The sequence below is a fragment of the Panthera tigris genome, chromosome D3 (genome assembly GCF_018350195.1).
Source record: "Panthera tigris isolate Pti1 chromosome D3, P.tigris_Pti1_mat1.1, whole genome shotgun sequence".
In the NCBI taxonomy this organism is placed as follows: domain Eukaryota; kingdom Metazoa; phylum Chordata; class Mammalia; order Carnivora; family Felidae; genus Panthera; species Panthera tigris.
The window spans coordinates 85,399,742-85,920,836 of record NC_056671.1 but is presented as its reverse complement, the minus strand read 5'-3'; the positions used below and the strand labels follow the sequence as shown (position 1 = coordinate 85,920,836).

The 521,095-nt window shown below is 39.4% G+C and overlaps 2 protein-coding genes, 1 long non-coding RNA gene and 1 pseudogene across 10 annotated transcripts; 1 reads left to right on the top strand and 3 right to left on the bottom strand.

Annotated features, from left to right (window-relative positions):
* Positions 1–14,411: 14,411 nt before the first annotated feature.
* On the top strand, positions 14,412–101,145 carry CD226 (CD226 molecule). 8 transcript variants are annotated; one of them, XM_042962235.1, is made up of 10 exons: positions 14,412–14,623; positions 22,015–22,228; positions 27,230–27,434; positions 27,921–27,992; positions 28,247–28,585; positions 62,883–62,978; positions 72,549–72,896; positions 93,032–93,134; positions 97,680–97,740; positions 100,023–101,145. In XM_042962235.1, the coding sequence occupies exons 4-10, from the start codon at positions 27,947–27,949 to the stop codon at positions 100,134–100,136; spliced, it is 1,107 nt and encodes a 368-aa protein (XP_042818169.1). In that variant the 5' UTR covers positions 14,412–14,623; positions 22,015–22,228; positions 27,230–27,434; positions 27,921–27,946; the 3' UTR covers positions 100,137–101,145. The 8 variants fall into 8 exon arrangements, with proteins under 8 accessions (XP_042818169.1, XP_042818171.1, XP_042818167.1 ...); XM_042962237.1 differs by lacking the exon at positions 22,015–22,228; XM_042962233.1 differs by lacking the exon at positions 27,230–27,434.
* Positions 101,146–117,253: 16,108 nt separating this feature from the next.
* DOK6 (docking protein 6) lies at positions 117,254–473,245 on the bottom strand. Its single transcript, XM_042962800.1, has 8 exons — positions 473,180–473,245; positions 362,780–362,887; positions 337,937–338,051; positions 271,795–271,914; positions 249,953–250,142; positions 192,550–192,688; positions 178,756–178,873; positions 117,254–117,510 (listed from the first exon to the last, which is right to left on the bottom strand). Exons 1-8 carry the CDS (start codon positions 473,243–473,245, stop codon positions 117,371–117,373), a joined length of 996 nt encoding a protein of 331 aa, XP_042818734.1. The 3' UTR covers positions 117,254–117,370.
* On the bottom strand, positions 133,674–135,039 carry LOC122232713. Its single transcript, XR_006210101.1, has 2 exons — positions 134,335–135,039; positions 133,674–134,094 (listed from the first exon to the last, which is right to left on the bottom strand). It is a non-coding gene; the product is annotated as an uncharacterized LOC122232713 (long non-coding RNA).
* LOC122232868 lies at positions 201,581–201,677 on the bottom strand (annotated as a pseudogene).
* Positions 473,246–521,095: the final 47,850 nt, after the last annotated feature.

The following is a 521,095-nucleotide window of genomic DNA, read 5'->3' as shown; positions in this document are numbered from 1 at the left end:
GCTAAATGTTTATTCTTTAGTCTCAGATCTTTTTTTTTTTTTTTTTTTAGCATATCTTGTTGGTACTTTATAGAGAAGAATGAAGAATAAATATTTCTCACCTGGATACCATTCTAGAATGACAGAAAACCTTCGTGGCAAGGGTTTCACTTTTACTTCCACTCACTGAGGAGCTACTTCTCATCTCTGAGAATTTGAACCCACCTTAAGATCTGTCTTCTGAACTTTCAAGGACCCTTTAGAATTTGGGGTTTGCATTTTGATTTGGTGTTATATCTGGTTTAGTTTTGGCATAAACATTCTTCAGTCCTTTTTCCTCTGTGTACTTTCCCCAAGATGTCATATCACCTCCTCTGACTTCACTTATTACCTCTAGTGGGAAGACCCAGGTCAACTTGTAAACTGGGGCTCTCATTCCTACTGTTGCTTCCTGCCATCCATTTGCCTCCATCAAGGCCTGATTTCTCACATCCTTTTTATTTTTTTAAGTTTATTTATTTATTGATGGGGAAGGGGAGAGAGCAGGGAGAGAGGGAGAGAGAATCCCAAGCAGGATCTGAGCTGTCAGTGTGGGTCCCAACATGGGGCTCGATCCCACACACCATGAGACCATGATCTTAGCGGAAATCAAGAGCCGGACATCGAGAGCTGGACACTTAACAGACTGAGCCACCCAGGCATCCCTCACATCCTTTTAAAGCTAAGTAGCCGCCTCTCCCAGATGCGTTATTCCTCCAGATTCCATGCCATCCTGTAACTGGTTTGCTAAAGTTGACAGCCTCAGTCACTGACAAATAGTCACAGCAGGATGTGCAGAAACCGCAGAGAATCGCTAAATGGGATTTACAGAGTTGTTAGGTCATCTTGCCTGCCCACAGATTATTTTACAGAAGTTATGCAAATTGAAAAATATTGAACAGAAAAAAAGATGGAGTTGGAAAAGGAATAAAATGTGCTTCTAGAAGTTCATGTTTGTCTCCTCTTCTAAAATGTTTCCACACCTTCAGGAGACAACAATTTTGTGCTCTCATATCCACTGACCTTGTCAAAATTGCCACATCATTGAGTGTGTTTCGTAACAGCTAGCTCCCAGAACACTCTCCAGAATGGGCCCTTCTTCACTGTCTACGTCCACTTCTTCAAGGACCTCAGATCATTAGATTCACAAAGCTAACTTGACCTCATCCTGTGGGTCACTAAAGTAAAAGGTGCCTTAGTACCTGGTTATATAATCAAATATATAATGATGCTAAGTATTTCAAGCTCTCCAAAATGAGGACCAAACTGTATCCACCTAGCTCTCATAAAAATGGCATAATCCCTTTTCTTTCGTTCAGTGATAATGCACGGAGGAAGGAATTCATGTCATCTCTAATGCCAGATTTGCATAAACAGTGAGGCTGGATCATTTAAATTCAGCTTCTCTTCGACTGATCCACTGAACACAGATGAGTGTGTGAGATGAACATTTCAACCAGACTGAAACTTAGGCTGCCTTCGGTCAGTCTGCAGAGAATCTGTGGTAGGCTGTGTGGGTACCATCATGACCCCTGCTCATCAGCAGAGGCTCCTCGCATCGCAGTGGTGGGACATGACTGCAGAACCACGTTGGAATGTTTTCAGGAGGACTCAAGAGCATGATGCCTCACAGGGAGGATGCGGTGGTCCAGAATAGAGGCTTTTCCACATTTGAGAAAGGATAGGGTGGCACTTGGTGAAAGACATTGTTCAAGAAAGGAATGATCAGCATTTTCCTTGTCATAATGATGTCAATACCGATGACCAATTTTTAAAAACTCATTATTATCGTATGTTGGGAAGACGGGAGGAGGAAGTGAATATGGATGGACGTGTGTGAAGGAAAACAGCATCAGCTGTGGATTGCTGATCGAGTATTTTGTGAACAATGTGAAGTTACATTCCCCAGGAGTGTCAGAGGAGGGTCATACAGATTGATGAGAAAATGCTTTAGCATTTCGAAACAACTCAAGCAGTTGTCATTTTGTTTGCCTCTGAGTTTGAATAATTTTTTTTTCCTTCACGTGTACAAGACAGACAGCATGCTGTAGAAAGGGAAGAGATAATGTTTGAAATAGGTGAATCCAGAAGTAACAGAATAGGCATATTATTTAGGAATATGGCTTAAGAAAAACAGCCAGAAGATTTGAGAATGATTGTTTCTGGGGACCAACAAAGCCAGGGGAGGAGGCACAGGGTAGAGGAAGTTTCTGAAATGCGTTTCTGGACGTAGTGTATAATTACGGGAAAAGGTTTAGAGATGCGTTCCATCATCGACAAAGGTGCTTGCCCACGTATGTCCCGTGGGTGGCTTTATGTCCCGTGGGTGGGCGGGAGGTGCTGAGAGCCCTTCCAGGGGCGAGAAGCACAGCCTCCAGTGCAGCAGGGAGGCCACAGACACCGTGGTGACCGGCAGGGCCCTGCAGGCACAGGTGTTAACAGGGCCTGGCTGTGGGAGTTTAACTTGTGTTAGGAGACAGGGCTGTGTCTGTGAAGTGGGCCTTTGCCCTGGATGGGGTGCTGGGGACTTCGTGACAGGAGGAGGGACGGTGGAGAGAAGCTGAATTGGTGCAGAAGCCGCAGACGCTTGTGTTAACCGGAAGAAGTGTTTGGTGATTGTTGTGGTTTGTGCAGGCACTCGGTTTTGTCTGCACCTGGAGAGGACTCCAGCGTGGCCTTGTATTTCTGTGTCCCAGGCTGCTCTCAGCAGTTTCTTGAGGAGCCCTGGTTTCTTTATAGGGAATGAGATCTAGAAACAAGTCGTGGGGGTGGATAGGTTTATGCACAGCTGTTGGCCTGTCACTGCTTCCAGACCCTTTCAGTGGACAGAGCTAGGGAACATTGTTATTTTATTTTATTTTATTTTATTTTATTTTATTTTATTTTATTTTATTTTTCATTTTATTTTTTCATTTCATTTCATTTATTTTACTGTACCCTTTTACTTTTTATTTAAATTTTAGTTAACATACAGCGCAATATTGGTTTCAAGATAGAATTCAGTGATTCATCCCTTACATACAACACCCAGTGCTCATCACAACACCTGTCCTCCTTTTTGAAAAAAAAAAAAAAAAAAAAAAAGTTTATTTATTTATTTGGAGAGAGAAAGAGAGAGAGAGAGTGTGAGAGTCGGGGAAAGGCAGAGAAAGGGAGAGAATCCCAAGCAGGCTCTGAGCTGTCAGCACAGAGCCCGATCCCGGGCTCAAACTCACAAGTCGTGAGATTACGACCTGAGCCATAACCCAGTCTGAAGCTTAACTGACTGAGCCACCCAGGTGCTCCATAAGTGCCCTCCTTAATCCCCATCGCCCATCTTGCCCACCCCCCCACCCACCTCCCTCCATCAACCCTCAGATTGTTCTCTATTGTTAAAGGTCTCTTGTGGTTTGTTTCTCTCTCTCATCCCCCCCCCCATATGTTGATCTGTTTTGTTCCTTAAATTTTACATATGAATGAAATCGTATGGTGTTTGTCTTTCTCTGATTGACTTATTTTGCTTAGCATAATACATTCTAGCTACATCCACGTCATAGCAATGGTAAGATTTCATTCTTTTTGATGGCTGAGTAATGTTCCTGTGTGTGTGTGTGTGTGTGTGTGTGTGTGTGTGTGTGTGTGTGTATACACCTTCTTTATCCATTCATCAGTCAATGGACATTTGGGCTCTCTCCATAGTTTGGCTATTGTTGATAATGTTGATTATGCTGCTGTAAACATCGGGTTGCATGTACCCTTTTGAATCTATATTTTTGTATCCTTTGGGTAAATACCTAGTAGTGCAATTGCTGGATTTTAGGGTAGTTCTATTTTTAGTTTTTGGAGGAAACTCCATACTATTCTCCAGAGTGGCTGCACCAGTTTGCATTTAGGGAACATATATTTTAAGTTCATGAGTTTACGCTGATAACTTTATTATTAGCTTAGGAACACAGAGTTCTTCTCCTTTCCCCATTCCTGATTTGTATTTCTCTTCCTCATCGTGAGAACCCTGGTTCCCTACAACATCAGAGTAAATATATCTACTTACTTCCTCTGTCTTACAACGAACAAAGTTTCAGAATAATGTGAGTGCCATGACCAACAATAAATTGATCCTACTTTACTATGAAGTTCGATTTTTTTTTTGCAATTATTTTGGGGTTTATAATAATAGCCCTAGTACCAAAGTTTACACTCAGGTTATATATTTAATGTACACTTAGGTTAATTTTTTTGTTTGTAGTAGTTTTTGATATTTTTCATCCTTTTAATTTTTTCCTTTGAATATGTAAAAATACACACAACTCAAAAGTCAAAGTCAAAGAAGTACGTAGACTCAAAGAAATCTCCTTCCTCTCCATACACCCCCACCCACTTTCTTACCAACTCCACATATACATATTGTCATTGGTTTACAATTTATCTCTCCTATTTCTGCAAAAAAGGAAATATATATACATATATATTTTATATACATACATATGTATATTTAAATTATCCCTTCTCTCTTAACAGAAAGGGCAGTATGTTGTACATACTCTTTTATACTTTTTTCATTTAAAATATATCCTGGGAGTGACTGGGTGGCTTAATCAGTTAAGTGTCTGCCTCTTGATTTCTGTTCAGGTCATGATCTCATGGTTTGTGAGTTCACACCCCACATTAAGCTCTGCACTGACAGTGCAGACCCTGCTTGTGGTTCTCTCTCTCTCTGCCCCTCATGCTTGCTCTCTCTCTCTCTCTCTCTCTCTCTCTCTCAATAAATAAACTTTAAAATAAAATAATAAAATAAAATATGTCCTGGAAGTCACCATATGAGTTCAGAGGGATATTCCTCATTCTTTTTAGTACTCCATTATATGGATGTATGGATGTACCATAGTGTATTCACTCAGTGTCTCATGGATAAGTACTAAGTTAATTGCAATGTTTTGCTGTTGCAAATAATGCCACCATTATTACAAATCTGTTCCTATGTTGATTTGTACTTGTAGAGGTATACGTTCGGAGTAGATTTCTAGAAGTATAACTACTGGGTCAAAGGGTAAATGCATATGTAGTTAGCTCCTTCCAAATTCCTTTGTTGGGGCATTGCCTTCCCCTTCCCCCTATGGCATCCACCCTGGGAGTGTAGGGGAGGCCTATCTCCCCATCAGTGCTATAGGAGGGGCTGCTAGGCTGTGGTCTATCTTGTCCCAGCCTCCCTGAGTTCTTCTGCAGCTGCAAGACTGTTCCTACACCTCCAGCCTCGGTGTCTGTCCTCATCAGGAAGGAAATAAGTAGGAGTTCACAAGACTAGAGGGGTTGCCCATTTTAATGTAAAAGCACAGAGGTTAAAAGAGAATCATTTGGAGAACAGCTTGAAATGCTCTGCCTTGAATGTGACTGGAATGTGTACTCTGGGAACCCATAAAGATCTATTATAGACAAATTGTGAAGGGCCTCTATGCCGTTTGCAAAACACAAACTCAGATAAGAGTGTCTGCTCTGTGTGGGACCTATATTCAGAGTCACATGGTCTAAATGAACTGCTTTGAATTATACACATCGTTATCTCCCTGAAATTGACTTTAGCAATGACTTTATCTTGCTAAGAGTCAAGTACATTCACATATATTTAAATGCTCACCTACCTTCATTCAGAACCTGATCAGGTCACTCAGTACTTATTGAAGAGTTTGTATTTTCATGGATCATGCTACAGAGTAGGCTGTACAAGATTTGGCGTGGGCACTTATCAATCCATACGATAAATAATTATCCACTTCCTTTTTCATTGAAAACTTTCTTGTCTGATTGTAAAAATAACACATTTTTCTATGAAATGTGTAAAATAAAGAGATTCATGAATATAAATATAAAGATTGCCTTTTAGGGCCAACCCAGATGTAATCACCATCTTGGTATCATTTTGATTTGCTTAATCCCCCAACAAAGTAATTCTCTAGAGGCAGGAAAAATGTCAGATTCATTTTTTTTTAATGTTTACTTATTTTTGAGAGAGACGGAGTGTGAGTGGGGGAGGGGCAGAGAGAGAGGGAGACACGGAATCTGAAGCAGACTCCAGGCTCTGAGCTGTCAGCACGAAGCCTGACGCGGGGCTCAAACCCACGAACCCACAAACTGTGAGAGTATGACCTGAGCTGAAGTTGGCTGCTTAATTGACTGAGCCACCCAGGTGCCCCCATATTCATTTTTTAAAAATGTATCCTTTATCAAAGGAAAGCATACTTGTTATAGAGAAAAAAGAAAATACCACTCGTGTTCTTCCACCTAAAGACAATTCGGTGTGCTTCTTCCCAGTCTTTCTATGAAATATTTAAACTTTTATGTTGTAATCCACCGTTGATACTGTTTTAGTGACTGCATAATATTTCAAGTGTGTATGTAATAAATAAGTACTTGTGCAATGAATTGATAAATGACACTCTCAAAATCTAAAACTTAAATTTCTTTAATGTTTGTTTATTTTTGAGAGATAAAGAGTGTGAGTGGGGGAGGGAAAGAGAGAGAGGGAGACAGAGGATCCGAAGAAGGCTCCACGCTGACAGCACAGAGTCTAAGGCGGGGTTCAAATTCATACACCATGAGATCATGACCTGAGCTGAAGTCTGATGTTTAACTGGCTAAGCCACCCATGTGCCCCCCAAATCTAAAACTTTAAATTCCGAACAGATAAAGTATTACAAGCTAACACCTCATCTCGTTGGTTGTGCATGGTACATTTTGTTAGCAAATATCCCTGACATAAAGAACAGTGTTGTAAGAGGTGTCAAAGGGGAGTAGGAAAACTCCTGAAGTACAAAAGTAGAACCAATAGTAATGCTAACACAGTAGGAGAAGAAAGAATTCTTAGAGTACAAGGAGCAAACCCATAGAGGAGATTATTTCTAGAATCCTTTCTTTAATGGGGTCAACAATGAATCAGAGTAGTTTTATATTTGCATTTCCCCAAAATTGCTCACGTGAAGGAAGGAGCAAACATAAATGCTTAAGCGTGTTGTCATATACCCTAAAAACCAGAATTTTGGAATAATATTCCATTACATGCTTTAAAAAAAATTTTTTTTAACGTTTATTTATTTTTGAGACAGAGAGAGACAGAGCATGAACAGGGGAGGGTCAGAGAGAGAGGGAGACACAGAATCCGAAACAGGCTCCAGGCTCTGAGCTGTCATCACAGAGCCCGACGTGGGGCTCGAACTCACGGACCGTGAGATCATGACCTGAGCCGAAGTCGGGTGTTTAACCGACTGAGCCACCCAGGCGCCCCGTTACATGCTTTTTAAATTTGGTTCGAGAAGCAGGACTCCCCCAGCATGTAACAAGTGTAACTTTGCCAAGCATAGCATATCTGTAGAATGAGATTGGGTAAGACTGAAGTCAGACCTCAGACCCTGGCCAGTGAGGGGAGAAGACCAGACCCTCACCGCTGTTCTACAGCTGGGATGGCATTTGCTTCACGTGATCTAATCAGGCATCACCTAACCTCCTGGATGCAGCCTAGGCAATTTTCTAGCTTTTCTTAAGGTTATGGAGAAGAGGGTATGGCAATGTTTAGTAAATGCTTTGCTACTGTATATCATAGTCTCTTTTCTGTGGCAGAATAATAGGCATTGCAGGAATTAGAGCTCTCAAAAGCCCTAGTTAAATGCCCTTCTCGATGGCGACTGAAAGGTGAGTGAGGCCCCCGTTCTGACTCTTGGCAGACAGGAGATGCCTGGCAGCAGAGAACCAAAGAACTGTGAAAGTTACGGTATGTTACCGCCTTCTCTTTTTTGTTTTAATTGAAATTTTTGTTGAGAAATTGTAGATTCAAATGCAGTTGTAAGAAATTATACACAGGGGCACCTGGGTGGCTCAGTGGATTAAGCGTCTGACTCTTGGTTTCAGCTCAGGTCATGATCTCAGGGGTTGGTGAGTTCAGCCCCACGTTGGGCTGTGCGCTGACAGCAGAGAGCCTGCTTGGGATATTCTCTCTCTCTCAAAATAAATAAATAATTTAAAAAAAAAAAAGATAGTACAGAGAAATTTCATATATTCTTTACCCAGTTTCCCCCCATGGTAACATCTTACACCATATAGTACAGTAACACAACCAGGATATTGACATTGGTATAATTTACTACATCATTCAGCTTTTCCCAGTTTTACTGGTGCTCATTTGTGTGGGGAGTGTACATGTGTATCGTTCTATTGTACTAAGCTGTATAAGATGCGTAAGTATATACTGATGCAAGAATATTGCATTAGGTTCTATACAACTTTATCATCTATGTGGGTTTTCATATCTACCATGACGGTCAACATACTACACAGTTCGACATGATGAGAAACCTTCCCATTGCCTGTTACAACCTACAGAGGCACTTTCTCCCACATTGCTTCCTATTTTTAACCCCTGGCAACCTCTAACCTATTTTAAAGTTTCTGAATTTCTTATATTTTGTCATTTCAAGAATGTTATATAAATGGAATATGTTCATTATGTAACTTTGGGGATTGGATATTTTTTTTTTACTCAGAATGATTCCCTGAAAATACACCCAAGTTTTTTTTTTTTTTTTTTAATGTTTATTGCTGAGACAGGGCATGAGTGAGGGAGAGGCAGAGAGAGAGAGAGGGAGACACAGAATCCAAAGCAGGCTCCAGGCTCTGAACTGTCAGCACAGACCCCAATGTGGGGCTCAAACTCATCAACTGCGAGATCATGACCTGAGCCAAAGTCGGATGCTCAACCGACTGAGCCACCCAGGTGCCCTTTCACCCAAGTTTTTAAGTGTCATTTATGTAGTTTGATCCTTTTTATTGCTGAGTAATGTTCCATGACAGGGATGTATCAGCTACCTAGGTCTCTTATTTTATTTGGACTGATTATAAATCATATGATGTTCTAAATTTTGGGTTCCCTATTTTGTTGTTAGCATATGGAAGTGCTGTTAGTTTTAAAGTGTTGGTCTTATTTATTGCAAGCTTGCTGAACTCACTTATTCTAGAAAAATTGGTAGGTTTTGGGGGGTTTGCTACATAGACAATCATGTCATCTGCAGTTAGCAATAGTTTTATTTCTTCCTTTCTAATCTCTACGCCTCTGGTTTTTTTCTCTTGCCATATTGCAGTGGTTAGAACATCTAGTATTATGCTGTCTAGCAGCATGGGGAGCAGACTTCCTCACATTTTCCCCAAGTTTAGGGGAAAACATTCAGTCCTTCTAGCTACAGGTTTTTGCAGATGATCTTTATTACTGAGGTAATTTCCCTTTATTCCTTCTTTTTTAATTTTTTAATGTTTATTTACTTTTGAGAGAGAGAGAGAGAGAGAGCAGGGGAGAGTTAGAGAGAGAGGGAGACACAGAATCTGAAGCAGGCTCCAGGCTCTGAGTTGTCAGCACAGAGCCCGATGCGGGGCTTGAACCCACAGACTGTGAGATCATGACATGAGCCGAAGTTGGATGCTCAACCAACTTATCCACTGAGGCGCCCTATTTCCTTTTATTCCTAGCTTGCTAAGGACTTTTATTGTGAGTGGGTGTTAAATTTTGTCAAATGCTTTTTCTGTGTCAATCAATATGATCACATGATTTTCCTCCTTTAACTCGTTGATACATTGAGCTATATGGATTTGATTTTCAAATAAGAAGCAACTTTGGACAAGTAAGGGAGTAGACTATGGAAGACTTAGCCAAGTCTCATAAATGAAAGCCAGTCTCATAAATGAGTCCAGTGCATAGCATTTTCCAAAGTATGTTCTGTGACATATGGTAATAGAGGAGACATAGAAACGTAATTTCATGGTCCATACTGGTTTGAGAAACTAGGTTAAACTAAATTTAATAGGCTCTTTATTTTTGGACTTGTCAAAGCCTTTACTATGCTGCATTGAGTGATTTCTGTATTTCAAAAAGGGGAACAAAGTGTGTAAAGTTTCCCAATCCAGTTTATCCACAAAATCCACATTTTCTGTAATGTCTGTGATAATTGGAGGATGCACTTTGGGAAACATTGCCATAGGAAACAATTTTTCCAATGAAAGTTTCTGACCTGGGGAAGAAAGTCAGTATGCTGTGGTGGCTCTTACACATGGAATTTTAGGCAGGTTTCCTAGCAGCTGAAGGATCAGTTCATTATCTGTTGAGGGGAGAAATAATCGGAGTTCCACCTGGTTGGGGGAGGGTTGGGGTGGACACTGAGATGTGGAGGTGAAGACCGTGGGCTCTATAGTCAAGGATCTTGGTTCAAATCCCGGTTTTGCTCACCTAGAAGGAACAGGAACCATTGGATCAGTTACTTGCCCACTTTGTGCCTCAGTTTTCTCAAATACAATATGAGAATAGTAACAATTCCTATTGAGGATTTTAGAAAGGTTTAATGATGAAACATGTAAAGTGTTAGAGAAGTAGCAGGGACATCGTCACCATCCAATAGTTGTTACCTGTGATGTTTGTAGTTGGAGGATTGAGATGATCAGAAAAGCACCATTACTCACAAAGTTGTTGTTAGGAAGGTAGGCTCAAGGGCAGCTGTCAGGTGAGTTAGGGGCGGGTGAGTCCGTGGTCCCACATTGGATGCTTTGAGGACCAGCATGGTGAGAATGCCAGTGGAGAGGTTGCCTTTAAAAATATTTTCTTGGACTGTTCATTATTTGGTGACTGAATATGAGGGGTTAAAAAAGAAGACTCAAAGGTGACATCAAGGCTGAGCCTTGGTGATCGGGAAGTGCATTCTGTAGCTGCCGGGAATTAAGTATGTTTTAAATATTAATGGGTATGAGCACTGGGTGTTGTATGGAAACCAATTTGACAATAAATTTCATATTAAAAAAATAAATATTAATGGGTAAGCCAGATGATTTTGGCATTCTAGTTAAAAAATAATAGGTATTTTAATATTTGTTTTAACACGTACAGGAAAATACAGAGTTGCAGTCTGTTTATGCAAAAATCTGATATCTGATCAATGTTGTTAGGAGCGATCTGATTACACAGTTACACTACAAGGAGGATTATGTCCATGATGCAACTTTGGATTTTGAGAACATCTCAGCTTTTTATTTAGGGCACGGAAGTGGTAGAATGGCTCCTCAGAGGAAATTAAGAGAGAGAAAGGCATGCGGGTGCACAAAATGAAGGAGAAAAACAATGCAAGAAGGAAGAATTGAAAAGGTCCTTAGAGAAATCAATAAGCATAACTTAAAGAATGGAAGAATAGGAAAATGCGGTTGCAATAGCAGAGAGTTAAGCAAATGGGCAGCTTGGTAAAATGACTTAAAATAAGCCAAATGTATAAGATTTAACACACTGTACACATAATTATGGACTTGACTCTGAGTTAGAATATAGCCCAAATTTGTTTTCATTTTATTTCTCATTTTTTGGTATAGTGCCTTTGGATCCTAACCTTTGGGAACCAAAGAGCCTAGAATACCATTACCAGAAGGTAGAAAGTCTAAAAACATTTGAACAGGAAATATTTTAATGAATTAATATTTTAGTTAGTAAATTAAATGTATGTGTATGCATTTGTGTATTGCTTAGCTTTAATTTAAAATTTCCCTTATTTCTATATCTGTTTTTTCATTCTTTCCCCCAAAATCATCTTTTCCATTAGCCCTCAGGATATCACAGCACTCAACACCATGAGTGAATTTTCTGAGATAATACTGTTTATTTTCTGTGCCAAATACTAAGGCTTGGAATAAACCAGAGTCACTGCTTTTGGGAAGAAAAAAGAAAATCAGTTAATTTGTATTTGGCTGTTGTGGTCAACAGAATAATGAGTCCTCAAAGATGTCCCTGTCCTAATCCCTGGAACCTGTGAGTATGTTTTGTTTTGTTTTGTTTTTTCATGGCGAAAGGGACTTGGCAGATATGATTAAAGTCAAGGACTCTGAGTTAGGGAGATTGTTCTGAATTGTACAGGTAGTCTCAGTACAATCCCAGGCTCCTTAAAGTGGAAGAGGAAGGCAGAGAGGTGAGTGGGAGGAGGTGAGACTAGGGAAGAGGTTCAGAGGTGTGGTGTTGCTGCCTGTGAAGACGGAGCTGGGGCCCTGCTGGCCCATCCACGGCTGCCTCCGGGCTGGGGCCCTGCTGGCCCATCCATGGCTGCCTCCGGCACAGACATGTCAGACTTCCAGACAGACTCTGGCAGGGAGGCTGCTTCACACCTCCTGCCTACAAAGCCCTCACACCTGCCCGCCACTGCCGGAGGATAACAATAAACATAAATTTAGAGACAGTGCGACATCAGTGGGTAGATATCAAATCCTACTTCTCTCTTGATTTCCAGGTCTCATGCAAGTGCCTTTCATTGGCAAAATTGAACTTGGAATCCTGTTGGCATGGGTCTGGTAGATGCAGGCCTGGTGTTCCAGGCCCCTGAAAGAGAAGGGGTAATATGGAAGAAGACTGTGGTGCTGCTTGACCAGGACATGAGCTGGCACATGTGGTCAACCACAGCATCCTGTCTCCTCCCAGGTCAGAATGAGAGCCCTGTGGGGAGGACACTCATAATATCAAGGTCCTGATGGCCATCTTGGCACTTTTCTTCTCTCTTTAAATTCTGAAAACAAACTTGCAGAGTAAGAGTTGATCTGATTACAGTTATGATTGTTGTTTATTGAACACATGCTACATGCTAGGTGTTGCCCTCAGACCGGGGATACAGCTAGGCTGAATGAATACCCAGCTTTGCCTGAGACTGTTCTGGTCTTAGCACTGGAAGTCTGGTGTCCTGGGAAACTGCTTGGTCCTGGACAAACCAGGAGGGCTGGGCACCTTGGACACAACAGTGAACCAGGTAGTCTTTGCGCTCAAGGAACTGACGTTCAAGCTGGGAGGTCCAGAGACAGATACAAAGCTGAAAAAAAAATAAACAAGAGGCACAATTTGACATACAGAGTGGCATCAATTTAGAAGGAATGTGAAGTATTTATTCATATACTGGTTCATCTGCTCATTTTGAAAAAGGAGATGGCTTCTTCTTTATCTAGAGGATGAAAGAGAGGGCCACCCCAGGACATCATTTTGCTTCCAGAATGATCACTGCTTACCTCCTTAGAGTGGGTATGCATAAAGCGGGGAGGTTCCCATTGCTCTGAGGTAAAAGAATGGAAGGACTGTCAGTCTGGCTTACCTAGCCTGCCCTTCACAGAACCTGGTGGCCTCAGGGACAGGGTTTTCAACCTTTCAAAGAGGCCACATGGACCAGGAAGAAGTGGATGGCGACTCTAGCCCTGCCCCTTTGAGAGTCAGCAGGGTCAGAAGCTTTCTGATGGGTAGGGGTAATCCTCATTGAGGGCTGAGTAAAAAAGACAACACAGCTTCCCAAGTGAGCTGACCAGGAGCGATGGTGGGCTAGACCCAGCCCCAGCACCTGGGAGCTCTCGCACTTGGTGATCTTGGTCACTGCTGGGTCAATGGTAACCAGCTTGTCCAAGACTGAAGCGATCCGGGACATGAGACTTTAAGCCCACAGCCAACTAGGGTGGCTTTCCGGATGAACATAGAGTTTATCATCCAAACTAAGACACTGGAAAGTGAAATGGAAGGCTATTGATAAGCTGTATGTTGGAGACATCCAGGGAGCCTGAGAGGTGCAGTCCCATCCACATTAAACTATATCTGCTCCTGGTTCCAATTCCAGAAACTGTGGTGTATTGTGTGGCCAAGGCAGGAGACCTTCCCTTATCCAGGACCCTGTGATGGTGACGAACTAAGGGGACAATGATTGTGCTGAAAATGCTAACTAAACAGCTCAAATATAAGCTACATTACCCAACTACAGACAAAACTGTCCTCGGGGCACCAGCAATGCAGGGGACAGCTATCATGACAATAAGAAAAGTTAGAAATTTGCAACAGAAATATCCAGCAAGTATCTATTTTAATTTAGGCACATATATGTTTTGCGCTGTTTGGGAAAGTTGAAATTCCTTTAAATGAGTTTGGATGTAGCTGATACCAACAGTGCAAGAAGCCAAACAAGCTTTTCAACACTTCGTGTCTTGGAGGGGCCCCAGTTGGGCCCCGCTAAGGGTGGGGTGCACTTGGCCCTGTAACACGAGGTTGGTGTTTGTTTGCCTGTCTGGGTGTCCCACTGAGGCTCGGCAGTCTGTGCTGCCACCAACGTGCTTGTGACTGTGGGCCCCGCAGCTAGTCCAGGATGGATTGGGGTTTGAACGCAAGTCCTCTGCAAAGCCCATACTCTTTTGTTAATGGGGGTAATTCTCACGCTCTCTCACTAACCGTAATGCAGAGAGAATGTTATCAAATAGGAAATAGAGGAGAAAGGAATGGAGTCTGTCCGGATGGCTGGAGGGCAGAGATAGTAGATCGTACAAGTCCTTGTCCATCCACGGAGCATGGCTGTCTGCCACTTCCTGGGGTCACTTAGATTCCCAAAGAGGAACTTGGTTGTTAGCAGGCTCTAATGCTTGAGGTCAGGAGTCCTGAAAATGTTCGTGTAAGTATTTATTTCCTTGAAATCTTGAGACCGTCAGCAGAAGGAAGGATATAAATGAAGCAGGAAGATAGAGGACAGTAGACAAAGGAGCCCCGAGTTCAGCCCGCTGAGCCCCTGCTGGTGCTAAAACCAGCTGAGAAGCACGGTGCACGCTCTTACTCCAGGTACCGTTTTTCAGAATGACTCATTTATTGGCTTCTTTTTATGGGCGTATGTGTGTTGAAAAAAGTTCTCTACTTAGGATACCATAGGTATTTTACATGTCGGAATATAGATCTGGATAGCCATGGGAGAGCAGCAGTGTCCCTCCTATGGAGTCACCACAGTTCATTAACTGAGCCAGTCTGCTGGAGATGGTAATATTGATGTTTCTCAACTTATATTAAGAAAAATAATGCTACAATAAACACTTGTACATTTAAAAGCCAGATCTTTGCTAGATTGGCTGAATTTTTTCATCCTTAGGATAAATATCTTGAGGAAGCTTGGCTGGGTCAGAGGATTTAACAAGTCAAATTTTTTATATATGCTGCTTAACTCTTGCCTATAGAAAATGCTTACCCGTTTACACTGACCCAACAGCATCTGGCTATCAGTGTTTCCTCTCACCCTTGTTAACAACGGTCACTATCGTTCTCTTCATTTATGTTTGCACATGTGATGTGCAAAAATTAGTATGCCATTGTTTTACTGTTTGTTGATCATAACTGGTGAGATTAAATACTTTTTTACATTTTTCTGTTTGTATCTGCTCTTGTATGCATTGATGTTTAATGTCTATTGCCTGTTTTTCTATGGGTATTTGTGGGATTTTCTTGGTCGCTAATATTTAAGCACTTTACACTTAGAAAATATTACTGTTGTGTCTCATTAGTGTATAATGTTTACCATGTCGGAGTTGTGAATTTTTATGTAGAAAAAATTGCCCTGACTTTGGTATAAGATATATACACCTTAATATGTATGTATCTTAATGTATTTTATATGTGTGTGTGTGTGATGTCCAACTCAAGAATCCATCTCTGTCCTCAGGCTTATAAAATATATCCTCTAATTTTTAGAATATTTTTCTTTCTTTTTCTTATTTATTTATTTATTTATTTATTTTTGAGAGAGAGAGAGAGAGAGAGAGAGAACGAGTGCACAAGCCAGAGAGGTGCAGAGAGTGGGAAAGAGAATCCCAAGCAGGCTCCATTCTCTCAGTGCAGAACCGACATGGGGCTCAACTCAGGAACCATGAGATCATGACTGAAATCAAGAGTCAGTCACCTGACTGACCCACCCAGGCACCCCTAGAATAATTTTCTTATTCAAATTATTAATAGATTTGAAATGTATTTTGCTGTAACGGGTGAGCAAATTGATCAGGGTTCTTAGTTGTAACTTCCCCAAGGACTTCCTTCTAAGTTGAGAAGGAAGCAACTTACTGAAAGGGTAGAGGACTCAGAGCAGGCTGCAGAATGAATGGGGCGGGGGAGAAGCTTGCTGAGCGCCCCTGGGCTTACCGCACTTCCTCCAGGGCCACCCACCAGACCTGGTGAGCACCTCCATCCCTGCAGCCGATGCTTGGGCTGGGGCCCTGTTCCCTGCTAGTGTGCACACCAGCACACCCGCTCCACTGTGTGCAGCTGGCTCTGGATTGCTGGGGCCCTGAGCCTGCAGACCTCGGGCCAGAATGGACCTCGTAGCCCTGGTGCTTTCTTGTTGCAACTCCCCAGGCTTCAGATTGGAATTCTTTTTATTTTTATATTTTGAGAGAGAGAAATTGTATGTGCACACGCACACATGTGCACACAGATGCATGCACACAAGCAGGGGAAGAACAAAGGGAGAGAGAGAGAGAGAGAAAGGGAGAGTCCCAAGCAGGCTTCATGCACAGCCCCGAACGAGTAGGAAGAAACCATAGGGCTCAAACCCATGAACTGTGAGATCATGACCTGAGCAGAAATCAAGAGTCCCATGGTTAGCTGACTGAGCCACCCAGGTGCCCCAAATTTGAGTTCTTAGGGTATAAATGTAGTTGGCAGAGCGTAGGTCCTATACCCAGATGCAAGCTGTAGGCCTCTCAAGTGGGTGTATACAGGTTGTGCAGCCCAGGGAAGGACCAAAGTCTATAAGGAGCTGACTTCAGCTTTTCCCACTGGTAAGTCAGTTTCTCTAATACCATCTGGTAGACAATCCATTCTTTCTCGGATGAACTGAAATGTCGTCGTTATCGTATGCTGAAAACCTGTACTTCTTTTTTTAACCTGCAATTAACTCCGGGTTTATAAGAAAGAGGCTTGACAGCATGACTTACAGAGCAACTATTCACTCTCTGTTCATTGCTGAAAAATCTTTTGCCATGTGACCTAATTACACTTTACTTAATGCAACTTTAATTAATTATGAGAAAACATTTTTACACATACATGAAATATCTACACAATCCTCATCAACTGGAACACTGGGTGACATAGGAAATTAGATGTTAATGTTGAAAAGAAGGCAAAACATTCACAGGAGACAAAGCCAGTTTAAGGAAGAGAGTATTTTATATTCTGTAATTATTTGAAGCATCCAAGAGAGTGAGGCTTCTTCTTTTCCAGAAGTATGTACGGGCCTCTTCCTTTGCTTGGTAGTACTCTCGATATTCTTCCTGAATGAGGCTTCCTCTGGCTTCTTGGGCAAGCTGACTTTCTGCCACAGATATAATTACTTCTTTCACTAACTCACTCTTTAGCAGGAGAGAATTCAGATGAAAAAGTTCTGTATTTGTGGTATGTATGATTTACTGCTTCTTATTTCAAGCCTGATTGTATTAGACTGGCGACGTGGTTTCTACAGATAGTCTTCCTGTAATGTGGCCAAATACAGGAACGTAACAGATTCCCTCCTGTCCTGTAGAGGTAAACTTGTTTTGAAATCGTTGAAGGGACCCTGGTTTCCATTCAGATTGGCCATCTGGGCCACATAAGGTCACTAAGCCGTATTTATTTTTTAGGTCAGCAACACCTTTAATTCCTAACATTTGTATAAATGCAAGCATGCCATTTGTTCTAGTTGAATAAGTACCAACATTCTCCAGTGACAGAGTCTTTGGCTAGAGGTGCTCATTGGGATGCCTTGCAGAGTGTTGTGTTTCTGGGTTTGTTAGTGGCATCTGCCTTATTCCCAGGATCTATGTTGGTGAACACATTTTCCTTATTTTCCATTTTCTTATGGTTTGACGTGACTGCCATTTATGATCATGGCAATAATGTCTTCTCATTGGAGAGGTAAAGGGGGGAGATTTTCCAATGTGTAGACCATGATGAACTCATGGCCCACAGGCGATTAATCCACTGGAGAAATATAGGGCGTTAGAGGAGGTGTGGAGGAGGGTGTTGGCCCAACAAGGCCCCAAGGGGAAAATTCTCTCAGATTTTCTTAGCTTCCCAGCATTTGGCCAGGACCGTGCATTCAGCCACCGTTTCACGGCATCAGTGTTCTTCGTTCGTCTAGTCACATTCGAATCTCTACCCCTGAAAATCTGTCATTCTTTGGGTCTGCTTTCGAACTATCAATTCTTATAGGATAAAACACTTTGTTTTAACATTGTAAGCTTTATCATACATTTTAATACCTGGTATGCAAAGTGCCTTGCTTCATTTTTCTTATTGCTAAAAATGCAATTTGCTCTTATGCATTTAAAGCTTTTGCTCATCAAGATCACCTTTATTCTGTGAACGCTCATACACACAGACCATGCTAGATGCTGAGGAAAAGCACCTCACTGCCTCCACGGCCTCCACAATCTCTTGTAGAGTGGGGTCAGCAAGAACCTCATGAAGTCTTTCACAGACTGACCTACTCAGAGATGGAAGAGATTAGAAAACTTCAGGTTAATTAACATTTTTTTTTTCAATGTGTTTTCCCCAAATTGGATCTCGTTATACAGGAACATAATATATTATCTTTTATTCAAGACTTATGTTACTTCATTAGATATGATATATACATTTTGTATAATTGCTACGTATTCTTGAGGCACACTCACATATATATATATATATATATATATATATATACACACACATATACATACATATGTACATATATGTGTACTTTTTGCTAGACAAAATAAAGGTGTTGAGTCTTATAAAACGATTTTGCTAGACCCTTTATTTATTGTTTTATCAGTTTTTATTTGATTCTTTTGTATTCTCTAGGTTGACCATCTACAAGTAATAATAAAGTCAAAATAATTCCTCAGTATTTACAATTCTTATTCTTTTTTTTCAACCTATAATATCAGTTGGAACTTCCAGGACAATGTTAGATATTGGCAGTGACAGTGGTCATTCTTGTCGTACTTAGGAATTGAACTGAGCTGCTTCTAGGGTTTTACCATCAAGTCTGGCATTAGTTTCTAACCAGTTTTCCTTATTATGTTAATTAAATTCTAAAACTGCTCTGAGTTTTGCTTTGTTTTGTTTTGTTTTTAATCAGGAAAGGATATTTAAAGCTATCAAGCACCTTTTGGCATTTGCTGGATTAAGTTATATTTTCTTATGTTAATCATAATTGCCATTTGTTTATTGAGAACCCAAGACATTGTTCTGTAGTATCTCTTGCTTCCTCATGGTGCTTTTAACTCATTCTTCTCTTCCCTGTATTTCCTAGACACTACTAGCTCCTTCTAGATGCTGGGCTGGATTCAGGTTCAGTTGCTTTGGTGAGACATCTTTTCAGGTGGTGCTGTTTTCTTCTTGCTTTATCCCCAAATCCCCTGCTATCTATCTGGTTATACCACTTTAGTGAGGTTAGGGTTGATCAGGTATTATTAATCATCAGTATATTTTATTATAAAAGGTTCCCATTAACTTTTCACCTAATGGCTTTAGTATCCAGTAACAATTGTCACAATCTATTATTTTAATAGGAGTGACAAAATAGCAATTAAAAATAATATCTGTTATTGTTTTTTCCACTTAGTAGCTGACATTTTTCTATAAAAAGAAACTTAGGTCACCCTGAAATGCAATTTGTGCAGGAAAAGAAGGATAAACGCTTGCTTTTCCCTTTACTTACCATGTGTTAGAATAATGAGTTGGCGCCCTGGTGACCTCAGACAGGCAGGAGGTAGTTAATGTAATACTCCATCCAGTGATGTGATGACTTTAGCTGTGTTTCCTATTTCTGTCAACAAATGGTAATGTTAAAGAGTATTTTTACTCTTAAACTGTTGAAAGCTCCTTAATAAGGGTCACTAGAAAACACTGCAGGGAGGAATTTTGTTCATCTCTGTGAGCGGTAGATAATCTTCATTCTGTCCCACAAATTTGCCCTGTCTTCACCTCCATTTGTTCTCCTGGTTGGAACACTTAGGACAGGTGTTCTCTGGAGGTGTAAGCAGTTTCGTTTGTCCCAGGAAGTTTTTATTGCTTATTTTGGGATTCATTGTTGGTCATGTGGTCTTTTAACATCTCCCCTAATTGCTTAGTAAGATTATGTAGCTTCACGTCAAGGAGGGCAATATTGCATTCCTGGCGCCAAGATACTGGGATGCCTATATACCCCAGGAGCAGATACAAGGCTAATTCTTAGGTTCTTTATATTACAAAATTCCAAGAGCCCCAAGAAGGATAAAGAAACCAGAAGTGATGGACCCTACAGAGAAACAAGAAAAGCTGCCTCCATTTTTACTTTCTTAATAATAGCAATAACTTTATGATGGGATATGGGTGAAAGTGAGGATGATGATGGTGATAATGATGCTGGTGATGATGATGGTGTGTGCGTGTTTGCATGTGGGTGATGAATTAGGAAGTAATTATAAAAGATAGAGAAATTTAGGAAAAGTACCTAGCCTGTATAAATCTGGATTTATATGTCTGGGTGTAGGCAAAACCAGTTTTCAAGCCCATACGTGTAAGTGGCGTCCAATGTTGCAGTGAGCTCTGACATTCGGTGTGATGTGAATCATTTGGGTAGACAGTGACTGTTTTAGCTGATAGGTTTGAGGTTCCGTTCAGGGCCCATTGAATCATTTTGAGAAAGAGTTGGCCCCAGTCGGGAACATTTATCTTTGAGTTTGTCCTGCGAACGTCTTTGTGCCCTTTGGATCAAGGCTTCTTTTTGTCTTATTAATTGGAGAAATAGATGAGGCAAAAGAAAAGACCACACACTGGAAACAGGATGGCTTCTGGATTGTGATCAGTGTAGAGACCACCTACTATGAAATTTCATAGGTAGAGTCCATTGCTTCACCTGCTTTCAACAAATATTGATCTAACAGATATGTGCCAGGCACCATGCAAGGCTCAATGGATAGGCTCAACAACACCTCATCCTCAACTTGAAGGGCCTTATTAGGCTCTCAGAAGAAATGCAGCAAATAAATGGACAGTTACAAAGGATGTGATGAGTGCTTCAGTAAGGATTATCTGTGAACTTACAGAAGGAAGACTTACCCCGGCATGGGCAACCCCGTAAGGGATGTCTGAGCTGAGGCCTCCCTGTGGGAGGGGGTAAGAGAAGTCAAAGCAAAGGTACCCCATGTGCAAAGCCCCTGCCCTGTCAGAAGGTGTTCCCCAAAATGTACGATACTAGGTGGGTCTGGAGTGGAGGATGGGGGTGAGTGAAGTATAAGACATGAGGTTGGAAAGATGATAGAGATCAATCTTATCCAGCCTGGTAAGTCAGTAAGAAGTTTGGATATTCTTTTGAGGATGGTGAGGTATCCAAGAGAGTGACACGAGTCGGGTGTTTTAGAGGGATTCATCTGTCCCACAGTACACGCTCAAACATCATTTGTGCAATGACAGGCAGCTGTATTTTCTTCTTCCATGCTTTCAGACATGCGTGTGGTCCACAGAAGAGGCCAGACCTGCATGTGTGATGCACAGGGAGACGTGCGGGGCTGGCTGGCCCCCAGGAGTGCCTTTTCCTCTGCAGACGCCAGCCTCCCTGCCCAGTATTTCTGGGAATTACACGAACTCCAGTCCAACCACAGTCCCTCGTGGTGGTTTAACCAACAGGAAATCTCCATCACTTAGCAAATCAGAAGAGCAAATAAAACTCACCCCGTTTCCCTCTGGAACAACTTAGAACCAATTGCATTTTGAAGACAGAGAAGCTGCTAAACTTGCAGGAAGAGTTGTTAGCAAATGCCAACTTGTGCGGTTCCTGTGTCAGAGTGGGAGATTCAAACACAAAACCAAAAAGAGTATCTAGAAGGTAGGATGGAAACACACCTAGATAGGGGCAGCGATAAGAAGCCTCCTGCACTTCAGAGGCTTCTGAATATGAAGTGCTTTGATTGGCAGGAAAACAAATGGGGAAGAAAAGGCAAAGTAATTAACTGAAAGTTTTCGTGTGTAGTTTCAGGTTAGAACAGAGGATGAGAAACACATCGTTCCCCACGGTAGAATTTTAGGGGGGTGGGGAGGAGAAGGACAGAACTCCACCCGAGTGTGGAGTCAACCTGAAGAGCTACAATGGTAAAGATGCTTCCGGAAGCAGGTGCACTTCTTGGCTAGTTTTAATCCTTCAAAAAGCACTGCTTGGTGAGATAATTAATGCTTTGCTTCAGCCGCACCTGAAGGAGTTTGGTGGAGAGAAGAGGCCAAGAGCTCTGGGCCCAGGGACAGAGCCCCAGCTGTTACTCCAGTGCCCACCACGGAGGAGAGCAGCAGACTGCCAGTGGAGAGCAGGGGTGAGGCAAGGAGGGCATGACAAACAGGAAGCCCTTAACCAGAGACACGTCGGGAAAGGAGAGTTAGAGCGAGCAGAACTCACATCTCAAGGTAAGTAACCTCCTAGAAACAAGAGTCTCTGTGGCTGAGTTCACACTTTCAAAGTTAATCTTGTGCAGCAGAACGGAGGCCGTGGGTGACATGATGTAAGTAGCTTCGTCAGGAAAGGAGCTACGGAAAAAGCTGTAATTGGCTGGATGGCTGATGCTCCATGAACCTGTAAATTCAATGATGGGCACAGTGCAGGACGAGGGAGTCATTGAGGTCCTTTCTCTCAGTGTGTTTCTAGAAGAATTGCATTTGTAGTAGGTTCTGATAGCATGGTTCTTGAGAATCAGAAAAGTGAGCTACTTTTACCAGTGTCTGCACCATTGGGCTTAACCTTCCTTCCTTCAAGCAAGACTAAGCAAGGATGAACTTAAGCAATCAATGCTGCTCTCTAAGTATTTATTACCCTCGGTAGGGGTTGGTGAACTTGTTCCGTCAAGGGTCACATAGTTACTATTTTCAGCTTCGTAGGCCACGCGGTCTCTTTGCAGCTACTCATCAGAGCACAAAAAAGGCCATGGGCGATGTTTAAGCAAGTGAGCAAGGCTAAGTCCAACCAGACTATTGATAAAGGTCAGACAGTAGGCTGGACTCAGCCCCTGAGCCATAGTCGGCAGAACCCTGCCCTGGAAGTTCTCTACTGAAGGCAACCTGAGGTCTCTGCTTTGAATGGACGTGAGTCCTTAACAGACGGTCCCTCGACAGTGACTAACTCCTGGGGCGGCTCTGTGACTTGCCGAAGTCCTAAGGGCATGGTGGGCTGAGGGAAGCCACGCGTCCCTTGTTGGAAAGATTCTCTTACGGAGACGCTTTGAGGCAGGGAGCGGAGCCCTAGACTACAACACTCCTGTCGAAGTCTTGTCGGCACTCTGGGCCTCCCGACAACAAGAACATCCCAACGTCTCAGCCAGAGATGCACAAACCTCACATCCGGGAACAAAAGGGTGGGAACAAAGGACCCCACACGCTCAAAACTCTTCTGAGCCTCAGTCCCTTCTTCTCAAAGTCTAGCACAGGCTTTGTGTTGGGCAGACCCCTTGCTCTCCAGCATTGTCAGTAGGTGTCCAAGCAAGTGTGGAACGACAGCAGAGGGGAGCGGCTTCCCCGCCACCCACGTCAGGTGTTCCTGCAGGAGATGGGGTGGGTTACCTGCGTGGGGAGTTGAGGAGAGACTGGAATCCTCCCAATGATCAGAAAAGGCACAGACGTCGGCGAAAGCAGAACATACTGCAGATGGCGGAAGCAACGAGGCTGCGGAGACAGAGAAGCGTCTGCCCGTGTCGACAGCCCGAGAGAAGGAAACCACATTATCTGAAGGTGGTCACCCCGCCTGGGTCACCCAGGAGCATGCAGTGGAAGGCGGACTTGTGAGATGAACTCATACTTATGTGGTTAGCTGGGACATGTGCGACAGGGGAGGAATCTGGTAATATTTTGATTAATGACTTCCTTGAGGATGAAGCTCTTTTGTACAGAACAGCTCTATTAGAAAGAAAACCTCAAGCCAAAATTCCTTCATAAATCATGCAAAAAATGGCTCGCTACACCACAAAAATAGCTCAAGCACAGTCTCTATTTGTCTTTGGTTAGATGCTGATGAATAGGGCTCGTCCTTAGCCAGCTTGTAGCGGCCGAACTCGGCCACAGGTCTTTCTGCGCCTTTCATTCGGATCTGTAGCCTCCGGGTCCCCCGACTTTAGTCACCTCAGAGTGCGAGCGCCCGTCCGCTCTCTCCACCTCTTGACCAAGTTGGCTTTGGACGCCTTGGGAATGAAGGGGTTACTGCAGGCTATTGTCAGTTCATCTCCCTTTTCTCCTAATGCTCCCAAAGCCCTGATTCTTTGCTGCCGGGGTGCAGGGGGTGGGTGGGGATGGAATTCACTGAGGGTTGTAGGAGCCCGTGAGAGTGGATGATGCTATGTTACATCTAATGTCTTGTAGGATCCCCGGTCAGTAGGTTGTTGGACACATCTGCTGTGTCCCTTTGTCCCTCTTACCTCTCTACCTGCTCCTGTACTAACCTTACCCAATCCTGACCACACACACACCATGTATGTATGTGTATGTGTATATATATAGCATTAATACAAATAATGTTTTGACATTTGGTTAATAAGCACTTAGTGATTCCTTACATCATAAATCACATATCTGACAACTGGACTGCATTCTGTATCATCTATTTCCATCTGTTGGAAAGTTGTGGCACAGGTGTGCGACAGGGCTCTATTCTCAGCATGTCCCGTGAGGCTCAGTGCGCGTTTGTGGCCCAGGGTGGTTGAGGGGCCATGTGATATCAATGAATGCAAGGCCAACAGCAAAATGTGGTGGTTTCTGTAACTGGAAAGACCTGAGGTGAATCTGGATTCTTGCTGTTCTTATTGAAGTGAAATCCGTACATCCTAAAATTTAAGGGCACAATTGAGTGGCATTTAGTACATTCACCATGTGCTGCAAATACTGTCTTTATCAAGTTCTAACACATTTTTATCATCCCTGAAGAAAACCCCATACCTTATGCCGTCACTCCCCATTTCCTCTCCTTTAAGCCCCAGACAACCATCAATCTGGTTTCTTTCTTTACAAATTTACCTATTCTGGGTATTTTATATAAATGTAATCTTGTAATTTGAGCCTCTTTGTATCTGCCTTCTTTCACTTAGCATGATGTTCTCAAGGTTCATTCATGTCACAACAGGAATCAGTATTTCATTCCTTTTCATGACTGGGTAATATTCCATTGTGTGGATATACCACAATTAGCTTATCCATTCTTCTGTTGCAGGACATTTGGGTCGTTTCCACTTTCCGGCTTTTGTGAATAGAGTTGCTATGAAGTTTGGTATACAAGTATTTGGGTACTTGTTTTCTGTTTTTTGGGGGGCATAAACCCAGGCGTGAAATTGCTGGGTCATACGGTTATTGTGTTTTAACTTTTTGAGGAACAGGCAAACTGTTTTCCACGGCAGCTGCCGCCATTTTACATGCCTACCAGCTGTGCACAGGGAGCTCACCGCTCTACATCCTTGCCGACACTATTATTTTCCTTAGTTTTGATTATAACCATCCTAGTGGGTGGAATGTGGTACCTCTGCGGTTTTCATCTGCATTTTTCGAATGACTTGTGACGCTGAGCATCTTTTCATGTGTTTGTCGTCCGCTTCTGTATCCTCTTTGGAGAAATGTGTATTCAAGTTTTTGCCCGTTCTTAAATTGGGTTCTTTGTCTTTTTGTTGTTGAGTTGTAAGAGTCTTTTATATATTCTGGATCCTAGACCCTCATCAGAAGTATGATTTGCAGAAATTTTTTCCCATTCTTTAGGTTGTCTTTTCACGTTATTAATAGTAAGAGATACTAAGTATTTTGAACGGGATAGACCATGCAGTGTCTGTCGCGAGATCATTCTAGGTACTGTGTGTGTGTGTGAAGGGACACAGGTCTGTGGCAGCACTTGGTGGGTGCAACAGGGGAGCAGTTAGGAGGACACTTTCTCGAGGGCTTCGGGAATTCTCGGGACTGGGTCTAACTTAGGTTTTATAGCTTTATTTTCTGTCAGTACCTATCAAGAGGAAGTTCTGTAATTAATATTTGATAGATGGAATTAATTTTCTTGACTCAGATATAAATCCTCAATGCTCTTGCCATCTCAATCCATTCTCCACAGGCATCCAGGCTATCTTTCAAAAATGCAAAACTGTCCACATCACTTCCCTCTACAAGATATTTAGTGACTCTGTGTTGCTGTCAGAGTTGTGATTATTTATGCCCTAGACATGCATCCCAGGGATTGTGCTTGGTGCTGGAGTTACAGATGTAAGCTGGATGCCGTGGCTTCTGATGGCCAGGTTTGAACTCCTCCCTGGGTGTCCAAGATACGTTCAATCTAGACCTGACATAGTTTTTGTCCCTTTCCCACCCCCTAGACCACAGTCACACCATTTCCTGAAAATGTCCTATGTTGTCACACTTTATCTCCTTCTCCTCCTTCTCTACTTATAAAGTGTGAGGTTGGAAAGCCCAGAACTGGTGCTTTTTTTTTTTTTTTTTTTTTTTCCTATGAAACCTTTCTGAATCTATTAGAATGAATTGTTCCCTCTCTGGGCTGTCATAAAACTTGTTCAAATTTGACTTCTATAGAATTATCAGGTTTTATTATAATAGACTACCTCTGCAATCTGTCTGAGCCAATATATTACTGTGTGACTTGAGGGCAGAGACCAAGTCTTTCTCATACTTGCATTTCCAGGGTCTAAGCAGGGTACCTGGCACAGCTCCCTAATATTTTGGACAGATTGGTTTTTCTTTTTTTTAATTACTTGCAAAACAGAGATACCTCATCTGACTTCATCGCACAGCTGTTATGGGTGCAAATAATACTGTAGATGTGAAAGGTTTTGGCAAATAGAATGCTATGCAAATATAAGGTGGCAGTACACAGTACTATATGTATTCAGCAGAGTTTTGTGCTGCTGATTTCTTGCTTCTTGAAAAAGTTCCCACGTGAGATACTCATGCTGAGCAGTGGACACCTACTGATAGACTTTGGGACTGAACCAGAGGTTCAGAGTTGACCTTAGGCAACATGGTCTTTACTCATTCATGCTTCCCCTTCTTGCCAATTCTTACCCACCTTATATTTTGACCCTCATCAGGGCTAAATGCATTCATATAACTCCTCTCATTATAGAGGCAATAATGCATTTTTTTTTGATACTGACATGGATGATAGGTTCCTAACAAGTCCTTAAGAAACCAAACTGATATTTTACATGAAAGGGAAGGGAACAATGATGAACTTAAAAACTCAGTCACATTTTGATATTGTACAGAATTCTATAAGATGTAACCCTTGGGGAAAACTGGGTCAAGCCTACCTGGATCCTCTCTGTACTATCTTTGCAAATTACTGTGACTCTATAACGATTTGAAAATAAAAAGTTAAAAAAAACACCCACAGTGGTAGATTTGTGTCTCTCCTGAGCCACGATACTTTTGTATCTTTAGGGCCTTCCGTGGTCCCTTCGTCACCTCCAAAGCAAATGCCCGAGGTCAAAGAAGAGGTAGAAGTGAAGGGAAGGCCAAACCCAGCAGCAGTCCACACGGGTGGAGCCTTCTAGCTTCTGGAGCCCGAGGCCCCTCCCCCTGCCCTCAGTCTCTGCTCCAATGTCAAGTTCTCAGTAAAGACTTCCTGGGCCTTCCTGTCTAAAGGGTAACACTCCCACCCGCCTTGGCTTATCCCCACTTTCCTGCTTTGTTTTCCCTCATGCACTCACCACCTATAACTTACATATTCTACTTTTTTATTTCAGTTTCTGTCTCCTCCCACTAGAATGTAAGTTCCATGATGGCAAGGACTTTTTTTTTTTTTTTTTTTTTTTAATTTACTGTTGTATCCTTATTGCCTAGAGCAGAGTTTGGGAAAGAGAAAGCCCTCAGCCACTCTCTGATTTGTTCAATGAATGAATCTTTGTAGAAATTAAAAGCTTGAAAATAAGCTATTTCCCCGAGAGAGAAGTGATTCAAATCTGCTCATCCCTTGTGCGAGAGCAAACCTGACTTTGAAGCTAAGACCTTTTTCCTGTGTTACACTTCAGAAAAAGAAGACACTAGTGATAATATCTGAGAGGAAGGAAGCAGTGTATCGTGCTGGGCCTCTGCCTGTAACATTATAAAAATTGTCTTTTTTTTTTAATAGACCAGTCTCCCAAACGGTTTCCAGAGATGGATTATCTTGCTTTCTTCTTGGCTCTTGTTCACATATACAGAGGTAAAGATAATGTCTTCATTTAAAAAATTTACTTCTTTTTTAGTCTTATAGCATGGCATGTTTAGAATTTATAATGCTCTTTATTCGGCTCAGATAATTTCTCACTTGGTTCAGGAAACCTACAAGTTAAGTTAGAAACTGTTAGCCATTTGCTATCTTGCTAGGTCTTAGAAAGCTTAGAATAAGCTTTAGGGATCTATTTGGTGTTTTAATCATCAAGCCTAACTGAATAAATGTGATGTTGTGCGTTTCAGCTCTATGTGAAGAGATGTTCTGGGACACGACTGTTAAACTGGCTGAGAATATGAGTCTAGAATGTGTGTACTCATCACTGGACACCTTAACCCAGATGGAGTGGTTCAAGATCAATACCACGGACAGAGAGTCCATAGCCATATTCAGCCCTGCCTATGGTGTGATTATAAGAACACCCTATGCTGATAGGGTTTACTTCTTAAATTCTACCATGGCTGCTAATGATATGACCCTGACCTTCCATAATGTCTCTGAGGTTGATGTTGGCTACTACTCCTGTTTACTTCATACTTTCCCATATGGGCATTGGGAAAAGGTGATCCGGGTGGTTGCATCAGGTAAGTGGACATTTTATTTACCCGTTTACCCATCTACAGCATTTGATTCCTAAAGCCCAAGTAGAAGCTATGAAATGCTTAATCATGTTTTCATGGTATTTTCCAATTTCACTTCTAGATCTTATGATATCGTTGCTCTAAAGAAATTCTGTGAATTAATTTCATCTTTGTTCATGTGCTATCATTTCTGAGTAGAATAAAACCTCACAGATTTGGGTGTATTCGGGGAAAAGCTCAGGTTTGTACTGTCTCAGCCATGACTCAAGCCTAGATTTAACTGATGTTGGCAACGTTTGGGTTCGGCAGCCGGGCACCTCCCCTTCTGCACGTCTTTCCAGCAATGGGATGCGGCTTCCTTCCACCAGGCACTCCGAGCTGGCTTCAAACCCTTTCTGTAACACCAAATCTAGACTTATTAGTGAATCTGAGCAGAGTTCATACGCTGGCGTCATTTTTAGCTTCATGCAAATTCCACAAGAGAGGACCCGTCAGAAATGGTGAAGTGTCATTTCAGAAAGAATCGAACGATCTCTTGGATATTTTCTGCTGTGTCTGTCAGGGTCTGTGGTTTGGTGCGTGGTGAGTTGATCCTTCGAGTAATAGCCACATGGATTGGGTGTGCTATATGAGAAAAACGTGGGTTTCCTAGCCTTTGCTTTCTATATGACCTTATGTTAGCTGTTCGATCCCTCTGAATCTCAGGCTTCTGAATAGCAAACTGAGTTAATAATACCATTCTCTTTGTTGAATGCCTTAGGGTTCATATGGTTAAAGAACTTGGCCTATGGTAGTCAGGGAATGGTAGGTATTATTATTGTAACTATGATTATTTCCTGTGTTTTTGATACAAAATAACTATGAAATTTTCAGATGCCAGCAATAGTCTAGGGAAGGAAATAGTTTGGAACTCTGTGTTTCTTGTCTGGGGCCTCTAAAATTGTATCCCAAGTGGACATTCAGCAGAACACATTATGTGACATCTGCTAGAGTGCTTTCTTTTTAAGGGATGCATATTACAAAAGACCAATTTATGATATTGTGTAAGGGATAGCAAATGGTCGGAAGGTAAGAAAATTTCCCATGTGATAGTTTTTTTTCTCTGTAGCTGTAGCTAAGCTTAAAAATGGTTTTGTGTGCACAAGTGAAGCTTACAGAGTGTCTATTAGCAAAATCTCTTTAGTGAAAGACTTACCACTGAACTCCTCATTCGCTTAGCAGTCAGGTGTGAAGTCCTGCCAGCCAGTTTTTAGTGCATCCACCACATTTGATGAGCAATGAGAGAGTTGGAGTAGCTCTACTCTTAAAGGAAAGGGAGCTACTGGGTACCCGGCTGGAGCCACCGAGGCCAGAACGAGATGGGATCCCCCCACCCTGCGTGTGGCAAGCTTTTGCAGTTAGGGTCCCAGATCAGGTATTCCAATTTCTGTCAAGGAATAATCAATGCAAAACAGGTAGACTAGAGGCGCCCGGGTGGCTCAATCGGTTAAGTGTCTGACTTCGGCTCAGGTCGTGATCTCAGGGTTTGTGAGTTCGAGCCCCGCATCGGGCTCACTGCTGTCAGCACAGAGCCTGCTTCGGATCCTCTGTCTCTCCCTCTCTCTCTCTGCCCCTTCCCTGCTCTCTCTCTCTCTCTCTCTTGCTCTCAAAAGTAAATAAACATTAAAAAAGAAAAAGGTAGAACAATGGTCACCAAGCACGGGGAGGTGGGGAAATAGGGAGCAGTTGTCAGAGGATACCAAGTTGCAGGTACGTAGGACAACTCCACCTAGAGATCTAAGGTGCCCATGAAGATGGCAGTTAATAATATTGGACTGAATACTGGACATTTCCTAAGAGAGTAGATTTCAGAGAATAAGGGATAGAGAGAGAGAGAGAGAGAGAGAGAGAGAGAGAGAGAGAGAGAGAGAGAAGCACAAGCAGGGGAAGGAAAGAGAGAGAGAGAAGCACAAGCAGGGGAAGGGCAGAGAGAGAGAGAATCCCGAGCAGGCCATCAGCATGGAGCTCAACACGGGGCTTGAACTCATGAATCATGAGATTCATGACCTGAGCTGAAATCAAGAGTCGGATGCTTAACCGACTGAGCCACCCAGGTGCCCCTTCATTTTTTTAAAACTAAAAATGATAGTGAATTTAAAAAATATAGTAGCCGTATTTCAAAGTTAACCTTATATGTACTTAAAGTCTTCCGTGTGTGTTTTATTAACATCGTATCAGGACCTACAAGTATTGCACGCATGTGTAATATAAAGAGAGAGTTGATGATCTACCTAACAATACAAGGTTGGACTTGGAATACAGAAATCCCAATTTGTATAATAGGTTGTAAGAACTTCAAAAGGATAAAGGAATTGAACCACATGCTTTCTTTAAAAAAATTTTTTTTTAAATGTTTGTCTATTTTTGAGAGAGACAGACAGAGTGCAGCAGGGGAGGGGCAGAGAGAGAGGGAGACACAGAACCGGAAGCAGGCTCCAGGCTCTGAGCTGTCAGCACAGAGCCCGACGCGGGGCTTGAACTCACAAGCTTCGATATCATGACCTGAGTGGAAGTTGGATGCTTAACCAACCAACTGAGCCACCCAGGCGCCCCGAACCACATGCTTTGTATATATACTAATTTCTTCTCTTTGCTGATCGCTTGCTGTCTATGAGGAATTTGGCCGATATCTTCTCATTTAACCCCACTGCACACTTGGATGTGGACATAACCTTGATTTTACAGGCGAGGACTTGAAAGGTGGTGAGGTCTAATATCTGCCCAAGTTCTCAGACTTTGTAGTGTCCCACTGGATAAAGTTGTAGTGAGAGGACAGAAGATGATGGTGTGGGGGGTCATGGAGCCCTCTGGGCCCTCCAATGAGGAGACATCAACCATGGTACATCCTTGCTGCCCCAGCCCCCACCGGGGGCTTTCAGCCCAGAGCTGAAGAGCAAATTGGACATCTTATCTGGATAAATGGTACTGTTAATGCCAATTTGTGTTAAAATGTGTGTTAACTTCACAACCAGCATTTCTCAACTGGTAACCGACTTAGAGAATTTAATGGTAAGAATGGCTGTATTTATTTTACTGCTTCAAGGGAAAAGATGCTGAGGTGGCTGGGGAGGTAACCTTTCGAAGGCATGCCTTTCACAGCAGAGTTGGTGGTGGAGGTGGGATCAAGCAGAAAATCGCTGCACGCCGTGTGTCTCTGGCCTCGCTGGTCCGTTCAAGAGAATGTAGTTACATTTATGGAAATGCCCCCCCCAGAGGGTGGCCCTCCCCCAGTATTCCACCACCTAACTTTCATTGGGTGCCTCCTGGGTAGGAAACAAATGCCCTCTCCTTTAATGCTCATGAGACACCATGGCAGAGGTCGTGTGTTCCCGTCATGCAGCCGGAGAAAGTGCGGCTCCGGGTCACTCACCACCTCGAGGTTGCTGAGCATCAAGTGGAAGCAGCTGATGTCTGTGAGGTGCCAGGAATGAGACGAGAAGGAGCTTGAGTCCAGCAGGGTGATGAGGAGGCTCAAGAATCAAGTGCCGGGCCCTGACGACTTGGAAGGATTTTTTGTAAGAGAGAGAGACGGGTGAGAGAAGGAGGAAAAATGGAGAGGGGGGTATCTTAGGAGTGCTGACAGCACGGAGATGGCACCGGGGGAGTTGAACACCCAGGTAGGAAGAGGGCAGGCACCTGTTTGACCAAGCACAGAGCCCCAGTGGGAGGTTGCTCCCGCCCTGGGCTGGCCACCCCTCACTGCCGCGAGACGTAGGCTAGAAGAAGAAACAGGGATGCCCACACCAGCAAAGGGGCTCAGCGTGTGATGTGCTGGGGTCCCAAGGAAGGTTTTGTCCCATAGGTTCTAAGTTGAAAAAGAGACTTGAAGCCCCCGGAGCAGCAGAATGTCAGGCAGAGCCCAGGAAGTTTGGTCAGCCCAGGTCTTGCTGTGCCTAAGGGAGTCTGAACTTCATTCTGTAATGTAGACCATGGGAAGCTACTGAACATTTGTCACAGGGAGACACATAATAAACCAGTTCTTTTTTTTTTTTTTTCACCACCTGCAAGATTAAGTTAGTTGTAGCTTCTAGGAGGGGAGAAGTGTAAGGTCAGGTGAACAAGTAGTATTCTACTGATTGGAACACTTATCCATTGCCAGTAGGAGTGTAAATTAGTATATCTATTGTATTATGAGTGCTGGTAATATTCAGGTTCTCCTGAGAAACAGAACCGACAGGATGCGTATGTAGATAGAGATTTTTTGACATGGAATTGGCTCCTGTGATTATGGAGACTGGCAAGATGGAGTCCGCAGGGTGGGCCAGCAGGCTGGGGCACCAGGAGAGAGAATAGTATGGATGAAGTCAGAAGGCAGTCTGCTGGAGATTTCCCTCTTACCTGGGGAAGTGAGTCTTTATGTCCTATTCAGGCCTTCAACTGATTGGATGATGCCCACCCACATTATAAAAGGGCATCTGTTTACTCAGAGTTCACCAATTTAAACGTTGATCTCATCCCAAAACACCCTACAAATTAACGCATGAAATTTACTATCACATCTACTTCAGAAAATGATACAGCATTAGCTAAAGAATCCCATGTCCTATGATCTGATAATTTCACTCTGTTGGATGTCCTAGGGATTGTCCACATACAAGAGAGATGCCTGCAATGTTTGTAGTGGCAGTGATTGTAATAGCAAAAAAAAGTGCATGATCACTATACTAAATTCACCAACGGAGATGAATCTTGGGAATATCTTGTTGAAAAAACAAGCAAGTAACAGCAAGTTACATAAGATACGATTTCTTTCCTATAAAGTTTAGAAACATGCAAAAATGAACAAAATGTTACTTACAGATATAAACATGCATGGTAGTGCTGTAAGGAAAAGCAGAACTCAAAAACATGGACAGCAAGGGGCAGAACTGGTAAGGGCCACACAGGTCTTCAAAATTCAGAGTTAAGAGGTTTTTCTTACACAGGTGTTTTATTTCGCACTTCTCTCAAAAATTTTTTTGGAAATTTCTTTATATCTATTGAATTTCTAATATAAACAGTAGAAAAGGATGTGATTGCAATTTTTAAACAGTTCAAAGATAATTAAGTTACAGAGGAGATCCTCATTCTGATTTGGCATGGAGGTCAGGAAGAGGGAAAACAATGTTTCCAAATTTTTATGATTGAGGGACTGAAAAATAATCATTTCTTTAAAAAGATGGGGAATTAGGAGACCGACTTTGCTTGGAAGAGGGGGAAAAGGTCTAGTTTCAGATGCACAGAGTTGTAAAGTAGGCTGTGACCAGCTAACAGTTGAAATCATGGAATGGCAAACCAGAAGGAAGCTTCGGATTGAAAATACCAATTTTGGAGTCATTTGGATGCTCAGCCGGCACTTGTGAAGAAGACGGCGACTGAAGCAAGTCCTAATGGTTGCCATGGCTTTCAGGGCTGACCACGTTGAAGTGAGGGGAAGCATTCATGCTAAGAATAGAGCGGCCATGGGGAGAGGAAGGAAAGGAGGGGCAGGGAGAAGGGAGATGCCAGGTAGGTGAATTATTGTGCAAGCACAGCACAGGTTTAACTGCCTTCGTTCACATTTATAGGCGGGGTTCATTTTCTAGTGCTTAGTGTTGGCTGTATCCCCTAGTTTTCACTCTGACTTCCCACGCTCCAGCCCCTATCTCAACTTGGGCACAGAGATGTGCCTTACTCTCTCCTTTTAAGGCTTACACTTTTTCCTGGGCTATGGAGACTCCCTGTGTGTCACCCACGCTGTCTTCAAAGGCTCTGTCTCTACTCTCTTCAAGGCCAGGTGTCCACTCAGGACCTCGAAGCTGACAGAACAGCCACACTTGTCTTGCATTCTCACATAATGTTTCGGCTAGCGGTGCTAGAGGGGAGAAGGGGCTCTTTAATACTGGGGACTCCAGAACCCATGGCAGTACCAAGAAATTCCTAATGTGAGGGATTCTAAAGACCATGCCAGCCTCTATTCTGATTGGCCTTAGGCCGACCCAGAATCATCATCAATATATCTTTCCTCTGGCTACTTGTCTGTTTTCTAACGTTGGGGTGATGTCAGGATTTAATTTTATTTACAGCTGGAAAGGGGAAGTGCCCCAGACTTGGCTTGTGTGAATGTGTGTGCTGACTTGTGGGACTGAGTTTATTTATTCTTCAGCTCACACATCAAGTCTTTATTGAGAACCTACTATACTTGTGTTAATGTCTGTGGTTTAGAAGCCAGAAAGACATGGAACTTAGCTCTAAGTAGTATGCAGAGTACTAGGGGAGATAAAAGCTATGTTTGGCAAATTAAAGAGTGAGTGCCAATGTAGTTCAGAAGATAGAATTTACTTTTTGCCAGGAAATTCAGGATAGAGTCCCTGAAAAGGGAGCATCTGAAGTTAACCTTGAAGGCGTTAAGTTAGAATATTTGAACATGGAGGTAGGAGGAATAACATTTCAGGAAAACTGTTTTAAATATTATCTACAAAATAGATATCTTTGGCTCTACTTTGACTACTTTGCAAGGTAGTTTTCATTTTCTGAAAAAGACTCTAACAGCAATACCAGCAACAATAACAGTAACAGCCAAACCTTTCAAATTGAGCCAACATGATCGACTCTGATCAATAATTAGCACAGTTTATTCTGATTTACAATTTGTGGCTTGGTTTATTTCCACATGTTGACTTAATGCTTCGAAAGGCTTAGGAACCTACATATATGATGCAATTATATTTTATAGCCTATCCTAAGATATTTGCACACTTGGATTTCAGCTTTGGTTTTATCGATCCCAAATTCAGGAGGCAGGAAGAAAATGTATGAAAGCAGCACTGTCTTGTTTATTAGTGACAGGTGCAGAGTGGTAGAGGGAAGGCTTGGTCTGAAGGTTACTTCTGCTTGTCAAAGAAGGTTCCAGACAGGGCTGAGCAGGCCACGGGAGGAGAGGCTTTCTTGCTCTCCTGTGACAAGGGTCACCAGTGCTTGCCAGCATGTTTTGTCCTAGAGTGGACTGTGAATTCTCCCAGAGAGCTTTGCCCATCAAATGCATGTCTATCACTTTGAAGCTGGTGGTTTTGTTTTGTTTTTTTAATGGGATGGAGAAATTAAAAAAAAAAAGTTTCAAATCTACTCCTTAAAGAATTAAGACATGAAGTCTCTCAAGGTACATTCTTACAAGCTCAGAAATAAATTATGGAAGTTTTCTTGGATACATGTACACACACACACACACATATAGGGAATAAAAAATGTTTCTATAAACTGTTACATTTCAGCAGTTTTTCATTTAGGAAAGAAAAAAAATATATTCAATGGTACCTGTAAGAAATAGTCAACTGATGAAACAGAAACATTTTAAAGGCTTAGAAATCTCCCTCCTTAATAAAATAAAATAAAATAAAATAAAATAAAATAAAATAAAACAGAACATAGAGAAGCAGATGATAAAGAACATTTTTAAGACTCGCAAAAGCAAGTTATGGTCGCTGAACTTCTCAAGGGTGAAATTAATGGGAACCTGAGAGTGGAATACTTACCGGAACCCATGCCGACGTTGTTTTTGTTGATTTTCTTTCCATTTGTTAAGCCAGGGAAGACCATGCTTGGGAGCACATATCACCATCCGATGCAACTTGGGCTTCTGGGGAAAAGCTCTGTATCAAAAATCAAAAAGAGAGGGGTAGGGGGAAAGGTAGGGTGGAAGAAAAACCAAACCCTGAAAACAAGACAATGCTGGATTGATAAACAATTAGATTTGACAACTGAATGGCTGAAAAAGTGTAAGACACAGGCCCAGGCGCACATTTGGGGTTTGTGAGAACACTGTCTTCTGTTTGTCCATCTCAATGCAGAGGCCTCTCTCCTCCTCTGCCCAGTCTTTTAATTTTATTTTTATCTTAGAGAGAGAGTGAGAGCATGTGAGAGAGCACACGAGTGAGGGAGAAGGGCAGAGAGAAGGGGGAAGGGGAGAGAGAATCGCAAGCAAGGCTTCATGCTCAGTACAGAGCCTGACACGGCGCTCGATCCCATGACCCTGGGATCATGACCTGAGCCAAAATCAAGAGTCGGGCACTCAACCGGCTGAGCCACCCGGGTGCCCCTGTATGCCTGGTCTTTGACACGTGTCCTCTGTAGCAACGTCCAGAAGAAAACTTTTACTTTAGGCGTACTGGAAAATGTACTCAGGCAATCCAGAGCAGGGGAGTGAAACTGGCTGTGATCTTCGCAGCTGTTTATGACATCAACTCCACCCTTCTTTGGGTAGATATTTTTATTTCCAAGATGACCGTAGGGCAGGGGTGGGTATTTGGCTGAACTGCCTGAAGGGAATGAGCTACAGCTGAAGTTTAGGAACAACTTTGCCCCGCGGCTCTCGAAGACTTTATTAGTGGAGGTGGAGGTTGTTTAGGGCTCTGGTTCCCCTTCTTTAACTTCCAGCGATCTGGACAGCTCTCCCCTGTCTACCACCACTGCTGGCTCCCCAGCGCCCAAGGCGGTGCCACTGCAGTATCTGGACCGCGTTTCCTCTTCAGAGTGGGTGCCGGTGGGTGTGGGTGCCGGTGTCGGGCGGGGACTGTGGTTCATGTGTGAGTAAGAGCTGTCCAAGTAACTGGAACACCCTCAGCCCACACATGTCAGTCGAGACTCGTCCCCTGCCCTGAACCATCTCAGCTTCTGTATTCTTTCTTAAAATTCCTCTCATCGAAGGTTGAAGGCCATAGAAATCAAGCCTTGTTCTCCAGCACTTTCTCCCCGAAACTTCTCTAGGATTAGCGGGTTTGTGTCAGTGAACCTTCCAAGAGACCTTACGGGAATTTGCCCGTTGACAAATCACAGTACGTACCGACTGAGAGGAAAATGATATTTTTGCATCTCGTAAGATAAAAATGTTGGATTTTTAGATATTTAAAAACAAAACAAAAAGAAAAGAGGTCCAGGAAAAGGAAGAAGAGTAAAACTCTGAGCTGAGCAGAGGCTTGGGGGCTCCTCTGTCTTTCCCTGTGAGCGAATGCTAACCTGTGCCAGGTTTTTTGTTTTGTTTTGTTTTTTTGTTTCTTTTTTTTTGAGCATTGAGAAAAGAACACTGGGTTTCCAAGCTATGCTCTCTGTTGCAGGTTTTTGTTTTTGTTTGGTTTTATAGGATTGGGGGTTGCAGGCAGGATGGCTTTTCCTTTCCTAGGAGAAAATTTGTGAAGACGTTTAAGGTTTTGAAACCATTAAGAATTTTAAGACTATCAAGTCAATCCTTCAGGGATCAGTGCAAAATTACTCCCCCAGGCAATATCTCTTCCACTTACTCCACCATAGTTTTAATTAAATAACTCAGCTGATGGGGCTTTTGGCACTTCCCATGAGAGATCATTCACATTCCAATAAATCTCACTGTGAGAAAATTTCCCCTGACTTCAGCTATTTAACCAACTCACATTTTCAAAAGCAGTCTTCTTCACAATGTGCCCAGAGAGAAAGGCCCCTGTCCCATTGAAGATTCTTACAAAAAGCTTTCTAAGGATGGAGCTCTGATATGTAATATTCACATTTAATAGTGCTGTAAATAGCTCACATGCGTCATACCTGCTGATTTTAGTTGGATGATGATTGTGGCCAATACGAATGAAGTCTGGGCATGAGTTCTGTGAGCATTTATGTGCACCACTTAGCTGGGAGAATACTTAAGAAACGTAATGTTCTCATTTCAGCAGACCAGCTCTTAAGATCATGTTTGTCCCCTTTCTTGGCAGGCAACACGAAATGCTGCATGCTACCAACACTGACATCTCCAGAATAGTTTAGGGAAGGAGTGTGTGTGTGTGTGTGTGTGTGTGTGTGTGTATTCTTTGTGTATAGGATAGTTTCCTTCCTGGCATATAAAGAACCCAAACCTTCAGAAAGTTTTAGGTCATCCACTTAATTCATTCCACTAATGGATAGAGTACATTTACTTCTTTTTAAACTGGATGCTACAATTGGAAGCATATCATTTTTCATCTGAAGAATAGCCAAGGAATTCAACTAGTATCTCTGAGACAGAGCTTGGGGACATTAGAGTGTGTCCCCAGATGAGACCATTATGTCTGTCCCATTGGCTTATGACATCATAGGTCTCAAAATATCTCTTTATGGTATTACAAGAAACACAGTTGCTCATGTAAATAAGTAAATAAAGAACATTTATTTAACAGTTAAATACTATGTTACTTCTATTTTTCTTAAATCCTAGAAATGGTTCCTAAAAGAATAAACATTAAATGAGATGAAAAAATTTATAGTTGCTGGCATTGTGTTTGAGTTGATACAGTTTTTGAATTTTTATTCTTAACACCAATCTGACTTACGTTTTCAGTGAAAATAGCAGAGTTGAAGCAAAGGGCAAATTATTAAAATTTGTTGCTCATATGACACTTTGAGATATTAAAATCTCTGTTATTGGATGAATATTTGATGATGGTAGTTTTAAAAATTGTGTAAACCCTTTCTAAAAATCTATTTAATAGAGATTTACTGTATGCTATGAGGAGAAGAAATGAGTAAGGTCTTTGTTTTCGAGACACTTATAACCTAACAGGGGAAGTATGTATATACATTATGGTGACTCAGTCACCCTAATGCAATGTGGAACTTGTTAAGTGGCATAGAACAATGTTTAGGGAGTTGAGAGGTGGCAGAGATGACTGCCAGTTTGGGGGTACCATGAAAGCATCCACACCAGACTGGAAATCCAGGTATGATTCTAGAAGGATAATGTGCCATAAAAATCATCACATAATGAAATTGGTCTTTGCATTTGGAACATATGAAAAATGCTTTTGGCCACAGGCTGAGGGCAAGGGAAGTTCAGGTTTGGACTTCACTTGGTGGCTAGTAAAGTTTTCAAGTAGTGGAAGGCATATGTCAGTCATGATTGCAGTCATGATTTGGAACCATTACTCTAGCAACTGCATATGGGATGATTTAGAGGCAGGAAACAAGCAAAAGGAAAGGCTAGAAAATAGGCAAGACAGAGAGAAAGGGGTCCTTCAGTCCTGACATAAAGCAGGGGCACCACCAGCAGTGTATGGCCAACCAATGGAATCTTCACAACCACCCCCTCTGCCCCCATGCCTCAAGTTCCATCTTCCCATGGCCTGTCTCTTTCATTCAATAAATATTTATTGGATGTCCACTATGTGCTGGGGGCTGTGTGGGATTGAGGGGACATAGGGGGAATGTTCTAGTCTCTGAAATCAAGGCTCATGTAGAATGCCACGTGATGCTTCCTACAAGGCAGGTGCATAGGACAGGTGTTGGTGATGTCAGGATGGTGGTGGAGCTGGTATGTGTGTGTTAGAAGATGGCAGTTGACAGGGAAAGGGGGTCCTTCAGGAGGCGTCAGAGGGCAAAAGATGCTTGAGCTTACTCATGAGGGAAGATGAGAAACTTCTAGGTTGATGAATGGTTGTGCTGTTAGCAGGGTGGCATTCTTGCTTGAGGGAAACCATGCTAATGGCTCAAAAAAAAGTGAGACCGGTGTGCTAGGGAACTGTAGGATGCTGAGTAAAATGGGTGTGTAAATTTGTTGAAATGGGCAGTGGAGCCAGGTGGTGAGTTAGGAGGGGCAGATAGCAGAGACAGAGAATTTGAGGTATGATCAGCAAGGGCTCCAGATTGTGGCTGACTTGGAATTATATTTGCCTAACAAGACCTCATTATTATTTAGGATGCATTTTCCTTGAAGTGGGGTTGGGGTGAGAGCTAAAGTCCCCTAGTTGCATTTTGATGTCACTACTGCCACCATTTTAAGGTGTTTTGACTTTATTCTTTAGGTAATGGGGAGCCATTAGGTGAATGGTTTGCAATCTAGCAAGAGAACCCGAGAGGATTCTAAGGGGGGACTGGAAGCAAGGCAAAAGAGAGGAGAGACTAGTAGGGAGGCTGTTATGGGCTGAGCTGTGTCCCCCAGATTCATATGTTGAAGTCCAGACTCTCAGTGCCTCAGACTGTGACTATATTTGGAAATGGGGTCTTCAAAGAGGTAACTGAATTAAAATGAGGTCATTAGAGTGGGTCCCAACCTAATGTGACTGGTATCCTTGGAAGGAGAGAAGATTAGGAGACAGACACACCCAGAGGCGAGAGCATGTGAAGACACAGGGAGAAAAGGGCCATCTGCAGGCCAAGGAGAGCAGCCTCACAGAATCAACCCTGCCAACATCTTGGTCTTGGACTTCCAGATATATGTTGCTGAAGCCCCCCAGTCTGTGAGCAAACAAATACAGAGGCCGTAGTAATAGGTCAGACCAGAGAGGAAGAGGAATTCAACTAAGGCAGTGGTATTGGGGATGACGCAAAGAGGGGATATATTCTTCCAATGAAATTTTCATTATTTTCATTGACCCCCTCCCAAAGATTCAGAATTTATATTTAAAAACTACTACAGTGGCCAGGACTTTGGCTCAGAAATTGCTGGAGCCCTGTTCCCCTTGCCTGCTTGGTTTACTAGGACTTTGTTCATTAGCCACTCCTGGTTCTCGCAGTCTTTCTACACTCATTTGTTCTTCTTGATACACACCCTTATCATCTCCTCCAGAATTGGCACACGTAGTTTTTCTATCATCTATGCCTGATATTCTAATATCGAAGTGGCTCTATTTCTACCATTTTTTTTTCCTGCTGCCTATTATCCATCTCATCCCTTTACATTCTTATGCTCTTGGTTCGCTTTGACTATGTGCTGCTCATAGCTCTTTCTACACCAATTCTGGGAGTTCTCTGAGACTAGAATGAAGGGGTCTTCATTCACAGAGGAGGTGAGTCCTGGTGTTAGAGTAGGCAGTTAGGTTCTAACAGGGTACCTGGAGGTCAGCAATGAGGAAGTCATGGTCAGCTATCAGGAAAGTCAGAGACCTACCCTGGCAGCATACTGCAAGAAGCTGGATCAAACCAGATAGGCCCAAGATGGCGGGTTCTCTGACAGGAAATCCCTGACCAAATCAGAAGAACAAGCTAGGAACTTGCTTCTCACCCCGAGGATTAAATCTTCCGCCCCCTAGTTAACAACTGTCAATAAAAGATAGAAACCCAACCCCCTGGGCGTGCAGTTCGCTCCTTCTCCTGAGCTCACCTGCTCTCATATGCCACGAGTGTACTTTTCACTTTTCTCAACTTCTCCTACTTGTGTGACTCATCCGCTATGCTGTGTATCTGTCCTTGAATTCCTTCTCATGACAAGACCAAACACCTTCAGTGACTCCTTTGACTCTGGCTAGGTTGAGGCCCCAGAGGCCAGGGTCTTCACAGGTCATCCAAGGACACTGGATTGCTTTAAATTTGGGCTCTTTGGAGAACCAATGCTCTAGGAATTAAGATTAAAGATCCACATGGGAACTGACTTTGTTTACAGCTCTACTCAAGGATTTTCCTTCTTTGTTTTTGTCTCCCCGAGGTGCAGGTGGGGTCAGGTTTACTTCTAGTTCATTTGTGCCCTGAGACATCTCAACAGGAAGAGGGGCTTCTCTTCACTTCCCCACCTCAGGTAGACCCTGTGCTGTGTTGTGGGAGGCTCGATATCAGAGTTCAAGTTTGCTTAGCTTGACAAAGTGTGTCCAGGGCAAAAGTGGCTTGCTTCCAGGTTCTTATTTCTCACTGTAGTTTGTCCTATTGATTCCTATGTTGTCAGATATTTGATGCTTGTAGTATTTTTCAAATAGTTCATCCTACATATTTAGTTGTTTTTAATAGGAATTTTAGTGTTAATAATGGAGCCTGATATTTCATTAGAAATGGAAGTATCCACATTTCTAAAACATAAATCTACTCTTTGCCATCTGGAAAGATCACCAAATCTGCCTCTCATTTGAGTCAATAATCCCACTTCTCAAAAATATGAGTCATCCTTTATACTTTCTTTTCTCTCCTTCCTCACATCTCAGTGACTCAACTTTCAAAATAAGTGTATTATTAAGTACTATAAAGTATTATAAAGTACTATTATCTCTCACCTCTCTCTATGTTTTTAAAAAAATTATTCATCATCTGGGTGTTTTTACCTGAAAGTCTGATCTGAGTAACACAGCCCATCATCTTCCTAGAAATACAATATCTGTTGCCCTAGTTTTTTGGACTCTCTTCTGGACCTGGCAGAACTGTGCTTCCAGTTGTCTGGTGCTTTGAGTGCAGTGAAGAGGTGCCTGACCTCCTTCCTTCCTACGTCCAGATGCAGAGGGAGACAGTCTTCTCAGGCTCCAGGTTCTGGGAATCGGCTCAGACAACAGACTGTAGAGCAGGAGAGTTGAGAACTGGATAGGATTTCATTATAGACTGGGAGTTGTGTAAGAAGTAGAAGAAGGATTCAAGAATGGTACCAAGTCTTTACTTGGGGTCCTGGGTGGCTAGTGATGTCACTTACTGAATGGGGGAGAATGAGGTGAGAAAAAGGTCTGGAGTGACATCCGAGGGGGCTCTCTAGTAGACAGGAGGGTTTTTGAGTCAGAGCCCAAGAGAGCAACTGTGTTGGGGATGTAAACATGGTGAAGTCGTAGGTGTACATGAGTGTGCACGCAGAGTGTTGGCTAATGATCTTTCACATACATGACCAGTGATCGTTGAATGCTCATTACTTGGCAGCTCTGGGCAGGGTTCTAAAGGCTTTACATGGATTCTTTCATTTACTCCTCACAGTACAGAGTGATATTAAGACAGAATCATAAAAATAAAACAAAGTGAGGTACAAACCATGGCGAGTGTAAGGAGGCAAAGCACTTAGCACATAAGGGTGACTTGGTAACACGGCCTTATGTGTACGTGAGAAATGAGGGGTGGAAAGGGCATTATTAGACCCCAAGATGCCTCACTGTCCACACCAGAGTTTGCAAATTAGTGGCCCCAGAGACTCATCCCAACTGACCAGGAGGTTTTCTGGAAATTGAAAATACTCATAAACATCTGGATGAACCAGCAATATTGACCTGAATTTTCTGTTCAGCAGCATTTTCTAGGCTGAGTCGCAGCTGCCTTTTGGCGGCTCCTGCATTCTCGAGTTCCTCACAATCCCTACTCTTCCCTACTGTTATACCTTCTGGCTTCAGGAGTTTCTGTTGTCTTCCTGGACCCTGCAAATTTGCAACCCTCATCTACTCCTTACTCCGATTAAAAATGCTATTCAGGGCCGTCTAAACTCTGGTCCTGGCACACATTCCCAACTTGTCCCTTTGTGTATTCTTCTTTCAGCCAAACTGGGTTAAGTTTTAGTTCCGTCGGCAGCTTTCCTATCCCTGAACCTGGTGTCTCTGCTTGTGCCTTTTCTCCCGTTAAGTGCTCTCTCACTCCATACACTGCTTATTCTTCAAGGATCAGCTAAAGAAACCTTGTCTCATGCCTAAAATGAGAAACAGTGTCTCCTCTCTACTCCCCCAGAAGTGTGTGTGGCTACCTTTAAAGTGGAGATAAGTTGTTTTTCTTGTATTCTGCCTGGTGGTTACCATGTCAGTTTCTCCACTGACCACCCTCCCTCCCCAGACCCTCAGTTGAAGACAGGTCATATGCCATTGCCCTCCCCATGATCCCAACGGTATTGGGCATTAAGTGCTCTGCTGTAAGAGACTTGGCACCATAAGAGAGCAAAAGAACAGGGATAAAGGGAGGGAAGTGATACTTTCATAAAAAATCATCAGCATTAACCACTAATTAGTACTTGGAAAGCAACTAATTCCAGATACAATTAGGTGAAACAGAACAACCCCTTATGAGTACCTTGCAGGAAGTGTAAAGTGCTTTCCTGACTAGTAACAGATGTATAGCCCATCACGTGTAAAGCATAGCTTGAAGTATTTGGGGGGTATAGATTTATTTCTCTAGATAGTTTAATTATTTATACGTAACTTCATTCTAAAAAATAAGTATAGCAGGACTTTTTCCCTAAATATACTCTTCCCATGGGGCATTAATTGAAATGTAGCTACCACTTTTCCTCATAGTTCATAGCTTATTGGGACACCTTGGTCATCGATCCCACTCATTTGTTACTTCATCACCCAGGATGGTGTCATGTGGTTTGCAAGGTTTTGTTGTGGATACGTTTGCCCAGTATTTACGAATATTCAGAGTATAGCACATCCATGTTCATGGAAACATTATTCACAAGAGCCCGAAGGTGGAAACAACCCAGGTTTCCACCAAGGGATGAAGGGATCCACCAAATGTTGTACATAACATAGTGGACTATGATCTAGCCTCAAAAAGGAACGAAAAGTCCTACACATGCGACAACATGGATGAACCTTGAGGACATTATTCTAAGTGAAATAAGCCAGTCACAGAAGTACAAACACTGTATGATTCCTTTTATATGAGGCACCGAGAGTCATCAGATTCATAGAAACGGAAAGCAGAAGGGTGGTGGTCAGGAAGTTGGGGCCGGGGAATGGAGAGTTGTGTGATGGACATAGAATTTCTATTTCCCAAGATGAAAAGAGTTCTGGAGATTGGTTGTGCAATGATATGCACAGACTTAACACTACCGAGGTGTGCACTTAAAAATGGCTAAAATGGTAAATTTTATGTTATGTATATTGTGCCAAAAATAAAAATTTGACATCTATATAAATATGTATAAAATAGTGACTTTAGTCACAGGCTTAATTCATGGGAGATTTCACTGTTAACAATTTTCTATTTAGAGAAATTCCTGCTATCAATTTGTCTTCATGGCAGTAAGAAAAAAGATGTTTTTGTTGACAGAGAACTTTGAGTTCTGGTTCTGCCCTTCTAACTAGTCTTGAACCATTTGGAAAGTCCCTTCATTGTCTGAGCTTCAGTTTACTCATATATAGAGTGGGAATAATAATACGCCCCTCGGGGGCAGGCTTGAGAATGAATGGGGTAATGTATGCAAGGGTCGATGTATGTGCCTAGCACATGGCAGGGGCTCAGGATGTGGTGGTCCTCTTGAGTTCCCTTTCCACCTTCCTTAAGGCACTGGACATTCTCACTCAGTGTTAAACTTGAGGAGTATTTCCACAAACACATATTAAGCAGCTAGCACTTGCCAGGCACTCCATTAGGAACTGGAGAGTGAGATGATATTTCTCCTGTCCACGTCTCTCATATAAACTAGTAGGGGAGAGAAGTAGATATTACATCACAGTATGAAAAATGCTCTGATGGGGAGACTTGCCCACAGGCGGCTATTAGAGCCCTTGGGATGAGCATTGTCATCCTCATTGTTCAACTTGGAGAGGGAGGCAGGGCACCTGACGCTAAAGGAGGAACAGGAATTGGCCCCAGAAGCAGGGTAGCCGTGTCCTCTGCCTCAGGAATAGCATGCTGCACGGGTCCAGAGCAAAGAGAGTGCATGGTGTATCTGAAATGGGAGGCTGTTATCCTGAAAGGTAAGGTACGACGGGTGAAAGTGGAGAGGCAAGCAGGGGCCAAACACTGAGTGGTGTTCTGCCAGGGACTGCAAGATATTGGCAGGTTTGATAGGAGAGAGAGATCAGACTGATTGCACATGGAAAGCGGTTGGTATGGAGCAAGACTGGAGGGAGGTTGGGCGGAGGTGCTTTTACTAGAGCAAGCAGGAGCAAACTGTCATTGGACTAGGATAGGGCACTGGGGACGGGTGGCACATGTTTGAGAGATACTGAGAAGGTAGAGTTGACAAGATTCAGCAACTGACTGGATGAGTGGGTAAGGGAAGACAAGTTAAAAATGGCACTGGTTTCTAAAGAGTGGGGAGAATGGGAAGGAGCCACTTTGGAGAAGGGAAGATGGCCCTGGGGTGTGTGTGACTAGGAAGTGAAGAAAAACTATTGAACACCTAAATAAGTTATGTCCATTCGTTCTCCTTTGCCACAAGATGTATCTACTTAGGATATTCTAGGAGGTGAGTTCTTTTTCTTTGCATTGCCCATCCTAGTCTATACCTGGTGACGCACCAGGTGCTTGTATCGGTACCTGCCCCCCGTTTTCTAGACAGGAGCGAGTCTCAGTGACTTTCATTGCTTTACCTACCTAGGGCCCCCTTTTTGGAGGTGCCATTGGACAGATACCTGTCCTGAAGGAGAGCAGCCATTTGTAAATAGCAGATGCACATTTTGTCAAACAAGTGGGCTTGTGGTTACCTGCACAGCAACTTGGGTACAGCTTCCTCTTCCTCATGAGATAATTTTGTCCAGGTCCGGGTTAAGTATTCATCATTTCTTCAAAGTCACATGTTGCTTGTCTATTCTAATAGAAACATTTGGAAATTCCCTTATAGTTTCCTTCCTAAAGACAGAGCCAAATCACTCCTTAGATGTCCTTGTCATTCGCTCTTTTCATTCTCTGAAACACTTTTGTTGTGGATGCTGTTTCCAAATGCTGTAAGTTTCTCTCACTCGCTTTCTCTCTTTGATGTATTTAAAAACTTTTCAGCATTTATTTTGGAGTCCTTTGCAAGATGTTTTTCAAATACTCTTTTGGCCTAGTTACTTATTTGTACCTCTGGGCTTTCTCACTCTCCCCAGCTGAAGGGTCTTTTGTGTTTTTTTTGGTGATACCTTCATCCGACCCTGGCCCTTTGACTGTGCCAGCGTAGCCATGAGGGTTTTATTTTAAGCACCTAGCCTTTTAGATCTGCAGCATATATTTTCCCTGGACTTTCAAAAAGGTGTTTTTCAGAAGTCTTGGGGTTTCTTTTGGGATTTTTACCTTTTCAACTGTATCTTTTATTTTTTTTAACCTGAATATTTGCATTTTATTGTTGTTTCCATTTGTAATTATGCAAGATTTCCAATGATTTTTTTTTGACATTGCTTTCTAGTTACAATTGCCTTTAGTTATTTTGCTCATGAAAGGTGCCTCAAAGTGCATAACATATGTGTCTATGCCATTCTACAGTGCAATAATTTCAACACAGTTTTATTTCTTGGGGATTCAAGAACCAGTTGTACGTGTAATCCAAATGTAGCAGGTCCACAGCTTTTTTAGAGGGGGAATTCACGATTGAGTACAGACAAATTTAAGGAGTGCACTGGTTTAATTTTTCAGTTTGCTCCATTTTACATGTTTTCCTCTTAATTTTACAGTATTTGCTAGAAGGTCTCCAGAGCAACCCAAGATGCTAGTGTCCACCTTATACAAACTTGAAATATCTGTAGCAGTTGTGTCTTTAGACATGATTTCTGTGTATGCCGTCCTTTATAAATGATAGTGTATCTGGGGCGCCTGGGTGGCTCAGTCGGTTGAGCGTCCGACTTCAGCTCAGGTCACTATCTCGCGGTCCGTGAGTTCGAGCCCCGCGTCGGGCTCTGGGCTGATGGCTTGGAGCCTGGAGCCTGCTTCTGATTCTGTGTCTCCCTCTCTCTCTGCCCCTCCCCCGTTCATGCTCTGTCTCTCTCTGTCTCAAAAAAAAAAAAAAAAAAAAAAAGTTAAAAAAAATTTTTTAAAAAAATAAATGATAGTGTATCTACCCTCTAGAAATACATGTTTTTAGTCTGATGGCACAATACTCCATTGGTTTTTATTGATGAGTCTCTTTCCACCCTGAATCAGATGTGTCACTTCTATCAAGCCTGTCCCTTTCTTGCACGTTTTCCATCAATCTACTTAGTTTTTTAGGCCTCTCGGATTTGTGGGGGTGCAGTTACAGATTTCTGTTGGTCAGTTCCCAGATACGGAGTGTGAGAGAGACTTCACTAGGAAAGAGCAAATTTTTGAAGGGCAGAGCTGATGGGACAAGATGGCATAAAAGGTAATCACTTCTTTCTTAAGTTAATTATTTTGAGAAAGGCAGAGATAGCATAAGTGAGGCAGAGAGAGGGAGAGAGAGAATCCCAAGCAGGCTCTGTGCTGCCAGCACATAGCCCAGTGTGGGGTTTATACTCACGAAAGCACGAGATCATGACCTGAGCCGAAACCAAGAGTCAGACGCTTAACCAACTGAGCCACCCGGGCGCCCCGAAGGGAGACACTTTGTAGCAGTTGGCTGAGAGGAGAGTTGGGCAGTCATGTGCTGGGCGGGGTTCTCATCAGTCAAAACCCCGTTCCCCTGATTTCCCTGCCCTGCCTCCTCCAGCCTCGTTTTCCATAGCCCGACCCTTCTCTCCAACACGATGTTTTATTGTGCTCTCTCATGACCATATTTCCTCCTCGGTGACACTCAGTTGGACACGGCTTTTGCCACTTTAAACCTGTGCAGGGTGGACTTGGGTGGGCCGTGGGGGGCTCTGCTCACAGGCATGTTTTAGCACTACATGGCCTCCAAATGGCCTGGGTCTGTTTCCTGGCTTTATTCCTTGGATTAGTAGAGAGAGGACTCTAAGATTCTGTTGAATCAAACAGTGGGCACTTCAACATGAATTGTTCCTTTTACCCTACTCTGGGTTTAGTAAGGCCTTTCTTCTTGACACTGAAATTATCTTTTATCCCATGATATGTCTCTGTCCTGTAGTGAAAAATACAATTCATCGTTCTTACTTAGACTAAACATTTTGCACCAGATTTGCTGTATCTCCAGTGCTCTTGCAAAAACCTCTGAACATTTATTTTTCCAGCTTTATATATACCTTCGTGCTCCAATTAGTAAGTAGTAACTGGCCATTTATTATGGGGAATTTCTGATGTTTGACATAATTGGTCATAATGGGTAATAAAAACCGAGGGTTCTCAGTCTTCCCTTACGTGTTTATACAAAGACAGAGATGGGATCTTGTTTTTCAGTTACACATACGCACACATACACTCCACCCCATCCAAACGAAAACAAAAAACATGCCACCCCATCCAAACGAAAACAAAAAACCTGGAGAAAAGGAGTCTCTAGGGTAATAAGGGAATAATAGGGAATACCGTGGAAGCAGATTATGCCAAAAAGCACTCGATAAAGTTTGGAGCGTGAGGGTCCAATAACGTTTGTGTCTTACACTGTGATTGACAATTACTTAAATTGACTAATGAGCAGACAGGTCACATAAGATCATATTCAAAAGATAAGGTAAAGCGAGGAAGGTTTCATGAGTCTCCCCACCAGGCACACGTTATGTCTGATGGGTCCACAGTGGCTCAGCCTGGAGGGGGCATTGCCGGCTTCTTAATGAAGTTGGGGTGGGAAGGTGAAAGGATCGGTGTCCTCCTATATAATATGCTAAGAAGCCTCCCTGCCCCAGAGATGCTCACAATCTAGGGGCACAGCAAGACGTGTGACTTCTCACAGAGATGTCCGGAGTGGAGAACGAGGTGAAAACTGGACCTTTGCGCCCAAGTTGGAGAAAGCTTCAGAAGATCGCCTTCCCGGAGGTCTTCAGGGTGAATATGAGTTTCAGGGATCCCAGCAGGCAGAACAGTCCGCACAAAGACACGGAGGAGGGGATGTGAGTGGCGAACACACGGGGCCTTGAGTGGCCCGGTGAGGGTGGAGATCACAGGTCGTGGATGGACGTGGTGATGGGGTGATGAGGGCACAGAGAGGTTGCAGCAGCGTGTGTTTGCGAGAAGCCCACGGAGCCGGACGGCTTGTGGCGCAGAGGGTCACGGTCAGACTTACAGTCCCAATTCCCATACTCTCTGCATGAAGACTGAATACATTTTAAGACAGCAGCGACTGGTTGTATGTGTTTGGAGAAAGGAAGGGCAAGCACACACAGCTGGTTTTCCCTGCAAGTGAGACGACGCTTTCGTGTAAAGGGCTCCAGAATTAGCAGTTGGGAGCGGTCAGGGAAGCAGCCGTGAGGTGCTGGAGGGTGTATGGCTACTGCTCGGGAGCGGAGCAGGCTTTGGTTCTTCAATTCAGAAACTGAATCACGTTTCTGGGTTCAAATACTGACTCTGTTTTCTCTACCACGACCTTTGTTACCATCTCTTTAAAATGAGAGGGGCGCCTGGGTGGCTCAGTTGGTTAAACGTCTGACTCTTTAGTTCTGGTTCAGGTCACGGTCTCCTGGTTCATGAGTTTGAGCCCTGTATCAGCACAGAGCCTGCCTGGGACTCTCTCTCTCTTCCTCTCTGTCCCTCCCCCACTCATGCGCGAGCTCGCTCTTTCTCTCTCTCAAAATAAATAAATAAACTTAAAAATAAATAAATAAATAAAATGAGAATAACAGTAGTGCCTAAAATATAGGGTAATTTTGAGATTCAGTGACACCTTTTCTGGAAAGTGTTTGTCACATCTCATATCAAACTATAAATGCCTAGTGTGTATTAAATATTATTATTGTTAATTGGCCAAAATAACCGTGGAAGGAAGAATGCACCAAAGTTGTTTTCTTTTGAAGAATTAGGAGTAATACTATATACTATATATATATAGTAATATATATATATATACATATATAGTAATATATATATTATATAGTAATTATATAGTAATATATATTATATAGTAATTTTATAGTAATATATATATTATATAGTAATTATATAGTAATACCATATATATATATATATATATATAGAGAGAGAGAGAGAGAGAGAGAGAGAGAGGGAGAAATATGGATGACATCATCAAGAAAGTAAAAAGGAGAACAGTGAAGATTTTTCAGTTCTGAAAATGAAGAAAGGAGAAGCATCAGTGGGGACAGGAAGTGATTCTGTGTTATTAAACTGGCTGGGGCCTTCTTTTATCTTTTATCTGAGTGGACAGGTGAAAGTAACAGGAAGTATGTCTTCTCTGGAAAACTCCCGAGTTGCAGAACACTTTCACAGAACCAATGGAGGGAGATCATTTGTGGTGGATCTTCTGAGAGAGGCAAAACAGTTACAGTCCCTTCAGTTCTGCCCATTTCCTGTGCTGGGTTTGAACCAATGCGGAGGGGCTGAGAACAAAAGTTGATGAAGGTAAGGGAGGAGTTCATGTTCCTCAAGGAAACGAATGGAGTCTTTTATGAAAAACTTACTTTTTAACATCCTTCCAGTGCGGTGTCCGGAACCATTCAGCAGACTACCTGTCTTCTTACCAGTACTTACGTATCAGTCATGATAAACAATTCTTTTTGTTAGACTGAATAATCCTGTCCTGAATTGTTCAGTAAAATGAGATGAAAATATACTTTGCTGACTGCCACTTATTTCACACAGAGATAATATGCTTTTGTCTCTTCGGCGTTTATTCTTAAAACTTAGATAATCTTCTTGTCCTGTGTTCTTTCACACAGTGGAGTCATTAGCTTTCTTTTGCTACCAGACATTGTTTGAAGGGTTTTATCTCCCTTCCAGACGATCCTTTAAATATTGTGCTAAAAATGAAATGTTTTGTCTGATGTGATAAAATTCCCTGGCTCACGGCTTCTTTCGCAGTATTTTAGATATTCTTTGTTGCCGTGTAAAAGGTCAATTTTTTTCTCCTATGTTTGAAAAAAACACTCCCCAACAGCTTTTCTGGAATGTTCAAATTGCTCGGGTTTCTCCCACATTCTTCCTCACCTTGAGCATCGTGGAGAAACCGAGAGGCCTCAGCCAGTTCTTGGTTGTCCTTGAGAACCGAAGCGGCTAATTAGCTGAGATGACATCCAACGCTCTTTCGAGGCATTGAGCCCCTCCGCCAAAACATTTACCAGTTCGAGTTTTAACCCTTCTCTGTGTTTGACATTTTCTCTCGCTTTTGCTCTCTTCTCCGGTTTTGGATCCTCTGGCAGCTACACGATTTCTCAAATGCGCCTTCACTTTTCACTTTCAAGGCTTTGGGCAGACTTTCCGTTCCCTCCCGCCTGGCCCGCCCCCCCCCCGCCCCCCCCCCATGTTTGCTTGTGTGTCCGTGCAGAGTGCAGCATACAGTGTCACCGCCCTGCCCCAAACATCCAGTCTACAAAACCTAGCATAAGCGAATGGGCCCACGTTCCAGGCCTTCCAGTCTCCATTTCTGTCTCCAGTGAGTTCCCTGCTCCCATCGGGTGCCCTCAGGGGTACTAGACGGTTGCAAATCTCCGTGGCTCCGCTCCACATCCAAGTAAGACATAGCTTCTCTGCCCGAAGATAGCTTCTCACGCTGTGTCCTCTCCCAGAGCTCACAGCCCCGTGCACATTGTCATGATCTGCCCCACCCACGGCTTCCTTGCTGGTTCCTAAGCTCTGTGAGGAGAGGGACACATCTGTCTTACTTCCTTCTGTATCCCACATCTTTTCCAGTCCCTCTCATAGATTAGACCCTTACTATTTTTATGTGGAATTAGTGATCAAAGCAAGTGACTTTTTTGTAAGTTCCTTCAGGGCAGGGATAGGTCTTTTTATTTATTTTTTATTTCTTAAGAGAGAGAGAGAAAACAGAGAAGGGGGAGAGGGAGAGGGAGAGAGAGAATCTCAGGCAGGCTCCACGCCCAACAGAGCTGATGTGGGGCTCTATCTCATGACCCTTAGATCATGACCTGAGCCGACATCGAGTCAGATGCTTAACCGACTGAGCCACCCAGGCACTCCAGGGCAGTCATAGGGCTTGCTCACCTTTATATCTCGTAAATATTGCTTCACAAATCTTTTTACAGTAGACTCTTAAGTGTTGCTTTGCTTAATAAACTCACCTCGGTGTTTAAAACTGTCTTGGAAAGTTGTTTAAGGATTGTCATTAAGTTGAAAAAAATGTAGTTTGTGAAAGTGACTATACCCCCGTAGTAAGAAAAAAATGCCATTATGGTATGACTGAGTGGATAAAATTTAAAATATATACTGTGATATTTTGGAGGTTGGAATTATGAGTAATTTTCTTTTCTTCCTTTGGCTTATCTGAATTTCCTAAATTTTCCACACTGGAAAAAAAAAAAACCAATCTGCAAATACTCTGTAATGTATGGGACTTTCTTGGGGTGCCCTTCTTTCCCTGCATGTGGTTTGGTCTGGTGCAGTGTAGACCCCATCTGATATTGCCTTGGACAGTCAGGCTTAGCAAGGGGTTGACTCACTCTCCAGGTTTGAATTCAGGGACTCTTGGCAATGATGGCATTCGTTTTCTTCTTTTCTGAGCAAATCCAAGCTACCCATATTTTCCCTTGTCAAACCTTCCCTCTGTTATCTCAAAGCATAGAAATCAATGGATCGATTGAGTAGAACCCAAGACTGATCATTTTCAATAACACTTTTCCCCAACAAGTCGAACGAGGAATTAAAGCTATGTTTGTATACAAAACCCAGAGCGTAGCCATGTTCCGGGTGATGAGAGATGAAAGTGACCATTTGGAAAGTGAACTTAAAACTACCAAGACATATTGGGTGAGAAAACACATAAATCCTTCCATTATACTTTTTAAAAATCAATAGCCATATGATGGTGTGTCTTAGGATTGGCCCTATGAATGAAGAGGAAAATACAGATTATCTAACCTAGTCTGAGAAGAAGTTATCTGGAAAATCTTAGTAGAAGAATCCACACCTGACTCCAAAGGTCAGGGCAGTGGGCAGCAGGGATGGAAGGAGGGATGGTGGTGAGAGAGAAAGAAAGAGACAGAGAGACAGAGGGAGAGAGGGAGAGAGGAAAGAGAGAGAAACCCAGTCTAGAGCTCAGAGGCAAGTCCGAGGGTGTCATAAGAGGAAGCTCAGAATGGAGGCAAGCAGTGCACCAGGTTGAAGCCTGGTGAAACTGGGAAGGAGTTTGAATGTTATCACGAAGGATTTGGGGGTGCATTCAAGAATTTTCAGCTAGGGACTTACAGGGCCGGATATGTGTTTTACAAAGACTGCTCTGGCTTTATGACAGGGAGGAATAGAAGTGAGGTGGGAATGAGTAGGGAGAACTATTTCCAGGCTGTTGCTACAATCCAGGGGAGAGGTGACAATAAGAACCTGCAGAGAGGAGTGCAGAGAAGTGGGCAGATGTAAGGCGTTCGGGGGAAAGGGTGACCGACCCTGGAGGCGAGTGAGATGAGAGGGGTGGGCGGTGGAGGAAGTGAAGCCTGGCATCTGATCACCATGAGGGAGCACGTGGGGATGGGTGTACCGGGCAGAGGTCCTCAGAAGGCTCCCACGTTGCAGAGGCTCGGCATTCGCATGCACAGTCATACTGTCCTATTTCAGCATCTCTCCGAGCAAAATGGATGAGAAGGTAGTGAATGCTTATTGGGTACCCATATTGACTAGAAAAATCTTCTCTGGTATTCTCATGTACAAAAGGCACTAAAAGCATGGTCCATGCCCTTGGGTATGTTTATACTTCAGTGGATGAACTCTTTACTCATTATGGAAGATGAAGCGAGGTCTCATAGAAAATATTATTTTGTGGTTCGATTCTTATCTAGAAGTCAAGAAAATACACTCTAGTGTTAGTCTATGAATCAAACATATCATTGTTTCTAGTTGAGATGATAAATGTTTTCAGTTATAGCTTTCTGGAAAACATTTGATTTCATGCAGATTACTCTGACAGCCTATTTTTTTGCCTTTTATTTTTAATTTTTAAAGAAGATAGATTTCATTTTCAGAGTTGAAATAATATTTGGGGAGAGGGAAAGCTGGGATGGATGAGTGGTCAATGTCATATTAAATTTTTCTCTAGAGCTAAAGTATTCTTACATTCTTTTAAGTTTATTCATTTATTAAAAATTTTTAAATGTTTTACTTATTTTTGAGAGACAGAGAGAGACCGAGAGAGGATGAGTGGGAGAAGGGCAGAGAGAGGGGAGACACAGAATCTGAAGCAGTTTCCAGGCTCCAAGCTTTCAGCACAGAGCCTGATGTGGGGCTCAAACCTACAGACTGTTGAGATCATGACCTGAGCTGAAGTCTGACGCTTAACTGACTGAGCCACCCAGGAGCCCTTATTATTTATTTTTGAGAGAGAGTGCATGCATGTGCACAGGGAAGGGGCAGAGAGAGAGAGGGAGGCAGAGAATCCCAAGCAGCCTCCGCACTGTCAGCACAGAGCCCAACGCGGGGCTCAACTCGTGAACAGTGAGATTGTGACCTGAGCCGAAATCAAGAATCGGATGCCCAACGACCTGACCCACCCAGGTGCCCCTACAGGATTCTTAGATCCTACTTGCAATTGGTTTTGTTTTATCTTACATGATTTTATAATAACTATGTACTAAATTAATGTTTTCCTGAAATATGTAGTGAGGTTTTTGGTTTTATTTGTGATGTGTCATAAGCAACTCACCAATTACCGTTTTGGTGGTTCTCTGTGGTTGCTCAAGGCACCAGTGATTTATTTATATGCATCACTTGGATGCCTCATTTAAGCTTGCGAGTAAATTATTTTTGCTGTTGAATACAATGGAACCCATTGGCAGGCAGAAAAGATGCTTTATTTTCCTGTTAGTCCACACAATATACCTCTGAATTGAAATAGTTGAAGTGTGATAAACCTCCCCTTGATTAAAGCATATTAGGACATATTAGTAATCGCCACCACTGCCTCTGACACATCCTGTGATTAGACCCAGATCCCCAAATTTTATGGCTTTTTGTTTTGTTTTGCTTTTAAGAGGCAAACCCATAAATGTGATAAATGTAATTCCAAGATAATGGAGTTAGGAAGCCATTACGGAAGGCAATTTTAGAGGAAAATGGAGAGTGTAAAATGATGACTTTAAAATATTTAAAATTATGGGGGTGGAAATTAAATTGCAGACTTTGGAGAGAAGTGTGTACTGTGCAGGGGAAATGGAAATCATCCCTAATTTAGAGAAAGGATTTACAGCAAGATAAAAAGCCAGAGAGAATGGCAACTGTGGAGTTTAAATATTTTTAAAGTAACCATTTCAATTAGTCTCTGCATTAAAAAAATGGCAGCAGCAATAGGACATACAAATTCCTAATAAGCGTATTTATCTAAGTTCTTTCTGACCTTACTTCAAACCATGTATTTGGGAACTAAGCATAATCTGAAAAATAATTTTCTTTTTTCTATTTCATCTTTGCTTTCAGTGTTTACATGTTTCATGTTGTCCTCAGATGAATTCTGGCAAGTGGAGATCTCTAGCACAAGAGAAAGCACCCAGGGGTCTCTGGTCGGTGACATTAACATTGGATTCATTTGTTAGACTAAAATACATCATATAGGCTCTTTGGCCGTTTACTGAGATGTCTACACATTTCTGTATATTTGTACTCACTCCACTACTAATATATTAAACAAGTAGCAGTGATTCTGAATCCCATCAGATCCAGTGTTCTCTTTCGTAATAAGTACTTTATAAATCTGACTATTTTGAAATTATATTCATAGATGAGGAAAACTACCTACAGAGACAATTTCAAAACATAAATATAATGCTCTAAGTGTAACTTAAAGGACAAATAGCAAGAAAGCAATTTACAGTAAGGTAGCCTGTATTTTAATTTATAAATGTTGAAGCACCAGTATGTGAGAAGACAAATGTGTTCGCCTCCATTTAGGAGTCACCATGAAGCATGAGTACACGTTTCTTGAAGACTTGGTCACCCTGAGTAGCCTTGTCAAAAATGATACCATATTCAAAATGAACAGCTACTAGTGAAGTTCTAATACCTCAAAGTGAAATCTTCCCTCGACTTAAACTGAACAAGAATAGAATTCCTAAAAAGGTCAGGGTAAGCTAAAATAGTTCAGAAATATTTTGTGCACATTTTCTTATACCGATTTACTTTCAGGTGAGGCAGAACCTCTTGAATTATTAATTGTAATTCCCTTGAGGATAATTAGGTTTTGGCCCAGGACTCAAAACATTGTCTTAAATATAGTAGGTCATCAGCTGATAGTTATTTGTGTATTAGTTTCTTCAGAGCATTTCTGTTTTATTGGGGGTCACAGAGTAACAGCTGAATGCATCTGAAATGGTCTTGGTTGTCATTCTCAATTAGAAGAAGGGCCAAAAGTCGAATCTGTCTTGCCCTTCCTTCTTTTTCCAATTTCTTTCAGTAGAAATGCTTTTCTAAAAGAGCGATATACAGGACCCGGCAGCACTACTGAAATCTGACGCTCCTCAGCGAGGAAACGAAACCGAGAGAGCTCTTGCCAGAAATTGTCAACCACAGGTTCAACTCAAAATCAGAAAAGAAATGTTTTTCCCTGGGTCCATGAACACCAATATATTGATGTAGGGTGTACATTGTGAGCTTCATTTCTTGTAGTAACAATGAACTTGGAATTAAGCTCCTCTGGTTCTTCCCGTCATTGACAATGGCATTAATATGAGGTGGAAGGAGACCTCATCAGACTCCCCGGCTGTCTAGGGGACACAGTTGCTCTCAAGGCTTATTAGCAGGTGCGCACATAGCACACTAAGAGCCTCATGGCATGTATTGGATGGATTATTGTTGTAGAAAGGCAGGATTTCAGAACCAGAGGACTCTTACCTCCTGCCCTGATATTTATAGATCAAACTCTTGGACAGTTTTATAAATAATGGACACTTTTGATCGTTGTTCTGAAATAATGCTAAGAAAATATAGTCACAATGAGGCTGCTTTCCCAAGTTGGGAAGTGTCTCTAACAGCAGTGAGGTGTTTCCCTCAACTCACTTTGTTTCCAAAAACTTCATTAAGAGTGATAGGAATTCATTGGCATTGGTAGGCAATGCCAATTTCTTCTTCCTACACTTTGATGAGAGACCTTCCTTCTTCCCCTTCTCTTCCTGTCTATAATCTGCCAGCTCTCTTAGCTTGTCTGAGATTTCTTCTCTTTCCCTTGGGCCAGTCCCTTGTGTGATGATGTGTAGGCTGAGCATTTGACTAGGACACCTGAGCCCTGGGAGAAGCACTCTGTTCACAGCATCTGCCCCTGCCCATGAGATCTGTGCTGGCAAAGGCACCAAGCCCACGTCTTTCTCAACTGCTGATGGAACTCATCCCATGCTTGAAATTTAATAGTAAATGACAGATCACTGTAAGAGCTAGATACTGGTTTACCAATTCTGCTGTGAGGTGTTCTGGTTTTTTAAAAATATTTGCACTGTAATACATAAACATAAATTAATGAGATTCTTCGTTAATTGCTTTCTAAAGTTTTCTACTTTAGAAGATAAAGTTTGTTTCCTTTTCTAGTTGTGGCCAAGCTAGTCCTTTTCCTATTTTGTCCTATTTTGAGAAATGAGAAACTTCAAATGGCAAAATGATCCGATCTGTGACCTGTGACAATAATAAATCCTTTAAGCATATTTATCTCCTCAATCAAGGACTTGTTTTGTTTTCAAAGCTCTGCCAATCTATTCTCTAAAATGTTCCAAGTTCCTTTTTCTTTCTACAATATCCTTGATATTCTCCAGATCTCTCCTTTTTCCCCACGGAGGGGGGGGCTTGGGTGGAGGGCCAGCTCCCCCATCATAGGGTGTAGGCAGTTGGGCTGGGTCCAGAAGAGAGAACGATGCCCTGGGGCTCCAGGAACAGGTAGGATAGGCTCCTGGGGACACATTGTAGACAATCCGCAGCTGCGGAGGAGCAACCCAGGATGTGTGCTGGAGCTGCATGATCAGGTTGCTGTGGCCTTGGACCTTGGCAGACATTGACTAGGGCTTCAGATTCCTTGCGAGAAGTTCACGTCGCTGCCACAGGGCCCCGATGGGATGTGCCACCATGCTGTGACTCTGAGGGGTGGGGTGTTAGAGGCCAGTGGGGAATTGGGCTTTGTTTAATAGGTGGCTTGTGGCCTGAACCAGACTTCTTGCTGACGAGTCTGGGGTGCGGGGCTTCCAGGACTCAGGGCAGCTGGGCTTTTCTCTCCCAGAGCTCCCTGTCCCCCTCAGAATTCCTGAGATCCGGCTCATGGCAGTGGCCACAGCAGCAGCGTCTGGGGCCTGATTCAGGTGTTCTCTGACCCACCCCTGATGCTCAGTGACTCCGAGTTCATCCTCTCCCTGCCCCTCCATCAGGATACACCTGTACTCCCCACACACTGGAAGCCACCAACTGCACCCTGCTGTCTTCCTGGGAAATTCCCCACTACACATACACACACACACACACACACACACACACACACACACACAAATTGCTTTTGGAAAGGTCATGGGGTGGAGGCAAGGAGGGTGCCCTAACAGACCCAGGTCAGATGTTGCCGGAGGACGCTGGGCCAGCCACAATGGCACATCCCCAGAGGAGCACGCACCAGCACCTGGTTGCTAGTGCTAAAGGTCTCTGCCCCCCAAGGTGAGTGTCATTTAGGTCTGGCAGTATCTTATTCTAGTTGTAAGAAACCAGCGAATTTAACTGTTAAAAAATTATTGTTTTCTAGGATTGATCTGTATGCATTTCCTCTGACTTGGAGCACCCACCAGGGGCACCTGGGTGGCTCAGTTGGTTGAACGCCTGACTTCGGCTCAGGTCATGATCTCACAGTTTGTGGGTTCAAGCCCCACACCGGGCTCTGTGCTGACAGCTCAGAGCCTGGAGCCTGCTTCAGATTCTGTGTCTCCCTCTCTCTGCCTCTTCCCTACTTGTGTGTGCTCTGTCTCTTAAAAATAAATAAACATTAAAAAAATTTTTTTAAAAAGAGCACACACTGAATGCTGAATGAATACATTATTATCTCCTTCTGTCGCCATACCTATTTTTTATTTGTATGTCCCAAATTTTCTTTTCTTTTATTATTTTTAAAAATATTTATTTATTTTGAGGGAGAGGGAGGAGAGAGACAGAGAGAGAGGGAGAGAGAGAGAGTGAGCAGGGGAGGGGCAAGAGAGAGGGAGAGAGAATCCTAAGCAGGCTCCACGCTGTCAGCACAGAGTCTGATGTGGGGCTTGAGCTCACAAACTGTGAGATCATGATCTGAGCCTAAATCAAGAGTTGGACGCTCAACTGACTGAGCCACCCAGGCACCCCCCAAATGCCTCTTAAATCACAATAAATTGGGGCACCTGGGTAGCCCAATCAGTTAAGTGTCCAACTTCAGCTCAGGTCATGATCTCACAGTTCATGAGTTCAAGCCCTGTGTTGGGCTCTGGGCTGATAGCTTGGAGCCTGGATCCTGCTTAGGATTCTGGGTCTCCCTCTCTCTCTGCCCTCCCTCCCCGACTCATGCCTCATCTGTCTTTCTCACTCTCAAAAATAAACAAACATTAAAAAAGTTAAAAAAAACAACAAAAAAATCCCAGCAAACTGACATGGGCACTATGTGTTCCCTCATTCTACCAGCTCTTTGTGTCTCTGTTCTGGACTGTTTGCTTATCTGGCAAATCCCATGATTATAGCAATCCCTGTCAAGAGCCACATACACACTGGTTTTTCGGTATTGTCCCATTTTTCACTTTAACTTCATTATAGTTTGAACTAAAAAATTTCAGCCTCTCCTACCTTAGAGGTTGGGAGAAATATTGTTGATCTTGCTGTGGTGTGAAAAGCACCTGGAGCTCTTTGGAGAGAAGATATTAAAGCCGTAAATATTGCAGTGCTGGCTGGTCCTCAAGGCTTGTGCCCAGAGGAACAGGTCCTGGGGGTGCTTGTGTTTGGCAAACGTGGGAATAAAGACCCAAACTCATGTAGGATCTAGACTGGAAAATATGACTTTTAGGCTCCTGGAATCATCCACTGAATTTATAATATGGTATCATCTTCAGAGACAGGTTCTCAATTTCTTCCACGGTATTTATCGAGCAACTGAAGGTACCTGGCTTTGTGCTGAGATCAGATATATTGAAGACATTCCATCTTCAAGGCATTGAGAGTTTCCCAGGGCAGGGAGAAATGACAGCAAATAAAAGACAACACAATAGAAGATATAGAAGTAAAACAGAAGAGGGAGTGGTTAGCCTACCTTAGGATGAGTCAGAAAATATTTCCTCCAAGGGAGTGGTGTCACAGTTGAGTTTTATGGGATAAGTCGTGATTTTCCTGGACTGGAGTGAAAGGAGTATATTAGGCAATCCAGAAGAGGAGATGGCTGATGTAAGATCATAAATGTGAGTCCTGTTTTGAGGGACACTAGAGTATATAGTAGATTCTAGTAGGAGATGAGACTGGGGGCAAAGGCAGGGGTAAAATCATAAAGGATTTAAGTGAAGAATGTGGACTTCGTCCTATAGCGGCAATGGGAAACCTCTGAACCTTTTAAAACAGAGATGTGGCATGACCAGAGTTGAATTGTAGCTCCATAGTTTTGGATGCAGTGTGCGTTGGTGGGAGAAAGGGCAAGAATCAGAGTTGGGCAGCTATTTTGATGGCCCAGATGAAGAAACATAGGGAAATACATAGTGAGTGAGTCTTGTATTTTCATTCTATTTGGTTTCAAAGTCATTCTGGGGGCACCTGGGTGGCTCTGTGGGTTAAGCATCTGACTTCGGCCCAGGTCATGATCTCAAGGTCCATGAGTTCAAGCCCCGTATCAGGCTGTGTGCGGACAGCTCAGAGCCTGGAGCCTACTTCAGATTCTGTGTCTCCCTCTCTCTCTCTGCCTCTCCCCAAGTCGCTCTCTGTCTCTCTCTCAAAAAATAAATAAACATTCAAAGTCATTCTGTTGTGCAGATTTCTCTGCTACAGTGCTTAACCTCCTACAGATGAGATAAATGTATCAGCAAGTATTTATTGATCATCGAATATGTGCAAGATATAATTTAAGGTGTTTCCAGAGATTAAAATAAGTACAGTTCATGACATGGTACAGTTACCTTGAGAACTTTTGGAGCATGGGGGACTAACGAGCTACAAATGAATATTTTAAAAATTATTTCTGCCTCCAAGGAGCTCGGCATAATTGAGAGAAGAGAGACAGAAAACACGGCAGTTCCTATTTTGTGAGTGTAGTGATTTGTTATGCACAGTCAGACGTGGGAAGAGTAAGGGCTGTGGGACCCCGTGGCCTAGGGCTGCTGTGGGCGGGTGGGGCAGATGCTGTGAGACAGGCTGGCCAGCAGGGCCTTGAAGGAAAGATGGAGTAAGAGAGAGCACTGTTACCACAGAAGTTCTGGACGCCACCTCCGGGTGCTCTGGTCTAAGTTCAAATTCTAGGTTCCAAGTAATATCGGTAAAGTTCCGGAACTGTGTCTGCTTTAGGTTGTGTTCCTCAGGAGTCACGGAGAGGAGGATAAATGTGAAAGGGATGTGTTGGGAAGTGTTCCCAGGAAAGTCCATTAGGGGAGCCGGAACTGGACAGAAAGGACACCAGGCAAAGTCCAGGGATGTTAACTTGAGCTCACCGGGCAGAGGCTCTGAAGACCCCCACTCCTGTCAATCACTGGGCAAGGGCCCCTCTGGGTATGTAGGTCCCAGGCCTGCACTGAGCCTCACCAAGCATAGCAGCAGGTGATGGCTCTTCAGGAGGCAGCGTTGGTGTGCCCCCAAAGCAGAGGAATCCCAGGGGGTGTACATGGAACCCTGAAAGCATTTGTCAGTGTCCATGTCAGGTACCCCCGCTCTCAACCTCCCAGAGTGCCCTACATTGTGGAGCTATTGCTCAGAGAGACTCAAGCAAAGGACCTGGTCTTTCAGTTCTCCCCATTCATCACTGGCCTTTATCCCTTAACAGGCACAACAACACATCGGTTGCCTGAGAGTATAAGCCCCTCTCCCCCAGAAATCCTAGCCTTTCTTAACCACAGTCAGGACAGCATAAGATATTTTGGTAAGTAAAATCGGGCTCATATTCAGATGTTTTCAAAAGAGAACTGTAAGAGTGAATTTTTGAGCTCACTTTCTCTGAATGCTGTCGCTATTGAGATTTCTGAAATGCGGGGACTAGGGTATCACACCTTCCCCTTTCCTTATATAGAATGTCTTCTGTCTCATAGGTCATGTCTTTGTCTGCAGAAGTGACAGAAATTGCTTTCCAGTGTTTTAGAGTAATTTTAATTGGTTAGGAATCACAGTGGTAAAAATTATGAAACCCAATTTTGCGAGCAGCGTGTTTAAAAGCTTGTTTTTACAATTCACTTAATTTTATCATACCTTTCCTTTCTGTGGAGGTTGAAGCAGGTATGTTCTCATATATGTGTTTCTGTAATGTGTCTATGATGCGTGGTGGGGGTTCCCCCCATTTTTAGCATTTTTAGCCTTGTATCAATTGCTTCTTAGTCATTTTTCATATGCCATTCATCAGAAATCCTGCTTACCTGTTCTCCACAAAACCAACCGGACCAACCGGAAATATAAATGAAACGTAATGAGGGCGATACTGTAAGAAACAGTGACATGGGCAGAAAGCGTAGAAAGAAGGAAGTCGGACATGGAGTCGATGCTTTAAATGCACAAAGCTCATTTAGCTACTCGAATATCTTGTGTTTGGTCTTCCCTGCAGATTTTCTTTGGGCAAATAACTGTATTTGGTCGAGACCCTTTGACAAACTTCGCTGAGCCCAGAGTCAGCCAACAGCACGGCTTTTATTTAGTTGGCTGGGAACCAAACTCACACCTTTCCATCCCAGAGTTTCTGGGGACGTGGGGCTCTGTTCGTGCAATGACCTGGTTATGTGTCTCTCCACCAACTCGGACCTTTACCTTCTTTGTCTTTACATCAATAGGATTTTTGTTGAAGGAGTGAATGAGTGAGTGAATGAGTGAACGAGTGAATGGCCAAAGAGGTAACATTTCATGGCCTCCTGTGTGTAATCTGTCTTCCTGCTCAAGTCTCCCACCCACCCCTGCCCTTGAAGACACCGCCCCTGCTCCTGTGCTCCTGGGGAGCATGGTGACCTGTGACAAGGCTGGCTCCTGGCGCCTCTCAGTCATTTCTGCCACAGCCGGTCTGTTCCTGGCCACTCGCCTGTGGGAACCTGCTTCCTTTCCTTTCACTCGGAAAGCAATCTAATGGACGATTTCACACTAATGTGCTGGTGCCTGCCAGGAGCTGAGGTTGTTATGTGCATTTTAACAAGGACAAGTAAAGAAATTGATTTCTAATTATAGGATTGAAGGCATCATAAAATAAGATATTTAGGAACAAGGGTTTCCAGGGCGGCTCTTTCGCCTCTGTGGAATCCTGCCCGGTTGCAGGTAGGAGGGAAAGCTCCATCAGGTGGAGCACCTCATCGGGATAGGGGTAGGATGGCCGCCATGGTTTAGGGGCAGGTGCCTGAGCCTCCTCCCCGGAAAGGGCTCCCTTCTCTGCCCCCTGACGCTGGGCGACCTACCTCGGGGTCCTCGGTGTTGGGGACTAAATGTGTCAGCACATGTCACGCCTTCAATGCTGGCACACAGTAAAGTCTCATTTGAGGTATATATTTTGCCTTTAAAATATGTTGAAGGGGCACCTGGATGGCTCAGTTGGTTAATCATGTGACAGTTGGTTTCGGCTCAGCTTGGTGGGTTCGAGCCCCTCATTGGGCTCTGCACTGACATGGCAGAGCATGCTTGGGATTCTCTGTCTCCCTCTCTCTGCCCCTCTCCTGCTTACTCTGTATCTCTCTCTCAAAAATAAAATAAAATAAAATAAAATAAAATAAAATAAAATAAAATAAAATACTTTAAAAAATATGTTGAAAATGTTCCAAGTATGTGAAACAAAATGCTTAATGTAGTCCTTAGTGACAATTCACTAACACAATCTATTCTCTATCTAGCAGGACATGATTAGGGTTGATGTTAATCTTTTGATTCTTTTCCTGTAAAACTCTGCCATGCAGAAAGTCTTACATTAAATTTCCAAGTCAGTGAGGTCACCTGCTAACCTTTTGGTAGAAAACAAGCCAATGGTCCTGGGTTGTATTGTCATCTTTTGGTTTTACAAGACCTCCGAACTATACTATTTAAAATTCTTATACACCCATGAGTCATTTATTTTTCTGCTTGGGAGGAACTGCAGAGATGCTCAGAAGTAAAACTTTTTTGTGTACTTCAACAAACCTCATGGCAGTGACTTCAAAAAAGCATAGTTCTCATGGTGTCATGACAGAGAGATTGAAATTTACTTTTTCATGAATAAAGCCTGTGAGCAAAATTTACATATGAGGGTCCATGGTGACCCTTTAGACAGACATTCTCAATCTTCAGGTTGGTGTTGGCGGGGGGGTTTCCATGAAGCTACTGGGGGGATAGCCTGAGGTCGGGTGGCGGGTGGGGGGGTGCTTTGGCCTCAGCAGGTGCTTTGAATCCCAAGGGGATTTGAATCCCAAATCCATCCAGGCTGGAGTTGCAAGTGTTTCTTTCTTTGGTGCCCAGACAGGGGCCTCACAGCTTCCCTTTGGACGCCCTGCAAACCCTCCCTCAATATGTATCTTCTGGGCTGAATCTCTGATTTGCCGCCCAGGATTGTTTGCCCAATTCTAGTTCCTTCTTTCGTTGAAACAATTAGCCTTGCTTGGCCTGACTCCAGGACAGGTTTGTCAGGTTGTGTTTTTATCTCTCAGCACAGCTTTCATTCTTTATCGGTGCTTTTCAGCCAAGCAATCTCTTAGCTTATTTTTATCTCCTTCGCTTCCTCTACCTTTTATCTGCACTTTAAATGAAGGACAGGAAATGGCAAGAGTGTGGAGGGGGCTTGTGAAGATCGCTGATTTCCCTCACTGGGTGGCCTTGCTGCTTCTGATAGGTCCTGGTAAGATCCAGATGATTGTATCGGAAATGCCAGCCTGATGAAGTCTTTTCCCCCCTCCCCACCTCGCCCCACCCCCGTGTTAGTTTGCTAGAACTGTCCGGACGAGAGACCGCAGGCTGGGTGGTTTGAGCAGCAGAAGTGGTCTGGAGCTGGAAGCCGGAGACCGTGTTATCCGCAGTGGTGGCTCCTTCTGAGGCTGGCGGGGGGTGGGGAGTCTGCCCCGGGCCTCTCTCCTCACTTCTGGGGGTCTTCTGCCATCGTTGGCATTCCTCGGTTTGTGGACACCGTACCTTGATCTCCGCCTTCATCTCCAAACGATGTTCTCCCTGTGTGCATGCCAGTGTGCAGTTGGCCCTTTTAGAAGGACACCTGTCATGTGGGATGAGGGGCCCGCCCCGCTGTGGTGTGACCTCATCTTAACTAATTACCTCTGCAGTGACCCCGTTCCCAAATAAGATCACATGCTGAGGTGCTGCAGTCAGGATGGCAATCTATGAATTTTTTCTGGGGGTGGGGTGGGGGGAGACACAGTTCAACGCTTCCCCCCGCCCCACCCCAAACATCACCTGGGTGCATTTCCAGCTTTTTAGAGAAATGCCATCCCCACGACTCTCGTTGCCGTCTGCACTTGAAACGATCTCGGGGCAGGGAGTTCAGGGGCGGTCAGGGGTGTCCTGGGCGCAGCCTGGTCCAGGCTGATGGCTCCTGTTTCTGTTCTGCCTGAAGCTGCTCGACAGGGCAGCTCAGCACCCACCACGTCTGCCTTTGCGGGTTTTTGTCTGTCACGGGGCAGAGCTGTGAGGGGGGCAGAGCCCCACTTGGGAACCTCAGCCCCTCTCCTGCCCCGCCTGCCCCGTGAGCTGCCAAAGTGCCATTTCTCTGCTCTCCGGACCTCTCTGCCTGCTTCAGCTGGGACTTTGCGTGTCTATTTCTTTTGCCTACTTCCCCCTGCCCCCAATTTTTCTTTATTTTAAAAAAATGTATTTATGTATTATTGAGGTAAAATATAACACGCTATTCATTTCAGGTGTACGACCCAACAATTTGATAGATATATGAAGAAATGATGACTTCAGTAAGTCTAGTTAGCAGCTGTCACCCTACACAGTAATAAAATTTTATATTTTCTTTGAGAAGAACTTTGAGGTTGTAATCCCTTAACGAGTGCTTGCAGATTTTTTAGACCTTTGTCTCAGATCACTTTAAATACTTCCTTAGTCATCAAGTAGTAGACATTTTACTTTGCATCTAATTTTTTTTTAAAGTTTATATATTTTGAGAGAGAGAGACAGAGACAGAGAACACAAGCAGGGGAAGAACAGAGAGTGCGGGAGAGAGAGAGGATCCCAAGCAGGCTCCATACTGTCGGCACAGTGTCCAATGTGGGTTTCGACCTCACAAACTGAGATCATGATCTGAGCAGAAATCAAGAGTTGGACGCTTAGCCTACTGAGCCACCCAGGCACCCCTTATGTTGCATTTAAATGGATCCTTTATATTTGAGAGTTTGTAGAAAACTTCTCTATTGAGGACATGCGTACTCTAGGCACAGTTGGGAATATGTGAAGTTACCACCGTTATCTCTTCTAATTAGCTCGAGTAATGGTAGTACTCCTGCAGATAGCTTGGGGCAATTCTGGCTGTTTAATTTTTAGCCTATTTTAAACATCATAAGAGCAAGTTATTGTCTTGTGCTTTAGAAACCCTGGAGAGAGGTCTGACCGAGAGCAGAGGCTGTGGATTTGGACCCTGCACATACGACGTGGTTGAAAATTGCAAGGCAGGAGATCACCAGGGAGGGAGAGTGGAGGGGGACAAGTGTTGGAATCTTGGGGGAGAACAACGTTTTAAAAGACCAGCAGAGAAAAAAAGGACCCTGAATAAGTCTATGGAGGAAGGTCGGAAAGGAGAGAGGACAACAGAAACGTGCAGGGTCACAGAAGGCAAAGAGTGTCCAGGAGGACGTAGCATCTAGTACTCAGGGTCAGGAACAGGCGTGGCTTTCACTGTTGGAGGATGTACCTTGGTGTGTGGAACCAGGAGAAAGGAGGCAGAGTCGGGAGCAGTGAATTCCTTCCGGAATTTTGAATGAATAGAGGAGAAGAGAGGAGGATTGGACAGCACCACAGGTTCCAAACTTGGTTTTCAGGGATCGGGGAGATCCTATTGGGAGCTGAGGAGTTTCGTGTTTGTCCTCTTTCCATGGATTGCTTGCCAAGGGGTCATTTGACATGTTTCTCTGCTCTTTGTAGTTCTGTAAATTGGTGGTTAGGTGTAGAGGCTTGAGCAGAGTCAGACTGGATTATTTGGGGGAGGCGACTGCCCCCAACGTGGCATCATGGAGACATGAATGGTCTTTTGTGAATTTGCAGACATTGATGGTCATTGCCTGGAACAGTTAATTCATTCAGGGATTACACATATGATTTCGAGCACATTTCTCACTATGAGAGGTTTTATGGAGGTAACTTCCCCTCCCCCCAATCAGTAGGTACACCCTGCATATCGGCTGCAAGATGGAATTATAAGTCAGTTTCTTTATTCAAAAATTATTTACTGACTTCTCTGCTCTATGCCAAGTACTGTTCTAGGTCCCAAGTATAGAGTGGTGTATAAAGGTCTATACCAAAGGTCTGGGCTTCTTTCTGAAGCTTATAGTGAACAGAGTAAGGGTCTTGTGAACTTGATGAGTGATATTGTAGTGCTGTTCAAACTGCACACAGGGCCACTACCTACTGAGGGTGGTGAAGGAGAAGAGATTAGCGGCCACAGATGCGATGGTGGCCTGGGGCAGTCGTACGAGGCACCAGCATACCCTGAAGTGTCTGGGTACCCAGGCATCGAGTGGTACTTGGAAAAGGCGATGAAGCACTGAGATAAACTGAAAAATAATCTATCCTGTCAGAAAAATCATATACACAGTACAGAGAATCTCTCATCATATTATTTTGTGGTTAAATCACATAAAAACAACACACAGATCAATTTATTAGAACAGACGAAATCCTGTGCCCTGATAACAGCCAGCAACGGTGAGAGCGTGACAGGGAGGGAGGTCTCACTCGTTGCTGGTGGGCGCGTATGATGGGGCAGCCAGTTGGAAGGCAGCTTGTCAGTGTCTTAGCATACAATCCAGCAATCAGGCTTCTTGACATTTGCCCAGAGGAATTTAAAACTTATGTCCACACAAACTCTTGCACATGGTTGTTTACAGCAGCTTTATTCATAGTTGCCCAAACTCAGAAGCAACTAAGATGTCCTTCAGGAGGTGAATGGATAAATAAGCTGTGGTCCATCCAGACGATGGAATAGTCTTCAATCCCAAAAGGAAATGAGCTATCAAGCCATGAAAACACATGGAAGAATCTTAACTTTTTTTTTAATATCCATTTATTTTTGAGAGAGAGAGAGAGAGAGAGAGAGAGAGCAAGAGTAAGGGAGGGGTGGAGAGAGAGGGAGGCACAGAATCCAGAATCTGAAGCAGGTTTCAGGTTGTGACCTGTCAGTACAGAGCCCAATGCCAGTGAGGTCATGACCTGAGCCGAAGTTGGATGCTTAAACGACTGAGCCACCCAGGTGCCCCAGCATGTGGGGAAATCTTAAATGCTTATTACTCTGTGAAAGAAACCAATCTGAAAAGGCTACATTCCATATGGTTCCAACTATATGACATTCTAGAAAAGGCTAAACTATGGAGGCAGTAAAAAGATCAGTGGTTGCCAAGGGTTGAGGGGAGGGAGGGTTAAATAGACAGAGCACAGAGGATTTTTAGAGATGTGAAAATACTCCAGATGACATAATGGTGGACATGTGTCCTTATACATTTGTCCAAACTCACAGGATGTACAACACCAAAAGTGAACTCCAGTATAAACTATGGACTCTAGGTGATTATGATGTGACAACATAGGTTCATATTTGGTAAAAAATGTATCATTCTGGTAGGGGATGTTGATAATGGGGATGCGGCGTGTGGGAGGAGGGAGGAAGTATATTGGAAATCTCTACCTTTCTCTCAGTTTTATTGTAACCCTAACCCTGCTCTAAAAAATAATCTTTTAAAGAGAACAAACTGTGGTCTATTCTCGGTTTATGCTGAGAATTAATACATAACCGAATAGAAATATAAAGTTAACTGGTGTTCGTTATTTTCATTCTATTATTAAGATTTGAATCTTCCCTATTAACGACAGCATTTTGATCCCTATTTCAAGTAGACGTGCTTTCTAGTTCCAAGCACATCAGGACCCCGGGGTCCTCTTGTGTGCGGGGTTTTCGGGTAATTGTTTTCAGGGTCATTTCCTGTTGCCTCACATGTGCCATGCTGGAGGATTAGGTGACAAGCAGCAAAGAGCACAGGAGACAAGGGGAGTTCCGCAGACCTCTCGTGAGTCTCAGTTTTCACCCGCCACCAACCAGCGACTCCGGTGGCCAGGACAGGTTAGCTGGAGGTTACTCTGTGCTTCAGCACCACCTGCCTCTGAGCGGGGCCTCTGAGGCTGAGCCCCGTCCGTGTCTACTGACAGGTGGGTCTTTACGCAGAGCCTGGGCTCTGGAAACTTCCGGGCTCCTTCAACGACAGCTCCACCAGCCCCTGAGACCTGGCTGGTCAGCATCGGAGATGGCCTTCATTGCTCTGTGGATCTGTCCTTTGTACAAGTGTAGACACCCCTCAGGGCGGATCCCCCTTTGTACCCAAGTCAGCATTACAAGGGTCGCTTCCTGAGAGCAGCTGTGGTCACACGGGCCGATGAAGCTCCCGAGATGGGTGGAGGGAGGTGCCACAAAGGAAGACAACCGGATGGCAGGCGTGTCTGCACCGAAGACAGATAATAGAAGAGCACAGGGCGGGCCTGCCTCCGTTTCCCCATGGTCTCGCACGCCTCATGGAAAAATGTGTCCCTTTTTCTTTCTTCTCATTTCTTTTATGTTCTTGATATTTTCCCAGCACCATGTGCTTGTCCTTTTATTTATATTACCTCTCATTTCTTTCCCTTTTCTCGTCACTGCTTGTCCATCTTAATTTCATTTTAGTTTCTCGTTTGTTTGCTTTAAGCTTTTAGTTCCTTATTTTTCCCATTTCTTTTTTTAAAAACTAAAAAAAAACCCTTTTTTAACGTTTACTCAGTTTTGAGAGAGTGCAAACGGGGGAGGGGCAGAGAGCTAGGGGGACACAGAATCCCAAGCAGCTCCAGGCTCTGAGCTGTCAGCACAGAGCCCCATGCGGGGCTCGAACTCACGGACTGTGAGATCATGACCCGAGCCAAACTCGGATGCTTAACCAACTGTGCCACCCAGGCGCCCCTTGTTTTTCCCATTGCTTGTGAATTTTCTCCCATTTCTTCCCCCCCCCCCCCATTCTTGTGGTGGCTTTTTACTTAGAGATAACATGCTACTTACTGTGTGCTTATTATGTGGATAAAGTGTTAACTTTGATAAACAGTTGTATGATTACAAATTGAAAAACTGGAATGCTGTGTGGTTTTCTCTTTTCAACAATATTTTGACACATGGAACCACTTGTTGAAGAAAAGAAGCTACCTTTTGGTGGAAATGAAACTGTTATAGACTAAGTATTCTAGTTTAATATGGACAGCAAATTTTACTGTGTTTTAGACTCAAGATCTTCTTTCAAGTGTGGTTTCTCCTCTCCTTTCCTGTTCCTCTTTTCTTTGGTTTCTTTTTTGAGAGAGAGTGAGGGCAAGTGAGGGAGAGGGGCAGAGGGAGAGAGAGAGAGAACCCTAAGCAGGCTCCACACTCAGTGTGGAGCCCAATATGGGGCTCAATCCCATGACCTGGGATTAGAAATCAAAAATCAAGAGTCAGATGCTCAAGCAACTGAGCCACCCAGGTGCCCCCACTTCCTTTTCTTCCCTCCCCTCCCCTCCCCTCCCCTCCCCTCCCCTCTCCTCTCCTCTCCTCTCCTCTCCTCTCCTCTCCTCTCCTCTCCTCTCCTCTCCTCTCCTCTCCTCTCCTCTCCTCTCCTCTCCTCTCCTCTCCTCTTGTCTCTTACAACTGGTAGTCAAGAAGGTAGCCCAGAACTACTGATTTGGATATCTGGTGAATATTTGCTGAGTGCTCTGCTGGGTATTTCAGCTATGGTGGAAGGAAGAAATATTGAAGGACTTCCTTGGTATCCAGGAATTTAAATCCCATGTGGACCCTTACTCTATGTATGCATAAGACATATCTGGAAAATATATATATTATATTTATATATCTGAAAAAAAAACTTTATGCATGTATTTATTCAATGGTCATCTTTTCAATGACCATTAAAATCTTAGCATGACTACAATCTGGATACAGTGTTGGAGTCACCAGCCCAGCATTTCTGCAGAATAGTCTTGTGAAATTCAGCCTCTTGGTAAGATCGCTGCCGAGGAAAGCACTAGTGGTTTTTATTGTGTTTCTTGTTATATGGTTAACCACGTAAAACTTAAGGGAATATGTGTGAACAAGAATATCCTCCTTTTTATTTATTTACTAGCCTCTTTCAAAAGTCTTTTTCTTACAAAAAATGTGTCCTAAAGATATCATTTATAGTTGATGAAACTGTTAAAGAACATTGCCATTACTTTCGATAGAACTTTAAGGGTAGCTTGCACCTTCACACCCCAAAATCTGAGGTCCTAAGTGTAATCATTTGCTTCTTGTTTTCAGATGATTTCGAGATAGCTGTGCCATCAAATAGCCACATGGTCTCAGAACCTGGAAAAAATATCACACTCTCCTGTGAGCTTCCAACAAAGTGGCCAGTCCAACAAATTACCTGGGAGAAGATCCAGCCCCATCAGATTGACCTCTTGACCAGCTGCAACTTGTCCCAAGGGAAAATTTATACTTCAAAGTACCAAAGATGGATGTCGAGTGACTGTAGTCCGGGAATGACCAGCACCTTCATCACCATGCCCCAGGCCGTGGTCTCTGACTCAGGACTCTACCGCTGTGGTTTCAGTGCCAGAACAGGAGAAAATGAAACCTTTGTGAGGAGGTTGACTGTAACTGATGGTAAGTATGTGATGCATGTCTTCAAGTGTTAAAACTGGAGAAGGCCAACCACTGGATTGGTTTCTGTTGTCTTTGTCATGACTGTTGTTCAAAATATTAAAAAAATTTTTTTTTGCATTTATTCATGTTTGAGAGACAGAGATAGAGCATGAGTGGGAGAGGAGACCTAGAGAGGGAGACACAGAATCCGAAGCAGGCTCCAGGCTCTGAGCTGTCAGCACACAGCCCGACGCAGGGCTCGAACTCACGGACCGTGAGATCATGACCTGAGCTGAAGTCGGACACTCAACTGACGGAGCCACCCAGTCGCCCCCAAAATATTTTTTAATGATTGAGTTTCGGTAAATGTCAGTTTTTGAATCTCAGTATTTGCTTTTTCTTTACCTTGTGAATCCATCAATTATAGATTTAATGATTACAAACCTTTCCAATTTCTCGATCTGCCACATTCCTGAAATTAAAAGAAAAAATTAGTAAGTCTGAAAAGTACTGCAAGTCTCAGTTTGTATAACTTTTATGTTTTTTCCAACTGCATTACAACTTTATAATGGTGGTGACTACGTTTCTAAATCCTCTGTGTCCTCCGCAGTAACAAAATGGTGTTGGATTGGTATTTGCTGAGTCAGTGTTGAGTGGAATTTGATAAATGTTTGACAATGTTACTACTTTGCCAGCTCGGAGCTTTAATTCCTTCCATTGTTTTCAGCCCTCAGAGCAGCAACAGACTAGCCTTAGGACCTCTTCCTCTAAATCGTATTTCTTTTGTATTAGTAATTTGTCTCCTGTGTCGTAATGAGGCCCTCATTTTTTAAGCTGCAGGCCCCACAAAACCTGTGTGAGAGTAAGAAAAAGTGACTTTTCACTTCCTGAAGTACAAATACAGAGAGGCCTTCATAGAAGTCTGGATGGAGGGCAGCGTTTACCTCCTCTCAGGCTCTCTCAGTTATGCCTCTGGGCGAGTTTCATAGCAGAGGAACATGTCAGAAAAAATTATTTTTGCTGATGACAGAAATTGTATTTCACCTTTCCTTTCCTTTCCTTTCCTTTCCTTTCCTTTCCTTTCCTTTCCTTTCCTTTCCTTCCTCCTTCCTTTCCTTCCTTTCCTTTCCTTCCTTCCTTCCTTCTTTCCTTCCTTCCTTCCTTCCTTCCTTCCTTCCTTCTTTCCTTCTTCCCTCCGTCCCTCCTTCCTTTTCTTTCCTTTCCTTTCCTTTCCTTTCCTTTCCTTTCCTTTCCTTTCCTTCCTCCCTCCTTCCTTTCCTTCCTTCCTTCCTTCTTTCCTTCCTTCCTTCCTTCCTTCCTTCCTTCCTTCCTTCCTTCTTTCCTTCCTCCCTCCGTCCCTCCTTCCTTTCCTTTCCTTTCCTTTCCTTTCCTTTCCTTTCCTTTCCTTTCCTTCCTCCTTCCTTTCCTTCCTTTCCTTTCCTTCCTTCCTTCCTTCTTTCCTTCCTTCCTTCCTTCCTTCCTTCCTTCCTTCCTTCCTTCTTTCCTTCCTCCCTCCGTCCCTCCTTCCTTTCCTTTCATTTCCTTTCCTTTCCTTTCCTTTCCTTTCCTTCCTCCTTCCTTTCATTCCTTTCCTTTCCTTTCCTTTCCTTTCCTTTCCTTTCCTTTCCTTTCCTTTCCTTCCCTTCCCTTCCCTTCCCTTCCCTTCCCTTCCCACTCCCTTTCTTTCATGTGCTTCCAGCCAGCTTATGTGCCTTGGCTTATGTGGAGACTTTTAGAGCCAAGGTTCCCTGGGATTTATTTGGCTGTCCCTTTATAGACTCTGCTTATACTGCAGACTGCTGTTTATTCCTGCGTTGGAAAAGAAGAAGAACAGAGTTTGTACACACAGCAGCCTCCAGTGCTGCCACTACAGCAGCTGTGTGTGCCGAGGAGGACATTTGCCAAAGGACAGCACTCTCTCATAATCACCTTGGACCACATGGAAACTTCTTTGCTTCTCTGATGACAGTGAGGGCTGTGGGCGAGGCAGAGCTTGTTCTTAGAACCTGATGCAGGAGCACCTGGGTGGCTCTGTCCGTTGAGCGTCTGACTCCTGATTTCTGCTCGGGTCATGATCTCACCATCCATGAGATCGAGCCCTGTGTCAGGCTCTGTGCTGGTAATGCTGAGTCTGCTTAGGATTCTGTCCCACTGTCTCTCTCTGTGCCTCACCATCGCCCTGTCCCCCACCCCCTCTCTCAAAATAAACATTAACAAAAGAGAACTTGATGCAAAGGAGGGTTGATGGAATATGTGGGAGAGAAATATTAACAGTTTCTTCATTTTAAATGTTGACTCCATTCCTTCAGGCACAAATACAAAATATTTCTTACCTTAAAAAAACTTGTATTACAGAAATGTTTTTTAAACCTGAAGAAGAAACACACACACACACACACACACACACACACACACACAATCATTACTCTTCTCTCAGAGACTAAGGCAAGGAAAAGTTCTATTCAGAAAAATATCATAAAGAACATTTCTCAAACACATAGGAAATAAGATCTTCTCTGCCATATGTTGAAAAAAATAATTATAAACATCTTAAATCAGAAAAAATAGAGGTAATACATTTTAGGAGATACAGTTATTTCACTTTTACTAATTAATAAAAACGTCTTTCACTCATGCAAACATGACTAAGTTTCTTGCACAAAACTATAACATAAGCGATCAACGGTGTTGAAAATGAAGGTGACTGAAAGTCATGGCCAATATTGTTAGTGTCCATGTGTTTTGAACACTTGCAAAATGGCTGTTTGACATTCAATTGGCAGGTTAAAAGAATATCAACAGGGCTCATTAGTAAAAAGTTAAAATTGATGGAAAATGCCAGCTGATGACCCTATATTTTGGTTTAATTTGATTTTAAAATAAATGTAAGTAAAGATTGAAAATTAAAAAAAAATCGGATGGAAAGCAAAATAGCTCACTTACATCTGCTCTGATGTGATTTGATTATTTCAAGTCTTGAGGCTGTTTGGTCAAAAATCAATGTAGGGATTAAAGCAGAGAGACAGGTATAAGATGTGGAGCAGATTTAATTTATTTCAACTGTCAAGGGAAAGGTGATTGTGACACAAATTTTATGAACTGCTATGCATCCTTTTGTTGGCTCCCATCAACTTCTTTTATAGGATGCAAAGGAGAGATTTTCATGACTGTCATATTCTACACACACACACACACACACACACACACACACGCAGGGCTCTCCCCTGATTTTCGCGTGTGTGTGTTCATCTTCAGACAAGCACCGAGTACTCAGAGGTCAGACACAATGCCAGCCAGTGTGCCATATATCCAGTTCTTTTTTTTAAGTTTTTTTTTTAATTTTTTAAGTTTTTATTTATTATTTTTTTTAACTTGTTTTATTTTTTATTTTTAAAAATTTACATCCAAATTAGTTAGCATACAGTGCACCAATGATTTCAGGAGTAGATTCCTTAGTGCCCCTTCCCCATTTAGCCCATCCCCCCCCCACACCCCCTCTAGTAACCCTGTTTGTTCTCCATATTTATGAGTCTCTTCTGTTTTGTCCCCCTCCCTGTTTTTATATTATTTTTGTTTCCCTTCCCTTATGTTCATCTGTTTTGTCTCTTAAAGTCCTCATATGAGTGAAGTCATATGATTTTTGTGTTTCCCTGACTAATTTCACTTAGCATAATACCCTCCAGTTCCAACCATGTAGTTGCAAATGGCAAAATTTCCTTCTTTTTGATTGACAATTAATACTCCATTGTATACATATACCACATCTTCTTTATCCATTCATCCATCAATGGACATTTGGGCTCTTTCCATACTTCTGCTATTGTCGATAGTGCTGCTATAATAAACATGGGGGTGCATGTGCCCCTTTGAAACAGCACACCTGTATCCCTTGGATAAATACCTTGGAGTGCAATTGCTGGGTCGTAGGGTAGTTCTATTTTTAATTTTGGGGGGAACCTCCATACTGTGTTCCAGAGTGGCTGCACCAGCTTGCATTCCCACATTTCTTTTTCTAAATGCCCATTTATTTATTTTTTGAGAGAGAGAGAGAGAGAGAGAGAGAGAGAGAAAGGGAGAGAGTCCCAAGCAGGCTCTGCGGCAGCTGCACAGAGCCTGACACGGGGCTCAACCTCACAAACCATGAGATCATGACCTGGGCTGAAATCAAGAGTCAGATGCTTAATCGACTGAGTCATGCTGATGTCCCATCCAGCTCTTGATACATTTTGAACAGAGGGAGAACATGGCAGAAGCATGGGCTGAACCCGAATTTCCTATTGACTATTCTTTGCTGAGTGGAAATAAATGTTTGTGTCCTGTCCTTTGCACTCAGGACCTGGGAAGTAGTTTGAAATATCTCCAGACTGGCTTTTCTGAATTTGAAACTTGTCTAGAGCATGGGGCAAGGAACAGGGGGAAATGTGTGTTTACCGATGGTGACCAAGATTATTTTGGGCCCTTTATGTCTTCTAGATTGTCATTAGTCACGAGAAAAGCATTTTAGTTTTACCAAAAGAATTTGTGAAGCTGTTTAATATTAACCGAGTGATGTTCAGTCTACTATTGTTTCAGCCAAGCTTATTGGTTATAAAAAGAATGAGGATCAAAGAAATGACATGAGCTCTCTCAGAAGGTTTCCGGAGGAGACGAGTTTTGAACAAACTTCTGTTCGCCACTGCCGAACAGTGTTGTTACTCGTGTGTTTGTCCAATCTTCCTCTGCCAATGAGGCCACTCAGCGGAACCACCAAGTTTCAACTGATGATCAGAGCAGAGAACAGAGACAAAACAGGGTATAAGAAGTAACACAAAATATGCACAGGAATGGGGGAGGAGGGACGAGGAAGTTGTGTGTGCGTGACTGCAATCAAGTGACTAGGTTGGTACAGAGATTTTGAGTTGGGGGTTAATATAATTAGTATCAATTAGGTGATAACTTGGTGTGATTCTGGGTCTCATGTAAGAGCAATGAGAGCCATTATTGATTCTTGACCAAAATAGCAAAAAATGATATTCAAGGAAGTGTAAGTGAAATCACTGAGTACAGAATCAAAAAGAGAAATGTGAGACAGAGGAAACCAGCTGCCACAGTCAGGGCATGAATATTTACGTTCTCGTACTGAGCTACCACAAACTGGGTCTTTGGGCACAAAAAGGAGCCCACTCCAAGCAGACAGATTTCAAACGGTGCCTCTCTGGGCAGGCAGATTAGAAAAAGGTACCCCTTCCTCCGGGCTGGTGAAGACCCCAAAGCTGGTACGCAGGCTTGGTGGGGGGCCACAGGCCCCTTACGCTTCTTGGCTGGGACAAGGCGGCCTGGATGAGGGCAGAGGGCGAGTCTGGTTGGAATGTCAGCTTGTACCTTCCATGGCCTTGCTAGTCATTCACACTTTCTTACTTTCCCTCTTCCCAACCAACCTACTAATTTTCACCCCATTTGCCTCCATTCCTTTAGGATTTCTGTCAGATGTCTTCTATGTTCACAACTTTTCCACATTAGCCCCAAACGGCTTCCCTGCTGTTGAACTATGAAACATTTTGAATTTCTCGAACTTTTATAGCTCGGGAATTTATACCTTTGAGTCACTCAATAATTGTGCCTGTTTGCGACGGGTCCAGACACTTATGTTAGGAAATTACTTGAGGTTTGGGATTATGGCATCTTTGTCAAAATATCTTTCCAGAAGATTTTCAATAAATGTTCTTGACTGACTCTTTGTATGTTAATATTTTTATATATTCTAGTATATGTCTCTATATTTTAACATATTCTAAAACATGTCCATTTTATTTTCAAGTTTTGTAGCTAGATTATTTCTAGCTACACTGAAACATTTGAGGTTTAATTGCTGATCAGAGAAACCTAAACTCTGAGGAGATCCGTTGCAATACTCGAGGAGAAAACTTGCATGAATTTTGTTTACATTTATGTCTTTCAAAAAATCTATTTCCTTTAATAGGAAAGTTTAGTTTTCTTGTTTTGCATGTTTTGTATAAATGGCGCATAATTGCGTCACTGGACCTGGTGGGTGGGGCTTGCAAATGAAAATGACAGAAACGTTCAGCGGGAAATCATGGGGCCACAGCCAAGGGAATCCTCCCATGTTTCTTTTTTTTTTTTTTTTTTTTAATTTTTTTTAACATTTATTTATTTTTGAGACAGAGAGAGACAGAGCATGAACGGGGGAGGGTCAGAGAGAGAGGGAGACACAGAATCTGAAACAGGCTCCAGGCTCTGAGCCGTCAGCACAGAGCCCGATGCGGGGCTGGAACTCACGGACTGCAAGATCATGACCTGAGCTGAAGTCGGACGCTTAACCGACCGAGCCACCCAGGCGCCCCCTTCCCATGTTTCTTTAGTGAGGTGGAGGGTTGACAAAGAGGTAGGAGCATAGAGGAATAGGTACTGTAGGTTACAAATCTTGCCTGCACACAGCTTGGTGGAGTTTCCTGACTGTGGGACTCTGTTCCCAAGTTGGCTGGAAGAACAAGGAGGAAGAGAAATAAACTTGGTTTATTTCTTTGGCCTTTAGTTTCTGCTAAAAGGCAACCAGTTTGCTCCCAGGTGATTTGATTCCTGAACAGTTTTGGCTTGTAGACAAGAGAATTTTTTTTAGGGGCCCATTTATCCAGAACCTTCTGTCCTGTCCCTGTGAATTCATGATAGATGTGAATACTGTAGGCATGGGGGTTGTCTGAGCTGAGATGTCCTGGAATGCCAAATACGTTTATTTCCATGACATAGTGTTATGAACTTCAGCTTTTGAATATCTTCACCTACATAGAAAATAACGTTTCTGACAGTTCCTTTATATAATTAGAACCACAGCAAAAGAATTCAAGAGCACTGGTGTCACTGCTCACAAGTTAAAATAGCCTCTGCTGAAATGGATCAACTCCAATTTTCAGCTCAGTTAAGTTTTTAAAATTCTGGGTGATAGCTGGATACCCAGACAAGACATACTGTTTCCAGCATCACAAGTGAGATGATTGCTCAATCATGGCCTATTATGTCTCTGTGTCTTTATGGATACCTCTGCCCAAGTCAGTTCTTTTAGGAGACATTGCATTAAAAAAAAAAAAAAAAAAAGGTAGATAACCAGTTAGTTTGTTTTGTAAACCCCAGGTATTGATTTATTCATCGTTCCTAATGCACAAAATCCTGGAATGTTTGCCTGCAGTCGTTTTTTGTATACATACCATATTTGTATAGATAAACAAGATAGCGAATTTGAATAATAATAATGACAAGTTAGCATCAGAGAGAAAGAAATGCCGAAAGACCTCATGTTAAGTTGATCTGATGATGCTGTTACACAGAAGCATTGTTGGGTGTATGTTCCTACCTCATGCACATTTACTTGCTTTACACGACTATAAACAATGTAAATTAGAAAGTACCTAATCCTAGGAACTACTTTTCTTTAAGTGATCTTTATCCTCACCTGAATTTCAAACAATTTTCACAAAGTTTTCCTCTCCCTAGCAACTTAGAGTACAGAGAAGAATTCAAGTTCCGACAAACGTACTGATTTTCTTCCTACTTAAAATCCCTGTCCAGAGACCTGCCTAATGACTCTTAACTGCAAAACAGCCATTTATACACTTTTGTCATGCGTGGGATTTTTTTTTTTTTTAAGCATCTGGGAATTGTGAACAGCTTGTGGTTGTCCCTGAGAGCCTTATTAGGGACTGAACATAGATGATTGTGTGAAGTTTTCCCCAAAGGCAAATGGAAAATTACTTAAAATTAAAAAAAAATAAATAAATAAAGGTCTTCATATGAGACTAATGGCATTTCATTTGCAATGGTGATTCCAGCTTTAAGTGTTATGATTCAATTAGTCAGGCAACTACTAGCCACTTCCACTGAAGTATTTCAAAGATGCACTGAGCTGACTCTCGACAAATATTGATATACACTAGGTGACCGAATAGGTTTGCAGAGGACTGTGTTATTTGAAAGGCCAGGAAATGGAGAATAAACATAGATCTGTCATTTGTAGAGACACATCTTCGATCCTCAACTGATATCTTAAAAGTTATTTACACTCCAGTGATTCAGAGACTTTTTTTTTAATTGAAATATAGTGGACATACAACATTCTATTAGTTTCAGGTGTACATCATATTGATCCAACGATTATACACATTATGAAATGCTCATGACAGTAAGTGTAGGTACCCTCGGTCACCATGCAAAATTATTATATTATTGTTGACTATATTCCCTATGCTGCACATTTCATTGCACGACATTTATTTTATAATTGGAAGTTTGTACCTCTTAATCCCCTTCACCTATTTCGCTCATCCCCCACCAACCTTCCCTCCGGTAACCACCAGTTCGTTCTCTGTATTTATCTATTTCTGTTGTTTGTTTTGTGTTTTAGATTCCACATGTAAGTAGAATCATATGGTATTAATCTTTTTCTGATTCAGGGATATAAATATATATATATATAGTTTTATATATATATATATAGTTTTGTTTTAAGTTTATTTATTTATTTTGAGAGAGAGAATGCCAGCATGGTAGGGACAGAGAGAAAAGGGAGAGAGAATCCTAAGCAGGCTCCACGCTGTCAGCAGAGAGTCTGATGCAGGGCTCAAACTCGTGAACCGTGAGATCATGACCTGAGCCTAAATCAAGAGTCGGACACTCAACCGACTGAGCCATCCAGGCACGCCTGATTCAGGAATTTTTAAGAGGAATGTTTCCAACAGAGATATTTTTGGATACCTTTTTAAAAATAAATATATTGCAGTATCATTGACTACTCTAAAATTTATTTCTGGAGTTAATTCAAAATAGCTCACTTTCACTAGAACTCAAAAGTAACTGCAATGTTCAAAATCTTTTAAATGTAGGAGTAGCATTTTATTTGATTAACCCAGAAGAAGAGATTCTGCCTTTCGTGGATACAAGGTTGAAATGTTAATGCTCTCAATTGGATTGATGGGGACTGAGAAATGGCTTTAGAGGAGATGAATAGTGAGTGAACTGAAAAATCCTTATTATCACTATGACAGACATGGCAAGTCCCGAGGAGATACTGAGATGAGGAGACCACATTAACAAAAGGTGGGATGTTTTCTGTGGCTTCCAGCTGAAGAAGCTCAAGGATACAATGCATTTGCACATGACCCCCAAATGGGTACCACGTAGGAGACAAGTTCACAAATACAGAAAAATACAGGCTTGCAAAGTATAATTATTGTTTGTTATGAATAATAATGATGTTAATGTGCCTTTAGTTTTTCATGACTTAGAGCACTGGATAAATCCTTCACTTTTTAAATCTGTGTGTGCGTGTACATTTGTAAGTTAAGGTGTCTGTGAGCATTTGGCAGCTGGAACAGTGTGCAATCTGCCATCTGTAAACATTCAGTAAATACATGTGATGTGTGGGCAGTTTTACACTCATGAAACACACACACACACACGCCAAGTCCCAAGTACTTTAATCAGAACAGGTGGTTTTGGTTTTATGTTGACTCCTGTCTTCTCTTCCTGATTCAGTAAAGGTTATCAGTTGTGCCATCCAGGCATGCAATTCCTACTTTAATCAATGGCTATTTTTTAAAAAGGAGAGATCAGAGGGGTAATGAAACTAGATCATAAAGCTGCAGATTTTTAAATTATTACTATAGCTTTTGTTTCTTATAGCCAAGCATTGGCTTTCATTTGTAGAGTGCCTACTAAACATTTTCATCGTATTTACTTTTATTTTTTAAGTTTATTTATTTATTTTGAGAGAGAGAGCAGGTGTGTGCCCATGAGCAGGGGGAAGGGTAGAGAGAGAGAGGCAGAGAATCCCATAGAGGCACCGTGCTGTCAGCGCAGAGCTCAACACGGACTCATATGCCGTGAGCTCTCACAAGCCGTGAGATCATGACCTGAGCCAAAATCAAGAGTCAGATGCTCAACCCAGGCACCTCAATAAACATTTTTTTTAAATAAAATGAGTTAAAATTGGATATTTGGAGGTAAATATTCAGCCCAAAGCTTGCAGTCTCTTTTGTATTCTGAAAAGATCTGTACGACATTTATAACACATTTATATATAGGTCTTTATAAATACCATATAGTTTGAATTTTAAAGATTTCTGAAGATCCAAGGGAAAAATTGTAGCAGTTATAGGAATTAAATGTCACAGGCTTGTCTTGGCTACTCTATGACAAACTCATGGAGGTGCTTATATGTGTCATTCTAAGAATTTACTGGTAATTATTCATTCAGTTGCCACAACAACTCTGTTGTTATCTGCATTTTACGATTGAGGAAAGTGACGCATGGCAAGATTGAGTAACTTATTCAAGGCTCCAGAGCTAGTGAGCAGAGGGGCTAGGGTCCGGAGCTGGGGAGGAGGACTTCAGAGTTCTTGTAGTTAACAGCAGCGCTATATCATTGCCCCAAGTGAAAGAAAAAAGTCAGCACTGTCATCAAAAGACACATCACAGGAGAAGCTGCCCATGGAGAGTTCCACAGCCTTGTCTCCCCCACCCCCCTGTTACCTATAATAGATTTCAAACTGAACCAACATATAGAGTGAGTGTAGGCAAAGGAATGGGAGTCTTGTCTCCCACAGTGTTGTTCCAGCTCTGTGTGCTTAGTTAGGCTGGCACAGGTGCTGTGTGGGGTTCTCTACTGACTTGTCCCCTCTTCTGAGGCCTGTGGGTGTTAGGGAATGGTGTGAGGGAGGGTTCCCGCACAGTCACGTGAGGGACGAGCAAAGTCAGGTAGCGGGTATTTGGGTCTGGAGGGGAGTACTAGTGTCTGCTGAAGTCAGGTCCACACCAGGAACAGATGAGGGCGACTTGAGGAGTAGCCTCTGGACGAAGGAGAGTCAGGGTTCTTGCTGGAGGGAGGTGGTGGCAGCTCAGCTCTCACGTGGCTTCTTGGCTTTGGCAGAGCGACTGCCCCCGAGGTCTATACCAGAGCTGCCCACTAGACTCTCCCCTTGTGGGGAAGCACGCTCCCTTGAGCAGCTTCCTGGGAATCTGCTCTACGTTTTCAAGGGCAAACTTCTTCCATTTTACCCTCCTCTCTCCTTCTCCTTCCTCTCGAATCCTCCTCTCGCTCTTGTTCTTGTAAAGACCATTGAACCCAGAGCTGGAGTTATAAGGCATCAGAATTCTAGTTCCTCACCCTCAAGGACAGAGAAGGCTTAATCTCAAAAACCCCCCAAGAAAATCAAAAGTTTATTTTATATATTAAAATATTCCAAATAGTTGCATTCGCTCATATTTATGGACCTTAATATCAAACAGCCAAATACATAAAACATTGAAATGGTATGGTATGGTATATCTACTGTGTTTACTGCATGACAGAAATGTTTATCTGGATTTTAGTAGAGCATTTGAAAAATTTCCTGTTCTATCCTTGTGGATACACATAATAGTGACACTGTAATATAGAGTTACACTTGGTTAAACAACAGTAATAACGACAGTGTGCTGGGGAATTATAATTAAAAGCAAAATCTCCTCACTCCCCAGAAAACAAAGGTAGAAGAGAAAGAAAACAATTTTGTTATTAAATAAGCATTAAACCAGAATTGTGATGTGCATCTCAGGCAATCTGCCAAGAGAGTGCAGAGACAGAAATCTCACCTTTCATGGGCCCCACAGATACGACCCATTACAGATGTGTTTTCAAGGTAAACAGTCACTAGTCCTCAGTTAAAAGGACCTGACAGCACCATTTGTCACACACAGTTCAACCTAAATTCACCTGGTAAGTGGGGTGACCATCTTTGTTGGCTAATTGGTTTTATCCAAAGGAAAAATGAACTTCTTACACCATTGCACGAGAAGGTACTTGTGCACCTTGGAGAAAGGTGTCTGTGGAATGTAGGCTCCTACCCTCCCACAGAATTAGGAGGTAAGAGCACTGTCTTCCTTGATGATTGCATTCCGAAGCCATGGCTTTGAGTTACCACAGCAGAAGAACGCAGAGCCAGATCAGGAAAAGTAAAAGGCACATGGGGCAAAGTCAGAATGACTAACTGATTTCCCAGAGAGAAAAAGCAGGTGTTTGACATAAGCCACATTGTTTGTATAAATAATTCAGACACAGTAAACCACCCTAACCACAGTCAGGGAATGATAGAAACCCTCCAAAACTCCGAGTCCCCACGCACTAGCCAATGGCCAACCTTGTACACAAGCCTTTCTAAGGATAGCGGTCTCTGGCCTGCCCCATCAACTCTTTTCTGTACACTTAATTCACTAAGAAAGTGAGCAAGATTGGTGCAGTTCTTGACATCATGACTTATGACACATCAACACAGTCTTCTTTAAATAATATGTGTTCACGAAAATTGAGGTTCATGAAATACAAGAAACGTAACATAAGACTAAGAAATATTTGGGTGAAAGGATGAGACATCTAATATGATAGAGTCAGCCATGAAAGTTTTCCCAGTAAGTGTCCCAAACCAAAGATGTTCGCCATCCCTATGCCTCACATGCTGACTTAGATCCCCTTGCCGTACACCAATCACTGTAGAGTGCTATGGTCCTCAGTACATATGGCGTCATGCACGTAAAGACACCAGATACTGGAGCTAATGCAGTCATCCTATACCGAGTAGGTAAACTTTACGGCCCATCTTAGACTATGTGTATCTCAACTGATGTAAAAAAGTTTAAGTTCTTGAGTCATTTGGGAACTATTTTCCATCAAAAGAGGCAAACTCAGTATAGTATAGCAAAAATTGTACATTGGGTTGGAAACTTGCTTCTCTTGTTGGTTTGCTCCAGGACAATGATTTAGATTCTCTTACATTTGTTTGCGTTCTCTTATGTTTCTGTTTCTTATGTTGATTTTTTAGATTTTCTTTATGTGCTTTAAGTCTCTCAGTTAAAATCTGATAATGCTTTTATTTTGAGAAACAGTCATTACTCTTCACTCAGAAGAAAGATTAGAGGCTGATGTCATGGTTCTTCAGTCCTCTGAAAATAATTTATTTGCTAGGATCTTCCTACTATAAAACAGAGGAGGGCTTCTGAAATGCGAAGAGTATAAAATTGATTTGCACAAAGAAAGTTGACCTTTGAAAACTTGGAATAATATTACCATATCAGTATCCACTCGATGTATATTTCAGCCATACAGGAAAGTTCAACAAACTTTGGGCCGCCATTAAATCCAGTGGTCCTCCAAAGCTATAATTATCTTATACATGTTTATCGATGCTACCTCTGCCTTTTCCGAGGAAGGTGCATCTAGCTGCAGGAGCAAGCATCCTGCTCCACATGACTAGTTCAACATGAAAAGAATACAAGTGAGTTATTTTTTAAACCCTAATTTGAATGGGCATATACAAAATATATTATTAATAATTTATATATTACGTAGTACTTAAATACATAAAGCTCATCTATATGTTTTATTGAAGCCCCATAGCCACCCTTGGGTTGATTTTATCATCACTTTGCAATTGCCAAAAATGTGCCTGCGAGATTGTCTTACGATGAGGTCTTCCAGGCAAAAGAATTAGAAGGTAGGACGAGGCCCCAAGTCTTCCTTCCTCGATGTGTTTTTGCAACAAATCAGTGTAAGTTGGATAGTTACATTATATGGTGATTACGAATTAGGATTGACCTTATAATAGTGTGTCAGCTCACATATATGTACCCTGTGAGAATTCACCCATGATGTATCCTCATGTCTGCATAGAATGAAGTCTAATAGTTTTGCTTTTCTTTCTAATGAGGTTAGAAAGCAGAATAACTTTTTTGTTTGTTTTAATGTTTATTCATTTATTTTGCGAAAGAGGAAGAGAGAACGCCCATGCGTGTGTGAGTGGGGGAGGGGCAGAGAGAGATTCTCAAGCAAGCTCCGTGCTGGCAGCACAGAGGCCAATGCGGGGCTTAAACTCACGAATCATGAGATCATGACCGGAGCTGAAACCAAGAGTCGACGCTTAATCCACTGAGCCACCCAGGTGCTCCAGAAAGCAAGAATAACTTTAACTGGTATCTACCATGACCTACCCCAGGCTGGCTAGAGGCTCAGGGTCTGTGAGTTTTTCCTAGCAGGTTGTTTAGTCCAGATATTTAGGTTCTGAGTCACTTGGCTTCCTCACTTCCTAACCCACCTCAAACTGTAATAAAAGATAAACAATAGACATTAATGCCTGGTCTTGCCGCCTGGCTCTAAGGGAAGGACCTGGCGTCATTTCTACCATGAGCCTTTCTAAAGGTTTATAACTCAGCCATAAATACTTGTCATTGGCAGGAATGTAGCTTGGAGGGTGGCAGTCCCGGAGTAAATTATTCATTTATATATCTCACTGACATGCTTTAAATTGTTTTAACTGTATTTATCTTTTTTGATGGGAGGGAAAATAATGGCTTTATGGTTCACGACACTTTTGTCCTCCTATGAATCAAGACAGCATTGGGATGAAAATGAAAAAAAAAAAATCAGCAAAAAAGTGGCTGCTGAGAATACACATAATTCTTTCTTTAAGAGAGGGGCTTGAGGGCTGACATTACTCAGCCCAACATCTATTAGCAGAATTTAGGCAAAAGTGAATGTTATGAACTATTGATTGATTCCCTGAAGCATCCACACCCATTGCTTTTTCTTTTTGTTTTGGTTTTTAGTCGCTCAGGGCCCAGCAAGTCGTGTGGCTACACCGGCCTGGTTCCAAGTACTGGGTGTTCATGTTAGCGCAGCAGCGGGTCAGGGAAAGAAGTAAAAAGCAGGGTTGGCTACAGGCGGGGAGGGTCTACACTGCAGCGTCTCTGGATCTCTGGAGTGAGATCCAGAGTGAGTGAGTTTGCACCTGGCTCCCATGCTCTTACCCTTGTTTCGTACAGAGAAATCTTCATTCTGGTGTGTTTTTTAATTGTCCAGGGCCTTCCAAAACAATATAAGCTCCATCAATCAAGTATGTGGTATAATAAGAAATGTGGTCTCTGCCCCTGGTTCTTTTCACAGAACTCCCAAACCCTTGTTAATTTCCTAAGTGATACAGGTACCAGGAACATCTTTTGCTATAACACTTGGTCACTGTCCCCAATTCCTGACACAAGAGCTTCTTGAATCTCCAGAGCAATGAGTGTCCCTTTGCAAGTTAATGAGGCTACTGGTGGCTGGAAACACATAACGAGCTTCGGCATGGAGGGTTGGAGCCAGAGGGATCAGCCAGATGATTGGAGGGTTGGAATTTAAAGCCCTTTTCCCCCTGAAAAAGTGAAGCGGTGCTGGGTGTTGGATTAATCACCAATGATCAATGATTTAATTGCTTATGCCTGTCCAGTGGAACCTCCATCAAATCCCTAAATGACAGGGTTCAGAGAGCTTCTGAGTTAGCGAACACATGCAGGGTCCCAGGAGGGTGGTCCATCCCTAGAGGCATGGAAGTTCTATCTGTATTCCATTAACTTGCCTTGTTCGTCTCTTCCATTTGGCCATCTCTAAGTTGCATCTTTTCTAATAAACCAGTAGTAGGAAATAAAGTGCCTCTCTGAGTTCTGTGTCGTTCTAGCAAATTGTCCAACCTAAGGAGAGGATCACGGGAATCTTGGATTTATAGCTGGTTGGTCCATCAGAAGTAGGGAGACCTGGATTTCTGATTGGAGACTGAAGCGGGGAGTGGGGGGCAGTGAGGGTCTGTGGGGTCTGTGCCAACTCAGGGAAAATTAGTGTCAGCAGTGCTGTGAGTAGAGATACAGTTTTGCTCTCGTTGATGTTTTCCCTTCAGGAACCAAATCCCTTTTTACACACCATTTCATCTGTCATGCCAAGTGTATACTATGGCTTGAGATACTGTGTGTGAAAAGGTGGAGTAAACAGATCTGACTCCAACACGTCAAGCGTTACTAGAAGAGGTTAAAAGGAGGTAACATATTTCACATTAAAGGATGCATTTGAGGTTTAGATGTATAATTGAACGGTGTGAAACACATGACTAGTACCTTTCAATGGTTTCCACTTAATTCATTTAATTGGAGTTTAATAAGGAATGCCATCTTAATTCTAAGGATTCTGAATACCCTTCTACAAAAAAAGTTCTCCACATCTTGTACTTTAAATATCACAATATCACCAGTGGAGCGCCTGGGTGGCTCAGTCGGTTAAGCATCAGACTCTTGGTTTCAGCTCAGGTCACGATCTCACTGTGAGTTCAAGCCCTGTGTCGAACTCTATGCTGACAGCAGAGGGCCTGGTTGGGATTCTCTCTCTCTCTCTCTCTCTCTCTCTCTCTCCCTCTCTCCCTCTCCCTCTCTCCCTCTGCCCCTTCCCAGCACTCTCTCTCTCTAAAAATAAATAAATAAACTTAAAAAAGGTTAAAAATAATATCACCACTAAAATTTGTCTGATTATTTTGTTTTCAGCATGCAGACCTTTACATTTTTCTACTATTTTTTTCCATTTAATAAAAGCAATACATCACTTAGAAAGTTTGGAAAATACCAAAAAGCCTAAAGAAATAATTGCTTTTTTTAAAATATAAGTTATCGTCAAATTGGCTAACGTACAGTGTGTATAGTGTGCTCTTGGTTTTGGGGGTAGGTTCCCATGGTTCAAAGCTTATGTACAACACCCACTGCTCATCCCAACAAGTGCCCTCTTCAATGCCCATCACCCATTTTCCCCTTTCCCCCACCCCCTCATCAACCCTCAGTTTGTTCTCTGAATTTAAGAGTCTCTTATGGTTTGCCTCCCTCCCTCTCTGTTTGTAACTATTTTTTTTCCCCTTCCCAAGGTCTTCTGTTAAGTTTCTCCAGATCCACATATGAATGAAAACATATGATATCTGTCTTTAGGAAATAATTGCTTTTAATGCCACTTCCTGGAGATCATCACTTTAAAATTTTGGCATTTGTAACCTTGTAGACCTTTTCCCCCTAAGTCCTACACTTGGCCGAGAGAGTATAACATGCATCATTGTGAATTCTGCTTTTGAAATTTTACTTAACTTTATACCCCTAGTCAGCAGTTTTCCATTTCATTCGAATTTCTCACACACATCATCCGAATGTCTGTAGCCGAGCTTTAGAGGGTGGGCTCCAGATCAGAAACACGGGCATCACAGGAGAGCTGCATTTGCGAGGACCCACCCAGACCCACTGGGGCAGAGTTTTGGAGGGGGGACGCCCAGTCATCTGTGGGTTAGCAAGCCCCCAAATGATGCCCATGCAGAGGGAGTTTGAGGACTGCAGTTGTGTGGTCTGGCTCTCAGTCTACTTGGGGGAAATGAGGATTTTCTTTTGGCAGTTGTAAATGTTTTACAGAACCCTTTGTTCACATTTCAGAGCATTTCTTTAGAGTACAGTAATTAATCAGATGTTTAAGCGCCTAGTGAAAGGGCGTGACACATGCAGACCGAATTCCTTCTGGATGCAGGTTGTGGTAGTTCTCCGTCCTCCAAATAGAGCTTGAGATGCTCTATCTGACCACAGTTTTCCTCTTACACAAACTTGTTCTTTTAGTGCTTTTTCTTAGTTATTTGCATCTTTCATGTTGTCTTCTATAGCTTTTCATTTTTTAAAAATGTTTATTTATTTTTGAGAGAGACGGAGACAGAATGTGAGTGGCTTAGGGGCAGAGAGAGAGGGAGACACAGAATCTGAAGCAGGCTCCAGGCTCCGCGCTGTCAGCACAGAGACCAACGTGGGGCTTGAACCCAAGAACTGGGAGATCATGACCTGAGCCCAAGTCGGGGGCTCAGCCAAGTGAGCCACCCAGGCACCCTTTTTCTTAATGCCAGGATGTGTTAAAGATACTTTCTGTGTGCCTTTACATGTTGTTTGTGGTCATTTTAACATAAAGATATTTTTCACTTGACCTGGTCAATCCTATATATTTATTTATTTTTATAAATCTAAATGCCATTTCTCATTCCTGAGATTAAATAATATTTACTTATATTTTCTTCTAATGTTTATGTGAAAAAATTTGGAACTGTAGTCAACCCCAATTTTTTTTTACTGTAACTTTTGTTTTTTACTATCTAAATAGCGTTTCCTTTTTTTATTAAAGATTTTTTTATTTTTTAATGTTTATTTATTTTTGAAAGAGAGAGAGTGAGAGACAGAGAGTAAGCGAGAGAGGAGAAGAGAGAGAGGGAGACACAGAATCCAAAGCAGGCTCTGAGCTGTCAGCGCAGAGCCCGACGCGGGGCTCGAAGTCACGAAATGCAAGGTCATGACCTGAGCTGAAGTCGGACTGAGCCACCCAGGTGCCCCTAAATAGCATTGTCAAAGTGGCTAAACAGTTTTCCCACAATCCTGTCCGTGAATATTTTAATCATAACTTTCGTTTTCTCACTGTGATTGCCTGTTTGATTTAACCTTAGCACCTGTGATATTCAAATTATGTCAGTACAGCAGGTGTAATCCCTTTATAGTCCTGTGTTACAATGCAAAATAATTTCAGGTATTTTGTTCATTTAGTTTTTATAATGTACCAAGAACTGAAAAAGCTCTTAAAAATTTCTTATTTGACGGGGAGAACATGTCATTGTTCCTTTCGTGAGGGCGGTTCAATGTATTTTTGTTCTGAATAAATTTAGCTTTTCCTCTTTCCATCATAGTTGGACAAAAGCCATTCTTAGACTGGATGTATGTGCCAAGTCTGTAAAGTTCACACAGTTTGCTACTTTTATTCACCTTACGGTTTCAACAAGTTTGAAAAATGAAAATAATATTTATGAGTTGACTTGGTTTCTCTTTGCAGGAAAGCTTACAAAAGAATGTGTGGATGTGGACTTTGAGCCCCTATCGTGAAAAAATTGCAACTACATAGTGGGTCAGGAAGGAAGAAATAATCCGAGGGAAAGATCAGGAAGACTCTAATGAAAAGCATGATTTGCAGGTTGGCATGGGATGGCAGATGGCACGGAGTCTCGGGTCGAGCACCGGGCTTTAATTTCAAGGTTGGAGGGAAGTCGTGCCTTTTGTTTGCCAGAGCTGGCCCCTTCCTGCAAGAAGGGAGACCGGCAGGTGCGCCGTCCCAAAGAGGCATGGCGGTGAGGACAGCTCCCGGGTTCCGATTCACTCCCATTCTGGGCAACAGCAGATATTGATGGGGTTTCTTCTCCCGGGAAGGAGCTCTGTGGGAGGCAGTGGGTGAGATGTATCACGGGCAGGAGGACCTTTTAAAGATAAGAGGCTCTCTGACCTCATCGGAGATCTTGCTCCTGAGTGACGTTTCTCTAGTGGTTTGTTGCTTAGTTGAATACGACCTCATTAGAGTCTCACCACAGTTCTGGGATGTGATTAGGACTGTTGTCATTGTCATGGCTTGACAAACAAGGAAAGGCAAACACAGAAGGTTAAGGAATTGGCTGGAGGTCACACAGCTGAGGAGTAGCAGAGCCAGGAAGAGAGCTGCAGGTTCCTGGACCATGTTGTTTGTCCTTAACACTGAGCTGGGGTAACATAGTTTTTCAGAGTACTTCTTATCATTAATTCCAACTGAATGAAAATGTTTCTTAAATTCTGCTTATAAAATGACACTGTCGTGTGAATGTACTTAATATATCAGTCTTAAGAAGTATCTTCGTTTATGTACTCTTTTGATAGTTTTCTTTTTCTACAGAAGATTTTGTGTATGTGACTGGGAGCGCATTAGAGTGAGTGATATCTGTCTCAAACATACACTCTTTCTGTTCTCGTTCGTTTTTTAGTTTTTATTTTTAATTGAAGTCTGGTTGACATACAATATTACATGAGTTTCAGGTATATGGTAGAGTGATTCAATAATTATGTACCTTAGGAAATGGTCATCATAACAAGTCTGATTACCACCTGTCACCATTGAGAGTTATTAAATATTATTAACTATATTCCATGCACTGTACTTTTCATCCTTGTGACTTACTTATTTTATAACCCGAAGTCTGTAACTCTTAATTCCCATCACCTTATTTATTCTTGTTCTTCTTAAGGTGCTAAACTCAGCTGAAACAAGGAACTAATAAAACTCTGTGAGGAGCCAGAAATATTTAGGAGACTCTAAAATAAAATTGTCTCTTCCTCTTATCTCATCCTGCTTTTTCATTGGACTCTTTGTTCTGAATTGTTACTCTATTTGATTAATGGACCCTTTCCTCATTTTCCCACCTTCCTTTTTTTTCTGACTTGAGCTGAGTTCCTAATTCCTACTGTATATATTTTTTTCCTCCTAGGTAAAATGGATAACCAATATACCCTCTTTGTGGCTGGAGGAACAGTCTTATCGTTGCTGTTTGTAATCCTAATGACCGCCGTCATTGTCATTTCTTATAGAAGGTGAGTATCGCAACCCATCTGGAATCCAGTTTCCCCTGATTCTGATCTGAGGGGCTCTCTGTTAATAACCCAGTAATTGGTCAAGCTGTCTTAGCCCTCACATACACAAGTATTTTTCTTACACAGAGGAGGAGAAGTAGTTGTGGGTAATATCAGGGGAGAAAGCTAGAATCGTTCACTTAAGAATTAGTAGGAGCTGCTCCCATATTAACAAAGCCTTCATATCCTGGGGAGGCAATTGCCTGGTGCCTCTGCTCTGTCTCCTGTGCCATCTATCTTACTCCTCCTGCAAGGAAAAGAGGCTGTTGGGCAAGGGGTGCTGCGTGTGTGCGTGAACGCGCATGTGTTATGGAGAGGGGAGAGGAAGAGAAGGAGGGATTCTGAGAAGGGGAGGAACAAGGTTGCGCAGCAATGATACCTTCGTGTATTCATTCATCAAGCAGCTATTTCGACAGTGGCAAACAAGACATGATGGGGTGCACATTCCAATAAACAAACAACATAGTTTTAGATGGTTGTAAATTCTCTGAAACGAGCAGTGTAGATACTATTCCTGAAAAATTATTGAGGAAGAGAGGTGTTGGAAGGGGCTAACTTAGAGAGAGTATTTGGCCATTGACCTCGACTAAAGTTTCCTACCTTTTACTGTCTTGCAGCACACCTGGGGATTTTCTAGGATATTCTCGGTTGACGCTCTCTTCCCTTTCTTGCTGTCTTACGTTCACCAACTCGCTTGTCTATGTGTTTGTTGCAATCTTAGCTGTAATCATATTGAGTTGGAATTACTCTTAATTCTTACGTTCCAACTAAAGTGTTCTCTTCTTAGGGGAGGGAAGGAATACATCTATCTCCGCTCTTCTCCTCTACCCCAGCAATATTACCAAGCACACGCACACGCACACATGCTTGCACATGCGTGTGTATTAGTAGGATGTCAGGTAGGTTTCTCTGTCTCGGCTCCATATCCCGGCCTTACCTCTTTGGAGGGTTGTATCACTGCTCGCTGGATATTAGTGAATGCTCTCCGGCTGCTCCTGTCTTTCTAACACATCTTTTCCGGTTGCTCGTCTAACAGCTAGACTGATCATGTCCTTCCTGTTTAAAAGTCACTAACCCTGTATCAGACGTACCTGTTGTTCTGACCCCCATCTAATTAGTGGGACTCCAACCTAATGTTCATTCATATTTTCTACTTTACTCCCCCTGATGTTGACAAATTTTGTTAAAACTGCAAGTCTTGAAAAAAATTAAAAAAAATTTTTTTAAATGTTTATTTACTTTTGAGAGAGAGAGAGAGAGAGAGAGAAAGAGACGGAGGCATGAGCAGGGTAGGAACAGAGAGAGAGAGGGAGACACAGAATGTGAAGCAGGCTTCAGGCTCCGAGCTGTCAGCACAGAGCCCGATGCGGGGCTCGAACTCACGGAGTGCGAGATCATGACCTGAGCCGAAGTGGGTCGCCCAACCGACTGAGCCACCCAGGCGTCCCTAAAAAATATTTTTAGAGACAGAGCATGTGTGACTGAGGGGGAGGTGGGCAGAGAGGAAGGGGGAGAGAGAATCTTAAATAGGCTCCGTGCTCGGCGTGGAGCCCAACTCGGGGCTGGGGATCATGACCTGAGCCGAAATCAAGAGTCAGATGCTCAACCGACTGAGTCACCCAGACGCTCCAAACTGCAAGTCTCATTATGTGAACGCACCTGATGCTCTTTCTATTTGATATGCCAACAAAATGCTGTTTCCCCATGTTTGGCCTTACCCCTGTGGATCATTCCAGGCATGGGACACATGTCTCCTTTGGGAGGTCTGTCCTGGCTCTCCCTCCCTGCAAAGAGACATGATGTCACCATGCGGAATCACATTATAGTCTTCTCTGCTGCACCTCACAGCCTGCTTTGTAGCTTAATCAATTTTGTGTCTGTCCTCCCTTCTGTTCATAATGACAGGGACTGCGTTTTGTTCATTTCTTAGCGTTTGATAGCAGTTAGCACTAATCTTTCCAAATAGTGGGTGGTCAATATGTGTTTGTCTAATTAAATTGAATCACGAAACTGCCATTTTCCCTTTGTCTCCATCATGGGCTGCCCTCAAGTCTTTTTCCCTGGTCAGAAATTAGCAAATTGAGGGAAGGAACCCAGGATGTCAGTGACACTGAGGATTTTTCTAGTGCTTCACCCTGGTTGATGAAAAATGCGCTGAGGGCCGCTCTGACAGCAGGAGCATCCGGGAACACGGGCCACATGGTAGGACAGAGTGGGTGACAGCATGGATCTCCGGAGGGTCACAGATGTTGGACATGATGGATTTAGCTTCATGAAAATGCATCACTTTTACATGAATAGCTAAATTGAACTGTAGAATATATTGTCCCACTTGGTCAAATGTGATAAAAAGATTAGTGGGCTTGAATGCATTATCATGGTCGCACATCACAAAGGAAGACGCATGTATTCTTTCTACCTTGTTGCCCGTACCTGTGGTTGTTACTTGGAATGGAAAGGTTTTGAAAAATGCCCCAAGGGCTTAAACAATGGCCTTCAGAACCCTGTCTTGGTGACCGTTTAAAATAATCCTGCCGCTCCAGGTGTGCTGACCTGGGGAGAAGCCAGAGGAAATCGCAGTGTGCCTGAACGAAACTGAGTCCTTCCCCCCGCACCCAGCACCTTGTAGCCTGTGTATATGGGGGTACGGGGGCTTTTCCCACACCTCTCTGCTCCCAGTTTGTGTTGCTTCCAGTTAGAGATCAGAATGGTAACGTTACGAAGTGAATGTGTTTGGTGGCCGTGCACGGCACTGGTTAGGCTGGGCGGGAGCCAAAAGATAGTCTCTACATCGACACCTGTGTTTATAGGAAGAAATTTAATGTTCAGTGAGCAAAACGTTAGACACTTGTTTTTACTTTTGTTGTCCACTTCGATGTTCCCGACAAATAGGCTACTTCGCTTTGCCTGAGACTCTCCTGGTTTCAGCGCTGAAAATCCCTCATCCCGGGGAAATTCTTTAGCATCAAGCCAACTAGAATGGTTGGTCAGCCTAGAACAAACCACAGTGTTTACTGCCTTTATTTCACACACGAGGGGACTGAACTTTATAGATGCAAACAATTAGTGAATTGCTGAGCACGAGTTAAACACAGACCATCTGACTCCAAGCTTCGTGTTCTCTCTCCTTCATGATATTGTATACTCTAGGCTTGTGCCAACAACACATATATTTGGACCTCTTTGGGAAAATTAACTCTGTATTATGATACAGCAAGCCTTGTGAAGCACGATTTAACAAAATATCCAAGGTGATAGCTTTGCTCCCTTATTTGTAAAAAGAGGGTAGTAATAGCATCCGTATCACAGGTTTCTTTTGAGGAGTAAGCGATTTATATGAAAGACCCGGAAACATGACTTTCACATAATAAACTTACACATCAAAAAATTAAATAAATTAATTGTATAAAAGAGACTTCGTAAGTAAGCAAATGCACACAGACTAAGATAAGTTTGTGATTACATTGACACAGTAGGAGGATTTCATAGCGACTAGGAGAGAACAACATCCTTCATCTGAACAACCTTTCCTTGGAGAGAGACTAGCTGGGCTGGTTTTTACACTTTCCATGAAGGCATTACAACTTCATCTTTTTGCATAAAGGCAAAAAGCCCTCCTTTTTTGCATCTGAGGCACCTCCTTTATGGTCTGATAAGAATTTTTTCTTTAGGGAGATGAAAAAAAAGATAGTCTTCATCTCCCCATAATAACTATTTTCATACAGTTGGATAGAGTAATTTCAGGTACTGCATTCAATTATACTAGCCTTCTTTTCTTCTTCTCTTGAATTTTCTCTTCAAAGACTCCTCCTGAAGTTAGGTTTTTATAGTTTTCATTGGAATGGTGGAGAGTTTATGGACTGGCATGGCTCCAGATGGCCCACTGAAGTGCAGTGACACAATTCCAGAAACACCAGAGCCTAATAGTCATGAGGGAAGCCTGTGGATTCGAATTCTAATACTACCACTAACCAACCATGTGATTTGGTTCAAATTGCCTCAATTTCCCACTCTGTTACATATAGGGTTTTTGGTGAAAGCTAAATAAAATAATCCTTAGAGGAGGCTTAGTAAAACACCTGGAAGTTTCTATAAAGCTTAACTCGATTATCCCTGGCATCTGAGAAGTTACACTGTTGGCATTTAAAATAAAGTTTTTAATTGTGGGAAATCTCTAAGCCCAGGATTATTTGGAGAAGTCAGTAAGCTATTTATGTAATAATTCCCTATGAACCATTCTTTAGTAAGCTCAGTGAGATTAATTACTAATGCATACTGGCTGGATATCCATTTAGATGCCTTCACCATCTGTGGAAGATAAAAAATGAAAAATTGGGTCAAGGAAATTTTGAGTAGGTATGTGTAAACCAACCATAGATGCTGCTTCAACATATTCATAAGGGCATGTGGGCTGGGCTACAGGTAAGGTATAATACTCTACTATATGCAATAATACTTGTGTTGGAGTATAATATGTTAGTGCTTCTATTGAATATGCATTTTCAGGAGAAGGAGACAAAACAGAGGACTGTTTAAAGAGCACAGAAATAAGGATGCACAGAACAAGGTAAGTTTTCTCAGAACTGTCATTTCCCCTGCTTTTGCGCATCGTAAATGTCCTGTAGAGTCAGTCCGTTTTGCAGTCAACAACCTTGTTGTGCTTTCAGTACCCTGGCCATGGACTTGCCTGTAATTCCAGTATCATCCCTTTGAAGAGACACTTGTTTTCTGACCTATTTTCCTATTATTAATGCCCTTTGAAACAGTTTGCTTTATATCAGTACAAATAAAGGTACAATCACAGCGATATCATAAGAATCAACACTGTGCATTACCAATATCTGCTATTAGTTTCCTAAGGCTGCCACAGCATAATTATCCCAGAGGAGGCTACTTAACCAACAGAAATCTATTCTTTTGCAGTTTGGGGGGTTTGAAGTCCAAAATCGAGGTCTGTACAGGATCTGTTCCCTCTGGGGATGAGAGTCTGTTCCACGCTTCTCTCCTGGCTTCTGGTGGTTGTTGGCAGCCCTCGGCATTCCTTGGCTTATGGACTCATCACTTCAATCTCTGCTTCTGTCTTCACATGACATTCTTCAGTGCATGTGCGTGCACATGCGTATCTGTCTTCCCTTTTTATAAGGACATCGGTGGTATTGGACTAAGGGCCCAGCTTACTTCAGCATGACTTCGTCTTAACTAATCACACCCTCCACAACCCTGCTTCCAAATAAGGTCGCATTTATGAAGGTCTGGGAAGGGCATAAACTTTGGGGGGATACCATCTGACCTAGCATAGGGCATAATAATATTTTTATATCGTAAGGTTATTGTGAGGATTACATTATACCACGTAAAAGACCTGAGGCGTAGAAAGCACATTAGGAAGATGCAGTGCTATGGTTTTCATTATCATTATTATGGTTTTTATTGATTTATTAACTGAAGGATGCTCAGATTTCTGACAGGCTGCAGAATTTTCACTCCACCTTCCCCTACAGATAAAAGGGATGCTTATTTTCATGTTCATTGTCTCCACTATTTGTCAGATATTCTCTTTAACATATATTATTCTGATTACAAAATTTTACACTAAAGCATTTCTCCAAGTGTTATCTGAAATTATATCCCTTTCTCTTTAATTTAATTATTTGCCATTGAATTCTACATGGCCAAAACATCAAGTAATGAAAAGTTTCTGACAATCTAATATGTGTGCTTCAGACTTCTTTGTTACCTATTTATCTATTGGTTGAACTTTTTTCTTCTTAGTTACTCTCTACACAACAAAAAATGTTTCTGGATAATTCATGGCCGCCTTTTTGACACTAAGTGGAAAGACTGAGGAAGTCCTGTCTTGTGTCATCTGCCACTCTAGCAAGCAATTAAATAGTGCTCTGTCATACACAATTGTGGGAGTCCCTCCTTTGTCCTTAGCTGATGTCCACTCAAGCCAACCTAAAACCAAATTTATTGCTGTGAATTTCAGAGGAGCAAAAAGCTTTGCAACTTCCTTGCATTAAGTGTTCAACTTGTTCAGACTTCTGTAGAGTAATGATATTTTGAACGATGGTTAGGAAGTTAGATAATAAGTTGGATTGTGATCGAGGAAGAAGCTAGACCTGCCTGATTGTTTTGGGCCTGTAGGCACGCTATGTAAGGAACAATCGCACTGCAACATTCCTTCTGCTTTTTCCTTGCACCCGTTGGAACCAGTCGCAATTTCCAAACTTCTCACCAAAAGACCTCTCGCTCTTCTCTTCCTTCTCTTTCTCTCAATTTCTCTCTCTTACCCATGCCTACATATTTTCTGCCAAGTCAAAGTGACTCGATTAGGGTAGAGAATATTAATGATTATGTAACATCATTTTGGAAGTAATGCCACTTTATTTTGTTAATTTCTTTTATTGCGTTTAGTTGCTTATTTTCAAGACATGACACTGTGTACTTTAAAAGTATTGTTTATTAAAATGTTGATTCAACAGAAATTATTGAGTGTCCACTATGGGAGATGGTATATTAGACTTCCATATAAAAATGAGAATAATTGTTCTTATCAAAACAGCCTAGGACACTGAGAGAGAGCTCTAAGTCTGAACGGGTATTTCATAATCTATAAAATATAGCAAATGATGATCTAGATTAGTCTCCTGTTGCCTTTCACTCTGAGCCATGCAGGTCAAGAATGTGATTTCTCATAGAAGTTCAGTACAAGGAAGAGACTGCTTTATGAAGTTAATCATAATAGATATTTGACGTAAATTGTGGTTGATTTAAGAGATTTGTTTTGGGTATCTTTGTCAGCTGCTGAAATGCAGTGAATCATTGACATTCTGTCTGTCTTTCTAGGCAACCAACAACTACAGAAATCCCATCTCTACCAATCAGTCATCGGATTGTGCAAAAGAAGATATTTATGTCAACTACCCAGCCTTCTCTCATAGACCAAAGACTAGAATCTAAGCTTTTTCCTGGATCTGAGCAAAACTTATGGTGACTGTTACGTACATGGATCTTAATATAATTTCTTCCCACTACTCAGTGCCTATCCAGGATACCAGTTAGCTACATTTATTTAATTTGATAGGAAAGATACTTTATTACCTAGAGAACATTCTTAACAGAAATGTTTCAGAAAACCTGACTCTAATTAGCTTAGACATGAAGGGAAACTTACTGAATCATGTAATGGAACCATCCAGGGGAGATGAAGCTTCAGGCAGGGGTTATTCACAAAGGTTTAAATGTCTTGTCTAGAATGAAGTATGGGCATACACCTGCCTCTGGATTCCCTTTTGTGGTATTGGATCCACTTTATTGGTGTTAGCCTCTTATTCAGGCATTTCCCTTGTGTATCTAAAAACCCTTGGCAATTCACAATCCTTGTTTCTGCCTGGTGGAGAGGTTACTTCTCTGATAGAGCAAACAGATTTGGTTATTTGTGCAGCATTAAACAGGCAACATGGCCAAAAAAGATGGAATCAAGGGTTCAAGTCAAGGGTTCACCTCTAGACCCAGGAGTGGGGCCAAAGCACATTACTGGGAAATTCAGAGTATCATTAGACGAGGGAGACGGGGCCTGGAAGCTGAACTGGTTACCAACAAATGTGAACAGCAGTGCCGTTCTGAGACATCTCTTGTTAACCAACTAAAAAGAGAGTATGTGGATGGGTGTGAGTTAGCTCTCCCTCTCCTCACTTTAAAATCTGCTATATCAGCAGAGTTCAGAGGAGTACTTGGTAGCAGAACAAATGAATGGTCAAGAGGAAGATAAATGTGACAGGGAAATCTCTTCCTTTTGTATTATCAAATAAAGTAATCTCTGATCCTGCATAGAATTCTTGCCCCTCTCCCTGGCCTAGCTTTAAGAGCAAGTGTAGCAGAAAGTCCAATAGTAACTTAATGTTTTTGAATTTTTCCACTGTTGAGAATTATTTAAAAAAATTTTTTTTAAATGTCCACTTATTTTTGAGAGGGGAGGGGAGGGGCAGAGAGAGGGAGGCACAGAATCTGAAGCAGCCTCCAGGCTCTGAGCTGTCAGCACAGAGCCCCATGCGGGGCTCAAACTCACAGGATGTGAGACCATGACCAGAGCCACCCAGGTGCCCCAAGAATTATTTTTAATATGTATATGCTCTCAGAAGAGTCAGGCATCTAGGCATTATTGATTTTTTTAAATAACTATGTGAAATCTGAATATGAGAAAAAGAATGTTAGCTGGAGTGTGGTTTGGGTTGTAGGGTAGAAACGTGGGGGGAGGAAATACTAGAGCGCTATAAGGAAGGAGGAACAGGGAACAAAGAATGGAAACATACAGACAGAAACTTGTCTTGCTTCATAGTTTGGCCAAAGACAACCCTAGTGATGTCACTACAGAGCCATTAGTGGCCTTATGCCATTGTCCAAATTCTAGGTGGAGGCCAACAATGAAAAGTATTTATGAAACTAAATGATGATCATGGCCACCTTGAAAGCACAATGGTCGTTACCAAAGACACCGATCATTCATGTCTCAAATGTATTTATTATTCATCTCTAAAAGATTCATCACGAAACTGCATCAAAGGATCAAAGTTGTAGACTTTTTTGTGATAATTTTAAGTGAACCCAAACCAAACTCTCTCTGTTATCTAGGCAGATTCTAAACTGTAATTTACAGTTTTAAGCAAGTCAGTTGGTGTTTTATGATTATAGCTTAACTACTATGCATGCTAGATAGTGCAATAACTCTGTGAATTACAGAAATTGAGTGCTCTACCTGTTTCAGAAGGGAAGAAGTAAAAATGACTGCTTCTCAATTGTACTTACATCCATGTATTTAGCTGTTATTTTTATTTTGTTTGCTTAAAGATCTTTATATCTAGATTCATGAGGTATTTCCAGAAATATATAACACAGTCAGAAGGTAGTTTACAAGGAAACAATTCTACTATTTTGTTAACTATATCAGATTTATAAAGGTTTCCATGGCTGAATCTGTCAGTTTGCATGGTGAAGCAAACTTAGCATCATTTAAAAGATAAACGATTTCTTTTTCCTAAAAGTCAAAGACAATCAAAATGACTTTCTGGAAGATTCTGATGACCAAATTCTCAATGACAGATATGAGTGAGAAGTAAAACATTTCTACCATTGCAATATGAAATGTGAATGGAAATGTGAATCCCACTTTAACAGAGAAAATGATCACGGGGCTGTTAGGTGCACAGTTCAGCCAGAGACAGCTGTCCTGGTGGTTTCACTCATGGAAGACTTTTGTAGTAGGGCTTCTAGAACATTTGCAACCTGTTTTTCCTATGGATGCTTTACTTTCTCCTTAATCTGTCACTCAAAATATTTATGAGGACTATATACTCTGCCCTTCTTCTTCCTGTATTCTTCCTCTGCAGAGCGCGGGATCTTTCAGGGATTTGGAGCCCTTCTAAGTCCTCCTGGAATTTCTCTGAACCCCCTGCTGGTCCTGTTACACTCTTAGCTGTTCATGCCGATGAAATTCTACTCACTGATTTTCTTTCTCTGGACATCTTTGCTTATTAGCAAAGCACTTTCATGGTTGTGTGTTTAATAGTATTCCTAATTTGCTAGAGTTTTGTAACTCTATGTAATAAATATATAACTATACCTACTATATATATACTACATGGTATATATATAGTATATTGTGTGTGTGTGTGTGTGTGTGTGTACACAATGTATATATATTGTGTGTGTATGTGTATGTATGTGTGTGTGTGTGTGTTGTACCTACTGTGTGTGTTGTACCTAATCTGTTGTACCTACTATTCCGGTTGTCACTAAGGAAACAGATCAAAACAGATCCGCAGAATAAAAGGTCAGAATTGAATTAAATTATGTTTTAAATCTTTTTTGAAAGGTGCTACTTAAGAAGGAAGATGCTTCCTGAGATTCTTTTATTTATTTATTTTTTTTAATTTTTTTTTTTCAACGTTTTTTTTTTTAATTTATTTTTGGGACAGAGAGAGACAGAGCATGAACGGGGGAGGGGCAGAGAGAGAGGGAGACACAGAATCGGAAACAGGCTCCAGGCTCTGAGCCATCAGCCCAGAGCCTGACGCGGGGCTCGAACTCACGGACCGCGAGATCGTGACCTGGCTGTAGTCGGACGCTTAACCGACTGCGCCACCCAGGCACCCCATCCTGAGATTCTTTTTTACATATATAATTTATGGTGATATGTAATACGTTACATAAAAATCTGTGTTTCCTTTGAATGCCATTATTTGAATATTTACATTACAGAAACTGATTAAAGGGAAGTGCTGTGTGATGCCCAGGTAGGTAAGTTTGTTAAATGTCATTAGAGTAAACAGTTTGGTCAGGGAAAGAATGCATGCCATTAACTTACAATGACTAGGTATTGATTATATTATCGCCAGAGAGACCTTGAGACATTATTTAAAAGACTTTATGCACGCTGAGAAAATAGAATTGAAATTTCATTAGCTTGTAATTATGCTTATGGATGGAAGACAATGGATGAAGCTGTATTCTTTAGTTATTAAATATCAAATTTATAGGATATTTTAAGTAATTCCATTTATTACTAAAATATACATATAACTTTAAAATACATTGGTTATCAGTTTACAAGACAAAGAAAGATAAAAATAACTTCAATAAGTTTACTTTCACTGTAAACATTCAAGTGATATTGGTTTATATAGAATTATGTTAAATAACACCTACAGTTATAGAAATTTGTAGAGTCCACACTGTAATTAGAAATTACTGTAATCAAAATGCTTCTCCTGGATTTATAATAATGTGCTATATATTCTCTGCTGCTTGTGTGAGATTTCAGCAAGATTGGAGGTATTGCACAAGTCGATGTTTATAAAGTTCAGGTCGAGGCACTAAAACTGGGAGTGCGGTATTCGGCTACTTTACACAATAGTGAAAAAGACATGTTTGAAAACTATAAAATGACACAAACCTATAATACTATTATTTATCATCATTAGTTTGGCCACTATTAGAATGTGGTGCCTAGAAAGTGTTGACCTTCACATTCAGGCTTTTGCAGAAATTAATATATTTTTCCACTAGTCTTTTCACTGGAATGATTCTCCGCCAAGTTTCTAGGCTCTTATGCATTTATCTGAAAAATAAAAACAAGTGTTTTTTAAAAAAACTTTTCTATTGCTAGTGACCCGTATGCAGAACGGTGGCTTCTAGATTTCATCACAAAGCTTTCTAAGGGAATGTTACGAATCTTCAAGGTTGGTTTACATATTACATAGTATTCCAGATTCAAAGCACTAACTGTGTTGTAAGACGTTGTAATAAAAGACCTAATCCGGGGACGTGTGTGCTAAATGTCTGCAATCATTTCCATTTATTGCCTGTTGTCCCTGTTTGAATGAAGTTAGGTCGGTCACCGTCGTTAGAACATTTGGCCCAGTGTTATGTGTAATTTCAGATTCTCTGCTTTTGTAGGGAGTGCAGTGTCCTTGACATACTGTATTCTGTTGTTTGAAGGGATAAAGCGCCGTGTTGCACCATCGTGAGTTTTATTTGCCATCAAAGGATATTAGGGAGAAAATCCCACAGGGTAATAGAAACATGAGGAGTTAAGTGCAGAACAAATTCAGAACACCAAGTATTGAAATAATCCCGTATTAATACAAATATTTTGGAAGGATGGGCTGGTGGGAAATGTATGCACGTGAGGTGAGTTTGTGGAAAGGAAGGCATCTGCATCAATAAACAACGTCTAAAATTGAAAAAAACGATATAGAAGTGACGGAAGCATGCTACTCAGAAAAGCAGAGATAAAGTCATCGGTGGAAGTGAAATGTGTTGTCTCAATGGAGGGAAGATGGGAAGGGCAGGAAACAACTCGTTTTGCAAAAAACCCTCACTTTGAACCACATGCACTTAGAAAATGCACCGAATGTTGCATTGAGATAGAAGTTACGTTCATCCAGCTCACCATTTAAGTGTTCCTACCAGTTTACGGCTCCAGGGCTTTGGCTCTGGGTGAAGCGTTACTGGTGGTCGCAGCTTTCTGGATGTGTCTGTCTCTGCAGATTTCGGGGTGATGGTTTGCCTTGAAACCTCAATTCTCTGATAGATCCAAGAGAAGTCACTGGTTCGTAATCTGTCCAGCTCTTTCTTGTTGTAATCAAGGCCACTACATCTCCCAAGCCCTTTACGTGTTAGCATTAAACCCGGAAGTCCTTCGCCATGTCCTTTTAATTCGTGTGTTTTCTGGTGCCTTGGTTTCTGACCTGTTTCTTTGTGCTGACATTATGAGGCTTCACTAGGCTGGTCTGACACTGGAACTGGATTCAGAATCATCTGACTTTGCTCCATGTTTCTCTTTGGCCCATTTTCATAAGCCACAGATCCACCTGACACAATATTTATGGAATATGAAAATTTGGCACAAATGTAGAATACAATCCGAAGATTGGTAGGAGATTATGCTCAGTTTCCTGACTATGTCCAGATCCACATCAGGCCTCATAAAAATTTTCGTTCAAAAAAAGCAAAAGGTAATAGAGAGAAATTCCATCTCAAACCATAAGAAGACAGTGATGGGTTAAGTCCTCCATCTGCAAAAATTAAGTCAAAGGAACTGTCAGTAAGACCCATACATCACAGAATGTAGTGTGAGGCACCAGAATGAATGAGCTGTTTGGGATTCTAGAATGAATGAATAGAATGAAATGCAAATCACAGGGAAGTGTTTCCCTGGTCATGTGTATCAATATTAATTTAGGTTTTAGTCACATAAAAGATAAATGAGAATTAGAAAAATCTAAGGATAAGAGAACCCAAGGAAGGCATTAACAGCACGATCAAGAAATATGCATACATCTGTATGTTCTATGTGTTGTATTTTATGTATATGATTAATCGATCAATCAATGTTTGGCTTCTACAGAAGAAAACACAACCAAAAGAAAGATAACCAAGATAAACAAAAACGGAAAGGCACCTTGAGAAAGAAGGTGCACACATCCTGTGGGACTCTTACACAATGGTCGTTAGTGGAATGTTCTCACGAATGTGTGGACGAGTAAAATTTACAGAGAGGGAAGGAGGCAAACCATGAGAAACTCTTAAAAGCTGAGAATAAACTGAGGGTTGATGGGGAGTGGGAGGACAGGGAAAGTGGTTGATGGGCCTTGAGGAGGACACCTGCTGGGATGAGCACTGGGTGTTGTATGGAAACCAATTGACAATAAATTTCATATTAAAAAAAAATAAACATTAAAAAATAAAATATTTGCCAACAAAACAAAACAGAAAAAACCCAGAAACCCAAGGCAGAGCCCGTTGTTTCTTCGCTACATAGGGCCATCAATTAAAAGACTGAAAAGCTTTTCAAAGAGATCACTCAAAAGCTTCTTCTCAGATTCAGCCCTGTTTGTTTTTACACGTTAATGGAAGTAGTGTGGAACACTTCTATTAAGTTAGACTAATATCAAGCAAACAACCCCACACCCGGCTACCATCTCCTTCGGGCTAGGGAAAAGCATTAGTAAGAACCACTGGTTATTGTGTGAATCACATGTTGTTTAAGCTTCAGGGAAAAGACACTATCTAGATAGGAACTATCTAGATAGGATGAACATAATCTCTTTACACAAGAGTTATCAGCAGTGACCTGAACTATTTGAGAGATCATAAAGCTCCAAATCCCACTCATAGATACAACATGAACACACACAGTTAAATATAACATATAAATATGGGGGGTGGGGAATGTGAGCTGGGGAGGAGCAGAGAGGGAGAGAGAGAATCCTAAGCAGGCTTTGTGCTTTCAGCGTGGAATCTGAAAAGGAGGCTCGATCCCACACACCATGAGATCATGACCTGATCTGAAATCAAGAGTCAGATGCTTAACTGACTGAGCCACCTAGGCGCCCAGCATTTTTTTCTTTATATTGCTGAGAGTGAGGGTTGCTTCTGGCTAGCAGCTTTAGTATTTCTTGCTTTGGACACCAAGTTCTGTCTGTATTTAGCTCTCTGAAATATAATTGCTAAAAAACTATAAACTTCAAAATCAGCAGGCTAAAACATTTTTGAATGGCTAGTGGAATAAGAAAGGGTTTCCTAAATTAAGGGATTGGCTGACTGATTGTACCTGCTTCATGACTTGAAATGCATACTTCTTCCATAAATAGTGAGCACCTTAAAGGAAGCCTCAACTCTTGCTCACTTTTGAATTCTTAGCTCTTAGAAGATTCAGTGAATGTTTTTTAAAGAGAATTTTGAGCTAGCGTTTTCTCTTTGGGCTACCTTATATCCCAAGCTTGCAAATATTCAGAAGAGTGTCAGGTGTACAGAACACATCTGTGTTGTTCACACACATAAAGTGGGTGACTGAATATTTGTCTTCTGCTCAAGTTTGTGTCAAGGGAGGAATTGGGAATTTTAGAGAATGTGATCTAAAACATTTCTTGGGGGGGCGCCTGGGTGGCTCAGTTGGTTGAGCGGCCGACTTCGGCTCAGGTCATGATCTCGCGGTCCGTGAGTTCGAGCCCCGCGTCAGGCTCTGTGTTGACAGCTCAGAGCCTGGAGCCTGTTTCAGATTCTGTGTCTCCCTCTCTCTGACCCTCCCCCCTTCATGCTCTGTCTCTGTCTCAAAAATAAATAAATGTTAAAAAAAAAAGTTTTAAAACATTCTTCGAATAGCGGAAGCTAATTTGGGAGTTTTGTCAGACTACTCTGTCTGATAATTTCCTGTGATTAAAAAAAGCAGGGTCTAACTACTGAGAGAAGAGAGACAGAGAGAAAGAGAGAAGAGAAAGGAGGAGAAAAAGGTGGGGAAGGAGGAGAGGGGGAAGAGGGAGAGAGAAATCCAGAGACAGCTTTGAGAAAGGTATTTAGGAAGCGAGGGAGGCTGGCTTCTCTCGCCTTTCCCAACTCCCTCATTTCTTGCCATCTCATGTCTTCTGTGGATGCCAAATACCCATGTGCTGTGGCTTCCTCCTGACACTGATGTGCCTCGTGAGTAATTAAAAGTAGGCAAGAACCAAGACCCAGGCGATACTGCATACCCTTTACTCCTGTTGTGTAAATGGTAAACCCTCAGTGAGCATTTAGTGACTGACTAGCTTTCCCGATCGTATAAAGCATACGTTATGAAACACCTAGATATTAGGATAATTCACATTTTCATAAATGTTCAGATATTCCACCTAGGTCTTGCTCAAACATTTATGTTGATAATTTACCATATGGATATAAAAATTCGGTAAGTTTATCTAACGTTTTTCATGAGTAACTTAGAAATAAGGATAGCAGTTTTGCCATTTGGGGGGGATTATTTGATTTTTGTTACGTTTATTTATTTAGTTTCGGCGGGGGGAGCAAAGAGAGAGGGAGAGAGTGAATTCCAAGCAGGCTCCACACTGTCAGCAAAGAGCTGGACACGGGGCTTGAACTCATGAACCAAAAGATCATGACCTGACTTGAAATCAAGAGTCAGATGCTCAACCAACTGAGCCACCCAAGCACCCCTGGTTTTGTTCTTCTTAGTACATTACAAATATGGTGGAGTTACTATTCCTGGGCTGTGCCCTGTCACATGAATTTATTAAATATCTTCTTGGATGTCCACTCCAAGTTATACACACCTTTGCACTTTTCATGAAGACTTTCCCCAGCAAATCTAGTCCTCATGATTTCAATAGTGAGAAAAAAGAGGAAGATAAATCCATCAAATTCACATCACCAACTTGTTATGAAAGTGGCACCAAAAATCCATATCCGGCTATGTTTTGTTCAGCATTCAGAAAGAAGGGGCATTTTTGTCATCACTGCCCCTCCCAAACATGTTCCAAACTTGTACTGGCTGCAGAGAACTGAGAGCTGTCCTACGGTTTTCGTTGTTTCTTCAAAGGCATGACTTTGGCCAGATCCATCCCGTTTTAGCATTATGACTGCTCCATCCAGGCTTCCTCCCTCACTCTGGTGTCTCTGACCATCAAAGACAGATGGAAGGCTTGGCACTCTCTTTAAAGACTGGACTCTACAAAAGGAAGAATACTACTAATGAATCTAGTGAACTAACAACAAATGCCTGGCTAATATTTAAAGATTAAGCTTGAGAAATAGATTCTGTAAATGTATTTCCAGACAGGTTTAAATCCAAGGGACAAAGGATTCAATATCATGGCATGGAAAAGAATAAAGCCATCAATATGGAGTGTGGCCATGACCCTACACATTTCATCTCTGACGTGAAATCTTTGTCTACCAAATGTTCATTTTCAGTAATTTTCTTTGGTTGTTAAAGGGTGAGCCCAGCGCTGGAGGGAAAGTTGTTTTCTAGCTTTGTGACACCGTGAAAGCCACTTAAAAACTCTGGATATCACTTCCCTAGAAGATAAAAGTATTGATCACCAATGCCATTGTCATATTAATATTCTATGATTCCAACAAACCACGGTTGACCTAATAAAAATTATATGTTATTATAAGATTAGGAAAACACTGGGAATGCATAAGTTCTCAGTAATCTTTCATTTAATAAAGGGCCTTCTTTTACTTTATTTTGAAAATAACAAACCAATGAATGAAGGAATAAGTGACATTTTAAAGGTTAGGAAACTATGATTGTCAAAATTCTGTTTAATTACATAGTTACAGTTCATCACATGATAATAAAAATGTAAGGAAATCATATAACATAGTGCTAACAATATTAAGTAACACATGGGTAAAAACCATTAATTTAGATGTTTAAAATCTCAATCATGCAAAGCTGTGATGTAAAGTAGTATTTTTCACCTGTTTTTTGTAGAGATGGAGGACATTTTAATGTTGCACAACTGTAAGTTACCCTCCTTGTAGCCATATCAGTTGTCAATTTCTTAGAATTATGAGTAAGACATTCATAACGATTGATGGGGGTGTCTATTCAGGATTGAGATATAGAAACTATGAATTCAGAAGGAGGTAATTCTTGAACTATGTATTTCATTTTACCAAGGGGAAAAATCACACAGACAGATTTAAAAATAATGTAATTTCCTAATTTTATTATTGCCTCATTATTGTAACATTTTCTGTTCTGCCAGAAATTCACATTTAGGTTTCAGGGACAGCTATTCCTTTGCATTCTGTTCCAAAGGTGGCTCAACTAGTATTTAAGTACAGACGCCCCCAACCTATTATTTACCTGGAATAAATTGCGACCAAAAATAAGGTATGCCAACTCGTATAATTTCCAATAGAAGCAAATTTGTAATGGATATTTTATTCCTTAACAAGGGCCTAAGCGTCCAAAGTTATTTTTTATCAAAATAATCATAAACATTATATAATCAATGACAAATGACATCTCTTTACAGTATAAGACCTCACACAGTATAAGTTAATTTAAAAGAATTTATAGAAAGAAAACATATAACACATAATTTAATATATTGTGAAGATTCATAAGGATAAGGATTTCGAAAGATGGGATAATTCTGGGTGGATCCAGGAAAAAGATAACAAGTGTGGCACATGTAGAGTAGGTCAAAAGTAAAAAAAGTGCCTGTGTGTGTATGTGTGTGTGTGTGTGCGCGTGTGTGTGTGCGTGTTAGGGTTTGTGTGGAGAAGGTCCAAGGGGCCTCTGCAGGTCCTGGGAGTTCTGTTTTCTGTGGTAAGGATGATACTGGCCTTTACGCTCATTTATTGTCAGGGAGTAGGTGGACTCGTTGTTGTGATTTATATACTGCCCGCTGTTACCAAAATAATATAGAGTGCATTTCAACTGGAAAGAATCCATATTCTCTGCTTCAGGTCTTCACAAAAATTTACAGCCTTCTTCCCACTGAACCCGCTGATAACATAAGCATTGCTCTTTGAATTATGCAATAGATATGTAAATCTGAATTTGATTAACCAGATTATTTCATATTGACATATATCATGCTAATTTTTGATTTATATTTAACATCAAGATGCTGTTGTCATTTTATTCTTCATGTTCCTTGCCTTTCAGTCCACTTGGCAGACAGTTAACGATACTGAAACACCCCAGGAGCCCTCTCACATTGTTTTCTTTGAGAGAAAGTCTGTAGTGACTTTTGAAAGAAAATAATTGAGTCATCATCTCAATTCACCTTATTTTAGTGAATTTAGACTTTTAAATTTCAGATTCCCCAAAATAAGCAAGTCTTAAGAGGTTGTGGATCGTGAGGGTATTAGGGAAGCAATCCGATCCCAATGTGCACACAACTGCCTGGTCAGGGTAGATCCTTGCCCTACTGTATGCATGATTCTGTGCACACAAAAAGGGCTGGTTTTATGCTCTCTTTAAGTGGAAAATCATCCTAAAAGCAAAGAACAGATGGAAAAAGTTCATTGTATCAACAACTAAAACTAGCCCCAAATAACTATTAAAACATTTAAGTTTATTCATTGTTTTTAAAATTAGAATAGGGGATATAGTGTCGTAGGCATAGAAGAGAAGGCAAAATACAAACTTATTAAACAGAATTATTAGAAGGAAGCTGTAATATTTCGATTACAGATGTACTTTCCCTCGCCTTTAAATGCTTACAAGATATTAAAATCTCAAACTAGGGAAAAGTGTATGAAAATCATGAGTAAAGTGTGATTTTCATATTACTTAGTAATTTTAACCTAGTTCTCATTTCTCTAGACTTCAGTTAAATAGTTGTCTAATGAAGTGTGTAAAGAAAAACTTGATATGCAAGCTATTTTATTATAAAAAGAGTCATTTTCCAACTTCAATTGTGAATGGAAGATTTTTGAAGTTCACATGAAACAAAACGTAGCCCCGATGTTATCTAACAACATTGTGACAAATGCCATAAATAATTAAGCCAAAGTGCTACAGAGAGATAAAGATCCCCGAAATAATAATCACGATTACAATATGATGAATTAGTAGGAATACAAAACATATACACTTAATTAATTTATTTTTTTACTTTGACTATCACTTTAGAATAAATAGGTTTGAATCTCCAACAAGAACTGGGTGACAATGTAAGAGTCATAGAATTTATACCAATCATTCATGACCTACAAGACTAATGATTTGCCTCATAAAGCCTCTCTATTGACATTGTTGGTGATGAGTCCAAGAAGGGTTAGGAACGTCTGAAACAATTGAGGAGACACTTTAATGTTCCAGGGCCTATTTATTTAGAGGCCATGTGGCATTTCTCAACTCCCACTATGTCTAAACGGGAGACAAGATAGAGACAAGGAAACAGTGCTGGACCAGGAGCCCGGAAGTGGACAAAACTACTCCTAACTGTTTCTTTGCCTTTGAATAAGTGACAACATCCAGGTTTCCTCCTGAGTAGAGTGTAAACTGGGACCTTTATTCTACATGATTGATTCCAGAAACCAGCTAGCATCCTGCCCATCTAGAAAATGTGCCCAACCCTCATGATACTTCCATGAGAGTCTGTAAACTAGCTACTGCCTCAATAAGTTGTAATAATTGTAGAAATGATACACCAAAGGTTCACATTCTCAAGCAAGAAAGTAAGGATCTGTGGTAGTTTCAGGGAGAAAAAGGTGGGTTAATCTTTCAAACACATTCACGGGGAATGCACACATGTTGCTCTCCTCAGACATATTTAGCCCCCAGCCAGTGTCACTGATAACATACTTTCATTTGGAAACTCTAATGACGTTGGCCACACAAAAACGATCCTCAGGTTACTGAAGAGACATCTCAGTGTGGGGATTTTGTTACACATTCTTTCACGTTCAATAATTTTCACTAAACCTAAGGAAGCATAGTTGGTGGTTATACGTTGTCTTTCTGTGGTCACTTCAAACATGGTGCAACTGACGTCCTCTTTGAATTGCATGCTCAGTACTGGGTGAAGCTAGTCAAAGAAGGTCAAGTCTGTGATATGGAACCGGGGTTAGAATGTTCAGAGAGTAGAGTCTTAGTGTTACTTTGGACATTTCATTGGAGTCTTTATAATTTTATCTAAATTGCTGCCCTCCTAAACTGGTCCTGTCCTCCTCTTCCCCCTTCAAGGGAAATTGCACTCTATACATTTCATAGGCTAGGAATTCATCCATGTGGCACATCACCTCGTATTACAATTATTACTGCAAATCTAGTGACCGATTTGTATCTATTTGGAGAAGACCAAGGTTGGGGGATAGTAACGTACAGTTAGTGATTGATAAAGTAATTTGAAATTGCAAGATATTGATCGACAAATGTTAATAGAATTGGAGAAAAATGTATCATTTTCACTTTGAGCAGTTTTAAGTATAATATTTGTTATAAGACCTAACATGTTCAAGGCCTAAAGCTCAGCCCCACTGATTGTATATTGCCCTTTTATTGTGCTGTGTTATAATCATCAAAACTGGACTACAATTTTTTGTAAGAATATAATTTGCTTAGCTTGTTTTCACATAGCATTAATGGTTGATTTTAGTAAGTGGCTCAAATCATCTAGGGAGTAGGGTACTCATGCTTTTTTACAAAGTTTTCTGAGATATTGGCCAAAGAATGAGGGGCAGACATCAATCTTTATGATGTGTTTTTAATATCTACTCTAAAGATACCACATGCAATAAATAAATTGGATCTGTAAAAAGTATTAACAGTGTAACATTATTTATCAGTCCACTGCTTCTATATTGGACAGAAAGTATTAGTGGTTGACCGCTTTATAGGTGATAAATGATTTTCAAACATAATTGCCCAACGAAGACAGAGAAAAATTGTACAAGCTACTAGGATTAGTACTCTAGTTACTACTTGGTGAAAAAAAGTGAGGTTTATTTTTTATAAATATGTTTCACTTTATTTCACATGCTCTATCAAACGGCATCTTCCCTAGTACATAAGTAAATATACATTTCTTATTTCTTTAAGTTCAAATTGTGGCAGTGGCCAGAACTTATTGATTCATAAGTATTTGCAACCTGCATAAATAACTTAGTTCTGAGTGCCTATTACTCATTGGATGAATAAGTGAAAGATGTGTTTCCCACTCCCCTCCCCCCACCAGTATGGTAAACTATTGGGTCAAGGTTATTTTACACTTTTCCACACTTTAAATACAAAGGGGGCAATAATTAAGATTTTCAGGAGAAAACTTGGGGACATAAAAACTGAATCCCCCTGTGTCATCTTTCCATGAGCCGTGTGGACGCTCCGGGCTTTCTCTGCTCTCAGAAGAGCCTCGATCACTCGTGTCAAGTTCCTTCACCACTGGTCTCTTCCAACCTGATACGGAAACTGCGATCGTCTTCATTCATGTGCCTAAGTCTGGTTGGAACCCCAGTGGGGTCGCTCTCAGAAAGAGCCAAAGGATGTCTTTGGTTCACAGCAACCCCAATTACAGGAGAGGTATAATACAATTTCTGAAGGGAGAAGAATGACTCACAAAGTAGAGAGGCCTCTTCAGTCAAAAACCTGTGAGCTCAAGTGAGTCGAATACATGTTTACGACCATGGTAATTGCTCCCGTGAAATTGGCTTCATGAAGTTCCAGGAGAGGAGAATGGTACAGTAACTTCTCTTCCATCTTTGGTTTTTGTAGAGGATTTGTCTGCTTGTCATTTTTCTTACAATGCACACTGCCATATGTCAAGAACAGTAGGCTAACATAAACTCTCCTCTCTGTTCATTTAGCAATTTTAACTTAGCTATGATTATAAGTGTAGATGAGGAGTACAGATGCTAGAATAAATCTCCAAAAATGTACCGTGAGAGACTTTATAGCATTATTCTCATTGTGATACGATTGGGTTAAAGGCTTGGGAAGAAGATTTCTCTCACACATGCTTTTGATGACATTATTTTCAGAAGGAACTGGCCCAAGATGAGCCTGATCTTTGGTATCTCCTCAGTTAAGCTCACTGGTAACCATCCCAAGGAAATGGTGTTCTCGAAGCAATTCCATGCACGTATCGTGTCTTCCACCAAGTAGACACAAGAGCAGACTCATCTGATCAGCAGAATCCCCCCCACCCCCGGACTCCCTGTCTGTGCTCCTTGCACATGAATGAAGCTGAGACATGAACCAGGACCCCAGAGGGCCTTTCCCCACAAGTCTCACGTAGTGACTGTGGTCTCTAAGCAACAGCTCAACTGAGTGAGCGGGCGAGAGGCTTGCTCTGAATGTGGCACCACTAGGAGCTGTGCTCAAATGGTCTCAGCGGGGAGTTGCTCTGGTGTGTTTTACTGAGGGCATTTCAGAAGCAAATGCCATGTGCTAAGTGATTCGGAGGCGCTTAACCCCGAAAGCTGGGATTTTAGGGAAGGCTGTATCACCAGCATGAGGAACCGGTCATCCGCTTTTCTGCTGGGTCAGCAAAATTCATGGTGCAGAGAGTTTGAGTAATTTTCTTTTTATCCCTGAAAGCTTAAGATAATTATTTTTCACAGCCACATTAACTCTTATGATTAGCATCTTGACGGGGTTTTCATACTTATCTGAGAGATTCAGAGAGTCTAGGTAGTTGCTCTAGGTGTAAATTTATCTAGGAGGGACCTAGAACCATTTCTATTCAATAGTCATTCTCTGAAATAGGTTGTCAATAGGCACTCAAGCTACGGAGAGAGATTTAAAAAAAAGAAAGTCTTATTACAGATCAGCAAAACAAGTACCCCTTCAAAAGACCAACTTTAACAGTTTAAAGAATTTTGCCATTAGGAAAAAAAAATGAAGTTTTTATCTTACATGATCTGGGCTCACTATTCTTTAAACTTGCCTTGGAGTATTTACAAGCTGACCATTTAGGCATGTGGCATCAGATACTTCTAGGTAGAATAAGTTTTATTTTTACTTGAGTGAACTTCAAAATTAAGGGCAAAGTATCTTTGTTGACACTAATTAAATTAGCCAAATTCCTCAGTTCCCTTTAAACCTCGTAGGTTTGTCATTAATGTCAGAGATGAAAAAACAATTATACTTGCTCCATTTTCTCTTATAATCCCAGCCAACCCATGTCCATTAAAAAGAAAGTAAAGCCTAGCAAATTCTGCTGGCATAGCACATTACAAGGGACCAATGGCTCTTTGAGAACAGCATCTATAAAATTTTAAATAATTGAGATCTATAATCCTGTGGCCATTGTTCTTCTGACTGCAAACTAGCTGAGTTCTTTTTAGGTGTGTGTATATATATATATATATATTTTTTTCCCCCCCTTTCTTGAAAAACAGTTTCTCATTTAGAGTCTTTCTTTTTCTTGAGATTAAATGGAGGCCAGTAGGTGATCACACCCAATCCTTCTCACGTAGTTCAGAGGGATGGCCAGAGAGAGAAACATCGTCAACAACAAGGGAGTACGAGGCAGAAAGACAGCGTGGTAACATGGCATGTGGGACAGCTAGACTGCTTCCTTTGTTTTCCAGGGTCCCTCCTTCTCACATATCCGTTTATACTTGTCACAGGAGCAGACTTGACTACGTAAATACTTTTGCTAATAAAAAGCCTTTTTTTTTTACAGCACTATTTTAAAAATAGCTATTCAACATAACAATCTTAATTTTAATGCACCAAATTACAGTTTTCAACAATGTAAGTGAGCATATCCTGTCACCCTCAGCACACATTTGATATATACTTGTTAGATATACATGGATATAGCCATATCCATATCTATGTTTGTCTACAGATGCACACACACACACACACACACACACACAGAGTAGAGCTACAAGGCCCTGCTTAACAGTGTGTTCTAAATCTCATTTTCCCTTAATTGTCACCGGGCTTATTTATATGGAGAGTTATGATGCCATTAGTAGACCTTGCTGGATTTGTCCCCATCAAAACCTTCCAAGCCACATATCTTGTGGTGGGTGACATTATGTCTAGGGACAGACCCTGTCATCAGGTGGGAGGGCTGAGCCATGAGGACAGGGGTAATGCCCACCACCCAGGTACAACCCAGTGTGGGCAACTTCTCATGGTGCCCAGGCTTCTGCTACTGCCAGAACCAGGAATTTTATTTAAAGGACGATTTGGATTCTATTTTTGTAAAACATAGATTCCCCCCACCCCCCGGCCCCCCGCCAAGAAATTCAATAAATAAAGGACTTAGCCACAGAGTCAAGGAAGCAGAACTCCAGTGTTTAACCTTCCACTGGGATTGGGCTACACCCGGCCCATGTCAATGTTACTGCGATCGGTCTTCCAGGAGGCAGAGGGTGCAGTGACCCTGCAAGCAAGTCCGGACAGACTGTGTCTCTGGTCAGCAGGCTCTCTGTCATTGAATGAGGCTGGAGCTGTAGCTGAACCCATAGCTGCTCGACCGGGACAAAGACTGCTGTGTCTCTTCGCTCTGCTCCGAGGCGTAGCTGGGAAACGTCTGTGCGCGCGACATCTTGGACGAACCAAAGCCATGACCTGAAAGGAAGGAAGGAAGGAAGGGGGTGCTTAGAAACCCATTCAGAGAAGCCAAGGGATATACCGAAAACAGATACACACACACACGGAGTCGAAGCCCGCAAATCCTCCAAAGAGAGCTCCAGGTAAGCATGCAGGTGTGGAAGACAGAGAAATGTGGTGCTGGACTCCTTTGTGGGTCACGAATGGGGTCGGTATTTTCCTCAAGTGCATCTTGTCAAAACTGCTGGAGGCCAGAGAGCTACGTAAATGTTCTAGGGATCTGAAACTTCTAGTATTCTTTAGCTATTGCAACAAAAGCAGAAAAGCTTTTCTGGAAAAAATAAAAGAAGTTGGTTTTGATGGAGAGCCTGGAAGCTGCATGCTTTTCTTCTCTACTCACTTTCAGGATACAACAGCAAATTACACACTTTCCTAAAACCTTTTTGAGCAGGCAGATTACGCCTTATCCTAACCAGTAACCATCCATTATCAGGAAAAGCCCTCCCCGTTGTAGAGTTTGGGGCCCTGGCTTATCCTGTTGGGTTTGGGAGTACCTGAACCCCCTCCGAGATACGATTAGCCTAAATGATAAGCCTTTAGGGTTACTAAAATAGCCTAAAAGTCGATTCTTCCAGAAAACATATTTAAAGAACATTCTATCCATGCTTTTGCTACTTCAGCCGGGTCCAAAACAGAAATGGTTACTGAAAAGCTCATCAGAATGCTGACCACATAGGGAGAAAGTATCTCTGGATGGCTTCAGATGGACTTTCCAGGGGCTTCTCCAACCTTTTTTCTTAACTGGGAATTAATTATTCTTCATACTTGGGAATGAGAGTTATCTAACGGATGTGCTTAGCAAGCAGAGAAGAAAACTAGATCTTGTGTGAAGGAAAAGACGAATCTAGTTTGATTTGTAATGTTTCTGGTCTCTACCAGGAGGAGTCCAGAGAAGAGAGTCTGCTAACACAGAAATAGGGACCATCTCGTCTTGTTCCTCCTTGTTCAAAGGACAGGAGGCACTGTCCTTTGTGAGGTCATGCACCTAATGCCAGTTTTGTCACCAGGCGTGTTTGGTGACTTGGAAAATATCCTTGCAGGTTCTGAAGCTTGGGATCCAGGGAGAAATGTAAATGAATTGGGTAATAAAAGACTAATTAAACTGGAAGAACCTCTTTGTTAAAAAATCGTGAGGGTAAAATCACTTTATTTTAAAAAATATTTTAAATTAATTTTTTAATGCTTATTTATTCAAGAGAGAGAGGGAGAGAGAGAGAGAGAGAGAGAACACAAGTTGGGGAGGGGCACAGACAAGGAGAGACAGAATCCCAAGCAGGCTCTGCACCATCAGATCAGAGCCTGATGTGGGGCTCGAACTCACAAACTGTGAGATCGTGACATGAGCAGAGATCAAGAGTCAGACACTTAACTGACTGAGCCACCCAGGTGCCCCCATAAATGGCACTTTGGAGTCACCATTGGGTTGGCCTAGTTCTCTTGTAGACTGAGGCTCCCTGTGAACAGGTTGGGGTGGGGAGATGTGAGTGTTTCTTCTTGGTCTCTCCCTCTGGCCATGCTTCTGGTTCTGCCATCCAAGCCTCCTTCTGAGCTTCTGGACCTTTCTGCTCCCTCCCCCGACTCTCTCAGGGCCCCCTAACCACACTTCCTCTCTTTGTGCCCTTACACTGAGAGTGGTAATGCTGCCTGCTGTGGCCTGTCCCTCACAATTCCTTGTTGGTTCTGTGACTTGCCTCCCAGCACCGTAAATAATAGTCCACTAAACTCTCCTAAAATCTCAGCTGGGCATGTCTTCTCTTTCCTGGAGGACCCTGATGCTGCAAAGAGGAGCACTGGATCTGGGGAGAGGCAGAAAAGGGGAGAAATTAAGGGGATCTGGGGTACCCCTGGGGTACCATCAAGGGTGAGAACTCAGAGCTGAGACCAGATATGTACGCTGCTTCTGCTAACTGTAGGTGTGACCAACATAGTGAGTCTCACTGTGTCTCTTGGGCTCTCAGTTTCCTTCTCTGCAAACTCCGGATGACATTCATGGTACCATGTGGCTCAACTGATTATGAAATCAGTGAATAGTAATGGAATTCAAACATGTTAAGTGCTATCACCATAGTGAAAAGATCGGATGTCACCACTGACTCCAGCAGGGTCACCTCTATTGAATGGTCAGAGAAGTTCTCCTGAAGAAGGTGGCATTTTGACATGATATTTATGCGGCAAAGTTATGGCAGAGTCATCGGATATGGAAAAAAAAAAATCACTTAAAAGTTTTAACAATTTTGCCTCCTTATCTAACCATTGACTTATTGGATGATAACTCACAGGTCTTACGAGCAGAGATGCTGGCATTTATCAGCATAAACCAGCTGGATATTCTAATATTAATATAACATCCCTGGCCTTGGTTTTATCTCGTTATTAAAAAAAAATAGAAATATTTGAAAGAGAGCAGTGCTGGAAAACACCTTTAATTCACATTACTTGTGGGCTAAAAGCTAAGGCTTAAGTTGTGAATTTGGAAGAGTCTTGGGCAAACGGCTTTTCACCCTAGAATCTTGAGTTGTAAAAATCTGATCGTGCAACTAATATTTGTGAAACATCTGCTACAACAGTTCAACACTCCAGAGGGGAGACGCGGCAATGGCAAGTGCAGTCCCTGACTTTACAAGGAGTCCACAAGCTGCTTTGGGAACGACGGCGTGGCCAAGGACAGACCACAATCAACACCACTGCCCTCTGCTCCCCGTGTTGTAAGGATTGAGTGGCACACGCCCTGGGAAAGCACCCGGGACTCAAGATAGCCAGCAGATGCTAGTTTGCTCCCTTCTGTCTCCGCTGAACGGGTGCAGATTCGTGTTGGTGTTCTTGGCCAATGTCTGAGCTTTCTCCGCCACATCGGCATGCTGCCCCTCGCGGTGACGGGTTTCAAATATTTCTCTCCTTCAAGGTCAATACTGCCTTCTTCATCTCTTCTATGAACAATTTCTAGTCTAATTGGAAATTAAATTGTGATTGTCTTTACTTCAACCATTTCTTTACACACACTTCACAAATGATGCTATTTAATGCTTATCACAAGAATAACATATCTCAATCAGAACCATACATATGAAGGCTTAGTAAATGCTGTTTGATTATGGCAACAATGAGTATGAGAACAAAAGGGAGAAATGATTAAGCATTTTCTCAGCATTTATTTGAATTATGCCCTTTGGCACTGTTGATGAAAACAAAACAGAAATCAACTTCGTGGCTTAAATTAAACACTTGCTCGAATCGACTGTCCACAGCACTGAACAGAGATCCTATTTAAATGCTTCTGACACTTTCTCTCCAGATCATCCCTTGAAGACAAATAAGGTGAATATGTACCCTGGGGATGTGGGGAATTCTTTAACTTAAAAGCAACAAATATGTTAACGGTTGTTAGTCTATCCTAAAAGTCTTCTTTATTGATTGATTGATTGATGTTTATTTATTTTTGAGAGAGAGAGAGAGAAAGAGAGAGGGGAGGGGCAGACAGAGAGGGAGGCACAGAATCCTAGGTGGGCTCCAGGGTCCGAGCCGTCAGCATAGAGCCCAATGCGGGGCTTGAACCCACAAACCGCAAGACGATGACCAGAGCTGAAGCTGGATGCCTAACTGACTGAGACACCCAGGTGCCCCATAAAAGTCTTTTTAAATTTTTGTTTCTATCCCATTTTATATTCATGTTTGTTTTAATAGAAAGTAATATTTTCTACCCTTATTTTCAGGTAAATTGACTATCTGGGGAAAAAACACGTATTTCCCTGACAACTGGAACTATACTCTGAGATGACACTTCATAACATCCCCCTACTTCCTTCTTCCGATGGTCTGTGCACAATCCCCACACTGAAAACCACTGTTCCCTTCCATAATGACAGAAATATACTGGATGTTGAGACATTGAAAACATTCACTTATGGGGCGCCTGGGTGGCTCAGTCGGTTAAGCTTTCAACTTCAGCTCAGTTCATCATCTCGCGGTTCGTGGGTTTGAGCCCTGTGTTGGGCTCTGTGCTGACAGCTCAGAGCCTGGCACCTGCTTCGGATTCTGTGCCCCCCCCCCCTCTGCCCCTCTCCTGCTCAGGCTCTCTCACTCTCTCTCTCTCTCTCTCTCTCTCTCTCAAAAATAAGTAAACATTAAAAAAAATTTTTTTTTAAAAAGAAAACTTTTGCTTACTCTCACAAGCCTATATGACTTCTCACAATTCCAGAAACTCAAGCAGCACAGGACAAGGGGGCAAGATCACTCTAGCCGTAAAAGGAAAGCTTCCCTCCAGGCCTCCTGAAGGATTCAATCCAGTAGAGGACTAGAAGGAACACAGACATAATGGAAAATGACAACCGACCAGGGTGTGAGACCAGACTCACGTCACATCAGAGGGCAAAACAGAACGACAGCATGTTATCAATCACCTCCCCTTCCTGAGGGGGTGAGAAGTACGTTGTTGCCCGCACAGTTTCCGCTGCCGTTCCCTTTCTGGAAGCTCCTGGTTTTCTGTGCTAACGCTGACTGTATTCTTTACGTAAACCATAAAGGAAATTGTTTCTTTGGGAAATCAGAAGGGTCCCAAACATAACACTCATGCTTATTAATTGGTAAGAAATAACGGATACTTGATTTGAGTTTATGTGTTTTATTGGTTTGCTGGGATCTGGGAAAGATGGAAGGGTTTTGTCCATTAAAATAAGAAAACATGGGGCGCCTGGGTGGCTCAGCCGGTTAAGCGTCCGACTTCAGCTCAGGTCACGATCTCGCCGTCTGCGAGTCCGAGCCCCGCGTCGGGCTCTGGGCTGATGGCTCGGAGCCTGGAGCCTGCTTCCGATTCTGTGTCTCCCTCTCTCTCTGCCCCTCCCCCGTTCATGCTCGGTCTCTCTCTGTCTCAAAAATAAATAAACGTTAAAAAAATAAAATAAAATAAGAAAACATTTTTTTTAAGGCAGAAAAATAAAAAATAAAGCAGTTGCTTCATGAGAAACAGGACAGCCCAGAGTCAAGGCATCAACAACGGGGCCCAAGTAGACACCGAGGAGATGCCATCTTCAACAAGGGGTTTCTAACCACCAGAAGGAAAAGGAGAGGACAGATGGTAAGTCAGACCTGGACGCTGAAGGACAGAATGAAAGAATGGCTGGGGACGGGGGGTGGGGGGGGGTGCAGAACAGAGGTCACTAAGAGCTCTCCCTGCAGAGAATCATGGGCCCGAAGGTTTTTTTTTTATGTTTGTTTATTTTTGAGAGAGAGAGAGAGTGAGCCGAGGAGGGGCAAAGAGGGAGAGAGAGAAAGAGAGACAGAGAATCCGAAGCAGGCTCCAGGCTCCCAGCTGTCAGCACAGAGCCTGACTCAGGGCTCCAACTCACGAACCATGAGATCATGACCTGAGTCGAAGTGGGACGCTCAACTGACTAGCCACCCAGGTGCCCTGGGCCAGAAGGTTTTCATAGGTGTCTAATATCTGTATGTTCACCTGGAACGAGGCAGGAGTGGAAGCCAGACTAGAGGCGGGAGTGGCCTGGAGCTGTCGGCTAGTGTCTCAATAACGACTTAGCTTGTAGTAGTTATGCTTCGAAATGCCAGGGACTCACTGCCAACATCTTTTCTCTTAGCTGTATTTGAATTTGACTCAATTCATTCTAATTACGGTTCAAACCAGCTTATGTTTTAGTTTAATCTTTGTGCTCTCCTGGAGGGCACTTCTGAAATTTCTGTGCAGATTCCAGGATCCTAGTACCTTCATGACCCTTGAATACATTTGCTGGGGGTATTGAGGCTTGGGTTTGGTACATCTGAGCCAATGGGGGAATAAAAATCAGAGTTTCGGCCCATAAAGAATGTGTTTTGTAGGGTGTCTGGGTGGCTCATTGGTTAAAGGTCCAACTCTTGGTTTTGGTTCAGGTCATGATCTCACAGCTCGTGGAATTGAGCCCTGTGTCGGGCTCTGTGCTGACAGTGTGGAGCCTGCTTGGGATTCTCTCTCGCCCTCTCTGCCCCTCCCCGACTTGTGCCGTCTCTGTGTCTCCGTCTCTCTCAAGATAAATAAATTTACTTAGAAAAGTAACTTGTACAAGCCATGATATAATGACCACTGTTCATTAAGTGCGTATTTCATGCAGACGTTAGAAATATTATTTTTAAAAATCCTCACATCGATTCTATAACGTGAAGTTGCATATCCTCATTCTACCTGTGGAAAAAACAAAACTGAAGCCTACCGGTGTTTAACGACTTGCAAAGCTGACCACTGGTAGAGCACAGAGTCAGATCAGGTCTGGTAGGTAGAAACTGAAGCCAAAGCCCTGGCCACACTTTGATAAATTTCTGCCAGAACTCTTTTTTTTTTTCCATTTTGTTGTCTCTCTCTTTTTTTTTATTTAGACAGATGGATTTTTCTCTTTTTATTATTTCGTACCTTTTATTTTTTATTAAAATTTTTAAAAAACATTTCGTTTATTTTTGAGAGACAGAGAGAGAGTGTGAGCAGGGGGAGGGGCAGAGAGAGAGGGAGAGACAGAATCCGAAGCAGGTTCCAGGCTCTGAGCTGTCAGCACGGAGCCCAACGTGGGGCTCGAACTCACGAACCACAAGATCATGACCCGAGCCAAAGTCTGATGCTTAACTGACTGACCCACCCAGGTGCCCCACTTTTTATTTTTAAAAATTGAGGCATAATTGAAAAATGTAGTTGCATGTATTTCAAGGGTCCAACGTGATGATTTGATATATGTGTGTGTTATGGATTAACCATTAAGATAGTTAACACACCCATCACCTTACACGGTTAATTCCTTGTTTGTGTGTGTGGGGAGAATGTTTAAGATCTACGTTCAGATGATGTCTTAAGGAGAAAATGGGAAATTTTTATTTGCTATAATTCTTTTCTAAAACATTTAAACTAATGCAAGAAAACACTTATCCATGAGAATGAGACTTCCCTACATAATACACAGTTAGAGATTTGAGTTACAACAGAAATATTACAGAGAAAACTGCTGAATGTTACATAAGTTTACTTTGGAGGAAGTTTGCAAAATGCTTAGACTAACTATGAGGAATGTGAATGAAACTGTTTAAAATTTACTCTCAGGTTTTCATGTCATGTAGCACAGTTTTATTCTGCAATAGACACAAGGTGAAGCTTGCATTGAATCTGAGGACTTCTGAAATGAGTTTGAGGAGATGTGTCAAAAAATTTGCTCAGCACTTGACGAAGATTTCATTTTTATTTATTTACGTTTTTGTTTAAATTCCAGTTAGTTAACATAGTTTCAGATGTACACGATAGTGACTCAACACTTCCTACAACACCCAGTGCTCATCACAGCAAGCGCCCTCCTTAATCCCCATCACCTATTTAACACAGCGTCGCCCACCTCCATTCTGGTGACTGTAACTTTGTTCTCTATAGTTAACAGTCTGTTTCTTGGTTTGCCCCCCTCTCTCTCTTTCTTCCCCGTTGCTCATTTGTTTTGTTTCTTAAATCCCACATATGAGTTCAATCATATGGTGTCTGTCTTTCACTGACATTTTTGCTTAACATCATACTCTCTAGCTCCATCCATGTCATTGTAAATGTCAAGATCTCTTTCTTTTTCATCACCGAATAATATTCCATTGTGTATGTATGTATGAATGTGTGTGTATGTGTATATATACATATATAGATACTATATATATATATATATATACATGTGTACATGTATATATATATGTACATGTGTACATGTGTATATATGTATATATACACATACCACATCTCCTTCATCTATTTATTAACCAATAGACACTTGGGCTATTTCCATTATTTGGCTATTGTAGATAATTCTGCTATAAACATTGAGGTATATGTATCCCTTTGAATTAGTATTTTTGTATTCTCTGGGTAAATACCTACTAGTGTGATTACTGCATCACAGAGTTGTTCTATTTTTAACTTTTTGAGGAACCTCCATACTGTTTTCCAGAGTGACCGTACCAATTTGCATTTCCACCAGAAGTGCAAGAAGGTTCCTTTTTTTCTCCACATCCTCGCCAACATCTGTTGTTTCATGCATTGTTGATTTTAGCCATTCTGACAGGTGTGAGGTGATAGCTCACTGTGGTTTTGATTTGTATTTCCCTGATGATGAGTGGTGTTGAGTATTTTTTCATGTATCTGTTGGTCATCTGTATGGACAAAGATCTGATTTTTAATCGTGTTCTCTGTAGAAGTTTGCCTACAGCTTTTCTTTCTAATAACTGATCAGGTTGATTTTTCCAGAGATCTGGGAAACATTCCAATAATCACAAACAGAATTTTGTCTTCTTGTATTTGTATATATCTTCTTTCTGAGTATAAGACCACAACACCCAAATGGTCTTGTCTTTCAGACTCTTTATATCTCACCATTATGAATTATGGCCCTCATGATGCTGATATAAAAATCCAAATGGCAAATGATAGTTGATGAGATTGGGAGATGGAGAGGGGGCACGTCACGGACTGTTATACCCTATACTAAACAGATTGGATATTTTTTTCTATAGGTGACAAGAAACTTCTGAATAATTTTAATAAGGTGAGTGATTGGATCAGGTATGTGGTTCAAAATCTCACTCAGTGGGACTGTGGAGTAGCTGTTCTCAACTCTTTTTGCACCCTAACATGTTTGATGGGTAAAATGTAGCCCTTTTCTCATAGAAAATTTCTCATGGAACGCTACTGCAAAGCTAAAACGATGCTTCTGGTTTTATGTACATTTCCTAGGATTTCCTTCTAATCCTTCCCCAGTTTCTCCAACTGATCAGTATCCCTCCAGGTCCAGTAGGAGAGCTGAAAATTGCTGGTGCTGATGTAGATAAAAAAGACTGAGGCCGGAATAGTTGGGTGTGCTCAGATGTTGATAAAGTTCACTCTTATTGACCAAGACCGACACAAGTACTGGTAAGCATAATTAAAGTCAACATTCTAAATTCTGAATGACACAATCAATAAACTATGCAGTAATTTCAGAAGTTGGAAATCTGCAACCTACACCATTGGTTAGTAGCACTGCCTGGAGAGTAGTTATTGCAATATGTCTGTCTTAGTAGCATAAATATCTGGATAAATAGTGAATAAGAGACCTGAGGTTCACGAAAACAGAGTCAAGAAGCATAGGACAAAGGAAGGATTCTGCTGACTTTTCTTGTGTTTTTTTTACGAGAAACTGCTGCAAAGAAATCCGGATTACTTTTCTAGGCAGATTGAGCAATCCTTATTAGGATAACGGTGCGTTATCATTGCACCCAACAGCCAGCAACAAAAGTCATCTTAACTTCTTGTTAGTTTTCAATTTTTTATGAATTATTTTTATTTTACTCTCACTGTATGGGAGATGGAAATCTATTTTTATCAGCTGTTTTTCATATGAAGTTCTAATGTCAAAAGGTTAAAAAAAATGTCTGCTTAGAATAATTGCCATTTTACAGTGTCATGTGGCCCGCAGTAATTTCACTGAAAACAGGCAGAGCGGGGCAGTGATGGACAGCATAGCCTCCAAGGAGGGTCCTGACACCCACACTCAGCAGATGACATTGCGCTGGACATAGTTACACATCAAATAAGAGTGTGCCAGGCTCTGGGTGATTCTGTTCATTGAAATTTATTGAGCACGAACAATGTACCAGGAAGTGTAAGACGTTTGGCTTATGCTGGTGCATTTAATCCACCTGGTGACCCTGCAGGTTCGTGCTCTTCTCGCTTAGGGACACAAACACTGAGGTTGGAACTCAGGCTGCCTTGCTCAAAACTCTACATGGACCCCAGAAGGTTAACTCTGCCCATAGGTAGCACAGCGGTCAAGTTAAAAGGCATGGTTTTGCAAACAAAAATGTATCAGAAAGGCAAGAGTGCAAGCAAGTCTCGTAACTTTTTATTCTTTTAATTCCAGTTATCTTGGCTTTCAGAAGAGCACAGGATAATCTGACATGTGTTTCATATTACTTAACTGTAAAAACTGGATGCACACTAGTTTTTCCAAGGGTCTGTATCTCTTTGCACGTTTGACTTCTATTTCATAATCGTGAAAACGAGAAACACTAGTTTTTCTCATTTGTTTGTTTCTATACCTAACAAACACTAAATTGAATAGGATGCTAACTTTTTGAAAGTTATGATCAATAGACCATCTGGACTGTTCTTGGATTACATTCACAACAGTGAGTTGGCTAGTGTTAACACGTTCACTTTACGTCCACTACTGCCTCAGGATGTAAGAATATTTTAGCGCAAACCCTTTATGTTTACATGGCGAATAACCCTAACTTCATGTAAATTAGTAAATCATATAACAATTAAGTTTTTCTGAATCTTAGCTGAGTCAAAGACAGAAGTTTTAGGTTTGCCTAAGTCTTTATGCCTCTCTACCTGCAAGTGTCTACCATTCTATCAGATTTGGGGGAAAAAATGGGTATTGGAAAATTTGACTAGTTCTTTGGAGGAACATCTTAGTTCATATTCTTATCTACACTATGTATGAAAAGAAAGATCTTGAGAGTAAGTGACAAAATAGAAAGAAATTTAGAAAAATAGTTTGAACTGGAAGATTTTTCTAAGTACAAAAGCAGCTGAAGTTAAAATAAAATAAAAGTTAAAATAAAGGTGTCATTTTTGACACCAAGACTATAAGAATCCAAGTCTGAGTTTAACTCCCTTAAAACTTGACAACATCCAGTCCTTGCGGAATCTCAATTTTAACGAGACTCTGCCAGGAAAAGGTGGTGCCAGTCCCTTCAATTAGTTTCATGTTAGTTAACACATTAGCCTGGATTCACACTGAGGGGTCATGGCAGGGGTGGGGGGTGAGCTTGAAGGGGTCAGAAACTATTTCTGCTAAAAATTTTAAAGGAAATTTTATTGTCCCTTAAGACAAATCTTCCCAATGTGAGTCCATTTGCCGTTTTCTTTGCTTTGGTTGGATATAGATACCGGCAGTTCGGGTTGGTAGCGCTGTCGTCAAAAGATGGCAACTTTTCATCTTCAGGCATATATGTTTTGATCTAGAAACATCCTTTTTTTTCCAGACAGCCTATTCCAAACATAAATCCAATGAAACGATAATGCGAGACTGTCGTAGTGGGGAAGAGTGCGGCAGTGGAGACAGAGAGCAGGTGTCTCGCGAGAGTTGAAGTTTGGAGTTAGAGAAGTAAGGTACTCGAGGACACTGACCGAAGGGAAGGAGAACACTCCTGCTTCACAATTCCTTCCTTCCTTTTCTTCTTCTCCTTTTCTTCCCTCTTTCATAGCACTTTTCAAACAAATGGAAGAGAACCAACTGTTGGCACCCAAGATGAAAAGGCTCTGCCATCATTTTCGTTTCAAGTTTTCAAGGTTCTTGTTTGTTATATTTTCAAGTATATGTGTAATTTCTGAGGAAAAATGATGCTGAGTTGTAAGTCGTTATGAGTAGCCCTCATGAGTGGCTACAGAGTCAGAGAAGCTTGGTTTGAATGCAGACTGCGTCACCTTCCAGCCGAGTGCGCCCTGGCATGTCCCTTAGCCACGCTAGACTTTAGTTTCGTCACCTATTCGATGAGCTCATGACACCTGGCATGTAAGCATTTAATGAGATGGTGTGTTTAAAGTGATTGGCGCAGGGTATCACATGTAGGGACGACGCAATAAAATAGGGTATTCGTGTTACACAAATTTGGCCCTAGGAAGTTGTTACTAGGCCCTTTTATTTCCTTGAATAAGGAGGGAATGAGAAAAGTAATCTCAGAAAGTTGAAAAAAGAAGTTTGGATGCGTAAGAAGCGCATTCCTCCCAGTTGAGAAAGAAACGTCTGGCAGATCAGAGATGTGACACAGTACTGCTGATACCACCAGACTTCACAAGACTTAAGACTTGAGCCCACTGACAAAAATTCCAGCAGGTTTAGGAACAAGACCGGGATGGCAAAATACTCTGCCCTTTAGAAATTTGGTGGAGAGATTGTACGGAGAACATGACCTAGGGCGTGATAGATCCCAGTCTGAATCCTGACTCTGTAACTTAAGCTTTATCTGTAAAATGGGAATAATACTGGTGACTAACTACCCCCATGTTGTGAAGATAAGGTAACTACACTAATGGATAGACTAAATCCCAGTATACTGTATTAACTTTCAATTTGCTTGCCTTTTATTTAAAATGAATTTCTGGATATTGTTTAATTTACTGAACAATTAATGGGGCACCTGGGTGGCTCAGTCGGTTGAGCGTCTGACTTCGGCTCACGTCATGAACTCACGGATCGTGAGTTCCAGCCCCGCTTTGGGCTCTGTGCTGACAGCTCAGAGCCTAGAGCCTGCTTTGGATCCTGTGTCTCCCTCCCTCTCTGTTGCTCCCCCACTTTCTCTCTCTGTCTCTCGAAAATAAATAAAGATTAAAAAATTAAAAAAAAATTTATTAAACAATTAAGTTCTGATAAATACAAGAGATTTTTTTCCCCCAGAAAATGGAGGGGGGTAAATGTGAGTTGCTCTGGGGTTCTTGGTTGGGTGAGCCCAACGGTCAGAAATCTGAGAGCTGCAATGGTCTCTATCACCTGTAGACAGAGTGAGAGGAGTTGAGGAGGTAGAAAACATTTGTGCCTCTCCACCTTGGTATGTCATCGGTTGAAGAGGACAGCATGACCGAGAAGCCAAAACTTGCCTGTGACTGAGAAGCAGTATTTCAAAACTGAACCCATCCTTGTTCCCCACACAATTTCCCTTTCCTTCTGTACTCGGGGAATGGCACCCATCAACCTAACAGCCCAGGTCAAAGCACTGGGAGCCATTCCGGTCTCTTTGTTTTTCATCCTCTCCCTCCCCGTCAGTCAGCAAGTTCTGTTGCCTCTACCTCCTTGAAACCTCTTGAATCCACTCACTTCCTTCATGCTCACTCCCTCTCCCTTGAATTTGTCATCAGGTGTACGTAGCTAGCCATGCAACTGGTCTTCCTTACAATGCTGTCACCTTCCCCGACTGTGTTCTCCACCAAAGTGATTATGAACATGTGATCTCTCTCCCACATACTTTTTTAGGACAAATGCAACCCCCTAGCATAGTACTCAAGGGCATCAATGGGGATGACAAAGGTATGATTTGGGGGTTCTTTAACTGCCATGTATAAAATCCATCAGTTCCTCTGCTCCGGTAGAAATCTGAGTAAAGACATTGTTTTTGCATATACACATGGTCTCAAGACAAACCTTCCAGGGCTTTCTTTTAACCAGATTGTTACCCTTAAACTCTTTCTATAGACAAGTGCGAATGTATTGGAGCTTCCCCAAGACTGTTTGTAATGTGAGCTCTGCTTCCTTCTCCAGCTTCATGTTTTCCTAGTCTCCCTTACACCCTCTGTTCTTTCTAATCCACCGCAGTTCCCTAAAAGAGCAGGTTTTCCAAACCATGACATGGGCTTCTTCCTCTACGGGAATGCCCGCTCTTACTGTCATTATCAACTCTTACTTAACAGGCTAATTCCTGTTCTTAGTTTGGAATTCATCGAAGAAGGCTTACACATTTCTCTTCACCGCCTCACCTGCCTGAGTCAGGAGCCACTCCACGGTGTTTCCTTAGCGCCACCTGCGTACCTCTGTCTCCTCTCTTACGTCTATCTTTATGTCTCCTCCATGAACTTAACACTGAACTTGAGAAAAGGAGGCTTATTTACCTTTGTGTCTGGGGGAGCCTTATAAAATGCCAGCTCAGAGCAGGCACTCAATAAATATTAATGAATAAAACTGTGAAAAATGCACACAGCAGCTCACTCCTTGCGCAGAGTAGAACACAGCCGTGTAGATAGGTCAGATACTGCCTGCACATCTTTGGTGACCAATAATTATCTGTTGAATCACAATAATTTAATTTTATGGCCTGGTCCTAGCTAATGGGGGGGAAATTACAATTCTTTTTAAAATGAAAATTTAAATAGTAGTAATAATAATAATATAAGGTGAAATGTGATTGTCAAATATATGCTATGGGTATAAACATGACAATAAGGAAATGATTGTTTTTGGCTGCATTGTAATGCACTGACCCCAACAAATGGACTACTTGATGAGGAAAGAAGTCCTACGCAGTGGAAGTTTGTTGCTAGACAACTCTCCATGAATCTCTTGTAGCTTTGAATGTTTTGTAGCAGAGACACTGATAGTCTTTATTCTGGACTATCTTTTCAAGGAGATTTGTTGAGCAAACAGCTTTGAAAGCATCTCCCTCTGGAGGAAAGGGGGGGATTTATTTATCTGCAGTGAAAAAAAGATATTTCACTGTGAGACAAAGTTCAGGCTGTATTATTGCCCATTATAAAACACTGGGGTTCCCTAAACTTGTGGTTCTTCTCCTATAATGCAACCTACTTCATGTGTAGGTGTCAGCTGACCTGCTTTGTGTCTCCGTGTCAGAAGTGGGACTCAGCAAACCACCATAAATGCTGATACCCTGGCTAATGCTATTGCTGTGAATAATAAAACACCCTTAGTCTCTGACTCAGGAGTTTCACCTCTTCTGCCAACATCCACGATGCTACGGCAGGCTGACTCGCTAGCCTGCACATAGGGTAAAATATCCGACACTTCACAGTTCTTGACAATGTTAATAAATAGTGATATGTAATGATTCCCATGCTAAGGGTAGTGCCTTTGAATTTTTGTTGGATTTTACATTGACTCATTATTTAGTAAGATTCTGCTAAGTTTCAGTAAAATCCTTCCTTATCTGAAATACATAACATGTCTTAATGAAATAATTTATGTGATAGTGACCAATAGGATAGTTTCATAGAGTGAGTTGAATAACTCCATCATATATGAAAAAGAAAGTGAATATGGACAATGTTGTTTTCTCTAGAGAATAGGAAATTAGATGGCCTTCTTACCACTCAAATTCTTAGGATTGAAATAATTATTAATGGAAATTTATTTCCAGTAAAGACAGTCTAGTCACCTGAGAATTGTCCAAATTATTTCTTTAAAAGGCTTATACATTTTTGCTGCTATTGTTTTGATGGGGAGGGTCTTTTCTTTAGATGACTTTTTTTTTTTTAAACAATTGCACCCTGTCAACTAAAGATGAAGTGGGGAAAAAAAATCAGAGAGCTAATTTGGTTTTCACAAGGAAGAAAGAAACATGTATTTTAGGACAAACACAAAGCAGAGAAAATGAATGATTCCTGTGGTTTTAGAATGAAGCTTTTATCCTGTTAGAGCCTTTGTTAAAAACAGTGAAGCATGTTTTAATTCTGAATATGGAGAATTGTTCTCAAAGATTTTCTGCCCCTTAAAATTGCTCTAAAAGACTATTGCTACACCACAATAGGATACTTTAAAGATAGAAAATAAAGAGATTACAGGGTAAATAGCTTGCAAGCTACGATGGTTAACATTCAGGGGATGATTCACTGGTGACTATATCTCTTATCAGAGTTCTTTTGTTAAGATAGTTTCTTTTTGTCCTCTGTGACAGCCAGTTGAACTGAACCAAGAAGATGCAGTGACAGTGTATTTTAGAATACCCCATTACTGGCTGTTGGAACGTGTGACGGAAAGCATGGAAATGGGGCCTACATAGGAAGTGTGGTGCAGGGGTTTTGAGAAGCAAGGTGAGAATCATACATGCTCTGTCCTATTGATAGCTTTCAATGGCTGACTTGCCTCATGATTCTAGAACATTCTAACTAGGATGTGTAATTTTCACGGGGTGGTTGATATGCTTCTATTGACAAAAATGTGATAATATACTAAATAAAATGCCAATGATTATGTTATTCTGATATTTACAAGCTTTTGCATGATTGGCCTCTTTAGTTTAATAACAATAATTTCCAGTGATGTTTATATATTGTATTGTATCTGTATGTTCAAATTTATGATTTAGCACAACTTTAAATCTCTGCATGGAAAAGAAATATGATATAAAAATAGCAAATTTAAGGTTCAACATCACTCCTATTCTTCATTCTTCGTGCCAATCTATGCACCCTATGGAGCTAATCCATGCACAGAGGCAGTCTGATTCTTGATTGGCGTGCACTGAGGTGTGTATTATTGGGACAATTCATCAATGGCTTGCATAATTATGCATTCTATCTGGCCTTTTGCTTTCTATAGGCAATGTCTACCTTTGAAGAACGTTCATTAGGTCTGCATATATACAAAAACATATAGTATATTTTTAAAAATATTGTAAAATATTACATGTATGTTTCTGAGCAAAAACTATAAAGCATAATAACTTGTGTTCATTCAGATACTTGACATTTGGGGTGTCAGTGTGGGGCTTCACGAAGGGTACTAGCTGGTGGTTAAGATCTTTGCCTGAAATCCCAGTCAGTCTCTGCGGTTGTATATGCTGGAATAAAAACGGATCTTGGGCAGGTTGCAGTGAGTTCCTGAGGAAGAGGCAATTCACGCTTTCTCACAGCCAGGATCACAGAACGTAAGGGGCTGCTTGCTTTTTGATGAGAAGCAGCAACCTTTTAGGTGCTTTGAAAATCCACGTCGATGAAATACTTTTGTCTAGACCTTTCTCTTCATTTCATGCATACTCTTCACCCATTGAGAAACACACGTGCTGAAATAGACGGTCATTATCCTGAGGCTAAGATAACGGCATGGACCAGATTGCCAGACCCTGGTTAAAATGAAGAAATACGTGGAACCCAACAAAAGCAGCAGAGACGGGGGGGGTTTACTCACGGCGAAATGAGGCCGCCTAATGCCCTATTTGTGAGAATATCACTGGCTTCTAGAATAACAGGCAGACATTCTCTGACACCGACACTACTGCTGGTGAAACCAGAAACTCCCTTACCTGGGTGTAAAACTTTTGTCTTTTGGGGATTTTTAAACACACTTCTACTGGGCCCTTCCAACAGTCTCTGGAGGGGAGGCCAGATGGGAGTTAGCACTCCCATTGCCCTGGTGACGCCTGCGGCGGGTGGGACTACCGGTGATTTGTCCCCCTGGCGGGGTCGTGACTCTTCCAGTGTTTCCTTGGGCAGTGACCACGGAGCTTTTCAGGGCGTGGCCTCAAGGCGGCCTGGCAGGCCTCTCCAAGCCCAGGGATGCCTGCAGGCCGGGACTGTCCCTCCGTGCGTCAACCCGGCTACAGCGCCCCCTGTTCACTCAAACGCTAATCCACGCGCTGCCCTGAGGTGTTTCGTGGGTATGATCCGAGTCCGCAGGAAGGAAGAGGATCTGGGTGGGCCTCGGTCAATCAGCCGAAGCGCTGAGGATTCCCTCGGGGGGACGTTTTGCTGGCGGACGCGGTCCCCAGTCCTGTCCTGGAGCCCCAGCTGCTCTTCCCGCCACGGGCTTGGGACTTGCTGAGCCTCCACGGTCACGGCAGCCGGTCCTTCGCCGCGTCTCTTCAGGGCTTTCATCCACGGACAAACCCACCCGCCTTGAGCGCGCGGCCACCCCTCTCTCCTGCTTCAGGTGTCTCGGGACACAGCGCAGCTGCTTTGCGAGCAGTCCTGCCAACCGCAGGGATTCCGGGGAAAGCCGCGGCTGCAAAAACGGCCGGTTCACTGGCGCGGGACGCACGGCCCGTGGCGGCATCTCAGGACTCGGGAGGCTTCGAGGTCCCCCCGGTTCACGGTCCTCAGCACGCAGGGGAGGGTGGCCTCAGGAGGCACTTGGGTGGGACGGGCGTGGGTAGTGTTTGGTTTGGGGCCTCAACGACTCTCCTGAGTTCTCGGTCCTGGAAAAAACGCTCCGACCTTCAGAATTCTGATTTCAGCGGCCTTGCTTAGCTCAAATATGCCTTTGTTTTAGTCTGGATCCGGAGCTCGTCATTGACTTCAGGGCACCCGGGGCGTTTCCCTGAGATGCCGATGTGGGCCGAGGACCTGCGACAGAAGCCCTGTTGCATCCAGCACACGGCGCCTGGGGTCCTGGGCCGAACTCAGCTGTTACGGACCGGGCGGGACCGAAGTGCGGCCCCACATTGTCTTGCTGAAACCCTAGCCCTCAGCGTGGCAGATCTGGAGTAAGGGCTTTCAGGGTGCAGTTAAGGTTGAATAAAACCATACGGGCGAGATCTTAACAAGACAGGATCGGTGCCTTTAGAAGAGGAAGGGAAGTTTCTCTGTCTCCCCACAGGCTCTGAGGACAGTCCAGGCAGCAAGAAGGGGGCCATCTGCAAACCGGGACAACTTTCACCAAAATCCAACCATGCCGACACCTAGACCTTGGACTTCCAGCCTCCAGAACTGCGAGAAATAAATTTCTCTTGTTTAAACCAGTCTGTGGTATTCTGTTATGGCAGCCTGCACTAACCGAGACAAGACTGACTGTGATCAATTTTGGAGCCATCGATTTTAGGGACAAAGAACCTAAAGGATCATTTTATTATTATTATTATTATTATTATTATTTTCTTATTTAAGAAGAGAAATGGGTGCCTGGGTGGCTCAGTCGGTTAAGCATCTGAATTTGGCTCAGGTCATGATCTCATGGCTCATGGGTTCAAGCCCCGCGTGGGGCTCTGTGCCGACAGCTCAGAGCCTGGAGCCTGCTTCGCGTTCTGTGTCTCTCTCACTGCCCCTCCCTCACTTGTGTGAGCACGCACATGCTCTCTCTCTCCCTCAAAAATAAGTAAATAAACATTAAAAAAATTTGAAATAAATAAGAATGAGTTTTTCACTAAATGAGATGGAACACACCCAAAATGATCAGCAGTACTTATCCCCGAGGGACAGTCAGTTCAAGGCATAAAGGTTTGCTGCTGAATGGCTATACCAGCTGTATAACGGGTTTCACGAAATAAGAAATGAGGGTGGCTCAGCTGGTTGCATGTCTGACTCCTGATTTTGGCTCAGGTCCTGACTGTAGGGTCATGGGATCGAGCCCCACGTCAGGCTGTGCACTGAGCGTGGAACCTGCTTAAGATTTTCTCTCTCTGTCCCTCTGCTCCTCTACCCTGCTCACTTGCACTCTGTCTCTTTCTCTCAAAAAAAAAAAAAAAAATCAATGGATTGGACCCTATAATCACTGAAATAAAGCCTACTGTGCAAAAACAGTTAAAATGTAACACCTTTAAATTTAATTTGAACATCCTTTGGTGTTTATCGAAGTTGTGAGTCTACTTACTGCTTCCTGGGCAAAAAGGAAGGTGTGAGAATTCTGCTGTCTGTGAATAAAGCACTGAATGCAGAATGTTTTCCCTTTGGGGTTTTCTTTATGTTCCTACTGGTCGCCATTGCTGTAACTTTTGCTCAGATACCACCCTGCGGTCTCGCTGATGGACTCTGTGTACCTCTGGCCTTCTTGTCTCCTGCTGCGTCTTATTCGTCCAGCATTCAGTGGTCAGGGACCGTTCCCACACCAGCAGCTCCGAAACAGACCTCCTCGAGAGTTGACAATTCTAAGTTAGAGTACAGGGTCTGCATGTAGACTGATCTGGCTTTCAATCCTATTCGTCTTTAAATGGCAGTCATTTGAGGGCCCCAGGGTTTGCATTTTTCAAACAGAGATAATAACAGTTATGTCAGGGCTTAGGCTAAATAGAAAGTATTGTACAAAGGGTAACACAGGGGATGTCTAGGTGGCTCCGTTGGCTCTTGGTTTCAGCTCAGGTCATGATCTCACGGTTCGTGAGTTCAAGCTCCGCGTAAGGCTCCCACTGAAAGTTCGGGGTCTGCGTGGGATTTTCTCTCTCCCTCTCCCTGCCCCTCCCTCGCTCTCTCACTATCAAAATAAATATATAAACTTTAAAAGAAATTTCAACAAAGGGTAACACATGTAGAGTCCTTTGCATGATACTTCCTCCTGTAAATATCCCACACATATTAATTGCTTGTGTTTATTACTACGGAGGAAGATGCCCCGACGTAACAAATCTCCAACCTTTCTGGTCACAAACCATAATCCATCCACTGCAAATCTGCTTTAAGGCTGTGTAGTAAATTCACTCATTTGCTCATGGGGATAATTTATAACGATATGTGTGGTCACAACTCTCATTGTGCACAGTTCCTATTTTTTGGAAGAGGAACATATCGCCCATGAGATATAAAGGGTAAATTCTATTGGCAGAGAGATGTATAAGAGAAGCTGCTGTCATTTTGATGTCCGTATATCAGATTGGAAAGGGGCCTGGCAATGCCATATGCCTTTGGTGTCTGGAATTTGATTCTTCAATGATACAAGTAAGAAACAGTGGGTTTGGGGAACATCTCCTCATGGGTTTAGGAGCTTGTTTTATGGATTTAAAAAATCACTAAATAGAGGATGAACTAAGATGTTTGATCTGTTTCAAAAACTGGTATTACAATCAATATATTCGGCTCTGCTCTTTTTCTCTTCTGAAGTCATAGTGTTTTGTTTTTGGATAGAAACGAGTATAATCATATCCATAGAAACGAGTATTTCTCATATATCCTAGGGGACATAAAATGTAGGCTAGAAAATACAATTGGATAAGCTTTTGGCTGTGAGGATTACATTTAGTCAACGAAATATATAATAAGACCAAAATAAAATTTTAACCAAATATTGAAAAGTCTTAAATTACATATATATCTATACGTGTGTGTGTATATCTGTCTGTCTAGGTAGAAAGACTCAACCCTATGAAATTTCAGGTTTTAGGTCACTAACCATAAAATATCAGAAATTTCAGAGTTCGACCTAACTACATGAAGAAAAGTGTGATTATTATAAGATTTTGTCACCTGTCACTTTATTTGCTTTTATTTTTGTTTTTAAAGTTTATTTATTTATTCTGAGAGACAGGGAGAGCAAGCGGGGGAGGAGGGCAGGTAGGGGAGAGAGAACCCCAGGCAGGCTCCGAGCTGTGAGCACAGAGTCCGACGTGGCGCTCAAACCCACAAACTGCGACATCGTGACCTGAGCTGAAACCGGGAGTGGGATGCTTAACCGACTGAGCCACCCAGCGCCCCCATTTGCTCTTATTTCAATGATGTATTCTTGCCGCTGTATTCTTGTGTCCAAGCATGACCTTAGTAGAAAGACAGTCGCAGCACCAATCACATGAACACTACGCATGTCAGACCTTATTCCTAGCCCCAGTTCACGGCTTCAAGGCTAATTGTAGCACTTGCCTCTATCATATATTACTGTGCGTTTAAAAATCTAAATCGTTTTCTTTGAGGAGTTTCAGCTGGTAGAAGGAATGCATGTTTGTGGCCACAGGGGGACAACACAGCATGGGGGCGAATAAAAGCCAGGCTTGTCCCCTCTCCCTGCCCCCTTCCTTCAAGCCAAGGCCGAGGCATCTCTGTATTTCTGTGTGGTTTCCCGTCAGGGCACCGGATCTCACATGCTGACCGCATGCTGATGGGCGGCCTCCCTCCCTCCTTTCTGCCTTTATTTTCTGGTTGTCCTGCCGTCCCAGGTGCCGGGACGCCCGTGGTCTGCTGCAGAGCGAGGTCTGTCCAGGTGGCCAAGGGAGCAGGGCGGGCCAGCTCACTTCCCCCTTTCATTCTTGTGGCGTCACACTTGACTACAGTGTTTGCAGAAGCGTGACTAGATGAGAGGAATCCCACTCCCCATCCCCATGTTACCTTTTTTCCCCCGAATCGGGCCCCTCTATCTCTGGCCTTCCTGTCCAGCAACTGTGTCTTCTTGCCACTCACAGAACTGGACAAAATCAGGCCGAGCTGCTTGGAATTCAATCGTTCATCGGAATCACCCAAAGGACTTCCTAAACACTGACTCCTGGGCTCCACCCCTAGAATTTCTCAGTCAGTAGGTCGGGGGGCTGGGGGGCTGCACTAGAATTTGTATTTCTAACAGTTTCCCCGGTGATGCTGGTGTTGCTACTTGGGGACCACACTTTAGGTCTACGTAATTTCTAAGTTTCCTTAGGTTTTGACCATTTGTGATCAGGAACAGCAATCGTGGTCACTGTCAGTAAACTGCCAATAAAACTATGTAGTTTGGCACTTAAACTTTTTTTAATGTTTATATTTATTTTTGGGAGAGAGACAGAGCATGAGCAGGGGAGGGGCAGAGAGAGAGAGGGAGACACAGAACCAGAAGCAGGCACCAGGCTTTGAGCTGTCAGCACAGAGCCCGACGCGGGGCTCGAACCCATGAACCGTGAGATCATGACCTGAGCCGAAGTCGGACGCCCAACCGACTGAGCCCCCCAGGAGCCCCCGTTTGGCACTTTTGACCATGACTAAGGTGGAGGATGTTCATAATATATCCACCAGCATTCTCCTGAGCAGTCTGCCGGGAGCTTGATGTGACTCCAATGTTGGTTCTATTTTCCATTTAAGTATATGCTGAACTTAAATGGCTGGTGTTTACATTTTAGAAATTGGTAGAGACATAGAAGCCAGTTCGCATGCAATCCGATTCCTGAGTGAGCTTGTCATTCAACAAAATAATGTTATATAATAACCTGCCTAGTGATGTGAGTCTCCAATTACCTACCCTGCCTTGTAAAATATTGATCCTTAAGGTTGAGGATAATGGGACTACAGTGATTGATAAATAGGATTTACACTGTAATTCTGGATCTCAGAGAATTCAACCAAAAAGGAATTTATTTGGGCTATGATGCCTGTTTCTAGTCAGGGCATCAGGCACAAAATTTATGTTTCTTATCTATCATTCTGCTAGGTTCATGGGTTCTGAGGGAAATAATCCTATTTTCCTGCTTAATAAATACAGGGTAAGCTCATTAATTACACTGAGATTAATGTGGCATTTAGCGCAGATACGAAAAAGTGCACTGCATTGAGTATTTGACCTTTTACATTATTAAAACTTAAAATGGGCTAAAATTTAACATGCAGAACAAATCCAGAAATAGAATTAGCATGCTTCTGAAAGTTTTTATATTTTATTCTGCTGCCTTCCAATAAGAACTTAACGGCAGCAAAATCATCTAAGAAAATACAAATAGAACTGATTTTTAAAAACTGTATGGATACCGTTAAATGCATCCTTTATTACACTAATTATAATAGAACAAGTAATTCTCTTTGTCTGCAGCTCTACTAGGTTAGAGGAGTAAAAACAGACTAGATAAAAAGCACATTTAAATGAGATTATAGATTTCAGTTTAAAATTTTGAAATACACCCAATACATCTTGAAGGAAAAGCAAAGAATAAAGTACAGAACCTAGTATTTCTTTTTAGTGTGTACATACACACACACACACACACACACACACACACACACACACCATAGTTTCAAAAGCCAAATAATTTGGGGCACCTGGGTGGCTCAGCCAGTTAAGCACCTGACTCTTGATTTTGGCTCAAGTCGTGATCTCACGGTCCTGAGATTAAGCCCCTCGTGGGGCTCCACACTGGGCATGGGGCTTGTTAAGGATTCTTTCTCTTTCCCTCTGCTCCTCCCCCACTCGCACACACACCCTCTCCCTCCCTCTCTCTCTCTCTCTCTCAAAAGCTAAATAAATATTTAAAAAACCCAAATAATTAATAATTAAGGAAAATCACTATGCAATCCTTTCTCTTAATAATAAAACGGAAAAGCCTATTTGAAAGGACAGACACAGTTCAGGTTACTTTTCTTACTGGTTTCTTCATATATTTGTATCCTAAGAAGTTTCAATTAAGCCTGCAAACCCTTAGTCAAAGCTTCAGGAAAATGCGTATTGCTTGCTAACTCACCATTCTCAAACATTATCATATATATGCTTTATGTTAAATCAGGATTTATTTGAGAACACCATGGCCTACTTGGCGTCTTTCTTTTGTTTCCCTACGTGTGTATGAGAGGTCTCTTAACGGTGCTATGGTTTTATGTAGTATTGAATTAAGCCTACTGAGCTGTAGAAAAAGGTTCAATCAAAATTATGGAACAAACTATTTTGCATGTGGCCATGTGTATTTTTTTTTAAACTTTTAAAAATGTTTATTTATTGAGAGAGAGAGACAGAGTATGAGTGGGGGGGAAGGGGGGCAGAGAGAGAGGGAGACACAGAATCCAAAGCAGGCTCCAGGCTCTGAGCTGTCAGCACAGAGCCCGACACGGGGCTCAAACTCATGAACCATGAGATCATGACCTGAGCCGAAGTAGGATGCTTAACCGACTGAGCCACCCAGGTGCCCCTGGCCATGTGTGTTTTTAAAGGGGCTACATCTGTTTTATTTCGCATGGATTATGCCGTCAATATCATCTCTTGGATCATCACTTCTCATCCCGTGCTTCTTTCACGGACACCTCTCAATGACTCTGAAGAGCACCTCCATACCGTTGTTGTCCTCTCTGCATCCTCTATAAAGGACAAACTGGTGACATGAAACCACCTGTGTGAGTGCTCATGAACTTTTGTCCTCTGAGAAGAAAATACTTTCTTCGGTGATGAGTTTATAATCTCTCACCGGTATGTATACCTCTGTTCGACACACTCCAAGTACAGGAACTGCGTCTCCTCTTGTGCTGTACAAATTTTGACTTCTTGACAGCACTTCATCATAATAATCGTGAAATGAGTGGGTTGCAAACTGCTCTGCCCAGAGCCTCCATTTTGACAGTAAAAGGAAATTCAGCACGGCTTGCTCCAGAGTGATTCCCTCGTTTCACCTTACTTTTGGAGAAGAAATTCATTGTGCCCTTATCCTGTTGTTAAACTTCTCCATTCTTTATTTTCATCCAACCCTGCAGTTACTCCCTTTGGTAGATACCACGCACCAGAGTCAAGGTTAGAGAAAATTTATGACCCACGTACCACCAATACCAACTGGTGAGCTGTGTTAATGTTTGAGATGGTAGAGTATGTGTTAACGTGAACATGAAAAACCTTGGCTTGAGATTTCCTGGGGAACCTTAAGAAGTTGCTTTGCTTCTCGTTACAAGTTCTGAGGATGTAATATTACAGCATGGTGACCACAGTTACTATTGTACTCTGGAAAGTTGCTCAGAGTAGATCTTACAAAAAGATTGTGGTGTTTAATAGCAAGACAAACAAAACAAAACAAAAAACACAAATAAGAAACAGTCTAAATGTGTGACAGTGGGAGTTGATTAGATCTGTTATGCTACAAACTGCCTAAAACAGTATATATCGATTAAAAATGATTGTACAAGGATATTTATGATGTGGGAAATACTCATGACATATTACTAAGGAAAGGCTGTTTAAAAAGGTAGTATGAAAGGTAGGATTCACTGAGGGGCACCTGGGTCGCTCAGTTGGTTAAGCATCCGACTTTGACTCAGGTCACGATTTTGAGGTTCATGGGTTTAAGCCCCGCATCGGGCTCTGTGCTGGCAGCTCAGAGCCTGGAGCCTGCTTCGGATTCTGTGTCTCCTTCTCTCTGCCCCTTCCCTGCTCATGCTCTGTCTCTGTCTCTCTCTCAAAAATAAATAAAGTTAAAAAAAAAAAAAAGGTAGGATTCACTGAGTAAAAAAAAAAAAGTCAAAATAAACAAAACTAAACAAAAGGATTTGACATACCTTTATACCTAATTACCAACACAGTTATCTCTGGGAAATGAATTTAACATTTTTTTTTATTCTCATTTTTCATTTTATTCTTAGTGATCTTTTCTTTTTCCAAATTTCCTTCAATTCATATATTATTTTAACCAGAAGTAGATGTCAATTTAAAATGTAGGTTGCTTGAATATTCTAATTATAATATTCTAATTATATAGTTCTTGGGTGATTTATAATATTCTAATTATACAGTTCAATCTATGCCAGATGCGGTTTATTGCTGAAGGAACCTTCCCCCTGCCCTTTTGTCCTTGTGGTAAGAATCCATGATGGGAATCTTTTGATCCCCAGGGAGTTAGGATTCTCCCTTACCCAAGGAGATAAATAATGATTAATCAAATCATAGCAATTTCCTTTCTCTTTGCCACCTACTTATTTTTCCAGCCTCCCCTGCAGACAGGGATGCCCACATGTTAAAATTTCTGGCCCATGAAATAGAAGAAGTTTGTGTGGCAATTCTGGAAAGATTTCCTTCACTGTTTAAAAAATTAATAGGCCTCACCCTGAAAACATGTTTTCTCTGTTCTTCCTGCTGCATGTCTTGAAAGGGAACGTGACGCTCAGCGCTACAGCCGCCATGTTGTGAGCACGGGGTGCAAGGATAAAGGTAGAAAGGAAACATGCCAAGGACAGTCGAATAGAGAGGTTTTCTTCCTCTTCTGGAGCCAAATCCTTTTCTATCTCCCTATTACAGGCATGCTGTGATTACATTTAAGGCTGGCCTGGATAGACCAGGGTAGTCTTACCATCTCAAGATGCTTAACTTAGTCACACCTGCAACGTCCCTTTTGCCATGTAAGGTAACTCACTGACACTTTCTGTAGATCTGCATGCAACGGAGACATTTTTGGGGAGCCACTCTTCAGCCTCTCACAATAGCCTTAGACAATTAAGTGAAAATAATACCTCTGCTAATCGAATCCATATTGTGTTCCGTGGACTATCCTAAAACAAGAGTGAGTGTTTAGGAGAAGAAATATTTACTCACTCAATACTTGTATCCTTACCTGATAAATACCATAAACATTCTCACTGGACAAATGCAGGTGACTAAGTACAGAGAAGTCAAAAACGTTACCTGATCTCGTAATGCGTGCATGTGGCAGAACAGTTATTTGATCCTCAGCAAAGCCCCTAATCTTCCTCTATGCCACGGGCCACACCCACATTTTGGGACTGCAATTTCATGGGCTGCTGGGAGGGTATAACTGATCTAGATGCTTTCTGTATTCCAAGTTCTGAAGTGTGGGGTTCTTTGCAACTCCAGTATGGAAATATTTTGCCCAACGAGAAAAATTCCAAAGGCATGGCTGTTGTATCAATAAAACCATTAAAACAAACGTTTCAAAAGTCATCTATCATGTTCTTTGGAAAGAGTGTAGTATAGGAAACAGTCACACATCTGCACTACCAGCTTCAACATATATCACCACTGTCCAGAATGAACGAACTGTTTGGATGTTAAGTCCAAGGGGCCAGGTTAAGTAACAGACTCGTGACAATGGGCCACTGTAGAAAAAGAGGCCCCCTGTTTTCTCAGAGGCCATTTTCATAAACACATTTTAAAAACCCAGCATTCTGACACTGCCATGAACCTAAAATAGAAAATGTCTGAAGAAGACAAATGAACACATGAAGCTTTCCCTCCAAATTATCAATTCCGACAAAATAAAGTAACAAAGCTTTTTGTGTTACAGCAAGCTTATAAGACATGTGTACAGATAAAGGGCATTGGATGAGTCATGTTTAATAATAGCACTTAATATCTTTCCCAGAAACAATGGGCAATTTCTGAAGCATAAGTGATTTCTGAAAAGAGGAACACAGCAGAGGCGAAATAAATGCAGAAATGATTTAGTTTCTTTGTTATAAGCAATTTGCAAACATAACGTGTAAGAGCAGAAACTAAATGTAATATAGAATATATTTTAAAATCTCATTTAATGAGAAGCCGCTTGGTAAGTACCTCAAGAAAAATGTGAAAATGCTTTGAAATTAAAGAAATTCGTAGATTAGGGGCTTTAGATATCATTTACTGCTTCAGTGCCAGAGAAAGGGAAAGCCAAATTGAATGGCTCCAACTTTTGTGTTTTTATAGCACGTACAGAAATAAAAAAAAAACTAAAAATAGTCAAAATAACTCCATGAAGATAAGCTGCAGTGAAAACGTTTCCTTCCTGCTGATTTCAATTTGATGCCTTAAAATTGTATGTACTGGGAACGGACTCCCGCCCCTTGAAAGACAGCTACTATAATTACTTTTATTTGCTTTTATATCAAAGTCAAATGGCTTGGAGAATCATGTTGTGCGGTTTAGAGGGTTTCCCAGCTGATGGCAGCTGAGCCTGGGAGCACTGAAGTGTGTGATAGGAGGCTTGGTCGTTAAGGGCGCCACAGAAATGATGGACATTCAGGATAGAGCCACACCTCAGATTTATGATGCTGTACCTCCCACAAATGACTGAAGCAGCCCGATTATTCAAGACATTGATCCCGCACGATAAAACCATTCCATTTAAATCTCATGGCCAAAGCTTGTTGCTACTTTTACTTGGGCAGCTTATGGACTTGTAGGGGACACTTCTGATCTTGGATGCCAGTGAGGAGAATATCGGACATACTGAAGCAACGCTCAAGAAGTATGTGTTCTCTCTTTTTCTATGGAGGTTGATGGAGAAACACTTTGTGCCTTTTTTTGCTTTTCTTCCAGAATGGACACTTTCAGTGATTTCAGAAAGAGAAGTGCTTTTCAAAGCCCATTCATTGCCTTTTGGGTCATAGGTCAAGTCAGAGTTAATGACTTCATTTATTTACAAAGCAAGGCTAGGTGTTCTCAGATTTAAGATATGCAATTTTCTTTCTCAGCTAGTTTTCAGGATATCGCTACTGGCAAAAACAAAAACAAAAACAATTCAAAAAAGTAAGTATTTCTAATTTCGTGACAACCGAATGGATTGTGGGAAAAAAATAGAAAAGTGTATAAATGTCAAGTGAAGGAGGGTTTCTGTTTAGTTCACAACTCCAATCAATATCAATCTTGCTTACAGGTCAGTATATAATAGTAATAATTATTGTAACTATGTACTTGGGTTCATGATTTTGCTTTTTAAAGTAGGCTCCACACTCAGCATAGAGTCCAACACAAGGCTTGAACTCACAACCCTGAGATCAAGACCTGAGCTGAGATCAAGAGTCAGACGCTTAACTGACTGAGCCACTCCTGCATCCCAGTGGGGTTCATGATTTTTAACATCATATTCAGTGTATAAGCCAATGACTTGCTAAAAAGGTGCTTCATTCTATTTTGCACATTAGAGACAGAGACAATTAGTAGTTAAGTTTTCTGTCCATGACTGCATAGCTACTATTCCAACGAAGGTGGTCTGGCCTCAAAACTCATGCTCTCACCTCTTTAGCTATCAACAGCAGCAACAGGAAGGGGTAGAAGCTAAATAATAAAGAGCCTAAGCATTTAGAAATGACAATAAGCAGAAATTTTCTGTCAAACTGCATATTAATAATATCAATGAAGTAACATATGATAGTATTGTTTTGATTTATCGAAGAGATTCCAAAATTATACAAAACAGAAAACAAAAATTTTCCTGTCCCACAAAATCTGTAAGATCAACTTCCGGCATTTTAGACAACCTGAATTTTCACAGAGATTTGAAAACATAATCTAATGTTTAAAAGCTATCTATACAAATAATACAGCTATTTTTTCACAAAGAGCTAATTTTAACTCTCATTTAGTTGTTTTTCTACAAGTAACTACATTTGCTACTCATGACCAGTCATTATGTTATGGTCTTTCTGATCATTATAATTGTCTAAATCTTGTCTAGTAGGTTCCTTAGTAAAAGCTTACAAAAACAATATTCCCCGATTTTTTAACATGTGTGTGCCATTTACAAGTGAATGTCAACTTTTATGGGTATAAAAATTTAGTTTATAATTTATTACTTTGAGTGTCTTAACGATGTTAATTCATTTTTTTCTAAAATAAGATATTGCTGTCTAAAGTCAAATAATCTAATTCTTTTTCACATAACAATGATTTTACAAGCAAGTCATATGCTTTTTTTTTCCTGTCTAGAAATCCAAAGGGTTTTTTCTTTTTCTTTTAAGTTTAGTAATTTTAATAGAACATGGCATTGTGGGTTGATTTCTCTTTATTATTTCAACTTTAATTTCAAACAAATAAAATAAAAATTATTATCACTATTTCAAAAGATTTGTTTCCATTTTTGGAGTCTGACCAGATAAAAAATAACATACAGTATCTGATTGTATTTGCAGAATTCCGAGAACAAGTTAAACGTTTAGATTTTGTGATGACAGAGATCAGGAAGTTTTTGTCTGCGGGTGGTGAAATTTGACTGGAAGGATACACAAGTGAGTTTTATGAGGTGATGGGAATGTCCTGTATCTTGTTTTAGGTGGTGGTTATTTGAGTGTAATCTCAAACCTCAAAGATCTTAACATACCACCTAGGCATTTTATTGTACATAAATTATAACTCAATAAGAAATAAATTGTATGGGAAAACAAACACAAATTAAAAAATCAATCAATTTGTTTTATTACATGAATCTATCTAACACTTCAGAGTATAAACTGTGCTGAAAATCTAAGTCAAGAATCATCATATTTAAAAAGGAAAATTTCATGGGGGCAACAACGGCCTTACTCTATTTCACTACTGTCTGTTTTAATAAATATTTGATGAAAGAATTAACAGAAAGAAGAAATGAATATGAGATCATCAGGAGACAGTGAGGAAGTAAAAAGATACTCCACCCCCACTACAAGAGAATAAACTGTATGTAATATTATTTGTAACAAAACTAGAAAACAGTGTTACATACAAAAAGAAAGAAATATTACAGTAGTCCAAAAAAGAAATAACCTCCAGCTGGGGAACTGGGGATACAAATAGTCTTAGTAGAAGAAGTAAGGACCTCATTTATAGAGATCTGCACTAACAATTAACTCAAGTTCACTGTGGGGAATGTCAATTGGTGCAGCCGCTATGGTACACGGCATGGAAATTCCCCCCAAAATTAAAAATAAAACTCTCATAGGATTCTGCAATTCTACTTCTGAGTATTTATCTGAAGGAAACAAAACCCCTAACTCCAAAGGTAACTGTATCCCCATGTCTATCACCATATTATTCGGAATAGCCAAGACATGGTGGCAACCTAAGTGTCCAGTGATAGATGAATAAAGGAGAGGTGATATATATATATATACACAATGGAATATTATCCAGCCATAAAAAGAAAGAAATCTTGCCATTTGCAACAGCATGGATGGACCTTGAGGGTGTGACGCTAAGGGACATAAGTGATACAGAGAAAGACAAATACCATATGGTCTCACTGATATGTGGAATCTAATGTTAAAAACTGAATACGAGCACTGGGTGTTGTATGTAAGCCAATTTGACAGTAAATCATATTAAGAAAAATAAAAACTGAATACATACATATAAAGAACAAATTGGTGGTGGAAGGTGGGGCAAAATGTCTGAAGGTGGTCAAAACATACCAAATTCCAGTTCTAAATAAATGAGCTGTGGGACATAATGCACGGCATGGTGACTACAGTTAATAATACTGTACTATATATTTGAAAGTTGCCGGAGAGTAGATCTTAAAGGTTCTCATCACAAGAAAACACAAATTTGTACCTATGTGTGGTTATGGATGTTAACTAGACTTATTTTGGTGATCATTGTACAGTATATATAACTATCACCTGAAACTAATATTATGTTATATGTCAACTATATCTCAATAAACAAACCAAAAAGTTTATTCATTATATTCTTTTAAAGATGAGTATATTTAAAAAGTTGAGTTATTTTTTCCTCTAGAACCGACAAACTGAAGATTCCTACCTCTTTTTGTTTGCCTTAATGTATAATGTATAATTTTAAAGGGCCATATCATTTCAAGATATTAACATCCTGAAAATACATTTTGACAGCTTCACAGTTTCCTGAATGAAAATTAGAAAGCTACATTTAAGAGGCAACTCAGTAAATGAGACATAGCTGATATTAAATGTGGTAGTTTACAGATAAATGGAACAAAAACATAAAACAAGCGATGATACATATTTTCCAAGTTATCTGTTTTATTTTTTTCACATTTGATATGGGGTCAGTGGGTAACATTATCTGACTATAGTGATGGTGGAATTTCGTTCTCATAAAAAGGATACAACTCTTTTCTCAAAGAATCTTAGAAGAATTATACCAGAGCAATGCTGATAGTTAATTTTTAAATCACGTGTCATCTTCCTCTACATTGGTGAGAAGACCTGTTGCTTGGGGTAGGTTTTGTGCAGGTATAAATCATTCATTTCTAACTCTTTTCTGATGAACATGGGCAATTATGCCTATCAGGAGGTCAATTAAGAACTGGAAATAATAGACTAATCTTTATGAAATGACCGAATCAACAGGTGCAATTTCCATAGCCCAGGTGAGTCTGGTCATCGGGTAAGAAGAGTGGTTTCCAAGAATTTTACTAAAAAAATCCACAGGGACTCCATGATGCTTTTAATCTAAACTGTACTCTCTGCTCAGGACATCACCCTCAGGAAGAGTCCTGCAACCTCAAGCAGCTTAATATTCTAGGTTGCTGAAAAACAGGGTAATGAGAATAACAAGCCACTGTGACTCAGTCTCATAGCTGGCTTGACAGCCTGGGGTTCCGGAGGTGTCTCCCTTCTCTGGAATAGTGGTTAGTCCTTAATTTGACATGGACACTTTCTAAATTCATTCATGATAGGGAATTTCCACAAGTTGCCAGGGACTTTAATCCTCCTATAAACTTTATTTCAGGAGCAAGACTCGTGTCTTTTGAAATTGATTTCTGTCATGTGTTGGGCAGAGCATACTCTACGTTGAGGGACGTGTGCGTTGACGTTCGTCAGAGCCTCTCAGGCTGACAACGTTCCATAGAAGATGGTGCAGCCTTATGTTCTTAGAAGGCTCATATACAGGTGAAAGCCAGACAGAAATTGCTGTCATTTTTGCCAAATCCATGCGTTAGACTTACACATCTTAAAAGAAATTAATTAGAATTGAGGGGGAAGGAGCGCACTCGGCAAATGTCATCACAGACAAATTCACAGCAACATTTTTTCCTTACGTGCTGTAGCAGAATTTGGATTAGAGAAACCGTGAATGTGGATCCCAACACTCCTAGAAAGTCAGCCATGTTCCCTCGTGAGTTTCCAGGACCTTTCACTGTAATTCTTCCATGCCTCCTATCATCCTGTTCCCAGGATCCTCTCGAAGTGACAAGAGTTGTTGGGATTCATCTCTGCCTAATCCAGTAATTGGGACTCCGGCCACAGCCAGCTTTCCCTACACTGTCCGTTGCCCAGATAATTGCTGTGACATTTCATTTCTCTTCTCTCTGAAGGAAACAGGCAGAAAGCTCATTCTTCTAGAAAGTGCCCCAGGCCCTCAGTTACAGGATGATTGTGGCTCACAGTTCGCAGGCTAGCTCCTTTCCCTACACGGTCCAAGCCAGCTTTCCACAGTTTGATTACTCAGTGAAAAAATTAGCTTGAGCAGATACATAGAGTTGTTTCTCTCTCCTTTCCCACTTGTTAGGAGGTGGTTAAAAGTAGATAAAGCTTCTCATTAAAGACCTTTACTTTGAGTGAAGCAAGACCTTCTATTTATCCTGCCTGCCAAATGGGTAAAATTCCCAAACGTGCTGTCATTGAGTGAATCCGTCTGTATAATGAACGAACTTCGTTATGCAGAAAACCTGGCACTTTGCCTAGCACACAGTCGGTGCTCTGTAAACATTTGTTAAATGCATACGAGCATTAGAGAATTGGACTCTTGTTCTCACATTAAGCAATCCCGTTCCGAGATTTTTGCCTTTATTTCCTCTTTCTCTGGCAATCGGGCAGGCTATCGTTCCTGTATCACTACTAAATTTTGCAAAATGTTTGTACATACTGTTTCATAGTTCAAAATAAATTCTTAGCTCTATAGAAATATCCTTATATCCTCTCGCACATGTTTTAGGAGACTGAAGAATTTCTACAACCATTGTAAATCATATTCTGAATGATGTACATTGAAGGGCTAAGATTTTTTAGGCTTAGATGACCTTGGCTATCATATGGTACGTATTTTACAAGAAAGATCTACAGTCCAGAGAGGGGAATCAACTTGTCCAAGGTTACAAAAGCAGTTAATGCCAGAACTGGAATGAAAACCCAGATTTCTCGACACCTGGAATAATGCGCTTTAACACCATATCCATCAATATGATGAATGTAGTGAGGAAGAATAAAATGTTCTTCTAGTTATTTGGCATATCTGTTCTGAAATTCAGAGTAGAAGTTTCAGTCCATAATGTATGACGTCACTACTTCTACTGCCAATAATCCTAAACCAGAGGGGCACTTCATTTAAAGAAATGGTAGGATTGGATTTTAGAGCTGAAAAATCACAATGATGATGAAACCATATTTTACTGGATTTGAAAATAGACATCCATTTCCATGTAATGACTTTCTCTTTTGCCTAATGACATTGATGGGCACCTATGCTAGGGAGATAGTGCTTACCCAGAGCACCACAAAAAATATATACTTTTGCAGAAAGCAAGCTAAAATACACTTAGATATATGATAGGACTATTTACAACTGAATAGAACTGGCCACATTTGGCGGCCACTTGTAAATGAGACCCAGCCAATATGAAAAGTGGGTAGGATCCAAGTGGCCTAGAGACTTTGATTATTTTCTTAATATGTCACACTAATTTTCTTGTTTTTCTATAATTTGTATCATTTTTTATTATTTCCTGAAGGATTATTTACCAAAATGATCAAGGACCAGCAAAACCTGGCTGAGCAAGTAACATGTAATTATAAGGCTCGGAGAACTGGGTGTTCTTATTCCTGATGGGGGAGATTCTCTTGCATACCACGATCTGGCCCACAAAAGCAATAGAAGACAGCATTACTGCACGTATTGCTACATGCAGACGACCAAGATCCAAATGTCCCTATAGTTTTTTAAAGGGATTTATTTATTTATTTATTTATTAAGATGTTTATTTATTTACTTTGAAAGGAGGGGGGGGTGGAGCAGAAGAGAGGGAGAGAGAGAATCCCAAGCAGGCTTTGTGCTATTAGCACGGAGCCCTCGCAGGACTCGATCACAAGAACTGGGAGATCATGACTTGGGCAGAAATTTTTTAATTTTTTAATTAATTAATTTACTTTTGAATAGAGTATTTATTTATTTACTTTTAAATAGAGTGCTTTTTTAAAATGTTTATTCATTCTGAGAGAGAGAAAGAGACACAGTGTGAGTTGGGGGGCGGGGCGCAGAGAGACAGGGAAACACAGAATCCAAAGCAGGCTCCAGGCTCTGAGCTGTCAGCACAGAGAACCATGTGGAGCTCAAACCCACAAACCACAAGATAGGGACCTGAGCTGAAATCGGATGCTTAACCAACTGAGCCACTCAGGAGTTCCTAAATAGAGTATGTTTTAATTAGCACAATTATAAACACTTTGTAAAGTGCTTATAATTGTGCTAATTAAAACATACTCACTTGGGGTGTAACCTGTAGTGTGTTCAACTCTGAGGACACCTGCCCATCTAGTAAATCCACCATTGTAACAAAAGAAAGTCAGTGCTGCTCCTTCAATAACTTGCATGTGAAGTCAGAGGAGATGAGGCGTGCCTTTGCATTTTAAAAATGGCGAGCCCCTCGGACTCATATTGTGGCTCTCCTGATGCGCCCACAGCTGTGTAGGGACCTTAGTGGCACAATATCTACTGGATATTCAAGGTAAGAAGAGAAATGTTTCAAAATTTATTCTGCATGTGAAATTCAAACATGTCTTAACTGAAATGTGTGTGGTTAGCCACAGCTAGATTTGGAAAAAAACTAGTTTTAATATATTTACTCCGGTTAAACGTGACTAGTAAATTGCTACAGGTTTTGTTAAAAGAGATATTGCAAAGTACGTTTGTGTAAAGTTTTCTTGAAATGTGATTTTTGGCAACTTTTCCAAAGCGTGTTCCGTTGCTTACAAGCACCACAATACCAAACAGATGCACAGTTACACGTTGTTATAAAAGGGTAACTTTGGGGGATTTAATATACAGCATTGTGGCTGTGGTTAAGAATACTGTACTATATACTCGAAAGTTGTGAAGAGAATAGTCTGAATGTTCTCACCACAAGAAAGAAAGGGTAATTGAGTGAGGTGATGGAGGCGGTAGCTAATGCTACAGTGGCAATCATTTCTCAGTGTACGTGTTATCAGATCACCATGCACACCTTATAAGCACGTGCCCACTGTGCGTTACAAACACAATGTTATATCTCCATAAAAAATTTTAAAAATAAAATAAATAAGATGAAAACACGTGTACAGTTAAACTGATGGTTTCTTATCTAATATTGAGTTATTGTAAAATACAGGTAGAGTAATTTAGTTTTCTTTTTTTATTGAAGAATAATTGACATAAAATATTGTATTAATTTCAGGTGTACAACATAATGATTTGCTATTTATGTACATTATGAAGTGGTCACCACAATAAGTCCAGTCACCATCTGTCACCAACCAAAGTTGTTATAATACTATTGACTACATTCCCTATGCTGCACAGTGTATCCTCATGCCTTATTTATTTTATAACTGGAAGATTGTACCTCTTAATCCCTTTCGTCTGTTTCATCCATCTCCCATCCCCTCCTCTTTGGCAATCATCAGTTTGTTCTCTGTATTTATGACTCTATTTCTGTTCATTTATTTTGTTTTTTAGAGTCGACATATCAGTGAGGTCGTACAGTATTTGTCTTTGTGTGACTTATTTCACTTAGTATAACACCCTTGTGGTCCACCTAGGTTGTCACAAATATCAAGACGTCACTCATTTTTATGGCTGAATAAGACTCATACACGCGCGCACACACACACACACACACACACACACACATATATCAGTGGACATTTAGGTTGCTTCCATATCGTGGCTATTTTAAATAATGCTGGAATGAACATAGGGGCACATGTATTTTTTCCAAATTAGAATTTTGTTTTCTTCAGATAAATACTTAGAAGTAGAATTGCTGGATCATGTGGTATTTCTGTTTTTAAGTATTTGAGGAACCTCCATACTATTCTCCATCATGGCTGCACCAATTTACCACTCCCATCAACAGTTTTTAAAAGTTCTCTTTTCTCCACATCCTTGCCCATACTTGTTATTTCTTGTCTTTTTGGTAGTTGCCATTTTGACAGGTGTGAGCTGATGTCTCATTGTGATCTTGATTTGCATTTCTCTAATGCTTAGTGATATAGAGCATTTTCATGTGATTTTGGCCATCCATATGTATCCTTTGGAAAAATGTCTATTCAGGTCCTTTGCTCATTTTTAAATTGAGTTGTTTGTTTGTTCGTCTATTTATTTATTTATTTATTTATTTATTTGACATTGAGTTGTAGCTGTTCTTTATGTATTTTGGATGTTAACCCTTATTAGATTATCATTTGCAAATGTCTTCTCCCATTCAGTGGGTTGCCTTTTCTTTTTGTTGATGGTTTTCTTCACTGTATAAAAGCTTTTTAGTTTGATGTAGTCCCATTTCTTTATTTTTGCTTTTGTTGTCCTTGCCTGAGAAGACAGATCCAAAAAACTATTGCTAACACTAATGTCCAAGAGTTTACTGCCTGTGTTTTCTTCTAGGAGTTTTAGGTCTTATATTTAACTATTTAATCCATTTTGAGTTTATTTTTGTATATGGTGTAAGGAAGTGGTTCAGTTTCATTTTTTGCATGTAACTATCCAATTTTCCCAACATCATTTATTGCAGAGACTGCCGTTTCCCTATTGTACATTCTTGCTTCCTTTACAGTGGATTAATTGACTATATAAGCATGGGTTTATTTCTGGACACTCTATTTTCTTTTGTTCCATTGTCTAGAATTTGTGTCAGTTTCAGTGCCAGTATTTGTTTTTGTGCCAGTACCATACTGCTCTGATTACTAAAGCTCAGTAATAAAGTTTGAAGTCTGGGAGTGTGAGACCCGCAGCTTTAATCTTCTTTCTCAATATTGCTGTGGCTCTTTGGGATCTTTTGCGGCTCCACACAAATTTTAGGATTATTTGGTCTAGTTCTGTGAAAAATGCCATTGGTATTTTGATACGGATTACACTGACTCTATAGATTGCTTTGGGAAGTATAGACATTTTAACAATATTAATTCTTTCAATCCATGAACATGGTATATCTTTCCATTTATTTGTATCATCACAAAATAAATGGAAATGAAATAAAATAAAATAACAACTGGTGTACAATTAAAACTGGTAACAAGTTAAAACTTATCTTGTGTTTGGTTATTACAAGATATACAGATAATAATTTAGTTTTTCTTTGTTTTTGATTCTAGTTATATGACACACACACACACACACACACACACACACACACTTGACCAAATATAATGGTTGTATAACTACTCGGTTTAGAATGTGATTTGTAAAAATTTATGAAGCTGTACCAATGCAATGTGCTCATTTTTAGGATAGAAATATCAAAATGGAATAAAAGATAATTAAAAGAAGGGTCCTATAAGATACTTAGTTTCCTTATAAAACCAGATTTCATACACACACACACACACACATATACAAACATGCATACATACACACATATATGCTATGTATTATTCCCTTGACAAATATCTAACAATTTACATAAAGCCTATGGATTAGTATGAACTACTCTAGGGAAAGAGGGATTTAGGATATGAAAGGCAAGAATTTTACCAACTTCACTGCTCACAATTGTCATATGTATTTGGACTTTTATGATCATGTTTGTAAACCAAATATCCTGGTCTTGGTTTTTATTTGACAGAATTTACAAAAAACAGAAAAACATTATTTATCTCTAAAGAATTAAAATAAATGTCATTACTCTCACATTCTAAGAAAATGTTTATTGGAAATGCTATCCCTATTGAAATGAACTGAAGTAATGAGCTCTATTGTATTCTAATGAGTTGCATTATTTCTGTACTTCAGTTATCCACAGGAAAACATTTCCATTATTTTATGAGGTAGCCTTGCTAAAACTGAAAACACAGGAAAGTAGAACCATTTTTTTATGCCCCTAATTTACAAATTGGGACATATTACAGAAGAAAATGAGATAGCTACTTCTGATCAAGTAGTCTGCCTTCATTACCTGGTAGCGATTCTGTTACTGACATGGGTATGTTTAAGAGGCATTATGATCACGATTTACACATTCTGATTGCACTACTGCATATTGTTTTATGCCAACCGCTTTTGCCAGGGTTCCAAATGATCAGTTAGGACCCCTTGGATAGCTCTACTCACTGTTTCAGTGCCAAGTTTAAATGGATCATATGCTTAACATTACTTTAGCGTTGGAATCTCCACCTACTCCTTAATTTTTATTTATTACATACTGGCAGAAACTTCCATTTTATTCTTCTGTTCCTCTACACAATGTAAATGGAACTGAGCCCTCTAATTTCTTCTCATTACAAGGAGTCCATTTATGCTTATAAGTTGCGACTACACTTGGTAGGAAATTACTTATGTGTCATTACTGGTGTCCAGGGTATACTATTGTTTGGGTGGGTGAGGAGAGAGGTTAGGAGATTTCTGGACTCCCGCTGATCCTGGCAAACAGACTGGTAGTGTGTGATTCTACTACCTTGCTGCTTAACTCGTTTTGTGAAGAGAATTTCAGGGCACTCAGTGCAACCCAGGAGAGACCCAGATTACCTTAATTTATTCTAAAAGACTGTTAGCACTTTGGAGTAGAAAAAATAGAAGAGCTAGACAAAAATACAGATTTTTTTGAGAGTTGAAGGTTCCAAGTTTAACCCACGTTCCTTCAGTGGTTCCCGGAGGGCTGTGTCATTGGAAGATTTCAAAATATCTTAGAGGTGACTGATGCTTCAGCAACTTCTTCAGAACACTCTTGTGGACACTAAGCAAAGCATCCATTAGCTCAAAAAATGAACTAGAACAAGGGTAATAGATACCCTACAAAGCAAGTTTAGCATTCAGGCTGAATATATTCAGTCTAAAATGTACATGCATGGAGCAAGGAGAATAGGGATTAATTATAACTTTTTAAGAGAAGATTTTAAAGATATTTTGATTTTTGGGGGACTGATTTGGGTTTCTCCATGCCCCCAGACACTTTAGGAACATATATTCCCTCACTTCTGCTCGTATGGCTACCTTATGCCACAAGTTTGAAAAAAACAGGCAGTGTATTATTAGATACACAACCAAGGGTATATATACATATTTTCAGGAAATCTAAGGAAATGTCACAGGAGCAAACATCAAGCATTCAAGATTATCAACTAAAAGCTCTACGTGCTTCACTATTCCTTTGTAAAAAACTTCTTATTTTTATAGCCCTAAAGAAAAAAAAGTCTCTCATATAAGAGTGCAAATTATTGTCAAGGACGACGACCTTCTGACATCTCCTTTGAACATTATCAAGACGACAAGCAGATGACCAGCTGGAATTTGGAAACTGCTTTCAACGTATCTTCTCTTAGTAGTTGAAAATGTTTGTGGGTATTGCAAAGACATAGTATAGGCCATGATCTTTCCAACAAATGGCCACTTGTCACTCAGTGAACAGAGAAATCAGTGGAGAACTCACTAGGCTAAGAAATCCCATAGTTACTGCATATGGGTCTACAGTAGGCAGCCCATAAACATTCACATCTTTGCCCACTGACAAACAAGTAGACCTGAACACAAGAGTTTTTCCCATCCTGCACATTTCTGGAAATCTAAAACATAATCACATGGTTTTCACTTAAAATCTCCGATCTATTTTATAATTTGTCCCTACGATGGATTCAACTACATAATAAACTCTTATACGTAGCAAAAGATGTTGATTGTTTAATGGTCTATGCTGAATGTAGAGCAAGATTGGGTCCACCCAAGCTTATTAATTCCTGTTTATGAAACATAATCTTAATTCCTAATTATAATTTCAGAATTATATGTATTCTGCAATTATTATATTTTGTTTTCTTCAAAAGTAAAGATGTGTCCAGGTTTTCATCCTACTATTTATACACATATACAATCATTTATACAATTCATAATAAGATAAGATATTTTCTTTTTCTAGTAATAGCACCATAAAAAAGGATGCTATCATTGGATTCAGATTATTTTTCACAAAAATGTGAAAATACGAAAAATATGTCGAACATAGATTCACAAGACAGAGGAGGTAAAGTCCAGGATTAAAGAACACTGCAAGACTTAGTATCACTTACCAAGAAGAAAACCAACGAAGAACTCCCTAAATACGAAGTCAAATGAACTGATACAGGGGCACATTAAACACGCATGAGTACACACACACATGCACACACACACACACACACACACACAACCTGTCCTATTGCTACTGCTGAATCAACTTTCACATTTAAGCACAGATAATATTTTTTTGTTGCTCTCATCTTACAAATTAAGAACAACATAACTTGGGATGCATCTTCCTTCCATGGAACAATTTCTATCACCCCAAGGCACCATAATTACAGGAATTTAATAAATGGCAGCATAGCAAAACTGAAATTTCTTCCCAGAAACATAATGCTTTTTGCACAGACGGTATCAGTTCTATAAGCCTGTGTAAGGCACTTTGCCAAATCGATACTGGGAAGGCAAAAATACTGTCTACTTTGACGATCTAGTGAGCAAGTAAGGGTCTATATGGAAAAGGTAGGATTTATTTGCTTTTGTCTGGACCTCAAAGTATTTGTAGTAAAATCCCAAGTAGAGATAGGGAAAAGACAGGGGTAGAAACAATAGCATAAAAAGAGGATAGAAGTAGGGAAATACATTCTCCTTTAGGACAGTTACATATCTGGCATAGGATTTTTTTAGGAAGATGTGGTGAGGACTGATAGGTGAGGCCAGAGAATGATACCGTCATTCAAGAAAAGCCTGGAGATTATTTCAAAAGCAGTAAGCATCTAGTGCTTTCTCTCTTTTGACTTTTGCATTTAAACATTTCATAAACCACCAATGATACATGACTTTTGCAAAGCATTCAAACAGAGCAGAAAGGAGCCAGTAAAATTCTTTGATCCAGGTTGCTCCCCCCAGATCCCTTCACTAGGGGGTGGGATTGGAAGTCCCGTCTAAAACAAAGACAATATAATATTAAAGGCAGTACTATCGGTATCCCCAGAAGGAAGCAGTCGCAGTCTTTAGGCTATTTCTTCTGATATTTGCCTATGTAATCCTAAATACAAGTTTTTTTCTTTTAAGCTGGCATTTACTGACTTTTCGCTTTCGGACATTACAGATACCCTTCCTATTATGGAGGATGGAGACTGAGTTCTCGTGAGTTCTCTTAACACGGATCCCCACCACTCTCCTCTCAGAAGTGTTATTTGCATTTTTGGAGCACTATTTGCTGAATGCACTGCACCCACCACCCATCCAGTTACTACTCGGGTCAGTCACGTGACTGCAGATCTGTTCTTCTCCAACTTCTGACTTAGAGTTTATTGCCTGGTTTGTAAGTTTGCTTGTCTGCAGATTGTAGTATGCTCTCTGCACCACCTGTTTCTTCCGGGATCCTTTTCATGCAATTTATTTGCTATGGCCTCTGTGTTTTGTTTCACGATTTCCTCAGATATCTGGGAATCAACCTGTAGTTAACTCTTGTACACATCAACCCATCCCGGCAGAGAACCTGAGCTAAGTCCCAAGCCTTCCTTTATTTCAGCAAAAATTTTTTACATACATCTGGTCTTATTTGCCATTTTAGGAAGACCTGTCCTTTCAGTTCTGTACTTAACATATATACTCTGCATACTATTGTTTATATGTTGGTATATATGCCAAATAAATATGTCATAAACGTATTCTATTATTTTCCCTTTCTAATTGCATCCGTTTCTTTGTTACTTTATCCATAAGTTGTTAAAGGCTTTTTCAACTATAAAGACTGGACTCCTAAGTGTTTAGCAGATAGTTTCATTTGTGAGAAGGATTTTTTGTTATTTTCAATTTACTTTGTTGAGGGGTCTAACTCACTCTATATCCTTTCTATTGTCTTATCTGTTCTTGGATTTCTTGCAACTCTTTTGAACTGTTCCTCCAAGAATGCACACTTTCATTACTTTCTAAATGTACAGAGAAGTTATTTTTAAGAATAGTTCTTCATTTTCCCTTGGTTAATTTCCTTTCTCCTTTAACCTACCCGCACTGTCTCCCTACAGATACTATGTTGAAGCATTCCTGCTTTGGCTTGTTAGTGAATGAGGCATTTGTCTCTAGAGCTTATCCTGGTTCTGAAGTGTGGGGGGCAGGGGAGGAGGAGAGATGACGGGTGGGAAGTCATTTTGTTTGGATTTACCATCTCACACTCTCTCTGACCAAATTGGGTGGTTCTTGCTGCTTGGTTCAGGTTTTGCCTTGACTGGAAAGCTGGACAAGCCTGGAGGTTGGGTGATTTGTAAAGCGCCCCCCCCCCCCCACCTTCAGTGATGAGTGCCATTCATTCAACTGTCTGTGGTGGACCACCGCAAAGCTTGTCTTTGTTTTTCTTTCTGACTCACCCCAGGGGTTTCAGCTGGCTAGTAATCTGAGACTCCAAGAAAATTAGCATAGTGTGTCAATGCACTGACCCCAGTAGCCCTACCTGCTAGGCTACTGCTGTGTCACCCGTAGGGAGGGGCCCTGACCCTCATTTTTTTTTTTTTTTGGTGGCCCAGAGTGCACCATTTGAGGAGACACTCCGTCTCAGGACGTGTGTGTGCAGGGTCGCCCCTATGACCGAAGGCCACATTAAAAAAAAAATTAATTCCAGTATAGTTTAACATTCAGTGATATTAACATTCAGTGATATCTTAGTCCCAGGTGTACAACATAGTGATTCAACGATTCCAAAAGTTCCTCACGGCTCATGGTGATAAATGTACTCTTAACCCCCTTCCCCTATTTCTCTCTCCCACTTCTTGACTAGAGGAACACAGGACAGCGGTGCTTGGGCCTACCATGTCCTGACAATGACCGCAGGCCTTTAGCCTCCTAAATCTCAGTGCCGCTCCTCAGTCTACTCTTTCCCAAAGCCTGTTTGCTCAGTACCTCCCTCTCCTGTGGGAGCTGTCACGTGTCCTTAAAAGAAAATCCCACTGACGAGAGTCTTCAGGTGCATTTCAGGGAAGTCAGACCCTGTCCACAGGCTGGAAAGTTTGTCTCTGTTTTTACTACCCTTCATTACAGTTTGGTATAAATTTTACCGTGTTTAGCACAAATTTTTAATAGCCCGAGAATTAAGGTTCTGTTTCTCATTATTATCAAAAGGAAATTTTTCTTCCCTTGTTTTAATGTCGATTCTTCATTTTAGTAGATTCTAGGCTGGGGAAATAGTCCAGGTTTTAGCCCACCCTTTTTTTTTATTGTGGTTGGGAGTCTCCAACTGAATTTTTTTATATATACAATTTTTTCAATAGTCTTTTTAAAAATATTTATTTATTTTTGAGAGAGAGGAGAGAGGAACGAGAGAGCAAGGAGGGGAGGGGCAGAGAGAGTGGGGACAGAAAGCGTGAAGTGTTTTTTGTGCTGAGGGCAGAGACCCCAATGTGGGGCTCGAACTTCAGGAACTGCTGAAATTTTTTTAGTGGAAGAAAGATAGAGTCAGAATTGGCCTTTACAAAATTCACTTTGACTCTGAAGTGAAGGATACAGGGAGAATACTAGAATAGAGCAGACAAGAGAGAGACCAAGAGAAGATAGAAAGGGGCTAGGATTGGTTGGGCTGAACCTAGATGACTGAAAATGGCCAACAGAGGATAGAGTCAAAAGAAATGTGGAGGTCGATCAAGTATCGGGCAAAGGCACATGGCAGTGAGCTCTTCCCAGGCAGGAATAGTATCTGGGTTGGCTTTGTATCTCCAGAGCCTAGCTGAGGTCTGGCATTCAGTTGGCATTTAATGCTTATTAAACAGTACCGAATCAACTGATTGCTGGGTAAGAAAGAACTGAACATCATTTTGCAAGGTTGGTTAAAGAGAGGGCGGTGATGTCAGAAATTTCACTAAGGATTTATAGGTGAAACAGTGCTTTGCTAAGTACTTTATGTACACAGAAATCAAAAGGTAACTTCAGCATAAATAATAGGACTTGGTGAGAATATTAGATGTCAAATTAATATAATTAATAAAAATTTTACTTCTATGAAATAAACCTGAGAATTTAAGAATGGATAATTTATTTAAAAAAATCTCTAACTCTAGAGTCTGTTAAAACTTTTTTCTTACTATTTATAAAAATAATTGTTAAGAAAAATTCATTTACAGAATAGTGATTAATATATAAGGTTACTGCTAGAGTATTTCCCCTCTTTTTATTAAAAAAATTTTTTTAATGTTTATTTATTTTTAAATAAATAAGAGAGACAGAGTGTGAGTGGGGAAGGGGCAGAGAGAGAGGGAGACACAGAACCTGAAGCAGGTTCCAGGCTAACAGCAAAGAGACGCGGGGCTTGAACTCATGAACCAGTGAGATCATGACCTGAGCCGAAGTTGGCCACTTAACCTACTGAACCACCCAGGCGCCCTAATTTCCCCCTCTTTTTAAAGAACTATGAGAATTACAGTTGGAGTGAAGGACATTGATATCGTGTCTTAGGTAGATTTTACGTGAGTACATTTCTTCTGCATGGTTTGTTCACACACTTTTCTGGATCCCATACCCTTAATACTGGCATCTGCAAGCCCTGTAACTGTAGTTTTGTCTTTTCTAGAATTTCACATTAATGGAATCACATTTGGCCACTTTCCCTTAGCAAATGCCGTTGAAATTCCCATGTGTTGTGCTTATCCATTTGTGCTTATTTCTTACTTTCATTCTTTTAGTAAAAATAATGTACAGTTTCATTTTGTTGGGGATGCCATAATTTGTGGTTCATCCTGGATTTTTTTGATATTTGAAGATATTATCTTCAAATAATTTATCTCTTACTATCCAATATTCATGTTTTTAAAATCTATATTTCTGTTCTGATCATGATAGAGCGCATTCTTGACTTGTTCTTAAATTTTTGGAAATGTTCTTTGTAGTCAATTTTTGGTAAAGGCTAGTTTTTAGGTGGAAAAGATTACCTGCTATCTGTAAAATACAGTTTTTCTTTTTTTTTTTTTTTAATGTTTATTTTTGAGAGAGAGAGACAGAGAGAGAGAGAGACAGACAGATAGAGTGCCAGCCGGGTAGGAGCAGAGAGGGGGACACAGAATCCAAAGCAGACTCTAGGCTATGAGATGTTAGCACAGAGCCCGATTTGGGGCTCAAACCCATGAACCGCGAGATCATGACCTGAGCTAAGTTGGATGCTTAACTGACTGAGCCACCCAGGTACCCCATCTTTTTTTTTTTTATTAAAAAGTACTGAATTTTATCAAACATTTTTCTACACATATTGAGGGCATCACATAGATTTTAGTTTCAAATTCTTAATATGAAATCATTTACTAATGCTTTATTGTTAAATGATCCTTATACCTTGGGGATAAATACAATTAGGCCAAGCTGATGCATTTTGTACCCATGCTTATAAGTGAGATTGGTGAATTTTTTTCTGTTTGGCACTATCTTCATCAAAGCAATACAGTTGAGTGCTTAGCTTATTAAGTTTCCATCCCTATTCTCTTCTAAATATTTAAGGCTATCAAATTTCCTACCAACTTAGCTATGCCTCCTAAGTTTTGATGTAATGTTTTTATTATCTTACAGTTTCAACATTTTCTATGTTCCCTAATTGTGTCTTTTTTGATTCAAGATCATATAGATGGGTTTTTGAATTCCAAAAGTATAGGGTTTTTTGGCTTTTAATTATTGATTTCTATTTTTATTTCATTAAGACTGGAAAACTTGAACACACGATATAAGTATAGGTTTATGATTATTCTGTACATGTGATGACATGTTTGTGACGTCACATATAGTCAGTTTTTCATTACTGTTCCATGGACATTTAAAAGTGATATGTTTTCTCTGAATTTTTGTTTTTGCTCAAGCTTGTTTTATGTTGCTCATTTTTCTATTTCTTCAGAAGCTTTTTTTCACATAACCTAACAATTTTTATCAAATGTCTTTTCTCAAAAAATATCATTATGACCATCACGTTTTCCATTTATTTTGTTTTTTCAGGTTGAGCCACATGAAGTTACTATTATTTGAATGTAATTTATGAAATGGCTTACAGTAGTGGCGGTTCTAATTGGTTCCACCTGATAAACAATGTGAAACCACTCTGGAGGAATATTTTCATTCCTGGTGCAACTAGATGCTCACAGAAATGCAATTCCTACTGAAGATGAGTTCGTAATCAGATATTAAAACACGCCCAATGGAATGTCTCTTCAAGACTCAGAGTCAGCAGTCACGATAAAAGAATGAACAATGGTAGTAAAACAATTCCAAAGGGACTAAAATAAGTATATTCTACAAGACTAAAGACACTCTTGTGGTATGAAAGGAAAAAAAATGTATAGTTAAGAGAAACTTAAGTCACAAGAAAAGAATAAGTCAGTGTGAAAAAGAGAATAGATATTTACAAAATAATTACAGTATTTAGATATTAAAGACATCAATGAATGATGGAGGTGGTAACATAGACACAACTGCAGAGTGAATCCAGAGTGAATTGTATGGTAGGAGGAAATCACTCCAATGTAGCACAAAGATATTATAGAGATGAAAACGTGTCTACTATTGTTAATCACACACAGCATGAATATCAAGCAGAGATTAGTCATTCCTAAAGGAGATGATAGAGCAAATGAGGGTGAGGCAATATTTAAATAAATAAGTCATAATAGTCTTTCAGAACAAATGAAGAAGGTAGGACTTGTCATGTTGAGGAAATATATTGTGATCCAATGAGAAAAATCAAAGAGAAATCCATAGTTTGAGTCATGAGGGTAAGCTTCTTAATTCCAAATGCAAGAAGAAATTTCTAAAAGCAGAGAGAAAAGACAATTCTCTACGAAAGACGAACAGCTAGACTGACAGACAGCTCAACAGTAATCTGATGGCTCAGGAAGGGCTGGGACAGAAGACTCTCCAGGTGGCTGAGAATTTCACCACTAGCTGGGGTGTCGTTCAAGAGACGAAGCCAGAGGCAATCAGTGAAGTGAGAAAATAGTGAAACTGTCCTCAAATGGCTAAGGACTCCATAACCAACTGAAATATCATGCGAGAACAAAGATGAAATTAATTCATCTTCACAAAACATCGCGTTCTCACTAAAGATAAAAGTTCACTAAAGGAAACAAATAATGTATTGATAAAAACAAGAATTTGAACTCAGGAAGAAGGGTTGAAGTGCAATCAGTGAAACAGATGCATAGATCCAATGTGCACTAGCTGTAAAAATAATAGTATTAATTATTAAATTTGAAATGTTTTCAAAAGAGGAGAGAAATAAAATAATAGATAACAGAAGCATGAAATCTGAAAGGTATTAAAAAGAGAAGTGTAGCTACATTTATACTTATACATCTGTTTTTACTTTTTGGTCAAGTGACCATATGAACAGTTTCAGTTAACTACTGAGAGAATATCCATAATTCAAAGGAAGGGGATGGAGGGACAATAAAAAAAATGTGGTTAAAAGTAGATAAGGGATAAGGGTGATAAGATAAGTAGATAAGGGTGGCTCAGTAGGTTGAGCCTCCGACTTTGGCTCAGGTCATGATCTCAACGTCCCTGAGTTCAAGCCCTGCATTGGGCTCTGTGCTGACAGCTCAGAGCCTGGAGCCTCTTCACATTCTGTGTCTCTTTCTCTCTCTCTCTGCCCCTCCCTCACTTATGCACTTTCTCTCTCTCTCTCTCACAAAAATAAACTTTTAAAAAAGTAGATAAGATAAGGAGGGGCAAAGAAGCAAATAATGTTACAAACCAAAATTATAAAATTAGAGAGTGGAAAAACATAATATGTACAATCAAAATAAATAAAGGTGATTGAATTTTGCTATAAAAGAACAAAAGCATACTTTAATTTGAGTTTTAAAGTCCAACCTATTTCGACCAGGAAACATCTAAAGTATAAAGACACAGAAACACTGAAAATAAATGGAAAACATGGCAAAACGGAATTTAGATAAAGAACTGCACTGCATTTGTTAATTATAAAAAAGCGATACAGCGAGAAGACGCAATATACCTGAACCCTTGATGAAACATTCCTTTGGGTATATTCTGCGATTATACTAGAATTATTAGGCTGAGCCAATAACTGCCATTGTTGTAGATCACTATGGGGTCCTTCTTATCTAGTCCTGCTTGCCCACCACTGCCCACGGGGGCCATTTTCCCTGTGCTCCACCCACTCCAGATGTACCTGCCTTCCTTCTGATACACCAGACTTGCTTCTGCCTGACCATGTTGTCTATGTCTGCAATTTCTTTTTCAAACTTTTACAGGCTGATCTGCTTTTGACATCTGAATCCTGAATTCAAATAACACTTCTTAAAGAGATTTAGTGGTCAATTGACTTTCGTGTCATGATTCTGATATAGCTTCTTCATAATGCTCATCAATGTCTGCAATTACCTCGCTTATTATTTTCTTTACTAGGTTATTATTGGCATATACTTTCATGTGAATAAGTGTCTTGTGTCTCTTCTGCATCTTTGTGTCCCAAACCACATAGAAATAACATAGAAAAGCAACTCAATGCATAATCATTGAATAAGTGAACAAATTAATATCTACGCTATCATGGAATGTATTTTTTATGAGACTGGATGTATATTAGGGATGGAAACCACATCTGATTTGTTCTCTGTAAACGGGATACATCCCCAAGGCCTAGGCACAGTATGACGAACACCGATTGAAAAAAATATATAAATCTCACTTCTGGAAATATTATTGTAATCAAAGATTATATACAAATGGAGACACCTGGGAGGCTCAGTCCGTTAAGTGTCTGACTCTTGATTTCACTTAGGTCATGATCTCACGAGGCCCAATAGGGCTCTGTGCTGATGGTGCAGAGCCTGCTTGGGATTCTCTCTCTCCCTCTGCCTCTGTCCCCGCCTTGCTGATGCTCTCTCTCAAAAATAAATAGATAAACATTAAAAAAATACTACATACAAATGTGTTTACTACAGCATTGTTTAGAATAGCAAAAACACATAATGTACATGCTGAACAAGAGAGCTATTGTTAAATAAATTAGAGTTTTCAATGGAATATTACTCAGTCCTTAAATGTCACATATAGATTTTGTTCTCAGTAAAATATACAACTTAAAGATATAACAAATGAGTTAATATAAAATGCGATCTTAATTTTATAAATATATAGGTATCTTATCTCAATTTCTATTTTTCTCTATCTTGCTACCCTTATATTCTAACAAGCTAGTGGTGGCTTTTAACCTTGCATCCATGTATTTCTTTGTGCCTTGAGTTTTTTCAGTAAGGATGTATTCATTTTGCAATCAAATTTTTGAATATTTATTTCCATTACATTTTAAGTATTTATTCCTTAGAATTTTGGCAAGTTTTCAGAAATAATCCTGTCATAAGTTAAAAAAAATCACTTTTCAAAGGAAGACACAAAAATAGCTTATATAAAGGAAATGAAGCTTGATTAAGAAGACATTTTACACTTTCGTGATGGAAACCACATGAACTAACAGCACAACAAGACAACTGTGCATGTCAGCATTAATGCCTGAAGAAAAGAGCTGGAAATATTCAGGAGGGAGGAAAGGGTATGAAATAAAAGAGATTTACTACTGGGAAAGTGATTTTGAAATCTCCAAAAGAAGACATTTCTAAAGAAATTAAAATTGAGGGAGACACATTTGAACTTGCTGTAAAACTTAAAAAGCTTGAAAAGTAATAATGAAAAGTAATAGCAACTCTCAGGAGTTAAACCAACTAATTTACATACACAGTGTGCTTTAAATTGTTCCATGAAAGAAGCAAAGCTGTTATATGAAATTTTTAAAAGCAGTGCCCAAGCCATATACAACTTGACTTTGAACACTGTGGATTTTCCACAAATTGCTTCGAAGCCTTCCATCTGGGTTGTCTCATTGTAAAGCACATTTGAGAATAGCTGTTGCCCGCTTTTCAGAGGCATAATTCTTGTAAACCTTGATTATGGTTCAAAGAGAATGTAACTGGGCAGAAGGGTAGAGTTTCCGAATGTTTTATTCCACCTTGCCTTAAACTCTGTTACCCTGGGGCAGTTATGTAACTTTCCTATCCTGGTGGCACTCCAGCTAGGAAAATAAGACTGCACGGGTTGATAATCCCACTTTTGTCCTTTAGGGAAGTTATTTTTGTATTTCAGAGTCCTTATCTGCAAAATGGAACAACAATAGTACCTACTTCAGACGGTTGTTGGGAAGGTCGTATATCGTGACATGGTACAAAGTGCTCAATAAGTAAGTTGACAGTGATAACTGCCTTCTCCCTCTATAAAAACTGCATCCATAACAATCTACCTTCTCTAGAGTGTGTGGTATATGTAACTATATGTTAACTAACTTGGGTTTATTTTTTTGTTTTATTATTTTATTTTTTAAATATGATTTATTCTCAAGTTGGTTAACATACGGCGTATACAATGTGCTCTTGGTTTCGGGGATAGATTCCCATGATTCATCGCTTACATACAACAGGTTCATCCCAACAACTGCCTTCCTCACTGCCCATCATCCATTTTCCCCTCCCCTCGCCCCTCCCCCTATCAACCCTCAGTTTGTATTCTGTATTTAAGAGTCTATATGAGGTTATATTTGTCATATTATGTAGCATAATATCTTGTTGGTAGCAGATTATGCAATCAAATATCCCTCTTCTTCCTATAAAGAATTTTCAAACGTGTTACACTTCCTCATTTGTGCTTCGGACCATGCATATCTCTGTTGACACCAGTGAAATAGTCTACCCCTGTCCATTTGTTGAATGGGGGATTACAAGTGGTTACACACAGCTGAGTGCCGATGAGTTAGGATGAGATCTTCAATTTCTTGACTCTTAGTGTCTCATTAACTTCAGAAGGATGGATTCAATGCTGAGACCAGGAAACAGGAATGAATGAATGAATAGCATGTTGTGATTTTCATTGTACATACTTCAGTTTATTTGACGTGCCCCTAAAGAAGCTGTAACATTAACATAGAAGCATGCTGTAAAATAAAATGGATTGTACTCTAGGACGTGTTTCATTTGTTTTTTTGGAAAAAATGTGAGGTGTGTGTGTGTGTGTGTGTGTGCACTTAATGAATAATGTTAAACTTTATTGTCGAAAATTTAGACAACTTTAAAATATTTTACAAATGAATTCATGAATGATAAACTGTATCTCAGAGAAAAGCTTCCCCATTAATCAGGATGGTGATAATTAGAGTTACAGATACAATCACAGGGTGTTCTGAGCCAACATCTTTTTTTGAGCACAGACAGAATTCCACAATGGGAACGACAGGGCCCCAGACAATGGCTAGTCCTCAACTTTATATAGGAGAAGTAACTTCTGAAATTCATTGGGAAGAATGGGATTTTCTGGTGAATAAAAGAATAAGAAGAACAATTTCTGTCATAGAATTGTGTTAAGAACTCTATGAGTAAGAAAATTCTGTTTGAAAGTCATGTATCTTTTATCTTCGAGCATATATGTAAAAGACATTATCACTTAAAGTTTGGCATTGAACTTCTCCTTGTATTGTGAATAGTTTTACAAAAATAAAAGGGAGGTTCTCAACTTCCTGTCAAACCAATTTAATAAACCAATGCCAAAGAAAGATTTCTAAGAGAACTTCCAAACTATGCTACTCTTCCTGTATTAAGTACAGGCAACACTTATGCACAGGGCTTCAATTCTTAACGTAAATTTCTCTTATATAACCATGCTCCTAAGTTTTAGATATTGGATGTTTTAAGTTTGCAGCAGCAGACTTTCTATTAGCATCTATTCTTTGTAGGGCAGTAGGGTGAGTCTTAGAACTTCACTGAAGGTCACATACATGTAGGATTGAATCTACATTAACTTTGCAGTTTATTCTGTATCAAGTATCATTTCAATGATGCTAATTCCTGATGTTCCTCACATTTTTAAATCCTCCGATCATTATCAAATCTCAGAATACTGTAGTCTTTCTTTGGAAGATCAAGAACAATAGAGGGGAAAATGGACAAAATACGATTATTAAGCCTATAACGAGGGATAGGGTGCATTTAGTTGAAGGGCCAGAGATAGAGATGTGGTTAAAAAATACAACAGAAGGGGCGCCTGGGTGGCGCAGTCGGTTAAGCGTCCGACTTCAGCCAGGTCACGATCTCGCGGTCCGTGAGTTCGAGCCCCGCGTCAGGCTCTGGGCTGATGGCTCGGAGCCTGGAGCCTGTTTCCGATTCTGTCTCCCTCTCTCTCTGCCCCTCCCCTGTTCATGCTCTGTCTCTCTCTGTCCCAAAAATAAATAAAAAACGTTGAAAAAAAAATTAAAAAAAAATACAAGAGAAAACAGAGGTCTTGGAGAAAAATATATTTGAACATTTTCCCCCTATATGTTCTCCTATGTATTTCATATTTTGTGATGTGTAGCTTAATAGGTACAGTTTTCAGAAAGGCAACATATGGTGAGACAGTACTGAGCACATATGGTTGTGTGTGTGTGTGTGTGTGTGTGTGTGCACACGCATATGTGTGTGTGTGTGCACACGCATATCTGTGTATGTGTGTACACACATGTGCACACGCACACATATCCATGACAAAGACAGCTGGGCTTCAGTCATGGTTGTATTAACCTTTCCCTGAATTAGTATTATGTACTATGTTTATTTCCTCCTGAATAAAATGGAATATATATTTTTCTTTAATAGTCTGATTAATATTGACCTTAATATGTTGCCTCCTATATTTTAAAAATTAGGTGGGGGGTGAAGCTTGAGGGAGAAAAATCAAGTATAGAGACCAGGTTTCGGGTTTAATTCCAATTTCAATTTCAGGTTTGAATTAAAGAGAGAGAAGCAATTTATTTTAGTAAAGCCACTGGCAGATTACACTAATCCAGTATAACATCTGGTAACTCTTGAGTCTTTTATCTTTATCTATCTTTATCTACTACTTTTACGTTTCTCGTAAACAATGATTAAATGGCTGGGTTGTTATACTTTACCCTGGGCGCCCTCTTTAGATTCTGTGTTGTGCTATGCCAGGAGAACTTAATTAACAGCCTAAATCTTACCTTTCACCTTTATTCCACCCAGTAGAGTACATCCCAGGAGAGAATAAATTGAGGCATAACTGGCTTAGGCAGCCTGGTCTACCTTAGTGGGGGAAGACGTTTCTCAGAAAGGCTTCTCAGCAGTCAGGGTAGGCTAATCAGCAAGAGTAGATCTTGAGGGGGACTGGGGTGAGTGGGGAGGAGCAGGGGCACTTCCTGTGCACTGAGCTGAATTCCTTCCAGGAATTTGCAATGCCTTGGCCTGAAACACAGGTTCTAATTTCCCTTGGGCTACCTGGACTGAGCCATGTGAGGCTTGGGAGAAGGGGGACATCTGTTTGAGGGGAGATGTCTTGTTTAAACTCACTGATGGGAAGAAAAAAAATAAGTAAAGACTTATGCCCGACATTTTATTTGTATCTCGCATTAAAAATTTAGGGTTAGGTTGAGAGATTTGGTTTTTCTAGAACTATAAGAGCTATAAAGCATTTCTTAAAGCTAGACTTTTAGAAGGTCTTTAGAACAAAACAAAATTCCTCATGCATAGCAGAAAAACTGCAATAATATTTTAAAGTAAATACTAGAATAAATTGGAGTAGGATAGCATACTTCCTTTCATCAGAGAAACTTCTTAATGGAAATTTAATTTACTTCAATATACAGACAATGGTTAATAATTATTGAATGTTTATACCTAATGTGGATTATCTCATTTAAGTGCCATGATAGAAACCATTATCCTCATTTTAGACATGAAGAGAAAGAAGCTTAGAAAGATTAACTAAATTGCCCAAAGTCATACAACTCAGCAGTGGTAAAGCTAATATTCAAAGTCAGGTTTATTTAACTCCAAAACTCAGTATTTTAACCTACAGACAGCACTTCTTCACAATGAGCTCTAAATTTGGCTGAGCCATAGGGATAAAAATCATTTGAAGTTTCTACCTCACAAATGAACGGAGGAAGAGTGTTTATAAACAAATACATTGGTATATTAGGGTCATCTATAAGTGTCTGGGGGCACAGAAGAGGGAGTGATTGTGGCTCTAGCATTTGAGGAACATTTCACAGTGAGAACACTTTGAACATTTTTACGGTGTCTATTTTGGGAAGCAATCACTCCATTTATCTCTAAAAACTGGTATCTAGAGGCATCTGGGTGGTTCAGTCACTTAAGTGCCTGACTCTGGATTTTGGCTCAGGTCACAATCTCATGGTTCATGGGATCGAGCCCCACATGGGGCTCTGTGCTGACAGCGTGGAGCCTGCTTGGGATTCTCTCTCTCCTCTCTCTCTGTCCCTCCCCGTCTTGTGTGCTCTCTCTCTCTTTCTCTCAAAATAAATAAACAAACATTTATTAAAAAAATAAAACGAAACAAAAAAACCCAAACTGATGTCTAGGGAGGCATTGGCTGTCTTTGACTTACTCTTCTAAGATAAAGGTATTCACTAAATGTTCAAAAAAGATTTACCAGAAAGGGTTGATTCTGGAAAATGGCTCACGTTTTGGGGTTGCTGCTACATCTCCACCAGTGGACTTGGGCCCCATGCGGGATGTGCGATGCACTTGGCTGCTACCAGTCGCCATGACTGCCACACCTGCCAGTGTACACATGGAGCACAGAACATATGCAGGCTCCTTCATACCATCGGTGCAATTTTCTTTTCTCTTTCCTTTTTTTTTTTTTAACTTGCTATACAAGGCTTTTATTAACTTTGCAATTTGGAAAACCTCATATGATGAAAATTTGAACAGAAGGTCTCCGTGGAAACGATTTATAAACAACGTGAACTTGAAACTGAATGGGCAGGAAAGACAGCGGGTCATAGTTGAGTGAAGAGTGAGTAAATCCTTCGATTTACCTTCCTAATCTATGTCAGAATTCTATTTACTGTTTTCTGAAGGTTATCTCTAATTCTAATTGCCTGTTTGCAGCCTGTCCTTCCGAGAAATTGAAGCTGCCCATGCCCTTTCGGCGAGAGTAACATGCCTTCTGTGTAATCAGGTGCGCCACTGTGCTGTCATGGGCAGTCTGCAGCTTAATTACAGACGTAGAGAGGGCAGAGGGAGGTGGACGAATCAGAGCCGACAGCGAATATTAATCAGTGTTAATGAAAGCACAGCTCCCAAAGTTACCGCTTTTGCAAACGGCACCCCCATCATCCTTGATGCAAACAGTGAGGGTGTTCGAGCTGCTCCAAAACGAGTCACAGTATATCCCCATAGGGTTTTGTGTCCAAATAAGTGATGAAACGGATCAGGGGAGGGTTAAGGTTGGCACACGGTCCCGAAGCCCACTCCCCGGGGACCGTTTTCAGCCCACGTTCTTGACCCTGCTTCCCATCAGCGTGGCTGGTGGAAAAACTTCTCCAGATGGAAAGCAGCAGGTGGAGGGACACAGAAACCCAGCTGCCAGGTTATGGGGACAGAGCCACCAGCCTCTCACAGCCCGTCCTGTGCTCACCAGACGAAGACCAGTGTTAGCAAGTGTCTGTGGACTCAGGCCCGTCCTAAAGCAGGAAGCGGTCAAGCCCACGGAGACCTAAGCGTGCACAAGGGGAAGAGGGGGCCCAGGATGGGCTGGCGTGGCACCAGACATGACGGTTCCTTCTGCGGAACCGTTGAGGAATTTCCTCAGAGAGGGCATGTGGGAGCCGTGCTGTCCCCTCCGTGTATCCTCTCCAATGCATTTCTACATTCATTGTTTTTGCATTCAACAAAGACTCAGTGCGTGCCTGCGGTGAGCCTGGTACCATCAGTGGTTTCTACTAGATTGATCTGTCATTTTCAGTAAATGCTTAGGCATCTCCACAAATCCCAATTTAAAGACCTGGCTACACGGTCCGTCCTATAGATATGCGAATGGTGACTACAAGTCAAGGTGATGGCCTTTCCAAGGAAAAAAGAACCGTGACCTCCTGGTAGGGTTTTGTTTCTTTCTTTTTCCTTTTTCCTCCCTAACCCCCCCTCATCTTTAAAAAAAATTTTTTTTAACGTTTATTCATTTTTTGAGAGACAGAGAGAGACACGACATGAGTGGGAAAGGGGCAGAGAGAGGGAGACACAGAATCCCAAGCAGGCTCCAGGCTCTGAGCTGTCAGCACAGAGCCCGATGCGGGTCTTGAACTCACAAACTGCGAGATCATGACCTGAGCCGAAGTCGGACGCTCAACCGACTGTGCCACCCAGGTGCCCCTCATCCTTTTTTAATTTTTTTTTTAGTGTTCCTCGTGCTCTTAATACATCTGCTAATGGCCTTAGAGCAAAAGTCTTAAGTCTAGCAATATGAAACAAATGGTATTTTTTTAAGCATTGACTTTTTTAAAGTTTATTTTGAGTGGGGGGGGGGTGAGCAGGGGAGGGGCAGAGAGAGAGGGAGACAATCCCGCAAACTGTTAGCTTATGACCTAAGCTGAAGTCATGACTTGCATATTTAAGTGACTGAGTCACCCAGCCACCCCTTAAGCATTTACTTTTGAGTCAAGAGTTCAAAATCATGTTTCCTTCCCTGGAAGTGTATGGTCTGCCTAAGTCTAGAGACAGCATTCCTAGAATGCGTCGTGGCACAAAAATTTTTCATTAACGCGTAAGTCAGAGAAATACAAACAGAAACTTACTTTCTAATACAAACTAATCATCCTGATTATCTGGAAAAAATCAAGAACAGGAAAAGTCTTTACTCACACCCTCTGCAAGAAGACGTGACGTGACCCAACCTCTTACCAGCCATTTAGGCGTAGAGATTTTGCATAGTAGTGCCTCGTCCTTAGCTAACTTGTACTTGTTAAAGTAAGTTACTCTTTTTTCCCAAATATTAAAGTAAATGCAGGATGCCAGTATTGACACGTTGGTCTTTTTCAGTGTCTTTCACTACTATAGTTATAGAACAGGTGACAGAAATGAAGCCAATAAAATAGAGCAAGTGAAGTTTTGAGGGTGACCGGCCATCGAAGTTATAGGTACGTCTTAACAGAATAGATTTGTTTGCACACCATGAATATTTTTTCAGTTCTAGAACATGCAGTGCTTATTAATGAATCCCAATCTACTAAGGTTTAGAGATATAAAGCTTTTCCCCCTTTGCCTTCTGAATGAAAGCCTGCTGAATTTAATTCATATTGATCTCAGCTTCACAGTTAGAATGTAGGAAATATGATGAAAAATTCTAACGGTACATTTTTATTTCTCATTGCTACCTGCAGGTTATTTGACAATGTAACACCCACCATCGTCAGATTTTTCCCTTGACTCTGGAAGATCAGACTGTATTTTCCCCTTTGTAAAGAAGTGATGCCCTTCATGGAGCACCACCAAGGAAGTGAGACACAAAATAACTACACTTTCAAATGTGGTTTATTGAAAAAAAAATGTAGATGTGTATGAAGGGGTGCTAAGGTTCACTTTTCTATTTTTCTTTCTTGTTTCGGTAGTTTTATCCTGCCCTGAATCCATGAGCACGAAGCCTGTGTAGATTCCACACCAATAAAAAGCTATGGTCAAAAGACTCTTGTCCTTTGCTTAACTTGACTGCCTCAACAGAACAAAAGGAGAATAAAATATATCAGCTTTGTCAAAGCATCTCTAACAATTTACCTCTGTATCTATTTAGATATTATCTACTCACCTAGGATCTAGCTATCCATCTAGATGTTTATATCTCTCTGTATATGATATAACTATAAAATAAGGAGTATGTAAAATATAAAATGTATTGCTCTAAGAAGCATACAATACAAAAGTAAGCCCGCAATATAGTGAAATGTAATTTACATCAAATACATTCTGTATTTATTGGACTTGTGGTAATCACCTTAGTCGACACATATTTCTTTGTTACACAAAAATGACAAACAACCAAGGAAGAATGTGGTATTGAGACCATACAAGCAAACTGTTCATCATAATTGATAAAGCATTTAAGTCCTTACCTTGCTGGAAATTAAGATCAGTGAGATAGATCCTAGAGTGTTCTAATCAGTTACTGACTCTGTTATATTGTAAGTCAACACTGTCCGTTGGCAAGTCTTCAGCAGCGTTTTGAGAAATTTAAATGCATTCTGGCGTTGTTTTGTTGGATGCATATGAAATTATTTCTGATATTGTGTATCAGTCTAAATGTCAGCTCTTCCTTTGGAGAAAAATTCCCCACACACTACCATGCAAACAACAAGCTTTCATTTGCTGGATTTATAGACCAAACTCTTGTCAAAACCCAAAGGTATCACGACACTGGCTCCAACCTTTTTCCAACTTATTTGTAGTAACATCTCAGTTTCTTTTTGCTTAGAAATGTGGCCATTTGTATTTTTGCATGAAAAATACAAAAATACATGTATTTTTTATTTTACAAAATAAAGTTATTATTTTACAAAAATATTGTTATTATTTTATTAAACATCAATATTGTTAAAAACAAGACAGTAGAGTCGATATGGAGTCACTTAGGCTAAACCTCATGATGCCTACCCAAGACTTAACACATAATTCGAGTTTCTGCTCTCCCAGAAACAGACTCTTAAACCAGTCAATGGGGAACGATGTGGTCAATGCTAGTGAGGGATTCTATCTTATAGACCTCTGTGGTCCCCTTAAGGAGATGACTTTGCTACACCCAGTTCATTCTCGTCCAGTATAATTTCCTTGTCCCGCTCTGTCTGCCTATAAAAGTCTTTCATTACATATAGCTCCTCAGACCTCCTTCCTATCTGCTATCTGGCATGCTTTTCATTCATGAATAACTGAATAAAGCCAACATGATTTGTAAAATTTACTCGGTTGAATTTTGTTTTTTCACAATAATTACACCTATCTGTTTAGGTTTAAATAAAAATAACCTTACACTAAGAGCATATTTTCTAATTATTTCTAATCATAGGAGCAAGCAAGATTAATCTCCCAAGATCACGACTTAGCATTTGAGCAGAAGCAAAAAAGCAAGATGTGGTCTCCTCTTAGTGATCCACAAGACATTCAAGAATCTCCTCGACCCTCTACTCCTTATCCTGTTAAAGGTTTTCTCATACAAAGAAATAACACAAAAAGATAATAACTCTCCATAAGAGGGTTCATTTAAAATATAAAATGCAGGGGCGCCTGGGTGGCTCAGTCGGTTGAGCGTCTGACTTCAGCTCAGGTCACGATCTCACGGTTCGTGAGTTCGAGCCCCGCGTCAGGCTCTGGGCTGATGGCTCAGAGCCTGGAGCCTGCTTCCGATTCTGTGTCTCCCTCTCTCTGCCCCTCCCCCATTCATGCTCTGTCTCTCTCTGTCTCAAAAATAAATAAACATTAAAAAAAAATTTTAAAAAAAAGATAAAATATAAAATGCAAGTACCATCAACAAATGACTAAAATTGTTCTGACAGCTTTTCCTTGCAGAACGAATCTTTCATCATTAATTCCCACTGACCAAATTCCATTAGTCTAGGTTTGAAATGCTGGCAAGCAGATATTGCTTTAAAAATACACCATTTCAGTTTCCGCATCGCCAAAACATTTTGCTGTTGTTGTTGAAAGACTTCGTGTTATCGATATGAGCAAAAGTTAAAGTATGAATGGAAAAACAGTCTGAATGTCCAACTATGCTGAAGGTCATACCGGTCATTTCTTCACCAGGGATTTACTGGGTGCCTATTACTTTCAAACCCATTGTGCTCAAAAACTCTTTGTTGGATGAGTTGTTTTTTAGCTGTGTTTTGTTAGCCTTACTTTTCTAAGTTCCCACTTCCTTCAGTCTTGGTGAGCCGTAAGTCAATTGCTTATAGCTGAATATTTTATCTGAAGGATAAGACTATTCATTTTAAGACAACAGGGAAAGAATAGGAAAAAAAAAAAGAATGCCAAATCTGAGGTTTGTGCTGCAGTCGATCAAATACCTGCTGTCTATGAATCTGATTCATCTGGTAAACCATTCCCATTTTAGTTAATTAACCATTAATCATTAGGAAAAGTACAGAAGCAAAGTATTCACACTCATCTCCCGCCTTGCGCCCTCCAGAATTATTTCTGGGCCAAGGCTCTGGCTACACTTGAAGACTTTTGAGAATCGGTTTGTGTAGTGTTTTATTACAGAGCCTGAAATCAGCCCCCTGAACTGATATTCAATCCTATTAAAAAAGGATGCTAAGGAAAAAATCCTTTATAAAACAGCATGAAACAGACCCTAGGATCAGTTACTTTAAGCTTCTGATAATGTTTTGTATAATGTTCCAGTCAAGTTCCAGTTTTTATGTATAATGTTCTAGTCAGGTGCCAAATACAGTCCTCAGCCCTCAGCGACTTTTTGGAATAATTTCTACCATGAGACTGTGCAATGATAGCTTTAGAAACACCACTATAAATCTCAGAGCCCCCACTGTGGCCAGTGACAGCTGATAAATGAAAAATGGAGGGAAAGGAAGCAAGGCAATTTGCATGCCTCCTGGCCCACCTGTAGGAAGCTAATGGAGGTGCCGCTTGATTATTTTCAAGTTACTTGCCTTGCAAACTGTAGATTTCTCCAACACTGTTCTGACGGGTGATGTGATGCCAGTAGGCGCTACGAGGAAGAGATATCGATTTGGATAACGTCATTGGCTCAGTCAAGCTTGTCTGAAGCTAAAAGAAAAAGGAAATGTGTCAGGCTTGATGCAAAATATTAGACCGAAATCTGCCCTTTCAGAAGCTGAGGGTTAAATGTGGGCATCATGTGACCAAATCTGTTATAGATACCTGTCTGATTTGCTGTCTAAGGTTAGCTTTTTTAAAAAAAGGTAAATGAATGACTCCAAACATATATGAAGCGAACACTTATAGACAATTGGATCTCATTCATTGATTTAGAAGGAACAAATAGATGGTACAACCGATTCCAGGGAGAATTCAAAGGGCATACAGTTAACCAGGAGCGCAGGGAAACAGCCAGAAATAACCAGGTGTACCCACCACCAGACAAGTTTGTGTGCATTTATTGAACAAGAATTATGTGGATTACTATCAGCTTTCTGCAATTTACTGAACTATAAAATAGCTCAGCTTGGGGGCGGGGGCAAGCGCTTTCACAAACACATACTCCCAAATGGCACCAAACACAGGATACCATTAATCCTTTTCACCCATTTCCGTTTACAATTTTTCCAGACACCTCCTCCCGCCTTTGCCCAAGGGATCTTTTCTCCAATGGACGTTTTTTGCGCTCCTGCGATAGGATCTTTTACATATTAAAAACGTGTTTTCCCTGAGAAGTTCTGTGATAAAAATGTGGCAATTATGTTCTCACTTGAAACATAAATTTTAAGGGTAGCCCCAGAGATCAACACAACGTCACTCAGGTGCTCAAGCATAGGATTCGTTCCAAGAGACTGAAACTTTACATTGCATTTTCAAGAAATAAATTCACTTTGATTGATTCACTCTAGGTTTTTAAAAACCTCCAGAAATGGTTTTATTTGTTCTTAGTGCACATTTCCCTGACGCAATCTGAGCAAACGTTCACTTTCTGATGGGCAACGGGAAATCCTCTAATCAATAAAACCTCGCATTTCCTCCTGATTGAATACCTGACTCTTGGCAGAAGGGGAGCTGCGAAGATCACGTCTAAGCTCAGGTGTGAGCTTAGAGACCTGTTTGCTCCATGCCGGTGCCTTTTCCCACCGCACCGCCCTGCCTCTGGCCCTTCCCATACTTTGTATCCAGGTTCCCACCCTCCACTGAAGACGTGATCAGGAAAGGACCTGATAGGCTGTAACAGGCTCTTTAAAGCCATATAAAGCTGAGAGGTTTCTCCATTTTAATGGAAGATGAAGCCCAAGGGCGTGAACGTTTTGATGTGATTCCACATTTCAGCAGTGAGGCATTTCTACAAACGCTATGACTTGCCACCAAAGCGCCCTACTCAGTGAACTTGAAAGTCTGGCCCTGTTAAAGGTTATTTTTTTTAAAGATGGCTTTCAGTAGCAACATTGTAACCAATTTATAGATTTTTCAAATTGTGGGATAGTTTGAAATTTTCCTTCCTATCGTGAAAACAGATGTGCTAAACCACACCAACAGCCTGTGGTTGGTAGGTGGAGGGAGTGGGGGAGAAGCCAGGTTTCTGGGTTATGATAGGGTGGTGCTTTCTAGAATCTTTGGGGTGTTTGTTAACCACACACACTTCTGGATTTTCCCCAGACCTAACATTTGGAGAATCTCTGTGTGTGGGGCTATGCCCGTTAACAAGTATCAGGATACATACTAAACATCCACTCCTGAAAGGAATAGAGGCAAAGCTCATTTTATGAAATTAGCACTGGGACAAAAGGGCTTTCACCTTTAAAGCCAATTTCTCATGTGAGGTATAAAGTGAATTCCAACACATAACGTCTTTAGTTAGTGTGGGCAATGCCCATTAATAAACATCAATTAATCCATAAAGCCAATCTCATATTAATCACACTTCTGTCTACACTTTATTGTTCTAATATATTGTGATTCGTTTATTAGTATACAATACACCATCCGTGGTCAATTCACCTTCCCCAAATTACTTTTCCTTCTATTTTTTAATTCTGGGAAACATATTTCTTCCTAAATGGTCAGTCTTAAGCACCATGGAAACACAGTAAACATATTTTTCTCCTGGAAACAAATAAGTTGAGAATTTCCTCCATAAAATTCTCGTCTGAATCACCAATTGTTTCTTCACCTCATTTCTCTACTTCTTGGTCTTCACGGTTTTCAAATCACAGGTAACCTTTAACCTTCTATTTCTTCACTTGTTTCTTTAGTTTCTTTTTATTCTACTTCAATATCTAATTCAGAAAAGTGAAAAATCTGTGTTTGAAAACCTGAATGTCTACGTTCTCCCGATCTCTGCCAAAGGTACCTATCTTGTCCATCCTACCTCAGATTTTTAATCTTCTACACATCAGAGAATCCATTCCTCAGTTGTTCTTCAAAACCAGGTATTGAGTACACTCATGAACTATCAAGCCATTCTGTGCAATGTCTTTCAATGGAATCGTATCACAGGTGGTATTCAATATGCATTATTTGTGTGGAGGATTGAAGACGGCTGCATTCAGATACAGGGTGATGGGCTCCCTCCTCTTAAATCTCGGCGGACCAGTGACCGATTTGATGAATAAGGCAACATAGACATGACATTATGTCTGTTTTGGCTATGCCTTAGATGGCCTCTACCTGTCCTCTTCCCTCCACCTGTCCTGAGTTACTCTGGAAGTCTGACTACTCTGAACTGCCATGTTTGGACAAAGCCCAAGCTTACCATGTGGGCGGGTCACGTAAACGTAAACGTTTGAACCCTTCTTAGAGGATCCAGCTGTTCTCGTTTTACAGATGGAAAAATCACAACCCCCAAAACTCAGGGATTTGCTCACGGTAAAATCCCAACTATAGAACCTCTAATAGGAAACAGTTCTCTTGATTTCTTAGTCCACTGCTTTTTGGACTTTGATGTTGATCTCTGGGGGAAAATGAGCTTCCTCTCCAACATGTTACAATATATAAGAATACAGCTCTATACTTTCAAAGCACCCATCCTGCCAAAAAGAAGCAGGTAGGTCCTGGAAACTTTGGGATTCCGGTACTGGCCACAGCACCTTTTCCTGCTTTTGCCAAAATAATTATCCAGGTTACCTGATTGCCTTTTGCAATCTCCCTTTGCTATTTTGAGATTCTGCCTCCCCCTGTGATAAACATTAATGCTAATTTGTGTCCCCCTACATAAATTCATCTGTCTATTAAAAAAAACCTGCTAACCAACTTTACTTTTGGTCTGTATCTGCCCAATAATTGACTAGAAAATTTAAAGCCTTATTAGCACTCGAGGTATAAATCTCAACAATTGTGGGAGGAAAAAGGTAGCATTTATAGGTTAACATTTATGAGTCATTCCCTATGTGCCTGGCAACGTGCAAACTGATTTCAGATGTTGTTTAATATCCACATAAATTGTCAATAATCACGCCATCTGAACTTTACAGTCAAGGAAAATGAGACTCAGAGGGATAATATAATTTTTTCATGGTGACATAGGCAGTGAATGATGTCTCTGAGACTTCAAAGACCATGATGTTGAAGAGAAGAAAAGATGCCTTCCCTACCTTTCGAGGTCTTCTAGCTGGACTAAGAGTTAAATTTACCTGAGACAGATTTGCAGATAAAAAACCCCAAAGTTTTATTACGTGTGCACGGAGGCCCAATAATGAAACTGAGACACAACGAAATGATCAAGGCAGGTAGATTTTATACTTTTTAGACAAAGACACAGTAAATCTGTGAGGAACTGACGGGACAAAGAGACGTTAACTTAGGAAGCTTCAATTAGTAAGGACTTCTGGGGGTGCCTGGGTGGCTCAGCCAGTTAAGCATAAGACTCTTGGTTTCAGCTCAGGTCATGATGTCACAGTTTGTGAGTTCAAGCCCCGCATCGGGCTCTGCACTGATAGTGTGGATCCTGTTTGAGATTTCTCTCTCCTTCTCTCTCTGACCCTCCCGGCTTACTCTCTCTCTGTCTCTCTCAATAAATAAATAAATAAAAATTTAAAAAAATAAGGAATTCTAAATCAAATTTGGGCTAAGGCAGTAAATGAGTAAAAAGTAACAAGGGGGTGTTTATGCGGCCTTCTCAGCTCCCAAATTCCCATCTCTGGTGACAAGAAGGTGCCATTCTTTCCTGGAGCAGGGAGGGCGCCTTTCACACAGGAGATTTACTTCCTGCTTTCAGTGGGACAGAGGAGGGTCTGAGTGTCCTTCTTGCACAGGTTGATTTTAAGTAGCTTTAATTCAAAATCATCAATATGCCAGAGTGGCACATTTTGAGGCAGCCTGCCCTTGGCCCCTAAATCTTGGCAGACACAAATCACTGTGAAATAAATGACGGGATCCTTTCTCTTCAGGGAGCAGATGTGAGGCGAATTGCACCAACCAGGTCAACCGCATGGCCCAGAGGCAGGGACGAGTGTGCCTCTCTCCAACGTTGAGGGGAGGGCATTACAACCAGAGCCGCTCAATCCCGGAGTTGTTAGGCACACATGCTTGGCTGTCAGCACACCTGTTCTCACCCACGGACTCCATCTCTGCCTTGTCATTTGACCTCAGGCGACACGCTTAAAACATTTTTTTTTTTAAGATTCAAGTTTTCCTTCTCTGCGAACTGAAGTTAATATAATCTACCTCAAGTGTCGTTGTTAATATTTCATAATGTGATGCTTTTAGAGGGAAGAACACAACGTTTGCCCCATCTGAAGGGCTTGGTAGAAACTCCTGGCTCACTCTTGCCTCTACTACATGGGAGAGGTGGCTTACAACAGACGCATCTATGCGATACGTGGTCAAGACGTGGAAAGGTGTCCAAAATGAGCTATCAAACGAGTAACAGTGAAGACCGTCGGGTTCTTAGACAAAAGTCTAAGAGCTTAATCGAAGTACAAAATTCAAGAAATAGGAATATGTGGCACAGATGTTCAGTATGGGCAGGTGCGAGAGGCAGGACACAGGCGAGACCCAGGGGAGCAACGCTGGTAGCAGGGTGTGGGCTGCGTGTGTGCGTGTGGGTTTGCACACATGCGTAACATAAGCCGGGAAAAGACATTGTTTTTAAATGATTATGGGTCTCCTGAGTGGCTATGTCGACATGTTCCCTGGTATGGCTGAGACCAGAGGAACTGGGTAGGGAACGACACTGTAGAGAAGAAGCACTCCAAAACTCTGAGAGGTCAGGGGACATGAAAAGGTAACACGCGAGATCCATGTCAGAGGTCACCAAAACACGTCATGCTGCTTAAAAAGGAAATGGTGAACCCAAGTGCAGTCCCAGTCGGGAACATTTAGTTTATTTGTTCTTGGAAAAGAGCTCATGAAACTTGAAAACTGTAGAGAAAAAGAAACCCCAGAGAGCTCTAGCCAGCCAAGCTCAGCACTGTTTGGATTTACTCAAACAGTCCTCTGAAGTTTGAAGGTTTACGGGCAATTGGTTTTTCACAGACTTGACTTAATTTTCAATAGGGGACAACTCACACTTAATCTTCCATTTTATTCAAGATAAATGAAAAGGAATTAGAAGATACCTTGCTGAGTTGGTACAAGACTAACAAACACGATGTCATTTAGTCATTTAATGGAAGTTGCTAGATGTCATTTAGAATTGGACTTTGCAGAATGTTATTCTGGTTATTTTGGTTTAAACTTGAACCAAAATGTATGTCATCATTATATGTTTTAAGCCATGTATTGATCAAAGTACTTTCATAGAATGTAAAAAAGCCGAGCTTTAGAATAACATCAGAAATGATTACAAACATATACATAAACACTTTGAACACCATTCTTATCTGTAACCAGTAATGTCTTTAAGAATATATATATTCTTTACTTATCTATCAATTATCTATGAATCTCTTATTTGTAAGTAGACGCATTTAGGGAGCTACTCTCTGAATATAAGAAACGTGATGTCTACATATTGAAAGATGACATTTCACGTGTAAATAAAATGTTCACTGTCTTGATTTTGTAATATCTAAATTATCTAGAGAATGTATTAAAGTTTATATAAACAATTTCCAATGTCTGCACATAATGAAAGCTGGGATGAACTTTTAACAGGGGTTATAAAATTTTACCCACTTAAAAATAAAGCTCAGCGTTTTTCTTTTGCCACCCATCTCATGACTTAGCTAATACCTGGGCTTTTACTGCAGACCAGCTGGTATCCTAACAATCTGAGTAGATATTATTCTTGCTCCTTCCTTCCCTCTTTCATGAAAAGGTAACTAAGACACAGCAAAGGTAAATACCTTATACGAGGTCACACAGCTCTTTCTTTCTCTAACGTCTACCTGGATAGCCACTGTGATGCTCTGCTTCAGCGAATATATCCATTGAATAAATAATAATTCACTGGATACTCCCAGAAATTGACAATTATGCTCACACTCCTTGCGAGTAAGCTTACGTATCTCCCCACACAATTCTCACATCCGTCTGGTGGATTCTGATTGGCCCAATACTGGCCGGCATTTTTTTCTTGCCATTTTATCCAAAGAAAAGACACTCAGATTCTTTGTGTTGTCTGTGTACATTCCATAATTATGTGTTTATACTCAGAGTCATCTCGATTGGCCTTTGAAATCTATTGCTCTTCTTTAAGGAGCTCATTCTCATAACTGGCATGAGCAGATTGTATGCCCATGAAGAAATAAGGCTATCTGAGTTAAGAGAGAGAGAGAGAGAGAGAGAGAGAGAGAGGAAATCATCCTTAGAGTCTCCTCATTATTCTTTGATTCTAGCAATCCAAAATTGTTTTTTTAACATGAAAATTGTACTCTTTTCTGTCAGCCATTTTCCTCACACATTATCAACTCTAATCAAGTTGATTAAATATAAAAAACTATATATATACAAGATGCATTTTCTGAACTGGCATCTAGAGCATCTACAACAAATTTTAAGGAAAAAACACGGTATAAATAAAATTTATACTATTATAATTGTTATAGCACCACTTGCTAGAAAAATTACACATTGACCCCTTACCACTTCTATCTCATTTGTGCCTTTATGCACAAATGAGTATTTTTCTGTGTCTGTGTGTTTAGAGACTGCATTTTAGTGTTTCCATGTAATGTTCTGAGCACTGGAACAATAGTAAGTAAATGGATTAATTAGGATCACAGGTCCACTTTAGTTATCAACCATAATAATTTGTTCTAATTGGGCTTGTGTTGGTTCATTATAATCAGTGTCTGTGATCAATCAGTAAAAGAAAATTTCACATATATGCAAATGGTATTTCCCAGCAGGGAATCAGCCGCTGTCAGTAATAATGAAGGCTCTTGTCTTATGATTAATAACTGACAATACTGAGCAATGGAATCATGAGTAGAACTTTGAAGAATGAATTTATTAGCCCATCTTCCTATATATTAGATATTACACATCACTTGTGATCCCAAATCGCACTTTCAAACTTTTCCTATAATTTCTTAAACTTCAATGAATATACCTAGAAAAGAAATTGCAAAAAGGGTTAAAATTGTTCTGTGTTCTACTCATCAGAGTATTATGCTTCCAAATTCTTCAAATTTTTCCACGTAGGAAAACAAGTTATTTATTTATTTTTCACAGCAGGTAGAGATTCCTGTAAACTGTGATAAGAAGAATGTCTTCACTAGAAGGGGAACCAAACTGTCTAGGATAGAGCCCAGGCTTTGTCATTCCTTCACAAATTATAAGTAAGCCCATGGTACTTATGGTCTTGAAAATAGATGTACTTGAATTGAAGGATATATTATTTGGCGACAGCTGGGAATAACAATGGGTGTCTTTGCAACACTGCTTGAAACGAGTACTACGGTATTTCGCATGCTCTAACACGCCATCAGCTGAAAGACAAAACACTGTTTTAGGTAGCACTGTGAAAGCATAGGTCTACCAAACTCTGACTCATATTTGACCTGAGAGATGTTGAAATGTGAAAAAAGACATGTGCATCTTGGAATTGATGGAATGCAATAGTATTTCCCTATTCATGCAACTATTTAGGACAAAAAATAACCATTTCAGGGGCTGGAGGTAGTCAACACTTGGCTAAGTTTTGTGACAAACCGTAACTCTAAGAGGGCAGATTCCTTAATTCCTCGTCGCTATTGGAATTAGTTTTCTATGAGGCCAGCTTCGTTATCTCTCCCGGGCTCCGCACTTTGCCTTTCCCTGAGATGCCTTCGCCCTTGGGAAGATGACAGCATCGCAAAATCTCCATCAAAGACCCCCGAGCCACCCTGGGTCTTGTACATAGGTAGTGTACACAATGGGTAGTGTAACCCAATGGGTAGCGTACCCTGGGTAGTGCAACACAATCCTGCTCCAGCAGAAATGTCTTTTCATCTGACAGTAGAAAAGGAAACAGGAGAATTTGTTTTTAAATGATTATTGTTCAAAAGGTTTACTGTCTTGGAACAGTCAGGTTGTTTAGTTTGTTAAGTCTGTGAGTTTAACGTGCTTCTATTCCTTATGTTTCTAGTGACAAGAGCATGTAAAATGACAAATAACAGAGAAGGAAAACCCTTTGTTTTCTAAGCAAGAAGTTTTATGTAAGACTCTATTATTCTTTTTTTTTTTCTATCCACCAGAGCTTAGGATGGCAGGGCTGATAGCTTTGGACAGCAGCGCACTCGGCCAGCCCTGCCGGTGGCGTCTGGGGCCTTGGAATAGGGTTGCTGTCTTGCTGGTATTTTAATAATATTGATGCCATTTGCCTTAACACAGAGCTCTTCTGGTGACCAGGTGGCAAAAACTATTGGAAATAGGAATATTCCAAACACTTTTTTAAAGGATACACTGTGATTCTTATTATGGAAGGCTGTTCATCTACAAATAGGCTTGTAAATCACTCACAATGTTGCAAGGTTAGAAGTTACTAATGACAATGCCCCTTTCCTTTCACTTACTCATTTTTTGTAAGATATCAGGAAAATTCAATAAAGAAAATTATTCATGTTTTCTCAATTGCTCCTTACCTATGGGATTTTATAACACATGTAAAGCTTATGAACACAAAAACCAAATGGAAAAAAGGACTTCTTTTCATATTGTGTGTGTGTGTGTGCGCACATGTGTAACAGATCTATGAAAATTAAATTATTTCAGGGCATTTGAGGCCTTGTCATTTTGGATGATTTCAGCCTCACCAGGCTGAATCACAAGGGCACATTTGTGATATGGTTTCTGATGGATGGCTTCTATCACAAAGACAAGAAAAATTTCCCTGATAACGTTGCACATGTGGGGGAGAGCACCTATAAATGCTTTTAGTAATAGCATTTCAAGAACTCTGGCAGTTCTAAGAACAAGGATGATCTCCAAGAAATGGAAACAAATTGTAGAGGTGCCATTTACTTAAACATCCAGGTTTAATAATTGCCTCGGATATGTGAATCCTGGTGAATCCTTCAGAAATAGCTCTAGTTCAAAATTAGTACCATGGCTCAAATATCCCAAGCACCCCCCAAAACCAAAACTGTCTTCTGAAATAAAACTGTTTGGGGGTTAACAAGGAAAATTAAATCCAGAGGATTGCTACCTCCTTGTATGACCACTTTCTGATGCCCACTTGGACAGAAGAGCGAGAAGCGGAAGGTCCACATCTAAATGCAAAAGGGGAAGCGTGTCTTCTTGTAGTGCAGAAATCATTCTTCATGGCGGCTTACCTCAGGGCCTCCCAATAAGTTGGTGATCTAAGAAATCAGTCAGGGTCCGCTGTCATGACCATACGAATGAGCTCAAGAGGTGTTTAAAGTAACAGTGACCAAAATTTTGTGATGGTGTCATCTCGTCAATCTATCTAGAAAAATTTTGATGGCATGGAAAGGCATGGAAAATGTGTGCTATTTCAAGGAGTAAAAGTAATGAGATAATCTTACTTGGGCAGTGTAAATTACTTGGTCCCACAAACTTCTGGGTCACTTGAGAGAAAACTTTCTTGCTCTTCTCTTGTATTCCAGATACGTCCAAGCAACATTCTGACCAGAGTAACCAGTTTACAAAGCTGTGAGTGGGTATTTGATGGCTAAACTCTACTTAAAAACTTCTTGGATCGGGGGTTAGCCATCATTAACTCTTTCGTTACCTTTCTCAGCGAAGGAAATAAAAATATATTAAAAAATTTTTTTAATGTTTATTTTTGAGAGACAGAGAGACAGAACACGAGCTAGGGAGAGGCAGAGAGAGAGAGGAAGACACAGAAACTGAAGCAGGCTGCAGGCTCTGGGCTGTCAGCACAGAGCCAGACATGGGGCTCTAACCCACAGACCGTGAGCTCATGACCTGGGCCAAAGTCAGACACTTCACCAACTGAGTCACCCAGGCGCCCCTTAATAAAAATATTTTTTAATAGCCTTGCCAATTTAATGATTCTTGTTATCCAGTATTCTAGAGTGCAAATGTACTATTTTGTTCACAATGCTGGGAAATTCTTCTAGATATATGATTAAACAAGAGTAGAAATGCTGCCTAACTTAGATTATGGAGATAGGTCAAAATGTGTTTATTCTTGTGTCCCCACCAAGAAGGTAATAAACAAGGGCAAACCAAGGTTTTATACATGTGATGCCAAATGATTATATTGAATTCCCTCTGTTTCAGTTAAGAAATGGTTGTTGAGACATCATTTCTCATTCAAATGGATTTATCTATAAAACAGTAACACTGTTAAATCATCTCTCTTTGAAAGGATGGAAATGAATGCATCAGTAGCCTGAATAACAATGTTTGGGGCATTTATTGCTTATATAGCTGGTTAGCAACTTGATTTTGTAAAATCTCTTAAATCACATTAAAAATCTGTAAACATTTTCTATGTGCTCAATAATAATCTCACATGGGCCATTTTTAGAACCGGAAGCCAATGAGGAGTGTCATCTTACTTTGTGCTAGATACATACTAAATAAAGTGCATCATTTTTACGGCTGAGGTTTTGGGGTACCTTTCCAACTCCTAGGTTACACTTTTGCCTATTTTATAGCATAGGCCTTCATTTAATTTAAATAAGCAAATGAAGAGTTAGAGGGTATTTAAGTACTATTTCAGAGTTGTTGGAACTTCTTCTTTCAAAGAGATGTGTGCATGCAGGGGCGCCCATGTGGCCATAGGTTAAATGACCGACTCCTGATTTCGGCTCAGGCATGATCTCGCAGTTTGTGAGTTCCAGCCTTGCGTTGGGCTCTGTGCTGACAGCACAGAGCCTGCTTGGGATTCTCTCTCTCCCTCTCTCTCTGTTCCTCCCCTGCTAGCACTGTCTCTATCTCTCTCAGAGTAAACAAACAAACAAACATTAAAAAAAAGAGATTTGTGCATGTAGAGGCAGTCTCTTAAAATAAAAAATAAAAATGATGCCCAGGAGACCTGGCGATCTTTACATATGGTCCCAGAATTTGAGGAATCTGGGCAGTTGAGTTGTGATAGCATGCCCTCTGAAAATCACCAGCTGGGTTCACCTTGAAAAATGGACTAGATATGGAAGAGTCTTATTAGCATGAACCTTCAGAGAAAAGCATAGCTGTGCAATTGTTTTTGAAATCAAACCAAATGCTCCATTTGCACGTGTGTGCCAAAGTGATGGAGTCTCTGATTTTGTGATTTCTAGAAATAGTTTCTTTGGTGGAGCCGTACTGCGCCTGCAGTTTAACTCCTGTCCCACTTGTCCTTCCATCTCCAAGCACCAAGGTCCACGGTGCACCCCTCCAGCTGGAGACAGCCTGAGATCTCAGTAAGTGGACCGCTGGTTTCTAACCCCTTGACAGCAATCGCGTGGCTCCGCTCTGGGGATCTGCCTCTCAGCTGCGCGGGACATTATCATGTTTATCACATACCACAGCATCAAGAGCAAATGTGAATTCAATTTTGTTTTGCAAATTTTTTGGCACAAGATTGTTAGACATACTCAGAAGGGATTTGAAAGATATTATTTAGCTACAGTTGGGAATAACAATTTAGTGTCTTCACAAACATTGCAAGTCTTATAATTATTCAAAATCACTCCTACAGATGGATCGCTGTTATAATAATGAAGCTTTCGTGGCACTTGCCGTGTGCCAGGTCTGTTCTCAGCACTTTGCAGATTTTAATGCAGATACCTCATAACGGCCAAATCAGTAGAACTGTTAGTCCTCATTTTACAGATAAAGGCAAACGAAACATTTGGAAGTTAATAACCCAGGACGCCCAAGATGGCATAGCCAGTAAAGGGTGGAATTGGGATGTGAACCCAGGACACATACTGAGTGCTTTCCCTGATAGTCAACAGTAGGGTGGTGTGAAAGAGCTCTTGGAATTTCCTTCAAGACAAAACCATTCAATGACTACTCAAGAGCATTTTGCCTGTTCAGAACAGCTCTACGTAAAGAACTACGACTGTTAAGTGTAGCTAACTGCTAACTGGTAACTAATAGCAAGTGACATCACAACTGTTAATTTTGGTTGCAAGCATCAGATTCGGAAATAATTTGAAATCTGGTAGTTCTAATTTCTCAGTGATTTAAGCCACTGGAAAAATGTCACATTAATTAGATAACTGTTACAATGGCTTAAATGTAACCCAAAACTTTCTACAAGACTAAGTGAAGCCAATGTCTTATTAATGCTTCTTCAATTAAACACACAATCCTATTAATAATCCTACTAATGTTCAAGACTTAATGTTCATCAAGGGATGAAGTGGTGTAATTCACCCCTGTGAAAGACCAAATGTCCCGTGTAAGCCTGGTTTTCACTTGCTACACTTAGGTATTAGGAAAGTTCTTTAAAGCATATTTTAGATGAAGAGATAAAAATGTGTATGTAGCATTGAGAAAAATTAGAAATGCACTAAGAATAACATAGGATTACACATTAAATCACTTTTTTGTTTTCTTATATTTAAAAGGTAGTTTTCTATGTGTCCAAATACTATGTAATGGAGAATTTAAAAAATCACAATAAATGTAATACTACATATAGAACTCTGTAATCTTTAACCTGGGACAGAAGTACGAGTGTTCTTCTGGTGAGTGACCCACTTGTTTCCCCAAACTCCGCCTGTCCTCTCCCAAATGAAATTTAATGCATCTCTGTAAATCCTGAAGAAAGACAGAATCGCCAACTCTTAAGATTATGGCCAACAGTCATTCCGTTGTTTGCTTTTCAAAGAAGTTGGTAGTAAAGCTTACAATTTTTTCTGTTACTTGTACGAGTTACTATTTCAGATTCTGTACTAAATTGCTCCTTAGCTAGACCAAAAACTCTAGTATGGTTCCAGAACAGGGTAACAGACAAATCATTCTGTTGGTAAACCGTGTAGGTTCCTTCTGCAAGTATTTTATTATTGGCTCTGAAACAGAGAAAGAGCTAGAAGCTTCAGAGAATCTAGGACAAATACAAAGACAAAAAGAAAGTGGAGTCTTTTCTTGTAGTAACTTCATTTTGCTGGTTATTTTGGGCCCACATCTGAATCTCTGATTGTCCAACTGTGTGCGGCAATACGCAGACAGCATTGCTTTGTATTTCATTCTCTAGGCACCGCACCCCTCCTTGAGAGAAGCATGGAGTGTAGGACTCCCTGCTAGTGGCCACAAATAACTCCTTTTTTGGCATATGCTGAATAGGGCATTCGAGGGATGAGATTCGGTAGCTGGGGTGAGCTCGGGCCTGGGTGGGGTGGACACAGGGGTGCTGATGTGAATGGGCCCACATATACACGATGTGCATCAGACCTCAGCGACATTCAACTGTTAGGTTACCGAGGAAGGAGCCTTACCCGGGCTTTCTGCTCCATTTCTAGCATTAATCTTTCATGCTGCTCAGCTATGGCCAGTGTCGCAGAATGGACCTTCTGATAGATCATTTCTCCTTCCCTTGTTTGAAAAGTGAATAGTCCTTCTCCTGTGTCACACATTCTGTGAGAATAGAGATAGGGAAAGAGATGGGTCTGCATGTGTTCAAGTGCGTAACAGTTCTCCATGTAAAAGATGCCCTCGCCCTGCGGTTACCCTCCTCCTCGACTTTCATGGCAGTTAGTGAAGCGGATTCATCCTTGACCAAAACAACCAACCAACAAGCACCCCTTTAAATGGTACATGAGATGGAACTAACGGTAAAAACTCATGTCTAGCTGGATTTTGAAGGATGAAGTGTTCACAACACTGCACAGAAACAGACACCAAAGGTTTCAGTTACTGAAGTTCACCTGTTACCAGTTCTTACTAATGAAAGCAAATAGTCGTTTTCTTTGAGGATTTTCACATTTGTGTTATCATAACGCTGTTTCCAAGCTGTGATGGCTCTTGAAATTTAAAGAACTTAAGAAAAGTCTGCAATTTTATACTCGCTGTAGTAGGAACCAAGAAGACTATACATTTTATAGTTTATGGACTTGCATACATAGGCTGAAGCTGTTATTTACCCTGAGTAACCCTTAGGTAAATCTTGTGCATCTTAAGAAACAACATGGCATAAAGGAGACCCTATTTGGATATGAGAATTTTTGGTTTAAATTTTGACTTTGCCACTTACCAGCACTGTGAACTTGGGCAAGTTAAATAACTTGCCTATACCTCCTTTCCACAGCTCTAACATAGGAAAAATAATAGAGCCCATCTCATAAGATCCGTATGATAGTTGGAAGACTAATCTAATATCCACTGTAGAGAAATGAGTGGAGTAATTTTAGTATTTTTCTCTGATGGACTGTTATACAGCAATTACTGTGTCATTTCCGAGAGGGTATAACAACATTAAAAATTCTTATTATGAACATTCATGAGGAAAAATCAGAATTAAAATTTTCAATTACTTAATTGTAATTACCTTTCTAAAACATAACTTTATTGGAATAAAGCCACTGACACTTTATTAAGGCAGTAGGATTACAGGTAAATTTTATTAACAGAGACCAATTCTAAAATGAAAAATATTTCTAATTAATATTTTAAGCCAGCTTTTAAAAATAATTGGAGGCCTCCAGAAAGACCCACTCCATATCCATATGATGTTACTACCGAGATATGGGATATTAACTGAACTGCTGTGTCGTTGGTTTTCAGATTGTAACATCAAGAGATTTGCACGAGATGCTCTCGAGGCCAAACTCTGTCTTCCAGCACCACAAAGATTTTGGATTCTTCCCTGTGATTCCCCAAGGAGTTTTCAGTAGAAAAGAAATGTCTCAAGAGGCTCCAGACATTACAGAGGCTGCGAATGCCATCCCTTAGGGCCCCATAGAGCCAGCACTTAGCTTCTGTGAGAAAGATCTTAATAAAATTCACACAGCGTGAAATGGAAAGTCTGGGGGGAAAATGAAGCGTTTTCACAAAGTGAAACAAATGAGCTTTCTTTGTTGATTCAGAGGAGTATACGAGTCCAACAGCCCGAGCAGGGCAACGATGGACACGTAGTGAGCGCAGCCTGTTGGAGGGGGAGTTTTGTTCATTGTCATCTGAAAAGCACTGCTTAGTAGCCTTCGGAAACGAGATAATGAAGACACAAACCGTCATTCCCTACTCAGTCACCGAGATGCAAAGGTCTAACACTTACCCACTTCCTGGGACTTAACTGCCCAGTTAGAGGGTTTGAAAGCTTGCAGGTTTTCTTCAACCTCTGAAATACAGACTCCTGTAACCTTCAGCCTTTGATCAGCAAAGAATTAAAACATGCTAGCATTAAAGAGTGAAGACATTTTAGGGAAAGGTGTTCTTTCTTCAGCCTAGGTACCTAAAGCCAAGCTGGTCAAACTTCAGTAAAATTAGCTCATACTTTTGGCTTTCATCTGCAGTATCGGAATAAATAGTTTAGGTTGCCCAGGTTATTGTTTAGAACATGTTCTCTTGGGGGCTGGTAAGAAACAGATACGGGGTTTTGTTTTTTTTTTTTTTTTTCTTATGTGTCTGAATAGTTTTGTGGGAGCAAGCCAGTACTGGAGAAGATGGGGCGACAAAGACATTTTGTTGGCTATTGCCTTGCTAGTGAACATGTAGGTCCACGGACCAGCATCACTGGCTTCCTTGAGAACCTGTCCAGACTACTGGACCAGAACTTGCATTTCACAGTGTCCCGGGTGACTCCTATGCATCTTATAGTTCGAGAACACCGGCCTGCAGAACTCCTTCTACAGGTCACCTGGGACCCAAACGAGAACAATTTACAAGCCATGTTTGTGCAGCTTCAGACCATAACATGTGAGACCGAAGTTCAGAAAGGAAGCCCCATGATGAAAAGGACAGAAAGCCTGAAAGAATCATTTCCTTAACTTGGGAAGAGCTAATACAGAGGTGCTCCATGCATTTGAGTATCGTAACACACTCCTTAATTGCAGTTATTTGGAGAAACAGTGAAAATATGGGCAATATATGTTTGTCTTGACTCCAAACTGATTTTGATTGAAATTATAGACAATTACAACTGTTACCTCTCTTTACACTTAACAAGGTATTTTCACAAAATGAATACTTTTTCTTATCTAAAACTGAATGTTAAAGAATATCATCTCTAAGGTCCCTTTCAGCTTGAAAGAACAATTTTAAAATTCTAAGTATGGCTAACACACTATTTTCCAAGGTGGTGTTTTTTGTTTTTTGTTTTTGACATTTTGACATCGTGACATAAGGGACATTATAATAGTATAGACTCCAAAAGACTAAGGGCACAAATGTCAACAGTGTGTCATTGCCTTCATGTTCATTTATCACACATTTATCAAGTAGGTACCGTAAGTCAGGTGCTGCCCTGAGTCTGAGGATAAAAAGGATGGAAACATATACATGGCCCATCGTCTCTGAGGCTCTACAAATAGTGAGGAAGATAAGCATTGTTTGAGGAAAACACGCTTTGGTAGGTGGTAGCAGGAAGTAATGGGGGGACCTGAACATGTTATTTTACCAAATTAGTCCTTACGTATTAAATGGGCGTTGGGGTGCCTGGGTGGCTCAGTTGGTTAAGCGTCTGACTCTTGATTTCAGCTCAGGTCAAGATCTCACAGTTCATGAGTTCAAGCCCCATGTTGGGCTCTATGCTGACAGTGCAGAACCTGCTTGGGATTCTTTCTCTCCCTCTCTCTTTCTGCCCCTCCCCCACTTGCTCTCTCTCTCTTTTTCTCTCTCAAAATAAATAAACCTAAAAAAAATAAAAATAAAATGGGGGCAACAAGACTTGGTCACAAGCTTGTTTCCATTTGCCTTTTAATTAAGTCAAACACTGCGTGTAACAGTGGTCAGGAAGAGATTAATTCAGCAGGCCTGGGGTCTCTAAACCCTGCACATTCCAAAGAAAGGCCTGTGTCAGGGTGGTCCCTTGGCCAGTTTCTGGACTGTAACCTCTGAGCCTTTGGAATATTCAGCCTGGTAAGAGTGAATTTTTGTGTGCCTGAGGCCTTGGGCCAAGCTGTACCACTCTGGCCAGATGAGTTCATCCTAATAATATGCCTGTTTTGCTCTGGTGGAGGCTGGAGTCTGAGCGGCTCACATTGAACCGGTAGACTCTGCCTGCCTGTATGATGGATCCTCAGTAAAACCCTTGCACGCCAAGGCTTGCCATAGCGTCCCAGGTTAACACCGCTGCCCATGTCTTTTCCCACATCGTCACGGGGCAAACAAGCATCTGCCATGTGATGGCCCTGGGACGGCGTCCTGGGAGCCTGTGCCTGGTCCCTCCTGGACTTCCTTCGTTGGTTTTAATCTGCACTTTCACTGCAGTAACCACAACTGTGAGTAGCATCGCTTTTTCTGAGTCCTGGGTCTATCTAGAGAAACGCTGAGCCCGAGGGTGGTATTGGGGACCCCTCCACTCAAGGCACCACAGGCATCGGGTTGTCAATAGGGTTCGATGCAGTAGGAGTCTAAGAAAATCCTAGAATTTTCCCTCAATGGCTCTTCCTGAAATTCCATTTATCCTTTCCTTATTCATCCCACCTCACTACTCACGTCCAGAATCATTTGAAATAAGGCTACTCCTGGTCTAGTCTCTGCTGTGTTCCAATAAATAAGGACCAAGCAGAGCTCATGAGAATGTCTGTGTTCACAGGAAATGGGACTCTAAATGAGGTGCTCCACTATGGAAAGGTTCTCTCAATACCCCTCAAGGGGAGAAACAGCCCTAAAAGCGGGGGCCCTAGAGGCAACTGCATGTGAGAACAGGCTCACCTTGTAAGCTATTCAATGACTGCCCTTCTTTTCCTGCTTTTAAGTCTCAAAGTTAATTCTTTATGAAGGGGTGGCTTCAAATTTCCAGTCCTTTTCCAAATGACAAACACAAGACATTCATCACAAGTTATTTTTGAGAGGGACAGAGAGAGAGCGAGAGAGAGAGAGAGAGAGAGAGCATGAACAGGGGAAGGCAGAGAGAGAGGGAGACACAGAATCTGCAGCAGGTTCCAGGCTCTGGGCTGTCGGCACAAAGCACGAGGTGGGGCTCGAACTCACGAACCGTGAGACCACGACCCGAACTGAAGTTGGACGCTTAACCAGCCGAGCCACCCAGGCACCCCAACGTGTCAGTTTTTAAAACTGAACTCAGATACTTTAAAATACTTATCTGTGGGTCTCTAGGTAAAATATTACTACAGCTGAATCTGTAAACCTCTGGCAATGTTGTCCATCTTGGCAGCCATATGACTTTGTTCTCGCTGTAAGTTGTGCAGTATTGTAGACACATTTCATGACCAGATATTTACCCTCTGTGCACACAAAAATTTTAAACTCTCAGCAATGGAGGAGAAGAACAAGGGCCCTTTCCTGAAAACCTCATGGTGTATCCATTCAGTATTTAAAATTTAATGTTTAATTATAGAAAGTAATGAAATTCTTCAAAGCACAGCTTTTCTGAAGAGCGGTTAAAACCAATTAACACTTTTATTCCATTAACAGTTTGATCTTTATTGTCATTTAACAATGCCAGCCTTCGGCTTTTCTTTTAGCAGCTACGAAAAGGCTGAAGTTTCTCTCTAGGAGCTCTGGTGAGTCAGATGCGGATCTGTGGTAAGAAACTGCAAGTAAAATGTACACACAAAAGCAAGTCCAGAAATAGACCCAATTCATCTGGGAGGTAAATACGTGATGAACGTGATATCTCGAGTTTGTAAGGGAAGCTGGACTCTCCAAGAAACTGTGTTTGGACACTTATCAGGAGGAAAAATGTTGGGTCCATGTTTCCACCTCCACTGATACAAGTTGCAGAGAAAGCAAGTGAAAAAAGTTAGTAGAAGAAAATAAGGAAGAATTCATATATAAAGTCAAAAGGAGGTAGGAGTTTCAAGCTATGATCCAAGCCAAAAGGTGACAAAAGGAAAAAAAAAAAAAAAAAAAGAATGAATCTGCCTGAAAAAAAAGTTTTCTTTTTTTATGTTTATTCATTTTTGAGAGAGATAGCAAGCCAGAGCGTGAGCAGGAGAGGAGCAGAGAGAGAGGGAGACACAGAATCCGAAGCAGGCTCCAGGGTCCGAGATGTCAGCACAGGGCCCAACGTGGGACTCGAGCTCACGAACCGCAAGATCATGACCTGAGCTGAAGTTGGACCCTTAACTGACTGAGCCACCCAGATGCCCCCAAAAAATTCTTCCCAAAAATAAAAAAGAAATCATAAGATATCAGCAGGCAAAAAAATAGTAGGAAATTATTTGAAACTCACAACACTTGATAACCTCTCATCTATAAAGAAGGTATATAATGTCAGTACATTTTTCAGAGGGTTGTTTGAGCATGAAATGAATTAATATGTGTTAGTCTTAAAAACAGTGTCTGTGAGTTTTTATTACCCCTTAAATAGTAGTATTATTTTCACTACTACCACCAAATACGAAAATCGATACCTAAAACATAACACTAAATGGAAAAAAAAGTGACAGCAATATGCACAGTGCACTAACATTTTTGTAAAAGAAAGCATGCGTGGGAAGAATTTATATACACCTTCGCTTGCATATACATGAAACTCTGGATGAACGCACAAGAGAGTAACTGTGCTATTTGTTGGGGGTGAAGTGGGTGCGATAAGTGAGGCTGTAAGTATAGGAGGACATTTTTTTCACGAATGCTTCTTGACGGAAACGGTCAAATGAAAAAAAAGTAGTGCCATTAGTTTATTGATCGGATTTAATGAATGAAAACTAAGTTGACATTAAATTTTAAAGCAAGGGTCGGAGGACACTCACAGGGTTTTGTGAAGATGTTATGTTTATAACGTGCCTAGCTCAGTCTCTGTCATATAGCAAATACACACACACACACACACACACACAATCTCTTCCCAGTGTAGCACAGACATCTACATCTAATTTTGAAGACACCCAGGTTTGCAGAGTTCTGGTTTGTAATGAATTGAAATAACAGCAACAGTCACAGCCACGGTGGGAACAGTAGTAGTTAGCACTTTCGGAGCACCGACTCAGGCCGGGCTTGGGGTTAAACACAGTATGTGTGTTGCCTCATTGAGCCTCGACATCTCCAAGGCCCTCACTGCTTCCCATTACAGAAAACACCGACCTGAGAAAACTCAGCCCAAGGTCACTGAAATTTAAGTGGCTGAGCTGTGGTCTGAACCTAGACCTGTCATTTTGGAGGGAAGCTTATGATCATTAAGCTAGGTTTTGTTCATTCAAGATGAGAAGCAGAAAAGTGTGCATCATTCTTAATTATGAAAATTTCTGCAGTTGGAGAGAAAGAGAGAGCTCAGAATAGAACCTGGGCTAGAACATTCTGAAGGTGCTCTCTCCCCGTTTGCCTCTGTTCCTCTTCTGTCAAATCAGGTTCCCAAGAATATTTCTCAACGGTGCTCCAGTAGAATGCGTGTTGAGGTAAATCAGTCAAATAATCAATGAAACAGCTGAAGTGCAGTCAAACCCGCTCTGCACTCCCAACTTCATGTCAAGTCCTTTGTAAGGAGGAAGGTATGCTAGAACATTTTGCCATCCTCTCTGCCTCTTGACTGGATTACTGGCCGGCTCCAAACATTTAATGCATGTGGTGGCTGTTGGTTGATTTCACTGCTGGTACCTTAGGGATACAACGCTTTCCCTTAAACAAGCTGAAATACCCAAGACTGCAAGAAGATCTTGATTTTAGTCCAGGATCTGCTGAAAATTAGCTTGGTGAAACGCCATTTTGATCCTTTATAAAACTACGTTTTTTAAAATTTATTTAATTTTTTAAGTTTATTTTTGTCTATTTTGATAGAGATATGGAGAGCAAGAGGGAGAGAGGCAGAGAGAGAGGCAGAATCCCAAGCAGACTCTTCCCTGTCAGCACAGAGCCCGATGCAGGGCTTGAACTCATGAATCGTGAGATTATGACCTGAGTCAAAATCAAGAGTCAGATGCTTAAGTGACTGAGGCACCCAGGTGCCCCAAAACTAAGTTGTTTTTTTTTTTAAATGAAAGAGTTGATCTAAATGATCTCTAAGGCACAAATTTGTTAGAAAATTCTCTAAGTCCTCCACTCGTGACGGCCGCTTCTCAATCACTTTCATTAAAATATCTCCATCTTTTCACATATTTTCAAAGTTTTAATTTTATTCCATTCTGTTTACTTTTTTTACTTTCAGATTTTTCTCCTTTGGTTTCTCAACGCAATACAAAAGTCAGTTGAGTGTCCCTGAAATTTTGGCTTTAGCAAATCCTCGAAAAGAGATACATATAAGATGTTCCTCTACATCCCTTCCCTTCCCTTCTGCCTCCAAAATTTAGAAATGAACAATCCACCATGTGAAGATGATCACAATTGCTACCATTACCATTATTCTACTGTAATATGTTTATAAGATTTAGGGAAAAAATTTTTTTAAAGGTTTACAGCTAATTTTATATCCATCCTGTACACATATCTCCTGATGGCTTTAGTGGAAGTTTAACATTCTTAACCTCCAAGTGTCAATCACAAAAAGCATCCGATGAATTCCATATGCTTTGTTGACTGAAATGACTTGAAAGTGATCAATGTGATGGCGACCTGACAAGTATTGATTTTGTAGTCCCTGATAGTAAAAAATAAAGCAAAATAAAATATGAAAGAGAATAGTTTTTTTTTAAAGGACAATGCCATGGCATTAATGTATTCTTCTGAAGGGAGTAGACCAAACTGTCAACAGGAAAAGCAAGAACTGATACCTTCTTATGTTCTCTGCTGTTGTACACTTGCTCTATTTTAAAACTCTTTTGGGGAGGCTATGTGTGTATCATCTGAAACAGCTACCAATATATACTCAAACCTATTTGTCTGGGAAAGAGCTAATAACAAAGCAAGTCAAGCGAAAACTTAAATTCTGTCATTTAGAAATTATACTTCCTTTTGAAAGTGAATTGGACTGCCAAGTGATGGTTGGGAAATTCTTACAGTTTAACATGCAAGTTACTAATATTTACTCACTGAATTAGAAGAGTTACGCTTCTTTCCACCATTTTGAGAGGTCCCTAAAAATGAGATCATTATATTCCCTCAGAGCCAAACAGCCTGCAATCAGGGGTTACAAATTACATTTTTATTCTTTTTTTTGCCCCAAACATACTTAATGAAGGTAAATTTTTAATCAAATGAAAGTTAATTCAGTGTCTCAAGTGACCAGAGGAAAGTGTTTAAACCAGATAGCCAAAATAGAAAAGAAATTCAAGCCTATACCTGATTTTACATTGAGTATGTCTTGCCTTGTCTTCTTAGGTTATTTTTATTCATTCATTGACATTTTTTTGGACATCAACCAACTACATGTCAGGCACTTTATTAATTTTTGGACAATATTTTTAAAAAGCATGTTTTAAAAAAATGAGTAAATAAACATTAATTCAGGAACTGCGTTTATTCTCATTATATATATATTTACCTTTTCATTTAAAAATGCAGCAAATGAGTAGGTGATGAAATGAAATTTATACTACACTTGATCTTAGCCAAAAGGCCGAGAAGTGATGAAATGAAATTTGTAATATACTAACACGTTTTGGAGATTAAGAGCTAGTGAATTGGTTATCTTTATTGCGTTAAAATTTTCTCTAGAAGTTTTTAGTTGACAGATCACTGGTAGAGTACAATTTTTAGTCTTTTATTGTCATTATCAAAATAAGCCACCCAGTAAAATGACACAGTCATTCTAATTTACGAAGGGAAAATACTGATTGGTATTACAAAAGATGTGTGTACAGGCTTAAGTTACAGCTTTTTCACTCGTTTTGAAATTGAAATGAAAATTTAATATCTTGGTGAAAATGTGAATTTACTTAAATTTCAAAAATTGAAGAATTTCAAATGTATGTAGATTTTTATAATAATGTCAAATGTCATCATTACAGGTTAATAAATCTTAAACCATAACCTTAACTTTAATTTTTTAATGTTTATTGGTTTGTTTTGAGAGAGAGAGAGAGAGAGAGAGAGAGAGAGAAAATCCCAAGCAGGATCCATGCTGTCAGCACACTGCCTGATGTGGAGCTCAAACTCATGAACTTTGAGATCATGACCTGAGCCAAAAGCGAGAGCGAGACGATTAGCTGACTAAGCCACCCAGGCACCCCTTAAATGTTAATTTTTAAACCACATTTAAACTTTAAAGTCAATTTCTTTAAATATCTGAACTGGGAATATAGACAATGCTATTGTAATAGCGTTGTATGGTGACAGATGGTAGCTAAATTTGTGATGAGTATAGCATAATGTAGAGAGATGTTGAATTACTAAGCTGTACGCCTGAAACTAATGTAACATTGTGTGTCAACTATACTCAAGTAAAAAAAAATTAAAATAAAAAATAAATAAAAACATGAATTGAAAATATGGTGAACAGATAATTTGAATCACCTTTAAAGCAGAAGCTAAGAAATGGAACCAGTATTTCCCCATCATAAATAAAAGTACCAATCATTTTATGTTATCCCCTGGTATCTTTGACCTTCTCAGGCATAAGAATTTGGGGCTCATCAGGGTTCATACTGACGTATTCTACTTAAGAACTAACCAACCATCTCTGTTTCCCCTGATAAATCAGGTATAAACTTGTATTAGAGCACTTCTAACATCTCACCACTTTTATTTTTACATGCCTTCTTCCCAACTAGACTCCTAATACAAGACATGAAATGAAAGAAAATCAGATTCACTCAAAAATCTTAAAAATCTAGAGACAAAGAGAATATAATTCCTTTCACTGTTGAAATAAGTTTTCCATCTCTACCCCTGATGATCCACCTTCACCTCCAATCTACCTCAAATGGTTTCTAGATTCCTACATACATCAAGTCACGGAACAAAGCAAACCACAAAAGAGATACTGAGGGGCGCCCGGGTGGCTCAGTCGGTTGAGCGTCCCACTCTTGATTTCATCTCAGGTCATGATACCAGGGCTGTGGGAGCAAGCCTCTCGTCCAGTTCCATGTTGCGTCTGGAGCCTGCTTAGGATTCTCTTTCTCTCCCTGCGCCCCTCTCCCTCACTCATGGTTTCTCTAAGAAAAAAAAAGTGTGTGTGTGTGTGTGTGGGGGGGGGGTACTGATATTGAATAGTCTAAAAAAGAGGTAAAGGAATGGAACTTCCAAAAATGACAAAAATACTACTTATCCTATTCTTACCCAATTTTGGTTCTCATTATTCTTGTTTTTATTTTATTTTACTTAAAAAAAATTTTTTTTTAACATTTATTCATTTTTGAGAGTGAGAGAGACAGAACATGAGCAGGGAAGGGGCAGAGAGAGAGGGAGACACAGAATCCTAAGCAGACTCCAGGCTCTGAGCTATCAGCACAGGGCCCGACGCGGGGTTGCACTCATGGACTGAGAGATCATGACCTGAGTTGAAGTCGGACGCTTAACCGACTGAGCCACCCAGGCGCCCTTCAGTATTCCTGCTTTTGAAGTTAGATGGCTTGGCTATATGATTAATAAAGTTTCTTTCAAAAGTTCCTAAGCTTTGACTTAGTTCCATTTAAGGGGTAGTTTGCTTTAAACTCCATCTAGTAATAGCTGTGTCTCAAGAGATGGTTAACACCATTAAAATGTGATTTCTTATGTCGCGTTTCTTTATTATTGACTTGGGCACTTTTACTTTCCCTGATTAGTAACTTCCATGTAAGGGTTAAGAGAGTGGAGGTGAATGGAGTCATCTTACCGCCCAGGTGTTCACAGAAGTAAAGGATGTGGACTCCAGAAGGAACCTGCAGGCCATACCAAGGTTCATTTTTGTCCACTCAGATCAGTGCAACTTATTTATTGAGCTTCAATAGTCAAAAGGCTCCTAGTGGAAATTCTCAAACTGCCTCACATCCTGATCACCACTATAGAGCCAAGAGCCCACTGGTCATGGCAGGTGTATTGGATAATTTTATGTGTCAACCTGACTAGGCTACAGGGTCCCGAGGCATTTAGTTAAACAGTATTCTGGGTCTGTGTGTGTGTGTGTGTGTGTGTGTGCATGTGAGGGGGTTTATGGATGAGATTGACATTTGAAGAAGTAGACTAAGGAAAACACATCGTTCTCTCCATGGTGGGTGGGCTTCGTCCAATCCATTGGAAGCCTGAGCAGAAGAAAAGGGGATAAGGGAGAATTCACTCTTTTTGCCTCTTTTTGAACTGGGACATTAGTCTTCTTCTGTGCTTGGACTCGAATTTACACCACCAGCTCTCCTGAGTCTTCAGCCGACTGCAGACGGCGAGACTTCCCAGCTCGACTAATACAGCAGGCATATCTCTGTCTTCTAACTGCGCCAGAGCTTCTTGTGCCTGTGGAAATCCGACATCCTGTCTCTGGGTGTTTGCAAGCGGCGAGTGGGATGCACGCAGTTGTCCCTGATGTGTCAAAAATCATGTGGGTGGTGGAGTGAGCAAAGAATAGAGAAAACCAGACTTTTCGAGAGGAATGTATTTCCGTTTTTGTTTTTGCTTCACAACGGACGTAGCGCTTCCAGTTCGTACTGCTGAGATCTGCACAGACTTTTGCTTTCTGAGTCAGTACAGAGTGAAAAGAGAAGAGAACCACTGCCCACCAGACCCAAGGTGCCACTTTCTGCTCCTCAAACACAGCCCTAGACTTAGCTAGACTTGCATAACAAGGGCGCTTTCTCCCTAATCAGCCAAGAGTTTTTATCTGCTTTGAGTACTATTATTACAGCAAAAGAAATGGGAAGTCAGGAGTCTGCTTCTGAACTTAAAGTAAGATTTGACTCTCTCTGGCATGCTTTTATAAATTTTCAGATGTCAGGTCTAGATGAGTAAGTCAGAGCTTTACTATAAATCCTGGCTAGAGAGAAACTGAGACATGACTTAAGAGGTGACCCCGTCCCTTCTGGACCTGGGTGATGGTGGGGAAGAGAGAATAAAAAGAGGCAGAGAAAGCAGTGGGTGATGCTTCCATATCCTGATGTTGCTCATCTGAGTGGAAATTTGGAGAAGGCAGGAATTAATAAATTGGTACCTAGTTTGAGCCAACAGCCCTACACCTCTGACTCCCCACATGCCTCAGTTTGGATGCTGAACATCTAGAAAGTCTTGTGCAGGGGACTGGGGCTGAAGAAGGGGATATAAACATTCTAAGATTAAGGAAATGCTTTGATCAGTGGATCCAGTGAAAAGTGCCAGCACATCCCCCCCAAAGGCCAAACGGATACACTTCAGCAGGTGCCAACGTGGGGCAGACCAGAACAGATGGTGCTTGATCTGAGGTTTCTTTACGACCTAAGGCCACCTATGTCTGTTGTGTGTTCCAACAGCATATACTACATAAAACAGAAGAAAGGAGAGGAAACCAGTATGTTGCCAAGATGACGTACCCAAAAATGACAACTTAAAACGACATCCTTCTCATTGAGAAGGGGCTTACGAACAATCTTAGATAGAATATAAAAAAATATGCATTGTCTTTGCTCAACTAAGTTATATTACATTCCAGAGCCAGCTATAGTTGTGAAATAGCTGCCGTTGCAAATAGTGACAGCCTCACTCCCGTGTCAGAGAAATTCACTGGCAAAGCTTTTCATTTCCTTTGACCTCACATTTACATAGTCTTCCGGTCAGCTCTACAGTCTCTCCATACATTCGAGGGGAAACAGCTTTCCAGATTTCTGCCCACACCTTTTTCCAATCCCTCCGCCATATTGTTCCTGGCTCTTACGACCATTTGAGGGATGGAGTAAAATGAATGTATTTTATTTTGATAGGTGTTAATACTGAAGAGGTTCTTGTCCTTGACAGAAAACCATAAGAGCCCAGACCAAAAAAAATGTATTCTTAGAGGTTGAGCATGTAGGATGATTTGTGCTAGAACAGGCTCCAGTGACCCAAATGTCAGAAGACGCCAGCTGAAGAGGGGGTCACGAGGGAAGGCACATGTGAGCCCTGGAATCCTTTCTAGTGTTACTGTTTGCAACTGGAGTTAGGAGAGTATGAGTGAGTGAGCCAAAAGCAACCTTTCAGGTGACATGAATGCTAGGTAAGAAAGTGGAGAAAGTCTATGGGGTGCGAGAGAGGAGTGGGGAGAGAAGCAGGGAGTCAGATGGTGACAAAAATCAACAAGGATTAGGTTGAGGAAATGCTTATTCAAACGGGAGCATCTTTCAGTGGATGAGCTGGCTGTCTGTATCCTAAGGACAGAAAAGGTCCCAGGAACCAGAAAGGAAAGAGTGACGATCAGAGCAAGCAGAGGAAACAAAGTCAACTTTAAAATGTAAAAATTATCCTCAGAGTCTCATCCTCAGAGAATATTCTAGACGGACCTCTCCTTGCTCATTCTGCCCATAGTCCTGGCTGAGTGGACTGACTGCATTTCCCTGGTAACTTAAGCCTCGGGTGAGTGAGGTTCTCACATTCTCCCATTCGGTGACATAAGCTAGGAGACACAGGGGTGTGCCTCAGTGTTAGCCAGTCAGTTGTGAAGTGGAGACTCAGGAGAAGGTGAGCAGATCTTGTGTGAAAAGGTGTGCAGCCTTTTCCTGAATTTTTATCTTGCTGTTCCATTTTATCTAATGTTAGGTATACTTTATTTCATGTGATGGATTCCATAAAGCTTCAGACAACAGGGACTGATTCTATACTTTATTTTTTAAATGTTAATTTATTATTTTGAGAGAGAGAGAGAGAGAGAGAGAGAGAGGCAGATAGAATCCTGAGCAGGCTCTGCCCTGTCAGTGTGGTGCCTGACGTGGGGCTCGATCTCACGAACCGTGAGATCATGACCTGAGCTGAAATCTAGAGTTGGACGCTTAACCGAATAAGCCACCCAGGCGCCCCTGATTCTGTATTTTAAATAAACACTTTAAGTTGTGACTTCTGCCCATCTAAGTTTGCAACTAGTGCTTTTAGAGCAAGCCCAGGGTGGTTTCTGCTCCTTCCAATGTAGGAGAGGACAGACCCTTCTCACAGGATCAGATTCTCATTAGCTCGTTCATTCATTCCACGTTTACCTAACGTTCACTGTGTGCAGTCGCTTGGCCCAGCCCAGGACAGGCTGCACAGGTGGTGGTCTGGAAAAGCTACACGAGTGAGATTCTGGTGCTTTTTGTAAGTAGTTCACACTCTCTCTACACCACATCTCCACGCCTGGACCCAAATCCATTCCTTTCATATTTCCAGAAATATCTCCAATCGTTAATTAAGCACCTTCAAGAGACAGGAGCGGCTGGTGGTAGGATGGAATTAATTACTTATGTAACTGAGAGGTATTTATAGAAATAGAGTTTTGCTTTTCTGGAGGGGGCACTTTCAAGTCTGTAGAAGTGGAAGCCATGACCACGTTGATCTTGCCAGCCAGATGGCTGCCGGGGGATACTGGCTTCCTGGTGCGTCAGGAAGAGAAAAGGAGATAAGGAAATCCTAACTTGTAGACACGCCAACTGAACATTCCTTACAACTGTGGCAAGAGCCGGTCAAGGCACCTGATGCAGCTAATTTAAGAACTGGCCCCTCTCCAGGCTCCTCAGCTTCTCTCCAAGAGTGGCCAGGCAGAGAGAGGGGGAAGACAGATGAGCTGGCCGCCCAGCATCTTCTCCGGGCCGCCTTCCCAGCTCAGGATGAGAGGCCGTGGGAGCCCCAGGGAGACAGGACTTTACGGGAATCTTTTCTACCAGTCTCAGTCTGGCACCAACCGTTGTAAAGAATGGAATAAAAATGCCATAAGGAAAGCAGTTGAGGGAAATTTACTCTTTTACCCTTGAGACCTAATGGGAATTCAAGCAGTGTGCATTTTATTTTATTTTTCTTAATGGTCAAAGCCCTTGGCTGCATACTGTAAATACCTATCATGGATCAAAGCAATCTTAGTGAAAAATATTCCTTCCAGCTTAGCTAGTTGTTAAAGCTCCATGAAGTGCTCATTTGAAATGCCATCTTCTCCATGAACAAAAAGATCATTTGTTGCCAAGTTAGATGTGTATGATTTCATTTTTTCTTATTGCATATAAGGATGTTTATAGAATCTCAATTATATAACGTTTTGCATTGCTCTGTTATCTACCTTTCTAAATGCTTGAACTGTAAAGTTATGTTTATATAATTCATACTATTTTTTTTTCCATCTAGGGATTGATTACTCCTTTCAGTTCCCAACGGTTATTTCTCTTGCAACTTTCATTAGGTTTTCCTGCAAATTGAAGGGGAGAAGAAATAAGCAAGGTAGAAAACAAGAGAACTGAAAAGCAATTCTCCTGTGCCTTTCCAATTTATGTCAAAGGAAGTGGTAAAGGTTTTGAGACCATGGTTAAGGGATGGAGTGGGACTAGGCTGCACATGACGGTGGGAAGGAGAACACGGAGAGATGAGAGGATGCCTTGGGAGGTACATGGCACATTGGGAAATACACCGATGAGGAGCCCGAGGGCTTGGGCTCAGCTTGGATGCTTTGGAAAAGTCATCGGATCTCCGAGTCTCAGCTGCTCATCTATAAAACTATTGGCCTTATACACTTTATAGGATTTGCTATGAAGAACCAATATAAAGCTGGAACTGTCAAGCACATTGAAATGAAGAGTCTTCGCGTGATTAGGAGCGATGGTTTTACAAGAGAGCTATGATAGTTGGCGCCTGACGCTAAAACATCCTCCTTAGCCAATGTCCTCTTGTTGTGCCTCTGAGTATCCTTGGGATGCTGCTGCATTTTCTGTTTGGAGACGGTGTTTCCTGTTCTCAAACTGTGACCCACAAGGCCCGTGACAGGCCAATCACACCCTACTGCGTGCTCTGTCAATCGGGCAATTGTCTCCATAAGAGAATTTGCCTGTGAAAAACTGCCTCCCCTGATAAAGCGGCAGCTTTCCACGGGGGAAATCTACCTTCTGCTTCCACCAACACAGACAATATTTGAGAAGGGAGCAGAAACCGCTCTGCTATTTCACCAGCTCATGTAAAGGTCATTTTTCACCCTGCTTCTCCTGCAGTGGAAGGTGTTGATTGTATAGCTCTAGTAATGTTGCCTTTTTTGAAATTCATTTTTGTTCTCAGGGGCTGTGCTATCTTCCCCCTATACGAGTTTCATTATATTTAGTGCAGTGGAGCGTGTAGATGATGTAGTTAGAATGGCAGGCAAAATAACCCATTACTATACCTATTGTCAGCTTTCTGCATATTTAGTAGAAAATGCAAAAAAATATTTATGGTTGATCAGGATTGGAATAAATGCACAGGCTTAGGTACCGATTTTTGATTTTGGTGACTTTACCTATTTTTCTCTGGGGTGCTATTTAAAACATGGTAATTAATTTACCTTGGTGCAGGAGTAAGAAAACAGTTTCCTTTTTTTTTTTTCCAGTGAAAATTTCTTATGTCTTTAGAGTTTCTGTGTTTATGCAGGGTTCATTTGAACCACTTTTACTAGTAAATAGAGCAATGATATATATATTTTGTCAGGATACTGTGTTGTCATTGTAGATGTTTTTACTGAATATTTGTTATTAATATTTTAAATTAACATAAATTTGAATTTAACTTTAGAGATATGAATGAAGTATTTTGCTGTTAATGCAAACACACGCCAAAGCAAATAATCTAATAATTCACTACTCAAATCTAGCTGAAAAGAAGAGTTCTGGATTCAGGCAGGGATTTCTTTTCCGGATGTGCTAACAATGACTTGTGTGACCTTGAATGTATTGATTTCTCTCTATTTGTACCGATATCTATTCTCTGCCCTTTGCTGATGTGTATGTCTGGCATTGTGTCCTGGGAAGCTGACTTCTACAGGCCCAGGCTTGCTTGTCTTCTGGTTTCGCCAAAGGAGGGCACTCACAGAAGAGAGTTCGAGTGAGCCTGAGGTACTTTTCCCCACCCTGCCCTTCCTGTCTTAGCACTGTGGTTTGGGCATGCTTCCATCCTCCAAGGGTCCGAGCTCTCTCTGGGGTCCGGTTTCCTTGTTCCCTCAGGTGCGAAGTAGGTAAAAGCTTCTCCCTGTTGCTCATCTTGGGCTCCCCACCACCCCATGTTTGTTCCATAGTCATACCTACGCCTCTTTAAAGAGTTCCTACACTGAATTCCCCCCAAACTCTTTGAGTGGGTAATTTCTGTATTGGGGTGTCCACACTTAATTCATAACAAGTTATTTAATCTCTCAGACTCTCAGTTTTTTCATTTATAAAATAAGGGAAATAATGGCAGTTCATCTAAGAAGGTTGCTATGATGAGCAATACTAAGGATAGTAACAATAATAATAATAATAATAAATATAATGTTGGCATGCATCATGTACCTACTCCAAAGCTCAGTCTCTATCCACGTTATCATGACTTCTGGAATGCAAAAGTGGTCACCAACTACTTCCCATCCTATATTCACACCCTTGCCATGTGCCTTTAAAGGCCCCCCCCCCCAATACTTAAGCATTGGATATTAAGCAAGGGGAAATTTTTTAACATATAAGTTTTCAAAGGTATGCTGGCCATGTGTGTCAACAGACGATCTTGGGTGTTGCATATTAGTTAAAAGTAGAAATTAAAAAATATATTACATAATAAGAACCTAAAGAGAGGGAACTAGATAGCAGAAGAAAAATGTTTTGTGGACTATAATCTTAAGAGAAAGATAGCACAACATTTAAACACAGCAGGCTCTGCCTGAGAAAACTTCTCAAGTCAGGTCATGGAGTGTATCTAGATGAAAGCTAGTGCCATAGAATCTTGTGTTTGGGGCAGGAGGGTTAGCTCGTAGCTAAATCAAACAGAATATAACAACAGATGCTACCCAAATATTTTCTATCCTGAGCCATGAATACCTCAGGAGAATGAGCTTATGCGATAATCATGAGGCAGGGAAATTAAAGAGCTATACTTTTTCTTAAAAAAAATTTTTTTTAATGTTTATTTGTTACTGAGACAGAGAAAGACAGAGCATGAGTATGGGAGAGGCAGAGAGAGGGGGAGACACAGAATCCGAAGCAGGCTCCAGGCTCAGAGCTGTCAGTGAAGAGCTGGACGCGGGACCTGAACCCACAAACCGCAAGATCATGACATAAGCCTGAGTCGGACGCTTAACCGACTGAGCCACCCAGGCGCCCCAAGAGCTATACTTTTTTAATTGGATGTTGGATACATTCAAAAGATGAGGCTGGTCCAGTCCATGCAAAGTCTCTGAGAGAAGTACTAGGAGATGGACATTTTGGGGAGAAGACATCATATGGTCATTAATGTTCTTCTACCTTTAGATCAAAAGGAAAATATGTCTAGGCTGAGACATGACGTTCACACTCAATGCTGCTGTCCTCTACATCAATGAGGAGTTGCTAGGCTGTTCGAAGGCGCTCATGTGAAGGTAAGAATAATAGCTTACTTAGATAATACCTTCTTTTATAAATATGGACCCAAAATTCAAATGTGTAAGTGTGAATGGTGAAAAGCATCATTTTCTTCTCTGAAGAACATTTTTATTAAAAATGTCAATACTCTTCAATAGTGACCCAAAGTGACACAGAGACCCAAACATGATCTCATTTTATGAGATGGAATTAAATTAAGATGTCCATTTAAAAGAGGTTTGAAATAACACCATATCTTTTTTGAAGAAGCTTTCAATTCCCGCCCCCCCGCCCCCGCCCCGAGTTACCATTGCATTCCAAATTCATACACACCCTTGAACTGACCCTTGCAGTCTAAAAATTCTTGCATAAATTAAGCCTTTGTGTTTAAAGACAGATCAAACAGTTTTTATCCAGGATACACATAGTTCTTACTATAGAGAATAAACTTTCAATGATCCTTTAACTTCATTCCATTCAAAAACACAGCGCGGTTTACATTATTCTTAAAACATTTTTAGGTTGTCTTTTTACACACAAGAAAAATAATTCTTTGGTGGTTATTTTTTCTATTTTTTTTGTTCTCATCAATAAATGTATGAAATTCATACTTTAAGTAAATTCATAATAATGCTTCCACTGCATTTTAAAAACTCCTTCCAAGGGAGCCGGCTTAGGGAAAGAACTAATAGAATTAGCATTTTTTGATGGATGACTAGTGTCAAGACAGAGAGATGAAAATGCTTATTGCAGTTCGAGAATACACCTGCACATGCACTTCATGCAATAAACAGCACAGTGCGACTGGGGAACGTAACTTACCCTAGCTTTTTGGTCTTAGGCAACCAAAGCATTATTTTTCCCATTTTTATCATTTATATTGTCATAAACACATTTTTATGGGAAACCTTATGTCTATTTCTACTTTAATGTCGGCCAGATCTACAGCTACCTACCTACCTTGGAATGTTTGGTGAGTACTTCATCAAGGCCCTGCTACTTGAAGAGAAGAGAAGCCAAAAAAAAAAAAAAAAACCCCCAAAAAACTCTCATTATTCAAGTAAGTATTTGACTTAGGCTCCAAACATCTTCAAATAATTAAGCAGATATTTTTTGTGTGCCTACTATGTTCCAGAAATACATATGCTTGTTGGAGACAGGAATTTCCTGACAAGGACTTTCCGTATATATTCTACAACACTTATCGAAGTGATCTTCTGACAATGACACAGGAGGGGACACTCTTGTGTGATATCTTGGGTATGTGAGGATAGGCTCTTCTTATGTATGTATGGTATGATAAAGACAAGTTTGGGAATTTGTGTGAACTCTTTGGGCTAGTGGACACAAATGATATCGAGAACAAAAACTGTAAGAAAGCCAAGGTTGAATCTACAAGTATACTTTTGGGGCAGGTTGAACACAGGGCATCTCTGAGAACAAAGGAAAAATCCCTCCTTTCTGGCTGTTTGTCCTCTACAGAGGAATTCACGTATCCCCCCTCTTTAGATTTTAAAGTGTGTTCATGTGATCAAAATTGTTATTCTTGATGAACTGCTTCACAGGAAATCTTTTGCAGCTTTGGTTTTGATTTGGAGAAATAGTGTTTTAAGGGACCATAAAAATAAAATCACCATGCTCATTTATTTCCTTCAAAAAACGTAACCCGATCACTGTGAAATCTTGTGACTATGTGAAGAAATAAATGAACTGATGAGCATTACGTCCATGTAAATTGTGGTGAAAGATCAGTGGGAGACTTTCAAGTATATGAACGTATATCTGCCTATCCTTCAACTTTGATATTCTGTGCCAATGGTAATCCAGATTTAACTGATTTTAAATCTGCATTTTGTATTAACATTTGCTATTTTTCAGACACATTTAAATTTAGAAGTAACATGTAGGATCAAAGGGGAAATGTAAACATCAAATTGTTCCTGACTTAAGCACTTGTCATAATCTTATTACCTAGGAAAGTGTCCTTTCCAGTAAGAAAGCGAGAGGTAAGGATAATGAGTTAAAAATTGGCCTAATATCATAATTAAAAAATATTTGAACAGATCTGCACTATATAGCTATCATGGGTTCTACCTTTCAATATTCTGAAAGAGGATTCAGAATATTTTGATGTCTGGAAACAAATTTCTTAAATATAATTTTCATATTTTTCACATTGTTATTTCCACAACTCTAGTTGTAAAAGAAATATGTATACAGGGACGCCTGGGTGGTTCAGTCAGTTGAATATCTGACTTCGGCTTAGGTCATGATCTCGCAATTGACGTGTTCGAGTCCCACATCGGGCTCTGTGCTGACAGCTCAGTGCCTGGAGCCTGCTTCCGATTCTGTGTCTCCCACTCTCTCTGCCCCTCCCCCGCTCATGCTCTGTCTCTCTCTGTCTCAAAAATAAATAAACTTTAAAAAAGTAAAAGGAAAAGAAACATGTATACAAAACATGAGATAAAATACAAATGTAGACCTCAATGACGTATCAGAAAGCAAACACAAGTAAAACTGTCACTTAATCAAAACTTAGAACACAGCATTTTAACATTTTGCGTTCCCCAATTCCTACTACCTCCCATTCTAGACTCTGATTTAACTGATGGTTTCCTGGGTTTGTTTGTTTTTTGGTGTGTTTTTTAGTTTTTTCCGCTAATTATGCACCCATAAACATTGTAGTTTAGTCTTGCTTATTCTCCAACTTTATTCTTTTGTGTTTGGCTGCTTTTGTTCCCTCAAAATGATATTTATTCATCCATGTAGTTGTTTATAATGTAGGCCATTCATTGTTACTGAAGTGTTCTACTATGTGATTATGCTAAATTATTTTTCCATTCTACTGCTGAATCACATTCAGGTTATTTCTATTTGGGCTCTTACCAAATATATAAATACTTGAGTCCCTGTCTCTTGATAGACACGTGCCAGCACTTCTGCAGAGCATATATCCGGAACTAGAATTGCCTGGTTATGGAGTGTGTGCCTATTCCGATTTACTAGGTGACAAACTAGCGATTGTACAAATTTCCACTCCTACTATAATGGATGCGAGTTTCAGTTGCTTCACATCCTCACCAACACTTGGTATTGTCAGTCGTTTAAATTTTAGCCATTATTTTCCATGCTGAGCAGGAGTCTGCTTCAGATTCTCTCTGTCTCTCTTCCCCTCCCTCCAACCCTCTGCCCCTCATGTTCTGTCCCTCCCTCTAAAATAAAATAAAATAAAAATTTAGCTATGGGGCACCTGGGTGGCTCAGTCGGTTAAATGTCCAACTTCAGCCCAGGTCATGATCTGGCAGTTCGTGAGTTCGAGCCCCGTGTCGGCTGGGCTCCGGGCTGATCTGTGCTGACAGTTGAGAGTCTGGAGCCTGCTTTGGATTCTGTGTCTCCCTCTCTCTCTGCCCCTCTCCTGCACTGTCTCTCTGTCTCTTTCTCTCAAAAATAAATAAACATTAAAAAAAAAAAAAGACTGACTATTCCTCAATGCTCTCCATTACCCCCTCTGATGTAAAAAAAATACATGTTTCTTCCAATGGCTAGAGATCTAGTCTTGTGCTGATGTTACAGTGTCTTAAATAGTTTCGCTTTGTAATATGCCTAAATATCTGGAAAGTCATGTCTTCTCAGACTGTGCTTCAACAATGATTGGGTTAACTCATATGAGTTTTTCCATTTGAATTTCCATATAACTTTTAGAATTAGCTTCTTAAATTTCAGATCTTTACTATTTTCATTTATCTTTATTCACTACTGCATTTCTAATATATCTGGGAACAGTTTCTCTTTTCATAAAAGTTATCTTTTAGCATTTTTGTATTCTCTTTGATGAAGGTCTGCTGGGAGGAATTACCAGATTTTGGTCTGTATACAATATTTTAACTTAATATTTAATCCTAAAGAATATATTCACTAAGTGTGGATTTTTTTAATGTTTGTTTATTTTTGAGAGAAAGAGAGAGAGAGAGAGAGAGAGAGAGAGAGAGAGAATGAGCGGGGAGGGGCAGATAGAGAGGGAGACACAGAATTTGAAGCAGGCTCCAGGCTCTGAGCCATCAGCAAAGAGGCCAATGTGGGGCTCAAACCTATGAACCATGAGATCGTGACCTGAGCCAAAGTCGGATGCTTAACCCACTGAGCCACCCAGGTGCTCTACTAAGTGTGGGATTTTAAGTAGATAGTTATTTCCCTTTGGCACTTTATAGGTATTATACCATTTTTTTCTCTGGCTTTCATAATTTCTATTGAGCTATTAGCTCTAGGTTACACTGTAATCTCTGAAAACAGTTGTTTGTTTCAAGAGCAGCTTTCTTTTTATTTATCATTCTTAGGTTTAGCAGAGATTCCCGACTGTATGGTATGATGTCTTTTGTTATTTTTGAAAATTCTCAGCCAATATATCTTGAAATTTTGCATCTGTCTACTTTTCTCTCTTCTCTTCTTCTAGGATTCCCATTAGACATAAGAATCCTATATATATATATATGTTTCTCAATATATGTTTCTCAAGTTCTCGTCAGGCTTTTGCCTCTCTGCGCTTATTTTTTCCCGGATCTTTTCTTCTGATCTTTTCGCCTATGGATTACTAATTTTTAAAAGTATGTCTAATCTGTAGTTACACACATCTAAATAGTTCATAATGCTGGTTATTGTGTGGACCTGTAATTTTTTTGACGTTGCTGCCATCAAAATACTCCATGGTCCTTCATTCTAGGTCAGAAAAGCCCGCTCCCATCTGACTCCCTCGTTTTTGAGATGTTCGCTCTTGGAACTCAGTCATCATGCTCCATGGAAGCCCACTCCACACTAAAAAGGCTATGAGTAGGTAGTCCAGCTTACTCGTCAGAAAAGATCAAGACCAAGATCAAGACATCAACATCTAGACATGTGAGTGAAGAAGGCTTGCAGATGATTCCATCCTTGGCCTCCATCTGATCGCAAACGCTTGAGAGAACTGAACGAGGTGACCCCAGTCGACTCAGAATCGTGAGAGAGAGAGATGATGATAATATTAATAATACTAATGATGATAAATAATCGTGACTTTTGCTGTTTTACCCCACTGTTTCAGATAGAAGAAAAGTAACTGGAACTTGGTGTTTATTAGCTCTGAAATTCTCATTTGTTCCCTTTTAAAGTAGCGTCCAGTTTAAATTCTCAACCTTGTCCTTCATCTCTTCAAGTAGTGCGTCTTGAAGCCTGTCTAGGGTAACTTCAGGATTTGGGATCTCTTTGGGTTGGTTATTGTCCACCCTGTTCCTTCCGATTTTTCTTCATCTCTAGTTGTTGTCTCATCTCAGTCTTGTTCTGATTATTTTTTATTGTGCAATAGGCATTTTATTAAAATAACTTGAGGCCCTAAAATGCATACATAGCATCTTCCTCTTGAGAGGATTTATGTTTGTCCTCTCCAAGATCCTACTTTTGTAAATTCTGCACTTTGAATTAGAATTGTTGACAGAATGACTTGGTAGGTGAAGGGCATCTTAGTGAATGATAGTGGCACAACTTTTAGCCTAAAATAAAAACAGTCACTTAAATCTTCTGAGAAATAAATGCAATATAAATTAACGCTTAGTTCCTGTAATTAAAATATCATAGTACTTTGAAAATCCATTAACTCTCGAATCAATTTATATGTACATGCACTAGAAGACACAGAGACGAAGGTTATAGCACCAGCGTTCCAGAACTTCCTCAATAGAAGAGGAAGTGACTTAATTAATTAACTATAAAAATAATCTAAAATAATAAGTGCTGTAATAGAGACAGCATGCTGCACCAGAAGAGTGTGGAAACGGTTAGGCAAAGCTTTGGGCCGCAAGATTGGGTTGACTGTAGAAGGAATCACCTGTACAAAGATGTGGTCCTTGCCACACCTCTATAAACAAAAATTTTAAAAAAGCATATATATAAATAGAGAGAGGGAGAGAGAGCGAGAGAGAGAGAGCGAGATAAATCACTCAAAAGCATAATTAAAACACTATAGCATATTGGGGAGCCAGTAGCTATTATTACTCTTCATAGTTACATCCGGCTTCAAATGATATATAAACACCATCAGTACAAGTCTTGTGCTTCCTGAGTCATGGCTCCATGCTTAATCTTTACAGCATGCTTTGTTGGCAAGAATTAATGCTAACATAACCACTCCTCAATGGCATGAAGCCTAAACTTTAGGTTTTGGTTACCTTCTGCTTTCAACAATTTAATTATAGTTTTTCCTCTTCAAAGATTATGGAATTATTAAGACCTACAATATATTAAACCTTTATGTGTACTCCCAATGTCTTAGCTATGTCGATTTTGAGCAGACTCCAGTTTTCGTTTTTTGTCAGAGTGTAGTGTATTCACACATCAATTTGGATGGTCTTCCAGTATTCACCCAGATCAGTGTCACCTCTGGCCACACTGAACAATGAGGGGCAAACAGAGGACCAACAGACTGGACATGAGGTAAATGTGCACAGCGCATCCTACTGGGCTTATGTGAGTGGTAGAATTCATGACGAGTGCAAAAACATCAGGCAAGTTCTCCTCTATTTATGAGAGGTAAAGCTATTAACACAATAGAAACCGATTACTCACTCTTGATGCCCAGGCATAAACTATGCTTCCTTTTAAAAACTAAATAGGGGCCTCATCCCAATAGTAGAGAAACAGTTTTTTCTAACAGTTTTACTACCTTGTTATTTCCAAACCCTGTCCCATAGTTCCTTTCTTGATAAAATGTGCTCTATTGTGACTTGCAACTCACACAAGAGTTCCTGCTTTCTGAATAGAGGATTAAACAACTCAGCACCTCTCGCTGTATGGATATTACTGATTTCCCTCAACTTTCAATCGGCTGCTGTGTGCTCTTACGGCGATACTCTTTCCGCCCATCCACCCCAACCCACTTCAAATGCACGGAGATGTAAAAATCTGCTTCTCAGTGTCTCCAGACTCAGTGTGGACACCACGGATTCTTCTGCCCTTATTCCCATTGGCTGTACTCGTGTGGATTTCTGCGACATTAGGTTGAGCAAGGCAACTTCCTACTGATTTTAAAGAGCATTGACAAAGTTATATTTCTTAAAAAATATATACTTAGGAAACATATTACTGCATAAACAATGTCTTTAGTTTTCTGTGTTCTGTGTTCTGCTCTTCCCAGAATTAGCCAATTCGTAGCTACGGTAAACAACTCACCTGCAAACATGCTTTTCAAATGCAAACCAACCAATCCAGAGCCCAGAACTCCAACAACCTCCTTTACTGGGCTCTCATGCTCTGGACTACTAGACGAATCCCTCCGGGGCTGGGTACTAGACCACATGGACAGCCCCTGTGTCTCAGAGCTCACTGACATTATTCAAAGAGCCACTCCTGATCCTGTAGGCCTGTAGGTCCCCACCTCCCTCTGCCTCCTGACCACTCCTGGTACGTCCCCATGTGCCCCCTCCCCATGCCGTGGCATGCTCCCTCCTCTTGGGAACCCTCAGTGATAAACTACCTTTACGAGGGCAATCGTCTCCTGATCTGTTGGCCTTACCATACTTAAAAATAATAAAACCTATCAAAACAATTACCATTGTAATTAATAATACAATTATCTAAGTAACTATTTTTGATGTTTACAAGTACTTATTAGGTACAATATGAAATACATTTCCCATTTTTTCTATCGCTGTGATAACATACTTTTTTATTTTTCAAAGCTTATGTTTTATTCACAGAGAAATAGATTTTAAACGGGGCTCGGTGAAAACTTTTACATATTAATGTTTTGTATTGCAAAAGTTTTTTGTCGTGGACTGTTACATTGTATAGGGATGAATATTCAAAAATATATCCACATTGGATCCCAGAAATTCTTGGAATAAAATGCCTGTGGTGCAGAAAGAGTAAGAGAGAATTTTCCTTAAAATCAGAACTCGCAAGTTTATGTGAAGCAGGAAACTGAAGTTTGTTTACAATCCACAGCTGAGGAATGGATAAAGAAGTTGTAGCAAATTCACACCACCATAAATAGGAATGAACTCCTGGGGCACCTGGGTGGCTCAGTCAGTTAAGCATCTGACTTCAGCTTGGGTCATGATCTCATGACTTGTGGGTTCAAGCCCCAAGCTGGCTCTGTGCTGACAGCTCAGAGACTGGAGCCTGCTTCCAATTCTGTGTCTCCTCTCTCTCTGCCCCTCCCCCACTCACGCCCTGTCTGTCTCCCAAAAATGAATAAACGTTTAAAAAAAATGAAAAAAAAAAAGAAGGAATGAACTCCTTGATATGAAACACCACAGAAGAATCTAAAGGCCATTATGCTAAGTAGCCAGACATGTATTTAAATGACATTGGGGAGAAAAGCACAACTATATGGATAGAAATCAGAAGTGTTTCCGTGGGCTGGGGGTGGGGTGGATGATTTTGCTCACTTGGTATCCATTTGGAAATTAGAAATAATTCACAAATTACTCTTAGTAAAAGGAGCAAAGTTCAAAACACTGTTCTAGGGCAAGAGTTATACATAACCAGAGAAAGACATTTTTGTCAATTTTTCAGAGTCTGTTATCTAAAGCAACTTTGAGCAACTTGAAGGTACAATCTGAGAATTTTCTTTAAATGGCAGTAAGGGTCCTGAGACAATGTAGGGACATTCCAAGGTAGACGCGTATAGGAAAAGAACAGTGTAGACACAGTGGAGTCAGCAGAAATTGTACAATTAAAGACATAAAACAAAATAAACCCTAGCTATTTGGGGTTAAGGTTTTCACCGTTTCCATAGCGAAGAGGACATAGAGACATCCATATCAGAACTTGACTGTGACACACTTAAAGTTTGTCATTTATACTTATAATTAACGTTAGTTGCAAATGATTGGCCCCATAGTGCTCATCATATAGGGCCATTCTCAGCTAAATTTTTCTGGTTAATTCCTCCATGTGGAGCTTTACAGAGTAATATGGACCAGGTGGGCTTCAAACAGCAAATTCCCTCAATGATCTCATAGGTAGGAAAGAATGTTTCCTCAAGGAGGTACAGTTTCATCCGGGTGGGGCGGGGCTCGGAGGGTTGTGTATTACACTCTAATTTCCCCATAAGAAAGAAATTAGGTTTTAGCCTGCTCAGCAAAGCAGAAGGAAACAGAAACAAATCCATTTGAATAGAACTCGGGTTTAGCAGCTGAAATGACTTGCTAAAGCATTCCTTTTTCTTTTGGTTAGACTTTATATTTACAAATGAATTAGTTAATTCCAGCAGAATTACTAATGGTTTTGTTTTCTAGCTCTCTGTGGAAATAAACTAGCTTCTGCCAATTGTCCTAATAGTAATACAATGAATGCAAATATAGTAGCGCCCAAAATCACCATGCACAGGTAGAAGGGGCTCAGAGTCTTAACCCGAAAGCAAACAGAAGAAAGTCCATGGGGAATTTCAACAGCATGACCGGTGCAAACCCTGATTTGACTTGTTTCAAATACAATTCCTTTACAGAGCAATGAAGCATGGGTCTTTCAAGTGTAACTGTAGAGAAAGTCCTTTATTTCAAAGCTGTAAGTTTGGAAGGATTCATTCATCTGTAAAGCCAAATGCCAGAAGTTGTGTTTCCCATTCCTCATCAGGCCTGTGGTTTACCAGGTGCCCGATGGATAGTTCGGCCACAGCAAACAGGGCAAGAGGCAGGGAAATGATGCCTCCAGTGCGAACAGGTGTCAGGCCGTGTGCTGCCTTGTTTTGTAGCACCCTGGGATCTGATTTCTCATTTCTCTTTTAAAATAGAGAATTTGACTTCAGATACTGCCTTAAGGTAAAAAAAAAACCCATCTCTGGGTCTAATGAATAACCGTGGCTCCCATTCACCATGTGCCCCCTGCATGGCAGACGCAGTGATAATTCCTTCATATACACATCATCTCATTTAATTCTAAAAACAACCCCATGGGCTGGACAAAATTAATCTCCAGTTTTCAGATGAGGCAACTGGTGCTCAAAGGAGGTAATTATCTTGCACAAGGGAATTTGCACAAGAGTCAATTGCCTGTGATTTCATATTCCAGTCTAAACCGCTTCATTACATGACCCTGATAAGAGAAATGTGTAATGTCATAATGCCAAATTTGGTCAGATAAAAAAAGCCTTTTTCATTCTAGTGCCTTTTCCTAGGGAATAACTTTTTTCCCCAAATTACATTTATTACACCAAAAACAACAAAGAAAAACAAATATACAAACGGAGTTTCTGTGGGATGATCTGATTAATACATACATATATTATTCATATCAAATCCTTCCTGACTCATGTACTCTTGGAGTAATTCTGTGAGCCAGTGAAAACATAATTCAACTTACCTAAGTTCTTTATATATTGACAAATACACTCATCACGTTTGGGGGGATGTCACTGCATACATAAAATATTTACATATAAAAATATTGCTAAATATTTAATGGTCAAGATGAATTACCCTGCAAAATCTACTTCTCAGCTCTTTTTATCCAACTAGGTGGTATACTGGTGTTAATAAACATCTATTTGAAACACCCATTTTATTTTTATTTTTTCATCTGACCCACATATATTGCTAAAAAAAAACCTTACATTTAGGGATTATGCATTTATGAGAAACATTAATTGACCGTAACTTCTGTTCTGAATTGGTTTTAGTTAGTTCCTGTGAAACATTTTTGAGCCTACTGGGGGTGAGCCAACCCAGAAGGTCAGGTTGTCAAGAGACTTTCCCAAGAATCGGATTATATAACAGTCAAGAGCAGGAAGAGGTCTGGGGCATCCAAGGAAGCTCCTCAGATCCTTCTTCTGACATTGGATACGCACCATCTGCCCCAGATGTAGGAGGTTTCTGAGTGAAGAACATGACAAGCACACCTAGCATGGAGTATCAGGTTAGGAAATATCTTTATATCCCAAATATTTCATTTCTACAGTGGCATTCTCTAGGGAGCTCTGTCTCCTAAATCCATAGGTTGTAGTTTTGTTTGTCAATGGCAATGCTAAACTATGAGCATCCGGCTAAGAGATTTGGTACAGATGGAATCACTCTCCAGCAATATAATTAGTCTACTTACCGACAGGTCATTTGGCCTATTTACAAGATCAGACAGGGTGGCTTCTTTTCTTTATGTTTCCCTGGAGGTTCCCTTGTGTTACCCAGGAAAGACTGGGACCAGGTGTTTAACTCCCTTACCTACGGTGGGATACATTGAGTCTATAAATTATTTTTATTGCTTTGCTTGGAGTATTGAGGAAGTTTAGAGGCCAGATCAGGAGTGTAATCCCTAGGTGATCCACATAGCACCGTTTCATGGTGGGTGGGTACCACGACACCGAGGCAGGCCACCATCTTGACAGCAAGATGTTATCGATTCCATTTGGAAGGTATGGGGTGTGAAAAAGGTAAATCGATTTATACAAATCCAGCACCCTACGTGGGGAAATAATTCAACAGATACAAGAGTAGACACATGCAAATCCAGGTTTTTGTGGAGTCCAAAGTTTATATAATTTTGGAGGCCCTTTTACTTTTTTAAGAAGAACAGAAAAATATTCTACATGTGCAAAGTGACAAAAATGTCAATTACATATGTGAACGTATCTTGTGTATCCCCCCCTTTTAACAGGTCCTGAGGCCACAGTTCATTAGTGTCTGTGTGAAATCTGCCCCTTAGTGAATTTACCTGTGCCAAAAGAATTGCCTTCAATGGTAACAAAGCTCTGGAAAACACATAAAATAAATAGAAGAAGTGATTGTGCCTCCAAACTGTTTTTAGAGGTAAAACAGAAATAAAAATATACAAAGGTAGGTAGAGAATAAAACAAAGCATTTGTACAAGGTCTACTGCTGGCTGCTAATTATGAAAATATCTCATATGTCTGGAGCTTTTTAATTGTCACAATAACACAAATGTAGATATTATAGCTTCTGTCTAGCAAATACACGAATTAAAGCGTAAAACAGTAGTGTTTCCCCCAAATTACAAACTTAATATGTGATGGGAACAAACTTTTATTTAGCTCCTGTCCGTCTCCTTCCAGTTCCCTGCCTGCCACCCTCCATAGTATTGGTTTTCCGAAGTTACTGTTTTATAATGACAGAAATAAACATTTTCCGACCTCTCAGTTGCTTGCACACTTTTCTTCCTTGGCTAGGCGAAACTATTTATGAAGTTTAGATCTTATTATATTATAGTCACGGTGAATTCTGATTTTTCTTTCTTTGTCATGCTTTTCCCAAAACCAGATTAATCATGCTACATTGTTAGCTGGGTCAGTAACCACTCATGAGGCACGGACCGACACGTTTCACCCTATGTAAACTGGCATGCAAAGTGTTTCTAAATTTCTAAATTATAATTTCAACTTGAAGGTGAATGTTGTGTCTTTGGAAAGCAGTATTTCTTAGCGTCTTTCCAATGCGTGTCATTGAGGCACGAAAAATACAATGTTGTGCTTTACAGTTAATAGGCATGCCCAAAAGGCCTTATAAAATAAGATATGTAACATTTGGCTTACTATTAATCCTACTCATATTATGCTATTGCATACCACTAATAATAGTGTTATATTAGTACACTCTATAAAATTTAGCTCAATACATTTTAAATTAAGCAGGAAAAACAAAACAAAGCAAAACACCCACTTCTCTGAGAAAACACGAAGTAGGGGGTGATGGTTTTGGTATCTGTCTCCACCGGGGATTACGATAGACATGTTTCAGTGCGCCCACGGGGCAACCAATGCTGTCCGTAAGGCCTTCCTCCTGGCCAAGCTCTCCATCGTCCTCATGCTGCCAGGCAACTGGAGGAACAAGATGGGCGAGCCCCACACCCTTCCTGGCAAGGTGACCTGTGGTGCGTCTCTGTTTTCGTGCCTGTGTCTGCCCTGGGGATGCTGGCATCTCTTGGCCCCTGGGACCAAGAAGCTGCTGCTGATGTTTGGTATAGATGATGCCAGACCTTGACCTGGGGCTGCACTGCAATGTCATTCTGCCAACTTGCCAAGGTCACCTTTGATGCCCTCTTTGAGACCTATAGCTGTTCCCCCTCCCCCGGCTCCACAAGAAGGACAGAGATATGCTCACCAAGACTCCCTACCTGGAAATCACTGACCATCTTGTAAGACCCACACCAGAGCCTCCCTGCACAGGCTCCAGGCCCCAGCCGTGCCCAGCACATAGTTTTTAATACGAGAAAAATAAAGTGAGACAAGCCTGTTATAAAAGTTAGAAAAAAAACCCATATAATTTACTAGTGCTGAACTCACATATACTTTGGTAGACTGTATATATAAATACATATATAACATATTTATATATGTATTTATATTTGTATACTGTCCGGGTAATCCTTTCACCTGGAAAATCAGTTAAAAAAAAAAAGTTTGAAGGAAGAGTTAAAAATTAGTACCTTCCCATTATATTCTGCGTTGTAACTTGAATTCCTTCAAAATAGACACCATAATGTTCACTGCCTTTTTTAACAAAGTGTTCCGACATTACATTGTTATTTTAATAAATATGACTTAGAAGTTGCGTTTTATATGAATATTCAGAAATATGATAGGCAATCATATGTAATCGTAAATATGATTTTCTCTGCTGGCATAAAGAATGAGTAACAATTATTTGTTTGGTTACTTTGAATTTTTCAGGATAACTTGAAAAGTAAGTACTTGAAACTAGCAGAAAATGGGTATCAGGGGCTAGTCTACACGATCCACAAAGGACTAAAAGTCAAGAAAGCCTTTTTCTTTCAGTACTTCTGAGATGGAATGACATGGTATCTTCTTTACTACTTGATTTGACAATAACGTCTGTAAAACTGGGCGAAATTAATTGATATTGGGCACTACCGGAGAATGACTAAAACACATTAGGTAAATCCAAAACAGAGACAACGGCAAATGCGGACGAGAAAAAGGAGCCACAGGAATTTTCGTTCACTGCTGCTGGGAGTGCAGAATGGTACAGACACTTTGGAAGACAGTTTGGCAGTTTCTTACAAAACTAAATATACTTTTACAACATGATCCAGTGATCATGCTTCTTGGTATTTAACCAAAGGGGGTAAAAACTTACGTTCACCAAAAAATCTGCACGTGGCTATTTATAGCAGATTTATTTGTAATTGCCCAAACTTGGAATCAATCAAGATGTCTTGAGTCACTGAAAAGATAAACAAGCTGTGGTTCATCGAGACAATGGAATATGACTCAGCACTAAAAAGAAACGAACTGTCAAGCCATGAAAAGACATGAAGGAATCTTAACTGCACATGACTAAGTGAAAGAAGCCAATCTGAAAAGGCCACATACTATGTATTTCCAAGTATATGATATTCTGGAAAAGGTGAAACAGTGGACAGTAAAAGATCAATGATTGCTAGGGGTTGGGTATGGGATGGGATGAATAAGGAGACCACGGAACATTTCTAGGGTGAGGAAAGCACTCTGGATGACCCCATAATGATGGATACATGTCATTACATGTTGTCCAATCCCACAGGATAATCACTATTAAGAATGAATCTTAGGGGCACCTGGGTGGCTCGGTCGGTTAAGCGGCCGACTTCGGCTCAGGTCATGATCTCGTGGTCCGTGAGTTCGAGCCCTGCGTCGGGCTCTGTGCTGACAGCTCAGAGCCTGGAGCCTGTTTCAGATTCTGTGTCTCCCTCTCTCTCTGCCCCTTCCCTGTTCATGCTCTGTCTCTCTCTGTCTCAAAAATAAATAAACGTTAAAAAAAAAAATTTAAAGAATGAATCTTAGTGTGAACCGTGGGCTTTGGGTGATTATGATGTCTCAGTATAGATGCATCAATTGTAACAGACGTCCCCCCGGTGTTGGTGGTTGATAACAAGGAGGTTGTGCACATGTGGGGGAATCTGTACCACACCTTCAGGTTTTCTATGAACCTAAAATTGCTCTAAAAATTAATATCTTTAATAAAAATGGCTAAGATAGTAAATTTTATGTAATGTGCATTGTACCACAATACAACGTAGTTGGGGGAAAAAAAGAAAGTGAATTTTTTCTGAGAGTCTTTTTTCTTAAAGACACTGGAATTAAATTTAAATTTAGGGCCCTGTGGCTTCCTACTTAAATGGATGTTATAAAATTTTCTGCTTCAGGGTTCTGAGACACTGAATTTTTAGGGAGATCACTTTACATGAAATTTTAATAAGTTTTAGAAAGAAAGTTTTCAGAGAGCTTGACATTTTGGAGGGACTAGATTAGGCTTTGTCAGGTGGAAGGAAATAAGAAAGACAAGACAGATCCCCAAGTAGATACCATCTATTAAAAAGAGGGAAACAGAGGGGTGCCTGGATGGCTCAGTCAGTTAAGTATGTGACCCTTGGTTTCAGCTCAGGTCATGATCTCAGGGTTTGTGAGTCTGAGCCTTGCACTGGGCTCCATGCTGACAATGCAGAGCCAGCTTGGGATTCTCTCTCTCTCCCTCTCTCTCTGACCCTTCCCTGCTTGTGCACATGTACTCTCTCTCAAAATAAACAAAACACTTAAAAAAGAAAAAAAAGAAAACAAAGGGGTGAAAGGGGAGGAGCAAAGTAAGAGAGGAGAGTAGAGGAATGGAGAGGAGAGGGGAGGGGAGAGGGAGAAGGGTGGAGGGTAGGAGGTGGGGAGGAGTGGAGGGGAACAGTGAGGGGAGCAGAGCAGAGTAATGGGGATGGGAAGAGGGTGGAGAAGAGGATGGGAGGGGAGAAGGGAGGGTGAAGTGAAGAGAGAAGAACAGAGGCATTGGAAGGGGAGGGGAGAAAGGAGGGGGTAGGGAGGGGGGGCAGGAAAGTGAGGGAAGCAGAGCAGAGGCATGGGGAGGGGAGAAGAGGGATGGGGAGAGGGAGGAAGGAGAGAAGAGGAGGGAAGGAGGGAGAAGGGGAGGAGAGGAGGGGAGGATGGGAAGGGGAGGAGAGAAGGGAGGGGAAGGGAGGGAGCCAGGGGCAGGGAAGTGAGAACAGAGGCATGGGGAGGGGTTGGGGAAGAAGGGGGTGGGGAAGGAGAGGGAGGGGAGGTTCTGGAAACACGCTGTTGTGTGGGCACAATCTCACACAGGGTGGAAGACAGTTATAAGGGGTGACACTAGGAGCAGGTGTCATTTGTGCCACATTCACCGTCACTTAAGGGAACAGTATTGTTTCGATTGTATCCGGAGACGAATACACTTGTGTTTTAAGTCTTTAGATGGAAAGAAATGAAAATAATACTATTTCATCTTTTTAACTTTTCTTGTGATGTATTGTGCTGTCTCATCTTCAGATGCTGTTGTATTATGACCCTGAACTGAGCCCCTTCACTCCTGGTAAGTGAAGAGAATATCTGACAGTTGAAAATAATATGTGAGGTTTTTGTTCTCAACTCTGCCTCATCAAGTGGCATAATTGTCAGTATTATCTATGCTGTCTCATTAGCGCAGAAGCAGCATGTCTAACAGACTTTATTTTCTGCCCTACCTGGGCACGGAGGGGATCTTACAGCTGGGGTGCTTCCCATCGGCCACCTGACACGGCCGGGGCACTGTCCTTGAGCACAGCAGGTGTGTGTTCCCAGTGCTGTGGTGAAGGGGGAGTATTCCAGGGGAACGAGGTGACAGGATCGCAGCAGACCTACAATGACTGGGGCAGCCATGCGTGTTTGGGTAGGGCGTTACTTTGGAGATGTTTAGGTGTCTTGGGGACCCTGAGACATTCCACAGGGGAGCACACCGGAGGGAGGCGGCAGCCTGCCGGAAGAACCCTCATGATCTGCACAAGTAGCCACTCCGGAAACACAGCGGAAGTGGGTGTTCAAATTGCACACGGCTGTGAGTGTGGACCCCCTGTGAGGTGTAGGGAGGCCGCAAGCCCTGTTGATTATAAACTGAAGACCCCAAGGGCAGAAGCTAGGGCTAGTTTGAGCCCGAGACCAGAGGCAAATATGTGAGGCCACAGGGTTCCCTGGTGGTTACAAGAACTCTGCTTGGATGCTGACTGGCCTTCTCACTCTATTTCCTTGGTGGATGTACTCAGTCTCTTGAACAGCCACATCACACCTTCTCCTGCATCAAATCTTGAATCTCTCGTTCCTCTGGCTTCACGGCCAGTCAGCCTACTTCCTATTTCATCAAGGGAAGAAACTATCAGAAGAGAGCTTCCACATGCTTCTATCATGACCCCCCAAAGGTTACCTCCATTTATACCTCCAATATCTCCATCATACCCCCCATTACACTTTCCTCTTCTTTCCCCCTGTTCACCAGATACCATCTCTTCCCATGAACTCAAAGATACTGATTTGGAGATGTTTCCCTCCTCCTTCTGCTTCACCATTTTTTTTTTTTTCTCTGTGTAGTATGATTCTCATCAGCATACAAATGTTTTTCGTATATCCATCTTTAAAAAAATCCCCCTTTAACCTAATAGTCTCTTCTACCTACTCTCTTATTTCCCTTTTATCTTCACACAGCAACTTCTGAAATCACCTGTCCTTGCTAACCCCACTTTCTCCCCAGGTCTCTGGAACCCATTCCTATCTTTTGTCCCCACTACTCCACTGAAACAGCTATTCCCAAGGCCATCAATGACGTCTGATTTGCAAAACCCACATGTTACTTCTCAAGCTTCATTTCACTCATTCTCTCTTGCAGCATTTAACACGGTCTTAACATCATCTACTTCTGGAAGCACTTTTGCCCCAGGAGTAAGTAATGGACCCAGGTGCATGACTTTAAAAGAAATCTAGATGCCGGCGACTCCCAAATTTCTATCTTCGATCTAGGACTCTGCCCCATATCCAGGTACGTATATGCAGTCATCTTCTGAAATTCAGCGTGGATGTCTGTAAGGTATCTCAAACTTTCTATGCCAAAAAACAAACTGCTGATTTTTAACCCATCTTCTACCCTTCCAAATGTATTATATGTTACAGTAAATGGCAACTATGTTTTCCTGGTTGCTTGGACCAATTCTTGAAGTCATATATGATTAGTACATTTTTCTCACTTTCCACATCTATTTAGACTAACTTCAAATCTGGCAGCAACCCCTTTTCTTCCCTGCTAAACCTTTGGTCTATTATCTCTCATCTGGATTCTTGTTCTAGAACCCTAATAGTTCTCCTTGCTTCTACCCTTACCTCCTTAGTCTCCATACAACACTGGGAGTAATCTCTTTTATAATATAAGTGAGATTGTGCCATGCTTGAGTACCCCAGTGCCTTCCAATTCCATTGAAAGTAAAACCAAACTCCTTAAGATGATCCAAAAGGTAGTGATAAAATATAGTGATATGTGGCCTGGCCCATAGCACTTGTCTGATATCTCCTAAAACTCTTTCACTCTATGCTGGCCACACTTTCTGTCCCTTAAACATGCAAGTACAATACTGTCTCTGGCCAGGTTTTAAGGCCCTCAGCCAAGAATTTTATTTCTCAACAAACAAACAAAAACCCAAACAAACAAACAAAACAACAACAACAAAAACCACCTACAAAGCTTCTTCCTCACTTCCTTTGGGTATTTCCTGGAATATCACCTTATAAGAGGACTTGTTTGACCATTCTACCAAATAACACCCAACCACAGCATGCCTATCCCTTTACTATGCTTTTTATTTCTACATAACACTCACCAACACCTGATATGTTTATGCTAATTTGCTTATTTTGTTACGGTCCTGCCTAAATAGCCTATAAACATCACGAAGACAGGGACCTTTGTTCCCGGAACTATCTGGAGCACCTAGAACAATGCCTGGCATATAATATAAACTCAATAACGACCACATTCTGTCAAATATAAAACACTAAAGATTATAAGACCCACTCTCATTTTATGTTTCGTTATGGGGAAAACATGCCAATTATACTATCATGCAAAGTTTTTTTTTTCTTTAATCACTTAAAATTTCTTGTATGTGTTGAAAGAGTTGGTCTCAGTTGTGATGGATTATTGCATATTGCTGTTATACATGCATAAATAGAAAACATAAGTAAAATAAGTTAGCTAAGGGATTGCTAAAACTTTTGCACATACAGAGTTGAACTCTTATGAATCAATCCAGAGTTATCGATGCTCTTTGTTTTTTTGTTTTTTGTTTTTTCCTTTTTCACAAAAGATCATTTCATGTGCCATCAGTAGTATACATGTGCCATCAGTAGATATACATTTCTTCATTAAAGGGTAAGCTGTTTTTGACTTGAAGAGTTTCTTCTAAACCAAGGACACCTGTTCTACACGCTGGCTGGCGTGGACTTTATCTTCCAGAAGGTGTTCACAGCAAGTTTTCAGACATCACCAAAGACTCATGTTCCTTTTTCCAATGGTCCTAAAAGGATTCTTGACTGATTCTTTGAAGACTTGCAATTAAACTCAAGGAGTGGAACACTAACAATGCACATAACTCAAGTAGAAGTGAGGAAAACACGAGCATTTATGACCAAAGCTGTGTGCATGCAGGCCACGGCAACTACATCACCACCACGACTTGGCTGCAATGGGTGAACGATGAATTCATTCATTCATTCATTCATTCACTATAAGATGTCACCATAGTAACAAAATATACCCCAATTTAAGAAAGGTGAAAATATGTGCATCTTCTGAATCAATGGATCAATAATTAATAAGCAAATCATTCATTCGTTCTAATAAAGCCCGCAGGAAGTAGTCTCCAGTGAAATGCAAGTCTCATTGGTAGAGGTGCCTACCTACCATCAATCTGAGAAAGAGATCAAACCACAACTTCACATCTCTCTCCACTGATTTTTATCCCTTTGATTCTAGAAATAATTCCTTGATTTAATGGCTATTACTAAAGTTTAGGAACTTTCTGAAGGAGAATGAAAAAACCTAAAAGGAAGGCCAAAACTGTCATTGGGATCCCCACAGACCAATTAATGAAAAGCAATTCACACTAAGTATGTGTGGGTTCAATAAAAATGTATTGAACTTTAAAGTTAATGGAGCAAAAATTAAGATCAGAGCCTCCATTTCTTGATAAGAACAGTTTCCTAAGTCATTTAATTAATGCTTTCTCCTAGGGGAAAAAATGAGTCCCGGTATTATAGTAGCAAGAGATTTACTAAATTAGACACAGGAAAAAAAAAAAGGCAGTTAGTTCCTAAAAAGCTTTGTCTTAGCTTTACTTCTTTGGAATTAAAGGCAGAATTTATGCAGAGATATGATTTTTAAACATCACATAAATCCCTGACACAAATTTTTAAAGAGGAGGCCTTCTTTATTCCCTATACCATGTAACTGAAACTCAATATAACATTATGATTTAAATCTTTTTATGACATCAAAAACCTCACTTATTCTCTGGGATTCTTTCAATTATTTTTCAGATACCTGATAAGAACTCTAGAAATAGAGATGGCTAAAACATAATCTCTGTCCTTAATGAGCTGACAGGGTATGAGAGACAGATCAACCAACGATTACAATATAATGTAAGAAAAGATTTAGTGAGTAGGTACTGAAATCACACAAGGTTTTGTATTAGGAAGACAGGTTAATTTATGTTGCTTAATTTAAATAATAATAATAATACTAACGCCAAATCTCAGTGGCTTAACACAACAAAGACGGATTTTTCACTCAAGCTATGCCTTGCGGCTCAGACATCTCAACAGTAGACTACTGCAGTTGCCATAGTACATAAAAGGGCTGGAAAATTCTCTAACAGTCACGCTGTGGACTGAAATGTGTCCCCCATAAATTTATATGTGGAAGCCTCAACCCCCAATGTGGATGTATTTGAACTAGGACCTTCCTGGAGGTAATTAGGTTAAAAGAAAGTCATAAGAGTGGGGCTCTGATCCAATAGGATCAGTGTACTTATAAGAAGAGACACCAGAGAACTTGTTTCTTCTCCCTATCTCTCCACAATGTGAGGACCCAGTGAGAAGGCAGCTGTCCACAAGGCACCAAATCTGCTGTCACCTTGATCTTGGACTTCTCAAGCCTCCAGAACTGCGAGAGATAAATTTCTGTTGTTCAAGCCACCCAGTCGATTGCATTTTGTGATGGCCGCTCAAATTGACTAATACAAGGCATCTAAATGGTTTGGCACAGAGGCATTGCATGTTGCTTCTATTAGCAGCCCATGGTCCACAATACTATCTCACCTAGCTGCACCTAACTGCAAAGAGGCAGGTAAATAGAGGAGGGTAGGTGGCTATTTGATAAGCACGATCAGATGGTCTGCCACAGTCATCGCCTCTGGTCAGCAAAGATTCCTTTTCTCCCTTCTTTCTACACATTCAATCCTTCCCTAAGGGAGACAAACCAAAAAGCAACGCACCCAGCCATTGATTCTAGCTCTAAGTCCAGAATCTGTAGGTGATATGCAGCAGTGGCTACATCGGTTCCAGATATGACTTCTGTTGGTTCCCGAAGAATGACCTAAAAAGAATTTTTCTGCCTCTACCCACTCTGTCCCAATGAACGGTGGTTCAAGAGGAACAGGAAGCCTACCATTGTAAACACTTCCAATCAATAAAGAAAGAAGACCAGACAGGGAGGCTAGGTGGAACTGGCCCAGGTAATTCTGAAATGCAGTTTAGCGGATAACCTGAGAATCCGTACCCTATGGGCTCACGGTGACCCTTGACCCTCATTCTGCTCTCCGCGGGGAGCTGGCTTCTCCTTTGTTCTCCTAGGCTCTCCAGTCTGCCCTGGGACAATTTTCCTCTTTCACTATTCTTCTTGGCCACATCAGAATTAGACACTGGGAGAATGTTCCCCTTGAGGCTTTCCATGTTTCGCAGCCCTCTTCCTGCCCTGTGAGAGATCTGATTATTATAAGTCTTAAAAAGTCATACATATTCTTAGTTTGGGGTGTTTTCCTCCCCTGTAAAACTCTGTCAAAATATTCCTAGGTTGATTGTATATTTAATTCTAGTTGATCACATGTACCAAGGGCAATACCCACTATTCCTGGAGTGTTTTCTGAGACCAACTTCTCAGGTTTGTCATAATATTTTGTTTCTTCTTCCCTAAAACTCTTTCGATTTAAAGGTGCAACCTTGGCCATATCAAGTTCTTTAAGAATACCACCCACTTAATCCATTCTTTACCCTGAGCCATTCTTTTTTCTAATTAAAAGATTATACTAGGCACTGTACCCTTAAGCGGTTTTCTACCCTGACGTACCTTAATCAATGGAAAGGTTTTAGCAAAAGGTGTGGAGGCTACACGCTTAACCTGCTTTTCCTCGAGGCTGTTTTAACTTGCTTTTGTCACTTAAAGACTTTCTTAGTTTTATCTCCTATTCTTCAGTAACTCAACATAATTATCTTTTCCAATTTTGCCAGGTTTTGAATTTTTCAAATCCCTTTCAATTACGCTCGCAAGTTCTCAATTTCTTCCCAAGATCCTTTCTTTACAGTACCTTGCCAGCCAGCCAACTCTATTAACATTTTGTTTTCTAACTTCTCCCCCTAGATGCTGGGAAATAGAATTAAAAAGAAAATCGACTCTCAATCCAGAAATCCTCTCCACAGACATAACAGAGAAAGAAAACACTTCTTATTTTACACGCATTACACCAGAACGTGATACACATCACAGGCAGTTTGCTGAGAGACTGCAAAGCTGGAAAAACACCTGACCCTCTCTCCACTCAGGCAGGGACAACCCATCACCTGCACGTTCTCAAAGTAAACAATAACTCGTTTTAAATGAGGGGACCTGCCAGCACCATTTGTCACACACAGCTCATACTACATTCGCTTGGTAATTGGAGTGACCATCTATGTCAGCTAATTGGCTTTATCCAGAGGAAAAACAAACCTCTCATGGCTGTGTGACACAAAGTAGTTTTGCAGTTGGGAGCCTGGTGCCCACAGTAGGTTCCTGCCTTTCCGTAGAGGCGCTCTCTCCTTTGATGTTGACATTTCAAAGACTTGGTTCTCGAGTCCTTAAGAAAGGCACTCCTGGGTCTTAAAGCTGACAAAAGACCTATTTAGATTTCAAAAGAATTTATATATATGTTTCAAAGAGAGAAAGAAGTACTGACAATGATAAGTTTTCTAAAGTAAATGCTCCAGGAAAAAGGCAGGGAGAAGAAGCTCCTCCCCATGTTTAACAGAGAGAATTAAGCGTCTTATTTCTAATTTGTATTTGTCCTTACCAATTTGGGTCTTATTTAGAAGCTCATTAGACACGCAATCAGCTTACCAGGCAATCACAAGCTATTCCAAGAGGCAAGAGTTTCACCAAATGGCTAGCCCTGTGCGGTTTCATTCTCCCAGTGGTCATATACCATTTCCCTCTCCCCCTGCCCAACCGCCGTTTCAGTGCTACATATTTTAGGGCTATTCATTACTGCCACGCTCCTCCTGCTATCCGTTTCTATTAGGATCAAATTGATTTATCCTTAAATAACAAACAAAATCTCAGTGGTTTAATGCAACGGGAACTTCTCACTCATGCCCGTCCTCTTTGGTTCCGAACTGTCCTGGGTAACCTGGGCAACACCTGCATCCAAAAATGAAGCATACATCACTCTGCTCATAGCCCTTTGTTGGAACTGGTCTTATGGATCCCCAGACTGCACTGGATGTTGAAAAATGGAGGGGAGCGTGGACTATCTGGAGAACAGTACTATCCAGGCAAAAGGTGAGCGGAACTTCGAAAAGGTTTTTGGAAGGAAAGGAGCTGGAATTTCTCAAGCCGCAGTGGAAGAGTGACGGGAGGTGGCTGACACTCAGGACGAATGGATAGCATGAGCAAAGCATAGAGGTTCTTTATTAGCTTTTTTTTTTTTTTTTTTTTTTTTTTTTTTTTTTTTTTTTTTTTTTTTTTTTTTTTGCTGCTGGAGTTGAGTAAGAAGCAGAAAGTAGGCAGAAACTTTGTTGGAAAGGCAGACACTCAAAGCCAGAAGTGATTTTTAGGCCATGCCAAGACAAAAAACAAAAAAAAGGTCTTTATCTTACAGGCAGTGAGGAGTTGCTTTTAACACAGGCGAGTAAACACAGATGTAAGCTTTAGATATATCTATCTAGTGATGTTGTGGGATATCTTAATAATCAATCCTTTAACTTGCTAAATAATTTCAAACAAATAGAACAGCCAGGTGTCTTAGCCCATTTTGGGGGCTCTAACAGCATAGCATCTACCGGGTGACTTATAAGCGAAAGAACTGTTTTTTTCTCACAGTCCTGGTGACTGTAAGTTTAAGATCATGGCACAGGTGGATCTGGTGTCTGGAGAAACTTAATGGTTCATAAATGGCCATCTTCTCACTGTGTCCTCACATGGCAGAAGAGAGCTCTCTTGGGTCTCTTTTATAAGGGCAGTAATCCCATTCAGGAGGGCTCCATTCCATGAAAATTTGGTAAAAATGTTTTTTGTTAGGTCCACCTTCAGTGCTGATATGGGCATGAAATGAAATAATGGACTTTGAAAGCTATCAGATGAAATACATATTATAAGGGATGATCAAATTCAACACAGCACTGTCCAAGGCAATGTAGGGAGAGTCGAAAAGGGTCCCTTCCTTTGAAGAAATCAACATTCTTCCATGAAAAATGCTAAAGCACCAGACCATGATTTTATAGTTGTGCTGCAGAGTGTAATTAAAAAAACAGAGATTGTATTTTAACAAATGTGCTGAATATAAATGATTCTATCTGGGAAAGTGATCACCTCTGGGGGCAATGCACTTATCACTGTTTTGTTCAAGGTATTTTGACTGATTTCCAAAACCTTATTTAAGAGGAAATTTCAAAGTGAGTTAAGGTGTCACTTGTGATCAGTCTTGTGATTCTGGGTTCCTTTATTTTAATGACTGTGATAGACACTCCACAAGGCTTACACCACTGGGAGGCTGGTGGACTGGGAGGAAGGAAGGGCTAAAATGGTCGTTTTTCTTTTCCTTCCTTCCTTCTTTCCTTCCTCTCTCTCCTCTTTCTTTCTTTCTTTCTTTCTTTCTTTCTTTCTTTCTTTCTTTCTTTCTTTCTTTCTTTCTTTCTTTCTTTCTTTTTCTTTCTTTCTTTATCAGTTTTGTTGTTGTTTTTCAATTAAATAGCCACAGTCCTGTCAAAATCCCATACAAATGATAATATTTTAGCTCTTCATTAGTCAAATGAGTAAACTTAACATTGATTTGAACGTTAATTTTTTCACTTTTTAAAACCTGTAATGGTTCACTCGTTAAAATAAAATGACCAGACTGATAACATGACCAGTCAAGGCATCTAGTTTTTTTGGACAGATGTTAAGCCTCTGACAACAAAAGTCTGGGAAGAGAATCAAAATTATAGCTCCACTGACATATTCAAGGTAGTGTTTTCCTTGGTGTTGAATAAATTCTAGATAAAGACTCTGGACTCATCAGTATCTTTATCTGTCACAGTCACACAGTATATTATATACGTGTGATCATGGTAGTAATTAATTCATGACGTGCATTTTAAGCTAGACCTGTATGTATTTCACTAAACTTTAAAGATTTAGAATTTTTTTTGGTTTGTTTGTTTTTTAGCACCAGCAAGAGACTAAAGAAAAAAAAAAAGCAAAATTTTCATGTTGTGAAGGAAATTGAAATTGTGTCAAAATCAGATGTTTTGCAATAGTTGTTTCTCTATTCCCTTTTAAAGTTTTAAAAAATTATAAATTTACTAAATTAAATAATTTTAATTATCATAAATAAAAGAGAAGAGATTAAACAAAGATTAAAAGGGGGGGGGGGAAGACCTAAATATTTTTAGCAATTTATGTATTCCAAACACTTCTTACAGACATCACAAAATGCTACAATATAGGTATTCTGGTCCTTATTGTCACAAAATAAGGGTGTAAAACCCAGAGACGAAAATCAATTTGCCTCATACATAGAGGAATCCGTATTTTAACGCAAATCTAACAGTTCTATAAAAAGACATGTTCTCCCATTATAATATAACTTTACTAACACATTTCAGGTTTCATGATGCAAATCAAAAGAAATACTTCGGTGGTGAATGTTCCTTGTTTCTAGCAGCAATTACCAATAGATGTTGGAAATTTATCCTACCTTTTGGCACAATACGATATTAGAGTCTTAGAAAAGACTTTAGTGTAAAATGTAGAACAAAAATATATCTCAACACTACCAGATATGAGATTTCTTTCTCCTCCCAACTTCACTGAGGTATAACAGACAAATAAAAAAGGTATATATTTAAGGTATACGATGCACCTCTTTTTTACTAAAACAAATTTTTCGAGCAGTTGTAGTAGGTTCACAGCAAAAATGAGGGAAAGGTACGGATTTCCCATAATACTTCCTGCACCCACACATGAATAGTCTCCTCCATTATCAACCTCCATCACTAGAGTGGTACATTTGTTACAAGTGATGAACTCACACTTGACACCTCATGATCACCCAAAGCCCACAGTTTACACGAGGGTTTACTTCTGGTGTTGTAGTTTCTTTTGGTTTAGACAAATGTATAATAACATGAATCCATCAATACGGTATCATCCAGAGGATTTTTAATACTTTAAAAAAGTGCTCAGCCTGTTCATCCCCTAAACCCTGGCAACCACCACTCTTTTTTACTGTGTCATTGTTCTGCTTTTCCAGAATGTCATATAGTTGGAATTATATGGTATGCAGTTTTTCAAATTAAATTTCACTTACTAATAGGCGATTTAAGGTCTCTCCATGTCTTTTCATTGCTTCTTAGTTCATTTCTTTTTAGTGCTGAAAAGTCTTCCATTGTTTGAATGTACTGCATATTTTTTAATCCATTCGCCTACTGAAAGGACGTCCTGGTTGCTTCCAAGTTTTGGAAATTATGAATCAGGCTGCTCTCAACATCATGTGCAGGGTTGTGACCAGACCTACATTTTCAACTCCTTTGGATAGTTGAAGTCAACCAAGGAGTTGACTTCTGGGTTGTACAGTAAGAGTATGTTTGGTTTTATAAGACGCGGCCCAATTGGCCTCTAACGTGGTTGTACCATTTTGCTTTCCCGTCAGCAGTGAAAGAGAGCTCCTGTTGCTTCACATCCTTGCCAGCATTCAGGATTTTGGTCATTTTAACAGGTGTGTAGTGATAGGTAATTGTTTTAATTTGCATGCTCCTGAGGACATGTGATACGGAGCACCTTTCCAAATGCTTATTTGCCATCTGTATGTTTGTATATCTTCTTTAATGAAGTGTCTGTTAAGGTCTTTTGTGTCTATTTTTCAACTGGGTTTTGTTTTCTTCTTATTGACCTTTAACAGTTCTTTGGATAACATAGTCCTTTATCAGATGTGTCCTTTGCAAATGGGTTCTCTCAGTTTGTGGCTTGTCTTCTCATTCTCTTGACATCATCTCTTGAAGAGTATAAATTTTTAGTTTTCATGAGGTCTAGCTTATCATTGTTTCTTTCATGGATCCTGCTTTTGGTGTTGTGCCTACGATGTGATATGTAATTGGGCCTAAAATGTGCCTACAATGACCCAAGATCATTGAGGCGTTCTCCTGTGTTATCTTCTAGGAGTTGCATGGTTTTGCATTTTATGTTTAGGTCTATGATCCATTTTTGAGTTAATTTTTGTAAAGTGTATAAATTCCATTTCTATTGTCTTGTCGTGTCCATTGTCACAGATCAGTTGACTATACTTATGTAGGTCAATTTCTGATCTATCCACTCTGATCCATTGATTTTTTTGTACTTTTTCATTAAAATCGCAGTGTCTTAATTACTTTAGCTTTATAGTAAGTCCTGAAACTGGGCAGTGTCAGTATTCCAACTTTGTTCTTTTTCTTCAATATTGTGTTGGCTATTGTAACTATTTTTAGGTATCTGCTTAGTGGTGGTAAACATTCATAATATTCTGCAACCATCACCACAAATGCATTCTCATAACTCTTTTCATTCTGTAATTTGAAACTCTATATCCCTTAAGCAATAACTCCCCATTCCTTCTCCCCCAGCTCCTGGCAACCACTATTCAATTTTCTGCCTCTATGATTTTGGCTACTCTAAGTACCTCATATAAGTGGAATCATATAGCATTTATCTTTTAGTGACTGGCTTAATCCACTTAGCATAATTTGCTCAAGGTTCACTTACATTGGAATAGATATCAGATTTTCTTCCTTTTTAAGGCTGAATAATACTCCATTGCATGCATATACCACATTTTTAAAATCCATATATCCATCACTGAGTAGTGGGTTGCTTCCAGATTTTAGCTGTTATGAATAATGCCCCTATGACCATACATGTACAAATATCTCTTTGACACCCTACTATCAATTCTTTTGGGTGTAGACTCAGAAGTATAATTGCTGGGTCATATGGTAGTTATATTTTCAATATTTTGAGGAACCTCCATACAGTTCTGTACAGCTGCTCTACCACTTTCCATTCCTATCAACAGTGCACAGGCGTTCCAATTTCTGTTTTTGTTTTGTTTTGTTTTGATTGGTTTGATATAGCACCCCTGATGGGTGTGAGGTGATATCTTACTGCAGTTTTCATTTGCATTTCCTAAGGACTAGTGATATTGAGTATTTTTTCATGTACTTATTGGTCATTTATATATATTCTTTGGAGAAATGTCTGTTCAAGTCTTTTGCCCATTTTAACAATTGGCTTGTTTTGTTGTTGAGTTTTAGAAGTTCTCCATATATTCTGGATTATATAATCCCTTATTGGAGGTATGATTTGTAATTATTTTCTCTCATTCTGTGAGCTGCCTTTTATTCTGTTTATATTGTCTTTTTATACACAAATTCTTCAAATTTTCATTAAATCCAATTTGTCTCTCAGAGCCCAACCTGGAGCTTGAAATCACGAGCTGTGAGATCATGATCCGAGCTGAAGTTGAATGCCTAACAGACTGAGCCACCCAGGTATCCCTCAGATGCAGGGCTTTTTAATGAACATATGTTTTTATTTTTCTTGAGGAAATAACTCAGGAGCAGGATTGCTTGGTCATATGTGAAGTATATGTTTAATTTTACATAAAAATACGCCCAAATTGCTTTCCTAAATGGGTATACCATTTTACATTCCCACCAACACATATATGAAGACCTTCTTGTTAACACTTGGTATTAGCAGATTTTTTTTTTTTTAATTTTAGCCATTATAATAAGTAGATATTTGTACCTCATTGTGGGTTTTATTTGTATTTCCCTAATGGCTAATTAAGTTTGGCAACTTTTAGTGTGATTATTGGTCAAACAAATACCTCCTTTGACAAAATGTCTGCGCAAATCTTTTGCCTATTTTTTAAATTACAGGTTGTATGTTTGCTTATTACTAAATTTTGAAGTTCTTTATATTCTGGATACAAATTCTTTGTCAAATATGTGACTTCTAAATCTTTCTCTAGAACTATGTCTTATCTTTTCATTCCCTTAAAAGTGTCTTTTGCAGAGCCAAGTTTTAAATTTTGATACAGTTCAGGGGTGGCTGGGTGGCTTAGTCATTTAAGTGTCAGACTTCGGCTCAGGTCATGATCTCAGGGTTCATGGGTTTGAGCCCCACATCAGTCTCTGTGCTGGCAGCTCAGAGACTGGAGCCTGCTTCGGATTCTGGGTCTCCCTCTCTCTCTCTGCCCTCCCCTGCTCATGCTCTGTCTCTGTGTCTGAAAAATAAATAAATATTAAAAGAAATTTTTTAGGAGCGCCTGGGTGGGTCAGTTGGTTGAGCATCTAACTTCAGCTCAGGTCATGATCTCATAGTTCATGAGTGTGAGCCCCACATCGGGCTCTGTGCTGACAGCTCAGAGCCTGGAGCCTGCTTCAGATTCTGTGTCTCCCTTTCTCTCTGCCCCTCCCCAACTTATGCGTGCGTGCATCCATGCTCTCTCTCTCTCAGAAATAAACATTAATAGATAAATACATAAGTAAAAAGATTTTTTAAAAAATTTTACACAGATCAGTTTATATATATATATATATATATATATTTCTTATTTATATATATTATATATGTTATATATATTTTATATATTTTTATATATAACATTTATATATATATTTATATTTATACATATATATATTTTTTAGGTCATGGTTTGGTGTTATATTTAAGAGCTCTCTGTCTTATCTTTCCTTTTAACTAATTGGTCATGCATTAGAGAAGGAAGGACCTCTCTCTGCATTCATGAACAAAATGGTTTAGGAATAAATTATGTCTACCTGTGACATCACAGAATCCTTGCTTATGGCACACATAACTGCTTCCATTAACCATCTTACCAAAGGAATCACATTACCATAAGTATTGTTTTACATGTTTAATTGTTAAAATCTGTAACCAGATTTTCCCTAAGCTTCCAAATAAAGACAATATTATCAAAGTTAGTTAAGACATATATTTTAAGCACCAGTTTTGTTATATTAAGCATTATGCTGAAAAGGGAGGTTATGTTTTGAACAATAGTTTTCTAAAAAAGGATTTGGGCCTCACTTGAATTTCGTTATGCAGCCATTTGAACTCATTCTGATGTTTGCTTGTAATATTTATGAGGTTATATGAAGTGCAGATGCCACCTCAGCAGTTAAAGACATAATTTTGCCTTCCACAGGATAAAATTGCACACAGTCCTGAATCCTATGACTTCCTCTGCAGGTCTGGATGTCTTTTCTGGGTTTTTTTTGGAGAAAAATAAGCTGCAAGGTAAATTGGTGGTTTTTTACTCTCAAAATGCAAACTTATAATCATTATGGTAAAAAAGCAATTGCTCTAAGCTGGCGTGACACTGTGAATTCATCTCCCAAACGCCACACTTCCCCAGGAACAATTCGCACCGAAAGCTTCCTGGTCTTTGTTCTCCTGTTCCCATTCCTGCCATGTGCTCCCTCAAGTTCACGGTGTATGATCATAATCATGAGGATGTGTGAGGTATGTTCCCCCAGAAAGAATGATCTAGCTCCTCTCCTGTGTATTTTTATATTTTGTTGGTACGGAAGAATTTAACAATGCATTTGAAAAAAGTCTGTCAGTGAAAAAAAGTATATTTTGGCATATCCAATTTATTACTTTCCAGTACATGCAGTAGTATAAATAAATGCTAAAAATGGCTACCAAATAATATGCTTTGTGCAAAAAAGCCAATAAAATAAAACCCAGAAAATGCAGATCTTCAAGGTTTGCTGGGATGACTGGCCAGGTCTCACCTGCCAATCTGTCCTTTAAATTGCCTTCATCACCCACTCTCCTCCTCCCCTCCACCCCCCCACCCCCCTCCCCCACCCTGGGTCCTGACTCAGGGAACACAATGTCCTGCTTTTATTTCCCTGGATCAAGCATGGCCAGACTTTCTGTCCTTGGCTTCCTTTCACAAGAGTGGGATTGTCTGAAATTTACAAAATAGATGCCTAGAATAATGGTCAATAGTCCAATTATTAAAGGGCAAAGGACACCCAAATTTAGGGAAGGAAAAAAATACAAATGAACAGTATATACAAGGACAGACCTCCAATCATAAACATAAAGACCAAAATGAAAAGAACAAAGAGAGATGTCAAAGTCCTTGATTGAAATAGAAACATCTTAAATCATCATTTTAGTGCTTGTGGTTATAGGGTCAAAAAGAGCCGTCTCTTTGCCCCATTAGAGGATGTATGAATTGATATGACTTTCCTTGAAAGCAATTTGCTCTTTTGTGAAGACGTTGAAAACATTCACGTCCTTTGACCCAGTAGGACTTTAAAAAGGCTTTGCTAAGGAAATAATCAGAGATTTGCACAACTTTTCACAGATGGTCAGTGGGGCTTTATTTAGAATAGTTTATTTTGGAAACATCTTAATGTTACATTAATGATGGCATAGCCATATGTGCAGAGGCCACACAGCCATTAGAATCTTGATTTTAAAGGACTCAGAGATGACTTCTCAGTATCATATTAGGTGAAAATGAAGGATAAACATCTTTAGTTCCATCGATTTTAAAACATACTGGAAAGAAGTACATCAAGATATTCAAAGCAGTTATCTTAGGATGGAGAAACTATGAGTGAGTTTTAAGCTTTTCTTTCCAACATCTCCTTCAAGTCTGTAGTAACTTTTTAATCAGACAATATAGGTATCAAAAAAAATTCTCAATACGAAGGAAAAATGGAGACTGACATAGAGAATATAGAAAGCGTACCACCTGGACAGGTTACAAAAACAGATTTCTGATCTTGTGGTACCTCTCTAGGAATAAAGGCCTAGTTGTACCTCACAGCTTCAAGACTCCCTGTCCAGAGAGTGCCTGAGGCTCTTTTTCCTTCCTTGGCCCCATTCCTTCCAGAGGAAGTATTTTATTATAAAAGTAACAAATGCTTGTTGCCAAACATCCAAATGGCATGAAAGAATATAACATAGACCGATCATAGACTGGTTAATGTTCTATTTTCTTTTCCCACAATTTGTTTCACATGGAAAACACTGGAGCATAACTTGCAGATAATAATACCAATATTAAAAAAAAAAGAATGCCAATATTTAGTAAACAATTCTGTGTGTTTTGACACCCGTCAGGATATAGGACATTTTTCGTCACCCCCCAGATTTCCTTAGTTGCAGTCCATTCTCTCCCAACCTCAACCTCAGTGCCAGGCAACCACTGATCTGCTTTCTGTCCCTATAAATTAAGTTTTGCCTCTGGTAGGGTTTTCTGGAAATGAAAACATACATATTGCTTAGAATAATGTTTTTGAGATCCACCTACATTGAGTGTCCCGGGTAGGTGGTATTCTGTTGTGTAACTACATTATTATTTGTCTGTCCACTTATTGGTGGACATTTAAATTGTTTCCAGTTTTGGACTGTTACACATAAAGTTGCTCTGACCCTCCCAACACAAGTATTCATGTGTTGTTTGGGGGCAGTTGGTAGGTAACTATCAGACAAGATCGGGCATGTTCAGGGTGGTATGGCCGCAGACAGTTGACATATGGTGTACGTAAAAAACTGCCAAACTCATACTTGAAGTGATGTTCTACCTTCCATTCGTATCGGCCATGACACCGAGTCAAGAGCTGTTCCTTCCCCAGTTGACAGTGTCAGGGTTTTGTCATGTTTTCTCTTTTGCTAGAGGGGAGAATATACTGGTGTCTTCTTGTGGTTTTAACCCATATTTCCTCGGGACTCATGATGATAATAAGCATCCTTTCTTGTTTGTACTGTTTATCGGCGTATCTTCTTTTATAACTGGTCCAACATTTTTCTGCCTACTTTATGAATGGATTATTTGCTTCTTATTTTGGGTTGAGAGTTCTTTAAGGATCACAAATATAAACATCGTCAGACACATGATTTATGAATTTTTTCCCCTGTCTAGTGCTTGCCTTTTCATTTTCTGTAAGATGTCTTTTAAAGAGTAGATGTTAATTTTGATGAGATTATAAATATTTTTTCTTTGGATTGTGGTTTTGGTTTAGTATTTAAGAAACGTTTGCCTATTTCCAATCAAAAAGAATGAAATCTCGCCATTTGCAACTACGTGGATGGAACTGGAGGGTATTATGCTAAGTGAAATTAGTCAGTCAGAGAAAGACAAAAATCATATGACTTCACTCATATGAGGACTTTAAGAGAACATAAGGGAAGGGAAACAAAAAGAATATAAAAACAGGGAGGGGGACAAAACAGAAGAGACTCATAAATATGGAGAACAAACTGAGGGTTGCTGGAGGGGTTGTGGGAGGAGGGATGAGCTAAATGGGTAAGGGGCACTAAGGAATCTACTCCCGAAATCATTGTTTCACTATATGCTAACTAATTTGGATGTAAATTTTAAAAAATAAAAAATAAAATTAAAAAGAAAGAAATGTTTGCCTATTTCAAGGTTACAAATATTTTCCTGTTTTCTGTTATAAATTTTATAATTTTAGTTTTGTTATGTAAATATATATGCATTTGGAGTTTGGTGGAGTGTATTAGCTTGAGCTGCCATAACAAATAACCATGGACAAGGGGGCTTAAAGAATAGACATTTATGTTCACATACTTCTGGAAGCTGGAAGTCCAAGATCAAGGTGTCACTATGGTCAATTTCTGGTGAGGATTCTCTTTGTTTCTTGTGGCTGGCCACCTTCTCCTTGTGGCCACCTCACATGGCAGGACAGAGAAAGCAGCTTTCTGGTATCTCTTCTTATAAGGACCTTAATCCTACCATGATGCCCCACCCTCATGGTCTCATTTAAACTGAATTGTCTTCCAAAGGCCCCAAAATCTCAGCTCCAAATACCATCACACTTGGGAATTAGGGCTTCAATATATGAATATTGCTGTGGAAGCGGGGGAGGGGGGCACAATTCAGAATTCAGTCCATGCAAGTGAGGTAAGAGCTGAGGTTCATGTTTCTCCTAATGGGTATCTGGTTGTTCCCACACCATTTGTTTCTTTTTCACATTAAATTAACACAGCAGATTAACAAATAAATAAATCGGTCATATATGTAGGTGTCCATTTTGAACTCTTCATTCTTTTCTGGTGATTGTTAGGTCTATTCTTATGTCACTATCACATAGTCTTGATTATTGTGGCTTCGTAACAAGGATTAAAATAGGGTAGTAGAAATCCATCAGATATGTTCTTTTCCAAATTGCTTTTGCTACTCTAGGTCTTTTGTAATTCGAAATACCTTTTAGAATCAACTTGACATTTGATTTAGAAAAGTCATTTGGGATTGTTGACATTAAAATGAATGTGCCCATTGATTTGGAGAGGACTGTTATCTTATGAATACAGCGTCTTCCAATTCACAAATGTGGTATATACCTTCATTTATTTTGGTCTTCTTTAATTTCTCTTAGTCATATTTTGTGGTTTTCAATGTACAGGTCTTGCACATATTTCGTTAAAATAACTTATACATATTTCATATTTTTATGAGATTAGAAGAGATATTCAAAACATTTTCCCTTCCAATTATGCATTGCTTATATATAAAATAAAATTGATTTTTGTATATTGACCTTATATGCTGCAACCATGCTAAATTCACTTCTTAGTTCTAGTAGCTTTTTGTCTAGATTCCTTTAGGTTTTTTCCCTTAATGTACTTAAGGGTAAGGAAGTTTGATTTTCATTGCTCTACACTCTGATTTTCCCGCAGGCAATACTACTGGAGTGTAACTCATTCCAAAGAATTACACACGGTAAATGAGAGAGTTCTTGTATATCTGCTGACTCTTCAATGAAATAGGCACCTAGTAACCCATAAAATTATGTTCCAAGCACCAGTTAGCACAAAGACAGCCGTTCGGTATTTTCCCCTTATTTGTACTCTGAAGTCTTGCTGTACCAGACCCATTTCCGCCTCAAAGTCCTGACTCATGACAGGTAACACTGATTTTTATTCTCAGACACTGAGTTTCTAATGATTTTTCCAGCATTTGAATGCCGGCTTCTCCCAAGCTTTTTGCTTGGCTCATCTCTCCCCGCATTTCCAGTTTTGGCTAAGGATGTGCCTTAGCAGAGTTCTCTAAGAATAGAGATCTTCAGAGATAAGTAGAAGCTTCGTTCAGAAAGTGGAAAATAAATACATAATTTCTGAGAAGCGTACGTAATCATGGTTTCTTAAATGCCCATCGCGTGACAGTACTGTGCTGTGTGCTGCTTTCCGATCACAAACTCAATCTCTACAAATTTATGTAGGAGGTAGAGATGATACTACTTCTAATGCAAAGAAGAAAACTGGAAGCTATTAACAAGTGACAGAGCAATGACCTAAATCTAGTTCTCTCCGATTCCCAGGCACGGAGGAGCTTGGGTGTCAAGATGATTTTTAAATATTATTATTTATTAAGAAGTTATTCTGATAAAAAGTGTAGAAAACAATTATCTCCTAAACCAACAAAACTAAACAAACAAGAAAACAAACATAAAACATAAAAACCTTGAAGACTGTGGTCCTTACCTACTCTGATATGTTTTATTTTTTAATGTATCTTAAAATTATTAAAAATCACCAAGATCACAGAAGACCAATTAATAGTGACTGTCAGATAAACCAAGTTGCACATCAGGTAGCTGGATGTTTTGGTTGAGAATATCAACTTAAACACCGGTGGAGAGCCAGTCTGTTCCCCTTAAAGACTTTGAAGAATCAAGAAAGAAACTGGCAAAAGCTAACGTGAACATTTATAAATGGAGTGAAAATTCTCCATAACCACCATAAAAGAAAAAGAAACCTTACTGTTATTCAAAATCCTGAGAAGATGCCTTCTGAAATGAGGGGATAGACAGGTAACAGTATAGAGGCTCCTCAAAAATTAAAAATGGAAATACCATATGATCTAATAACCGCACCACTGGGTATTTCCAAAGAAAATGAAACCACGAATTCAAAAAGATGTATACACCCCTATATTTAAAACACCATTACTTATAATAGCCAACATGTAGAAGCAACCAAAATGCCCATTCACAGATGAGTGGATAAAGAAGATGTGGTATGTTCCCACCTCCTGCACACTCATATATACACAGTAGACTTAGCCTTTAAAAAGAATGAAGTTTTGCCATTTGCAACAAGAATGGACCTAGAGGGTGTTATGCTAAGTGAAATAAGTCAGACAGAAAATGACAAATGCCATATTATTTCTCTTATATGTGGAATCTAAAAAACAAAACAAAACAAACGAGCAAACACACAAACAAACACCAAACAGACACACAAATACAGAGAACAAACTGGTGGTTGCCAGAAAGCCGTGGGACAGGGAGAATGGAAACAGGTGAAGATTACCTTCTGGTTATGAAATAAAGTAAGTGAGTCATGGAAGAAAAGTACAGCACAGGGCATATAGTCAGTAACATTGTAATGACACTATATGATGACAGATGGTGACATGGTGACACCCTTATCATGGTGAGCACTGAGAATGCATGGAATTATCAAATCATTATGTTGTAACCCTGAAACCAATATAACACTGCGTGTCAACTACATGTTAATAATAAATAATAAAAAAAAAGAAAATAGGAAAATAGGAACACCTAGGAGAAAAATCCAGAGGAGGGAATTTTGGGGGTAATGCTATTAAGTAATGAAAATAAACCATCACTTTTTTCTATACGTACATTAACTTTTATGACCAGTAAAAAAAATGTATCGGGGAAACCTTAGGTCAGTGAGTAAGTTATAATCCCTTTTTCATAACCCTATACATTTTAAAATAGTGTACATGCCCCAAAGTATTCATTTTCTTAAGAGAATTATTTCCTAACAGTTATCTAAAATGTGATTACTCTTATTACTGTCAATATCTAGGCAGATTGGAAATAGACAGTTGAGTGAACTCATAACCACTAAGTAACCACAGGATTGGAGCCTCTTAGAGAAATCAGTGTAGTAGAGGGTTTAATATAACCTAGTGCAAAACTGAGTGGTAGAATTACTTCAGCTCAGTTCAGCTTATTTTGTCCCCTCCCCTTAAAGTTCTAAAAAATATATGGCCTTGACCTAACCTAGATGGATATTATTAGAACCTGACCTTGAATAAGTATTTAGTAGTTTTGTACGAACAAAGTTATGAAATTAAGATTGCTGTATCAAGTACAATAAAACTTTGCTAAAATTATCTTATAATGTCACAGATTCATTTTCAGAATGTGATAAATCATGTCCCCAGTGTGAAGACCGATACGTTAAACATCTCTTATTATACAGAATCCCCAAATCTAAGTAGGTCTTGTCTTGTACATGTGACAACAATATCACAAAGGGGTAGGGGTCATTGCACAAAGATATTCACTTAGCTGGTTGAAGCTCATGTCTAAACTTCTGTCTGTAAATTGTGATTATGAAACAACCACTCATTTAAAACATTTATGGATTCCAATCATGCGCTATAATTAAGAAACCAACATACTTGCTTTTGACATACTGTATTTAAAATCTGTGTTATACATTTCATATGTTACGTATTTCAAAATATTTCTTCAGTCACTCTGAATTAACATTTACACTTAATTAATGTTAACATAAAAATCTGGATAAATGAATACTGGACTAATTTATTGGCAATAATAATATCGGCAATATTAAAATGTAATATTTAAACAATTTAATGTAAAACTCCTTTCAAAATTTTTTTGCTTATAAAGAACTCACAAAAATAAGGCTAGTAGGGACATGTTGAATTTTATGGGAATCCTATTGCACTGATAATATTATTGGATACACTAAAAATATAGTATTGTAATAATATTGCAAACTATATGGCATGATAGAAATAATTATGAAATCAGTTTGAGGCCAGTGTAAAAGACTGAAATTTTTTAGAATGGGGTAATTAACCTGTCATAGAATGAACACACTTTATTTAGATTATCAACACGAATCTGAGGAAGGCACCTCCTCTGAGGTTGGAATGACCACTGGGTGTTGTATGGAAACCAATTTGACAATAAATTTCATATTAAAAAAAACAAAAAAGAATCTGGAGAAATTATATATTTGGTCATTTCTACCCTTTCTAAACACAGTGGTCATCCTGGGCACATGGACAGAACCTTTCCTTCAGGAGTTTATTTTTCACCCACCCCCTGGTTGTGACACTTAGAGCTTACCTTCCTGACTCAAAGGTGAACCACGTTGAGTCCCGTCCATATCTCCTCAGTGAGCTGAGAGGCCACATCACCAGTTTGACCTTGGCATTGTGGATATCCCAGAGATAGATATTCTCATGAGTGATCTGCATTGTGCATTCGCCATAAATATCCAGATTTGGTGTAGGCATAAGGTATACATTGAATCTCTCTGCAGAGGAACAAAGAATGGTGCAAATTAAGTGAAAACAGGTATGAGTCTTTATGGTAGCACTGTATTAATTTGTGTAACTACCTACAGCCTTCAGAAAACATTACTGTGTCCCTCGGGAACACCGGTACATGGTGCGAAACACTACCTTTTTCCATGTGATGTGTGAGAAAATGAGTTAATTATAATATTTTTTTTTCTTTTTAGAGAGAGAATGTGCAATATGGGGAGACGGATGGGGAGAGAGAGAGAGAGAGAGAGAGAGAGAGAGAGAGACAGAGAGAATCCAAAGCAGGCTCCACACTCAGCACAGAGCCTGATGTAGGGCTCAATCCCACGACCCTGGGATCATGACCTGAGCCAAAATCAAGAGTTGGATGCTCAACAGACAGGGCCACCCAAGCACCCCAGTTAAACTATTCTTAATCAATAATTCATTCACTCACTCATTCTACACTTTGTGTTGCGTTGTGTTCTCTGTGGTGAGGATGAAATGGTGAAATTGTACAACGGAAACATAAGGGTAAAAGCTAAGTGAGGTCTCTGCCAAAATGATGCTTAGTGGCTGCTACTTCACACAATCTTAAATGCAAGCCATAGATATAACTCCTGCGAGGAATGTCTTATTTAATTTAAGGAAGAATTTACTCAATTTTACCTTCGTGTTATGAAGCTTTTAATGCACACCTAGACTGACTCTCAAAACACATTGTATTCACAGTCACATTCAGCATATGATAATTGCAGACAGCCATTATTTACTTCTGCAGGACTTCAGATATTGTTTTGTTAAGCAAACAAACATATATAGCCACTTTCATTCTTGGGTATTCTACAGTTGAAAATCTGACTATCAGGCAACAATCCCAAACCTTGCTTTATAACTTGTGTATCTCAAAGGCTACCGCAAAGTTCCACAGCCCTTGATCCCCATTTAAATGCATCAGATGCACTTTATACACGATAAGGTTAGTTCATAAGTTCCAGGCAGCAAAGAACTTGGTATGACCTATAAATTGTCCTATAAAATATCCCCAATTCCGAGCACCACATTCTTGGTTTATAGCAAGCAATCAATAAATAAGCATTGGTTAACTTATAGGAATGAAATAAATATATCCCATGACGAATATGCACCGCAAGAATTGAGGAATTATAAAAAGAATAATGTCATGATAATAAAAAGTTTAAGAACTGCTGGCAGATACATCTTTGTGAGTTTGAATTTAATTGTGAATTGTGCTTGAAAGGCAGTGCTGTTGAATTAATGATTTTGAGAGGCATAATGGTGCTGCTGCAGTTGAGAAAGGATTGATATGTTTAAGAATGTGCCATCATCCATCATAATGCCACCATTTGAAATACTGAGTGTTTATTGGTACTGAGCTGGAATTGTCTATATAATAGAAAGAATCTTTTCTGTGGCAGGTACTTTGCAGAGAATTGCTTTGCCGATGCCAAAAAACAAAACAAAAAATTCAGATTCCAAATGGGTTAAATTTAATTTAAGCATGATAGCTGGAAATGTAGTAACCAAATGGACCATATTTATATTCAAGTGTCTAGATATTTTTGACCAGAATAATCTAATTCAATTTTTTACTTGGATTATTGACCCATAAAACTAATATGTATATGGATTTCACATTCATATCCTCCAGAAGAGAAAAACAAGATAAATTACATAGCTGAAGCAATGAAGAAAGATCATTGCCCCATTAATTATCTGCAATAAAAAGTGTATATATATATATATATATTCCATAAATCTTAAAATTCTTGTGTACAATCAAAGTCTCAATATTTTGCATTAAATACATCACTCACATTGCCACCACATTTCACACACCAATGGGATTACAAGTAGCAGATCAAAGGGGTCTGATCTCATGTAAGAGTATAAATGAAAGTTGGACCCAACAGAGTGACTCATGCATACAGATAATGCGTGAATAGAAATCTTTTCTTTGGCCAAGACCCTTTTGATGTTCAGCTTTTACATTTGGAAGTAATCGTATGTCAGTGGCATCTGTTGAGCAGAGGTAAAATGCTTTTGTTATAAAAGTGGAATGTAAAACATTCCTCTAAATTCCTTCCTTTCTATCAATTACAGAGTCTGAAGATAGCAACCAAAGAGTCATTGCCAACATGCCAAGAAATAACACTTCTTGTAAAATATTGAAATAAACATCATTAACCAATTTTAGTGTTGCTTAAGGCTGCATTGACCCTTGATATTCACACCCATAGTTTGATATCTGAAAAAAAAAATCATGTAAAAAAAATAACCCTGACATCATGTGTCCTCGAAATGGATGACACATGAAAAATCACCTATAACCCATGGAGTATTACAGAGGACCCAAAGAACCATTGCATTTTCACTGAAATGTCTGTGTGCTCTAATGTAAGCAGATAAAACCTAGAAAAAATAAACAGAGAAAGGGTACAATCATCACAATGGACATTAAAGAAATATGGAACTGGAAAACTGAAAAATAATGAATAATTGAATGTCATACGATTCACATGATATAGGGCTCTAGATGTCAAAATTGGTGAGGTACATTTACAAACAAATACATAGATATCAGATAACCTGCCCCAAGGGACTCCTTCCTGGGCCAGCTGTAGGTGATATCAAGCAGGTAAAATGTATTGCCGTGACCTTCCTGTCTGCCTTCCACTCCCCCAGGCTTCACACACTTTGCTACCTAGCAACTCATGGTAAGCCCTTCTTGTTAATGTCTAGAACGTGCCAACCTTCCTTTTGATACTATTTCTTTCATCCCACAAAAAGGATTATTCTAAGAAATTTTATTTTTGGTTTTTAAATATTCAAAATCTATTTCATCCTAATGGGTAATTTCCAAGGATTTGAGATTCAATTAAAAAGTAGACTAATTTAATCCAGCAGAGAATGAAGGCAGCTCAAGTTATCTAGTAAATTCTTCTTCTTTGAATCCATTTTCATGGAAAAAATCTTCCCACATTTACAAGGAGTAAATCATTTTGTGCCCTTAGTAATGTAAAATATGCTGCTTCACTAAAATTTGTGATGCTTTCCACTGGAAAGACCATTTCAATGTGAAATAGCTAAAATTGGCCCCCCTGAAGTGACTTTTTAAACTATTTAACTTTGCGAAATAATTGTATGAGGCAGGTGTTTTAACCACCCTCTTATCATGTCACCTTCTCACATAAGAGCCTACCTTTGGGTTTTACTGCTGAGAGCGCTGGTTTTCAGACATTAATGTGCATCAAAATGACCTGAAGGGCTTGCTTGAACATAGATTGCTGGGCGCACTCCACCCTTCTCATTTTTGATACAGTAGGTCCAGGCCGGGCCGTTCAATTTGCATTTCTACTTGTTTCCAGAGGATGTTGATGCCGCTGCCCTGGGGACCACACTATGAGAAATGCTGATGTGAAGAACCCATTTTAGAGTATTGCCAAGGAAGTAGTGGCATCAGAGGAACTACGAGGGATGCTTTGAAAGTGATACTATGTTCCAGTAGAACAAACCGGCACACTTAATTCAAAGCTGTTCTTTAATTTCTGCTCAAATAGACTAATCCCATCTCTACTGACTCATGACCGAGCCGGCAGGAAAGAGTTCTTATGCCAATTGGAACAAAAGAAGTGAGAGGCATAGGAAGAAAGGAGGTCTATGAAATTTTTCAATTCATCAGGGTATGTATGTATATTCCCATTATTTTATTTATTATTATTATTTTTATTTGAGAGAGAGTATGTGGGGGAGGGGCAGAGGGAGAGAGAGAATCTTTTATTTTATTTTTAAAAAATTTTTTTTTAACGTTTATTTATTTTTGAGACCGAGAGAGACAGAGCATGAACGGGGGAGGGTCAGAGAGAGGGAGACACAGAATCTGAAACAGGCTCCAGGCTCTGAGCTGTCAGCACAGAGCCCGACAAGGGGCTCGAACTCACCGACCGTGAGATCGTGACCTGAGCCAAAGTGGGCCGCTTAACCAACTGAGCCACCCAGGCGCCCCGGAGGGAGAGAGAATCTTAAGCAGGCTCCACACTCAGCATGAAGCCTGACACAGGGCTAGATCCCATGACCTTGGGATCATGACCTGAGCTGAAATCAAGAGTTGGATGCCCAACTGACTGAGCCACCCAGGCGCCCCTCTATTTTCTTTTAAGGTCATCAACAATAACAGAACACTGTTAAGACACGCTAAACAACACATTTCCAAGCACCCAAAAGAATTAGGAAAGAAACGAAGCTGTTTAGTGTATGTGCTGCCGAAGCAGACACAGAAACTAGCTGTTTAAATGCAATATCCTAAACCATGGATAAAAATTCTACCAACATTAAGTCTTGTGAAGACTGCTGAATATGTGAAGAGAGAAATATTTGAAAAGGTTAAATAAAAAAAATATTAGATTAAAATGTACTCAGACATATGAAACTACAGAATTCTAGAGTGGAAAAAAAAAATCTCAAACGGTGCCCATGAGATTGTATTTTGAGAAACTTTTGGTTTATATAATGGCCAACATATGAGAAAGCATACTTTAATTTTAAATGGCCAAAAACAATAGCAAGGTGAAGTATTTACAAAATGATTTGTTATGTCCAACAAAGATGCTTCTTACTATTATTGAATCTGCTATTGCGTTTACAAGGGCATTTCTACTCTAGGGGTGGATTAAGAGCTTCAAAGGAATAGACTACACCCCAAAAGGCCTGGGACCAGAGTCCAGGTGGGAACCACAAGAACAGTCCAAGGGGACTACAAAGCAAGGTTTGGTCAAATTGAATTGGACAAGGTCTGGCAAGAAAGGGTAGCTACACTCAGGCGAAATGGTTCTGGAAAAGGCATAGTGAGACCTCGGGTGATGTGTGAAGATTGAATGGGTCATCAGCTCTGAGAAAGACAGAAACCTTTCCTTCTCAGCCGATGAGGTTTTAAATGGATCTGGTTTGAGGCAGGAACATTCCAACTATAGCTATTAGCTTGAGCCTGACAGGTGGAGACAAGTGGAGCATGCAGGGGCTATAGGAAACAGAGCATCAGAGTTACGTTTTGTTTCTTTAACGTTTTATTTATTTTTATTTTTTAAATTATTTTTTTAAGTTTATTTATTTATTTTGAGAGAGAGAGAGAGAAAGAGAGAGAGAGAGAGAGAGAGCATGAGTGAGTGTATGCAGGGGAGGGGCAGAGAGAGAGAATCCCAAGTAGGCTCTGGGCCATCTACATGGATTTGGATGCAGGCCTCGATTCCATGACCCTGGGATTATGACCAGAGCCCAAATCAAGATTCAGATGCTCAACTGACTGAGCCACCCAGGCACCCCAGATCACAGATGCAAGTTTCTAACATGAAGCAAAACATCATCTAGTGAGTAATAGAACACGACAGGATGATGAACTCTTTGACCAGTTTCTTGATAATTTCCATCTCGTAACATTGCAAACGGAAAATTGGTTTTAAAGGAAGAACCATACTAACAACAAACACATGTGCTCCCTTATAATTAATTGGAGTATTTTTTTAATGTTTACTTATTTTTGAGAGCAAGTACTGGTAGGGGAGGGGCAGAGAGAGAGGGGGTCAGAGGATCCAAAGCGGGCTCTGAGCTGACAGCAGAGAACCCAATGCGGGGCTTGAACTCATGAACCCAACCAAAAGATCCTGACCTGAGCTGAAGTCGGATGCTCAACCGCTGAGCCACCCAGGTGCCCCTGGAGTATTCTTTAAAATATAGGCTTTTGGAATGTAGGTATTAAATAATTTTGTGCGTCTAGCACATAGTGAACATTCAGCTCATTGTGGCTGCCTGAACACAAAATGCATCTTTTGCATGTCAGTTACTTAGACTAAATTTGGGAAATGTCTATTGGATGTCAATTCATTCCTTTTTTTTCAAAGAAGGATTCTGATAAGTTTTAATTGTTAGCTGATTGCAGGACACTCATATCCTTTCTATCCATCCCACGTCTCCTGATACTTCAGAAGGTTGGGTCAAAAAAAGGACGGAACATGGAACTAAGTATTATGCCTAAATGTTTGGAAACCAAGAAATCTGTAAATATTAACACCCATCTGGTGTTCCACAGGGAGATGTTAAATTTTACAGTAACTTCAGCTAAGCAGGTGAGTGTGAGCTCCTAATCTTTTACCTTCTCTTCCTTTTAAATTCCAAGCATAGCTCAAAAGGAGAAGCCCCGCAAAAAGAAAAGAATTCTTTAGCTCTTTGGCGACATCACTAATTTTCTGAATTTCATTTCCAGGATCTTCCAGAGAGTAGAGGCTTATATATCTGTTGAAGTTCATTAGCGAAAATGTGTAGGTATTATTTAAATTAAATAGCTTGAAGAAAATTAATAATTACACCTAATATACATATAAAATAATTACATATATGTAAAAACTGATTTTGTCATGATTAGCAATAGCTGTAAATAATTGGCTAACTCATTTATAATTCTGGATTTCACTTAGTTGTTTGTATGAGCCAGTGATTCCTGAAAGTAACACTCACTCTATATGCAACTTACTGCTCAAGATAACTTTAAATATTTAAGGGAGAGAGAATTAAATTGTTTTTTTCCAAAATGTCACGTGATCAGAAAAGTCACTGTTTATGGAAAGCATTTGTTTAAATTAAATTTATTACTGCAGCTGGTTCATTAAAAGATCCAAACTTTGTCGTCTCATCAAATGCGGAAACGTATCTTGTCTTGTTGGTGACCTTTATCTTCCTTCTCACGTGGCCATCGTGAACAGCTGTAGCCCACATCTTGCAACCTGTCCTCAGACTTATCGTGGTGAGTTTGCATCTCCAAACTCTTGTCCCCCGAACTCTTTTGCGCACTGGTACCAGCCTGGGTGGGACGACCAGATTCTACAGCTCCATCACCACAGGCAAGTTGGGGGGTCCTTGTCCCAATCTGGCAAGCAATCCAAATTCTGTGAGTAGTTCTTTTGCTTCTCTGGTGCTTGGAGGGAGATGTGTTCCTCCTTGCTGCCCTCCTCCTGTGAAAGACCTTCAAAGACTCCTCTTCAATTAATCTTCCAGCCTAATCTTTAGAATTTCATGGTACTGTTCACCCATCAGCCACTGCTCTGGGGCTACGGAACATTTCTGAGACAGCAAGAAAGCCCCATTCTCTGCTCTAGAGTTAATAATTGTTACATAACAATTCAAAGCATGAAATTTTAATATTAGCACTAAATTAATAAGCAGTTCACTAAATATTATTTCGTCCCAGGACCAGAGCCATTGGTCTAATATTAAGCATCAATGAATAAATTCATTCAGAATCTGGCATCTGAGAAACTGACCATATGCTCTGGAGTGCGCAATTTATCACTACTCATCTCAGTTTGAAATCTAGGTTCACACCATTGTTTGAGGTAGTCTGCCTTGTTTTTAACAGTTATATGAAGTGTTAAGGAATTAAACAGAACCAGATATTACCCAGAAAATAATGAGATTTTTCAGTATCATTCTGAATTTTATATTCTTATCTCCAACTTTCCATAATATTGGGATATTGCAGTGGTCAGCCTTCAATTTCAGCAGCTTTAGAAATGGAGCCACACTGAGAAGGCAGATATGTGCACATTTAGACACATCCTGATATCCGTATAATGCAGATATAGCAGGAATGAAACAAAGCATGATTTATACTCATCGAGATGTGAAGAACTCTTCAGAAGTTGTGACTTCATTTTTACCACAGTGCTGAAATTTGTCAAAATGTATTTTATTACAATGTGGCAATAGTAATAAATTCAGGTGCCAGATGCCATCTGCTCAATGGCCGCTGTGAATTGGAACCTCTGTGTTTCTCCAATCAGTCGGCAGGACTTAAAACAACAGCCGTATTTTTAAATTCCCCAGCAATTAATTTAATTCCTTCTCCCCTTCCTTCCTTCCTTCCTTCCTTCCTTCCTTCCTTCCTTCCTTCCTTCCTTTTCTCCTCTCCTCTCCTCTCCTCTCCTCTCCTCTCCTCTCCTCTCCTCTCCTTCCCCTCCCCTCCTCTCTTTTTCTCTTTTCACAAAAAAATGACTGTTGACTGAATATTATCTACATTTCTGAGTAAATCATGTTCACTCTAATAAATACAGTAAGTCATTTTAAAAATAAAATAAATTCAACTGCTATTATACCTTCCAGAGGTCATCTCTGTTAAAGTAATAGTGTATCTTAACATATAAATAAGTTCACATACAATTGTAATTATACTGAATATAAAGTATTGAACCCTTTGAATTGTACTCACTAGTATAAGAATTTTCAGATGCTATTAAATATTCCTTGGGGACATAGTTTTTAATGAATACATAATATTCCATTGTATAACTATGCCGTATTTTATTTAAAATGATCTACTTAATGAATATTAAATTTATGCCAACTTTTGTCTAATATAAATTAGGCTACAGTAAAATAATCAACTTTTAGCTCAATCTGCTGAATGATTCAGTCATTTCATATTGAGTCATAGAGTTTACTTTATTCTTATATATAAATTTTGAGTCACTTTAATATCCTTAATTATTAACTTACATCGGGCCCTAACATCTGAATCATTATATTAAATGCCATAAACCCTTTCAAGAATGACCGTGCCAAATTGATTTCCAGAATTTCCTTACCGATATATATTCCAATTAAAATATCTATTTTATACATTCATTAATATAAGTGTCCTTTGCCAGAATTTTTTAAAACTGAGTTTACTGTTACTCATGTTGGTTGAGATGATTCTATATACTAGAAATTTTCTCTACCATGTTTACGATAACAACTTCATCTTCAGGTTTTCATCCATTTTGTTTATAATATTTACGTAAGCCCAGAAAGTGGAAAGTAGTTCCCTTTAAGTTTTCTAAAAAGTCCTTTGTTATTGGAAGAAACTCAATATTCTCCTACATTTTTCGTAGCAATTTTAGCATTTTATTTTTTATATTAACTGGTATACCGAAACATAATGAAATGTTCATATGTCACTTATGATGTCCTCTCAGTTTTGACAAAAGCACATTAAGGCACACAACTTTTCTGCTCTCCAGAATGTTCCCTTATGCCATGCCCCAGAAGCTACCACCAGTCTGATTTCTAACACTGTAGGTTATTTTTGCCTGTTCTGGTAGGTTCTTGTGAGCTAGGAACACCCAGCTTCAGCATATCACTAATTTATTCCCAGTTCGTGGCTTTCCATTTTTATTATTTCCTTTTTAATTATTTTCAGAGTTTATTTATTTATTTTAAGAGAGAGAGAGACAGAGAGAGTGAACCAGGGAGGGGTAGAGAAAGGGGGAGAGAGAAAGAATCCCAAGCAGGTTCCACAGAATCAGTGCAGAGCCCAACACATGGCTTGAACCCACAAACCATAAGATCATGATCTGAGTCAAAACGGAGAGTGGGATGATTAACTGACTGAGCCACCCAGGTGCACCATCTTTTTAAATTTTTTGATTATGCTTTTTTGGTGACCATAGGTTTAAATTTTGATGAAGCCCAAATTATTTCTTTTTACAGTTTGCTTTCGTTGTTTTATTTAAGAAATGTTGGCCTATCTCAAAGTTCCATTCATGTTAAATTGATATTTGAGTATAGTGTGAGGTGGGGGTTGAGGTTCATGATTTCCCATAGGGATATCCAGTCACTTCACTTATTAAGGAAATCTTCCTTCTCTCATTGCAATGAGCAATGAGCTTGGGAGAAAGGACTTTGGTGTCCTTGTAAAAAATTACTAATCCATATATGTATGGATCATTGTCTTTCTATTCTGTTCCATAGACTTCTTTGTCTATTGTCTGTCTTCATTGCTGTCAGTTGTAGTAAATTCCAAAATTTTCTAGAAAGGGTATCCATTCCAACTTGGTTTTGTCTTTTCAAGACAGTTTGGCTAGTCTTAGACCTTTCTGTTCCAAATGTATTTTGAAACTGTCCCATCAAGTTCTAAGAAAAATGCCTGGCTTCTAGGATTTTTACTGGCATTGTGTCAAATCTATAGGCTAATTTGGAGAGAACTGACTTCTTAACAATACTGACTACTGCAATCATAAACACAGTTTACCATCCCACTTATTTAGATATCTTTTAATTTCTCCCAGCAATATTTAATTTTCAGTGTAGAGGTCTGTTATATACTTTGCCAATTTTATCTCTGAGTATGTGATGGTTTTTGATGATACTGTAAATGATATTTTTCTTTTCATTTTGTAATTGCTCATTACTAATATATATGGGTGTATACATATATAATCTCTCTGTAATATTCATACATATACCCATATATACAAATTTTTGCGTGTTAATTTTTTATCCTGAAACATCACCAAGTTCACTTGGTTATAGCTGTTTTTCTCATCGATTCCTTAGGATTTTCCAGGTACACGACCTTAGCTCCTTATTCTTTGCCAATTTTTATGATTTTACTTTATTTTCTTGTCATATTACACAAGTCAGAACTTTAAGTAAAATATGTAGAATACTGAAAACAATTGGTGAGAGAGGATATCTTTGTCTTATTCTCAATCTTATGAGGAAAGCATTCAATATCTTTATCTTAAAAATTATATTTTCTGAATGATTTCATTGATGTCCTTCATCAGTTTGAGAAAGTCCCCTTCTATTCCTACATTTTCTGAGAGTTGTTTTCACAAATGAATATTGTATTTTATCAAATGCTTTTTAAGGCATCAATTATAATAATCATATAATTTATTAATATAGTGAAACATATTGATTGATTTTGGGAAATGTTTGCATTTCTGGCACATACCAATTTTGATCACAGTGTATTGTCTTATAACACTTTAGTATTCCTTTTCTAATTTTTAGAAGGATTTGTACTTATATGCATGAAAGATACTTGTCTGCAATTTTCTTTTCTTATATTGACTTTGCCTGGTTTTAGCATCTGGGTTACAGTAGCCTCATAAAATGAGTTGTGGAATAATCAGTCCTCTGTTTTCTGAAGAAGTCTGCATAGGACTGGTATTTCTTCTCCTTTAAATGCTGAATAGACTTCAACATTGCAACTTTGTGGGACTAGGGGTTGTGTATAGGAAGTTGTATAATAATAACTTTAATTCTTTAATTGATGTAAGGCTCTTTAGATTTTCTATTTTTTTCTTGAGTCAGTTTGGTAATTTGAATCTCTGTTAAGTGGTTCAAAATTAGATTATTTTTAACCCAACATGAGAAAGGCTACATTTTATCTAATTTTATTTTTAAAGTTTTTAAAAAATATCTATTTATTTATTTATTTATTCATTTATTTATTCGAGACAAATAAAGAGAGAGAGAGAGAGAGAGAGAGAGAGAGAGTGAGTGGGGGAGGGGCAGAGAGAAAGGGAGACACAGAATCTGAAACAGACTCCAAGCTCTGAGCTGTCAGCACAGAGCTGGAAACAGGGCTTGAACCCACCAATTGCAAGATCATGACCTGAGCCGAAGTCGGACAATCAACCAACTGAGCCACCCAGGTGCCCCTATTGTTAAAGTTTTTATTTATTTATTTTTAGAGGGAGATAGTGAGAGCGAGTAGGAGGAGCAGAGAGAGAGACAGAGAAAGAGAGAGAGACAGAGAGAGAATCCTAAGCAGGCTCCCCACTGCCAGCATGGAGCCCAAGGTGAGGCTCAAACTCATGAGTTGTGAGATCATGACCACCGCTGAAATCAAGAGTCAGATACTTAACTGACTGAGTCACCCAGATGCCCCAAAAGGCTACGTTTTAATAAAAAGTAACTTGTTAAAATTTATTATCAACTTATTGTCAAATTATTAATGCTTTATTTATATGGCCTTGTTTTATTTTGTATCGTTCCTAACCATTTCCTTTATTATTTTAAAAATATTTTTATCCAGTGATGTTCAAATATTTAAATTATAGATTAGATTTTATTTATGAATGCTATAATCAGAGATAATATTACTTTTTTACTTATGGCAGATGGAAATTAAAAACATTTCCCACAACACTTTTCCCTCCAGTTTTAACATCTGTTTTAATCTGAGCATTGGGAAAGATACTGTGACTACTGGAATTTTAAGTTGTGCTCAAAGAAAAATGTAGAGCTTTACAAAATCTATTAAGAAAGCAAAAAGCTGAAAATTAATGATCAAATATCCATTTCAAGAGATTTGAAAAAGAAGCTGCAAATAAACCCTAAACTGTGGAGCAACTCCTATGGCATGAGAGCAGAGATTAATACAATTTAAAACAATGAAAAGAGGTCTCCCAAATAGGTACATCTCTGATGATGCCGATTAAGAAAAAAAAAAAAAAAAAAAAGCCAAACGTAACTTATATGAAGTAAAAAGGGACTATCATTACAGTGTGGGCAGGTATTAAGAAGATGATTTAAGGATGTTGTGATTCAACTTATTCCAATAATTCTGAAACTTTGCAAGGAATGACTAAATCATAAAATCACTGGCAGATTCTTTTGAAGCTAATTATAGTCAAGTTTATACCCAAGTTTTCAAATTTTAGTGGACATTAGGATCACTGAGTTTGTTAAAATATAGACATGGGGCCAACATACCTTTGTCAGTATGGGTGGGGACCCAGAATTTTCTTGCTTACAATCCACCTGATATGAATGTGATGGAGATGCTCACTGGTGTCCCAGATACATACTGAGTTTCCTGCCAAGCACCTGGTTCCCATGCTGGGTTTTACTTAACCCTCACAACAATCCTATGAGACACATACTATCATGATCATTTTCAAGAGTAGGAAGCTGAGATTTAGAGAATTTCTGTAACTTGATCCTGGCCCCAGAACTTAGAAGTGGAATAGAACTCAATGATACACTGAATTTTCTTGGCTACTTTTGTTGATCAGGTTCCATGTTGGACTTTCACACTCTATGCTACTTTGTTTTACTGTGACAGGAAAAAGAAATGGTTCATTAAAACTTGACTCTATCAAAAAGTGAAAACCTTGATTTACTCAAGGCTGAGTAAATCAAGGTTTTCTTTTCTTTTGGGTGTGTACGTTTGTGTTTGTTTCCTGCCAAAGGAAGATTCATTTAATCTAATCTGTGGTCAAAGTTCAATCTTGGAGTGTCCTTGCCTCTTCATCTAGGCTGGATTGACAGTCACAGGAGTCCACAGAGGAAATGGGAGTCCCCTTATCTGGTTTGTATATACCCACATGCACGTGAAGTCCCATGACTCTACTTTCCTGTGATATGGCATCTTCTGCTCCCAGATCTTGTCAGAAGTCCAGTGTGGGCCCGCGGGAACTCGGGCACCCCTCCAGGCCACAATGAGTTTTGAGACAAGACTCTCTCTGTCTTCTTACACCTCTCTGGGCTCTGCTGACATCTCCCCACTATTCTTCCCATGCTTCTCATGAAGCCTAATATGGAAAATCAAATCCTAGCATTTACTCTTGAAGAAATATCCAATTGATATGCGGAGACATAAACATGTATCTCTGTCCACCCACACTCCCAGGAAAAGGGGGCAGGCAAGGCATTTACTTCTTCCTCACCATAAAACTTATTTTCAAAGTCACAAAACTTATTTTCTTCTGGCCTGCGGCTGGGAGATACCAGTAATTCTGGACTCATCATTCTCCCCTCAAAAGCTTCCTCTGTCACGTAACTACAAATGTTTTTGAAATTTGCATCTTTGTTCTCTGTGTGTACAGGGAATGTTTCCAGGGCCTAGGAAACAGGACAGAACTATCTTGGTGTCTCCATAGAGCAAGCATCTCACTTTGCAATGACGTGGTTATGATCTGACAAATGGATCATTGTGCTGAGGCAATGTGGTGCAGAAGCACCATAGAGCATCCTTAGTTCCCCTGAAGCACTTATTGCAAAACGAGGCAGAAACACATATGGCGTTGGCCTTTATTCCCTTGTAGTGCACGTCGAGGACCGCCAAATGGGGAAAGTGGTAGTTGTAACCAGGCTTGTTAATTATATACAGTGTCTCTATCCATCCAATAGTGAAATTAAAGCAATGCAGCACGAGGCTAGGCAAACAGTGTGGCCGCTGCCGGATTTGGTATCGCATTCAGGAATGTCGTCTTATCCCTTCTGGGGTGGCTCTTCCCATCACATTCGCCTTTCAGTTATAGATCGATAGTCACCTCTGCTGGCTATACTGGCATTTTCAAATGTTTTTCATTGATTGTAAGTTCCACATGTTACACATAGAAAGAGACACATAGGTAAACCAAGCTTGGGAAATGTTACAATATACAAAGTCAAACAAGATCTTTATTATAGAGCATCTCAAGCTTTGCTCCGTGAATGTATATTGTGACCATCATACAGACTTGGTATTAGTTTCCCTGGGCTGCCGTAGCAAAGTACCAGAAACTGGGTGGCTTAAGACATAAATTTAATATCTCATAGTTGTGGAGGCTATAAATCTGAAATCAAGGTGTTGGCAGCTCTAGTGGGGAGAATTCTTCTCACTTCCAGCTCCTGGTGTTTTGTGGCAATCTTTGACCTCCCTTGGCTTGTGGATGCATCGTGCCGGTTACGTGACTGTCTTCTTGCGTCTTTGCATCATCTTCCCTCTGTGCACATCTGTCCTCGTCCAAATTTCATCTTTTTATAAGGATATATTGTAGGTCCTATGGGATTAGGGTTTATTTTAATGACTTCATCTGAGTTCGGTTATCTTTGTAAAGTCCCTGTTCCTAATAAGGTCACGTTATAAGGTACTGAGGGCTAGGACTTCGATATATCTTATTTAGGGGAGAGGGCAATTCAATCCACCACAGTGTTATATAGTAGTAGAATTTCCTGGAACTCATTTTGGGAAATACTAGGGTATGTGGATGGCATTTTAGAAGTTCAAACATAAGTATGTCTAGGTTCTTTTCCCCATGCAAAAGCTGGTTTTGCTCAGGGTTATTCTATGGACAAAAAAATAAAATAAAATAAACTTGGAAAACTTTTCATTGCTGGTTATAAATAATATGTATAAGAGTGAATATGATATTCCAGATCACTTTTTAAAATTTTTTTTAATGTTTATTTATTTCTAAGACAGAGAGAGACAGAGCATGAGCAACAGAGGGGCAGAGAGAGAGAGGGAGACACAGAATCCCAAGCAGGCTCCAGGCTCTGAGCTGTCAGCACAGAGCCCGACGTGGGACTCGAACTCACAGACTGCGAGATTATGACCTGAGCCGAAGTCAGTCGCTCAACCCACTGAGCCACCCAGGCAACCCCCAGATAACTTCTGAAAAATTGGGGAAAGACTCTTAAAATAGGGAGAAGTGTATTGTTACTGTGGTCATTGCTTTGTCATTAACTGGTTGTTTTCCACATGAGAAAAGTCCTATAAATAAATATTTACAATTTGTAAATTGTAATTGTAATTAATTGTAAATTAATTAATTGTAATTAAATTGTAAATAACTGTAATTAATTATTATTATTTGTAATTACAAATAATTATACTCACAAATACTTACAAATTATACTTACAAATACTTACAAATATTTGTTCGTAATTGTAAGTAATTGTAATTGTAAGTAATTGTAATTTGTAATTGTAAGTAATTGTAATTAAATTGTAAATAAATACAATTTAATGATTGATGGGCATTAAGAATTTCAGACTTGCCTGGTTGATAAAGCTTGTCTGGGGGTATAAAAAATTAGTTAAAAAAAAAGAAGGTATGATCATACCTATACCACAGCATTTTCCTTTTATTTTTATTTTGGCATGTACTTACTATACTTCAGGTGGAAGATGGGATAATTTTTTTCTCAGTTCACTTCCTCTCCATATTAGATCGTAGGTTCTAACTCATGGCACGGCCTCGCAGGTGGAGTGTCCTGCTGGCCTCCTGACTTGGGTTGAGCCACAGGACTTGCTCTGGCCAGTGGAATATCCGTGGACATGACACGTTCAGAGGCTTAATTCGTGTGGCAGCTTTCGGCTTTCTTTCTTGCCCTATTGTTTTTTGTCTTGAGAACGTGCCTTGGGTCGCCATTAGTGTAAGGAGGATAAGAGACGTATGGAAAAGACATGGCCACCGCGTGAAGCCTGGAACCGACCTCAGCAGCAGCCCGCCTAAGTCAGCACAATCCTAGCCAACCCACCTGTACGTGAACGATAAAGATACACTTCCAGGTCCATGCTATTGAGATTCTGCGCAGCCAGTAACACAGTATTATTTTGAAAAGCAATGATCGATGCACCTTGTTTATAGGTTTGTCCCCCCTCACTACTCTGCGAGCTTCTTAAAAGCAATGACCATATTTTATATAATTCTACATTTCCTCAGCTTGGTTCTTGCATTTCATAGCCTCCGAAATGTCTGGTGGGTGAATACTGAACGACTAACTGACATACAAGCACGTCTGAGTGGAATATAAGAAGCACAGTCACTATGGCAACCCAGGTAAACAATTTAGCAACAACACTGGAATACTGCTTTGCTTCTGGGGGAAGGTTATACATATTCTTAGGCTAAAAGTAAAAGTTTGTACCAATTCTGGTCCATTCGTAAGCAGGAACCCTAGTTTCTACATAAAATCGAACCTTCAGATCTGACTCCCCGTTAATAGATGGCAAAGTCTAAGGTCACTCTTCCATTTTGTTCCTGATGGCGATCTCTTGCCTCAATAGCAAATGGGACATACCCTCTGAGTCCACTTTCAACAACAACTGCAGGAATTTCCCACAAGTGCATTGCTTCTTGTTTATGATGCTTGCTTCTGCTATAAAGGATTAATACATAACATCTGTCTTCTAGAATTGCTATTATGTATAGCGAATCCTTTATAAATAACCATTATTCTAACACCATACATTCTAAGGTCAGTGTAGGCAATCTTAAATAGAACCAAAAGACACGAAGATTCTAGAAGTCATAAGAATTTAAGGCTCAAAATGTCTACTTAATATGGACTTTCTTGAGGCAGTGTTATCTGAAATCTGAGAATGAGTGAGTGTGTGTGTGTGTGTGTGTGTGTTTACTTTCCCCTACACCACGTGGGATTCTGAGTCGATATGAAAACAGCTGACAGCACTAGATAAAGATGATTATAGCAAAGAATGTAATCAATAACCACTTTTATCTCCTCAACACACATTACACCTTTAAAAATTATTTGCACAAATGTTTATTCTTAGCTAGTCTCAGAGTAAATAAGGCCGTGCTGTGTGAAAAGTCAGAAAAACATTAGAGGAGAAGAAGCAGTTCTGAGTGTCAAAAGAAAAATGCTGTGGTCAAGACTGAGGAGTGAATCTTCCCTTGATGATAGGATACCACAGGATCACCACCGGCCACAATAATGTCATTTCTGACATCAATTCTGGAGGCATATGTATCTCATCTCTTTGGAGACATTTCAAGTTAAATCCAAGCACATTATTGATAAAATAGTAAAATGATGTCTCTGATGAAAAATAAATTGTATAATTTAGTACTAAAATGCCTTAGGAAGGAAACCTAAATCTTTAATGACAAATCGTTCAAATCTGTACATATTAATGTCCTCAAACATGTATTAGGAAAGGAAGAAAATTTTGTTTATTTTAGGAAGTGTTAAATGCTTGAAGAGTCTGGAATAGGGATTGTAAACCATGAAAGGACATTTTTTTTAAGTTTATTTATTTTGAGAGAAAGAGACAGCATGTGTGTGCAAGCAAGCAGGGGAGAGGGGTGGCCAGAGAGTGAGAAAGGGAGAGAGAGAGAGAGAGAGAGAGAGAGAACCCCAAGCAGTCTCCATGCTGTCAGCACAGAGCCCAACATGGGGCTCAAAGTCACAATCTGTGAGATCATGATCTGAGCTGAAATCTAGAGTCAGATGCTTATCGACTGAGCCAACCAGGTGCCCTGAAGGGACATTTTTATTTTATTTGTTTTATGTTTGTTTGTTTGTTTGTTTGTTTAGAGAGAGAGAGAGAGAGAGGATGAGAATGAGCCCGGAGGGGCAGAGACAGAGCGGGGACAGAGGATCCGAAGCAGGCTCTGTGCTGTCAGCGCAGGGCTCAACGTGGGGCTCCAACTCATAAACCATGAGATGATGACCTGAGCCTAAGTCAGACGCTTAATCAACTGAGCCACTGAGACACCCCCCGAAAGGGCAGTTTTAAAAAAGATTATTTTAAAAAGACTTTATTAGCTAGCTAAAACAATAAATACTTCCCCACACATAGTGAAATAAACACATGCATTGTCTTAAGAATACGTGTGTCCTGAACAATCTTGGGGCCCAAGGGAGGGGGTTGAAGTTGGCTGAGGAGCATTCTTTGTCTTTACCATGATAACTACTGGTATTTATTTCAAGGGGATCCTAAAATGGAATTAGCATATTATCATATTTGTAGGAAAGTCTGTTGATTAGGAAGTGAGAAAATCAGGGTATTCAAGTAACGAACTGTCAATCTGTGTGTGTGTGCGTGTGTGCGTGTGTGTGTGTGTGTGTGTTTCTCTCCCAGGCAGCAAGTGTGTGTGTATGTGTGTGTATGCATGTGTGTCTCCTGGAATTTTTTGAGCTAGCAATAGTAGAGCCTGTAATCCTGATATTCTGTCAAGATTTATGCTTTTCATCTTCTCTTGTGGTATGAATGACTATTTAAAAAAGTTTTAGCTAGCCCTCAATGGGCCAAGAACAGAGGAAAGGTGTTATTATCTAATCTTGAGAGACTTTAAAGGAAGGACATGCAGACTTGAGCCTAGAGCAGTGGCCATGTCTATGGCCTTGGGACTCAAAAAGAAAGTCATCCACGTGGAGGGTGATTTCTAGAAAAAGAAGACCTTTCCAACCATGAAGCTTCCTTTTAGCGTTGAACCCTAAAGAGTCTCAGTGACCATGAGAATGTGTGTGTGTGTGTGTGTGTGTGTGCTTAAGGAAGATTGCCGATTTCCTTATAGGGTATCACGTACTTAGGAGGTCATTTAAAAGAACCAAGTACTACCCTCTCTAACTAAATAATTGCTCATAAATTTCTAAAATGTATTTTTAAAAGCACGTTTCCCTTTGTATGAAGTTAGGCTTATTGAACAAAATAAAACTAAGAAACCCACTTAAGGCATTGAATGTTATTATAATTTCAATTCTTCAGTAAACACAGGAATTCTTTTTGATTTCTTTGTTTTTACTTGTACTTAAAAATACTTGTGCCTCTTTAAAATCGGATTAAGAATGAGAGTTAGTCTTTATTTTACATCACCTCGTTAAACCATCATGATTTTATTTTCACTCATTAGGAAACTAAAATCAGAAGTGTTAGTAACCTGTCTGAGCTCAGTGAAGGGTGTAGCCCGCATTCGACCATGGCCTGAGAAGTACACTTGGAAAGCTGTGACTGCTTGTGCTATATATCTCTGCAAATTACTCTGACATTATCATGAAATTAACAATAAAATCATAATAAGCCAAAGAAGCATATATCCACTATCTCCAATGGAAACCATATACAACCCCAAATCTTTATTTTAAATTTTTTTAACGTTTTATTTATTTTTGAGACAGAGAGAGAGAGAGAGAGAGTATGAACGGGGGAGGGGCAGAGAGAGAGGGAGACACAGAATCAGAAGCAGGCTCCAGGCTCTGAGCCATCAGCCCAGAGTCCGACACGGGGCTCGAACTCACAGACCGCGAGATCGTGACCTGAGCTGAAGTCGGACGCTTAACCGACTGAGCCACCCAGGCGCCCCCAACCCCAAATCTTTAAAGTAAAAGCATGCAACTCACACGAAATGAACCACCAGTGGTGCTCCCACCCACAGGGCCTAATTTAGCCGCTTTCTCCATAGTTCCTTTATGTAGTACTTGATGAATGTTTATTAGTAAGAATTTTTTCTTTCTTTCCTTAAATGGTGGATGAACACCATGCTTTAAGTAGCACAGTGTGGCTGTTGTGTATGTAGCTCAAGCTCTCAGGAAACCGATCAGGGAGACGAAATAAATCCAAGATAGTGTGGGAGAGAAACTGGAATATGAATTGGAAGCTGGAAGAGGGGCTGCAGAAACGCCTCTGTAGCTTCCTGAAAACCACCAGCACCGCCAAAAGTGCTGTGCCCACATATGTTCCTGGCCAATTAACAGGGGAGATCCATCTTTTCAGGCTAGCAACAAACAATAAATAATGGTTTTTAATGGGCTGCAAAGACAGTGATGGCTGTGAGCATATTATCAGTCATAAGATCATGATCACTAAGTGCTATCCTGTGCACTTGTACCTGTGCTACCTAATTTATAAACCACAGATCATTCCAGAATTTCTTTTTTCTAAGGTTCATTTATTTATTTTGGGTGGGAGGGGCAGAGAGAGAGGGAAAGCCCGCAGAGTCTGACACGGCGCTTGATCTCACAAACACGAGATCATGACCTGAGCCGAAATCAAGAGTCAGATGCTCAACCGACTGAGCCACCCAGGTGCCTCTACAGAATTTCTTTTTAATAATTAGTGTCACATTTCACCAAGTCTCTCAAGCTTTTTCAAAAACACTATCAAAAATTAGCAACATTGAAAAGTTTCTATTTTCACACTATGAGGTCATCTAGTGATGATTATAATTATTTTTAGAAATGAAGAAAGAGGAGAACGTTACATTATCCCAATTTCATTATTTAGAGGTGGTAGTCAAGAACATGCAGGGGCACCTGGTTGGGTCAGTTGGTTGAGCGCCGACTTTGGCTTGGGTCATGATTTCACAGTTTGTAAGTTCGAGCCCTGGGTCAGGCTCGCTGCTGTCAGCACAAAGCCCGATTCGGATCCTCTGTTCCCCTCTTCCTCTGCCCCTCCCCCCAACCTCTCTCAAAAATAAATACAGAATTAACAAAAAAGAACATGCAGTATAGATTCTTAAGAGACATCAAGAAATGCCTGTTAGGTTAGAGAACAGTGTAGTTAAGTAAGCAATGTATATCACATAAACCTCAATTTTGTAATGCCTCATATTTCATCCACTGTACCTACACATTTTCAGTATGCTATGGACTGAATTGTGCGTCCCTAAAATTCCTGTTGAAGCTCTACCCTCCAAGATGACAGTATTTAGAGACAGAATCTTTAGAAGTAATTAAGTTTAGATGAGCTCATGAAGGAGCTCCCCACGATGAGATTAGTACCCTGATAAGGAAAGTCCTGAGAGACCTTTCTCTTTCTCTCCCCCTTAGCCATAAGGGGGCACAGCAAGAAGATGGCTGTCTGCAAGTCTAACATAGGATCCTCACAGGAAACTGACCCCTCACCTTGGATTTCTAGCCTCCAGAACTCTAATTAATTCCTGTCGTTGAAGCCACCCAGTCTATGGCAGCCTCAGCTAAGACATGATGTTAGCCAAAGTCCCTACAATCTATTGATAAGTAGCAAGATAAACCCATTTGTTAACAGACTCAAAACCTACAATGACTCTCAGAGGAGATAATATGGAAATATTGTACATTCAAAAGCTAATATATATTGAGTTATTTATTAGTTGCTTATTTCGATACATCACAATGGCACAGAGCCACAAGTCAGGATGCCTGGGTTGTGCCTTAGTATTTTCTCCCAGTTGCCAGGCAACTTGGGAAAGCCTCTTACCAGCTCGGATGGATCAGTGTCCTTTCCTCGAATAATGATTGGTCTGAAAGATTCCTGAGGCCCTTTCCAGTCTCAGAGCTTGACAACCATGAGTGCACTTTAAATAACGGAAGGCCACTCACACTTACCATTCTGCTCTCTCTGTACTCCAGCTGCCAGAAGATCAGGCTCCCCAAGGCTGATGTCGTTCAGCCGTGTCCCCAGACACTCCATGCAGAGATGTTTGCACCATTCTTCAGCCTCCAGCTCTGAAAATGAGCACACACCATCAAAGTCAGAGAGCGCTTCACAGGGACGACACAAGAAGGCTATTTCCTGAACCATTTCCCTGGGTAGGTGGGAAGAGTTCAAACTCTGCCTTAAGAAAACAAAACAAAAGCTATATTCAAGGAGTGAAAAAAAAATCCCCACAGTTATTTCCCATGGGCTGACATGACAACATTATAAAGTGGTTTTAAATTATTTCAATGTACTTTCTCTTACTTACAAATAACAGTCAGAATATTTATTGTCTAGCATATATACATATGTATATATATCAATTTTATTAAAATCTAAGCTAGTTAACATACAGTGCAGTAATGGTTTCAGGAGTAGAATTTAGTGATTCATTACTTATATATAACCTCCAGGGCTCATCCCAACAAGTGCCTTCCTTAATGTCCATCCCCCATTTAGCCCTTTCCCCCACTCTACTCCCCTCCAGCAGCCCTCAAGTTTGTTCTCTGTGTTTAAGAGTCTCTTACGGTTTGCCTCCCTGTCTGTTGTTATTTTATTTTTCCTTCCCTTCCCTTATGTTCATCTGTTTTGTTTCTTAAATTCCACATATGAGTGAAATCATAGGATATTTATCTTTAAGATTGATTTAGTTTTTGGAGGGGGAGTACTTAGAAAACTTAATTAAATATAAAATAAAAATATATAAATGAATCTTTGAAAAATGTCAGATTAAAATAAACAAGAAGATGCTTTCCTGAAAGTGACTTAGATCTGCATGGGTTGAAGGTCTGATCCTTCATTCTGAACTGCAATGAATCAAAGATCAGCACAAGAATGTGAAAGCTTCTCTTTTGTAAACATCAAAAATTGTCCATCTTTGAAATAAAAATGGGATAGGATATTCAAAGTAACTTTCCCTTTTGGAGAACTCCAATTTATCTAAGATATTGGTTATCTTCCAACTTCTTTGTATTTGCAAGCTTCTTCTTTGCTTGAAACATTAGAACATCTTACACCTACACAGAATCTTATAGTATCTAACACTTTCACAAACATCAGTGAATTTGATTCTTACATAAGCCCTGTGTGGGTGAGGTGGGTAAGGGTTAGTGTTGCACCTGGGTCCCATATCACTGGTTGGCACCAAGATAGAACTGAAGCCCGGATCTTGTAGATACTATAATATGAAGAACTTGAGAATGGCTATGAGATTTAAAATTTGGGGCCAAGCCCCAAAATCGCTGCACAGAAATTGGGTGGGAACTTTCCATCGACACCTGCCTGGAGAAATTTTTGACTTTTCCATGTAGCATAAATCTGCACTAGAGCAGTTTAATATAGATTGCCTTCAAATCCGTTAGTCTCCGCAGATGACATTCCAACCTTTGCCTTGGCATTTTAAACTCCCCATAAAAAGTTACCTGTGACAGGTTTTCTTGACTCCAGGGGTTTGAATACCAACCGCTGTGCTCAACGGTCAACACCATCAAACCTGGGTGATGTTTCCTTCCTGTGCTTAGTCACTCTGCCTTAGCATCACAAACAGGTTTGATCAATGAGATGTCAGGCCAAATTTGTCATTTAGTTTTAGCTTTATCAAGACCACAAAATATTGTTAGAAAATAAAAAGAGCATGTAGTCTTGCACAGGGTACCGTTCTGATGAAAATAACAGTTCCCATGCTCTAGTCATGAAAGGTGTTTTCTTTTTTTATTTTTTTTTAAGTGTATTTATTCTGGGAGAAAGAGAGAGAAGACAGGGGGAGGGGCAGAGAGAGAGAGGGAGAGAGAATATCCCAAGCAGGCTCTGCACTGTCAGTGTGGAGCCCGATGTGGGGCTTGAACTCATGAAGCTGTAAGATCATGACCTGAGCTGAAATCAAGAGTTGGGACGCTTAACCCCCTGAGCCACGCAGACACCCCAGGTGTTTCCTTTACATTAGGTATGCTTTGCATATGTCAGGGACCATCCTCTCAGCAGTTCTACATGCCATCTACTAAGTCACAGAGGAAGTAGATCCTCTTGTGACCCTGACCTCTTGCTCAGGTGGAATTCAGAGCCTGGGTCTTGCTGTTTAGGCATCTCCTCAGGAACCTAGAAAATAATCCTTCCCAGTCACAAGGGCGCTAAAAAAAAAAAAAAAAAAAAAAAAAAAAAAAAAAAAAAAGGGCACTTGCTGAGGCTCATAGCTTTCCAAAAACAAAGTTTTTTTTCTAGTGAGGGAATTGCCAGCATTCCTGAAAAAAAAATTACAGAAGCAGCAACAGCATGCACTGGAAATGATTTTCATCAGACAGATGAGATTTGATTTGTAAAGTTTATAAATGTTTTGAAAACTTTTCTAACAACAAACCAAAATCCTAAGCCAATTTCTCTATGTCTCTAGAAATCCTTAACATTTCTGTTAAGGGAGACAATAGGACTATTTTCTTTCCCTTTTTACACTTTTATATCTTGAATATATCCCAGGACTCCACAATTTTAATTCATCAGTAAAATCACATGCAATTAACATCGGCATGATTCTATCTGATCCTATCTCCGGTACTCCACAGATGGAGTTGAGGATACCTAGTATGCTGTTTGGGATAAAAATAAAAATGTTAAATATGACAAACACCTTTGTGCCAGTGTTCCCTTTAAATACTAAGTCAGTGCATGCCCAGAGGTTAAAGAAATGTGTTATTCATTTCTGTTAGCTTTTTTTTCTTTGTCCTAGGATGTAATAAGACAAAGAAAACAACCATAGAGTAAAGGGCTTCTATGAAGCTAAAACTCTTCTCTCAAGTAGAACTCAATGTGGCATCTCTGTAAGAACCAGGGAGGTCTTGCAGGACAGAAATGGGAGGCATTCATGGGCTTCTGCCAGCAGGTAAAGATGTCTTTTGTGTCGAATCCTAAGAATTGCAATGCTTCAGCATTTTATTTTATTAAAAAAAATTTTTTTTGTAATGTTTATTTTTGAGAGAGAGAGACAGAGTATGAGCAGGGGAGGGGCAGGGAGAGAGGGAGACACAGAATCTGAAGCAGTTTCCAGGCTCCGAGCTGTCAGCACAGAGCCCAAAATGGGGCTTGAACTCACGGACCGCGAGATCATGACCTGAGCCAAAGTTGACGCTCAACCAACTGAGCCACCCAGGCGCCCCTGCTTCAGCATTTTAATAGTGTAGTAGCATATAGGAGTAGAAACAGTAAAAGTAATAGAGTACATATCACATTAAAAACAACTATAAACCATTTCAGAAAGAGAGAAACAGAGAGGGAGAAGAAAGGAGAGAGAGAGAGAGAGAGAGAGAGAGAGAGACACCCTTGAAATTCAGGTATCAGGAAAAGTTCACTTTTTTTTCTAACAGACATTTACTATGAACTCACTAGAAGCCCGGCACGGTGCTGGGGTTGCATGAAAAACACAGTCTCTGTTGTGTGTGATTCTAGAGTCTGGAAGTCGGGGGGCAGGTGCATCCAGTAAGTGGTGCCCCGCAGGGCTGCTGGCTTGGCCCGTAGGACCCAAGAGCCGTGGCAAAGGCTGAGCAACTTGGCAATAATCTGATCAGGGACCTGCAGGGCTAGCACAAAGAAGGGGAGGGCGTGTGTGCATGTCAGTGTGTGTGTCAGTGTGTGTGTGACGGTATATGTGTGAATGTGTGCTTGCCAGTGTGGGGTATCTGTGAGTGCATACCTGTGTGTGTCAGCGGGTGTGAGTCTGTGACTGTATTCGAGTGTGTTTCACGGTGTGTTAGTGTGGAGGGGGTTCGTGACAGTACGTGAGTGTGAAGGTGTGTCAGTGTATGCGTGAGGCTACGTGTCTGCATGTGAGGTTATGTGCCAGCGCGCACGTGAGTGTGTGAGGGCATGTGTGAGTGTGTGAACGTGTTTGGGGAGTGTGCTGGAGGAACCGGGCTGGGCTGAGGAGGGTGGCCAGGGGCGGAGATGGAAAGGAGTCTCTGGGCCGTGGGAGTGACATCTCGGACGGCCCTGAGGTCATGCAGTAAACGCTGAGAGACAGCGCTCTGTCGCCTCTCTTCATGCTTTGGTAGTACAGGAGCACCCCCCAGAGGCATGGGTTCAGTGACCCAAACATGGCCGAGAGCAGAGGACCCTCCTCTGACACGGCGCCAGAAAGTCAGTAGTGGCCTAGCACCGCGTCCCAACGCCTACGTCGCTCGCTGCCATTTTATCATCTCACATCATCACAAGAAGAAGGGCGAATACAGGACGAGGTCCTGGGCGAGAGACCCCATGCCCATGACTTTTATTACAGTATATTGTTATAATGGTTCTACTTTATTATTATTGTTGTTAATCTTGTAGTGTGCCTAATTTGTAAAGAAAACCTTATCATGGGTATGATTGTACAGGACAAAACACAGTCTAATAGGGTTTGGTTCTCTTCCTGGTTTTAGGCATCCACTGGCATCTTAGACGTACTCCCCCCAATGGATTGTTGGGGGGGGACTACTGTGCTATTTAGTTCAATTAGATCAGCCCCAAACCTTTATCTCAAACATATTAAGCCTTAGAGTCTGCACACTTGATCTAATAGTTTTGCTCCAGATAAGCTGAATTTAAGTATTATACAAGCCTTTATTATTTTTTTAATCTGTTTTTGATAGTCACCTTTCAAATAATTACACCTATACTTTTTATTTGTTTGTCCTTAGGAGAACTATGTATTGATGTCCTTTAATCTTCTACGGTGTGTTAGTTTATTTCATCCCATTATTATTTAACTAGTGTTTTCCTCTGAATTATCTTCCATTTTTTACCGTCCTCTATTTTATTTTTGTGGAACAGAGGCGATTAAATACAAATGCAATAATCTGAACCCGCTGCCTTTTAAAATATTTATTTTCCCACAGACTCAGGGCCTTTTGTCTTCCGTTTCATCTTCCAAACTTCCACCTGCCCATAGTGTGTAAATAATTAAGTTTCTTTATAAAGGAATAAAGGCACAGAAATGTTTTACAATCTTTTCTATGTTTTCTCTTCATGAGAGAAATGTTTGTTCCAAACAATGTCTTTTTCAGACAGCTTGCAGCTATGCTCACATTTTTAATTCAGGTAAGTAACTTTTCCTCTAGAACTGACACCCAAATCATTTTTTCATTATGATTCATGAAATGGAGATTTCCCATTAGTGAACCGAAATTAGGCAACTTCCAAAAGAAAAAAAAAAATGTTTGGGGATAACCAGTCAAATGGAGAAGGGAGACTGAACTAAATGAGTGAGTTATGAGACAAATGAGTTTACTGATGGCAGGGAAAAGATCAGGGAAAGTGCAAAATGGAAATACAGTCAAGGGCGGATGGCCCTTCCCGAAGTATCTTTCCGTGCCTCCTCCAGAATTTTGGGGACAGAATAGCTGTGTATCCCTTTGAATCAGAAGTGGTCTTACCAAAGCAGACCCTTAATTAATGCCTACTGAATAAATGATTAAGAGCCAGCTTTATTAATTTCCTTAAATTTGAGCCTTAGGATAATGACATGAAAGTTAAATGATCCAAAATAGGCTGTATTTGAAAACAGTGAAAAAATTTCCATCACATATGTGGAAAATGGCCATCAGCCAAAATCATACAGCACTAAACAAAATGAAACTTAAAAATAACACCAAATCAGTTTCATGTTAATTTACTATAAGATGCAAGGCTAGTTTTGTGTGGAAATAATAAACCACTGCAGGTAGTTCTCACTGGGTTAGCTTTTGTTAATAATATTGGAAAAACGTAGGTAAAATAATCCTCATGTCTTCACCAAAACTAGCAATTCTTAAGTATAGCCAGTGCTTATCTTCTGTGCAGATTTGCTGTGATTGGTGATAAATGTTGTTTTTATATTTATTAAAATTTATTGTAGTTTTTATTATTTTCTTCATTAAAGTCCTTTTTTATTAAAATTTATTGTAGTTTTTATTTTATTTATTAAAGTCCTTTTTTATTTTTTTACACTCCTTGGTTGAAAGCGAAGAAAAACGTCTCCCCATGCAGACTTGTGCTTAAGGAATACAAAGATCTCTTGTACTGCTATAGGAAATTTATAGACCTATTAAGATATACAAAGTTTTGTTGAGGATTTTCATTCTTGGAAATTGGCACCTACTTGTTACTTAACTGGCCTTGTTGATATTTTATGGACTTTTCCTTTCACTTTTTCTGTAATAGGAAGACAAGAAACCGGTTAAAATCTAAACACTTGTTTCAACAAATATGTGTCTCTGTTTTCAGGTCACAGTAAAGAGCTTGATTCATTGAAGTCAGATTGCTAGGATGGATTGGTTTCAAGACTGAAGAACCTTCTAGTGTTCTTTTTCTGAGTAGAAACTGTGTGTATTTCCTTTCCCCGAAGGGGCCTCGTTTGCCCCATTCCGCATTCCCTCACACCCAATAATCTTTTAAAACTTGTTTCAAATCTGAGATCCTCAGCTTAGCCCCTTCAGATCCATGTTTGGACTGGGCACCCTTCCTCTATATTTGCACTCTGGACATACTTTCCCCGTAGCCCCTGTATATCATGACTCATCCGTCTGCCTTTCCCAATGAGCATATTTAAGATATTGGAATGTGGGAGACATTGATTCAGTCCCTCTAGATCCTGGCACGACACCTGGGTATGGAAACCAATTAACAAATGTGGAATAAGTAAATAGATGTGATTTGCAGTTAATTCCCAGAAATTTCAGACAAATTCTGGAACCAAATGCAGCAGATAATTTGGGCAGTAGTCATTTGCTGCTTATTCTGAAGTCTCTATTCATCACCACTTAAGTGAAGATCATAACTTTTGTTATTCACAGCTGGCTAATCTAGATAAAAAAGACATCTTTGATTAGGGAGGAGAAGGGAGAAATACCAAATATGGTTCTCTATTGAACTTCAATAATTCTAAAATATGTCCCATTCAAAATGTGTTTTATTTTATTAGGCTGTCTTTTTCTTTTACTGTATTAGTGGTATTTATGTCAAAATGGCAGTCTTGTATAAAGTCCTCTGATTCTGTATGTGATAAACACTTGATCAAATTTTTAGATTGATCTTAGTAAAGGTCAACTTAGAACCAAAGAAAAGGAATTATTTATTACCTGTTTATTCCATCTTTGATGCACACAATCATAACTTATTTTCCTTCAAATTTTTAAAAGTTTTATTTTATTATTTACTTTGAGAGAAAAAGAGAAAGAGAGTGAGAGAGAGAGAAAGAGAGAGAGAATGAGCAGAGGAGGGGCAGAGAAAGAGAATCTGAAGCAGGCTCCACACTGTCAGTGCAGAGCCCGATGCGGAGGTCAAACTTACGAACCGCGAGAACCTGAGCCCAAACCAAGAGTCTGATGCCCAACTGACTGAGCCACCCAGGTGCTCCTTATTTTCCTTAGTTTAACAGCATTTTGATACATCAGATTTCTGAATTCAGAATAGCTATTTCTCTCCTTTTGTGAACTGGGGGGAGTCAGGTGAGACTTTCAGATGCTACCAAACAGAAAATTGCTCCTGCCTATCCTTCAAAGTAACAAATGACAAATAGTGGCAAATGGCAGAATCACCAAATGGGCTGCTTTTTAGCCTGGCAGGAAGTTGTTGCAAAATGGTTTAATATGGAAGCCAGTAAATGCCATAATTCAGAGAAAATAAGAAAGAACGGAAATTGAGACTCACAAATAGTCTGAAAATGACAATATACCGTGTGCGTGTGTGTGTGCGTTGTAAAGATGGAAACAGGATGTTAAACATTCCGAGAAAGCAAGATTAGAAAGGATCTTTTGCAACAACACTGAAGGCCAGCTTAGGAATAAGTGCATTTCTGGGATGGAAAGCCAGCATCAGGATGGAATACTTTCCAATCTGCAGAAATCTTCATGGATACCAAGAGAGTATTCGATGCACACACTTTAAGCTTCTCACAAGAACAATTAGGAAGCAGAGAACTTTTTGAGGGAGAGATGCTGTCGAGAGCTTTCATCGTACTCATGTTCTCATAAGGCCTAAAAGTAATTCCCTTCTATGCAACAATCCTGAGGTGTTTGGGAGGGGTAAGCAAAACAAGAAAGAGGAGAGCTATGTGCTAGAAGATGGAAATGTTGCCAGTGCCATGGTTTTCTAAGACTACAGTCTAAACTCACATAGGGATCTAAAACTTTCTATCTACACAGCCAAATTTATTACAAAAGCGTTTGGCAATAGCTCATACTGAGTGTGGAACTGAATTTGGCCAGTAATCTCAATGAGCCTACAAGTGGAGTCATCCCCAGAGCTTCTAGAAAGGAACACAGCCTTGCTGACACCTTACGTTTTGCCAAGTGAGAGTGTGTTGCACTTCTGCTCTTCAGAAATGTAAGATGGTACATTTGTACTGTTTTAAGCTGCTGTGTGTGGTGATTTGCTATGTTAGCCATTGAACACCAAAACCAATACAAAGTCCAAACAGTCTATTTCTCTCTATTAAGAACACCTTCAAGCAGACAAATTAATTGAACAGGATTTTAGCCATAAAAAATGAGAAATACACACACACACACACACACACACACACACACACACACACACACGAATGGAAGGAACACATTGTGATTAAATCTTCTTGAAGCTTAGGAAATTGAGGATTTCTTGATTATTAAAATTGGGGTAAAGAAGTCTCAAGACATAGAACAGAGATACCACAAGAACTAAGCAAGAAGGCAGCAGGGCAAATCATCAAGAGGGTCCAAGGGAGACTTGGAGCCACCACCAGAGAGAGGAGATCCACTTTGGATCCACAGACACTGAGAGAGGACTGGGTAGATGGGTACCTGATCTACAGGGAAGGGACGTGAAAGGGTGTATGAGGTAAGGGAACAGAGGCCACACAGAAGGCAAACATGAGTTCAGGGCACACACTGGGTTGAGAGGGATCAGAGTAATTTTCAGGGACAGTCTTCCAGTTTCACAGCTTCTGAGGAAGAACAAAGGTAAAAGTAAAGAGAAAGTATCGTTTGGCAACTGGGTAGTTAAGAGAAAAAGAAGTTAAGTAGAAAATGTCGGGTCTTGTAAGACAAAAAGTTGTCACCACCTCAGAGAACTCACAATCCCTCCTCCTTCACCAAAGCAAACAAGCAAAATCCTTGAAACCTGCCTGGACTAACAGAGAAGAGTTGAATTAAACCAGGACTGTTAAAAAACACCCAGTCCTAAGAACCAGCAAAGGACATAAGTCCATGGAGAAGGACTGCGGATTTCGAGACATGAAAATTCACACAAGTTGCAGTCACGTTAGGAAAAGCACCTCTCACCTCACACACAGAAGAAAACTGTGGGTATACACTCCAAAAAAATGGAATATATTCAAACAAGCATTTGTAGCTACAAAAAATCAGCTTGAATTAGAAATTCAAAAACAAAGCATAGAAATGAATAAAAGATAAGAGAAATAAAGAGTGGAATGAATCTAGAAAAGATGTGGAAGAAGCACTAACTCACAGGTGAAAAACAAAAGACAGAGTACTTAAGGGAGAAGAGACTCAAATAAGAATTTATTTGGAGGTGCTGACCAGAGTTAGAGAATATAACCATCATAAAGAAAGGGGTAAAAAGAATCAGAGAGAAGTGGGGGCCATGGATAACAGGCACAGGAACACCAGTGTTCCAAGAGAGTGGACACAGTGGGGGGGGGGCGGGGATCAGGACTGTGTAGATTTAGGACTTATTCATGAGAACATATGATGTTTGCAAGTTTGCAGAAGTTGGAGTATGAGGGAAAGGGAGAAATTAAAATGAACACAACATTTTTTTTTTTTTTGCCTATGCAACGGGGAGAATGGAGCTGTCTTCTGGTGAAACAGCGAAGATTGTGGGAGAGGCACATTTGGAAGAAAGCAAGGGCTCAGTTGTAGAAATAAGTTGAGATGCTTATAAGATATAGAAGTGGATAGATGAGTGGGGTGGCTGGATATACAGCCCCGGCGTTCAGAATGGAGTTCAGATCGGACGTATAAATGTGGACTGAAAAGCATGTAGATATTACTTAAAGCCATATGCCCATGTGAGACCAACAACTGTCTTGTTTGGACAGACAAAACAAGAAGCCACTTAAGGACTAAGACCTGGGCTCTCCCACAATGAAAGATCTGGGATAAGAGGAGAGAAGGAGGGTTAGAAGTAACAGACATTTAAGGAAGAAGAAACGGAAAATAACATAATATGCAGAAGCAAGGACAAAAAGGGTTTCAAGAAGCCAAGGACTTTTTAATTTTGTTGTGTTTTTAGCTTTATTGAGGTATAACTGACAAATAAAATTGCAATATATGTAAAGCGTGCAACACGATCTTTTGATATGTGTCTACATTGTGAAAAGATCTCCACAATCAAGTTAATTAATGTATCCATCCTTTTTAATTAATATATTTAATTTTGTGTGTGTGTAAGCACACTGAAGTTCTATTCTGCCAAAGAATTTCAAATATACGATATGGTATTATCAACTATGGTCACCATGTTGTACATTAGATCCCCAGAACTTATTTATCTTGTAACTGAAAATTTGTACCCTTTTAACCAACCTTCTCATTTCTCCCACTCCCCAACCCTTCGCAACCACTGTTCCACTTTATTTCTATGAGAACTTGACTTTTATTTGTTTTTAACTCCACATATAATTATGCCATGTGGTATATGTCTTTCTTTGTCTGATTTCATTTAGCACAATACCCTCAAAGTTCATGCATATTGTCGCAAATGGCATGATTTGCTTCTTTTTTAAGGCCAAATAATACTCCACTGTGTGTGTGTGTGTGTGTGTGTGTGTGTGTGTGTGTGTGTCACATTTTCTTTATCCATTAATCCCTTGATGGACACTTAAGTTTTTTCCATATCTTGGTTATTATGAGTAACATCGCAGTGAACATGGGAGTATAGCTATGTCTTCAAGATAATGATTTCTTTTCCTTTAGATATATAACCAGAAGTGAAATTGCTGGATCATATGGTAGTTCTACTTTTAATGTCTTGAGGAACCTTCATACTGTTTTCCATAGTGGCTGTACCAATTTACATTCCCACCAACAGTATACAAAGGTTCCCTTTGCTCCACATCCTGGCCAGCCAGCATTTGTTATCTCTTGCCAATTGCATATATGGCCAATTAGTTTTCTACAAAGGTGCCAAAAATATACAATGGGGAAAAGATAGTCTCTTCAATAAATGGTGTTAGGAAAACTGGTTATCCACATGCAAACAATGAAAATGGATCCCAATCTTACACTGCACACAGAATTCAATTCCAAATGGATTCCAATTCCATTGGAATGTAAAGCCTGAGACCATGAAGCACCTAGAAGAAAACATAGAGGGTAAGCTCCTTGACATTGGTTTTGGCAATGATTTTCTGGATTTGACATCAAAAGCACAGGCAACAAAAGATAAATAAACAAGTGGAATTACGTCAAATTAAAAAGCTTCTGAACAGCAAACAAAACCATCAACAAAATGAAAAGGTAACCTATGGAATGGGAAAAAAATATTCACCAACCACCTATCCTATAAGGGGTTAATAGCCAAAATATCCAGGGAACTCATACAAATCAAGAGCAGCCAAACAAATAACCCAATCAAAAGATGAGCAAAGGACCTGAATGGGCATTTTTCCAAAGAAGACATCCTACAAGCCCGTGGGTACATGAAACGGTGCTCCACATCACTTCCCATAAGAGAAATGCAAGTCAAAACCACAATAAGGTATCACATGGCCAGCTGTTATAAATACTAGCAAAACTCAAATAAAATGAAGTTTAAAAACTGAGCACAAGATTTACCAATGTGGAGGGCATTGATTACCTTAACAAGAAGCGTTCCTGTTAGACTGATAGAAAAGATTGCTGAATAGGTACAAGAAAAAATAGAAGAGAGGGGACACAGACTGGAGTCAGAGCACAGGTGGATATAGAACTCTATTCACAGGGTTTGGGTTTGTTTTTTATAAAGGGAAGACGAGAAATGGCGTAGTAGCTGAAGGGGGGAGTGAGATCAAGAATTTTGTTTGATAACTGGTTAGAGTGGCATAAAGATAGGGTATTAGTGTTTGTGCAGGTATGTGAGAAGTTAGTAGTGCTATAGACAAGAGCTCCATGGGGATCAGATTCTGGAGGGAGGAGAGGACCTAGCAGTGTGAGCTTCTCGTGGTACCTTACGTGACAAGGATAAAGGGCATGTTGACATTAGTCCTGAAGGCTCCATGCTGATAGTACGGTGCACAGATAGTGCTAAAGGGAGACAGGGACGGAAGGTCTTTCTAGGGAGCACAGAATGTGCTTCTGGGCTTCCTGGTAGCTCCTGGTGATGAAGGTGGAGTCTGCGGAAAGATATACTTATTCCCAAATCAGCGAGATACTTCCTCATTACTGCAAAGTAAGGCCTACATATATGGTCTCAGGCTGAGTTCACAGACAGTCTCCTAATCCCTACTGACTGCACACTGCAGAGGGCTGTCTTCTTGATTTTTACAGAAGACTGGGCCATCAGAAGGAAGTTATTTCTTACTCAACCAGTCTAACAAAAGTTGGAGTCTTCTTCGACTTCTGTCATCTAACTCATTCCATACCTTCCATCTCATGCCATACGATCCAATCAAGCAATCAATAACTTTTGATACGTATTATGTGCAAAACACCATTTAATGTCCTGGGGATAAAGTCTCTGTTTCTCTCTGTCTTGCTCACATTCTAGTGCAAATAGTCAATACAGCAGCAGAAAGGATTAATTTAGGTAGTGACGGAGTCAGGCATTTGTGGTAGCTTTTTTAGCGTGGTCAATGCTTTCTTATCTATAGAGATGACATCGTCAAATGGAACATTAAAGTATTTCTCACAAATGACTTCTCCCCATTTCCACTGCTACAGTTCTTTGTTTCCTTGTCACTGCTGGACTAAGATAAAAGCTTCTTCATGGACCTTCTTATAGCAATCATGTCCACATCTAATCCATATGATACACTTGGGTACATTTAACAGATGCTATCATTCTATTTCCCATCTCAAGTCTCTTCATACTTCCTAATATTTATGTATTTTATTACCCTATCTTTTTTGGAGTATGGAAAACAGCATTCTAACATGTTTCCATTGTCTCCAGCTGCTCCCTCGGTAACAATTATTAGTGCTAGTCAACAAATTCTTTCGTTCTTTTCCCTTGGGGCTTATGGTATGATGGCACCTCCTTGCATTGACATCTGGTTCAGTCGTTGGTTTGGCCAATGAATTGTGAGTAGATATTCCTTGTGACATTACTGTATGAAAGTTCTAAGAGCTAGGTGTACAATTCTTTGTTTTCTTCCCACTGATGCAATGATATAAAAGCAAGTAACAAAACAGGGCTTGCACAAGTCTAGATTCCTGATGTGCATGATTAACAGAGCCATTCTACAGATCCACAGGGTAAGTGGAAAAAGGTTTAAAGGGCGAAGGCGCTAAGATTTGGGGATTGCTATGGCTGCATACCTCACATTTCCTAATTAAAAAAGAAAGAAAGAAAGAAATAGAAGTGAGGTGATGCTATCACAAAAAAATTAAATGGTATCATTGTCTTGATGGTCAGTCTGCAAGGGATAATGAAACTGTCAAGGAACATTGGAAAGATGCTGATCCATACTATGCAGTGGTAAACTATTTGGCTAAAATATCACCTGTGATAACTTGGTGATGGCATTAGAAAATTCAGTGAAGTAGGGAGAGGACTTGGAAATAGAATATTGGCAGCAAGTGTTAATGGCTGTAGCTGCATTTGGCAAGGAATTAAGGAAATGAATTGGTCATTCTGTACATAAAAGGACTAAAAGGAAATAGACTGTATCCAAGAAACTGGAGCCTTTCCAGGTTGAAAAAGGCAATGGCTTCTCAACTCCAAGTCAACTCCAATAAGAATAAACAGTGTAAGACTTCGAGTTATATATTCTTTCTTGGAACCTCTGAATGGCTGAGAAGTCTTTGGAGTAAAGGTCTGGCCAAGAGTGTGATGTCCAATGTATCTGTTCATTTGGAGAAATAGCTTTGGGAGAAGATACCAAGGGGCTGGTTCTTCTACCAAACCTGGCTGCTCCAGCTCTGAATGAGAAACAGCAGGAGGGCTAGAATTCAAGGGAAGCACTTCTAGAAAAGAAATGTGGACATAACTATGGGCACATGGAACAAAGTAAGATCAAACAAATTAAAAATGGGTTATGCTTTTAAAAAGAGTTACACTATGAAAGAGATAGTAAGCTGCTCTAACAATAGTTGAGGAAAGGCGTTTGGAGCTTGTACACAACACTTGAGTTTTTAGGGCAGAAAGCTGTCTGAGAAAACTTCTTAGCTCCTAGAGAGGGTATATACTACCATGTTCACTTCAGGTGTCAAGTCAAGGCAGAAAAACAGAAGTCTGGAAACTCCCAGAAAGTGAGATCATGGGTTTTGGGTAATCATGTACTGGTGATTCCCCCCAGGGAGAAACATGGGTTCCTAATCAAGTAAAAGGCCCATCCACACAGCAGTGGCCTCCGTACCTGTCTCATGCCACAGTACGCACTGGTATGGGGGCCACTGGTTTCTACCATGAAGACCGACATCTGGACCCACTGTAGGGAAAACTGTGCATCCAACTGGATGTCGGGATTGGAGGAAGCACTGGGGCTGTGTCTTTCGGGGAGGAGTGAATGCGTTTTGTGTTTAGGAAGAAAAAATCAATGGGTTTTTGGTGACCAGAAACATGAATTGTGGGATTCCTTTGCATAGTTTATTTGGTAAGCCTCTTCTTTTAGGCACATAATAAAATGGCATTTTCTCCCTTTGGAGGTAGTCACTGAGTGAATTAGAAAGATTAAAATATTTTACGTAATGTTCCCTCCAAAGGCACAGAGCTTGAGCCACTCTGAGAGCATATGAAGCAAGCACTGCCTGCAATTAGGAGATGAGATGAATGTGAGGAGTATTTATGCTTACCTCTAAGAAGAGCAAGCTAGAAGTTTTGACCATTATATAACCTGGAAGTCTCATTTCATTCTAACTATACATTCATGAAAGAAGAAAGCATGAGGGCCACTAGTGTTGAAATCTAAATAATTAATGAGGCGCAGAAAAGTGATAATTGTTCCATCATTATGATTTACATGTTCTGTTGATACAACCATAAGTACTCTACAGCTTATAAAGCCAGCTTTTGAAAAGCCAGCGTCAAAATGACAGCATACAATAAATATTATATTGAAATTAATTCATTGAAATTAATTCATTGGGAATAAAGATAATATGTTATTCACAGAAGAGTACTTACAGAGGTGTGAAAAATTACTTTGTAGTGAAAAATTATTTAGTCGTAATGATTTGAAAACAAAATACAGAAATCACGAAAAAAACCCAATGGTTAGTTATAATTAAAAAACACTATAAGAATTTCAAATATTAGATCCTGTTATTAAGTAACATACCTTTTTGATGCAGAGATTTTAAATTTCGATCTTTATTTTTATATCACTTTTGTGACCCAATCCAAACATTACATTATCATTTATTGAAAAATGTGTTTGTTCACCAGTCACCCTTCAAATTAATGGGGCTTCTGAAAGGATATAAATTGGAAATAAATTTTTCACATATCGAAGAAAAAATTTTATTAAATGTTTAATATAGTTGAATGGGATTTGTCCTCTTGTGTTTGGATCCAGCTAAAGCTACCACCCGAAAACAATTAAATATTCCACATTCTGATAACATTCTAAAGAGAGCTACCATATGCATTTATACAGTGCCTAAAATTAGAGGTCTGAAAACAGGCTAGTTTCCTTCACTTGGTACAATCTCTTCCCACGGATGTGTTGCATGAAAAATAACAAGCAAAAAAATAATCTGAGCACTGATATGGTTGCCGAGAAGAGTACGATGGCAATTTCTACCATTCCATCCCTTAAGCCAAGGGAGAGGGTGTTTTTGTGCATCTCTGAGTGTGTGTGTGGCAGGGGAGCAGGGTGGTAAGAGAACTCCCTAGACACTTGGGAATCTCTCTAGGACACACAAGAAGTGAAGACTGCTATTTTCACTCCCAAGTTGGCAATCTGCTTATGCTCTAGATTTGCTCTTTTGCATTATTATCAATTTGATAATGGGGGAAGGGAAACTGGAAAGAGACTCAAAGTCTACACTGGTGGGAGGCCTGCATTCTCATGCCCTGGATGGCAGAAATAAAATAATTCAGTATATCCCAAGTGGTCCCTGCTGAAGCCCAAAAGGGCTGTCTTCTGGGCGAGGGCTGGAGAATAGACCCCAGGAATAGAAAGTTCTGAATAGGGGGTGCCTAGGTGGCTCAGTGCTTAAGCATCCGACTTTGGGTCAGGTCATGATCTTGCAGTTTGTGGGTTCCATCCCCGTGTCGGGCTCTGTGCTGACAGCTCAGAGCCTGGAGCCTGCTTCAGATTCCATGTCTCCCTCTGTCTCTGCCCCTCCTCTGCTCATGCCCTGTCTCTCTCTCAAAATAAATAGACATTGAAAAAATTTAAAAATAAAAAAGTTCTGATTAGACTGTAGTGGTAGGTGCTGGGCAGAAGTCAATCTTCGGGACTTCCCAAAGACCTCACGATTCCCAAGTGAAGAGAACTTGCCACACAGAAACCGTGGGCATTCAAGACAAAATGGCAGTTCTGGCAGCTAACTAAAGAGGTGTTGGTGCCTCCTCCTCTTTCCTTTTTTGCAGGACTCAACACAACAGTGAAGTCAGAATTTGGCAGGGCGAGGAGACTATAGAACAATTACGCCCCCATCTTTCCTGAGGCTTCATGTAGGGACAGGGAAACTACCAATTGGATCTGTGTTCAAGTTTGATAGGTTTGGACTTTAAATGAGAAAGTGAATAGGCAATCACGATTTGGTGAAGGAACAGAAAAGGGCAATCTGACGAGGCACTACTGAAGGCAACAATTGGAAAGAAAATACCAAACCCCAAATTACAGACCCTTTACTATTTCTGGTTCCATACTTTTTTATCACCTTCTGGTAAAAAATGAAATGTCCTTGCTTAAAAGGATTTATTAGGGTGCCCGGGTGGCTCAGTTGGTTGAATGTCCGACTCTTGATTTCAGCTCAAGTCCTAGGGTTGATGCCAGGGTTGTGGGATCGAGCCCCATGTTGGGCTCTGCACTGAGCATGGAGCCTGCTTGGGATTCTCTCTCTCTCTCTCTCTCTCTCTCTCTGCCCCTCTCTCCCATTACCACTCTCTGTCTCTCTAAAATAAAATTTAAAAAGGATTTAACATATAACCTATGAAGATGATTAAATGATGTTTTAAATTACTAAGAAGTTTTAGGAGATTATATATAAGAATAAATGGGATTTACCAGACAAAATTATTGGGGAAATGTGGTCCAATATTAAGGTATGATTTTATTAAATACTCCACTACAGTCAGTAGAAAATATATTACTGTTCCCGGGGGGAAAGGGTAGAAAAATCCCCCAATTCTTTTTAGAATTACACATCTCCAAAATTTCTCAAGTTCTATTTTTTACAATTATCGGTGCTTTACAATGTGTTTTTGCTATCTTAATCAACCTGAAGATTATACATGGACGATGGGATTATTATGTGTCATTGGGACCCATTTTCATATTCCAGCTGCATTTTAGGCTAGATTTTAGTCCTTAAAGACTGCTGTACTCAACTGACCTGTGATTTCTAACTTCTCTTGTGGGATCTCAAAATAACTTGTAGATGTCATGGACCTGGAACAGAGCAGAACTTGCAGGATGGGATGAATGTAAAATCACTTCAGAGTTCAGCAAGATTTAGGGATTTCCCTAGGACCAAAGGAGTCAGTCAGTCCATTCAGGTTCTTAACTATGTCCCTACGGGTGAGCTGTTGTCTTCTGGAACCTGCCGGTAAAAGATGGGTTTCACCTTCATTTTTATGTTGTTAATAACTGCAGTATTTTTTTTTAAGTTTATTTATTTTGAGAGAGAAACAGAGAAAGAGAGAACAGGGGAGGAACAGAAAGAGGGGGAGAGGGAATCCCAAGCAGGCTCTGTGCCATCAGTGCAGAGCCCAATGCAGGGCTCAAACCCATGCAACACGAGATCATGACCTGAGCCGAAACCAAAAGTCAGAAGCCTAACCAACTGAGCCACGCAGGCACCCCAAACTGAAATATCATGTAAGGGTCTTGAGAACCAAAACACTGTTCCAAAAAGATAACATGAAATCATTTCCAAATGGCTTAATTTTCTTAAAGAAAAAAAAGCATTCTTTGGCTTTCTTCATTGGCTTTGGCACTAAGATAATCATGTCACCTTGAGGGCTGGATCCATCCTACTACTTAAATTCATTTGTCTTTTCTAAGCATTTCCATGAAAGTAACTATCTTAACTTGAAGATCAGTTTTGTACCGCTAGATGTAGCATGGCTGTTAAATCAGTATAGACTCAGCAATAGGACAGTATCATCTTGGCATGGCACCAGAGATTAATCCGCAAATCATTACCATTTTACTTATTCATGGGTCACAATGGATTTTTTTTTTTTCTGAAGTAGAGATTGAAACTGAGTATAAAAAGTTTCACTGGAACTCTACTGCTGTAAAGTTTGCCTTGCAAAGTCTAGTTTGATTAAAATGGATCAATGTGAAACCCTGTTCAAATATTTTCTACTTGTTCAATGACAATATCCATCTCAAAATAAAGACATTAAGAGCCCCAAATAAACAAAAAGAGGCTAGAACTTGGAGAATATTATAGTTAGGATAGGAGAAAAACATTTTCAAACAAAGAGCCCTCTTGATAAAAAAAATGGAAATAAAGCAGTGAATTATAACAGGGGCAGGCTTTCTAGAAGTATCTAAGATACATGTACATCCTTCATTAAAATGTGAGAGTCTCAAGACAGAAGCGTGGAAGAAACAAGCATGGAGAGAGAGAGACGAAAATACGGTCTTAGAATTCTGAACCAAAATGCCGATGAGGAGATTAAATTCTGGATTTATTTAGAAGAACTGAGGTGGAAAATAGATTTGCCATCCCCCTTTTGATGACGATTTGTGTGTTTTTTTAGTTTTTAAGTAGGCTTCATGCCCAGTGTGGAGCCCAAGTGGGGGCTGATATCAAGACCCTGAGATCAAGACCTGAGGTAAGATCAAGAACCAAATGCTTAACTGACTGAGCCATCCTGGTGCCTCAGTTATGATTTGTTTCTGTTCCAAGTCCCAAAGCACAGCTTCTCAGAGTGGGTATAACTGAGATTTCTGATTTGGGATGGAGAAGTAAAAAAATGTCTGTAATGTTATTTACAGTGAGGAGTGATTGGGGACAGTCTGTGTCACATATTTCATGTAAGCTTTTGATTTTTCCTCTCCTTTTCGGTTGTATCTGTGTTTACATTCAATTTAGAAATTAATTCAGTAAATTAAAGTTAAGTTTTCATAGACACTTTTTTAGATAGGAAAAAGTAAACCAGATGATCATTAATTATGTTACATTTTGACACTCTGTGACAAAAGTGAGCTAAATTTTAGAGCTGTTACAATTTTAGAGCAGTACCAACTGCACATAAGGGAAACTTAAATTGCTATTACGGCATGTAATGGAAAGGAATGGAATGGAATCACTACTTTCCACATGTGCTCCTGAGCAAGTTACTTAGGATTTCTGAACTTCAATTTCTTATTTAGGAGAGGCCAACAGCATCTTCTTTTTTGCTTCTTAATTAAGTCCTTATCCACATAACTGAATAAATTTTGAGATGCCATTCCTACCTCTTGGAACGTTCCACATCAACTTTGTCCCCAGTGGAATTTATAGCTCAAACATAGGAAATATCAAAGTATGGACTAATAATAAGATGTCTCCATGACAAACAGGAAAAAGAATGGATCGCTCTTCAGAATCAAGGTGAAAACTCCACAATTTGCTCAATTGTGGTTATGGGAGGGATCCTTCATAAAATTTTAGTCCCGATGAATTGATCATTTGAGAGACAAACATGAAATTATTTTCGTGATTGCATTAAAACCAGTCTGAAAAAAAGGTCAATATCCCACCTGAGCGCACACCATCATAACACAAACAATGAGAGAATGGTTAGCCTCTTCGAGATTTACGTTAGAGTCAAAATTTACAAGGTGGTGGAAATTTTACATTTGTTAACTTCCATGTGAATGAATACTCAAAGAGACACTTGCATCGGACTCCTCTTCATATAAAAGATAGCACATCTAACAACTGATTAAAGTCTATGTCCCCAAATACAAACAACCGACACACGGCATTTGCTTCAGAAGTGCAGGAACCATGTGCAAGAGTTCACAGTGGCCTCTAAGAAGGAGGCCGGAGCCAGTGGAGATGTCCCTTCCCGCAAAGCCACGACTCACCCACATCACTGGCACCGATGTTCTGTTGTCGCTGCTGACAAGGTTACACCAGGTTTCTGACTGCTCATCTAAGAATACCTAAAATCTAGCATCTGTTCAATGGCCTCTTAGATTACAGGTCCACTAAGATTAAGGTCCCTTTTAGCCATTTTCCGAGACACTCCAAAATGCACCCCGACCGTAAAACGCCAGCAGTGTGCAAGGTCGCCATCGGGACACTCAGCCAGTCGTGGCATCTAACCACCTGCTAGCTCACGTCCATGGTGCCCTCGACTTTACCCAGGCGGCTTAATTGACCAAATGCCACTGGCAAATGTGAGCGATGTCCAATTTCTCTGGGAATTAATTCCTAAATAAAAACGCAGAGAAATATATTGCATAGAAACACAGAACACGTTATTACGTGACATTCTTCTTTGGTAAAATGACAGCATGTAGCCTTCTTTTAAATGTGTTCCTGGTCCCTTTAAGTCTCTTTCTTATGGGTACCTTTCATTTACTGCTTTGTGCCTCCATGGGAAGATCGCACGCATGCGGATGTGGAGAGCGATGACTGTTTTGTAAATCACCTGACACAATAGGAAAGACGGTTTCTTCTGAGGAACAGGTCAGAGAGCCCAGAGTGCACGTGGACCAAGGGGGGGGGGTGGAGGCGGGACACCAGGAGCTCAGGCTGACAGACAGCCTTCACCTCTGGGATTCAGGGGCCACGGAAGCAGACCCAGTGATTTACATGTTTACATGGTTCCACTATTCTATTGTAGAGCGAAGGAAGTTTTCCGACTGGGTGTATTTGGTCGTAACGTGTTTTCAAATGTCCATTCCAGACAAAATACCTTCCTTAAGAAAATGGGTCAGGACCATGTCGTAACCCCTAGGGGCTAGTCTTTGCCATGCACAGTGTGTTGAGGGGTAGTGTTTAATGACTGCATGCAGGCTTATTTCTATAGCTGCTGTAAAAGCAACAAACCAGGAATATTGAGAAGAACGAATTATTGGAGACCCAGTTGCCACTTAACTTTTTTCTTTATTGGAAAAAGAAAGTCATGTGTGCAAAAATTAAGCATTCTGAATCTCTCTGAACAAGCTTGTGCTATATTGTGGAATATTGGAAAAAGACAGCAGAAAAACATTTGTTTCCACCTGTATTCACAAAGAGCTGCTCCTGGGACGTCTAAGGAGCAGAGCCAAGGAGGCTGAGGGACGCCTTTATTCTGACCCGGAAATCAGTAAATGAAAGGCAACTTGGCTGAGGTGTCTTTTCCATACTGTTCTGCAGTGGGAAGAGTGTGTGCTGTAATCATAACAGCAAGAGCGCAGTGTCGTCATTGTTCCCACCATGAAAATAATATTTGTACAATATTTGCTGTGTGGCCGATATTGTCCTAGGATGCCTGTATTGACTCACGCAAGCATCCCTCCATCGCCGTGAGCTGGTCTCTGCTAGTTTCCCAAATGTACAGATGGCGTAGCAGAGGCCAAAGACGTTAAGACACCTCCTGGCCACACGGCTTGCCTGGGAAGTCCTGGAGGTACACCCCGCAGTTCAGCCCCAGGCTGTGCTTTGATGCAGAATGAGAGAGCACGGTTGATATTTGTTTTAGGTCTGATACACTCCCATACCTCATTCCAGAAGTATGAGATTGTGGTGAAAATCTCTCATCCTGCTGGTGGATTTATCGTTTCCCTCACGGATTGGGTCGGTTTCCCCCTTGTGATGTAACCAACATGGACCTCCTATGCTGTGACCTTTTGGTTGGGTGCATAGGGGCTGAGGACTATTCGATTCTATTTCTAATAAGTATTTTAACTTCAGAAACCTCATGACATTTATGAAACCAGCTTCCTTTGGTTGGCATTTTTCCGTTATGTTTTTCTGTACCGACCAACTTTGGCTTAGATTGTGCTGTGGCGAGAAACAGTCTGCTATCTCAGAAGATTTCTAGAACAGAAATGCATATTTTTTTTTTCATTCCCGACCTTGTCGGATACAGGTCAGCCTCAGCTCTGCACCGGGTTTTCTCCTTCTGGGACCAGGCTGGAAGGGGCAGCCTTTATCCTGGTCTCAAGGTAGCAAGGATAAAAACGGAGACAGAATCATGCAATGCTGTTAAAATTCAGATGGGGCGTATGTCACTACTCCCACGTTCCATTGACGGAGAAAGTTAATGGAAAAGGTTTAATATTCTAACAGAGAAAGGCAGGCAATAATTGGAAACAGTAACACAATCTATAACATGGCGATTCAGCCTTGCCATTTTTTTTTTTTTTTTTTTTTTTTTTACCTTCTGTCACTCTGGGTCCTGACTTTTATGCGTTTATCTTGTAAGAAGTATATAACTAAATGTTAAAATCTTTGAGATTTAAAAAAAATCAGTTTGAGATCTTAAAAAAAACAACAGGTGGCTATTTGTATTCCCTTCCAGTTTTATTGACCATTCTGTGTTTTCTATTTGTCATGACTTTTTTCTCACCTCTTTCTTTGTTCTGTTCTCTTCTAGAGACCTTTCAGACTTTATCGTGCTTCAGAATCACCTGGAGAGCGTGTTAAAGTGGATTCTTGGACTTCCATACAGAGTTTCTGACTCAGCAGGTCTGAGGTAGGACCTGAGAATTTGCATTTCTTACAAGACCCTGGAAGCTGATGCTGCTGGTCCAAAGACCACACTGTTCTGTGGTATTAATTGCATTTTCTTTATTTTCCCCCTTCCCCGGGTATAAGAAGAAATATAATCATCTTAAGATGCTATAGTAATTTTTCTAGTGTTTCTACTGTATTATTTTCCCACATTCCATTTGCTACTTATTTTAAGTCTGTTTTTCAAGTCTTAAGGCAGTTATTATTCTTAGCATTTTATATCAATGCCACTTCAAATTTACCCACTTATTTACTTATTTTTAAGTTAACACTTAACTGAATTTGCCTTATGTGCCAAGGCTTTCCAAGTATTGACTTGCTTACCTCCCACAAAAGCCTCTGATGTAACTGCTGTTACTTAAAAAGTTTTCATTTTACATGTGGAAACGGGCACAGAGAGGTGAAGTAATTTACTCTGAGTTACACAGCATGGCTGACTCCAGCACCAATGTCCTTAACCAATCCGCCATATTGCCTCATCATGGCGATTTGCATCCGCCCCTTCCTGTTTTCAGTTTCCTTCTTCCTAAAGAATGTATGTATAGCACTGTCTGTGGAAGCGTAGGTTAGTAAATTTCCCTAGGTTTTTACTTCTGAAAATATCTATTTTCACTCTTGAATGAGAATGTATCTTGACAGTCCTTTTTCTCCACAATTTTGAAGATATTTTTCTAGCATCTTCTGCCTGTTGTTGCTAATACTGAGTCATCTATTCATCCATCGTTTCTTTCTAAAAGGAGTCTGAATTTCTTTGGCCTTGCTATTAAGATTTTTTTTTTTTACTTCATATTTAATTTGGATATTTGCCACAGTGTGTCTGTTTGTTGGCTTGATGGAACTCGAGAAGACACGTGTCTTTTTCATTTCTGGGATTCTCTCAAATATTATCATTTTCAGTTTGCATCTCTCCTATTGACTTGTCCTGTCACTTGGACATCCTGTCAGTATATGTTGCGCATATTCTGGACATTCTGTCTTTCATATCTTAGTATCATATCTCAATAGTTTTCTCTCTCCGTATTTTGTGTTGCATTCTCGATTTCTTCAGACTCATCTTCTAATTAACTAGTAATTTCTTCAGATAACCTAATTTTATTCAATTCTTTCCATTTCAATGGCTTTTAAAGCATCTAGAAGTGTTAGCGGTTTATTTTGCATATATTCTGTTTTTATATTATGATGCGCTTCTAATGTGATATCTATTTCTTTCTTGTATTTTTTTACTTTAGATATAATTATCTCATATTTTTTAAAACTTTGTTTGCAGTTGTTGGGGTGTGAATTCGCCTTTCTTAGAATCAGCTGATTTTCCTCTTCGCGTGATTCTCCTCTTCATGTGTTTTGCATGGCTTTGTTGTAAGCTCCCCTTCAGAAAGATTTTCTGTCCTCTGGAAATCTCGGAAGCCTGAAATTCTTAAATCTTCTCAACAAAACTACTTCAACGTTGCCTCCTTCAAAGCCATACAGCAATGAGCAATTCTGGATGAATTCTGAGTGTAGTATCAGTTTGGAATTCTTCCCTGATGTGAGTAGTTGATATTCATTCAATAAGTGTTGCCTAAAAAATCTGTAAATAATTCTACATTATAGCTGTGTGGGGCGAGCCTTTGTTTGTATAACTATTCTCCACCTACCTCGGACACAGCACATCTCAGTCACTGCTTTCTCAGGGCATCACATCTGGTGCCACTCCTTTCCTCAAGGAGACAGCGCTTGGGAAGCAAGATTTTTACAACGGAAATTCAAATCTAGGGGCAGAAGGTATCCTGATTTCTCTTACCACTTCTTCAAGCTCAGAGATTGGAACTCTCACTTATGAGCATACTAAGGTCTCCGACCCACCCAGAAGTAGTAGTCCTTGTATTTTCTTGACATATACATAAAATCAACTATACTTTTTTTTTTAACAAGAAAGGATTTAAGAAATTTTCAGAAATTTTGTGTCCAACATGTCACTTGTCACAATGGCCTACCTTACCTAGAACAACAGGTAACAGGCACAGAAATGTTAATCCTATGTTCCTATTCTTGAAAAGGAAACTCATTACATGATGGTTTCTGCATATCTAAGCTTCATGTAAGGGTCTCTCCAAAGCGGTGTCCCACGAGAGGATTCTAGGATTAGTTGTCAGGTTTTATTATTTTTTAAAATTCTAATTATTGGAGTTATACTGTACAAATAGATGCACATGGGAAGATAAGCCATCTTTTATATTAGATAAAGCTTTATATATTTTTTATTTAGGTCCTGCACATTTCTTAGGTTGTCCACTCTTAGCAATTTTATGAGAATTTTTGTCACTGAAAATAACTTGTTTCATTTCCTTTTCAAGATATGTGTTGTTTCTAAGTAAGTCCTTAATTTCTACATATTGATCTTTTATCAAGCCACTTTACTGAACTCATTAATTCAAATCCATTTTCAATTGATTTATTTTTGCATTTTCTAATTATACAACCAGAGTTTGCCATGACTCAACTATTTAACAAAACAGTTATGCATAAAAATTTCCTCACTGCAATCTAAATTAATTGCCAAGTGCTGCAAATATCTAGGGAGGCTGATAACTTAAGTTTCTTTGTCCTAAAAGAAGTGGGCAGTGAAAGAATGCAATGGATTTCCATGGATTTGTGGAAATCCAGTCCATGCAATGGAGGGTGTCTGTCACTTTTTAGAGGAGACTTTGTTAAATGGCCATGCATTACTCCTCTTTGATAGGACATTTTTATTGTAGAAAAAAATGGCTTTGAGAAAAGCCTTGTTGTAACTACTTTTTAAATGGAATAGAGAATTATTATTTTTCTTCTCTATGATTAGATAAGCCTCTTAGGTTTCATGAGTAATAGGTGTTGAAAGAAATATCAGTGTCCTTCTCATGCCTGGGATTTGCATGGGTTTTTAGAAAGGGACATAGTCACAGACATCTCAAATGGTAGGTTGTATCACTTATAGGAAGAGAAGTCAGGCAAACTTCCTTAGATATGATTAGGACTCAAGCATATGCCATTCGGATGTTATGCTCTAATAATATCATATCCAGTGGGATTATGTGCTTACTAGTACAAACTGTCTCTCTCTCTTTTGGTAAAATGCATCTCATGTTCTCTCTCTTAATTTTTATATTTTTAAGATAATGTACATCTGAAATTGGCCAGGGGGTTGAAATAAAAAAGAATTTACCACTGTTCCCAAATGCATGAATAACCATTTTACTGCACATGGGAACAGAGACTGTTCTGATTATTTTCTGTAAACTATATGTAGACACACACAGAATCCTGAGTGTTTAATCCTGAGTGTTCAGGATGGCTGAATCCCAGGCATTGAGGTTAACGATGGATAATCAGCTGATACATTTTCATACCCTTACCTCTTCTAGTTCTAGTCCTTAGTCTAGAGATATTCACAAGCCATTTATCTGCTAGACGGTCATTTATGTAAACTCTCAATAATGGACGATGAATAACTCCTTTCACTGGAAAAGAGAAAGGCAAAGTACCTTTGTTTGTTTGGTTGGTAAAGAGCAAATACATCATAACCTTGGTTTGCTCCCAACTTACAAGTTTCCTAAAATTCAACACAATAACATTTTGAATGTATTTCTTTTTAATAGTCATGTCACTTGTACCTATGAGGAACTAAAATGTTTACGAAGACCTGAATGTGACCATGGTTGCCCTTTCTAGGTGTGTTGAGTGAAAAATAAAAGGTAAATTTTGAAAAATACTTTTCAACAAGAAAAAGAGAAAGGAGGTGCCAACTTTCATGATGATTTTAAACCTAAGCAAGTATTTGACAACCTCTTAGTCACTGTAAATCAACTCTAAAATAAGGCAGTAAACAAATGAATAAAGATAAATTCATTCTGATAAAAAGTACAGCCTTCTCTAGCAGGGTCCTGTTGACATGTCCCTTCCTATGGTCAAATAAAGGACTTTGTCATCCAATTTCCACTTCATCCATTTCAATTGTCATCTCTTCTCATCCTGATGGCATGCAGTTGATCTATGGGACTTCAATTTTCAGAACAGTCTTTAAACATAGTTTATTTTTATTTAATATTTTTTTTAAATACAGAGTCTTTAAAAGTCTATTTATTTTGAGAGATGGAGCACACAAGCGAGGGAGGAACAGTTAGAGAGGGAGCGAGAAAGAGAATCACAAAAAGGTTCTGCACTGTCAGTGAGGAGAGCCGGAGGCGGGGCTCAGACGCATGAAACTGTGAGATCATGACCCGACCTGAAGTCATGAGCCTGAGGCTTAACCGACTGAGCCACCCAGGTGCCCCTTTAAACCATATCACTGAGGACCCTCTAATGCTTTTCATGTCTCCTTTTCATACATTCACTGCTGGGAAGTTCGTGGGTGTCCTGGGAGTGTGTGGTGCTTCAGCAGAGGCAGGGGGAGTACCATGTTGAAGAAACAAGGACCCAGTATGTCTCACATACACACAATTATAATTATCTCTCTCTCCAGTCTGAGGAGTCTAATTCAGCCTGGTGGCATCCATCCACCTTCAGATCTCATGGCTCTGTTTGCATGTTCACATAATCATGTTGTCATTTACTGGAAGGCTGCGCTTTGGGATTTTCAGTTTCCTGTAAGATAATGACGGTTGCCTTACTTCTCCACAATCTGCAACATCATACCCCTCAACCAGGACAACAAATAAAGCCATATGTTTATAACATAACCAGGAAACAGTGATGACTATAAACTTCACTTTACAACTACATAAAAAAAAGAAGAAAAAGGACAACAGAAAAACAGGGGAAGCTTCGGGAAATTAGCTGAGAAGCTGCAGGACTGCAGGAGCCACACCTGGGGAAACCCCGTCCCTGGGGAGAGGGAAGCAGCCCTCGAGGTTTGATGATAAAGAAAAAGAAGCAAGCAAGGGTGAAGAGTAATATTCCTAAAGAAGTAATGGAAGTTAAACTTAGCAGATGGCCACGTTCAGCCCACCTCCACCAAGTGTGGACCCAGGGCAGAAGCCCTGAACAGCCAAGCCAAGTAAGCCAGTAGATTGCCCTATCCCTCCTTTCACCTGGATTTTTTTTTTTTTTTGGAAAATGCAGTATGTAAAATAAATAAAAAGCAAGGCAACACCCACACAGAGGTACTGAAGGAAGAAATTAGGAAAAGAGGTGAAATGTATCAGCTGGTAAAAATGACTTTCTTAAAAAAACCTGAAAGCAGAGGAAAACTGAAACACAGTACACATATGTGCATCAAGTACCCCCAAACGGGTGACTGAATGCATAAGAAAAACAAACATCTAATATCAGAACGTCAAATCTGGGAACAGATGTGGAAAAATAGACACACATGTACAATAGGAAAAATGAGTAAAATACGTATAATTGGAAATCCTGGAGAAGAAAAACAAAACTATGGAACAGGGCTAATATTTATCTATGAAAACTTTTCTGGTTAAGGAAATCAGAATCTACGTATTGAAAGAACCTATTGTGTACTGGGGGAATTTGAAGAAATGATCGATTCTTAGGTGTATTCTAGTAAAACTATGCATTTTAACAATAAATAGAAATTTCTTTCAGCTGTCAGGTAAAAAGACTAAGTCACTTAAAAAGGAAAGAAAGACAGCCTGGGATTATATTTCTCAGGCACAAAACAGAAAATAAGATAATAATGGAACATTCCCAGAAGAATCAAGAAAAGAAAGTGTGAAGGGGTCTTTAAACTCCAAAGGCCCTAGAAATCCTTTTAACATTAAAAAAAAAAAAGCCCAAAAAACAAAAAACAAAAAAAAACTAAAAAAAATATTGTTCTCAGAAATCTCCTAGAGGAAAAACTGTACCCAATAAAGATAAATATCAGCAAAGAACTGATTTTGAGAATTTAGAATATTTAGTTGCATAACTATAATATAAATTCAAACTTTTCTAGTTACTCCCCAATAAGACACCCGCCTGCCAAAAATAAAGAGAAGGAAAGGACTTGTATCACAAAGAGAAAGAAACATGACCAATATAATATACACAGCGAACAAAATATAACATAATATGACCAAGTAGAGACTGATTGCATCAGACATAGCAATTATTTTAAACAATTTATTTAAAAAAAAATTAAAGTGGTTTTATAAATGTTTATTTATTTTTGAGAGAGAGAAAGAGAGAACGAGCAGAGAGAGAGAGGGAGAGAGAGAATCCCAAGCAGGCTCTGCACTGTTAGCCTGTAGAGCCTGATGTGGGGCTCTATCTCATAAACCTTGAGATCATGACCTGAGCTGAAATCAAGAGTTGGACGCTTAACTGACTGAGCCACCCAGGTGCCCCTATAGAATTCATTTCATATATTAAGAGAAAAAATATTTTCAGATTTATTTGCAAAGCAGCATATGTGATAACAGGAATGTAAAACTTTACAGACACTCTGGAAAACACTCTGACAGTTTCTTAGTCCTAAGAAACCAAATACATGCTCACCATATGATTCAGAAATGGAATTCTGAGCCTTTATCCCCAGAGAAATGAAAATCTATGTTCTCATAAAACCTGCACATCATTGCTTATAACAGCTTTATTTCCCATGCCCCAGAATTAAAAACAACCAAGTTGCCCTTCAATAAGTATATGGTAAACAAAAGAAAACAAACTCTGATACATCCAAGCCATGGAATACTGCTCAGCAATAAAAAGGAATAAACTACTGATACACCAAACAACTTGAATAAATACCCAGAGAATTAAATTTTGATACATGTGGCTAATCTGGATGTGAGTATCTTTAACATCATGCTGTATGTGAATATCTACAGAATGGTGCTATTCGCAAAAGGTCACATGACTCCACTTATATAATATTCTGGAAATGACTGATTGATATAACTGTACAGCTGGAAAACAAATGAGTGGCCACCAGTAGCTGGAGACGGTCAAGGGATATTGGTGACTGTGACTATGCAAGAGTAGCACAGAGAGGTCTTGTGCTGAAGGGCAGTTCTGTATGTAGACTGCAGTGATGATTACATGTGATAAATGACAGAGAATTATATATATATACACACACTCTACTCATATTAAATTCTCGTTTTGATGTTCTGTGTTTATGTAAAATATAACCATTGGGAGAAATTGGGTGACCAGTACATAGGAGCTCTCTGTATGATATTTGTAACTTCCTATAAAGCTGTAATTATTTATAAATAAAAAGTTTAAAACACTATTTTAACATTGGTCCTTCCAAAGCATCCTTTTCATGTTTTCTAGGAAAAGGAAATTTGTGTCAAGGATCATAAAAGAGCTGATTTTGCTTTACTTAGAAGCTAGCAATTCTACATGTTATTCTTACATGGATCCTGGAAGATGACAAGAGATGCCTGGGTCAGAGAAAAAAAAGATTTTTACTCCAGACACAGCAATCAACATAAGCAGGTTTTGAATCGCTAGAAAATTCAGACAAAGAGTGACACCATGGGAGGAATCACATTACTCAATATTAAGGCATATGATACAGCTGCAGTAATCAATGGTGTGGTTTTACTGGGGGAAAGATATATAGATCAAGGACATGGAATAGAGAACACAGAAACAGATGCACTTACATATGCCAAACTGATTTTTTGATAAAAATGCCCAAACAATTCAATGGAGGAAGGATAACCTTTTCCTTAAATGGTGCTGGAGTAATTAACATCCAGAGGCAAGAAAACTTCATCCTGAGCTCCATACAGAAGATAGTCCAAAATGGTTCATGGACCATTTTGTGTAAAATGGACCATAAGTGTAAAAAAGAAAACTACTAAGCTTACTAAAAAGTAGGAGAAAAGTCTTGAGGAATGAAGACCAAGCAAAGAGTTCTTAGATTTGACACCAAAAGAAGGACTCATAAAAGGAAAATTTGATAAATTGAACCTCAGCAAAATGCAAAACTTTTAAAGTCTATGTAAAAGTCTATGTAAAGAAGATGAAAATATAAGCCATTGGCTGGGAGAAATTTTCTGCAAACCTAGTGTCTGACAAAGGACTAATATCTAAATTATGTAAAGAACTCTTGCAACTCAACTGTTAAAAGATTTTTAAAAATTCCAGTTAGAAAGTGGGCAAAAGACATGAACAGACATTTGAACGAAGAGCAGACATGGAAGACAAAGAAGCACATAGAGGATGTGCAACATCCACTTGCCATCACAGAAGCACAAACTAAGACCACAAGGAGATATCACTACACCCCTATCAGAATGGCTAAAATTAAAAAAAAAAAAAGGCAATAGTAAATGACGGCAAAGATGTGGAAAACCTTGACTACTTATAAGTTGCTGGTGGGAATATAAAATGATACAAGACTCTGGAAAAACTCTGGCACTCCTTAGAAATCTACCATTTGAACCAGGAATTGACCTCTTGAGCATTCACCTACAATAAATAAAAATTTATGTTCACACAAAAACCTGTACATGAATATCTATAGCAACTTTATCTGCAAAGGGCCTAAATTGGAACCAAGCCCTGTGTCCTTCAGTGGCCAAATGGCTAAACATATTCTGATAAAGCCACACCATGGCATACTCAGCAGTGAAAAATAACAAACTGTTGATACATACGTGGATGTTATCATTCTGCCCTTTTCATGAACGTATGTATATTTGAAGGAATTATGTGGAGTGAAAAAAGACAATTCTAAAAGATTACATACTGTATGATTCCATTTATGTAACAAATTGAAAGGGCAAAAGTTTAGAAATGGAGGGCAGACGCCAAAAGTTAGAACAGGAATGGGATGCAGTGGGATGGAGTTAGGTGTCGATACAAACATTGTCGATGGAAACACAGTTGCATGACTGTGCTGGTACAAACACCCGCACGAACACATAGATGTGCACACGCACACATACACACACATGCACACACAAGTGAAAGCAGTAGGAAAGTCTGAAAATTGGTGAACTGTAACGGTGTCAATATCCTGGAGGTGATAACTGTCATTTTGCAAAATATTACTACTGAGATCTGTTATTTCTTACAACTCTATATGAATGCACGTCAATAAAAATCTCAAAAAAGAATAACATTAACAGTTTGCAACACATTGAGTATAAAAAGAACCCATGAGTATAGTGATTACTGATACTAGAATCAGAAAACAAAGAAAATATACATACACAATGAAGAAAACTCTTGTTTAAATACTAAAGCCATCTAAAAAAATGGAAGAATGAGAGAATCTCTGTTTTTCAGTTATAAAAATGATATTTGATGCAGGCAATGATCATCAATGGATTCTTAATTTATTAGGTTAATGTTTGTGAGGAAAAGAATATTAATTTTAAACAAAAACAACTTTTACAAGAGGGAAATCTGGCAAAATCCACTATATCCAAGTGATTGAAGTTATCAATCCCCACAAGGGGATAAACCCACATTGTACTTTGTAATGTGAGGCTGTGACCAACACATATCACTTATGCAGTTGTTCTTGAAAAAATGTTTAACCTGAGGAACAAAAATGCCAAATCCAGATTGGGGGCGTATGGTGAATAACAAGCTCCTGTACTCTTCCAAAATGTTGACAGCTTGGAAGACAAAAAACAAAAGACAAAAAAAAGAGACAGAGAGAGGCAGAAAGAAAGAATGGAAAAAGGCACGTGAAGTAGTATACATTAAAGGAGACTAACGATGAAAACCAAATGCAGTGAGTAATTCTTGAGTGAAATCTGGAGCAAAAAATAAAACTAGCTATAGGTCCATTTGGGGAGAAGGAAACATGGAATACAGATTGTGTTACTTTACCAGTATTGAATGTGATCATGCACTATTTACATAAAAGAAGATTAATTAGGACATAAATATCGAATTATGGTATCTGCAACTTAATTTCACAAATTTAGTTAAAAGTACAGAGAGGTGAATAGAGAGGGAGAGGGAAAGAAAAATAAATACTGCAAAATATTAACCGCTGAGTTCACCCGTAAATGGGTCTTTATATTTCGATTTCTTCAACTTTTTTGAAGTTTGCAATTTTCAAAATGAAAGAATTTAGGGGTTATTAAATGCTCCCAAAGTAATAAAAAAAATAGGCTGAATTTTTGCTTTCAACAGTCTGGGTGAGGGTGGTGGTAAGGGAGGAGTAAAAACATGCAGTTTCACACCTCAAATAACTGTTCTGCAGATTGTTCTGCACGTCTTCCACGTTCTTGCTTGTACACGGCAAGATGGAGGTGACGGCGGTTGGTTGTTTGCAGATTTAGTATCCTGTGTCTTTAAACACTGTTATCTTTTTTTTTTATATTTGTTTTACATTTATTTATTTTTGAGAGACAGAGAGAGACAGAGCACAAGAGGGGGAGGGGCAGAGAGAGAGGGAGACACAGAATCCGAAGCAGGCTCCAGGCTCCGAGCTGTCAGCACAGAGCCCTATGCAGGGCTCACACTCACAAACCTTGAGATCATGACCTGAGCTGAAGTCGGACAGCAAACCGACTGAGCCACCCAGGCGCCCCTAAACACTGTTATCTTTAAGGTGCTAGTTGAAATTTCAAGTCGAGAGACCACGTTTTAAAATAACAGTCATTTGGGGGTACTCACACACATATGCATGCACACATTACCAAGCAATATAATTAGCATGGGCAGCGGAAATCTAGCTCACAAGGCAAATAATGATCATGATAGGTGTGAAGAAACACAATAATGGAAAGCTTGAGTTATTGTCATGGTTTCAGCATCTCCTTCTCTGAAAATGTTGACTCCTAGGCCTTATTTCAGACTTAATGAATTTAAACCTCTGGGGGTGGCTCCAGAGTCTAAATTTCTACCTAATTCTTCCAATAATGTTAATCAGCTAAGGTCTGTGGACAACTGGCATAAGGTGTTATTGCTACTGTTCAAATCTAAAAATAAATGCAATTAAATTTCCTCATTAAATAGTTTCCTAACTGGTCTAGACAATGATTACGTGGAAAGTGTGAAACGGTCAGCACTACTTCCTACGTATTTTGTCATAAAGGCAGAGCTCAGTTTTTATAAAGATAAGCAGAAAACCTGTAGAAAGCAAGTAGCTACCATACAAGTATAAATCTGTTCCTGGGAGGCCGGCAATTATAAAAACAGGTGTAGCATCCACTGTTATGAAAGAAAGAATAACGAAAAGCATCTTGAAAGAGATGTCTGATTGCTAAATGGTTGTATTTCTTTATGCATTCTTGGAATAAGGATATAATCTGTGGTGTCTTGCTAGCCATAACAGTAAATAAAGATACTCCGTCATTTCTTTTAGCGAAGTTTAAATGTCATGATTCTACAGAGGCAGAAGCCCACCTATGGTCCAGCTGCCCCTCCCTCACTCCTCGGCCCCTGCATCTTGGCTCCCAATTTGATGTTATTGCTTCTGTCACTTGGCAAGCAGGTGATTAAGCTTCTGCTACAAGAGGGGCAGTTTTCCAGTTGCTGCTGTTCATGCAAAAGTGAACGAAGGTACTGCTCCCGGAAATCACTCTGCAGCTTTGGAAACAGAGACCCGGATGGCTCGGCAACTTGTCCAATGGCACTGAGCTGAATGCAGTGAAGAGTTCACATCTTTCTCACTCCAAAGTGCTCTTCTTACATAACTGTGCCTCTCGTGAGACAAGGATGAGATCAAAATTGCTTAACGGGGAGTCACAAACAGGTAAGAAAACTTCAAGGCAGTAGGATTCTCTCTAGGACAGCATTTGAGAACACATTTTGAAAAACAAATAGAGAACTGACAAGGAAAAGAGAGGGAATGCCAAACGGAGGGAATATTTTGGGCATGTGTGTGAACAGCAATTTCTCAGTCAGTTGGCAACAAGAGGACAGCACTGGGTAAGTCTAAAAAGTGTGTCTAGCAAAGGTTATTCGGATTTTATGAGGCGACGCTCAAGATGGAGACACGAAACGCTTTTGAAATTTGTTAGAACTATGTGGTAGGTTAATCCAGCATTTGCCCACGAAACAAACTGAGCAGAGAGGCAGGAGTCAGAAGGACCAGTTGAAATGGTCCCCTAGGGCACCTGGGTAGCTCAGTCAGTGGAGCATCCTACTTTTGATTTTGGCTCAGGTCATGATCCCAGGGTCGTGGAATCAAGCCCTGCCTCTGGCTGAGCGTGGAGTCCGCTTGGCATTCTCTCTCTCCCTCTGTTCCTCTCCCCTGCTAGCACTTTTTCTCTCTAAAATTAAAAAAGAAAACAATCCCTACGAAAGGCCAAGGTGTTCATGGTTACCTGGGAAACAGGCACGGACCCTCACCATCAACGAATGGGGCTGTGATCCAGCCACAAAAATCAGAAGAGGACAAGGGACATTGGGAGAAGGAATTTTACTCTCTCAGTGTAGGGACAGGAAAGAAATAGGAATAGAACGAGTAGACATATTTAAGTAGATACTTCTTGGCTACTTAGTAATGCTGATTTGTTTCATGCCTTGAGGACATTCACCTTTTTTAAAAAATTTATTTCGTGTGTGTGTGTGTGTGTGTGTGTGTGTGTCTTCTCCCCCTCTCTCCATCCCTCCTCTTTTTCTTCCTTCTCATACTATGACAGAGCTGAGTAGTTTCAACAGAGATTGTATGACCTGCAAAGGCTAAAATATCTACTATCTGGCTTTTACAGAAACAGTTTGCCAACCTCTACTCTAGAAAAACATCAAAGGCAATGGGACGATTATTGATCAGGAAACTGGGAGCTCTGAGTTAGTTCCTCTTCTACCAAATAGCAGTGGGCCTTGGGTAAACCATTCAACCTCTTTGAGACCAAAGCATGTGGTCAGTAAGTAACTGAACATGAGAAAAGTACAGGTCTCCTATCCTTAGAAGATCATGGAAATAAGAATAAAAAAAAAAAAAAGATATTAAGATCCTTTGATATTTTGCTGAATGTCTTGTTAACCCACCAAAATAAATATGTTACTTACTTTATTTATCTCCCTTTGCTAAATAGGGAGAAATCATTGTCATTTACCAAATGATTGGTGGATTCCTTCTTTTAAAACTTGTGTGCATGGGGAGAAGTTAACAAATAAAATGTTTTTTTGTGTGGGATAAAATGTTTGTGAATCACTGTATAGTCTCTAAGGTCCCCTTAAATCCCAGAATTCTGTGAACACCAATGGACCACAGGGCTACCAAGACTGTGATCACATCTCTCTTTTGCTCACTGAATGATGAGACAGTGAGAAAACATCTGGGGTGGGGCAAGTGGTTAATACGAAGATAAAATGAAGTTATGCAGGCCCATATGTTTCGTACCTGCTGAACTGAATAAGGATAAAATTGTCTTTTCATTGCTTTTTAACTCTTTTTAAAAGCCTTTAATATGTAAATGTTCCTGATGAATTTTCAAAAGGGGAGACATACTCCATTGTATTTCCCAAACTCATATGACCATGAAAATTCATTTTCCTGAACATCTCTTATAATCTCTCTTCTACAGAAAATACTGCTATAAATAATGACGATACGTTAGGTAGATTTATGACAGCATCACCGTGAAAGTCAAGAGTAACTTAGTTATGAGACAGATCAGGAGGGTAGACTGGGGGCAAGTTTGGGGGTGCTTTCTCCTGCAGGCTCCAGGTAACGATCTGGCCGCCGAACAGCAGATGCATGGTTTGGAGGTGAGGAGGGAGCTCTGCCATTCGAGACTAAAAAAAATTGCTGTTTAAGCCCCACACATACACAAAATCTCTCCCTCTCCCCACTCTCCCAAAACTAAATCATCCCAGAACAGGACTAGCTACTACACCAAAGTTGTTGGGTTTTTTTTTTTTTTAACATTTTTTAAAGTTTACTTATTTATTTTGAGAAAGAGAGAGAGAGAGAGAGAGAGAGCTTGAGCAGGGGTGGGGCAGAGAGAAAGAGAGAGAATCCCAAGCAGGCTCTGCACTGACAGTTCCATGCGGGGCTTGAACCTACGAACCGTGAGGTCATGACCTGAGCCGAAACCAAGAGTTGGACGCTTAACCTACTAAGCCGCCCAGGAGCCCAACCACACCAAATTAAGTCACTTCACCTACTTACACCCTCACTTCTCAGGCTATGTTTTTGCCTTTTCAACTTTTTTTTTTTTTTTTTTGCCTTGATAGGACTTTGAACTTCATTTAACCAGACTTCATTTGCATAAATGTATGTGCTTTACAGTTCCCGGAGCATAAAATGTGACTTACAAGTACAGCATCTTGCAGCCCTGATTGCAGGTTTCGGAAGATACTGACACTTGGAGTGACTAGGTCCCTTTAGTTTGTAGCGGTCAGTGGGCCGATGACGAGGGTGTCCGCATCTTGGCCTCTTGGAAGGTGGCAAGGAAGTGTCTTAGTCTGTGTTATCCCAGAAAGCAGAGCCTGAGGTGAACAACGTTGGTTAATGAGAAGACTTTTCTTTACCTCGTCCTTCGGGACACCGTGGGTGAGGCTGGAATGTGGCCGAAGTGCATCTCTGGCTAGCACAGGTGTATCTTGCTAACGAGTCTGTGAACGAGGCCTGGATTGTTTCCTTCTTTAGCTGGTCGTAGGGAATCCCGCATAAGGCCACAGGTGTGGGATGAAAGAAACTACCGGAGCAAGAAAGATATAGGATGTGCGGGTCTGTGCCACCTGTTCTTGTAATACCTTGTGTCATTGGTACCTGTTAGGACTTGTTCCAGAATATTTCCATTGTAAAGTGCATTGCTGCTGTGTCCACCTCACCTTAAGATTTGGTAGATTTACTAAAATGTAGCTCACGGAAGGTGGCTCCTGTCCCCTAGGCGCTGGGTGCCCCATGGTCCGATAATTATTCCCTACTAAGACCAGGATCATGCAAAGGGCAATTTAAAATGGAGAGCAGTTCTCCCTGAAGGTCATGAACATGTTCTACATCACTAGGTCTTTGCGCTGCAGGATTCCTACTGGGGTCTGCTAGACCCCAGGCAGCATTCTTACATAACACAGACACTGACAGAATGATCAGATCTCCTGGGTCAAACAGGTCCACAGTCAGGAACGTCTACAACACAGCCGGACCCTACTCAAGAGTCCTTTCTGCTCTGGACGCCACTGAAAACTGGCAACCTTCCAAGCAAACCAAGAAATGGCTTGGAAAAATATTCCAGAACGTGATATATATTATTTCCCCAATCCAAAGAAACCGCCCAAATACGGAACCTCTTCCTTAGTCGCTGGGGCGCTGAGTGTAACATCAGGTCCTCTGTTTCGGACTCTCTGCTGCCCCTGAGAATCTCGCTGCCTTTACTTCCATCTGTATCTCATCTTAGTTAACCACAAGTGAGAGTGCGGGTAACTGCAATGCTGCCGTGTGCCACGAGTAATCCCTATGTGTTTATAGCCAGAAATCTGATCCATGTTGTCAGCCAGCTGCCAGCTGGCTAAAGCCAACATAAAGATGTAATACTGAGCTGACCACAGCTATGTGCGAGCAAGTTCTCGATCTGGCAGAGCTGTCTTCTGAACTGTCATTAGACCTGTCTTAGGCCAATCCATATGGAAAGAAAAAGAGCAACAGTCAATTCCTGGTTCCCATCTCTCACTGGGGGAAGGTGGACACCATGAGTTTTCAGCACCGCCTACAATCTTTAGTACCAATCAGGATCCCACAGTATTTGAAGGCTTGATGTCAACAGGAAAGCTGTGGAACAGAGTGAGAGTCACACAGTGTGTGCACTGTAGGTTTGCACCAGGGTGACGTCAACTGGTGTCCACCTCGTACTGCAGCTACAGTCATAACTAGATCAAGAAACTGATGTCCCCGAACTGGCAGAGCCACGAAAAAGCCAAATGAGCCTGCAGAAAATAGAGAAGATAACTGAGGAATAGAATTAAGTATGTGGGTGGAGGTAGGTTACTTAGAAGGGAAGACATTTTAAGGAAATAAAAAATTAGCAAAAGATACATAATTCTATCAGTAATGCATGAAGCGAAGTGATCTATTATGAATTGGGTCAGGGTGGTTAGTTTAAGCACTAAGAGCATTGGGAGCACCCAATGGGAAGATTGTGTTAGGAAACCAGTACAAAAGGAATCGAACGAATGCAAAAGAGCCACGAGGATCTGGTTAAAGGTAGAGTCACTCTGGTACTATGCGTTGACTCTTCTCAGCATTCTGCCCTCGGAAGAGAACAAGGACAGGTGTAGCTGTGGCCAACTTAGGTTTTACTGCTGGCACAGACGCACCGCGCCAGGCCAACGGGGGAACAAAGCTGGAGAGTATGCACCTTTAACCCTGGTGGTGAGGTAAGACCAAGAAAAGCCAAAGCAACTTTAAAAAAAAAAAAAGAATGTTACAGGGATTACCCTACCCAATTTCAAGACGTACTATAAATAAAGCTCTAAGTAATTAAGACAGAGTGGTTTTGGTGTAGACAGACACAGAGATCAAGGAGGCAGAATAGACAGAATAGACATGAAAGGGCCTGGACACGGATGATGGATTTTTTTTTAAGCACTAATACATATTTCAAAAAGTAGGATAGACTATTGAACACATGGAATTAGGGGTGCCTGGGTGGCTCATCAGGTAGACATCTGACTCTCGGTTTCGGCTCAGGTCACGATCTCATGGTTCGTGAGTTCTAGCCCCACTTGGGGCTCCACGCTGATGGTGCTAATCCTGCTCGAGATGCTCTCTCTTCCTCTCTCTCTGCCCCTCCCCTGCTCACTCTCTCCATCTCTCTCAAAAGAAATAAATAAATAAGCTTAAAACACGGTACTGGAACTGCATATCTTTATGGGAAAAGTGCACCATGACTTCTTCCTCACTCCATACACAAAGGTTCCTTGAAATGGATTCTAGACCCCCCACCCTGCATACCTCCAACTACTCTTCCCCCACTCCTCTCCAGCCACACCAACCATCTTGCTGCTGTTACCTGTCTTGTTATGAAAGACTTTCAATACGATTCTCTCATGTTTATTCTTTTCTTCTTCTAACGCCTAAAACCACTGGTGAGCCAATGATAGCCATTTTAAATTCTCTTCTCCCTATTTAATATTTATAGTACAGGACACTTTTGTTTTGAGTAAAATAGTGGTCAAATGGTCTCATAATCATCTCTCCAACATCAACTACTCATTGTGACATATCTTCAGTTAGTACTTTTTTTGCCAGAATTCAAGTGTGAAAATGGAACCCTGGATAGCATGGGGTGGCTAGTTAGGTGGCTTTCTCCAATCCAGCAGGGGGATGACTGTGTTTTACTGGCTAAAACATATTTAGATAGTTTCTGCTTAATTTAAAATATATTTGGAAGGATAAAAATGGAAATTTTGAGGAGTTAATTTTACTGTTTAAAACTCCCCATTCAATAAAAATTTGGGGGGCGCCTGGGTGACTCAGTTGGTTAAGTGTCCGACTTCGGCTCAGGTCATGATCTTCTGGTTCATGAGTTCAAGCCCTGCGTATGGCTCTGTGCTGACAGCTCAGAGCCTGGAGCCTGCTTCAGATTCTGTGTCCCCCTCTCTCTGCCCCATCCCTGCTTGTGCTCTGTCTCTCTCTGTTGTTCAGAAATGAATAAACATTAAAAAAAATTTTTAATAAAATAAAATAAAAATTTGGTATATAATTCTGAATAGTAGCCAAAATAACTCACAAGCTAGAAGCTGGTTGCAGGATCTGTGATCTGGGAGAAGACAGATGGAAACTCACAGGTAAAACTATATTCTGTAAGACTGAACAAACTGTATTTTCAGCAAGTCTAGCTTCATGGTTAACAGTGTAGGCTTTGCATAGGAATCTTTGGGTTTAAGTTCTAGCTCGGTCACTTCCTAGATGTACAAACTTGGGTAACTTCTTAAACTCTCTTACCACCATTTTCTCACTGACAAAAGGGGAGTGTTTCCTGTATATGACTATTGTGAGAAAATCAAGTTAATTCAAGCCAAAGGTACAGGGATAATGACAAATAGCATGTGTCTAATACTTGTTAGTTAGCTAGTATTATTCTTGCGAGGGTGTAACACCTACACTGGGAAGAAAATCATTGATGAAAACATTCGTTCTTACCAAATCAATGAAAGCCAGAGAAACAAGAACCAGAAAAAAAGGTCAGGGTATTCATGGATTCTCTGAAGTTCATACATGGCCCATGTCTGGAGAATCTCCGATTTAAATCAGTCAACTTAGAAACTGCTGTTGAAGGCAGGACAGACATGGCTGAAATCAATGTAAACCGTGGTGCTCCCCAAAACTTCCAAATTGAGGGCAAGGTGGTAGGCAGAGAAAATGGTATCTGACCAGAACAACATACATGGTTGGTCATGTCTTATAAGTAGTACTAGGACATGGGAAATATTAGATTACTCTTGCTCCTTGAATTAGCTGCATTCCAGGATTTATTTTCTTTTGCTCCAGGTGATGCTTCTTTTTGTATCTGCTGTATGGAAATGTGTAGCATGTATGTAGTTATAAATTTATTGACAATATTTTTTTAAATAAAATACTACAAGGTGGATTACTGAAATTGTACATTTTTAAATACTGAGAACCACGTCTGGAGATTTTACTTTTGAATATCCTGCTACCACGTAAGAGGATGGCACCTTGTACAAGTAAAATCATTTTAGCTGTCAGAAGCCACCAGGTGACATGCCTATGAGAGCATGTGGCCCCAGGTTCCATCCCATATACAGTATTCTGACACAAGGATTTTTCAACAAGATAACAGAATACCATAATCTTAGAATCTAGAAGGTTATTTTGGTAAATTTTAAAGGAAAAAAAAAAACCACTGAACACAGGACTTTTGGAAATTTTAAAATAATCACTTTTAGGGGCGCCTGGATGGCTCAGTCGGTGGACTGACAGACTCTTGATTTCGGCTCATGTCATCATCCCAGGGTCGTGGGATTGAGCCCCCTGTCGGGCTCTGCACTGAGTGGGAAGCCTGCTTAAGATTTGCTCTCTCTTTCCCTCTGCCCTTCAACTCCCTTTCTCTCCCTTTGTGCTCCCTTTCTCTCAAATAATAAAAATAAAAAAAAAAAAATTAAAATAATCACTTTTAAAGTTCTCAAAAAGGAAATTCAGAACACAAAAAGAGTTATATATATAGAAAATACGTGAATGATTCTCAATGCCACACACCAGAACACCTAAGCGTAACCTTGTACATTACAGTTTCCCATTGTCATATGCTCACCATCAACTGGCTGGGATAATATGTTCTCCTAAAAGAAATGAACCAAATCTGGTTTTAGTGATAGAGTGTACAAGTTTTTATACTTTATTACAAGATCATCAAGGGAAATGAATATTCATTGATTAAATTACCCAATATGTAAAAGGGGTATTTAACCTCAAGGTATATATTAAATGATATATAATAATTTTAACATATATAACTATATGTAACATACACATTATACATTTATATTTAATATAGAATTATATACAGTACATATCATATGTAAAGTATATGATATACAGTGTATATTTATAGGAATATACTAGTTACTTATACAATTATTTTATATTTATATATGTTTATATCTAATGTATAAGATATACTATATATTTATTATATATAAATAATACATTCATATCACATAGTATTATAAAATATATATAATTTACAATTATATACAATAATATATAACTTTAAAGATATATAAACATGTATTAAAAATAAATATTTGAGGGTTGTGGACAACAGCATTTACTCAATAATCATGTAGTCCAGAGAATGCTGAAGACATCAAACAAATCAACCAACCAACGTAATGATTAAGTCACGCAACCAACATAATGACTTTCAAGCTGAGTAAATATTAGTGAGTTGTGAGAAAAAGAATTAGAGGTAAATAAGGGGTTTATACACACAAGAATATTTTCAAGAAAGAGGCACATAGAATCTAGAAGATAACGCTGTGGTTTCTGGACGATGTGTCTGTGTGTATGCACACACTTACATTTGTTAGGGGTAGCTTTCAAGCCGGACAGCCAGAAGGATGAAGCATTCTCCCTTCCTGTGGGTGTGGTCTAGTATCAAACACCTGATACTGTGAAGAAGTGCATCTGAATGGTCTGCGATGTATCGTCACCACACTGACTACTGACATGGTAGGGTGGGTCCTTCACTCAGGGATGAGACCAGCCTGAGGGGGAGGCTCCGGGATGATTTGGGTGACTCAGTGCTTGGTCTGTGCGCAAGATGATGTAGTACACATGACTCAAATGGCCAAACTAAGTCTTAGCAATGGCAGAAGATGATGGAAGCTGGTGTTTCCAGGGAAGTGCAGAAAGTTGCCATGTTATTCATTGAAGATCTCCTGGGCTCAGTCAGTCATACACTGTCTACCGGTGTCTCAAACTCTAATTATAAATTATCATCAGGGGACACCTGGATGGCTCGGTCAGTTGAGTGTCAGACTTTGGCTCAGGTCATGATCTCACGGTCCATGAGTTCAAGTCCCACATCGGGCTCTGTGCTGACAGCTCACAGCCTGGAGCCTGCTTCGGATTCTGTGTCTCCCTTTCTCTCTGCCCCTTCTCCACTCGCGCTGTCTCCCTCTCTCAAAATTAAATAAACATTGAAAAAAAATTAAAATAAAATAAAATAAATTATCATCAGGATTTTCTTAGCTGGCATTTCCGTAGGGAATCCAGCAGTCTCACGGGACACTGGCTTTACTTGTTAATAATTGTATGTTCTCCAAACTCCTAGTGATCAAACTTTCTCAACCAAAGAGACAGTTAGCAAATATTTTTCCTCAGATAGTCTTTGTTTTCTGTATATTTCTTTGCTGGTGCTTGATCTAAAAGGGACCCTGTCAAATGTGCTTAAATACAAAAGCTGTTTTTTCAAAGTAGACATAGTAAAGACACCTCATTAGAACAGGAATAATCTCCCAGCAAAGAAATTCATCCAAATTCAACAATGGATGTAATATCCTAAAGGTCGAATATTTAACAGTTTGGGTTAACTCCTCCAGGGTGCCAAGCTACCCAACAGTTACTTACATTTTTAAATGTTGAAAGTTACTTTGGGATATCTACTTCTTATAGTCTTAAGAAACCATCTTAAGAAAAGGCCTATAAATCTATATTTTTCCAAATAACACAGAAGTGTGCAGCAATACCCAAAGCATTTTACAGAACCATTTCACGGGAATTCAATAAACATTTGTAATATACGATGCAATACACACAGTCAGAGTATAAGTTGACCACTCAACAGAGAACACAGACATCCAAAATAATGCCTGGAGCTTTCAAAATAGAAACAAATATGATGATTAATGCTTTGTGAGACTTGGGGGACATTTCCTTGGGAGGAACCATATATCTACCCCCCATTACTATGATTTCAATTTTTCATAGCACTTTACATGGCAACAGCAAGCCCCTTAGTCTAAATTCAGCCCTTTGGCTATATTCTGACAGTCTATTTGTGTTCTGATTTCATGAATAATAAATGACTGAATGTGAAGAAATATATAGCTTTACTCACTCATGCAAAAAGTTTTAAAGTAAAATACATTTTAACATAAATGCTACTAAAGATTTCAAAAAAAGTCTTAAAGAATTAAAACTTGACAAGGAGAGGCCATTCCTTTGTTGTTGTTGGCTCTTTCATTCCAAAGAAGCATGACACACGAAAGAGAACAAGGGAGTCAAGAAACCCAGGATCCATCTTCCAGTTGCTTTTAAAACCATCTCCTCTAAAAGGATCAGGGTTTGGGTGAATTTTTCCAGCCTTTCCTGAGTCCTCGCTGTTTGCATGTGGATATATGCCAGGCGGGTAGCGTGCAGGGTAAACTTGCATTACCTACTAGGTTTTCCTTAGGAATTAACACATTGCTAAATATTACTATGAAATGCAGAGCGAACTGTATATTGTGATTTCTCCTGGCAATGTGCTTAAGAGCTGGAGGAAGACTGAAGATTCAGTGCTGAAGGAGGGTGTGAGCTGGGATGCAGAGTCCTGAGGACTGGTGCGCCTCCTGGGATCAGTCCTTGAAGATGGAAATGGTGGACACTGACCCCTAATTCTACAGGGATGGGATATCAACAACCTCCTTTTTATCTATCTATCTATCTATCTATCTATCTATCTATCTATCTATCATCTATCTATCTAACTTAGAAAGAGAGAGACGAATGGGGGAAAGGGACAGAAGAGAGGGAGAGAGAATCTCAGGCAGGCTCCATGTTGAGCATGGGGCTGGGGCTGGATCCCACGACCCTGGGATCATGACCTGAGCTGAAATCAAGAGTTGGACACTCAACCAATTGAGCCACCCAGGCGCCCCGGCAACCTCCTTTTAACTGTATGCCTTTCTCTTACTGCCATGTTGACATGACATGTCTAGTTTCACTGCAACTCTCAATGCAGTCTCCCAAGAGACAGGAAGAATGCCGTCACCATCGGGCCATCCCAAACGGAAGGTGGCGTAGGACAAGGAGTCTGTTGCACTTGGTGATATGAAAGAAAGATACCAACTAGTTCCTCAAGGCCAAGTCCTGATAATGTTTTTTATTCCACTTCTAAAGAAATTAATACTAAATTAAGTTTATATTGCAAATTCTTTTTTCAAAAAAGAATGACAGATGCATGAAGCAAAGAAAGATGCAGGAAAAGGGCCTGTCAGACTGCCACTCTTTTAATTAGATACAGTATGTGGGATGTGAACTATGTCAGTAACAAGTTTAATATATGACCATCTAGTAGGATTAAGGAAAAAGCAGCAATCATTTCTGATATCTTACTCTAAACCTCAGCAAACCATCTGAGCTCTTGTACACTGAGCAAATTACAGAAATACTGCCACTTGCTCTGTCTCTGAAGTCCACAACAGTCTTCTGTATTGCTCTAGGGGAGCCAGGCTATAAAAACCGTAAAGACGAAGCCACTGCATAGATTTGGAGCTGCCTGAATACTCTCAGAACAGCTGCTGGATTAATTTGGCAGGAACCAGGATCCTCAAACTGGCAGAACCCCAACATTCCCTCTGATTGGTAAGGAGACCTTAGAACATTTTCGCCTTTGTGAATAAATCGGAACAGAGAATCATCCTTCCAGCCAAGGGCTAGGTGCCCTCTAGTAGCTTGGATGAGCACTTAACCTTGATGTCTGTGGCTTGCATATTACTCCATGATAGCCCCAGCTGACCTGAGCCTTCCGTCAACACTCGCATGAAGTCTGGCTCCAGCACACCTGAGACACTTTCCACGCGAAGGTGTGAATTACTCTCAGACCAACATCTAAGGGTCTCTCAAACCAACAAATGTAGTCATTGTTTCTATATGTCTCTACAGAATTCCAATTCAGAGATACAGCCAGAGATTTAAAAGTAAAAGGGAGCCATCGTCAAAAATATGTTTAGAAAGGTTTCATTCCATAACCCTCTCTTAAAGAGGCACAACTTACCTTAACATAATCAATGCACTAAAGAGTTCTATAGCAAATAAACTTGTGCAACTTTGTTCAATCCAGCATTCTTCAGACATCTGATCATGCAATCATTTAATTATTAACCTTGAAAAAAAATTAATGGTCTACAGAAGACCATTTGGGGAAACACTACTGTAATGAAAATAAATTTCTTCAAGTATTATTTATAAAGGAATGGAAGTTAAAAATTAAACCCATAGGAATCATTTCAGGAAACAGCTTTTTTTGGTATACTATGTATAAAGTTCTTTTAAAGGCGCAGAAATGATCATCTTAAATGTTCCCATTTTATGCAGTTTAAGACGTGACAGCTCTATATTTTGCATACAAATGACGGTTGTGGATAATTACCCTGAGGAGTGCTGTCCCAAGGATAAATTCCATTAAGTTACCAAGATTGCTACTTTTGCTGAGTCTCTTTATCCTCACATGCAACTGATTGGACACCCACGGTATTTGTGCTTGAAGACCACGGAAAAGTTTAGGAAGCTTAATTATTTATGAAACATCTCACAAGTATCTCTCTGGGCAGTGGTAACCCCCCTCCAAAGCACCATCCATATGGCTCCAGTTTCTGGGTTAGCTGTGTCTGAAGACATTTCTTCTGTGCTTCTATCCGCTTCTCTGGGCTATCATCAGGGCTGGATCCATTCACTGTCTTTGGCTTGTTGTGCACTGAGGCTTCCTCCCTTGTCCACGTACAGCTGTCGTAGAGCTTTACTTCAGTTTGTCTCTCCCCTTCTCTGTCTCCCGTTTTGCTCCTGTGCCCTGCTTTTCTCCGTTGCTGAAATGTGAACCAGATCTTGACTCTGTGGGGCTCGACACCCTCCTGTGCCTGCCCATCTCACCGCCCACGGTCGGTGGGGCTGTAAGGTGACCAACCGTCTTACCATCTCCTCGGCTTGACTCTAAGCCCCTGACCTCCTCCTGCTCACCCCTGCGATTATCACAGTAACTAGACAGACCAACCTTCCTGCCTTTTCTTGGAGCATTTACCTTGTCTCTTGGGGTTGTAAATCTTTTTAAGAGCCCCATTGCTAGTTTGACACCCAAAGATAACCTGGGAGCCTCCTTTGAAATATAGCCATCAAGGAAGATAACGCCTCGTCTCCCAGTCTCTGTGGGAGAATAAAGCCTAATTTCCATGGGTGCCTTGCTCCAAGTTGTAAAATTACCTTCTGCCATGAAGATATGAGCAAGTTGACTTTTTCTTTGGTGAAGGTCAACTTTTTTCTGCTTTCTGTTCATTTTCTTGGTAGCATTCGTCACCAGGTTATTAAATATTTTACTTACTTGTTGTGTTTAGTTTTAGTTTCCTCCCACTAGATTATAAGCTCTTTGTGGATTTTTCTCTGCTTGTTCATAGCTATGCCCTTAATGTCTTAAACCAAGCCTTTACCTGGTTAACACTTAACATTTAAAAAAATGATGAATAAAGTAAGGAAGAAATGCAGAAAGGTGGATATATTCTTTTCTCTGGTAATTATCATCAACAAAAGTAAATGTGGATGGATTGAGTGGGAGTTTTAAGGGGAGAGGCAAAAGGACACAGACAATACCAGTGTCTTTCTACTCAGAAGTGAGCGATGGAATCAGGTGTTACCTGGTCAAGTGTGTTATTAGCTGCATCTCTGGAGCGAATCTTAACATAGGGCCGATTTTCACTTTGTCCAGGAACGGAGGGATGGTGCCACATTTCCCTACTACATATCTCAAAATTCACTTAGTTTTCCCCCTGGAAACACTGCTTTATCTCTGCCCTTTCAGTGAATTCATTTTCATAGAGATGATAATTATACATTAAGGTTTGGAAACAAAAATTAAACAGATTTCAAAGTAACTGAGGCTGAGTCTATGAACATTTTCTCATTAATCTTTCAATATTGTACCTGAATACTGAGTCCTGGGCCTGGTCCAAAGGAAGCATACAATAAATGATAATAATGCTGCTAACATAGGGAGAGTTAACCGATTTGCATTTTTTTTCTGAAGCAATTACGATATTTGCTTAAAAAAATACTTGAGAAGTCTTGAACACTTTTTCCTAGCTTCAGGATTTGAACTACACATGTAGCATGCCCATTTGGCCTCACACTTATGGATAAATATTTATTATTAATAATGGCCATAGTGAATCTCATTGCAGGGTTAGCTAGCTCGGTATAGATGGGCTCCTGTGAAATTTATTCTCAAAAGCAGAAGTATCAACCAAAGCAATTGAAGGTGAGTTACCCTTCCAAGATGTGTAACCTGAGAACTGGATCAAGCCATAGATTTTATTTTCCTGACAAATTAGAAAACAAACTTACTCTCTGGCCGTAAAGCATGCTCCTCTTAGGATTTTGACTCATGAAAAATGTAATAAAGCAACTCCAACTTGTGACCTTAAAGTGAATTCTAATTTGGTCCTGACACTAATAAAGAGTTTACTGCGTTCTTAGGTCACCTACTGCACTGCTTTATAGCCTTTCAAATGGCATTTGGGGGCATTTACCAATGTGATAAGGACACAGAAAACGCGAGAAAAAAATTGAAGAAAACTAGTTTGCAGATATTGTCTAGAGTTGCCTAGCCAAATTGTTCTAAAATTTATTTCAGCTTTTAGTGTATTTTAATAATGACTTTGATAGCATTAAAAAATAAAAATTTATAAGTGATACCAAGTAGAATAGGATGCAGAAGGAGATTTAAACAGCATTGATCTTCAAAAATGTTCAGAAAGGCAGATGCGGGAAAAACCGTATTTAATAAGATTAGGTATAATCCGTGTAGCATAAAGCAAAAGAATGCGCAGAACACTATCTTCTACATCCGAGTTGGGAAGAAATTGGCTTCTAGTATGTATGATAAAATTATTCAGAAGCCAGGATTCTTATAAACTGAATAACAACTCAAGTGACATTGTGAAGGAGAAACAAACACAGTTAGGAATCAGTTAATTACATTGAAAATACAGCCCCTAAAAAGAATCCGAGAGTAAATCTTTCATAAAAGTCATCTCTGGCAAAGCTTGGTTAATTGCATGCGGCTTAGAAATCTAACAGGATGGTCCAGTGATTAAAGGGACAGATCTCGTATTCATGAAAAGTGACACCAAACAACTTTTTGCAACAGGATTATGATTACTTTGACATTTTCTCTGATTGCAGAAAAGCTATCTGATTTTAGATTACAAAGGCCTGAAACTTGAAAGTTTTTATTTCTTTGCTGCTAGGATTTGATATAAAAGTGGCTACAAAGGCTTGTTGTATTTAGGAAATACATCAGGCAGTTGTCTTTCTCAACTAGTAGGAAACAGAAGTGGAAATTATGATGATTTACTAAATCTTTTGGTATCGGGAGAGGATGAGTGTCGGGTGGTGAAGGCGGTGAATATCTTTGCACTAATCTCTTTACGTACGGATAGGTTCAGGAAAGGGGGAGAGAGTTTCAGAGACCAACAAATAAAACAGACTCATTTCTGAACCGTTTCTGATGAATTCACATAAGAACTTCCCAAATAATGAAATGGCATTGTTCTTTACCCTACATCAAGAATGGATAAAAAAAACAGGTAGCTATTGAAGGCAAAACACTGCTGGTTACCATTCACTCGGGGTTTACTCTGTGCCACAGTACCCATCACATCTAATTGTCAATGGCACTATAAGTTATTTCCTTTTTCAGATGAAAACAGTAAGACTAAAATACATGTAGGATAGTAGTTAGGAGTGCAGGAGTTCTGACTCACACCCGGGCTCTAACACTTGCCAATTATGGGCATCACAACCTCTCTGTGCCTTCATTTCATGACCTCTACAATGGGAATAATAAGCCTTCTAAGAGTTTTCTGAGAATTACTAGATTTAAATGAGCGCATCGTATAAAGCACAGCGCCAGAGGCACAGCAGTATTTGCTAAATATCAGCAGCCATCATTTAGACAGACTTAGTACTTTGCCTAGTCGCAGAGCTAACGATCAACTGAATTTTGGATTCCTGCATTTCCATTGGTCTACACTGCTTTACTTTCTTAGAAGACAAAGACCTCTCCTTGGAAATACGATTATGCCCAGCCCAAGTCAATATCATCTAGGCAACACAGATGTTCAATAAATTATTTAGACCTGAGTTGAACTGTACTTTCCCAGTTATGTTTTAGGTAGATTTTATCATCTGCTCCATACACTGAAACACCTCCCTGGATACAGCACATGGAAGATCCACAATCATCATCAGAGTGTATAAACAAAGCGTTGTGGGAACAGGAACACAGCGTTTCTAGCTCAGATGGGTTTATTCCACTTTCATATGGTTCAGCAGTGGACACGAGTAATTATTTTTCAGTCTTCCCACTCAGGTACATTCCTATAAATTCTAATCTTCCCGAAATTCCTAAATGAGAACTGGTCTCGAGGTTAATAATTTTTTTTTTTAGTTCTTACATCTGTATCCCTTAAACGATAATAATTGTTGCCCCTACCAATTGTTCAAATCTCTGAATCTCAATTTTCCTTGCTCATTCTGCAAGTGCCATTCAGTGCCTGCAAGTTCCTTATCTAAGGAGGCCTTGGTGACCTGCATTAAATCTAATTTGCCAGTGACCTCTGCCTCGCTATTTATAAACAAATTCAGTACAATTTAGTGAACCGCAGCTATGTTGTTAGAAGTAGTACATTTAAAGACAGGAGAATACAGCTCGAAGCAAATGGCAACAGGGAACTTAAACACAAAATCCTACTGCTTATTTCATAACATTTTTAGTGACACACTACAGAAAAATGCTTTTGGCTGCAGACATTAAGAGGCAGCTTTGTGATACATTCTGTCCAAGAAATTATAGTTATCAAAACAAGTCCTGCAGATGTCAATGCGATGTGCTTCCATAACAGAAAGCTCGAATGCACAAGAGACAAAGGTTATCAGACTGTAGACTTAAATATAATTCTCTGGTCTCTATTTTCTCTCCTTATAGAACTGGAGAAAGTCATAAAAATAAGGTGTGGGCTTATAAGCTAATAAGAGGGTGCATGCCTGGAAAACACAATAAGCAGACAGGACTTATTTAAACAATTCAATGAGATTTCCTATGTGGGATATTCTCAGGTACTACATGTTTCGAGCATCTAAATCTGTTGAAACTGAAAGATTCAAAAGGGAAATTAACACAAAATCTGTTACTGCATTTTGAATATGTGTATGTCATAAAATTAGATTAATGTATTTCTTTGTAAAATGAAATCCTCCCAAGAAGCCAGCCCAGAAAGTAGAACAGGATGAGGTTTTAGTTACATTATTTTAAAGATATTTTAAGGTCACTTTCTCTCTTTCAAAATACACGGTCGGCAACAACCTCTATATTATGTGCAAGGCATCATCTTGTATTATTGAGGAATCAACTATTTCCCGTCAGGAAATTTTCCAAATAATTGAAGTTCACATCCTTCACTGAAACTATTTTCATACATTTCAACCTCAGACCAGCACCTCTTAGGTTTCCAGTTTACTCCGGTAACTATCTCAGTTCTAACATGTTTGAACTCCATCAAGACCACAAGTCCACAGTTACTCCTACCCTGTTTTCAAACTCAGTCACCTCCCTGACGCCCTCAGTCCCCTCCGTATCTAGTTTAACTTCTACCGTCAACCACTGCAACTCTTGGGCACACAAGCCCATTTCCCTGACTCTCCCCCTTGCCTCCTCACATTGACCTGCCAAAGCAAGACAGGAAAATGCATACATTTTTTTTTAACATTTATTTATTTTTGAGAGACAGAGAGACAGAGCAGGAGCAGGGGAGGGGGAGAGAGGGAGATACAGAATCTGAAGCAGGCTCCAGGCTCTGAGCTGTTTGTTAGCACAGAGCCTGATGCAGGGCTTGAACTCACAAACCGCGAGACCATGACCCGAGCGGAAGTCGGACACTCAACCGACTGAGCCACCCAGGCACCCCAAAATGCATACATTTCCAAACATTGTAGATAAAGAGAAAGAGAGAAAAGAGAAGACCACACACGTACACAATATTACTAATGAGAAGAGACGTGTATACAAATAAAAGGAAATCAGAATAAGCCATATAGTAATGATAGCTAACACTGACAAGCACTTACTAAGATCCAGTCACCATGTTAGGTGATTGACCATTTTACTCCTTTCTAAAATTATCTGGAAGATGTCAAGGCCAAGGTTTATGGAAGGAAAGGCACTTTCTTCCAAACACATCACTAGAACATGGGGAGTCAGCATTTGAACCCAGGCACTTAAGGCCAGAGGCTGTGGACTTGCCTGGTCAGATACAAAGAAATCTGAAATTCAAAGGGAGAGTACTCCCTTTAATTTGATTTGAAAATCAAATTACCTGAATGCATTCAGGGAGATACATAAAGGCTGAGTGGCCATGAAGTTTATAAACAAAATATACCTCAAAAATGTACTAAGCTAAGATGGTTTCAAAAGCAACACGAACATAAGATTTCATTTGCTATTTAAGTTGCTTTAAAGCTTAAAAACAGAAACACTTAAAAACAAGACATTCTTTTTACGAGCATTGACAATATCCTGATGCCAAACTCTGTCTAGGAAAGTACAGGAAATTCACAGACCTGTTTCAAATGGTGAACATCCTATGTGCCACAGAACACTGAAATAAAAAGTTTATGAAGATAATGTTTCAATATGCCCAGCTGGGATTGACTCTTGAAATATAAAGATGAAGATATTAACTACTATTTGTCAAATCATTCATATGTTCCAAGCCTAGTTCTTTTGATATTAAATCTTTATTACAAACCCACGATGTCAAATTGCCATTGGCCGTCTCATTTCCCAAGGAGGAAGCAGAGCATTGGGAGGATCTGAGCTCAGATAGTCTGGCTCCAGAGTATGTTCTTGACCATGGCTTTGCAGGGAATATATTAATACAGCTCATCCTGTTAATCGTTTAAGGGAAAAGAGCCATGTAGTTATATTGATGGCTGCCAACCTTGAATGAATGGACATATTTTAAGAATATAACTTAGCTATCAGAAACACAGCAGAGTATAACCCCGTAATAGGATAAAATGAAAAACTGGGGCCATATTTCTCAAAGTAAATGTTTATAAATATAACAATGAGAAAAAATGGCAGTTTGCCAAAGAATATAGTGTAATTTATATAAATTTCAAGAGTATATAAAATAATAAACCATGATTTCTAGAAATAAATATAAACACCGTAAAAGTATAAATCACAAATGTTTAGTAAATGAAATATGCAAACCATTATAATAAAATTTGGGGGACTGTATAATCATAACAAAAGCACATATCACATATTTACACTGCATTTCATTCATTTATTTCTAAGTTGGTTGACACGCTCACAGGTGATTGTAATACTATTATTTATATTATCTATGTATGATATTTTAATAATACATAAAATAAGAAAATCAGTGCCTACTAACCAGACAACTGTTAGAGTACAAAGATATAAAAGGAACATTTTTCATCTCTGAGATTTCCTCACCAAGGCAAAGTCATTGATGTGAATTTTCGGTACTTTATGCTTTATCGCACTGATATATTTGTGTATGTATGTGCGTGTGTGTGTATATGTGTGTGTGTGTTTACATACATGTTCAAAATGTTGGGCTCACTTTCTGGCACACTTTGCAAACTGATCTGCATCTTTTCAAGTCAATGGGCTCAAATTTACATCATCAGCTTTAATTGCTGTAAATTATCTTTTTTTTTTAAATCAATGACAAACTGGTGAACAGTTCATTATTTTTTCTATTTTATAAAAAGCGCTGCAGTGATTGTTTTTATACATAGATGTATCTATGTTCCAACTTTTACCCATGGTGCTTATGATGTTGGTCATCTTTGATGGTATGTCCCTGTTTCAAAGGTTGCACGTGGCAATCCGGAGAGGCACTCTGGCTCATTTTGATAAATTCCTGGGCTAGTGGTGCCACGATCATGACGGTGGTGTCATGGCAGGGAAATGGCAGCCAGGTCAGCCGTGGACTGACACAGGAGCTGAGCTCAGACCAGGAAGTCTTCTTAGTCATTTTCTTTGCTGGCATTTGCATGTTGTTTCCTTAATCACTTCTTAAGTGATTCCAGTTGTGTTTCCATAACTTGTGGAAGCCAAGGTACTTTCTCTTGCCCCTGCAGCCGCAACGGTGAAGATGCTCACATATTCCATGTTCATTACAAGATGAACAAAGTCTCCCTGGTCCAACTGACTCCTCTGGAAAACTTTCTCTTTATTTTAGCTTTTTGTGGCACCTCCTGTGTCTTTCTTATAAGCTGAGCTGTGCATTTAAGTGTTACATTGGGGCACCGGGTGGCTCGGTCGGTTAGGTGCCCGATTTTGGTTCAGGTCATGATCTCACAGTTGGTGAGTTTGAGCCCCGCGTCAGGCTCTGCGCTGACAGCTCAGAGCCTGGAGCCTGCTTCAGATTCTGTGTCTCTCTCTGCCCCTCCCCTGCTTGTGTTTTCTCTCTCTCTCTCTCTCTCTCTCAAAAATAAGTATACATTGAAAACTAAATATTATGTTTTATTTAGTACTTATTTCTAAGTATTTTTAATACATAAAGCCAGCCTTATTTTTCAGACAGAAAGCTTATATCCCTTTGATAATCAGAAAGAAAAAAAGAAATCTGAGGCTTAAAAAGAAAGAACTTTAATTTGCCCCATTTGTGTTCAAAACAAAGTCCAAACTCTCGAACTCTTCTCAGATATTTCTACTCTTCTTCCTCTGCTCCCAAACCTACTTAAAAACATGGCTGAATTTCATCATTTCTAATTTGCATTTATATACAGAATTCTTTTTTTCTCTCCACCTACTTGTTTTAACCCATTCAAAGCCTTTCACAAATGGCATATTTTTTTTTAAGCCCGATTTGAAAGAGCTGGGTGCTAGGACCGGACTGGCATCGTAAATGATCACAGACTTGTGGTTTAAAACAACAGAAATGTGTTTTCTCACAGTTGAGAGAGGCTGAGGAAGAACCTAGGACATGCTTGATCCCTGGTTTCTGGTCCTGTTAGCAATCCCGGCATTCCCCGCATTGCTTGGTCGTGGGTGCGTCTTTTGAATCTCTGCCTTTGTCTCCGCATGACCTGCTTCTGTGTTTCCTCTGTATCTCTGTAGCCAAATCTTACTCTCTTTTCTCTAATAAAAACACCTGTCATTTGGATGTAGCACCAACTCTAACCGAGTATGACCTCACCTTGACATGGTCATGTCTGCAAACACACTATCTCCAAGTAAAGTAACAAGAGCTGGAACCTGAACATATCTCTTTGGGGGACACAACTGAACCTATTACAAGCTCTTTTTATTATATCATCCTGTTTTTATGCTACCAGAGCATTTTGTATTAATACTCTTCCTAACATGTTTATAGTAAATCTTTTACAAATGTATGGATATACAAGGGACAAGTTGGTAAAAATAAATTCAGTCTTGAGGTGTATTGCACTATTGAATATTAATCGTTTAAAACATTTTCTAGAAAGCTGAAACAAAAAAAAAACTTACATATTTTTGTTAGTTTACTGAGTGGCCACTTTAAGAAACATACTCTGTTTTTAAGTCCTTATTCAACATTTCAAATTAAAAGGTTTTTTTTCCTACATAAAAATATTCAAACCGTTTTTCTGCTTCAAAGATTTCAAAAAGTCTGGCACCCAATTATAGATGGTTTGATTTCTTAGAAAAGAACAGTTCTGTATAACAGAGTAGCATATGGTACAATTTTAGAGTGACACATCAAAGGTAATATTCTTTATGTAAATCCTGAAAACAAAGCCAGACCACATTTTCTTAATGTACAGGAATAAGGAATGACAATGACACCTCCTTCTCTGACTCTTTTCCAGCTGACACTCTATGTTAATTGTTCATAAAACTTGAAAGGTATTTTGTCAATTCTTGCATAGACAGTAATTAGTTCTAGAAGTACTTTCCAGGGGCGCCTGGGTGGCTCAGGCGGTTAAACGTCCGACTCTTCATTTCAGCTCAGGTCATGATCTCATGGTCTGGGAGATCGAGCCCCGCGTCTGGCTCTATGCTGACAGCATGCAACCTGCTCGGGATTCTCTCACTCTCTCCCTCTCTCTGTCACTCAAAATAAATAAATTAACTTAAAAAAAATTAAAGTACTTCTGGAGCCTGACTGACTTCTGGGGAAATCTCCTGGGTTGGCTCATAGAAGGGAGTTAGCTAGCTCTTCACTGTGTGAAATGACGGGCAGAAAGCCACACTGAGGCAGCAGGCAGGAAGGGCAGCACGCGGGGCGCGAGAATGGAGTGACCATGAGACAGAGTGTGGGCACAGCAGACGGCCCGTGAGCTGTAGCTCCTTCCACTGTCCACAGAGTTCAAAGGTAGGCATCTAAAGGGTGACCGGTCAAACTGAAAAAGCAAACCATTGGAATCGGGGCAGAAAGAGGTATTCTAGGAATTTGTATTAGATTTTATTCTCCAGACATCAGTTTCCAGAGTTTATCAGTCTTAACGAGCGAGTTAACCAGGATTCATCAGTATTGCACACATTACATTTAATGGCATACACTCCAATTAAATGTTAATTAGCTTATGCATTTTTCTTTCACAGTGAACCAATTCCTCTGTGTTTTCAGTGCCCTAAATCAGAGGACCTCTTTCAGGTTTGGTGTACTGGCCACATTCATCCTAAGACGAACTCACTTCAGGCATGATTTTGGTGGCTAGGCAGGGACTGCCTTCCACTGAATCTACAGACCATTTCACCCACCTGCATTACACATTAGTGCCTGGACAGTGCAGGGAATGAAGTCATAAAATGCTGGTCGGATCACTTCTGTCTCTGACTTGTTTATCACGCCAACGTTATAACACCATGCCCACATGTTACCGAATTAATTTAGCCTTTTTATGAGAGGGTGCAACTTAAGGTTTGGTATTTTTATTCAATGTGAGTCGACAAAGAACACTAAGAATTTAGTCCCATTACACTGTCAGTGCTACACAGCATTTCTCTCTCCCTAAAGAAATGACTTCAAAATCCCAACACATTTCAGATCACATAAGGCCACTAGATTCTGTTTTTTAATGATTTCTTCCAAATCTCTTAGCAGGATAGCTAAGGACCAGATGGTTATAAACCAGCCATTCTTTTCCACAGTGACTGAGTCAGCTAGAAATAGAAGTTGTTCCAAATTCATTCAAGTTGTCATTGGTATTGAACAATCAGTAAACAGAAATGTCTCCCATTATCCCCAAAGTAAATGGACTGATCATAAGATGTGCTGGGCTGACATCACTTGAAACTTAAAACTGAAGGATTATGTTTACCCACAGACCATGTAACTCTGAGCAGCAGCGGTTACTATTTTTCTAATACCACACCCAAATTTGACTTCTTAAATGCAATAAAATTGATTTTATCCTTTGTACTGGATATATACCAGCTGTTACTTTGAGTTCTATAAACTATGCTTTAACAATTTAAAGTCATATTTGACAATACAACTCAACAATTATCAAAACCTACTATGTGTTTTCCTGGCTTACTTCTATTAAATTAGGTTTATTGCCACAAATGTGGAAAGTTGTACAACCAGCAGTGAGTACCTGAAGTAACAGAACCTTTATATGGGGGACCTTCCCCTCATTCATGAGCATAAGTTGAACCCTTCCAAAATTAAATAATCTACATGGTTCAAAGGATCTCTTAATTGGGAAATAGAAATGCTTTTTAAAAATAAAAAAAAATACTTTTGGTGAAATCATATACACACATTGTATTTATTACATTGTATTTATAATATTGGGCTATATTTGTAGTGAGTTCCATTCATCTAACTCCAAAAACGGTATCTTTGTCTAGCATGTAAAGCTCTAACACAAAGGCATAAGTTTATTTCTGTTTACAGGTTCTGTGCCACAGGTGAGAACCAACATAGGTTTTGTAATTGTATATATAACAAAAGTGCTAATCAAAGTAAAGACTTCGATGCATGCCTATCACCTTTCATTTTGATTTGAAGAATAATTTTTGACTGTATCCTTTTTGAACTTATTTGTGGTAAGAAGGATTATGTGAAGTGTGAGAAGCAGAAAACCACAGAGAATCCTCTGGATTAAAAATGCTTTGTTAGGGGCGCCTGGGTGGCTCAATCGGTTGAGCGTCCGACTTCGGCTCAGGCCATGACCTCATGGCTTGTCAGTGCTGACAGCTCAGAGCCTGGAGCCTGCTTCAGATTCTGAGTCTCCCTCTCTCTCTGCCCCTCCCCCACTCATAGTCTCTCTCTCTCTCTCTCTCTCTCTCTCTCTCTCTCAAAAATAAACATTAAAAAAAACAAAAGCTTTGTTAAAACAATCAACAATAATAATGTAAGACCCAAATGTATCTTACTGACTAATACAAAAAGGTATGGGGAAAAGATGTTATTTTAGAAAATAAGATTCTCTTAGAAGTAAGGATATAGAATTTGGATAATATAATGTAGACAAACTGACATCCAGGTATTTTGGGTACAAAGTAATACTTATGCAAAATTTTTAAAAATTAATTATAAGTATATGGATATATGGGGACTTGGGATTTACTCAAATATTTTTCATTTTTAATATGGGGGAATTTATTCAATTCATGAATATTTCATTACATATTTTGGATGGAAGAAATTATAAAAATAACTTCATTATATTATGGATAAATTCAGTGCTTCAAATAATTATTTCGGAAATTAACCAGGTTGTTCAGACGCTAAATACAAGTCGCCTTAAATTAGTTGGAGATAAGTTTCCAGATTTCATATGCGGGCATACCACGTTTTAGTATGTTTCGCTTTACTAGCACTTTACGTGCTGAGCTGATGTCAAGGTGTTTACAAATGGAAGGTTCATGGCAACCCTACATCATAAAGTCTACTGACATCATCTTCCCAACAGCATTTGCTCATTTTGTGTCACATTTTGGTAATTCTGGCAACATTTCCCACTTTTTTGTGATACTGTATGTGTTATGGTAACTGTGATCAGTGATCTTTGATGATATTATTGTCATTGTTTTGGAATGGCGCAAACTGTGCCCATACCAGATGGCGAAATTAACTAACAAATGCTGTGTGTGTTTCTGACTGTTCCACTGTCCCCATCTCTCTCCTTCTCCTCAGGCCTCCTCATTCCCTGAGACACAACAATACTGAAATTCGGCCTATTAATACACCTAGAATGGCCCCTCAGTGTTCAAGTGAAAGCAGGAGTCACACATCTCTCATTTTAAATCAAAAGCTAGAAATGATTAAGCTTAGTGAGGAAAGTATATCAAAAGCTGAGACAGGCAGAAGTTGTGACATTAGCCATGTTGTGAATGCAAAGGAGAAGTTCTTGAGAGAAATTAAAAGTGCTACTCTTGTGAAGCCAGGGCTAATAAAATGTAACAGTCTTCTTGCTGATACAAAGAGAGTAGTGGCGGTCTGGACAGAAGATCAAACCAGCCATGACATTCCCTTCACCCAAAGCCAAATCCAGAGCAAGGCCCAACCTCTCTTCAGTTGTTTGCAGAGAGGTGAGGAAGCTGCAGAAGAAGTTTGAAGCTAGCAGAGGTTGGCGCGTAAGATTTAAAGGGAAGAAGCCATCTCTGTTATATAAAAATACAGGGTGAAACAGAAAGAGCTGATGTAGAGGCTGCAGCAAGTTATTTAGGAAACTGAGTTAAGATATTTCATGAAAGTGGTGGCATGAAACAACAGGTTTTCAGTATAGATGGAAACAGCCTTCCGTTGGAAGAAGACGGCATCTAGGATTTTCATAGCTAGAGAGGAAAAGTCAATGTTTGGCTTCAAAGCTTCAAGGGACGGGCTGACTTGTTAGGAACTAATGCAGGTGATGACTTTATGTTGAAGCCAGTGTTCACCTACCATTCTGAAAATCCTAGGAACTTAAGAATTATGCTAAATCTACTCTGCCCGTGCTCTGTAAATGGAATACCAAAGCCTGGATGATGGCACCTCTGTTTACAACATGGCTTCCTGAATACTTTAAGCCCACGGTTGAGACGTGCTGCTCAGAAAATAAGGTTTCTTTCAAAATATGACTGCTTGTTGACCATGCATCTGGTCACTCAAGAGCTGTGACCAAGATGTACAGCAAGAGGAATGCTGTTTTCATGCCTGCTAACACAACACCCATTCTACAGCTGATGGATCAAGGAGTAATTTCAGCTACAGCTGCCACCAATAGCTATTCCTCTGATGGATCTGGGCAAAGTCAACTGCACACCTCTGGAAAGCATCCACCATTCTAGATGCCAGTGAGAATATTCGTGATTCGTGGGAAGAGGCCAAAGTATGAACACCAACAGGACTTTGGAAGAAGTTGACTCCAACCCGTGTGGATGACCTTGAGGAGTTCAAGACGTCAGTGAAGGAAATGACTACCCATGTGGTGGACACAGCAAGAAAACTAGAATCAGAAGTGGAGCCTGAAGATGTGACTGGATTGCTACAATCTCATGGTAAAATTTCAATGGATGAGGAGTGACTGCGTACGTGTGACCAAGGAAAATGGTTTATTGATATGGAATCTGCTCCTGCTGAAGATGCTGTAAAGATTGTTGAAATGACATCAAAGATTGAGAATATTCCCCATAAACTTAGCTGATAAAGCAGACGCAGGTGTTGAGAGGACTGGCTCCAACTTTGAAAGAAGTTCTACTGTGGGTGACCTGCTATCAAACAGCATTGCTTGCTACAGAGAAATTGTTCATGAAAGGAAGAGTCGGTCGATGTGGCAAACTTCACTGTCTTATTTTAAGAAACTGCCACAGTCACCCCAACCTTCATCAACTACCACCCTGATCCGTCGACACTGAGGCTAGACGCTCCCTCAGCAAAAAGATTACTATACTTGCTGAAAGCTCAGATGATGGTCAGCATTTTTTGGCAAAGAAGTCTTTTTAAATTAAGGTATGTGCAATTTTTTTTTAATGTGAAAGGTTGCATTTTATTTGAGTATGTTGAAGGTATGTGCATTTTTTTAGCCATAATGCTATTGCGCACTAAATAGACTACAGTTTTAGTATAAACATAGCTTTTATATGCCCTGGGAAACTAAAAAATTCATTTGACTCACTTTATTGCAACATTCACTTTATTGTGGTGGTCTGGGACCAAACCCACAATATCCCTTAGGTATTCCTATACTGGCATAGTTGAGCTCTTTTCCCTTCTTTCTCTTTTCCTTAATGATGATAAGCAGAATCTCTTAGCCAGATACTGGGTTTCCAACATCTAAGCCATCTGCTCCTTCATTTAGTAGGCATTGACTTGAGAGTGAACATGTCCAAAAAAAAAAAACAAGGATCAAGGGGTCTCTTCAAGTAATAGGCAAGCTCCAGAAATTCTTATTTGTGTTCCACAACATTCTACTCATAGAGTTATTGCAGCAGGTCTGGTGGGCCATGGCAATTCACACACACAAACACACACACACAGCACAATGATCACTTACTCCCTCTCACGCTATCACAAACACACAACGATCTGTCATCTGGTAACTTAAACAATTTTCCCCATGGGGCTGCCAAATTAGTTTCAAAAAGTTGTTTTGAAAAAAAAATATCTCTTGGGAAAAGCTGAATGATAAATATATCGTTATCACAAAACTTACATACAAATTTTGCTCATTTATTACTTCATTAATGCAACACATTTGTATTAGCACTGTGATGCTGATGAGTCTAAGGTGAGAAGGAAAACATGGTCATGTCCTCATTGAGCTTAAATATGATGGAGAGATTGTGAACAGGGTAAGTGAAGGCCAAGGTCAGGGTGCTGTGGATGTGGAAAGCATAGGCACTGATGTGAAGGGCATGAGACACCAGTGCCAAAATGAAAGCACACATGGAAACGTCCAGGAGAAACGGTGCGCAGGGGGCATCGTAGGCTGGGGAGGGGCTCACGCAAGGAGTCCCTGTCAGAAGGAACAACACACACATGTGTCCCCTTGTCCATGTTTCTTTGTGTTCACAAAACATACAGAAGCTACATAGGCACACATTTAGGATTATTTTTGTTGTTTGTCATTACTGTTGTCAGTTACTTTTTACCGTATTACAATATACCAAACATTTTTTTCCCCTCCAAGTCCCCCCTAGCCTGTCATTAACTTAAAAATATATCACAGATGACCTTAGCGATAGTATAGAGATATTTTCTACTGCAAAGATTTTTGAGATAAGTATAGTAGTAATAAAAGTATTATAGAAAGATTCTGTGTAAACTTTGCCCACTTTCCCCCAATGGTAATATTTTGCAAAATTATAGTATAATATTGCAGCCAAGATAATGACATTGATTGTGCACTGATCTTATTCAGATTTCCCCAGTTCTACTTGTACTTACTTGTGTGTGTGTAAGTTCTGTACATAATTTGCCACCTGTGTGGGTGTGTTTATGCACCATTATAATCAGGATAACTGCTCAGTGCCAACGCAAGTTCATGTTACTTTTACGACCCTTCATTCCCTTGGGCCCCCACACCTCCGATCCCATTCTTAACCTCTGACAAGGACTCTGTTCTCCATTTCTAAAATGTGTCATTTCACAGATGTTACACAAATGGATTCACAAAATATGTAATCTTTTCGGATGGACGTTCTTTCGCTTGGTTGGCATAATTCACTCAAGACTCATCCAGGTTGCTGCATTTATCAATAGTGTGTTCCTTTTTGTTGCTGAGGGGTGTTTCATGGTGTGAATGCACCACAGTCTGTTAAAAGACTTCTGGCTTCTTTCCGGCTTTTGGCTATTGTGAGCAATGCTATTATGAATATTTTTTGTATGTGTATATGTATGTGCATGAACACAAATTTCCATTTTTTTCCCGAGATAAATGTCCAAGAAGGCAATTGCTGCATTGTGGAATCATTACATGGTTAATTTTATAAGAAGCTGCTCGCCATTTTCCGAAGTGGCTTTACCATTTTATAATCCTGCCAACAATGTATGAGGGATCTAGTTTCTCTGCATCCTCACAAACATTTGGTGGTGTTACTTTTTAAAAAAAAAAAAAACACAAACTTTTAGCCACTCTGACAGGGGCATAGTGATAGCTTATTGTGGTTTTATGGTTTTTGTTTTTTTCTCACTGTAGTTTTAATTTGCATTTCCCTAGTGACTAACTTACTTTAAACACTGGATGCATGCATTCACACCTTCACATGTTCATTTCATATAAATGGGATAGTTCTATGCTGGGTATTTTCTTCTTTTCCCTTTTTTGCTTGCGTTTTTCCCCATCTTCCTTTTCCAACCACTTCATTACTATCTCCTCTCACCCCAGGTAACACGTGTTAAAACACACACTATCTCTCTCATTGTTTCTTTTACAAATGCCATTATTCAGTACACACTTCTCTGATGACGTGTTTTGCTTGAGATACTAAAATTCATACAAGTGTCTTCAAGTTAATTGGCTTACTTAGAATTCGTCCTAGTGATTGCATAATATCTTGTGATGAGGGTATACCGCAATTCGTTCAAGTATTTTCTTGATAGCCATTCATTTGTTTCTGATTTTCTTGTAATTACACATAATTTGCTTAAACCTACGACCTCACGTACTGGTGCATATATTCATAGAGGATATGTTCCCAAAGAGGCTCACTGAGTCAAGGGTATGCATATTATTTAATAGCAGTTGTTGGTTTTCTCGAAAGAAAAAATCGAGGCAATTCACATTTTCAGTAGCCATCATGAGAATATACTTTTACATGCATTCGCATTAGAAATAAATCTGAGAGCTCCTTTTCATTTTGGCTTCAACCATATTGCTATTTTGATTTTCACATCTGTGACTGCTTTACCGTTGGGCTCTTTTTTTCCCCAAATAATTTTGCCATTTTATCAACAAACATGGACTACTGATCTTAATTAACATTGATCTAAAAAATAAAATCTGCTAGAAAAGATATTCAAATTCCCTGTTTATGTGTTTCAAGCAGTTTCTTTGTTTTCCACTGTCATGTGCCATGAAGTTAAGAAAATTTAATAAACTTGTGCCAAAGTTTCTTAAATACTTTCACTACCAGCAAGTGAAAGCCGTCAAGCAGACGGCTCTATCTACATACAAAAAAGTGATTTAAAAAACAAATAATTCAAATAAGTCATAATTTAAACTAGTTGAAAACTCCGTGCTAGGAATCCAAATAAAACCACTGTTTTAGTTTTACACTTGGATCTATCTTCAGCCTCGATGTCTGCAAATTCTTCTCCTGGATATTAAGGCCATTTCGTTCTAACGAAGGACCCTGCATTTGTCAAAACTCTTACATGAGCCATGAAACCACCACTGCCACAAAGAAAATACAAATAAAAATAATCTTAAAAAGCTTCCAGTGTCAGACTTGTGGGTTATGACTCTTGAGTCCGAATTTCAGAAACATAATTCGATATCATTCTTCACTGAAATAACAGACTTCAGCGTTGCCTAAGTATACACACAACATGGCCCAGTATAATTTCAAAAATGTAAAGCAGCACAAACATACAAACAATAGTGAAAATTATCTTTTATCTTTTCTGGAAAACCAATTTTCTGGTTGTTAGTTTCAATAGGAGACAAGAGCTAAGAGCTCAGAGAAAAGTGAACCGGTTAGACAGGGAACATGAAGGCACACACACTTTTAGATGTGAATAACGGCAAGGTTGGGACAGGTTCTGTTATAAAATGGAATTGATATCACCAGTTACCAGACTTCTATGCAATGCCAAAAGTCAATTTTAAATGATGAAATGAGTCCAGATGACGGGCGGAGAGAAGGACGGCAAAAGGGATTAAAAGCATCCAAGGAGAGAGAAACACTTTGATAAACCCCAGTTCACTTCAGCAAAACTGAGAGAAGCGTAGGTGAGGAGGTGTGAACCATTTTATTCGGACAAGGCGAATAAAGAATAAGAGAACCTGGTATGAATGACACCTAGAAACTTCATAAATCCAGAAGCTTTATTTCCTTTTCAACAAATAGTAAGGCTTCTACTAAAGACCTAACTATTACTTTAAATTCACGTCTTTTGAACCCTTACTGTCTTTTGCTTCCATCCACTGTAAAAGGAATGCACTCCTCCACTGAGCAAAATCTTTAAAAAGCTGTAATAAGCCAACTAATACGTTACTTAGCACAGGGATTTCAAAATGAAAAATACTGCAAGTTCGAACTATAAACTGCCTTGTGTCTCAATGATGTCAGAGTGCTTTATGAGCTGGGATGCTAAAATTCAATCTGAAATGTATTCCCCTGTAGTACTGAGAAGCCATGAAAGCAACCAATTGCTCAAAGTTCTGTTCTGGAATGTCTGGGGACTTCGGCTGTGCTCTGCCACACTTTCGTGGCAGCGCAATTATTTTCCCACCGAGTGCCTACAGCCGCACCCGGCAAGAACCAGAGTACGAGTCGCAAGCTTGCCCTGACAACGGCTCCCAGGCACCGTTTACTTAATTCTTCAAGCTCGCATGGAAACCTCCAGAGTCCTCTGACCACCTGGGAGCAAAATCCAGACACAGACAGATGACAAACAAGCACCCAAAACATCTGTAGAAATCAATATGTTGAGCTTCCTCCTAAAGTCTTCTACAGCCCAGTCTTACCACAATACGCCTTCCTAGTCAGTGGTGTAACTTCATCCATCTGGGCCATTGTCTCGGGCGCAGTTCAATTTCCACAAACTGTAGACAGAGGCTGCAATTGCTTACCTGACTCACAGGCAAATGTCTTCGACGTTTCATCATGAAAGATAATTGCTACTGCATGCTTCTTTGTCTCTCGAGGCAGTCTGGTTATATTTTTGATGTTGTGCAGTTCAGTTACCTTGAAAGAAAAATATTTTTCACTTAGTGTACAATGGAGGCTGTATACCAGAGTGCTGAAACAGAATAATCCGTTATTACTCTCTTAAACCAATCTCCACTGAATATTTGTACTCATTTCCAAAGAACTGTAGCCAAAAACAATACAGAATGAAAAACAAAACAAAACAAAAGATGGCTTCTCTTCTGCCCTCAGTTTGGATCTTTGCTGAATTTCATAACTCCGTGAAAGCAAGGACTCTGTCTTCTTATGAAAATTGTATCTTCTGCCAACAATAGCTGGTGTGGCATATAGAAGATTCTCAGTAAATTTCTGTTAAACACTGATTGGATTTAATAACTCACCTCTCTCCTAACTCTCAACCATGGTGCAGGTTCCTGGTAAGACCATAGTGACGATGCAAATGGCACCCGTCAACTGGTAGAAAAAGTGGCTTGAAAATTTGAGGTCCTTAAATATAAGCAATGGGCTCGCTTCCCTGAAAAATGCACCTGGTGTTCATAACTTCATGTACCCACTGCTCCCTCACCACATTCTCTCATTAAGGCCCACCCACGATTCATGCACCCAAGTTAGCAATTCCTTATTCATTTGGCAATGAGTAAACATTAAACACACTTATTTACTCTGGCTCCAAACTTTTTATGGAGCACAAGGTCTTCTGCTACAACTTGTGCACCTTTTATTTTTCTCCACAGTCCACAGAAATGGGAAATGTCTATTCTCCCAATTGCTCTGCAGACACATGGCAATAATACTGTTGTATGAGGTAAATTTTTTAATTTGCTTCTCAGCATGCTGCATGTTGTTACTTCTTCTAACACAAAGGTCTGACAGGTTTGTTCTCATTTTCACTTAGTTCAAATATTGAAAAATTTCCCTCGAGGTTCCTTATTTGACCCATGTATCGATTAGAAGTGTGTCATTTAACTCCATACATCTTAGGATTCTCCAGCTATCTTGCCATTATCGATTTTTAGTTTATTGATTGATTGATCGATTTTTTGATTTTTAGTTTAACTCCACTGTGATCTGAAAGCAGATATTGTACAATTTCTATTCTTTTAAATTTGTTCAGGTACGATTGGTGGCCCTGAATGTGGTGTCCTTTGGTGAATGTCCTGTGAGAGCTGGGAAGAATGTGTTCTGCTGTTTGATGATACTGTCTGTAGATGTCTATTATATCTAGTCGACTGATGGTGCTGTTGAGTTTAACTCTGTCCTTACTGAATTTCTGCCTGCTGGATCTGTCCATTTGTGATGGAGGGATATTGAAGACTCCAACTATGATAGTCGATGCATCTATTTCTCTTTGTAGTTCTATCAACTTTTGCCTCTGTTGTTAGGTGCACCCGCATTAAAGATCTTTATGTCTTCTTGTAGGATTGACCAATTTACAATATGTAATGACCTTCTTTATTCCTGATAACTTTCCTTTTGAAGTCTTCTTTGTCTGAAATTAAAAAACTACCTCCCCTTTTCAAATTAATGTTAGCACGGTATATTTTAACGAAATTTTTAATTATATTTTTTACTAATGTTAGCCTGCTATATTTTTCTATACCCATTTACTGTTAATCTATGTGTGTCTTTATATTTAAGGTGGGTTCCTTTTTGAAAACATGTTGTTAGATCTTGTTTTTGGATCCACTCTGACAATCTCTGTCTTTTAATTGGTGCATTTAGGGGCGCCTGGGTGGCTCAGCTGGTTGAGCATGTGACTCTTGATTTTGGCTCAGGTCATGATCCCGGGGTCATGGGATCGAGCCCCACATCAGGTTCCATGCTGAGCGTGATGCCTGCTGGAGAGTCTTTCTCTCTCTGCCCCTTTCCCCCTGCTTGCATGTGCTTGCTCTTTTTCAAATAAATAAGTAAGTAAGTAAATAAATAAATAAATAAATAAATAAATGAAATAAAATTGGTGCATTTAGACTGTTGGTGTTTAAAGTGCTCATTGATGTAGTTGTACCATCTACCATATTTGCTGCTGCTTTCTCTTTGTTGCCCTCGTTCTTTTTTCCTATTTTTGTCTTGTACTCTTTTTCTGCATTTTATTATTTTAATTGTGCATTTTATATGTTCCATTTTTTCTCCGTTCTTATAATTTTGTCTTCATAGCCAGACATGTGTGTTGGGTAAAAAAAAGTAGGCCGTGGCTGGCCTGGTGGTGAGGTGTGTGGTGGGGGGGGGGGGGGGGGGCGGGGCAAGCATTCGCTAGTTCTAGGGTAAGGTCTCAGTTGTTTGTTTGTTTTTTTTAAGGTCTCGGTTTTGGACTTAACAGGTGGACTTCACAAGTGGGTCTCAGTCCTTCCCGCCTTAGGTGGGAAGGGATGGCTGGAGTGGACAGGAGTTGGGTATTGCCCTTGTCTTTGAGAAGGGTACCAGCTTTGACTTGCTTGATCCATGTTCAGTGCTTGTTTTTTTAATCACACATGCTTTAATCACAAATGCAGGATGTTGCTGAAAAGATTTAATTCCATCCATGACTCGCAACGTCATCCTAGAAGCACTAGCCTAGCAATCACCACCTAGTGTCTGAGGTGGAGAAAAACGTACAGATATATTTCACGTATTTTTAAATTTTTAGTCCTCCAATTTTGAAGATGCTACCTTTGATGCTGATGAGGACATGGTAGCAACAAAATAATTAAAAGCATCAATTCAAGACCAAAAATTGTACCCATGCCATGGAGACTAATGTCTGTGAAATAAAACTGTGAGGAAAGCCTGGTTATTTGCCATGTTCCCTTCTAAAATCTGTAGTGACCTAGACTCAGCCTCATAAAATAACAAACCCATTTCTCAGGGTTGCTGTGTAGGCTGTCCAGGGGAGCCTTTTTATTCTCTGTCCCAATGATTTTACAGTTCTGTCACACTGCTGAAAAGTTCATTTTAAGGCATCTTTTTTAGATGTTTGTTTTTCTATTTGTAATTATTCTCATTAACATTAACATGCAAAATTGGGGCGCCTGGGTGGCTCAGTCAGTTAAGCGTCTGACTTCGGCTCAGGTCATGATCTCACAGTCTGTGAGTTCGAGCCCCGCGTTGGGCTCTGTGCTGGGAGCCTGGAGCCTGCTTCGGATTCTGTGTCTCCCTCTCTCCCTGCCCCTTCCCCACTCATGCTCTGTTTCTCTCTGTCTCTCTGTCTCTCAAAAAAATAAATAAACATTGAGAAAATAAAAAAAAAATTAACATGCAAAATTAAAATCGGTAAAATAAGTGATTTTAAGCAAAATAACTGAAAAAAGATTTGCTTCATATACATGCACATACACAAATATACATATACTATGTATGTTTTTTTATATCTACTTATATATCTATGTATCTGAAAATACTCATTTCCTCTTCCAAGAAAGAAAAATTAGACACCAATATCTCACAGTTTCAGAGGATCAATACCTTGGGGGGAAGAGTAAAAATGTTTTTATTAGAACAATGACTCACATATTATATTTAAAGTACCTTAAAGCATATTCTCAAGTAAAGTTAAATTCTTGGATTTTTAAATGATTTGTTAAGTGACTCAAATTTTAACTTGATTTTTATCCTAACTTAGCAAATTGAAGTTACGTTTGAAAAAGATTATTTTCAAGTGCTATTAATTTTAAGTAAACAAAGGATCTTACCCAAATTAAGCAGAATCTAAAAGCAATGAAGATTATGTGTTGTGCAAAAATTCATGCAATTTCTGACAGGTGAACTTAAAAGTTATACGCTGCTATATAAGCTATATCATGTGTAATATCTAGTTGTACAAAACAGTATCATACAAGCATTTACTATTCTGCTCAAGGGTTATCCCCAAATATTTTCCTCACAAATATAAAAGAATATTAGAACAGACATCCTGAGTTCCATCTTTTTTGCCCTCTCATAGCAAAAATCAACAAAACCAATTAATGGATAGCTTAGCAAAATGCAGCCAGCACTGGGGATTCTCCAACTTCTGTGCCTTAGGCAATCTGACAGATGATGTAGGGTGAACACTGTGTTTGCTCTTCTGTAAAATTTACATTTAGAAATTTAGAAATGTAGACAACCTCCTTAAGCAGACATTGCTACGGAGGTTTCCAGAATAGTGCAAGGCTCTTTGTTGCTGACCAAGACTGTGATGCCATGCATTTCAGCATGTGCTCTAAGACATTAAAGACAGGCCAGGAGAGCAAAATATTCATGAAGGGGATAAAATTCTGCTTCTCAGGTTGTCTTGGTTAGGAAATGCAAGTATTATACTAAATTATAAAATGTTACAGAATCGTACCAGAAGGCTTTCTAAGAAGTTTTCGTATCTCCAGAATTGTTCCTTTAAAATTTTTTTAAAAAAATGTTTATTTATTCTTGAGAGAGAGAGACAGAGAGACAGAGCACGAGCAGGGGAGGGGCAGAGAGAAAGAGACACAGAATCCAGAGCAGGCTCCAAGCTCTGATCTGTCAGCACAGAGCCCAGTGGGGGGCTTGAACTCACGAACTTGGAGATCATGACCTGAGCCAAAGTCAGACGATTAACCAGCTGAGCCACCCAGGCACCCCCAGAACTGTTCCTTTTTAATAAAAATAAATCTTAAAAAATATTTTTGAATCATAACAATTCAGGTCAAGATCTAATATATCTGAATCCCCTATCTTTACATCTCCCTCTTGGCACTGTATGGATTTACCATTCAGTGGGAACTTGGTATTTTCTGAGATAAAAACTACTTTTAAAATAATATTTTTTTAATTTTTAAAAATAAAAATGTTTTTATTAGTCTAAAACCTGTCAATGTGACATAAAAATAATCAACACATTAAAATTGTGAAATTCTAGAGCATTTCAATAATATACATCAATAAATTATTGCATCATTTAACAATATATATTTCTAAATACTGTTTATTCACATGGCTATAGAAGTACAAAATACAATTAAAGTTTAATAAAAGAGTTAATTACTTCAAATAAATATGAAATTAGCAGAATTTAATGGAAGGAAAGTTACTTCAAAAGGATTCAGGCAGTTCAGGTCTAAGTCCTGACTTAGGATGTCATAAATGACATGGTCAACAATTTAAAGGTGTTATTAAGTGATACAATTAAAACCCAAATATAAACATACATAAGTGGTGACTTTGCTAATCGGAGCTATTTCATTTTCATGTCAAGGAGTAATCCCTAAGGAATTCACAGTGATTGAGTCAGAAGGTTCAAAGATGAAACACATAACTTTTTTCTGTAGGAAAAAATTACTTTTAATTTTCTGTAGAAAAAAAATTACACTTAATTTCTGTAGGAAAAAATTTATATTTTGAGTTGATTTTTGTGTATGGTGTAGAAAAGAATTCAATTTCATTCCTTTGCATGTGGATATCCAGTTTTCCTAGCATTTATTAAAGACACTGTCCTTTCCCCCTTGTGTGTTCTTGGCATTCTTCTTGAAACATAGTTGACCAGGTACCCGTTATTATATACATATATATATATACACACATATATGTGTGAGTATATGTATTTCTGGGCTCTCTCTGTTCTGTTCTACTGGTCTATGTGTCTGCTTCTATGCCATTACCACACTGTTGTAATTACTACAGCTTTTAATTACCATATTTTCTAATATAATTGGAAATAAATAAATACAATGTCTAAAGTTTTGTTCCTTCTCAAGACCGCCTTGGCTATTCAGGGTTTTTGTGGTTCCATATAAATTTTAGAATTTTTTTTTCTGTTTCTGTGAAAAATGTCTTTGAAATTTTGATAGGGATTGTATTGAATCCATATATCACTATGGATAGTATGGGCATTTTAACAATATGAATTCTTCCAACCCACGAACACAGGATATTTCCATTTGTGTCTTTTCAATTTCTTTTGTCAATGTTTTATACATTTTAGCAACAGATCTTTCACCTATTCAGTTAAACTTATTCCCAAGTGTTTTATTCTTTTTGATGGTATTTTAAATGGGATTGTTTTCTTGATTTCCTTTCTGGAGAGATCACCGTTGCTATAAAGAAATGCAACTGATTTTTTTTTATGTAGATTTTGTACTCTGCAACTTTATTCATTAGTTCTTTTTTTTTTTTTTTTTTTTTTTTTACTTTTTTAACGTTTATTTATTTTTGAGAGAGATAAGGGTGCCAGCAGGGGAGGGGCAGAGAGAGAGGGGGAGACACAGAATACAAAGCAGGCTCCAGTCTCTGAGCTGTCAGCCCAGAGCCTGACGCGGCGCTCAAACTTATACTCTGTAATATCATGACCTGAGCAGAAGTCAGACGCTTAACCAACTGAGCCACCCAGGCACCCCAATTCATTTATTAGCTCTAAGAGGGTTTTACTTTTTTTAAGAAAAGAGTCTTTATGATTTTATGCATATAAGATCATGTCATCTGCAAACAGAAATAATTTCACTCCTTTCTTTGTGATTTTGATGCTTTTTATTTCGTTTCTTGCCTAATTGCTCATTCTAGTACTTAGTAGTATGTTGAATAGAAGTGGGCATCCCAACCTCGTACTGGATCTTAGAGTAAAAGCTTTCAGTTCTCCCCCACTGATTATGATGTTAGCTGTGAGCTTTTCATAAACATCTTTATTGTGTTAAAGAAATTTCCTTCTATACATATTTAATTGAGAGGTTTTTTTTTTTTAAATCGTGATTGGACGTTACACTTTGTCAAAGGTTTTTTCTGCATCTATTGAGATGATTATGTTTTTGATCTTTCACTCTGTTAATGTGAGGTATCACACTGCTTGATTTGCATATATTAAACCAAATTTGTATCTTAGGGATAAATCCCACTAGGACATAGTGTGTAGTCTTTTTGATGTGTTGTTGAATTCGGTTTGCTAGTATTTTATTGAGGAGTTTTACATCTATGTTCATCAGAGAGATCAGCCTGTATCTTCTTTCCTTGTGATGTCTTTGTCTGGCTTCGGTATCATGGTGATGTTGGGCTTATAACGTGAGTTTGGAAGTATTATTTTTAATTCTATTTATTTGTTAATCTGAGTATAGTTGACGCACAACGTTACATTAGTTTCAGGTATTCAACATGGTGATTCAACAACTTTATACACTATGCTGTGCTCACTAGAAGTAGAACTACCATTTGTGAGCATGAAATGCTATTACAATACAATGGCTTCTATTCCCTACACCGTACCTTTATTCCTGTGAATGGGCATTCACTCCAAGCAGGAAGTCTGTATCTCCCACTCCCCTTCACCCATTTTTCCCATCTTCACACTCATCTCCCCTCTGGCAACCATCAATTTGTTCTCTGTATTAATATGTCTGATTCGACTTTTTGTTTGATTGTTTATTCATTTGTTTTATTTTTTAGATTCCACATGTAAGTGAAATCATATGGTCCTCGCAAAAAAAGCTTCTGCACACCAAAGGAAACAATCAACAAAATGAAAAGGCAATCTACAGATTGAGAGAAAATATTTGCAAACCATGTATCATGCAAATCACGATAAGAGATTATTATCCAAAATGTACAAGGGACTCATGTAACTCAATAGCAAAACAACCCCCCAAACAATCTAATTAAAACATGTGTAAAGGATCAAGGTGAAAGAAACATATATAATGAGATTACTCTGAATTTTTTTTTTTTTTTTTTTAAATTTTTTTTTTTTTCAACGTTTTTTATTTATTTTTGGGACAGAGAGAGACAGAGCATGAACGGGGGAGGGGCAGAGAGAGAGGGAGACACAGAACCGGAAACAGGCTCCAGGCTCCGAGCCATCAGCCCAGAGCCTGACGCGGGGCTCGAACTCACAGACCGCGAGATCGTGACCTGGCTGAAGTCGGACGCTTAACCGACTGCGCCACCCAGGCGCCCCAGATTACTCTGAATTTTAAAGTATCTTTTATAGGTTTGCTGTCATGACAATTGAGATTAGATACCTGTCTATATTTAAGTGCTCAATTTCTTTCTATAAACCTAACTACATTTTGAAAAGTGAAAAAAGTTAACATTTAGACTTTTAAAAAGTAGGTCAAAATGAATTAGAAAATAAATTGCACTCTCCTTTTTTATTAATTTACTAATACTTCTTTTAATCCTGGTATTTTACTAATTTTCTATGGTTGTTTTAATTAAGTCAAAGATTTTATTTTTGAGAATAAAATGGTACATTTTAGGAACTGGTTTAATAAATGTCACTTTATTAAAATAGGGAATATTGATCTTTCTAGTAAGAAAAGAAGATGGGGATTTTACTATTTTTTAAAAATTATTACAATTAATAAATATCAATCTTTCCATGCTCAAATCCTCAGCTTTCATCATAAGAATTTAAATACTGGTGTCACCCTATACATTGTATGCTCCAATACCTCGGTGACAATATTTGCATAGGAATTTTACAATGGTTTCTTTCTAGTAAAATTTACATCAATTTTCCAGTAGCTATTTTCTTTGTATTTGTCTCCTGTCACTGAAAAACATGAATGCATAACACTAAAAAAATCAATGTAATTCATTTTCTAAGCTCTTCATGTCTCTGTGCTCTGATATTATGTGCTGTGATAGAGTCCTCCAATGTTTATTATTTGACCACCCCAGCATGTATCTAATCAGTAATTGCAAGCTTAGTTTATGTCTTTGAAACATTTAAGGTCTCTCAAATATTAAACCACCTTATGAAATGCATCATTTAGAAAAGAGTGATTATAGATAAAATTATACTAGAACTGGAATTTTCTACAATAGTCACGACTGGTTGTGTACACAGCATCTGATTCCAGCTCCTTCATTCTTACCAGAACCTAATTTTGTTCAGCTAGCTACCCCTGCATTCTACAGCTCAAGTGCCCTGGTGGGGGTCTCTCACCTCAAGTATCATGGTAGAACTTGGTACTCTTGGGCTGATGGTCTATTTGCTCATGATCGGTTTAGGAAAGAGGCTGTAACCTAAGTATGACAAATAAGATGTGAACAAAAGTTTTCTGGTTGCTTCTGATTAATGTTTTCTGATACGGAGATAGCCTTGGGCTAAAATCATCCCTCTTCCCCAATGGATGCTGTCTGGATGTCATCATTCAGAAATGCTGCAGCTATCATTCTACTAGGTTAAAGATGAAGGCAATCCTAAGGCGGCAGAGCAGCGATGGGGGGCGGAACAGATCCTTAATTTTCATTCTTGAACACGGGTTACTGAATCAACTAACCTTGAAGCCAGTTCCTTTTTCTGGCTCTTCTCGATATGCTCATATGCGATAATGCTCTTCTGTAAGTTGTTTGATTTGAATTTTCTGTTACTTGCAGCCAAAAACATTCTAACTAATAAAGCAAACCTACTCCTGAGCTTCCTTCATTGAACAATGGGAAATGGCCACCCCTGTCTGGTTGGCCATCACACAGTTAGTTAAAGTGATGACCAGAATCAGGGCCATGCCTCCTGTTTCTCAAACTAGTGTGCTCTTTTCATCAATTTATGCAACAGCTATTGCTTTGAGCATCATGCCATTTATTAATGGCAAATAATTGTTAATCAAGAAGTTATTGCAAGAAGGTGAAGTCAATGACAAAAAAAGACTCAAATTGTAAGGATGACAAAAGGAATAACAGGAAAACTCATTACTTTATTACCCCTAAAGTATTTTGAGGTAGTCTATTATAAAGTGTAGCGATAATCTATTTTTAGGTCTAAGAAATGCAGAAAATTAATCCATAAGAAAATATGTACTAAAGTAGGAAAACTATGTACTTCTTTCTGTCCTCCCTTTCTCCTCCCTGCCCTCTTCCTCTCCCCCCGCCCCCAACTTCCTCCCCTTTCAACCTCTCCTCTCTCTCCCCAGGATAAATTTAGCATGTCTAATAATATATATCACTGACTCTAAGGAACAAAAAGGCATGAAACAGCCCAGTCAGCTAAAATACCATTCTTATTTTGAGAACTATCGTTTTACAACACAGACATAACAGCAACTATACAGCTCCTGTAACTTCTCTTAGCGGATGTACAAAATGAAATCTTCATTATTGCATTGGGTTGAACAGTGGCCCCTGAAAGGAATTTCCAAGTCCTAAGCCCTAGATCCTTTGAATGATCCTTGTTCGGGAAAGAGCTCTTTGCAGAAGTAATTGAATTAGAGATTTTGGAGGAGATCATCTTGGATTCAGTGTGGGCCCTAAATCCAATGAAGTGTTCTTACGTGAGAAGAGCGGAGGGGGCTTGGAAGCAAGGGCAAAGTGGAGACAGCCATGGGAAGGTGACTGATGTGACACTGCCACAGCCAAAGAACACTTGGAGCCACCAGAGGCTGGAGAAGGCGAGCGAAGCCGCCCCCAGAGGTTTTGTTAGAGCGCAGCCTTGCTGACACCTTGCTATCTGACTTCTAGGAACCAGGACCATGAGACGATAAATTTCTGTGACTTTCACTACCAAGTTTGTGGCAGTTTGGTAGACCAGCCCTAGGAAACGAGTACAACTGCACACAATTATTTGATGATAGCTACCCCTGTTTGTTATAAAGTGAGTAGTCTTAAAGATAAAAATGATTCCAAAAAAATCAGAAAAAATTTTGTATATACTCCAATTTCTCTAATAACAAAATACTTTATGTTTTGTCACATTTTTATTTATTTAGAGAGACAGAGAGAGTGGGGGAGGAACAGACAGATAGAGAGAATCTGAACATGGGGCTCAATCCTGCAAACCACGAGATCATGACCTGAGCCCAAATCAAGTTGGACACTTCATAGACTGAGCCTGATAGTTTCTTAAAAAGCAAGGATACTAGGTCAAGATCTCACGGTTCATGGGTTCGGGCCCTGTGTGAGGCTCAGTGCTGACAGCTCAGAGCCTGGAGCCTGCTTCCGATTCTGTGTCTCCCTCTCTCTGCTCTTCCCCCACTGGTGCTCTGTCTGTCTAAAATAAATAAATGTTTAAAAAAATTTACAAAGCAAGGATAACTCTGCTTATCACGACCCATCTAAAAGCATTAAATCATCAGCCTGAAATAAAACATGAAAAACCATTATTTTCTAGAAAAATCATTTATTGATTTCTGAGGGGGACCACCACTGAGGCTAACCTGATACGGAGCTGGTGAGATCCTCAACTTTCAGGTTGTTATTCCCTTTAAACTAGGGTATCAGTGAGTAGGCGTGGAGAAAATTATGCCAAAAGAGACAATTGAAAGGTCCAGATGAAAAGTTCTGACAGCTCCAGAGATTTTTGGCCTCTTCTGTGCTTGATTATAGTCTCTATGTAGCCAATAATAACTTAACTTCACTGGTTTGAACACATTATCAGGGAACAGAAAAGCATCACCATAGGGAGCCTACCATCAGCCTGAAATATCAGTACAAATAGCGTTGAAAAGACTGTTGGTGGACTCACTCTCTTCCTTATATCAGAGTTAGGAGGAATCTCCTATCTGACCTTTTCAAACAAATCAAACATCTCTTTGCAGAAACTTCCTCTGTGGTCTCTAATCATAGATCTGTAGGTAATTGTCACAAAGATCTGAAAATTCACTAATATCTGAGCAAGAGGTTATATGAATTGTGCATTTTGGAACTCTGCTCTTGTTGGTGTTTTTTGGAACCAAAACACAGGAAAAGGTACCTGTTGATCAAAGAAGTTCAATGTTAGCTGTGTACATCTGACAGCTAGGAAGAGTTACCACGAATTGACCAAGACTGCAGACCTTACGTTACATAGCAGCAGATGGAAAGTAGTACATTACGAAGGTCCAGCACTGGTGGCATGAAAAACAAGTGACAACAGCCCTGGAGGCCCTTGCTGTAAAAAAGCTGTTGCAGCTGTTCAAAGACACAAAGCCGTGTTTACACACAAAATCTGCAGGGGCACGTCAGTCACCCTTTACAAGCGTCACAAGCTGGGATCCTCCTGAAAACAAGACTGGAAAAGTGCAAGAGAACCTGCCTGCACGTTAAGACCCTGGATGAATAGTTGAAATTATGGCTGCCTGGATATCCCATCAAATCCGGTTCTCAGGCAAGATAATACGGATGCCAAAAGCAGTGCGATGCATCCTTATAGCCTGTCCTAAGTGGTTTTGGAATCCATAGATACATACGTAGCATAGCAAAATTTTTTTTAAAAAGGACAAATTATAATCACAGGTGACAAAATTATCTGACAGTTCACAAGGAAGTTAAATGGTAAATCTGTCCCACTCATAAGCAAAGATGTGGAAGTTCTGCCAGATAAGATTAAGAGTCGAGTTACTTTACATTGTCCGTACAGACCTACACTTTCATATCTACTATCAACAACAAAACAAGTATATGGGTTTTTCTAGTCCATCTGTATTATTTATAAAACTTGAACAGGTATCAGGTGATAAAATAGGATAAGTAAACTCAAAAGACCCAAATTATACCAATTACATTATACCCCCATAATACAACACAACTAAAATTTATAATAAATTGATGATGAAATATTCCACACATATAAAAAGTAAATAACATAGTTCTAAGAACATCTGAGTTAAAAAGGAAACTATCAGTTAAGTTACAAAATACATTTTAATGAAAATGGGACAGTACACATTAAGATTTGAGACACTAAAAAAGAAATACATGAAAAACATGGGCTGAAAAATACTTTTCATGAATAAAAAAGGTTGAAAACAAAGAACTCAGGCATTCAGTTTAAGAAGTTAAAAAGAGAAAGAGCATTTCAATAAATAAAGAAATAAAAACAATAATGGCAGAAATCACGGAGATGAAAAAAATGACAAGTTTCACAAAAGCAAAAATAACAAGTTTCCATATGGAAAGATTAATAAAAGGGATTTCTGGCAAGTTAGATGAAAAAAAAAAGAAAGAAGGTGGAGATAAATTAAGTACAGCATTGAAAAGGGAAAAACTGAACAAACAAAACATCTAAATATTAATAAGCTTGCAAACAAATGAATACTAATTTGAAAAGCTAGATGAAAAGATATATATCTAGAAAAATACTAAATGTCAAAAGGTGGCAGCAAAAAAATTAGAAAACTTAAACAAAACAATACATTCATCTCCTAACAGTTCATTTCTAGACTATTTCATAATTGAGTTTTACTAAACTTGCAAGATATGATTAATCAGTATCTTCTGCAAGATATTCCAGAAAAAAAAAAAAAGCAAACATGTTTTAGCTTTCTGAGCCTGGTCTAATATTGATCCTAAAATAAGATATGAAAAATTAAAAAAAGTTATTTTACTTATTAATGAAAAAAAATCCCAACATGCAAGTAAGGTTTATTTCAGGAGTAAAAGTATAATTCACATCAGAATGTATCCAAATGAATTTCTCAAAATTACAGATTATGTGAGAAAAATTACATAATTATCTCAGCAGATAAAAAATCAAATCACTGATAAAGTTCAACACATTTTATGAGAAAGTAACTCATACTCTATCAAAAATAGAAAGGAATTTTCTTTGTTTAAAAGGTTAAAGAAGAAAAAATACTTCATGCACAAGCATTAGACGCATTCCATTTATTAGTAGAAACTTGGCAGGTATGCTTCTATCGCTGCTTTAAGGTAAACATGTCCTGGAGAATAAGGAAAGAAGAAAAAAAAAAGAAAGAAAAAGACTAGGAAAGAAATAAATGAAACTATCAATATTTGCAGGCAATGATCACTGACATACAAATGCCAACAGAGTCAACAAAAAAACTATTACAGAAAACAAAAGCTTTCAGCAATATTGTCAATTACAGTAAACACAAAAAAAACAATGGAATTTCTCTACACTAGTTATTATTAATCAGAAAATAAAATAAAATACAACAAAATACAACAGAATACAATACAATACAATACAATACAATACAATACAATACAATACAATACAATACAATAATACCTTCACAATAACAAAACAAAACAAAACAAAAAAACCCTGTGAAGTATCTAGGAAATTTTTTGAGAAAAATTTAAACCTTGAAGAGAAGCTGAGTAAAAAGAGGGCATTATATACATGTTCTTAGACAACTGCTAAAGCAACTTCAAGAAATGAGAACCAAATGCGTTGTGGAAGAAATAGCCTACCAAATGTCCCAGCAGAGCGTGATAGCACGGTAACTTTTTAAAACAAGAGGCGTGTTAGGGCTACAAGAACAAATGAGTAGACAGCACAGAATAGAGAAATCGGAGAAAACTGTGTGTGTTGTGTGTAATGTATGTCACCATAGTAACTATAAAGATAAAAAAAAGTTTAATAAATGGGCGAGTGAAAACTGACCCCTGAATATTTTTAAAAAATGAAATTCCTAATTCCATATACAAATCTGAACACCAGATAGATGAAAGGCAAAAATATTAAAAGCAAAACTATAATGTTAACTGAATAAAATGTAGGATAATATCTTTCACGATGTGTGGGGTGGGTTAGTATTTCTTAAGCAACGACTAAAGCCGAACTCACGAAAAATTTGAAATCATCCAAATTTGCAAATTTCTGTTTAATGCAAGACTCCATAAAGTTATAGACAGATGACAGAGGTGAGAAATTATTTACCGTGTCTAACCCTGAAGTAATCTAATATTTAGAAGAGACAAAGAAACCTTACAAAACAGCAAGAAAAATGCAGGAACTCTGGTAGGAAAGTGGACAAATGATATGATTGGGGAATTCCTGGAAGAACAAACATCGAAAGCAAACAGGCGTAGGGAGAATTTTTCAAATTAATTGGGAATAGAAAAACCCATGTTAAAACACAACTTCATATCGATTTACACGCATCAGATTCAGAGAAGTCAGTAAATAATGGAAAGTGTCCATGGGAATGCGAGACTACAGAACCCTCACACACCCAGTAGATGTGAAGAAAGGAGAGACATTCTGGAAAGTCACAGGTAGTACATATTTAAGTATTCATATATCCTTAACACAATGATCTCATTCTTTTTATATGTCTCAGAAAGTTTCTCATGTTGGGTCATAAAAACACAGTACAAAAATCTTAATTACGGTATTGTTTGGGATAATGAGAAGTTCTAGCAACCTAGTTTCTGTTACTAGGAAAATGGAAAAGTAAAATATAATGGATGGAAACTATAGGGTATCACGTAACAGAAGCAAGTGGCAAAATGGACACATAGAAATGCAAATGGATCTTAAAAGCCACAACGCGGCATGAATAAAAATAAGAAACACAGTAAGTTATAATAGAATAGTACTTAAGTGAATTAACAATGTAGTACATGTTCAAGAAATCAACAGTATACATTTGTAAGAAACCCACAGTTTCCCATCAAACTTATTATAATTATAATGATTATCTTTAGAGGAGGGGAGATAAATGGGGTTAAGGATGGGAATAAAAGCGATTGATCAAATATTGCAGAAAAGGATGATGATAGCAGCCATCAAGCAATACAATGAACTCAATCTGCAGCTGAGTCTTATTATACCTGAAACAGAAAGAGGAAGGAGGGAGGGAAGAAAATCCACTTCCCTCAAAAAGAAGTCAACTGAATGATGATGTGTGAAATTCTAGCAAGTCAACCGCTGTTAACAATTATATGCCTATTACAATTTACCCGGGCTCTGATTTGTCTTCAGCCTATCATATCTGATATATATGATATATATCATATCATATATGATACCACTTAACATAACTAATGGGCACAATTATGTTCCTCTAGTAAAGGACACAGAGTGGAAAAGAGTATTGGTATGATCATTAATATATATCCGTCCCAAAGAATACAAAAAAGCTGAAGGAGACTATGGTTATTTTTCTAAGCTTATGAGACCAGTTCTAGGTGTGCCCTATTAGTTAACTACCAATCATGTTTAGCTAAGGTTTGCCTATACACCTATAGCATCTAGACATGATATCCAGCATTATTTACTCTTTTTTATTTAAAATTAATGGGGCGCCTGGGTGGCTCAGTCGGTTAAGCGTCCGACTTCAGCTCAGGTCACGATCTTGCGGTCCGTGAGTTCGAGCCCCGCGTCGGGCTCTGGGCTGATGGCTCAGAGCCTGGAGCCTGCTTCCGACTCTGTGTCTCCCTCTCTCTCTGCCCCTCCCCCATTCATGCTCTGTCTCTCTCTGTCTCAAAAATAAATAAACATTAAAAAAAATTAAAAAAAATAAAATTAAATTAAAAAAATATATAGTTTCAAGTACTGAAGAACTCAATTAACAATGACTGAAATCTTGTGGATGCAAACTGTGACCTATGGGCCAAATCTGGTCTACCGTGTATTTTTGTAAGTGAAGTCTTATCAGAACACAGCCACAGCCATTTGTTTATATATTGTCTCTGGCAGTTGGATATACTCTAAGCGCAGAGTTGAAGAATGGCAACAGAGATCTTAGAATCTGTAAAGCTTAAAATTTTTACCATCTGGCCCTTTACAAATAAAGGTTTGCTACACACTGATTTGAACAAACAGTTCAAACTTTTCACATAAGAACTCTGAAGTAAGCAGTTATTGGTGTTGGTCCAGCGGTTTGATGATATTAGAAGAAGCATCTCAGGGCCAAATATTTGTCCTACCCTTCTCTTTTCTCTTATGCTCATTTCCTCATGGGTGCAAAATGGTGGCTGCATTTCTAGCCATCATGTTTTCAATTTAGGAGAAAGAAATAAGGGACATCGCTGGCCATAGCAGAAAATAAAATCTCTTCTGTACCTTTTAGCAGGCTTAAGTTTATATTTCATTAGCCAGAAAGGGACCTTTCTAACCACAGGAAGTATGAAAAAGTGACCATCCGGTTTTTTCCATCTCTATGGTGGAGATGGGAAAGGAAGAAGTGAGTTACAGATGGGTGTTGAATTAGTTAAACCCCATGCCTGAAATGTCAAAGTTTCATCATGTTTCATTTCAAATACAATGTCTTTAATGTTTATACCTCCTACACATTATGAGGGAACAGTAGCTCTCTCACTTTGCCAACCAAAAAATTCTTTCCCAAATTAAAAATATAATGAAAATTTACATGATACACTGAAGTTAGATCACAACACAGCTACTCCAGGTGTACCTGACCTATCACTGAAACTTGTTAAAGGCAGTGTTTTCTCCAGCTGGTCACAGAGGAGAAGTCTGAGAGTTAAAGCTTCAAAGAATTCGTTGTGCCACTGCTGTGTTGGGGAGGGAAAGAACCACATGTCAAGGATTTCAGGTAGTCTCTAGCACTGAGTGGTCCCTTCTTGACCAGCCAACAAGGTAACGGGGGCATCAGTCATGCAGCTGAAGGAAACTAAAATCACCAACCATATTAGGCACTTGGAAGCAGACTTTTCTCTAGAGCCACAAGATAACTCGGTCCGACTGACTTCAGTGCCCAAGAAACCCTCAACAGAAACACCAGCCATGCTACACCTGTGCCCTACAGAACGGGGGGCTCATAAATAGGTGTTTTTTCAACCCCTGAATTTGTGGTAACTCGTTACGCAACAATAGAAAATGAAAACTGTGCTATAATTATTGTTAGTGATTGTACTGCAACCTTTGGGGATAATGATGAGTCCAACTATATTGGTTTTGCAAAATGGAACTGGAATAAAAGATATAAAGGTTGACTTTTTCGACCACTATCAGAGTTGGCTGTACCAGCTGTAAGCCTAGGAGAATATCATGGCCGCCCCGAGCTTAGGGGGACAGCTTCTACTACCCCCAGACAAACCTTTTACAAAAAGATAGAAAGAATCTGGAAATTTCCAGGTATGGCAAATCATGTTAAAATGTAATCTAGTACACTGGACATGTAAATCTGATTAACTTGATTAAAACAGATTCTGGAAAAGGAGAAGTAGGAGAAAATAGATGCATTTGTAAGCAAACATCATCTCTCTCATTCTCTCTGTCTGAGAACAAAAACAAACAAAAAAACAACAAAACAAGGAAGCAAAAAATAGAATTTCCCTGGACACTGGTTAGCAAGAATTCAACCATTTCTTCAGGAGGTCAAGTTATGTGTGACAATGATTGTGAGCAGAGCAAATGCAACTGTTCTCACCAAAACAAGCAATTTCACCAAATTTCAAAACCCACCGTTCCCTAAATGAAGAACCTGTTCTCTAATCAATAAAATCAGTTTAGTGACTGCTACTGATTCGTAATCTTGGGTTGTTAGTGGAATCTTCAAATTCTGACTTTGTTTTTTGTACAAGTGTTACATGAAAAAAGGCTTTAATATTTCTAAATATTATGTGCATTAAACTAAATACGAAACATCATTGCTACTTATGAAAGTTTCTAGGTAGACATTTATAGTGAGGTACAATGTATTAATTCAAGAATGAATCCTCACTGAAATATTTTTCAACTTGTAAGCTATAAATGAATATGCATTCATTACTTGTGGTATAATATGTGATTTTCCATGAATGGCAGAAAAACAATTCGCCTTCAGTGACCATTACACATTAAGCGTGTCTCCTGTTGCATCTGTCAGATATTGCACAATTAACCAGACTCTGGGTAAAAAAAGAGATGTTTCAAAACCAAAAATGCATTGATGATATTCCGAAATAATAAAGAGAATTGGATCTAACCCATTAAATAAATGTAAAAATGCTTCAGAAATGATGGAGATAATGTCATCACAGAGTTGAGCTATTGAATATTCTTCCTCAAATTACTATCTGATTTACCACATAAAATGACTGGTTTGAAGTTACAAGTTACGTTATTAGGCAAATTAGTGTCAGAATTTTTCTAAAGTTGGTATGAATTATTTCCCTGGTTTCAAAGATACAAAATCTGAGGCAGAAATGACTGACACAATCATAATTATTTTACAAGTTACATACTGTCTTACATGAAATTATCAGCTCACTTTGTGAGCTATGGTATGACTTGCATTTACACATAGTAGAGTGAGGGAAAGATATTATTTAAGTCATCTTATGTTTTTTTTTTTAGATGTAGTACCATTGTGGATGACTGCCTCACACACAAATGGATAGTTTTAAAAAGTCAAATAAAGACAGTAATTTTGCTAACATAAATCATATTTCTGTATACTCTAAGTCAAGTCCAGATCAGTCTTATGGATATTTTCTGAGTCTGATTCCTTCTCAGTGAACCGATATCTGTTGTGGAATAAGGAGTTATAAACAAAAACCCTGATTACGGAGTGATCTAGTTTCCATGGCATCCTTCAACTGCCCAAAGTGATACTTATTGGAGATATCTTAGATGTTGTAAAATTTTAATTGAACTTGATTCAATATAACAAAGATTAAGTTTAACTCTGAGAGTTCCCTATTAGTATTCTGAGATCACAACTTTGCTGATGCCCTCCACGTGAAGCTCTTACCACCTGGTCTCTCTTGCTAATTTTAGAGCTGTCCATTCACGACCCACCCATCTCTGTCAGAGACATAAATTACACAGGGGGTGCATCATGTCTTGGGCATTTCCACCCTTCTTTTCCTCCTACATAAAATGCAACGTTTCATATTCCATTTCTTTAAGTCATCTTTCAGTGACTAACATGTGATCAGATAATATGAATAAACCAATAAATAAATGATCAGGGGTTCGTGTGTGACTGTGTCAAGAATCAATGTGTATGTTAATAGCTTAGTTAAAAAAATTGAGACTTCTTCAAGATAAGAGATTACAGATGGATGAATGAATGAATGGATGGATGAATGAACAACTGGGTAAGATGCCCTAACGCGATCAAATGATTACTACTCTGGGAACTTCCAACAGACTTTTCAAGAGACACCAAGCCTTTAACACAGTTCACGTCACACCAAGTACTGTGTTCATCCAAGTATAGCTGCTGGAATCAAAATGAAAGTGTTCCACATAACACACTATACACATGTGCTGTTGACACATTTGCCTGTAGTTTGGCTCCTCTGTTTAAGGGTACACTGTATCTCCAGGTAGGATGTCTTCATCTTTTCCCCAAGTTTCTCAGATGTTTGCTTTACATAAAGATAAATAATGACAACTCCAACCAAGAGTAAAGCAGATAGAACAAAATGATGTTTTCAATGTCAGGTTGTAGGGGATTCAGAAATAAGATTCGTCCCAATACAGGCATTGATTTTCTGGAATCACGTAGTCCTCATCACTGGAAATTCACATAGTTCTATCTTCATTCATTCTTCTCAGGGATTTTATTTATACTTTCCTCCCTACAGACAGCACTCATATTTATTTTATTAAAATTTCTATGAACTGTTTCTTTTTCATCTGCTTAGAAAATTAAGGAAAATTTATTAGCTGATTCTATGTAAATTGCTTTAGTTCAGTTTTCATTGAGGATAAATTTGTTTTGAATATCTGTTATGACAATTATATACAGCTACATTTCCAATCCTAATGCATTTTTAATAACTTCCTTCAGCAGCCAGTGATTTGAATTTCAAATTTCTTTCTACCAAGAAGTAAAAAAAAAGTATATACCATTTTATAGCAGTTTCATATAAAAATTGATTTATGCAGCAAGATCTCTCTCACAGTAAACATATCAAAAGTCTAAATGGGACCATTAATACTCATCAGCTTTATAATATGTATGTTCCAGATAGAGTATAGCACAAAGTTAAAGTTGGGGAAGAAGTAATTCTGTCCTTAGCTATTTTTCATAAAGCCCCTCACTAAGGTTGGAAATATATCACTCATTTGATTACTTTGATTTAGTGCTATTGAGCACTGTAGCAGATTTTGGGGCCTATCAAAATAACTGACCAAGCACAAGTTTAAAGTATTTAATAATTAACAAATAGAACAATTGGGGAATCCATATTAGTCTACTTTAAACTATCTTGAAAATGAAGATTTTGTTTTACAATTCTGGAGATCTAATATTTGAATTGACCATTAATTACTCAAAGGAAAACACAGATTTTTAAAATGTCAGCCTTTTACATAAAGAGATCTCCCTTTATTTAACCAGACCATGAGAGGGAACTGAGAAGTTCACAGCTCTCCAAAAAAAGGATTCATAATTCTTCTCAGGGAAAAAACCATGGGAAGGGATGGTTCAGTTTTTGATTTTGCAGAAACAAAAGTATAGGTCAGGATAAAAATATCATGAATATGTATTCGTAACTGCTCATTTGCCTTGATGGCTAGTTGTTCGGGGCTTGGACAAATTAACACCGTCTAACCTCTGGGGTGGTGTTTTCAGCAACAGCAGGACGGTAGTTTTCACAGTTTTCTTGTCGGTAAAATAAACAATTCTTTCTTTAGAATTATTAAAACTTTCAGTTGGGAAGCTACAGTTAAACAGTCTTGATAATCACTATAAAGGACTTAAATACTCTCCAGGATTTTAACATTTCTTTTACTAGCATTTCCTCATTCAAGTGCCACTTTACATAATTTTCTATCATTTTTTGAATTAGTCGTTCTTTTTTTCCATCAAATGTCAACTTTTTCGATTGGTTAACTCTTGATGAACTTAGATTTGAAATCCCTGTAAAATACCCTGAATGTCACAAGACTGGTACCCAAGTCCACGTCTTTTAGAGGAAAGAGTTTCGTTTCAACTGATCAAGCTTTCACAGACACACATTAGTACACACCCACCTTAACATCACCATCCAGTAGCTCTCCTGGGCATCTTCAATGTAATCTGCCTGCAGTGCTAACTGTTTAAGGAAAAATATCTATCTGAATGTGCCGTAGAGACACCTAATCTAACAGGCCAAGGCCTTCTCTTCACCACTGAAAACTGCTCCTGTGCACAGGGTTCCTGTCTGTGTCACAGCATGACCACTCATCTGTCACCCAGTCTGGAAAAGACAGCAACTCTCCCGTTTCCCCTATAGCCAGTCAGTGAAGGCTTGTATTTTTACTCAAAGTCTGCTTTGAGTAAAAGCTCTTCTAGTCTTCCCCATCTTCACGAATTTCACCATCCTCTTGTCTGTTGCTCAAACCCAAACTCAGGAATCTCCATGAGTCCTAACCTTTCACGAAGACCCAACATGGAATCCCAAAGTACATCTTGTCAGTGTCCACACATCATATCCAAAATGCATTCTTCCATCTCCAGCTCCAACAGTGACACCTGTACCCGAGTCACCGTCACATCTAGCCTAGACTGAAACGGCTAACATCAGAGCGCCTGGGTGGCTCGGTCGTTTAAGGTTCCGACTTCAGTTTGGGAGTTTGAGCCCCAAATTGGGCTCTCTGCTGTAGCACACAGTCTGCTTCAGAGCCTCCCTCTCCCTCTGCCCCTTCTCCACTCTCTCTCAAAAATAAATAAACATTAAAAAATGACTAACATTTACTAAAACTTACTATATGCCAAGAAACTAGTTGCATACTTAGCTATAAAATTTAATTTGTTAATAATATCTTATTATACTTAATCTCATTTTATGCCTATAGCACCACTTTTTTCCTTACAATAACCCTTCTTTGGGTTATAATTGGTTATACTATTATCATCTGAATCTAAAAGAGGAGACAAATTAAGTGCGTAAAGAGTTTATGCAATTTCCCACAACTGTTGAATATGCAAGCTAGATTCTAGAGGCTACAATCTTACCCAGTGCGTAATGTGGTTAAGTGGTTTTTATTCCAGCTTGATTAGTGAGATATAATTGGCATATCACATTGTGTACGTTTAAGGTAAACAATGTGGTCCTTTGATACATGTGTACATTGTGAAATGATTACCAAAATAAGGCTAGTCAGCATCTCCCTCCCCCCCTGGTCAGAGGGTAAGATGAATAAGTTCTGGAAATTTAACGTACAGCATGGTGATAACAGTTAACGATACTGTATTATATACTTGAAAGTTGATAAAAGAGCAGATCTTAATGTTCTCGTCACACACACACACACACACACACACACACACACAGAGCGGATCTTAATCTTCTCGTCACACACACACACACACACACACACAGAGCGGATCTTAATGTTCTCATCTCACACACACACACACACACACACACACACACACACACAAAGAGCGGATCTTCATCTCGTCTCACACACACACACACACACACACACACACACAAAGAGCGGATCTTAATCTTCTCGTCACACACACACACACACACACACACGCGCACACACGTGATTAGGATTCTTGATCTTTCTCAACAATTTATTTTCCAGGGTGATCTTTCTCCTTCTTGAGGATTCTGCATGAGTTTTGAGTGCATGGGCTCTGGGTTCGCTGGCTGAAGAGCATCCCGCATTGACCAGTGGGCAGGGGTTCTGACCAGGAATCCAGAGTATAGAGTATGCTCAGCCTTTCAAAATTTTGCTCAAGAACTAAAGGTCACAGGCTCACGTGTCACAACTTGGCAGTTTTTCACAAAGTCAGGTTTAAAAATATTGCCACGATCACAATCCTAACACAAAATACCAGTGTAACTTTAGACTTCCAGATAATTTTTGACGTAGTTAGAATATGCACACTATCTTTGATACTCTATCTCCAATAGTCTTCAAAAACGGCATGTAAAGAACACGTACACATGAGAAAACCAAACTCCCGTGAGCTAGTAAGCGGCTGGGCAGGAACGTGAGCTTGGATTCTCTGACAGTAAATCTATACTAATATTTAGAATACCTCATAGAGAGTTAAAGAAATTCAAATGTTACGTTCTCTGATACAGTTTTAAATATAATAGAAATTGCTGCTAGTTACTTTTGTAACAGAGTTGGTTAGTCCACTAGTGTAGAATAATCCATTTTTAAAAGGACTTTATCGTTTAGAGAATTTTTAAGTTCACAGTAATATTGAACTCAAGGTACAGAGATTTCCCTATTCCCTCCCCCTTTAATAACATCCCACCCCAAAGTGGTACATTTGTTACAAGTGATGAATTTACTTCGACACAACGTAATCACCCCAGGTCCATACTTTACAGGAAGATTCATCCTCAGCATTATTGTACATTGAGTTTGGACAAATTTCTGATGACATACATCCTGCATTATGGTATCATAGAGGACAGTTTCTGTGCTAGGTCTATTTATCCCCTGCCAACTCCTGGCAAGCACCCTATTTTTAATAAAAGGAGGAATTAGACCATATATCACATAAAATAAATTCCACAGAATCACTACATCATTCAGGGTAACTACTCTGTACTACCAACCATGAGAAATTAGATGTTTTACGGGGCTTATTGAAGCATTTCGACAACAAACAAAACTGCTTCACAGTTCTGAGTTCTGACCGGGAATTCTGACCATCTAATTATCAGATACTTACCTGTGTTTTGATGTTATCACCAAACACAACGCTAGGTAGCAATTTCAGTATCATTCTAGGGTTGTTTCCTACATACTTTTAATTCTTGGTAAATGGATATTTCATTCATGGAATGTGTGGCTACATCTCTACACATCAACATATTCGATGATCCTTTCGTGTTAAAACCATCTAACAGCAAATACTATGCACATTAGCAGAGCCATTAGCACTGTTAATGCCAGCCTCGAAAGTTTTATCTCCTAAATATTGCCCACAGTTTAAATCAAAGTAACAAATGCACAATTAACCTGAACAGAGGGAAAATGCCTACTCAGCACCTTGGGAAATGATGTGGCTGAATTATGAGTCATCTCATTTTGCAAAGTAGCAATAAAAATGAGTCTTTCATTTTGCAGAGGAACCACTGGCATTTACAGCAGATGATTAAAATAAAGGAGAAAAATAACTTTTGCATTTTATCTGAACAGGGACATTTTATCCTGGTTGTGCATTCTGCCTCTGCAGATTTCATCTATCACAAGAAACGTCTCCATGAGTCGTTGCCAAGGGGGTCCCAGTTATTCCCCAGTGATTCCAAACACGGTGACTTACCTTATGGAAGTTTCTGAAATACGCTGCCTTTTCATCTGGAAATTTCTCCAGCCTTCTGGGTCCTTTACTAGAAGCTTTCTTGAAAACCAACCAGCATCGTCTGAAAATCTGAAAGCAAATGAAGGAATCTTATTATCTACCTTTCCGCATGAGTTTTGTAATGTCAGGAATTTACCTATTCAGTTAACCCATTGGAAATAATTTTTGTTAAATGTACTGATAGAACATTTTTTGAGCCTAAACCAGGTTATTCATCAATATTACAGCAAACTTTTAAAAACACAATATTTAATGAAAAATGATATTTTGTGAAAAGATTTTATGTTTTGAGGTTTTCGATGCGCTGGCTTCAATCGTTTTTAATCTAATAAAATCAAATGGTGTCAATATCGCATAAAATATTTATCTCAGCGTGCCAGTGACAAACAATTTTGTTTTCCATGAGTCACGATTCATGAGATCAATGCACTTTCCTAATGCTCTATTTTCTATCTTTCAAATATCAGCACATTTAAAACTGCTTATCTTGTAGGATTCGTTTGTTTTAAAAGCCCAAACACTCACACATTAATTTAGAAAGCAGGAAGATAGGTGTTTTTATAATGGAAGCATCTGTTTTACTCTTTTATACTAGAGAGTAACTGATATCTGTTAAATGCTTATTATGTGCAATGCATCTAAAAATTTATATACACATGTAATCTTCATTTCTACTACATGAGGTAGGTTTTCTTCATTTTAGGATAAAGACAGTGACAGTGTCAGCATTTGAACACACCTCTGTCAGAACACACATCTCTTCAGCTTTGGTAAAAAAGCGGGACTAGTAATTACACACCTACAAACCATCATTCCTAGGCTTTGCCCCTGTTTCATAGGACTAATTAATATCGGACTGTTAGCCTGTCACCTGACGCCCACTCTGTCACCCTCCCTCCCCAAGTATGTTTAAAGCAAAGTAATAAAATGAGTCTCCTTTCAGTGACTGGAGAGTTCTAGCAAGGCAAATGGGCCACAATTTTATTTTTTAGTTTTTTTAAGTTTATTATTTATTTTTGAGAGAGAGAGAGAGAGAGAGCACAAGCAGGGGGGCGGCAGAGAGAGGGAGACACAGAATCCGAAGCAGGCTCCAGGCTCTGAGCTGTCAGTGCAAAGACCAAACGTGTGGCTTGAACTCACTAACTGTGAGATCATGACCTGAGCCGAAGTAGGACGCTTAACCGACTGAGTCTCACCCAGGTGCCCCTGGCCACAATTTTAAATTTCAACATTTAGCAGTTTTGCTGGAGTATACATTCTCTATAGCCCTAAAGAAATGCACAGAAGAGGGGATCCTTGGTGACTCACTTGGTTGGACATCTGATTTCGACTCAGGTCATGATCTCATGGTTCATGGGTTCGAGCCCCGCATCGGGCTCTGAGCTGACGACTCAGAGCCTCGAGCCTGCTTTGGATTCTGTGTCTCCTCTCCCTCTGCCCCTCCCCCACTCATGCTCACACTCTTGTTCTCGCTCTCAAAAATGAATAAATGGAAAGAAAGAAAGGAGAAAGAAAGAAATGCACAGAAGGAAGCATCAGAGACTTAGATAACTGTATTTCTCTTCTATTTCTTTATTCAAATTGTAAAGTTGCTACACTATGCTTTTCTTCTTTTTCTTCTATTCTTTTCTTCTTTTTTTTTTTTTTAACTAATACTGGCCAGATAATATAATAGTTTTTGGAGCATGCGTTGTTCATTACTGGCTAGAAGACAGTGTTTCCCATGTTACAAGGTACTCTTTGACCAATCGTGTGGAAGATCTCTCCTCAAAACAGAATAAACAGAATAACAAGGCTCACACTTCCACTTGACTCTTGCTACCTTTTTAGCTCCTTCCTAGTAGCTTCAAAAAGCATCTGAAGGACAATCCTGAGCTTCGGCACATGTGCACGCGTCTCTCCTTCTCAACCTGCCTGAGATACACCTCCTGTGTCACAGGGTTTCTACCCACATACCTGGAAATAAGATGTCACATCACCCCCTCAGATCTCCTGGTATTCTTCTTACACACTTGGGGTTAGCACATTGGGTTCTAGTTACCTATGTATTTGGTGGCCCCTTACTGATCTCCACCCTCACAGTAAAATACTATAAAGCAATTGTGAATATTGATTATAATATAATATCAACATGTGGTTTATTTAGCTTCAACTCAGTTCTCCATGGGTTTATTTAGCATTATAGATTCTGTTCTTTAAACTTTAGAAAGGTCTTTATATTTTAAGTAAATTTAAGGTAATGAATTTAGAAAACACGAGCATACAAGAAAAGGCAGCTTGGTATCATGGAAGATAAGTAAAACTTTGTGTTAGTTTGCATACTTGGGAGTTCCCTGGGTGAAATTTGGTCCAGGAGAGACCCAAGAAAGAGGCAGGCCACCCCAGGTCGGTAGGTGGCAGGTTTACTGAGCAAGGGAACTCATATACTAGGCTTATCTTGGGTGGCCACAAGGTGCTGAATCTTAAAAAGTACACAGAGAAGCCTTAATGGGGTTCAGCCACATATTCAGTCCAGATGGTCTCAACAACACATTGCCTGTTCAAGACTGTGCTTGAAATGCTTCTGCCTACAGGTACGGTGGAAGGTGCCCTCCAAGGACAGGGTAAGGTGAGGAACCTCTGACTGCTCCGGTCCAGCCCTCAGGTCAACTGGTGGTAGCATCCTCACAATGACCTCTCCCAACATGTTGGAATCCAACAGATGGATTCACATCACGGCTCTGCCATTTACTAGCTGTGCAACCTTAGACTAATCATTCCATGTCTCATAAAGAAGGGACCTCATAGGACAGAGGGAAGAGTCAACAAGATGAGCCCACATCCTAGTGCACAGTAGTTTCTTAACAAGGTCGGCTCCTTTAACTTACAAAGTAAGTGCAATTTGCCACACAGGACAAAGCCACACGCAGGGACACTTTCTTTTACTACGACACAGTTCTAACAAAATGCAGAATCAGAATATTCAGATCCAAATATTCTGTGGCCAGAACAATTAGAGCACCATATACAAATTTTTAAAAATAAAAATCAACACATTAATGATCTCTGAAACTCAGAATGCGGAACCATAACGACTGGACTTGGAATTCCAACTCGATCCCTTTTGAGAGCCATGTAACTTCTGGGCAAGTCACTGAACCCTCTAAGCACGTATCCTTCTCTTGGCTGGTGGAAAATAATGCCTATAACATATGATTAGTGTGACAGTGAACAGAAACAAAATATACAAAGTTCACGCCTCTGTCAGGCTACCGAGGAGTCATGAACTAACAGAGGGTAGTATAATGCAAAACTGATAAAAATACCCTTAGCAGCAGACTTTGTTCAGCACATCCATAACCATTATGGATATTTACATACATTATAAAAAGCATTGCTTGTAACAACATCCTTTTAAAGGTCTCAAATAATTCCAATAATTATGGTTATTATGTTATATATAATATTAACAGACAAACTAAATTCTCTGTTGAGTGCAAGTGAGTTCCTGTTAATTTCACAATAGTTTGAATACTATTAACCAATATGGCTATTTACATTTATTATTACACAGCTGAATGAAAGAGAAAAAAATGCATCCATTTACTCTCTTTCTAAAATTACTCCTTCCACAATACAGTGTGAATTTTTGCCCAGGATGAATCATTTCCCTCAGTCATTAGTATAAGTCCCACACATTTGTATTGGGATTGAGGGTATTTTACTGCAATGCCCAAGAATATTGTTCTTTAGCCAGAACATCTTGATTCAGTGCACATACTGCTATTTTTTAAATGTCTTGTCTTGCAGAAGTTATTTTAACTAACTTCCTCATCTATAAATTAAGACCAATATACCTCATGAAGTTGCTATTTGAGGATTTACAAAGATAACCTGCAGAAACTGTCTAGAATACGAGTTTGTCACATTGTCCACACTCTTATCTGAAACTCTTGGGTTTTGAACACCGCTACGAATTAAATTGCATCTCTCCTAAACTCTCACGTTGGATTTCACACCCTCAAAGCGATGGTATTTGGAGATGGGGCCTCTGAGATGTAATCAGGTTTAGATGAGGTCATGAGGGTGGGCCCCTCAGGAGGGGGTAAGTGCTCTTATAAGAAGAAACCCCACAGAGCTTGCTTTCTCTCTCTCTCTCTCTCTCTCTCTCTCTCTCTCTCTGTGCTCCCACATACAAAGAAGGAAGTCATGTGAGCCCACAGAGAACTGGTGACCATCTGAAAGATAGGGAGAGGGCTCCCCAAGAACCTGACCATGCTGGCACCTTGATTTTGGACTTCTAATCTCCAGAAGGATGGGAAAATAAGTGTCTGTTGTTTAAGCCACTCAGTCTATGGTATTTTGTCATGGCAGTCCAAGCTGACCAAGACAGATACTTTTAGATTTTGTTTTTATTAGCAGAAATGGTGGTGGTTGGTTGGTAGTGGAGGTATTTGTAGGAGTAGTGATATTGTGGAAGTGAAAAAAAGTTACATGAATCTGAGTAGAAATTTGAGGGATTAGAGCCGATCAATAAAAATATAATTGGCAAAATGAGATGTATATAGAGTTTCAATATGATTTCTATTTATTAATAGATTTAGAATCTTAGTGAGGCAGGAAGACTCTCTTTGAAAGGAATTGAGACCAGATCCCTGGTAATATGGTTTCTGTTCCTTCCTATGGAACAACGCTTTCCCATGTACCCTTTGTACTTTATAGCTCATAGCTCTCAAGCCATGATGACGTCAAATGAAGCCTTATGATATTCATGGAAATACACAAACACACTCATTGACTGTAATGCCCATCTTGTGTGAATACAGTTATTTTCCATTAAAATGTCAAAACGAGTTAAATATGAGTTGGAAAGCATAAGTGTTTCCATTTTGGCACTCTGTATTGCTATAGAATAAATCTGGTAATGAATAATAAAAAGAGTGGATATTTTCAGTAGTATCTTGTCTATCTGCTATTACATTAAGAGATACAACCACATAAAGCTAAAAATTATTGTTAAAGACTTGATTTAATAAACTGTTTACCAAGCAGAGGCCCTTAAATTATCATTTTCTTATTTTGGAATAATTTTAGATTTACTGTTGAAAAAATGGTACAGAGAATTCCTAAAAAGACTTTACCCAGCTATCCCTAATATTCACATCCTAAATAACCATGGAATGTTTTTCAAAACTAAGAAATTAACACTGGTAAAGTACTATTACCTAAACTACAGAGTCTATTGCAAAATCACCTGTGTTTCCACCAATATCTTATTCTGTTTGGGGATCCAATCCAGGACACCACATTGCATTTAGTTGTCCTATCTCCTCAGATCCCTCTGATCTTTGATAATTTTTCAGTCTTTTTCCTTTTTTTTTTTTTTTTTTTTTTTTTTTTGCTTTTCATGGTCTCAAGAGTTTTGAAGACTATTGGTCAGGTATTTTGCAGTGTTAAAATTAATACATAAAAATCTCATTTAAAATGGAGTCAGGAGGAGGGCACCTGTTGGGATGAGCGCTGGGTGTTGTATGGAAACCAATTTGACAATAAATTATATTTAATATAAAAAATAAAAATAAAAAATTCTTCCCTAAAAAAAAATAAATACATAAAATGGAGTCAGGAGGCCAGAAGGGGGAGCACTCACTCACCACCACTCTCAGTCACACACCTCTCCGGGAAGAGATGCCCCTTGCAAATCCAATACTGCTTTAACATTCCAACAGGAAGAGGAACATTTCCTCCCTTGCCAGGCAACCCAGCCCACGAGAACTTGGTAGCACCCTGGCCCCTCGCTTTCCTTCAGTGGACCTTTGTCTCCCTCCCAACGTCCTCCATTTTCTTTGTAAAATAATTGTCTCTCTCCTTTGCTTATCGGACTTGCCTGGGGCTTTTGCTACAGCTTGCTTACTCTGAAATGCAAATCCTCTGCTATTCCCAAATAAACCCATTTGCTGGTAAAATAACTGACTGTTTTGTTTTTAAAGTGGGCAGGGAAATATCCACGTAGATCAGTGTCTGCCATGAAATAAAAGAATAAAACGAATAAAAGAACCTCTTTTAAAATGAAGTCAAAGACCAGAAGGGGGGACTCTCACACCCTGCCACTCAGCCACCCTTCCAGGACTCCACAAAAAGAAAAGTATCTTGCATCCCCAAAGGAAGAGTCCTACACTTGCCTCCAGCAGCAGAGGAAAGGAAGATTTTCTCCTTGCCTGGCAACAACCCAGCCAGGGAAAGACTGTCACAAGTCAGCCAATGAGGAGCCACTACACTCTGAACCCTGTTTATTCCAATGGACTTTTTTTTATTATAACAGCCACCGCCATTCTTCTCCTTTGTTCTCTAGACTTGCCTGGGGTTCACTCTCAAATTACAATTCCTCTGCTATTCCCCAATAAACCCATTTTGCTGCTAAAAATAACTGGCTGTTTCATTTTCCGGGTCAACATTACAAAGTTCCTCAATTTAGTCTGTCTCAATAAGTTCTTTTTTTATATTTCAAAAGTCTAATGAAAATCTCACTGTAAAGTGATGAAAACACATAGTGTATGGGGGAAAATGATATAAATGCATCACAGCTATTTGGACTATTTATGCTTTGATTAGAGGTCTAGTTGAACCCTTAAACTTAAATCGGTAAAAGAATAATTTAATAAATGCTAATGAATGCCGAGGTTTTCCGTTTTGCTTTATTTTCTTGTTTGATGCAGTTTTCCAAAATGTTTTGCTTTGTCATCAGAGTAAAATAATAAAAAGGGCTCCGGTGCTAAGACTTGGGAAGTATTCTGTGTCAATGTAAAGTCAAATTCAGCATGAATCAGCGTTCTAAAAACAACCTTCATACTAGCAGCATAAATAAGCCGAAGCATGAGGAAATCACTTCCTTGTTACTCTTCATCAAACACGATTTTAATAGTGCACTGTGTTCTGCTTTAAGCCCTAGAAGTAGTGTCTTATATAATAAGTATGCTGGAGAAATTCCAGAGATGAGCAGTAAAATGATTGCTTGAGACCAGGGAATCACTCCTCTGAGGAACAAATAAATAAATAAATAAATAAATAAATAAAGGAGTAGGCTTTATTTTGCTTATAAATGAAAGATACTAATTCTTCAAGTACATGAAAGAGAACCACAGAAATGGAATTAGATACCTTGTTTTTATTTTTGTCCCAGGACACAAAATAATAATAAATGCCTTTTGTTAGCAGTATGCGGGAGGGGCTGGTACAGTCTCCTTTGTCTGGTTCTTCAAGGGCATAGAAGATGCAGGGACCATTTGGCTGGTAAGCAACAGATCTCAGTGCTTGCAGGAAGATGCACTTTCCTCCTGTGTTCTGTCCCTTAGCTGATGACAGTCTTGCCTGTCCCATCATAGCTCAGGATGCTGTTTCACTCTCTGAGGGATTGGCGGATCTCACCTTCTCTTTCAGAGTTATCTCTCAAACATGCCAGTTGTCTCACCAAGCAGGCTCCTGAGGACTCTTCAGATTTTCCTTCTAGAAAATTCCATACTGTTGCCAGGACTCCACAGACCCCCCGGATCCCCAGATGTTCCATGGCCTCAGTTTTCCACTGCATTAGGCAGCTAGCCAGCTTGCCACAATTAAATACCCTCTTAATTCCTTTCTATCTGATGGAAACCCTTTTACCTCATAGCAATCTCTTTTCCTTAGTGTTTTCTCTTTCCAAGGTGATTTTACACAAAGGACATCCCTTTTCCGTTTAAGACTCACTGTGAAGTAAATGGTGATTTCTTGGCTTTAGTTCCCAGCCATAATTATGTGTCTTTAGCTGGGACTCGTTCACAAGCGTTACCTTCACCAAAAGTCGCATATAATGGACCTTTTCCATCATGTTGACCTAGTGAACTCTTCACTTCAAATAGGATTTGGTCAGAGACTCAGAAGAATTTCTGATTATAGGAACTGTCAAACCCGAGGGTCCACTGGACTAAAGGGAGTCACGGAAACTTCATCTCTAGAGATTTTAAAGCCTACAGAAGAAAGCGGCCTATGTGGGAGCGGCTTTTATTTGTATTCCCTTCGCAAAGTAAGATAAGATATGAAGGATAACTTGGGGTACAGGACTCAATTATTTATGTATAACTGTGTATCAGATAAACAAATGAGCCAAACCAAATAAGCAAAGCCCATCCAGGAGCAGACACTGCAACTAGAGAACTTGGAGTTCTGAGCAACCACAGGCAGTGGTCCAGGGCCCTGGTCCTCTCGCAACATATGTACGGTGCTAGCGAGAGGCACAGTTTTGTGACAAGTGGTTAATACGTAGGATTCAGTTTAATGCACTGATAAGGTTATCGTTGGCTATCATTTCAGGATAGATATGATCGTTGGTATCTTTCAATGCTGACCTATATTTAATTGCTGTTAAATAGATACCAACACCAGAATCACTCCCAAACACTCATTCAAAAACTATTTGAGAATTTTATATTTTGTGGACATAGTAGAAAAAGGGAAGGAAGGAAGGAAGAGAGAGAGAGAGAGAGAGAGAAAGGATAACAACAACCACCAAAATTCTATTCTTAAGGAAATAAAGTTCCTGCTTCGTGCAGGATTTCTTTTTCCTATCCCAGTGGATAGACAGGTGATAGCACATAATTACGTGAATTCGTAAGTAGTCTTATCAATAGTGCTAAGCCTTGTGGAGGGAATCACAGAACAAGGATGGGGAGGGGAGTGGAGGCTACCCATTCAGCACTACAGAAAGAGACAGGAGTGATGTGGACATCTGGGGACTGAGACCTGCAGTCAGATTTGTGCAGGCACAAACCCCAGATGTGAGCCCTGCATCATTCGTGTTATCTAATGCAACATAAAAACATTGCTGTATACTAACATTGAGATAATGCTTAAAGAACAATATGTAAACCTCAATTTCTCTCACTTCATGTAGTTGGAATGAGCAAAATGAATGTGCTAGTCTTTTCCGTTTCTATTATCTTGCTTCCACTTTGTCTTAATTATCCCGAAAAACAATTGTGAAATTCACAAGGGCAAAGGATGATTTCCCCAGTTCTCACCAATAGCAATTTGTGAGGAGGCCAAGTGTTTTTTTTGTTTTTTTGTTTTTTTCGCCTGAATACATACAGTTCTCTTGACTGCGTTTGTCTACCAGGCCATCAATGAAATACTGGGTGAGAATACATACGTGGCTTAGAGTCACAGCCAGACATGAAATGCTTCACTGCGGTAGCAAGTTTTAGGTTGAGAGTGTGAAATTGTCATCATTATCATGAGAATGAAAACTAGTTGTACAGCAGGCCTGCTCAGCGGTACCCCAAGCAGGTGGTGGTTTTTGGAAACAATCACAGCACTGGAAGGAATCTCACAATGATACTCTTTCAGCTTCTGCTTGCAGACAGGCCAACACTGGCACAACAGAGAACAAAAATCCTCTCCCTTTGCTCAAGATCACCGGCAAAGAACCATGTCTTCCGAGCTGTAGTTTCTCTCAAGTCAGAATATCCCTTGGCTGTATACTAACGTGTGATTTTGAAATTCATGGTCTTTTACTTTCATCCGTCAGTCGTACAGGTGGAATTCAATCATCAGGAAAAACAGCATTCCATCAACAAATCCAGTTTGTATTTATTTTATGAATCCAGTTAGTACCGTGTTCAATCATGCCAAGAGGTTCAGGATCACAGAAGAGTTTTGGGATCACAATTTCAAACTGATATTTTGACCACTAAGTAAAAGTCAAATGTCCAGATCAAAGCGCAAAATATTTCCTCTTCATTTTACTTCCCCTCCTGGATTTTGTATCTTCCATTTTTAAAGCATATTTTTAGTCACACAAGCTTCAAATCTTGGTGTTGCCAAATCTTGATTCTCCCCTTCCCTTATCTAAACCATCCCCAAATCCATCGGTAAAACCCAGAAGAGATGCCACTGTGATATTGTGAAATGACTTGAATTGAGAAAAAAAAAAAACATCTAGGAAAGAGAAAAGACTAAAAATAAACATGGTAGAGGACCTTAAAAATCAGAGAGAGCTTTCATTTGCTGCAGCAGGAGTCAATGATCAATTTATTGAGAGGGATGCTACGGAAATAATATTGAAAGGATACCAGACCAGCCTCAGGGTTAAAATGGCTGAGCATACAGAAATGTCCTCGGGTAATTAGCACTTTGACACCACAGAAAGAGAGTCAGTGGAAACAAAGAAGATGAGCCCAAGATGAAAACCATTACCGGGGAAATTTACAACTTCACAATCAACTAGACAGGAGTGAAGCCACAGATGGATTAGAGCTACATCTAAGTTTTCATACCTTCATAACTAAATGAATGATGGCACTTATGCAATTGTCAAAACACCGGAGACGTGTGTTTAGTCGTAGGTGTACTGAGTTCGATATGACATACAAACATTTGCGTTAAGAAAACTGCTCTTGACAAAGTTATAAACTGCAGGCTTCCTGTAAAATGGATGCTTTCCAATCTACCTCTTAGAATAATTCCTATTAGGGGCGCCTGGGTGGCTCAGTCGGTTGAGCGGCCGACTTCGGCTCAGGTCATGATCTCGCGGTCCGTGAGTTCAAGCCATGCATCAGGCTCTGTGCTGACAGCCTGTTTCCGATTCTGTGTCTCCCTCTCTCTGACCCTCCCCCGTTCATGCTCTGTCTCTCTCTGTCTCAAAAATAAATAAACATTAAAAAAAAAGAGAATAATTCCTATTAACTATATCTTCCTCGTGAAAACATTATCTTCCTCCAGCCTCTTGATACAAATTTGCAGACTCATCCAATGTTGATTCCTCGCCTGTTACTCAATATTTAGTGCTTTTTCCCTTTAAAACTATGAAGTTGCCTATTCTTCAAAATATCAAATCAGCAAACACGTTTCCACTACTTCTTTCAAACTGGTTTATCAAGTTGGTTTAAGTCTACAAACCTTCTGAATTGTCTTAAATGAAAGCTATCAACGTAAAATAAAATTATTCAATGCCCCTAATAATCCACTGTTCTTTAAAGTATCTTAAAGTTAATGTGCATCCTGGGGTGCCAGGGTGGCTGAGTCAGTTAAACATCTGACTCTTGGTTTTGACTCAGGTCATGACCTTATGGTTCATGAGTTCGAGCCCCACATCAGGCTCTGAGCTGACAGTGTGGAGCCTCCTTGGGATTCTCTCCCTTCCTCTCTCTCTACCCCTCCCATGCCCTGTCGCTGGCTCTCTCTCTCAAAATAAATAAATAAACTTAAAAAAAAAAGTTAAGGTGCACCCTTCCAATCAAAGACTTTAACGTGCTTAATGCATGTTTATGCCTGCATTAGCAATATCTGTGAATTTTCAAATTTTAAATTTTGCATTGATAATATAAAACATCATGTATAACACATTACAAAACCTATTTTTCACTCCAATTACATGATTAAACTTTATCCATGTTGATATGCTGTATTTTTTTCCTTTTTGTTTATTTGTGGGAATTTAAAAATATATTTAATTTTAAGTCCTTTATTAGGTAAATGTGTTGGAAACACATTTTGTAGCTTGGCTTTTCACTTTTTTATAGTTCCGTTTTTCACACAAGTTTTTGACATAGTCAAATTTGTCAATTATTTCCTTTATGGCAGTATGTTTATGACTTATACTTATTAAAAGAAATGCATAATGTTACATTTATGTGATTACTGATTTGAATTTTTCACCCTCTAATTTTTTTGTTTCCCGTTTTAATATTTTACTATTTTCCTATTTTGTAATGGCTTAACAAAATTTCTTACAGCACCTCCCCTTTTTTGCTTTAGAAACCTCGGAAACTCTTTCCATCCCATGCCATACAAATATCCATTTAGTTGACAAAAACATTTTATCACTCATGAATAACATTTCTCCCTTAGTTTTCATTTTCTCTACCAAAAAGTAATGGAATCTTACTATAATAAGCACTATTCTATTAGCATCCCCTCTGATCCCTGCCTTCATGTTGTTTTATTCCACTACAATTCCTGAATTATCACATGATAAATGTCCTAAAGCACAGCTCTGGCCATGTTATCTCTTTGGACCAAAAAACAAATACAAATACCAAAAACAAATCTTTCAATGCTTCACCAGTGCCCATTGCTTACAAAAGAAATCTTGAATTCTGAAGCTTGCCATCCAAGAACCCTCATGAGCTAGTCACAAAGTCCAATCAAACAACTGTCAATTTTACCACTAAAATCCTCTCCTCAAACTGCACTGGTTTACTCATTACCCCCTTGAATAGATTTGTTTCAGCTCCTGTTTCAATCATATTCTTAATGTCAAACCCCTTTATTTTTCGATTCACACTCTTGAGAATCCTGGCTACCTCTGAATCCTATCTTGTCCTACCTTCCCCATGGAGCTTTCCTAGATCAAACCAGTGAAAAGGGATGTCCCTTTACCCCATTTTCCTTTATCATCTGTTCTTTGGTGTCTTTTGAGAATTAATCTCCCTTATTAGATTATAATCTCCTTCAGAGAAGGGGCCGTGCCTTATATATCCCTGCATTCCTCTCCCGTCCCTAAACTCATTCGGAGCAAAGTAATTACTTAACAGTTGCTGGATTAAGAAGTCAATACCCTAAGTGGTCCCCCTTATCGATGGTTTTGCCTTCTGTGATTTGAGTTTCCCAACCACAGTCCAGATGCAGGTGATCCCCTTTATGACAGACATATCATCAGGAGGTCAACAGTGGCCTAAGCCACAAAGGCCCGTGGTCTTTTAAAATTTCCAAAGTGGGCACTTACTCTAGACCACACATTGGTCTAAATATTTAAAATGTATTCACTCATTTCATCCTCAAAACAACACTTTTTGGCTCTACCATTACATGTGTTACACGTGATGAGGCACAGAAATGTTAAAAAGAAGAAAGACACTAACTGAGATACAGGACCAAATCCTCATACTCTCGTTTCAGAGCCTCTCTTTGTAATGACTACATAACCTCCTCATGCATCGTGTCCTTGAGTCTTAAGCAAGGTATCAATGTATTGATTTTAAAGATGGGAAAACTGACACCAAGATATGAAGACAGGTAGAATTTCTCCAGGGAAAAAAGCCTTAAGGGGAGGTGGGGGGGGAAGGTTGCTAAAAACAAAGAAATGGGCTAAAAGAGAGGTGCTATACATTTGTCTGTTTCTATTGTTTTTGTTTGTTTGTTTGTTTTTGAAGTCACTCATGTGTGGGAAATGCCTCTTCCTCAATCTTCACTCAAACACCCCTTCCCATTGTTTTCTGTTCACCTAAATCAGAGAGAAACATATTCTAAATATCTACAAGAAAGCCTTGTTTCTCAAGAATTGGAAACCAGGCAGGGAAGGAGAATTACCCATTTATTCTGATACAATGAAAATTTCAACACTGCATGTGTGAAAACCCAGGAGACAGTCTCTTGTCCACCAAAAAAGAAAAGAGTGAAAAGAGAGAGTTTGCAACTTTACTTTCCTCCTTCTAAAACCTCAGAAACCTAAGGTCAATACTGGGCTTGTTGGCGATCAAACACACCAAGAGATCTTTCTTCCACGTGCTTAGTTATAAATAAATTCTTAACCCCAAACAGGTCCCAAACAGGGCCCCAGAACACCCTTTTAAACAAAATGTGTATCCTTTCTAAGTACCCAAATCTTGTTTAGTAATAAAAATCAGGAGTGAAAGAAAATGCCAAGGTCTAAACTGAATGGCATTTGCTAGCATGGGCACCTTGAAGCCTGAGCCCCTAATCCCCGCTCAGTAGGGGAACAGAGGTATCTCACCTCCTGCAGAAGCTTCTCACCTCTTGGCAGGAAAAAGACTTAAAAGCTCCAAGAATTCCAAAGGCCAGGAGGAACTAGCTTAAAGGGTGACTGCTTTCAAACATCTAAAGCTGCCTTAAAATGCATGGTCTTCAGCAAGAGTTTTTACTCAGAAAGTTAATTTCATTGCAAAAAGCACACAGTTTTTCTTACTCACTTCACCTTGTTACTGCTATCATTTTCTCCCAATTTGATTTTGGCCGCTGGTTCAAAAATGTATTGGCTTTCTGTTTTGAGCCACAGAATTTGATTTGGGTGTTTTGTTTAAGTATTACGTTAGTTTTATTGTTTAACCTGCCTCTTCTTTCCGGTCAACGTTCTGGACATTGTTTCAATCAGGTAACAGCAGCAATCGTAACTTTCAGTAATAATAAATAGCACCTTAAGTTCTTATTATGTTCCCCACTATTCTGAGGGACTTATAAATACTAACATAATTTAAACCAAACCAAAACCCAATGAGATAGGCAATATAATTACCCTCCTTACAGAATGGGACGCTCAGGCAGAAAAGTTATGTAACTTAATGAAAGTTTGGCATGACACTAAATTATTGCTATTTTTTGCTAAATTGACTTCCTACCTCTGCTGTCCCTCTAAACTATTCTGTACAATGGCATAAAAATAATCGTACTAACAATTTCTCGGGGTACCTGCGTGGTTCGTTGTGTCAAACATCTGATCTTAATTACGGCTCAGGTCATGATCTCAGGCACAGAGTCTGCTTGGGATCCTCTCTCTCTCTCTCTCTCTCTCTCTCAAAATACGTAAATAAACTTAAAAAAATTCTCAATTTCATGACACATTTGAAGGATTCTATTTGCATACTGGTAAATTCTTACTGTGCAGGTTAACAACATACAAAGCCTTTCACGCAATCTCTGCCCCAGCCTCTCCAACTGTCCCTACTTCTGTTTATTCAAACCAAGCCCTCTAGGGACTCTCAACTACTTGCCAACATTCTTTTTTAAAAAAAAAAAGCTTTACTAAGGTATCACTACCAAATAAACATTTTACATTGAAGGTGTACAACTTCATGCTTTGATCTATATGTATAAACTGTGACATGATGGTCATAATCAAGATAATTAATATACCCATCATCTCACAGTAATCATTTTCTTCTTATATCTCGTTGCTGTTGTGACAACACTTAAGATCTACCAGCTTCACAAATTTCAAGTATACAATGCAGTATCCTTAACTCGAGTCACTATGCTGCGCATTCAAATTTTTTTCTTTGTGCTTTCCAGATGTCCTGACATCTGGACAACTGATAAACTTTTCCCATCAATGTAAGACTTAGTTTTCAAGGAAGAAGATTTTGAGCGGATCAAGCTTATCTGCTCATCATAAGGCCTTGGCTTCAAATTACATAATATGACCCATCATTCCCACATTCTAAAATGTGTACCACAGATACACCTGCATTCATAATAACGCTACGTGCATGGGTTCTATACGGCACGAGTGCTGACAGTAACAAAACATTGGAAGTAATACCAACATCTGTTGGTGAGGAAATTATTAAACTATGACACATCTACACACTGGAATAAAACAGGTGTCTGGATCCTGATATGAAGATATCTGTAGGAGTATGTTTAGTGTGATAAAGAAAAAAAGTAAAAATATATACCATATTTTCTTGGCTCTCCATAAGAAACACTAGAACTCCAAAAAAAAAAAGAACTTTAAAAATTGGTTTCCACCACAGGATTGAGGAGTAGGGTATACCAAGATGAGGACAGAAGAGAAGTTTCTCAATTTAAAAATTACAGGCCAGTAATATGCCTTTCCTCTCTGTCAAGGAATATTAAAATGTGATCCACAAGTATGGATGTTTCACAGAGATGTTTTTGCCTTTAAAAGAAAATGTATATGGACAGCCATTAAATATTTGTGGTCCCATTTGTGTCTTAAAATAGTTAACTCTGGGGGCACCTGAGTGGCTCAGTTGGTTGAGTGTCTGACTTTGGCTCAAGTCATGATCTCCAGGTCTGTGAGTTTGAGCCCCGTCTTGGAGCTCTGTGCTGACAGTTCAGAGCCTGGAGCCCGTTTCAGATTCTGTGTCTCCCTCTCTCTCTGCCCCTCCCCTGTTTGCACTCTGTTTCTCACAAAAATAAATAAACATTAAAAAAATAAAATAAAATAAAATAGCTAACTCCAGGGCACCTGGGTGACTCAGTTGGTTAAGTGTCGGACTCTTGGTTTTGGCTCAGGTCATGATCTCACCGTTTCCGGGATCAAGCTGACAACACAGAGCCTGCTTGGGATTTTCTCTCTCCCTCTTCCTGTGCCCTTCTCTCTCTCTCTCTCTCTCTCTCTCTCTCTCTCACTCTCTCTCTCTCTCTCTCTCTCTCAAAATAAATAAACTTAAAAAAAATAAAAAAGTATGGTTAACTCTGGCAGTGGGGTATAGAGTAGTTTGATGAGGAAAAGCCTGAGGCAGGTGATCCCTTAGCAGTCTTTGCTTTAAGTAACAGTTGATACACATTATGAAACTTTGAATGTCACGCTGTCTCACTTAACTCTCACACCAACGCTTTGTGGTGGCTACTCCTATTATTTCCATTTTACAGAAGATGCAACTGAGACTCAAGGAAACTACTAGTCTAGCAGGACCAAGGAGAGCAATCTGCATGGGGGAAGGGAGGGTGTCCAGAAGGAAGGAGGGGGAGGGGTGGCATTTAAAAGGAAATGGAGGAGCCCAAGTCTTGGGTTTCGTTCAGGCCGTGATCTTGCGGTTTGTAGGTTCGAACCCCAAGTCAAGTTCTGCGCTGGAAGCTCAGAGCCTGCTTAGGATCCTCTCTCTCTCCCTCTCTTTCTGCCCCTCCCCTGCTTTCTCTCTCTCTCTCTCTCTCTCTCCGTGTGTCTCAAAATAAATAAACTTAAAAAAATTAAAAAGAAATGGAGAGAAGGATTTCTAAGGAGACAATAAGAAAGGGAAGAGGGTAACTAGAGAGTGAAGCATTCAATGATTGAGAGAGTAGGAACATCAAGAATGGCCTAGAAAGGGGCACATGAATCATCTAAGAATGCAGATTTTAACTACTCCTATGGAGGAAAATTAAAGATACTGTGTAGCTTGCTTAAAAGAAATGACACTAAAAATTAGACAGGTCCAGGGCAATTTCTGTTGTAATCTAGATGCCACAGGACTTGCGAGAAGGCTTCTGTTTCTCCCCATTCTTTTCATATTTATCGTCCATGTGGGTTCTCATATATCAAGATAACATTTCAATTCTCAAAATGCATTCTTCTGACTAAGAAGATACATGGGAAAAGAGGCTATTTACCTAGTATCCCAATAAAATAATGACAGCCCTGTAACTTGACGGTATTTTTCATATGTCACAATCATAAAACGTCAAATTGAACATGACAGTTTTATTTTAAAATCTCTGCTTAGATACAAGTCCTTTTCAAAAATCCTTCAATCATGCCTTTGGAAAAACATAATCATACGGAAAGCTATCTAAGGAGCTTATTTTTACCAGAAGCCCTATCTCTGATACATCCTGAGCATGTTAGACTATACTGTCAATACACTTTTAAGACATATTCCTGTAAAAATCATATAAACGCAGAGAGAATTCCCTCCGCAAAGGAGATTTTTATTGGCAGCTTGGCCAGGTAATATTGATGGTGTCTTTGAAACGTGTTTACCATACAGAGGTCATAAATTATTCCTTGTTCAAAAACATAAAATCAGAACAGTCGAAGTTTCCGCATTTGTGTAAAATTCACACACTCTTCTAGACATAGAGGAATAATCCAGCTCTTTTCAAAATGTGTTGCTCATAGTAAGTGCTCAATAATTAGTGGGCTGCAGATTCCTAAATTCAGTTCAATCAGCTCGGGACATTTTCACAGAGCACTTAATACATCCACTGTGCTAAGCACCAGAAAATATGATAATGTGTTAATCCTGACTTGAAGGAGCTTGTAGTGTAGTGGGGCACACCAGCATGCTTTCTCTGAAGAAAGTGCCGTGACAGTGATGCTCTCAGGGTGGTCTGTGACAACGAGGGGCACCGGACAGTCTGTAGAGGACTGGCTGAAGGAAGGAAGGGAGACTGAGTTAACGAGGCAGTGGCAGTGGCAGAAGCGCGGTACGTCGGACACTCCGAAGTCTTCCATACGTTCAAAGTGGAACGTCCCTTACGGATCATTGTATCTGTTATTACTTGAATGGGATTTAAATGCTTCTCTCTTGTATGTTAATGTGCATATTCTTTTGTCTGCACGTATTTTTGGTGAATTAACTGAGGATATGTGAAATGAATCCCTTGTTCATTCAATCACCAACCAGCCAACTGATGCTGGACTGCTTTCTGAACCACCTCGTCTTTCTTATTCTCTCCTGTAAAATGAGAGAATTGAGGGGTGCCTGGGTGGCTCAGTTGGTTAAACATCCGACTTCGGCTCAGGTCATGATCTCTCAGTTGACGGGTTCGGGCCCCGCATCTGGCTGTGTGCTGACAGCTCAGAGCCTGGAACCTGCTTCAGATTCTGTGTCTCCTTCTCTCTCTGCCCTTCTTCCCACTCATGCTCTCTCTCTGTCTCTCAAAAATAAATAAATATTTAATAAAATAAAATAAAATAAAATAAAATAAAATAAAATGAGGGAATTGAGCTAAATCACTATCAAGAGTCCTTTTAGAAGTTTTTTTTTTTAATGTTTATTTATTTTTGAGAGGGAGAGAGACAGAGCATGAGCAGGGGTGGGGCAGAGAGAGAGGTAGACACAGAATCCGAAGCAGGCTCCAGGCTCTGAGCTGTCAGCATGGAGCCCGACGCGGGGCTTGAACTCACAAGCCGTGAGATCATGACCTGAGCTGAAGTCGGATGCTTAACCGACTGAGCCACCCAGGTGACCCTCAAGAGTCCTTTTTAAACAAAAACCATCCTAATGTATTGTGGATACGTTTGAATACACAGGCCTCATCTCCGCCTCTTGTTCAAATTTAAGAATAAGAATAACGATGTGATAGGATTTGTAAACATAATGGCATCTGTAGTAGTTACAAAAATTTCAGATACTATAAAGGTGCAAAGAATAAAGTTTTGCACCAACTGGAAATAATATTTAAATTACCAACTCTGTGTAGATTCTCTCTTCATGTCCATGGACAAGCGGATGGGTAGTTAGAGTTCATCTTATAAAAATGAGACATAGTGAATCTTTATTGAATAAGAGCAAAATATTCATTTTAGTCTTCTGTTTTAACAATGTATGTTTGGCAGTTTGTTAGCTGTATGTAGTTGTACATATCAACTTGTATGGCATTTAGTTGGCATTCTGCTCGTAACTGACTAAATTATCTCAAGATCAACAGATTCAATGCTTACCAGATCCTTTTAGCCCAGATTCTCTCTTCCTGAGGTTATTATACCCACACGTGGTACAGCGGGCCAGATTTCGGTGCCGAGTTATTTAAGAAGCACTTGTAGTGTATTCCTTGAGTCCTCACATCCCTGAGTAGGGCCACATGTCTTCTCTATATTCATTGACTATTTGGCTGAATTAAATTTCATGGCAAATGCTTGATTCTGTGAGACCTGTAGACACTGTGCTAATTATGCAGATAGTGAGTCTGGCGCTGGTCCTTTCCCGTCTTCCCCTTGATTTTTTGGCAGGATTTAGTATTTCATTAGTATTTTTCAAGAATTCTTTCTAGGTGTTAGAATTCCTAAGATCTTTCATGTTTATGAAGGTGTATCTGTTGCATGGACATTTGGATAATAATGTGGCCAAGCATGATATTTTTGGGGTAACATTTCCTATCACTCGGAACTCTGTAAGTATCGATATATTATTTTCTGGAATCTAACGTTTTATAAAAAACAAAACAAAACAAAAAAACTTGAGGCTTATCTGAATGACCTCATTCTAAGTCATTTTCTTTTCTGTTTGGAAATCAGAAGCACTCCAAATATTTATTTTTAAATATTATTTAAGACAAATTGAAATATTATGTTTAATAATGAATCATAGAAGTAATGCTCTTAAAATCAGCAACATGATGACAACATTTATTATGTATGAAATATATATAAAATTCCTAGGAAGTTCATTAATCCAAAAGAAAAGAAAACGTATGTAACAGTTAAAAAGATGTAAAAGAAACCAAGAAACCCACCATTATGTATGGAAATATTACTGTCTACATTTAAAAAGCCAAATGAATCCTATCAAATTATTACAATATAGAGATTTCAGCAGGTCAACCAACCATAAAATGAATAAACAGTAATCAACTGCTTTCCAATTCACCAGCAACAAGATGTAGAAAATGTAAAAATAAAATATATGTTTTATAATGGCAGTGAAAATGTAAAACAGGAATAATCTAAGAAAAGGAATTAAGACTATTATGGAGAAAATATCTAACTTTTTGGAAATACATTAAAGTCCTAAGGAAATGAGATATATGAGCAGTTTAAGGATTCCTCACACTAATCTATAAATGTAATTTCAACCGAAACCCTACATGGTATTTTGCACAACTCTGCAAATCTAAAATTGTAGCAGATGCTAAAGAAGAATGAAGTAAAGGTTTTTCCCTTTTATTTTTTTTTAATGTTTATTTATGAGAGAGAGACAGAGCACAAGAAGGGGAGGAGCAGAGAGAGAGAGAGAGAGAGAGAGAGAGAGAGAGAGAGAATCTGAAGCAGAATCCAGGTTCTGAGCTGTCAGCACAGAGCCTGAAGCGGGGCTCTAACTCACAGACCATGAGATCAAGACCTGAGCCAAAGTCCGACGCTTAACTGACTGAGCCACCTAGGTGCCCCAGGTTTTTCCCTTTCTGATATGAAGACTTATAGGAGTGCCTGGGTGGCTCAGCTAGTTAAGTGGTTAAGTGTCCTACTTTTGACTTCAGCTCAGGTCATGATCTCACAGTTTGTGAGTTCAAACCCCGCATCAGGCTCTGTGCTGACAGCGTAGAGCTTGCTTGGGATTCTCTCTCTCCCTCTCTCTCTGTGCCACCCCACTCATGCCCTCCCACCCTCAAAATAAATAAATAAACATTAAAAAAAAGACTTGTGCGGTACCGAGGTAGTGACAGAGAAAGGAACAAGCAGAAGCTAGTGCGGAGATCCCAAGCTTGAGTACACGCGTGTGGAATACAGCTATATGACTGAGCTGGAATTTAGAACAATGGAGTAAAAACTACTCAATAAATGGTATTAGGAAAACTGGTTACTCATATGGAAAACAAAAGAACAAGTTTTATTCCAACCTCTCACTGGTCCCCCCATCCTCCTCCAGTCTCCAAGCATCTGCTGGCAATCCAACATTTAGGGATGATTTAGGGATGCCCGGGTGGCGCAGTTAGTTCAGCAACCAGAGCTTGATTTCAGCTCAGGTCATGATCTCACCGGTTTGTGAGTTCAAGCCCTGAGTTGCGCTCTGCACTGACAGCATGGATCCTGCTTGGGATTCTCTCTCTCTCTCTCTCTCTCTCTGCCCCTCCCTGCTCACTTGCACATGTAAGCAAAATGAATAAATAAACATTTTTTTTAAAAAACAATAATTCAGGAATTATAAAAGGAAGATAATTTCCTTGACTTTCAAACCAAGGAAGAAATGAAGGATGCAAATAGGGCAGTTTATTTTATAAGACTCTAAATTTAGCAAGGTTAGAATTCATTAGGACTTTAAGTGCTTTACTTTTCTATTAGGTACTAAAAACAAAATTATCTTGCCCATATGGAATGTATTCTTTTTTTTTTAATTTTTTTAAATGTTTATTTATTTTTGAGAGAGAGAGACAGAGAACAAGTGGGGAAGGGGCAGAGAGACAGGGAGACACAGAATCCAAAGCAGGCTCCAGGCTCTGAGCTGTCAGCACAGAGCCTGACATGGGGCTCAAACTCATGAACTGTGAGATCATGACCTGAGCTGAAGTTGGATGCCCAACCGACTGAGCCACCCAGATGCCCTGAAATTTGACTTTTAAACAATTTTATTTCCGTGAATATCTTAAAGCTAGAACAGTGAATGCTCATTTAAGAAAATATTGCCTAAATCATTAAGAGAACTATTACCTTCTTAGATTAGACTTTTGTATGGTTAAATACTTTCTGACCAACACAGGGAAAATTTTTTCACTTTTTTATAAAATAAAAAAAAATGCCCTTTTTTGATTCATCGATATTGCTTCATGTGGAATCATGAAAGTATTGCTTTCTGGACTGAAATAATGTTAAGAACTCCACCAATGCATCTTGATAAATGCTCTCCTTCCTTACGGGATTGACGATGAAGCCAGAAGAAGGGACCAGAGCTCATTGTCCAAACACAAAAGTGTGTTTTCAAGTATTACCGAATTTTAATGGAAATCTAAGAGATGTACTTTTAAAAGAAACAACTAAATGTGTTCCACATAGTGACAATATTTGACTGAGAATGGAAATCCTACGATATGAGTGAAAAAGGGGTGAGGGAAACATACCGATGGCTGATGTCTCCATGAAATAGTGGAGGGAGTCCCTGAGAACAAAAGGGATGAGAGTAACATTGGGATGACAGGGAAAGATGGAGAACCAAAATGATCTGGATGTGCTGGACATCATGAGGTCGATTTGCTACTGAAAACATATATGTAATGCAAGAAGCAAAACAGGGAGCGAGAGAATGTCGAACTCATTACCGTGATGAGAAATTACTTCCTCTTCTACCAATGAGAAAAGTGACCAGCACAAGCAGAGGAAACATTAAATCCTCCATTTCTATTTTATCATATAATACTCTCCATTATATGATACTCTCCATTTCTATTTTATCATAAACCAAAACTCTGAATTGGAAATGACTGCATGATTAATCTCAAATCATCGAAGATAAATTTCCATGTAATTTCTATCGACTAACTGTGCTTAGTAGATGATACTACAGCTTAACGTATGTAAGTCTGGGACAAACAGTAGGGCCTGGATAAAAATCACATAACAAATTTTCACGTATCTATATCTCAAACAAAAAAAAAATATTTCCTTACCAACTATGGTTGGAACAAAAGTACTGAATTTATTAGTGGCCAACTAAAAAACTAAATTTGGAATCCATTTCAAAGACCTCAGCTTAAATTAATATTAAACTATGAAATCGGCAGGTTAGTCATCTTTTGTTTGTTTGTTTCAAGTTTTTATTTAAATTCTGGTTAGGTAACATATAGTGTAGAGGAGTAGAATTTAGTGATTCATCACTTACATATAACAACTGGTGCTCATCAAAACAAGTGCCCTCCTTAATACCCATCCCCCTGCCCACCTCCCTCCACCAACACTCAGTTTGTTGTCTGTAGCTAAGAGTCTGTTTTATGGTTTGCTTCTCTCTTTTCACCCCCCCATGGTCACACATTTTGTTTCTGAAATTCCACATGTGAATGAAACCATATGGTATTTGTCTTTCTCTGACTTATTTCACTTAGCACAGTACACTCTAGCTCCATCCATATCATTGCAAATGGGAAGATTTCACTCTTTTTTATGGCTGAGTAATATTCCAGTGTGTGTGTGTGTGTGTGTGTGTGTGTGTGTGTGTGTGTGTACCTATGGTGGTATATATATATATATATATATATATATATATATATATATATAATCTTCTTTACCCATTCATCAATTGATGGACGTTTGAGCTCTGTCCATAATTTGGCTATTGTTGATAATGTTTCTATAGACATTGGGGTGCATGTGCCCCTTCTTATCAAACTCAACACCCAAAATACAAATAATCCAGTTAAGACACATGCAGAAGGCACGAATAGACATTTTTCCAAAGAAGACACCCAGATGGCTAACAGATACATGAAAAGATGCTCAATGTCAATCATCATCAGGGAAATACAAGTCAAAACTACAATGAGATAATCACCTCATACCTGTCAAGATGGCTAAAATTAATGACACAGGAACCAACAGAGGTTGGTGAGGACGTGGAAAAAGGGGAACCTCCCTTTTATACTGTTAGTGGCAATGCAAACGAGTGCAGCCACTCTGGACGACAGCAGAGTTTCCTCAAAGAGTTAAAAATAGAACTACCCTACCATCCAGCAACCTCTTTGACATTGGCCATAGCAACTCCTTAGTAAGTACATTTCCGGAGACAAGGGAAACAAAAACAAAAATAAGCTGCTGGAACTTCGTCAAGATAAAAAGCTGCACAGCAAACAAAACTAAAAGGCAACCTTCGAGATGGGCAAAGATATTTACAAATGACATATCTGATAAAGGGTTAGTAGCCAAAATCTATAAAGAAAACTTATCAGTAGGTTAATCCTGATAAGCACCACTGGCCTACAAAAGTACTGCCTGACAAAACTTGGCTTTCCAATGAAAATTAATCTGTGAATAACTGTGTAAGCTCTAACAGTCTAGATGGAATCTCTCTGCGCTCCCTCACAGTGACTGTAAGCTAAGAACCAACGCTCATGACCCACAACCTTCTAGAGCTGTAGTTCTCCAAGTACGGTGCACAGACCAGCAGGTTCAGAAACGTTTGGGAACAAATTATAAATGAGAATCTTTGTGGGATGAAGGTCCAGCAAGATGTGTTTCAAAAAGTCCTCCAGTTGATTCTGAAGCAAATGGTTTAAGGATGTATTTTGGACTAGAGCAGATTTCTGACCAAAATGGACTTAACATTCCCCTCAGTTTGACTAAACGTCAGACAGTTATCTTTTTAACTATAGACCGCCAACCTCCATTTTTAAAGAGCATTTGCTTAGAAAACTTTCAACTGAAAATTCTCAATCTCTTTGAATCATAGATCTTCTCGTAGTTTCCTGACTGCTTTACAACCAGGAGTCTTTCTCAAGGACCTGGGAGCCATCCATTTGAAATGTGGTCTTTAAGAAAGAGAGGGCTCCTATCTTTAATCTCCATGGGAGGGCAGGGATCTAAGTTCATAAGCACCAATTAGCAAACACGAGTCCAACCACACCGACCAAATGCGTCTCTAACACCTTGAGTGCTTTTCTTCTAGCCCTCCCAGTGCTTAAAAATCCTTCTGTTTCTGTGCCAGAGGGGAATTCAATCTCTCTCACCTCTTGAAATAATCTGGAATAACGTCTTCCTTTGTTGTTAATTCTGTCCAGTGTAATTTTTTTCTGCCGCTTCTCACCCTTCCGGTTCCTGCAATCTTTAGTGACTCACTTACAGCAGCATCTGCTGTCATGATTATCCTCTGACGACCACACCTCACCTGTTCAAGCCTAAGCACAGCTTCAGATCCAGACAGATTTAGATGTCGTCTTGGGGTATGTGATATTACTCAAAACAAAGTCTACCGGTCACACAAAGTGTTACTGCCACTAAGATGCAGTTAGTGTCTGCCCAACTCCTGTAAATACCAAATATAATTCTTTAGTCACAAGAAAATGGGATGTACAAGAGGCAACATGCCATAGTACTTAGAAGCCAAGTGCTTTGGAATCAGAGAACGGAGCTCTGCTATTTATTAATGGTGTGATCTTGTTCAGTTTACTGCCTTAATTTAGTGCTCTGTGAAGTGGTAATCATATTAATAATAGCAATCAAAATGTTGAGTGCCTTTTATATGATCACATGCATAACCTTATTTTATACTCAAAAATACCGTTATGAGGCACCATAATAATTCTAATTGGATAAATGAGTAACGTGTAACGGACTTACCCAAAGCTACTCAGCTAGAAAATACCAGAGACAAGATACAGACTTGAACCTCTGTGATTACAAATTTGGTATGCTGGAGCTGCAACAATGAGATAATATATCTAGAGTGTTTAGAAAATTGTTATTACACAAAATCTTAAGAGAATTGTGACATGTAAAGATAGGAGTGCCAAAACGAGATACTACCGAAGTTTAAGAATAAGAGTTCAGTTTGGATTGTCACTGCAGAGTCCCAGGCACAGAGGAACATTAATACTAAATCTGAAAGGTTGGATATGTTGGCTTTGAAAAAACAAGTAGCAAAAAGAGGTCTTACCCCCTTACTAAATGTGTGCAAAAATGTAATGAAAGAAAACTTCAGGAGCACTTGGGGCAGCGAGCGTGTTTATTACGTTGTGAAATACTCATCATGAACTCTTGCGATTATTGTTTTACACCACAGGAGCTAAGACTTGGCAAATATTTGTAGTCCTCTGCAAGTCAACATTGAATGCCTTAAATTAATGGTAGTTGAATCAATAAATGAAGATTGCAGAGGCTACCAACAGGGAACCTTCTTTGGAGAACACAATTTGGAGTCCATGGAGTCATGAAACCAATGTCTGCGATAAACGTATAAAACAGGGCTGACCAAGGGGATTAACAAGAAGAAGTCGGTACAAAAAGTCATAAGGCAATGAAAATAATCCTTGGTTGGTTGGAGAGAGGAGTAAGGGGAAAGAAACCAAGGAGGAATTCCCATTATCAAATAAAGACAAGAATGGGATTTCTGGAGCTTTCAGTAATGCCCAGTGTGTTACTACAATTCAGTGTAGGCAAGAAGGAATACAATTTACTATATAATTTTCTTTCATTACAGATGGCAAGGAGAATATGCACACTTGTGCACCCACACACACAAACTATGAGAGAGAGAGAGAGAGAGAGAGAGAGAGAGAGAGAGAGAGAGAGAGAGAGGTACTAAACCAATACACCATACTCACCGAAAGATCTGACTACAAAACAGCCAAAAACCCAGAAATGCAGGTGGCTGAAATTCCTGTCAGGTGATATGACCTTTTGATCCCTTTTATGCTGCTAGAATCATACCATTTTGCTCTTTGGACGTGTAAGGGCATCAAAAATTCACTTCTGTCTTCTCCTTTCCTGGAAAGAGGTGATAGCAAATAACATAATGTAAGCACTGCCTGGTGCTCTAAAGTGATGCTGGGTTGTTTTGTTTTGTGTTTTGTTTTTGAAGTTTATTCATTTTTGAGAGAGAGAGAGAGAGAGAGAGAGATTGAGAGAGAGAGCGAGTGAGAGGGGGCAGAGAGGGAGACACAGAATCCGAAGCAGGCTCCAGGCTCCAAGCTATCAGCACAGAGCCCGACGCAGGGCTCGAACTCACAAACCGTGACATCATGACCTGAGCTGAAGTCGGAAGCTCAACCGACTGAGCCACCCAGGTGCCCCTGGGACAGGTATTCTTACCAGCAGTGAGAGTCAGGCTATACTTCAGGGAATCTCCTAACAAAGGCCAAACACAGAAATCAAAAATTTTTGCACTAACTCACCTTGACTCAGAAGTTTAATATGCTATTAAGACCTACTGGGGAGTTAAGTACTTGTTTATTTCAGTTATTTCCCTCCTTATCTTCTCACTAAGTATCTTAGAAAAAGTATTAGCGTTATGTTTATGATAATTGTATCTGAGAGAATATGGAAGAATGGTGAAAAGAACACCCTTCTTAGAGTAGCCTGAATGCTGGTCTGTGATATTAATAATTTCCTTTCTGTATCACAGTCTTAGTTTATGCACCTGTAAGATGAACCACTTGTCCTCGAAAAGAACTTTTATGATTTTGCCTATAGCCAAGCATAAAGACCATTAATGGTGACTGTTATTTAGGTATATTAAACAGTCAGAATCACTAGTTTTTATTAGTAGAAAGTCAAGCTTAAAAAGCTCAGCATTTTTCCTTTTGAGAGTAGACTCACTTTTTATACAAATAATAGCAGCCAATGACTTTCAGTCAAGAGTATGTCTATCAAAGAAGGAATAGAGAATGTGACTCACTAGGCTAACTCCATTACAAATGCATGAAATAACCCCACTGAATGGGTGAGGGAACAGGTGTTGAATTAAGTAACTCTGGAAATGAGTGGAGACTATGAAACTAACAACAAAAAATAACTATGCATGTGCACTAAATCTAATTGATGAAGATGTTTCCTACAAGAGTACAGGTTAATTCTTTTTTTTTTAATTTTTTTTTTTAATGTTTATTTATTTTTGAGACAGAGAGAGACAGAGCATGAACGGGGGAGGGTCAGAGAGAGGGAGACACAGAATCTGAAACAGGCTCCAGGCTCTGAGCTGTCAGCACAGAGCCCGACGCGGGGCTCGAACTCACGGACTGCGAGATCATGACCTGAGCCGAAGTCGGCCACTTAACCGACTGAGCCACCCAGGCGCCCCTAATTCTGAAACAATTATACATGCATACTGGAAATAAACAACGAAGTCATAGATGGTGGATGGTGGGAACCAGGTTTCTAATTATTGGAGGCTACAGATAAATGAGGACAGGAAGCTAAAACGATCCATCTGATCATGGATGAGATCTGGAGACATCAGTAAGAACTCAATTTTAGCTCAAGACAGACATAAATGGTTACATGTGACAATATTTATAGATAGGCATATATATGTGGGTTAGTATACACATATATATTTTCTTGCTCTGTTAGCAACTTGTTATACACATTTTTCTCCACTGCATGTAAAACATTCTCCAGGACAGACCATCTACAGAATCATAAAACAAATCATCATAAGTCTAAAAGAATTAAAATCATACAAAGTATGTTCTAAGACTACTGTGGAATGAAATTGGAAATCACTAACAAAAGAAATTCGGCAATTTCTATTATGACTCCGCAATTCCACTCATTTTTTTTAAGCTTATTTATTTTCAGAGAGGGAGCAGGAGAGGCAGGGAGAGGGAGAGGGATAATCCCAAGTAGGCTCTTTGCATGGGGCTTGATGTAGTGAACCGTGAGATCATGACCTGAGCTGAAACCAAGAGTCTGACACTTAGCTGACTGAGCCACCAGGCACCCCAGCAATTCCACTCTTAAGGATGTACCCAAGAAAAATGAAAACATATATAGCCACACAAACACTCGTCATGAATGTTGACAGTAGCATTACTCATAGTTGCCAAAAATGTGGAAACAATCCAAATGCCCATCACTTGATAAATGGATAATTAAAATATGGGATATGTATAAATGGAATATCATTCAGCAATACAAAGGAACAGAATACAGATATAAGCTACAACAATGATGAACCTTGAGAACATTATGGTAAGTGAAAAAACATATCACATGAAAGAATGTTTAATAGAACACACTTCCTGCTAAAGGGTTACAATACCCAAATAGTTGGGAAGTCTGGCCTGTTTCATTGTTTTATGTTTAGTTTGCTTAATCTAACAGAATTTTCAAGTTCTCAATTTTCAATAACTAATTAACTCCATCACTTGGATTCTTATGCAGACTTGTCCAAAGCAACTAAAATAGTAACAAAACCACAAAATTAATGTGTTTGTCAAACACAAAGCATCTTTGGCACTCGAGGACACACACATCACTATGAAGGCTCACAGGCATGGATAAAATTTCGCATCATAGAAGTAGGTTTCCACTCTTATACATTTGTAGACATCATCCCAATTGCTGAGAAATCAAAATGGATGTTGGAAAAACAACTGGGAGAGTAAACATGGGAACTCCATTTCCAAGTCAATATTTTGCTTTTAGGTCATGTTCACTTAATGTGTTTGCAGATTATGTTCATGCATTTCCTACAGGTCAGACGATTGTAACCATTACTATAAGAAAAAGAGATTTCAAAAGGTTATCAGCAGCACAGATGTTATTGGTGCTGACAAAGCAGTATTTTCTTGGCTCAGTTAAAAAAACACATAAACAAAACCAAGGAAACCAAAGAGACGGGGGAAAAGACTTTAGGCAGAGAAAAAAAAAATTGTTTTTCTTTGGTGGCAGATCAATATCTACAGTGTCTGAAAAAAAAAAAAACCACATTAAAAATATTTTTAACCATGGGGCACCTGGGTGGCTCAGTCGGTTAAGCGTCTGACTTCAGCTCAGGTCATGATCTCACGGTTCTTGTGTTCAAGCCCCGCGTCGGGCTCTGTGCTGACAGCTCAGAGCCTGGAGCCTTCTTTGGATTCCGTGTCTCCCTCTCTCTCTCTCTCTCTCTCTCTCTCTCTCTCTCTCTCTGCCCCTCCCCCGCTCGTACTCTGCCTCTCTCTCTCTCACTCTCTCTCAAAAGTAAATAAAACATTAAAAATTTTTTAAAAAATATTTTTAACCATCAAATAAAACATTTGTTTTGAAATCAAAATAGATGAGCTTGGATGAACCCACTAGATTATTTCTATGACATGTATGACACTAAACTAATGTTAGAGAGTTTAAATTTAGACTTGTTTCTTCAGATGGTAAGGCAATACATTATTTGTCAAATGAGGTGTATGTTTTGTTTATTGTTTTATTTTTTTAAAAATAATTGAGACCCACTTATGGCGCATGCATGTTAAAACATACCAATATAAAAATTCCAATACAATATTTCAATTACTATAACTTTATCTCATTCCTATCCACATTTCATAAAATAATTCTTTTAGATCAAGATGTTGGCCCTCTCCACGTACTGCTTCTGCTGTTTCTCCTGTGTCCTCGGTGGAAGATGCAGAACTTTACTGAACTAATACTCGGGATTTTATCTGTATCTGTGTCATTAAATGATAGTTATGTGTTTGTATGTCTGCTATTTTTACTAGACTAGGTCTTATTTTCAATTCAGAAAAGGTAGCTTTTTCTTGAACATGAAGGTTGATAGTAGCATTACTCATAGTTGCCAAAAATGTGGAAACAACCCAAATGCCCATCACTTGATAAATGGATAATTAAAATGTGGAAAATCCCCAGCATGCTGTACAATGCCCAGCATGTAAAACTTTCTCTGCTGAAGTGCACTTTGTAAAACACAATGGGCACACCAAGATGCACGAGACATAGCCCTGGCTCCTAGTACGTTTGCAAATTCCTTGCACACTTCTCTGGAATAGAAATTTAAATCATGCTGGGAACTGCTAAACTACAGAAAAGTAAGAAGTGATCAGCTTTTTCTAAAGAAGGAAACCAAAACAGTGTATACTAAAGTGAGTGTTGATGAAAATTAATCTGCGGTCTAAAGAGTTTAGAAATGCAGAACCATGTATCTGTTTGTGAACCTTATGATTTGCATTAGCATGCTTGGAGATGCTGGGAAGCATTACGGTAATGAAACATCCCCTCAGTTGGAAGCCTTCCCAAATTTACTTGATCATAGATTGAGAGACTAGAAGGGGAGAGAGAATCTATTATTATTCTATGAAGCTAGTCTTACACAAAAGAGTTTCATTCCCACCCCCCAAATGCCAACACAGGGCAAAGTTATTTAATCAGGGTGAAGGTGAAATGAATGACATTAATACATTCCTCACTTCCAAGTTATTTCTCCATAGATTTCTCTTTGTTTCTGTTTTAGACATGTGTTTATTTTTTCAAACCCATTCTATTTTTGTTTCATCTGAGCTGTAGCAGAAACAAAGAATATTAAAAATACCTTTTATGTGTTTTAGCTCATGCCTGGATCCCTCATTTATTCAGTATGTCACTGCCTTTGTGGTAATGACACCCTCAGATGGTTCAAGAAAAAAGGGAAATAAGACAAATGATTGACCAAAGCAATAAGAAAAAAGGAGGTTATCTAGTGCTATCAGAAAGCATAAGATGACAGGCTGCTGAATTGATTACCAAGTTCACCTTAGAAAATCAGAAAAAAAATGTTTATCATTCTTTTTATATGCATTAAAAAGGTTATCTGACCACAAACATATGGGAAATTTCTCTTTAGTTACACATATTTACACAATGTTGCCATTCTAGCCTCTGTGGTCTAAAAGAAATCTAGGAAGAAATGAGAGACACAATAAATTGTACACAACTAAGCATGCTGGATGAAATAATTCCAATGTAAAAATATGTCTTATCTCATGCATTTAAATATTAAAATAAGGTAAGCACTTCAAAAAAAAAAAAAAAAATAGAAGACTGACATCATCCTAACCATAACAAGAGCATCCCACATACAAACAGCTGATCCGAGGGCATTAACGATTCACCATCAGTCATTTTAGCAATTTTCCACCATGTCAGCTTATTAACTGAGCAGAACTTCTAATTAGTTGGAGATTATGGACAGAAGACAAAGCTGTGTGTTGGGTTGAATGGCCTTGCCTACAAAGCCCAAAGGCAACCATTGATGATCTGCCTCTTCCAAGAAAATGAGAACTCTGGCCATGAGTGGTTCACAGAGAGGAGGGAAACCTAGTGCATAATTAAATGGTGTTGGGGGGGGGGGATGTCTCCCTGCCAGCAAGAACAATGATCTGATTTTGAAATAGAAATGGACTCCAAAAAACACTAACTTAGTTCTTTGAGATGAGAGATATGTGATAATTAAATATAACTTGCTGGTCAAAAGATGTCAATCATGATTTTGTTCACAATATAAATTAATAAACTGAACTCTGTTTATTATCAACAAAGGCATCTACATGAGTTACATGGACTCTGTGTTTTCTTTTATTTATTTATTTAGAGAGAGCACGAGCACGCACACGCACGTGCACACACATTAGCGGGGGAGGGGCAGAAAGAGAGGGAGAGAGAATCCCAAGCAGGCGCCCCATTACTCTGTGTTTTCATTTTAAATTTTCTGCATATATTACATGCTTTATTCGTTACATTTCAGGATTCACTCAACTAATTTGGATAGCAAACAAGTTTACAACACAGTAACTTGCTAAAAATTCAGAACCATCACTTTCTGCCATGCTGCAAATTTGGCACATAGAGATGTGAAAATAGACACAGCACATAAGGCAATTATTATTATTAATTTTTCAAATTAATTAATTAATTATTAATTAAATTCCTTTAGCAAAGGAAGAAGCTGCTTGAAAATATTCCCTTTTGTGGCACCTGGGTAGCTCAGTGGGTTAACTCTTCCCCTCTTGCTCAAAATAAATAAACATTTAAATTAAAGAAAATATTCCCTCTTTTCTTTCTTCCCTCCCTCACTGTCTTCTTACTTGCCCTTTTTCTTCTTTTGTATTCTTATCATATATCTGAATCAGTATTTTGATCAATAAAAAATATGCATAGATAAATCAATGCCAAAATAATGCATACATACATACTTGAAGTATTTACATAGAGAAAGTAATCAGATAATTGCAAAAAGATTTCAACAAGAAAAATCTAAATTAAAAAGGATCTCTCTCTGTCTCAAAAATAAATAAAAACATTAAAAATTTTCAAAAAAAAGGGGAGGTGTCTGTGTGGGTCAGTCGGTTAAGCGTCCAACTTCAGCTCAGGTCATGATCTCGCGGTTCGTGGGTTCGAGCCCCGTGTCAGACTCTGTGCTGACAGCTCAGAGCCTGGAGCCTGCTTCGGATTCTGTGTCTTCCTCTCTCTCTTCCCCTCCCCTGCTCATGCTCTGACTCTGTCTCAAAAATAAATAAAAACATTAAAAAACTTTTAAATTAAAATCATCCTTTTTGCATATACTGACTCTTGAATGACTTTTACATAAAGCTTTAAATGTATATTCAGTAAGCTATATGCACTGACAGAGTTCAAATAAAATTAATCAGAGATAATATGTATTTTAAATCTTAAAATGGATTTAACATTTATGAAATTTAAATCTGTCAATTATTAATGTGCAATGAGAAGTAGATTTTATTAAAAAGAGTTTAGTTTTTAGGAAACAACACATGATTAACATTTTACTTACACATTGAATTTTCACTGGTTTAGTTTTTTTTTTTTTTGATAAAATGATAATATTGTAGCTTTATAATACCAAGAAATACGTGGATCCTTTGGCAAGTAAGAACTGGTTTTTTAATAAATGTATTCATTTTTGAGAGAGAGAGTGCATGCTTGTGAGCAGGGGAGGAGCAGAAAGGGAGGAGAGAGAGAGAATCCCAAGCAGGCTCCCAAGTTAGCACAGAGCCTCACCCGGGGACTGAACCCATAAACCATGAGATGAGGACCTGAGCCAAAATAAAGAGTTGGGTGTTCAACTGACTGAGCCACCCAGGCATCCCCTAGTAAGAACTGTTTATTTATTTCATTTATTCATTGCTAAGCAATTTGCCCAACTAAAATCTCATTATAATGAACTCTACACTAACTTTACATTGCTTTCCTGCCCCCAGAACTTTACCGTAATGCACAAATTGACAAAAATCTGTCATATTATGGTAAGATTTTCAAATTGTAGAAAAGTCTCCATGTATTTCATCAAAGAGTAATATGTAGTTTGGAACTCAAAAGGAAGTACTTTCTTCACCAACGATGGTATGGTTAGAAAAGAAAGGGTTTTTCTCTTTCTTTAGAGACTACTTATTGCTGGAATTTCCCATTTTCTGGGGTGTCGGGAACTTCCCGTTGGCACAGTATAGCAAGATGTACCAGGGAAGACTGTACCTGGAGTGTTTGTATGTACATGTGTAGTTGTGTGTCTATGTGTATACAAGCATGTGTGTCTGACAAAGGTACCTATTAGCAGTCGTGCTAGAAACTGATAATAACTTTAAACTTTTGACAAAATGACAGAAATATAGTTGCTGCCTAAAACAAGGCAACATTCATTAAATCTTAAGAACTTGTTCTTTCTTTTAGAGACACACTCAAAAATATTTTTTGCCATCATGTTTTCAACACAGACAAATGAAAAAAATGAGTAAATCTCTTGTTGAAATACAAACCTTTTAAACTACAACATGCATTAAATTGTGTGAAGAATTTTATTGCTGTATTTTAATTATAGTTATAAAAATGAAAAAATAGGTCTCAAAATTCAAGTCACTAATGCCATACGTATACTCTACTTCACATATGTAACAAAATCGGGTATTTGTGATGTAGGGTGAAAACGAGGTTAAGAATACACCTAGCTTTACCTTCCGGGATATATATTTACACTAGAAAATAATAAGAGATATAAGACATGTAAAATACAAAACAACAAAAAGTTGGAAAGTTGGAGGAAAGTTGGGAGACACATACCAGTTCTTAAAAAAAAAAAATAGCCATTTTTAAGGGATAATGATCATAGCAACTATCGATTTAGACCAAATTCTCAACTTCTTAAATGGGTGCGGAGTCACAGAGAAATTGGGTGGCTTATCAAAGATGCTATCCAGTGTGAACGCAATAAGGACTCAGTTTAATCTTCATTACATTACAGTTTTCTTTTCCCCCAAATATCAAAACAAACTCTTCTTTGATGGCTCAAGGCGCAAAGCCCTTGGGGAGACTAGCCCAAGGCTAGGACTAAATACACTAGAAATAACTACTATGCCTAAGAAAAGGAATAACTTGATAGGCAAGGCTTGACAGTCATGTCCTATCTTCATATGCAGAGTGAGGTTCCCCGAGCATTGAGGAAAAGCAGACCTATCTGAAAATACGGAATGCGATTTCTATAAAACAGAATGCTTTTTAAGCCAAAAGACTGTGAGTGTGTGTTGTGGGAATGGGGATGGGGGCAAGTAAAACAGTTCATATCTACCAAAAGCAGCTTTACCGTCATTGTCAGGGTCAACTCAAACATGTGGCAAGTAAAACCCAACTGATATTACCAAACAAATCCCTCTTCTACTACACACCCATACCATGCCAACCCAGCATATTTCTTACTTTCTTAGTATGTGTTACTATAGCTCCAGTAATTGTAGTCTACTGGACCAAAGTCCGTTGGAATGCAACTTAAAGGACCAGATTCTTGTAGAGCTTTATAATTAAAGAGCTATAGTTTCAATGGTGATATTAAGGTACTTGCTCGTATGTTACAATTAACACAAATTGTTTAATATTTTGCAAGGCATATTGCTAATTGTAATGCTAAATTTGAGGAGATCAGTCTGTGGTAGCCATTAATGGGATCAACAGATGAAAAACCTTTAGTATGTCTATAATATTACCATGCACCTTATCCATCGATCACTATTTCCTGTGCTATTAAATAATAATAATGCATTAGAAAAATGACAATATGTCTATGTGTATGACTCTACCTCTCTTAATGAATATCTGCATCAGACTGAAAATCGAAGTTTTTGTGGATTTTGAAGATCTCTTACTATTTTCTCCTTGAGTATTACCTGAGGCCTTCTAGTGCTCGTTCCTAATTCTGAGGCAAGTAACTATTAGGTCTCACCTCCCAAATGAAAGTAAGATTGAGAGAGAATTGAAAAGAAAGTCGTACAGTCACAGCATTACAGATCTGTAACTTGTTCTTGATTTGGTAGAATGCATTCCAAGAAAAAAAAAAAAAAAGAAATATCAAAATGTGTGAGAGCAACTTGCCAAGATATGAAAGAAAATGATATGGGAGAAAGGTGGCTCAAGACTATAAAGAGTTATACAGACTATAAACAGATGACGCTGTAATGACAGGATATGGAAGATATGAGTGAAGTAATTTTTAATGTAAAGAAAGGAGCAAGGATGGAGTCATCTGTTTGTTCAAATCATCACATTTCTTTGATAGCAAGTTTAATTTTACTTTTTACCTTTTTCTTTGTAAATAAGGTAGTGTTGCCAGAATTACTTGTATTCTTCCTCAGCTCACTTCCTTAACTTCACCAATGATTTGGTAACATTTATAATTTTGTCAAAATGCAAAATAATTTGAATTACCCCCAGGACAGGGGGAAGAAAGAGAGAAGAGGAAGACAAAGGAAAAGGAGAGAGAAAGAGAAGAAAAAAAGCAAAACTAAACAAATTAAAACTAAAATAATCTTGGGGGTCCTGGGTGGCTCAGTTGTTAAGCGATCGACTCTTGATTTCAGCTCAGGTTATGATCTCATGATTCGTGAGTTTGAGCCCCACATCTCAAATTCTCTCTTTCTCTCTCTTTCCTCCCCCCTCCCCGCCCCTCCACCCCCCCCTCAAAATAAATAAGTAAACATTTGAAAAACTGAAGTAATCTTTTTTTTTTTTTTAATTTTTTAACGTTTACTTATTTTTGAGACAGAGAGAGACAGAGCGTGAACGGGGGAGGGTCAGAGAGAGAGGGAGACACAGAATCTGAAACAGGCTCCAGGCTCTGAGCTGTCAGCACAGAGCCCAACGCGAGGCTCAAACTCACGGACTGTGAGATCCTGACCTGAGCCTAAGTCGGATGCTTAACCGACTGAGCCACTCAGGCGCCCCTGAAGTAATCTTTTAAATTACTAAAATAATGTAACTTCTTGAGTGAGAATTAGCTGTTAAGTACATTTTTCCCAAATGGCTGACCAAACGAAGTAAATGAATCTGGCTTCCTTTCTCTTCTTTGCCAACTTAGAATCACGACACTTTTCATATGTTGCAATAAAGACAATTTCAAACATGCTCATGCCTTGTATTGTGGCCAATGTATACATACACAGATCACTTTGGGTAGAATACAAATAGTGACATTCACTTTGGTAATTTCCATTCAGAAAACCAGAGACAAATGTAAAAATAATTGGCTCAGGTTTGGTATTTAAATGCAATAGGCTAAACAGGAAAACTCCAGCTCTTTTCATTCATTAAAAAAAAAAAAATGCAAAAAACAAAATTTGACATGAATGTTTTAAAAGCAATTAGCGAAGAAGTTAATATAAAAACAGTAGTCCATATTCACAAAATTGATGGTACTATCAGGGAGAGGTAAGGTATTCTGCCAAGTGATTGAAGATGTTTTCATTATTTAATGGTTGATATTACCTAAAAGCAATAGTGTACAATTCCAACAGCAGCAAAAAGAAATACACAAGTAATAAAGAAATAAACAGACAATACCCAGCGGCTCCGATTCAGTGTAATAAATTTACATTTTATTGCTTTCTGTGCTTAATAAGAAGTCTGGGATTCTTTTGTTTCAAAGAATTTTCAAATTTTAGCCAAAATGATTCTAAAATAATAATAAGCTCATGACACACAAATTAAAGTCTTAATCTCCTAGGAGAGTAATCGTAGGGTAAGATTTATACTGAGCCACCATTTTTCATCAGACTTGTGTGCCGCAACACTGATTTAATAAAACTACCATCCAGACAGAGCAGTTCGATCAACTTGAACACTGCAAGCAAAAACCTGCTGTGCTACTATTTCTGTTTTGAAGGTTGGAAATAATGCCAACATTTCACGTCAATTTGGTGTTGCATAAATACACCGCGCCCTGAGCATCTCAACAATGGCATAATTGCAATTTGGATGTGTTCACCCATGAACGGAATTCTGTAGGGACTGTTTTATTCAAATATGAGCAGTCATATTTTATTTAAATATGAGTTTACATATTAAGTGAAAGATTTGTTTGGGAATGTGTGATTGGGGAAAAGGAGAATTAGAATACGCTTTAATCAAGCATTTCTATGTGAAAATATGAACACGTTTTGTTTCAGTCTCCATTATGTAATTTTATATTCAAAGTCTTCAACTTTTTAGTGTAATAAAATTGAGATATGGGTGGGAAAATGGGGAATAGATTTAAATATTCCTCATGTGGAATCTCAAAAGCCCAAGATTATAAGATTTATAAATAACAGTAAAATGTGTCTTAATTACTTCTGTATCTTGACAGCATATGGTAGATAAAACATCAAAAAATATTTCATATACTAAATATACATTTGAAAAGATAAGTCACTCTTATTTAAGAAAGGAAAATGCATTTCTTAATAGGCCATTAAAGAATATGCACTTTCAAGTATATAAATACATTTTTATATGTGACTATTATTCATTCTATCCTCTTTCCATTGAACATACTCAATGGAAGCAAAATGTTTACCAGTGTGTCTAGTAAGTCCCTTGCTCGGGGTATAGAAATCTAACAGTAGACACTAAAATAATCACTAACCAGAAGCCAAGATCAGATAGATATCAGGCACAAATTTCAATATGAAACTACTGATATACTTTCTTTACGTTAATTTCATGAAAATTTCTGTTTGTGAGGAAAGAGTTGGTGTTCTGTGATGTCATACCCTTGCTCATGGCTTGGTAGAGAAAATAGGGTAATTTGGACAGTTTCAATTAAAATTTAGAGACTTAAGGGGTGCCTGGGTGGCTCAGGTGGTCAAGCAACTGACTTCGGCTCAGGTCATTATCTCACGGTTCGTAGGTTTGAGCCCCGCGTCGGGCTCTGTGCTGACAGCTCGGAGTCTGGAGCCTGCTTCGGATTCGGTGTCTCCCTCTCTCTGCCCCTCCCCCACTTGTGCATGTGCGCTCTCTCTCTCTCTCAAAAATAGATAAAATGTAAGAAAAAATTAAAAAAAAAACTTAGAGACTTAATAATCTTTTTGACCTCTTGTATTTCTAAAAGACTTTGGGGGGAATGTCTACACATCCAGCTACTTAAACAAAGTGAGAGTTCTCTGTATTACACTTACCCCCATTAGCTCTCAGAGCAGACAGGTGACTATCACCTAGATTGGTAATTAGCTTAATATTTGACATGGAAACCTATTGTATTATAATTTTCCATTGTGAATGCATGTGGAAGATGTGACTAAAGATCTATTATAAACAATTATCTGAGTCACTGAGCACCTTCAGCAGTTCTTTAGTTTTCTAAAGGTCTTTCTCTTGAAACAATGTTTTAGACGTGTGAATACAGCATTTCTTCCATTGTTCCCGAAGAATAATGACTGCATTCACTCTGTTTTTCTGTCTCCGAATAAAAGATACATGGGTTTGAAAAAATGTCATTCAATACAAAATGACATTTGGCAAATGATATTTTAAAATTATTTTTCATAATTGGAATTAAAACGTTATTATATTCTTTGTTAAAGTGATAACACTTTTATTGAGACAGATGGAAACCGAAAGAAAAGGAATTCTTCTTAAAGGTACCATATATATTGAACTGGAAAACAAATACTTGTGCCATTTTAAGACACAGCCTAACAATTTTACTCTTTTATATTTTATGACTCTAAGTACTTTGCCTTCTTCAACCTTACAATGAAGAAAACTTCAAACATACCTATAGTTATCAAAATAGAGAATACGGGGGCGGGGGCGGTCATGGGAATGGGGGCTTTGTGAGGTTAGGTATTCTTAGTACTTTCTGACTACTCATTTTCTCCCCAGTAGATTGCAAGTAGATTGATGCTTCCATAAAACACCGAAACTTCCCTGGCACAGATCAACAACAGCATCCAAACAGAAAATTCCAATGGCTTGTTTGGGCCTCAGCTCACTGGGTCTCCATCAAGAACTGGGAACCCTTCGGTGATGCACAGCTCTTTGTTTCTTTGCAGAAGATAACTGCCTCTGCTTTCATGTCTGAGGTCCTTATAACCATACTTCCAGATTAAATAAAAGAATATCTCAGATCAAAATCTCTTGCACACATAGTTATTTATTATACAGATTATTTAGCAAACGGACATACACAAAAAAATCATAAAAATTACTTCACAGATTCAAGGGAATTCCAGGAATCCGTGAACTATAGCTTGTTCTAAAGGTTCATCTAAGAAAAATTTGACAATATGCTTCGGTCAAGATTTAGTTAAAACTAACTAGCAAGCCAAATCCTTGATATTCACAGCCGGACACAGGGCAATTTTAGAGATCAATTCGTTGGTTCAACCTACAAGCCTGCATACTGCAGAACCATCTATATTCTTATACTCTATAAAGGATTACGTTTAAGATATTTTAGCCAGTCTAACATCTCTTGAAAACCATTAGGTTCACTAATGAAAACTAATTTATATTATTAATAGCACTTTATAAAGTCTATGTTTTGACTGATAAATGGTCAGGTCAACCACATGTAGCTGCTGTCTTCAGAGTGTGGGGTTCATCTTTTCACACTAAATAATGTGGAATTTGAGGCTGCAATGGGACTACTGTTCCACTACGACAGTTGCAGTTTAGGGTAACCAAGGCGGAGTATCACGTGTCAGTGCTTTAGTATTTTGTAGTAAATTAAAGATGCTATAACAGCCTCTCCTTTGCATTTTATACTGCTGACCATTTACCTCCCATTGGAATCCTTGACTATACCCTCTTCTGAGATTCTTTGTACTTCTTTGCTATTTATCTCTATCTTCCGAAATTACTTCTCCATTCCCAACTTTTTAAATGCTAATGACTGCTTCATTCTGCCTTTGGCCCACAGTTTTTCTCTCAATAACCTTTCCTTGGATTATCTCCTCCTCTTTCATAGTTTTCTTGGGTTGAGTCCTGAGTGTTCATCTGCTGGATATATCCCACTAAATTTCCCAAAGGCATTCGAATTCAACATCTTTGCTAATGCAATAATCTTCTCCCAACAAAACAGATCTGACAAATGACGATGTTATGGATGAGGGAGCATAAGTGGAGCTGAGACCCCGGCAAACCTCCTCTGGGACCTGTGGTGGGATACTTGGGACATTCCTCAGGCATTCTTGGTTGCCCCAAAGCTAAAAGAAGGAGAAAACAATGGGTGACCTAACAGGATCTCAGCCATTCAGGACCTGAGACTCCATCAGTTTACAAATGTCTTAGTAAATTACAGCAAAAAGGCAATCTTATTAATAGCCTAACCTCCAGAAACCTACAGAATAAACTCAGTTTCCTGGAGCCCCAACATCACCCTCCCCTCTATAGTGATGTGGGGAACAAAGGCAGGGAAACGGTTGGTAAAATTAAACTTCTTTATCACCTGCAGCCCACTGACAAGGCTGAGTAGAGCATTTCCCCAGGAACTCCCTACTCTCTTATTGTTAATGCTTTGGTAGAGAAAAAACAAAAAAACAAACAATCAAGAAAACACCTTAGCTTGACAATAGCTAGGCTTCCAGTATCTTAGAAATCCTCCTTAGCATATCAAAGTCCTTTTGGGAACCGCCCTCTTCCCTTACTGCCCCATCCCAACTCCAGAGTCTATAACTACTCACTCCTCACAACCCCTAGGCAGCTCTTTCTGCCCCTGGGTCCTCTCCCTTTGCTTAATAAAAGCACCTTTTTGCACCAAAGACCTCAAGAATTCTTTCTTGGCCATCAGCTCCAGACCCCTTCACCACTCCAAAACTGCATCATTAGGACTTCAAAGAATTTAGTCAATAACACAGCTGTTTATACATTACCAATCCAAAGTAAGCACACTTTACCCCTAGAAAAGTCAGTCTGACGACATTATTTAATTTTAGTAAAACAAACTATTTTAATAATAAGCAATTGCTTCTGAAATAATAGCTCTCTCGGTTCTTTCGAAGATATCAGGGGAAAAATATTACTCCAATGTTTTAGACAGTTATTCCAAATCTCCTGTTTCTTGTCCCCTTCCCCCCACACAATAAATACAATGGGGATTTGATTATAGTAACAATGAACCCAGAGTTTCATAATTTTTGTATTTATTAAAGCCTGGGTTGCAGTTCTAATATTCTAACATTTATAAAAACATATAAAAACATATGTGTGTGTGTGTGTAATGTTTATTTATTTACTTTTGAGAGAGAGAGAGAGATAGAGCATGAGTGGGGGAGGGGCAGAGAGAGAGGGAGACACAGAATCTGAAGGAGGCTCCAGGCTCTGAGCTGTCAGCACAGAGCCCCACGTGAGGCTCAAATACATGAACCACAAGATCATGACCAGAGCTGGTCAGACCATCTGAGCCACCCAGGTGCCCATAAAACATATTTTAAGAATCCAGCAGAAGTATAAAGCATCCTGTGTTTCAGTGGGGAATTTTTTAAATTAGTCATAACATCAACTGACATAAATTTCTTTTTCATCTTATGATGATGTGTATGCTTACAAACCTGTCAGAAAGGCTAAAGAGGTACCATGTGTCCCAACTGTATTCAGGCATTTTGCAGCAACTCTTACACATTAATTATGCAAATTCAAGGTGGGGGGGTTGCTACTAAACTACCCATTATCTGACACACAAGTGCATGGAAACCCAAGATTATGGGGTGAGAGTAAGGAATCCTAGTAAGTACCATTCATGGAGAGGAAACAACATTGATTTGGTCTTGATGCGGGTCCTGGATGAGAAAATGCACACTTGAGATTACACCCTTAGGTGGGAAATAATTTGAGGATATGTTGTTCTTGCTTGAACCGCAATACACATTTTGAAAAATACACTTTTCTCTTCTAAGCCTGACTATCCTAGTGAGCAATTGTTACAGATCAGGGCCAGTTAAATCAGTAGACTAACACTAGCATGACATATACATTTTTCAAGATCATTCGATAATGATAAATTTTTAAATTCTCAAATTCTACTGTGAAATTAGTTCTAAAAAATAGAGTGAGACAAGTCTGAAGTACTATTCAATTCTGTTATTAGTAAATATTGCATTTTGGATATTATATAGAAGTACTATTGACCACAATTATTTCAACTTCTTTTTTTCATCTTGGTTGAGTATCTTATTTTTTAAAGCTGTTTTGCTCTCTTGAGGATCTTTTTCTTAAAAAAATACAGTGAATACAGCACATTAACACACTTCGACACATACCCTGCAAACCAAAATGTTTCGAACATTTCCAATTTTCCAAACGAATTCTGAAGCACATATATGAAAATAATCACATCACAAGTCTTGAAGGAGATGAGTAGATTTATGAACAAGGTGGTTTCCTATTACACAGACTTTAAATATTAAATTATACCTTATTATACCTGTCAAACTATATTTGCCAATATTAATTTACATCCTAGAGTGGTACAACATTTACATATTATTAATAATGGTGAATGCATTTATCTATATAGCTATATCTATTTTAAAATTAATTGATGTTAAATGTTTAGTTAAATTATTGAACTCTCAGCAATTTATTCATCCAATAAATATTAAATGACATTCTATGTATTAGGCACTGTCTTGGATGTTGGGGTAACAAGCAGTAAACAGAGAAGACAGAGTTCTTGCTCTTTTCTAAAGTATATTCTAGAGGCAGTATTCATCAGATACTGATGGCTAGGACACATAAGGCAGGGTGAGTAAGTTGAGCGTCAGTAAAATGGATCTACATCATGGATTTGACAAAAACGGTCATTATGAATTGGTTCCTGTGCATATTTTAACAATTAACCTTGGTGCTTTGTCTAGTGCAGTGGTTCTTAAATTTTAGTGTGCATTAAAACCACCTAGAGTTCTTATGGAAAAACAGATTTTAGTGCTCCACTCCCAGAGTTTTTTCATTCAGTAGGTTTGGGTGGGGTTGGAAATTTGCATTTCTAACAAGTTCTCATTGAGATGCTAATGTTGCCATTCGGGCATCATTACTGCTCTTGGCTATTGAAGGAAGTAACTTGTATAACACTATTTTCCATTGGGTATGATACCAGTTAAGTTTAAAATCAACAGCTGTAGGTCACCACACTCTCATGCAAACAATATTGCGATTTTTACAGTTCCAATTGTATATTTTCAATAAGGGAAGTGTATTATTCTTTTTCATGCTGCATTTTTCTCCAAATAAAGAAAATTAGAATCAGATGCACACCATTCCTCTCTCCAGTTTTCTATCTGCTGGTGGCATATGTTTATCTCTGCAAAAAAGACAGATCTGGGAATGAACACTTTCTAACAAATATAGCCATAATCAACCTATCTGAGCTCTCAGTTTGGAGATGCCCATACTTAACATGTCCTTGGTTCTCTGTGCACTGATTGCTATATAGAGTGGTAATGTCTAGCCAGTTGGCAAAAAAATATGATTTATAGAGAGAGAGAGACACTGGTTAAATTTCTGAATCATGCCTGAGCAACCTATTCTATACAAACTCAAACTTAACAGATACAATAAACAACCTCCACGTCCAAAGTCTTATGCAGAATAATAGCGTGTGGAATGATGACCACAACTTAGAAAATTCTCAGTCATGACTGCAATTAATATTCAAGCACAAGTTCTCAGTTTTTCTTCAGAAAGTGCCCTGATAACAGTCGAAACATTTTGCCAATGCATGATCGTTATTGTCAGAACTAAGCCCACTGACCCAATCAAAGAGGAACACGGACGCTCAGAGCACAGTGAGGCCAGGCTTTAACCAACGTTCTTGCAAGAGCAGGTGTCGGATGGACAGGCTCACTTGGGGCAGTGACAGCAGGCAGTTTTTCCCCTTGAGTGCAAGTCCCTCCCCTGGTTCCTCATTGGCTGAGTGCTACAGAGGTTACAGCCTTACCCAGAATCGCCTATGCCCACGTAAGGCAAAAAGGAGTCTGACTGGAGCAAATGTACATTTCCGGAGGTGACGCAGACCTTCAGTCCCTCCTGTGTTCTTTGGCACATGCTTATTGCAAACCCCGTGAAAATAAGCAGGTGAAATGGAGAGAGAGAACATTCATTAGCTAGTTGAATTATTAGCTAGTTTAAATAATTTCCGTTTCCTTGTGCTTATTGTTAGTATTAAGAGCTAACGTTTACTGGGTGCTTGGCCTATGCCAAGCCTTTAGTGAATATAATTTGGGCGAACCAACTAAATGGTATTTGTCATTTGGTAAATTGTTTCACTTCCTAGTTGAGTTTTTCTAGCAAAGGATTCCCTATTTTCTTCAAAACCCTAATGTTGAGAACCCTTTCAGTCATGTCAGAAATGTTGACAATAAGAGGCCCCTGACCGCCTCTTGATTTCAGCTCAGGTCATGATGTCAGGGTTACCAAGATCAAGCCCCTTGGACCTCATGGACCCCGTGGATAAGAGCTGAACAAAGACCTAGGCCCAATTCTCTACTGCTTTTACTGCAGATCAGTCAGCAGCAGTCTGACTATGGTTGTGCAGGTAGCAGTGACACTGGCATGAAGGGAGGTGATACGGGAGAAGGGCACAAGGGAATCACAACCAGCAAGGTTAAGACAGCAACACTGAGATGGTTAAGGTTAAGACAACAACACTAAATGGCATGGAGGCGTTGGTGGTGAGGTTGGTTGCCGAAGCAGAAACATGGCGACAGGGACTAAACGTTAGTGTCCCTCTACCAAATGATGCATTGAAAACCCCAACTCCCAGTGAGATGGTATTTGGAGATGGGACCTTTGGGAGGTAATTGGGGTTAGATGAGATCATGAGGGTGGGGGTTCTCATGATAGGATTAGTGCCCTTTTAACACAAGACACCAGACAGCTTGATCCCTCTCTCTCTCTCCCTTTCCGCACGCACAGAAGTCAGGTGAACACACAGGAAGATGGCAGAAAGACTTCAGAATGAAGCCTACCTTGCCAACACCATCTTCCCAGTCTCCATAACTGTGAGAAATAAATTTCAGTCGTTGAAGCCACCCAGTCTGTGGTGTTTGTTATGGCAGCCCAAGCTGACTGAGACACAGGGGCTCTAAATGAATGGAACATGAGGCAGTGTCTGGACCGAAGGTTGTAGAGAGTGTGCCTCAACCAGAGGGAATTTTGGTGAAAGCATCTGGGGAGTAGGCTAGGAGGTTAGAAGTGGGGGTCACAAGTTCTACTTGGGCCGGCTTAATTAGAGCACAGCCAACACAATACATAGGTAATAGGCCCCTGAAGTGAGTTAAGGAAAAACCTTGGCTAGTGACTCAAAAACTGGATGGAACTGGTAAATACAGTGAATGCTTCCTTAAGCGCTATAAGTTGCCAGGCAGGGTAGAGACCTTTAAAGTGGGGAGAGACTGAGACTTCCTCACTCTCCAAAGTTCTAGAGGCCTGGGGACATTCAGATGATGAGACAGAAATTCCATTACCTCCATCTCATGGCTTCTCTCCTGACTCTATCCATCCAGAAGTTCTCTTGCATAACTCCTACAAACATTTATCCATGTTTTGCAACAGAAGAGGTAAATATCTAAAGTCGTTGCAAATCAGGCACAAGAAATATCCCACACTCTGCAAAATAACTCTCTACTTACTATTGGAACTCAAATCTTCTTTATACCTATGAGATACCCTATTTTCCCTGCTTTACATTTGTTTTTCATTCAAGACATAACATTAAAGACCAAGAGAGGATGAGTAAATATTTACAGACAAGGCATATTTTAAGAAGAGAACATATATTAAGGAAAACTTACATAGGTTTAGGTGACATTGGTATGTTTCTGTGAGCTTAAATATTTGAAGTTTGCGATGAGACAGATAACTACATCCAAAGCAGTTTGATAACTTATTAGGGAGAACTGGCCGCACTAGAGGAAATGTCTATGCTAAAATTCTTCCTAGAAAACCTGTTCTCATAATTTCCTACTAATGTGAATTTCAGCACTTCATTCTAGAGTCTATTAGACTTAAATATCATCTCTCCTCAAATCAAGATGCACATTTGAGTGGTTTTTTTAATTAAAAACATATAAATTTTTTTTAAATTTTATTTTAGAGATTGAAAGAGAGAGTGCAGGGGAGAGGGAGAAAGGACGAGAGAGAATCTTGAGGGTCCATGCTCAGTATGGAGCCAGACACGGGGCTCGATCACATGACCCTGGCAACAGGACTTGAGCCGAAATCAAGAATCAGACACTCGGGGTGCCTGGGTGGCTCAGTGGGTTGAGCATCTGACTTCGGCTCAGGTCATGATCTCATGTTCATGAGTTCGAGCCCTGCATCAGGCTCTGTGCTGACAGTTCACTCTCTCTCTCAAGAATACACATTTAAAAAAATAAAAAAAAATACACAAAGAAAAGAATCAGACACTCAACCTACTGAGCCACCCAGGCACCCCGGACACTGGAGTGTTTTAATCCCATCTTCTAATCTTAATTTCAAGCCTATTTCTAGTGTCTGCACTTTTAATGATGAGCACACGTCTCCAAAACTACGTTGAAAAACATATACGGTAGTTAGTCAAGTTTTAATAAGTCTTATTAGTAGTTATTTGCTTCTTTTCTTCTCAACAGATATGACTTGACATGTCTTTCTGGAGAATTTCAATTTCTAAGATATTCATTTTCTCAGATGAAGAATTGTGGCAGATTTTATTTATTTCACAACGTCCGTGGCAGTAACCTCCCGCATCCCATATGCTCTTCTGCAATGTGACCTTCTTCTCTCCCGTGAAGGGGAGAAGTCTGTTTCTTCTCCTCTTTGAGTCTGGACAGACCCTCGGACTGCTGTGACTAACAGCCTAGCATGGAATGAAGCCATCCCAGGCCTCGGCACGGCAATTCATTGGGCTGAAAACCACTTCCACTCCTGTAACTTGAAAGCCAGCTGGCGTATGAAGGTGTGACTATACCGGGAAACTGAGCTGTGAGGAGGCCAAGCCATGGGGAGAAACTCTGGAGAATGAGGCTGTATCAGGAGAGCACAAGAGATCCGGAGTCACGAAGGACCTGAATTGTAAGCGAAGAAACCGAACATCTTGGAAATAGATCCGTCGGCCTCCGCCGGTCCTGCAGACATCCCACTGTTCAGGGACAAGCCACCCAGCAAAACTCTACCCAACCCTGGCAAAATTTGAATAAAATAAAATCACTGTTTCTAGCCTCTTAAGTTGTGGGGTAATTTATGTCATACCAATATATAAGCAAAGCAAACATTAATGTTTTTACTTTGTTTCTAATGATTTTATGATGAGGCTCTCTTAATTTCCAAAGGTTTGATTTGTCCGGGCATGAAATTCTTATAAACGGCTCCATGTGGGTTAGCTTTGCTAGTTGCCAAAAGGTTGTCCTAGGCTCAAAGGAGCTTGGCAGGGTAAGAAAAGACATTGAGAAGAAGAAAAACATTTAAAAATCTGAATATTTATTCTACTGTCTTCTACACAATTTCTATTTATAATAGTATACTTTGAGTTTATTTCTAAACGTTTTTGTGGTTCAACATATTCAATGCATACTTGGGAAAAAGATTTCTAATAGATATTGAATGCATATTTTCCTCAAAGGCCAGAGGCAGTTTTATTTATTTATCAAATGATTTTCACCCATATTTAGACTTTTAATCTGGAGTGTATCTTAAATATTAAAGAAAGGAAACAAATGTGTTTCACAAGGAAAATAAAATGTCAAAGGCTCAAACAATATGACAGCAATTTGTGTCAGTGACTTCATTGCCAAATATTTACATAAACGTAGTTTAAATGCCAGTAAAAATCATGCATTTGGTATAAATGAAGTAGCATTTTTCAAAAGGGTAATTCTCTTTAAGAGCTTGTCCAAAATGTTTTATAGATGCTTTCATAAGATTTTGTTATTTCAACTCTTTTGATCCATGCTCCTGAAAGACATTTCCACATTTTTATAATTCCTTTATTAACTAATATTTTATATGATAAAATTTATATTTTCCGTATTCACTAGTTATATATTACTCTATATAATACTATTACTATGAAATTGTTCAAAGAACAATTTATGCTCTTTCAGTGATTAAGACTTTTATTTGTCACCATTGATTTCATGAAAAATCCAACTCATGTATATAGACAAAAGCATATGACATTATAAATTAGCAAGCTTATTTTAAGACTAGAATTATATGATTAAAATACTCAAACCTCAAGTAAACAAGAAGACATTTATCATCATAAGTGGATTTAATTGCTAAGAATAGCCCTTCAAATATGTATGTTCCTTATAGTCTGTCGACATTTCAGAGAGGTTATTTGTCAAGAACCTCAAATTCCATCTTTTTATACTATAGATTTTAAAACCAATTCTGTAATAAATGTGAAGTGGTTTTCTATAACATATCATTGGTTTTCAAGTGATTCCTCAGTAGGAGTTTTTTGTTTTTTTGTTTTTTCTTCTTGGTAGTAAAACGTTCCTCACAATTTTGTAATGGAGGAAACAGATGAAGATATGTCTTTTCTAGGGGACTGTGGCCGTGGATTGGCCATGATCCTGCCCACTTCATCTTTCCCTTTCCTGCCGAGATCACTCCTGAAGCACTTCTGTAGACTTTTAGGATTCCAAGCACACCATTAAAAGTCATCCAAAAAAAGGCATCCACACTTGCCCACTGTCTGCAAGCAAGTTGCAGGGGCATATGCTGACCTAAGGACTAGTTGCGAAAGATTTTTAACTTATGAACAGTGTCCAATCCCCATCACCTCTCCTTTGACGTGGGAGAAGTAGTTCACCGAGCATTCCAGTAACATGACTAATCAGTAATAGCAACTTAGGTCACCTTCAGCTCAGTTAGTGTAAAGCTCACGCAAGACCCTTCAATCTCTTAATATTCTGTGATGAACCAATGAGATAACTTCTTTCAGAGGGTACATTCATAACATGGTACCTTGTATCCACTGTCTCCCATATAGACACAGGGAGCAGAACCCCTAACCAAGGAGATGTTTGCACTACATATGAGCTTTGATTCTTCACACAGAGAATGATCTTCCCTTCTAATTACATTCTCCTATTGTTTAACTCCTTTTTGGCAAAGTGACATGTAGACTGATAATCCGCCATCGACCTGGTAGAACTTTTCAAGAATGTGCCTTACCTAATCATTTTTGGAGTCATCCTTATCTCCTCCTCCAGGTGCTGCACAAATTCTCTTATTTTTCAATATTTATACACTGATATATATTTCTATTTTGACTATAATCCTTAATAGAAATTGATTTTTTTAATTTAAAAAGTAAATTTAAATTTAAATTTAAAAGTAAATAGACACTTCTCTAAAGAAGACGTCCAGATGGCCAACAGGCACATGAAAAGATGCTCAACGTCGCTCCTCATCAGGGAAATACAAATCAAAACCACACTCAGATATCACCTCACGCCAATCAGAGTGGCCAAAATGAACAAATCAGGAGACTATAGATGCTGGAGAGGATGTGGAGAAACGGGAACCCTCTTGCACTGTTGATGGGAATGCAAACTGGTGCAGCCACTCTGGAAAACAGTGCGGAGGTTCCTCAAAAAATTAAAAATAGATCTACCCTATGACTCAGCAATAGCACTGCTAGGAACTTACCCAAGGGATACAGGAGTACTGATGCACAGGGGCACTTGTACCCCAATGTTTATAGCAGCACTTTCAACAATAGTCAAATTATGGAAAGAGCCTAAATGTCCATCCACTGACGAATGGATAAAGAAATTGTGGTTTATATACACAATGGAATACTACTTGGCAATGAGAAAAAATGAAATCTGGCCTTTTGTAGCAACGTGAATGGAACTGGAGAGTGTTATGCTAAGTGAAATAAGTCATGCAGAGAAAGGCAGGTACCGTATGTTTTCACTCTTATGTGGATTCTAAGAAACTTAACAGAAGACCATGGGGGAGGGGAAGGAAAAAAAAAGTTAGAGAGGGAGAGAGCCAAACCATAAGAGACTCTTAAAAACTGAGAACAAACTGAGGGTTGATGGGGGGTGGGAGGGAGAGTTGGGTGGGTGATGGGTATTGAGGAGGGCACCTGTTGGGATGAGCCCTGGGTGTTGTATGGAAACCAACTTGACAATAAATTTTATATTTAAAAATAAAGTAGCTTTGAAGAATCGGGGCCCCTGGGTGGCTCAGCTGGTTAAGCCTCCAACTTTTGATTTTGGCTTAGGTCATGATCTCACAGTTAGCGAGATCAAACCCCAAGTATGTTGTGGGGCTTTGCTCTGAGAGCACAGAGTCTGCCCAGGATTCTCCTCTCTCTCTATCCCTCCCCTGCCTCCATGCATGCTCTCTCCCAAAATAAACACACACATTATTAAAAATTAAAAAATAAAAAGTAGCTTTGAAGAATCATTGATTAACAAAACAACAAGTATGTATTGAACAATTCCTGAAACACAGAAAGTGGTCATGAAATGTCGCAAATTAATAGTAGTGCTTGTAAGGTGACTTGGGGTTTATGAATATATACATATATACAAAATACATATGTATGTATGTAAAATAATATTTGCAATCATTTCACACTAAAGGTCAAGATAAAGAACAAGTCAGAGACTGTTAATGGGAATATTTGTAAAAATTGTATTACTAGAATTTTTTGGTAGAAAAGGTGGAGGAAAAAAACAATTATAATTATATCATTTGATGTTCAAGGCAAGATATGTTTTGGTTTAAAATTTTCAGTAGAATCAGAACATGCTGGCTTGTTACTTAAACCAGAGCAGAAAAATATTCTCATTTCTACAGCATTACCAATTCTACCTTCCTAAGAAGGACATAGCTGAGGAGCCAGTAGCCAACCAGGCCTTTCTTCACTCTTCTGAAGGGTCATAGTTTGCATATAATGCCAAAAAGTACAGACGTGGAAGAGGGACCACTGGGGGCTGCCGGACATTGAGGCAATTAGACCACAGGACACATACATACTGTCACGTGTGACATACTGTCAGAGTCCAGTCTGTCACATACGTCACATACTGTCAGAGTCCAGAACCAAGGGCAGCATTAACCATGATGCCATGCCTCTCCAACTACCTGGGGAAAGGGTTAATTTTTTCTTTCTCTGTTTTTATTGCCTGTCCATTAAGAAACTTTATAAAGTACATTAAAAATGAATCTCCTGGGGCGCCTGGGTGGCTCAGTTGGATAAGCATCCAACTCTTGACTTTGGCTCAGGTCACAATGAGTTTGAGTCCAGCATCAGGCTCTGAGCTGACAGTGTGGAGCCTACTTGGGATTTTCTCTCTCTCTTTCTTTCTCTCTCTCTCTCTCTCTCCACTTACACACACACACACACACACACACACACACACAGAAATCCATTTTTTTTAAATGTAATTAAACTCAACAGATCTAAAAATTCACTACATCAAATCACTGCAAAAGCTTCACACCTGGATTCTTACTTTTGGCCCTCACTTATCTGGATTGGGAATCTGGGCAGCCCCACTGGACATCGTATGCTGAAGAGCTGATTGAGACAGTCCTACATCGAATCTCAAAAGGACGTGAAAAGGATACATAGGATGCCCAGTTGATCCTCTTTATTCATGGATTCTGCATTTGTGAATTCATCTACTCATTACGACCTTTTTTAAACCCCGAGATCAATTTCAGTCACCCAGTGTGTACACTTCCAGCTGAGGCCCTGCAAGCAATGCACCACCTTCAGGTTTCCGCTCTCTTACTTTCGGTCTATTTATTAGCCACATTTGCCACATTGTTGTGCTTTTCGTTGGTAGTTTCACTGGTTACAATGGCCCCAAGCATCGTGTTGAAGTGCTGTCTAGTGCTCTTGAGTACAAGAAGGCTGTGATGTGCCTTAGGAAGATAAGATCTGTGCTGGGTAAGCTTAGCTCAGTCACGAGGTACAGGGATGTTGGTCCTGAGTTCAACGTTAATGAATTGACAAGATATATTGCAAACAGTGTCTTTAAGCAGAAATACACTTCAAACACGTTTATGTATTGATTGGTTGAAAAAAATGTGAGTTGAGGCGGGCAGGACCCAACTTTGTGTTTCTAAGACCGCAGTTCAGCATTAGCTAATACAATGTTCTTGGTGACCTCAGAATATAACTACCACAAATAATGAGAATCAACTACATATACCACTTTTCCCTCATAGGAGTGTGATAAAATCATTTCCCCCCCGCCTCAAGTAATCCTAGAAACTGTTTGAATGTGTATTTTAGAAAGCAACATGCAGAAAAATGAACCTGGACCACTTTCTTACACCACACACAAAAATAAACTCAAAATGGATGAAAGACCTAAATGTGAGACAGGAAGCCATCAAAATACTCGAAGAGAAAGCAGGCAAAAACCTCTTTGATCTTGGTCGCAGCAACTTCTTACTTAACACGTCTCTGGAGACAAGGGAAACAAAAGCAAAAATGAACTATTGGGACCTCATCAAAACAAAAACCTTCTGCACAGCAAAGGAAACAATCAGCAAAACTAAAAGGCAACCGATGGAATGGGAGAAGATACTTGCAAATGACATACCAGATAGGGGGTTAGTATCCAAAATCTATAAAGAACTTATCAAATTCAACACCCAAACCACAAATAATCCAGTGAAGAAACGGGCAAAAGACATGAACAGACACTTCTCCAAAGAAGACATCCAGATGGCCAACAGACACATGAAAAAGTGCTCAGCATCACTCATCATCAGGAAAATACAAATCAAAACCACAATGAGATACCACCTTACACCTGTCAGAATGGCTAACATTAACACCTCAGGCAATGACACATGCTGGGAAGGATGCGGAGAAAGAGGATCTCTTGCACTGCTGGTGGGAATGCAAACTGGTGCAGCCACTCTGGATAACAGTATGAAGGTTCCTCAAAAAATTAAAACTAGAACTACCCTACGACCCAGCAAGTGCACTACTAGGTATTTACCCAAGGGATACAGGTGTGCTGTTTTGAAGGGGCACATGCACACCAACGTGTATAGCAGTGCTATCAATAATAGCAAAAGTATGGAAAGAGCCCAAGTGCCCATCGATGGATGAATGGATAAAAAGATGTGGTATATATATATATACATATATATATATATATGGTATACATATGGTATACATATGGTATACCATATATATATATATGGTATATATATACATATATATATATGGTATACATATATATATATATATATATATATGTATACACACACACACACACACACACACACACAATGGAGTATTACTCGGCAATAAAAAAGAATGAAATCTTGCCATTTGCAAATATGTGAATGGAGGAGCTGGAAGTTATTATGCTAAGCGAACTTAGAGAAAGACAAATATCATATGACTTCACTCATATGATGAATTTAAGATACTAAACAGATGCACACAAGGGAAGGGAAGCAAAAAGAATATAAAAACAAGGAGGGGGGACAAAATATAAAAGGCTCTAAAATATAGACATCAAACAGAGGGTTCCTGGAGGGATTGTGGGAGGGGGATGGGCTAAATGGGTAAGGGGCATTAAGGGATATAGTCCTAAAATCATTGTTGCACTATATGCTACCTAACTTGGATGTAAATTAAACAACACATAAATTTAGAAAATAAATAAACATCAAAATTAAAATAAAAATGTATTTTAAAAATACACACAATTTTTTTAATGTTTATTTTTGAGAGAGAGAGAGAGAGAGAGAGAGAAAGGGAGCGAAAGCGAGAGAGCACTCAAGTGGGAGGGGGCAGAGAAAGAGGGAGACACAGAACCTGAAGCAGGCTCCAGACTCCCAAGCTGTCAGCACAGGGCCCGACACAGGGCTCAAACCCATGAACCATGAGATCACGACATGAGCTGAAGTGGGACGCTTAACTGAATGAACCACCCAGGCACCCCTTAAAAATACACTTCTTATGTGTTTAGTTTTTAATGGGTCAGGAAGAAACAAAAATATTTAAAATTATATTATCCAATGATGGACAAAGGCTAAAATCTTTCTACATCTGCCTGTATTAATTCTTCGATTCATAGAACAAAAACAAAATACAGAAACCAAAAATGTCTGCAAGTATTTTAGGGCTGTACTGTAAAAGAAAGATAGCTTCTAAATTTAGGTTTTGTTCCCGTCACCAAAAATAAATCAACCGAGTATCTCTATGCATACTTATGAAGCTGCAACATTTATTTGGACTCCTTCTATAAAATAAATATTTCAGTTGCTTAGAGCAGCGACTGATTCTTTGTTTAAAAAAGCATACACATATAACATAGAAATCAGATCATCAATATTTTAGCCAGTCCTGGTTTTAGGGGCCTATTGGACATTTACTTACCTTTTGAGGTAAGCTTCAGGTCTTAGGGTTTATAAGTTAAGCAGACAGGAATTCTATATATATTAAGGTCACAGGATGTCAACAAAGAGCCGAAACCAACAGGTTTCTCATATTGTAGATGAAGAAAACGTTACGATTAATTCTTATGTAGTTAAATATGCTTATTTGAAAAATAAAAAATGGTTAAATACTTAAATTAATCAAATAAATAAGCCCAATTTGGCATGCAGATTATTGGACAGAAAAGTTATTTTCATCATTATAGGAAAGCAATCAACTTTGAAAAGGAGGTTCTACAAGAACAAATACAACACAAAGGCTGGTACCTTTTTAACATCTTTATTTCCTAAGTTTTGTTTAGTGAAGTATGAATGAAGCCTACTTCTTGCTAAGGCACTATTTTCACTAAGCAAGTTTATCCTGGGGCACCTGGGTGGCTCAGTCTATTGAGCGTCAGACTTCGGCTCAAGTCACTATCTCATGGTTCTATAGGTTCGAGCCCAGCATCAGGCTGTGCATGGACAGCTCAGAGCCTGGACCCTGCTTCAGATTCTGTGTGTCCCTCCCTCTCTGCCCCTCCCCGCTTGCACTCCCTCTCTCTCAAAAATAAACATTAAAAACAATTTCAAAAATAAAGCAAGTCTATCCTGCATAATTTGGGATTGGGATCTGGAGGTAAGAGTTTCCTGAGGTTTGAATGTCACCTGTAGTTACTGAGGAGAAAGGGCCTGCAGGGACTTTCGTGGTACAAAGGTTCTGAAGACAAGAGCACCCAACAGAAGCAAAGATCAGAAGAAATCAGAGGGAAAGTGACTGCTCCATGGTCTGCTGAAATTCTATGGAAGGTTGGAAGCCCTTTCCACCCCAGCAGCCTGTGGTCACTCTGGAGATTCCATTTTGTAAACAGGGTTCTCCTAAGATAGAGGGTGCCTCAGGACTACTTGATTGTAATGTATCATTAGAGGACAGCGTTAGTAAATACGTGTTAAAAGGTCCTTTTACATTATTCATGTTTCTTTATTTTAAGTTTATTTATTTTGGGGGGGTTGGACAGGTTGAGAGAGAGAGAGAGAGAGAGAGAGAGAATCGCAAGCAGGTTCTGTGCCATCAGCACAGAGCCTGATGTGGGGCTCGAACCCACAAACTATAAGATAAGAAACCAAGCCAAAATCAAGAGTTGGATGCTTAACCAACTGAGCCACCCAGGTGCCCCTCAATTATTCATATTTCTTTTTTTTTATGTTCATTTATTTAGAGAGAGAGGGAGAGCTCATGCACAGAAGCTAGGGAGGGGCAAAGGGAGAGTGACAGAGAGAGAGAATCCCAAACACACTCCATGCTGTTAGCACAGAGCCGATCGGAGGCTGAAACTCACAAACTGTGAGATCATGACCTGAGCCAAAACCAAGAGGTGGACACTCAACTGACTGAGCCTTCCTATTTCTTATGCAATACTTTGATTTCATCCTTTTTCATAATGTTCCCTACCTTTCAGCATAAATTTTAAAAGTGAAAGAGCCTAGCTAGCAAAGATATGCATAATGCTAAGCAAACCAAAACTTTTCAAATGGATTCTTTTCATACCGCTCTGGGTATTAATCTGTTCTGTCATTCTCATGCCATGTCACCTGGGCATCCCTCTTCAGCAGCGGGAGTGCTTTTCACTTTGGCCCAGGAACAGAATCCTCCTTCCCTTCATGTAATGACATACATGATATGTACAATGATATACATACATGTATATACACATGTATGTGATGAATGTGCTGAATGTTCTCAGTGCCATAAGTGAATTTAATTTTTCTCCAATATCTCCCCCTAAACGTAATATATTAAAATTTTTGAATCCCATTCCACTTATGACACTTGGGTGGACCACCAAATTTCAGATAATTTTTAGCTGTGTAAGGTCAATCAAGCACAGTTGAAAATCTTCATCTCACGTTTGATGGCCAAGCCATCTCCCCTCTCTACTCTCAAGCGGGAGCCTCCAGGGAGGCGAAGGAGGAGTTGGCCACCTCCTTTCTTGTCTTTCAAACCTGGTGGGTGGAGGTGTGTTCCAGTGTGGGCTGGGCCCTCCCAGTTGTCTCCCAGGGCCTCATCCCTCTGGTGCTGAACATCAGGAGGGAATGCTGGAGAAGAGGGACGAATGTCTCTTCCCTCCACTTTGCACTTGGACGCACAGAAGTTGTGCTTCTCTGGCTGAGGTCGACCGGCCATCCAACTGTCTTGGGCCCAAGAGTGTGCCCTTCAGTGGATCCTGCAGCCTTCCCCATGCACAGTTCCCTACCTGAGACAGCCTCTCCCCAACTCAACTGCTTGAAAACACGCCTGCCATAACCTGTATCAGATCCCTAGATTATTATCGTCCCTTCGTCTATAATCATGTGCCTATTGTAAAATCCTCACGCTGTGCCATAACCTCAGTTATATCAAAGTCCTATCTCCTTCTCCACATGTGTTCTGTGTGAAAGACATTTCTTAACCACAACGAGATGCTCTCAAACAGAACAATACAAAGGTACTGTCCAGTACAACAACAACATGTTTGAGGACAAGAATCCAAAAAAAGAGCATTTGCTTACCTATGAAGTTGTTTATTGAGCTCTTCGGTTACCTTGATGCCATTTGCCTGTTTATAAGCACCAATATTTTATATCCCAGATTTTAAAGCCTCTGAAGTTAAGGATCATATCTGTTTACCTTGATACGTGTACCTCGTATCACGCATTTGTAAATAAAACTGATAGGTATATCTTAACTAACTCAAACAGATTAGATACATTACTAGCTTGAGTTTGTTGAGATAAACTCAGAGAATTATATTAATTATAAGAGGCTGCAGAAATATTTTAGATAAGCTACCTCATTTCCATAAAATAATTTAGTCAAGAATGTATAATTAACAAAGAAAAATGTGTTAGATTCTTGTCACTATTATAGTCTATTAATATTCATATATTTGACACTCATTTTACCATCTCAAAAGTCAGATAAAATGAGGAAAAACAAAACAGTTTCTCATGAGTATTACTAGCTTGAACCTTATAAATGTCACATCAATAAGCATATTTTAAATTATAGTACCGTCCATAAGCTATTATTTAAAAACTGAACTGTATAATTTATTTTCAAATTAGTTAAAATTATTTTGAGGTAAGTTATCACTACTATTTAAAATGTATTTTCCCATTCCAGGTGTTGCATATTTGATTAACAGCAACACATTCAGCTATATTAATATGTAAACAAATAGACTGTAACATCTCATTAGTTTAGATGCTGAAGAATTAAATAAGTTTGGAGTGTGCCAATTTATTAATACTCTTGAAACTGACCCGTTCCCTCTTGATTTATGTCTAAGTTTATTAGCGGTTTTGATAATTAAATTAAAATCGGGTCACTACCACATACTCACAGGAGACTGAACAGATGCAAAAGAAATGTTTAATCACGTTAGTGTCCTCCACCGTTCGCAATACTTTATGGATTATCAGCATTTCCTTATATTATATTTATGTCTCTACTTAAGAGTGTTAAATAAATTATAATTCCATTCTAACCGAGACCATATGTGACCAGGGCATTTCCTTTTTATGTAAAAATGTGCCAAAGTTAATGAATAAATTACTTGGAGGAGAATGTTTTAAATTACATATATTAACTTGTATTAATAGACCACTTTTATTCCAAAGACCTCACAATTAAATCTCCAAAAATGTATTACCATGGCCATATTACAGAAAACATATCCATAGCAAAATAAAAGTGGAGGAAAAAAATGTAGTCCTATAATCCCATAGCCTTTCAAAATTTGCTTCTGTATTTACTGCCATCTATCAATTGGCTCAACATCCCTTACATGTTGAGGGTAAGGTAGGGGATTCATAGTCCATACCTACTCCGACTCATCGTATTAATGTACTATCTATTGTTACATTGTATTATCTACCTATGTTATCCCATCCTCTCTGGGTTATTCCAGAACTCTCTGTTGAATTTCATTCTCACATTTTTAGCTTTTAACTGGAACGCTTCTGGACCAAAGGAAGCTAAAATGTAAAATTTTAGATCTGGGTGAAACTTAGGGACCATGAAGCCCACAGTGTTTTAAGACATTACCTCCAGGGTCTTTACTCACCTGTGAAGCCGACTGGCACTAGAAACTTCCAAAAAGTTGAAAGTTCCTCTACCTTTATTTTCAAACTTCCAATTTACATTTCAAACAGCACTGTCACTGTAGGGTTATCATGAACTCTATGAAACACACAGCAATACACAGAGATGTCACTGCCCCATGCTACAACTAGCCCACTTATGAAGCCTGCTATGCAAATAAGTCCAGGGATGGGGTGTTTAATGGAATTTGCATAATCAAACTCAACCAGTAAATCCAAACAATCTCTTATCGTGTTGATAAAAATGGGAATTATGATACATGTTCCACTGGCCCCTCCGGATTCTCTCACACTCAGTGTTCTCTGCTGTGTCCCAGAGGCTGATCTGTAAGGACCTGCATCCAGTTCCAGCTGGATTCTGACAAAGGAAAGTTCCAGTGAGCCACGGGAGGGTTAAGAAGTGGATTGCATTGCTTGGTCCCTCACTTCCTCTCCCTGGCCTCTGCATGCACCGCTACTCCTCTCTCCAGGCCAACACCACTGGGTTGGCCAATTCCTCTGTCAACTTCAGCCCCAGTGCTGGTCACCATTGCTCCTCCTGTCCTTCACACCTAGGGCTGGCAGAGGCTGACTCTTGTTTTCTCCTGTCTTTTGCTGGTTTCCCTGAACCCATCCATTACCTGCCTTGTCTGCAGTAAGATTTCTCGATCACTCCTTTTGAGAGAGCGGTTTCCTCCTGAAACCCTGACTGACAAAGTAACAGTTATGTGTGTCTTCCAAGAATCTCTCGGATTGCTGGCCCACTCTTGAGAAAACACAAACAAAAATCATGAGTTCTCAGGTGTTTATATTCATTATGAGACAAAGAGTGTAGGAATATCTAGAAAATTTCTTGCTCATATATATAGCCCATATATGAAAAACTCATATATGTGCACATATCTAGAAGAAAACCTCTTCCTATGTGCTAAAGAAAAATAATTCAAAAGATGGTAACTCTCTTGTACAATCGACAAATGGATCAACTCAGTAATAATAAAGTCTCAAACAACTGTCTGTGGAGAACCGCATTTAAAAACATTAGGTGATTATAATAAGTGGCTCATATTGTTTAGTAGGATGAGAAGATCCGCATGTATAAAAGAGAATGGAGAAAAATCCAGTTTTTCAATCGAAAAGCAAGACAGGGATAGCTGTTACATATTTATGAGAAGAGGTGATAAGTTTAAAGGAAAACAGTGAATCTTCAAGCAGATAGATAACTCAGCACAATGCCAGTAACAATCAAGCTTCCTTATTTTCAGGAACATAATTTCAGGTAAAGCCAGGACAACCGAGGTGAGGGCTCCTTAGAGGAGTGTTGAGGGCAACGTTCAACAGTATGCAAAATGCGGAATTTCTCTCTTCAAAATATAAAACTATGTGCCAACTCTGTGATAAATGTTTCCTCCCCCCCCCCTTGTTTTGTACTTCTAATTTCAAAGTGCTTTATCTTTTACCATCGCATTATGGGCAAATCACGAAACACTAAGTAGGTTTTGTAATCAATATAAGGGCATTTCCACAGGGCTTGACCTTAATGCTTAGTTTTACTTTATGCCTTATAAACTACTCACTCCTGATACGATCAATACTTTTGTTTTTCTGTCTTTCCCAGTGAAAATAAGATTCCAATATTATCTTCTACTTAGCTAGTTTCTTTCTTTTTTCTAAAACGGTTGCATATGTTATATGAATGATTCTCCTGTTGTGCCAAAGTAGATTAAACCATTAAGGTACAGCATCGCTATTAACCACATTATTTATTCACTAGTGATATGCTGAACTTTTCCTTAATATGTAAAGATCGATACAAATGTTCCCACCTGGAGCTCCAAACTGAACTATCTACCTAGTTCAGGTTTATATGGGAACTTTTACAATACTTAAATTTTACCTAGGATACACATTTAAAAAAATATATCTGGAATGGATACATTGGTATTTAATAAAGGATTACATTCCGTCACACCATTTGATTGGTTCAAGTTTTTACTTCGAGATTATTTTAGTTTTACAATCGACAAGAGCTCCAAGACCGTATTAGTTTTTGTTTTGGACAAAAATTACCCTTAGATCTGAAAACGCCGATTGTAAAATACTGCATTGGGAAACCTTTGGAACCACTTTAGTTACGCTATGACCAAAGACTTTCTTGCCAGAGGGGCATAGACAGTTCCCCAGGAATTTGTATAAACGTTGGTTCCAAAATGAAAAATGTCACTGAACATTTTCAACACATTTTCTAATGAATAGGCCCTTGGAATGTATTAAATCCTATAGAAGAGTCACATTCCAATTCCTGTAGGTAAAAATTTATGTTTAAAATCTAAGCGTATATTTTCTGATGAGTCTAAATAAAATGAACATTTTTTGTTCGTATCAGAATAGAGCGGCCTGAATTTGCCTTGTATCCCAAAATTCAGCATTGGGAAACCTTTGGAACCACTTTAGTTACGCTATGACCAAAGACTTTCTTGCCAAAGGGGCATAGACAGTTCCCCAGGAATTTGTATAAATGTTGGTTCCAAAATGAAAAATGTCACTGAACATTTTCAACACATTTTCTAATGAATAGGCCCTTGGAATGTGTTAAATCCTATAGAAGAGTCACATTCCAATTCCTGTAGGTAAAAATTTATGTTTAAAATCTAAGCGTATATTTTCTGATGAGTCTAAATAAAATGAACATTTTTTGTTCGTACCAGAATAGAGCGGCCTGAATTTGCCTTGTATCCCAAAATTCAGCATCAGGGTTCTTCACTCTTCCAGACGACTGTCTGTTCCTCCAATATCCAGGGGACCATGCTGCTTTTAAAATTATGCACGCACAAATGTTTCAAAAAAAGAAAGAAGAGAGAGAAGGCACGTGTACACACACGAGAGAGAAAGAAAGAGGGAGAGAGGGAGACAGAGAAAGAGAAGGAAGAACATCTTCCCCCACCCACACTCACATAATAAAGGCTGTATTATGGAGGATTTTAAAAATAATTTTTCAATATGCTCGCAATTCCTGAAAATCCTATTGTAATGAAGCCTTCTCCATGGTTTTCATCCCTTCAACACGAAGAATAATACCACCTGAAATGAAGGGGTCATTGAGTCTGAACGCTGGCTTTTCTTGAACCTCTACTGAGTCTTAAAAGCCTGGGTATGTTGGAAAAGAAAAAACAGTCCTCGTTTTTAGAAGCCCATTTTACACTCAGGACCAAAGCATGAAGCCAATGTCAGAGAACACGGAGGCCACAATGGAAGGGCTATATTACTACTGACAGGAAGGTGCCCTGTGTGTCGGGAGGAAGACAGAGAAAGCAGAGAGAGAAGAATAAGGGCAGATTCCAGAAGTCTGCAATCTTGTTTCCCTGATCCTCCATTAGGTTTGTACTTTGGAGGGGGAGGTGTAGAAAAATTCGGAAAGGGTGAGCAGGAGCTAAAAGCAAGGGGACAGGCACGTCTCCGGATCCATTTGTAACTGTAGGAGGAGGTGCCCCTCCCAAGCCTGCACAGCAAGCCGGGTGGCCAAGCAACTGAAGATAGTTCCGGTAACTGCTGAGACGCAGAGTGGGCCCGGAACAGTAGTCCAAGGCTTTTTCCCTCAGCAAGCCGGTGAGGCGGAAAGGAGCCCCAAATCCCCGTATGTCACCCAGCAAGGACACAGGAGGGTCTGCCACAAAGCCACCTCGGTGAGGGCTGAGTTGACCCCAGAGCAGAGACTTACAGTGGCGGGTTGAGGCCAGAGGCCAGATGCCAAACAGGGTGATACGGACGGGTCCTCAGTGGTGGCCAGAAGCTAGGTGAGCCTGTGTTCACAGGGACCAGGATGTGGCCATGACAGGAATCATTCTATCTACAGGGACTGTGGCAGGGAACATCATTTCTTTACTGTGATGATGTAAAGTAATTTGGAACATGTTAACACCGTTTTGTGATCTGGCTTTTTAACTTTAAACTAAAAATAGTTTTTTTGTATATGAGGTTATAATTAGGGTTGCCAGATTTAGTAAATAAAAATACGAATACTGCATGGGGGATTTACTCATACCAAGAAAATATTCACACTGTGTATCTGAAATTCAAATTTAACCGTGTAGCCCGTATTCCCTCAGACAAGCCTAGTTGTAATTAAGTGGCAGGTTTGAACTTTTTCTCAAACTTAGGAAGCACGATTTTATTAGTTATATAAAATAAGGAATATGAATTTTTCCCTACCCAAGTCTTTACTTGTTAAATTTTTATTCTTCTACGTGAGGTAAACATAAAATCTGCTTTTCCCTCTGATTTAAATGTTACATTGCTATGAAATAAAAGAAGTAAATGCCAGCACACTTCTCTTTGAACAGGTTTCAAATACTATGTGATTCTCCCACACAGATAAGAACAGGCTGAAAACAACACGATGTGAATAACCTGTGCTTAAACTCTTTGTTTCTTACGAAGAAGAAATTCTTGAATTGGATAATGTATGTGTCTCTAGGACAGACTTTGTGGATAAATGGGGGGAAAAAGTTTCTTTGAAGGAACATAGTGGGATCAGATGCATGTGGATTTTTCCCCCAAATATTTCTTTTGATGAAGAACTGCAGGAGAAGACAAAGAAAAAGTTATATCTCAAAATAAATGGATGAGCTTAAAAAAAAAAAAGAAGTTTCTAGAAACAACTGGAAAATCTTTCTCCTCCTGGGTAAATGTGAGTACTGGAGATGAGCAGACAGAGCAGGTACCGACAACGAGCAAAAGCAAATTTCAAAGTAACGTGGTCCAGGGGCGCCCAGCCTGCTTCTCCGTAGAAACCTTACACCCTCGGGCAGGAATATCATCCACCACCTTTTCTTCTAAGGACTCTAAGTCTCTGGGAATATTCTCAGTATGGGGAGACTCGGGAGAGTTCAGCACACATGGAGTGAGGGAGCAGCATCCTGTGGGCGTGTGGCTTCCCCGGGCTGACTGTCCCCCTCAGATTCTGACCTTTGATGACTACATAGGCTCTACCTGCGTTTGCTATGTCCCCTTGGCCTCAGGTGAAGGTTGGTTTTCTGATGGTTTTCTGGCTTTTCCCAAAAGGAATTGGAGGAAGCATTTCTTAGATGTGGTTCTGCCTCAGGTTCCTTACATGTAAAATGGGGACATTTATGCTGCCTAATAGGATTCTTTGGGAAAATGATACGAGCCATGTAAAACACCAATCACAGTCCCTGCTCAACAAATAAATGTAAACTAATAACCTTATTACTATTATTATTATTTCATAATCAACACTGTAAGGTAAGGATCATGATGAATTGGAGGCAACACGGGGATAAGAAACCAGGTTGCATGAAACTGGCCATGAAAAATGGGGTACAACCATTCATCAGAAAGAACATAGGCAAATGGAAAGTTTCTCTATACTCCCTGCTTAACGAAGAACTAGTCTCTATTTGAGATACCAGAAGCAAAAAATCACTCATTCGTACAATATTTATTGACAAGAATTTTCTTTCAGATATGATAATGTTGCAAAAGCATCTTCAATGGTCTCTTCTAATTTTTTTTCTCTCCTGTTCCTCAATCCACCATCCACCTTTAACCTAACAGCCAGAGTGATATTTAATAAATATAGATTAGTAAGAACAAATTCCTGCTTAAAAACTGTCCAATGTCTGGAGCGCCTGGGTGGCTCAGTAGGTTGAGCGTACGATTTCGGCTCAGGTCATGATCTCATGGTTCATGAGTTTGAGCTCGCGTCTGGCTTTGTGCTGACAGCTCAGAGCCTGGAGCCTGCTTTGGATTCTGTGTCTCCCTCTCTCTCTGCCCCTCCCCTGCTCACGCCCTGTCTCTCTCTGTCTCTCTCTCTTTCTCAAAATAAATAAACATTAAAAAAGAAAAAAGAAAACAAGGAGTGCCTGAGTTGCTCAGTCAGTTAAGCATCCACCTCTTGATTTCGAGTCAGGTCATGATTTCACAGTTGGTGAATTTGAGTCCCACATCCGGGCTGAAAGCACAGAGCCTGCTTGGGATTCTCTCTCTCTCCATCTCCACACTCGTGCTGTCTTTCTCCCTCGCTCAAAATACATAAATAAACTTTAAAAACATAAAAAGAAAAGAATCCTTAGGTAGCATTTGTCTTCACCTATTTCTTTATTTAGTTAAGTATTTATTTGGGGTCTCCGCCCTCTTCGATGAAACCTCCATAAGACCAGAACTCAAATGCTCTACCCCAGCACCTAAGTCAAAATCAACAACTAGTAGTTCAGTGAATGAAAAGGGACTTAAACTTTGTTTTCTCCTCCTTTACTAACATCTTATCTATGCAAGTTTCTGGACTCGTTCATACCTTATATGAATTTATATGTATTTAAAAAAAAATAACCCCCAAACTGGATTACTATGTCTACTAGTTTTTTTTATCCTCCCCCTCCTTCAAAGTAGACACACAAATTAAAAGGATTTTACTTTAAAATAGCGTATTACTTAAACTAAGGGTATTGACAAAAATGCTTTGTAACTTAAACTTATATAAAACTAAGAATAAAATAAGCAAGCTACTAAAGCAAATAAAGTAAAATCTACTTGGTTTATGAAATTTCCAGCACTCAGCACATACCGGAGATTTATGCATCCATATTTTGAGCTCTGACTCATTGGGGTCGTGTCCCACAATTTCTGGGTGCTGCCCACACTACTTTTCTCATTTCAGTGGAAGTCAGTAGAAACAATACCCAACTCCTTGAGTCCTTACACAAACCCATGTTTCCTTTAGTGGCCTCATCACTACCCTCAGACATACCAGACATAAAAGATGTCGTCTTCAAAGACAACTGCTCAGCCACCTTGCTTTGTCCCAAATCCCTGTGTAGTTAGACAATCCCGAGGTGGCTGGCTCTGAAGGATGTCACAGGTTCTGCCTCGGCTTTTGTTTCAAAACACAAAGTCCCCACGTTCGCCCAGACTGCGTCTGTCTGACTGCATTCCTGCTAGCGTCCGTTCTCCACCTTCTTTCCAGTCCACCATTCATGAACTACTCCAGAAAGTGCTTCAGCCCATCTTGTAAGCGGCGGCAATTTAATCTTTCAACCGATGGCTGTATCGTACCATTATCTAAGTCTGAAACCTAAAAGGGCCCCCAATCGTATTGTATATCAGGTGAAACACGAGACATTTAATGTCTTTCAGCTTCTACTTCTCCATCCAGCTTGATCTCTGCTTCTCAGATCGCAGAAAGTGGAGGACAGACAAAGTGACAGAAATAGGTGGGTGTTTTGTGTTTCTTTATGAGACTGCCAGGTGTGGCACCAGAGGAGACTGAGGAGAGGCTGAGGGGAATCAATATACTCTTAGGTCCTGGAGGCAGCAGGCATGGCACGCGTATGTCACATGGGAAAGGAGGCAGAGGAAGCATCGGGCCAGAGCCTTCACTGTGGCTTCTGCAGGAAAGGCCAGGCCAGGCAGGGTGCACAGTTTAGGACTGGCTTATGTGAATAATTTTTCTGGGCTCTGGGCTCTGGGCTCTAGGGGTGGTCGCTATTTGCCCGGCCCCTGGTCCTGAGATAAATGAAGCATAGAAATTTTGCCTCCTGGGGTGCATAGGTCAGATGGAGGAGGTAAGGCATCCCCCAGGCTAGTCCTTTGCTATCTCTGGCAAGTGATTAGCCAGGTAGGTGTAGTCTCTCCAAGCCAGGAAGGTTTTTTACCTGTCAAAACAATGCAATATACAGAAAAAAATACATATATACATACACACACACACATATATATATATAATATAATTATATTGATATATAAAATAATATATACTATACATAGTATATACATATATACACAAAATAATTATACCTACACAGCATATACAGTGTGTGTGTGTATATATATGCACACACACACATATACATATATATATATATATATATATATATATATATATACAATTTCTACTGCATTCTACTATAGACACACTGCACACACACACACATACACACACACACACTGCCTATGACCTTTCATAGGACCTGGTGCATACTACGTGATGAAATTTATTGCATGTGTTATCAATGTGTTGAGTTGAACCAGATTTCACATTCTAAGTGGAACAGAATTTAACGGGAGAATATGCTCAATGACAGGTCTCTATTTGTTAAGCAAGTATTCATAATTTGCCTCCTGAAATACAGACACCTCCTTCACTGTATACAAGGACAGTAATTCCGTTGTAATGAGAAACATCAAATTATCAAATTGCCACCTTTATATAATGGCAACTGTGTATATGATACAAGCCAAGGAATGATACATGAATCAGGATAATCACCTAAGGAGGATAAATTATGAATTAATAATGAGACACAGTAAGAAACAAGGGGGATTTTCATTTCATTTGAAAATGTAATAAAACAACTGCAAAATTACATCACTGCCTATTGCATGGCATAATGCTTTTCAGGACTGCAAGCTATTATTCACAATACAATTAGGAAACTATCATAATTCTCTTTAAATCCTTTTGGTAACTATTGTTACTATGTCACCCATCACTTCTGACACAGACACCACAACAAAAATAATAGCTGCAAATACCAATACCAACAGTTAATGTGTAAGTCACATAGAGTAATTAATACATATGCTACAGAAAACTGCACATTTACATGGACTTTTGGGGTTTTTCTGGTATAGTAAGTGTTTGATTATCTGGTGGCACACGAAGAATTTTTTTTTGTAAAAAGCACCAATTTTGTCATAATGTGAGATATAAGAAATTAGCTGATTTGATAATATCTAGCTTTACAGAAAACACATGCAAAATTATTAATCTATACACTTTTATGAGTCAAATACGAATTTGTTGAATACAGGCTAAGAAAGACAACTCTGGATTTCCTTAAAAAACAATGAAATGGTGTTTTAATGTATTTGACATCTTAAGGAACGGGACACTTCATATTCCTGATTCAAAACAAATTTTTACTTAGCTTATATTAGCAATTTTTTACTCATGTTAAAGTAAACACTTGCTCTTTTGTTTTTATTACGTTTCTTTTGAACATGGTCCTCTGCTCTTATCTATGAATTATCAATAACAGTAAAAATTACTCTATTGCCACGACCTCTTCTCTTTTAGCAGCTATAAGAGAATATGGTGTATTTGAATCATTCTTTCAAACATTTATGAATCGCATCCTCCTCTTTATTTATAACATTATTAAATAAGATACTGGGCTGGCTAACATTCTGCCTGTATTACATTACACAAACGGGGGGGGGGGTCCTTGCTCACCCCCCTGCCAAATCAGTAAGGTTAAAATTAGTCTTGACCTCTTTGATGTTGTTAGCTATCCTAGCCACCGAATGCCTTCATGATATTTCCTTCTTCCTACTTAAGAACAAAAGCAAAGGAAATCCATATTTCCCTGGTATCAACATAAAAGTAACTTGGATCAATACTGTATTCATTAGAAAAGGGTATTTCACTACGGACAGAAGAAAAAAGGCCTTTCTTCTTCCCCTTCTCCTTCTGTCTTCTGTCTCTCCCTCCTTCCCCTTCTCTCCCTCTCTTCCTTCTTCTGTCTATGCACCACCCCCCAACCTGGGATCTTTGAGATCTTTGTTCATTTGAAATTATATGATTATATTACATATGTTCTTAACTAACCATTGAGTAATTTGAGGATTCTTCATTCTTCTTCCTGCTTTCTTTATTTGCCTTTGAAAACCTTTCAAGGCAGGAAAAATGCATGCAATTTTATATTAAATTTAAACTTAAGAGCTAATAGACTAATTTGAGAGACAGCGCATGCTCACAGACACAAACAGGAGCACATGCAAGCAGAGGAGGGGCAGAGGGAGGGGGAGAGAGAGAATCTTAAGCAGGCTCCATGCCCAGTGCAGGCCCAACGTGGGGCTTGATCTCACAACTGTGAGATCGTGACCTGAGCCGAAATCAAGAGTTGGATGCTTAACTGACTGACCCACCCAGGCGCCCCACCTAAAGAATAATTTTATTAGGAATTTTGCTTAGTCTTTTATAGCTATATCACAAAAGTACAAAAAGTAAATTCATGTTCTTCTGTCTTAAATGAAGATATAAACCCATCAATATTTACTTTCCATTATTTTAATTTTTTAATGTTTATTTATTATTTTTGAGAGAGGTACAGAGCATGAGAGGCAGAGGGGCAGAGAGAAGAGAGACACAGAATCAGAAACAGGCTCCAGGCTCTGAGCCATCAGCACAGAGCCTGACGTGGGACTTGAACTCATGAACCATGAGATCATGAGCTGAACTGAAGTCGGACACTTAACTGACTGAGCCACCCATATTAATTTAATATTTTAAAATAAAATACTATTTTAATATTATTAGAAAATTAAGGTCCTCCAAATCAGAATAGAAATAAAATATGCCAAATAAAAAGACCAATGAATTGGTTTTGCTACGAGTGTGTCAGTGTGCGTGTGTGTGTGTTTGTGTGTGTGTGTGTGTTTACAATCTTTTTTTCCCATGTTTGGGTTTAACAAATTTTAGATTTCAGAAACACGGGACCACACTGAATGAAGTCAAGTTAACTTCTTTAGTGAGCAAAAATCCTTAATAGCCAATTAAGTTACATAAAGACGCTACAAGGAAACAAATAATTTTAAGTAAAAGTTAACTTGAAGTATATCTGAAGAGCATTTAGTTTAACACATGTGATCTGAAATTTAAAAATGGGTTTTGTTTGTGTTTTTTTATTGTTCTGTTGTTGCTGGTCCCTCAGGCCCTGATTAATCTTCTGTAATATATTCTACATCTTTAACGGCATTGCACAGTTTACACTGTTTATTGATTCAGGGTGGTTCTGCTCACAATAAACCTAAACTGTAAAACTTTTGACAAACGTAAGTTTTCTGGAGTTATTTCTGAGCTACCAAATTATCCACAATATCTCACGGATATTGATGAGGAAATAAGGGCATTATTATGTATTAGCTTCAGGTTCTCATAATCTAATATAAAGTCTCATTTAAACACAAAATGTCAAACTGTTGTCACCAAACTGAAAGCACATCTCAAGATGAAGCTGGAGACACTGTTGGGAATAGGTTTTTCCTTAAAGAATAGGAAAGTGGACCGTAATAACTACAATAAAAAGAGCCCAAACAAACATCCCCTCCGCTGTAACGCACATCTTGTCTATAATCCCCTGAGACAAGCTTTCGACTAAACAGGTTTTTAGAGAATGTCAATCCCGCATCAGGATATGTGACAAATTACTGGAATTCACATTGATTAGCCGATTTCTTTTCAGATGTGAGTCTATCATTATGCAAACGTGTTTATGGAAACAACACTCACGCTGTTAGGTTATTATACTCATTAAGTGTGCTACAATTTACAATTACATTCAAAGCCCAGGACTCAACTGTGCACTTTAACAACTGCCAAATCTTTAGATGGCCCAGATCTTTATGCTTTTAGGTCCAAAGTTCAGAAGGCTAGAAACGCAGGAGGCAGCGATTTAAATCACAAAATATTGACAAAAGTCTACAGTGGAGATTATTTTCAAATAAAAGCAGGTGTAATTACAATGATTACAGTCGAAGCTTTATTTGGTGTCAACAGGATGGTAAGCACTCTCCTGCTGACACAGACACAGAAGCATGATATTTAAATAAGAGAGGACACAATTAAGATTAAAACACACACACAGGCACACACAAGACAGTGAAAGACAATCTACTTATAGAATATAAAACTGAAAGTTCTTTGTCAACAGTCTTATTCAGGAACAAGTTAAATGTTTCAGTTATTTTGGTGACAAAACTTTAGTGTTTCAATAATAAAACACATTCCTGAGGGGCAGAGGGAACAGGAGTGGCCAACAAGAGGCAGAATCCGGTTGTCTGAATGCCTAGTGCTGCTGTAATCTCCAGAGGAAAAGAAGAGCCAGCGAGAGTGGGCGTGGCCACGAGGATTCCATAATGTTTAGACCCAGACTGAGTTCCAAGAATCAGGCTAAAAAGAAACCACTGATGAAAGGTAATGAAACTCAGGTAGAACTGCCAGTTATCCCTCCTGGCTCAGAGAATTTAAAAGGCAGGATAGCTCTTAATGGCTTGAGTTACTTGGGCATAAAGTTGAAATAATTGCTCACGCTCCCAAGAGAAACCACCTTTCCAATGCTTAAATGCTATTAATCTGGATTTGTTGAATTGTGCACAGATTTGAGGGTTTTGTAATCTTCTAGGAGAAGGATTAATCAGTTAATACCCTACATGAATGCTGTATAAAAACATTTTTTAAAGCCAAAGCAATTCACTGAAGCTTCTAATAAAAATAAAGACCAAAAAATCTAGCACAAATAGGACAGGGTTTTATTATGTGTTGAATAAATATATCTTTAAATACCCATGACATTTAGAATTTTTAATGCCAGAATGGAAAGAAGAATTAATGCAATAAAAATATTCATGGAAAGCTGATGTCTGAGGATACATTTTGTAAATATTTTTAACCATCATAGCCCAAGGGGAGATTTGAGGACACGGACACACACACACACACACACACACACACACACACACACACAAACACAATAGTTTATAAAGAGGCCAGCAATTAGCATTTCATTCACAGATAGTTAGTGAATGACTTCTATCTTCCAGGACTTGTGTGAGTACTTGAGAACACATGGTTAAAAAACTCAGATGATACTTGCTCTCACAAACCAAATGGTTAGTAGGAAATGCCAACAAAGAGGCAATTAATACAATAATCAATATAACATTTACCAAAGTATACCACAATACATAGTATAACAAAATATCAGTGATATAGGAGCAAACAGGGGAGATGAGACACCCCTCAGAATGCAAAGGAAGGCAATCTAGAAGAAGAGGTATCTTATCTACCTGAAAAATGATTAGCAGGTAAAACATGACTAGCACATAACCAGACAAGGGCAGGATGCAAAGAAAAGTTTTCTAGATGGAGTAAAGAGCAGGTATAGGTGTCTACAGATGAGGGACAGCAAGGAACAAGGGGAAACAATGAGCTCATTGTGTCTGGAACTGAGCCACGTGGGAGGCGGATCTGAGAAGACCTTACAGGTCTCAGTAAGGATTAAGGTTCTTGAACGGCTCCTAAAGGATTGAAGAGAGAAGGCAGACCTGTGTTTAACAGAATGACTTACTCTGCCAGATGGAAGATGGTCAGAGAGGAGGACAGGAGATAATGATGAACCGCTTGGCCATTTCTACCTCAGATTCTTGGGACATATACACACCAAGCACAGACAAATGCGAAATTCTTTGACAACTCTGCATGAGATAAAAAATGTTTTTAATTTTGTTTTTAAAAGGTTTCGAAAAGATGTTTATGGCAGTGGAAATAAAAATAGGGACAGAGAGATCATTTAAAGAGTGGAGAGGAAAACAATTGCGGGAAAGCATAACAACGGATTAAATCTCCAAAAGCGGATGTTATTCAGAGGAAAGTTGGAAAGAGTTTAGACCAGAGTGGGGGTATGTGCTCCACTGTAATCAAATGGGATGAGTAAAGACTTATTCTGATACCAATTGTTAAGCAGTTAGCAGGATGCTGAGAAGGTGAGAAGACAAAGGAAATAGAAGACTGAAAATAAGAGAAAACAAACTAGTAAAATATAAAAGTAATTCTGGGAGGCATTTCTGGGTCAGAGGAGTTTGAAAATGTTTCCAATAAAATATTTATAAATGGGCACTATGTGTGTGTGTGCATGAGTGTGTGTGTGTGTGTGTGTGTGTGAAAGAGAGAGAGAGAGAGAAGTATCATCAAAGCCAAGACACACAGTGCCTGCACCAGCAATAAACACCACCTTTACTGGCAATAATAGTAATAATAATAGTAATAATAATAATAATAGTAATAATAATAATAGCTACAAGGAAGGCAGTTCGGGATGTGTAAGTCAATTTAAGACTTCTCCTTGCTTTCCTCAAACACAGTATTTCCTTTTGTGCACGTGTGCGCGCGCACACACACACACACACACACACACAAATAAGACAAATTTAAAAAAGAACCAAATGCAAAGACAGACAGAAGTGAGCTTTCAAAACAATGCTGATGAAATACAGAAAGAAAACAATACAGTTTTGGAATAGGTGCCACAATGTTGCCAGTTCTGCACAAGTTAAAAAATAATAGATTCGTTGGCTTAAGCTGGAAAATAATAAATTCACAAAAGTGTCAATTAATATAAAATTTTCATACCAATGAGCTTGCCAGATATCTACGAGTTTGCTAAAATTTCTTCACTGCCCATGGAAAGGTAAAAATGACTTCACATTTAATCACTGTTTCAAAATATGTAATATGTATGTGGAAACAATACATATAAACATACATCCATATATCGATCATGCCCATCCACTACATTATGTTTTTTTTTAAGTTTTATTTATTTATTTTGAGAGAGACAGAGAGTGTGAACAGAGGAGGGGCAGAGAGAGAGGGAGAGAATACCAAGGAGACCTCACACGCTATCAGCACACAGCATGTTGTGGGGCTGATCTCACGAACCCGTGAGATCATGACCTAAGCCAAAATCAAGAGTCAGATGCTTAATTGACTTAGCCACTCAGGTGCTCCATCCACTACTTTATCTAAAGCATAAATGTATCTTTAGTTTTCTGTGCACAGAAACTCATTGGTATCTTTCTTAATAGTGCATATATATATGAATATATTATGTCAATATATTATTTTTTATTAACATATTATATTATGTTATTGATATATTGGTATTACCATTTATATCTCCTTGTCACTGCATCATATCAGGATATAATAATATCATTTGACCCATTATTGGTGATGTTAACTTTTACCATTAAGTTGTGAATATCTGCTTTCCTGTTTTCATCCAATGATTGATGATGCCTGAGGGACTCAATTATTACTTTAGTGACTGTAAAAGAATACTTGTTTTTCTAGCAGTCATTTTGCAGTTTATTGGTCATTCCTTTTACTCATCTTTACGATGAGTTTTCTCCCCTACCCAACAGCCCTTTTATATTGCACCAGAAAGTAAGGAAACTAGTTGAAAGAGGATTCAATGGCCCCACTAATGACAATTTAACACCAAAATGAATGATAAGAGGAATTCACTATATATGTGTGTATATATATATATATATATATATTTTTTTTTTTTTTTTTTTTTTTTTTTCTTTTTAAGAGTCTAAGGGGTGCCTGGGTGGCTCAGTTCCTTGAGCGTTTGGCTTTGGCTCAGGTCATGATCTTACAGTTTATGGATCTGAGCCCTGCATAGGGCTCTGTGCTGAGTTCAGAGCCTGAAGCCTGCTTTAGATTCTGTCTGTCTGTCTCTCTCCACCCCTCCCCGCTCACTCTCTGTCTCTGTGTCTCTCAAAAATGATAAAAGTTAAAAAAAAATTTTTTAAGAGTCCAGAAATGATATTGAAGAAATAAGCAAAATTCATTTTTAAACACAAATAACATACTAACAAGAAGCCAGCTTCCTCATTTTAGTGACTTTTACCTGTACAGACATCAAAAGAGTGTTACATTCTTCAGTAAAAATTATCTGAAAGTTATATCTTCGTATCAATTATATACATTTAAGCCAAGTAAGTACCAGTGGTAACGAGTATACTGCTTTCGTATTTCTTGTTGAGATTTTCTTCCTGAATGTGAGATATGAAGTATCATTCATTTATGCTCAAATGACAGGGTAGTTCTGGCTTAGTCCTGGAGAATATAAATACAGAAATAGAAGCCAGCACCCCTGCAGTCATCACCATCAAAAGCAGCAAACAAAACAGTTCTGAGCATCGGTTCTGGAGAAAAGGGGGCATTGGCTTTAATCTCGTTTCAGAATTTTCTAGTCCCTAACCAGATGCCTGAGTCTCCTCAAATGGAAGAGGTGAGCATTAAATTATTTATAAAGTAAAATGCCAAGAACAATGACACATGTTCAGTACTCAATAAAAGCTGTCCATTAATTATCATTGATGTTATAAACTTGATAATGTGAGGACCGACTGAGAGGGCAAGAAGAAACTTGGAGAGTAGATATAAAATAAGAGAAAAGGCACCATTCAGAAAAACCAACGAGCCCTAGAAAGTTTAAAAAGGCAAACTTTTAGCTGTTACTGAACTTTCATTTATTGAGCTTGGAATTTAACAAATTAAAGTGTACTTTAATAATTTATTTTTGAGGGGCGCCTGGGTGGCTCAGTCAGCTGAGTGTCCGACTTTGGCTCAGGCCATGATCTCGCGGTTTGTGAGTTCGAGCCCCACGTCGGGCTCTGTGCTGACCGCTCAGAGCCTGGAGCCTGTTTCGGATTCTGTGTCTCCCTCTCTCTTTGGCCCTCCCCGACTCGTGCTCTGTCTCTCTCTGTCTCAAAAATAAATAAATGTTAAAAAATTAATAATTTATTTTTGAAATGGATTCCTGAATAAAAACAATGCTGCAGTATCATTTTTTAGAAAGCACATTTGATATAGTTGATATGGTTCATGCTGTAATGCTTGAGTGACAAATGTTTATTTTTATATGGTAGAAACAAATTTGAAATCTCAGGTCTCCTCTATTTCAAACAAATTTGAAGTCCTTAATCCCTCCTTTAAATTCTGGTTTTTAATCTGGATACACTGTAATTGGTGGAAATCTCCTTAGAGAATTGGCATTTCAAACTAATTGTTCATTCTTTTGGAGAAAAAAAAGATTAATGTTGTCATTATTTGCATGGATTTTAAAAAGATAAATGAGTTCAAATTGCCCATAATTTAGCTTTTTGAATATAAATGACAAGTCATTTGCCAATACAGCTGCAGGTAATTTTACTGAAAGAGAAGGATTGCCAATATTTTGCATTTTATGCTGTGGCATTTACCCCCAAAATGTTCTAGTCTTCTCATGTGCTATCAATTAAAATCTCAAGTCTCTATGGGTGTTATTTCACATCTCTATGTAAAAACAAACTGCCACATAGGTCAAATACCTCCCAACATTCAGTTGTGACTCCACACAGTTCTAATACATATACCACATACACCAAAAAAGAAAAAGTACCTGGAAAAGAACCCAATGAGATATTTTACAGTATGAATTATTGATACCTAAAAATAATATATGCATATATAATATATAATGTATATGAAAGACATGTTCACTGTATATATTAAAACACACACACATACACACACACACACACATACACGCACAATTATTTTACAGACCCTCAATGTAGCAAAAGTTTTCTGCTGACTTAAGGGAAAGGCAGGTGAAGTGACTTTTGACCAGCAAGAATGGATGTCAAGGATCTGTTGGAATCCCGTGAGGCATTACAATTCTTATTAGAAGCATAGCTCCTAGTTTCCCCAACATCATTTTTAGAGACAATCCTTTCTCTATTGTATATTCCTGACATCACTGTTGAAGATGAATTGACCACATATGTGTGGATTTATTTCTGTACTCTTTATTCTGTTCCATTTGGTCAATACGTCAGACTCTATGTCAGTATCATGATGTTTTGATTACTGCAGCCTCATAATATTATTTTGAAATCAGACTTGTTATGCCTCCAGCTTTGTTCTTCTTTCTCAGGACTGATTTGGCTATTTGTGGTCTTTTCTAGTTCCATATGAATTGTAGAATTGTTTTTTTTCCTATTTCTATAAAAAATGTCTTTGGGATCTTGATAGGGATTGCAATGAATATGAATATTGCTTGGGGTCCTATGGACATTTTAACAATCCATGAACATGGGATGCCTGTATATTTACACATACTTGCATACACTAGCAAGGAATAATCTGACAATAAAATTACGAAAACAATTCCGTTTATAACAGCATCAAAAATATAATACTTAGGAATAAATGTAACCAAGGAAGTACAAGGCTTATACACCAAAACTACAAAAAAAAAAAATCACCAAAATAAATTAAAGAACCTAAATAAAAAGACTTCCCATGTTTATCAATCAGAAGACATCACAGGGTTAAAAAGGCAATATCCCACTCCTGCAAGTGATTTACATAATCAATTCAATGTCTATGAAAATCCCACTGGCCTCTTACAAAAATTCGTATGATTCAAAATTCATATGGAATTGTAAGTAACCTCAAATAGCCAAAATAGTCATGATAAAGAAGAACAAAGTTAAAGGACTCACTTCCCAATTTTAAAATTTACTAGAAAGCTACAATAATCACAACAGTGCAATGCTGTCATAAGCATAGATGAACATGTGGAGCGATAGAATACAACAGAGAACCCAGAAATAAACCCATACGTCTGTGGCCAACTGATTTCCAACAAGGGTGCCAAGACCATTCAAAGGAGAGAAAAAATAGTTTCTTCAATAAATGGTGCTTTGACAACTGGAAATTCACATTTAAAAGAATGAAGTTAATACCACATGAAAACATTAAGCTACGATGAATCAAAGACCTAAACCTAGAGTTAAAACTATAACTATTAAAAGAAAACACATGGGTAAATCTACATAACACTGGATTTGGCAGTGGATTCTTGCATATGATACTGAAAGCACAAGAAACAAAAGGAAACATAAATAAAACTGAATTCCATTAGAATTAATTTTTTTTTGTGCATCAAAGCATATTACCAAGGAAGTGGAAAGACAACTTACAGAATAGAGGAAAATATTGCAAGTCATAGATCTGACAAGGGTCTGGTGTCTAGAATATACAAGGAAAGTTCACAAGTTAACAACAACAGAAATAAACAACCACCTCTCCATAAATGGGCAAGGACTTGAGTAGGCATTTCTCCAAAGATACACAAATGGTCAACAAGTCCATGAAATGATGTTCAACATATCAGTCATCAGAGAAATGAAATCAGGGGCACCTGGATGGTTCAATCAGTAAGCTTCCAACTCTTGATTCTGGCTCAGTCATGATCTCATGGTTGGGATTCTCTCTCTCCCTCTCTGTGCCTCTCCCCTGCATGCACATGCAATCTCTCTCTCTCTCTCTCTCTCTCTCTCTCTCTCTCTCTCTCTCTCTCAAAAGAAATAAATAAACTAAAAAAAAAAAGAGAGAAATGAAATCAAGACCACAATGAGATACCACAGAAAGCAAACTGGCAATTGCCAGGGGCTAGAAGAGTGTGAAATGGGTGGGGGACAGGGTTTTCCTTGGGATGATAAAACTGTCTTTGAACTAGATAGACAAAATGGTTGCACAAACATTGTGAATATACTAAATTCCACTGAATGATACACTTTAAATGGTTAATTATACACTACATGGATTTTATCTCAAAAATATAATACATATATAATATGAAATAATATTTTTTCTTAAAAAAAAGACAATATGGCATTCAGCACTGAGGAGACAGCAATAAAGATGACAAATTCTCCCCTGTGAGGTCTTTAACCAAGTAAACCTCAGAGAAACAATGATAAAACAGGCATAGCTCATGTGGAGTTGAGTAGTTGGAAAATGAAGTCTTGGAAAATGACCACGAATTGAATCAACTCCCTTATCTTTTTGCATAGTTGCTAAGATAATGAGATCCTGGTGTCATACATTCACAACTGTTCTTTGGTTCTCTTCAAATATCCAGCCATCGTGATACATCTCCAGTGATCACTTCTTGAGCTACAGTAATGACTACGATGCTCTCCGAAACACTGTAAAGTCTTTAAGAATTCCAAACTGCCTACTTGAACTTGATCCTCTGTTAGTTCAGGTATTTCCTTGAAGTCATCTAAAGGCATCTTAAAACTTACATTTTTAATACGCTGCCTGATACCCCTTCTTGGTTGCTTCATAAGTAGAGAGAGAGATAAATATATAAATATTATACTATTTGTGTATGTATGCATATATGTGCTTATGTGTATAGGTGTGTGTTTATGGTGTATGTGTGTGTGTACGTGTGTGCGCATATGTACATGGGGAGAGAAAGAAAGAAAGAGGTCAGAACTAAACACCCCATGTTGTATGGATCATCTTACAGCAAGTTTGCATGTAGAATCCACTAAGCACAAACATAGGATGTACACAGGAGGTTATGGGAGCACACAGACATGACCTCTACCCTGGGCTTGGGATCACCACCCTTTAAAAAGTGGCAAAATGCCATAGTAAGAATGCTGAGGGTCTATGTCTAGAGAGTAATACCAGCAACTCCTTGAAGTAAGAGAGTCCACAGCAGGTGATTTTGTGTGACAGGAGCAAACAGTCCAAGGGACACGACGTGGCAGAGTACAATGCTGGGGAACAAAGCAAGGAACTGATCCTGAGTGGTCCTGAAATCACACTAAGGCATCTAGACTATCTCCAGCACAGTCAAGTCAAATAGAATCTGAAAACGGAACAAACATGGCCGCTAGTTACTCTCTTTCGGGATGCAGAAAGCAGATAGGGACTCAGATTTCTCCGGCTTACCCTCTGCCCTAACCAGCCATTACCAGAGGAGTGGAGTCCCCGGTACCTATAACCATATAATAAGTATACTTTCATAGGACTTGACTTACATCATTTGTCTACATGATGTAACTAGTTTAATCATCCCCTGACACCACTCTGCTGAGGAGAAAGTGGAGAACAAAGAGGAGATACACTTCCCCAGGCTTTACTGCCAGTAAGTGCTGGCTCTGGGTTTCAGCCGGAGACACTCTTGCTCTAGAATCCATACAATTAACTGCTAAGCTGTGATATTTCTCTTGGGGTGTCTGTCCCTAGGTGTCTGCTGAGAAAGCACCTATGCATTTAGCAGGAAGTCAAATTTCATGTTTAGACCCTAAAATCTTCCTATAAGTATAGAGACTCTCTAAAATCAACATGTGAAATTTATGTTCAGAAGACTACAGCTCCAACATGAATACGATTTTTGACCATAATGTTAATTCAGGCCCTGAATCTACTGATGCATTGTGAGGTACACTACCCTCTATGTATCCTGTACCAAAAGAAAGTCACCTTCATAAAATGAGCGTGAGGCAACATTCATCCCCCCCCCATTTATTTGTGTATTAATTCAACAAACATTTATTAAGCACTTGCTATGCATCAGCTTTGTGCTATGAGGTTATAGTGAGAAATGACGAAAGTGGTCCATGAGCTCATGCAAGTCACCATTAGTAGGACAGAGAAATACTGATATAATATTCCCATAGATGATTTAAAGTTGTCGTATGAGGGGAAAATACAAGTGGCTTCAAGACAATAACCAGCATATACAAAAGTATCAAGCAGAGATTAAATTTCTATTGCTAAAAAATAACTTGTAGAGCATATTAAGAATGCTTAAAGATACAGAAAGCACATAAAAGATAATTCTAAATAATTTTGCTAACGTTCATAAGATGAGCAAATTTACCCTGTTTTAAGGAAAAAGAATAAGTTAAAAATAACATTAATGGTGAAATTTTAAAACATACAACACAAGGTAAAAGAAAGACTTATTAATTATGCAGGGTTTGTACACAGTTTAGGATTCTCCAAATCCTCAGAATCCTTTATTTTGTTCTCTTACTCCATCTCAGCATATCCCAAGGTAACCATATTTTAATCCCCAGCTTAAACGTTATCTTTTTTCTAAAGTATTTTTCTGAACTCTGCCCTCCTTCCAGCCAGGACTATTTGTCCTTTTCCCTCAATATCCAAAATATTTTATTGTGTCTTTCTTAAGCCACTGAAACCTTTCAGCGCTACATTATGCATATCGCATTTTACTTCTACCTAGGTCATCTCTTTATACCACAGAACACCTGTGGTGCTTTTCACATGCAACAGCTGTTGAATGAACAATTACTCTGTGCATCCCTTGGCTGTTGATATTTCTATTATAAAAAAGAGTAACAGATTTGTATCTACATTTATTGCTACATTGTCCAATGCATGCTCTGCTGGGCCAAAGAATATAATTCTCTGATTCAGAAATAACTTGTAAATTTAAGTTACCTAAGCTAGCTAGCCATGTTTGGATGAGTCATCGGGAGTAGGTTTGGTATGGCTTTGAAAAATTTTCTTTATAAGAAACAGTTGAAAACAATTCATGTTGACTTATACAGCAGTAGGTGTTATGTATAAAGATGTCATATTCCATTTATTTTTTCTTGTCTTCCAAGGTCTTCAGTTGCAAAAATGTTTCAAAAAGCAGGTAAGAATTGAGATTCTGGAAGAGAAATACCTACCACAAAATAGGAAGTTGGACAGAAAAGGAACAACGTAATTACTGTATTTCATAAGTTTATCACTCTTATAGGAGAATCTTTGTCATTCTTATATACTATTTTGACAATAACTGTATTATAATAATACCTACAATGAAATATTACTGTAATTTCATCTCATTGATATAAAGGTGCTTTTTGTTAGCTATTAGGACTGATTTAATATGAATTCAAAACACCCACAAAATATACCAGGAATAAGGAAGTATAGAGAATTAATTTGAAAAGTTTAATTTTAGTATTTTTCTGTCTTCTATTGTAATATCAAAGCTTAAAGTAGTCAACTAATTTTTTAATTAGCCTATTGAGAATTGAACAGTGTGATCCGAAATACTTCAAGAAACTGCTGAATTTCACTACCCACTCACTCAGTACATGTATATTAAAGTTTCAATTACACAATGTACATTTTTTTTTCTCTTCAAGGACTGTAATCTTACATAAAGTCTATCTTTTTTGTATCATGTTCAATGTCCTTAAGAGTCAAGGAAAACAAAATATATTTTTTAATAAGAATGGAAGTCAAAGAAGAAAAAGGAATTTGTGAACAAAAAGTCAGATAACTGAAAGACCAAATTCTCCACAGAACAGATCGATGCTGGAAGACAGCGGACACAATCTCTACAAGCTTCTCGGTGAAGAATACTGTAACCCAAAACAAATATTTGGGGCCCAGTTGTTGTTCAAGTATAAGAGCACCAGGCAGACATTTGCAAGTATGTAGTAAATAAGTCAGAAAACATGTCATGACTATTCTCGATATCTGTTTGAAAACAACTATTTAATGATGAAATCTAGCCAATCTTTATGTATCAACATGAACTCAAGGGCGGGATGGCTATGATGGTGAATATCACATATATTTAAATATAGAACTAAGGTTTTAAGAGGTATTAGAACTGTAAGTAAAAGACAGAGTGATAATATTAAAAACCCTAACAAGTTAGAGTAGGATGCAAAAATTAGGAAGAAGAGAAGGAGAATTGTAAGTGTGCTAACTTTATCAATTTTCACAGCAGAGAAAAAAATATGATCTTAAATCATCTTAAGTAGTATCTCTATATATCTAAAGGAAAGCATAAAGAATACATATAGCCCAGGAGGATAAAACTGAAAAGTGAGGGGGAAATACTCACTTAAAAATTTACCTATATAGGGGCACCTGGGTGGCTCACTCGGTTGAACGTCCAACTTCGGCTCAGGTCAGGATTTCCCAGTACGGGAGTTCAAGCCCCGCATCAGGCTCTGCGCTGACAGCTCAGCCTGGAGCTGCTTCAGATTCTGTGTCTCCCTCTCTCTCTGCCCATCCCCCCCCCCCCACACACACACTCACTCACTCTCTCTCTTTCTCAAAAATAAACATTAAATTTTTTTTTCAATTTATAACTATATAGCTTTCCTTGTATGCAAACGGCATGCAGTCTTTGAAAATAAAAAATAATTGATTGGAAATAATGTGGCAAGCAAATAAAAATGTTTTAAATACATTCATTAAAGTGCAAAAATAATTCTTAATGCTCTTGTGAAACTTGAACTTCTGACCACGCGTCATTAATCCAGACAGAAGTCCAACAGTGCAAAATCCACATCTTCAAGGAATCCTTTCTCACTGCAGGTCCACAATCTACTAGAAACCCTCTTTTCTATGCCCCGCCCCCCAAGCATAGAAAACAGAGCTCTATTCTCATTATGAGCTCTACAAGATCCTACGAGAATTGTTAGTTTACTAGATCATCCCCATCGGTTCAGTGTGGGCTCCTGAATGGAAGAGTCCATGTGTTGTCTGTCTTTATATGTCGCAGAAGGTGCAGATAAATATTTGCTGAATGCATGATTGCATGGACTTAAAAATCACTGGCTACTGGGGAGAGAGGGAGCCTGAGGCCAGTGACGGGTTCCTTTGCCGTAATGTGCAATAATAGCGCTGGAGCAATCCCAGGATCACAGCCCCCTGGGATCTGCTTCTCCTTCCTACCTTCCTCGTCGCTTTACACGTGTATCCGCCAAGAGCGGAAACCTTCAGCATGCAAACCTCAGTGCCCACCCCACTCGGGAGGCACATGTGATCTCCCTTCATTTTACCTGAGCCTCACCACTGTTGCACGGGGAAGAATTTTTGTTTTTCTTACGAGGAGTTTCAAGTGCAGCGTTTAACAATTTGCCAGAGATCACACAGGGAGCACCTGGCGGAACCATTAATGAAGAAGAGTGCTGGGAGCACCAGAAGCCAGCAAGCACTTGTGCAATGGATGAAAACCTAGAAAACCTGTATCAAACACAGCTCCACCTGGCTATGAACCTTGTTCTGCTCTTTCCGGGAAGCCTCTCAGATCCTTCAAGATCTCCCCGATAACTGGACACAACCTTCCACGCTTCTGCTCAGAAAAGCAGCTCAAAAGTCAGTACTAAACACTGAGAAGACACAAATAAAGGAAAACTACCCCCAGAGGAAAAATCACATGCAAACAGAAAATGTTGCCATATCATGTGCCAGCAGAAAAGTTGCAAAAAAAGTAATTCGCGGGGTATTCTTCTCACATGGGTCATGCTTTGGCAAAACCTCACAGCATGTAGACGACCTGAGGTGAGACAGTATATAAGAATGTAAGTGACAAAATCCCACATGAGAAATTCCTGCAGTTCTTTCCATCTTTGTCTTCTTTCTAGTTATTTTAATGTCATGGAAGCAACTATATATTTAACCAGTTCCTGAAAAGAAACACCCCACATTTCTTTCCAAACTTGTTATACCTAGGTCTTTAGAAAGGAAAGAGGATCTGTTTTTCTTCTCTCTCGGGCACAGAGAGACAGCAAATCCCCAAAAACCGTGTGCACATGGAATGTTCCTCAGTCCTACTCACAGAGGAAGAAACCAGCATGGGACCTCTTCCCAGTAAATGTGACTTCACTGCATTACATTTCCAAGTACAGCAGAGACTTGGATGGGTATGTAATCTATCTCTCTCTGGGGTAAATTGTGGCTGCTATTTTGGTGAACATATATTTTTATTACATTATAATTAACTCACAAAATTTGATGCATTAAAAAAAAGTTGCTCGCTGAAAAGACATCTCTAACTTACCCTGACGTTTCTATTACAGGGTGCTGATGTTCTTGCAAAATATCTGAGTGAAGGCTCAGATGTCAAACCTATTATGTTTTGGCCATTCAATTACACAATAAAATACTTTATTTTTAATGTGTATTTATTTTATTTTGAGAGAGAGAGAGAGGCAGAGAGAAACGGAGAGAGAGAATCCCAAGCAGGCTCTGCACCGTGAGCACAGAGCCCGATGTGGGGCTTGATCTCACGAACCGTGAGATCATGACCTGAGCCGAAATCAAGAGTCAGACACTTAACCCACTAAGTCACCCAGGCACCCCTCACGATAAAATATTTTAAATACGTTATGAATCTCGAAACAAAAATTAAGAAGGAAAATTGAAACCCACTTTTTAAGAGTGTTTTACTACCTGTTCATCAAGCAGGGATGGTATTCAATCAGCATTAATAAATATAGTAGTAGCAAATCTCCTAGAAACCTTGGATGTATGCTATTTCAATTTAGAAAGGACTTGGAATTGTATTAGCATATTGACAAACTAGATCCGAACCCACCGGGCGCACAGCATCAAGCTCTTTGAATAAAACCCGGCGAGGTAGAGCACGGCATCTATGTTTTCACTTTACAGCACGGTTTCTCTGCCTTTGCGATAATCACAGCCACTGGAACAAGGAAAGCACTGTGTTTGGAGGTGAGACATGTCCACAGCCTTAAAGCCTTGATTTAATAGCACTTACTTGGCCAGAAAACATAATGCCCACTCACTTTCTCTTTAATTATGAAACCCTAAAGAACCACTCTTTAGCGTGATTAATTCATTTTATATATTTCAAGCACAGCACAAATAAGTGTTTCTGAATGAAACATTTAAAAAATTGTATTAATTTATGTTTTCAATAAAATCTTATTTTCCTCCATTAGTCACTTTTCTTTGTCCTTTTTTTGTTTTGGAGGGGAGAGTTCACACTTGCAAACTTTGCACATGAATATGTAGGCATTAACACCAACAAATGTATTATTGTTGCTGGTAGTCAGTAATTAATTAATTTGATGAGCTAAACTGTGAATAAGATTAATTTTACACATTGAAACCTTGCTGAAATACAGAAATATGCATACCGATCTCCTCTCTTTTCTCAAAATAGTATTATGTGTGAACAATCAGCTTAAAGTAGTTTTCTCTTTTCATTCAGTTTAGGTACAGGTTTGGTTATCTTTCACTTCATTTTAGAAGAATTATAATGCTAAGCTTGGTTGGTTAAATAATTTTTAGAGAAAATTTTCACAAATTAAAACTATATTATCGAACACCTCAGTGTTGAATTGTAATATATTTTCAAGTTCTCTTTTTGTGTTTCCTTTTCTTTGGTTATTATACCTTATGCAGGTTCCTACACAAATGGCTGTGGCTTTAAAGAAATGTGATGTTTAAATGTAGGATGACATTTTTAATACATGGAGTGAAACAAAAAAAATCAAGAGAGAATTATTCTATGCTATGTAAGATATTCCAGTAAAAGAAAGCTGGATGAAGGGTGTACAGAATTCTCTCCAATTTTTTTGTAACTTTTATTAAAGCCTTTTATGTAAAATTATCTGAAATTTTAAAATTACAAAACATAGAACTTTAACCTGACAATTCCCTTTGTAAGACATTATCTAAGGGGTAAGGGGAATCGAACAGTAGGAGATTCATTAAACAAATTATATAATATCCACAAATCGTTCCCACTGAACACGGTGAGCACCTATACTTTACTGTAAGAAAGTAAAAATTATCTTGGAGTGTAACTATCAATCCTGCCATTAATTGGGCTGGAATAAAAATCTGTTCTGTATTTATAATCTATATTCCCTTCTATACATAAGTGGTGTTTTCTATACTTTATAATCTAATCACCAGTACAATACAAAGCAGACTAAGCTAAGGTCCATGAAGACGTGAAAACAAAATGAAAACAGGTATAAAAGTAAGGTAAATATATTAGACCAGAAAGGATTCAGAAAAGGGCATTAAATAGTCAAAATGTGAAATATCTTGTAATTTACAAAGTGAATACATTGGTATAAATGCTTATTAAAATTACAATCTTTGATGTTTTCAACAGTTCATTGTTCTCACTGCATATTTAATTTCCATAGATTTTCCTGTTTTCCATTTTATTATTTTTTAATAGTATTATCATGATCCACAGTGTTTAGTAACATGGTCCAAATTTTAGTCATTTAATCTTCCCAAGAAATTTAGGCTCAAAATGGTTTTTATAGGTGATCTGAATCGACTCCTTTCGGTTTCCATTTCCATATTTGTAACATTAAGAAGTTGAAACATGTGGGGCACCTGGGTGGCTCAGTAGGTTAAGCATCGGACTTGGGCTTGGGTCATGATCTCACAGTTAGTGATTTCGAGCCCTGCATCAGGCTCTGTGCTGACAGCTCAGAGCCTGAAGCCTGCTTCAGATTGTGTCTCCTTCTCTCTCTGCCCCTCCCCTGCTCATGCTCTCTCTCTCTCAAAAAATAAATAAACATTAAAAAAATATATTTTTTAAAAGAGATGAAAAAGAAGTTGAAGCATGTAATGTCTAAAACTCATTTCTGATTGCGTTTCTAATTTAAAAACTCAATTAAAAATTTCAGCATTTTTTGATGCAACTTAGTAACAGATTCTAAAATGCAAATGATAAAATAAAGGGTTCACAGATCCCAGACAATTCTAAGGAGGAAGGATAAAGCTGTTGGGGGCAGCAGGGGCGGGGAGGGGAGGCAGGGGTGATATCAAGGCTCATCATACCCAAAAGAAGAATAGGAATTGAGAGCCCAGATATAATCCCTACATACATAGCAACTTGGCATCTGAAGAAAGTAGCTTTGAACAGACTATTTAACAAATAGTGACGAAAAAACTGGCTAAAGGTAATTAGAAAATTATTTCACACTAACCAAGAATTATTCCAGATGAACTGAAAACCTAAGTAAGAAAGTTAAAATTTGAACTATTGGAATGAAATGCAGGGGAACGTATTCATGATATTAAGTCGGAAGAATTTCTTCAGAAAATAAATAAATAAATATATCTAGTTACAATAAGCTACAGTTAAAATAACCTTAGACAGTCTTGCCTGATTCCTTAAGATGTGGACAGAGAAAGACAAGGGGGACAGAGAATCTGAAAATTAGGAATATGTTTCATAGTTAAAAGATTTCTTTAATTGTAGTACATAAACAGTTTTTAGACTTTTAAAACCAGAATCATTTTGATTTAAAACTGCAAATACCTGATTAGAGATTGTGCAAAGTACTGCATTTAAAAATATTCTTCTTTAAAAGTAAAAAAATGCATTAATAATTATGCAATGAATAATTATTTTAAAATAAATTCAAACTTGGGGCGCCTGGGCGGCTCAGTCAGTTAAGCATCCCACCAGCTCAGGTCATCATCTTGTGGTTCTTGAGTTCAAGCCTGACATTGGACTCTGTGCTGACAGCTCAGAGCCTGGAGCCTGCTTCCAATTCTGTGTCTCCTTCTCTCTCTGCCCCTCCCCCTCATGCCCTGTCTCTGTCTCTCTCTCTCTTAAAAATAAATAAACATCAAACAAATTTTAAAATAAGGGCGCCTGGATGGCTCAGTTGGTTAAGGGGCTAATTTCAGATCACGTCATGATACCCGCATAGGTCAGCCTGGAACCTGCTTCGGATTCTGTGTCTCCCTTGCTCTCTGCCCCTCCCCCGCTAGTGCTCTGTCTCTCTCACTCTCAAAAATAAACAAACATCAAATTTTGTTTTTAATTTTTTAAAATAAAACTCCATTTCTTTTTTGTTTCTTTATTTATTTTGAGAGAAAGAAAGAGCGAGTGGGAGCGGGGGGGGGGGGGGGGGGAGGACACAGAGAGGGGGAGAAGGAGTTCCCAGCAGGCTTCCTGCTGTGAGCACACAGAGACCCAAACAGGACTCAATCTCATGAAACCTGAGATCATGATAGGAGCCGAAATCAAGAGTCAGATGCTCAATCAACTGAGCCACCCACGTGCCCCTAAAACTCCTCTTCTAGAAACCCAGCGACTACACAATAAGGTTGTAACCTTCTGTGACCTTAAATGTCTTCTAAAATTTGACCCCACCCTGCAGACTTCACACACACAGTGCCGACTTACTCGGAGTTCACAGCCACGGACATCCCCTGAGCCCTGTAGCCTGCCCAGGTCACTCCCTGTCTCCACCCGGTCCTTCCTGTGCACCCACGTGATGAGCTCCAACTCCTCCATCAGAACTAACTCAAACACCTCCGCCTTTCTGGGACTTCTTGGTTCTCTAGGTCACAGTTCTCTCACCCTCTCTCATCGCCTTCCCTTGCAAAGGGCGCTTGCACCTCTGTGCTGCAATTGTGTGTTTATCTTGTTGACTCCTTATCACATGTGCTCCCCGAAGGCAGCTTTCGTGCTCCTGGTTCCACGTATCCTGGGCACCTACAAAATGCCTGCACTGAGCAAGCCCTCCATATATATTCCATACTCAATGAGTGAGTCAATGTTGGACACGAGATACACAAAACAACAGCTTTCCTATAAATAAACAGCAACCACTTAGAAAATCAAATTTAAAACCAAAAAGTGGGCCATTCAAAACAAGAGCAAAAATGTTAAAGTACACAAGAGTAAACCTAACAAAATATTAGAAATACATACAGGAAAAAATGAAGTGCTGACTTGAACAAGCTTATGGATACAGATATTTAATAAATTGGATGAAAAACTGACTATACATGTGGAAACAAAGATTCCAAACTTAAATCCTAAAATAAGGATTAATTACAGGTTGATTAAAGATCCTAAGTGTATATAGAAATACATGAAAACAATAGAACAAAATAAGAAATAGCAGCTTTATGTTATAGCATGGAGTGACTTCTTAAATAAGCCACAAAAGCTACAAGCCATAAAGAAAATAAATTTGATTTCATTAAAATTTAAATATCAGTAAGACACAGGAGACCGTAGCAAATTTAAAGGCAAACCATAACATGAGAGAAGATAGTTGCATAATTTATAACTACAAAGGAGTAGTATTCAAAATATAGATGGAACTCTTATAAATCATTTGGAAAACATCACACGGGGGTGCCTGGGTGGCTCAGTCGGTTGAGCGTCGGACTTCAGCTCAGGTGACGATCTCGTGGTTTGTGAGTTTGAGCCTCGCATCCGGCTCTCTGCTATTAGCACAGAACCTGCTTTGGATCCTCTGTCTCTCTCTCTCTCTGCCCCTCCCCTACTCACAGTCTATCTCTCAAAAATGAATAAACACTTAAAAAAAAAGAAAATATATCACATAGAAAAACGGGCAGCGGGACTGAAGAATTAATTCACAAACCAGGAAAATCAAATGATCAAAAACATATGAAAACGTGTTCAAACTGCAGAGAAACAGAACTTTAAAACACCCATTTCCCCAAGGGAGGAATAAGCGCCACCTAAAAATATCAGGTGATGGAGAGGAAGCAGAGCAAAGGGAACTCAAATTCAGTGAAAGGTCCATGTGGATACACCATCTGGGAAGCAATTAGGCAAGATGTAGCAAGTATGTGCCAACCTGTGCCCAGCAAATACCTCTAAGCATGTAACTAAACCATCCAACCGACAGACTAAGAAATCTCTTGCACATTTGTACTAGGAGATGCAAATTGTGGAGTATTTCTACAAAGCAACGGTACACAGAAGTAAAACAGACCCACTGGAACTGCACCAAAATGCTTCAATCTCAGAAACATCAGCTTGAGCAAAAACAACCACGTTTCAGGAAGTTGCAAAGTATAAGACTCTAATTCTTTAAAGCTGAAACTAAGCAAAACGGTAAATGCAAAGCAACAGTCAACATTATGTAAATAAATATAAAGAGGTAATAAATGCAGAAAAACTATGCATAGAATTACAAGGATGAGTGAACTTTTGAAGTTAGTGCATTGGGAGACACAAAAGCTTCACTTTATCCATTTTATTTCTTTTCTAAAAATCTGAAGAAAATAGAGCAGAATGTGCTTTTCAAAGAAAGTTTCATGTGGTCTGTGTGCTTGAAGTAGTTTATAATTTAAAGAAATATAGCAGTATCAATTGCTGCTGAGGATGTCATAAAAGAAGTTCTCTTAGGTCATTGGTTCTGGGCTTTTAAGTTGAAACCATCGCTTGTTGGCAATCGGAAAACCGCTGGTAAAGAGAAGATGTACATGTTAAAAACCAGCAACTCTACTTGTACCCACGTGCCCTAGAGAAATTTGGATACATGAGGTCAGGGAGAATTGCATGAACTTGTTTGCTGAAGCGTGGTCTATAACATCAAAACCAGAAAAACCTCACGAATGTCCATTAACGGAGGACGGGTATCTTACCCACCCAACAGACAACACAAGCATTGAAAGGAACAAACTAGATCTATGTAGTGGCCGTTAAATACCGCATACAATGGCTGAGTGTCCTCATGTCCAGAGGTTCAAATATGTCTTCGCTGCTCCATGTTTTTCTATCTTAGAAAATTTAAAGCAGAAAGAAAAGTACTATCATGACATTGGTAAAATATGGGTAGCTCATATACGGTGGTTTGTAATATGATTCTACATAATCTCCAGGGTGCTTGCAACACTACATAATAAAAAAAAACACAATGAAACAATGGTAAGTATTATGGATAGCTTTGAATTACAAGTTTAATTATTACTCTAGGTAATGAGAGACCATGGGAAAATTTAAGAAGGGGAATTAGAGGTTTCAAACTGAAATTTAGAAAATCAATCTGGCAGGAGTACAAGGATAATTGAGCAGGCAGGAAAAGGAACGGTTGGAAAGTCTTACCAACACTGCAGCTTAAAGTTACAGATGCCGAATTCCAACCATAGATAAGCCTTGTGAAAAGTTGGGATAAAACTATAGGGCTCAGGACTAACTAAGGTTTCTAAGGGAACGAGGACAGCTTTTAAAAACAGACCATCGAGAGAATTCTTGCAGTGGCCGGCACTGGGAGGGCATGAGGTGGAGGGGAAGCCAGGGAAAGACTTCGCGGGAAAGACGGGGTGAGGCACCATCACGGGGTCCCCTGCCTTCCGAGACGACAGGACAGCAGGCATCAGAAGCAGAGGATGTGCAGCAGGACTGGCAATTGGTAAAATATATCTATAACGAAAGGTCTAGAAGGTAGAGAGCTCCCCATCTGTACTTCTGGTGGCTGACACAAACCGAACTACCATTTGAAAAAGGTTTTGAAAGACAGAGGGGAGCTAGATGACAAAGGCCAGGAGGCCCAGCACCGGAGCTGAGAATGCAGGGCAAGCAGAACGCACGTGTGGCCAAGGTGGGATCACCTGGCAACCTCCGCCCTGGATCCCCGAGCCTTCCCTGACACGGGTCCGCGGGTGCCATTGTGCAGGCGAGTATGTCCGCAGCAGCTCTCATCGGGTAACGGTTCTGATGAAAGTGCTACCATGCAATCTCACTGTGCATCAAACAGAAAATCCAGCAAAGTGCTTTGCTCAAGGCAGACAAGTGCTCCAAAGAGGTTACATTAAATATAAAATACTCCAAAATGATGATGCTCCTCCATTGTGGCAAGTCAAATCAGTGCTTGCTGTTTACAAATGCCAATCCCGGGGCACCTGGGTGGCTCAGTCGGTTGAGCGGCCGACTTCGGCTCAGGTCATGATCTCACGGTCCGTGAGTTTGAGCCCCGTGTCGGGCTCTGTGCGGACAGCTCAGAGCCTGGAGCCGGCTTCAGATTCTGTCTTCCTCTCTCTCTGCTCTTCCCCTACTTGTGCGCTCTCTATCTCTCTCTCTCTCTCTCTCTTTTTCTCCCTCTCTCAAAAATAAAAAAAAAACATTAAAAAAAAAGAATAAGTCAGATATCATATGTTTTCACTCCTATGTGGAGCTTGAGAAACTTAACAGAAGACCATGCGGGAAGGGATAGGGAAAAAGTAGTTTCAAACAGAGAGTGAGGCAAACCCATAACAGACTCTTAAATACACAGAACAACCTGAAGGCTGATGGGGGGTGAGGGTGGGGAAAATGGGTGATGGGCACTGAGGAGGGCACTTGTTGGGATGAGCTCACTGGGTGAGCGATGATTCACAGGAATCTATTCCCAAAACCAAGGGCACAATGTATACACTCTATGTTAGCCAACTTGACAGTCAATTATATTAAAAAAAAAAAAAAAAAAAAAAAGACCTTCCACCAAATCCCATTGTCCAGTAGTAAAAAAAAAAAAGAAAAAAAAAAAAAGAAAGAAAAAGAAATGCCAAAGCCAATAAGTAAGAGTATGGGCCTGACATATGCCAGGCATGTGGCATTTTTCACTTCACTTACAGTTTACAATAATCCTCCAGGATAGCCTTTTGGCATTCGACAGTCAATTTACAGATGAGGTGCAGGGCTGGAAAGTCAACACATTCAACCAAAGGTCATTCTCTCCACTCAACTATGCTGATGCTCAGAGGTTGGAACCTTTGAGGTGAGACTTAGATCACGTTAATCATCCGAAATACTAAACAAGGTCTGTGGAGAGTTGTTTCTGAGACAAAAATAATGGAATTGTTGGTAGAAGTGGGGATCCATCAGCTAGCTCCCTGTGGGCCATAAAATCACATCATAAAACTCAACATCGATGAGACGGAAGAAAACCCATTTCAGAATTATACTTTTGCATATAAGACTACTTTTATAATGGTTTTACATGTGAAAAAATAAAGACAAGTGAGAAAAGTTCTTAGTTCTCAAAAGCATTTAAAGCGATGCATATATCTTAGGATTTCAAGGCTGGCAGATTGCACACATCACAGGGAAAGTGATAAAGAGATCTGAGGGACCGATCATGCATTACCTCTGAGATTAGGAATTGAGACACTCAGCAGAAACTAAGCACCGGAACAGAGATATTAAATGGCTCCAAATATATTGGGGGGAATAGGAGCTTCATAATTATTATAGGTTATTAAGAAAAAGAATACTATGTCCTAGTCAAGGGTGCTGTACCAGAGGAATACACTGTCATCAAAATGCGTGTAGTGATTAGAACAGGTATTCGGAGAAGGCACTAGGTATCTGGGTAAAAGAACAGTCTTCAGACTCAGGGTGTGTTATCACACGTCCCTTGAAATCACAGCCTTCCTATCAAAAATGAAGATGATATCGGACCTGCACACCAAGTATTACGCTCTTTGAACGGAGAGCCACATATAAAAGCAGGCTTTACACCGTAAAATACTATAAAAACACAAGTCGTTGGCATGATTCTTCACGGAAACTGTAGGGCAGTTGACACAGGTTCTAATTCTGTACTATGTGAAATTACACAATCAATATTAAAAATAAATATGTACTGGGGAGCCCGGGTGGCTCAGTCAGTTAAGCACCAGAGTCTTAATGTTGGCTCAGGGCATGATCTCAGCAGTTCGTGGGTTTGAGCCCCACAGCGGGCTCTGCGCTGACAGTGTGGAGCCTGCTTGGGATTCTGTCTCCCTCTCTCTCTGCCCCTCTCCTGCTCACACTCTTTCTCTCTCTCTCTCTCTCTCAAAATAAATAAATAAACTTTAAAAATAAATAAATACATACATAAAAAATAGTCAAAATAGCAACTGAAATGAAACATCACAATATAAGAAATACATTTAAAGACAATGTTGCAGAGCCTTATGTTTTAAAATTTAGGTAAACTTTAATTTTTTTTTAATGTTTATTTATTTTTGAAGGAGTCAGAGAGAGAGAGACAGAGCATGAGTGGGGGAGGGGCAGAGAGAGAGAGGGAGACATGGAATCTGAAACAGGCTCCAGGCTCTGAGCTGTCAGCACAGAGCCTGACGCGGGGCTTGAACTCACAGACCTCGAGATCATGAGCTAAGCCAAAGTCGGATGCTCAACCGACTAAGCCACCCAGGTGCCCCTAGTAACCTTTAAATCAAACCTTATTTCTTCCAAAAAAACTCATGCACTTTGGGGTTTTTGTTGTTGTTATATGGATTCTTGCTTAAGAGGAAACTAAATTTCAGTGCTCCCTCAAAGAATGTTCAGAAAATATTTTTCAGTGAAGTTAAAAAATGTATTTTGTAAAAACGAAGCACTGAATAACATATTTTAGGTAAGGTATATAAGACATTTTCTAGGTGATATATTTCCAATTACAGCTTTCGTCTTGAAATTCAATTGGCTGCTATGGCTAATTACAAAGGGATAGATTACCAAGTGCCCAGGAAGGGACAGTATTCCTCAACATCACAATCATTACTAGGGTAGCACAGTTTGGAATGTGAACTTATGTAACCATTTAGCAAAGATTTACTGTCTGCCCCTTTCTTGCCAGGCTGGACTAGTCTGGCACAGCATTTTATTTATCACTGTATCCCCTGTGTGTGGCACATACCCATGTGTCTTTCAGTTCTGTTTACCACTTCACCCTGGATAGATTTCATGTTACTATCTCCTTAGTTAATACATCTTATTTTCAAATATATGCTTGGTATTTTGAATTGAAACCATGTACCAAATATGTTACAGGTTCAAACTGTAAAGCAAAACAGTTATTTCTTTCACCAGTGACTCTGAATCCTAGATGACTCATGGATCTCCAACTGCTTCAGGTGTGGCTACGCTTACCTTTTTTGTTGTTGTTCAGTCATTTTACTGCTCCCCCCTTCACGTTCTATTCAGGTATTGAAATTAACCTATCAGCAGAGAGCATGGTATCTGAAACTTCTCCTTAGATGCTTCATTTGGAACGTTATTTACTTTGTATTCTGGACAGTTTTATTATCATTTCAAAAGGAGCTGCAAGTTGGTACCACCTGCAGCATGAAAATGGCTAATGACATTTTTCAGATGGGAAGGTGGCCAGGCGATCTTTTTCTGGAGACACAAAATGAAATTCCGCTGAAATACTGCTGAATGTTATCTCTTCTAAGTAATGATGTTTTGTTTTTTTTTTTTTTAATTTGGACAAGGTGGCTTATTTGGAGCTCAAAATCAAAGGCAGAGAAGTTTTTGCACTGTTGTTTGTTTCTGAAGTCAATGGAGTGTTCAAGCCACTTGGCTCCTAGTAATTAAGGTGTCCTGTGGGTAAATGTAGCTTATATAAACCTCATTTCACAGAGAACACTAAATCGCAACTGCAAAATTACCAACATTTATGTTCTTCACGATTCAAAGAGAGAGGAGGACTACGTCAAACAAAAGCTGCACAGCAAAAGAAACCCATCAAACAAAATGAAAAGGCAACCTGTGGAACTGGAGAAAATATCTGTGAAACATAGGTCTGACAAGGGGTTAATATCCAAAATACACAAAGAACTCGTACAATAGCAAAAAACCTAACAGCACAATTAAAAAACTGGGCAGGGAACATAGGCAGTTTTGCAAACAAGACGTACAAATGGCCAGTCTTCCACATCATAACCAGGGAAACGCTGTGAGATATCCCCTCACACTTTATACTTGTTCAATGGCTGTCCTCAATAAGACAAGATAACAGGCATTGGCATGGATGTATTTTTATAGTTTTTATAGTGTTTTACAAGTATTTTACAAGATACACACGCGCTTTAGTTGACTTAACCATTCACCCAATGATGGACATCTGGTTTGTTTTCAGTCTGGGGGTGTTTCAAATAAAGCTGCTAAGAACATTTGTGTATAGGTTTGTGTGGGAACAGAAAGTTTTCATTTCTCTGGGACAAATGTCTAAGACTGATGGGTTGTATGGCAGTTGTATAATTGGTTTGTTTATGAAACTGCCAAGTTAACCTTCTGTTCTCTCTACCCCTCCCCCACTTGTGCTTGCTCTCTTTCTCTCTCTCTCTCTCTCTCTCTCTCTCTCTCTGTCTCTCTCAAAAATAAAGGAATAAATGGGGCGCCTGGGTGGCTCAATCGGTTAAGCGTTCGACTTCAGCTCAGGTCATGATCTCACAGTCTGTGAGTTCGAGCCCCGCGTCAGGCTCCGTGCTGACAGCTAGGAGGCTGGAGCCTGCTTCAGATTCTGTGTCTCCCTCTCTCTCTATGCCCCTCCCCTGCCCACACTCTGTCTCTCTGTCTCTCTCAAAAAAAATAATAAAAAAAATTTTTAATAAATAAACATTACAAAAAAAACTGCCAAATTGTTTTCAAGAGTATCTTAACCATCTCTTCACATTCCCAACAGCAATGTATGAGCGATCCAGTTTTTCTGCCTTCTTGCCAGCATTTGGGGTTATTTTCACCTTTCCAGTATGTGTGTACTGATAGCTTGTGGTGGTTTTAATCTGCATCCCCCTAATGGCTGATAATACTGAACATCTGTTCACGTGTTTATTTGCCATTTGCATGGCAACTTTTGTGAAGTGTCCGTTCATGTCTTTTGCCCATTTTCTGATTGAATTGTTGTTGTTTTTTAAATCCTACCATAGAGTTTTAGGAGTTTTTTTTATACTAGTTCTTTGTTAGAGTTATGTAATTTGTAAATATTTTCTCCCAGTCTATAGCATTTCTTTTCCATCCTCTTAGCAGGCTCTTACAGACAGCAAACACTTTCAATTTCGATGAGGTTAATTGATCAATTTTTCCTTTTATGGTTTATGCTTTTTGATCTCAAATCTAAGAACTCTGCCTAGGCCCGGTTTCCAGAAATTTTCTGATATGTCTTGTCACAATTTTATTGTTTTACTTCTTACATTTAAGTCCAGGATCTATTTTGAGTTACAAGGATCTATTGTGAGGTTTATGCTGAGATTCATTTACTTTGCCTCGGGTTGTCTAAGTGCTCCAGCAACATTGATTGAAAAGGTATAATCCTTCCTTCACTGATTTGCTTTTGTACTTCTGTCAAAGATTCATTGGGTATATTTGTGTGGGTCTCTTTTGTAAAAAAAACGTTCTCTTAATCATATGCTCTGAATGTATGCTTTCATCAAAGCTCCTACACTTGTCCATGGGTGAGAACAGAATAATTCACTAATGGTGCGCTAAATGTCCAAACTAGGAGTGACTACAGTATAAAATGAATTCTCATATCTCCATATTATTAAGGAAAGCCATTTAATATTCATTACTTTAAAAATTAATTATTTTAGTGCATTCTAAAATTTAATTGGGTCACTTCCAATAATGCCATTTTATCTGTCAGAGGTATTAGTTGCTATTAGTTGTAATAGAAGTTGACACTGGCTGATTCACTTAGAAGGAAATTTATTAAATTTTTCATTACTTGAAATTAGGAATAGAGGACTGGAGAACCAGGTTCAAGCTGTAACAACCATAAGTGATCTCTTAAATCATTAAGTGTCTTGATGAGGCTATTGCCTTTGGACAGGAGGTACAACCATGTACAATGCTTATACTTTTGCGTCAATAAATCAGTGCAGTAGAAACAATTACTCTGTTGTCCCCTGTGAAGATCTCTATCCTGGGCTGCCTTCTTTTATCGCTGACTCAAAGTCTGGTCATGTAATTGCTAACACCTAGCTCGTTTCTCATGTCCTGGCAGCAGAAGATATGTGGAAAGAATATTTTTGGCATTTCATCTTCTAATAATGTGAGGTTTATTTGCTATCTTCAATAGCTATAATATTGATGATATCTATAATATTGATGATAGGGTGCTATCCAAATATATTGAAAAAGATGGAAATGCTGGGTGAGAAACCAAATGATGAATACCTGATTCATACTGTTAATTTGTTTAACTACTTGTGAAGGCATAGTACACCTAATTATCCTAGTTCAGTAGGTTCTGTGGTAATATATAGTGATAAACAACTTGTTTTGAATTCTTTTCTGGTGAAGAGGGTCAACTTGGGTAGACTGATACGAAACCAAACAAACACAAATGAACAAACAATTCTATTGCCTAGAGATCCACTAAGTAAGAAATCTCTGGAAGCAGAACTTGTCATTGTTATTTACACACACACACACACACACACACACACACACACACACACCCCAAAACTCAAAAACCATTTCCTGTGATTGTAATGTATGTCCAGTGTTAAGAACCATTGTGAAAGGGGCAGAACAGTTCGGCCTTGTTCATGAAGTCGAATGCTAGAGCAGGCTTTTAACTGCTTTTACCTCATGTCCCCCCCCCCCATTTTTATGTACAGACAGGTTACACATAAACACTACTTGCAACAGTTGTGTTTAGTCCTATCACCCAAATGGCTTGGTCTTTTTTTTTTTTTTCTTCAATTTCACTATCACAAACCCTAGTTCTCCTACGAAGATGGATAACCCAGCTAAAAATATCTGAAGACAAAATTACCACAGAGTCTCGCTGCTAAGGAAGAGCTAAAGCCAACTTTCTTGGCTCTCAGCACAGTTCTGGAGGACCACAAAGCCCCTGTTTCCCCACGCAGAAATCTCTACCAAATTCAACCAGCTGAGAATTTCCCATTTCTGTTGGTGGCATCCTGGGTAACTCAGGCCAGCCTACTTGCTGACAATTAGGAAAGCTGGGAAAATACAAAAGTCATCTATTTGAAGGCATTGAAGCTCACCAAAGACAAAACTGAGAATTTATTTCTGTCGGAAATTCTAAAAAACAGGATCAAATGAAAATTGTATCCCTGAAAGAAATAACTTAAATTGAATACAATGAATAAATTCAACAGTAGATTATTCATAGTTGAATAGAAAATTAGTGAACTAGAAAATGTGTAAGAAAATATCCATCCTGAAGCTTTGAGTGACAAAAAAAAATGAAATAGAAAAAGGCACAGAAGTACAGAAAATATGGTATAAGTGATTTAGTACATGAGTCAGGAAGAAGAGAAAAGAGTGGACAGAATTAATAGGACAGAAGGGGAAACAGCAAATAACTTTTCAGAACAGAAGAAATATATCAAGCCATAAAATCCAGAAGCATTATAAACCCAGGAATAATAAATAGAATTAAAGCTACATTTATACCCAGCACAGCAATATTTCTGAAAACCAGAAAATGAGGGTATTAAATGCAGGCAGAGGGGGAAAGTCTAATCATTTTCAAAAGGTGACAATACGACAGCCAACTTTTCAAAGCAAACAGTGACAGGTAGAAGACTTATTTCTTCTCGGCGCTAGAAAAAAAATACTCCCATGTCAGTGATTCTCAATCATGGCTAGCCACTAGAAGTAAAACATGCTTTTCTAGTATACTAAACTTCACCCCTCGTTGCTCTCCTTGACCAAATACTACTTTACCACAATGCCTTCTATACATTCAAGATTCAGGGATGTTGCTAAATTGAGAATGAACATTAACCTTTCCTATAAAATACATCGGTGACTTCTTGGTTTCTTAGAACATGGTAAGTCCTTTATTCTGGGCCTTTTCTCAATGTTCCTCACCCATCCAGACACATGTTACCATTTAGGTATGCGATTTCTTCTGCATGGAACTCACAAAGCCTTCCCTACACATGATTTCTCAGCTTGGTGTTACTTTCTCTATAAACCACAAAGCACATACTATGTGTACTCACTAGGTATTTGCCATATATTGTCTCAATTCTCTCTCTCCACCCATCCATTTATGCTCTGTCTCTTCAAACAGGAAACCAAACAACAAAGGCAAGAACAAAAGAAACCTCTGAGATACCAAGAATGAGGTGTGACACTGCAGTTAACTGCCTTGCAAAGCCATAAACCCAGACCTATGAAGAATATAAAATCGACTCTAAGCCTCAAGGGTTTTTTTCTTTTCTTCTTCCTTTTTTTTTTTTAAATGTTTATTTAGTTTTGAGAGAGACAGACAGACAGGGCATGAACAGGGGAAGGACAGAGAGAGAGAGGAAGAATCGGAAGCAGGGTCCAGGCTCCCAGCTGTCAGCACACAGCCCAACACGGGGCTCGAACGCACGAACTGTGAGATCATGACCTGAGCCAAAGTCAGATGCTTAACTGACTGAGCCACCCAGACACTCTTACAGGTGCTTGTCCTTAATAAAGTCTGAAGTATTGACTCTCCAATAGAGCATCATCAGAAGTTACTAAGTCTTAAACAGCCATGGTATTGTAATCACATTAGAACACACAAAGTAAAACAAGGATGTCTTTTGTGAGTAACCATATTGCAGTGTCAGCCGTACATCAAGATGGCTCACAGAAAGAATGATTCAGAGTCTTTAGAAAATTTTAAGTTATGGGGCGCCTAGGTGGCTCAGTCGGTTGAGCGTCTGACTTGATTTTGGCTCAGGTTGTGATTCCAGGGTCCTGGGATCAAGTCCCGCGTTGGGTTCTGCACTGAGCATGGAGCCTGCTTGAGATTTTCTATCCCTCCCTGTCTCTTTCTGCCCCTTCCCACTAACTTGTACATGCACTCTCTCTCAATAAAAGAAAAGAAAGGAAAGGAAAGGAAAGGAAAGGAAAGGAAAGGAAAGGAAAGGAAAGGAAAGGAAAAGAAAGAAAAGAAAACAAAAGAAAAGAAAACAAAAGAAAAGAAAAGAAAAGAAAGAAAAGAAAACAAAAGAAAAGAAAACAAAAGAAAAGAAAAGAAAAGAAAAAGAAAAAGAAAAATTTAAGTTATGTCCACCACATTGAGAAGTAAATTTCTGTTGGGGCGCCTGGGTGGCTCAGTCGGTTGAGTGCCTGACTTCGGCTCAGGTCATGATCTCACAGTTCGTGAGTTCAAGCCCCCGCGTTGGGCTCTGCGCTGACAGCTCAGAGCCTGGAGTCTGCTTCGGATTCTGCGTCTCCCTCTCTCTCTGCCCCTTCCCTGCTCATGCTCTGTCTCTCTCTGTCTCTCAAAAATGAATAAACATTAAAAAAAATTTTAAAAAAAAGAAGTAAATTTCTGTCCCTCAAAGAAATTTCTACTTTATAATTTTTGCATTCACATTATAAAGCCTTATAGAATGCCCAGCATTATGTGACTGATTTATTGGATAACTAACTATATATTTCAGAAATGACAATGTGTAAGTCTCAAGCACTAATAACAGCGTTTTTGTTAGTTTATAGTCGTCTAATACGTCTCACATTTCCCTTATTTACCCCCAAATCGTCACTGTCAGACAATGATTATCAACCCTAGCACCAGATCAGAAACCCCTGGGGAACTCCAAAAGCATATCCACGTTCAAAACCCAGCCAGACCAAATCAATGAGGAAAAATCTGGGCTCTGTAGGTAACTTCAACATGCAGTCATGATTGAGAATTACTTTTTTTTAAAAAATTTGAGTACTAGCATGTCATTTGGAAATACCATATATACATATTATATTTAATATGTAACACACATATATGTATTTATGACACATACATGTGTATACACATACATGAACATGCATACGTACGTACATATTTTAAAGGCTAGTGAATGGTCAGAGAAAACCAACTGCATATTTACAAAGAAACAAATCATGAAGAGAAAAATGATTGTACATGTTTATACATGTACGATATCTTCTATAAAAACCTACACAGAGATGCCTGGGTGGCTCAGTGGGTTAAGTGTCCAGCTTCGGCTCAGGTCATGATCTTACAGTTGGTGAGTCTGAGCCCCTCATCAAGCTATCTGCTGTCAGCATAGAGCCTGCTTGGGATCCTCTGTCCGCCCCCCTCTTTGCCCCTCCCCCACTCGTTCTCTCCCTCTCTCTCTCTCTCTCCAAATAAATAAATGAACTTAAAAATGTATCCAAAAAATCTACACAAGTATATATATTTCAATTCCTTTTTCTTAAAAGTAGCAAGCGACACAAGAAACTATGAGGCCTGGCAGGAGCAGGTCACGGCTATCACGGTGGATTCAGTCCTGCCCGACGTGCAGGGATTTGGGGAACACTGTCACATTCTTTGCTGCATGACTACCTCACTACATACCATCTTTTGATTTGCCAGGTCCCAGGAAAAATGTATGGTTTTTAAATTATGTTTTTTTTAAATGAACTCTTTTGAATTAAGTTAATTTAAACGTGATCTTTTATATAACTTTTTTTTTTAATTTTTAAGTTTATTTATTTATTTTGAGAGAGAGAAAGAGCACAAGTGGGGAGAAACAGAGAGGGAGAGGGGGAGAGAGAGTCCCAAGCGGGCTCTGCACTGTCAGTGCAGAGCCCAATGAAGGCGCTTGAACTCATGAACCAGAAGATCATGACCTGAGCCGAAATCAAGAGTCAGTCGCTTAACTGACTGAGCCACCCAGGCGCCCCCATATAACTATTTTAATAAACATAAATAATGGTAATGCTAAAATAAAGAGATTTCAATATTTTTAAATATTTTAAATTCTACATAGACACGATCAGCTGCATTTTGGAGCCTGTTCTCCACTCCTACAAGAAGTTAGCCGGTTTTTAGATGGTATAATGAAAATGAAATCATGTCCATTTAAAGTGGTCTGGAAAAATACCTGCGTATTATGTCCGTATTGTGGTATCAATTCTCTTCCTAAATAGCACTTGTTTTTTCCGTTTTACTGAGATACAATTGATATATTACATTGCAGAAGTTGAAGATGTACACCTTTATGATCTGATCTACGTACACATTGTGATGCGATTAGCACACTAAGGTTATTTAACATCCATCACCTCATCCAGGTATGATTTTGTTTTCTTACGATGAGAACTTTGGAGATTACTCTCCTAGCAACTTGAAGATACACTACACAGCACTGTTAGCTACAGTCACCGCGCTGTACATTACATCTCCAGAACTTACTTACCTTACAAGGGAAGTATCTTCGACCACCTTCTGCCAGTTCCTCCACCTCCCACCTGCCAGCAGCACTTTTATCCGCAATGTAAATAACTTAAAGTTGAGTCGAGTGAATGATAACATTAGCTTTACACTATGTAGCCACCTGCAGAAAACACTTACTTTGAATAATGCGAATAGATGGGTTGCTACCTATGTATATTGCAACGTGGAAGCTGTTGCCTTGTAGATGTGACACTGAACCTGAAGTTACCATACCTACATTTGAGTATATACAGCCCCACACAAACCCAATCTGTGTCTCTGTCGCTCTGGCTGATGCGCTTTACTTTTTCTGGATTCGAGTTTATGTACAAAAGGTAAAATTAAATGAGGGTAACATCAAATATACTTTCAAAAAGCATGCTGGGAAAATTATGTAAGACAATATATGTGAAAATTCTTTAGAAGCTGTAAAATACATGGTACCCCACGATGCAAAATGATTACATTACTTTTATGAAGCTTCAAATCAAAGCTCAAAGTGTCTGACCTCTCAGTCATTTTACTGTTAAGCCAAAATATTAGCCAAGCTTTTTATAATGAATTTAGTACAGTAACAGGAGAAATACTTTGCACATGTTCAAATATTACAACCACCTTTTATTTCAAACAACATGAAAACATTTCTTTATTAAATGAGTTTCTGTTCTCCACTAATAACAAAATATCATTCCTTGTTCCATTCAATTTGACTGACAGGTGTAATACTCTCACTGAGGGATAGTGTTACAATATAAAAATGAAGTAGTCAAAGGATAATACTGCTCTCTATCTTAAAACTAATGAAGATTTATGCAGAAACTTCAAGAAAATGTTCTTTACCTACATTCTTGAACTCTTTGGACAATGCTACCAGAGCTTAAAGAAAAAGAAAATACCGTGACGAAAGTTAAGACAAAATCAGTAAAACAAACTGAGGTAAAGAAATTATAGTATTCTCTCTTTTAATTAGTTTGTCCCATTTGATGGAAATTACTTCTTCCTTAAAAATAAACTTCAAAATTCACAACATCTAGAGAAGATCAGTAGATGGTAGGAAAATAGGTCATTTTTATTTTGTTTGTACTGCTCACTTTTGACCTGTGTAGTTTCTAAAATGAAGTGGGTGGCAACAGAAACAGAGCAAAGTCATGAATACTTAATAGTCCTACCCAATATTATTCACATGGGTTGTTACAACCCAAATAGAACAACACATTACAACAAAAATACTTCAAACAACAAAAATGGATCACACCTATTTCAAATACATAGGCTTCAAATTAAACTATTTGTGTGTGTGTGTGTGTGTGTGTGTGTGTGTGTGTGTGTGTGTGTATTTTAGACTGATCCTAGGTACCAACCATTACTGAGCACTTTTGAAAGACATTTAAGGAAACTGGCAATTTTGTAAATTCTTACAAAGATATTTTACCACTGCATAATTACTCTACTCACAATTTATTTCAGTAAATTTGCAAGATTTCCCTAAGCACTGAGTATAATCTTTGTTATCTGAGGAAATGCCATCTTTTAAGATTCACCTTGCCAGCAGTCATGTGTAAATATATTAAGATAAAAACTGAGATGTGAACATTTATATCTCACTCCTGATTTAACAGCTGGCCCCAGGTAGCACACAGACATAATCATTTAATATCAATATCTAGCAAAACGTCTGGGCTTGGTGTTTACAGGTAGGCTTATTTTTATTTTCCTTGTTTTTGGCTTTAAGTTTTGAAAATCAAAGATTATCAGGCATGCCCATATGCATGCGTAGGGATTTTTTAAAAAGACAAAAATCTCACTAATTTCTGAAAATACCAGAAATGCCATACGTATATATAATTGCAAACAAATTAATATACAGGGATTCTATAGAAGGTATACAAGATGTTTTTCAACTCTAAAATTGTAAGAACCAGTAATTCTTGTAGAGATAGGTAGATAAGTCGATAGAGATAGAGGCAGATATAGATACAGAAATTAAGTGGAACGTATACATAGTGTTAAACATATACATGATAGTCACCATGAATGAAAACCTAAAATGAAAACCGCTAAAATAATTAGAATTTTCATGTATTCTAAATCCATATTTTATGAGAAAGAGATAAATGATAAATAACCATGGATACAATGGATCCTTTCCAGAAAGCAATGTCCAGGATACGCAATATTCCAGAATGAGTAAAGATTTAAATACACTGAAAGCAACTTCCATGTCTTAAAGCCATGGATGGAGAATTCATATCTGAAGTAACGATCCTGAAAGTTCTTTTAACTTCTGAATGGTCAAAGTGATTAAGTTATTTATAAATTTTATCTTAAATGTATTAATTGCATCTTATTCTTGGAAAACTGGTAATGTATGTCATATAAAATAAAATCACTCTTCATAAAATACTTTCTAGATATTTGGGAAACCAGAGACATTTTTAATTGCTCTAGTCAACCAAAATAATGCAAATGCACACATGAAAACTCCCATTTATATTAATAAATAAACTTCTACAAAGGGGTAAATTCTCATAAACGTCTCTCATGAAAAACAACTCTCTTCCATCATCAGAAGAAAGCTGTTTGTGGAAGAACAAGAAAACCCAAAGAACTTACAGGAAGCTCAATAATCATCAAGCCAGGGATGGAAGCATCTCAAGGTTTGAATCAAAGTGGTAGAGAAAGCAAGATGTGGATGAATCCACAGTAAGTTCTTGAAACAAAGGGAGACTATGCAAAAGAGAAAATCCTGAAGAGATGTTCAGCTCATAACGTTGGGGCTCATCACATACTCCAAATGTGTTGCTCTGACTTTCTCTGCTTCCCTTATATCCAGGTTGGGGTAAAGTGACTCTTACTGGCCTAACGTACTATGAGTAGTAGTGATGCAGGAGGTATTTCTTGTTAATAACCCTGACTTAATACAACATGACTCTGGAACAGTCTCTCTCTCTCTCTCTCTCTCTCTTTCTCTCTCCCTTTCTCTCTCTCTCTCTCTCTCTCTCACACACACACACACACACACACACCATCTGATACACAGTAGATGCTTCATAATTATTTGATTATACGTTGAATGTGCAAATGCCAACCATATTTCGAGACGTTCCTTTGATACCCACACAAACAGCAAAATCCCTGACCTGACTTTGAGAAAGAAATAGAAAACGATTTTGTGTAAAATACTATTTATTTGTGCACAGTGTGCCCATGAATAGCCTCACTGATGTATTTGAACAGGATTCCTTGAGAACAATGATGTGAGGGCTGAGTCTAGAATTAGTCAAACTGTGGCATCCAGGATTTGTACAGCGATGTTAATGATAGTGATGATGACGTCCCTCTATAAGGCTGCATTTACTTTAGCTACAATATAGAGTCCACACGTCATGTGTAAAGTTATTTTAATGATTTCAGTGGTCGAGTTCTTAGTTTATCTTCAAACCAAGAACAGGTTGGATATTTTATAATATATGCCTTGCGGACTAAATTTAATCTTTCAGTGGTCACAAGGAAACATTTAATTAATAAAGGCTAAGAGATAAACAATTTTGGCCAACATGCTTTTGCTTTGTTTTATTGTTATTAGTCCTGTAAGTAACTTTTTATTAAAAAAAATACTGACCACTATGGCACCTTGTGAATTATAATACCAGTTATGCAACATGGAAGAGGGCAAAAGAAACTGAACTACAGTAAAGGCTTTTAAATCATGCAAAAGGAAAATAATATATTCATACAAACTATGATATGTCATAATGAAAAATTAACATAGACTATAAAGACATGACTCTAAGAGTCATGTCGTTATAGGTTTAATGATTTAATACCTGTAAAATTTTAATGATTGAATAAACATAATTTTAAAAGACAAGAGTAAAATTTGGGGCAATTATACTATTTTTTTTCAAAATTATTTTCCTGAATGGAAGATAAGCTGGTTAATGAGTCAAGACAAACTTCAAAGCAAACATTCAAAAAATTGTTCAACACTCACTACTTCACTCACACAACTGGGTAAGGAAATATTCTCCACTGGGAGCACTAAATTCTGTAGGAAGACACAAGGCAAGGGCCCTTTCACCATTTCAGTCTGGAAGGGCCTGGATCATGGTTTTCCCCCAGCCCAAAAGGCAGCTAGTGCTTTTCTGCCCTCATTCAGCACAATAGGGAACACTAACTAGTAAGGAGAAAAGAATCCAACAGAACATTTCATCTCAAAATATGCTTTCGTGTCATAATCTCGGATACCACTGGCCTCATGCCCAGGGGTCTATTTTCCCCTTTAGATTATTATAAAATTTGGTTTTTGAAAGCACGAGTTCGGTACCTCATAAATCAAATATCTGTGCATATTTCATCAGAATTCCTTTTATTTTAGTTCTAAACATAAACCATAAAAGAATCGTTACGTATCATTTGAGTTCAAAATATTATTTTACTTGGAAAAGTCCATACTTCTGAGTCCATGACATTAGTAATATGTCTTATTAACTATGAAAATTACATTTTAATGTTTAGATAAATTGTATTGCTATGCTTAAGGCACACAACACTTGCTTAGAGTTTTACTATCTTATGAGACAAACTTAACTTACTAAGCTTCACAGAATCTATAGGTTTGTCACGTGAATTCACCCTTCTGAATACTAGAAAATTCTGAATTGAAAGTCTCTATAGTTTTTTTTAAATAATATTCTTCAAAATAGTGAAGGTTAATTTAACGTTTCGATTTAATATTAAAACAAAAGTGTTTCAACACCAAAGTCTGAAGTTTATATTTCTCAAGTAGAAATGGAAGACAAAAGCAATTAACTTATACATAAACATGCTTTTACTGTTTTCTCTGAAGGGCGTCTTTTACAAAGGCTTATCTCCAAGCAGTGAGTCTGGAAAAGGACGCTATGGGATTGCAAACACATTTGCACACATCTTAAAGAGGAATGGTGTTTTAAAAGGACATTTCAAAGGCTGTTAACACGCATGGTTCCCCAAGAAGCAGTCAATGCTCTTTTCTTGGATCCTATATTTTAATTAGGTTGCATATCCCGTTTTTGTCGTAGCAAATCCTGGAAAGCTGGGAATGGGAGAGGAATCCTACAGACCCCCGGGGCCAAGAGCGCGAAGGCCCGGGTCCTCAGGGTTATATTTCTTAGTCTCATCTCATGTACACAGTGACTCTGTGTTAGGAGATACACATCTACCCGGGGGACCTGAATCATCCGTTAGCTTATAACGTCTGAGGTGTCAGACACAATTGAGATTCCAAGAAGACGGAAGGCGCGAGAATGATGAGCAAGCACCCCGTGGGGGAGCAAAGGGCTTCAAAGGTCAAGTTCCTAAAATGGTTCTCCCCTCCACCTCTCGCTTGCCGTGCAGCGCGTCCCGCCCGCGAGAAGCCGGCAGCCTCCTGGACAACTGCAGCTTTACACGTGGGTCCTTCCTATCTCCCGGGAAAGGAACGAGGCGCAATTAAATCTCCACCCGAGAGCGGCCCTTGCAACCAGAGGGGCTGCACCCCGCGCGCGCGCGCGCTCTGGCCCCGGAAGGGCGCGCGGCAGGCCACGGGAGCGCCTGGCTGCGCCGGGTGGGGGTGGGGGTGGGCGCTTTGTAGTCGCCCTGTTGTGTACGCCCCACTTCTACGGATCTCCCCAAGTTCGGGAATGGGTCCCTCGTCTCCTCGGGGCACCGTCTGCATCTTCAACGAGAAAGCCAGCAGAAAGCAGCACCGAAACCCACGTGTGCCCTTTTCCCTTCCCTGTGCCCCCCCACACCTGCGTCCACCAACTCCTGATAAAACGCCTCCTGGGTGCGTAGTGATGCGTCCTCTTTTAGGGGTTTAGGGGTTCTGCCCTATCTTCGTTCAATTTTCTAACGGTATATTTAGAATTATTTTTCTTTCTTCCTTTTTAAGTGAGAGAATTAGTGAATTTCTCCCTCCTCTCTTCCCCTCTCCAAGTTGGAGGACTCATCCAGTCAGCAGGGAACGCGGGGAATGTTCTGGTTCAAGGCCGCTTTGCCCCAGGATTCCGGAGCCTCGCAGAACTAGAACTTTGAGAACACCGAGGTAGAGAAACATCCAGGGAATCCGGGAAAGGGGCTCTTTCGCCCCCACACCGGTTTCCCTTCCTGCTCTGGACCGGCCCGCCAAGGTCGTTCTCGGTGGCCCATCTCCCATCGCGCGCTCCCCCACTGCCACCACCGGGACCCCTGCGCGTCGTTCCCGCGGTCCCCCCACGCCCGCCAAGCCCAAAGGCCCGCTCCTCCTCTCCTGGCCTCGGGGCTCCACACCCAGGTCTCCTGGGACCATCCACGTGTCCCTCCTACCTCCTCGTCTGGTCACTAGAGAACTTCTGAACCCCCCGGGGCGGGGGGAGGGGGGTCTACACTGTTTCTCTCCCAAGTCAGGCACAACGTCTTGCACGGAAAAACTACGACAAGGTCTCCGTAAACTTTGCCGTCGCGAACCCTGCCGTGTCGGCGGCGGTGAGCACACACCTGCCTGCACACGGGCGCAGGTACACCTGTCCGGGCGCGCACACGGCCAGGGAGCCTGCCCCTGGGCAACCGCTCAGGGAGCCCGAAACTCGCTGGCAGTCGCCGGCGGGGACGCGCGGCAATGCTTGGGCATCAAAGGAGAATTTCGAAAGGGGCTGGGGAAGCGGGGACTAGGACACGGGGCTTGTAAATACACACACGGGAGCGTCCGTCCAGCTCCCGCACAGCGAGCCATTCTCCCCGAAAGGCGCACTTTGGAGAACAGAACACTGTGGGCTGCACCGTCCATAAACCCCCCTCCGAGGCGCATTCGTCTTCCAACCTGACCATCCCTTCCGTCTACATGACTTCTCAGTCTGGTCCAAGCCAGCAGCAGCGCGCGCATGAGGACGGGGACCGGGGCGCTCCGGGAACCCTCGGCCCGGTGTGCAGAGCCCCCCGAGGCAGGTGCGGGCCCCCACACCGGCCGAGCAACAAGCGGGCTGTCCGCGAAAGGGCCGGGTCCCTCTTCGCCCCTGTCCCCGCGCGGGTCACCTCTCCCCGCCCCCCTCCCTACAGCCGGCCGCGCCAAACGCGAGCCGGGGAAGGAGAAAGCCGAGCGAGCCACTCACCCCCAGCTTCCTGCTGCGGATTTTCACGTAGCCCTGCTTGACTATGTCGTTAAAGTTGGAGGCCATGGCCAGCGCGTTCGGGCTCGTCCCCTCCGCGATCGGCTTCCCCGAGTCGAGAGCCGCCGGCCGCCGCCGCCGCCGCCGCCGCCCGGTCCGCGCAGGTCTCGCATCCAGCCAGCCGCCGCCACAGCCGCGCCGCCGCCCGGTCCCCCGAGCTCCCGCCGGCGGGGACGCGGGCCGGTGGCAGGGCGGCCGCGGACGGGGAACGCGGGCCCGGCGCCGCGAGCAGCGCCCGCCCTCCGCGTTCCGGTCCTCACCTCCGCCCCCCGCCGCGAGCCGAGCGCCGGGCCCGCGTCGCCGCCAGCTGCGGGCGCCCCCTCCGCGCCGCCGCCCCCGGCAGCACCCACGGGCTGGCGCCTCGCTCGGCGGCGCACAGCTGGCCGGAGCGCACCGGCGCGGGGGGAGGGGCGGGCCGACTGGGCGGCCGGGCTCCCTCCCCGCCCCCCACCCCACCCCACCCGGGCCCCGCGGGGTGGCTGCGCTCGGAGACGCTCGCTGGACGCGCTCCATCCCCGGCGGCTCCGGCGGGGAGCGCCTCCCGCCTCCCGCGCCCCGGGTCGCGCTCCCCGCCCCCGGCCCCCTCTGCCCGAGCCCGCGTCGCTCTCCCGGGTGCGGGATTCCTGAGGACACGGCTCCTCGTTCCGGGGCTCTCCGCGCCCCCTCCCCAGCTGGACTCGGGGAAAGGGCGGTGGGGACGCTCCCGAAGAGGGGAAGGCAAACGGGAGGCAGTGGTTTATTTCGATGGCCTTGTGTACGTGCATGTTTTGTTCCCGAGCACATGCTCGCGTTCCAGGTCTCTGCCCCACTGGGAAGTGTAAGTCGACGCCGAGCCCTTCCCGGCGCACACAAAGAGACCAAGCGTGCGCATGTGTCTAATCCCTCTGCTGCTGGGGAGGCTGGAGCGAGATCACGCGCGGCAGCCCCCTCGCCGACGTCCTCGCGCGAAGAGGCAGCGAGGCTCGGGCTCTTTGGCAGGACCGGCGTGGACTGATGGATGCGCGCCTTTTAGTTAACTACGACTCAGAGTGGCTCGTGGCATTTCATCTTCCAGGGGAGATGGAGACCATAACTGTTACTGGTGGATGCAAACGATTTCTCGAAATGTTCAACTTGTAAACATCAATAACAGTGGAGAACTTTCTCCCCTTTACGTAGGAACGCTTGGCGTTTAAAAGTAGGCTGCTCCCCGGTGTAAAGAAATTTTAATTTAAAAATTATATCCATTTTTATACGATGCAAGGAGAAGTAAGCAGTATTGCATTCTGGCTGGCGGCAAGGTATGGGCTTTTGCTGTAGGGAAGACTATTTAGTACCTAGTCGCTCAGGGTGTTTCTCTTTAAGAAAAAAAAAATGTAATAGGATTGAAAATGTTATAAATGACTCCTTCATTTATAGTCTATATTCGATAAAAGTTCAAAAGAGTATGTTTATTTCCACTTCCCATAGCGAGCAGTGTTTCCCCATGTTTTTAGTAAAAATGTCTTAGCCTTATTGGGAACATACTAATTTTAAGACTGAAAGGAAACTACTTGATTGAAGGGAGGAAAACTATGAAACCTTAAAGGACCAAGTATTATGTCCCTGACCGCACTCAAATAGGCACCCCAAAGGCGATTTTTGTACCATCAGTAGCAAGAGTTTTCATCTAGAGCCGGTATATCGAAGTGGAAACTCTTACCAAGAGCATACTCTTCCTCTCCATTCGTTTATGTAGCAAACATTGGTTTGGGCTGTTAACCCTGGACCGCTCCAGATGCTGGGCAAATATTTAGAGTCACATGGACAGATCCCTTAGGCTGTCACTCAGATCACTTAGGTTGTCTGTTCCATTCACTTGTTGCTATTCCATATACCACGGGACTATGATTTTATATGAAGGCTGATTTAGATTTGCAGATGCTTTAAATACCATTCATTCAGTCCTCTCACAATGCTGTGTGTTAAGCAAAAAATACTTGCCATTTAATAGATGAGGAAACTGAGACTCTGAAACATTCGGTTGCAGAGACACAATTTACAGATTGGTTTTGGGTCTGCAGTAATTTCCATGACCACTAACGGTTCCCATCATTTATATTATAATCCGTTTCTACAGATCAATTGTGAGGTATTTGAAGCAGAGATTAGCTTTCCCAATAATAATCTCAGTGCTAACTTAAGGGTCAGGCATGTTTCATAAATCTGGCTTTTAATAATTATATAATGATGATGCCTTTTTTTATATACTTATGTAGGTCTTTACAACACCCTACCTAATATGATTTAAATATTCTCCTACAGTTACTTTTGATTCTTAAATTTCTGGTAGAGCTGTGTGTGTTTGTGTATGTGTGTGTGTGTGTGTGTGCGTGCGCGTGTGTGCGTGCGCGCGTGTGTGTGTGTGTGTGTGTGTGTGTATACAATTGATTGTATCCTCAGGGCATTATTTATTGTAGTCACCTAAGCCTCAGACTTTCTGTTAACTAGCAACGTGACTTAGAAATCTGAGTACATTCTTCTTTTCTTTTTTTCAAGAATAATTCATAAGAGGTGCTGTATATATCTACCTAACTCACGTCAAGAAGAACAAAATGTTTCACTGCCCCATTGATTAGAGTGTTCAAGTATTGTCAGCCTGATGCATCCATTATAAAATTTTCCACCAAACTTCTACCTAATGTTTTTCTCAGCTATGGATGATGACTGCACTGATGCATTATTTCATTCAGGATTGCAAAATTGTGATTCTCTAATTTGATTTTATACCTGAATTTATAAGATATTATCTTACAAGACAAAACTTTCCTTTGCAAGATATAGGATTGTCCTCAAATAGATTCCTTATAAGAAAGGCAGGGAATATGCTTGATTCTTAACCCTTATAAATCATTTTTTAGACATTTTACACAATTTTTAAACAATCTTTTAGAAATATTAAATGTGTTTTAGCCAATACAAAAGGACACCCTCCTTCCTTAGGAATATCATAAAAATGGAGTTTTATGTACATGATGCAGTTCAATCCATCAGAGCCATTGTTCTTTTTGGTGTTTTAATTGCCCCATCTTTGACCAGAAGGAGCTGGCTTCAACTGATATTTTTGTGTTGTTTTCAGGTACCCATGGACCTTAATAGCTTTGTTGTGATCAATCACAAGATATCCCAGGTTCATCTTGTACATTTCCAACTCTAGACTTGGAGTCCATTATTTTCCCTAGGAACCATTGTTTGTTTAATGGGAAATGAAATTCAGTTTCCATAATCTGGTTTAGTAGAATGTTATTTTTGCTACAGATTCTAAGCTTTTCAGTTACAAAGACATGAAATACTTTATTTTAGAAATACATTTCAAAAGAGAAAAATTCTCAATTTTTATGGATATTTCCAATTTAATCACCGGGTTGGCTGATCCCATATTTAAGGATTGTTTTTCTCTTTTGAGATTTTTATTATATAAAATAGTTATACGTTTCCAAAGTCAAACCTACAAAATAAGATACGTGGAGAAATATAGTTCTGATTTTTGTCCCTTCCTCTCTGTTCTCTCCCTCTCTTTTTAGGAAACCATTTTTATTAGTTTTAAGTTTATCCTTCCCTTGTTTCTTTTTGATGATATAAGGAAAGATATAAATGTTTCTATTTCTGTTTTCTTACACACAAAAAAATAGTATACTATTCCTACTCTAATCACTATAGTAGACAGTCTCTAAAATGGGCCTCCAAAGATGCCCAGTTTTTGGTATAGTGTCCCCTTCTGAATGTGCTGGACTTTTTGACTAACTTCTAGTGAATAGAATGGCAGAAGTAATGGAGTGCCTTTCCTTAATTAGGTTATAAAAAGACTGTGACTTCGATTCAGGTGATCTTTATTGGATTGCTCGCTCTGGGGGAAGCTAGCCGCCACAACATGAAGCAATCTTGTGGAGACACCTATGTGAATAAGCCTGGAGAAAGATCATCTGAAGCTTTCCAACAGCCTGGTGCAGAAGCCCAGAAAGGGATCCTCCCCCGTGAAGGCTTCAGGTGACCATTCGCTGCTCATCCCTGAGATACCGAGTCAGAACCGGCCGTCTAAGCTGCTACTGGTTGCTCAAACATAATAGATTCTGTAATATAACAAAAGTTTACTTTCATCTTTCCATGTGCTAACTTTTGGGGTATTTTTAATGCATAGATGGATAACTGAAATCCATTTTGGTATGTGGAAATAGGGTGCTTCCATGCCCAAAACTGTAAAATTGGGGCATGGCTTTGGAATCCATCGGTGGCCATGAGAAGGGTGTTAGTGAGGTCAAATTGCAAAGCTTTGCACATTGAGGACGCTGTGAGTGAGACCTTACAGTAAAGTGAGGAAATATTATTGGAAATTGGAAGAGGGGGTATTGTATGTGGTGGCAGGAAACTTAGCCGAACTGTTTCTGAAACTATGTGGAAATTAAAATATGTGCCCACTACTCTGTGTCATCTAATAGATTTCCAAGCAACATGTTGGTGATACAGCTTTCTTGTTGCTTAGTAAAACGAGGGAAGAGAAGGATAAATTGGAGGGGGGGAACCATGAAACAAATAGGAGCCAAGAACTGATGATGGCTTTAAGTGTCCTCAGCCTCTCTAAACCACAACAATGCTAGAATGCAAGAAATGACTTCTGGGCAAGCATTAATCCTGGGCACTGCTACGAAAATGTGGTCTGAAGATAAAAGCCAAGGGTATGACTATAAGATACATATATTTTTTAAGATTTCAGAAAATCAGTTATTTTACAGTCACATCTTTGGCTGTATCTTTAGACCGAATTTTCACAACAGTGCTCTAGATTTAATCTAATAAAATAAAGAGGTTCACAGGAAGCCCACAAAGTTTTCAAAAGGTGTATATATGCAGAAACATTATCAGACCAAGACTCAGAATGAGGGGGTGTACTTGAACTTCCAGTCTTCGACTGGTAGGAAGCAGGTGGAGGGAACAGCCCAGCTGCAAGAAAATGTTCTCCCTTTAAAAGTAAGGATGGCTGTGTTCCTCAAGGAGGAACCAAGAGCCTAGAGAAAAGAACTAAAAATCTTAGAGAAGCATTCTTTGACCTTGAGAACTAAACCAGGAACTCCCCAAATTTCCCATCTGGATTTCGGAATTTTGGAGGACCCATGATTCTATGTGTCTTTTTGAGTCCATTTTGGTTTTTTGTTTGTTTGCCTGCTTTTTGGGTTTTTTTTAGAGAGAGAGAGAGAGAGAGCGCATTCATGTAGGGGAGAGGGGGGAAGGAGAGAGACAGAATCTTAAGCAGCCTTCATGCTCAGTATAGAGCCCAACGTGGAGCTCAGTCTCATGACACTGGCATCATGACCCAAGCCAAAGTCAAGAGTGGGACACGCTCAACCAACTGAGAACCACCCAGGCACCCCTTGAGTCCATTTTGAGGCAGAATGTGTTCAGTGGTTGTACAGTGTTTCTTCCATCATTGCATGTTGGAATCGTGGTGAGCAGATTGCTTGTCTGTTTAGATTCAAAGGTCTACAGTTTGAGAATAAGATTCACAGATGAAAAAAATTGTACCTAAAATACCACACTTGAGGACCCTCACTGACACCAGTGGCCCTAGTGTTTAGATATGTTTCTGTTTCTGGTCTCTTGTTCCTGTTTTTGGATAGTCTCTTAAATATTTTCCCAAAGTAGGTATGTAGATGATACAGTCTGAATTGGTCATGATATGGATTCTTGGGTTTCAATCCAATATCTCTGCGGTCTGTATGTGTTATTCCATAGTCCTTAATTTACATCATGCAGTTAAGAAATGCAAAGCCAAGGGGCACCTGAGTGGCTCAGTCGGTTAAGCATCTGACTTCCCTCAGGTCATGATGTCGGTCTGTGAGTTCGAGCCCCACATCAGGCTCTGTGCTGACAGTTCAGAGCCTGGAGTCTGCTTTGGATTCTGTTTGTTCCTCCCCCATGCATGCTCTGTCTCTCTGTCTTTCAAAAATGAATAAACATTAAAAAAAATTTTAAATATTTTTAGAAATACAAAGCCAATTTGACTTTTGCTTAATGTGTAAGAAAACTTTCTACCTGAAGCTTGTAAAACTTTCCCTTCATCCTTAAATGAAGGAACATACTAGAATTGTGCCTTATGTGCACTTAAATTCGGGAACATACTAGGATTGTGCCTTATGTGCACTTAAATTCATCCTTATATTCAGGAACATACTCGGATTGTGCCTTATGTGTACTTTCTCAATATGTGGAATTTGCTAACATTGTTATTTTATTATTAATATAATAAAAATAGTTTTTATTATTATAACCATTATTTGTTTAATTTTTTCTACTTATATATTATGCTGTTTTTCCTTTTGGAATTTCTGTTATATCCTGGACCTAGGCTCTGGTTCTTTTTTTTTTTTTTTTTTTGCCTTATTTTTTCCATTTCTTCATTTTTCGGCTCTCTCCTCTGAGACATTCTTTGAATTTGACCTTTCAGACTGTAAACTCATATGTAATCAGTAATATTGCTCTCTTTAAGTCATCTTCTAAATATTAAATTGGAAAATCATATTTATATCTCATGAAAGTCTTTTGTCAGAGTTCAGAAGGTTGTCGCTTAGATATTCTTAGGTGTTCTTGGTGTCCTTTATTCACATGCATGTTCTCCTCTAATACTTGTGCTTCATTTGTTTTGTTCTCATTGCTTTCTTTGATCTCATTGACTTCTGGACACGTCCACTTTTCTTCAATCACTGCTCTCTAGATGTTGGAGACTGATAAGTGTTAACACTCTTGTTCTAATAGAAAGCAAAGTGTTCTCCTCCTTGTAGGCTAGATATGCAGAAGCAGGTTATTATTTCAAATATTTCAAAAGCATGTTGGTATGTATTTGAATAACTGAAGGAGATAAACTGAAACACTACCCTTTGGGTTTTCTCCTACGTAACATAAAGTTTGACTTTTTACTGATTTCTGCCCTCTCCTAAATAGGGTTCAAAATATCAGTTGGGGTGAATTGGTTATTTCTATCACCGGTTTTTCTATTTCAAGAATCTTTTAAGTTTATTTCTTTCTTTATTTGTTTGTTTTAAGAGAGAGAGAGAGAAAGAGCTGGAGAGGAGCAGAGAGAGAAGGAGAATCCTAGGCAGTTTCCACACTGTCGGTGCAGAGCCTGACACAGGGCTCAATCTCACAAACCATAAGATCATGACCTGTGCTAAAACCAAGAGTCAGACCGACTGAGGTCTGACCAAGGGTCATGGACTGAGCCACCCAGGTGTCCCACATTTTTTCCATATCAAAACTAGATCTGGCATTTTGTTCAAATTTATTATCTGATATATTATTTAAGCATCAATAAAGTAATTCGTTTTTCTTAAATGATAGAAGGGAATACTTGTAAATCTCATTTCTAGTTCCCATTAAAACAAGTAAGTAGGTTCAAAGTATTAAATGGTGATATTTAATTATCAAATTTAATTTGGAAGTTTAAAATCTCAATTAATTGGCATACTTGTTAATATACAATACTGACTGGCATACTTACAAGACATATAATTCAAGAACGATAAAGTTACTTAGCTGGAGTTGCATAGATAGCTCCTTAGATTTTAGTGAAATATGTTCAATTTCATAAAGCCAGTAGTTTATTTTCAACCATCCAGGAACTTTTATTTTAATCCAGAGATTTTTCTATAATGGAATGATAGTGTAACTGTCATACATGTAGCAGATATAAAAAAACCAAAACCAGGGAAAGTTATTTCTTAGTTGGAAAGTAGGATACACACTCTCTTAGAACAGAAAATATGGACAGGATGGATAGATGGAAAGTTCCCATGTTGGAGTCCCACAACCGCTGAGAGCTGATTTCCCATTGGGATTTGGTAGACACTGTGTTTAAACATCTATCTGGTCCACTATAAACTTTTTAGTTGTTGTAGAAAGAGCAGGATCATCAGAGCAAGACAAACGTAACTTCCATGAGCCTCAGTTTTTCCCAGTCTACAAAAGGGAAATCAAGAACTTAGAGATATCTGATAATGTTAGGTGATAGGGCATATCTGACAGAGTGCCCATCACATAGTTTTCATAGAATGACTATCAATTGTCTTCTTCTGTCTTAAAGAATAATCATGGCATAAGGGTTTATCTTCTTCATAATTTCTAGGAACATTATATCGTGATTCACAATCAATGCCATCTACATGTATTCCCATGATCATCATTATTTTGGAACTCAGAGAAACAGATAGACTGTTTAAGCAGCTTATTTACTTCAACCTAATGATTAGTTTAAATATAATTGGTTAGGTAAAGCATATAACTTACTAATTGCAGTGAAATGGTGTTTTTAGCTGATTCACAGATATTTTATACTCAGGTCTTTTAATATTATATACACAGTATTTATCAACAGTAGTATAATAAATAAAACTTTTAATATCATAGCTTATTATAGAACTACATTATGCTTGGGGTGCCTGGGTGGCTCAGTCGGTTCAGCATCTGACTTCGGCTCAGGTCATGGTCTTATGGCTTGTGAGTTCAAGCCCCGCATCAGGCTCTGTGCTGACAGCTCGGAGCCTGGAACCTGCTTTGGATTCTGTGTCTCCCTCTCTCTCTCCCCCTCCCCTGCTTGTGCTCTGTCTCTCTCTCTCTCAAAAATAAATAAACATTAAAAAAAATGTAAAGAAGAGAAGTACATTATCCTTAAAATGACAATGTATTCAACAGAGAGGCAACTTGAAACTGAATAAAGGCTATAGGATTTGAAGTCACTTGCTCTCATTTAGGGTCTTATGTTCACAACCTGTCAACTCTGTGAATGGAGGAAGTTTGGGTAATCATTTATCTTTTCTGATCTTAAGTTTCTTTGGGAAAATTAAAATCCTTTTTAAAGTTTATTTATTTTGAGAGACAGAGCAGAGGAGGGGTAGAGAGAGAGAGGGAGAGGGAGAATCCCAGGCAGGCTCTGTGCTGTCAGTGTGGAGCCTGACATGGGGCTCAAATTCACCAACGGTGAGATCGTGACTAAGCCAAAACCAAGAGTCGGATGCTTAACCGACTGAACCACCCAGGTGCCCTTCTTTGGTTAAATTAAAGTGGATATAAAAAAGTAAATAAAGTGGATATCCCACTCAAAAAAAAATTCCAAATAATTGATCTGATGATCAAATGACAGATGAATGGAATCAGTATAACCTTAAAGCACATTGTAAATACAAAATTCATGATCTGTAACTTCAAGTATTACAAATCATTTGAAAAATATTTAGCAGATCGAGGAAAAAGACCATTTACTTCACCAAAGACTGCCTCTAACTCTCTAGTAACAGATATAGATAAATATCATAAGTATCTTCTTGTTCATGTGGGGAAAATTTTTACCATATTTATTTAGTAGGGGACTCTCAATAAATAGAAATGGTCACTAGGTTAAAGTGTGCAAAAGTGACTTGTATTTGCAACAGACTTTTAAAATAGAATATTGATTCTAAAATGAAGAGAAGATCTATTATATTAAAACTTGGGTACATTGAGGAAAGTTGTAGGAACAAGGTAAGAACTTAAAACCTTCTTCTGAAGGAATGGTCACTATCATCAAAAAAGAAACTCAAATCAGTGATAAGTTCATACTTGTAGAGCATTCAAAGAATAAATAGGAAAAAGACAATCATGGGATTTTTTTTTCCCTCTGCGGATATCCCAACATTCCCTGAGGCTGAATGACAGGCTATCTGGCTTTATGAGTCATGGGAGATTTTATAGACCACATATGGGGACCAGACAAGCCTCTGGGTCGGTCATGACTCAGAGAGGCAATTTCTCACCACGGTTTCGCAAACCCCAGTGATTCATCGGTGTCTTCCTTCTTCAGTCCTTTCTCATTACCAGGACAATTCAAACAACTGAAAGAGAGTCAGAAAAGGTGTCACAGCTTATCTTGCTCCCATTCCCTGAATTTAAGATATCAGTTCCAGCAGGTTTCTGTCAGAACACAGGTAAATATCAGGTGCATTATGTGATATTTAATTTAGGCAACACAAAGGAAAGCAGTGTAAATGGAAAATGTCTAAGGAATGATCTGACCATTCAAAAATAGTCTTCATTTATGCCATAATATCAGATCCATACAGATAATTAAGGAAAGACCAAATGCAAAATTTTCTGCTTTCTTGAATTCACTTCAGTGTGATTTAAATATCAGATTCCCTTCAGATTAATTTTAGGTCTTCATCATATTAGTTCTCTGAACATGATAGGGGGTTAAAACTAGTCTATACAGCAAAGAAGATGAAAGTAAATGACAAGGAGTCACAAAAAAAGGAATCATTTTTAAAAGATAAAAGGTATTAATGCCAAAAACGATAGCTTTAAAAGTGAAAATGTGAACTGTTTTGCTAAATAAATTATATTCACTTATAACTAAAGTAAAACGCATAGTGAGTCATATTTTATATCTTACAAACCCACAAAAGAGGCATAAAACATTTGAAATTCAAATGTAATTATATTCTAGGTAATGCTAAATGTCTCAATAGGTTTTTAAAAAGCAAAATAATGTGTAATAACACATGCTGGGAAACTATCAAATTCCAATAAACCTGTAAAAAGAAAACAAAAATAAATGACATTTTCTAATAACTCTACTATAATAAAACTACGTTAATAATAAAATGCTAAACAAATTCCTACAATTCATTTATTTATTTATTTTTTTTGACAACTACAATAATCAAAGACTGTTTTGGTCAAAGAAGTAATTAAATTTCAATAGCATATTTATTTATTTATTTTTAAATTCTTCTGGTTAATTTATTTATTTTGAGAGAACAGAGGAGAGGCAGAGAGAGAGAGAGAGAGAGACAGAGAGAGACAGAGAATCCCAAGCAGACTCCGCATTGTCAGTGTGTAGCCGGACACAGGGCTCGAACCCACAAGCTGTGATATCATGACCTGAGCTGAAACCAAGAGTCAGATGCTTAACCGACTGAGCCACCCCTCAGTAGCCCATTTAAAATAGATAATGAAAGGACACTAGAAAAAAAATATAATGAGTTATGTGCTCAGAACTTTACTGTGATATAAATTCATGGTTGTAAATGGCATCGTTAAAAAAATAAAAGACAGTAAAGGGTACATAACATATTGAGTGTTCTTTATGCGTCAGGAACTCTTCTAAGCACTGTGTATGTATTAACTCATTTAATCCTTAGAACCACTGGAAGGCATTATCACCATTGTAGCCATGAAGAAATTAATATGCAGAGGGTTTAAGCAACCTGCACTAAATACAAAGTTGCTATGTACTTTGGCTGTTTGGCCTTGGGTTTTGCAATTTTTACTGTTGTAATTTTCTTCTTTAAGAATAGGGATAAAGAAAATATCCAACCAAATACCACTTTAAGCTAAGGAAAATAGAAAGACCATTATACCAGATATAAGGAAAATTCTTGTAAAGTAAAAATAACTAAATAGCAAAATTGATTAAATTCAGGAGTTCGTTTTCTGAAACACTGATGTAATCATGAAAGGAGACAAATTATAAGTAAGATTGGAAGTGAGAAAAAGCAAAATACATAATATTTTTTAATGAAAAGAAAATAGAATTATATAGGAAGTTATGTTAAACAATTTAATGAATGGAGATATTACCTTAAAGAAAGGTGATTAAAACTGCCTCAAGGTTATTCATTCACTCAAATTGTTAATTAACACAGTAATTACACCCTGGCCGCTCTTCTAGGCATCAGGACTATAGCAATAAATAAGACAGACATGTTTCCAGCCCTAGTTTTTTTAAGCGTACAATCTGAAGGAATAAACCAACCTCCATGGATAAATTTGAGAGAGTTACCCTGGAATTACTTCCCAGTAATTTGTTGATGAGACCAACAGATTTCTAAGACCAGATAGCTTGTTGATAAGTTCTTCCATGTTAAAGAACAGATTCTTTACATATTATATAACACACTAGATAAAATAAGTATAAGAAGTTTTCAAATTAATTTTGTATGGCTAACGTAACTTTTATGCCCATCTGGAAAAAAGGGAGAGATAATTAAATAGAAACCCATAGTGAGAATGGACATGCTGTCTCCAACCTTGTCTGTATTAACTCTGTGTCCCGTTAGGGAACTTCCTCATTGTGGATAGTTTTAATAAAGTTGATATTTCCAGGGGGATGAAAAGTCAAGACTCACCCACCTGTCTCCTAGATCATCAAAGGGACAACGGTGTGCTAAATCCGGGCTAGCAAAATCTTCTTTATAGGGACTTTGCCTCTTGAGGGGGTGTCTGGAAGAAGAGTGCACTTTGGCTGCAGGACTCGCTGCTTTGTGTGCCCTTGGCCATGACTTGCTATCTCACCATCAAAATTCCTGTGATTTCTGTTTATAGTCTGATTTCAGCCTCCTGAGCATTATCCTTCTGACAAGTTCCCCGTATCTTACGTTACCAAGAGTCGGGTTTTGTTACTGGCAAATAAGAATACCAGCTAACAAAATATAAGCATACAATTCCTAAATAAAATACTAATAATTAAAATTAAGTTACAAATAAGATATTGAAAGTACTTCTTTTTATCCAGGAAATTTAAGTATATGTTATTAGGATATTCTTCTCAATCAGTCAAAATAAGATATGTACACAGACATTCTCTTTTTGGTAAAATTCAGTATCTATGTATTTAATAAAAAAAATCCTTTATAATAGGAGAGTTCTCTTTCTTACACAAAAAAGCCTTTTATTATGAATTGTCTTCAGTTTTCACCTATTTTTTCATAATAAAAGCAATCCATACTTACTGTAGAGAATCCAGAAAACAAACAGAAATTTATCAAAAGATTAATTTAACTAAACCTTTGTATGCAACTGGAAAATATTTATAGTCGTGTCTGCTGAGATGATAATCCCTTAAATGCAGGAAGGTCACGAAAGCATCACAGTGCAAGTCCCTAGGATCCTAAATCAATCTGAGCTCAGGACTACTGGTTGTAGGGAGGACAACTACTGTTGCATTTCCCAACTGCGCTTTTCATTTTAGCTGCATTCAAAATATCATATGACAGTCGCTTTATTGATATAATGAACTATTTAATTGTTACCTCGTTCCCCATCGTGTTCATACTAACCTTTGTTATGCACTCCTTTAGTCCTGCTGGCCCACGCCATCTCCCTCATTCATTATTTCTTTCAGTCACTCATTTATTCATTCAACAAATAGTTATGGAGCACTTCTAATGGGGCAGCCTATTCTAGACACTTGGGGAAACGGGAGTGAGCAAGACAGACAAACATCTCTACTGTCACAGACCTGCTACTTTAGTGAGAAAACAGAAAACAAACAAAAACATTCAAATATGTAGGGCTTTAGACTGTGAAAATCCTAAATTTAACACCAAACGGAAGGAGGCAACACATTCAGAACATTTCTTCCAGTATATTTCTAGGGCGTACTAGGTGGTTCTTGCTGGAAACATGAAGCAGGTACTGTTCTGATGTAGCAGACGAGAAATTAGACTCCTAGGAAACCGCTGCTAAAGAACCCCTGCTTGTCAGAGAGTAAGTACGGGTGCAGCATTCAATATTCAGTATCTGAGGGCGAAGCCGATAGGATGCCACATCTGCATTATAGCAAACTCAGTGTGTCATCATATAGGATGAATTTGACCTTTCTCAGGGAACAGGTTCACGTAGGGCAAGGAGGAACAACAGGTCTTCAGAATTATAAAGACATTGTGCTAACATCTATAGGATCGTGAAACAGCGTATATTGTGAGGGTTGGAAAATCACGATCGAGGAAATGGAGAGTAGTTATGTATCAACATGACCTAACTAATTCAAATATATACTTTCTTCCTAGATGGCATATCTATAATATTATAAAAAATCTAGCTACTTCCCCTTCCTGGGATCCCAACTAAAATGATGTATCTTCTTGAGGTTGATTGTAACGTTTCTGTGCTTTCAGAGAAAAATCAGTAATTTCTTTACCTTTTGGGATAAAAGTAAGTGATATTATTGGGAAATAAATAGACTGAACATTTTCTTCTAAAGTAATCATCAGCTTACATATCCAATGTCATGGATATGACATTGAGCTCTCCAATAGAATAACAACAATGTCTGATTTGCCTTTTCATGTATATAATTTAGCATAGTAAGTTGAATATGATAAATATCAATAAAAATATAGAGAGAATGAATTGATCTAGTAACAAATTTTATAGTCAAGAGATTAAGCAATAAAAAGGAAATATCAAATATGACTATGAAGTCCTTATGAGAACCAGAGAGTTCTGAGGATAGACATTGGGCTTTAATTTCTTGTTTTCATGTGAATTTGATAATTGACAAAGTTTTAAAAATAAACTGAACAATAAGACTTGGCTTTCTGGTACATAGTTTAGTGTTAGAACACATGGAATCTACTCCAGGGCCAGATGACTCTTGGGAACAATATAAAAAAGATATATTTTCCTTGAATTTTATTGATTTCATGACAAGGAATTTACGCTTAAAAGGAGCAGGAGAAAGAAAGGTGTGATATATCTCTAATATTGGTAGAATGTAGGAAATCTTGTCTGTCAAGGGATAAAGAAAATCAATAGAAGGAAGTGTCAGCAGTTCCTGAGAGAAATTATTGTAAAGTGTATCAGAAATCATGTTCATGACTTTGGATGGCACAACATATGGATCAGAGGTAATATGAACTTGAGATTCAAATCCAAGTAGAAAAATACAATTGCAAAGGTATCGCAAAGTCCCGAAACTTAAAATATAGGCAGTAAAAATGTACATTGTTCAAAAGGAATGTGTCTGATGGAAAATGTACCAGTTGTCACCTGCCATACATAGGAAGGCCACCAACAATGTACACATTCATGTACTTGAGAATGTAAGCATTGTAGAGGACCTATGAATGGAGAAGAGGGAAATGAAGAGACGGATAAAGAAATAAGGAGTCGGAAAGCAGAGAGAGAGAATAGATTTGAGAGAGAAAAAGAGGGAGAGAGGAGCAGAGGAGGAGAAAATGAGAGAAAAGGAGAAAAGAGGGGGAGGAAAAGAGAAAGACATGGAAGAGAAAAAGCAGGGAGGAGAGAGAGAGAGTGAGAGTGAGAGAGAGGGAGAGAGATAATAGATCTGAGAGAGAAAAGGAGGGAGAGAGGAACAGAGGAGGAGAAAGTGAGAGAAAAGGAGAAGGGGGAAGAGAAAGACAGGGAAGAGAAAAAGCAGGGAGGAGAGAGAGAGAGAGAGAGAGAGAGAGAGAAAGAGAGAGAGAGAGAACAAGAGGGAGGCTAAAGCTATTCCAGCCAGATGGAAAAAATGGAAAAGAATAAATGAGATGAACAGATGATGTGTCTCTGATACCAGATTGTGATATGGAAGGCTATATTTCTAAAGATATGTGTAGATGAGTTCTACTAAAGTAAGAATTATAATTATCCTCAAGTAAGTATCTGAAGTGAGTGTTTGAAAAGCGATTGGAATTTTTGTGGGCTTAGAGAATAAAACTGGCATAGAGAGCTGAAAAGTATAAGAAAGGATTTTTTCTTCTCAATTTACTACAGTCATTTACAGTTTGAGCTTCTCAGAAACAGCCTATCTCATGAGATAGTATTTTCCTACCCTGAGAAGTTTCAAGAAGAAATTGAGTCTTTCTCCTGAACTTTGAAGAAGAAATGCATACATTTATCAAGAGGTTCTTTTAGATGCTTCAAAGAACATTTACAGCCTGTGAATTTATGGAACAGCTTCATTAAAGTCCAAGACATTTCACATGGGTTTTCTCAAGTTTCTCTGATTATCTTGTATCTTTACTAATCTCTCCATCATTACTCCTACCCCAACCAACAACGGTCAGAGCTATTCACCTAAAAGTTGGCTTCCACTGCCTTTGAAAGCATTCTCTGAGATGGGACACTACCTCAAGCTCGCGTTTCGCCCCTACTTCACCGACCCTTTCACTTACCGCCAAATGCATACCACTAACTCACTCCAGTCTTTGCAATTCGATTTCTGTTTCGGAAGCTCAATGAAATCTATTTTCTTAAGTCACAGATGACCTGTTAAGTTTCAGTTGTATGATTTCTCACTGCTTTGGATGTGACAAGGCCGAACATTTGGTGTGATATTCGGAAGAGATGTTTAAAAATTAGAGAAACCCGGACGTAGAATTGGTTGTGTTATAAGGCAGCGATTTTCCAGTCACTGGTGTTCCTGGTAATTTATGTAAGCTCTCTTCTCTAATTTACCTGCTTCTGGTAAGGGTTCTCCCCACTGTGTGTTCCAGATGATGCATCAGATGAGGTGTACCGAAGGCAAGCAGCATGAACTCTTTCTTGCTAACTCAAGCTTAATATAATTTACTGGAAGGATCTTGAGGGCTCATGGAATTCTGGGAGTCCTGGTAATGGTGAGGAACCAAGGTGATTAGGGAGTATGAAGCATAGCACTAGTCCAGTAAGAAGGGGCTTCTCAGACCTTCCTCCTCACATCGGTACCTTTCCTTTGGTTTTAGCAACACAATTTTAAGATCCAGTGTTTTGCCAGATGTGGAGATAGTTCGCAACCTGACTCTTTCCCTTCCCCCTTTTAAGGAAGACCTGACCATTTCATTTGCTATAGAGGAAGAGAAGCACTTAGATTTGCATATAATAGGGGAGAGTTTTAAAAAATCTACACACACACACAAATTACTGGTTCGTGCTTACAAAAGGGGAGTGAAATTGTGAGCAGGAGAAACTGACAAATACCTAATTTAGAAACAAAAATGGACCTTTATCATCTTTCCCAATTAAAACCTCACGTGAGTAAAGGCAAAGTGTCACAAAAAATGGTTTATAAATGATTTCTAATTGGTGAGGGAGCATAAGGCAAGCTGAGGGCAAAGCACTGCCCTCCCTACCCCCAGGTGGGATATGTGTGATATTCCTCGGACACTCCTGACTGCCCAAGAACAGGGGAAGGGAAAGAAAGCAAATGCTTGACTGAGAGGGATCAGTGCAGGACAGGAGTCTCCTTCAGTTTACAGATAACTTAGTAAACTGCAAGAAGAAAGCAATTTTATCCATAGCTTAATCTCTAGAACCCTAGAGACTCCGTTTCCTAGAGCCCTAATATCACCATCATCAAGATGTAAGGGGGTGCTTGCCATGGTGATGTGGGAACCAAAGGCAAATGAAAAATTAAATTCCCTACAGCCCATTGATGAGTCTTTGAAACAGGAAGAGTGACCTTCCTCTAGGAGCTGAGCTGCCTTGATGATGATACTTTGCTAGCGGTAAAAGGGAATCTTGGCTTAACATTATCCTGACCCCCCAGGATCCTGTGAGTCTCCTTAAACACATACAAGTTCCTTTGTAAACCTCCTTTATCTTTAACCCCCAAGTATATGTTGGCAATTATACTACAAGCATAGAGCCCCCGTTATGTGTCTGAAAGGGTCTCATGACTGAGGCTTTACTAAACAGTAATAAATGACATTTTCCTAGCAACAGCTAGCCCCTCAAGGTCCTGGAAACCTTGCTTCCAAAATTCCTTAGAGACTTTCTCTGTCCCTAAGCCCCTCCCAACCTGAAAGTATATCATCAATCACTCTTCACAACCCCAGTACAGCTCTTTCTGCCCACGGGTCCTGTCCCATGCTTTAATGAAATCACCCTTTTGGACCAAGACGTCTTCAAGAATTCTTTCTTGGCCATCAGCTCTGAACCCCACCATCACCCCAGAATCCCATCATAGTGACCTTGGATCTCTTTGCCAGACTCACCAGACAGGTTAAAGATTGAAAAGTCTGTGTCCGTTCTGGAGATTCAGGAAACCCCTACACCATCAAAGCTGGTCTTTTGAAGAAACTGCACCACAAATAACATTTATTATATGTTACTGTAGTATTATATGTCATTGCCCATGTCTGCGTGTTTCAGTTCCTTTCTCCTCGCACTTTATGTCTTTATTAATGTGAGGCCACCACATCACTGATCCGTATGCCGTAGGGTATCACTAACACTACTAATTCTCAGCAGACGGCACACATTTCTAATCAATTGCATGTTGCTTTGTGGTGGTCGCACTGTTTCTTAGCGTCTTGACTCACATGTCGTTAACTGGAGGCTCAAATATCTAACCCACAGCCTTTCTTTCCTATTGCCTCAAGCTGTTCCGCTTTGTCTCCGTGTTTTTCTTCCTCTTCCTTTCATTGTTTTTGTTGCCAACTCAGTCCATGTCCACAGGGCAAGGCATGGACTTAACATTACTTCCCTAAGGAAGTGAGAAAGGGAAAGAAACTATCAGTCACTGACTGCCTGCTTTTCCCAGATACTACACGTATGCCTTCTCCTTCAATTACCCCTGAAATCTTATAAGAAAAAGTATTATTCCAAACTAATGGATAGGAAAGCTGAATTCAGGTTAAGTAACTTGGGCCAACAGCTCAACTTGTCTACCTTACTGCATACTGATATAATTGCTTTCATATCACACTGCCTTTCTAAGCCGACTGACTCTGGGGGAAAGAAGGTGTATGTGACTCCCCACATACCTCATGGCTTGATACAGTCCAGAGCTCTTCAGATATGTTTTGTAGGGATACTACAAAAGGAGAGTTATCTCGCATATCTTTTTTTTTCTTTGTCATGCCTGGGATGAACCGCTAAGAAAACTGAATCCACTCTACTTGTGCTGCGTAGTTGAATGGTATTCCTGCACACCTCTCCCGGCGGTGAGGGACATATTAGAATTTGTTGCTGTGCTTATCAAATTCTTTTTTTTTTTTCTGTGAGAATCATGAAGTTCACTGCCTTTTCATTATTCTTGTTGAATATGACCTCCCAGAACACTTAATTGTTTCAAACAAGTTTAATTTTTAATTATAAAAGCAATGGAGGTGTAGCATGGATATTTGAAAGCAGACAAAAGAAAGAAAGTGCATTGGCGTTTGTGCATTTTGGGAAAACTTCCCAGAAATGGATGTGACATTGGTTGTGACTCAGGGACCAACTCACAGGGTCAAGGTTGTGTGATCAGAGCAGAGACTGGAAAATGGTAATTCTAGACTCTCAGATATGAAGATTAGAGAATCCAAGATGCTGACAGATTAACGCTGAGCTATTAGTACTGAGATTAATACTGAGCCAGGGTGAGAAGAAGTGGAAAGTTTGGTGGTGTTGATGCTGGAGGGGAGTTGACATACCTCCCTCCTCCTATTTTTCATTAAAAAAAAATGTTGGCATTTACAAATGAGTTTTATGCATTTCAATTAACACCTAGGATATTCTGTCCCATAATAGGGATTCCATCAACATTTATTTAATTGAACCTTTATTCAATGACTAATATAGAGGTATTCAACATTTATGCAGTTGTGTGTGGATAATTCTTACACTAGAGGCATTAAATTATAGTGGAAGAAACAGAGTGCTTTAATGTTGCTAAATATTTAAGTGTTCTCTGAAGGTTGTTTCTGAAAGCCTATTACTGCTTTCTTTAAGAGAGCAGTAAATTGTGAATGCATTTAGCCTTGTTGTTCTTCCAAATGAAAATATGATAAAAAAAGAGTAAGGCATTTCATCTTTTGGTTTATGATGAAGATCAGGATTTGTCCTTTGGTTAGAGTCCATGTGGACAATAAATTCTAAATGCCATGTTTCTTTTTGAAACTAAAATTGTTTCCACAGTGTACTTTCTCATGCAACTCTTGGTCTACAGCAAATGAAAGGGGAACGTTAAGGCGGAGAACACTGGAATATGGGCGAGAGGATGGGTGGTGGGAATGGTGGGGTTATTGAACTAAGAGTTCAGTATGGGTCCTGGAAGAAAGGTAGCCTCTTTCAGACCAAGGTAAATTGTGAAGTAGGTGTTTATATTCACAACAATATTCAAATTATTTGCCATTCCAAGTCATGTTTTCAACTATCCCTGAACCCATGCTGTCCCTACATATTTAAAGCCTCTTACATCAGGGAACACCAGAACAGAAGCCCCACCTCTTCCCCAAAGGCAATGTAACAAAGTCAAAGTATTCAGTATGAGACAAATATTTAGGTGCAGGAAATTTCTCCTAATAGCCTTTAAATTATGTGTCTGGTTATATTGGATTACAAACATCACTCCCATAGACATTAATTCTACTCATTTTTGTATACTATAAACACATAAAAAAGTATTTTTATACAGTGGGCATATGTGTTGATTAAAAGTCCTGGAACCAAGATTTAAGAGGAAATTGAACTAACTTTGTGTTTCATATCACCTTGAGCCTATGAAGAGTGCTTTGTGAGGAAAGCAACAGAAAAGACATATATTATCAATAATGTCTTTTTTAGAATAAGCTATTCTTAGTGTTCTCTAAAGAATAAAGGAAGAACTCATGTACCAGAATGAAGAAAATATGGAGACATTTGGAATGGAAAGTACATGCCAAGAACAAACCAACCCCATAATTTAAATTCACTGGACAAATAATTAATGGAAAGAGAAGGAAAGGTTATTAGAATATCATTCTACTGGAAAACATCTTCAGTTTTGTAAAGACCAAGATATTAGGACTAAGAAACAGGAAGCAGTGGATACAGGGATGGGTCAGGTGTTAGAAATCAGAAGAATGAGAAAGAGTCCATACTTATGGACTTACCAAACACTGCTTCCTTGGTTAGTCCTTCTGACTTCCTATCCTTTTGGTGTGAATAACTTGCTTGTGCATTGTCTTTCTTAGACTCTTGGAGATTCATCCAGATCTGTAATTTTCAGTGGTCTAATACAAAATCCATGATGGAGAGATACCTCGCGGAGTCTTGTACAGGCATAGGGCATAGGGTAACTTTAAGAATTAAACAATTACAGGGGTGCCTAGGTGGCTCAGTCGGTTAAGCAACTGACTTCGGCTCAGGTCATGATCTCACGGTTCTTGGGTTTGAGCCCCGTATCTGGCTCTGTGCTGACAGCTTGGAGCCTGGAGCCTGCTTCAGATTCTGTGTCTCCCTCTCTCTGCCCCTCCCCCATTTGTGCTCTCTCTCTCTCTCTCTCAAAAATAAATAAAATGTAAAAAAAAAAAGAATTAAACAATTACAGTCTTTTTAGGTTTGTAACTTCAGTGGCAGTGCAACTTCCTCAAGCTTTGGCAGGCTTCATGTCTATTTGCTTTCAATAAGCTCTATATGAAGTTAATCATACATGTGACTCTCAAACCTGATGATCTACTCTTTTGTTTACTGCTTGTGTTTGCACGACTCTCTCTCCCTCAGTTTAATGGCAATTACCTTGAAGCCATGTGAAATCGTAGACTTGGGGACGAGGGAGACCCCATTAATTAGACTGGTACAATTGGGCTGGCTCTTAGAAAATCATGTATTTTGTTTCTTGGGTTACACATACATTTGGCTTGTCCAATCCTGTAAAGCTATAGATTCCTGGACTCAAAGTCAATTTGAATGGCAGTCCATAGCTGAGATAGTTTCCTTTAGTAAAATTCCATTCTCTTTCATTTTTCTCAGTATCTGAAAGCATCAAGAAGCAGCCAAGGCATATCAATATTAAGACCTCTTCCAAACTGTTAGCTTATAGACGTATTAGGTGAAGTTTCTACTTCCAAATTCTCTGTTTAACTTTGTGTATCAAAAATTTATTTGAACTCTTTGCTCACGCTCATATTCTATTGTGTACCAAGTCCGACATATTTAAATTTCTAATTACTTTTCAGAAGCACTAATTTCCTATCTCCCTATAACCATTTGGACAAGCTGTTCAGAAGAATGCTGACAGCAGGCAGAAGTCATTTAGAAAATAAATTATTTTTTGATAGACAAACTATATTCAAATAATAATCAAGGAATGACTCTATATTATAAATATGTTGTCAGTTTAAAATATACCTGCATTCATGAGAGGTTGGAAAGATGGAAGAATGGAAGGACCTTGAAGTCTCTCCATCTAATGTTTATAGCTAGATATCATCCGCATCCAAATCCATAAACTGGAGAGTGATCTGAAGACTGGCAGAACAAACTATATAACTAAATATAGAGAAGAAGCTGTATCTGAAAGGTTAGGAAGGTCAGGAATGTGGAGGGAAGCTGCCTGCAGGAAGCAGGGAGATGCGTGTGTAGAGGACAGAGAAATAGGCTCTGGCACCAGGGAACTCACACGGGGAAGACTAATCCTCATGACCTTTGGCTTTAAAAACCAGAGGGGCTGAATTCTGTGAGTTTTTAAAACTAGTGGGACTTGGAGTATGGAGCTTTAAAAGTCAGCTGACTCAACACCAGGTGAGCTGGAGGGCTCATGATGGCTGGGTCACTGCCCTGAAAGGGACAGCAGCCTGCATGGAGAGGCAACATAAAAACAGCAGTTTACATGAGATCGGGGGCAAACAGGAGACAGGTCTGTTCATAGTGATTTTGGAGCATGTCGGAGGACTTCTCTGAGAGGACGTTGGAGGACTTCTCTGAAAAAAGGGAGCTGGCAGGCGCCATTCTCCTCCGCCATCCACCAGCATAAGCGACAGAGACACCTGAGGAAGGTGGCACTCCAGACACTTGCTACCTAACCAGCTAGCAGTGTATGGTGCGCCAGAGTTCTCTGGAGGACTTGCCCCCTCCAAGCCCCTTGGCCCTGGGCTCAGGGCAAATTTTGTTACATCCGCCTGTGCACTGTGCCCAGCCACTGGGTGCACAGGTGCTACGGTGCACCACACCCATCAGACACGCTGTGCCTAGCCACGCACCTCCAGCCACCTGGCCCCCAGCCACTGCAGTGCTTTGGGGGATCTGGCACAAGACTAGTGGCCCAGCACAAATTTTGCTAATACCTCTACCCCACTCCCAAGTTCCCACTCCAACCCCCCCCAACCGGAGCTGTGTGCCTAGGTTCCACTAACACCACAGATAGCAAGCACAGCCCACAACAGGCAGAGTCGGTGCAGATGACTGCATTGAAAGGAAAGATGGCTCAGGCACAACCACGGAGCATAAGCAACACACATGGGATATTCTCCCGAAGTGCCACATCGGGTGAACAGGGGACACTGCGTAGCACGTAACTCCAGGACTTCTTCTTGATAAAGTTATTACTTTCAAGAGCAGAAAACATATCTGGCTTTCTTAACACAGAGAAACAGACACAAAGAGGCAGACAAAATGAAGAGACAGACATTTATACTAAATGGAGGAACAGGACAAGGCCACAGCCAGTGGTCTAAGTGAAACAGATATAAGTAACAGGTCTGATAGAGAATTTAAAGCAATGATTATAAGGATACTTACTAGACGTGAGAAAAGAGTGGAAGACATGAGACCCTTAACACAGAGATAAGGAATAACCTAGTAAAGAAATACACTTGATAGAATAAACAGCAGGATGGAAGAAGCAGAGGAACAAATTAGCCACCTAAAAGACAGTAATGGAAAGTAAGCTGAACAAAAGAGAAAAAAAGAATTATGCAAAATGAGAATGAACTTTGGGAACTCAGTGACTCAAAGGTAGTAACATTTGTAGTATAGGAGTCCCAGAAGAAGAGAGAGAAAAGAGGGCAGAAATTTTATTTGAATAAATAGTAGCTGAAAACTTCCCTAAACTAGGGAAGGAAACAGACATCCAGATCCAGGAGGCACAGAGAATCCCCATCAAAATCAACAAAAGCAGATCCACACCAAAACATGTTGTAATTAAATTGGCAAAATATTGTGATAAAGGAAAAATCTGAAAAGCAGCAAGGCGAAAGAAGTCACTAATTTACAAAGGAAAACATAAGTCTAGCAAGAGATTTTCAACAAATACTCTGCAAACCAGAACACAATGGCATGATATATTCAAAGTGCTGAATGGGAAAAATCTGTGGCCAAGAACACTTTATTCAGCAAGGCTGTCATTCAGAATACGAGAGATAAAGAGTTTCTCAGACAAATGAAAACTAAAGGAGATCATGACCCTGCGAAGAATACTTCTTGAGTGGAAAGGAGAGACCAAAAGTGACAGTATAAAGGGAGGAAACACAAAAACAGTAAAAATTAAAGAAATTGAAGATAACACAAAGAAATGTAAGGACAATCCACGCTCATGGATTGGAGGAACAAATATTGTTAAAATGTTTATACTACCCAAAGCAATCTACACATTTAATGCAATTCCTATAAAAATAACAAACGCTCCTAAAATTGGTATAGAACCACAAAAGACCCCAAATAGCAAAAGCAACCTTGAAAAAGCAAAGCAAAGCTGGAGGCATCACAATTCCAGACTTCAAATTATATAACAAAGCTGTAGTAATCACAACAATGTGTTAATGGCACAAAATTAGACACATAGATCAGTAGAACAGAAAACCCAGAAATGGCCTCACAACTATATGGCCAACTAATCTGACAAAGCAGGAAAGAATATCCAATGGGAAAAGGACAGTCTCTTCAACAAATGATATTGGGAAAACTGGACAGCAACATGCAAAAGAAAGAAACTAGTCCACTTTCTTACACCATACACAAAAATAAGTTCAAAATGGACTAAAGACCTAAACGTGAGACCTGAAACCATAAAAATACTATAAGAGAACACAGGCAGTAACCTCTTTGACATTAGCTGTAGCAACTTTTTTCTAGATCTGTCTCTTGAGGCAAGGGAAACAAAAACAAAAATAAACTATTGGGTCTACATAAAAATAAACAGCTTCTGCACAGCAAAGGAAACAAACAGCAAAACTAAAAGGTAACCCATAGGATGGGAGAACATATTTGAGAATGATATATCTGATAAAGGATTAGTATCCAAAATATATAAAGAACTTATACAACTCAACACCCCAAAAACAAAGAATCCGATTAAAAATTGGGTAGAAGACATAAACAGACATTTCTCCAAAGAAGACATCCAGAAACACACAGGAAAAGATATTCATCACTGATCATCAGGGAAGTACAAAACCAAAACCAAAACCAAAGAGCAATGACATATCACTTCATACCTGTCAGAATGGCTAAAATAAACAACACAAGAAACAACGGGTGTTGGTGAGGATGTGAAAAAAAAAGGAACCCTCGTGCACCGTTGGTGGGAATGCAAACTGGTGCAGTCACTGTGGAAAAAAGTGTGGAGTTTCCTTAAAAAGTTTCCTACCCTGTAATTCAGCAATTATACTCCTGGGTATTTACACAAATAATACAGAAACACTAATTTGAAAAGATACAGGCACTCCTATATCTATAGCAGCAATATTTACAATAGCCAAGACATGGAAGTAACCCAAGTGTCCATTGATTGATGAATGGATAAAGAAGTAGTGGTACATGTCATTCAGCCATAAAAAATAATGAAGTCTTGCCATTTGCAATGACATGGATGGAGCTAGAGAGTAAAATGCCAAGCAAAATAAATCAGAGAAAGACAAATACCGTATGATTTCACTCATAGGTGGAATTAAAGAACAAAACAAAAAAGCAAAGGGAAAAAGAGAGAGAGAAAGAGTGACAAACCAAGAAACAGACTCTTAAGTATAGACACCAAATTGATGGTAACCAGAGGGGAGGTGGCTAGAGGATTGGGTGAAATAGGTGATGAGGATTAAGGAGAGCACTTGTCCTGATGAGCACCAGCTTATATATGGAACTGTTGAATCATTATATTCTACACCTGAAACTAATTTTTAACACTCTATGTTAGCCAGCGATAATTAAAATAAAAACTTAAGGGGCGCCTGGGTGGCTCAGGGGGTTGAGCGTCTGACTTCGTTCGGCTCAGGTCATGATCTCACTGTTCCTGGGTTCGAGCCTCGCGTTGGGCTCTGTGCTGGCAGCTCAGTGCCTGGAGCCTGCTTTGGATTCTGTGTCTCCCTCTCTGTCTCTGCCCCTCCCTCAGTCACACTCTGTCTCTCTCTCTCTCTCAAAAATAAATAAATATTAAAAAAATAAATGAATAAAATAAAAACTTAAAATATATATGCATTCATAATTTTCCAAAGCTGGTATTAAACTGTATGAAATAGATTAATTTGCATAAATATATTCTTTTTTCTTTTTTTAAAAAATTTGCATCCAAGTTAGTTAACATATTGTGTAATAATGATTTCAGGAATAGAATTTAGTGATTCATCACTTACATATAGCACCCAGTGCTCATCCCAACAAGTGTCTCCTTAATGTCCCTTGCCCATTTAGCCCATCCCCCCCCCAAATCCCTCCAACAACCTTCAGTGTGTTCTGATTTAAGAGTCTCTTATGTTTTGTTGCATAAAATATATTAATTTAGATTCTCAAAATGTCTACTGATGTCTTCCTGTATGAGCTACAGAAATGAAGATAAGTAGATTTTGTGTTTTGGTCTTTAAGATATAAATACTGATTTGTTAATTTAACAAACATTTGTTTTTGTGAATTCTTTGTCCTGCCCCTGCTCTGTGTTCCATCCTGTGAATACATCAGGAAAGACAGACACAGAGGCAGATCTGAAAGAAAGACGGACTCTGCCCGGATAAAAACACAAATGAATAGGTAATTACAAAATCAGTGAAATAGTAGGATAAAAAAAAAATAAAAACAGGATACTTAACTTGAAAGAATAACAGAAGAATTATTTCAGACTGGATTATCAGAGCAGACTTCTCCAAGGAAGTGTTGTGTAATGCATTTTATTTGTCTGTTTATTTTAACTTAACATTCTTATATTTTATGGACATGTATTTTGTAATCCATTATTAGAAACAAGCATATGGGCTATGTTCTACACAGATTAAACAGAACTTTTTGTATAACTGCTTCAAATAGAAATTTCAGAGGACTCCTATAATATTATGAACTCATTTCAAAATATTTTTACAATCCAAATAATTGAAAAAATCTTACATTATTTTTCATTGTACTTTTCTCTCGGCTTCTACCCTTGCTTTCCAGAACCATTCCTCACGAGTCAGATCACAGTGTTTTTTGTAATATTTTAAAAATCATCTCACTCCTCTGCTTAAAGTCCTTGAACACTTTACTGTGAATTTAGAATAGGCCCAAATTCCTTCTTGTGGACTATGGAATCTCCTGTATGATTTGGTCCCACTCCCTCCAACCATAGTGCTCCATTTCCTCTCCTATACTGCTAAGGGAAATGTGATTAACATTTGGAGAAAGGAATTTGGCTACATATATTAAAATTAAAATTACAGGGGCGCCTGGGTGGCTCAGTCGGTTGAGCGTCCGACTTCAGCTCAGGTCATGATCTCGCTGTCCGTGAGTTCAAGCCCCGCGTCGGGCTCTGTGCTGACACCTGGAGCCTGCTTCGGATTCTGTGTCTCCCTCTCTCTCTGACCCTCCCCCATTCATGCTCTGTCTCTCTTTGTCTCAAAAATAAATAAACATTAAAAAAAATTAAAAAAAAAATTAAAATTACGGTATCATTTTGACCCACCATTTCATTTATGGAAATGTAGAAATGATGGAACTGGCAATAAATATAAATGCCATGTATGTGGATGTTTAATGCAAGAATTCTTTGTTCTAGTAAAAATCAATTAACAAACCAAAAGAAATCCTGAAAACAATCTTAATATTCATCAGTTTGTGAAAGACCCTGGGAAGTTATTTTAAGGAAACCATTGCTTCCAATTATTAAAACATATTTGATATTTATTTTAGAATGCATTTAACAAATGTTCATTTATTTATCTGGGAGACAGAGAGACAGTGAGCAGGAGAGGGGCAGAGAGAGAGGGAGAGAGAGAACCCCAAGCGGTTACCATACTCACATGGGGCTCAAACTCATGACCATGAGATCATGGCCTGAGTGGAAATCAAGAGCCTAATGGTTAACCAAGTGAGCCACACAGTCTCCCCTAGAATGCATTTTTTTACACAAAATTTTTTTAAATGTTTTATTTATTTTTGAGACAGAGAGAGACAGAGCATCAGCAGGGAAGGGGCCGAGAGAGAGGGAGACACAGAATCCGATTCAGGCCCCAGGCTCTAGGCTGTCAGCACAGAGCCAGATGCGGGGCCCAAACTCACATACCATGAGATCATGACCTGAGCTGAAGTTGGACACTTAACCAACTGAGCCACCCAGGTGCCCTGAATTCATTTTTTTAAAGGTTATTTATTATTTTGAGAGAGACAGAGACTGCACGAGTGAGGGAAGGGGCAGAGAGAGAGAGGGAGACAGAGAATCCCAAGCAGGCTCCACACTGCCAGCGCAGAGCCTGATGTGGGGCTCAGACTTAAGAAACATGAGCTCATGACCTAAGCCAAAACTAAGAGTTAGAGGCTCAACTGACTGAGCCACCCAGGTGCTGCTAGAATGCATTTTTACGGGCATGAGAGAGTGAGCTTGTCAGGGCAAAGATCTGGTTCTGTATGGTAGACTGGAATTGTCACATTGGAGATGAGAAAATGTCTTTCTGGCTGATGCATATCAATCAGAAACATGGTTTTCCTGATTGTTTCCTAAGAGTTTCCCTGCTAGCCAAGCGGCATGTGAGGGTGAAATTTATTCAAGCTTGAGCACACTCTGGATTCATCATGGATAATTAGGCTAATTGCTACTGAGGTCTTGAGACAACAAGGAATCAAGGCTAAAAGAAATGAAAAGGTATGGAAAGGAAAAAGAGAAAAGGAAGAGAGAAACATAAAAAATAACCTGAGTCAGGAAAATGATACTAGTTGAGTGAGAGAAACATGTGTTAGAGTAGCTTAAAGACATATTTCTTTTATTTTTTATTAAATTTGTTTAATGTTTACTTATTTTTGAGAGAGAGAGAGATGGAGTGTGAGTGGGGGAGGGGCAGAGAGAGAGAGAGAGAGACACAGAATCCAGGCTCCAAGCTGTCAGCACAGAGCCCAATGCGGGGCTCGAACCCACAAACCGTGAGATCATGACCCGAGCTGAAGTCAGACGCCTAACTGACTAAGCCACCCCGGTGTCCCAAAGACATATATTTTATTAAGAAACCCAAAGGGAAAGAAAAAAGTAAAATATAGTTTAAAATTCTCTAGGTAGTAACTCATGAAGCCAGGATTATAGTTCAGGTAAGATATAAGTGGGGTAGATTTTGCACAGGTATATAGTTAGCTCAGATAGTAATTGTCTTACCGGTAAACCTGCTCTTTCCTTTGTAAATTTGAACCTGTATTATGAAGTTTCATTTGGGCATTCAGCCAATGATTCTGGCTGAGGGCTCTACAGCTTCAAATTTGATAATTTGTATAATGATAGATTATATACTAAGATTAAAATTAGACTTTAGAAGCTTACAGGAGCAATTCCAAAGATAAAGGACAGGGATACAAAAGGACCTCATTTTTGTGAGTTCAGCACAGTGTCTAGAAAGTCCGGTCAGAATTGGGCTCAGATGGACCGGTCCCTGTCAGCTTGTTTGGAGGCTACCAGAGGTTTCTGACAGTATTTGTTCTGACAGTTGTCTAAAGCTTCTGCTGATTTTTAAGCTGGAAAAATTCAACTCTCTCTAGACTTTTCAAAAATCAGCCTCATCCATGCTTGCAGACCTACCTCAATGCTCTGCAACCGAGCTTTCAATGCAGTTGAGGAAAAAAACCAAAAAAACCAAAACCAAAACCAAACAAACAAAAAAAACCAACTCATGGCTGTTTTTCAGAATTTCAAGATGAAGGATGACAAGTTTCCTTTTAGTTAGAAATGTTGTTGAATACATTAATAGGATTTTAGCACTCAATTCTATGTACATAATTTTTAAAAACCCCCAAAATGATTGTGTAGCTAATTATGGCAAGTACTAACTCCTATCCTGGAGCGAGTTTTTCTGACTCATAAATTTCATTTAGGTCTTAGGCTTTTAAAAAAGAAATATGTAGAAGACAATTGCATTAATAGGGTGAAAACAAATTATCTCTGGTTGCAGATGACATAATCGTATATGCAGAAAATCTTAAAGACTCCACAAAACAAAAACAAAAATGAAGCTATTAAAACTAATAAACAAATTCAGTAATGCTGTAGGATACAGTCAACATTCAAAATCAGCTGCATTTCTATGTAGAAACTATCTGAAAAGGAAATTAAGAAAGCAAGTCTTTTTATACTAACATACAAAGAATGAAATTAACCAAGGAGATAAAAGACACTGAAAACTGTAAACATGGGTAAAAGAAAGTTTTAAAAGGTACAAATGAATGGAAAGATATCCCATGTCCGTGCATTGGAATAATTAACACTGTCGTAGTGTCCATACAACCCAAAGTGATCCATGTATATAATGCATTCCCCACCAAAATCTCAATGGCATTTATCACAGAAGCAGAAAAAAAATCTAAAATTCATATGAAACCACAAAAGACGCTGAATACAATTATGAGAAAGAAGAGCAAAGCTGGAAGCATCACACTTCCTGATTTCAAACTACATTGCCAGGCTACAGTGACTAGAACAGTATTGTGCCGGAATAAAGCAACATACAGACCAAAGGAACAGAAGAGAGAGTCTGCAGGTAAACCCACACATACACACGGTTGACTGAGTTTTGACAGTGGTGCCAGAAATACACAAAGGGGAAGGGCTAGTCTCCTCAATAGTTAGCGTTGAGAAAACTGGATCCCCGTATGCGAAAGAAGGAAATGGAACCTTAATATTCCACCTTATACAACAATCAACTCCAAAGGGATTAAAGGCCTAAATATAAGACTTGAGATGATAATTCTCTTAAAAGAAAATCTAAGGGGGAAACTTCATAACGGTATTGGTAATGATTTCTTGGACATGACACCAAAAGCACAGATAATAAAAGCAAAAACAGATCCATGGGACTGTGTTAAACTAAAAAGTTTCTTACAGGGAAGGAAACAATAGAGTGAAAAGGCAACCTACAAAATCAGAAAATATTTGCAAATCATTTATCTGATAAAGGGTTAATATCCAAAATATGTAAGAAAATCCTACAACTCAACGGCAAATAGAACAAAACAAAACAAAACACCTTACTAAAAAATGGGCAAAGGAGTCAATTAGACATTTCTCCAAAGAAGACAACCCAAGGATCAGTAAAGTATATGAAAAGGTATTCAATTTCACTAATTGTCAGGGAAATGCAAATCACAACTGCTATATCACCTCATAACTGTTACGATGGCTATTATAAGAAAAAAAAAAAGGACAGCAAGTGCTGGGAAAGATGTAGAGAAAAGGGAATCCTTGTAGACAGTTTGTGGGAATGTAAAATGGTGCAGTCACTATGGAAAAGAGTATGGACGTTCCACAAAAAGCTAAAAACTGAACTACCCTATGATACATCAATCATAGTAGTAGGTATTTACCCAAAAAATATAAAAACACTAATTCGAAGGACTACATGTACCCCTATGCCTATAGCAGCATTATTTGCAATAGCCAAGATATGGAAACAGCCCAAGTGTCCACGGATAGATGAATGGATAAAGAAGGTGTGGTATATATTTACAATGAAATACTACTTGGCCATGTAAAAGCTTGAAATCTTGCCATTTGCAACGACATGGATGGAGCTAGAGAGTATTATGCTAAGGGAAATAAGTCAGAGAAAGACAAATACCATATGATTTCACTCATATGTGGAATTTAGGAAACAAAACAAACAAGCAAAGGGGAAAAAAAAGAGTGAGAGAGAGAGACAAACCGAGAAACTGACACTTAACTATAGAGAATTACCAGAGGAGAGGTGGTTGGGGGGTGATGGGTGAAACAGGTGATGGGGATTAATGATTGCACTCGTTGTGATGATGTCCCGGGCGATGTACAGAAGGGTCGAATCACTTGTATGGTACAAGTGAAACTAACATAATACTGTATGCTAATTAACTAGAATTAAAATAAAGACTTAAAAAAACTAAAAATAGAACTACAGCGATGTAGCAATTCTACTTCTGGGCTAGATGATGGATACAGAAAATGTAACATATACATACAATTGAATCATTCAGCCTTAAAAAACAAACATTTGCGATGGCATGGATGAATCTGGAAGACTTCTTCCAAAACCAAATAAGCCAGGCTCAAAAGGACAAATGCTGTATGACTCTACTTAAATGAGGTATATAAAATAGCCAGATTTATAGAAGCAGATAATAGACTGATGGTTTTCATGAGCTGTGGGGAGAGGGATATAGAGAGGTTTGGTTCAACAGGTATAAAGTTTCAGCAAGACGAAGATGTTCTACAGATCTGTTGTACAACATAGTGCCTGTAGTTACCAACAGACTACTGCGCACTTAAAATTTTGTTCAGAGGGTAGATCTCATGTTGGGCATTTTTTTTAAACGTTTATTTATATTTGAGAGAGAGAGAGAGAGAGAGAGAGAGAGTGAGCGTGAGTGGGGGAGGGACAGAGAGAGAGGGAGACAGAACTTGGTGCAGACTCCAGGCTCTGCACTGTCAGCACAGAGCCTGACATAGGGCTCGAACTTACAAACCCTGAGCTCATGACCTGGGCAAACTGAATGGGCCACCCGGGAGCCCCTTGGGCATTTTTACCATAAAAAAAGTTGCCCACAGGGAGAACTTTGGAAGAAACGCTTACTACCTGATTGTAGTGATAATATCATGGGTGGTTGTATATGTTTAAATGCATCAAAAGACTAAAATTGCACCGTTTCCTTATGTGTCAATTATACCTCAATAGAGCTTTTTTTTTAAAGTCAATTTCAAGGTGTTACGTATGGTCATTGAAGTTTGACATATATTTTTGTCTTCAGAAGGCTTGCCAATAAACTTATGGAATTAATAGTCTAAAATACACACCAGATGAGACATCTACAAGGGAAAAAGGCAGGTAATGTCAGATCAAGTCCAGACATGAACAGATGATGATGTGAACAGATTATCTAACTCAGGGAGACAAAGGAAGACAGAATGTGTTTGAACAAAGTTTCACCACCCACACACTTTGGAAAATCCACAGCCATTTCTCTGTGAGGACAAAATATGAAGAAATACGTTGAGAAAACAAATTTCTGGGGCATAAAATAAACATCAAGGGGTGGGAAGTACTCAATTCTAGCAACACAGACAAATATAAAAATATCCTACATGCATTAGGGAAGGGGGAAAATTAAATATAAAGTTGAATTCTTGGGAATCCAGCTGAAAACTCTTGAAAGGAATAAGACAATGGCAGAGGGAATTAAGCATGAAAGGCACATTCCATAGCTGCATTAAAAAAAGCAGCATAAAGTAATTATTGTTTCAATGCTTGGAAAATTCAAAAAGTAGATAAAAAGAACACAGATTAAAGAGAACATGCAGAAATATCAGTTCTTATTAGGTTCCTTTTGGCAGAAGTTTCAAAAGCATCAAATAGCTCTAGATCATGAATCTGAAGGTGATTTTCCAACCCAAACAGGTAGAGGAATGGCCTAATGTAAACTATCCTATTATAAGAGGCAATGGAATTAGTCACTATGCCCCAGGAATTCAAGTTTGCTCAGAAAATTAGTAGACCCTGACAGATAGAGGCTAACCTCGGTGCGACACTGGGTTAGAAATATGGGAATCAGGGCAAATAGCAGTGACTATTCTTGGTTTTTAAAAGGAAGACACTTCAGCTGTAACCTATCAACTGCCATTTTCATTGGAATTTTCTAGACTTCCAAGAAGCAAGCAGTATTTCAATGCCAGTGTATGTGACAGAATATAGATGCATAAGAGAAGCTTTCCTTCAGATTTAACAATTGGTGAGTAGCAAAAATAATATTTTGCAGGACTATTGCTTTCCCCCAGACTACAAGTTTATAGGGCATGGATTCTGAATAACAAAAATGGGCTGATTTCATTCAGGTCAGAGTAACTCCATGAAGGTTATCTCTGCACACTCTTCCTTGATTTGATTTTGCTATGTATTTTGATAAGACCATGTGCTGAGTTCTGGGAATATAATTTTACCTGGGATCACTGTTGTAAGGGCTAATGGTTGTTCCACGTTTTCCGGGAATGAAGACAGCAAAGTGATAATATTTGGTGTTTTGTGAATGCTTCTCAACCAATGAAAGTGAAACTCTAGAGAGATTTTTTTACATGTGTAATTTCTCAGGCCCTGAGAAAGAAAGAACCACACCCATTAGAGAGAGGACCTAAGCTATTCCAGGCTGCTGGTGGGAGCACATTTCTGCGCGGGCATCGAGCACATTTCTGGGCGGTCTGGCCGCTGAACGAAATGAAATGGAGTAAGAAATTTAGGACGATGATTTTTTTTTCTTAAACGTAACCTAAGATTTTGAATTTTAGATTTTTAACTTATAAGAGTTAAGTAAGAGTAAAATAATTGATTCTAATTGCTTTGGACTTTTATCTTTGGATTTTAACTTGAAAGAGTTTCCATATTCAAGCTTTGATTTCTTACTGGGAATTTTGTAATTGCATAGGATGAAAATCAGGGGCCTGTTTCAGTTGACACATTTAATTGGAGTTTATGTGTTGTGTCTTTGCATTTTGTATTACGGTTGGTGTCTAATCTCACAGTACTTTGTGTCTGGACATGATGTTGGTTAAGGAAAGGAATAGAATGGAAGTATGATGGCTGAAGAGTTATTTTTCTTGCCATGTTAAAGACCCAAGAAGGACTGAATCTAATCTGTGCAGCAAGAGACCCAAGAGAACGGCCAGAGGACCTGTATTTGGCATGAGAGGAACAGCTTCATGAAGGTGGAGTCTTGATAAACAGTTCACCGCTTTGATAAGGCTCAAAGAATTTTCAGAACAAAAACGGTCTTGAATACAAACCTCAGTGAGACAGGGAAGACACCCTTCCGTGAAAAGAGATGTTCACGGGGCAAATTAAAGCCACAGCATCCTTGTTCTCTTCATGCGTAGAGAGGCAGACGAACTTAGCCGCTTGGTAACCTTGGGAAAAAACCACTTCATAGCTCAGCTCTGTCCTCATTTTTCCCTTTGGGAATCAGCTGCCCACAATGAGGACATGTTTTGTTTTGCTGCCAGATGGGTGGTGAGCGTTCATAATTCTGAGGGTTAGTTGACACTGTCTTTTATCAAGCTGCACACTTCAATTTACCTTTAGTAATAAATTGGTGTTTTTTGACATACCCAGTTGTAATTTATTTTCAAACTGTTTAGAATCTGGTGATTTTATTGTATGATCTTCCTGGGGCGACCCTGAACGGTAAGTAAAATTATCTGTATTTTGAAGGAGGGACAAAAGCACCAAGTAGTTGAAGTTCTGATATATAGCTCGCACACTGAAGATTTGAGTGTGACTCAGATCCATGGAATCCTACTCTAGAGACTGTGCTCTTAACAACTATGTTATTTTACATTTTAAATAAATAAGTAAGTACGTAAGTAAATAAATAAACTGATAATAAAAAAAAAGAGAGAAAAAACAATTTTAGCGGGTTTGATGTGGAGAGAATAAGAGAAAAAGCATAAACAAACGTGAGGAATAGAAAAGGAGACAAACTACAGATAAAAATAGTTCTAAGCAATCACTCTGAGCAAATTCATACCAAGTCACCTGAAACTAGCAATGAAAGGGATGCCTGGACAAATAAAGATTGGCCAAGAGTTTAAAGAGTAGGCAGGAAACTTACTGGAACATAGGAATAAAAAAATAGAGAATAATTTGGAAAGATAAGGGAAGTTCTGTCCTCCAAAAGGACGTCAGATCAATCATTTTTACAGGTTGAATTTTGACACATTGTCAAGAATGTCATTGCTTAGTTAAATAGATGCAGAGCATGGAGAAAATAAAAAAAAGTTTCCTAACTCCTTTTATGAGGCTACTAACCTTGATAAGAACTGGATAAGCTAGGGGTGCCTGGGTGGCTCAGTGGGTTAAGCATTGGACTCTTGGTTTCGGCTCAGGTCATGATCTCCTGGTTTGTGAGATCCAGACCCACGTCACGCTCTGTGCCTCCAGTGGGGAGCCTTCTTGGGATTCTCTCTCTGCCACTCCTGCACGCATGCACGCCCCTTTTCTCTATCTTTCAAAATAAAGAAATATAAAAACTTTAAAAAGGAACTTTATAGGGTTATTGCAATCCATGTGTTTTCTGGATCCCTTCTCTTTGCTCCTTACCAGTCTTGGAGTCCATGGTTCATGATTATTAGCACACCATTCTGGAAAACCTCAACTTTCTTACCTTCTATGTACTTAGCTGATTAATTTTCAACACTGTTAACCTTAATATTTGCTTTCTTCCCCTTTTTAGAGTTATAATTAACATATAACACGTATAAGTTTAGGGGGTACAGATGTTGATTTGATACATTTGTATTGCAATATGATTGCCATTATAGTGTTAGCTAACACATTGAGTGATTAAAAAAGAGCTAAAGCAGTTGGCTTGTGATTCCTTTCTCTCCTGATTACTAGGGATTGATTACTCAGGGAAAGAGAAGGCAGGTAAATCTATCTAATTTCCTTGTGAATCCACTGATAACAAGATCTCCTTAAAATAGTCTAAACATACCCACTGGGAAGGGAGCTGCTACCTCTGTGATGATTCTATCAAGATGTTCCTGGTTTAAGAGTGCTTCTGGTAAACAAAACTATAATGTATGGATTTACGAGGCATAGTACCTGGAGAATGCCACATAAGCTAAGCATTTTTTCTGGGTATAGAATAAAGATGTTTGGTAACCTAAATATATTCCGGCTTAAGGACTGAAATCTCTCTTAAAGTTCTCATCTCTTACTCTGGGCTAACGAGAAAGCACTCTTGACATCTCAGACCCCTCTCTGTTTCACCCATGTCTCTTGATTGTATTCTTGAAGTATTAGAAAAGCTTGATACAGGGTAAGATCTCGAATATTCTGATTTTTTATGTGTGCGAGTTTAGCTAGTACATTAGATTTTGAATAGATTCTGTGCTCTCACAGACAGCAGCACAGATGGGCTGCTTTGGCTCTTAATGATCATTTGTTTTTAGTCGGAGTAATCATTTCACTATAGCACAGTAAGACTATTGAAGACTACTGTTTAACCTGCCAAGATTCCAAAAAAAAAATTCATACTCTTTGTTTTTCTATCTTTATAAAGTTCTAATCTACATTTTACAATATCTATTACAACAGATATTCTTGGTTCCAGTGAAGACATTCTAGAAATTAGGGTTAAATATGTAAAATATTGCCACTAACAAACATTTAAAATATATTCACCTGTAATAAAATACAGATATTTTTTAGAAGATTTGCAAAGTTCTCTTTTCTAGTATCCTCAAAACAAAATAATAATTAACATTTGTATAGTAGTGTATAATTTACAAACAACATATACAAACTGTCCCAGTGATAACAGGATATACTGAATAAAGTTTCTGCAAATAATTCAATAAGGTTTATTAGGGATTTTATCAATTGATTGAATGTGATTTAAAAAATCTTATCTACACTAGGATTTACCTATACAGTGACTTAAATATTATTTCCAAATTCAAGACTTATTTTATTATGCACATGAAAAATTTAAAACTACTTTTTCTTATTTTGAATGCCAGCATATTTAAATGCCACTTTGTCCAATACTCACGAAGAAGCTAGAAAGATGCCGACAAAGAAACCCAGCATTTGCCTGTAATGATAATTCACGTAGAGAAACAATAGAAGCATTTTTGAAAGATACAGGGAAAAAAGACTGTAATAGAAATTTTCTGTTTGCTTCAATTAAATTTATGAACTCTTTTACCTAGAGGACTTATGACAGGCTTTCTTTCATTAGTTTAGAAGAGCTAATTGGAAACCCTAAATGATGAATTACTTAATTCCCATGGTAAGAAGGAGACACCAGGGCTGGCAGAAGAAAAAAACAATGGAAAAAAAAACCCACTTTCCTTGCTAAGAGTCTCAACTTTTCCCCCAATCTGTCCCCGAAAGCGTGCCAAATATGTCTAAAATGAGGATGAGTATAATTGTACAGTGCATTAAAATACATTCATTGGTTTGTGGTTTCAATTATACATAATAAAATGGAAATGAAATAAAAAATTGAGAAACAGGAAGCTATGTTACATAGGTCCTGTGAAAAGCTAGTGAACACTTCAACGATGGTCAAATCTAAGTTGGAATGTAGTAAGAGCTCTTTTTACTGCAGCCAGAAGCCAGAATTCTAGCATAGCCTTTCTGGGCCACTTGTTCTATGTCTGTTCTGAGACATGTGGATTCTCCCCAGTGTATCACCAAATTCTGGGGAGGATTTTGGCCATTTTACAGTGGATTATTGCCCAAGCATTTATAATCTGGGGAAAAAACAGAACAATAGCATCAAGGAAAACAGTTGGTATAGAATAAAATGTGGTTTCTTACAGTTTTAATTATTTAATAATTATGTACAAACTAATCTTTTGAGCCCAGTGCGTGGAGAAACTATGAGTCATTGCCAAATCGGTGGAAAAGCCAGTCAGCAAAGAACAACCTGAAGGAGGAATGGCCTGGAAACAATCAATACCTTGGGGTTTGGGAGGTTCAGGGATAGAGATCTCTGCTTGTAAATGGATAATAAAAAGCACAGTTAGGATTAACATCAGGCCTCTCTTTGGCTCAAAACTCCCATATTATTCATGATTTCACTTGAGTAAAAGTCAAATTCCTTACTGTGATCCACAAGGTCATATAGTATCTGGGCCCATAGTATCCCACTGACTTCATTCCTATTCTTTTCCCTGTCCTCACCCTGGTCAGATCACACCTTGGCCCCCATTTCACTAAATGGGCATAGAACAGTGGGTTTGAAGCTTAGAAACACTAACTTAGTAATGGGTAGTGGACAGTCTTATAGCCACTTAGCATCACACATCCATCTACACGTATCTGAACTTTCATAAAACAACAAAAACATCTCTATGCCTGCATCTAACAATCCGATACCGCCTTTTGTACAAATTGAGATGTTCTCTCCTTGAGCTGAGGAGGTGCAAAGTACCAATAGTCATTCATCCATCTTTGGGACAGAGGTGCATTATCTTTCCAGGTACATCAATTACCCTTAAAACTCGGTCACAATCCCAGCTTAATATTCAGTTACCTAAAATCTAAACTGTTAACAACAACAACTTTATAAAAGATAATAGTAGGAAGAAGAGAGAATAGTGGATGTTCACATACATAGCAATTGAGAAAAATATGATGTTATATTCTTCATTTCTGTAACTCATGATGAGACAGTAGCGGATATTTGGTTTGTTTGTTTTTCCCACTACACTTACATGTTTCCTTTGCCTTAATTGAGGAGATGACTGGTAGAGTGAGACAAACTTACATTTCAATTCAGATTTTTCAATTCTGTGCTTCTGGGTTCAAATAGATAATTAAACAATACAATCTGGACTGCAAAGCTAGGAATTCAGGAATATCATCCAACTAATATTTTCTCCATCTCATTTGCAGAAATATCACAAAAATGCATTTGAAGAAAGACTTCTGGGTAGCTGAGGACAATAGTGTCAGCATAGCTACACATCTCCAAAAATATCTTTCCCAAACCATAAATAAAACCAAGAGGAAAGTAAATTCTACACAAAACTACACCCTCAGCATAGCTTGAAGACAAAGAATGCTGAAGCTACAAAAAACTTTGAGTAAAACAAAAAAAGTCACCACATCCCATCATGCTTTCTCTCACGTTGCAAAGCTATCTCCATCCATTTCCAAGGCTTTGTGGTAAACAAAGGCAGACTGAGAGAAACTGGGGATGACAGAAGAAGGAGCCTAATGAGTGGATCTCATTGTGATTTGGAAAATAAAACACCAAGAAGATGTAATCTATCAAAAACAGAAACAAAAAACCCCACAAAAGCTGAGGAAGTGTTCAGGAAGATCTAGCCATAAAACAGAGAGAAATAATTCTAAGTGTGCTCAATTTAAAGGTACAGGGATTTTAGGGGCGCCTGAGTGGCTCAGTCGGTTAAGCGTCGGACTTCGGCTGAGGTCATGATCTCCCAGTTCTTGGGTTGGAGCCCGGCGTCGGGCTCTGTGCTGACAGCTCAGAGCCTGGAGCCTGCTTCGGATTCTGTGTCTCCGTCTCTCTGCCCCTCCCCCACACATGCTCTGTTTCTCTGGGTCTCGAAAATAAATAAATAAATAACAATTTTTAAAAAAAGTTCCAGGCATTTAAAGGGCCAGGCACAACTCTTAAAACATACATGATTTTAAAGGACAGGAATAATGAAACAAAGAATATTTGAAATGTATAACTTCTATACATTTCAACATGTATTAAATGTGTTAAGTTCAATTATTCAATATATTTTGAATATTTGATATTCAATATATTCATTAATTCTATGTATTGAATATATATTCACCTTTTGGCAACTAAGTAGTAAAGGAGAAAAGTAAAATTAAATGGATCTTTGGCAGGATTCTTAGATATATTATGAAAAGTGTAAGTAACAAAAGAAAACATAGGCAAAATCAGATTTTCTCAAAATTAAAAACTTTTATGCACAAATGAACATTGTCAAGAAATGGAAAAGACCACCTAAAGAATGGGGAAACTATTTGCAAATCTTATATTTGACATGAGTCTAGTATCCAGTATATAGAAAGAACTCTTACAACTCAGCAAAAAAGAAACACAACTCAATTAAATGATAGGCAAAGTTCTTGAATAGATATTTCCAGAAGATATATAAATGACTAACACATGCATGAAAGATGCTCATCATTATCGGTCATTAGGGTAATGAAAGTGTGAATCAAAACCTCAAAGAGCTATCATCCCCTATGGCACTACAGCAAACAATAATAATACTCAGAAAATATCTAGTATTAGAAACGATGTGAAGAAATTAGAACACTCCTCCATTGCTGGTGGGAGTGCAACATTGGTCAGCCACTGTGGAAAAACAGTTTGGCAGTTCCTCAGAAAAGTAAATGGAGGATTTATCTACATGTGGCCCTTTATCTCACTTTTAGATTGATTCCCCAGAGAACTTAAAACAAGTACTCAAAGTAGTATATGTGCACGGAAACAGTTCAAATGTCCATCAGTGGAGGAATGGATAAAGCGATTTTGGCATAAACATACAATACAATCAAACGAATGCCAGTCTTGTTGGGGTTGGGACAAGCAACACATTTGTGTTCTACATTCGCTTTCCTCTCTGACACAATAAGTTAAGGGTCAGCAGGAATCAATGTGGAATGCATTATTACCCAACTATAGTCTCTGAGGACTTGTGGCCAGCCAACACAGATGAAAAAATCAGGCATAGGCTTTCTCTTGCATGAAAACCATACCCAGATTATAGGCATCCTTAAAGGAAGTACTAGGCTGGCATTACAGTAACAGATCTATAGGGCACATCTGATTTTGCAGCAATGTTAGGAAACCCTGCAATTCAAACAGAAGGAATCTCATACTAGTCCAGCACAGATGGATTTTACTTTAGATGAAATTTGAAAGGCTAGATCTAAAGAGTGATTTGCAAAAACTTGATAGTGAGAAGGTAGTTTCTTATATTTACTTAGTATTAAGGAAAAAGCTACAATGGTTTTAAATGCAGTCTGTGAGGGGCAATCAGGGAAAACTGTAGATACAATATATAATCTATAATAAATGCTGGACAAAAGAAAGAAAGAAAGAAAGAAAGAAAGAAAGAAAGAAAGAGAGAGAGAAAGAAAGAAAGAGCCATTATAATAGACTAAAATCATAGAATGTTTCAAAATATTGGCATTTTGAGGGACGCCTTGGTGGCTGAGTCAGTTAAGTGGCTGACTTCTGCTCAGGTCATGATCTCACAGTTCATGGGTTTGAGCCCTGCGTCTGGCTCTGTGATGACAGTGCAGACCCTGCTTGGGATTCTCTGTCTCCCTGTCTTTCACTCTCTCCCCTTCCCCTGCTCATGCTGTCTCTCTAGCTCAAAACTAAATAAAAACATTAATTTTTTTAATATTGGAATTTTGATAAAATGCACATAAAAAAACCCAACCCACGGCACATGGAAACTTGAGCAGATAGGCTAAGAGACACATAGTCTGTAAAGGCTGTATAGGGAGTTAAATGCTATCGATCAATTAAAATATAGGCCAAAAGTAACTAAAAAATTCAAATGTAAATGGACTAAACAATCCAACAGAAGGCAGAAATTGGCAGAAATTACTTAAAAAATGTGTTCCAGCTACATGCTGTCCACAAGAGAACACTTTAGATTCAGAGACACAAATAGGTTGAGAATAAAAGGATATGAAACAAAATTTAATGCAAACAGTACCCCAGTGAAAACTAGAGCAGCTATATTAATATAAGCAAAATAGATTGTAAGACCAAAATTGTTACTACAGAAAACTGTTACTGGAGAAGAATATTTTTTATAATAATTAAGGGGCCAGTGTATCTGGAAGATATAAAATTTATAAACATACATGCACCTAACAACATGTCATCAAAATACATCGAGCAAAACTGACAATATTGAACAGATCAGATGATTCAACAATAATGAAGACTTGAATACCCACCTTTCAATGACTGATAAAACAACTAGGCAGAAGAGGAACAAGGAAATATAAGCATTGGATAAGAACACAACTCAACTAAAACTAACAGAATTCTGTGAAACAGACCAACCAACCAAATACAGCCTTTCTTAAAAGAAAATGGAATGTTATCTGAGATATACCATACATTAGGCTATAAAACAGGCCTCAATGAACTTAAATAATTGAAATACAAAGAACGTTTCATGACCACAACTGAATCAAAGCAACAATGGAAAGAAATTTGAGAAAATCACAAATCTGTGGAAATTAAACAACGTGTCCTCTTCTTTTTTTTTTTTAATTTACTTATTTATCTTGAGGGAGACAGAAACAGCAAGAGTGGGGAAGGGGCAGAAAGAGAGAGAGAGAGAGAGAGAGAGAGAGAATCCCAAGCAAGCTCTGTGCTGCCAGCACAGAGCCAGAACAGAAGCCACGAAACTGCAAGATCATGACCTGAGCTGAAACCAACTGAGCCACCTAGGTGCCTTAACAGCATGTCCTCTTAAGTAACCAATGGATCAAAGAAAAAAAAATACTAAAGGAAAAAAATATATATACATATATATATATGTATATATACACACACACATATATGTACACACACATATATATATACACATGCACACACATATATATATGCAAATATACATTTAGAGTATATATATGCATATATATATATTTATAGTATATATATAGTATATATATAGTGTATATTTATAGTATATATAGTGTATATATATATATAGAGTGTATATATATATACACACATATATATGCACATATATATTTATAGTATATATATAGTATGTATACTACATATATAGTGTATATTTATAGTATATATGTAGTGTATATATAGTGTATAATTATAGTATATATAGTGTATAGTGTATATATATATATATACATATATATACACACACACACATATATGCACATATACGTTTATAGTATATATATAGTATATATATGCACATATATATTTATAGTATATATATAGTATATATACTAAATATATAGTGTATATTTATAGTGTATATATAGTGTATAATTATAGTATATATAGTGTATATATAGTGTATATTATAGTATATATAGTGTATATATATATACACACACATATATGCACATATACATTTAAAGTATATATATAGTATATATATGCACATATATATTTATAGTATATATATAGTATATATAATATATACTATATATAGTATATATAGTGTATATTTATAGCATATAGTGTATATATATATACACACATATATATACACATATATATTTATAGTATATATATATATTTCCTTTAGTATTTTTAGTATATACATATATATTCATAGATAGGAAGGGATTCTGGGTGGATTAGAAATGTTTACAAATTTCTGGAAAGCAGAGAAGAAGGATTACTTTGGATTAGGAAACTACAGTCCTATATTTGTTTTCTCTTTCTGTGTAACAAGTTACCAAAACCTTCCCAGCTTCAAGTGACATGATTTTATTATCCTAGGGTTTCTCTGAGTAAGAAGTCCAGACCCAGGTTAGGTGGGTGCTGCATTCAGGGTCTCAAGAGGCTGAAATAAGAGTCTGCTGGGACTATGGCCCTACCAGGGATCCAGGGATCCACATTCTGGTCCTCTTCCAAGCTCATTCACCTAGCTGGGAGAGTTCGGTTCCTTGCAGTTGTAGTTCTGAGGTCCTCAGCCACTACAGAAGGCTTAACATTTCCTGCCATGTGTCCCTCTCCACATATGGCATTTGCTTCTTCAGGGCCCAAGGGAAGGCTTTTCTTCTGCTTGGAATCTCTTCTTTTGGGAAGGAGCTGATTAATTCTGATTCACACAGGACAATTTCCCTTTTGATTAACTGCAAGTCAACAGATCCCCGCAATAAAATCCCAATTATTTCTTGATTCTCTCTCATACTCAAAGGGAGGAGATGAGACAAGGTGTGTATACCTGAGTGCAGGAATCTTGGGGGCCATTTTAGGATTCTGTTGTCACGAGTTCCAACTGCAAAAGGAGGAAGGGACACCAGAACTGGAGGTCTAGGAATAACCAACAAAGTATGAAGGACTAAGCTAAAGGACTAAAACAGGACTGAATATTTGTTGAATATGTGTGCATTTGTATGCTTTATTCTGTAATTATCTTTTATTATTTATTTATTTATTTATTAATGTTTTATTTATTTTTGAGACAGGGAGAGACAGAGCATGAAGAGGGGAGGGTCAGAGAGAGGGAGACACAGAATCAGAAACAGGCTCCAGGCTCTGAGCTGTCAGCACAGAGCCCGACGCGGGGCTGGAACTCACGGACCGCGAGATCATGACCCGATTGGAAGTCAGCCGCTCAACCTACTGAGCACCCAGGCGCCCCTGTAATTAGCTTTTAAGATGAGGTCAACTGAATTTATTTCCTAAATATCAACCTAATTATCTGTATAACAATAATTAAACAACTCTCATTCCAATTGATTTGAGATAGCTTATATTTAATATATGAAATTATCCCTTATAACAAATGCTATTTTTGACTTTTATGTATCTATTACTGAGCTGTAAAATGACTACTTGTGTTTTATAATATCTTATAGCACCTGCTAGATCTAACCATACTACATACCACTAATTATATAACTTTCCCCATTATTTTTTGCCTTTTTTGCCCTCTTATTCTTTCAGAAAAGATTTATGATAAAAACAATATTTTGTCAAATTTCCTCCAGGGATGACATTGGTTTTGTTTGTATTTGTGTAATAAATGATAAAACTGAAAAACTCTGATACATTTTATAATGCAAATATCTACCTTCTCATGTCTATTTTAAAAATCTTCCTTTAGAATTTTCTCTCATATACTTTCCATGGGTATCTTATTACTAATCCTTGCACTTAAGATAACTTGCAATGATCCTAGTCAGTGATCTCAGAGGGGGAAGCATATTGACAAGCACCTTCCCAGAGTCAAACATTTTGATTCAGATACACTAAGAAGTAAAGACTTTTTAACAAAATTCCTATCCATACAGAATTGGTGAGATAACCATGCTAACCGGCTTATTACTAGCCTGGCGCCTGTAAGATTTCAACCTGGAAAAGGCATCTTCCAAGACAGCAAATGGCAGCCAAAGTCAAGGTTCCTGTCCACCCCACCCCAAACACACATAATAAATGTGGCCCAGCCATGAAGCTTAGAATGAAATGCATTAATAGCAACGATGACATTACTCCTCTTGCCACCTCCCTGGCCATTAGTGGGACTGGGCAAAGAGAATATAATACGGTTCTGTCCTGAATTCCATCTCAAGATGGTGAGTTGGACTTCTTACCGTGTCATCCACATTCTTTATTGTCTACTTGAACCACAATTGCCAACTGGATTCATTAGAAGTTATTTATAGTGTATTGATAACTCCCTTAAAAATCTGTTGAAATTAACTTCATATATAAAGTGAATAACCCAATTTTTACACTTAATTTTCTGCAGGCTAAAGAGTACTACCTTTGTAATTTATTGAGGCATCAGATACTTTCAAATTATTTTGATAAGTGCATAATTGCTCGCTTCTCTCTTGTTAATGGTAGTAAATTTAGAAGCTGGAGTTAAAAACTAAGTAATAGGCATTGAAATCAAGCACTAATTGGGAATTATGTATCATCAAATCTTGGGCCCATTAATGATTATACATCATATTTTTCCATAGTCTGTTGAGCCTAATAAAAGCTTGAAAAATAAGTCATGTTGTTTGAAAATCATGAAGCTTAATAGAACTTTTAATGTGATATTTTATCACAACTGGAAGGTATCCTATAGTATTTATAAAAGAACTCTACCAGTGACCTGCTTAATTGGCACTATCCAACAAATGTATTTTGATTGAGATTAATAGTCACTAATGTTAAAACTTATAAATAGGTTAAATTTCAATGCTAATGCTAATGAATTTTTAATTCCTAATTAAAAATGCTTTCATCAGTGATATGGAAATTCATACTGTCACATTTGGATTCTAATAAAATGGTACTAAATGTGATGGTGTTTATTGAAATAATTATTAATTACTTCTTTAATGATAAGTCTGTAAATTGAACATTAAAAAGTGATTTCAAGGTGATTTTGAAATCATATCTGTATTCAACATATTCACATTAGGTTGTTGTATGTTTTACAATTGGTAAAGTTTTGTATTTAATTTCAAGACTTTTGAATCTGTATTATTAGATAAGGAGAGAGTTTATTATAAATATATATCATGGACAACTGAGCCAATTTTTTAATAAAGTCTTTTAAGTTACTTAAGGTTCTAAAGAAATATAATAACATTTTTTATTATTCTTTCTTGCCCTGAAAATCCATTAAATGTATTAGAATGTGAAAAATCTTTTAAAATGCTGATCCCCAGTTAGTAAATCTACAACTATCATCAAAGAAAAATAGAAAATTTCTTGCCATTGTATTTCTTCTTAAGGTAAATTTTACATATGGTAAAATTAATGGATTGAAGGCATACAATTCAATGAGTTTAGACATATATACCTTTGCATAACAAATACCTCATCGAGATATACAATATTTTCATCTCCTCAGAAAGTTCCCTTGGGTCCCCTAGAAGTCAATTTTCATCTTTCCAATTATTCACTGTTCTCACTTCTATCACCGTAAATTTGTTTTAGCTGCTCTAAAAAGAAAAAGAAAAAAGAAATCCTATTTGTTCCTTCACTCAACAGTGTTTTGAGATTTATCGATATCATGTGTATCAGGATCAGTAGTTCACTGTTTTGATTTACATCATTGTCTAAGTATACCGGCATTTGTTTATTTATTCTCCTGTTAATGGGCATTTTGGTCATTTACCGATTTGGGGTATCATGTGCAAGTGCTTTTAGTGAGGTCACGGGGGTAGGTGTTTACATTTAGAAGTGGTTAATCTTTTCGTACTCCTGTAAGAAAGGCATACAACTTCCAATTGCTTCAACATGGTAGTCGACGCTTGGTGTCGTCAAGCTTTAAAATTTTAATCATTCTAGTGGTTTTGACGTAGTACCTTATTTTGATTTTAATTTGCATTTCTCTAAATTCTAATGACTTAGAGAAATGTTTTATGTGCTTGCTGTCCATTCATGTCTTATGTTTTGATTTATCTATTCACATTATTTCCCACTTTGTTGTTTTGTCTGTTTTGTTTTTTGAAAATAAAACTTTACATATTCTAGATACATATCTACTGTCATATATTTGTATTTCAGATATTTTCTCCCAGTCTCTGCATTGTGTTTTAATTTACTTATCTTTTGATGAGCTGAAATGTTAAATCCTGAAGTCTAAATTATTATTTTATTACTCTGTGGTCAGCAGTTATGTGTTTTCTGAGATAACCTTTGGCCTTCTTCAATTCGATGAAGATATTAGTTCTGTGTTGTCTTCTAGAAGCTTTATAGATTTACCTTTAATATTTATGTTTTATCTTTAATTACTTTGTTATGTGT

Coding starts and splice junctions, on each gene's coding strand:
- DOK6 (XM_042962800.1), bottom strand. CDS start 473,245: ATGGCCTCCAACTTTAACGACATAGTCAAGCAGGGCTACGTGAAAATC. Junction 338,052..362,779: donor ATTTCAGAAACTTCCATAAG/GTAAGTCACCGT, acceptor TTTTCTTTCAAG/GTAACTGAACTGCACAACAT. Junction 271,915..337,936: donor GACATTTGCCTGTGAGTCAG/GTAAGCAATTGC, acceptor GCTCATTTTCAG/AGCTGGAGGCTGAAGAATGG.
- CD226 (XM_042962234.1), top strand. CDS start 27,947: ATGGATTATCTTGCTTTCTTCTTGGCTCTTGTTCACATATACAGAG. Junction 28,586..62,882: donor GATCCGGGTGGTTGCATCAG/GTAAGTGGACAT, acceptor ATCCCTTAACAG/GCACAACAACACATCGGTTG. Junction 93,135..97,679: donor ATTGTCATTTCTTATAGAAG/GTGAGTATCGCA, acceptor ATGCATTTTCAG/GAGAAGGAGACAAAACAGAG.